The sequence below is a fragment of the Crinia signifera genome, chromosome 1, assembly GCF_055691185.1.
Source record: "Crinia signifera chromosome 1, ASM5569118v1, whole genome shotgun sequence".
Lineage (NCBI taxonomy): Eukaryota > Metazoa > Chordata > Amphibia > Anura > Myobatrachidae > Crinia > Crinia signifera.
Genome location: NC_139217.1, coordinates 243,748,989 through 244,325,704, shown reverse-complemented (window position 1 = coordinate 244,325,704; position 576,716 = coordinate 243,748,989). Strand labels below are relative to the sequence as shown.

The 576,716-nt window shown below is 44.4% G+C and overlaps 3 protein-coding genes and 2 long non-coding RNA genes across 12 annotated transcripts; 4 read left to right on the top strand and 1 right to left on the bottom strand.

Moving 5' to 3' along the window:
- The first annotated feature begins 75,633 nt into the window (after positions 1 to 75,633).
- On the top strand, positions 75,634 to 101,542 carry LOC146027639 (uncharacterized). Its single transcript, XR_014455035.1, has 3 exons — positions 75,634 to 75,805; positions 77,071 to 77,214; positions 101,175 to 101,542. It is a non-coding gene; the product is annotated as an uncharacterized LOC146027639 (long non-coding RNA).
- Positions 101,543 to 149,720: 48,178 nt separating this feature from the next.
- DNAJC25 (DnaJ heat shock protein family (Hsp40) member C25) lies at positions 149,721 to 161,119 on the top strand. The gene is made up of 4 exons (XM_083179567.1): positions 149,721 to 150,109; positions 157,145 to 157,297; positions 159,507 to 159,977; positions 160,828 to 161,119. The coding sequence occupies exons 1-4, from the start codon at positions 149,846 to 149,848 to the stop codon at positions 160,948 to 160,950; spliced, it is 1,011 nt and encodes a 336-aa protein (XP_083035693.1). The 5' UTR covers positions 149,721 to 149,845; the 3' UTR covers positions 160,951 to 161,119.
- Positions 161,120 to 169,998: 8,879 nt separating this feature from the next.
- Positions 169,999 to 197,863, top strand: GNG10 (G protein subunit gamma 10). Its single transcript, XM_083179574.1, has 3 exons — positions 169,999 to 170,286; positions 192,827 to 192,979; positions 197,358 to 197,863. The coding sequence occupies exons 1-2, from the start codon at positions 170,206 to 170,208 to the stop codon at positions 192,950 to 192,952; spliced, it is 207 nt and encodes a 68-aa protein (XP_083035700.1). The 5' UTR covers positions 169,999 to 170,205; the 3' UTR covers positions 192,953 to 192,979; positions 197,358 to 197,863.
- A 4,184-nt stretch (positions 197,864 to 202,047) lies between these two features.
- SHOC1 (shortage in chiasmata 1) lies at positions 202,048 to 512,865 on the bottom strand. Of its 8 annotated transcripts, none has more exons than XM_083179518.1 (29): positions 512,651 to 512,865; positions 510,362 to 510,436; positions 508,245 to 508,374; positions 503,961 to 504,092; positions 498,965 to 499,049; positions 489,400 to 489,551; positions 475,071 to 475,233; positions 412,567 to 412,648; positions 407,699 to 407,834; positions 405,701 to 405,799; positions 389,796 to 389,925; positions 375,278 to 375,357; positions 369,195 to 369,431; positions 340,168 to 340,638; positions 338,828 to 338,965; positions 309,362 to 309,538; positions 301,361 to 301,468; positions 282,180 to 282,358; positions 280,458 to 280,530; positions 270,681 to 270,750; positions 259,698 to 259,876; positions 253,449 to 253,563; positions 238,295 to 238,406; positions 234,180 to 234,301; positions 233,302 to 233,395; positions 230,278 to 230,409; positions 220,533 to 220,682; positions 209,324 to 210,227; positions 202,049 to 202,493 (listed from the first exon to the last, which is right to left on the bottom strand). In XM_083179518.1, the coding sequence occupies exons 2-29, from the start codon at positions 510,416 to 510,418 to the stop codon at positions 202,396 to 202,398; spliced, it is 4,605 nt and encodes a 1,534-aa protein (XP_083035644.1). In that variant the 5' UTR covers positions 510,419 to 510,436; positions 512,651 to 512,865; the 3' UTR covers positions 202,049 to 202,395. The 8 variants fall into 8 exon arrangements, with proteins under 8 accessions (XP_083035676.1, XP_083035644.1, XP_083035634.1 ...); XM_083179508.1 differs by lacking the exon at positions 512,651 to 512,865 and adding an exon at positions 511,662 to 511,897; XM_083179513.1 differs by lacking the exon at positions 512,651 to 512,865 and adding an exon at positions 511,729 to 511,897.
- On the top strand, positions 512,540 to 543,584 carry LOC146072225 (uncharacterized). The gene is made up of 3 exons (XR_014472996.1): positions 512,540 to 512,884; positions 517,203 to 517,321; positions 539,251 to 543,584. It is a non-coding gene; the product is annotated as an uncharacterized LOC146072225 (long non-coding RNA).
- Positions 543,585 to 576,716: the final 33,132 nt, after the last annotated feature.

Sequence of the window (576,716 nt, the reverse complement as noted above, 5' to 3'; positions counted from 1 at the left end):
CCTTGCTTTTACTTACCCAGTATTTAACCCCTCCCTCATGCACCTGGGAAATGCTACTGAACTAATTGAGCATCTACCACTACCTGTATGTATTTTGTTAGAGGTAGAAGGGAGCCCATATTAGGAGGAGATGTGGGTCCTGATATGCCACATGGAGTAATCCGGGGTTGCTCCAAGGTAGGTAGCTCTTAGTTTGGATATATCAAGTAAGGAGCCATTATCATGTGGCTCCTTGCTGGTTAATCGTAGACCCAATTTAGGGTAACGGTGGTGTGGGGTGCGGTGCTCCTGGACTGGATGGGCTGGGTGGCTTTAGTGCGGCATGCCCTTACATTCTATTAACACTTTTCCCTCACTAACACTATCTCTATACTATTTTAATTACATTCATTTATCTCTCTTTTTATATAGCTTCGGCTTCCTATCACTAATTATTAACACTTAGTATATCACTGGCATGCCGCGCTGGGCTTCCCAGCTTATGATGGTTTTTTGGGGTGCCGCACCCTGCACCTAGATATAGCGCTAGGGACCCCCAATATACAGAGAAGCCTTGACGCGGCTTGGGGGCATAGCATACACCTGCGCAGGTATATGTAACCAATATCTCTGAATTCTATTATCATGTAGTGTTCTAGATTGGTTACTAGCATTGCTCAGTGTGTTGAGGGACAAAATGTCTTGTTTTACTTTCCCAGTATTTAACCCCTCCCTCATGCACCTGGGAAATGCTACTGAACTAATTGAGCATCTACCACTACCTGTATGTATGTTGTTAGAGGCAGAAGGGAGCCCATATTAGGAGGAGATGTGGGTCCTGATATGCCACATGGAGTAATCCGGGGTTGCTCCAAGGTAGGTAGCTCTTAGTTTGGATATATCAAGTAAGGAGCCATTATCATGTGGCTCCTTGCTGGTTAATCGTAGACCCAATTTAGGGTAACGGTGGTGTGGGGTGCGGTGCTCCTGGACTGGATGGGCTGGGTGGCTTTAGTGCGGCATGCCCTTACATTCTATTAACACTTTTCCCTCACTAACACTATCTCTATCCTATTTTAATTACATTCATTTATCTCTCTCTTTTTATATAGCTTCGGCTTCCTATCACTAATTATTAACACTTAGTATATTACTGGCATGCCGCGCTGGGCTTCCCAGCTTATGATGGTTTTTTGGGGTGCCGCACCCTGCACCTAGATATAGCGCTAGGGACCCCCAATATACAGAGAAGCCTTGACGCGGCTTGGGGGCATAGCATACACCTGTGCAGGTATATGTAACCAATATCTCTGAATTCTATTATCATGTAGTGTTCTAGATTGGTTACTAGCATTGCTCAGTGTGTTGAGGGAAAAAATGTCTTATTTCTCCTTCATACTTCATGGCAGCCATTACATTGGGTTCATCCCTTTCTCTCTCTCAATTAGACAGGTAGTTTTTTTCCCCTAGGACCAGACTCCTCCTCTTCCTTAACCTATATAGCTGAGCACCTCCCCTCTGACCATAGTCTTTTTTCCTGTCTCCTCTGTCTGTAAACAGGTAGTTAGGTTAGCTAATCAAAGGAGACAAATTCTTAAAGATACCTGGCAGCATGGGGATGGCGGTGCCTTGTCCTGTATGTATCCGGGCCGGCGGCATGGATAGCTCCAGAACGTATGGGTTGGCGGCGCCTATAACCCTGAGAGAGAAGACAAGCGGTATGGCTTGGGGGACTCACCACGCTCATAGGTCCGTGTAGCGGTGGCAGGACGCTCGTGGTGCGGTCCGGAGCGGAGGGAGAGGCGTCAGCAGCATGGCAGCAGGCTTACAGGTCCCAGCGTGTGTTTGGCTATGAGGCAGTGGGCGCCGGCGGAAGTGACGCGCGGCTTCCGGCTCGCGCACGTGTATGCGTTCCACGAGCGGCCGCGTGCGTTCCAGATACCGGAAGTGCCGGTATTTATAGCGCCTGGCCGGTGTAACAGGCGCTGCTGCTGTCTGGCTCTGAGGAGTCAGTGTGTGAGCTGTACGGAGCACTGCACATTATGGAGGATGCCTCTCCCAAACCAAATGTACCGCTGCCCAGGTAAGTCCTCTGTGAGGACTGGTTCTGTTGCTTTTGCTGAGGTTAGGAAAGTTAGTTAGTTCTTTCTTTCTGTCGTTTTAGTGTGCCTGTAATTGCAAAGAAGAAGTCAGCCAAGAAAAGAGTGGATAAGATATGCCCTGAATGTGACAAGTCATTTATTGGGGAGGATGTTCTGTGTAGAAATTGTTTACAGAAGAAGGAAACTGCTTCGGTATCCAATCAAATTGCTGAACTTAGAGAGTGGATGGAAAAGAATTTTGTATCAAAAAAGGAGTATTCTGGCAACAAGAGGTCTAGGTCTCAGACCAGTTTAGACCGGGATGATGATGGTGGCTCAGCTGTTGTAGGTTCTGACGATGATGATGATGATGGTGGTTCTACTGCGGAGTCAGGGGAAATCACTGAGGAAGAGCGTTTATTTGACTTAGGATTGGTGGAAGTAGTGTTTAAAAATCTCTACAAAACCCTTAATTACAAACAGCCCGCAAAATCGGAGCTGGATGCTTTGTTTGAGGACAGATCGAGGAAGGGCCGGTTCTTCCCAGTCCATAAAGTTGTTAAGGACATTTTGGCCAAAGAATGGAGTAATGTGGATAAGCGTGTGGGTTCCTTTAAAAGGGTTGAGAAGATGTTTCCTATTGAGGATGAGGACTTTTTAAAATGGAGTAACATCCACAAAATAGATGCGGCAGTGTCCGAAGTTACTACTCGTACAACCATACCACTAGAGGATGGGGCGTCCTTAAGGGACCCTATGGAAAAGAAAATGGAGAGTGCATTGAAGCGTTTGCACATATCCACTGCAGTAACAATGAAGTCAGGTGTAGCCATAGCCTCGCTCTCTAGAGCTTTGAGAATTTGGTGTGCAGCTTTGCAAGATGACCTACAAGACAGAGCGTCTCGTGATCAGATGAGTAAAAGTCTTGCACAAATCCAGATGGCCATAGACTATATTTGTGAGGCATCATTGGATGCTTTGGATTTCTCGGCCAAATCTCTGACATCAGGAGTAGTGGCCAGGAGAGCTCTTTGGCTGAGATCTTGGGCGGCAGATTCGCACTCCAAGAATAAGTTGGCAACACTTCCATTTGAGGGATCCTTCCTATTCGGAAGTAAACTTGACCTCATGATTCAAAGAATGTCAGGGGGCAAATCTGTGAGATTGCCACAAGATAAAAGGGGTAGGTTTCAATCATACTCCAATAGGCAGTCTTTTAGACAAGCCAGGTCCTACAGGCCAGGTAGGCCATTCCGCGACCGATATGCTTCAGGTACGACGCGAGCATTTTTTCGCCAATACATCAAGAAGAGAGGCGAAATTTCGGCCGCAAGCCAGAAGCAGTGACGCCAGGGGTCCCATGGAACAAATTCCATAAGCAGGAAGGCTGTTGGAGTTTGCTCATATATGGGCGCAAGACGTTACGGACAAATGGGTGCTAGAGATAGTGGCACAAGGTTACCGTTTAGAGTTTCTTTCAAAGCCAAGGTTGGCAAAGTATTTAAGTTCAAGGATGCCTCTACAGGAATCAGAAAAAGAGGTCTTAAAGCTGAGTTTACAAGCTCTGGTTGACACGAATGCGGTCGAAAAAGTCCCAGAAGTAGAAAGGGGACTGGGCTATTACTCCCGTCTGTTTGTGATAAGCAAAGCATCTGGAGGGTTCAGGACGATTCTCGACTTGAGAAGTCTGAACGATCGCCTAAGAAAGAAAAAGTTCCATATGGAAACAACCAAATCGATCTTAATGGGGATCAGAAGAGGCGATTTCCTAGTGGCAATCGATCTAAAAGATGCATATTTTCACATTCCAATCTTCCCAGGCGACAGAAGATATCTAAGATTTGCCATAGGAGACAGTCACTTTCAATTTACATGTCTGCCGTTCGGCCTCACCTCATCACCCAGGGTCTTCACAAAGGTGCTAGTTGTCCTAATAGAAAGGCTAAGAAGACAAAAGGTGTCCGTATGGGCATATCTGGACGACATATTGATAGCAGCGCGCTCCATAGAAGAATGTATGGTCGCACAAGATCACACTATCAAATTTCTTCAAGATCATGGGTGGATGGTCAATTACGAAAAAAGTCGACTTGTTCCTTCCCAGTGCATTCAATTTCTAGGCATCCTGGTGGACACGGTGTCTTACCAAATATCCCTCTCAGAGAAAAGATGCGAAAAGATCCAGCACTTGATTTCACGGGTCAACAGCGAGCCTCGCATATCCCTAAGGTCCGCAATGAGTCTACTGGGGATGATGGCCTCAGCAGTGGATGTAACTCCTTGGGCAAGATGGAGGATGAGGCCACTTCAATGGTTCCTTCTAAGATTCTCCAAGAGTCACGTGTCATTAGATCAGTTAATAAAAATTCCAGAAACAGTAAGAAGATCTCTGGTATGGTGGAGCCACGAGCAGCTGAGAGAAAGGAAAGGGGCGCTAGAAAGCCCAACGTACGTAGTATTGACTACGGATGCCAGCGCCTCCGGTTGGGGAGCACACGGGTTAGGCAAGTCATGCCAAGGAAGGTGGTCACTGCCAGAAAAGAAGTGGTCTTCAAATCACAGAGAATTAAGGGCAGTGTGGCAAGCAATGAGATTCTTCGTGGAAGACATCAAAGGGAGGCACCTTCGGGTGTTTTCAGACAATATCACTACGGTCTCTTATATCAACCGCCAGGGAGGTACAAGAAGTCAGGTGCTGCTGGACGAAGTAAGAAACATAATGTCCTGGGCAGAGGTGAACCTTCAGTCTATCTCGGCACTGCATATTCCAGGAGAAGAAAACAAGGTGGCAGACTACTTGAGTCGCAGTACATTAGTTCCAGGCGAATGGGAACTAAAGCAGTCGGTCTTCCAGCTGATAGTGGAGCACTTCGGCATGCCAGAGATAGACCTCATGGCATCATCAGTCAACAAAAAGGTCCCTCGGTTCTTTTCACGGTTCCAGATGAAGGGGTCGTACGGGATCGATGCCTTGTCACAGAGTTGGGATCATGCCCTAGCCTACATATTTCCACCCTTCTCCCTGGTACACAGGGTACTCTGGAAAATCAGGACAGAGAAATGTCAAGTCATCGTAGTCCTACCTTTTTGGCCCAGAAGGGCTTGGTTTCCGATGCTGGAGAGTATGGCAGTAGCAGAGCCTCTGTTTCTGCCAGTGTCACTAGATCTGCTGTCCCAGGGACCAGTCAAGTGCCAAGACCCTCAAAAATTGTCGCTGACGGCGTGGAAATTGAGAGGCAACAATTGAGGGAGAAGCATTTGTCAACAGAAGTAATTGAGATATTGCTCCAAGCAAGAAAAAAGGTGTCATCAGAAATTTACTATAGGGTCTGGAAGATCTTTGCCAAATGGTCTGAAGGAAAGTTTCAATTTCCTAAAGCTAACATGTCGCATGTCCTACAATTCCTATGTGATGGTTTCAACAAGGGATTGGCAGGGTCCACGCTAAAGGTGCAGACATCAGCATTAAGTGTGCTATTGGATCGGAAGCTTGCTGATCATAGTCTGATAAAGAGATTCTTTCAGGCTATCAAGAGGATTCGCCCGAAGATTCGGTCTATGATTCCACAGTGGGATCTGAATTTGGTCTTGAATGGTCTCATGTTGCCACCATTCGAACCATTGGATAGAGCGAACCTCAAATTCATGACGTGGAAAGTAGCCTTCCTGGTAGCGATCACCTCGGCGAGAAGAGTCGGTGAGCTTCAAGCATTAAGTATACTAGGTCAATATTTAAAAATTTTTCCGGACAAAGTAGTCCTAAAGACTAAACATTCCTTTCTGCCAAAAGTTGTATCATCTTTTCATTTGAACCAGGAGATTGTATTACCATGTTTTTATCCAAATCCGGCAAATAAGAGAGAGGAGAGGTTACGCACGTTAGACGTGGTCAGAGCAATTAAAATTTATTTAGACAGGTCTGCAGCATTCAGACAGTCTGAAAATCTGTTTGTGATTCCGCAAGGGGCGAAGAGAGGATTCGTTCCTGCAAAACAAACGATTTCGAGGTGGCTCAAGGATGTTATTGCTTTTTCCTACAAGAAAGTGGGGCGTCCAGTCCCTGAAGGTATCAAAGCGCATTCCACACGGGCAGTGGCGGTATCTTGGGCAAGAGAGGCGAATGTGTCAGCCAGAGAAATATGTCAGGCAGCCACGTGGTCATCCTTACACACATTCTCTAAACACTACGCCCTGGATGTGGCGGAAGTACGGTTTGGAGGTGAAGTCCTGAGGCAAGCCTTGGCCTGAGGTATTGTATGCCCTCCCTACTGCTTTGGTACATCCCAATGTAATGGCTGCCATGAAGTATGAAGGAGAAAGCAAGGATTATACTCACGATAATACCTTTTCTTCGGAATACTTCATGGCAGCCTATAATTTTTAGCCCTCCCTGTTTCTGTTTTTTTCCTAGGACATGGGCGGAGACATTCAAAAGACTATGGTCAGAGGGGAGGTGCTCAGCTATATAGGTTAAGGAAGAGGAGGAGTCTGGTCCTAGGGGAAAAAAACTACCTGTCTAATTGAGAGAGAGAAAGGGATGAACCCAATGTAATGGCTGCCATGAAGTATTCCGAAGAAAAGGTATTATCGTGAGTATAATCCTTGCTTTTACTTACCCAGTATTTAACCCCTCCCTCATGCACCTGGGAAATGCTACTGAACTAATTGAGCATCTACCACTACCTGTATGTATTTTGTTAGAGGTAGAAGGGAGCCCATATTAGGAGGAGATGTGGGTCCTGATATGCCACATGGAGTAATCCGGGGTTGCTCCAAGGTAGGTAGCTCTTAGTTTGGATATATCAAGTAAGGAGCCATTATCATGTGGCTCCTTGCTGGTTAATCGTAGACCCAATTTAGGGTAACGGTGGTGTGGGGTGCGGTGCTCCTGGACTGGATGGGCTGGGTGGCTTTAGTGCGGCATGCCCTTACATTCTATTAACACTTTTCCCTCACTAACACTATCTCTATACTATTTTAATTACATTCATTTATCTCTCTTTTTATATAGCTTCGGCTTCCTATCACTAATTATTAACACTTAGTATATCACTGGCATGCCGCGCTGGGCTTCCCAGCTTATGATGGTTTTTTGGGGTCCTGCACCTAGATATAGCGCTAGGGACCCCCAACATACAGAGAAGCCTTGACGCGGCTTGGGGGCATAGCATACACCTGCGCAGGTATATGTAACCAATATCTCTGAATTCTATTATCATGTAGTGTTCTAGATTGGTTACTAGCATTGCTCAGTGTGTTGAGGGAAAAAATGTCTTGTTTTACTTACCCAGTATTTAACCCCTCCCTCATGCACCTGGGAAATGCTACTGAACTAATTGAGCATCTACCACTACCTGTATGTATGTTGTTAGAGGCAGAAGGGAGCCCATATTAGGAGGAGATGTGGGTCCTGATATGCCACATGGAGTAGTCCGGGGTTGCTCCAAGGTAGGTAGCTCTTAGTTTGGATATATCAAGTAAGGAGCCATTATCATGTGGCTCCTTGCTGGTTAATCGTAGACCCAATTTAGGGTAACGGTGGTGTGGGGTGCGGTGCTCCTGGACTGGATGGGCTGGGTGGCTTTAGTGCGGCATGCCCTTACATTCTATTAACACTTTTCCCTCACTAACACTATCTCTATCCTATTTTAATTACATTCATTTATCTCTCTCTTTTTATATAGCTTCGGCTTCCTATCACTAATTATTAACACTTAGTATATCACTGGCATGCCGCGCTGGGCTTCCCAGCTTATGATGGTTTTTTGGGGTGCCGCACCCTGCACCTAGATATAGCGCTAGGGACCCCCAATATACAGAGAAGCCTTGACGCGGCTTGGGGGCATAGCATACACCTGCGCAGGTATATGTAACCAATATCTCTGAATTCTATTATCATGTAGTGTTCTAGATTGGTTACTAGCATTGCTCAGTGTGTTGAGGGAAAAAATGTCTTATTTTACTTACCCAGTATTTAACCCCTCCCTCATGCACCTGGGAAATGCTACTGAACTAATTGAGCATCTACCACTACCTGTATGTATTTTGTTAGAGGCAGAAGGGAGCCCATATTAGGAGGAGATGTGGGTCCTGATATGCCACATGGAGTAATCCGGGGTTGCTCCAAGGTAGGTAGCTCTTAGTTTGGATATATCAAGTAAGGAGCCATTATCATGTGGCTCCTTGCTGGTTAATCGTAGACCCAATTTAGGGTAACGGTGGTGTGGGGTGCGGTGCTCCTGGACTGGATGGGCTGGGTGGCTTTAGTGCGGCATGCCCTTACATTCTATTAACACTTTTCCCTCACTAACACTATCTCTATCCTATTTTAATTACATTCATTTATCTCTCTCTTTTTATATAGCTTCGGCTTCCTATCACTAATTATTAACACTTAGTATATCACTGGCATGCCGCGCTGGGCTTCCCAGCTTATGATGTTTTTTTGGGGTGCCGCACCCTGCACCTAGATATAGCGCTAGGGACCCCCAATATACAGAGAAGCCTTGACGCGGCTTGGGGGCATAGCATACACCTGCGCAGGTATATGTAACCAATATCTCTGAATTCTATTATCATGTAGTGTTCTAGATTGGTTACTAGCATTGCTCAGTGTGTTGAGGGAAAAAATGTCTTGTTTTACTTAACCGAAATTCTGGGTTAAACCAGATTTCTCCCTCCCCACAACCATCAGTAGAGCATTATGTTTTGCTGTATGATCCCATTCCTAACGTTCCACCTCATTTTCATATATCTTTTATTTAATTCCATAATATTTAGAAATTCTGGGTTAAACCAGATTTCTGACTACTCACAACCATCAGTAGAGCATTGTTTTGCTGTATGATCCCATTCCTAACGTTCCACCGCCTTTTCATCTATCTTTTAATTAAATCCCTAATCATTTGAAATTCTGGGTTAAACCAGGTTTCCGCCTCCCCACAACCATCAGTAGAGCATTATGTTGTGCCGTATAGTGCTGTGCGACATTGCTTTATGCTGTATGGTTCCATTCCTAATGTTCCACCTCATTTTCATCTATCCTTTATTTAAATCCCTAATATTTTGAAATTCTGGGTTAAACCAGATTTCCGCCTCCCCACGACCATCAGTAGAGCATAATGTTTTGCTGTATGATCCCATTCCTAACGTTCCACCTCATTTTCATTTATCTTTTATATAAAACCCTCATCATGTGAATTTCTGGGTTAAACCATATTTTCGCATCCTCACAACCAGGGCTATTTTTGTGCAGGCTCTAGCAGGAACTGTGGCCCTTATTCTAGTTCACTCTTTCTGACAAAATATTTCTTAGATGGACAAAACCATGTGCACTGCAGGTGAGGCAGGTGTTACTTGTGCAGAGATAATTAGATTTGGGTGGGGTTTTACACCTGCCTCACCTGCAGTGCACCTGGTTTTGTCCATCTAAGAAATATTTTGTCAGAAAGAGTGAACTAGAATAAGGGGCACAGTTCCTGCTAGAGCCTGCACAAAAATAGCCCTGCCCACAACCATCAGTAGAGCATTATGTTTTGCTGTATGATCCCGTTCCTAAGTTCCACCTAATTTTCATCTATCCTTTATTTAATTCCCTAATATTTAGAAATTCTGGGTAAAACCAGATTTCTGACTCCCCACAACCATCAGTAGAGCATTGCTTTGCTGTATGATCCCATTCCTAACGTTCCACCTCCTTTTCATCTATGCTTTAATTAAATCCCTAATCATTTGAAATTCTGGGTTAAACCAGGTTTCCGCCTCCCCACAACCATCAGTAGAGCATTATGTTTTGCTGTATGATCCCATTCCTAACGTTCCACCTCATTTTCATCTATCCTTTATTTAAATCCCTAATATTTTGATATTCTGGGCTATACCAGATTTCTACTTCCCCACAGCCATCAGTAGAGCATTATGTTTTCCTGTATGATCCCATTCCACCTCATTTTCATCTACCCTTTATTTAAAACTCTCATTGTTTGAAATTCTGGGTTAAAACAGGTTTCCGCCTCCCCACAACCATCAGTAGAGCATTATGTTGTGCCGTATGGTACCGTGCGACATTGCATTATGCTGCATGGTTCCATTCCTAATGTTCCACCTCATTTTCATCTATCCTTTATTTAAATCTCTAATATTTTGAAATTCTGGGTTAAACCAGATTTCCGCCTCCCCACGACCATCAGTAGAGCATTATGATTTGCTGTATGATCCCATTCCTAACGTTCCACCTCATTTTCATATATCTTTTATTTAAAACCCTCATCATTTGAAATTCTGGGTTAAACCAGATCTTCGCATCCCCACAACCATCAGTAGAGCATTATGTTTTGCTGTGTTATCCCGTTCCAAACGTTCCACCTCCTTTTTATCTATCTTTTATTAAAACCCTTAATCATTTGAAATTCTGAGTTAAACCAGATTTCTCCCTCCCCACAACCATAAGTAGAGCATTATGTTTTGCTGTATGATCCTATTCCTAACGTTCCACCTCATTTTCATATATGTTTTATTTAAACCCTCATCATTTGAAATTCTGGGTTAAACCAGATCTTCGCATCCCCACAACCATCAGTAGAGCATTATGTTTTGCTGTGTTATCCCGTTCCACACGTTCCACCTCCTTTTTATCTATCTTTTATTAAAACCCCTAATCATTTGAAATTCTGGGTTAAACCAGATTTCCGCCTTCCCACGACCATCAGTAGAGCATTTTGTTTTGCTGTATGATCCTATTCCTAACGTTCCACCTCATTTTCATATATCTTTTATTTTAAACCCTCATCATTTGAAATTCTGGGTTAAACCAGATTTTCGCCTCCCCACAACCATCAGTAGTGCATTATGTTGTGTCGTATGGTGGCGTGCGACATTGCATTATGCTGTATGGTTCCCATTCCTAACGTTCTACCTCATTTTCATCTATTCTTTCTTTAAATCCCTAATATTTTGAAATTCTGGTTTAAACCAGATTTCTCCCTCCCTACAACCATCAGTAGAGCATTTTGTTTTGCTGTATGATCCCATTCCTAACGTTCCACCTCATTTTCATCTATCATTTATTTAAATCCCTAATATTTTGAAATTCTGGGTTAAACCAGATTTCCGCCTCCCCACGACCATCAGTAGAGCATTATGTTTTGCTGTATGATCCCATTCCTAACAATCCACCTCATTTTCATATATCTTTTATATAAAACCCTCATCATTTGAAATTCTGGGTTTAATCAGATTTTCGCATCCCCACAACCATCAGTAGAGCATTATGTTTTGCTGTATTATCCCGTTCCTAAGTTCCACCTAATTTTCATCTATGCATTATTTAATTCCATAATATTTAGAAATTATGGGTTAAACCAGATTTCTGACTCCCCACAACCATCAGTAGAGCATTGTTTTGCTGTATGATCCCATTCCAAACGTTCCACCTCCTTTTCATCTATCTTTTATTAAAATCCCTAAACATTTGAAATTCTGGGTTAAACCAGATTTCCTCCTCCCCACAACCATCAGTAGAGCATTATGTTGTGTCGTATGGTGGCGTGCGGCATTGCATTAAGCTGTATGGTTCCATTCCTAATGTTCCACCTCATTTTCATCTCTTCTTTATTTAAATCCCTCATATTTTGAAATTCTGTATTAAACCAGATCTCTGCCTCCCCACGACCATCAGTAGAGCATTATGTTGTGTTGTTTGGTGGCGTGCGACATTGCATTATGCTGTATGGTTCCCGTTCCTAACGTTCCACCTCCTTTTCATTTATCTTTTATTAAAACCCCTAGTCATTTGGAATTCTGGGTTAAACCAGATTTCTCCCTCCCCACAACCATCAGTAGAGCATTATGTTTTGCTGTATGATCCCATTCCTAACGTTCCATCTCCTTTTCATCTATCTTTAATAAAACCCCTAATCATTTGAAATTCTGGGTTAAAATAGGTTTCCGCCTCCCCACAACCATCAGTAGAGCATTGTTTTGCTGTATGATCCCATTCCTAACGTTCCACCTCCTTTTCATCTATCTTTTATTGAAATCCCTAAACATTTGAAATTCTGGGTTAAACCAGGTTTCCGCCTCCCCACAACCTTCAGTAGAGCATTATGTTGTGTCGTATGGTGGCGTGCGACATTGCATTATGCTGTATGGTTCCCATTCCTAACGTTCTAACTCATTTTCACCTATGCCTTTATTTAAATCCCTAATATTTAGAAATTCTGGGTTAAACCAGATTTCTGACTCCCCACAACCATCAGTAGAGCATTGTTTTGCTGTATGATCCCTTTCCTAACCTTCCACCTCGTTTTCATCTATCTTTTATTAAAACCCCTTATCATTTGAAATTCTGGGTTAAACCAGATTTCTCCCTCCCCACAACCATCAGTAGAGAATTATGTTTTGCTGTATGATCCCATTAATAACGTTCCACCTCCTTTTCATCTATCTTTCATTAAAACCCCTAATCATTTGAGATTCTGGGTTAAACCAGATTTCTGCTTCCCCAAAACCATCAGTAGAGCATTATGTTGTGTCGTATGGTGGCGTGCGACATTGCATTATGCTGTATGGTTCCCATTCCTAACATTCTACCTCATTTTCACCTTTGCCTTTATTTAAATTCCTAATATTTAGAAATTCTGGGTTAAACCAGATTTCTGACTCCCCACAACCATCAGTAGAGAATTATGTTTTGCTGTATGATCCCATTCCTTATGTTCCACCTCCTTATCATTTATCTTTTATTAAAAGCCCTGATCATTTTAAATTCTGGGTTAAACCAGGATTCTGCCTCCCCACAACCATCAGTAGAGCATTGTTTTGCTGTATGATCCCATTCCTAACGTTCCACCTCCTTTTCATCTATCTTTTATTGAAATCCCTAATATTTTGAAATTCTGGACTAAACCAGATTTTCGCCTCCCCACAACCATCAGTAGAGCATTATGTTGTGTCGTATGGTGGCGTGCGACATTGCATTATGCTGTATGGTTCCATTCCTAATGTTACACCTCATTTTCATCTATCCTTTATTTAAATCCCTAATATTTTGAAATTCTGGGTTAAACCAGATTTCCGCCTCCCCACGACCATCAGTAGAGCATTATGTTTTGCTGTATGATCCCATTCCTAATGTTCCACCTCATTTCCATGTATCTTTTATTTAATTCCATAATATTTAGAAATTCTGGGTTAAACCAGATTTCTGACTACTCACAACCATCAGTAGAGAATTGTTTTGCTGTATGATCCCATTCCTAACGTTCCACCTCCGTTTCATCTATATTTTAATTAAATCCCTAATTATTTGAAATTCTGGGTTAAACCAGGTTTCCGCCTCCCCACAACCATCAGTAGAGCATTATGTTTTGCTGTATGATCCCATTCCTAACGTTCCACCTCATTTTCATCTATTCTTTATTTAAATCCCTAATATTTAGAAATTCTGGGCTATACCAGATTTCTACTTCCCCACAGCCATCAGTAGAGCATTATGTTTTTCTGTATGATCCCATTCCTTATGTTCCACCTCCTTTTCATCTATCTTTTAGTAAAAGCCCTAATCATTTTAAATTCTGGGTTAAACCAGATTTCTGCTTCCCCACAACCATCAGTAGAGCATTATGTTGTGTCGTATGGTGGCGTGCGACATTGCATTATGCTGTATGGTTCCCATTCCTAACGTTCTACCTCAATTTTCATCTATTCTTTCTTTAAATCCCTAATATTTTGAAATTCTGGGTTAATCCAGATTTCTCTCTCCCCACAACCATCAGTAGAGCATTATGTTTTGCTGTATGATCCCATTCCTACCGTTCCACCTCCTTTTGATCTATCTTTTAATTAAATCACTAATCATTTAAATTCTGGGTTAAACCAGGTTTTTGCCTCCACACAACCATCAGTAGAGCATTATGTTGTGCCGTATGGTGCCGTGAGACATTGCATTATGCTGTATGGTTCCATTCCTAATGTTTCACCTCATTTTCATCTATCCTTTATTTAAATCCCTAATATTTTGAAATTCTGGGTTAAACCAGATTTCTGCCTCCCCACGACAATCGGTAGAGCATTATGTTTTGCTGTATGATTCCATTCCTAACGTTCCACCTCATTTTCATATATCTTTTATTTAATTCCATAATATTTAGAAATTCTGGGTTAAACCAGATTTCTGACTACTCACAACCATCAGTAGAGCATTGTTTTGCTGTATGATCCCATTCCTAACGTTCCACCTCCTTTTCATCTATCTTTTTTTTCATCATTGGTTTTTATTAAAGAGAAATAAAAGGAAGAGGTAGGACATACAATGATATAAAAAACAACTTGTCAGTTAGGAGCAGGATTGTACAAAACAGATATAAGACAATGACTGGTACATTTTCAGACTCCAGCATGCAGTTAAGCCTATTCTCCGCTTCAGGGACAATAAAGCTGGGAATTGAATCCTGCTCTAATACATAACCGTGTCCTAATATCGTAACAACAAAATACTATCTATTGGTAGGGGAAGAAAGGAGAAAGAAAAAAAAAAAAGATAAAGAAATAAAGAAAAAGTTAAAGAAAAATAAAGATAAGAGGAATAAGACAAGACAGGCACAATAGGGAAGTGTACATACGTGGGGGGACATATAGTAGGGGGGTGAATCCAAATATCGGGGCCCGAGTCTTCACAGGGACTTGGTCCGTTTTCAGATTATATATACTACTTATGGTGAGTTTAGGCTGGACAAATTCACTTGGTCACTGAGACCTAGGGGTTGGCCGCTCTTTTCCCGGAACTCTCCCCATCTGAACCATTTCATGTGCACGGAAGAGGGGGAAGAGGAGTATTTACAGCCTGCGGTTTCAAAAACGTAGTGTTTATGTACTGCATTAGTGATACTTTGTATCGTAGGCACAGAGGGGGACTTCCACATTCGTCCAATAGCCGCTTTAGTTGCTATTAGAATGTGACCCAGTATATATCTGTCACAGCTAGGCAGTGGGAATGGAAGCTGATGTAGTAAAGTCGCCAGGGGGTCCTCAGGGATAGCGACACCCAAGACTTTGTCTATCAGGGAGAAAACCTCTCGCCACAATGATCTTAAATTCGCGCATCCCCAGAAGATATGTACTAACGATCCAACAGATCCACATCCCCTCCAACAAAGATTAGATGTGGAGGGCCAGATGGCATTGAGCCGGCTGGGGGTAAAATACGCTCTGCTACATAGTTTATAGTACATTTCACAGTGATGTGCGCATTTAGAGATTTTAAAACAGGTCCTGAAGATGTCATCCCAGACTGACTCCGGGAGTTCCCGAGCTAGATCTTTCTCCCAACCATTCTGTGACACCAACTTCCCTCCCCTGCCCAGGAGTATTATATATTTGTACCATCTGGAGATACCACCTTTGTGGTTGGAGGATGATAGGAGGAGGGACAGAGCTGGCGGAAATCGAGGTGCTTTTCTCCCTATAACTTCTGACAGCCAGTGTCGTATCTGCAAGTATTTGAAAAAGTCGTGTTTAGGGATGTTGAACTGTGTCTGTAGTTGGGGGAAGGAGAGGAGGGCGTTTGTGTCGTAGATGTCTTTCAAATGCTTGATTCCCCCCTCAGTCCAAGTCTCCAGACGAAGGTTAGGGATCATGTTGCTAAACGAGCTAATGGGGAGACAGGGGGCTGGTAGCAATATATCTGGGTCGATCGTGACAACCTCTTGCCAGGCGCGCAAAGTGGCTCTAATCGACAACCCCGGGCCCGTCCATGAGGGAATCGCCCTGGCTGGTAGAAAGAAGAGCTCGGAGAGTGAGCAGTTCTTCATGAAGGCTCTTTCAATACAAACCCATGGTTTGGGACTATGCTCCACAAACCAGTCGCGGGCCTGGCTTAGAGTGCAGGCCGCTTGGTAACGCTCAAGGTCTGGGTATGCAACACCTCCTGAGTCTTTTGGGAGCACCAATGTGCGCCTGGCAATGCAAGGTCTCGCTCCCTTGAAGCTGGAGAATAATCTATTGATCCTAAGGGTTAGCTTTCTAGGGGTAGGTCTGGGTATGGCTCTAAACAAGTATAGCAGCTTGGGTAGTAACGTCATTTTGACTGCCGCTACCCTCCCTAACCAGGAAATCTCATGTAATAGCCAGTCCTTTGTAAGTTTCTCAAGCGAGTTAAGCAGAGGGGTGTAATTGCATTCGATGATGTCGGGTTCCCTAGCTAGCTGAACCCCGAGGTATTTAATAGCTTGTGTTTGCCAGGCATATCTATACTCGTCTTTAAGTAGCGCTAAAGTCTCAAGAGGGATATGTAGCGGGAGGGCTTCAGTCTTGGTTGTGTTGAGTTTATAGTATGAAATTTTTGTGTAGAGGTCTAGGATGTTGTGCAGGATAGGGAGGGAGGATGTAGGGTTTGTGATGCATAGCAAGATGTCGTCAGCGAATAGGCTTATTTTATGTGAGAGTCCTCCAATTGTCGGACCCTCGACTCCCCGGTTCTTCCTGATTGTCTCAGCCAGGGGTTCTATTGCTAAAGCAAAGATAAGGGGCGACAGGGGGCAGCCTTGTCTAGTCCCGTTGGAGATGCCAAAAGGTACCGAGAGGGTTCCATTGGTGAATACCCTTGCCGATGGGTTAGAGTAAAGGGACATAATAGAGCCCAAAAATCTGCCCTGGAATCCGAATGAGTCTAGCACTGAGTTAAGGTATCCCCAGTGTAGCCTGTCAAAGGCTTTTTTTGCGTCCAGGGACAGCACCAACAGGGGCTGTCCCTGGTAGTCACAGTGTTCCATAACATTAAATACCCTGCGGGTATTGTCTGGCGCCTGCCTCCCTGGGACAAACCCCACCTGATCTGCCGCTATTAGTGAGGGGAGTAAGGGGCATAGGCGATTGGCTATTAATTTGGCATAGATTTTTACATCGACGTTTAGGAGCGCAATCGGGCGATAGTTAGCTACTAGGGCTGGTGACTTACCCGGTTTGGGGATGGTAACAATTTGTGCCTCCAACATCTCCCTAGGAAAGGAATGGGAGGATGAAGCCTCGTTAAAGACCCGTAATAGTACCGGGGCTAGCTCAGGCTTATATTTTTTGTAGAAGTTGGAGGGGTAACCATCCGGGCCTGGGGCTTTATCGAACGGGAGGTCTTCAATCACATTCTCGATCTCCCGGAGGGACCAGGGGGCGTCTAGGAGGAGACATGTTTCAGGGCTCAGTTTAGGTAAGTTCAGTGTGTTCAGGAAGGCCTGAATGTCGGATTCTACAGGTTGAGGGGTTTCAGCATCCGATTTTAAATTATATAGCTGAGTGTAATACTCGGCAAATAGATTGGCTATCTCGCTCGGGTCGGAAACCCTAGCCCCTCCAGGAGCCGAGAGGTACTGAATCCGGGCCTTCGCCCTTTTCCCTCTCAGTTTCCGAGCTAAGAGTCTTCCAGCTTTATTACTGAAAACGTAAAATCTTTGATTTAGGCGAGCTAGATTGCGCTGCACCTCCTGGAGGTAGAGACTGTTCACCTCCTCCCTAGCTGACAATAGCTGCTTGTAGATAGATTTATTAAGAGGGGTCAGCTTATGTTCCTCCTCTAGCCCCGCTAGTTTCCTCTCTGCAGTTTCTAAGTTGATTTTGTGAGCTCTTTTAATCCTAGCAGCTGCCTGGATTATTGAGCCTCGGATTACAGCTTTTAGCGAGCACCAATGGTTGAATGTGTTGGTGTCGTCAGGTGAATTGTTGTCTAGGTATGATGTGATATCTTGCTGAATTGCATGAAAAACCCCTGGCTGAGACAAAATGAACCTACCCATCCTCCAGGGGCCGGGGATCTGGTTACGCGCGTCTATGTCCCAGTCAATAAGGAGTGGGGAATGATCTGACCAGGACATGGGGAGAATCTTGATGTCAGATATAGATGCTAGCGTCAGTCTGTCCGTCAGTAACATGTCAATCCTGGAATATGAGGCATGGGGGTGGGAATAAAAGGTGAAGTCTCTCTCCCTTGGGTGTTTGACCCGCCATGCGTCGTAAAGGTCAAACTCTCCTAGTATCTGTCCGAGGCCCGTGGGGGACCTAACACTGGAAGGTCTCGGTCTGCCGGGTGAGATTCTAGGTATATTAGATATGTCGACTACCGGGTCGACAACTAGGTTAAAGTCGCCCAGCATCAGGATGGCGCCTCTAGCGTTCCGCTGGACCGCTGCGCAAACTTTCCTGCAGAATTGTAATTGTTTGGAGTTGGGGGCGTAGCATGACACCAGGGTGACTTCCTTACCCTCCAAAGACCCCACTAAAATAAGGAACCTTCCCTCCGGGTCGGAGATTTGGGACTTTAAAATGAAGGGGCAGGATTGTGAAAATAAAATAGCTACTCCAGCCTTTTTGGTCTGGGCATTCGCCATATAGCAGGAGGGATAGCGGCTATCAGAGAATCGGGGGGGGGTCAGAGCTTTTGAAGTGGGTTTCTTGAATGGCCACAATGCTCGCCCTTTTTTTATGAAAGAAGGATAGAGCTACTCTACGCTTTTGGGGAGAGTTTAGGCCCTTCACATTTAATGTAATAATTTTAACCATAACTCACAGGGATATGTAGCGTAGCGAGTAGATAACGGATGTCACAAGGGGGCGTCGTTTTGGATACTCAGAATGAGGATCGTAAGGGGGGTGAGCTAGAGACAGGGGGGGAACATACATAAGGATAGTCTAAGAAACAGAAATAAAACATAAACAACTGAAATAGAGAGGCTCTCAAGGGAGCCCAAGTGAGGCGCCAAAGTAGCAACACCTCACGCATGTGGAAAGGGGGGTAGCAACAGGCTGCCCCCGCTCCCCTCGGGGGAATTTATCTATTGGTATAAGTCTAACATTGTGAATTTTCAAGGCTAAGAAAATTTCAGCTCTAGAGAGACCCCACGCGGCCAGACCCGTGACACGAGTAGCATAAAGTACTAGCCAACAGGTGTATAAGACGAATATCCCATATCCTGATTCGCCTAGCCCGCTTAGTCACGGGGTTGACATAGTGCACCCATGGTCAGCCGCCTGGGGTCCCCCCGAGCCCAAACCACAACCAGACCTCAAAACAGTCAGTATTTAAACAAAAGGAAGAGAGAGATTAAGGCAGAAAACAGATAATACTACATTTCTATTTTTGTAAAGAACCTGGAACTATAAAGTAAAGTCCACTGCTGAACCTCCATCTTGAACACTAGCTGTGTTTCTCGGCCACCGACCAGTCCGGCTGAAGTCGGCGGGAGGGAGAAGAGGCATTGGGGTCATCTGATATGTTCCATCTCGCGATCAGTTTCTGGCCCTCTTCCACACTCGAGATGACAATCGTAGAGCCTTCTCTGGTCACAAGAAGTTTAGTCGGGAAACCCCATCTGTATGGAATAGAGGCCTTGCGCAGGGCTGATGTGATCGGGAGGAGGGAACGTCTCTTAGCCAATGTGAACTGGGAGAGGTCTCCAAATAGTTGTAGGGTGCCCAGGGTGGCAGCAGTATCTGAAGAGGGTCTGGCCGCTTTTAAGATAGCCTCCTTAATGTGATAGAAGTGGACCCTCATCAACACGTCTCTTGGGGCACCATCCGGGGCGGATCTAGATCTTGGCAGACGATGAATTCGGTCTAATAGCAGATCTTGGGAGGAGGCGGAGGGGAGTAACTTTTTGAATAGGTCAGTTGCGAAGTCATAGAGGCTGCTGTTGGAGATGGATTCTGGGACGCCCCTCAGTTTTAAGTTGTTTCTACGGGAGCGATCCTCCAAATCGGCGACCTTCTCCCTCAGGACTGACACCTCCCCCTCAATGGTATCATGGGACTCTATTAGGGCGTTGTGGGATTCAACCATCTCTCCCATCTTGGTTTCTAGATGGCCAGTACGTTCGCCCAAGTCATCAATGGATTTTTGGCATGTCTGAAACATGGAGCGAAATTCGGAGGCAACCTCATCCTTAAATTGGTGGAATAGAAGCCTCAGTGTGCCCACCGTCAGGGCCTCCGAGTCATCTAATCGCGTTTGGGTGGAGAGCGGTTGAGTTGGGGGTGGGTCCAGGAGGGCCACTTGTTGGGGGGTCTCGGACGTGGACTGGGTCTGTGAGGCTAGCAAGTCGCCTCCAGAGGGGCGCTTGGGGGAGGGTTTGAAGAAAGGAACCTGGGGGATTGAGCCCACCGCTTTATGTTTTTTAGGAGGCATGGTGCTGAGAGGCGCTTAGATGAGTAATAACAGTTAAGGGGGTTCACCGTAGAGAGGTGTTTAGGTAGTTGTCGGAGCACTCAGAAGAAGTCAGACACGTTGTACATTGAATTCCCAAGGGGAGCAGGGGGGTGCCAGACGCGTTACATTAGGCCTGGCGAATGCATATCGGTCGGGTGGGGTGAGAAGGAGCTCTGGGGACCCAAGACTGGCCCAGCCGGGCCGTTCCCCCACTTAGTCGTTTCTATATATGTATGTCGTCCCCTAATGGTGGGGGAGGAGGGGGGCCAGGTGAGAGGGCCCCTGCTGTGCTGTATTCGGCAGGCGGTAGGGCACTAGGGACCAGGCAACAGGGCACAGGGGGCCGGGGATGCGCTGTTACAGCAGCCTCCGGCGCACCAGCAGTCCCAGCAAGACCTCAGCTGCTTGGGACCTTATCAGGGGGAATCAAAAGTGCGGGGGGATGCAGTGGTACTGCTCTGACCTCCAAGCGCCTGGATCCCCGCTCCGCCGCGACGCCAAGCAGCTAGCTGCCGCCGGCGCACTATGTGTCCCAGCGCTCTCCCAGCCCGCCCCACGTGCAGCTCGGCTTGGGGCACTCACCGGGATGTAACAAGCGGCGCTGCGGAGAGTCAGGGACGGCTCCTCTCTCCCGCCGGCGTCCGCTTCGTGCCGCTTGAAGGGGCTTCCACGCTGTGGAGCTTCTCGCCCGGTCCCTCACCAAACTCCGGGTCCCGGTGCAGGCGGGGATCTTAGGCCGCAATCCGGGGAAGCCGTTAGAACGGCTTCCCGATTCCGCGGCTTCAGGTGCTGGGTATGGGGGGGTTCAGAAGGAGCTGGGGAACCGGGGAAGGTGTTTTGGGTGTTGGGGAGCCGGTGAATATAGTGGGGTTTGCTCAGTAAGGTCCGGAGCTCACGCAGAATGCGATTTGCTCAAATGGCCACCAAGCCACGCCCCCCTTTTCATCTATCTTTTAATTAAATCCCTAATCATTTGAAATTCTGGGTTAAACCAGGTTTCCGCCTCCCCACAACCTTCAGTAGAGCATTATGTTTTGCTGTATGATCCCGTTCCACCTCATTTTCATCTATCCTTTATTTAAAACCCTCATTATTTGAAATTCTGGGTTAAACCAGATTTCTACCTCCCCACAACCTTCAGTAGAGCATTATGTTGTGTCGTATGGTGGCTTGCGACATTGCATTATGCTGTATGGTTCCCATTCCTAACGTTCTACCTCATTTTCACCTATGCCTTTATTTAAATCCCTAATATTTAGAAATTCTGGGTTAAACCAGATTTCTGACTCCCCACAACCATCAGTAGAGCATTGTTTTGCTGTATGATCCCTTTCCTAACCTTCCACCTCCTTTTCATCTATCTTTTATTAAAACCCCTAATCATTTGAAATTCTGGGTTAAACCAGATTTCTCCCTCCCCACAACCATCAGTAGAGAATTATGTTTTGCTGTATGATCCCATTACTAACGTTCCGCCTCCTTTTCATCTATCTTTTATTAAAACCCCTAATCATTTGAGATTCTGGATTAAACCAGATTTCCGCTTCCCCACAACCATCAGTAGAGCATTATGTTGTGTCGTATGGTGGCGTGCGACATTGCATTATGCTGTATGGTTCCCATTCCTAACATTCTACCTCATTTTCATCTATTCTTTCTTTAAATCTCTAATATTTTGAAAATCTGGGTTAAACCAGATTTCTCCCTCCCCACAACCATCAGTAGAGCATTATGTTTTGCTGTATGATCCCATTCCTAACGTTCTACCTCCTTTTCATCTATCTTTTAATTAAATAACTAATCATTTGAAATTCTGGGTTAAACCAGGTTTCCGCCTCCCCACAACCATCAGTAGAGCATTATGTTGTGCCGTATGGTGCCGTGCGACATTGCATTATGCTGTATGGTTCCATTCCTAATGTTCCACCTCATTTTCATCTATCCTTTATTTAAATCCCTAATATTTTGAAATTCTGGGTTAAACCAGATTTCCGCCTCCCCACGACCATCAGTAGAGCATTATGTTTTGCTGTATGATCCCATTCCTAATGTTCCACCTCATTTTCATATATCTTTTATTTAATTCCATAATATTTAGAAATTCTGGGTTAAACCAGATTTCTGACTCCCCACAACCATCAGTAGAGCATTATGTTTTGCTGTATGATCCCATTCCTAACGTTCCACCTCCTATTCATCTATCTTTTAATTAAATCACTAATCATTTGAAATTCTGGGTTAAACCAGGTTTCCGCCTCCCCACAACCATCAGTAGAGCATTATGTTGTGCCGTATGGTGCCGTGCGACAATGCATTATGCTGTATGGTTCCATTCCTAATGTTCCACCTCATTTTCATCTATTCTTTCTTTAAATCCCTAATATTTTGAAATTCTGGGTTAAACCAGATTTCTCCCTCCCCACAACCATCAGTAGAGCATTATGTTTTGCTGTATGATCCCATTCCTAACATTCCACCTCATTTTCATATATCTTTTATTTAATTCCATAATATTTAGAAATTCTGGGTTAAACCAGATTTCTGACTCCCCACAACCATCAGTAGAGCATTGTTTTTCTGTATGATTCCGTTCCTAACGTTACACCTCCTTTTCATCTATCTTTTATTAAAACCCCTAAACATTTGAAATTCTGGGTTAAACCAGGTTTCCGCCTCCCCACAACCATCAGTAAAGCAATGTTTTGCTGTATGATCCTATTCCTAACGTTCCACCTCATTTTCATATATCTTTTATTTAAAACCCTCATCATTTGACAATCTGAGTTAAACCAGATTTTCACATACCCACAACCATCAGTAGAGCATTATGTTTTGCTGTATGATCCCATTCCTAATTTTCCACTTCCTTTTCATCTATCTTTTATTAAAAGCCCTCATTATTTGAAATTCTGGGTTAAACCAGGTTTCCGCCTCCCACAACCATCAGTAGAGCATTGTTTTGCTGTATGTTCCCATTCCTAACGTTCCACCTCCTTTTTATCTATCTTTTATTAAAATCCCTAAACATTTGAAATTCTGGGTTAAACCAGGTTTCCGCCTCCCCACAACCATCAGTAGAGCACTATGTTGTGCCGTATGGTGCCGTGCGACATTGCATTATGCTGTATGGTTCCATTCCTAATGTTCCACCTCATTTTCATCTATCCTTTATTTAAATCTCTAATATTTTGAAATTCTGAGTTAAACCAGATTTCCGTCTCCCCACGACTATCAGAAGAGCATTATGTTTTGCTGTATGATCCCATTCCTAACGTTCCACCTCATTTTCATATATCTTTTATATAAAACCCTCATCATGTGAATTTCTGGGTTAAACCATATTTTCGCATCCCCACAACCATCAGTAGAGCATTATGGGTACTTGTGACTTATCCGGGCTGCCGATTTTGTCCTTAACTTAAGGACACCCGACCGACGCGATGCCCGCGATTTAGCCGAAATCGGGGGCATCGCGTCGGTCGTGGCCGTTATAAGGAGCCGCGACGCGATGCCCGCGATTTCCCATAGACAGTAATGTTAAAAGACACGATGGACACGATTTCCGACACGATTTCCCATAGACAGTAATGTTAAAATAAAATGACAATGTGAAATTGGCCAATATGGGCATTTCACATTGTATATGTTTTAAAAAAAAATGTTTCATGGCCCCCCACCACCGTTAACGCCACCCCGCTATTGACGCCAACCCGAAGCGTGGCGAGCGCAGCGAGCCCGCGAGGGGCGGCGGTACGCGTCCTCCGAATTTTTCATACCCCTACTATCCACTAGGGCGTGGAGTGAGAATAGAATAGTGTGGCGAGCGCAGCGAGCCACCGAGCCCGAAGCGTGGCGAGCGCAGCGGATACCTTCACAGGTATCCGCATGCCCTTGCGGGCTTTACAGGTGTCCGCGTCCCCTCGCGGGGCTCGCTGCGCTCGCCACGCTTCGGGCTCGCTGGCTCGCTGCGCTCGCCACACTATTCTATTCTCACTCCACGCCCTAGTGGATAGTAGGGGTATGAAAAGGTCGGAGGACGCGTACCGCCGCCCCTCGCGGGCTCGCTGCGCTCGCCACGCTTCGGGTTGGCGTCAATAGCGGGGTGGCGTTAACGGTGGTGGGGGGCCATGAAACATTTTTTTTAAAAACATATCCAATGTGAAATGCCCATATTGGCCAATTTTCCATTGTCATTTTATTTTAACATTGTTGTCTATGGGAAATCGGGTCCATCGCGTCTTTTAACATTACTGTCTATGGGAAATCGTGTCGGAAATCGTGTCCATCGTGTCTTTTAACATTACTGTCTATGGGAAATCGCGGGCATCACGTCGCGGCTCCTTATAACGGCCACGACCGACGCGATGCCCACGATTTCGGGCGCGATGAAAAAATCGGCAGCCCGGATAACTCACAAGTACCGCATTATGTTTTGCTGTATGATCCCGTTCCTAACATTCCATCTCCTTTTCATCTATCTTTTATTAAAACTCCTAATCATTTGAAATTCTGGGTTAAACCAGGTTTCCGCCTCCCCACAACCATCAGTAGAGCATTGTTTTGCTGTATGATCCCTTTCCTAACGTTCCACCTCCTTTTCATCTATCTTTTATTAAAACCCCTAATCATTTGAAATTCTGGGTTAAACCAGATTTCTCCCTCCCCACAACCATCAGTAGAGAATTATGTTTTGCTGTATGATCCCATTCCTAATGTTCCACTTCCTTTTCATCTATATTTTATTAAAAGTCCTAATTATTTGAAATTCTGGGTTAAACCAGGTTTCCGCCTCCCACAACCATCAGTAGAGCATTGTTTTGCTGTATGTTCCCATTCCTAACGTTCCACCTCCTTTTTATCTATCTTTTATTAAAATCCCTAAACATTTGAAATTCTGGGTTAAACCAGATTTCTCCCTCCCCACAACCATCAGTAGAGAATTATGTTTTGCTGTATGATCCCATTCCTAATGTTCCACTTCCTTTTCATCTATCTTTTATTAAAAGCCCTAATTATTTGAAATTCTGGGTTAAACCAGGTTTCCGCCTCCCACAACCATCAGTAGAGCATTGTTTTGCTGTATGTTCCCATTCCTAACGTTCCACCTCCTTTTCATCTATCTTTTATTAAAACCCCTAATCATTTGAAATTCTGGGTTAAACCAGATTTCTCCCTCCCCACAACCAGAGGAGTAACTAGAACTTTGTGGGCCCCATAGCAAAATTTATAATGGGGCCCCCCCTAACTCGGGTCTGTACCAGTGCGCATCGCACCGTGTGTGGCCACCATTAGTGCAAACAGTAAAAATGTACCCCTCCAATAGATATTTTAAAAATAAAGAATGGACACATTCTTATAAAAAAGGTGTGTGGCCTCGCTTCAAATGATAATGCCCCTCACACATTATGTGACACACCGCAAAGCCCATTACACATTATGCGACACACCGCAAAGCCCATTACACATTATGCGACACACCGCAAAGCCCCTCACACATTATGTGACACACCGCAAAGCCCATTACACATTATGCGACACACCGCAAAACCCCTCACACATTATGTGACACACCGCAAAGCCCATTACACATTATCTGACACACCGCAAAGCCCATTACACATTATGCGACACACCGCAAAGCCCCTTGCACATTATGTGACACACCGCAAAGCCCATTACACAATATGGGACACACCGCAAAGCCCATTACACAACATGAGACACACCGCAAAGCCCATTACACATTATGGGACACACCGCAAAGCCCATTACACATTATGGGACACACCGCAAAGCCCATTACACAATATGGGACACACCGCAAAGCCCATTACACATTATATGACACACCGCAATGCCCATTACACATTATGTGACACACCGCAAAGCCCATTACACAATATGGGACACACCGCAAAGCCCATTACACAATATGGGACACACCGCAAAGCCCATTACACATTATATGACACACCGCAATGCCCATTACACATTATGTGACACACCACAAAGCCCATTACACAATATGGGACACACCGCAAAGCCCATTACACAATATGGGACACACCGCAAAGCCCATTACACATTATGGGACACACCGCAAAGCCCATTACACAATATAGGACACACCACAAAGCCCATTACACATTATATGACACACCGCAAAGTCCATTACACATTATATGACACACCGCAAAGTCCATTACACATTATGTGACACACCGCAAAGCCCATTAGACATTAAGTGACACACCGCAAAGCCCATTACACATTATCTGGGTCCACGCGGCGCTAGTTTCCTCCCCCTGTCATTAGTGGGGAGCGTTAGGTGAGTGGGATGGCAGCGGCGACCTCAGTGGGTGTAGGCGGTGGGGAGAGTATAGTCGGCAGCTCCTCCCTAGCAGTCTCTCCCCCGAACTTACGGGCCCACCCGGAATGGCGCGATCCCCTACCGGCTCCTTACTCTCCACTTCATACAGGTGGCTCCCTTGTGAGGGTGCAGGGGAGTGCTTGCTCTCCACCGGGCCCCATAGCAGTTGCACCCTCCATAGTTCCACCACTGGAGCAGGGGAAGGAGAAGAGGGGTGGGTAAAAAATGAGAAAGGGGGAAGTAAAGGATGACAATGGGGGAGTAGAGGAAGTGAGGGGGTGGGAAAAGAGGACGAAAGGGGGAGGGAGTAGAGGATGCCATGATGGGGATAGAGGAAGAGAGGTGGGGGAGTGGATTGAAAGCTTGCAACAGCCATCACTTTGTCCCCATCTAATCCATCCCACCTCTCCCAAGTACAGGGGGGACTGTGTAGCTGCGTGTACCTTGCCACGCCTCCTTCTCCCCAGTGCAGTGTTTCACCTTCTTGTCCCCGGCGCGGTGTCTATTGTTCTTCCCGCTCGCAGCTTCTCCCTCACGCAGCATTCCTGGTGTCACTTGTCCGCACCTGGTCTTCCTTTGCCCGGCGCAACCTTCCTGCTTCATCTCTCTCACAGTTTCTCCCACACCACGCCGCAGTCTCCTGCTGTCAATCACCGCACTGGGACTTCCTCTCCCCTGCACGGCCTTCCTGCTTTATTTCCCTCACAGTTTCTCCCACACCACGCCGCAGTCTCCTGCTGTCAATCACCGCGCCGGGTCTTCCACTACCCCGCACGGCCTTCCCTGCTCCATCCCTCTCACGGCGCCTTACTCTCCACGAGAGAAGGCGCTGGGTGTTCCTGTCTTTCGGCGCAGTGTCTCCTCCGCTGCTCACTGGGGCTGCAGGCATGTTCAATGCGCAGCTAAGGGAGAAATAATAAAAAGGGTGCAGGGGATTGCCTTGGGGCCTCCCAAGCTGCCGGGCCCCATAGCAATTGCACCCCCTGCACTCTCCATCGTTACGCCACTGCCCACAACCATCAGTAGAGAATTATGTTTTGCTGTATGATCCCATTCCTAATGTTCCACTTCCTTTTCATCTATCTTTTATTAAAAGCCCTAATTATTTGAAATTCTGGGTTAAACCAGGTTTCCGCCTCCCACAACCATCAGTAGAGCATTGTTTTGCTGTATGTACCCATTCCTAACGTTCCACCTCCTTTTTATCTATCTTTTATTAAAATCCCTAAACATTTGAAATTCTGGGTTAAACCAGGTTTCCGCCTCCCCACAACCATCAGTAGAGCATTATGTTGTGCCGTATGGTGCCGTGCGACATTGCATTATGCTGTATGGTTCCATTCCTAATGTTCCACCTCATTTTCATCTATCCTTTATTTAAATCTCTAATATTTTGAAATTCTGGGTTAAACCAGATTTCCGTCTCCCCACGACCATCAGTAGAGCATTATGTTTTGCTGTATGATCCCATTCCTAACATTCCACCTCATTTTCATATATCTTTTATATAAAACCCTCATCATGTGAATTTCTGGGTTAAACCATATTTTCGCATCCCCACAACCATCAGTAGAGCATTATGTTTTGCTGTATGATCCCGTTCCTAAGTTCCACCTAATTTTCATCTATCCATTATTTAATTCCCTAATATTTAGAAATTCTGGGTTAAACCAGATTTCTGCCTCACCACAACCTTCAGTAGAGCATTATGTTGTGTCGTATGGTGGCGTGTGACATTGCATTATGCTGTATGGTTCCCATTCCTAACGTTCTACCTCATTTTCATCTATGCCTTTATTTAAATCCCTCTATTTAGAAATTCTGGGTTAAACCAGATTTCTGACTCCCCACATTCATCAGTAGAGCATTGTTTTGCTGTATGATCCCTTTCCTAACGTTCCACCTCCTTTTCATCTATCTTTTAATAAAACCCTTAAGCATTTGAAATTCTGGGTTAAACCAGATTTCTCCCTCCCCACAACCATCAGTAGAGCATTATGTTTTGCTGTATGATCCCATTCCTAATGTTCCACCTCCTTTTCATCTATCTTTTATTAAAACCCCTAATCATTTGCAATTCTGGGTTAAACCAGGATTCTGCCTCCCCACAACCATCAGTAGAGCATTATGTTGTGTAGTATTGTGGCGTGCGACATTGCATTATACTGTATGGTTCCCATTCCTAACGTTTTACCTCATTTTCATCTATCCTATATTTAAATCCCTAATATTTAGAAATTCTGGGTTAAACCAGATTTCCGCCTCCCACGACCATCAGTAGAGTATTATGTTTTGCTGTATGATCCCATTCCTAACATTCCACCTCATTTTCATCTATCCTTTATTTAAATCCCTTATACAGTATTTTGATATTCTGGGCTATACCAGATTTTCGCATCCCCACAACCATCAGTAGAGCATTATGTTTTGCTGTATGATCACATTCCTAACATTCCACCTCATTTTCATATATCTTTTATTTAAAACCCTCATCATTTGAAATTCTGAGTTAAACCAGATTTTCGCATCCCCACAACCATCAGTAGAGCATTATGTTGTGTCGTATGGTGGCGTGCGACATTGCATTATGCTGTATGGTTCCCATTCCTAACATTCTACCTCATTTTCATCTATTCTTTCTTTAAATCTCTAATATTTTGAAATTCTGGGTTAAACCAGATTTCCTCTACCTCCCCCATGGCAGCCAACACCTGTGGGTTATCTCCCTTCTGGGTAGTACTTGGAAAGGAAAAAAAGACATCCGGCCCCTATATAAGGCTCCTCCTCCTGGGCCTCCTTGTCTTTTTTTCCTTTCCAGCAGGGTAGTGCATGGAGCAGCAGGTGGAAAAATCCTGCAGGAAAGGTGATGGCTTACCCCAGCGACGAAACTACTATCCCCGACGCCTAGAGCGCACCGGGGAGGAGAGAAGGTGGTGCCGGCCTTCAGAGGTAGGACAGACCTCTGGTGCTGCATGCCGCTTCCTAGTGGAGTGGGCTCAAGCGGCGGCGTCCTCAGGCGGCACATGGGCTTACAGTGGTGCGCGCCTGGTCCGGGTTAATCAGTACGTGAGACCGGACGGACGTCATAGGGGGCGCGGCGCGGCGCATAAGTATGACGCGGCAGCACAGGGAAGACGCTGGAGTCTCTGTGTGCTACTGCAAGCGCGCTGTTGCTGGAAGGACAGACCTATACCCAGTACAGCCAGCCTAAAAGTGAGTACGGCGGGCGCATATGTGCAGGATACACGCAGTGGCAGTATCAATGCGGTGCTAACTTCTATATGTTGTTGGCAGGCAACTTGAGGTTGTTATGGAGGAAGAAAAACGGCCAGTCGTTAAAAAATCGGGGTAAGCCAACTGTAAGCCGGGTGAAAACCTGTATCATTAGGGGGGAGTGTGGCTTTGGGCTAACACTCGGCATGTGTTCTTTTGCTGCAGGTCAGATTCCAGCAAGGATAAAGGGGACCTTAAAGCAAAACACAAAAAAATGCACTTGGCTAAGTGTCTAATGTGCACAAAGGATTTGCCTGACAATAATATTGGAAGTGTGTGTGAGCAATGCAAATCACCTCAGATACCCCTAACCCAGATGACGGGTTTAGTAGACATGCTCAGAGTGGCCCTTACTGACACATTCGTAACCAAGGAAGACCTGGTTAAGGCTACAAGCAAAAGAAGCAGGACAGTGTCAAGTGAAGGCTCTGCAGGCTCAGCAGAGGAATTTGAGGCAGGGACTCTGGCAGATGAAGAGGAGGTGATAGCTGATAAATCAGATTCAGATTTTAACCCAGACATGGTGGAAAATCTGATACTGTTGATACATAAGTCTCTAGAGATAGAGGATAAACAGGAGAGCATTCTGCCTCAAGATCTCCTATTCAAAGATAAAAAGAAGAAAGGGAAATGTTTTCCATTATCTCAAACTCTTAAAGAGGCAGTCGCAGAAGAATGGAAATTCCCAGACAAAAAGGTCTCAGTGCCCTTAAAGATTAATAAAATGTACCCATTCCAGAGTGACCAAGTCGCAACATGGGAAGAACTACCCAAGGTAGATGCAGCAATAGCAAGAATTTCAAAGAAAACAACGCTTCCCTTGGAAGATGCGAACATTTTTAAAGATCCGATGGAACGGAGAATAGAGTTAGGTTTAAGGAAACAGCACTTAACCACAGGAGCAGCCTTAAAGCCAGCAGCATCTATGGCTATAACATCAAGAGTCCTTAGGGGATGGTGTCAGCAGTTGGAAGTCGACTTACTGGATGGGATCAAGAGATCTGAAATACTAAAGGGGGTGCAAAACATACAACTAGCGATAGAATTTCTTTGCGAAGCTTCTATGGACTCGCTGAGATTGGCGGCAAGGGCAAATGCCACAGCAGCAGTGGTGAGACGAGCACTTTGGCTCAAACCCTGGGCTGCGGATGTACAGTCCAAAAATAAGTTGCTAACACTACCTTTTCAGGGCGACTACTTATTCGGGGCTCAGTTGGATGAGATAATAACGAAAATCTCTGGAGGAAAATCGGTATGGTTACCGCAGGATAGAGAGGCAAGAAAAAGTGCTACTAATAAGCAGTTTAAATACCAGCCTCAGGACTATAAGGAAGCTAGGGCCTATCGCCCGGGTAGAGGCTACAGAAGAGGAAATTGGTCATCAAGATCTAATTTTCGTGGCCAAAGGGGAAGAGAAAACAGATTTTTCTCCAAACAGAATACCCAATGACGCCAGCCCACAGACTGTGGGGGCCAGGTTACTTCACTTTGCGAGAATTTGGGAAAACTCTACATCGGACAAATGGGTTCGAGAGGTGGTAACAGAAGGTTACAAAATAGAGTTCAAAACCAAACCAGGAAGATTCTTTACAGAATCACCGGTGCCCAAAGAAAAAGCAGAAAGGGAAGCCTTACTATCCAGCCTCCAAGTCATGATACAGCAGAAAGTGGTAGTGAAAGTACACAAATCACAGGTAGGAGAAGGCTGGTACTCCCGTTTCTTTGTAGTGCGAAAAGCGACGGGAGGATTCAGAACTATACTAGATCTAAGAAGATTAAACCGGTTCATTCATGTAAGGGCATTCAAAATGGAAGCGGTGAAAACAATCCTACCAGATCTAGGTCAAGATATGTTCATGACAGCCATCGATTTAAAAGATGCTTACCTCCATGTACCAATTTACATAGCGCACCAAAAGTTTCTACGCTTCTCAGTCGGCGGAATAAGCTACCAGTTCACGGCACTTCCGTTTGGACTGGCAACCTCCCCAAGAACATTCACAAAAGTCCTGGTAATTGTGATAGCAGTGCTAAGAAGGCAAGGCATAATGTTATGGCCCTATCTGGACGACATATTGATCGTGGCAAGGTCAAGGGAACAGGCAGTCGACCATACACAGAGGGTGTTGGAGTGCCTAAAAGACCACGGTTGGCTGATAAACTTGCAAAAAAGCAAGCTGGTGCCGTCAAACCAAAGAGATTATTTGGGAGTGACAATAGACACAAGGTTAATGAATGTGAAATTAACCAAGGAGAGGCAAAAGAAGCTAATAAGCTTCCTGAAATCGATGATAAAGAAATCGATAGTCTCATCAGAGATGTGTATGAAAGCACTAGGTCTGATGTCGGCAGCACTAGAGACTGTTCCATGGTCCAGGTTCCATATGAGGAAAATGCAGAGATGTTTCCTATCTCAATGGGATGGAAACAGCAAGAACCTAACACAAAGGATTGTGCTGGGAAGCAGAGCAAAAGAGGACTTGAGATGGTGGTCGGACGTAAGCCGATTGGACAGCGGAAAATCTTTTGCCGTGGCACAACAAGTAGTGATAACGACAGATGCCAGCCAGACAGGTTGGGGAGCGACATGCGACCAACATATGGCGCAATGATTATGGTCAATCAAGTTTCAGACAGCACACTCGAACTTGAGGGAAATGCGAGCAGTATATCTGGCTTGCAAGGAATTCGACCACATTCTAAAAAACAAGGATGTGGTGATACGTTCGGACAACAGCACAGTAGTCTCCTACATAAACAAGCAAGGAGGCACAAGGAGTCAACATATGATGAAGGATGAAGAAAATAGAGAAGTTGTTAATCTGGGCCGAAAACAACGTGCAGAGTATGTCAGCAGTATTTCTGGCAGGGAAGGACAACACCCTGGCAGATGGACTCAGCAGAACTACATGTGTCCCAGGAGAATGGAGTTTGAACGAAGAGGTCTTCAAAACCCTAGTAGGGAAATGGGGACTTCCAGAAGTGGATCTCATGGCCACAGGAGAAAACAGGAAAGTCATGAAGTACTTCTCAAGGTTCAAAGAACATCAAGCATCACAAATAGATGCCCTGACTTGCAGATGGCCAAAGGGGTTGGCGTACGTCTTTCCTCCCCTTCCTATGATACCAAGATTGCTAAGGAAGATACAGAAAGAAGAGACAACGGTGATAGCGATATTACCGTATTGGCCAAGGAGACCTTGGTTTCCGAAATTGCTTTAGATGGCGATAGACAAGCCTTGGAAACTACCACAAAGGCTAGACTTGTTAATACAAGGGAAAGTTCAGTCCCCACAACCAGAGTCGTGGAGCTTGACGGCGTGGCTGTTGAGGTCAGAAACTTAAAAAGAAGAGGTTTCTCAGGGACCGTGATTAACACACTGCTAAAGGCAAGAAAAGAATCCACATCAAAATCATACTATAAGGTATGGAAGAAGTACAGTTCTTGGTGTGCGGAAAATCAGCAGCCTCCAGGGGAAATACCAGGAATTCTGGGATTCTTGCAAGGAGGTCTGGAAAAGAGACTATCTCTGAGTAAGGTACAGATTTCGGCATTGGCAGCTATGCTCGATAAGAACATAGCAGAGAACAAGTATGTTAAAAGGTTTATACAAGCAACCGGGTTGGGATCATTTGGTCTATTGCATTATGGTAGAAAGTCATTAGGTCGAATCCATTAGGTCGACATGCTAAAAGGTCGACATGATTCTAGGTCGACATGGGAAAAGGTCGACATGATTCTAGGTCGAAAGGTCATTAGTTCGACAAGTCATTAGTTCGACAAGGTCATTAGTTCGACATTGTCTATGTCGACATTCACAAGGTCGACATGGGGTTTTTCACTGTTTTTTTTACCTGAATGTCAACACAGTCGACATGGACACAGTTTAAAGTGCACTGCATCCCCTCGCATTGCTCGCTGCGCTCGCTATGCGTCGGGCACGGTGCCTCGCTACGCTCGGCACATTATTTTATTCTCCCACCATGCCCTAGTGGATGGTAGGGCATGAAATACCGCCTGGCGGCACATGTTGGCTCAAAAAACAGTGAAAAACTCCATGTCGTCCTTGTGAATGTCGACATAGACAATGTCGAACTAATGACCTTGTCGAACTAATGACCTGTCGAACTAATGACCTTTCGACCTAGAATCATGTCGACCTTTTCCCATGTCGACCTAGAGTCATGTCGACCTTTTAGCATGTCGACCTAATGGATTCGACCTAATGACTGTCTACCATAATGCAGTAGACCAAATGACCGCATCCCAAGCAACCAGAAAGTTAAGACCAAAGTTCAAAAACCCTCTAGCGCCTTGGGACCTGAATATGGTCCTTAAAACATTAATGGACAAACCTTTCGAACCCCTAATGGAGGTCCCTCTAAAGTACGTGAGCTGGAAGGTGGCATTCCTGGTGGCCATAACGTCAGCCAGGAGGGTGTCCGAATTACAGGCCTTATGGGCGGAAGAGCCGTTTCTAAACTTTTTTGAAAGTAAGGTGGTCTTGCGGACAAACCCACAGTTCCTACCAAAAGTAGTCTCAAATTTTCATATAAACCAGGAGATCGTACTCCCATCTCTCTGTGAGAATCCGAGTAATGAGAAGGAGAGGAGATTGAACACACTGGACCTGGTGAGGGCACTTAGGGTGTATATAGAGAGAACAAAGGACTTCAGGAAAACAAAGAATCTATTTGTTTTATCAGAAGGATGTAGAAAAGGATTAGGTGTCTCAAAATTGACACTGGCCAGATGGATCAGGTGCTGTATTCAAGAGGCATACAAGATGAATAACCAAGTTTTACCATCAGGGTTAAAGGCGCACTCTACGAGAGCACTAGCCACATCTTGGGCAGAAAAAGGAGAAGCGTCCATTACAGATTTGTGCAAAGCAGCGGGTTGGGCTTCGGCTCACACCTTTACGTGGCACTACAGAATTGATGTTATGTCCTCGGCAGACGCAAAATTTGGACGGAAAGTGCTAAGTGCAGCAATTTAAACTAACAAGGGTTTGTAAAAAAAAAAAAAACCTTTTTCTTTTTGGCATAATATATGATTATGTGTATTATTATCTTATGTTTATCAGAGGGAACCCACCCTTATAGTACTGCTCGGGTACCTCCCACAGGTGTTGGCTGCCATGGGGGAGGTAGAGGAAATATCAGATTGTTACCTGATAATATGTTTTCCTCTACTCCACCATGGCAGCATATATTCCCGACCCTGTGTTGTTAATTGTTGTTATGCAATAACTATGAGTTTGTATTTAAGCTGGAGAAATGAAGACAAGGAGGCCCAGGAGGAGGAGCCTTATATAGGGGCCGGATGTCTTTTTTTCCTTTCCAAGTACTACCCAGAAGGGAGATAACCCACAGGTGTTGGCTGCCATGGTGGAGTAGAGGAAAACATATTATCAGGTAACAATCTGATATTTCTCCCTCCCCACAACCATCAGTAGAGCATTATGTTTTGCTGTATGATCCCATTCCTAACGTTCTACCTCCTTTTCATCTATCTTTTAATTAAATAACTAATCATTTGAAATTCTGGGTTAAACCAGGTTTCCGCCTCCCCACAACCATCAGTAGAGCATTATGTTGTGCCGTATGGTGCCGTGCGACATTGCATTATGCTGTATGGTTCCATTCCTAATGTTCCACCTCATTTTCATCTATCCTTTATTTAAATCCAGGAATCCACACACAAGGTGTAGAAAGGAGAGCACTCTCCAATCACAAATTAAATTTTGTGAAAATCCAGATAAGTTAAATAATGAAATAAAGAGACATCATAATCCTTAGAGATAAAGGTGATATATTTGTATGACAGCCCCGACGTTTCGGTCCAAATCATGGACCATTATCAAGGAGCCTAAGGCACACAAAAAACATAGGTCATAAACACATTATCAATACAGCAGAATGTGCATAGTTACAGCAAAGTAAAAGGTAATAGTTTACATTGTCATCAGTGTATACAGGTAGTCAACGATGAGGTAATCTCTGCCAAGAAGGTCAGGACAAAATCAGCTACCTGACAGTGTGCAGTCCGGGTCCCGCTATATATACCCTCACGAAGGCGTTAAAGAGCACAAGGATCGCGCCATAATAGCCTGCGTGTCAGGCTGCTGGAGCGCAAGACGATTTCCGGAGATACCGGAAGTCAAGTGGTCTGTGGAACGCACTTGACACGCACAGCTTCCGGGTTGCCGGGCGCTGTGCCTCAGTGATATGCGTACGGAGGTGTAAACAGGCTATATGCGCTAAGCAAAAATGATTACACAGTGTCAGTGATTCATTAACGGTCAATCAAGACCTACTTAGGTACCCATAATGTCTGATTAAGGCTTACAAAGATTGCGCATATTAGGGTAAATAACGGGAGCCGGTGCCAGAAGCAGGGGAGTGTTGGAGGGGGGAGAGAGAAATGGGTAGAAAAAGTCTGATAAATTCTAATGATGTTTAGGGGACAAACATAGTGCCGGAAAGCACTGCAAATAAGTTTGTCGAGAAACATGGCAAATACATGAAAGTAAATAAGTAAATAAATAAATAAATGAATAAAATAAAGAAAAAGTGTCCGGGAGTGCTAAATGGGGAGAGAGATAAAGGGTGTGCATATACAACTACATATAGACCAGAATAGACTAAATGGGGTATAGGGAGGTGTAAAGCTGGGATGACACCTATAGTTACAGGAATGATTACAAATACAGGGGGTTACAGTGTGAATGCAGCGCATATAACCGGATATGCATATATAGAGTTACAGGAAATTGCAATGTGGATACAGAGCATACATCTGGATAAAGCTGTGCATATACATACATTTTAACATACAGTAATGGTATAAGGAAGGGAAGACATAATCAATGGTATATTGTAATGGGAGATAAGTGGTTCATTGCAGCAAACAATACACCAATCAGCAACTAGGAACAGCGGGTATTGTAAACAGACATATAAGCTGGCGATGGGTGTTTTAAGATGGTCTAAGGAAAATGGACAAGGGGTTGTTCTCGTTGAGACCTCTGGGTGCGATTGTATCAAGCCTGTGGATCCAGCGGCTTTCAAGTTTTTTTAGTCTCAGACCCCTGTCACCCCCTCGGGGTGAAGGGGGTACCCAGTCAATGAGTCGGCACCGGAGATTAGTGTTCTGGTGACCTGCTGCAAGGAAATGACGGGGGATAGGCAAGTCTGCTTTCTTGGTCTCAAGAGCATTACGGATGGAGTTCCTGTGGTTTGCCATCCTCTCTCTAAATTTCCTGGAGGTCATGCCTACATAGGCCAGTCCGCACGGGCAGTTTAAGAGGTAAATGATGTAGTCCATTTGGCAATGGAGGCGGTATTTGATTTTTATCGGTTTACCAGAGTGGGGGTGTGGGAAGGTAGGGCCAGGGGTCATGCTGCTGCAGGTTGTGCATCCAGTGCAGCGAAAACAGCCGGGGCGCTTAGTATGCAGCCAAGTAATGTTGCTATCCGGTGAAGGACTCACCATCGGGCGCATAAGTAATTGCTTCAAATTCGGTCCTCTCTTATGGGCAATCATTGGGGGTCCATGTTGCTGTAGTTTGAGGCTTTTGTCAGTGGCGATGATGGGCCAATGTTTTCTAAGACTCTTCTGGATATTAGATGATACGTGGTCGTACTGGTTTACAAAGACCATTCGTGGTGGTGTTTTAGGTGTAGTCGGGGTACCGGACCGTGGTCGCAACAAGTTGGTTCTGGCTTTGGTGAGGCAGCGGTTCAGGGTAGTGGATGAGTAACCTCGTTCGGAGAATCAGTGGGTCATTTCTTTGAGTTGAACTTCCATCGTGGCTTGATCGGAGTTGTTTCTGATAACCCGCATGTATTGGGAGATGGGTAGGTGTTCCTTGAGAGCCGGGGGGTGTTGACTGGTTGTAGAGAGTAATGTGTTGCGGTCTGTAGGTTTCCTGAATAGGCTGGTATGCAGAATGCCATCCTTGATGGAGATATTGATGTCCAGAAAATTTATGGACTGCTGGTCAATGAGATGCGTGAATTTTATGGGACAGTTGAGATCATTCAGGGATTGTACCATCTGATTGAAAGATTCTGTTGTATCCGACCAAATTAGGAACACATCGTCAATGTAACGTTTGTAGAAGAGAATCTGATGGCCATATTGTGGCATGATGTGGGTCTCCTCATAGTCAGCCATGTACAGGCAGGCATACGATGGGGCCAAATTAGAACCCATCGCAGTTCCTGACACCTGTATGTAGTATTTGCGTTGGTAGAGGAAGTGGTTGCATTTAAGGATTGCTTCAGCCAGGTCAACTAAGAAGTTAGTGGGTGGTTCAAGGGTAGGTCGAGCATCCAGCTTAGATTTCAGTACCCGTAGGCCGTCTGTATGCGGGATCACTGTGTACAGAGAACACACGTCCATAGTTGCCAATAGTACCGGGTTCGTTGGGAACTTAATAGTACTTAATTTTCCAATGAAGTCCGTAGTGTCTCGGACATACGTGGTACCGGAGGTGACAAGTGGTTGTAAAAAATGGTCCACAAAGATGGCTAGGGGTTGTAATAGGGAGAGTCGGGCAGAGATAATGGGTCTTCCCGGAGGGTGAGAGTGGGATTTGTGGATCTTGGGTAGGGTGTATATGATGGGGCACACAGGGAAGTCAACTGTTAGGTATTCATGGGTCTCTTTGGTGATCCACTGGTGAGTCAAGCCGTCGATGAGCAGTCTATCGATTCTTTTTTTGAATTCTGGGATTGGGTTCTGTGGTACCAATTGGTAGGTGTTGCTGTCAGCCAGTTGGCGCTGTATTTCAGTATGGTAGTCAGACCAGTTTTGTACCACCACCGCCCCACCCTTGTCAGCTGGGCGAATGACCAAATTGGGGTCATCTCTCAGGGTTTTGAGGGCCATACGTTCAGCGTGAGTTAAATTGTCGAATTTAGGTTTAGGGGATGTTTGTAGAATGTCATTCTCAACCAGTCGTGTAAAAGTTTTGATACTTGGGTTAAGAGAGGTTGGGTCAAACGTGGATGGTTTGTGGAAACTAGATCGGGGAGCGATGTTGGTGGTGCCTGCAAACTGTTCTTGTAGCCGTAATTTTCGGCCGAACTTATAAACATCTACGGCAGTGTCAAAGTTGTCATGTGGACAAGTAGGGACAAAGGACAAGCCCCTGGCTAAAAGTGAATTCATTGCCGGGGTAAGAGGTGAGCTAGACAAATTAAATACTAGGTCAGTACTGGTTTCCTGACCCTTTTTCCTAGTTCGGCCACACCGAGGGTGTGGTCTATGCCCCTTCCTCGCCCTCTTGGCGGTTTTCTGGCTTTGGAGGTATTGCCGGGGTCCGAACCTAAAAAATCAGATTGTGGCCCAGACTGTTCGTTGTCTGAGGCCGATGTGGAAGATCCAGTGTTGAGGCGATAGGGGTTGGGTTGGCGCCTAGATCTATAAGGCCTCAGGGTACGGCCGCTACCAGAGTCACCTGCCAGCCACCTATAAACCAGATTTCTCCCTCCTCACAACCATCAGTAGAGCATTATGTTTTGCTGTATGATCCCATTCCTATTGTTCCACCTCCTTTTCATCTATCTTTTATTTAAATCCCTAATATTTTGAAATTCTGGGTTAAACCAGATTTCCGCCTCCCCACGACCATCAGTAGAGCATTATGTTTTGCTGTATGATCCCATTCCTAATGTTCCACCTCATTTTCATATATCTTTTATTTAATTCCATAATATTTAGAAATTCTGGGTTAAACCAGATTTCTGACTCCCCACAACTATCAGTAGAGCATTATGTTTTGCTGTATGATCCCATTCCTAACGTTCCACCTCCTATTCATCTATCTTTTAATTAAATCACTAATCATTTGAAATTCTGGGTTAAACCAGGTTTCCGCCTCCCCACAACCATCAGTAGAGCATTATGTTGTGCCGTATGGTGCCGTGCGACAATGCATTATGCTGTATGGTTCCATTCCTAATGTTCCACCTCATTTTCATCTATTCTTTCTTTAAATCCCTAATATTTTGAAATTCTGGGTTAAACCAGATTTCTCCCTCCCCACAACCATCAGTAGAGCATTATGTTTTGCTGTATGATCCCATTCCTAACGTTCCACCTCCTTTTCATCTATCTTTTAATTAAAGCACTAATCATTTGAAATTCTGGGTTAAGCCAGGTTTTCGCCTCCCCACAACCATCAGTAGAGCATTATGTTGTGCCGTATGGTGCCATGCGACATTGCATTATGCTGTGGGGTTCCATTCCTAATGTTCCAATTCATTTTCATCTATCCTTTATTTAAATCCCTAATATTTTGAAATTCTGGGTTAAATCATATTTTCACATCCCCACAACCATCAGTAGAGCATTATGTTTTGCTGTATGATCCCGTTCCTAAGTACCACCTAATTTTCATCTAGCCTTTATTTAATTCTATAATATTTAGAAATTCTGGGTTAAACCAGATTTCTGACTCCCCACAACCATCAGTAGAGCATTGTTTTTCTGTATGATTCCGTTCCTAACGTTACACCTCCTTTTCATCTATCTTTTATTAAAACCCCTAAACATTTGAAATTCTGGGTTAAACCAGGTTTCCGCCTCCCCACAACCATCAGTAAAGCAATGTTTTGCTGTATGATCCCATTCCTAACGTTCCACCTCATTTTCATATATCTTTTATTTAAAACCCTCATCATTTGACAATCTGAGTTAAACCAGATTTTCGCATACCCACAACCATCAGTAGAGCATTATGTTTTGCTGTATGATCCCATTCCTAATGTTCCACTTCCTTTTCATCTATCTTTTATTAAAAGCCCTAATTATTTGAAATTCTGGGTTAAACCAGGTTTCCGCCTCCCACAACCATCAGTAGAGCATTGTTTTGCTGTATGTTCCCATTTCTAACGTTCCACCTCCTTTTTATCTATCTTTTATTAAAATCCCTAAACATTTGAAATTCTGGGTTAAACCAGGTTACCGCCTCCCCACAACCATCAGTAGAGCATTATGTTGTGCCGTATGGTGCCGTGCGACATTGCATTATGCTGTATGGTTCCATTCCTAATGTTCCACCTCATTTTCATCTATCCTTTATTTAAATCTCTAATATTTTGAAATTCTGGGTTAAACCAGATTTCCGTCTCCCCACGACCATCAGTAGAGCATTATGTTTTGCTGTATGATCCCATTCCTAACGTTCCACCTCATTTTCATATATCTTTTATATAAAACCCTCATCATGTGAATTTCTGGGTTAAACCATATTTTCGCATCCCCACAACCATCAGTAGAGCATTTTGTTTTGCTGTATGATCCCGTTCCTAAGTTCCACCTAATTTTAATCTATCCTTTATTTAATTCCCTAATATTTAGAAATTCTGGGTTAAACCAGATTTCTGCCTCACCACAACCTTCAGTAGAGCATTATGTTGTGTCGTATGGTGGCGTGTGACATTGCATTATGCTGTATGGTTCCCATTCCTAACGTTCTACCTCATTTTCATCTATGCCTTTATTTAAATCCCTCTATTTAGAAATTCTGGGTTAAACCAGATTTCTGACTCCCCACATTCATCAGTAGAGCATTGTTTTGCTGTATGATCCCATTCCTAACGTTCCACCTCCTTTTTATCTATCTTTTATTAAAAGCCCTAATCATTTGAAATTCTGGGTTAAACCAGGTTTCCGCCTCCCCACGACCATCAGTAGAGCATTATGTTGTGCCCTATGGTGCCGTGCGACATTGCATTATGCTGTATGGTTCCATTCCTAATGTTCCACCTCATTTTCATCTATCCTTTATTTAAATCCCTAATATTTTGAAATTCTGGGCTAAACCAGATTTCCGCCTCCCTACAACCATCAGTAGAGCATTATGTTTTGCTGTATAATCCCGTTCCACCTCATTTTCATCTATCCTTTAGTTAAAACCCTCATTATTTGAAATTCTGGGTTAAACCAGATATCCGCCTCCCCACAACCATCAGTAGTGCATTAGGTTGTGTCGTATGGTGGTGTGCGACATTGCATTATGCTGTATGGTTCCCATTCCTAACATTCTACTACCTCATTTTCATCTATCCTTTATTTAAATCCCTAATATTTTGAAATTCTGGGTTAAACCAGATTTCCGCCTCCCCACAACCATCAGTAGAGCATTATGTTTTGCTGTATGATCCCATTCCTAATATTCCACCTCCTTTTCATTTATCTTTTATTTAACTCCCTAATCATTTGAAATTCTGGGTAAAACCAGGTTTCCACCTCTCCAAAACCATCAGTAGAGCATTATGTTTTGCTGTATGATCCCAATCCTAACGTTCCACCTCCTTTTCATCTATCCTTTATTTCAATCCCTAATATTTTGAAATTCTGGGTTAAACCAGATTTCTGCCTCCCAACAACTATCAGTAGAGCGTTATGTTTTGCTGTATGATCCCGGTCCACCTCATTTTCATCTATCCTTTATTTAAAACCCTCACTATTTGAAATTCTGGGTTAAACCAGATTTCCGCCTCCCCACAGCCATGAGTAGAGCATTATGTTTTGCTGTATGATCCCGTTCCACCTCATTTTCATCTATCCTTTATTTAAAACCCTCATTATTTGAAATTCTGGGTTAAACCAGATTTCCGCCTCCCCACAACCATCAGTAGTGCATTATGTTGTGTCGTATGGTGGCGTGCGAGATTGCATTATGCTGTATGGTTCCCATTCCTAACATTCTACTACCTCATTTTTATCTATTCTTTATTTAAATCCCTAATATTTTGAAATTCTCGGTTAAACCAGATTTCTCCCTCCTCACAACCATCAGTAGAGCATTATGTTTTGCTGTATGATCCCATTCCTAACGTTCCACCTCCTTTTCATATATCTTTTAATTAAATACCTAATATTTTGAATTTCTGGGCTAAACCAGATTTCTCCCTCCCCACAACCATCAGTAGAGCATTATGTTTTGCTGTATGATCACATTCCTAACGTTCCACCTTATTTTCATATATCTTTAATTTAAAACCCTCATCTTTTGAAATTCTTGGTTAAACAAGATTTTTGCATCCCCACAACCATCAGTAGAGCATTTTGTTTTGCTGTATGATCCCGTTCCTTAGTTCCACCTAAATTTCATCTACCCTTTATTTATTTCCCTAATATTTAGAAATTCTGGGTTAAATTAGATTTCTGACTCCCCACAACCATCAGTAGAGCATTGTTTTGCTGTATGATCCCATTCCTAACGTTCCACCTCCTTTTCATCTATCTTTTAATTAAATACCCTAATCATTTGAAATTCTGGGTTAAACCAGGTTTCCGCCTCCCCACAGCCATCAGTATAGCATTATGTTGTGTCGTATGGTGGCATGCGACATTGCATTATGCTGGATGGTTCCCATTCCTAACATTCTACCTCATTTTCATCTATTCTTTATTTAAATACCTTATATTTTGAAATTCTGGGTTAAACCAGATTTCTCCCTCCCAACAACCATCAGTAGAGCATTATGTTGTGCCGTATGGTGCCGTGCGACATTGCATTATGCTGTATGGTTCCATTCCTAATGTTCCACCTCATTTTCATCTATCCTTTATTTAAATCCCTAATATTGTGAAATTCTGGGTTAAACCAGATTTCCGCCTCCCCACCACCATCAGTAGAGCATTATGTTTTGCTGTATGATCCCATTCCTAACGTTCCACCTCCTTTTCATCTATCCTTTATTTAAATCCCTAATATTTTGAAATTCTGGGTTAAACCAGGTTTCCGCCTCCCCACAACCATCAGTAGAGCATTATGTTGTGTCGTATGGTGGCGTGCGACATTGCATTATGCTGTATGGTTCCCATTCCTAACGTTCTACCTCATTTTCATCTCTCCTTTATTTAAAACCCTCATTATTTGAAATTCTGGGTTAAAAAAGATTTCTCCCTTCCCACAACAATCAGTAGAGCATTATGTTTTGCTGTATGATCCCATTCCTAACCTTCCACCTCATTTTCATCTATCCTTTATTTAAATCGCTAATATTTTGAAATTCTGGGCTAAACCAGATTTCCGCCTCCCCACAACCATCAGTAGAGCTTTATGTTGTGTCATATGGGGGCGTACGACATTGCATTATGCTGTATGGTTCCAATTCCTGACGTTCTACCACATTTTCATCTATCCTTTATTTAAAACCCTCATTATTTGAAATTCTGGGTTAATCCAGATTTCTCCCTCCCCACAACCATCAGCAGAGCATTATGTTTTGTTGTATGATCCCATTCCTAACGTTCCACATCCTTTTCATTTATCTTTGAATTAAATCCCTAATCATTTGAAATTCTGGGTTAAACCAGGTTTCCGCCTCCCCACAACCATCAGTAGGGTATTATGTTTTGCTGTGTTATCCCATTCCTAACGTTCCACCTCATTTTCATCTATCCTATATTTAAATCCCTAATATTTAGAATTTCTGGTTAAGCCAGATTTCTACTTCCCCACAGCCATCAGTAGAGCATTATGTTTTGCTGTATGATCCCGTTCCACCTCATTTTCATCTATCCTTTATTTAAAACCCTCACTATTTGAAATTCTGGATTAAACCAGATTTCCGCCTCCCCACAACCATCAGTAGAGCATTATGTTGTGTCGTATGGTGGCGTGCGACATTGCATTATGCTGTATGGTTCCCATTCCTAACACTCTACCTCATTTTCATCTATACTTTATTTAAATCCCTAATATTTTGAAATTCTGGGTTAAACCAGATATCCGCCTCCCCACAACCATCAGTAGAGCATTATGTTTTGCTGTATGATCCCATTCCTAATGTTCCACCTCCTTTTCATCTATCCTTTATTTAAATCCCTAATATTTTGAAATTCTGGGCAAAACCAGATTTCCGCCTCCCCACAACCATCAGTAGAGCATTATGTTGTGTCGTTTGGTGGCGTGCGACATTGCATTATGCTGTATGGTTCCCATTCCTAACATTCTACCTCATTTTCATTTATCCTTCAATTAAAACCCTCATTATTTGAAATTGTGGGTTAAACCAGATTTCTTACTCCCACAACCATCAGTAGAGCATTATGTTTTGCTGTATGATCCCATTCCTAACGTTCCATCTCCTTTTCATCTATCTTTAATAAAACCCCTAATCATTTGAAATTCTGGGTTAAACCAGGTTTCCGCCTCCCCACAACCATCAGTAGAGCATTGTTTTGCTATATGATCCCATTCCTAACGTTCCACCTCCTTTTCATCTATCTTTTAATTAAATCACTAATCATTTGAAATTCTGGGTTAAACCAGATTTCTGCCTCCGCACAACCATCAGTAGAGCATTATGTTGTGTCGTATGGTGGCGTGCGACATTGCATTATGCTGTATGGTTCCCATTCCTAATGTTCTACATCATTTTCATCTATTCTTTCTTTAAATCCCTAATATTTCGAAATTCTGGGTTAAACCAGATTGCTCCATCCCACAACCATCAGTAGAGCATTATGTTTTGCTGTATGATTCCATTCCTAACGTTCCACCTCCTTTTCATCTAACTTTTAATTAAATCACTAATCATTTGAAATTCTGGGTTAAATCAGGTTTCCGCCTCCCCACAACCATCAGTAGAGCATAATGTTTTGCTGTATGATCCCATTCTTAACATTCCACCTCATTTTCATCTATCCTTTATTTAAATCCCTAATATTTTGAAATTCTGGGCTATACCAGATTTCTACTTCCCCACAGCCATCAGTAGAGCATTATGTTTTGCTGTATGATCCCGTTCCACCTCATTTTCATCTATCCTTTATTTAAAACCCTCATTATTTGAAATTTTGGGTTAAACCAGGTTTCCGCCTCCCCACAACCATCAGTAGAGCATTGTTTTGCTGTATGATCCCGTTCCTAACGTTCCACCTCCTTTTCATCTATCTTTTATTAAAACCCCTAATCATTTGAAATTCTGGGTTAAACCAGATTTCTCCCTCCCCACAACCATCAGTAGAGCATTATGTTTTGCTGATTGATCCCATTCCTAACGTTCCACCTCCTTTTCATCTATCTTTTATTAAAACCCCTAATCATTTGAAACTCTAGGTTAAACCAGGTTTCCGCCTCCCCACAACCATCAGTAGAGCATTGTTTTGCTGTATGATCCCATTCCTAACGTTCCACCTCCTTTTTATCTATCTTTTATTAAAAGCCCTAATCATTTGAAATTCTGGGTTAAACCAGGTTTCCGCCTCCCCACGACCATCAGTAGAGCATTATGTTGTGCCCTATGGTGCCGTGCGACATTGCATTATGCTGTATGGTTCCATTCCTAATGTTCCACCTCATTTTCATCTATCCTTTATTTAAATCCCTAATATTTTGAAATTCTGAGTTAAACCAGATTTTCGCCTCCCCACGACCATCAGTAGAGCATTATGTTTTGCTGTATGATCCCATTCCTAACATTCCACCTCCTTTTCATTTATCTTTTATTTAACTCCCTAATCATTTGAAATTCTGGGTAAAACCAGGTTTCCACCTCCCCACAACCATCAGTAGAGCATTATGTTTTGCTGTATGATCCCAATCCTAACGTTCCACCTCCTTTTCATCTATCCTTTATTTCAATCCCTAATATTTTGAAATTCTGGGTTAAACCAGATTTCCGCCTCCCAACAATTATCAGTAGAGCGTTATGTTTTGCTGTATGATCCCGGTCCACCTCATTTTCATCTATCCTTTATTTAAAACCCTCACTATTTGAAATTCTGGGTTAAACCAGATTTCCGCCTCCCCACAGCCATGAGTAGAGCATTATGTTTTGCTGTATGATCCCGTTCCACCTCATTTTCATCTATCCTTTATTTAAAACCCTCATTATTTGAAATTCTGGGTTAAACCAGATTTCCGCCACCCCACAACCATCAGTAGTGCATTATGTTGTGTCGTATGGTGGCGTGCGAGATTGCATTGTGCTGTATGGTTCCCATTCCTAACATTCTACTACCTCATTTTTATCTATTCTTTATTTAAATCCCTAATATTTTGAAATTCTGGGTTAAACCAGATTTCTCCCTCCTCACAACCATCAGTAGAGCATTATGTTTTGCTGTATGATCCCATTCCTAACGTTCCACCTCCTTTTCATCTATCTTTTAATTAAATACCTAATATTTTGAATTTCTGGGTTAAACCAGATTTCTCCCTCCCCACAACCATCAGTAGAGCATTATGTTTTGCTGTATGATACCATTCCTAACGTTCCACCTCATTTTCATCTATCCTTTATTTAAATACCTAATATTTTGAAATTCTGGGTTAAACCAGATTTCTCCCTTACCACAACCATCAGTAGAGCATTATGTTTTGCTGTATGATCACATTCCTAACGTTCCACCTCATTTTTATATATCTTTAATTTAAAACCCTCATCATTTGAAATTCTTGGTAAAACAAGATTTTTGCATCCCCACAACCATCAGTAGAGCATTAGGTTTTGCTGTATGATCCCGTTCCTAAGTTCCACCTAATTTTCATCTATCCTTTATTTAATTCCCTAATATTTAGAAATTCTGGGTTAAACCAGATTTCTGACTTCCCACAAACATCAGTAGAGCATTGTTTTGCTGTATGATCCCATTCCTAACGTTCCACCTCCTTTTCATCTATCTTTTAATTAAATCCCTAATCATTTGAAATTCTGGGTTAAACCAGGTTTCCGCCTCCCCACAACCATCAGTAGAGCATTATGTTTTGCTGTATGATCCCATTCCTAACGTTCCACCTCATTTTCATCTATCCTTTATTTAAATCCCTAATATTTTGAAATTCTGGGCTATACCAGATTTCTACTTCCCCACAGCCATCAGTAGAGCATTATCTTTTGCTGTATGATCCCGTTCCACCTCATTTTCATCTATCCTTTATTTAAAACCCTCATTATTTGAAATTCTGTGTTAAATCAGATTTCTGCCTCCCCACAACCTTCAGTAGAGCATTATGTTGTGTCATATGGTGGCGTGCGACATTGCATTATGCTGTATGGTTCCCATTCCTAACGTTCTACCTTATTTTCATCTATCCTTTATTTAAATTCCTAATATTTAGAAATTCTGGGTTAAACCAGATTTCTGCTACCCCCACAACCATCAGTAGAGCATTATGTTTTGCTGTATGATCCCATTCCTAACGTTCCACCTACTTTTCATCTATCTTTTATTAAAACCCCTAATCATTTGAAATTCTGGGTTAAACCAGATTTCTCCCTCCCCACAACCATCAGTAGAGCATTATGTTTTGCTGTATGATCCCATTCCTAACGTTCCACCTCCTTTTCATCTACCTTTATTAAAACCCCTTATCATTTGAAATTCTGGGTTAAACCAGATTTCCGCCTCCCCACAACCATCAGTAGAGAATTATGTTGTGTAGTATTGTGGCGTGCGACATTGCATTATACTGTATGGTTCCCATTCCTAACGTTTTACCTCATTTTCATCTATCCTATATTTAAATCCCTAATATTTACAAATTCTGGGTTAAACCAGATTTCCGCCTCCCACGACCATCAGTAGAGTATTATGTTTTGCTGTATGATCCCATTTCTAACATTCCACCTCATTTTCATCTATCCTTTATGTAAATCCCTAATATTTTGATATCCTGGGCTATACCAGATTTTCGCATCCCCACAACCATCAGTAGAGCATTATGTTTTGCTGTATGATCACATTCCCAACATTCCACCTCATTTTCATTTATCTTTTATTTAAAACCCTCATCATTTGAAATTTTGAGTTAAACCAGATTTTCGCATCCCCACAACCATCAAAAGAGCATTATGTTTTGCTGTATGATCTTGTTCCTAAGTTCCACCTAACTTTCATCTACCCTTTAGTTAATTCACTAATATTTAGAAATTCTGGGTTAAACCAGATTTCTGATTCCCCACAACCATCAGTAGAGCATTGTTTTACTTTATGATCCCGTTCCTAACGTTCCACCTTTTTTTCATCTATCTTTTATTAAAACCCCTAATCATTTGAAATTCTGGGTTAAACCAGATTTCTCCCTCCCCACAACCATCAGTAGAGCATTATGTTTTGCTGTATGATCCCATTCCTAACGTTCCACCTCATTTTCATCTATCCTTTATTTAAATCCCTAATATTTTGAAATTCTGAGTTAAACCAGATTTTCGCCTCCCCACGACCATCAGTAGAGCATTATGTTTTGCTGTATGATCCCATTCCTAACATTCCACCTCCTTTTCATTTATCTTTTATTTAACTCCCTAATCATTTGAAATTCTGGGTAAAACCAGGTTTCCACCTCCCCACAACCATCAGTAGAGCATTATGTTTTGCTGTATGATCCCAATCCTAACGTTCCACCTCCTTTTCATCTATCCTTTATTTTAATCCCTAATATTTTGAAATTCTTGGTTAAACCAGATTTCCGCCTCCCAACAATTATCAGTAGAGCGTTATGTTTTGCTGTATGATCCCGGTCCACCTCATTTTCATCTATCCTTTATTTAAAACCCTCACTATTTGAAATTCTGGGTTAAACCAGATTTCCGCCTCCCCACAGCCATGAGTAGAGCATTATGTTTTGCTGTATGATCCCGTTCCACCTCATTTTCATCTATCCTTTATTTAAAACCCTCATTATTTGAAATTCTGGGTTAAACCAGATTTCCGCCTCCCCACAACCATCAGTAGTGCATTATGTTGTGTCGTATGGTGGCGTGCGAGATTGCATTATGCTGTATGGTTCCCATTCCTAACATTCTACTACCTCATTTTTATCTATTCTTTATTTAAATCCCTAATATTTTGAAATTCTGGGTTAAACCAGATTTCTCCCTCCTCACAACCATCAGTAGAGCATTATGTTTTGCTGTATGATCCCATTCCTAACGTTCCACCTCCTTTTCATCTATCTTTTAATTAAATACCTAATATTTTGAATTTCTGGGTTAAACCAGATTTCTCCCTCCCCACAACCATCAGTAGAGCATTATGTTTTGCTGTATGATACCATTCCTAACGTTCCACCTCATTTTCATCTATCCTTTATTTAAATACCTAATATTTTGAAATTCTGGGTTAAACCAGATTTCTCCCTTACCACAACCATCAGTAGAGCATTATGTTTTGCTGTATGATCACATTCCTAACGTTCCACCTCATTTTCATATATCTTTAATTTAAAACCCTCATCATTTGAAATTCTTGGTTAAACAAGATTTTTGCATCCCCACAACCATCAGTAGAGCATTTTGTTTTGCTGTATGATCCCGTTCCTCAGTTCCACCTAAATTTCATCTACCCTTTATTTAATTCCCTAATATTTAGAAATTGTGGGTTAAATTAGATTTCTGACTCCCCACAACCATCAGTAGAGCATTGTTTTGCTGTATGATCCCATTCCTATCGTTCCACCTCCTTTACATCTATCTTTTAATTAAATACCCTAATCATTTGAAATTCTGGGTTAAACCAGGTTTCCGCCTCCCCACAGCCATCAGTAGAGCATTATGTTGTGTCGTATGGTGGCGTGCGACATTGCATTATGCTGGATGGTTCCCATTCCTAACATTCTACCTCATTTTCATCTATTCTTTATTTAACCCCTTCCTGACAGAGCCAGTTTTTGCGTTCCTGACAGAGCCCTTTTTTTCAAATCTGACAGGTATCACTTAAGTGGGGATAACTTTTTTTTGCTTTTACTTATCCCAGTGATTTTGAGATTGTTTTTTCGTGACACATTGTACTTCAAGTTAGTGGTAAATTTTCGTCGATACAGTCTGTGTTTTTTTGTGAAAAATACCAAAATGTCGGAAAAAAATGGAAAATTTAGCAATTTGCAAAATGTTAAATTTTCTGCTTGTGAGACAAATAATCATACCACTCAAAATAGTTAATAACTAACATAGACCATATGTCTACTTTATGTTTCCATCATTATTTCAACTTCCTTTTAATTTTTTTGGACACTAGGAGGCTTACAATATGAATAGCAAATTTTCAAATTTTCAAGAAAATTTCAAACACTGATTTTTTTAGGGACCAGTTCAGTTCTGATGTGACTTTGAGGGACTTGTATGTGAGACACCCCCATAAATGATGCCATTTCAAAAACTGCACCCCTCACAGTATTGAAAACAGCATTTTGGAAGTTTGTTAACCCTTTAGGTGTTTCACAGGAATTAAAACAAAGTGTAGGTGAAATTTCAAAATTTCATTTTTTTTGCAGATTTGCAATTTTAATACATTTTTCTAAGGAACACAGTACATTTTACTAGAGAAATGTGACTAAAAATTGATTCCCCCAATTCTTTTGTTTTCATAAATATCCTATATGTGGCCCTAGTGTGCACGTTGACCAAACCACAGGCTTCATAATAGAAGGAGCACCTACTTGATTTTGGAGCCTCCTTTTTATGAGATTATTTTTTAGGCACCATGTAGGTTTCTAGGCATTATAAGATGCTAAAAGTTAGGAACCTCCCCCACAAGTGACCCTATTTTGCAAACTACACCCTTCAGGGAATTCATCTAGGGGTATAGTGTACATTTCAAACCCCCAGGGGTTTCACCAATTTTGATACAACTGGGCTGTGAAAATGAAAAAATTTAATTTTTATTTAAATCCCTAATATTTTGAAATTCTGGGCTAAACCAGATTTCCGCCTCCCCACAACCATCAGTAGAGCATTATGTTGTGTCGTTTGGTGGCGTGCGACATTGCATTATGCTGTATGGTTCCCATTCCTAACATTCTACCTCATTTTCATCTATCCTTCATTTAAAACCCTCATTATTTAAAATTGTGGGTTAAACCAGATTTCTCAATCCCCACAACCATCAGTAGAGCATTATGTTTTGCTGTATGATCCCATTCCTAACGTTCCACCTCCTTTTTATCTATCTTTTAATTAAATCCCTAATCATTTGATATTCTGGGTTAAACCAAGTTTCCGCCTCCCCAAAACCATCAGTAGAGCATTATGTTGTGCCGTATGGTGCCGTGCGACATTGCATTATGCTGTATGGTTCCCATTCCTAACATTCTACCTCATTTTCATCTATCCTTTATTTAAATCCCTAATATTGTGAAATTCTGGGTTAAACCAGGTTTCCGCCTCCCACCAACCATCAGTAGAGCATTATGTTTTGCTGTATGATCCTATTCCTAATATTCCATCTCCTTTTCATCTATCCTTTATTTAAATCCCTAATATTTTGAAATTCTGGGCTAAACCAGAATTCCGCCTCCCCACAACCATCAGTAGAGCATTATGTTGTGTCGTTTGGTGGCGTGCGACATTGCATTATGCTGTATGGTTCCCATTCCTAACATTCTACCTCATTTTCATCTATCCTTTATTTAAAACCCTCATTATTTGAAATTGTGGGTTAAACCAGATTTCTCCCTCCCCACAACCATCAGTAGAGCATTATGTTTTGCTGTATGATCCCATTCCTAACGTTCCACCTCCTTTTCATCTATCTTTTAATTAAATCCCTAATCATTTGGAATTCTGGGTTAAACCAGGGTTCCGACTCCCCACAACCATCAGTAGAGCATTATGTTTTGCTGTATGATCCCGTTCCACCTCATTTTCATATATCCTTTATTCAAATCCCTCATTATTTGAAATTCTGGGTTAAACCAGATTTCCGCCTCCCCACAATCATCAGTAGGGCATTATGTTGTGTCGTATGGTGGCGTGTGACATTGCATTATGCTGTATGGTTCCCATTCCTAAAGTTTTACCTCATTTTCATCTATCCTTTTTATAAAACCCTCATTATTTGAAATTCTGGGTTAAACCAGATTTCTCTCTCCCCACAACCATCAGTAGAGCATTATGTTTTGCTGTATGATCCCATTCCTAACGTTCCACATCCTTTTCATCTATCTTTGAATTAAATCCCTAATCATTTGAAAATCTGGGTTAAAACAGGTTTCTGCCTCCCCACAACCATCAGTAGGGCATTATGTTTTGCTGTTTGATCCCATTCCTAACGTTCCACCTCATTTTCATCTATCCTTTATTTAAATCAGTAATATTTTGAAATTCTGGGCTAAACCAGATTTCTACTTCCCCACAGCCATCAGTAGAGCATTATGTTTTGCTGTATGATCCCGTTCCACCTCATTTTCATCTATTGTTTATTTAAAACCCTCCTTATTTGAAATTCTGGGTTAAACCAGATTTCCTCCTCCCCACAACCATCAGTAGAGCATTATGTTCTGTCGTATGGTGGCGTGCGAAATTGCATTATGCTGTATGGTTCCCATTCCTAACATTCCATATACCTCATTTTCATCTTTTTTTTTTTTAAATCTCTAATATTTTGAAATTCTGGGTTAAACCAGATTTCTGCCTCCCCACGAGAATTGGTAGGGGATGCGGTCATCTATTAGAATGAACTTAGGTCTACAGTCATTAGGTCGACCCCACTAGGTCGACTGGCAGGAAGGTCGACCTGACTTAAGGTCGACATGGGCCACGGTCGACATGACTTAAGGTCGAATTTGCATAAAGGTCGACATGAGGAAGGTCGACTGGTCATAAGGTCGACGTGGGTTTTTCACTGTTTTTTGAGCCGACATGTGCCGACAGGCAGTCTTTCATGCCCTACCATCCACTAGGGCGTGGTGGGAGAATAAAATAGTGTGCCCGAAGCATCGCGAGCGAAGCGAGCAATGCGAGGGTCCGATTCTCATTGCCAACTGTGTCCATGTCGACTGTGTCGACATTCGGATCAAAAAACAGTGAATAACCCATGTCGACCTTATGACCAGTCGACCTTCTTCATGTTGACCTTTATGCAAATTCGACCATAAGTCATGTCGACCTTGGCCCATGTCGACCTTCTTGCCAGTCGACCTAATGACTGTAGACCTAAGTTCATTCTGACAGATGTCCCGATTCCATTGGAAGAGCATTATGTTTTGCTGTATGATCCTGTTACTTATTTCCACCTCATTTTCATCTATCCTTTATTAAAATCCGTAATTATTTGATATTCTGGGTTAAACCAGATTTCTGCCTCCCCACGACAATCGGTAGAGCATTATGTTTTGCTGTATGATCCCATTCCTAACGTTCCACCTCATTTTCATCTATATTTTATTTAAAACCCTAATATTTTGTAATTTTGGGTTAAACCAGGATTCCGCCTCCCCACGACTATCAGTAAAGCATTATGTTTTGCTACGTGATTCCATTCCTAACGTTCCACCTCATTTTCATCTATCCTTTATTTAAATCCTTAATATTTTGAAATTCTGGGTTAAACCAGATTTCTCCCTCCCCACAACAATCAGTAGAGCATTGCTTTGCTGTATGATCCCATTCCTAACATTCCACCTCATTTTCATCTATCCTCAATTAAAATCCCTAATCATTTGAAATTCTGGGTTTAACCAGATTTCTGCCTCCCCACAACCATCAGTAGAGCATTATGTTTTTCTGTATGATCCCATTTCTAATGTTCCACCTCATTTTCATCTATCCTTAATTAAAATCCCTAATCATTTGAAATTCTGAGTTAAACCAGATTTCCGCATCCCCACAACCATCAGTAGAGCATTATGTTTTGCTGTATGATCCTGTTCCTAACATTACACCTCCTTTTCATCTATCTAATAATTAAATCCCTAATCATTTGAAATTATGGGTTAAACCAGGTTTCCGCCTCCCCACAACCATCAGTAGAGCATTATGTTTTGCTGTATGATCCTGTTCCTCATTTCCACCTCCTTTTCATCTATATTTTTTTTAAAACCCTAATATTTTGTAATTTTGGGTTAAACCAGGTTTCCGCCTCCCCACGACTATCAGTAGAGCATTATGTTTTGTTGCGTGATCCCATTCCTAACCTTCCACCTCATTTTCATCTATCCTTTATTTAAAACCCTAATATTTAGAAATTCTGGGTTAAACCAGATTTCTGCCTCCCCACAACCATCAGTAGAGCATTATGTTTTGCTATATGATCCCATTCCTAACGTTCCACCTCATTTTAATTCCCTAATAATTTGAAATTCTGGGTTAAACCAGACTTCTGCCTCCCCACAACCATCAGTAGAGCATTATGTTGTGTCATATGGTGCCGTGCGACATTACATTCTGCTGTATGGTTCCCATTCCTAACGTTCCACCTCAATTTCATCTATCATTTTATCAAAATCCCTAATCATTTGAAATTCTGGGTTAACCCAGATTTCTCCCTCCCCACAACCATCAGTAGACCATTATGTTTTGCTGTATGATCCCATTCCTAACGTTCCACCTTATTTTCATCTATATTTTATTTAAAACCCTAATATTTTGAAATTCTGGGTTAAACCAGGTTACCGCCTCCCCATGACTATTAGTAGAGTATTATGTTTTGCTGCATGATCCCATTCCTAACGTTCCACCTCATTTTCATCTATCCTTTTATTAAAATCCCTAGTCATTTGAAATTCTGGGTTAAACCAGGTTTCTGCCTCCCCACGACCATCAGTAGAGCATTATGTTTTGCTGTATGATCCCTTTCCTAATGTTCTACCTCATTTTCATCTATCCTTAATTGAAATCCCTAATTGTTTGAAATTCTGGGTTAAACCAGATTTCCGCCTCCCCACAACTATCAGTAGAGCATTATGTTGTGTCATACGGTGCCGTGCGACCTTGCATTATGCTGTATGGTTCCCTTTCCTAATGTTCCACCTCAATTTCATCTATCGTTTTATTAAAATCCCTAATCATTTGAAATTCTGGGTTAAACCAGATTTCCGCCTCCCCACAACCATCAGTAGACCATTATGTTTTGCTGTATGATCCCATTCCTAACGTTCCACCTTATTTTCATCTATATTTTATTTAAAACCCTAATATTTTGAAATTCTGTGTTAAACCAGGTTTCTGCCTCCCCACGACCATCAGTAGAGCATTATATTTTGCTGTATGATCCCATTTCTAACGTTCCACCTCCTTTTCATCTATATTTTATTTAAAACCCAACTATTTTGAAATTTTGGGTTAAACCAGGTTTCCGCCTCCCCATGACTATTAGTAGAGTATTATGTTTTGCTGCATGATCCCATTCCTAACGTTCCACCTCATTTTCATCTATCCTTTTATTAAAATCCCTAATCATTTGAAATTCTGGGTTAAACCAGATTTCTCCCTCCCCACAACCATCAGTAGACCATTATGTTTTGCTGTATGATCCCATTCCCAATGTTCCACCTCATTTTCATCTATCCTTAATTGAAATCCCTAATCGTTTGAAATTCTGGGTTAAACCAGATTCTGGATTAAACCACCTGTTGCTATATATCCCATGGGAGTGTAATGTACCTTTTTTAATACCATTTATTTTATTACATGTTACATTTGATGTGATATATTTTATTGTCGTTTATTCAAATAAATGTATTACATTTATATTTATCCAATCGTCTGGCGCTCTCTGGGTGTGTGTGATCAGTCATACACACTCCCCATTTCCCCTATTGTGTCTACCTATTGCAAATCATCCAATTTGCTAATTGGGAGCAGCCATATGTAAAAATTGTTATAGATTCCCTAATTCCAAGGGTGAACTATAGTAGCGCCCAATGTGGTTTTTTGTTTAAACCAGATTTCCGCCTCCCCACAACCATCAGTAGAGCATTATGTTGTGTCGTATGGTGCCATGCGACATTGCATTATGCTGTACGGTTCCCATTCCTAATGTTCCACCTCATTTTCATCTACCCTTTATTAAATTTCCTAATATTTTGAAATTCTGGGTTAAACCAGATTCCTGCCTCACCACAACCATCAGTAGAGCATTATGTTGTGTCGTATGGTGCTGTGCGACATTGCATTATGCTGTATGTTTCCCATTCCTAACGTTCCACCTCAGTTTAATCTATCCTTTTATTAAAATCCCTAATCATTTGAAATTCTGGGTTAAGCCAGATTTCTGCTTCCCCATGACCATCAGTAGAGCATAATGTTTTACTGAAGGAGAGAGGATACTCCATGAGATCGATCAAGAGGGCACGCCAAACTGTCGCAATAACAACTAGAGAACAGATTCTGTACAAAACAAAAGAATTAACCCCCAGTAAAGAACAGAACACCATCAGATTCGTAGGAAATTTTTGTTCAGAGTGGAAAGAAATTAAGCAGTACAAAAACACTGGCAATTTCTGCTGAATGATGAGGATCTTGCCGAAAAACTGGGACAAAAGGTCAATATTAGTTGGAGGCGGGCTCCTAGCCTGAAAGACCAGCTTGTTCACAGCCACTATACAAATACAACAGCTAAAACCAAAACAACAGTGGGCAGCTATCCATGTGGTGGATGTAAGGTGTGTCCATCCATTGTAAAAACAACTGAAATGGTGGACAAATATGATAACACCATACCAATTAGAGACTACTTCAATTGCAAGAGTAAGAACTTAATCTATTGCATCACATGCAGCTGCCAGCTAAGGTATGTCGGGATGACCTCCCGGTTGCTAAAACAAAGAGCCCTGGAACATCTGGGCAATACTAGAAATGCCGCCACAGATCAGGCAAAAATAAAACAAATAACAACAGTGGCAAGGCATTTTTTACACAAACACTCGGGCAAATCAACCAGCTTTAAGATCTGTGGCCTGGAACAGGTCAAATTAGGCCTAAGAGGAGGAGACATCATGCAGGCATTACTAAAGAAGGAAAGCAAGTGGATCTTCCTATTGGGATCCATGACACCAGGAGGCCTGAATGACAACATCAATTATGCAGCCTTCTTATAACAAGGACCCCTTATGAACTCTGCACAACTGCATATACTTCAGAACCTATAGATCTGCTAGGTTCTTCTTCTTTCCCTCTGCCGCCTTCTCCCTTCCCCCATTTTCTCCCTTTTTCTTCCTTTTTTTCTATTTTCCTGCAACGAGGATTTCATGTTTAACCCAACATGACCATGAATATACTAACACCTATATAAAAAAAAGCACTTCGCTACACGTATACAACCTACCTCATAACGTTATTATTTTTTCACTCAGTTCAGTTTTATTTGAAGCACTTTTTCTTCTTTTCCCCGGTTATCACATCTCATCTAACACATGCACATATTATTCCAAGGAACTATTTTGTAAATCAATAATTACATTTGTCTTATAATATACACAGGAATCCACAACAACTTTATTCACTTGATCAATAAACACATTCTGCTGAGTATGCAGAGTACAACCAAGAGATAGTAGTAAATAAGGAATCTATCTCCTCACAAATGGCACTTTAAAGGTTGGCACAATTATACCCTTAAGTGGGCATAATCACTGCAATTATGTCACATCTGTATCACCACATTCCCAGTATTTCACCAATAACCCAGTGGCGGAACTACCGTGGGTGCAGGGGATGCAGCTACTATGGAGCCCGGCGGCTGGGGGGGCCCGGTGGAGAGCAAGCAGTCCCCTGCACCCTCGGTAGTTTCATTACTTTATTATAGAGCTCCCCCAGGCTCTATAATAAGAGCTATGCGCCATGCAGTAGGAGGCTGGACTGGAGCCAGGCAAGCAGTGACCAGCGTGCGGAAGGAGCCAGGCCGGAAAGGGGGTATGACGTCACAGTGTAGGAGAAGGCAGCCGAACAGGGAGAGTGATGCGCAGTGCGCGGGCCAGCGCTACCGGCGCACTCTCCCTGTCCCTGCATTTGCTAACCTGCAGCTGCTGCCAGGTGACGCTGTGCCTGACAAGCTATAAGGCTGTCAGTGGCGCCGGAACGGGGTTAGAGTGACCTGCGGCTCCTCACTCCTCCCCCCGCTCCCATGTATCAGGTACTCTGGCTTCCTCAGTCCTCACACCTCCCCCTCCTCCCCAGCATCCAGGGTCTCTCTCACCCAGCTCCCCTGTATCAGGTCCTCAGTCCTCTCACCTCCCTCTCCTCCTCAGCATCCAGGCTCACCATGATATCTAGGCTGTATGCCCCCATCCAAGTGTCCATCTACTGTACACTTACATATTTATATATATATATATTAGGGCGGAGTGAAAAAACTGAAATTGAGAAATTCAAAATCGGCTAGTGTGGGAAAGTTGTGACTTGACCTGAATAAGAAACGTGCAAAAGCATTTTGATCTGAGTCAACATCTTCTGTTCTGGCAAGAGGCCTGAAGTTTCACTTTTTAGGTGAAAATACCGAAACCTATGAAGATGCTCCAATCTAGTTATAATTATGTCAGGATGTTTTAGAGTGGTTCATTAATATACTTTAGCATAGTAAAAAACAGTACGAGCTTGTCCTAGTGCAAAGTGACTGACTGGCGGGAGAAAAAATCCCTAATAATTGACCCATTTTCATGGTCACAATTGTGAATATTGTGTGTTTTCTCTTGAACGTGTTTATAATAGAAGAAGCACAAATACTCTAAATGGAATTTCATTGACACTGTGTGAAATATAACACTGCATAATAGCCCTTAATCAGACATGATCCCAGTACAAATTTGTTCTCAAAATGGGCAAAACAAATGCTGCATTGCAGGTGGGGCAGATGTAACGTGCTGAGAGAGTTAAATTTGGGTGGGGTGTGTTGAAACTGAAATCTAAATTGCAGTGTAAAAATAATGCAGCAGGTATTTACCCTGCACAGAAACAAAATAACTCAACACAAATCTAAAGGTGGCCATACATCTACAGATCGATTGTCAGATCTGGCTGGTTGGAACAAATACCTGGTAATATCTGAATGACAGTTTTTGGCAGTTTTCCAGCATTTCAAAGCAAAGTATCAGCATTTCAAAGCATCCATTACCAGTATTTTGTTCCAAACAGACAGATCGGACAATAAATCTGTAGATGTATGGCCACATTAACTCCCTCTGCACATGTTACATCTGCCCCACCTGCAGCTGCATTACAGCATATAATTATGCCAAAGATAAGCCAATATATTAACAGTTAAATACATTAAAGTGCATTATGCTGTAATAAGTATTGCTGATCAATCCTGCCTAGCAGGGCCGTCTTTTTGTATGGGCACTTGCCCAGGGGCCCCAGGCGTATAAGGGCTCTATGTTGATAGCTGAGGATCCCCTTTTTCCAGGGATACCAGAATTTTGAAAATCGGCCCTGGGGAACTGCAGATATCCAACTTCAAAGCAGCAGTCCACATCCGACCTGTTAATTACAATTTCCAGTCATATTTCTCAGGTTCTCTCTGACACTAGCGGCTTGTCTCTATCATGCCCAGAACCAGAGATATCAGCCTTCAAGTAGCCGGTCCCTGCTCCAGCTCCAAACGTCTGGTGTAGTTTTATATTTTTGTCAAAGGATTGCTCTGGCTCCTGATCTCTGATACCCAAGTTCCCAGCACCTCCTGAAAGTTGGGACTAGGTTTTTATACTAGGCTAAGAAATCTATTTCCAGATAATGGCGATATCTGCAGTCAAACAAGCTGCCCTTCCACCGGAAAATGACGAATATTAAGCCCACTCCATTATCCAACCGTCCCCTGTGTATAAAACACCCCCTACCTCCCTGGAAGTCATTTACAAGGGACCCTTCATACAGCTCAGTGCCCCCTTCCACACGTTAGTGCTCACCCTCCCACCACCTGTGCAGTAAAGGGGTAATTAGCAGAAGTTACTGCTCTAGGTCCTACATGTTGAATGGAAGATAGAGCACCCCCTGCCACCCGTGGGACATCAAAGCTGCTGCTGATACCACCCCCCACCCCTAGGAGCGGAGAATGGGTTAGGGCCCCAGTGCATTGCTTTGCCCAGGTGCCCACACTGCTGTTAAGACGGCCCTGCTGCCTAGAAATGAACACAGTGATTGGCATATATGTACTGCTGGACACCACTCATAGAATGATTAACCTGTTATTTTTTGAATCAATGTTCTTGTTTTTTCCCCCCTAAACATTAGATGTATTTGTTTATTTATTTGTTTACAGTTTCTTATGTAGCTCAGCAGATTCCGTTGCGCTTTACAATAGTAGACAGTGATAAAACAAACTGGGTAATGACAGACAGACTTGGGGGTTAAAGGGCCCTGCTGCAAGCTTACAATTTATTACATCATAATACACTTTAACGTATTTAACAGTTAATATATTGTCTTATCTTTGGCATAATTATATGCTGTAATGCAGCCCAATCATGTTCCCAGTATAGAGGATGCAACACTGTTTTTCTGTCAATAAACAGAAGTGATATGTAAAATGATACATTAGACAGTTTACACTGTTACTTGTAATACTTATTGTAACAGTTACTGTTTTTCAATAACATACTGCAACAGTTATTTCTTATTTATATACACAGGATTGTCTATCTTTGTATATGCACTGCAAAGAGAGCAGCATAAATCCAATTTCATGTATTTCAGTGACACTGTGTGAAATATAACACTGCATAGTGGCCCTTAATCAGACCTGATCGCAGTACAAATTTGTTCTCAAAATGGGCAAAAAAATGCTGGACTGCAGGTGGGGCAGATGTAACATGTGCAGAGAGATTTAAGGTGGCCATACATCTACAGATTTATTGTCCGATCTGTCTGGTTGGAACAAAATCCTGGTAAAAGATGAGAGCAAATGACAGTTGACCATTTGCTTTGAAATGCTGAAAAACTGTCATTCAGATATTACCAGCTGTTTGTTCCAACCGGCCCAATCTGACAATCGATCTGTAGATGTATGGCCACCTTTAGATTTGTGTGAGTTATTTTGTTTCTGTGCAAGGTAAATACCGGCTGCATTATTTTTACACTGTAATTTAGATTTCAGTTTCAACACACCCCACCCAAATTTAACTCTCTCAGCACGTTACATCTGCCCCACCTGCAATGCAGCATTTGTTTTGCCCATTTTCAAAACAAATTTGTACTGGGATCAGCTCTGATTAAGGGCTATTATGCAGTGTTATATTTCACACAGTGTCACCGAAATTCCATTTAGAGTATTTGTGCTTCTTCTATTATAAACACATTCAGGAGAAAACACACAATATTCACAATTGTGACCATGAAAATGGGTCAATTATTAGGGATTTTTTCTCCCACCAAAGTCATTCTCTTTGCACTAGGACAATCTCGTACTCTCTTTTACTATGCTAAAGTATATTAATGAACCACTCTAAGACATCCTGACATAATTTTAACTAGATCGGAGCATCTTCATAGTTTTCGTCATTTTCACCAAAAAAGTGAAACTTCAGGCCTCTTGCCAGAACAGAAGATGTTGACTCAGATCAAAAAGCTTTTGCACGTTTCTTATTCAGGTCAAGTCACAACTTTTCCACACTAGCCGATTTTGAATTTCTCAATTTCAGTTTTTTCACTCCGCCCTAATATATATATATATATATATATATATATATATATATATATATATATCTCTACAGTATATATATATATATATATATATATATATATCTCTACTGTGTGTGTGTGTATATATATATATATATATATATATATATATATATATATATATACAGTGCTCAAAGTGGGGCGGTATACGCCAGTATGACACTTCGAGCACTGCTTTTTTTTTTAAATTCCAGCAGGCAGCCAGCGTTAGGTGGTTGCTAAGCAACCAACTTACCAAAGAGGAGCACCCGGCAGCCATGGTGGGACACGCAGGAGGCGCATGATTGGCGCCGTGAAGTGCAGCAGCGCCCTTCAGCTGACCCCTTGTTGATGGACAGGCGGAGGAGATCTGACGTGAGGCGGGCAGTGGGCACGGAGAAAGACGGCGGGGAGGAAGTGAGGCTGGCCGCGTGGAGCCGGGAAGGAGAGCGTGGAGAGAGAGGGGCCTGGCAGCGGCGAGGTGTGTGCCGCAAAGGGAGTCTCAAAAAGCACAGGGAGAGACAGCCGGCGGGAGCACAGCAGGCGGCAGGAACCACACCCCCCCCCCCCCCCTTCATCCAGCCAGCAGCAGCAAGGAACAGGGGAGGCCACTGAGTGCGGCAACGCTGAGGTGCCCGCACTAGTGTGCCCCCGGAGAGGACCAGATAGACGACCCACGTGGGAAGGCAGCAGTCGTCACAGCAGGGAACAGCAGCCAGCCGCGGGATCCGCAGTAGAAGCACGCAACGGGCAGGAGCCTGCAACGTGATCCAGCTTACAGGTACACTGCTCACCTGACCCTCTGCTCACCAGGCCTATACCCTCACTGCTCACACTGCTCACAGACCTGTACACTGCTGCTCACCAGGCCTCACTGCTGTACACTGCTCACCAGGCCTATACCCTCATTGCCAGATCCCACCCGGGCGCACACTCCCTATCAAAGGTGCAGATACTTGGCCCCTGCACTGAATGTGAGAGAGCAGCCTCCCCAGTTACCCACTATTTCTCCTCTCCAGTCTCCGACTATTCCTCCTCTCTCCCATCTCCGACTATTCCTCCTCTCTCCCGTCTCCCAATATTCCTACTCTCTCCTGCTCTCCCATCTCCCACTATTCTTCCTCTTTCCTGTTTCCCGCTTTTCCTCCTCTCCCTTCTCCCACTATCCCTCCTATCCTGTCTCCCACTATTCCTCCTCTCCAGTCTCCTGCTATTACTACTCTCTCCTGCTCTCCCATCTCCCATTATTCCTCCACTCCTGTCTCCCATTATTCCTCCTCTCCTGTCTCCCACTATTCCTCCTCTCTCCCATCTCCCACTATTCCTCCTCTCTCCTATCTTCCACTATTCCTCCTCTCTCCCATCTTCCACTATTCCTCCTCCTCTCCCATCTCTCACTATTCTTCCTCCCATCTCCCATTATTCCTCCTTCTCTCCCATCTCCTGCTATTCCTACTCTCTCCTGCTCTCGTGTCTCCCAGTATTCTTCCTCTCTCCTGTCTCCCATTATCCCTCCTCTCCAGTCTCCCACTATTCCTCCTCCCCAGTCTCCTGCTATTCCTCCTCTCCCCTCTCCCGTCTTCCATTATTCCTCCTTTCCTGTCTCCCACTATTTCTCCTCTTCTTCTATCTCCCACTATTCCTGCTCTCCTGTTTCCCTCTATTCCTCCTCTCCCATCTCCCTCTATTCCCCCTCCTCTCCCTTCTCCGCTATTCCTACTCTCTTTCCCTCACATAATTTCCCCACTCCAGCTCACTCCCCACAATCCACAACTCCCTCCTCCACAGAGCTTCTGCAAACTTTCTCTCCCCTCACAGTTCAAAACCCCTCAACCATATCTGTGGCACAACCTTCCTCCCTGTAATTGCCAGTGTGTATGCACCTTTAGGGAAGGGATGGCAAAATATTGTCTACAGTGAACGAATGGCCAACCACCGGTCAAGCATTAGAGCTGCATTGACCACAGGAAAAAGTGACAAACCGGTGGCGAGACACTTCCTACAAAAATCACATTCCCTAGCGTGTATACGGACAATGATTATCGACCACGTACCAGTACTACCAAGGGGAGGAGACAGAGCAAAGATGCTGTTGCAAAAAGAGGCAAGATGGATACACCTCTTAGATACGATTTATCCACGAGGATTAAATGAATACAATCAACTACGATGTTTTCTGTAAATAATTGGCATCATAAAAGAAGGGAAGCAGGAGAGGTATATGGAGTAAATAATTCTATCTGGGGAGAATGGGAGTATATGAGGAATCATCTGCTCCCATTTTTTTCACGATTTTGTTTTTAAAGTTTAGTATGTAACATTTTTTTATATGAATCCTATGAAACTCTCTGAAAGGGGAGAGGAGGAATCTGGAGAGTGTATTTATATGTTATATGTTGTCTGTATGTTTGTCATTGTTTGCTGAGACATGGAGGTGGAAGGTGGTTGTCTGCACTAATTGAGCCAGCTCAATACATCGATTGGTCATAGAATACACCACAGTCCCATTTGTATACAATCCTATGTAGGAGGAGTTACAGTTCTGTGAAACGCAATATGCGGATATGTAGTTCAGATGGAACGCATGGACACTTGGGAGAACATTCTCCGGTCACGTGACCAGAGTTTAAAGCGTCCAGAACCAGCGCTACTTAAAACCTGCGCAGCAGCAGGAACACAACATTGATGGAACGCAAAAGGCGGAAGTATAGTAACATTGGAACGCATGTATGTACGATGTGTCATTTCCGGTTTTTGTAACCGGAACACAGGACGGAGCTGACTGAAGCCATATAGATCCATAGCGATCTTTACAGCTCCATCCAGGTAACTTATTGTTTTTGGCTTCTTATATATGATAGATATTGACCGATATCATGATACATGGGTTATATGTAAGATCCAGGTAAACACTTGGAATACGTATAATCAGCGCTTTAAACCTCATTGTCTATGCTGCGAGTGTGGCTATTTGCACTGTAATTAATGCCACCTATAGGGTTTTGTAGATAAATGTTGAGTTAGTGGGATTTTAACAAATGTGTGTTGTAGTGTTTACAAATTGGAGTGGTCATGTGACCGGTTGATTGTGCTGCTAATGGCAGACAGGTGTAGCTGACACCTGATGATCATGTAGTTAATTAGATACCTTTATATGCTGGCTCACATGGGCAGGCAGCCATCTGCTACTTGGGTCTCTACTGATGGACTGTGCCATGACTAAGGGCCCTGAGGAGGTCCGAAACGTTGGAATTATGCAGTCATTTTTAGTAATAAAAAGCACTTTTGCATTTGAAAAAGTCTGGTGAGTGCCTTGTTCTTGGACTCTCATACAAGCCGTTCTGGCATCTGCACGCAGCACCACAGCAACAATTACAAGGATTTACTGTGAGTGCACTGGAAAGAGACACACATATATATATATATATATATATATATATATATATATATATATATATATATACAATGTGTGTGTGTGTGTGTGTGCACATATATACATCTATATTTGTCAATTTGGAGAGGCACAAAGTAATTCCCCCTGACAATGAGCTTGTAAACCGCCATGGCCACTAGATGGTAATCCCCCTGTGCAATGAGTTTGTAAACCCCCTTCCCCCTTTGGCAGAGATCATGAAGCCCCTGGAAAGAAGCATGTGACTCTTGGCAAGGAGAAATATTCCCTGTCATCGAGCAATTAACCCCTGGCAACGAGCATGTATACTCCTGGCAACAAGCATGTAGATAAGCAGAACTTATGTGGCATAATATGTAATAGGCATTACAGTGTGTGGTATAATATGTAATGGACATAACGGTGTGTGGTGTAATGTGTAATAGGCATTATGGTGTCTGGTATAATGCGTAATAATCATTATGGTATGCAGCATAATATGTTTTTTTAATTCCAGCAGGCAGCCAGCGTTAGGGGGTTGCTAAGCAACCAACTTACCAAAGAGGAGCACCCGGCAGCCATGGTGGGACACGCAGGAGGCGCATGATTGGCGCCGTGAAGTGCAGCAGCGCCCTTCAGCTGACCCCTTGTTGATGGGCAGTGGGCACGGAGAAAGACGGCAGGGAGGAAGTGAGGCTGGCCGCGTGGAGCCGGGAAGGAGAGCGCGGAGAGAGAGGGGCCTGGCAGCGGCGAGGTGTGTGCCGCAAAGGGAGTCCCAAAAAGCACAAGGAGAGACAGCCGGCGGGAGCACAGCGGGCGGCAGGAACCAAACCCCCCCCCCCCTTCATCCAGCCAGCAGCAGCAAGGACCGGGGGAGGCCACTGAGTGCGGCAACGCTGAGGCGCCCGCACTAGAGTGCCCCTGGAGAGGACCAGACAGACGACCCACGTGGGAAGGCAGCAGTCGTCACAGCAGGGAACAGCAGCCAGCCGCGGGATCCGCAGTAGAAGCACGCGACGGGCAGGGGCCTGCAACGTGATCCAGCTTACAGGTACACTGCTCACCTGACCCTCTGCTCACCAGGCCTATACCCTCACTGCTCACACTGCTCACAGGCCTGTACATTGCTGCTCACCAGGTCTGTACACTGCTGCTCACCAGGCCTCACTGCTGTACACTGCTCACCAGGCCTATACCCTCATTGCCACATCCCACCCGGGCGCACACTCCCTATCAAGGGTGCAGACACTTGGCCCCTGCGCTGAATGTGAGAGAGCAGCCTCCCCAGTTACCCACTATTTCTCCTCTCCAGTCTCCGACTATTCCTCCTCTCTCCCATCTCTGACTATTCCTCCTCTCTCCCGTCTCCCAATATTCCAACTCTCTCCTGCTCTCCCATCTTCCACTATTCTTCCTCTTTCCTGTTTCCCGCTTTTCCTCCTCTCCCTTCTCCCACTATCCCTCCTATCCTGTCTCCCACTATTCCTCCTCTCCAGTCTCCTGCTATTCCTACTCTCTCCTGCTCTCCCATCTCCCATTATTCCTCCTCTCCTGTCTCCCATTATTCCTCCTCTCCTGTCTCCCACTATTCCTCCTCTCTCCCATCTCCCACTATTCCTCCTCTCTCCCATCTTCCACTATTCCTCTTCTCTCCCATCTTCCACTATTCCTCCTCCTCTCCCATCTCTCACTATTCCTCCTCCCATCTCCCATTATTCCTCCTCCTCTCCCATCTCCTGCTATTCCTACTCTCTCCTGCTCTCGTGTCTCAGAGTATTCTTCCTCTCTCCTGTCTCCCACTATCCCTCCTCTCCAGTCTCCCACTATTCCTCCTCTCCAGTCTCCTGCTATTCCTCCTCTCCCCTCTCCCGTCTCCCATTATTCCTCCTTTCCTGTCTCCCACTATTCCTCCTCTTCTCCTATCTACCACTATTCCTGCTCTCCTGTTTCCCTCTATTCCTCCTCTCCCATCTCCCTCTATTCCTCCTCCTCTCCCTTCTCCGCTATTCCTACTCTCTTTCCCTCACATAATTTCCCCACTCCAGCTCACTCCCCACAATCCACAACCCCCTCCTCCACAGAGCTTCTGCGAACTTTCTCTCCCCTCACAGTTCAAAACCCCTCAACCATATCTGTGGCACAACCTTCCTCCCTGTAATTGCCAGTGTGTATGCACCTTTAGGGAAGGGATGGCAAAATATTTTCTACAGTGTATATATATATATATATATATATATATATATATATATATCTATCTATATATATAGATATATATAGATATCTATATATATAGATATATATAGATATATATATATCTATATATATATATAGATATATATATATATAAAATGTGTGTGTGTGTGTGTGTGTGTGTGTGTGTGTGTGTGTGTGTGTGTGTGTGTGTGTGCACGCACATATATACATCTATATTTGTCAATTTGGAGAGGCACAAAGTAATTCCCCCTGACAATGAGCTTGTAAACCGCCATGGCCACTAGATGGTAATCCCCCTGTGCAATGAGTTTGTAAACCCCCTTCACCCTTTGGCAGAGATCATGAAGCCCCTGGAAAGAAGCATGTGACTCTTGGCAAGGAGAAATATTCCCTTTCATCGAGCAATTAACCCCTGGCAACGAGCATGTATACTCCTGGCAACAAGGGGATGCAGTCATCTATTAGAATGAACTTAGGTCTACAGTCATTAGGTAGACCCCACTAGTTCGACTGGCAGGAAGGTCGACCTGACTTAAGGTCGACATGGGCCAAGGTCGACATGACTTAAGGTCGAATTTGCATAAAGGTCGACATGAGGAAGGTCGACTGGTCATAAGGTCGACATGGGTTTTTCACTGTTTTTTGAGCCGACATGTGCCGACAGGCGGTATTTCATGCCCTACCATCCACTAGGGCGTGGTGGGAGAACAAAATAGTGTGCCGAGCGCAGCGAGGCACCGTGCCCGAAGCATTGCGAGCGTCCGATTCTCATTGCCAACTGTGTCAATGTCGACTGTGTCGACATTCGGATAAAAAAAACAGTGAAAAACCCATGTCGACCTTATGACCAGTCGACCTTCCTCATTTCGACCTTTATGCAAATTCGACCTTAAGTCATGTCGACCATGGCCCATGTCGACCTTAAGTCAGGTCGACCTTCCTGCCAATCGACCTAGTGGGGTCGACCTAATGACTGTAGACCTAAGTTCATTCTGACAGATGTCCCGATTCCGCAACAAGCATGTAGATAAGCAGAACTTATGTGGCATAATATGTAATAGGCATTACAGTGTGTGGTATAATATGTAATGGACATAACGGTGTGTGGTATAATGTGTAATAGGCATTATGGTGTCTGGTATAATGTGTAATAATCATTATGGTATGCAGCATAATATGTTAAGGGCATCGCGATGGCGGCATAATGTGTGATGGGCATTACAGTGTGACACATAATGTGTAATGGGCATTTCAAGGGGGGCCCCATAATAAATTTTGCTATGGGGCCCACAAAGTTCTAGTTACGCCTCTGCAATAACCTCAATAGGTGTGAGAGAATAATAGGACACCAGTCAGAAATTACAAACCTTGTCAAACAGGAAAACTTCAAGAGTATAAATGTATCCCTGTATTTAGGAGACTAAACTGCAGCAATCCACAGAAATTAAAGTAGTGAGACTTGTAAACTCCATTTTCCAACGACAACATGATCGACATATCATTAGATGATTCTATTTGGGTAATAATTAATAACACTATATACTACAAACAATGAGTGTAGCACATCCGAGTATGTTGACTCACATATCCAGAACAACAATGATTAGATTAATCCTTGCCAATATGTAATCCAGATAATAATTTGAATCTGAGGGCAAATATATGAACAATGGAGAATTTAAAACTATTATTCTTTTTGAAATTTAAAGCTCTCTCATTTGGTTTGACATAAAGACAGCTCATATCATGAAGCCGGTTTGGAAATAAAATTATAAACCTGTACAATCTTCTCCAGTCAGACATGAATGGCTATATTTAACTTATACAGCAATACATTGTCACGAACAGAGCCGGATTCACAATGAACCTGATGGAGCTATAGCTCCAGGCCCACTCTCCAAATAGGCCCATTTTGTAGCTGAGGGTCAGGGCTTTCCAACGAGACCAGCCCCGCGTCGCTAGTCCCCCGGGAACCGGAGATACTGCCAGGTTTTTCCCATAAGATAACATGGGACCCGCTAATTCCGACCTCCACCCGGTTCCAATGGCTGCCAGTTCCCCCTACAGCATCACAGAAACTTTAGGTTGATCTCAGTCGAACCCAAATCGCTGGGCCTTCAATCTGATACCTGGTCCATATGGGTTCATTGGTTCTAGAGATATTGCAGGTAAAACTTTTTTTTTTTTCATTTCTGAAATGTAATTTCATGGCTGTTCATGTTGTTTGAGGGCAGATTTCTCTGGAACCAAACGGCCCAGTTTCACGGGACCAAAATCATTCGAAGGCTACATGTAAATGGGTCAGTTGGTTCCGAAGATATAGCTGGTTGTTTAAAGGGGGTGGGGATGGTTTTCTCTTCCCCTTACACCAGAAAATGCAGGGACTAGGCTGGTGTAAAAGGGGCCAGTCCGAGAATGTCCCTGCATGATCCTGGGACCATATTCGCTGCATTTTCTGGTATGAAAGGGGTATTATTTCAAATAGCCGGGACCTGCATTGCTCTGAATACAGCCGGGGCAGCCCCCTGCTCTTTGCCCGGCTGTTAATGGCTGTCATTTCTGCCCGGCGGCGACTGTCCCCCAGTTACCGCGAGCATGTATTCCCCCTTGACAATGAGCATGTAATCCCACATGGCAATGAGCATGGAACCCCTGGCAATGAACATGTAGGTAAGCAACATTTATGTAGCATCATTTTTTATAGGCATTATGGTGTTTGGCATAATACGTAATGGAGATTATGGTGTGAGGCTTAACATGTAATGAGCATTATGGTGTCAATTTTTAATGTGCACCTTTGGCGCGCAATGCCCCTATTTATGAAGCATATTATGCATTATTGCTCAATCTGTTTGGTATAGTGCAGGCATGTCCAAACTATGGCCCTCCAGCTGTGAAACTACAAGTCCCATCATGCATTGCCACAGTTTTGCAATTAGGGAATGCTAAAACTATGTCAAGGCATGCTGGGACGTGTAGTTTCACAACAGCTGGAGGGCCACTGTTTGGACATGCCTGGTATAGTGTGTATTTTGGCTCAATCTATGTGGCAAAATCTGAATTGTGCCTTCATCTGTGTGGCATAACGTGAATTTTGACTCCATCTGTGTGCCATAGTGTGAATTTTTGCTCAATCGGTGTGAATTTTGTCTCATTCCATGTGGCATAATGTGTAAGAAGCAAGTACAGTATAAGGGGTTACTATTGTGTTGCATGATTTGTATAAGGGGTATATGGTATGGTAAACTTAGGTTACCACATAAAAGGTGCTGACATACTGTCTACCAAGTTTTGGTTTTCAGTATTTTTTTATGACTGGAGTGCCGTCTCATCCCTCAAGTATCTTAGGACATCGGTGTCCTGCGGGTGCACCTTTGGAGTGCACCCGCCAATATATCTCCCTGCATTTTTCTTATGCCAGCCCCCTGCATTTTCCAGGTATATATAATTAGTTGAAAATATTTACACAAATACAGACACACCCATGAGCAGACCACCCAAACAGAACACTGGTCACGTCCCCCACATTATTAGATGCTGGCCGCAACCCCTATTATTGCGCATAATAGGCCCTTGATAATTTTCAGCTCCAGGCCCATTTAGACTTTAATCTGGCTCTGGTCACGAAGATAAAGAAACAAATGTAACAAGTGAAACAGATTGGGATCTAAGTTCAGTATTACAAGCCTTAACAAAATTGCAAGGAGCACATAGGCTCTACAATATGTCAATCAACTACCTCAACCAATGACTAAGTCAAAAGCAAGAGGATAAAAAGTGGGCATCTGCCCGAGAGAAAGATGGCGGATTGAGGAAGCCGACATGCGAAACGCGTCTCCAGCCACAGCCAACACGCGCTGGCGTCAGCTACAGCCAGATAACCGCTACCCCGGGACAGCAGGAGAGACACCCAGAGCCGCTGCACGCAGACCCGCGATTCCGGCGTGGTAACACTAGCGGCTGACTTAAGGTGACTCCCGCCGCAGCTCATTACGAGCATGTGAGTGGTCTCCCCAGTAAATATCATATACAGCAAACTATATGGTTCCAGCTAGGTAAACCCACACCGTGGGAGCGGTGAACACTCTTTTTATCCTTTGTTATTGGTACATGTATAGAGCACCGCCGCAGCCCATACACTGTGCAAATAGTGAAATCTTCACTGTCACCCAAATATGTATAAATCGCTGCCACTGCCCACACATAGTGTGAGCTGTGAACACTATTTTCTGCTACCTACACCTATGTCCAATGTCAGTGAACACACATGATAATGTGGTGTGTTTAATGTCAGACTTTGCAGAATAGGAGATATTAATCTCCCTGAGTGGGGAATATTTCTCTATTAAAACGGCATATGTATTTTGTGTTGTCATAGTCCATACACTGTGTGTGAGGCCAGCCTTTTCTGCTACCTGCATACGTATTTGATGCCATCTGATACCAATGACAATTTGTTGTTTTCAAATGTCAGGTCTTGCAGAACAGGAAATATTAATCTTCTTGATACATGTATATTATAATTAAAATGAACTTGCTGGTATAATATATTTGTGTGTGCCCAAGTATAGTATTAATAAATTGTGCGGTGAACTTTTTTCTGCTATCTGCTCACGTGTCGATTGTCAATTGATACTAACGATAATAATATGTTGTTTACAAATGCCTTGTGCATGCTTAGGAACAGTATTCATATAATTTGTCGATATAATTTATACAACTAGTGCTCGTAGAATTATTACATTTTTTTGTGTGTAAGGAATGAGGGGAGGAATTTGACACATTTTGATTGCAAGCTAAATGTGTACATATTGGATGTGGTTTTAATCATAAGAGATACATATATTTTCTGTGGCACAATAGCCAGATCTTGGGATAAAAAGGCGACCACAAGAGATTGGCCATGATAGCCTACTTCATGACAACAGATGTGGAGCACACACACAGTGCAATCAATAAGAGATTGGATCCACACAGGGTGATATCAGTAGACAATATCAATTTCTCTGATCTCTACAGTAGTTCTTCACCAGTCTTTTTCCTTTCCTCTCCTTTTCTATTTACAAATCACACATTCATTGTCAGTATGAAGCTCTGATGAGATGGGACTCTCTCATCATTGATTCAATGCTTAAAGCAGATCTTTGAAAGCAGAAGTCCCACCATCGGGCGAACTGAAAATCTGCCACTGTGAACCACTCCGTTCAAACACTCTCTCATCCATCCAGCCCACAGTGTCTCCCTGCAATACTGAAAGGCATCAGGGTGACCTCTTAAGCTGTTTTGGAAAGCAGAAGTAAACTTTACTCCAGCTCCAAACATACAACCAACCTGGTACTCTCATTCAACACTATCTGCCGAATGGTTACCTTTATACCCTAATCTGGGCCAGAATCCAACAGGACCATCGGATTCTTTAGGGGCCAGCCTACTAACCAGAGGGGAGACCTCTGGAGAAGAGCTGGTATGGTAACACAGGCATGGTGATTGAACAGCAGATACACAGTAGCCACCGGTTGCAAAAATACTTTTCACGTGGGACTATTCTGATCCTTGATATACAACAGATCGACCGCACAGAAATAGAATATATCCCATCACTATACTTGGGCCATCTGGCTTAGCTGTTTAAAACGCCACTTACCAAGGCAATCAAAATAAGGCATATGAACGAATAAGAATGGCTTAAAATACCTCCTATGAAAGGTTATATTTCTAAGTGAAATAGAAAATTCATGTGTGTATATGTAAGTTTGTCTTTTGTTATGTCGCTGTGTTTGTGTTTTTTGACAGTCAAATTAAATGACTGATTATTAACCTATGAACGCTCCATATATTTTAGATAAAGAAGTCCAATAAAAGTTATGTTTTAAATGATTAATCAAACCACATAATTTAATACAAGAAAGAGTGCGCCCAAAAAGACACATTTGTCTTCCAGTTTGCTTCTTGCAAACAAACCCCCTTTTATTCAGTGACAAATACTGAATGTGTTGGGCGCACCGCCAATCCACGACTACAACAATTTATATAGGTAGTCCTTCATATTGGTTAAACAAATGATTATCTACGAATACCATAATTGATGACTAAGTCTGTGCGGATCCACAACCCCCTTCCTTTGTATCATAATGTTTTGCTGAATGATCCCATTCCTAAAGTTCCACCTCCTTTTCATCTATATTTTATTTAAATCCCTAATATTATAAAATTCTGTGTTAAACCAGATTTCTCCCTCCCCACAACCATCACTAGAGCATTATGTTGTGATGTATGGTGCCGTGCGACATTGCATTATGCTGTATGGTTCCCATTCGTAACGTTCCACCTCATTTCATCTATCCTTTTATTAAAATCCCTAATATTTTAAAATTCTGGATTAAACCAGATTTCTGATTCCCCACAAACATCAGTAGAGCTTTTTGTTTTGCTGTATGATCCCGTTCCTAAAGGTCCACCTCATTTCATCTATCCTTTATTTAAATCCCTAAAATTTTAAAATACTGGGTTAAACCAGATTTCTGATTCCCTACAACCATCAGTAGAGCATTATGTTGTGCCGTATGTTGCCGTGCGACATTGTATTAGGCTGTATGTTTCCCATTCGTAACGTTCCACCTCATTTTTATCTATCCTTTATTTAACACCCTAATATTTTGAAATTCTCAGTTAAACCAGATTTCTGCCACCCCACAACTATCAGTAGAGCATTATGTTTTGCTGTATGATCCCATTCCTAACGTTCCACCTCATTTTCCTCTACCCTTTATTTAATTCCCTAATATTTTGAAATTCTGGGTTAAACCAGATTTCTGCCTCCCCACAACCATCAGTAGAGCATTATGTTGTGTCATATGGTGCCGTGCGACATTGCATTATGCTGTATGGTTCCCATTCCTAACGTTCAACCTCAATTTCATCTATCATTTTATCAAAATCCCTAATCATTTGAAATTCTGGGTTAAACCAGATTTCTCCCTCCCCTCAACCATCAGTAGAGCATTATGTGTTGCTGTATGATCCCATTCCTAACGTTCCACCTCCTTTTCATCTATATTTTATTTAAAACCCTAATCATTTATAATTCTGGGTTAAACCAGGTTTCTGCCTCCCCACAACCATCAGTAGAGCGTTATGTTTTGCTGTATGATCCCATTCCTAACGTTCCACCTCATTTTCATCTATCCTTTATTTAAATCCCTAAAATTTTAAAATACTGGGTTAAACCAGATTTCTGCCACCCCACAACCATCAGTAGAGCATTATGCTGTGCCCCACTTCACGGTACCTATCCTAACATTTTATTCTTAGCAGCAGCTTGCTTTAATTTAAAATCTTAATAGTTGGTACTTATGTAATACCTGGGCTCCCATTTTTCTTATGAGACTGCGTCCCCTCGCCACACTTCGGGCACGGTGGCTCGCTGCGCTTGCCACACTATATAAAATCAACTCCATGCGTAGTTGGATAGTAGGGGTATGAAAAAATGGGGTGCATTTAACATGGGAGCCCAGATAATACATAAGTACCTAATAGTTTTACATTACCTTGTGCATTGTCGTGCCTACCTGAAGTTTCCACTCCCATATCCAGCTTGCTTTTACTTAAAATATCCTAATATCCTATCCTAATAAAGCATTCCCAATCTGCCTAATGGTCCAAGTTTTCAGTGGACCCAGTTTTGAACGTTGCCTTACATAAAGCGTAGACTTCCTGTAGAGTTGTGCCATTTATCTACAATTTGAAGTTTTACATTTGATTTGAGATTGAGTGTTTCTTTTCTACTTCTCACAGCTACGCTATTGCTTATTGTTATATTGGGTTACCTGAAAGAAAATTGAGCGCTTGATCCATTGGAAATGTTGCAAAGGGAAGCCGATGCCTTCAAACACTGGATGTTATGGACAGCTCTTGTGTTGCCTAATGAGTCCCTGAAGCTGCCAGACAATAAGTTATGGGTTACACAGGTAAATATATCCTGTATTAAGTTCACATGACTAGCTTTTCATATTAAATATCCTGCTTGTATGTACTTAATATACAAAGGTTTCTACGACTATTTGGATCATAAAACCAGAAGTATGGCATCCTGCTTTGTGATGCTATGCTCTAAGCTACCTTCCTGACAGTTTCAGTCCTATGTCTAGCTTATTTGTACTTAATATACAAAGTTTTCTATGAATATTACAGTAAAAAAAGTATGGCATCATGATATGTGGTGATGTGCTGTAAGCTACCTTTCTAGAGTTTGCAGTATTGTAATGTACCCGCTCTTCCATAATAAACTATAATAAGAGGTTCCCATTTTTGGTCTTCAAGATTAGAACCACTTTTTACTCAGTTCTGTATATAGACATCCTTTTAAGGGGTTTTCCAATTTTACGTGCAATTTTATGGGTACTTGTGTATTATCACGGTGCCCACTAGGCAATTTGCTTAGTGGGCTATTTTGCGTAGGAAAATCGCATCGCATGGGCCATTTTAAGGGCTGTGCGATGCAATTTTCCTATGTAATTTATTCACTGCTCTCTCAGCCCCGGGGAATCGCACCGCACCTCCCACAAAATCGCATTGCATAGCTATACCATAATATTGTATGACATACAATGATGTTTTAGGCCTCCACTATCCACGCCACCCCAAAAGCGTGGCGAGCGCAGCGGAACACGTCCTCCGACCTTTTCATACCCCCACTATCCACATCGGCGTGGAGTTCATTCTATATAGTGTCGCGAGCCACCAAGCCCGAAGCGTGGCGAGCGCAGCTGAATACATGTAAGTAAACCGTGTGCGCTTGCCATGCTTCGAGCATGGTGGCTCGCTGCGCTCACCACACTATATAAAATCAACTCCACGCCAACGTGGATAGTGGTGGAATGTAAACGCTGGAGGACGCGTTCCGCCACCGTTCGTCACGCTTCGGGGTGGCTTGGATAGTTAGAGGGTACGTAAAACATTGTATGTAATACAATGTTATTATGGTATAGGTAATGTCATGGCATCGCACACCCTATAAAATTGCATGGGATTTTGCGGGAGGTACGATGCGATCCCCCGGGGCATACAGAGCAGTGAATAATTTACATTAAAAAATCGCTTAAAATGGCCGAAGCGATTTTCCTACGGTGCTGTACGTAGGAAACTTGGGTGCCGTGATAATACACAAGTACCATTTTATGTTTAGATTTTATTATTGTTAGCTCTTCTTATTTACTACTCTTGTATATTTTAGGGTTTTGGGTGCCTGAAAGAAAATGGTTTCCTTCATCTATTGGCAATCCTGCAAGAGAGCCAACGTTTTAAATCTCTATGGATGTCATGGTGGTGGACATTACAAGTATGGTTAAGGATTCAAAAAGTTTACTGCAATGCACAGGTAAATATAGAACATTTAACATAACCATCTTCCTTTCATATCGTAATCTGTCCCATGTACAGCTTGGTTTCATTTCAAATCTTGTTTGTATTTCAGAATGTAATCTCTCAAACTATTTTTGGTTGTTCCACATCCAGCTTACTTTTCTGCAATATCCGGCTAGTTTAATGTGCTTGGTTTAGCCAATTGTCACCATCCCTTCAGCAATCAGTAGGCTGTGCTTTTTGGTGCCATGCGCCATGGCATTATGCTGTCTGATTATTTTCTAGACTTCATTTCACTGCTTGCCTCCCTTTAAAATCCTAATTTTTTCTTTATTTTTCTCTAAAAGTAATGTGTTAGTCCTTGAGAGCTACCAACAGTGCATGTTTTGCAGGTCTCCTCACAGAATCACAAGTGAGCTAATTAGCTCCATCTGTGTATCTTTTAACCCCTTCCCGACATTTGACGTATATATACGTCATGGCCGGGATGTACTTCCCGACACATGACGTATATATACGTCATGACTTTAAACTGTCCCCGCGTCTATAGAAGTGGGGACAGAGGGACGATGTCTGCTGTCCCTGACAGCAGACATGTCCCTGCATGCCCAGGGGGGGCTGCGATGCCGCCCCCCCGTCGGCGATCGCTGTGATTGGCTGTTCAGTGTGAACAGCCATTCACAGCGTTTTCCTGTGTTACCAGCGAATCAGACGCTCGGTAACACAGGTGTCAATCACCGCCGGGCGTCAGGGGGCATGAGGGGGTCATCGGTGACGACAACACCTCACCCCACCTGCCCCCAAGGCTGTGATTGGTCCGTGGGACCCACGGACCAATCACAGCCAAGGCGCGTGATTTAAACTAACGGTGACTGCACTGCAGACGCCATTCCGGTCTGGAATTGCGTGCAGAGTGGTCACCGTGCCAATCTGTCGTGATACATACCTGATCCTTGCCTGAAACTTACCTGATCACCGCTGATCACCGCTGGTAGCGTGCTGCCAGCAGCTGGATACTTCCTGGATCTTGTGATCTTGTGACTTCTGTGTGTGTGCTGCTGCTGCAGTGTCATAGAGTCACAGATCGTGAGAGATAGGGACAGATAGTGATAGAGAGTGATAGAGAGTGCTATATTTTGTGTCTGCTGCACCCCCTTTTGTGCTGATCACTATATCTGAGGTGATCAGCAACTTTTTGGGGGTGCAGAGTTTTTTTTTATATATATACCTGTCAGTTGCAGCAAAGGTTGTGCTGCCTGTGCAACTGACTGCTGCCCCCCCCCCCTGCTGCCCCCCCTTTTGTGCTGATTGTGCTGATTAATTAACTGATCAGCAACTTTTTGGGGGTCCAGGTTTTTTTATATATATATATATACCTGTCAGTTGCACCAAAGGTTGTGCTGCGTGTGCAACTGACTGCTGCCCCCCCTGCTGCCCCCCCTTTTGTGCTTTTAATCAGCAACTTTTTGGGGTCCAGGGTTTTTTTTTATATATATACCCTGTCAGGTTGTGTGTCTGCTGCCCCTCACTGCTAATCAGTGGTGCATCACTGCATCACTGATCTGCAGTTTTGTTTTTTTTGGAGAGTGCAGTGGGGTTTTGTTTTTACACCCACGTTGCTTGTGTGGGTGTCCTGTGGCCGCTGATCAGTGACGTACAATCACTGAACAGCATTTTTGGCACAGGTTGATATCATTTTTTTTTCTGCAGTTTTTTTTAAATTGTTTTTTTTTTGTTTTTACACCCACGTTGTTTTTGTGGGTGTCCTGTTGCCTTTGAGCGCTGTTCAGTGACGGACGTTACTGACCAACATCTGTGCTCAATTTTTGGCGCAGGACCTTTTTTTTTTTTTTTTAACCCCTTCAATTTTTTTTTTTTTATTGGGATCAAATTCCTGTATAAAGTATTTTTTTTCTGCACTACATACACACTACACACTACATACCCCCCGTGTTGAAATAAAGTTGGTACCCCCCCTACACTATACACGTGTTGAAACATTACACTTACAGAAACACAAAAATAAAAATGGCATCCCAAATGTCATCCCAAATGTCATCCCAGTCATCCAGAAGAATGTATTCAGCGGAGGAGGCATATGCCATGCTTGCCTCTGACTCTGACTCTGACACAGCCAGTGATGCAAGCGGGGAATTTGAAGGATTCGCCTTAAGCTCCTCTTCCTCCTCTGCTGATGAGGGACCCCCTCAAAGACGCCCCGTAGAGCAGCTGAGACCCCCCCCAAATGATTGATCCCGTATGGACCCCACCACCAGACAATTTTGAGCCCCAGGTTCCTGAGTTTTTGGCCATCCCAGGAATCCAATTTGATTCAGCAGGTCTCAGAGAAATTGATTTTTTCAAATTATTTTTCTCTGATGATTTTATAAATTTAATGGTGGACCAAAGTAATTTATATGCCCAGCAGTTTATTGCTCAAAACCCCACGTCATCATTTGCTAGGTGGACCCCTGTAGATGCAGTAGAGATGATGACGTTTTGGGGTCTGGTGTTACATATGGGCATAGTAAAAAAGCCAGAAATTAGGCAATATTGGAGTACAGATGTTCTGTACAGCACCCCATTTTACCGTATGGCCATGACTCGGGCTCGTTTTGAGATAATCCTTAAATTTTTACATTACACCGATAATACACTGTGCCCACCCAGAGATGATCCCACCTTTGACCGGCTATTCAAATTCATTGCCGTACTCGGGAGAAATTGGGGCACAAACATTGGGGTGCTTTTTCTCCTTCATACCTTCTGAAAATGAAAAATTTTGAGCCAGAACTGCATTTTTGTGTAAAAAAATGTAATTTTTCATTTTCACTGCCCAGTTGTATCAAAATTGGTGAAACCCCTGGGGGTTTGAAATGTACACTATACCCCTAGATGAATTCCCTGAGGGGTGTAGTTTGCAAAATGGGGTCACTTGTTGGGGGGTTCCACTGTATTGGTGCTTGGGGGGTCTTGCTAATGCGACATAGCACCCACCAACATTCCCCCAGAATCTGAGCTGCAAAATCCAAAAATCACTCCTTCCCTTCTGAGTCCTGCCATGCACCCAAATGGTATTTTTTGGTCACATGTGAGGCATTGCCGTACTCGGGAGAAATTGGGGCACAGATTTTGGGGTGCTTTTTCTCCTTCATACCTTCTGAAAATGAAAAATTTTGAGCCAGAACTGCATTTTTGTGTAAAAAAATGAAATTTTTCATTTTCACTGCCCAGTTGTATCAAAATTGGTGAAACCCCTGGGGGTTTGAAATGTACACTATACCCATAGATGAATTCCCTGAGGGGTGTAGTTTGCAAAATGGGGTCACTTGTGGGGGGGTTCCTAAATTTTAGCATCTTATGGTGCCTAGAAACCTACATGGTGCCTAAAAAATAATCTCATAAAAAGGAGGCTCCAAAATCAAGTAGGTGCTCCTTCTATTATGAAGCCTGTGGTTTGGTCAACGTGCACACTAGGGCCACATATAGGATATTTATGAAAACAAAAGAATTGGGGGAATCAATTTTTAGTCACATTTCTCTAGTAAAATCTACTGTGTTCCTTAGAAAAATGTATTAAAATTGCAAATCTGCAAAAAAAATGAAATTTTGAAATTTCACCTACACTTTGTTTTAATTCCTGTGAAACACCTAAAGGGTTAACAAACTTCCAAAATGCTGTTTTGAATACTGTGAGGGGTGCAGTTTTTGAAATGGCATCATTTATGGGGGTGTCTCACATACAAGTCCCTCAAAGTCACATCAGAACTGAACTGGTCCCTAAAAAAATCAGTGTTTGAAATTTTCTTGAAAATTTGAGAATTTGCTATTCATATTGTAAGCCTCCTAGTGTCCAAAAAAATTAAAAGGAAGTTGAAATAATGATGGAAACATAAAGTAGACATATGGTCTATGTTAGTTATTAACTATTTTGAGTGGTATGATTATTTGTCTCACAAGCAGACAATTTAACATTTTGCAAATTGCTAAATTTTCCATTTTTTTACGACATTTTGGTATTTTTCACAAAAAAACACAGACTGTATGGACCCAAATTTACCACTAACTTAAAGTACAATGTGTCACGAGAAAACAATCTCAAAATCACTGGGATAAGTAAAAGCAAAAAAAAGTTATCCCCACTTAAGTGATACATGTCAGATTTGAAAAAAAGGGCTCTGTCAGGAAGGCAAAAACTGGCTGTGTCAGGAAGGGGTTAAAATGTGTCAGTGATTAATGAGTGCAGCAGCTAGGTTGTCTGTAAAATGTGAACTGTTGGTAGCTCTCGAGGGCTAGGGTTGGCTACCACTGCTCTTAACCATAAAAAACTTTCCTGTTCTCACTAGGGCAGCTACTCTCTTAAATATTTTACTTTTTTTGGGTACTTGAAAGAAAATGGCTTACTTTATCAACTGGCAAAGTTGCAAGAGGATGACAATGTCTACACACACTGAAGATATTATAGATGGCTTTGTGGTGGACATTACAAATAGGCATTGGGTACATTGCTGCAGACTATTGAGTCTATGAAGCTGACTTGAAAACACCAGTAAATATGCTTTCTACATTTTACGTATCTAGATTCTGTTTTTCCCCATAATTAATCCTTTTTTTTTTTTGCTTTTATTTAAAACCCTAATAATTGGAAATTCTGGGGTAAACCAGATTTCTGCTTCACCATAACAATCAGAGCATTATGTTGTGCTGTATGATTCCGTATAAAAACAGTGGTGAGAGCTGCTCAATCAAACTAGTAATGCCCCCCAGGAGCTGCAAGGGAGGGGGATTTAACCCCCAGCACACCAAAGGGCATTAGTAATAAGATTTGAAAAATCAACATAATAGACGATGTTGTGAAACTACAAATCCCAGCATGCCTTGTCACAGTTTTAACACTCCCTTATAGCAAAACTGTGGCAATGCATGCTGGGATTTGTAGTTTCACAACATCTGGAGGGCCGCAGTTTGATGACCCATGTAATAGAGGGTCACTCAGAGATCTTAGTTACATATATTTTGCAAAGATATGATTCCATACCTGATTGAAAGAAAATAATTGTCTTGGTGTGGCGCACCATAAGTAAAAGAACATTCACAATAAAATGTAACACTTAATGAGTTTTTTTACTGCGAAATATATTAATACACATGAATGAGTCAAAGTGAATTTCATGTCAATTAAAACCGAACGTTATCCATAATATTCCCCTTATAAGGTGTCTTTTAGATACTGCCTGTGTACTTATTTCCAAGACTGTAATGGTACAACTCTTTTGCTTTGTACTCATGGTGAGATTTCCCAGGATGCACGGCTTCTGATCCCTATAACCCTGCTTCCATTTCTTGGTGCCAGCAGGAAGCTGGAGCACCTTTTATTCAGCAGGCATTGCCTGAGGCAATCCCAAAGAAGCTTTTTTACTATTTTTACACAGAACTTCTTGTTTCATTGCAGCATTACCGCTGCTGGGCTGCCTGCGCTACCAGTCTTACTGACGACAGCGCAGCAGCTCCATCACCCCTGCCGGCACTGAAATTCCCCCACGACTCTAGTCAAGGGGTACTTCAGCAGAGGAGGAGACCGGCGGACACCTAAAACCTCAGACAGCATGGCTGGGGACGCGGGCAGGTAAGGCTCTCTGAGCGCTCAAATTGCGGTCATGCTGGGAGGCGGGCCGCAGCAGCTGTGGTGGACACTGCTGCTTGTGGCAGGGACTCCACTAGACCATCGGGGCGCAGGCTGGATGTCTACATCCATTCTTATTGGGGCTCACTAGCACATGTGGGGGATGTCCAGTACAGGGGAGGCGGTGCCAGCCTGCAGCACCTCTCCCAGCTTTGGGCGCCATCTCCTGAAGTTTTCCGGCCCTGAAAGCTGCTTTCCCTGCTCCCTCAGAGACAGGCAACTATCTTCAGATGCGTAGCTCAGTCTCCTGGACTTGCGAGTAGTGTCTCCCCTGTAAAACCATCCATAGCTGTAATGCTTTTACAGGCACTCACATACCACTAGTTTCCATAGAAGTTGTTGATTGTGGTACATTGGCAAATATTTGCCTCAGCTAAAATACTTTAAGTGGTATTGCGTTTGACTAAGTGCTAGTCCGTTTTTCTTTCTGTACCTGCTTATAGCTGTCCCTTACGTTTCTCATACATTTTGAGGCAGAAGTCAGGTTTTATCCTCACAGGTCACATACTGCTGTGTTACTACTCTAGGTTTTACTATCAAAGCTATACCTATTGTGTATATTACCCTCCTCTTGTGTGTTTTCAACATGACTTCTCAATGGGGGAACACTCAGTCTCCCATACGCTTATCCTGTAAGGGTTGTGCTGCAGGCCTGTCTGAGCAGGATGTTATCCAGGAAGGGTAATATGTCAATTGTTTTATTCCACCTGGCCAGTAATCTGCCCTGGTGACTGTCCAGGAGCCTCCTTGGGGAGCCTTTCAGCAGCTTCTGGGCATCTTAGTGGATCGCCTTCAGCCTCCTGTAATTACACCTGTTGTACACACCCCTCCACCATGGGTAGATTCCTTATCTAACCACTGTTCAGCCCCTCGCACAGACAACGGTGGCTATGCAGAAATTGCTGCCTGCTACAAGTCAACCTGTCAAAAATCAACTCCCTATTGCTTCTGCCCCATTAATCCCATTGTTAGAAGATAACACAATGGAAGATGACTATAATAATTGGGATGACGATGATAACAATGGAGATGGGGATTACGGGGATGCCATTTTACATCCCATGGGTGTCGGGGACACCCATGGTACAGGCTGAAATGGCTGACACTGATGAGCCCGAGCCTGTGGCAAAACGTAGATGTTTTAAAAAACCAAAAGGTTATCAAAGCACAATTCCCACTCTCTTAATGGAGAGCCGCACTGACCAATGGGAAGCCATAGGCAAGAAATCCTTTATCTCTAAAAGAATTCTGTCCAGATACCCTTTACCATCAGAGGATTGCAAATTATGGGAAACTCCTCCCCTGGTAGATTCTCATGTTACCAGACTGGTTAAGCTGTCAGTGCTCAGTTTACCACAGGATCCTCACTAAAGGATCCTATGGATAGGCATATGGAACACTGTCTTAAGGCCATCTTTACTCTCACAGGAACAGTCCAAAGACTCACTGTGGCTTCGACCTATGCCATTCTGCAATGGCTCCAGGTCGTGGAAGATGAGCTACCCTCTAATTCATCAGTAGATGCCAGACTGTGCGTGTCTCATATTAAACAGGCCGCACTATACATCATGGAGGCATTGTCAGACGCAGGGTCCTTGCAGCAAAGGTGTCTGTAAACTCTCTTGGCATGTCGTATCCTTAGGCTACGCCCTTGGAAGGCTGACCTACTGTCCAAAAAGACGCTAGAGATGTTACCTTTTGTAAGGGAGGTTTTGTCTGGGAGAGAACTTGGTAAAATTTTATCCTCGCTAGCAGCGGCTAAAACTGCATGCCTTCCCACAGTTCTACCACAAAGACTGAAAGCTACTGTACACCCTTTCGGTCCTTTCATCCCCAAGGTAAAGTGAGAGGTCAATCTTTCCCTCGCACCTCAACTACATCCAAGACAACAAAGTGTAAGCCCAAACAACCCTGGGCCACTAGACAACCCCAAATAAATCAGATAAAGCTGCAGGAAGACTGGGTGGGCCTCCCATAGGGGGAACCCGAAGTGGGAGGTAGGCTTCTGCACTTCAGGCAGCAGTGGCTCACCACATAGGCAGATGCCTGGGTGAAAGAAGTCCTGTTAAGGGGATACTCTATCTCGTTCAAAAGAGCCTCCCCACAAAAGCTTTTGCACAGGCCTCCCACACAATCTGCAAAAACGGAACAATTATTACTAATACTATGATCCCTGTTGCAGTCTAAGGTAATCATACCAGTCCCACAACACCAGCGGGGTATCTGTTTTTTACACCACCCTGTTCCTAGTTCCAAAGCCAAACGGGACTTACAGGCCCATATTAAATTTAAAGGCGCTCAACAAATTTGTCAAAGTAAAAAAATTCTGCATGGAAACCCTGCGATCAATAGTTCAAGCATTAGAACTGGGAGATTATATGGTCTCCCTAGACATACGGGATGCTTATCTGCATGTACCTATCCTCACTTCACACCAGAGATTTCTCTGGTTTGCTATCCTGTCCCACTGCTTTCAGTTCCAGGCCATTCCATTTGGCTTGGTCACTGCCTCCCCAGTTTTTCATCAAAATCATGGCAGTCATGGCGGCCTATTTGTATCAACAAGGGATCAGTGTTTCCATATCTGGAAGATTTGCTCCTGGTAGCCCAGTCACCAGTAGTGCTATAAGCACATTTCCAGACAACGATTGCTGTTCTCCAACAGCACGGTTGGATCCTCAATTGGGAGAAATTCTCCCTCACTCAGTCATGGCAAATCCTGCACCTTGGAGCCCTCCTATACTCCCAGGCACTGAAACTGTTGCTACAAATGGACAAGTGTCAATCTCTACAAGAGAGATTACGTTTATTCTTACAAAGTCCCAGAGTATCCATCCACCTGGCAATGGAATTCTCGGTTTAATGTGTCAATGTTCCACATGGTCAAGTGGGCACAATTTCACTCCCATCCTCTGCAATGTTTAATTCTTCAGAAATGGGACAGACAACCTCAGCACATATGGACCACGTTCATGATGCTGACTCCAGAAGTTCGAATGACTCCATTGGTGGCTACAGATATCTCACCTGAACCAGGGACGTTCATTTTGGTTAACAGAGTGGATTCTCCTCACTACCGACGCCAGCCTATGAGCCCAGGGAGCGGTAGTAGAATCCCGGTCCTTGCAAGGCATATGGTCCAGTTCAGAAGCACACCTGTCCATCAATGTTCTGGAGCTTCAAGCAGTGTGTAACGCTCTCATTCGATCATGGGATCACCTCCAAGGCAGACCTGTACACGTCAGGTCAGACAATGCCACAGCAGTGGCATACATAAAGCATCAGCGGGACACCCGCAGTGCACCGAGAGGTGTCCAGAATTCTAACTTGGGAGGAACACTTGTAAAGCGCAACGGAATCTGCTGCGCTATATAAGAAACTATAAATAACAGTATCTACTGGCATTGTCGAAAAAACAGCACAAAAAGCAGCGCTACCAATTAAAGATGAGTGAATCAGATATCAAAAAGTAACAACAATTTATTAAAAACAATAATTAAAAATACACATATATAGCAGCATTAATTATCCCATAGTATACGCATCACAAGTGGGCACAAATGGAGTGTGTGCACATAAACATTTGAAATAATGGCAATAAAAGGTGACCAGATCTCACGTGTCGGTATTGTACCCCATCCGGGGTGGAGGATTAGAGTCCCGCACTGTCCACACTAGGTAGTCCCATATGAATTGACGGAGTCCAGAGTAACGGCGATTTGTATTCCTGTGGGCTCACCGAGGGAGTGGCTGTTGTTATATGAGCCTACCTTCAACCTCGCGGCCGGATATCCAGGTAACGTCCAGGTTGGTGATAAATTAAGCCGTGGACTTCCAGGTGTTGTTTGGGAAAAATGGTGGTCAGGTAATTGAGCAGGAACCTCCAAAGTGTAGATTGAGATCTTGGTAGCAGGGGGGGCCAACGCGTTTCGCTGTCCAAACGTCAGCTTTGTCAAGGTATAACACTATAAGGATTTTGGGCCTGTATTAATACCCAGTGCATTATGGGATTCATTTGCATATTCTCTGATTCACTCATTTTTCTTACATAATATTACACGTAAAACATTTCCTACCTATTGGAGACAGACCATAAGTACATTCTATATTGATACCACATTGGAAAACCATTTTATTTATCATAAAAAACATCAAATAATTATAAGTGACCTCTCGGGTTCACTTCCAGGTCAAATCAATGACATCATTTTATGTTAATACTATCTTCACCTCCTATCACATGATCGGAGGAAGGTGATTCAATTCTTTAGCTCCTGTCAGTTTCTAATCCCTGTTTGCTTAATGTGGGCATTTATTCATACTCTCAGAGTTACTTCAGCACAAATCATATTATGTATATAAAAAATCTCTTATTAGAGAGTTAGAAGTGGGAGCGCTTCCATTATTGTTTATTGTGTCACCATGACAACGTCCTCCGTGTACCGGAAGTGACGTTCCGTCTATGCAACTGATTGTCTCACTGTTGCTGAGGATTTTATAACCACAGCTCAGTTATACCCAATATCAGGATCATCATACATGCTGTTCCTATTGTGCACATAGCGTCAAGCAGGTCTATAAGTCAGCATCTTCATTTATAGTTTTATTCAAGCAAGGGGAAACACTTCTATTTTTACCTGATTTGTCTCCCTGGTAACGTCCTCCGCATACCGGAAGTGACGTTCCGTTTATACAGGTAGTTGTTCAGCTATCTCTGGAAGTGTTGTGACTACAATACCCATAGTCACCTTTTCCGGAAGTGATGTCGCGCTCTCTCTTATTGCTATTTGCAGAGACTAGCCATAGTGTTGCTGTATGTCCCTGGGATACTACAATCCCCATAATGCATCTGCGTTTTCAGAGACAATATTTATGCAGTTTCACACATATAATTTTATTCACATTCTAGTTACATTAGTAGACCCTGTTTCAACATCAGCTCAGGATGAGAGAATGTCGTTATTGCTTCTTAATATCATGCATATATCATTGTATTTAGTGGGTATTGGTATTAATCAGATTTCTGGACTACATGTCCCATCATGCTCTCCAACACGGAGGAATAATAATAAAAAATAAAAAATAATAAAAAAATTACACAATATATCTCAAATACAATGGCTAAACCTTAACTCTTTGTATATTTCTATGATAGTATAAACGCCCAAATAGTTTTATTATACATTCATTTATTATAGTATTAGGTAGTGTTACCTTTCTGAGGGTGTGGATGTCACTTATTTCTGACAGAGAGGAGAGGGGAAGATGTTATGAAAAGGGAAATAGATAGGCAAATGTTTAATTAAAGAAAGAATGTTATGAGGGATTTTTAAACAGTAGAACTACATATCCCATGATACTTTCTGATTTTGGTAATGAGAAGATATATATTGTTTCTATTTTGTCACTATATAAGAGGCTCAGATTATTACATCTATTTAGTATTTCTACTCATTCTCCTCTATCTTTCTCAAAAAAGGGGGGGGGGAGGGAATGTAGGAGTGGGGAGAGCAGTGAGAGGAGTGGGTAATCATAATTTCCATATTTTAGCCAACACTTATATTTGTACTATCCCTCAGGACCTTGGATATTCGATTCTACGATGTTACTGATTTTACACGGAATAAGTCCCCTACATACACTTCATTTCACTGTATCTTTTACCAGTTATCACTGTATATCATCACTCTTTATATATATTACTTTATTTTATTTTAATCCATCACGTTATGTGGGGTTTAGGGGGCATCAAGTATGGTCGATTATATTCTAGAGTTATGTGGTTCGATGTTATCAAGAAGATTTTATATTTCATTTATAAGACCACATTCAACTCTAGGGCCTCATTCAGTCCATCTGGGAAAAGGGAACCAAATTTGAATATCCAGAATATCTCTTGGTTACACAGAACCTTATATCTATTTCCTCCTCTTTTTGTTTTCTTTATTTGTTCCAAACCTATAAGTTTTAGACACTCTGGATCACTATTGTGATGCTCGCTATAATGGCGTGATACACTGTGCATCAGGTTATTATTCACAATATTTCTTCTATGCTCTAAGAAACGAGTCCTTAGAGCCCTTGTGGTTCTGCCAACGTATCTGAGGCCGCATCCACAGACCAACAGATAGATTACATATTCTGTGTTGCAGTTGATAAACCCTTTTATCACTGCAGGTTTTGTTTCACCTGGTATTTCTACAGTGGTGGCTTTATTCTTTATATGTTTACAGGTGATGCACCCCGTCCTACCACATCTATAGCATCCTTTCGGAATATTAGGGAGCCATTGGCTCTGTGATGACATAGGTTCTTTTTCTGTTTCTTTTAGTACGCTAGGTGCCAATAGCGTTTTTAAACATTTATTTTTCTTGAAAATAAAAGATGGCCTTGTGGGTAGCAATCCTCTTAATATATTATCATTTTGTAAAATGGAGTAATTTTTGTGTATAATTCTTTGTATATCCTTATATTGATTATTGAATACTGATATAAATGGAAATTTATTCCTGTTCTCTTCTGAGGGTGAGGTTTTAGCCTTTTCTTTTCCTTTTAATAATTTATCCCTTTCAATTTTACTTACTTCCTCTATTGAGTTATTTACCAGGCTAATGGGGTAACCTCTGGCTGTGAAGGATTCACCCAAAACTTTGGCTTGGTCTTTATATGTTTGAAGTTGCGAACAGTTACGCCTCAGCCTCATCATCTGACCTTTAGGAATGTTCCTAACCCATGAGGGATGGTGTGCACTTTTGAAATGGAGGTATGAATTTGTATTTACCTCCTTGCAAAAATTTGATGTAACAATGGAGCCATTCTCTATTTTGAGACTGATATCCAGAAAATCCATTTTTTCCTGATTGTAAACATATGTAAAATTTAAATTATATTGATTAGAATTAAGATGAGTGACAAAAGAAAGTGCTGAAGTGATATCCCCATCCCAAATAATAAATAAATCATCTATGTAACGGCCATAGAAAACCAGATTCGCGTCCCAGCCGCCCCTCCACACGAGGTGGTCTTCGACCTCCCCCATGTAGAGGTTGGCGTAGCTGGGCGCGAATCTGGTCCCCATGGCCGTTCCCATCACCTGTAAATAAAATTTATCTAAAAAAGTGAAATAATTATGTTTTAATATAAATGTGATAGACTCCAAAACAAAATTAATGTGATCCTCGTTGAGATCACCATCTTCTAGTAGTCTGTTTTTCATTGTTCTTATGCCCAAATCGTGGGGAATATTCGAATACAGACTTTCCACGTCCATTGTGAGGAAGGCATAGGACTCCTTCCATTTAATTTCACTGATCAATTTAAGAAAATGTGTGGTATCCTTGATGTGTGATCTCAGCGAGGGCACCCGTGGTTGTAAATAGGTGTCAACATAATGGGATAAATTAGAAGAAAGTGAACCTATACCAGAGATAATTGGACGTCCAGGGGGTGCAGTGAGTGTTTTATGGATTTTGGGGAGGTGATAATAAACTGGGGTGACAGGATGTTCTACAAACAGGAATCTGAATTCATCTTTAGAGATAACTTTGTTCTCTAGTGCATCACATAGTAACTGTTTCAATTTAATAGTGTAATTTGTAGTTGGGTCAGATGATAGGGGCTGATATACGTTCACATTATTCAATTGCCTAGTTGCCTCTTGTACATAATCCTCTCTGTCTTGTAAGACAAGCCCCCCCCCCCCCTTATCTGCCTGTCTACAGACAATGGAATGGTCTTTCATCAGGGTATTTAGGGCGGTTATCTCCTGAGTTGTCAGATTATTTTTGTTATTTTTATTTTTAATAGGTTTATTACATAAGGCTTTAAAGTCCTCCAGTGTAGTCCTGTAAAAACTCTCAATGTGGGTCCCTTTATTTTTAATCGGAAAGAACTCTGATTTCTTTTTAATTGAAGACTTGTTTATACAATAAATTTTCTTCGGGGTATCCTCCGTGGAATTATTTTCAATCAAAAGATCATTTAGTGCCATTAGTGCTGCATCGTCACTGGCATCTAAAAAAATTTGTGTTTACACACTAGTGTCTACTCAAATTCTTTTCTACTGGCATTGTCGGCTGTGTTAATCCCAGGAATTGTAAATTGGGAAGCAGACTTCATAAGTCTGCATGACGTTCATCTGGTAAAGTGGTCACTCCACCCAGAAGTCTTTTTCCCCCCCTAGTGAGCCGTTGGGGCCTCCCAGATATGGATCTCTTGTCGACCCATCACAACAACACAACTTCAGTGTACGTGTCGCGATCCAGGGATCCTCAAGCCAGCTTCACGGATGTTTCATCTTTCATGTCTTTCCTCCCATATCTATGATATGCAGAGTAGTCAGGAAATTCAAACCGGAAGGTGGGGATCGTATACTGATAGCCCCAGCCTGGCCTCAACGTCATTGATACGTAGACCTACAACACCTGTCAGTACAGCTGCCATTACGACAGGACCTGCTCAGCCAGGGTCCTTGTTAGAGCCAGATCTTCAGCGCCTGTCTTTGACGGCGTGGCACTTGAAACTGCCATACTAAAACAAAGGGTTTTCTACTAGCGTCCAAACAATGATCAAAGCTCGTAAACCCGCCTTAGCGTGGATTTATTACCAGGTGTGGCACACTTATTTCTCCTGGTGTGCCTCCCGCAAGTATTATACGAAAGTGTTTACAACAGCTAGAGTCCTTGCTTTCTTACAGATAGGTTTAGATATGGGGCTAAGATTAGCCTTGCTTAAGGTGCATATCTCAGCTCTGTCTGTTTGGTTCCAAAGGAAGATGGCATCTCTTCCAGATATACGTACTTTTAGCCAGGGTGTTCTACATATACAACCACCATATATACCTCCAATGACACCATGGGACCTGTACTTAGTGTTACAGGCTTTGGCCAAACCTACTTTCAAACCACTACATACTGTGAAATAAAGTGGCTCACAGCGAAGACTGTATTCTTTCTGGCAAAAGAGTACGCTAGATGCATATCGGATTTGACTGTTCTTTCATGCCCTCTGCATCCTTTTCTGATTTTCCATCCGGATAGGGCGGTGCTAAGAACCAGAGCTGCTCAATGTAGTCTTCAGGTTCCACATCAAACAGGAAATAGTGGTCCCTGTGTTCAATTTGGAAGATCTTTCCCCAGCTCCTTGGATATAGTTAGGGCCCTAACTATATATCTGGATCACACTGCTTCCATCTGGAAATCAGACATGCTCTGTCCTATTTGGATTTCACACAAAGTGCTGGCCAGCAAACAATCCAAACTGTTGCCCGCCGGATACACATGGTAATTCAGCAAGCCTACCAGCAAGCTGATCTTCCTCTAACATTGTCGATTCATGCACATTCCACCAGATCGTTAGTCCAAGGATGCAAGGTGGTCATCTGTTTATACATTCACAAAGTTCTATGCATTTGATACGTTAACCTCCCAGGATGCTTCCTTTTGGTTGTCTGGTTGTTCTGACACCTCAGACGGGTATCCTCCCTTGAGTACTGCTTTTGGACATCCCCAATGTCACCCTGTGGGGACCATGAAACCCGAAGAAGAAACTAGTTATGATAGACCTGCCTTAGGTTACCTTTCTTTGAGGTTCATGGGAACCAGAGGGTGACATTGGGGTTGTAGGTGGATCCAGAGGACCAAGGCACCAATCAACGAAACCTTTAAGGTTTCCCAGGATGCATGGGTCCTCTCCCCTACAACCCCGCCTCTATGCTCAGCTCCTCAGTTTTGTTAGCCAGCCAATAGAAGGAAGCGGAGAAGGCAGAAGACAGATGAGAGCATCCTACACGTTGAGTATCACTTTACCTGTACTATGATGTAAGTTTGATTAACAATTGCAGCAATGTTTTATTTGCAGTATTAAGCTGGAGAGTGCTTCATAATATTTTCTATGTTTAGGGACTATTTTGGTTCTGGAGGACACCCCAGTGGCTGCATGTTTTTTTTTTTTTTTTTTTTTTGTTATTTGTTTTTATTGACACAATTCAAATAACAATACAACGTTCAATAAATGTTCGGCAAGCGGGGTGGCTTTCCAGTAATAAGCAATACTATATAAGTGCATATTCAGATGAATAAACCCTGCTTACTTCGAACCAACTGGTTTGTGTCCCTGTTTTTTACATTGGGATGGAGAAGAGGGGGGTAGGAGGAAAAAGGGGGGGGGGGGGCAAGGGGGAGGAAAAGAAAAAAGGGGGAGGGTGTGACGGGTTGGGGGTGGTGAGGGGGTAGATGGGAAATCCACATATACTTCATTTAGAGCTTCTCTTGGCCTTCAGCCGTTATTTTCTGCTGTGGGTGGTGCTAGATTGGAGATCTTGTATTTATAGTGGGTGGACTCCTTAAATTCAAGCCAGGGGAGCCAGGTTTCAGAGAATTCCATGGCTCTGCTCCTGGTCGAAAGTAGTATATCCTCCATAGACATGTAGTGATCCAGCCTGGAAAACCACGACTGTATCGTCGGGGGAAGAGGGGATTTCCACAGTTTGGGGATAGTTGCTCGTGCCGCGTTTCCTAAATGCTTAATCAAGGACTTCTTGTATTTAGACAATGGGATGTCGGAGTGGTTGAGTAACCAGAACGCTGGGTCAGTGGGAATTTCGGAGGAGAGGATTATTTTAGAGATTGAGATCACTTCCTCCCAGAAAGGGCGAATGACAGGACAGTCCCACCAGATGTGTGTTAGAGACCCCACGGAGGAGGAGCACCTCCAACACCTATCTGATACAGCAGGGAACATAGCGTGTAAGAGGTGTGGGCTTCTATACCATCGCATCAGGATTTTATGTTGTGTTTCCCGGATTTGGATACAGGACGAGCTACACTTGGCTTTCAGATAAATGTTCTCCCACTCTTTATCTGTCAGTGTCGTCTGTAGCTCCCTCTCCCAAGCCAGTCTAAACGATGTGGGGGTATTCTTAGTGCCGGACTGGAGGAACCTGTACAGAGTAGCCACAACATGCGAAGTATCATTCTCAGAGATACATAGTTTCTCGAACTGTGTTAAGCTTCTAGAAGCTAAGGACAGGACAGGTTTTGAACTCACAAAGTGGCGTACCTGCAGGTATCTCCAGAAATCCGATGCCGGAACACCCCACTTGTCTGTAATCTCCGAGAATTGTTTTACTGTGGAGTGAGGTGAAACCAGTTGCCCTATTCTGAACAGACCCTCATTAGCCCACCTAGAAAAGTGTGGAAGTTGTAGGCCTGGTTGGAAACTTGGGTTAGTTAGAAAGGGGGTCAAGGGACCTACTTCGGAGGCTACATGTGTGAGTCTTCTCAAACGCTTCCAAGCCCTGAGAGTAGGGGAGATAGTTGGATGTTGTGGTGGTGGCTTAGGGAGGTTGGGGAGCCATGGGAATAACTCAGGATATTGCTGGAGACACACCCCCTCCAGTTCTACCCATTGCTTGGAGCGCCTGTTTCTCGTCCAGTCCAGTACTCTTCCCAGGACAATCGCCTGGTGGTATAGTTTAAGGTCTGGAAATTGGAAGCCTCCCTGATGGGGGGGTCTCACTAAAGTGGAATATTTAATTCTCGGGGGCTTTCTTGACCAGACGAATTGTTGCATCAACATCTTTACTGAGCGAAACCATGATTCCGGAATCGCGATGGGGAGGGTCTGGAGTGTGTATAGCAGTTTGGGTAGTGTATTCATTTTAACCACGCTCATTCTGCCAAGCCAGGAAAGTTGTCTATTTTGCCAGCTGTTATAATTTAAGCGCATGGCTTTGAGCAGGGGAGGGTAGTTTAATTCAAACAGTTTGGATGGGGTTTTTGTCAGCTTAATTCCTAGATATGTTATATGTGAGTCTCTCCATGAAAAGGGGAAGGAGCTCTTAAGGCCAGATATGATGTGTGGGGGAGTCGAGACATTGAGGGCGCAAGATTTGGACATGTTGATCTTAAAATTGGAAAGGGTTCCAAAGGTCTCAAGTTCTTTAGTTAGGTGCGGGAGAGAGGTGGTTGGGCTGGTCACAACCGCAAGGAGGTCGTCTGCGAAGAGGGCCAGTTTGTAATTCTCATCGCCTATATTAATGCCTAAGATATCGGGATTTGCGCGGATTGCTCTAGCAAGAGCCTCTATACATAGTACAAAGAGCAGGGGGGACAGTGGGCACCCCTGCCTTGTACCATTTCTAATCTGAAAAGGCTCGGAGAGAGATCCATTTACTTTAACTCTAGCTGAGGGCCTGCTGTATAGCGCCATAATTCTCTGCAGGGCAGTTGGGCCTAAGCCGATATGTTCTAGTACTGTCTTCATAAATCCCCAGTCCACTCTGTCAAACGCCTTTTCGGCGTCCGTCGACAGGAGGATCGTGGGGATCTGCTTGGATGTCGCTAGGTGTAGAAGGCTTAGAATTTTGGTAGTATTGTCTTTTGCTTCCCGTCCTGGAACGAACCCCACTTGGTCGTTGTGTATCAAGGAGGGGAGCAGCTTGTTGATCCTATTGGCCATGAGCTTGGCAAATAGCTTGAGGTCAACGTTCAGTAACGAAATGGGTCTATAGCTTGGGCAGGCTGATGGGTCTTTACCCGGTTTAGGTAGGACTGTGATATGGGCCTCTAGGGTTTGAGGGTTAAATGGGGTGGTGTCTGAGACAGAGTTAAAGGCGTCAAGAAGAATGGGGGAAAGGCTATCTTTGAAAGTTTTATAATAGGTAATGGTGAAGCCGTCTGGGCCTGGGCTTTTACCTGCGGGGCTAGAAGCAATAGCCTGGTCAAGTTCTAGCTGGGAGAAGGGTAGGTCTAGGTGCTCTAAGTCTTCTCTGGGGAGTGTGGGGAACATAGCCTTGGCCAGGTACGACTTTATCTGTTGCTTGTTTAGGAGGGCTTCCTTTTCTGATTGTGGCTGGCGCAGGTTGTATAAGGCTGAGTAGAATTCACGGAAGCACGAGGCTATTTCTGGGGTTTGGAGACAGCTAGTTCCCCGGGGATTTTTAACGCAGCTGATAAATGAGGCTGCCCTCTGGGCCCGCAGGGCGGTAGCAAGGAGGCGGCCGGGTTTATTTCCCCATTGGTAAAACTTACTTTTACACTTGCGCACTGAGGACTTAATTTGGGCAGAGGTCAACGCATTCAGACGGTTACGGGCCTCCAGTAGTTCTGTTGGGGGGGGGCCCTGTGGGGAGGACTTATGTAGGGCTTCTAAGCGGTGTATTTGTTGCAATAGGGCAGTACGGATGGGGTAATGGTTAGCATTACTGCCTCACAGCGCTGAGGTCACGGGTTCTATCCCCACCATGGCCCTAACTGTGCGGAGTTTGTATATTCTCCCCGTACTTGCGTGGGTTTCCTCCGGGTACTCCGGTTTCCTCCCACAATCCAAAAATATACTGGTAGGCTAATTGGATCCAAACAAAATTAACCCTAGAATGAATGCGTGTACATGTGGTAGGGAATATAGATTGTAAGCTCCACTGGGGCAGGGACTGATGTGAATGTTCAAATATTCTCTCTGTAAAGCGCTGCGGAATCTGTGTGCGCTATATAAGAAACTGCTAATAAATAAATAATAAATAAATAAAATAGGGAAGTTATTTGAGCTAGTCGCTGTTTCTTAAGGTATGTGCCTAATTGAATTAACTTCCCCCGAATTACACACTTATGTGCTTCCCAAAGTGTAAGTTTAGTTGTTGACCCGTTATCGTTGTCTTCTATGTATTCCCTGATTGTTTTCTCAATTTCCGCTTTGCAGAGGGGGTCATCTAGTAGAGATTCGTTGAGTCGCCAGGACCATTGCCCTTTTGATCTGTGAGGGACTTCAAGGGTAGATGTGATTGGGGCATGGTCAGACCACGTTATCGGACCTACAGATGCCTGTGAGAGTAACGGGAGGTGGTGATGGCTAACGAAAATGTAGTCTAGTCGTGTGTATGTCTGCCGGGGGTGGGAATAAAAGGAATAGTCCCTCTCTGCTGGGTGGAGGGTTCTCCAAGAGTCAACCAACCTCAGGTCATAGAAAATCTTTCTGACCCGGCGGTGCTTGACTTCTGAGTATCGGGGGGAGGGGTTTGAGGAGTCTATACTCGGGTTCATTATCCAGTTAAAGTCTCCCCCGATAACGACAATCCCATTCAGTAAATGGTCTAGTGTAGTGAGGTGACGTTTAAAAAAGATATGTTGATCCTGGTTGGGAGCATAGACCACCCCGAGTGTGTATCGTTGGCTGAATATCGTGCAGTTCACTATGAGGATTCTCCCTGGGACTATTTTATGCGTTACCACTTCGGTTACAAGTAGCCTAGCCGAGAAGAGGATAGCTACCCCCTTGGTTTTACTATCCGGGTTGTTATTGTAGTATGCATGTGGGAATCTTGCGTTTGTTAGCTTAGGTGCCCGAGGGCCAGCTCTAAAATGTGTCTCCTGGACAAGAACTATATCGGCCCTTTCCGCCCACAGAGTCCTCAGAAGCGTAGATCGCTTCTCGGGGGTGTTAAGACCCCTTGCATTTATGGATAGAAATTTAAGTGACTCCTGCATGGGTCTTGGGGGTTGTGTGAGCAAATGGTGGGGTGTCTGGCTTGGTGAGGGTATGTGGATTGGGGCAGGGGGGGGGAGAGGTTGAGGGGAGGTGAGGGGGGGGGGGGAATGGTAGGTGTAGGTACAAAAAGAAATACAGATAATCTACCCGTTTCTGGAGCCCTGGTGCCCTTAAAGGGGTCCCAGGCTACAGAAAACATAATGTAGTGTGCGGGTTGAGGGGTAGTTGGGGACCAAAGACATCAAGAAAAAACATAACATCAAGTAACAGCATAAACAGTAAACTGAGCACTTGTAGGCAGTGCTTCTCAATCAGAAACAGACAATGGTAAAGTGAGTTATCGTTGGCAATAGGCCTGTTAGTCTCTAGTATCATAATACCGAGTGCCTGGCACATAGGGTTGCTAGGGGCAAACGGAACAAGGGGCAGGAGGGGGGAAGGGTGGATGAGGCTAGCATTATGAGGACCCTAAGGGACATTCTACTTCAACACTGGTCCATGCTTAGTCCTCGATTAAGGCTTGACCATTTCCAGTCAGGTCTCTCCCCTGAAGTCTCCAAGAAGGTTGTCGCCAGTCTCCTATCCCCACAGAAAGGACCAGTTGCCTGGTCCCAGGCTGGAGGTGCAAAGGGCTGCAAGAGAGCCGGTTGTGGGGGGAGGGGGGGGTCTTTAAGCTATACAGAGTGGGAGCTCAGTGTGTGGATTGGGCAATTGCAGGATGCTTAAAAGGTGACTGAAAAGGAAGAATTGGGGATACAAACAGAAGCAGTTTGAACGGCAAAGAGTCTCACGTGAACCTGGAAGCAATGACCTCCGACTCCGGATCCTTACGTCTTCCTGATCTCGGGACTTTCTGCCAGGAGTCAGGAGGTTTCTGAGGGATGGATGAGATAGCAGCCAATGTTGACTTCTGCCAGTCGGGTAGTTCAATGTTAGGCAGGCCCAGGGCGGAACAAAAGGAGGCGAGGTTTTCAGGCGAGTGGAGATTGTGTGGTTTCCCGGCGTGGAGTACTTGGATATGGAATGGGAAGCCCCATCTGTATCTCAGCTGCCTCTTGCGTAGTTCATCCGTTAGAGGGCGAAGGGCTCTGCGCTGTTGTAGAGTGGAAAGTGATAGGTCTTGGTATAGCTGAACCACGGTTCCGTTAAAGTCGATTCCATCTAGCTGCCGGGCTTGTTTCATTATTTCCTCTTTTTGATGGTAGTAATGGAGTCTGCATATAACGTCTCTAGGTTTATCGGAAGGGGAACCTCGGGGTTTTAAGGCTCTGTGTGCCCGGTCAAACAAGATCTCTGCTTGGGGATCATTGCCCAGGATCTCGTTAAAAATTTTTGTTAGGGCATTAATTAGATCGGCATTTGTGACGTCTTCTGGTAGGCCTTTGATGCGTATATTATTCCTTCTTCCTCTGTTATCCAAATCCTCCAGTCTTGTTTGGAGAGATCGGAGTTCTGAGGCTTGAGCTGAGACCACTTCTATTAAGGATGTCACCCTCTTGTCTGTGAACGCTTGACTTTCTTCCAACGATTCCATTTTGTTTGCAACTTCGGACAGATCTTGTTTGACGGAAGCCATCTCCTCCCTGATTGCAGAATGGAGGTCTTGCTTTGTGGGGAGCGTTTTAATGTATGATAGAATTTCCGCTATGTCGCTACCAAGCTTGGCGGGCTCCACCTGATGCGCGCCCTCGACCCTCGTGGGACTGGAAGAAGCGGTGGAGGATTGCGGGGGTTCCATAGTATCTGCTGTATGGTCTGGTTCAGCGGGTGTCGGTAAGAGGAATGGTCTCAAGTTGGTCTGAGTAGCGTCAGTTCTGGGTAGGGAGGTGTCTTTCTTCTGGGCTGATTTGCCAGTTTTGCCCATAGTGGCCTGCCTGGTCGCTTGGAGTGGCTGTTTCGCTGAGAAGGCTTTACATATAGGTCAAGTGGTCATCTGCGTAGGTCTTTCTCTAGTCAGTGGTCCCCATGGGTTGGCGGTCAATCATGCATCTCTATTGAGAGGTGCTGTGGGAAAGCTTGCGTTATGGCATTCTTGGGAGGGAAGATGGGAGAGTGGAATACTCCAGTGAGCGGGCAACCGGCTAGTTGTACAAAGGGGTATGCCCAGCTGCTGCCTGCGTGTCTGATGCTGATTTGACCTGATCTGAAGCAGGGCTGCCAGCAGTAGTCTGCAGAGGTATATGGTGTCGCTTGGTATGGACAGGATAGAAGCAGCCCAGCAGCACAGGGAGACTCAAGGTCGACCGGCCCCCCCGGTGGTCTCTGCAGGTAGCCTACTGTGTCTGAATGGGTCTCAGAGCAGAGAGCAGGAATCCCACCTCTGGAGCTGCGCCTGAGCGGCTTATGTCTGTCAAGGGGAGCTGCCTCCGACAGTATTCTAGTTGCAGGGGTGCAGATGGGAAGGGGACCCTCAGAGTGCAGGGGCAGAGGCCGTAATGAGGCTGCTTTACTCACCCAGCTGTGTTAGGTAAGCTGGGGTCTGTCAGGCTCAGCCCCCCTGGTCGGCTGGGGCTGGTGTTGTTGTTGCCAGGGTGCTCCTTTGGGTGGTCAGGGCTTCACTGGGTGCGGTGGTACGCAGGAGGGTGATCTCTTCTGCAGCTGTGCGGTAACCTCGTCTGCCGCGCTTCTGCCTAGATCTGGGCTCAGGTGACGCGGTGGACTGTGCTCGTCGGCGGGTTTTGGAGGCTGCCCGCGCCCGCTGCCGCTTCGGCGGGTTAATCGCTCCCTCCGGGTCCCCCTTAGACTCCTGTGGGACGGGAGGAATGGTGGGGATTGCTCCCGGCGGTGTGGCGCGCGCCGTCCGGCGACGCGTCCAAATTGAGGCCCCGGCTTCCGGTCGCGGTAGGCCGCAATTCGCGTGAGCCCCAGGGAGGTCCCCCTGTTCCGCTGCCTCCGCGAATTAGTCACCGGGGGCCCCGGGGGTGATGAGGGCACGGGAGGAAAGGCTGGGGGATGCCTTGGGCAGTGGATAAGGGTGTTTTCTCTAGGGTTTGCACCGGAGCTCCTGGATCTGCGACTTCTCCTGATGGCCGCCAAGCCACGCCCCCCGGCTGCATGTTTTTTGATGCAAGTGTGATCCTTTTTTGATATATAGATAGAAAATATCCATATCTATTTAGATAGATATCTTTCTCACAGCAGGCAGATGTACCAACATTTCAAGACCCAACGGTCTCTTTAATCAAACTGTTCCCAAATTGTGCTCCTTGATAAAGACCGATGGCTCTTGAAATGTTGGTACATCTGCCTGCTATGCGAAAAATCCATAACCTTAGTTTGACAGGTCATTAGTTTGACAGGTCATTAGTTTGACAGGTCATTATTTTGACAGGTCATTAGTTTAACAGGTCATTAGTTTGACAGGTCATTAGTTTGACAGGTCATTAGTTTGACAGGTCATTAGTTCGACAGGTTATTAGTTCGACAGTCAAAAGGTCAACATGGGGTCTTTCACTGTTTTTTGAGCCGAGGTGCCGACAGGCGGTATTTCATGCCCCACCATCCACTATGGCGTGGTGGGAGAATAAAATAGTGTGCCAAGCATAACAAGGCACAGTGTCCGAAGCATTGCGAGGTGATGCGGTGCACTTTAAACTGTGTTCATGTCGACTGTGTTGACATTCGGGTCAAAAACCAGTCGACCTAGACACCATCGAACTAATGACCTGTTGACCTTTTCCCATGTCGACCTAATGGTGTCGACCATCATGCTGTAGACTAAATGATCCCAACCCATCTAGCTTCATCACAGATTTAATTGTAAATACCAGATAGTTTGAAATAATACTGTATGTCTATTTTCTTTCCAGCGGAATCTTGAAATTCCTGTACCTAGCAGCCTTATGGCTTGTGACTGGAGTGATTGATTTATGGACCAGCTAACAAGCAATCTCTTTATCTGATCGAAGAGAGATGGTGTGCCATGGGAGAAAAGTTCTTGAAGATGGAAGTCTAAAAATAAAAAAAATGTATTTGCTTTTGTTGTGTCTATTATAACAAAACCAAAAATACACTGCTTAATTTTAAGCACATGTTCCACCCCAGGTTTCTTACATTGCCTTTTACTGGCATTCAGCTAAATATTTTATGCAAGCAGTATCTAAGTGTTTTAACAGTTTACATAAAACGATTGTTTATATTTATTATTTTTTCTTTTTGTGGTAATTTTTTTCATGTTTTGCTCAACCCAGAATAACATGGTTTGAATTAGGGTAGTGATTCAATGTGGAAAATAAATTTTAATTATGAAAAAGTTACACTATATTTGGCCTCTTTATGACTAGTCCTTGAGGCCTGTCCGACAGACGGTCAAAAGTTTTATGCTTATACTATTCTTGTTCCACCTAACCTTCCCAACCACAGCAGCTCAAAAGCTGCTGCAGCAGGTACAGAAGATCCTAAAAACCCTCGATGAATAAGTAAACAAGTGAAAAAATAACTGACTGGGGATTGATATCACATGGATTTCACAATATCTACATTGTTTGATTCACAGACCACTCTGAATGGGGGCACTTCAGGCAGGCATTGGACGAGCACAGAGGTGGCAGCTCCCTCCCAACAATTAAAACAGGGAGAGGCCACTGCAAGCACGCATTTAACCAGCGCTGGATACAGGGAACCAAAATTAAACTAGGGATGAGACACTTCAAGGAGGCATTTAGTCAGCACTGGAGATGGGGTGCCAGTGTTAAGCCAGGGATGGGGCAATTCAGGTGGGCATTGGATGAGCACAGAAGGGGTGGCATCCTCCTGACAATTATAATAGGGAGAGAGCACTGCAGGTGGACATTTAACCAGCAATGGAGATGGGACACCAGTAGTAAGCCAGGAATGAGACCCTGCAAGTGGGCATTTAACCAGCAAAAAATGGGTAAGGGTGTGTTACTTTCGAGCACAGCAGCCTGACCGCATCTATCACTAATGAAGGTCACCATCTTCAAAAATTGCAATATAAAACAGAAGATAGGATACACACTGGTGCTATGATGTATATAGTAAATAATGTAAGGAACTCCCCTGGTATGGTGAATGTAAGGAGTCAACCGAGGGGGTTTCAATCTTGACTCCAAATTTCTCAAGATGGCAGTGTCTTTGCTGCATATGATTCAGTTCCCATAGGGTGTGGTATAGGGGTCCGACAGTCGGGATCCCGACTGGCCGGACTCAGACAGTATGGTGAGTGTAACAATGCCCCTTTTGGGCACGGTGGCTCGCTACGCTCGCCAACTATTCTATTCTCCCTCTATGGGGTTCGTGGACCCCCACGAGGGAAAAAAGCAGGTGGCCGTCGGGAACCCAGCTGTCGGTGTTTTGACAATCAGGATCCCGACGTCGGGTAAATGCCGGTCGGGACCCCGTCCAGCACCTGTTCCCATAAAGGCATGTTTATAATGAATAAATCGTACCATTACTCACAAGATAAAGCATATAATAAAGCCTGTAAAGGTATCTTTGCACAGGTTACGACCAAGAATGATACATACCCCGAAACTCAGTCATTGCGAAGGAGACTTCCATAAAGGTATCTTTCAGATGGACGAATCTGGTTTTCTTAAAAACAGGCTTTTATTGGAGCACACCTCCAAAAAACATACAGATTTTTTGTAAAAGATGGGCATGTCACCCTATTGATGGGTACAAGAAAAAAATGAATTGACACTAACAAAGTTCGAACATGACAACATGAATATGGAGTGCCAGATTTCCCTTAGGTTCCAGGTGTTTGGGGAAATCTTCAAGTTGTTCCTGATGGTGGAATGACAAAGTAGGGGAACTCCTCTGCTTGGACCAATGCATTATGAACCTAAATGGTACTGTTTCAAGGTATGCAAAGGATTGTACATGCTGGTGTATTTTATACCCCACACTGATAGAAACAGGAAGTCCAACCCACTTCCTGTTCCGTTACACAAGTTAAAAACGATATTATATTGCTGAAAATCTACAACATATTTCTTGGTAGAGTCATTTAATATAAGAGACTTTAAAATTAATTATTCATGGATTAAACATTTGAAAAAAAAACAAAAAAAACATGTTTTATCCTTGCCCATACTAAAGATGGTGTCCAGATATCAGTGTGGGCAGAAAAACATGAAGTATATAATATTTATTAATTAAGATAGCATGGTTTAAGTTTTTGGTATATTTACACCAGAGATCCAATGAGTACATTCATAGTGTGGGCATAACATGTAAAATAAGGTGTAGTGGCCCCTACAACCTCCTAATTCACTTGTGAGATTGGATCATTCAATCAAACCAAATTGACTCTTTCCAGTGCGCCTCGGGTCTGACCCAAGAGATGAATCCTGCACATAGAATCTATCTAATCGGGTCCATAATGCACACATCAGGGGACATTTTCCCCAGCGTGCAATTTATTGCCCGCCCTCCTGGGAGTGACTTGCTGATCTGTACCGCCCACACAGCAGGAGAGGAGGCAGCCATTTCAAACCACAATGAGCCGCCAGCGCAGTAAGTTGGTAAGTATATTGTGGCTGGTTTATATGTTTTGGGTTTTTTTTATTTATTTTTTGCTACCCATAGCAAATTCCCCCATCATTTGCATAGCGGGTTCCTGGAGACCTTCGTACATCATCTCTGGTACAGAGCTGATTCCCAGTGACCTCCGTCATCAGGCTGGGCGGCTGTCTCGGCAAATCCGCTCTGTACAGGTGATGAAGTACACAGGTCGCAATGGATCACCCTCTCCTTAGTCTACTTTCATGCAGCCTCTTGCTCCGACAAAGGGCGCTCACTCAGGGGCAGATTTATTAAGCTTGGAGAAGAGATAAAGCGAGAAAAGGTAAAAGGAGATAAAGCACAGCCAATCAGCTGTGTTTGAAAAAGACAGTTGGGAGTTGATTGGCTGTGCTTTATCTCCTTTTACCCTTTCTCCACTTTATCTCCAGTTTATCTCTTCTCCAAGCTTAATAAATCTGCCCCTCAGTCACAGCTGCTCGGTCGAGGCGCTATCCCCCTATCACTACAATGTATTGACTGAATAGCCAAATCCTTATTTATCCTTGTGTCTTTATCCTGGTGGCTATGTTATGTTAAGGTGCCCGTACACTATGCGATTTTGGACCGATTTCGACACCTTGCCCAATCGGGTAAAATTGGGAAAATTGTGCTATGAATTATTACCACATCCACCGTATTCGCCCGAATTGGCTCCCTGCAAATTCTTTCTTACACATGCATGTAAGCCTGCTCAAAGCAAAAGTTTTGAAAGATAGCTGCCTCTGTGAGAGATATGTAAGTTCACTCACTGCCAAGAGATGGCAGTGTTTCAGAAAGAGATTTTTTTTTTTCTACAATTTTCAGGATTTTTTTTTTTACTCGTGTTCCCAAAGTCACCCCTAAATGAAACTATGAAACTTATACCAAAGAGATTGTATTTAACTGTATAACGCCTTTTTATAACAGTGCGCTTTTTAGATTACATTTGAATTATGTGAATGGTCACATGATTAGTTTGACATGTCATTAGTTGGTTTCAAATAAATCTGGGGATCCCCTACATCGTTTGTCCTGTGATTTGAAAACCAGGACCCATTCTTTGAGTCCGGCGTTGGTAAATGCAATGGAGGGGACCCACATGCCATTTTTTTTTATCACACGCACGCATTCTACAAGCAATGCCCACACCACATGCGAACTTTAGTATTTGCTATGCTATTCAAATGGGAGTGACCACAAACTACACATACTCACACACACACACTTGCATGCTCGCAAGCACACATGTTTACAATATCAGGCACTGCGTGCATGCGAACATCCTCTGTGGGAGAATTCATTTGCAACTCCAACCATACTTTTTAGTCTTTACTCTGTGGGTTGTGGTATAAATAGTAGACAGGAGTTTGATCGATAATCATTTGGTCGACCAGGTTATATCGATTGTAACAGCAGATCAATGTACATTTAATTTATAGTATTAAGAGATCGGCATTTTATATGTTGAATGTATAAGTTAGACATGGACTAAAAGCCGACACAATTTACAGACGCTTCTAAAGATCGACAATGCACTGATCGGCATTAGCATTAGGTTGACAGTTGTTAGGTCGACCGGTAATAGTTCGTTATTCATTAGATCGACAACGGTACATACACTATGGTACATTTCATCGACATTACTTGGATCGGCTGGTATTAGATCAACTTCTCCATCGGTCGACAGTGCATAGGGTCGATCGCTAATTGGTCGACAGTTAAAAATGTTGACTGCTAATAGGTTGACGTAATCATTTTGACTGCTAATAGGTCGACATTATTGGGTCGACTGCTTTCTGTGGGGCAGACCTTAGGTTGATAGCTACACCTTGCCCCTTCCCTATACCCACTTTTTCACCTCCTGAAATGTCTTCATCTGCACCCTAAATAACAGGCTATGTGCATAGCTGGGCACATGTGGATGCGCAGACATAGCCGTCTTAGTGACTCTCCTTGTAAACTGTGCCACTATAAATACCAAGATACCCTGGCACTGCTCCCTGCTAAGCTTGCGGTGGAACCCCTATCAGAACCCCACCCATGATGGCCAGCACCCATGGGAACCCTCCTTCACAACAGCTGCACACTGCCCCCTTACGCATTATAATAGCCGTCTAAACACGTATGCTGCAAGCCACCCTCTAGTCACCCCGCTGCCTGTCTACATGTAGACACACACCCCATCTTCATAGCCGTACTGTGTTGTTTTCACCATAGCCGTTTAAACCTGGACACCGCAAGCCTGTCCCAAGTCACGCCGCCGCCTGTCTACATGTAGATGCACACATCATCTTTATAGCAGATTGCCATACACCAGTGGTTCCCAAACTTTTTTGAATCACGGCATCCTAGAGTTTCAGTATTTTTCAGTGAACCCCTAGGGCAAAATTTTGTTACCAAGAATAAAAAATAATAATTAAATTAAATAAGTTGTTCTTAAATGTTATCCTTAGGTCCAGTTATGTGGCGAGGGACATGATTTATTTCTGTTTATCCACATATTTTATAATTGAAAGCCACAAACACTGTTTTTGGCCATTACATTGACCATAAACAATTGGCAGTGGTTCCCCAAACTGAGCACCTAGCTCCCTGGGGTGCCTCAGAGCACTTGCAGTGGGTGCCTCAGGTTGGTGGTCCGGAACCAATTCAGGTTCTGGACCACCAACCTGAGGCACCCCTGCAAGTGCTCTGAGGCACCCCAGGGAGCCTAGGTGCTCAGTTTAAGGAACTAATGCCATACACTGTTGCTTCCACCATTGCCGTCTAAACCTGGATACTGCAAGCCTGCCCCTAGTCACCCTGCAGCCTGTCTGCAAGCCTGCCCCTAGTCTCCCCGCAGCCTGTCTGCAAGCCTGCCCCTAGTCACCCTGCAGCCTGCCCCTAGTCTCTCCGCAGCCTGTCTGCAAACCTGCCCCTAGTCTCTCCGCAGCCTGTCTGCAAGCTTGCCCCTAGTCACCCCACAGCTTGTCTACACGTCGACGGACAGCTACACCCTTCTTTAGAGCAGTTTGCATGACTATTTTTGCGAGGCACTACAAGTACCAGAATGACCTGCCACTGCTCTGTGCTATGCTAGCACTGCAACCCTCATCAGCCACCTAATCCTGATGTTCAGCAACCTTGGGAACCTTCCTAACCCCTGGGGCACACTATAAAATCTGCACCCCCAGTGCTCTCTGTATGCTACACGCACATCTTTAAATCATGCCGCATTATTCACCTTTGACTATTGTTATCTACAGAGTTTTGCCCTGTATGTGCTGTTACTGTGTCATATGTGTACAACGTGACAGTTAAATACAGTTCAACATACTCTATTCCCTTGGTGCCAAGATACTGTACAACTTAATAAATATCCGCCACCACTGCATGACTTAAATTAACTATTCAGTAAGGCCTGATGTATTGTGGTGCCACTAAGCTTTCCAATGAAATAACATACATTTTTGGGTGAAGGAGGAGCTATTTTCCCACTGTTTTACAGAGACCATAAAAACCCTGACCCTCCCTAGCTTAGGTGCCATTACCCTGAGATTGCTACCTGGCTGCATACGTTTTGGTTGGTTTCTTGGTATTTGCTCTTTGCTGGTGGTGATTTCTGATTAGCATATCAGAGCTTTTGGATTCAAGTGACCGGGAGGAGAGTTCTGCCGACGCTGGGAAGTAGACCCATCTGGAAAGGAATCCATTTATTTTCTCTTCTTTAAAAAGTAAGCGCTGAACTCACTGGGCGGGAGTCTCTAATAATCCCGCAGCACATCGCCGGCACTCGCATTTTTATCAATATGTTACTGCATATGCGATTATTAACGCAAAAGCGATGGCCGGCAATGTGCAGCATGTCCGCCCTCCCTCCGGGAACCCTCACACGGCTGTGAGAGGGCTCCGCTTCCTCCTCCTTGCACAAGGAAGCTGTGCAGGGAGGAGGAGATCACTGGTCCGGGCAGCACTGCAGGAGGCTGCCCGGACACAGGTGAGGGAGGGCATCGCGGTTCGGCGGGGGATGCAACGGGAAGCCCATAGGCTTCCATGGGGTTACGCCATATAGAACTGGCATAACCCCCTGCAGCGAAGCCCCAGCGGTGGGGCTTTGCTGCATATGAAAATGCGGTAAAAACCCCGAAAACAGGGTTTTTACAGCATTTTAAGTTTGGTGAATCTTGCCCCTTGTCTTTCTATTCCTCTCCTGCCACATAAAATGTCCTCTTTCTTGTCTTCCACCCTCCACTTCTCATTCTCTAAACAGCTATCCAACACCTCAGGGTAATCTCTGGGACCCACCTCCTTTCCCTCGCACACCTCAAACTACTACCTAACAGCACAGGGTAGACTCCAGAACCCACCTCTGTGCCCTTGTACCCCCCCCCCCCCTCCCCTCCCCTCCATCTCCAAACAGCTCATTAGCACAACAGGGTAGTTTCTGGGTCCCAACTCCGTACTCTCGTACCCTACCCCCCACAGGGTAATCTCTGGGACCCTCCTCTGATTCTTCGCACACACTAACCATAGCATGCTGTACACATGGTTTTTACACACGCTGCGCTACTTGTAGTTCCCACTAGCTGTTTAAATATACAATATTCTATGTATACATCTTCCTTTATATTAATGTTATTTTTTAGTATTGATTTTGAGTTTTCTATGTAGTGCATAATGTATTGTGTGTAAATGTTTTCCTGTGGGCTTTATTTTTCTGCATGGTTTATTGCAAAGGGTTTAAAAATCTGGTTTCTTCTTTGTTTGTTTTTACTAAAAACAGTCATGCCTTGCTTTATGGATTTTCAAGTTTATGCCGTCACTGATTTGTATTTGTATAGGTATATCCAAATCTGCGCAGATGCAGTACCTGTGATGGATTACAAATGGAGTGTTCTTCAGCACTCCTAGAAACAGGTGATTGGAGAAAAAAAGTGTTTGAACCCTTCACCAGCGAGTACCTTTATAAATAGTCACTCCCTGTTGGTATTGGGAGGTCCTAGGGTATTTCACTGTAGTAGTATCAGATAAGTATTCACATTATTGGTCCATATGAAACAAAAATTATTGTTATAGTGTATTACAGTTTTTAATATACAGAATCCCTAATACAATAAATCTATCACATAAGGCAAATAATAAGTATAAAATTGGCACACAAACACAGAAAGTCTCCCCTGTGTGGGTGACGGCTGTAAGGCTCTTTACCAGAGTTGTTGGAACTGTCTGGTGAAAGAACAGTCCAAAAGTGACTAAGTGAAACAGGGCAGCAGCCCGGGCAGCCAGCAATCTGGTTCACAGTCATCAGGCAAAGCAGCATACAACGTCACTCCTAGCAGGGGAACGCCGTCGTGTTTCAACCTATGATAGGTTTTTTTTCAAGACTCCTTTAGTTTTTGTTCCGGTTTATCCTAGTTGAACGACTGTGGGGCGCATGTAAGTGGCGTAATAAGCACCAAACAGGCACTGCACGTCATAAGCTGAAGTCATGTCTGAAAGAATTCAAGTGGCAAAAAACATTGGGAGCTGAGGACCCTTTCCTCCGCATACTTGAGGCACTGAAGCTCCTCCCCAAGGATGATTACTTATGATTTAATTTATTCTTCTTGTTCTTTAATCATTACTGTTTCTTTAAAGTTGTTATATTATTATTATTATTATTATTATTATTATTAATGAATGTTCTTAATAATTTATGCTACATTAATGAAATTATTTAAGTAAATTAGTTAATAGTTAACACATGTCATCATTACTGTGTCCGCTGTATGATTTTGCAGGTGTGAATGTGTTCCTAAAACACCAGCACTATCCACGCCACCCCAAAGCGTGGCAAGCGGCGGCGGCGGAACGCGTCCTGACCTTTTCATGCCCCCACTATCCACGTTGGTGTGGAGTCGATTTTATAAAGTGTGGCGAGCGCAGTGAGCTACCAAGCCGGAAGCGTGGCGAGCGGACGCGGAGTACTTTACATGTATTCCCATCTCATTGCATGGGTGCTTCTACTATGAAATATCGCATCGCATTGCATCTCACCTGGTGCCCCGCGATTAAATGCGATATTTCATTGTATAAGCACTCCTGTGCATTTCATAGGGACATCGCAGCACACAGCACTATACACGCTGCGTGATTCGATGCGATTTCACTACGGAGAATAGCCCAGTACTCTAAATGCGCACTGGGCGCCCTGCTAGAAAACAAGTACGCAAAATTTCACTTTTATACATTACATGGTGTAGTAGTGTCTAAACTAGGCTGTGTGTATGTATCTATCTATCTATCTATGTATATATATATATATATATATATATATATATATACTATTCCAGTCGGCCAAGCACTCCAGATAATAGTCACAAAGTCCCGGTGCCAGCTGTAGACCCAGGCTAGGGTCAGCAATATATGTCCAGTCACCACTCGAATCAGTAGTGTCAGCAGCACTCAAGGTAAATAATCAACGATACTCCAGCAGATAAATGCAGCAACGTTTCGATTTATTGACAAATCGTCGTCAGGCTTAACAAACAAACACACACACTCACCTTATATCCCCTATCCAAAGTGTACGCCCGTATCATGCTTCCCGCGGCCGCCAGATCACGTCACGTATGCGCGTCACGCCCGCACCCGCTACCAAGGATACCAAGAGACGCAGCGTCTCCCGGGGACCCAGGCGACTGGGAGTGACGTCACCATCAGCGGCGAATCAGACGGCTCGGAACACGTAAATACTGGCAACTTAAAAACCAGGGCATAAAGGTAGATGTCAATACCTGGTACAATGTATAAGTGAACAATCATAAAGAATCAGATACATATTACTCAAATGCAGTTTGTAACAGTATAAATCCAACAATACATATAAGCCGTCTTTGAAAGCCCCAGTCCCGCGATAAATCTTGCGGTCCTGATTACAAAAAGTACAGAAAATACAAAAAGATAATGTAAGTACACAATATATCAACAGAACATAAACAAATACAGCAAGTATAACCATTTACAGAAAGGCATGAAGTCCCAGATGCTCATTGAGGCCGTGTGGAGACATCGTCCTAAGACGGTGAATCCATCTTGCCTCACACTGTAGTAGAGCCAATGAACGGTTGCCTCCCCGCAATCTCAAGGGGACATGGTCTATAATCAGATATTGCAAATTGGCCATACTGTGGCCAGCCTGTGCGAAGTGTCTCGCCACAGGCTGGTCACTGGTGCCAGATAGAAGTGCAGCACGTATGGCTGTACGATGACCGGCCATTCTTTCCCGGAGAGTCCGCTCCGTTTTCCCCACATAATGGAATCCACAGGGGCAGGAGATAAGATACACCACGTACCGAGTTGTACAGGTGACTTTGTGGCGTATCATAAATCTCCTGCCACTGAATGGGTGAGAAAAACTATCACCCACTTTCATACTGCGGCAAGTAATACAATTAAGACATCTAAAACATCCATTGCGTCTACCCAAGAACTTAGATGCCGGTGGTTCCCTGGGTAGAGTAGAAATGTCAGTTCGCACCACCCAATCCCTGACATTTTTCCCACGGGTGTAATATGACATCACCTTGACGTCCAATAAGCCCAGATCTTTGTCAGTGCCTACAATAGGCCAATGTCGTTTAGCGATTTTGTTAATGTCACCACTTAGTTCATTAAAGTGGTTCACCCAGGGAATTCTCTTAGGAATGTTATCAGTGGTTTTTTTTGGCTCCAGTAAAGTGGCTCTGGGACTAGCTAATGCCTTTTGTTTAGCTTTGTTTAGTAATTCAAGATCATAACCTCGAACCAAAAAGTTTTGGATCATAGAATCAATCTGAAGAGATGCTTCCTCACTGCTACTACAAATTCTTTCTCATAATTATTTTATTCATGACAGTAATTTTTATCTTCAATGCTCTGGCTGTGCGATGGGGTCCAGTGTGGCCCCATCGTACGCCAATGCGTACATGTTTACAGCAGAACAGGAAATTTTCTTTGATGACCCCACTGTATCTGGTATGATCTTTTTTTATACCAGATACATTGATGATATTTTTTTGATTTGGAGTGGGTCGGAAAAACAATTTGTCGACTTTATTTGTCGCCATAATGAGTCTAACTCCCCTCTGAAATTTACTTTTGTAATTGATGGGTCCAAGGTGAATTTTCTTGATGTAGCTGTCACTATAATAGATGAAAAGATCTCCACCTCACTATTTAAAAAGAGTACGGATAGAAACACCGTTCTTCATGCTGCTAGTTTCCACCCCAAACCACTTAAATTTGGTCTGCCGTTCTCACAATTCATCAGAGCTTGTAGAATTTGTAGTAGCAGTGAGGAAGCATCTCTTCAGATTGATTCTATGATCCAAAACTTTTTGGTTCGAGGTTATGATCTTGAATTACTAAACAAAGCTAAACAAAAGGCATTAGCTAGTCCCAGAGCCACTTTACTGGAGCCAAAAAAAACCACTGATAACATTCCTAAGAGAATTCCCTGGGTGAACCACTTTAATGAACTAAGTGGTGACATTAACAAAATCGCTAAACGACATTGGCCTATTGTAGGCACTGACAAAGATCTGGTCTTATTGGACGTCAAGGTGATGTCATGTTACACCCGTGGGAAAAATGTCAGGGATTGGGTGGTGCGAACTGACATTTCTACTCTACCCAGGGAACCACCGGCATCTAAGTTCTTGGGTAGACGCAATGGATGTTTTAGATGTCTTAATTGTATTACTTGCCGCAGTATGAAAGTGGGTGATAGTTTTTCTCACCCATTCAGTGGCAGGAGATTTATGATACGCCACAAAGTCACCTGTACAACTCGGTACGTGGTGTATCTTATCTCCTGCCCCTGTGGACTCCATTATGTGGGGAAAACGGAGCGGACTCTCCGGGAAAGAATGGCCGGTCATCGTACAGCCATACGTGCTGCACTTCTATCTGGCACCAGTGACCAGCCTGTGGCGAGACACTTCGCACAGGCTGGCCACAGTATGGCCAATTTGCAATATCTGATTATAGACCATGTCCCCTTGAGATTGCGGGGAGGCAACCGTTCATTGGCTCTACTACAGTGTGAGGCAAGATGGATTCACCGTCTTAGGACGATGTCTCCACACGGCCTCAATGAGCATCTGGGACTTCATGCCTTTCTGTAAATGGTTATACTTGCTGTATTTGTTTATGTTCTGTTGATATATTGTGTACTTACATTATCTTTTTGTATTTTCTGTACTTTTTGTAATCAGGACCGCAAGATTTATCGCGGGACTGGGGCTTTCAAAGACAGCTTATATGTATTGTTGGATTTATACTGTTACAAACTGCATTTGAGTAATATGTATCTGATTCTTTATGATTGTTCACTTATACATTGTACCAGGTATTGACATCCACCTTTATGCCCTGGTTTTTAAGTTGCCAGTATTTACGTGTTCCGAGCCGTCTGATTCGCCGCTGATGGTGACGTCACTCCCAGTCGCCTGTTGCCTTGGTCCCCGGGAGACGCTGCGTCTCTTGGTATCCTTGGTAGCGGGTGCGGGCGTGACGCGCATACGTGACGTGATCTGGCGGCCGCGGGAAGCGTGATACGGCCGTACACTTTGCATAGGGGATATAAGGTGAGTGTGTGTGTTTGTTTGTTAAGCCTGACGACGATTTGTCAATAAATCGAAACGTTGCTGCATTTATCTGCTGGAGTATCGTTGATTATTTACCTTGAGTGCTGCTGACACTACTGATTCGAGTGGTGACTGGACATATATATATATATATATATATATATATATACATATACACTGTATATATATATATATATATATATACATATATATATATATATATATATATATGGCATAGCATAGTAGTGAAATATCACTTGTATACAATAGTAGATCTTCATGAATCTTTTTGATTGTATAACATATTTGATTTCTCTATTCAGTTTTCATTTAGAAATGTCCCAGGAAGAAAGAAGGAGACCCTCAGAGGAAGAACAATCAGCGTCGAGACAGATTGAAGCTTTGGGTTCACCAATGTCCCAAGAAGAAAGAAGTAGGTTTTCTCTCTCTTTACAGGAAGAAGAATCAGCGCAGAGACAGACTGAAGATGTCCAACAACCATCATAGACAGACCATGAAGCTGACTCCGGAGAAGACTCCTGCAACTGGGGACCAAACTTCATAGATGAAGAAACCGACACACTCATTAACCAGGTAATTCATCACTCTGCACATTTATTTGGTTCACAGGCAAGAAAATCTCAATCAAGATTCCAGAACACGACGTGGGATGAAATTGCACACACAGTGCAAGGGGATTTTCAAGTGCACCAAAGAGAGCTGCAAGAAAAGGTTGCATTACTGCAGAAGATCCATCAATCGGAAGATACAGAGATCACAGAAGCTGCACAAGTATTGGGAAAAGGAGATGGAAGAGTACTTCTTGCTCGTCCAAGAAGAAAGGAACCAGTGCTCAAGGTATGGCATAGTGTGTGTGTTTGTGTATATATGTATGTATATTAGGGCTAGGTTCTGGTTGTGTCATTAAGCTGCAATCTTGCAGCTTACCGAGTCTTTGAGGGCCTGCCCTGCTGAATCGCCACCACATCCCCTTGCAACCATGCAAGGGATGTGAAACAAAGACACATCCCCTCACAAATGCCCGCAGCTGGAGTAAGAGATACTGAAAGCTTTAGGAATGCGACCTTCCTTTCAAGAGCACGCAGATATCTCAGAGCCTTAGAAATGACTGCAGACGGTCTCTTTCAAACAAGTTTATTCACCGTACCGTACTTAGCTCGTTGGTCACATACTTATACCATGTAACACAAATAATTCCTCCCCCTTATGGGAGGGGATATTACCAAATACATACATGTTCACATGCTACACTCCCCTAGTGTGGTGTTACAAAGTCTATAACTGGTTTGACGTAACTTTACTATGCCATCTCCGATGACATGGAAGAGTGTATTTCCCCATATGGGTATCATTAGTAACTTTGACTTATTTACAGAACCTGAAACTCAGAAGGAATATATTTTAACCCATTCAGCTTCCTGTACACAAGATACTTATATATAATGCTAGTACATATGGGTCTTTATAATACTCTGTACTGACAAGAATTATGCTATGGTATAAGTAATATAATGTTGAGTAAGATAAACTCTATCATTTACTCCCTCCTTTTTATAATAATTAAACATTACAATTGAGATTACATTGTTTACATACAGTAGTAAACAAAGTCAAAAATTATTATAAATATAAGAAAACTCATAGTGGTTGGACATCTTACAATTCAAACTGCCTAACTATGCAAAGTATTAGTCACATCAGATGGTTCTAGTGGGTTATAGCCCTGAGAACAAGGTAGCTTCTCCCTGTCGTCAGAGAGCAACTGGCTGTTCGCTCACATCCATCGGAATAGACTGATTCTCTGCTTTCTGTGTCCTTCCAGATATGAGTTTTTTTAACTTGGTTGTAGTTGCTGCGGACTGACACTGTTTCAGATAAATAGAGAAAACATACATCAATACCTTGAAAGCAAATATAAGCAAGTATGCATAATCCTATAATTTTTAGATCTTCATGATTTATCACTTGTGCTGCAGGTACTATGCATCCTAGGGTGCAATTCCCATAGTCGCCATAGACAAACCACTTGTAGGCGTATTTCCCACATAAATAATATAGATTCTTTGGGAGAATTGGAGGTATGTTGTCCCACATTCTCCTTAAGTTATCCAATCCTCTTTCTGTCGTTAGACTATCAATTACAAACTCGTTGGAATTGCTTCCTGTCTCATTCATCAAATGTGATGGGGACGAATGTCCACTCTCCTCCTCCTGAGGTAGGACCTTGAGAGCAGATCCAACAGTTTGTAGTGTTAAGGGCATTCCCTACCAAATTCTGCAATTGCAACAACATGTTTTGGTTTTCTCCAGTAGGGGCCTTACATCATTCTATGCATGTTTCCTCAGGTGGCTGTCCACAATACTCACAAATACACCTTGTGATGAGTGGTGAATTCCTACATTCATGGTTAGGGTTTACTACTTCCCTTTTTCTCACATAATGTGGTTTGGGATAGACTATAGAGGTAACTTGTACTGTACTGTTGTTTTTAACATAATCTGGTGCCTCTAGTATTGTACATAACCATATTATTGTCACTATTGTGGTTGCCAAACACAGAATACATCCCCATAGACTTTTATCGGGTTTGGGCCCAAATAACATTTCAGCAAACTGCATCTTCAAACTTAACTTTGTAATCGTTTATAATGGGAGGCATGAATCCATGTGTCCCTCCCCTGTAGCTTCACTGATGTTGGTGCAGTCAGTAGGACCTGAAATGGACCATCATATCTGGGCTCAAGCGATTTCCGAACATGTCTCTTAAGATACACCCAATCTCCTGGCTGGAGATGATGCGGATTGTTTTCTGCTGTAGAATCTGTAAAGTGTGTCCCCCATCTGACTCAATGACATCTGGGACACCATATCTACAGACAATTTCTGAGAAGATTAGCTGTGTTCCTTGCTGTGGCCTTTGCTACAGCGAAAGCCTCCACCCATTTTGATAGAATGTCCACTATTACAAGTGCATATTCATACACTCCACACTTAGGCCTCTGAATGTAGTCAATCTGCAGTTTCTGAAAAAGGAGCTGTTGCTTTTGGTATTGCCCCTTGTGGAGTTTTTACTCTTGTCCCTGGATTGCTTGTTCCACAGATCCAGCATGCTTGTGTATGAAGTGTTGCTGCTGATTGGAATCCTGGAGCAATCCATCTCTCTTTAGTAATGGCAGTCATTTGATCTTTCCCAAGGTGGGTCTGTCCATGAGTGACTTGGCACATGGCTGGGTATAGTACTCTGGGTAGACATAACAGTTCATCTTTTTTTCCAGAGCTCTGTTTCTTCATCTTTTGCCGCTCCTTTCCTTTGCCACTCTGCTTTTTCCACTGGACCTACTTGGTCTTGGAACTTCTTTAATTGCTGCATATCTGCCATGTGTTGTGGTTCTTCCGCTTCCGTCACTACCAAGTAGTGTCTTTTTTTTTCTACTGGCTGGGCTTTTGCTGCTTTTTTAGCTTCTGCATCTGCAAGATTGTTTCCTCTTGTTTCTTTTGTTTGATTCTTTGTGTGTGCTTGAATCTTGATGATGGCAACTTTGTGTGGCTTTATTAATGCTTGAAAAAGTTTTTTAATGAGGTCAGCGTGCTGTATCTGTTTACCTGTAACTGTTTTAAAGTCTCTGCTTTTCCAGATCAAACCATAGTCCATTGTCACTCCCCAGCTGTATCTGGAATCTGTATAAATGTTCGCTGTTGTATGCTCTGCGTGCTCCAATGCTTTAGTAAGGGCGACAAGTTCAGCTGCTTGTGCTGATAAGTGTGCTGGTAGGGCTCCAGAAGTTACTACTTCAGTGTCAGTAGTGACGGCATATCCAGTGTAGGGCTTGCCATCTTCATAGTATCTGGACCCATCAACATATAGTTCGTAATGAGCATTGGGTATGGCCATATCTTGGACGTGTGGCAATGTCTGGGTTTCTTGTTCCATCAAAGCAAGACAGTCATGGGAAAAATTTTAAGTATTAGTATTTTCCTTTTTTTGTCCTCACTTTCAGCTTCTGTATCGACTTCCATTCTCTGGGCTGTGTTAGATGATACTGTGCTGACAGAAGGCGATTGTCCCCTTATTCTCCCTCCTTTTGAACATTGATGTTCATACTCCTTTTGTTCCGGCAACAGAGCTGGTAAGATTGAGGGTAGTGCACCTCTTGTAGTGCACCTCTTGGTTGCACACAATAGGGACACTTCGTACTTGGTGAGTCTAGCCGCTGAAAGATGTTTGGTTCTTGCTTGTTGTAGGATTTCTGTAACAGCATGTGGTACTTGTAGAGTTAGTTCATGATTACGAACAATGTCTATGCACTTGTACTTCAATACAGCAGCCGCTGCTACAGCTTTAATACAAGTAGGTGATCCTTGGCTGATATTGTCAAGCCTGCTGGAATAGTAAGCAAGAGGTCTTTGTCTTGTTCTGTGGATCTGTGTTAACACTCCCAAAGCATGTCCTCTTTCCTCATGACAATATAAGGTGAAAAGTTTTAGAATAGTCTGGCAGGCCTAAGGCAGGTGAAGAAGCAATGGCCAACTTTAGTTGCTGAATTGCTTGAGCCATGTCTTCATCTGTTGGATGTGGACCCTCTGTTTTGATGGCCTTGCATAATGTTTGCATGTAAACTGATGCAAGAGGTATCCAGTCTCTGTAATAGCCCACTAGGCTCAGGAATGAACTGACTTGTTTCACAGTCTTTGGTACTTTGGCTTGCAGTATTAGCTGCTTTCTGTCTTTTGTCAGGTGTTTGATGCCTTGAGAGATACAATGTCCAAGATAGATGACTTTTTGCTTACAGAGCTGTAGTTTTTCTTTTGAAGCTCTGCAGTCTTGTTCTTCCAGGAACTTGAGCAGAGACACTGTTTCCTGTTGGCATTTGTCTTGAGTTGTAGTAGTTAACAAGAGGTCATCGACATACTGGATAAGCTGAGTTTCTTCTGAGAAAAAAGGGTCTCCAAGCCTGGAGAACCAGTGACATTGCTTCAGAGTAGTCACTGGGGCTAGTGTCGCCCCCTTGAGGCAATCTTGTCCAGCAGTATTGTTTGCCATCATGTGTAAAAGCTAACAGTTCTTGAGAGTCTTTAGTGATGGGCGCAGCATTTGCCAGTCACCGTAAACCAGGCCCCTGATGGTGGGATCTGATTCAGCAAGGTGTGTAGATTAGGCACAATGGGACAATTAATTAACAGTCTCTTGTTGACCTCTCTAAGGTCATGAATCATTCATGAAACAAAGACGTCGACCATGGAGATCTACTTTGAACAAGGATGCCGGACTGTAGATAAGCTTGTAGTTGCTTGGTGATGGTGACTCTTTGATCAGGATTCAGTGGATATTGCTTTACGGATACTGGCACTGCTCCTGGCTTTGGTTGCAGTTGGACAGGTTGTACGTTCAGCTTGCCAGTGTCCATCTTCCCCTTAGACCACAGCTTGTCCGGTACTTGGGATGTGATCCAATCTGGGAGGATAACTTCAGCAAAATCTGTAATAGATGACTAGGAAAGAAACTGCCTATACCCACAAATGACACAAAACAGACTATAAAGTCTCCTAATGAGCACACAAGCTACACCTGTGCAGCCTAACAGAACACTCAAGCTATAGATCCATAGGAGTAGCTGTGTCCACAAATACAAGAACAAGTGAATAAGGCAAAACCCCAAAAACTAATGCAAAACCTGGAAAGCTAATCCAGAGAGACCATACAAACTAAACACAGAACAGAACATTTCTAACGAAATACCTAAAACAGGAATGAGCCACTCTGTGGCTTGTAACAATGTTTCAGTAAAGTATCATTGTTCATATTAGGCTATGAAAGATAACATAGGCCCTTATTCTGGTTGGTGCGGCCGGAGCCGCATATGCGGCTCCGACCGTGCAGGCGAATCCCCGCCTTCCATACGGATCGCCACGGCCGTCCGTACGCCGATATGTGGCGATCCGCATGAAATTGGACGGGGATACGCCTCCTCCATGGTGGGAGCAGCCCCTGCATTCGATGGTCGCCGAACATCGAATGCAGGGCCGCACGCTCCACCAGGTCCCGCAACACAAGACCACACGGACACTTGTCCGTGTGAAATCTTGTATGGGGGCGGGCAGCTGACATCCGGCGATGTCAGATGCCCGCCCCGTACCAATGCGTCACGGCCTCATTACCATGCATACGCCCCGCGTTTGCATGGGAACGCCCATGAAACGCGGGGCGTATGCATAGGGTAATGAGGATAAGTAGCCCCTCACGCCCCTCTACGCCCCCTGTGCGGCGTATAGAGAATCCTTGCGGCGAAATCGCCTGCACATGCGCAGAGTGACCTCTGCACATGCGCAGAAGATAAACATCGGCGGCCCGTACGCAAGCGGGAATATCCGCACCAACCAGAATAAGGGCCATAGTCACATATGAACAACAATAGTAATCCGTGTTTTGTTTTTACAATCTAAGCAATCTGTATACTAAGTCATTACACTAGTGATGGTTTAAAAATATACCACTGAACTTCCAAGTACTTGTTATAGGAAGAAGTATCAAGTTCCCTTCAAATACTGAGTTTTAATTAAATGCACACATAATGTGTTTGAGTATGTGTGTATATATCCACATATTTTCTTACTTTAAGGAAAAATTCAAGTAGTAATACCCAATGAAAATTAAGAAATAACTGATATGAAAAAACACTTAATTGTACTGGAAAGTTTGCTATGATTCTATAAAAAGAGAACAGAAAATAGCAGTCAGCTCGTATCTTTAACTTTCTACTAAGGAGACAAAAAAAAAACAAATGTTACTGTCACATAATTGTTTTTTTAAAAAAAACAAATTAAACATACAACTTAAATACTGATCAGATTTCTAAAAGAAAAATAAAAAGACAATTTTAAAATCAGCGCTTCAATCTTAAAGAATGATTATTTTAGCTAGCTTACTGCAAATAGCAGCTGTTGTGACGTCACATGCATTGAACATAAAAAGACATTCACTGTTACACATACTGAGTGTTCAAACATAGAGCAGCTACGTGACCTTTCATGACCTTTAGCTGTCATGCAGTCAGTTAAAATCCTTAACATGCTTAAATGTTAAATACTGAATGTTTAAATACACTTTAGTATTAAAATTCACCAAATGCAAAGATCATAATTGCATACATATGAATTAGACATGCACATTAAACATTACAAATGATTACACACATGTAATGACACAAATTTGATGATTTTAGTTCATCACTTTGAACACAAAACTGTACATTTGATTCTGCTCATTGGTAATATAGGGAAAATTAAGATATTTATTTACAGTATTTTCCTGGCCAGGATACATTTTCCAAAATCACCAATTTGCAGACTTTCAAACATAAAGCTTTTTTATTTTCTCAGATCAGTTGTTTGATCTGGGCACATATTTATTTATTCCTATGATTTTTAAATAAAAACAAAACTTTAATTTCTTTTTATAGTTACTTTGGATGTCATTATTTTTATCTGGATTTTTATACTGTCTGTCTTGTTTAAGATACTTATTTTTATTCTTAATTGCTTGCGTGTCCTAGCCTCAGATAACCCATCTTTGGGTGGACTTTCAAATGACAACTCCTGTTTTTGTTTCTTTTCATCTTCTATTTCTTGTGAAACTGTAAGCCATATATTAACTGTATCTATATAACCTTTTTTCCTGTAGCCAATGAGCGTTCGTCACTTGGAATTGCTTCCATGCGACAGGATCTAAACTTCTATCCTTATGAAAATTAGCCCTTCTTAAAATTGAAACGATCGATTTATACCTTCCCTTTCTGCTACAACCTCTAGGGGGGAGCGCTCCATTAACCTTCCACTGTTCACTACCATTGGATTAATTACTTCCTGTGGGTGTGGCCTTTATCCACGTGCGTAAAGCAGTGTGTAACGTTGTGCAGAAAGGTAAAACAACTGTGCTTCTATTGGCTGAAGTTTAATATAGATGCAGCTTTCAGTTCCCTGTTTTCAATCTAAGTCAAAATATCATAACCACCTATCAGGACAATAATATGATACCACTTTTATAACCTAGGCAGGCACCCTGTTCTGAGCACTTTTAAAATGTATTACTGCAAGCAATTCTGTTATATGCACCTTACACTTGTTGCTGTTTAAATGACAATTAGACAGACAATCCGTCACTCACACCCCAACATGTACGTAAACACTTTTAGTTTTATAAGGGCTGTATCCTAATTAGTTCAAAATGGCTTCCAGGGTCAATTTTTGTCATAAGGCAGGTCCAGCCTATCACAGCATATTCCAATGAAAAGTCTTAGAAGCTTCTTGAACTTTATTCACACCTTATAACTTATTTGTGTTTACAAGACAAACAACAAAAACGCTTTTAGAGCACTTTGTCCAGCGTTAACCAGAAGTAATACCGGACTCAGATCGCTCCACTTACAAGCCTCGTTAAGATGGCCAATTCATACAACATGAAACATGTGCATACAAATTCTAACAAAAACAAACAAAAAACTCCAAATAAATAAATAAATAAATAAAAATAAATAAATAAATAAATAAAAAATAAATAAAAAATAAATAAAAAATAAATAAATGAATAAAAAATAATAATAAATAAATAAATAAAAAACAACACAACTTATGCAGTCATATCCAAAGCTGTGCGATATCCAAATGCTCTATATATGGGTTTTTTATATGAAGTTTGCAAGAGAAACGCAAGTGTATATTTATGCTCTGCCTTCTAAAACAGGGATTCTGAGAGAGTAAAATATATACATATATGTTTATATATATATATTTTTAAAAGAGATTCCACTCACCTCAGATCCCTCTGTAAATAGCAGACATAAATGTACGCGTTCCTGTCTTGCTTCTGTCATCCCAGGACGGGCCACCACTGAAAGCTTTAGGAATGCGACCTTCCTTTCAAGAGCACGCAGATATCTCAGAGCCTTAGAAATGACTGCAGACGGTCTCTTTCAAACAAGTTTATTCACCGTACCGTACTTAGCTCGTTGGTCACATACTTATACCATGTAACACAAATAATTCCTCCCCCTTATGGGAGGGGATATTACCAAATACATACATGTTCACATGCTACACTCCCCTAGTGTGGTGTTACAAAGTCTATAACTGGTTTGACGTAACTTTACTATGCCATCTCCGATGACATGGAAGAGTGTATTTCCCCATATGGGTATCATTAGTAACTTTGACTTATTTACAGAACCTGAAACTCAGAAGGAATATAGTTTAACCCATTCAGCTTCCTGTACACAAGATACTTATATATAATGCTAGTACATATGGGTCTTTATAATACTCTGTACTGACAAGAATTATGCTATGGTATAAGTAATATAATGTTGAGTAAGATAAACTCTATCAATACTATACTTGGTAAAGTGCTGGGAAATGGTGCTGATGAATCTGTAGCTATCTCTTATTTCATTTTACCCCCCCCCCCCAAAAAAAACAGTGTTCTGTGGGCTAGGTGACATGAGGCAGATTGGTAGACTAATGAGGCAGGGCGGGAGATTGCTGCTATTTAAGGGCGTCTCCTGCAGAATGCAGGAGGGTAGGCAACTATGCATTACTGACATCTTGAATGTCCTGATGTAGTCGGTGCTGCTGCCCCACCCCTAGTAGTGCCGGGGTGTTTCCCCTATAGTATTTGTTCAGATTGTAATTGATGTGTACCATGCTTTGTGTCAATTGCTCCAGTCTTTCCAGAGTTATGCTGTACTACTATGTGCTGCTACATCAGTGCTAGTGGTGTGTTACAATCTGGGAACAAACACTGTGGGGGCAAGTAATGTGTACTATGATTGGTGTACATTTCTGCAGTAATTGCAGAGTTATGCTGGGACATAAATGAGTGTACAGCGAAAATTGTGTTTTTTATTAAATACAAATTAACAGTAATTCATTTAAATTTCAATTTTTAGAGTTGTTTCGTCCAGTATTCAATATGCTTGTATGTAAAAGATCCCTATCTTCACTTGTAATCTGGATTTTTATAGAAAGACAATAGGACAAAATTTCACTTTTTAAACATTACATGGTGTAAACTCGATTTGTATATAAAAACAGTCACAATGACACATTATCACTTATAGTAAAATACTAGATCTTCATGACTCTTTTTGATTGTATAACATATTTGATTTCTCTATTCAGTTTTCTTTTAGAAATGTCCCAGGAAGAAAGGAGGAGACCCTCAGAGAAGGAACAATCAGCGTCGAGACAGATTGAAGCTTTGGGTTCAACAATGTCCCAAGAAGAAAGAAGTAGGTTTTCTCTCTCTTCACAGGAAGAAGAATCAGCGCAGAGACAGACTGAAAATGTGCAACAACCAATACAGACAGACCACGAAGCTGACACCGGAGAAGACTCCCGCAAAAGGGGACCAAACTCATTTTCAAGTGCACCACGTAATTGATCCTTTTTTTTTATCATTTTGCTGTCATGTACATCCCTAATATTTTGAAATTCTGGGTTAAACCAGATTTCCGTCTCCCCACGGCCATCAGTAGAGCATTATGTTTTGCTGTATGATCCCATTCCTAACGTTTCACCTCATTTTCATATATCCTTTATTTAAAACCCTCATAATTTGAAATTCTGGGTTAAACCAGATTTCTGACTCCCCACAACCATCAGTAGAGCATTGTTTTGCTGTATTATCCCATTCCTAACGTTCCACCTAACTTTCATCTACCCTTTATTTAATTCCCTAATATTTAGAAATTCTGGGTTAAACCAGATTTCTGACTCCCCACAACCATCAGTAGAGCATTGTTTTGCTGTATGATCCCATTCCTAACGTTCCACCTAACTTTCATCTACCCTTTATTTAATTCCCTAATATTTACAAATTCTAGGTTAAACCAGAATTCTGACTCCCCACAACCATCAGTAGAGCATTGTTTTGCTGTATGATACCATTCCTAACGTTCCACTTCCTTTTCATCTATCTTTTATTAAAACCCCTATTCATTTGAAATTCTGGGTTAAACCAGGTTTCCGCCTCCCCACAACCATCAGTAGAGCATTGTTTTGCTGTATGATCCCATTCCTAACGTTCCACCTCCTTTTCATCTATCTTTTATTAAAATCCCTAAACATTTGAAATTCTGGGTTAAACCAGACCTCCGCCTCCCCACGACCATCAGTAGAGCATTATGTTGTGTCGTATGGTGGCGTGCGACATTGCATTATGCTGTATGATTCCCAATACTAACGTTCTACCTCATTTTCATCTATCCTTTATTTAAATCCCTAATATTTTGAAATTCTGGGTTAAACCAGATTTCTCCCTCCCCACAACCATCAGTAGAGCATTATGTTTTGCTGTATGATCCCATTCCTAACGTTCCACCTCCTTTTCATCTATCTTTTAATTAAATCCCTAATCTTTTGAAATTCTGGGCTAATCCAGGTTTCCGCCTCCCCACAACCATCAGTAGAGCATTATGTTGTGCCGTATGGTGCCGTGCGACATTGCATTATGCTGTATGATCCCATTCATAACGTTCCACCTCATTTTCATATATCTTTTAATTAAAACCCTCATCATTTGAAATTCTGGGTTAAACCAGATTTTCGCATCCCCACAACCATCAGTAGAGCATTATGTTTTGCTGTATGATCCCGTTCCTAAGTTCCACCTAATTTTCATCTATCCTTTATTTAGTTCCCTAATATTTAGAAATTCTGGGTTAAACCAGATTTCTGACTCCCCACAACCATCAGTAGAGCATTGTTTTGCTGTATGATCCCATTCCTAACGTTCCACCTCCTTTTCATCTATCTTTTAATTAAATCCCTAATCATTTGAAATTCTGGGTTAAACCAGGTTTCCGCATCCCCACAACCATTAGTAGAGCATTATGTTTTGCTGTATGATCCCATTCCTAACGTTCCACCTCATTTTCATCTATCCTTTATTTAAATCCCTAATATTTTGAAATTCTGGGCTATACCAGATTTCTACTTCCCCACAGCCATCAGTAGGCATTATGTTTTGCTGTATGATCCCGTTCCACTTCATTTTCATCTATCCTTTATTTAAAACCCTCATTATTTGAAATTCTGGGTTAAACTAGGTTTCCGCCTCCCCACAACCATCAGTAGAGCATTATGTTTTGCTGTATGATCCCATTCCTAACGTTCCACCTCCTTTTCATCTATCTTTTATTAAATCCCCTAATCATTTGAAATTCTGGGTTAAACCAGATTTCTCCCTCCCCACAACCATCAGTAGAGCATTATGTTTTGCTGTATGATCCCATTCCTAACGTTCCACTTCCTTTTCATCTATCTTTTATTAAAACCCCTAATCATTTGAAATTCTGGGTTAAACCAGGTTTCCGCCTCCCCACAACCATCAGTAGAGCATTGTTTTGCTGTATGATCCCATTCCTAACGTTCCACCTCCTTTTCATCTATCTTTTATTAAAATCCCTAAACATTCGAAATTCTGGGTTAAACCAGATTTCCGCCTCCCGACAACCATCAGTAGAGCATTATTTTGTGTCGTATGGTGGCGTGCGACATTGCATTATGCTGTATGGTTCCCATTCCTAAGGTTCTACCTCATTTTCATCTATTCTTTCTTTAAATCCCTAATATTTTGAATTTCTGGGTTAAACCAGATTTCTCCCTCTCCACAACCATCAGTAGAGCATTATGTTTTGCTGTATGATCCCATACCTTACGTTCCACCTCCTTTTCATCTATCTTTTAATGAAATCCCTAATCATTTGAAATTCTGGGTTAAACCAGATTTTCGCATCCCCACAACCATCAGTAGAGCATTATGTTTTGCTGTATGATCCCATTCCTAACGTTCCACCTCATTTTCATCTATCCTTTATTTAAATCCCTAATATTTTGAAATTCTGGGCTTTACCAGATTTCTACTTCCCCACAGCCATCAGTAGGCATTATGTTTTGCTGTATGATCCCGTTCCACCTCATTTTCATCTATCCTTTATTTAAAACCCTCATTATTTGAAATTCTGGGTTAAACTAGGTTTCCGCCTCCCCACAACCATCAGTAGAGCATTATGTTTTGCTGTATGATCCCATTCCTAACGTTCCACCTCCTTTTCATCTATCTTTTATTAAAACCCCTAATCATTTGAAATTCTGGGTTAAACCAGATTTCTCCCTCCCCACAACCATCAGTAGAGCATTATGTTTTGCTGTATGATCCCATTCCTAACGTTCCACCTCCTTTTCATCTATCTTTTATTAAAACCCCTAATGATTTGAAATTCTGGGTTAAACCAGGTTTCCGCCTCCCCACAACCATCAGTAGAGCATTGTTTTGCTGTATGATCCCATTCCTAACGTTCCACCTCCTTTTCATCTATCTTTTATTAAAATCCCTAAACATTCGAAATTCTGGGTTAAACCATATTTCCGCCTCCCGACAACCATCAGTAGAGCATTATTTTGTGTCGTATGGTGGCGTGCGACATTGCATTATGCTGTATGGTTCCCATTCCTAAGGTTCTACCTCATTTTCATCTATTCTTTCTTTAAATCCCTAATATTTTGAATTTCTGGGTTAAACCAGATTTCTCCCTCTCCACAACCATCAGTAGAGCATTATGTTTTGCTGTATGATCCCATACCTAACGTTCCACCTCCTTTTCATCTATCTTTTAATGAAATCCCTAATCATTTGAAATTCTGGGTTAAACCATGTTTACGCCTCCCCACAACCATCAGTAGAGCATTATGTTGTGCCGTATGGTGCCGTGCGACATTGCATTATGCTGTATGGTTCCATTCCTAATGCTCCACCTCATTTTCATCTATCCTTTATTTAAATCCCTAATATTTAGAAATTCTGGGTTAAACCAGATTTCCGCCTCCCCACGACCATCAGTAGAGCATTATGTTTTGCTGTATGATCCCATTCCTAACGTTCCACCTCATTTTCATAAATCTTATATTTAAAACCCTCATCATTTGAAATTCTGGGTTAAACCAGATTTTCGCATCCCCACAACCATCAGTAGAACATTATGTTTTGCTGTATGATCCCGTTCCTAAGTTCCACCTAACTTTCATCTACCCTTTATTTAATTCACTAATATTTAGAAATTCTGGGTTAAACCAGATTTCTGACTCCCCACAACCATCAGTAGAGCATTATGTTTTGCTGTATGATCCCTTTCCTAACGTTCCACCTCCTTTTCATCTATCTTTTATTAAAACCCCTAATCATTTGAAATTCTGGGTTAAACCAGATTTCTCTCTCCCCACAACCATCAGTAGAGATTTATGTTTTGCTGTAATCCCATTCCTAACGTTCCACCTCCTTTTCATCTATCTTTTAATTAAATCCCTAATCATTTGAAATTCTGGCTTAAACCAGGTTTCCGCCTCCCCACAACCATCAGTAGAGCAATATGTTTTGCTGTATGATACCATTCCTAACGATCCACCTCATTTTCATCTATCCTTTATTTAAATCCCTAATATTTTGAAATTCTGGGTTAAACCTGATTCCCCCCCCCCCACAACCATCAGTAGAGCATTATGTTTTGCTGTATGATCCCATTCACAACGTTCCACCTCCTTTTCATCTATCTTTTATTAAAACCCCGAATCATTTGAAATTCTGAGTTAAACCAGATTTCTCCCTCCCCACAACCAGTACGTGACCCCCTCTACCCCCTCATTCCCAGTATGTGAATTCCTCTACCATCTAATTCCTAGTATGTGACCCCTTGTACCCCTTTTCCCTGTGTGTTAGACCTATTACCACCCTGCCTCTGTGTATGTGTGATGCCCTTTGTGAGGTTAGCAAACTGACCGTAAGACTGTAATTATGATATTTTATTAGGTGTAGTAATTAATGTACTATTTTAGTCCGTCTGTACCCTCTTATTCTCCATAGATGTTTCTATCCCCCAAATATGTGTGTATTTCCAGATCATATAGTATTAGGCTGTAGAACTCCATAGTAATTAATGTACATTTTAGGTCTCTTGTTCACTGCAGATGTTTCTATCCCCCATATCTGTGTGTACCATAGTATTAGATGCTGTTAAGCAAATATGGTCGGACAGGAAATACCCAGGAAAGAATTCACCAAAAGGTTATGTCCAATTACCATACTTTTGTTCCTGCTATCACCGGAGGGTGGTAGCTGAGGGACAATCTTCACAGGGGGTGATCCAATTCCCCTGCTATCAACAGGAAATGTTCACAGGGGGAAATCAGGACATAATGTAATCAGACTGTGTTTTGTATCTTGTGTTGACACTGCTCTGCATATCTCTGGCCACTTCCAGACTTTCTGGGGCCTGACCCAGCAGGGGGGGAGCAAGAGCAGTACCTGGGAGGGGGGATAAACCTGACTTGAATCCACCAATAGAGATTGAGTGCAAGCCCACTGATGGTATGGAGACGCGTGGGAATTTAGAAGTTTTTAAAATGACTGGCACACAAGCCAGGAGAGAGGTTTTTTGATGGACTGTCCTGGACTAAGAGGTTATGCTCTGTCTAGGTATTGTGTGGACTTATCTGCTATCACTGCTGTGTGGAGGAGTGATAGTTTTGTGCTTTGGAACTGCTGCTACAAGGACTGCCATTGGACTGCTACCCGATAACGTTTATATGCTACATTTGCCTCTTGTTCCTGTCTTTATCTACATGTGTGTGCTGTGATAAAAATAAACCATATTTTGGTTTCATCTGCTCGGTGTCTGAGTGATTGAAGAACCCCGTATCTTCAAAAAAAAAAAAAAAATGTGAAGATACGGGGTTCTTCAATCACTCAGACACCGAGCAGATGAAACCAAAATATGGTTTATTTTTAATTGAGTCTTTATTTATAGGTTATACAACAAACATACAAGTCGAAAAAAGGGAACAGAAAGAAAGAAAAAAAAAATACAACAATGTAAAAATACACAAGACACATTATACACCTATAAAATCATGCCACCAAGAACCTCACATAATTATATCATATTTTAAACCTGTCGTTTGGGTTACCCACTCCTTACAGACCTCGTATGGATGGGGATTCAAGAACCGTGGATAATATAGAGCCAAGACAAGCAGATCATAGTTTTAACCTTGACTTCTTACACAAAATTTTCTTGCCACCTTATTGCGTGACAGCTACCTCTTATATGCATGCCCTTTGACAGGCCTTAACCAATTATCTCTGTCCTCCCTCCTTTTCCTCCATTTAGACCATAATTACCCAACCTTATTTCATATGAAACACCCAGTTGCCTGTACATTATTTATATACTACGCTTAACGGACTTCCTAGTAAGAGGGACATAGAAAATAAAGTGCAATATGCATTAAACCAGTGCATTTTTTCTTTTCTCTCCCTTTTCCCCTTTTTTTTCCCCTTTTCTCTTCCCTCTTCCCTTCCCTTTTCCTTCCCTCTCCTCCCCTTCCTTCCTCCCTCCCTTCCCTTTCCCCCCCCTTCATACGATAACCCAATTCACGTGGAGGTTATATACTACGTTTGTGACTTATAAAATACGGAGTGCAACCATACATTCCAAATATTGTAAAACTTATCCGTTTTCTTAATAGAGACATAATACATTCTCTCGTGCTCATAAGTGAAATTTATTATATTTAGCCACTCTTGCATGGAGGGGCCCTCATGTGCCATCCAGTGACGGGCCACAATTACTTTAGCTAATGAAGTGAGAATCAAAACTAGCAAATTTAATTCTTTAGATATACGTGGTTCTTTCCAAATTCCCAAAATAATATTAGTGTCCGTTAAGGACGCTTGAGGGACCCCGAGTTTTACACAGACTTCAATTACTCCGTCCCAGAATATCTCTACACGATTACATAACCTTAGGAGATGCCAAAAGGAAGCTCCTGTCTCCCCACACTTGGGGCATTTATCCACATTAACACCTCCCATTTTTTTCAGTCTAACCGGAGTTAGGTATGTCCTATGAAAAATATTGAATTGGACTTGTTGAATTTTTATAGATTTAGAGGCCTGACTCGGGGCAGCCAAAGCTACTTGCCAACTGGCGTCATCTAGGCTGGGAAGGTCCATCAGGTCAGGTTTATCCCCCCTCCCAGGTACTGCTGCTGCCCCCCCCCCCCCCCTGCTGGGTCAGGACCTCAGAAAGTCTGGAAGTGGCCAGAGATATGCAGAGCAGTGTCAACACAAGATACAAAACACAGTCTGATTACATTATGTCCTGATTACCCCCTGTGAACATTTCCTGTTGATAGCAGGGGAATTGGATCACCCCCTGTGAAGATTGTCCCTCAGCTACCACCCTCCTGTGATAGCAGGAACAAAAGTATGGTAATTGGACATAACCTTTTGGTGAATTCTTTCCTGGGTATTTCCTGTCCGACCATATTTGCTTAACAGCATCTAATACTATGGTACACACAGATATGGGGGGTAGAAATATCTGCAGTGAACAAGAGACCTAAAATGTACATTAATTACTGTGGAGTTCTACAGCCTAATACTATATGATCTGGAAATACACACAGATTTGGGGGATAGAAACATCTATGGAGAATAAGAGGGTACAGACGGACTAAAATAGTACATTAATTACTACACCTAATAAAATATCATAATTACAGTCTTACGGTCAGTTTGCTAACCTCACACCCTCTACCCCTCATCCACAATGTGTGACCCCCCCTGTCCCCACTATCCATGTGAGACTCTGTGATGCATACACAGTACAGTGTATCAGACTTCCCCTTGTGCATTTCCCATGCTCCCATTGTTATTGTAAAGTTATTGTTACAGTAGCTTTTGTTGGTGAAATAGGATTGGCAGATCATTAAGCTTTCCTACATCAGCCTCTCAGTATGAGGTTTGGCATAATGCATAACGGACATTGTGGTGTGTGGCTTAACATGTAATGGGCATTATGGTGTGTTGCTTAACGTGTAATGGGCATTACTGTGTAAATTTCCTTGTTTATACGGCATTATCTGCATTTTGGCTTAATCTATGTGGCGTTATCTGAATTTTAGCTTAATCCATGTGGCGTTATTTGAATTTTGGCTTAATTTATGTGGCATTGTGACTTTTGTCTCATTCTATTTGGCATCATGTGTAAGCGGCAAGTATAATGGGATCCACTATTTTGTTACATAATGTGTAGAAGTGGTATATGGTGTGGTACACTACACTCAAGTACACGGCCCCTTTTGAATGACTAAGCCCCCTTTAAAAAATAAAAAACTACATCCTTCACTATTCACACCAAAGTGGGCCTGTATACTTTAAATGTCAGGGCCTGACTTCCGGTTCCGGCTCTCTGATGAGAGGAGGCTGAACGCTGCAGCTCCGCTCACGAGGCCGCCCAGACCACGCTTTTCAAGGTATTTTTGCCTCCCAGACGCCGCTATCCACCAGCCCTCCCTCCCCAGACACCTTACGCTGCATGGAGACGCAGCCACAAGCGATGCCAGCTCCCAAAAGCCGAACACAGCGAGACGCTGAAAAAAAATCCAAGATGGCGCCCGGCACATCAGACGCTGCGCCCGGACCCTGCCTGGTCCCTCCAGACACTCCAGCACGCCGATCGCCGACCCCCCATAGCGGGGACGCCAGCGCAGCACCTCTCCAGACGGAGGATAATGCTCCGGATCCCATCCAGGTACTCCCAGCACCCTCACACCCAGTCACATATGGGGACATGGTTCAGGCCATAAGAGCTGCTATTGGACCTTTACTCAAGGAGCAGACTGCTGATATCAAACAGCAGATAGCTCAACTGACACAGAGGACACTGATTAATGAACATAGGGTGGGAGAGAACTTTATGGCGATTGCTGAGCTTAAGCAGGAATCACACAGACATACTAAAGAACTATACCAGGTTCACAACAAACTCCAGGACCTGGAGAACAGGTCCAGGAGAAATAACCTGAGAATCATCGGCCTCCCAGAAACAGTCAAGGGCCAAAGCCTATATGACTTTATAAAGCTTACACTCCCCAATCTGCTTCAGATACAAGACAGATGCACAGATATGGTCTTGGAGAGAGCTCACAGATTAGGCCCCCTGCGGCCTCAAGAGGGAGCCAGACCCAGGGCTGTGATCTTCAAGTTATTAAACTATTTGCACAAGGAATTAATCTGGAGTGCCTCCCGCAGACACAGAAATATTGAATGGGAAGGAAACAAAATCCTTATATTCCAAGATTTCTCAGCAGAGGTTGCAAAAGCTAGGAAAGACTTTTCCCCAATATGTACTAAGTTGATAAAAGCTGAAAGGAAATTTGCACTTATATTCCCGGCCAAACTGCGTATATTTGAAGGAAACTCATTCAAAGAATTTTCCACACCCCCCGACGCAGAGCAGTACCTAAATGAGGACTCTCAGGCCCACGCATCACCCCGCTCTATGTCGGAATGTGACTGAACCTATCACATACCCAACCCCAGAAAAGCTGCACCATCTCCATTTACCTTCAAGCTGCAACATTTTCCCCCTCCCCCCCCCCCCCGACACCAAGCTTACAAAGACCTTCAAGCAACGAAACCCATACACTGATAAACCACAGTGGACAAAGACTCTGTGTACAAATAGAGGACTATACCCCACAAGTTCCCAGAATGTCGACCACACCTACAGAGGAAATGATCGCAGAGACAACATATCCATGTAACTACACTTTCTCCTGATTCTGTGAACCTCTGCCCGGACGCGACCTGAAGAAATGAAGAAAAGCATACCTATCCCCCCCCCCCCCACCTCCCCCCCCTCAACTCCACCTGCTCAGCACTCAGCCCAGAACCACTCCACAACCCCCAGATCCAGAGTACAGATGTCAAGGATAGTCTCCTATATCATGGGCTCCCCTATACCACCCCCCCTCCCCTCCCTCCCCTGTTGGCGTCACAGTTATTACGTTTAGTTCTATTGGGCCGAAGAGCCTTGGGAGTTTTTGGAGCGTTCCCACCTAAGATGCACAGGACTGCATACCTGAACTTCATTCCTCCCGGAAGTTTACATGTTATAATAATACTGGAAATGTTTTCCAGTTTTCTCCCCTTTTTACTCTCTTATTTTCTATTCTGCTCCCTATCTTTCCTTTCCTCCCCACCTCCCTTCCAAGCACAACGACGAAACCTTATATATGACAAGTCACCCTCAGTGAGTATGAAGCTGCTTAAATTTTTATGTGACAATGTTTAATGTCAGTTAAAATAGCCTCATGGAATGTAGGGGGCATCAACTCCCCCTGCAAGCGAAAGAAAATACTGATATACTTGAGGAAATTACATGTGGATATTGTATGTCTCCAAGAGACACACCTGACTGCCACCGAGTCTCTGAAATTATCCACCCTGGGATGGAAGGTGCAAGCCGCCGCCCCATACACCTCCAAGGCAAGAGGCCTGGTGATATTATCCAGGGGCTCGGTCTCAGTAAAGGTTGACCAGGTAACGCCTGATCCAGAGGGCCGCTTTCTGTTGTGCCGTATCAAGATTGCTGACAAAGTTTATATGTGTGTGAATGTGTACGCCCCAAATGTTTATTCAAAACCATTCCTAGATAAGCTGATCTCCCTAATTTCCCCTCACTTACATCTCCCTATACTGCTATGTGGTGACCTAAACATGCTGGCACACCCGGTACTAGACAAACAAATAAAGACAAACACAAAGCGTCTAAACTGCACCTTATTGATGTGTGGCGCACATTGCACCCCACAGACTCAGAATTTACATGCCTATCAGCATCCACGGGGGGGCTCTCCCGCATAGATTATATACTAACGTCATCTAATATGCTGCCAAATATTGAAGAGGCTAACATAGAGTCCATTGCACTCTCGGACCATGCAGTTGTATGGATAAAATTAGCCCTCTCCCCGGAACCCTCCTCCTTTATCTCTTGGAGATGCCCACCTTCCCTAGCCTCCTCGATCTCTCTGAGAGACGAGGTCCTGAAGGCATGGGAGAACTATCACAAATCCAACTCAGAAACCCTTGAAACCAACCCAATGCTCTACTGGCAGGCATCTAAGGCCGTCATCAGAGGCGCAATAATTTCTTTAACCACACATCAGAAACGTAAACTAACAGCAGATTATATTTCAGCCCAAAGCGCCCTAACAGAAACATACCAAACATACAAATCCCATCCATCCCCACAAAATCGCATCACCTATAACCAAAAGAGAGCCCAATTTGACAAACTACTCTCCAAACTTGAAGCGAGATTCACCTTTAAAAGGGAATATAAATTCCATAAATATGGAAATAAATCGAGCAGACTCCTGACGAACCTTCTACAGGGGCAGAGACCACCATCCACAATCCATCCTTTAATCAAACCTGATGGTACACATACAACAAGCAATAGCCAAATAGCAAAAGTTCTAAATGAATTCTATGCCAACTTATACGCCCTCCCAACCTCAGCAGCCCAACACCGAGATCAATTTTGGAATAACATCACACTGCCCCAACTAGATGAAAAAACAAGGGAGACCATCATAGCTGATATTACCTTAGATGAAGTAACCAGAGCCATAGCCCAATTAAAGTCCGGTAAAGCCCCAGGCCCTGATGGCTTCACGGCCGAATACTATAAACTTCTTTTACCCCATATAGCCCCAACCCTTACCTCTATGTTTAATGCCCTCCTGAAGTCAAAAACTACCCGATGCTATTTAACTCTGCTAATATTAGAGTATTACCCAAACCAGGAAGAGACCTGTCGGACCCGGCCTCATACAGACCCATTTCCTTGTTAAATCTGGATTACAAGCTTTTAACAAAAATTCTATCGGACAGACTAAAACCAGTGGTCCCTAACTTGGTCCACCCCGACCAAACCGGTTTCGTCGCCGGGCGTCATCCGGTGACGAATATTAGAAAAGTCCTGGCAACACTCTCCCAATCCCAGGGTTCCGTGTCGGGGCCTTCAAAGGCAATCCTTTCATTGGATGCTGAGAAGGCCTTTGACATGGTTCACTGGGATCATTTATTTCACACTCTGAACAGATTTGGTTTTCCAGAGGAATTTATATCATGGCTGCAAACTCTGTATGAGGCCTCGTCTTCCAGAATCATATGTAACGGCTCTATTTCAGAACCCTTCAAGGTACTCAGAGGTACAAGACAAGGATGCCCCCTATCCCCTCTCCTGTTCGCACTCGCCCTAGAACCCCTAGCAGTCGCTCTTCGCACATCCCCAAGATTCACAGGTATCATGGTAGGACATACAGATATACGGGTGTCACTCTTTGCAGATGACATGCTACTTTTCTTGTCAAATCCCCAATACTCCATCCCTGCTTCCCTAGAAATTATCAATCAATTCGGAACATTCTCAGGCTACAAAATAAATATTGCAAAATCTGAACTACTCAACATTTACGGGCCCCCACCAGAATTCCCAGATAGCCCAGACCTGAAAACTATTAGAATTCAAACCTCCCATATCAAGTATCTTGGCATCCTTATACCAAATAAAATTGAAAATCTATACAAATTGAACTTTACCCCTACTATCTTGAAAATAACAAATTCTCTGGCAGGATGGAAAGATCTTCCTTTATCTCTACTGGGACGCACTGAAGTGGTAAAGACCATACTACTCCCGAAACTTACATACATTATGCAGCTGCTCCCAATTAGTATCTCTAGGAAAGACGCCATACATACCACAAAAATATGTAGTTCATTCATCTGGCACTCAAAAAAGCCCAAAATATCTATGAAAAAGCTACAACAACCAAAACACCTCGGAGGCCTTGGCTTCCCCGACCTACTCCTCTACTCTAAAGCCCTCCTCAACAGATACGCCCTAGACTGGATCCTCGACAGAGACAATTATACTATCCCTGACCTAGACAAAGCCATTCTCTCACCTTACTCACCCTGTGCACTGTTGCACTCCCCTAAAAAGCTAATACCTACCCTGATACACTCTAATATTTTCTTTAGAGATACATACGAAGCATGGCTCTTCTTATGTAAAACACTCAAAAAAGACCCAACAAATTCCCCTTGGCTGACATTTTGGGGCAATCCAATGTTTACTCCGGCTGTAAACTCCGCTGTGTTTAACCGCATCAAATCAAAAGGATTATGCCTCACCTCCCAAGTCTATGACCCAGGAGGAGGCATTTATTCATTCTCACAGCTACGAGAGGACTTTGGACTCCCCCACAATACTTTATTCCCTATCATGCAACTCACACACTACGTCAAATCACTCCCATTAGATCCCTTCCCCCAAACTCCTCTAGATCCGTTCTACAGGATCACCTCCAAATTTATATCCAAAAAATTTAAGACTAAGATGATATATGCAGAATTATTAGCTCCACACACAGAAACTCTTTGGTCCCAAATTACACAATCGTGGAACCGAGACTTACCAGACACCCTCTCCCATGATACGCTATTTAAATACCACTCGAACATAATGAGTATATTGAGAACTTCTTTATTGCAAGAAACACATATTAAGACAATAAATAGAGCCTATATATCGCAATCACAAAGAAGTCACTTTGTAGACGGAGAGACTGGGCAATGCCCAAAATGTAAAGGCAATTCCGCGACGATCCTCCATAATCTGTGGACCTGTGGACACATTAAAAAATTCTGGAATAAAATTATAAACTATATCAAGATAAATTTTGAAATTACCCCCACCCTACATCCCATACCCATGCTCTTTGCCAATTTTGACAGGTGGCAATTAAATACCTACCAGACCAAACACATACCATTCCTTGTCATATTGGTTACAGCAGCAAAGAAGCTGATCCTTAAAAACTGGATAACCCCACACACCCCAACCTTACAAAACCTACTCCTCATGCTAACCAAGATGATGTACTTTGATAAATACGACTCCTCCCTCCCGAGGTCCTCCAACACAGGCTACCTCAGAAGATGGGAACACTATGAGAAGATTTCAAAGTAGCAGGATACAAGCCCAAATATTCTCTTAACCCCTTCCCTAGAATAAGGTTTCAACTCACGAGAAACACAAAACAGGTTGTAAGTTAATCAGAGTGCTTGTTAACCCAAGTTACCCCCCCCCCCTACCCCATTACCCCCTTTACCCTCTTCTATTCCACCTCTATAACTCTTTTTCTTTTCATTCTTTTCTAAATGTTTTAAGTGTATTTTATATTATGTAAATAACATTTGGTAACGTAACATGACCCTACTTGAATATAACAAGGATACTTGGGACAGATATGAGAATACAGGACATCGCAATAATTAAAAGAAAGCCGATGGCTTCTGAGCGGGACTGTGCCATACTCCAACTCAAAAGCGATGCCCTGGATATCTCAATACCCCTGTGAGTCAAGTGTGGTACACAAAACCACACGGACCCCGAAAACCAAATATATACGCCCAAAGTAAACTTGTGTTACCAAATGTGACCACTATGTATCTCACCTGTATGTTACCTATTATGATATAGCGACCGTGTTATTGTACTGTCTAAATAATGCTATTTATATGCACTTTAAAATCAAATAAAATTTGTTTGAAAAAAAAAAAAAAAAATGTCAGGGCCTATTTCTAATCCCATTCCTACCCTCTCTCTGTTCTCCTCCTCTCTGTCTCGCTTCACTCTCTGAGCGTGCACACTGGCACCACTAACACCTCCCACTCCCATGCCCTATCATGGTGCCCCCCCTGTCATTTTCTCCTGGATCTGTCCCTGGGGTAAGGTGAAAGGCATATTGTACAAAAGGGGCATAGTGGTGGAGAGGTTAGAGGTATATATGATATAAATAAGTGTGTGGGCGAGTGATAGGTATACAGTATTTGAGATTTTTTTTGGGGGGGGGATAGGTATATAGGATACAAGGGGTGTGTAGGGGTGATATAAATGTAGTATATACTTATAGGAGGGGTCATATATATGGTGTGTGGGTGAAATATATGAAGTATTTAAGTATATGTAGTATTTAAGCTAAGTGTGTATGTAAGGGGCTGTAGCCCACAGAGGTGGCATTCTGGTTGCCCAGAAACCCTCTGACAGCCCAAGTTTTTTTGTGAGCTGCTGACGTTCTGCCGCTGCTGCTGAGGGGTGGTAGGTTTCTAGTTTATAAGGAATATATAATATGTAAGGGGTACTACTAGTGGTGTAGCTTGCGAGGAAAGCGTATCTGTGAGAATATGGGGCCTAATTATTATAGGTCACATATTAAGTGCAATCTGGTGGCGGCTTGGTGGAGCCAGCGCTGACGGGGTCTGCGGAGAGTGCTGGGTCCAAGTTGCTTCTGCGCTGACAGGCAGGGGCTGTTTTGCCTGTCTCTGCTGCTTATGCAGGTGGCAGCTCCTACACCTGTGTGTCAGCGCAGGAGCAACCAGGACCCAGCGTTCCCCACAGAGTCTGACAGTGCTGGCTCCATCAAGCCAGTGCCTCACTGACCAGTAACCTCACCGCACGTCACTGACACCGGTCTTTGGCAGGAGAATGCCCAGCATTTTATGGACGTCCCTGTGAAAACTCTGGGCATTCCTATACCTACTGGGGTGGACGGCTGATGGCACATGACGTCAGCGCCCGTCTCAAATTCATACATGTGCAGCCATGATAAAAGTAAGTACAATCTTACTTTTATCTATGAAGAGTAAGAATAATCATTCTGTGGTGAACAACCATCAACTGTATTTCTTCTGTTATGCCGCATGCGAGGGGCTGTGTTATCTTACACATCTGCTCGCATCATACCAAGTGGATTTGGCGGTGGGGAGCGGGCGTGCAGCGTTAAGTCACTCTAAGCAGCGGGCGACTGCTTAGTGAGTGGTGATGAATCACCTATCAAAGTACACAAAGTGAAGTGGATCTAGCTAATGTTTCATATTGTGTCTAGAATCACTTCTGTTTATGTAAGTTTTAGCCCCCCTGCTGGTCAGATACAAAATTTGAAGTGGATTTTGCCTACTTTACAGTTTGCGTCTAAAACTAATTCTGTTTTTGTTCCATGTACATGACTTGAAGTGAATGTAGCCTATTTTATATTGTGTCTAGCCCCCCTACTGGTCACATACAAAATTTGAAAGGCATTTGGCTCAATTTATATTAAAAAGCATAGTTCCCTTTCTGCTAATGTACCTGGCAGATCAAGATGGCAGCTGCTGACTTTTACTCCTAAACTGATTGGCTGCGCTTCAGCAGAGTGCAATCCCGGGCCGCAATTGGGAGTAAAATATGTGCTATAGCGCGTATTTGCGATCACTGCACAACACGCCACCAGCTCCCATTGGCCAATACACCAGCTCCCCTGACATGACCCCGGTGCACAGGTCGATGGAAATGGAATCAAATAGAGATATATTGGGGGAAATTTACTACACTAAAATCATAAAAAATAGGTGTATTTATATACAACACACCTATTTTTTTACAAATTCGTATTTTCGGGATTTACTATCCCGAAAATACGTAAATTCGTATTCATGGCACATTCGTATTTAAAAGTACGAATGTATACGCCATTGACAAAATATGAATCACCATTCAAAAGAATGGTGATTCTACATTTCCAATTAGTGGCGGTAAACTGCTGCTAATTGCCACCCAAATTTGCCAGGAAAATACACTTAACTTGCCTGGCATATTTGTCAGAAGCCTGCACGGATCATTCAGATCCATGCAGGCTTCAGTGAAAAAAAAAAAATAGAAAATATAAATTAAACGGTGTAAAAAAATGCACTTCATCACAAAAATAATGTTATATGGTATAGACAGTAATTTCCTAAATAAACGTATAAATATGATCATGGATCATCATCTAATCACCTGGATCCTGGATTACCTTACAAACCGTCCACAGTATGTGAGGACCAAGGAGTGCCAGTCCGATACTATTATCTGTAGTACAGGGGCGCCGCAGGGAACAGTTTTGGCACCATTTCTCTTTACTCTCTATACTGCAGATTTCACATACAATTCATCAACCTGTCATCTACAGAAGTTCCCTGATGACTCTGCTATTGTGGGCCTTATCGTAGATGGGGACGATAGGGAGTACAGAGAACTTGTGCAGAACTTTGCTACCTGGTGTGTGGGAAACTATCTTCAACTTAATACGAGGAAAACTAGGGAGCTGGTAGTTGATTTCAGGAAACGTCAGCATACTGTACCCCCCCAACTCCTGTGAGCATTCAGGGAATGGATATTGAGATCGTAAGAACTTAAAAGTATCTGGGTTTTCACCTTAACAATAAACTCGACTGGTCTGATAATTCTGCTGCTCTGTATAGGAAGGGGCAGAGTAGACTATCTGCTGAGGAGACTGAGATCCTTTGGAGTGCAGGGAGCGCTCCTGAAGTGTAGTGGTGGTCTGCTGGGGCAGCAGTATTTCAACAGCTGACAATAACAGACTAAACAGATTGGTAAGGAAGGCCAGTTCTGTCCTAGGAATGCCTTTGGATTCTGTAGAGATGACATCATTATTGGATAATGCTTCACACCAGCTCAAAAACGTTTTGACAGATCTGTGTAGCACTTTCAGTGATAGGTTGCTTCACCCTAGATGCTCAACGGAGAGATATCGCAGATCTTTCCTTCCGGCTGCAATTAGAATGTACAACTGTCATGGTCTGAAGAATGTATGGTCTGAAGAAGACCTGCATGTTCCTAGATTCTTGAGTTATATTGTTTGGATCTTATCTTATTATGTGTGTTCTTATTATTATGCTATTACTCTTATCTGTACTTGAACCTTGCTGTAACACTGAAATTTCTCCATTTAAATTTCTCCAAATAAATAAAATAAATTTCCTTAATAAATAAACGTTGGTGGCATTGTACCCCCCCCCCCCCCCCCACCACAAACAAATAAACATTGGTGGCATAGTGTGTCCGCCGCTCTCCCAACCAAACAAACATTGGTGGATAGTGGCATAGAAAAAAAACAAAACAAAAAACTATATATATATATATATATATATATATATATATATATATATATATGAGAGAAATACCCTTTCAATGCGCTAATTGATATCTGTCGGGGCAGCAACTCTATTAGTCCCCCCTGTTAGTGGGGGAAGTGGGAGAAATGGAAGAAAGAGAAACAGAGTGCGCCCCTATCTTAAATTCTACCACCAGAAAAATAACCAATCAATGGAAATTCCAGTCAGATATTTACAATTAGCAATTTAATACAACATTTATTAAAAACATGTAGTTTTCATCTGTGTGTAGTATGGTTCATACAAAACAAGGAAATTTCCCCATCAGCGTGCTCCCATGTTGCCCCCGCCCCCCCCCCCCCGCTGCAACCTGCTCCCCTTATGCTCCCCCTTGTGCAGCCTGCTCCCCATATGCTTTCCCCTTCAGCGTGGTCCACCTTGTACCCCCTACTCTCCAGTTGCCCCCCCTGCAGCCTGCTCCCCATATGCTTTTCCCTTCAGTCTGCTCCCCATATGCTCCCCCTTGTGAAGCCTGCTCCCCAGTTGCCCCCCCTGCTGCAGCCTGCTCCCTATATGCTCCCCCTTGTGCAGCCTGCTCCCCATATGCTTTCCCATGCAGCTTGCTCCCCCATATGCTTTCCCCTTCAGCGTGCTCCCCTTGTGCCCCCACTGTGCAGCCTGCTCCCCAGTTGCCAACCCCTGCAGCCCATATGCTTTCTCCTTCATCCAACTCCCCATATGCTCCCCATTGTGCAGCCTGCTCCCCTTCAGCTTGGTCCCCCTTGTGCAGCCTGCTCCCCATATGCTTTCCCCAAATATGCGCCCCCTTGTGCAGCCTGCTCCCCATCAGCGTGCTCCCATGTTGCCCCCACCCCCCCCCGCTGCAACCTGCTCCCCTTATGCTCCCCCTTGTGCAGCCTGCTCCCCATATGCTTTCCCCTTCAGCGTGGTCCACCTTGTACCCCCTGCTCTCCAGTTGCCCCCCCTGCAGCCTGCTCCCCATATGCTTTTCCCTTCAGTCTGCTCCCCCTTGTGAAGCCTGCTCCCCAGTTGGCCCCCCTGCTGCAGCCTGCTCCCTATATGCTCCCCCTTGTGCAGCCTGCTCCCCATATGCTTTCCCATGCAGCTTGCTCCCCCATATGCTTTCCCCTTCAGCGTGCTCTCCCTTGTGCCCCCACTGTGCAGCCTGTTCCCCAGTTGCCCCCCCCCGCAGCCTGCTCCCCATATGCTTTCCCCTTCATTGTGGTCCACCTTGTGCCCCCTGCTCCCCAGTTGCCCCCCCTGCATCGTGTGCCCCACTGTGCAGCATGCTCCCCAGTTGCCCCCCTGCAGCTTGCTCCCCATATGCTTTCCCCTTCAGCGTGCTCCCCCTTATGCCCCCACTGTGCAGCCTGCTCCCTAGTTGCCCCCCCTGCAGCCTGCTCCCCATATGCTTTCCCCTTCAGCGTGCTCCCCCTTGTGCCCCCACTGTGCAGCCTGCTCCCCAGTTGCCCCCCCCTGCAGCTTTCTCCCCATATGCTTTCCCCTTCAGCGTGCTCCCCCTTGTGCCCCCACTGTGCAGCCTGCTCCCCAGTTGCCCCCCCCTGCAGCTTTCTCCACATATGCTTTCCCCTTCAGCGTGCTCCCCCTTATGCCCCCACTGTGCAGCCTGCTCCCTAGTTGCCCCCCCCTGCAGCTTTCTCCACATATGCTTTCCCCTTCAGCGTGCTCCCCCTTGTGCCCCCACTGTGCAGCCTGTTCCCCCATATGCTTTCCCTTGTGCCCCCACTGTGCATCCTGCTCCCTATATGCTCTTCATTGTGCAGCTTGCGCCCCCATATGCTTTCCCCTTCAGCGTGCTCCCCCTTGTGCCCCCACTGTGCAGCTTGCTCCCCAGTTGCCAACCCCTGCAGCCCATATGCTTTCTCCTTCAGCCTGCTCCCCATATGCTGCCCCTTGTGCAGCCTGCTCCCCCAATGCTCCCCATTGTGCAGCCTGCTCTCCTTCAGCTTGGTCCCCCTTGTGCAGGCTGCTCCCCATATGCTCCCCCTTGTGCAGCCTGTTCCCCATATGTTTTCCCCAAATATGCGCCCCCTTGTGCAGCCTGCTCCCCATCAGCGTGCTCCCATGTTGCCCCCCCCCCGCTGCAACCTGCTCCCCTTATGCTCCCCCTTGTGCAGCCTGCTCCCCATATGCTTTCCCCTTCAGCCTGCTCCCCATATGCTCCCCCTTGTGCAGCCTGCTCCCCAGTTGCCCCCCTGCTGCAGCCTGCTCCCTATATGCTCCCCCTTGTGCAGCCTGCTCCCTATATGCTCCCCCTTGTGCAGCCTGCTCCCCATATGCTTTCCCATGCAGCTTGCTCCCCCACATGCTTTCCCCTTCAGCATGCTCCCCCTTGAGCCCCCACTGTGCATCCTGCTCCCCTGTTGCCCCCCCCTGCTGCAACCTGCTCCCTATATGCTCCCCATTGTGCAGCTTGCGCTCCCATATGCTCCCCCTTGTTCCCCCACTGTGCAGCCTGCTCCCCAGTTGCCAACCCCTGCAGCCCATATGCTTTCTCCTTCAGCCTGCTCCCCATATGCTCCCCATTGTGCAGCCTGCTCCCCTTCAGCTTGGTCCCCCTTGTGCAGGCTGATCCCCATATGCTCCTCCTTGTACAGCCTGCTCCCCATATGCTTTCCCCCCATATGCACCCCCTTGTGCAGCCTGCTCCCCATCAGCGTGCTCCCCAGTTGCTCCCCCCCTGCTGCATCCTGCTCCCCATATGCTCCCCCTTGTGCAGCCTGCTCCCCGTATGCTTTCCCCTGCAGCCTATGCACCATATGCCCCCTGCTGCAGCCTCTTGTGCAGCCTGCTCCCCATATGCTTTCCCCTTCAGCGTGCTCCCCCTTGTGCCCCCACTGTGCAGCTTGCTCCCCAGTTGCCACCCCCTGCAGCCCATATGCTTTCTCCTTCAGCCTGCTCCCCATATGCTGCCCCTTGTGCAGCCTGCTCCCCATATGCTCCCCATTGTGCAGCCTGCTCCCCCAATGCTCCCCATTGTGCAGCCTGCTCCCCTTCAGCTTGGCCCCCCTTGTGCAGGCTGCTCCCCATATGCTCCCCCTTGTGCAGCCTGCTCCCCATATGTTTTCCCCAAATATGCGCCCCCTTGTGCAGCCTGCTCCCCATCAGCGTGCTCCCCAGTTGCCCCCCCCCGCTGCAACCTGCTCCCCTTATACTCCCCCTTGTGCAGCCTGCTCCCCATATGCTTTCCCCTTCAGCGTGGTCCACCTTGTGCCCCCTGCTCTCCAGTTGCCCCCCCTGCAGCCTGCTCCCCATATGCTTTCCCCTTCAGCCTGCTCCCCATATGCTCCCCCTTGTGCAGCCTGCTCCCCAGTTGCCCCCCTGCTGCAGCCTGCTCCCCATATGCTCCCCCTTGTGCAGCCTGCTCCCCAGTTGCCCCCCCTGCTGCAGCCTGCTCCCTATATGCTCCCCCTTGTGCAGCCTGCTCCCCATATGCTTTCCCATGCAGCTTGCTCCCCCACATGCTTTCCCCTTCAGCGTGCTCCCCCTTGTGCCCCCACTGTGCATCCTGCTCCCCTGTTGCCCCCCCCCTGCTGCAACCTGCTCCCTATATGCTCCCCATTGTGCAGCTTGCGCTCCCATATGCTCCCCCTTGTTCCCCCACTGTGCAGCCTGCTCCCCAGTTGCCAACCCCTGCAGCCCATATGCTTTCTCCTTCAGCCTGCTCCCCATATGCTCCCCATTGTGCAGCCTGCTCCCCTTCAGCTTGGTCCCCCTTGTGCAGGCTGATCCCCATATGCTCCTCCTTGTGCAGCCTGCTCCCCATATGCTTTCCCCCCATATGCACCCCCTTGTGCAGCCTGCTCCCCATCAGCGTGCTCCCCAGTTGCTCCCCCCCTGCTGCATCCTGCTCCCCATATGCTCCCCCTTGTGCAGCCTGCTCCCTGTATGCTTTCCCCTGCAGCCTATGCACCATATGCCCCCTGCTGCAGCCTCTTGTGCAGCCTGCTCCCCATATGCTTTCCCCTGCAGCCTCCTCCACATGTGTCCCCACTGCACAGCCTAGTCCCCGGTGTATTACCTTAGTGTACGGTGGTATGGCAGCTGGCACGGGAAGTCAGCGGCAGAATAGCAGATCATGTAGCGGCATTCGTCATCGCTGTCGGCAGAGAGTGACTGCCGGCCCGGGTGACAATTCCGCTAAACTATATAGTGGTTGGTCACATGCTGGTGACATAGTGTGGTGGGTCAGCTAGCGTCCGGCAGGCAGGTCAGCTAGCGGGTGTCAGACTGACTGGCACCTAAAAAGCCAGCGCAGTTTGTTGTTAGCATGGGCAAGCGGGTCAGCTAGCATCCGGCGGCGGCAGGCAGACTGACTGGCACCTGAAAAGCCTGCGCAGTATCATGCAGGATGTTGGTAGCATGGGCAGACTGAACGGCGTCTGAAAAGCCCGCTGCACTGCAGAAGCCTTGTTGGCTGCGGGTGCGCGCTGTGTCTGTCCGTTTACACCAAGTGCCATGGTGGCTCCCTGTGCTTCCCCTCTCCCTGAGCATGGAGCACGCAGGCTCAGCCCAGCGGCAGCAGCAGCGCTCAGCTGGCACACACTGATGATCCTGGGCAGCGCAGAGCTGTCACATTGCTATTGGCCTGCTGTTAGAAGTGTGGCTGCAGTTACACGACCTCTGGCCTGCCATACTGTACTGCTCCATAGGGTGGAAGTGAGCCTCCTCCTCCACATGTGTCCCCACTGCGCAGCCTAGTCCCCGGTGTATTACCTTAGTGTACGGTGGTATGGAAGCTGGCACGGGAAGTCAGCGGCAGAATAGCAGATCATGTAGCGGCTGTCGACAGAGAGTGACTGCCGGCCCGGGTGACAAGCCCGCTAAAGTATATAGTGGTGGGTCACATGCTGGTGACATAGTGTGGCAGGTCAGCTAGCGTCCGGCAGGCAGGTCAGCTAGCGGGCGTCAGGCAGACTGACTGGCGCCTGAAAAGCCCGCGCAGTATCACGCAGGATGTTAGTAGCATGGGCAGACTGAACAGCGTCTGAAAAGCCCGCTGCACTGCAGCAGCCTTGCTGTCTTTACTTGCAATAGCAGCACTGAACTCAGGGCCTTATTCTTGTTCACTCTTTCTGACAAAATCCTTCTTAGATGGACAAAACCATGTGCACTGCAGGGGGGAAGATGTAAAATGTGCAGAGAGAGTTAGATTTGGGTGAGTTAGTTTGTTTCTGTGCAGTGTAAATACTGGCTGCTTTATTTTTACACTGCAATATAGATCTCACTTTGAAGTAAAACCCCACCCAAATCTAATTCTCTCTGCACAAGTAACATCTTCCCCCCTGCAGTGCACATGGTTTTGTCCATCTAAGAAGGATTTTGTCAGAAAGAGTGAACTAGAATAAGGCCCTCAGTCTCCAGAGTCCCCAGAGTTAGTACATCTCAGCTGCCACAGGTGGCAGTGCTGAGCTCAGGCAAATGCATTGTAATGAAAAACAAAGTAAAAGAACAACGATTCACCTTTTTGGGATCGGCGGCTCTCTCAAGGCTGCATTTATTAAGCAATATTTGCGGTTAAATCCCCGAAAACGGTTAGCCGCAAATATTAAGTATCCCCCAAATGTATTAAAGGGGGACCGCAGCAGGAATCTCTGATCCCTGCTGCGATCCCCCCCTTCACCACCGCCGGCCGCATCCCCCATAGGTTTCTTGGGGGATGCGAAGCTGCCCTGATGTATCAACATCAGGCAGCCCGGCATCGCACCCCTGGGCTATCGCCATTCTGATATGGCGATAGCCCATTGTAGCCTGTGGCTACACATCGCACTGCCGAGCGGGGCAGTGCGGTAAGAGGGGTCGGCGGGGGTCAGCGCATAACCGCGCATGCGCTGACCCTTCCCCGGCTTCCGGGTCAGGGCTTCGCAGGGATGGGCTCCTTTCGGAGCCTTGTCCCTGCTCCCTCGTATTGATACATACCAGCGGTATTAATGCGATGTCCGGCGATGTCATCACACTGGAATCGCTTTATAATGATAAATGCGCCCCTCAGTCTTTTATGGGATCCGTTCAAAAGACCCGATTCGTTCGCGAACGACCCATCTCTACTCAAATTATCCCTTCTTTCAAAGTGAACAGTTGATTTGCCTAAAAGATACGGATCTTTTCACTGACTGATCCGCTGGATCCCAGCTCTCGTTAGTGACCCGTTTTGCCCATCTCTACGCTGCAGTAGGGATGGGTGATCATATGATGTTTCATCGGTAACATCGGATTTATGGTTCCAATGTTCGATGTTTAACCCTGCAATGTTGAGGATCCAATGTTTCATCAACATCGCTAGATTTCTCCCCCAATGTTTTTCTCAATCTTCCAATATTTTTTCTTTTGTGTGTCAATGTGTGCTGCTTTCAATGCTCTGCAGCCAGCTCACTCTCTCCTTGATTTATATTCATTAAAAACTTAAGAGACTGTTAAAAAAAAAAAACATTAACAAACATGATAGTATCACTGCTGGCTGGGCTTTCATATGTGTGTGTGGCTGTGTGCTGCTGCTGTGGGTGGTAGCTGACAGTGAAAGACAGTCTGGCCAGCCATTCAGCAGCAGCACACAGGACAGCCCCACCCCTGCCTCACTGCAACTGGTGCTGATAGTGAGTCACTGTCGCTGTCTGCTGTGGTGTTTCTAGCACAGGTCTGGTTTGCATATCAGTGCTGATATACAGACCACACTGTGCTAGAAGCACTACAGCAGACAGCGACACTCCAGGCAGGGAAGAGGAACTGCATGGGTTTTCAAAGATAGTGGGTGCTAGAATGAACAGTATAATACGATAGTCACTAGTAGTGATATTGTGGTGAACTCCCTTCATATTTAGTTATTTATTAATAGTTTCTTATATAGCGCAGCATATTCACTTGCGCTTTACTATAGGAGACAGTGATACAACAAACTGGGTATTTACAGTCAGTCAAAGGTATGAGGGCCCTGCTCGCAAGCTTACAATCTATCAATTGATTTATTATTATGCAGCAAGCATATCACAGCACCTTACAAAGGGCCTGATTCAGTTGTGGATGCAGACATTTGCACAGTTTATTTCTTTGAAATGCAATGTCAGTCACACTGCACATGTGCAGTGATTTATTAGTAACAGCGGACGCAGATACTGAGTGACAGGTACAGTAGTTTCTATTTGAGGGAGGGGATGGGGCAGAGGCGTAACTAGACATTCATAGGCCCCATAGCAAAAGTTTGTATGGGCCCCTATTTAGCAACTGTTGGTAATAAATGAATATAGCACATATACCTTAGACCAGTGTTTTTCAACCAGTGTGCCGTGGCACACTAGTGTGCCTTGAGCTGTTCTCAAGTGTGCCCCCACATCTAGAGATGCCGAAACCAGTTTACAGTCACCATCAGTTCAAATGTTATTTACTGGTCTCTTCTTTTCATGTAAAGGGCCAATGTGTTTTATTTTTGTTACCTGTGGGGACCAGTGTGATTGTTTTTAATGTGGGGGCCAATAGGTTTTTTTTTTTTCCTGTGAGGGTCAATGTGTTTTGCCCTGTGGGGATCTCATGGTGTGCCTTGGCAATTTTAAAGTCTTATTTAGTGTGCCGCAAGGTAAAAAGGTTGAAAATCACTGCCTTAGACTGTAAAGATGGGCCCCCTTTAGCTCTGGGCCCCATAGCAGTTGCACCCCTTGCACCTATGGTAGTTACGCCTTTGGGATGGGGGCTGGTTTGTCAAATGCAGATGTGTTTCAAACCTTAATTTGCAGTTGCACTGGCTCCAGCGTCTTTGTTCTGATGGTTATTCTAAGCAACAATGTAGTATGTTCTATGTTGCACTGTGTGTACAGTTTTTTTGCTATTTTCTATGATCAACATAAGTTATTAGCCTGTTGCTACAGTTAAAAATCTACGTAAAAATAGCAGATTGCGAGTAGTTGCAATAAAGTTTTGATCGTTAATGCTTCATGTTTTTTTCCTTCCGTAACAAATTTGATTTACCACAAAACATGAACCATATATCCATTGTGTGTGTATAAACTGTAAGCCTCCAACAAGATAAACTTAATAGAGGGATTATTTATCATTTCAGAAGCTTATTAGTGTATTATATGCTTTGATAACCAGTTTATTTTAAAAAATATCGAAACATCGGTTAACATCGGTTAACATCGGTTAACATCGGGTTCACAGTACCAATGTTTAGGTCTAAACTCTAAATAATGTTTTGCAACCAATGTTGAAAAACATCATTTGACCGATGTTTCTTTCGATGTCCCATCCCTACGCTGCAGTATAGTGGTCACATGGGTTGATCACGTGATGGGCACGTGGTATGTGACGTAATGTTGGTACGCCTGGAGAGAAGGAACTAGACACTACCCTGCTGACCTGGCGGTCCCGGGGAGGTTGGAGGGGGAAGCGGTTGCGTGCGGTGTCCCTCTCCTCCTTCCCGGGCCCTCCATGTCACCCAGGCTAGCCCTCCTGCTCCTGGGCCTAGCATGCCTCGCCCACCGCTCTGCCGCCCTGCCCGAGGGTCTGTACTGCGGGCAGCAGGTGTGCTACGATGTGCTGGGTGTGAGCAGAGACGCCGAGAAGGCGGATATAGCCCGGGCGTACCGGCAGCTGGCCAGGAAGTATCACCCGGACCGGTATCGGAGTAGCGCGGACAAAGAGGTCGCACATGAGCAGTTCCTGCTGGTGGCTACAGCCTACGAGACTCTGAAGGTGATGAGCGGTTTAGGGGGGCTGCGGGTGTACGCGCTGTGTCTGTCCGTTGCACCAAGTGCCGTGGCGGCTCCCTGTGCTGCCCCTCTCCCTGAGCATGGAGCACGCAGGCTCAGCCCAGCGGCGGCGGCAGCGCTCAGCTGGCACACACTGATGATCCTGGGCAGCGCAGAGCTGTCACGTTGCTATTGGCCTGCTGTTAGAAGTGTGGCAGCAGTTACACGACCTCTGGCCTGCCATACTGTACTGCTCCATATGGTGGAATTGAGCCAGTGGAAAGTAGCAGCCACCGTACCCGCACTTACATCTGTGCCCAGCAAGGGGGGGGGGGAATATGGGAAAGTGCAAATGTGACATTGTATGATCATTCCAGCTGTCTGTTCTCACTGCACCACTTTGATTTATGGTTCCATATTCAAGCTCCTTGGATCCATAATTTTCCTACTGATCTATCACTTTCATACATTTAGAACTAGTTAAAAGCCTGTTAAAATGACGGCTTCGGCAATGTGCTTTCACTCGAGCTGTGACAGTTTTTTCTTTACAGTTTGAACTGTGACAGTTATAGCCCACACACGCTCCACCCCACCATCAAGGCCAGATGCACTAAGCTTCAAAGGTGGTAAAATGGAGAGTGATAAACAGCTAATCAGCTCCTACCTGCCATGTCACAGATTGTGTTGGGAAAATGTCAGGCAGGAGCTGATTGGTTGTTTATCACTCTCCTTTTTGTCAGTTTTGAAACTTAGTACATCTGGCCCTCAGTCTCTTTGCCTTCACAGCTCCCTCTCTCCATATCCAGCAAGTGTGAAATAGAAGCCATGCAAAAATATCTTTCAATAATTTGGTCAGTCGAGTGGTCTCTAGTGGTCAATGGTGAGCCTGCTCGAAGTAAAATCTTTGAAAGCTAGTCTGCTACCTTCTGTGCTTGTGCATGAATGTGAAAGAGCTATATATTCACTCTTCCAGCAGATGGCAGTGATTCAGAGGCTCACGGACACTAGACATATAATATCTCTCTCTACAGTTCATTCTAGGACCCACCAACTTTGAAAACCCATGCAGTTCCTCTTCCCTGCTTGGGGTGTTGCTGTCTGCTGTAGAGCTTCTAGCACAGTGTGGTCTGTATATCCGCACCGAAAGGCAAACCAGACGTGCTAAAAACACCACAGCAGACAGCGAGACACCCCCAGGCAGGGAAGAGGAACTGCATGGGTTTTCAAAGTTGGCGGGTGCTAAAATGAACACTATATCAATATAGATAGGAGAAGCAGCACTCAAAGTGTCTTGTGAAAAAAAAAAAAAAACACTTCAACATGACATTGTAGGACAACGTTTCATTGCCTCTGGAATGGCCAATTTCTTCAGGTCATAGCAATCAAACAAGAAAAGACAAAAGTCCCAGGTACGGTACCGCTCTCCCGGTGTGAGTATATGACATCACACGCATGTGCGTCATTACGTGTCACCATCACCGTAGGAACCGATCAACAATAATGGTGCACATCTATCAAAACATGTATATGTATGGTTGCTGCTATGGCATTTGAGTAACATAACAGTCACGGGGCAGTAGCGCTACTTACTTGCCACCCATATATAGCGGCACTGTTAGACGTATGTGTGGTAATGAAAATAGTAAGTGCGAATAGAACATGATAAATAGCGGCATAACATATGCTATTATATAGTGACTAATTGCAGGTACCTGAATGCATACATTATGTAAATGCTGGCTAGAATACAGCTAATACATGAATCTCTCTAAAGGTGCGTACACACGGGGGCGATTTAGTGCAAAATCGTGGGAAATATGGTCGCTGAGCGACCACATTGCCCGCAATGGGAGTGTGCACCGGCGATATATCGCCGGGTGCGCGCTCCCGTTTTTGCCCCTGTGGTGATCGCTGGTCGCAGGAACATGCTCCTGCGACCAGCTGATTTCCACTGCCGGGCTCCCCCCGGCAGTTTCTTTTTCATCAGCGACCATCTCTGGTCGCTGATGTAAAGGAGAAGCTGAGCAATATATCTCCCCCGTGTGTACACAGCATAAGAACCCTGAATATGCCTAAATAGAGTGGCAATGATTAGTGGGAAAATTTAGCAGGGAAGAACAGTATAGAAAGTTTATATATCCAGAAAACAATAGAGAAAATATTTAGCAGATAAGAAAAGATGGAAAAACGTGCATACAAGATATTCATACGAATTAAAGTAGGAATAATTTTAGCAGAGAAGAACAACTGAGAAACAACACATATTTTCTAGTTAAAATCAATCAAGTATTTTATAGCCACACTCATGTAGCAGCAAGTACGGAGATAGCGAAAATCACATATAGCGTACTGGATCGCAATGTCGTTTTTAAACGTACAAATAATGAGGCTGCTGTATCCAAGCAGCCAAAAAGCTAAATATACTATGGGCCCATCATATACCTTACATGTAGGACCCCCTATGTTACTCTCTTAAATGTAGAAGAACAGATAAGAAATGACTCACTCATACCTGGTAAAGGCTGAAAAATCTAGCAGAGAAGAACAGTATGGAATATTAAGACCTACAAGAAGTGCTAAAGAGAGAAAGAGATATAGTAGAGAAGAACAGTATGGAAATATCGAGTACAAAGATGTAGACAAACTGGATGCTAATACAGAACAATCACAAAAAAAGTAGCTTAAACTCAAGTGGTCATTAAGTCCACGTTGGGTCAAAGTACCCAATTTAAATAGTCTGGTAGATGTATCTTGATCATTTCCCCCCTGACATACGGGGGGGGGGGGGGGGGGACAGATAGATCTGCCAGACTCATGCAACGAAACACGATGGATATTTAAATTGGGTACTTTGACCCCACGTGGACTTAATGACCACTTGAGTTTAAGCTACTTTTTTTGTGATTGTTCTGTATTAGCATCCAGTTTGTCTACATCTTTGTACTCGATATTTCCATACTGTTCTTCTCTACTATATCTCTTTCTCTCTTTAGCACTTCTTGTAGGTCTTAATATTCCATACTGTTCTTCTCTGCTAGATTTTTCAGCCTTTACCAGGTATGAGTGAGTCATTTCTTATCTGTTCAAGCATATTCAGGGTTCTTAGAGAGATTCATGTATTAGCTGTATTCTAGCCAGCATTTACATAATGTATGCATTCCGGTATCTGCAATTAGTCGCTATATAATAGCATATGTTATGCCGCTATTTATCATGTTCTATTCACTTACTATTTTCATTACCACACATACGTCTAACAGTGCCGCTATATATGGGTGGCAAGTAAGTAGCGCTACTGCCCCGTGACTGTTACGTTACTCAAATGCCATAGCGGCAACCATACATATACATGTTTTGATAGATGTGCACCATTATTGTTGACTAGGTGATTCATCGCGCCCTACGGGCGCTCTTCACACCGTCGTAAGGGGCTGCGCCCCCTTAATTTGTGAACGTTTGTATATGAGAAATATGGTTAGAATTGTATGAAAGATGCCCTGTATTGCAACTTAGGTGTCCGCGAATCGCGGGAGGGGGGGTCGCGGAGGGTGCCGCGAATTGTAGGAGGGGGGGTCGCGGGGGGTGCCGCGAATTACAGGAGGGGGGGTTGTGGGGGGGTGGATGCTGCGAATCGCGGGAGGGGAGGGATTGCAGAGAATCGCGGGAGGGGGGGTCGCGGGGTGGGTTGCCGCAAATCGCGGGAGGGGGGTTACGGGGGCGACGGCGAATCATGGTAGGGGGGGTCGCGGGGGGTGTGCCGTGAATCACGGGAGGGGGGGTCACGGGGTGGGGTGCCGAGAATCGCGGGGGGGTGTGTGTGTGCCGTGAATCGCGGGAGTGGGGGTTGCGGGGGGGGTGGGGGTGGTGTGACGCGAATCGCCACAAGAAAAAATCAACACAGAAAGGTCAACACATGTAAATGTTGACATAAGTGTGGCACTTCATTGGTGTCCATGTCGACACATGAGAATGAATATGAAAACATTCAAAAAATGAAAAAAAAAACTTCAAAAACTCATGTCAACCTTTTTCATTGTCGACCATAGCCATGTCAGTGTTTTCCATGTGCAATTTAATTCTGGAGCTGCCGCGAATCGCGGGGGGGTGCCGCGAATTGCGGGAGGGGGGGTCGCGTGGGTGCCGCGAATCGCGGGAGGGGGGGTTACGGGGCGGGGGTTGCGGCGAATCATGGGAGGGGGGGTCGCGGGGGTGTGCCGTGAATCACGGGAGGGGGGGTCACGGGGTGGGGTGCCGAGAATCGCGGGGGAGGTGTGTGTGTGTGTGCCGTGAATCGCGGGAGTGGGGGTTGTGGGGGGGGGGTGTGACGCAAATCGCCACAAGAAAAAATCAACACAGAAAGGTCAACACATGTAAATGTTGACATAAGTGTGGCACTTCATTGGTGTCCATGTCGACACATGAGAATGAATATGAAAATATTCAAAAAATGAAAAAAAAAAACTTCAAAAACTCATGTCAACCTTTTTTATTGTCGACCATAGCCGTGCCAGTGTTTTGCATGTGCCATTTAATCCTGGGGCTGCCGCGAATCGCAGGGGGTGCCGCGATTTGCGGGAGGGGGGGGGGTTGCGGGGGGTGGGTGCCGTGAATCGCGGGAGAGCAGGGTTCATGGGGGTTCCGGTGGGGGGTTGCCACGAATTGCGGGAGGGGGGGGGTCGCAGGGGGGTGCCGGGGTGCCGCGAATCGCCGGAGGGGGGGTTGCGGGGGGTGTGACGCGAATCGCCACAAGAAAAAAAGCAACACAGAAAGGTCAACACATGTAAATGTTGACATAAGTGTGGCACTTCATTGGTGTCCATGTCGACACATGAGAATGAATATGAAAATATTCAAAAAATGACAAAAAAACTTCAAAAACTCATGTCAACCTTTTTCATTGTCGACCATAGCCATGTCAGTGTTTTCCATGTGCAATTTAATTCTGGAGCTGCCGCGAATCACGGGGGGGGGTGCCGCGAATTGCGGGAGGGGGGGTCGCGGGGGTGGGTGCCGCGAATCGCGGGAGGGCGGGGTTCACAGGGGTTCCGGTGGGGGGTTGCCGCGAATTGCGGGAGGTGGGGGTGCCGCGAATCGCGGGAGGGGGGGTTGCGGGGGGGTGTGACGCGAATCGCCACAAGAAAAAATCAACACAGAAAGGTCAACACATGTAAATGTTGACATAAGTGTGCCACTTCATTGGTGTCCATGTCGACACATGACAATGAATATGAAAAAATTAAAAAAATTAAAAATAAATCTTCAAAAACTCATGTCAACCTTTTTCATTGTCGACCATAGCCATGTCAGTGTTTTGCATGTGCCATTTAATCCTGGGGCTGCGAATTGCAGGGGGGGGGGTGCCGCGAATCGCGGGAGGGGGGTCGCAGGGGGGGTGCCGCCAATCGTGCAAGGGGGGGTCGCGGGGGGGTTCTTTTTGCAGCGAATCGCGGGAGGGAGGTCGCGGGGGGGGGGGTTTCCGCGAATCGGGGGGGGGGTCACGGGGGAGGGTTTGCCGCGATTCGCGGGGGGGGTCGCGGGGTGGTGGTTATGCCGCGAACTGCGGGAGGGGTCGTGGAGGGGTTCTTTTTGCAGCGAATCGCGGGAGGGGGGGTCGCGGGGGTGTTTTTGCTGCGAATCGTGGTAGGGGGGGTCGCGGGGGAGCGGGTGTTTTTGCCGCGAATCGCGGGAGGGGGGGCGCGCGGGGGGGGGGGAGGTTTTGCCGCAAATCGCGGGAGGGGGGCGCTCACCTGGTGGCTGTGGAGTAGCAGTGCTGGGCAACATGGGAAGGCAGTGGGTGTCTGGCACTGTCTGTGGGCTCACTGGGCTGGTTCTCTGTCACATACCTCCCAACATGACCCTCTCCAGGAGGGACACAATGCTCTGTTTCTAGACTTCCCCTTAATGTATGATTGCCATCACCTGTTTTAAACAGGTTAATTTCTCAGAAGGTGTTCAGCACAGATGAAGGCAATCACACATTAAGAGGAAAGTCCAGGAACAGAGCGTTATAGACACAGACACCCACTTTGAGTGACAGATGTAGCCAAATATATAGGAGATAGGTTCCTATAGTGATGGTGACACGTAATGACGCACATGCGTGTGACATCATTCACTAGCGCCGGGAGAGCGGTCCCGTACCCGGAAGATGCCTGCACATGGGGTGTATAAAATAAGTCCGTCTTTTATTATTTGATTGCTATGACCTGAAGAAATTGGCCATTAGCGAGGCAATGAAACTTCCTACAATGTCATGTTGAAGTTTTATTTTTATTTCACAAGACGCTTGGAGTGCTGCTTCTCCTTCAATTTATCTACTACCCTAATGCGGGCACAGTACAGGTAGAGCTGGACCCCCCCCATATTGTTTGTTTGTTATGTGTGTATGTATGTATATATATATAGTTTTTAGTGCTGATGCAATCTCACTATTATTGCAAGATCTCTCTGCGGCTTTGCCTGGTGATGGGCAACTAGCACACCAGCAGATTCGGTATAGCACACATAACATGTTCTGATGCCACTTGTTCCCCATACCAACAAATAATACATCTACCTCAGTGTACCTGTTCTGTTAATGCATATTGTAAAAATATTTACATTACACATTGAGCAAACATTTGCTCCTTATCATAAAAATCTCTCATTTATACCCCATTCTCACTGCAGGCAAATTCCCGGGTCTAGCATGTCGACCCTGGTTTTTTTGCAGTGCAAATGGATCTCATACAGGGGTAAAACCCTTATTTTTACCCGTGTTTGAGATCCGGGTATGCAGACACAGGTAGACCCGTTCTCACTGCATAAAAACCTGTGTTAAAAGGCAAATTACCGGGTAGAACTTCTTCACCTGGGAATTTGCCTTGCAGTGGGAACGGGGGTTCGTCCCTGCAGGGAAAAGCCTTGTATTTCTCACTGGCAGTGAGAACACGGTATTAGAGGGCACCAGTGTTACACTAGCACCACTTGATGCTATTTGATGAGAACATTTTTTTCTTGCTAGAAAATAGATCTGATTTATTTTTTATTTTTTTTTTAGGATGAAGAAACACGGAAAGATTATGATTACATGTTGGATCACCCCGAGGAGTACTACAGACACTACTATAATTACTACAGTAGGAGACTTGCTCCAAAAGTGGATGTGAGGCTCGTTATCCTGGTTACGGTGTGCGTCATATCACTTTTTCAGGTAAATAATGGTTCCTCCACCTGAGCTAAGAATTTACATCATTCTAATGCAAGTACTTATTGCCATCAAACGTTATGATTATAGTGGTCGATCGCATTTTTTTGGGATTGAAGAACTGTCAATTAATGGATTGTCCCAGAATTGACCTCCTAACACTGCGGTGTTGGAAACTGCTTAGAAGCAGTCCTTAAGAGTGCAGGCTGGTGCTTGGCTGCACAGCGTAACCTGTAACATCATTTATAAACCAATAAATTGCTAGTGTCGTTTGATCATATATATGGCGTTTTCTGCCGCCATAGTATTTGTTTAGACCAGCATGGGTGAGTACAATGTTTCTAATGCCTATCTCTATGCAGCATAGTGTCATTTCAGCCTGATACTATCCCTGTCCCATTTCTTATGAACTGCAGTGGCTTGGTGTAACAAATGAACACTACATAATAAGGAGTGTTTTCTGTCGTGGAAACATTTGTGCATTATTAGGAACTGAAATACATATGAATTTTTGGAATTGTGGTATTAGTATTAAGGACTATTTTTGAACACTGAGGAAGAGTATTCCATAATCTTATAACTACAGGTTGAGTATCCCGTATCCAAAATGCTCGGGACCAGGAGAATTTTGGATAACGGATTATTCCGTATTTCGGAATATTTTAATATTTCAATGATGTATTTTGAAGTATCTTGCATTTATGCTGTATAAACACATAATATACACACAAATATATTTTATTACCACATAAAATACACACAAACATATTTTAATTGTTCAAAAAACAAGGTTTCAAAACGTGAAACAAAATGTGTGTACTATCTCAGCACTGAATTTGAATGCCAAGCAATCATTGTCTTGCACATATATAGTGCCAGTTACATATCATGTCCCCAGTGATGCTGTTACATATGTCCCCAGTGAGTTTTTAGCAAAAAAAAATATTTTTTTCACTTTCTGGAATGTCCGTATTTCGGAATAATTCGGATAACGGATATTCGGATACGGGATACTCGACCTGTACTGCTTAACAGCTAGTCAAAAAGTGGTCATTCTTTACGTGACAATCCTGTTCATTAATGCTCCATTGAGGAGGGACTCCTTTGTATACAAGTAGCCCTTGAGGTAAGGGCAAATGCATTGTGGCATGCTGCAGGGCACTCGGGCTTTAAATACAAAACTAAAGAGGGTGTAGGGGATTTTCTGCTTTGACCCCCAATACCCTATAGCATTTTGCACCCTCTATAGCACAGGTTCTCAAACTCTGTCCTCAGGACCCCACACAGTGCATGTTTTGCAGGTCTCCTCACAGAATCACAAGTGATATAATTAGCTCCTCCTGTGGATCGTTTAAAATGTGTAAATGAGTAATGAATGCACTTTCCAGGTGACCTGGGAAATGTGAACCCTGGGGTCCTGAGGACCGAGTTTGAGAACCCTTGCTGTATACTACTGCCTAGATCATGAGTCTATTGGAGGCAAAGCAGTAGCAGCTATGATGGTTGTCGCTGCTGCTACAGGGGACACCATCCAACCACTGACTATCCGGCTTGCACGCAGTTACTCCTACCATCATAGTTGTACACAACAATACGTTTGTGTACAATTATGAATTCAGTCTATTGACATGTCTGTTAACACAGATTTTAAATGCGCATACTGTAGTCTTATGGCACACTGCTCAGTACTATGAGTCCTGTTGCTTTCATGATTATTTAATCATTGTTTTTGTAGCTTCCGGGGTTTAATAGAAATATAATTATTGACCACTATACTGTACTGGCTCTGTATAGACTTGGCATGCTGGACTTTGTGTTGAGACAGGTTACATATATAAAGTAGTATTACAACTGCTGAAGAGCCTGAGTATGGCTAGGTCTGCTCTAGGGGAATGTAAAGTACATAACATTGTGTAATATAGCCTGACATTTCTAGATTCAAATGACAACTTCTTTTAAAAAGTTGTTGTGAAGTGAATTACACTTTTTAACTTGTAATTGTTATCATGGGGTATTTGTCATTAAAAAAAGTTGTGCAGGGTGGAGAAGATTCAAGGGGCAAGGTTGAGGCTTATGTAGTTTCCTTAAAGTGGTATTCCCATTTTCAGGTAGTGTTAATATATATTGAATTTATGTTTATAAATAATGTTTGGTATTTTTCTATTCTGTATCTACTCCTATATTTGTTTAATTGTAATTGTCCTTAACGTTTCAGTTTTATAGCTGGAGGAGCAGATACGATGAAGCCATTAAATACTTAGCAACAGTGCCAAAATACAGAATACAGGCTACTGAAATAGCAAAAAATCAAGGACTGTTGAACCGTGCAAAAGAAAAGGGGAAGAACAGGAGAGGTAAAGAAGAAATTAAGGAGGAAGAAGAGGAGATCATCAGGGACATTATCAAGAACAAAATAGACATCAAAGGGGGCTATCAAAAGCCACAACTATATGACATCCTCCTCTTCCAAATTATCTTGTTCCCTTATTATTTGTTCAACTATATCTCCTGGTATGTCTGGTGGATATATACTTTCAATATAAAAGGAGAGGCATATGGGGAGAAGGAAAAACTCTACCTCATCCGTAGAAATATGAAAATGTCACAATCTCAGTTTGATAGTTTAGAAGATGATCGGAAGAAATTGTTTCTTGAGGAGGAACTGTGGCTAAAAGAGAATTATGAAGTAAGTGGCATATGGGCTATGTAGCGCTGTACAAAATATCTTGATTTAGTTCTATTGAAAATGATCTGTTTGAACACCCGGTGAGATAGTTACCTATGGGGACTTGGTGAGACGTTGGCATTGGCAATTGTGTACAAACTTGCCAATGCCGGCTGAAATCCTCCATTGTTTTTCATGTACAGACAATGGAGGACATCACTAATGACCCACAGGAAAGTGTATCAATAACAATACAGTATGTAGACACTAGACGATATGCACAGAAATAGTTAATGATATTATTGTGCAAATCATTGTCTAATGCACAGGTTCTGAAACTGTTAGGACCCCTCACAGTGCATGTTTTTCTGGTTCCTCACAGAATCACAAGTGAAATAATTAGCTCCACCTGTTGATCTTTTAAAATGTGTCAGTGAGTAATAAATGCCGGGTGACCTAGAATACGTGAACTGTGTGGGGTCCTGAGGACGGAGGTTGAGAACCCCTGGTCTTGTTTGTACACACCTTTTTAGTTTAAGTAATGGCTTTATACAAGTTAATTCAGATAATATAATCTTACCCAAGTAATGTGACATGGGCAAACAAATACTGAGGAGAATCATACGATTAGTCAGGAACAGATTTGTGTGTACAGGCACCTGAAATTTATATATAATTTATTGTAGTTAAGTGACCTCATTTATTTTGATTCAACTATTTTTGCTCAACCATGGCTATCCTTAAAACCTGAACTGTTAGAGAGCCTTAAGAGCATAACTTGGGAATTGCTGCCTTAGGGGAAAATTAAGTCTATTCAGTCTGAAACCAATACAATGGAAATACAAGTTCTATATATTTTTATTTTTAACAGGTATATAAAAAAGAGCAGGAGGAAGAAATAAAGTTAAAAATGGCTTCTGACCCACGATGGAAGAGATATAGGAGATGGATGAAAAATGAAGGACCAGGAAGACTCACATTTGCTGATGACTGAAAATAGTTTGTTGGCTTGGTGCTCATGAACATTATTTTTATAAAATAAAATATAAGTTTTGTATCTGCTGCATAAGTGCAGTAATCCAGCTCCTATACAGATATTGTCCTCTTTTTAATATTTTGTGTCCTGGGACTAGCACTAGGCAATAAATGTTCAGTTCACTCTTCTATGTGTTAATAATCTCTTTGTTTTTACTTACTCCAGAGGAACAAATACTTTTTCCCTTCCTTTCCCATCCTTTTGGAAATTATAATGACCACATCCGTTGTGTAACATGCTTTTATAGGGAGGTCCTGTAATCACTGTTTGCAGTGAGTACCAACAAGTGACAGACTTCATTGTAAGTACCATCTGCAGACCACAGCCAGTCTAGAGATGAAGAAAGGAGGTTTCTGTAACAAAAATATTAGTCATGTACAGAATAGAAGTTATCATTTAATGCCCAATTTCTTACACTCTTTCCTTATGCTGGCTGAACACTAGACCAGGCCTGGCCAACCTGTGCCCCTCCAGCTGTAAAAATTTTGTGAGGAGGTTCAGTTCTAACTTTTAAATTTTTTTGCCATTACCTTTTTTTTTTTTTTTTTATATATGATCTTAAAATCACAACCACTTAGTTCCATTTTTATAATTTGTCCAAAAAATCAACTAAAATTCTAGCTGTGTAGTGTGGCTAATATAATATTGCACCTACTTAAATACATATTGGACCTGTGTCCTTGACTGTGTTCTTCCTGCTGTATTTACTTTACTACATTTCCCTAAAGTGGTTCTCCGCCTCCTCTTTATCTGGGCTGTCCCGTCACTGAGTGGATGGTTCCCAGCTTCCATAGTCCATGAGGAAGACAGGGCATTATATAATAGATATAGTGGTATTCAATGCCACCGGCGAGGGGGTTTGTACGGTGAGGATGGGTTTTCCTCGCTGAAAATAAGCCATCCTTGCCATATTCAATGTAAGGGCTGAATCCTTTTCATGAGAGGCCAATGAGGTTTGCCACATACAGTGAGTCCGCCGCAAAAATGCCACACTCACCATTTCCACCTCACCTCAGGGAACAGATGAGGAGGCAAATGGCGAATGAACCAGATTTGATGAATACCCGGACAGTGAACTATCGCCACTTCTCTATGCTGATAGCTCACGGTCAGGGTATTGAACACTGGAAAATTCACTTAAAAAAAAAATGTAACTCTCTCTGCACATGTTACATCTGCCGCACCTGCAGTGCACATGATTTTGCCCATTTTGAGAACACATTTTTACTGCGATCAGATCTGAATAAAGGCGAGAGTGCAGTCCTTTCCAGAGTCCACTCTGTGGATAGAATAATGTATAGGTATATCTTGACATAACAAACATTCGACCTCTGAAATACAGAGGTTGATTGGGCTGTAATATACCAAAATCTGTAATATACCAAAAATAAAAATATTTTTTCACAACTATATATTAAAATGTTAATTGTTTTATATATAATATATATTACAGAGCAGCAGTCCTCAAAAAATTGTACTTGTGTCTGTACAAAAAACTGATTAATCCAAGGCCGGGTTTTTTTTTTACCTATTCTAGAGTTCACACAGGAAAGATACTGTTTCCCGAAGGGAGTGGAAGACTGCGCTAATTAATAATAGATCACTTCTTGCACCCTGAGTGAATATACATGCTCAGACAATAGAGACTGTTTGTTTTAATTGTAATATCATGTAATTTATTTTATAAATATGAACAAAGATAGGTGGCCACCTATAGCAATTAATACACAAATCACAATATTGTACACATTAAAAAATGAATATGAAATAAAAAATATATATAGAAAAAACTACACAATGTAAATGTATATTCTTAGTATATGGAACAACAAAACTGTTTCAAATGCTGATGATAGCCACAAGACTTTATAAGAAATTAGTGTAGATTTCCATACAATTTATATATCCGTATTTAGGGAATGTGAGAGCCGACTTTTACCCGCTGTGATGCCAAGTCACGGTACTCACAGACAGGGAGTCTTTCAAACGTTTAATGACTCACCAAAGGGCAATCAGTCATTGGATGTATAAGATAATATTGTGCATTTAGCGCACATTCTCACCCTTGTTGGTGATTTTTGGAGTGTCACGCTGAGATTGGCGTGTCTGACCGTGCTCGATGGACAGGGCTAGCGAGACTCTCTCCCTCGCTGCCGGTGGCTCGTGGTCAAACGCGGACGACTGCGTGTCTTACACACACGTCTGCCATATCTCCTCCTCCCAGCGTTCTCCAGAATGAAAGATTTAAGTTACAGCTGGGGTGGCTCAAGGATGTAAAAAGCCGTGTAGACGGGTACTGCAGTTGGACAATGTGGATGGATGCAATAGATGTCGGCTATCCAGATAACAGTCTCAGGCTTGGTGCAAAGATGTTGTGTGTAGCTGGGTCCAAACTTCTTTCCATATCTTGACATGCTTATCCACCTAATTTCCTCTCTGGGCTGACTAGTTGCTACTGCCAAGCAGTAAAGAGATTTTGGAGACCCAACTCCCTTATTGTATGCACTACAGCGGTAGCCGGCAGGGGCAGTGACAGCCTCCGTTTCCCCACTGTTTTCGGGGTGGTCAAGGCCATGATCTCTGTCAGAAGATGGAGATTTATTGGGCTCTTTGTAGGAGCTGCAGTGGCTGGCTTGCGTGACCCAATAGTGTTGCAGATGATCCTATGATGCAGCACAGATAATTAATGCAAGTGGGAGTGCATCTCTGCTGCTACTAATTAAGCAGCAGTATTGTCACTTTCAACCACATCTGAATTAGGCCCAAGGTGTGCCAGGAGGTCGCTGGTGGCTTTATGAGTTTAAAATGATGTAAAGAGCCAAGTTAAGGGCCCCATACATCAGCAATTAATTGTGACAATTTTCAGATATGGAGATGATTGCCACAATTAATTTTAGATGTGTGGGCTCCCCCTTTTGGCAATCCCAATCAAAATCGCCAATCGATTGCTTAATCAGGTTTTTAAACATGTTTAATAATCTTGTATTATCTGCAGATCTTTTTTATATGTGTGGGCATTCCCAGTTCGTCTTCAGCAATCGATTGGGCAATTTCCAGATATGAAGATGCAATCTTTAGATGGAAAAATCTGCCGATCACTAAAATAAATCTGTAATGTGTGGGCAAAGTCAGATAGATTGTAAAATCCATTTATCTGGCCAAAAAATCCCTGGATCTGGAAATCCATTAATTGTGATTGCTGATGTATGGGGGCCATGACTTTCATTGAAAGCTGTATTCTCACACTTGTTCTTATGGAGCAGAGTGTCCTACAGCTCATTAAGGGCCCCATACATCAGCAATTACAATTTATGGATTTCCAGATACAGAGATTTTTTGACCAGATAAATGGATTTTACAATCTATCTGACTTTGCCCACACATTACAGATTTATTTTAGTGATCGGCAGATTTTTCCATCTAAAGATTGCATCTTCATATCTGGAAATTGCCCAATTGTCATTTCAGCTGTTCATAATGTAAATAGATGAAGAAGACTAATTGGGAATGCCCACACCTATAAAAAAAGATCCACAGATAATACCAGATTATTAAACATGTTTAAAAACCTGATTAAGCAATCGATTGGCGATTTTGATTGGGATTGACAAAAGGGGGAGCCCACACATCTAAAATTAATTGTGGCAATCATCTCCATATCTGAAAATTGTCACAATTAATTGCTGATGTATCGGGCCCTTTAGTATTGCAGAGGCTGCTCATTAGGGATGGCCATCGACCATTGATGATTTTAAATAATCAATGGTTTATGGCTGATGTCTAATATTTTTGCTATCGATGGGAAAGAACCAGATTGTTTCCCTTCATCGATGGCACATCAAAAACTAATGTTTTGATGGGATTTTTTTCTTCCTTTCTGTTGAGCAGTTGGCAGCTTGCAATTTTAATTGTATGGCACACTGAGGAAACCCTGGCAGCTGCTGGCTCCTTCATCAAATTTTAGACATGTAGGTTTCTACAAATAAGACTTCAGCATATTGGAGGGGGCTACAGGAGGGGAAGTGGAAAATGAGAAGTCTGAATAGCATCGATCTGCTGTGCTAGGGTATACAGACATTACATAATTAGTACCTGGTCATTTTATTTTTCCACTCTATTAAGTGGGTGCTCTTTAAATGAGGGATTACACCCAGGTTTGGAGCAAGAGCATGCTGTCATGATTCTCACCAGAAATATGGAGACTCTCAGTACACAAGGGTTGGCATAGACACAGAACAGAGGTGCTGACTCTACTCTATCTGTGTTCTACACCAGGGACCCCTGCCAGCGAGTTTGGATTTTGCTGCACCCGACACAGTTTAGCCCTCTGATTGGGTTCCCTGTGAACTGGATTATGACAGAGGATATAGTCAGACTGAAGTTGAGCTGGTTACCCATGCTGTAAGGCATGACTACTAGAGCATTGTCAACGGGCATGGATCAGTAGTTAGAATTGAAACCCAGTAGAGGAGTAGGTAAAAGGATCATCACCAGGCTGTGACCCTATACAGGTAAGTATCAGGTAGGTCAAATAGGCAGAATACTGGAGTACTTATCTGAGTCTAATGCTCTGGCTGTGGTACACATTACCAGAACAGTTAAAATAGACTGCCATTCAAATTTGGAATCAGTATAACATCTGTTGTGCAGCAAAGCGCGCAACTAAGTGTGGTATGTCCATGCCCTCACATGCAACTCCTACATCTAGATGACCTCCAACCCAGAATTAATATAACATGCTGCCGTATAAAACCAGTAAAGGCAAAAGCGCATACCGCTATCACACTGCTATTGCCGGGTCCAACCAGGGTCCAGGTTTTCACATTAGGTCACCCTTTATACGCAGGGCAACCTGGGTTTAACCCTTCTTATAGGTACTGTACGGTCAAATTGCCGAGTTAGTTGATCCAGGTTATTCAGTGGGGTGCTTTTACACCGCACTTGGACCCAGGTTGCCCAGGCAGAAACCTGACAATTACCCAGGTTTTCAGTGTGATGTGAAAGGGGTTTTTGTAAGCATCCTGTGTGGCTACCCACCACTGTAGTGGCAGTTCCACCTCTTCATGATGTTGAGATCTGGACACAAATAACATTGCAATTTATCCAATGAACACATGCCTCATCCAGCAATGCATTCTCTCGGATTTAGCCTTTGCGGTATATCCTGCCACACATCGCAATAACACTTATTTGATATGTGCAAACTTGGGGGGTTATTCAGAGTTGATCACAAATGTAAGAATTCGCTACATGTGTGAGCCAAAACAGCTCTAATCGCAATCTCCTCGCAATTTCAGTGACATGAAGTGGCTTTTGTGGGTGGTAACCATCTGTTTTCTGAAAGTGTCAGCAAAAACGCAGGCCTGCACAGACATTTTAAGGGAGTGTCTGGGAGTCAGCGCAGGCCTCGATCAGTGTGTCTCAGACGCAGAGTTGTGGAAGGGTCAGACTTACACACATTTGCACAGACTACAAAAATCATTAGATGGTTCGGGAATTGAGTATGGATGTGCGACAGGATAGCAGATTGCAATATTTTTGCAAATTGCCCGCAGTTTGCACAGTGCGGGTTTTCTTTCTGTGTGTATGGTGACTATGTACTCGCGGTCATCTGCAAATTTGCAGATGAGTGATCAAGTCTTAGGGGTTTATTCTAGTTCATTCTTTCTGACAAAATCCTTCTTAGATGGACAAAACCATGTGCACTGCAGGGGGGCAGATGTAACATGTGCAGAGAGAATTCGATTTGGGTGAGTTATTTTGTTTCTGTGCAGGGAAAATACTGACTGCATGATTTTACACTGCAATATAGATCTCACTTTGAAGAAAAACTCCACCCAAATCTAATTCTCTCTGCACAAGTTACATCTGCCCCACCCGCAGTGCACATGGTTTTGTCCATCTAAGAAGGATTTTGTCAGAAAGAATGAACTAGAATAACCCCCTTAATGAGGCCCTTCGTACTTAGATTGGTATCGCAAAGGACTCTTCTGAAAAGCGCTGCCTTTTGTGATGCCGACACTTCCATGGTTTGAACAAGACAGGGTAGCCGCAGATGTGCATGGAGGGGTTTCATGGGATCCTTCTAGAGCACAACGCAGAAAGAAGTTAACTCGGTAACACCAGTAAAATGTGCCGTTAATTCACATTGAAGCAAGGTGTTTCCAGGCTTAATAGTACATATGGAAAAAGTGCCCAAAGCCCCCCAAAATTTGGCTTAATTGCCATTTAGTACACACTGCCCTTAGTACTCATAATGATTTATATTTATTTTTCAGTTATGGGGATACACTTAGACTTACTATACTATACCTTTAAACTAAGATACAAGTGAACTATACAGTTTCTTTTGCTGCTTAAAACGAGGTGAAATGCATGTTTGAATCAGTCAGCCACAGAACCTGTGTAATTCATGTGTCCCAGTTTAAGGGGCTATTATGGTAATTCTAGATATACTACTTGCATTGTAATGTTCAGATATTATTACATAGAAACATACAATTTAACAGCAGATGAGAACCTCTTGACCCATCTAGTCACTTTTTAATTAATCTTTTAGGCAACTTCAATGCTTTATGGGCCTGATTCTGTACCACTCGGAAGGGGCAATATTCGGCCCCGTTCCAATGGTGGGGTGTCTTCGCATGCGCGTATTTGTGCATGTGCAGTCCCCCCTCTGCAAACGCCTTCGGCAAGTATCACATGGGTAGGGAAGGGAGGGGGCGGGCAGGGATGGATGCCAGCCCGGAGCAGGGGAACGCTCAGTGTGGAAACACAGGTGGACAATGCCTGCTTGAGGAAGGCAGCTGATGTCGCAGGACTTCAGTCAGTCTTTGGTGCTTACCGAGCCAACCTGAATTAGGCCCTGTTTCTTAGGTCTTTATAAGGATATGGTTATAAGTATCTCAAGCCTGTATAAGTTGCTCTACTGTCTCAGCTTGTATCACCTCTCCTGAACATTCCCCCTAATAGTTTCAGTCCATATCCTTGTGCTCCAATACTTCTCTTTCTTTGAAGAATGTTTTCCTCCTGCCACTTGTTAGAACCCTTGAGTTTCCATAATGTCCCCCTTTCCCTTCTCTGCTACATACTATATGGCCACCAGAAATGAACACAGTATTCTAGATGAAGCAGTACCAATGCTCTATCCAATGCTATCCAGGTATCCGATACCTTTTCTTACTAGCGATTTCTCTCCCTACACAACCAAATATCTGACTTGTTTTTCATATAACTTCTGACTCCTCCTCAGTGATGGGTGGTACACTGTAACATTACGTGCCGCACTCAGCTTCTGTCACAGTGTAGGAGCTGGCACTACAGACTGCCCCTCGGGTGCAGCCCAGTATTCCTGGACCCCCCACTGTGATGGGCTGTGAGACCATGGCCCTTCCCCATGAGGACACACCCCATGCCAAAATATATTACCACCCCTGGTGCCATTAAGGGAAGGGACCATTGTAGTGCCCTTGATACTGTACTATACAGATTTTAGCTGTTGGTTTCTTATATTTTAAGCTGCAGTGCACTGGGCACTTTAAGTAGCATCACAGCCTTTGATCTGTACATGTACACTGCGGATCTTGTGAATGTACATGTCTAAATCCATTGGAGATGTGTGTAAAGATTGGGTTAACGTATATCTCTGGATTAGGTAGGCCGGGTGAGCAGATGTAGTAAATAAGGAGAGAAAATCACGGGTATTGGAATGACCGTATACTGTAATAACATTTACCATATGCTCATTTTTTTAAATAGCACATACAGTATGTAAACATTTACCTGGCTGAATTACTAACATCTCTTCTTAAGTGGAGACATCCCAGAACACAACAATAGAATTTCAGTTCTGGAACATTAGACAGATTGTGGTTTTTATAAATAGCATACGCCATCTTCAAAGATGTATTATTGAAACAGTCACATGATAAGGTCAGGAATATAAGACATAATGGGCATTTTGTAATATAAGATATATAAAACCATGTTGGGCCAGATGCACTAAGCTTCAAAAAGTGCCTGGAATGCGGGAATTGCTCGGCCTGTGAATTCGCAGCCCAGCGAATGGGGCGGAATTACCCACACTGTGTACAGTTGAACTTGCATAGCACACATTGGGGGTTATTCTGGTTGATTAGCAAGGCTGCGAATTCGCAGTCCACAAACCCCGCCCGGCCCCTCGCAGTATGTGTTCCCACGCACAGGCTGCTAATGGATGTTTAACATAAACATCCATTCGCATGCTGCGGGGGAACACCCACATTATTCGATGGTCGGCGACCATCGAATGATGTGTTCTGAGCAACCTTACATATGCGTGCACCCTCGGGACGAAAGACATCCGTTGATGTCAGCTGACTGCCCAACACCCCCCCCCCCACACACACACACACACACACACCCGCGTCATGGCCTGGGAACGCCCATGAAACGCTGGGAGTTCCCATATGGAGCTGCCCGCCTCTCTCCGCCACCCCCGCCCTCTGTCCTGGGTGCGTGCAACCAGTGATCCCACTATTTGCAGTGGGTGCACCGCACACACCCAGCGCATGCGCACAGCCCGACCATTGGTGTGAGCACCATGAGGGCACAAACATGTGCTATGCTATTGGTTATATATAGTTCTTCCACTTATACATCCCTGTACATAGAATATTTGAATTTCACACATATCTTGTATTCATTCTTCGCTTTAGTAGTTCGCTTTCTGCAAACAGCTATCTGTGGAAACCACTGGAAATAGTAACAAATCAGACTTATTTAAAAAATATATAAAAATAACAGAGATGATGACATATCATCAGACATACTAAATTCTATGCACTTATTTTCAGAACACTGCACGGGTAAATGATATTTAAGTTGAAACGACATATTAAATAACCCAATTTTGTCTATATCATACTTTCCTTGTTATGGCATCACAATTGCCTTTTGTTAACATTTTTTCTCAATTCTTTCCTGTAGGTGGCGCCCTAACCAAAATATATTCCAATTCATAGGAGGATCAGCAATTCTGTGCTGGATGGGTAGGAGGGCTAGGATCTTAGTTTAGCTGCTTGTGAGATCATTTCCTGCTTAGATCCGTCCAGGCAGCAGCATCAGGAGTACACTACTATCTGTTGGACTCGCAGCAGCAGCAGCAGCAGGAGCAGCAGCAGGAGCAGGGAGCACTTTCTCCCCCTAACCAAACTCCTGCTCATCTGGATAAAGATGTCATCAAACTCTAACCTGAGCACCATGCAGCGGCTGGTGGAGCAATTAAAGCTGGAGGCGAGTGTGGAGAGGATCAAGGTAATTCTACTCAGCTGATGTGTAGAAAAAAGATGTTGTTCTCATCGGGAGGGACTATGCAAGGGTTGTAAACCAAGTTGTTAAAGATTCTTTCCTTAACTGTTACGTTTTATTTATTTTTTTAGAACTTTTTCAATTATTGTTTGAAACATTTTAATAAGATTTGAGGTTAATGCTGCTATATTTTTACATTGTCCTAAAATCCAGATCAAATGCATACGAAGAAAGCAATCTGCAGTAAGCTATTCATAAACCGGTCATGAAGTGTACTTATTAATCACTTCTATGCTGTATAATGGTCTGTCTTCATAACATTATGGAAGTCACTTCTTTAATCTCTTGCAGGCTACCAGTTATTGCTGCGTGTCTGAGGTTTTAAAGTGCGGTCCTCAAGGCACCCCAACCGTCCAGGATATCCCTGCTTATGCACAGGTGACATCATTAATAGTTCACCCAGCATGGTTCTACCATCTGTGAACAAGCTGAGATTTCCCTAAAACTTGGACTGATCGGGTGCCTTGAGGACCACATTTGGGAACCACTGCTCTATGTACTTGGTGTTGTTGTTTCCAGTCTGGAATAATGAGCTGAATATCAGCACTCATCCTGTATAGTGATCTTTGCTATGGTAAAGCCAGTTACAGTGCTCATGGCAGACCAATCTACAGTAAATCTGGGTACATGCCTACATTTTTATCTGTCCAATCTGCCCAGTGTAAACAAAAATCTGGTAATATATGGGAGCATATGAGGATCAACCATTCACTCCCAAACTCTGGTAAAAAATGAAAATAATAAATGATTGTTTTGGATACATTTGTTAAAGCAATATGATTTAACCAATTTGTGTGACTGGCCATTGTCTGTTTTCCAGCGTTTAGTAGCAAATATTTGATCATACCTCCCAACATGACCCTCTCTAGGAAGGACACAATGTTCTGTTCCTGTACTTCTCTCTTAATTTATGATTGCTATAACCTGTGTTGAAACACATTTCTTATCAATAAACAGGTGATGGCAATCATAAATTAAAAGGGAAGTCCAGAAACTGAGCATTGTGTCTCCTGGAGAGGGGCATGTTGGGAATATTTGTTTGTGATTTGCTCCGGGTATGGGTGAAAACCGGACCAGGACAAACCTACCGGACATCAAACTCTGCATTTTGTAGCTTGTAGGCTCCAGTCCAGGGGGTGTCCTGTCCGGGGAGTGGGGGGCTGCCTATCACACCTGTCACCAGGTAGAGGAGGAGGGGTTGTATAAAGCCACCCTGTATGGTCCGGGCATGTAGCAAAAACCGGATGGTCCGGACCACCTGTAATCTCCCCTCCCCCATGTCCCTGGTGATAGATATCACAGGGACCGCCCCGGACAAGACACCCCCCGGACCGGACCCTACAAGCTCCGGACTGCAGATTTTGATGTCCTGTCCGGAGTGTAGTCCGGGTCCTGTTTTTACATAGTCCCATTTGCTCCCATACTTTAGCAGATCATTCTCTGACACCAGACAGATTGGACGGATACATCTTTACCCAGCTGCATGCATAGCATCTGTGATCGGAACTGTGTGTTAATGTTCCTACACACTATGCAGTATTGTCTACAATTTCCTCTTTAACTCCTGTGCAAATGATCTATAGTGCAAACACACTGAATGATATTGTATGTCATCCAGCCCCCCTCCCCTGTAGATACAGAAGCACCTGTGTGGCCAGACTCCAACTTCCCCCCCAGTGTCTGGATTGTGCCTCTGTGTTCAAATCAGGCCCATTGATATAAGTTGTACAATACTGGTACTCAGTTTCGGCAGACTTCTCTCAGGGTCTCTGTCCATGGAGGCTGAAGTAGGAGGGCAGCAGGAGGCACTCTTATGATGAAAGCAGACCAGTCACAAGGGAGATATGGGGAATTGTGACTCCCAGATGGGCAGGCTGCACGACTGTTTCCAGGTATCGGTTCAGCAGCTGGAATGGGGACAATCACGTGGTAGTGGGTGGCCATTTCAAATGTGGCACTGGCTCTCAAACCAATTGGAGAATGAGGTCCAATTGCCAATCAGAAGCCAATACTTTTGATTTGGCTTGCCAGTCCACAAGCTCTTGTTGACTTGCGGCTGGAGACACATTTTAAATGAGGCCAGCGCAGTCTCTATGGCTGTTTGGGGCCGAGTAATGGTCAGGCCAGCCCTGGTAAGTACACTGCTCAAAAAAATAGGGAACACTAACATAACATAATTTCTCTTTCAATGGTCCTGGTGACACAGCTCAACATTGGGATGTAGGAGGGTCCGCAGGAGCCAGGCACCTATCCTAAAGCTTTTGGAGGGTAGGCTCCTCCCTTCTGCATCCCAGATTCCTCAGTTCGTGTTACGTGCCCACTGGAGTGGGTGCTATTCTAAAGGGCTGCTGGAGCAGCCGAAGGATTAGAGTTAGTTAGGAGTTTTTTATTTTATTAACTTTTACACTAGCTAGGTAGGCACAGTGTGAGGATTCTCACTAAATCCTCACACTGACAGCGCAACAGGAGCTGACAGAAGCGAGTCCTGTCAGCTCACTGTGCACAGGGGAGACGCTGTCTGGTCTCCTCGTGCAGCGCTTACAGCTTCTATTAAGAAGCTGCCTGGGCTCCGGAGCGCTCTGAAACTGGCTTCACGCTAGGTGGGGATCATGGGGGACAGGCGCTCCGTGATGGCGGCGGCCATTTTCTGCGGAGGTTACACACTGAGCTCCTATATGAGAGGACAGCAGTGTGTTACAGGCATGTTCCAAGTGGTCCCCAGCAGAGGGGGAGACACTGGAACTTGGAGATCCTGCAATGGGAGCGGCTGTCTGGGGGTTGTTGGCGCCAAAAGCCACGGACCCCGCAGCAGCAGGGACTTGGTCTCTTCCCTCACTCTGTTTTGGCACCATTCGGAACGCTTGCAGCGGAGCTGAGCTGGCTGACAGATCCTGGCAGAGTGATTGGATTTCCTGGGCATCGTTTCCCCACTTTTGAAGGCTTCAGACAGATAAGTGACTGAGTACATTGGCTCTGTATAAAACTCCTGTACAGTGTGCGCTGTGACTGTGTTATTTGTAGAACATCATGTCTGAGCAACAGTCTGTGGCTTTGGGGGAGGGAGCCCTTAATGCATTGAGCGCTTGCATTGTTTGTACACTGAAATTTGCCCCTGAGCAGATGGCCAAGGGGGGCTTGTGTATTACTTGCGCTGCTGTGAGACCCATGGGGAGTGAACCCCAGAGGAGGGTAGAGCAATCGGAGCGTGCGTGGGCCAGTGCCCTGGGCAGGTCTGTGAATGCCTTAGCGCAATTGCTGGACAGGCAGAGTGATGTGTTGGTAGCTTCCCCGAGACCTAGTTCATCATCTCAGCAGTCCTCTGGCTCCTTGCCTCTGACCCAGGCAGATCCTAGCTTCTTACAGGTCATGCATGATACTGCAAAAGGGATCAGCAGGTTTAATGATTTGTTAGACAAATTTGATGGTGATACTGTGGGGACCCCTAAAAGGTCTTATTCAGTGCCATTGCTTGTTGCTGATGAGGAGGGAGAGTACACAGACATCCCCTGGGATCAGGGTGATGATTCTGAAGAGTCCTCAGCCTCAGGGGTGGAGGACTTGATTACTGCTGTTAAGCAGGCTTTGAATTTGTCTGTGGAGAATAAAACTCCTGCAAAGGGTGTTTTTAAACGGCAGCTTAAGGAGACTGTTACCTTCCCTGCGGATGAAGGTTTACAGGATCTATTGGAATGGGCTTGGAAAACGCCCGATAAAAGGCTGCAGATGCCTAAGAGATTTTTAAGTCTATACCCCATGCCTGAGGCTCATGCAGACCTCTGGGAAAAAGTTCCGGTGGTGGATGCTTCTGTGGCTCGGCTTTCTAAAGCCACGGAGCTACCTGTCATGGGGGGGGGGGCAGCATTTAAGGACCCCGTAGACAAAAAGCTGGAAGGTAACCTCAAGGCAATATTTGAGGGGGTAGGCTTCACTGTACGCCCGCTTATAGCATCAGCCTGGGTCTCTAAGGCCATGATTGTGTGGGCCAATAATCTGTGTACAATTTTACATGCTGATCCATGTGTGTTGCTGCTTGCTGAGAAGCTTAAAGCAGCTGCGGAGTATGTGCTTGAGGCTGAGAAGGAAGCTCTCAAAATGGCTTCCAGAGTTTCCACAGTGTCCGTCAATGCCAGGAGAGTGCTTTGGCTTAAAGCCTGGGAGGCGGATAATGAATCTAAAAAGGCCTTAGAGGCTTTAGCTTTTAAAGGAAAGCTGTTGTTTGCTTCAGAGCTGGAAGAGATTATTAAGCAGGCCACGGGAGGCAAAAGTACCTTCCTGCCTGCTCCTGCAGCTAAACAGGCCTCAAGGTTTTCTGCTTTTAGGCCGTCCTTTCGGCCCTCCCCGAGAGGGGGTGCGTCCTTTCGTGGACAGTCCTTTAGGGGAAAATTTCAGTCCTCCAGGGGCAAGGCCCCTAAGTCAAAGTTTGGTTCCTTTAATAGGAAACCAAGCACCAAAGTTGAGGACAAGCCCTCAGCATGACTACCCAGGAATTATCCCGACGGTGGTCAGAGTGGGGGGGCGTCTGAGATGGTTCCGGGGCACTTGGGCATTGTTGGGCCGGGATCCTTGGGTGTTGGACATTATATCCCAGGGTTACAGAATTCCCTTCAAAGGTCTTCCTCCGAGAAGATTCATTCCTACACCACTACCAAAGGAGTCTCGGCTCCGGGCTGCTCTTTTGGGGGCTGCTCAATCTCTTAGAGAATGGTGTGGTGATCCCGGTCCCTCGAGCGGAGTGGAAAAAAGGCTTTTATTCCACACTGTTTTTGGTGCCCAAGCCAGACGGGTCTTTCAGACCAATCTTAAATCTAAAGTCTTTGAATCTCCATCTGTGGGTAGACCATTTCAAGATGGAATCTCTACGGTCTGTGCTGCTAAGCTTGGACCAGGGAGAATTTTTGGCGTCCATGGATGTTCAGGACGCATATCTTCACGTCCCTATCCATCCGGAGCATCCGGCTCTCTTGAGGTTTGCGATAGGAGACCTGCATTTGCAATTTCAGGCGTTGCCCTTCGGTCTGGCCACAGCGCCAAGGGTATTCGCCAAAACTATGTCTGTAATGGCGGCTGCTCTCCGCCTGAAAGGGATCACGGTGATTCCGTATTTAGACAACCTGCTGTTCAAAGCAGAGTCGGCGGAGAAGTTGCAGAGTCACTGGGCAGAGGCCATCAGTTTTTTGCAGACTCACGGATGGCTTTTAAACCTACAAAAGTCTCAGCTTGTGCCGTCACAGAGAATCCAATTCCTGGGCGTTGTCCTGGATACCCATCTACATCGGGTATTTCTGCCAGAAACAAAGGCCAGGGACATAGCCACCTTGGTGCGGGAGATCCTGGGGCCTCAGAGTCCATCGGTTTGGAGGTGTCTCAAACTGTTGGGGAAAATGGTGGCGACTTTCGAGATGCTACAGTTTGCCAGGTTCCACTCTCGAGTGTTTCAGTGGGACATTCTGACACCTTGGTCAGGAAATACTCACACCATGAAGTCAGAGCACATAGTGTTGTCTCCAGAGACACGGTCTTCTCTAAAATTGTGGATGCAGGTGGATTCCCTTCAGTGGGGTCGGTCTCCGCAGTCTTGGGACTGGCTGGTAGTGACTACCGACGCCAGTCTCAGGGGCTGGGGGGCGGTGGTTTTGGACCTACGCCTTCAGGGCTTATGGACCTCGGAGGAGTCTGCCTTGCCCATCAACATCCTGGAACTCCGGATGTGGACCTGATGGCATCAAGCTTCAATCATCAGGTGCCCAGGTTCTATGCCAGGACGAGAGATCCACAAGCTGAAGCAGTGGATGCAATGACTATCCCCTGGGAGGGGAATCTGCTTTATGTCTTCCCGCCGTTTCCAATGCTGGCGAGGGTATTGAAAAGAGTTCAGTCCCAAGGAATTTCGGTGATTCTAGTGGCCCCAGATTGGCCAAGGAGGTCCTGGTACTCGAGGCTTCAGAGATTGTCTGTGGACTCGTGGCGTCTACCTCTGAGGTCAGACCTGTTAAGCTAAGGGCCGTTCTTACACCTGGATTCAGCTTGGCTATTGAGACCGCCATCTTGAAGAATAAGGGGTTCTCGGAGGCTGTGGTTAACACCATGGTGAAAGCTAGGAAGCCAGTGTCTTCGGCAAACTATTGTAGGGTCTGGAAGACCTATATTAGGTGGTGTGAAAGGCAGAAGTCGCACACATTGCAATTTCGACTTTCTAAATTGCTGGAGTTTTTGCAGGATGGCTTCTCGTCTGGGTTAAGCCTTTAGTCACTCAAGGTACAGATTTCGGCCTTGTCGATTTATTTCCAGAAAAGGATAGCATTCTTACCGGAGGTGCAAACTTTCCTGCAAGGGGTTTCTCTATTGAAACCTCCCTACAAACAACCAGTGGCTCCATGGGATTTATCGCTGGTTCTGGAGTGTCTTCAAAAGGCGCCTTTTGAGCCGTTGAGGTCGGCTGACCTTAAGTTCCTTACATGGAAGCTTGTATTTTTGTTGGCGGTTGCGTCAGCAAAGAGAGTATCGGAGTTGGGAGCATTGTCATGCAAGTCTCCTTTCCTTATATTTCATGATGACAGGGCTGTTCTTCGAACAGTACCCCAATTTTTACCAAAAGTAGTCTGGTCTCCGATTTCTCCTGATCCAGGTAGTGAGTAGGGCTAAAGGTAATTGGCAGGGGTTCTGGCTATTTAGGTGCATGGAACCCTGCTAAGTGCTACAGTGTACTATTAAAATGAAGGAATTTACCAAATGTAATATTTAAAGTGGCAAATACTGTACCCTGTCTCTCTCTTTGATCAGGTCACTGGATATTAAACCAAGTGCTCAGAGTGTCTGCCCAACATCATTCGTTAAGTGTAGCAATTCATGTGGCATGGAACTACCATTTTGGAGCATAGCTCCTTTTAATAGAACAATGCTTGTAGTGTTGGACATTGTGTGGAATGCAGACAAATTAGACTACTCAATCTACTCCATCTGCAAATCACCTAATTTCTCAAATCTGTCGTTAAAGAATGTATAGATATTAGGGCAGGTACTCAATTATGTTAAATCTCTGCTGACACCAAGTATGAATGGACAAGGCCATATTATTTTTGTGGCAAGTAGTGCATCTTAAGCTGGGTACACCTTACATGAGATTTTTTAAACAATATGCGGTACTTATGTATTATCTGGGCTCCCATGTTAAATGCACCCCATTTTTTCATACCCCTACTATCCAATTATGCATGGAGTTGATTTTATATAGTGTGGCGAGCACAGCGAGCCACCGTGCCGGAAGCGTGGCGAGCGGATGCGGTCTCATAAGAAAAACGGGAGCCCAGATATTACATAAGTACCCAATATGCACTCTAGGGATATCGTTAATAATATTTTGTGCATATCCTTTAATTTGTACTCACTACATTGTTAATGATGTGCACTCTCTCTGGTGTTTCTACATTATTGTTATACTTTGATTTATAATGCGCCACAAGTGGTACGCAGCGCCGTACATATAGAACACATTAGAACAGTACTAGTACAGTCCACAGAACTAGACGTAACACAATTAAAGCACATTTCTTAGTACACAATACAGCTGAGATATAGGGAAGTGAATGAGAATAGATGAAGGTATAGATGGTAGGTGAGTAAAAGAGCTATAATTGAAATGCAAGAAGAGTGCTGTGAGAACAGACAATCCTCGATAGATCGTTAATGACAGCTATACTCCTACAGCACCCCAGCAAGTTACCATAGAATGGCCTCAACACGTGTAGCCAGCAGACCACACAGGCACATCAGCATTGCAGTCAAAAAATAGAAGTGAAGTGACCGCTATGCAATCACTTCATTTCCTACACAATTGCATAAAATGAGCTTAAGTTGGAGTCCCTGCCCTGCATGTTTTTTATAATATATTTATGTGAAGAGTCTGTAAAGTAAAAGACAATTCAACTGATTTATTTATGACTCCTTGAATCACTGACTTTGAGATCAGAGGAGCCTTGAGCCTGATGGTCAACAACGTGGAGTTGTGACCCTATGCTGAGCTTGTCGCAACCCATTTTGGAGTCTCGACCCATAGTTTAACAACTGCTGGTCTAATGTGTATCTGGAGTTAGATGGCACACCACAGAGAGTGTGTTTTTGTACTTTCATGTTCCTCCCTGCATTCACTCAACGACAAACTTGTAGTATACTGTGGACTAAGGATTTTCACTTTCCTTGCAGTTGTGGCAGTGTAAACTCAGATGCATGGTGAGGCTTATTGGTCCCCAGTCTCCTGCCCTTTTTCCCCTCTGATTAATGTATTTGTCGTACAGCTATAGAATGCAAATCCACTATTAGTGTGCAGGGTACACTTGCCTTGTGCTTCTGTAGCACCAGCAGTTCCACAAAGATGCATGGTGTGCCAAACGGGGCATGTTGGCTGGATTTGAGATAAGGTGTATATGGACACATCTGTACTGTTGTGGCTTAGTAACTGGAAATATGTTCACAATGTACAAACCTATGATGTGCCTATATGCAAATGAGACTAGTACATAAAAGTGAAGCCCTCATAGTAGAGCATATTAAACATGGAATGTAGGTATAGTCCTCCAATACCAGGCATTCCCAACCACTGTCCTCAAGGCACACCAACAGTGCAGGTTTTAGTGATATCCAGGTTTCAGCACAGATGGTTTAATCAGAATCCCTCAGATACTAATTGTCACCTGTGCTCAAGCCTGGATATCTACAAAACCTGGAATGCCTGTCCTATACAATAAAGTGGCACAGGTTTTTGTGCATTAAGAGCTGTGATGACATCTTTATGTCTGACAGTAGAGTTTGTAGTATTTATGGATTTGGCCAATTATGCCTATTTATAAACACAGGACTATGGCAGATTGGTCCTCACTGAAACTGGTACACCGTTCAGTAGCCCCAGTGCCTATTGTTATAACTAGAAAATATTAATGATAAACCGTGCTTTAGTATCAAAGGGATATGGATATATACCAGGGGTACCAAAACTATTTTGAATCGTGATACCCTAGAGTATCATGGGTACCGCGACTTTCAGAAAAAAATATTAAATTAAATAAGTTGTGCTTATGTCACCTATTAGGGTGAGGAACATGACTGACTTCTGTTTATACACATATTGTTCTAATTGTAAGCCACAAGCACTCATTTTGCCTATTACATTGACCATAAATAATTTGAATCGGTTCTGGACCACCAACCCAGGGCACCCCTGCAAGTACCCTGAGGCACCCCAGGGTGCCATAGCACACAGTTTGGAAACCACTATATACAAAAAGGATAAATAGAAACAAACAGAGAACCAATCATAATAACATAGATACTTTTTTGCATTCGTCTATTCCAGTGCTTGGTATAAATAGCAAATAGAGACTTGTTGTTATTGGGATGCAGTTAAAATCCCGGCGGTCGGGATCCCGGCATTCAGAATCCCAGTGAATCCCGACACTTTCTCCCTTTGTGGGTGTCCCCTGGAGGGAGAATAAATTAATGTGCCGAGCGTAGCGAGGCACCGGGCCCGCTGCGTGACGAGCGCAGCGGCGGTCAGGATTCCGGCATCGGGATTTTGAACGCCGGGATCCCGACCGCCGGGATTTCATACTGAATCCTTATAATTTAATAGTCAGTAAAGATTGAGATAGGGGTTGGGTTGGCACAGGCTTTGGAGACAATTAATCGGTGCAAATTGAGCGGTAATAATTGGTATGAACCAACATAAGAAAAAGGCCATACGGGAAAAACCCTGACTGGCAATTGACGGTTGGTGGTGCTCCCAAATAAAGTTCAGAGTATTTACTGAAAATGGATGTAGTCTATAAGAAAAGACTACAGAAGAACCAAAAAGGTTTTTGGGGCACGCTTGATATGATATAATGAAATATAATGGATGTACAGATGATGTAAGGATGAAACGTAGCTTTTAATACTAAAATAAGTTCCTACATATATATTTAATTATTTTAGTATTAAAAGCTTCTTATTAAAAGTTACGTTTTATCCTTACATCATCTGTACATCCATTATATTTCATTATATCATATCAAGCGTGCCCCAAAAATCTTTTTGGTTCTTCTTTAGTCTTTTCTTATAGACTACATCCATTTTCAATAGTCAGTAAAGGCCAGCAGAACAAGTACTGTGCCACAGCGCCAGGTTTTTGTGGTTCCAGCAGAGATCTTTGGGTGCCTTCAGAAGTAGCGTTATGGACTTGGTATTCCCGTTGCTTAATATGTTGCTTGTACATTAACTATGAAGAAGATCAATACTAGTGTTAGTGGTTGGAATGGTCCAGAACATGTTGGTGGTTTTCACTAGGAGCGCCCACAAGGAGTTATGGACTTATGTGGTGCCCAACATGCAGGTCATGGCCCCCTACCTGGGTCCTCCTCACTAGCTCTCATTTTCTGGGTAAACTAATTACCTGAGACCTGGCAAATGGTGGGCGCCAAAACAGAATTAGGACATGCTGGACTACTTCCGTCCATGCAAGTTTACCGCAACGTTGGTAGATTGTTGACTTAACTTTAGCATCCACTACAGCATTGATAATCTTTAACATTGAACAAGAGCTACTTTTCCATTTTTGGGGTGTAACACATGGCAGTCAAGTATACTAAGGGGGTGATTCAGGTTGGTTTGCAAAAGCAAACTCCTTCTTTAATGGACAAAACCATGTGCACTGCAGGTGGGGCAGGTGTAACATGTGCAAAGATACATTTGAGTGAGTTATTTTGTTTCTGTGCAGTGTAAATACTGGTTGCTTTGTTCTTACACAGCAATTTAGATTTCAGTTTGAACAAACCCCACCCAAATGTAACTCTGTCTGCACATGTTACATCTGCCCAACCTGCAGTGCACAGGGTTTTGGCCATTAAAGAAGGAGGTTGCTTTTGTAAACCATACAGAATCACCCCCTAAGTTTTACCCTTTCTTTGGTTGGCTTTGGATTTCCTGTCTAGAAATTATGAGCTATCTGCCTTTTTATATGTTTCGTTAAAATATAACTGTAACCTGAAGGCAGCACCCATCCCATACCACCTATCTCCCATTGCCAAGTCTAGTGATTGTTTGTCTACAGATAGAGTAGAATAAATATTTATGTATCCGTCACAATGAACCAGAAATGGTTGTATATAGTTGCTTCCAATTACAATAATACCCCTTTTACATCACCGCAAAAAACAGGGTTTTTGCCTCTTTTACCCGAGTTAGCGGTGGTATAAATGGGGTAGCAGAAAAAAACACCCAGGTCCATTTTCCCAGGAATCCTATCCAGATCCATATGGGGCAGTGTAAATGGGTATGTCTGGTCATCTGACCTGGCTCCTGTTGACACCAATGGGAGAGCCCAACTTCCTGACCTTGGCGTCCTGCGGTCAGTATGGAAGTTGGGCAGGGGACGCATACAGCCTTTGCTGCAGTCTGCTGTACTGTGCAGACAGCAGCGGAGCCAGGGATGAGGTGAAAGGATGCATTCACCTCACTTACAGGGGATTGGGGGTGCACGGAGGCTGAGGTCAGCCTAGCAGCTTATCTTGGTACTGGGCTTGCCTCCAGCATGGCGATCGGCGGTCCCGGGCTTGGAGATGTCATCTCCATGTGCCACCCCCTGCACCCGTGTGCAGTGTAAATGGTGCCAACCCGAGAATATTCCTGGTCAGCACAGTAGTGTAAGTGGGGCAAATCCCGGGTACCACCCGGTTTGGTACAGTGTTCCAAATACCAGGTCAGATCCAGGTTTTTGGTGTAAATGGGGTATAAATAGACCAAAGCTGAGCACACAATGCTCTATAGCAGTGGTACCCAACTCCAGTCCTTGAGATACAACAGTTCACATTCTCTAGATCACCTAGCTGGGGGCACAGGTGCACTCATTACTCACTGACACATTATAAATGATCCACATGTGGAGCTAATTACTTCACTTGTGATTCTATGAGGAGACCTGGAAAACATTAATTGTTGGTAGCTCTCGAGGACTGGAATTGGCTACCCCTGTTCTATAGCGTATATATCAGCTGTTCGGACAAACCCAGGGGCAAATGCAGATTTTGAATAGGGAGGGACCTGTTCTCAGAAATGGGTGGAGTTGACCATGGTGGAGAAGACTGAGGTGACCCAGTATATTAGCTTTTACCGCCCAGAAAGTTTGCATTCCAATATGCGAACCTATGGGCGGCATTTATGACTTTGCAGGTGTAGGGGCAAGGGCTCTGAAATAGCCTGTGATCTGCCCTGCCAGCAAAGAATAGAATAGTTTACCACTACTGTGTCTAAAATTAAGTATTGTAGTGAAATAATGCCATAAATTCCATTGTACTTGCCTTCTATAGGTAAATTTGCTAAAGCTTCTATAAATGTAAAGAGGTGATGTTGCCCATAGCAACCAATCAGATTCTATCTATCATTTTCTAGGATGCAATAGAGAAATAATAGGCAGAATCTGATTGGTTGCTATGGGCAAAATCACCTCTTTTCATTTTTAGAAGCTTTAGTCAATCTACTACCCAGTATTAGTCCAATTACACATCTTTTCTTAGGGGGTACAAGCATACTGAAAGTAGGCCAATCAGGTGTTTGCTTTTATCCATTTAGACATCAGTTTACAGTGCTAGACCTACTGCTATAGATTACAATATGTACAATGTAATTTGATTAGACCTTTAGTGTGCTCTCTTTTCTTTCTGGGAAAATAGCAGCTGCAAAGTTGATGTATGGCGTTTTTCTCCTGCAGGTTTGACATTGGACAAAATACAAATATCCTGTAATAGCAGCATTGTGATCACAAGATAAATATAAAAACAATCAGCACCACTATAATAGCACACTGTGGTGGACTTGTCGCACCGAGTGCTGTCATTTGCATGATTCTGCCATTGTGGTCATTCTCCAGCACTCGTGCAATGAAGAATTATAGTTTAATACATACATTCCTTCATTTAATTTGATTTATTTATTACCAGTTTCTTATATAGTGCAAATATTCCCCAGCACTTTACAGAGAATAATTGAACATTCACATCAGTCCCTGCCCCGGTGGAGCTTACAATCTATATTCCCTACCACATGTACACGCACACAGTCATTTTAGGGTTAATTTGTTGGATGCCAATTAATGAATGTTTCTCTGTATTTGTAATGATTGATTCTGTTTACACTATATAAGAACCAGGATCAACCGCTCACCAATCTAATGACCTTATTGGAAATGATGATCTAAACTTGTCCTTGTGAAAACCTGCTTTAGATACTATCTGTTGATAGACCCGTAGCATCACACTAAACAAGTTACAAAATGTTATGTGGTCTAATAAGGGAAACGAAACTTTACTTCTTAAGATTACAATCCCTATTTAGTATGAATCAAGAGGGATGTTCTAGTATTAACGATGGGATTTGATCTGTGGCATTTCTATTTAGATACATACGGGAGACTTGGAGGTCTGTGTCTTTCCTGCTGCTGTATACAATCACTGTATCTGTGTGCTCATGTAATTATCCAGATTTCTGGGTTAATGCTATAAAAAGGTCTGCCAAATAAAAAATGGGGATTTCCTCTCTTGCAGTGACAGCTTGCCCTACATCTGCTGAATACATGATTGCAATGTAAGTTCAGTAGTATGTGCTGCTTACTGTACACACAGTACAGGAATTAGGTGTGCACAATGTACGAAGGATGTCCAAAATAGTTTTAATCTCTCGCTGAATATATCGGCCAAAATCCACATTTTGGAGAACTTTAAACAGCAATTATGTGGCTCTAAAATGTTTTTCTAGAAACTGAATAATATTATAACAAAGCATCTATTCGCGAAGAACATATGAGGAGTGTGCAATACATTTCTGGATACAGAAAAAATTATATTTCCAAAGTGAACATTACATTTTTTTTTTTTTTATTAAAAAAAAGCAGCTGGACCAGTCAGAAGAATATCTGGTACTTATGTAGTATCTGGGCTGCCGATTTTTTGATTGTATGCCTTAAGTTAAGGCATACAATCAGATGCGATGCGATGCGATGCGATGACCCGATTTTTCCATAGGATTCAATGTTAAAATGGACTGAGTCCATTTTAACATGGAATTCAATGGGAAAAAGGGGTCCTTTTCATACCCCTACTATCCAAGTGGGCATGGAGTTGGATATAAACCTGTGGCGAGCGTAGCGAGCCACCGAGCCCGAAGCGTGGCGAGCGAAGCGAGCCCCGCGAGGGGACGGTATTCTGCGTCCCCTCGCGGGGCTCGCTACGCTCGCCACGCTTCGGGCTCGGTGGCTCGCTACGCTCGCCACAGGTTTATATCCAACTCCATGCCCACTTGGATAGTAGGGGTATGAAAAGGACCCCTTTTTCCCATTGAATTCCATGTTAAAATGGACTCAGTCCATTTTAACATTGAATCCTATGGAAAAATCGGGTCCATCGCATCGCATCGCATCGCATGCGATATGGTCGGGTGCGATGCGATGGACCCGATTTCAAAATCGGCAGCCCAGTTACTACATAAGTACCGAATATCTATATTCTATATCCAGGATGTAGGTCTTCTCAACAGCTTCTGGTGACTCCAAAACGACTCCTACCCACCTTGTGTTTGATTTGTGGGAACATGACGTTGCAAGAGACTATAATGTGGATGACCAAGCTGTTGACTGTGCTCATGGGCTAGACCTGGGTTAGCCAGCCCTAGTCCTCGAAAGCTACCAACAGTGCATGTTTTGCAGGTCTCCTCACAGAATCACAAGTGAGCTAATTAGCTCCTTCTGTGTATCTTTTAAAATGTGTCAGTGATTAATGAGTGCAGCTGTGCAGCAGCTAGGTTGTCTGGAAAATGTGAACTGTTGGTAGCTCTCGAGGGCTAGGGTTGGCTACCACTGGGCTAGACAAACCACCACTTTCCTGCACTTTTGGGCAGGTATATTGTTGTGATCGAGAAGGGCAACGCGGGTGAGAGTTCTTGGCCGGCGCCTGGAATTGTCTTCCACTTGTGGCAGGAATTGTTTAGTATACCAAACCTTGGTGATGATGCACTGCTGCATGAGTAGTAAGGTAGCTTGATGACAGTCTTGAGCACAAAACCATCCACCGTCTTCTTGGCTGTCCTGCATTCATGTCAGAACTTCTTCTGCAAACTAGGGTCCAGTGGGCTGTCTGTTTGGTCCAGGATTCATCTTCACTGACGAGCAACCATCATCAAACCTGGCCAGCATGTCGTGTCTGCCTATGGGGCACCCAGTGTCAGAAACCGTGTTCAGGTTTGCTCTAACTGGGCCCCAGTCACACTCATGTCTGCCTCAACTATGGCCTGTGCAGCAGTAACGTTGTCATCGGTGACGTCGGACACACATTGGCTACAAATCTCCTAGTTTTCAGGGACCAATCGGAGATAAACTTGTTATTGTATTGACAAAGGTACTCATTCTGGTTGACTTGTAAGCTCAGATGCGCACAGAGATGCCACCCCAGTGAATACATGCCCCCCCCCCCCCCCTGCCATCGTATCCCCTCGCAACCATGCTAGGGGATGTGTTATGAAAACTCATCCCCTCGCATGTCCCGCAGCAGGAGAAATGGAGAAATCATTCAATGGTTGCTTACCATCAAATGATTTCTCCGGGTTTCGCAAATCTAAGTCAGTGAAGACTGACTTTTATTTGTGTGTGCCAGGACGAATACTGCTCCGGCACACTCCATCATGGCTGCATTTGCTTGGGGACATCCATGAAATGCTGGGCGCTCCCATGCCCCCCCCCCCCCCCCCCGAGAGCCACACCGACTGTGCAAGTTGGTGAAGGCGTCCGCTCAGAGGCCATGCCCATCAGTCCCCGGGTTGAATCACAAGCAGCCTGTACACTACATATGGTCTTTCATTGGTTGCACCATCATAGGGGTCTGTTCCAGGCTCTTGTGTGGCATGGAGCCAATGGGAAAGGAGACTTCGGAAGACAGCTTACTGCGGTAGAGTGAACATCTGTGACCATCTATGAGGTAGTAGAAAACACTTCGAAATCAGGAGTCTCGTTTTCTGTCCTTCAGTGGAATAAAAAAAAACCTGCGCCACAGGATTTTTCAAATTTCCTGCCGGCAATTGCGTTCAAGTATAAAAAGGTATCATAGTGAGGCTTCATAAAATGTGCACTGTGGTTCTATACTGGCATGGCATGTGTCATTACAACTATAGCAGTTAATGCTGACTACTTTTAGGAGGTTTTGTGTGGGTTATTTATTTAAGATTGAATCTCTCTCTCCACAATAATTTTAATTCATAGGAACACTAACATGTTGGTTTTGTTTCCTGAGCAAAACTTTTTTTTATTTATTTTTTAATATTTTTTTTATGCATTGTGTCCATAAAGGAGGATAGACTTGCTTTTCAGCTTTTAATTTCAACCCTTTGTGTGCTACACCCACACACCTCACTGGGAAGTATTTAGCTTGGGGCTTTTCTATATCAATTAAATGTTTATGTAGAGAATATTCTAAAATTGTTATTGTTCAGTTAAATGAACAGTAATTCCCTGTAGCTAAAAGCCTGGGTGAGAATAAGATTATTGCAAAAAAGCATCTACTGGATAGGAAAATAGAACATAATTGCTTTCCAATTGGAAAACCCCAATCCTGAAGGGGGCTGTATCAAACCTCCTATCATTTAATAGAGTCTACATGACGCTAAGGGGGAAATTTACTAAAGGAAATGTGTAAAAATAGGTGTATTTGTATCCAGAAATACACTTATTTGTGACATTTTCTATCCCGAAAATATGGCAATTCGTATTGATGTGCTATCAATACGAAGTGCCATATTTTCGGGATAGAAAATGTCACAAATAAGTGTATTTCTGGATACAAATACACCTATTTTTTACACATTTCCTTTAGTAAATTTCTCCCTAAATGTAAATTTCCCCCTAAGTGTAATCTAGAAGCTGGTTGTGTGCTGTCTCCACATGATTACTTCTCTGCTCTTTGTGAGGTTTCATACATTTCCACCTGACTAAAAATCCATTGTTCCTTAACAGCTGTTTTGTGACACTGTTTCCTCATCCATTACATAAATTACTAACAGACCCAACACCTATACCTTGTGTCTACTGGTGTTTGCCTGCTGTTGTTACCACTACCCGTCCGGGATTACTCCGGACAGTCCGATACTTAAAACTCTTCAAAAACGTTTTCCCACCAACTGTCACCTACATTTTAGCCATAATACTATCTTATCTTTATATCTTCTCCACCAGTAATTCAATTGAACACCCCATTCTCAACATGTTGTTCTTGCTGTAATTGCTCATCACTACCATTTCCTAATCTTCATCTCTTGTCCCCCTCCAAAATGTTGTCTCTTGTTCATATCCTCCAAGCATATTTGATTAATCTACCAAACTAAGCAATGGTTTCAGTGTGATCCTTCAACAGTGGTGCAAGTATGGTGATACGGCGTACCGGTAAAAGATATATTGCCGGTACCCCGTACCGCCATAACAAAACTGGTCAATGCGCATATGTATGTGGCGGGGGCGTGGCCTCCGCCGCCCCGCCACTGCTAATAGCATTGGTAGGGGAGCGCATAGCGTGTCTCTCCTTCCCCTCCCTGTGTCTTTGTGACGCCTGCTCAACAATCAGAGCTCGCCGGCTGGCAGCCAGTCAGGAGCCAGCCCACGAGATGGATGGCGGGGCAGGAGAGACAGAAGATGTGCTCCGCTCCTCTCCCCTCCCCAGGGAAGAAGCAGGCAGCAGCGGTGGGGGACGAGAGGACCTGACCTAACAGTGAGTTGCTGCTGAATACTGTGGGGGCATTTGTGTGGCACTGTGGGGGCATATGGTATCTGGCACTGGGGATATATGTGGGCACTGGGGGCATATGTGTTGCACTGTGGGGTCATATGATATCTGGCACTGGGGGCATATTAGTAATGGGCATCAGCTGTGTGGTGCAATGAGCATTATGGTGTGGGGCATCATGTGTAATGGGCATTATGGCATGGGTCATATGTATTGGGTGTGTGACGCGTAACAGGCATTACTGTATCAATTTTGGCCGTGTGCCTTCAGCGTGCAGTATTCCAGCCAGTAGTATCATATGACCACGGCCATTTTGCGGCGCGCGGCACTGTTACTCTGTGTGTTGCACATAGCTTGGCTTATAACCCAGTGACCCAGTAACATATATATATAACATATATACAACCAATCGGCTAATTTCTGTAATTTTTCAAACACAGCCTGTGATATGGCAGTTAGGAGCTGATGTTTATCATTCTTCATTTTATCGCTTTTTGAAGCTTAGTGCATCTGGCCTATGATGTGTGATCGGAAAAGGATATACTTGTATGAAAAGAAAAAAAAAAGTGGCCTGTGCGTTTTGGTAAAAAGTTATGTGTGTTGTCCAAAGTTTGTCATCAAATTCAACCATACAAACTATAGTGGGTGTGTCAGTGAGCTGAAACTAATACTACTTTCAGACCGCAAACCCGTGTCCAACCCTGCATTTTGAACACTGGTTTGTCCTTGTGGAGAGCCGTGTCAGACTCTTAAAATACCCCTTTCACACTGCACTTCAACCTGGGTTTTCCTAGGATTGGTGCTTACACACTGAACCCTTGTCCGGCCTGCAAAACCTATGTGTGTCATTAAAAATTGACTTTTTTCATGGCTCACAATAATGATGTCACAAAGGAAATAAAAGTGAGGGGTGGAGATTGTTCACAGCATTGCAGCAGCAGCATCCCTAATGTTGAGCAATTCCCTCACCTCCTCATCTGTCCAGAGAGGACATATTGCTGTAAAGCAGGCTGTAGAAGTGTGAAATACACACTGGACAAGTGTGGATTGCAGGCTGTAGAAGTGTGGAATACACACTGGACAAGTGTGGATTGCAGGCTGTAGAAGTGTGGAATACACACTGGACAAGTGTGGATTGCAGGCTGTAGAAGTGTGGAATACACACTGGACAAGTGTGGATTGCAGGCTGTAGAAGTGTGGAACAATAGGCTTCTAACGTGGGGAACAGCAGGCTGTTAAAGTGTGGAGCGCAGGCTAGGATGGTGCCTGTGTCCCGTGGTCCGCAGCTCCAGGGTGCTTCTTGTTGGTTTCCGGGGTCAGACTGCTGACCTCACAGGAATCCACCAATAGCGGCATTTCATAAACAGCAGTGTTGGATGACACAGGTCGGGGCCTTTCTGACCGCACAGAAACACGTGTTAGAGCCGTGTTCAACCCTGGTAGAGACCAGGGTTGAAAAGCCGTGTTGCTCAACACAGGTTTTCTGAGTGTAGCGCTTTCATACCGCACCTTCACCCGTGTTTAAGCCCCGTGAACACGGCAATAACCCGTGTTCACAGTGTGGTCTGAAAGCGGTATAAGTAGTTACTGAAAATATACACTTCCTGTTATTTCCTGGAATATGTGCAACCTTAAGGCCCATACACACTGGGCGACTTTGAGTTGAATTCAGTTTTTTCTTTTGAGCTGCTTTCCGCTCCAAAGCCACCCAGTGTGTATCGCCTGCGTTGAGCACTTATGCGTGTTTCTGCATCGTCACTAGCTTGGCCACTCATCTGCTGATATTACCAGCAGATGAGCGACTGGTGGATGGCTTTCCATAGCGTCCTGCTATAGAAAGTTGTCCACCCCCACGAAAAATGGCTAAAAACAGGTGAAAAACAGTGTGTTTTTCAGCCAACGATTTTCCCCATCATTGGTCAGCATCCACGTTGGGCAAAATCGCCCAGTGTGTGTGTATGGACCTAGACCTTGCTCCAAGCCAGAATGCTGTTTGGAGACATGATTTGTGTCCATCCTTTTTTTTTTAAGTTGATGGAGCTCAATGTGTTGACCCCCAATCACCATATGACAGTCTACAGCCATGTGGTACACCATAAAACAAATGAGCGGGCATTGCAGTTATATGGACTGGAAATTAGTCCCGGGCCCCAAAATTCCTAGTGGAAGCCCTGGTTGAATGGACTGTTACTTCAGACTTCTTGCATCATTTTGTGCCCCACAATACTGCCATGCATGTGTGGTCTGCTGAACACACATGTGTAACCGTTCTGTGGTAACTTTCTGGGGTCTGTAATACAATTTTATTGTGCCAGAGCAAAATAGTTTGAGAACTGCTGTCCTATCCTATATAATAAAAGGCTATCTCCTCACCTCTATGGGGCGAAGCCACTAGATTGCTCCTGACAGAGCAATTGAAGCGTGAAGCGCTGACATCACTGCAATGAACCTTTTCTCTGACCGGCTAGTTACTAGTTTGGAATAATTGTTCATGAGGGCGTTAGGTGCTGCAGACCGTAACCGATGTAAGCTGTCCGGCTGAAACAGGCGTTTTTCCTTATAGAGACATTATACAGAAATAGTCTTGTGGTATGACTCATCTCTTGGCATTGCATACTGCAATTAGAGTGTCAAAATTTGGATTTTGGCTTACTGTAACTATCCCGAATCTGATGTTTGCTGCTACAATTCTAACAGCTAAACATAACAACCTTACATTTAGCTTTCTTACACTTTTTGAGTTAGCTGGTAACTAAAATTTTATTTAACATTTTCATGTATTTAAAATAGACTTGTATTTGTTTAGTTGGTAATACAGACACAGTGGTGCAACCAATGCTATGACTAATCCTTAGTGCTCTAATAGTCTTGTAAAATAAAACTAGGACACTGCCGTGACACATGAGCTTGCTTACTTCACTCCATCCATTGCTTATTGCTTTGCCAGAAAACATGCTAATTATCCCAGTGTACTATTCCTGTGGATACTGGGAAGAGAATTGTTGCCTGGTTATAGATTTCACAGCTTGCAGATGGCACATTGGGGAGAAGCCTAGGGCCCTCCAGTTCTAGGGGCCTTGGAGCAGAGATAGGTGGTGGGGCAGGTAGATGATGCTGCCCAGCCACACCGGAGCTGCTGCAGCTGTCGGGAGTACAGTATGTGAGATAAGTGACTGCTGGGCCACTGGGGGACGGTATGTCGACATTTCAACACCTATGAATGGCAACATGGTCAGCATACTGTAAAGGTTGTGGATTGCACCCTGCTATGCCTTTCCATATATGGTGGTCCTGCCCCAGCAGTGGCAAATGCAGGATTTTTAGAGGGGGTTTCCAAATGTAATCCAAAATCTCCCACTCTGCAGGGCATTGGCGTAAGTACGAGTCTGGGGGAGTGGAAACAGCCCCCAAAATTTTTGTTTTTATACACTGGTTACTGTATGGAATACAGTATTGATATTTAACAGTACATATGATCTTTAGTATAGGCACTTTTAAACATTGAAATAAGATAAGTGGTCAGAAAAATGTTAAACATATAATAAATACAGAAACATAACAGAAACAGTACTGCACTTCCTAAGCTCACAATCTCCCACTTCATGGTAAGGCTCCTGTCTCTTCCTCCTGGCAGCTACTCTCCCTTAAACTGCAGGATGTGATGGCAGCTCTATTGATCATATTATACCAGCTATTGTCACAATTTAAGGCACCTGCCAAGAGAAGGGGGGGATTCTGGGCAACCAGAACCCCCCCCTGCGTTTTCCTATGCCCAGAATTGTTGAGCTTTTGACAAAGGTTGTCTTTGTTTCTAAAATGGTTTCTGGTTCCTGACATCCCTATTGATTTTCAGTGTTGGCTTTTCAACTACTGCCCGATGTGTATTTTCTAAATACAGAATGTCACAAAAGCAAGAATCCCAGTGCCATGGCATTCCCCTACAGCACTACTCCCTTTGCCCTTCACTGCACTGTGCTGCACAGTTTCCAGATCACCCATCACAGCGCATCTCACACTGCTCCTTGTAAAGACCTGCAGGAATACACTATGTTCCTTGCCACCGCATAGACTCCCTTCCCATTTCTCCGTCTTCGCCCACCCCTTCTTACTATTTTGTAAATGTTGTCTTGTATAATGTTTTCACCATTCTTTCTCTAAACTTTTACCCCATTTAGTTCACATGCAATTGCCTTTGCATTATACTCTTGTAGTTCTTTGGGTACTTAATAAAAATGTTTAATGTCAACATTGTGAGTGTAAAAAAACCATACCACACATGAAAATGACACTTGACTGCCAATATCAAGTGATTTTTTTTTTTTGCTTGCTGTTGGTATTGTGATTTCGTACATTGCATAAAGATGAATATATGGAAACAGGGGGGTTTCTGAGCCCTGTGCTAAGTGTGAGATGGTATATAATTTCTGGGTATATTTGTGCAGTGTGAAACACTATGCGATATGTGTATAGGAAAATGAGGAATTTTCAGTAAACAATATATGTAATTTGTCAACCGAACTCAGGACTCAGGAACCCCCTGTTTCCATTATTGTCATTAGAGGGTGGCCCACCCTCTCCCGGAGACCAGCAGCTTGTGTGTTACGCCAGCACCATTTGGGTTAGCGCCACCTCCATCCCTTTCTCCCAATAAAGATGCATATGGCTGAACTGTGGGTTTGGTTTTTATATTTTGTGTTTAATTGCAGGTGTCTCAGGCAGCTGCAGAGCTCCAGCAGTACTGCATGCAGAATGCTTGTAAGGATGCCCTTCTGGTTGGAATGCCTGCTGGGAGTAATCCATTCCGTGAGCCTAGGTCATGTGCACTCCTCTGAAGCTGCTATATGGCATCACTAACTGGTGTAAGTATTACATAAGGTTGCCTAGGACTAAAGTTGACCTGTCATCAAGGAGGGACATTGCATTGCAAAGGTGATAATTTTGTATTCTTCTTGCATTAGAGGGTGCCCAATATTAAATTGGCATACGTGGGCAGTCACTACGGCTTGTTGGCTCTTCTTGCCAGTCAGGAGAGCTGGAGGCAGGGAGTACGGAAGGAAAGCTGGCACTGGAAATACTTGGCTTTGTCTAATCCACTTACATACAAATAAGTTAAACAGGCAAAGAGGAGTATTTTCAGTGCCAGCCTTCCTACTGTACGTCCAAGTACTGCTAACTGATCAGGGTTTGCAGAAGGGAGATGGTACTGTCCTTATACTCTGCATTATGCTATGAATCCATATGTGAATTCAATGGGTGTTTTTCAACTACTGTATGGTCTCACTAAAAAACCCACACACGCTACCCAAGGTGCAGAAAATGGAGAATTATTCAAACTTTGGTATTTGTTTAGTTTCACGACGGCAGCATGGCCATGCATCTGAGTCCCCTTGCGGGGCTGGCTGCGCTCGCCCAAACTACGCTCGTCACACTATCTAAAATCAACTCCATGCCAACCTGGTTAGTGGGGGTATGATCTATCCACATTGGCATGGAGTTTATTTTAGAAAGTTTGGCGAGCGCCGAACCTGGAAGTAGCGCGCGGCCATGCTGTCTCCGTGAAACTAAACAAGTACCCAAACTTTAATTGCTGTGATGAGGTAGCCACCCTAATGGGGCCTAACATAGAGATTTAGGGCATTTTCTAAGTGATCTCACTACATCTCATCGAAAATGCCCCTACATTGCTCCATGTGTAATTGTGATAGTGATGCACGGACCCGTGTGTTGATATTGTCTGGTGATTTAATATCCAGCATGCTGGATAAATCTATAATCACCATTGTCAGGGCCGGTGTTCTCACCATTGTGTGATGAGCGATCTAGCATCATTCAGAACGCTTCAGCATCTCCCTGTGTGTAGGCCCCTTAACAGGACAAAACAGACAAATCTATCCCAAAGCAGCAGTGTGCAGTTAGATACTATGTATAACGTTACTTGCTTTATTAACACCATTCCACAGGGACAAACATTGTATAAAACTGTTAAAAATTAAGATTTCATTGTGCTTATGATTATAAAGTGATGTTTTTACCTAGTCCTATCGATTCAAGTATCCTCACAAGTCGCTACACTATAAGAGTATTTCATGCCAAGAAAATGTTCAACAGTGTTTTTTTCCAGGACATAAAAAGCTGTAGAATTATTATTGTAATCTTGCAGTATCACCTTTACTGGTGACTCATTAATGGACATTACTGTTCCTTTTTATAATTCATAATTTACGATCTCTACTACTTCGAGGACAGTTAATTGTCTTGGGTGTGATTACAAATCAAGATCTTGTTCGATTTTAGAAAACCATCACAGTCTAGGTAGCCACATAGGAGGAACCATATATTGTTCAATAAAGTTTGTCAAGTTCCATGAAAGAGCAATTGAAGAATAACTGTTAAGGTCCATACACACTGGGCGACTTTGAGCTGAAAGCAGCTCAAAACACCCAGTTTGAGAGGCTTTCAGCTCAAAGCCGCCCAGTGAGTATACCCCAGCGATGAGCGGTGAGTGCTGCTGCGTGCTCCTGCATCATCCCCGGGAAAGCCGCTCATCTGCTGGTTATGCCAGCAGATGAGCGGAGTTGAGGACGGCTTTGCATAGCTCTGCGCTATGCAACGCCGTCCTCCCCCTCTGTCGGCGCCGGGCAGGAGGCAAGCCGCTCAGTGTGTGTACAGCAACACATGTAAAATAGTTAAGATGGTCCCAATCAAAGTGGGCATCCTGTGAGGCATTGCAATAAATATAAAACCGAGCATTCTCAGACTTCTTATATGGTGTTTTTTTGCTATTGGTTTTTATATTATTTTACTATTGCATTGTAGTGACACCCAAACTTGTATGCAACTGTATATATGTCAGACCTGGCCAACCTGTGGCTCTCGAGCTATTGTGAAACTACATTTCCCAGCATGCCTTGCAACAATTTTGCTATTAGGGAATGCTGAAACTGTGGCAAGGCATGCTGGGATGTGTAGTTTCACAACAGCTGGATAGTCACAGGCTGGTCAGGCCTGGTATACAGTAGGTTTACCCAAATATCCTATACCCTAGATTTCTGATCGCAGGTAATAGGCTCTCTTGGGAATATCTAATTAGCCCAGAAAAGCCAGAAGTGCTGTGGCAAAATCCCCAAAAGCCACCCAGTTAAATTACATTTATCGGGCATAGTAGGATACTGTTGTGATTATTATTATTATTATTATTATTTTTGTTCTATTGCAAAATGTTAATTAAAAATGTTATATATATTCGCACCCATTATAATTACACCACTGCACATTAGTAAAGGCAACTGACTGACAAAATAACACAGTTATTTTGACTAAATAAGCAATCAGATATTTACAGTTTCTTATATAGTGCAGCAGATTCTGTTGCGCTTTACAATTGGAAACTGGGTATAAACAAACTGACTGACATAGAGGTAGGACGGCCCTGCTCACAAGCTTTACATTTAGTTGTTCAGAGGTGCAGGTGGCCTTAATGGCGTACCCATTTTCCTATAACTGCTTCATATTCTGAGAGTCCAAAATAGCTGTAACTGACATTAAGATTTCTCATTTGCCCAGCAGATTGCACAATTTAGTGCTTTGTTGCTGCATGGCAACCAAACTATTCTTAGCTGTATAGTAGAAAAAACACTAGCAGGAATTCAGCAAATAGAAGGATATGGAAAAAGTGACTACTATTTTGGAGAACAGCTTGGATTTATTTTTAAATGAAGTTTGATCATTTCAGCAAATTCCCATCTAAAATTATATTCATTTATCATTTTTTTTATTTACTATACTCTTTCATCTACTACTTCCCAAATACTTGATTTTATAAATGATTGGTTTCTAGACTGATTCTCTTGTTATTTATAGGATATTTCTACTTGTGTAATGTTTTAAAGTTTGAATTGTTAAACTGTAGAATTATCATTTTAAATCAATCCATATAAACTTGTGAGAAAAGCAGCACTTAAAAGGGGGGTATTTAACATCGGAAAGCGATAAAGTACAAATGGAGCGCCTGCCAGCCACAAGGGAGAATACCTGCTGCCTGTTTGTCCACCTGAGCTGGTGCAGGCTGGTGGACAGGAGCTGGCGGACGTGTGAGACACGTGAGCGTCTCACACGTTTGTGCATCCCTGACAGCACGGCTGCTGGGAGCGGCTTCCCTGTCCATCTCCGCTTTAGGGAGACGGGCAGGGTGAGTGGGAGCTGCTCCATCTGTATCGGCCTCTGTCATTTTACAGGTTGTGCTAGAAAAACGACAGTTAGAAGAGGATTGGTTGCTATGAGTAACTTTTTTTGTTCTCTATGTATGTTCATGAACAACACACTCCAGCATGCCCTGATAGGGTAACTGTGGCAGAGCCTGCCAGGCTGTATCGATCCAAAGTAGCTGGAGTGCTGTATTTTAAATACCCTTGCTATATACTATAGCTGTTCCTTTCAATGTTGGATATCCGTAAAGGCGCAAACAATAATGTTAGTAGTATGGGAGTAGTATCGGGGCAATCTTAACTTATGGGCTTAGTGGGCAGCTGCCCAAGGGCCCGACAATTCTAGGGGCCTTCAAGCAGGGGCAAATTTGGCTGTGAGCATCTGCCTTCTGAGCTTCTAGGGAGACCGAAGAGAATATTAGAGCGGCCAGTCAGCATTCTTTCCCTGTTTCCCAGCCTGCAGCCAGACAGGGAATGACTCTCAGCATGCTGATTGGTGGATGGCTGGAGCTATCCACTTATCAGAGTGCTGACAGTCATTCTTTGTATGGAAGCAATTAAAGACATTGTGCAGGACTACAGGAGGGGCATGTTATAGTAATAATAATAATCCTGTAAATTGGTGCATTGGTTTGCCCAGTGCCTACAATGCTATTAAGACGGTTCTGAGTAGTATGGGAGACAGAGAAATAAGACAGAATTTGTATTATACACTTTTCCCCTATCTTGTTCTTATTAATAACTGGATTGTATTGGCAGTGGCATAACAATAGCCCCGGGGGGCTATTGTAATGCCGCTGCTGCATCTGTGTTGTGGCCCTGTCCCGCAGATTTACCTGTCAGCGCAGCGTTTCAGGTTTCCCTCCTGGCTTCTGCTGCTATGAAAACGGCCCATAATAAAATGTCCGCCCCCGTACAGCAGACCATTTCAGAGAAACGGCAGTTACGGCATTGTGTATTAGTCGATTGCAAGACTTCCATTATGGGTTTTGTTTTTCAACATTTGAAAGTGTGTTTTTTGTTTTCGATCTAGGTGTCCCTTAAAGCTTGAAGATTTGGAATATATGCATCCTGCCTTTCCTGTGCCATTTCAAGTGTGGCCAAATCCTCCTCAACCTTTTGAAATATTTATTATTTCCACAGTTCACCATTCATTGTTTGTTTATTCCTTTTTTTTTTATATAACTTTAATTTTCTTTTCTATGTAAGGAAAAGTGTGTATTTTTGTCTGTTAATGTCATTTCTTCAGCAATCTGACCAATAATTCAGACTCTCACAGTATTTTACACTTCCATTTCATATGAACTTGTATTTGCTGGGCCATAAGCTCTTGTTTGGTAGAACTAAGCATTTCTAACTTTTTCTATTTAAAGTGAAAAAAAAAATATTTTTCTGGACAGGTATAATAAATGTTTTATTAAAGGTAAACGAGATTATATGTATAGGTATATACAAATCCATAATGCCTAATATATACTCTGTCCTCTGAAGTGTATTATTTTTATGACTTTGAAATAAATATAGGAATTTTTTTCGGAATTCGCACTTTTGTCTCAATTGTGCATAACGATCACTATACATTAATTATTAAATGCTTCTCCATTCAGTGTGCTAGGCATTGTGTAACCTGCTTTAAAATGCCAATTTTAGTAGAGAAAACAGCAGATTCATTTATTCCTGTGAAAAGGGAGGCGGGGGGCGCGACACACTGTGTGTATGCATATTAGGTTGTGCATACCTCACAACATGACGCCTTCCAGGAGAGACAAAATGCTCTGTTCCTGGACTTCAATTAATTATTGATATAAAAGGTATTCATATACAGGTGATTGCAATCATCGGTTAACGGTGAAGTCCGGGCGGAGGGCATTTCGTCCAACCGGGAATGGGTCATTTTGGTAAGTATTGATTGTGTATATTAGATTTAATCTAATCAAATAGTTTAATAATACCTGGGTATTAGACACATATTTTTAGTTTTCTTGCAATATAGATTTAAGTAGTCTGATGTAGGGTTAAACATAAGTGATTTATAGCATGTTTGGTCCCTCAGTTGTTTGAGTTCCCTCACATACATGTCTCTGGACCATATAACTACATTGCTCCCCTTATCTGAGGGTTTGTTTACAACATTTTCCCATTTGGAAATTTGTTGAAGTGCAACTCTCTCACCTTGGGTTAAATTGTCATGTGATTTGAGGGGGGTATCTTGACTACATAACTCATCCAATTCTTTGGATAGTATGTCCAGAAAAACCTTCACAGGTGGACAAATCTTAAAATCAGCAGTGACTATAAAGTGAAAGACTCTGCTTCAGGTAATCCATTTACTTGAACATTTACCCTCCAATAGATCTTCATCACAACATACACTGGTGAATTACTGTACACCGAATAGTTCTCTGACCTGCTGTTTCTATTCATGGCAGATCCATATCCCAATACTGCATTTGCAAGAACTAAGCAAAGCAGAGCATAGTGGATGCTACTTTATAAAGAGAAGTGCCACCCCCAAAGCAAGCACCACAACTAGTATTGACATTTGCACCATCCCCATGCTAGGTGTTAAGGCCCCCATACATTAGTCCGACTTGTCCTAGGGACAAGTCGGACCTGATTTCCCCTGCAGCTCTCCGGGAGGGGGAAGCACGATTAGGCACTTGATGTGCCAAGGTTTGCATATGATAAATCGCATGGATTTATCATATGCAGTCCCCGGGGAGCTGCAGGAGGAGGGAGCCGTGCAAGGGACGGCAGCGGGATGCCGGCTAATTGAGAGCCGAGCAGGGAGAGGCTACATAGGGACCCGGGCAGGAGGAAGCTGTGTTGTGGTGGGGTGACAGCGGGAGGCGAGCAGGGAGAAGTTGAGAACTTGATGACATGACGCTGGCTGCCGACCAGCGGCGGGAGCCAGGAGGAACAGATAACTTGGAAAAAAAAAATGCCCATAGAGATGACTAGCAAGCCATTGATTGGCTGAGAGAGGTCTCAGCCAATCAATGGCTTGCTAGTCATCTCTGTGGGCTTTTTTTTTTTTTTTTTTTTTTAAGTTATCTGTTTCTCCCGGCGTTGCCCGGCAGCCAGCGTCATGACATCAAGTTCTCACTACTCGCCTCCTGCTGTCACTCCACCGCAACACAGCTTCCTCCAGCCCGGCGCCATATGCAGCCTCCCCCTGCTTGGCTCTCTATAGCCGGCATCCCCCGCCCGCTGCTGTCCCCCTGCACGGCTCCCTGGATGGGCTGCACATAAGATTTGGCAAATCTTATGTGCAGCCCGTCCGACCTCCCGACCCTGATCCGATGCGCACGGGACCGCGCATCGGATCGGAGGGGATGTCTACAAGTGCGATTTGGGCCGATTTCACTGCCCGATTCATCCGAATCGGGTGAAATCGTTCCCATATCGCATAGTGTATGGGGGCCTTAAGAGATCCATCAGGAAAAAAAGTCCCTTCCCCATATGAATAACTCCATATCGTACAAAGCTTATAAAGACCCCCATACACTATGCGATTTGGGCACGATTTCACCCGATTCGGATGAATCGGGCCGTGAAATCGGCCCAAATCGCACTTGCAGACACCCCGTGCGCATCGGGTTCGGGAGGTCGGACGGGCTGCACATAAGATTTGCTAAATCTTATGTGCAGCCCAGCCCCGGAGCCGTGCGGGGGATGACAGCGGGCGGGGGAAGCCGGCTATAGAGAGCCGAGCAGGGGGAGGCTGCATAGGGAGCCGGGCAGGAGGAGGGTGACAGCGGGAGCAGCGCGCCGGGCAGGGAGGATGACGATGGCTGCCGGGCAGCGGCGGGAGCCAGGAGGAACACAGTCACTAACTTGAAAAAAAAAAAAGCCCATACAGATGACTAGCAAGCCATTGATTGGCTGAGACCTCTCTCAGCCAATCAATGGCTTGCTAGTCATTCTGTATGGGCTTTTTTTTTTTTCAAGTTATCTGTGTTCCTCCCGGCTCCCGCCGCTGCCCGGCAGCCAGCGTCATCCTCCCTGCCCGGCGCGCTGCTCCCGCTGTCACCCTCCTCCTGCCCGGCTCCCTATGCAGCCCCCCCTGCTCGGCTCTCTATTAGCTGGCAGCCCCCGCCCGCTGATGACCCCCCCCCCCCCCCCCGCACGGCTCCCTCCTCCTGCAGCTCCCCGGGGACCGCATATGATAAATCCATGCGATTTATCATATGCAAACCTTGGCACATCAAGTGCCTAATCGTGTGTCCCCCTCCCGGGGCGCTGCAGGGTGAAATCAGGTCCGACTTGTCCTTAGGACAAGTCGGACTAATGTATGGGGGCCTTAAGTGTCTACGTGTGATTGCTTTGCTATTGTCCAGTTCCTGCCCTACATGATTTTACATGATCAGCCCAAGTTGAGTCCAACTTGTAATACACAAAACTGCATCAATTTTTTCTGGCCATATGCTCTATGCAAAAACTGTATGCGGGAAGAGGGATCTGTATGAGTCCCTGGAGTGCATAAGCTGCACACTTGATCCATGAGAGGCCACCCAAGTGCACAGCTGCTTAAGGCTGCTCCAGGGCAAAATATAGTTTTATCTCAACCTGTATATACTGTACACTTGGAAACCCAGTTGTAGAACTGTTCCTAGTGACACTTGCCACAACTTTTCTCTTGAAGCAAAAACCTGCATGCACAGTGTAACGCCTAGGGGAATTTTGCAAAAATTAATGGTACGGTCTAATTCACTTATACTCCTTTCACACTGCAGCTATAACCCGGTAATTTGCCAATTTTTAACAGTTTCAAAACAGTTATAGCTGCAGTGTGAAAGCACCAGTTTTAAATTACCGTTTCAAGAAAACCGGCAATTCAAAACTGGTAATAAGAAGAATCCTGCACGGTTCAGACCCGTTATGTGTGTAGTTTGAACGGGTCTGAACCGGTATTTAGGATCCCACACCAGCCCCCCTGGAACCTGGCCTAAGACCCCTCCCCTGGTACTTGCCAACGCACGAAGATCCAGGCAGTGGGGTCCTTGCATTGCTGGGGAGGCAGCAGGGACGGATGCAGAAGGAGGCGATCGCCCCCCCAAAAATCCTCCCCTGAGCACACGCTGCTAGCCCAGGTCATTCCGGGAGAACGCCGGTCTCTGCCTCCCATGAGATGGATAGATGTATGGCTGCTGCTGCTGAGCGGTTGCAGGTGCTGGGGCATCTTCTGGGTCGTCCCCACCGCTCACCCTGCTGGTGACCCTGTCACCCCACTGAATCGAGGGATGGGGAGGGGATCGGAGGCGGCCTGGGAACTGACGGCAGATGACCTCCCACACTGGTCTGGTCCCCCCCAAAGGAAAGACTAAATCCACCCCTGGGAGGCAGCGGGGTCCTTTTGGCAAATGGGCAGTGTGCGGCGGGGTCCCTGTGGCAGATGGGAACTGTTAGCGCTACTAGTTTCCATCCGCTGTAGAATGGGAATGGGTGATATATTGCTGGTTAACTACCGTTTTTGTACCTTACACAACGGGTTCAATGTGAAAGGTACAAAAAGGGGATTTAACCAGTAATATACCATTTACAACATGCAGTGTGAAAGGGGTTAAAACTTGCTCTGACCCATTTAAAAAAAAAATATTTCAAAAACCGGGTCAAAGCAGGTTTTGCAGCGTGAAAGCAGCATTAACTCTACACGTAAAAAAAGAAATGCTTGTTTGTTTGCATGATAATAATGTGGAGAATCTCGAAGAATCTTGCATCAAATACTCTCTGTAGCTTTACTTTTAAAATGTTTTAATACTTAATTACAATTTACAAAACCTTCCAACAAGGAAATACATAAACGGACACTGCATATACAGTATTTCTCATCTTGCTCTAAATCACATACAATTCCTTTGCTTGCAGCACGTGTTTATCCTTCTCCAATGTCCTCATGCAACACTATCTTCTCTGCATTTCTACCCATCAGTCTGTGTATTTCAGAAGCATAACACTTTTTTATTTAAAACTATGTCCTACAACCTGATAAACGTACAAATAATGCTTTAAAAATATCAGCGCGCACAGCACTAATGGCTGCCTAAATCCTTTAAGAGGAAACAAACCTATCAGAAGAATTTGAGGCGAGTTTGTCCATCACACCTTCCTGGCACTCTCTCATATGTCAGCTTTCGCCTTTTCCCTTGGTCTGGTTGGGAATACGATTCTGTTTGCAACAACAAAAAGAGGAAGATTTCCAATTTATTGTACTTTGATTTCCATAGTACAAGTACTGAGCGTTAGGTTCTTCGATACATGTTCATAGCATCTCTTTACGGTATATATATATATATATATATATATATATATATATATTGTATGTATATATAGTGGTTTGACACCATTTTTGTGTTTTGTGTCTGTATACTTGTCCCAACACTACCTCTTATAAAGTATACATTAGAACTTTGCGGTTTAACTAACCACAAAGGTTAATGGAAACAACAGATGTGTCTTTGGCGCTAGAGACTGAGGGGGTGTATAACTTGTCACCCTGCTGCCAACCACGTGGGAGGATTGCCAGCCTCCACAAACCAATTTAGCCAAAAAGAGAAATACGTGGGGCGCTCAAAGGTAAACAAGAATATGAATTTTATTAAAAACACATACACACAACAAAATAATCACATTACATATGTATATATAAAAAAACACTAAAATCAATGAGTGGCACTGTACCACAATTATAAGCACTGGATGAATGTGCACAGAACAGCGTGGACTCTCTTCCCTTTCCAATTGGGGAGGGATGGTATATGTTTAAATGATCCACTTATTTTAATGGAGTTGGTGTCCACTTTTGCTTGAACCATATGGATTTAAAATGGCCAGTGTGCACACTTTAGTAGTCCACAGCAATAACACTTGCTTTTGTAAAAATAGACAATATTGAGTAAGTGATGACAAGGACTTCTGTTGTGTATTTGAAAACAGTGTCCGTCCTGTTATCACAATAATAGGGCTCTTACCACTCCGTGGCGCTGGGCAGTAATGGAAAGCTCTGGTGCATATAGCAGCGCTTGCTGCCTCCGTCTCTCTCAGCTGACCTGTTTGTAGGACCGGATCAGCCAGCTGAGTGAACCCGACAGGAGCCGCCTCTTCGTTGTATGCCTTCTGTAAATTCCCACACAGCGCTCTGCCACAGCGTCTGTGTTGCTTGGAGGGAAAACAAACTGCAGCTTTGGCGTGAAGGTGATTCCGGCTCTTTACATGTAGCAAGTGTCGGGGAGACGGGAGAGCGGCACTTCAGGACTTCAGAACGCGTTTCGCCGCACACTGGGCGGCTTTCTCAACAAGGTGTGGAGTTCATTCTCCCTAGCCAGCTATAAATGCTGGTCTGCTTAATTTGCACAGGTGTTTCAGGTTAATTGATTACCTCCTTGATTTTCGTCAGTCAGACGGTTTTGTCTAACCCATTTACAGTGTTCAGGTGCATGTGATTTTTCTTTTATATGCTTACAATTTTCTTGGTACCGATTCATATTATATGCTCAATAAAATAGCCATTCTACATATCTATATTTGTGTGGATCACACTTATTCTTAATATTTCGTAATTATCAAACATACACAATTGGTTGGTTAATCAATCTCTATTTGCTATAGCGGACAGATTCATATTATCTAGACGGACCAGACACATTTTTTAGATGTATAAAATTGTTGTTAATGCTAATAATAAAAACTCAATAGTAAGAAACTAAATAATAATGATGAAATGCGAAGACCCATAAGAAAAAAAAATATATATATATATATAGAGAAAAGCGCAAATAAACAATCAGTATGGATACCATTTCTAAATTGTGTTTATAGGGGATATTTGTTAATCCTATTACCTACTACTTGACCTGCTATCATACAGTTCATCCACTATTCAATAATCGTTTGACCTTACTACAGGAACAAATATTGCCATTACGCATATATCTGCTATTCTATCAGGATCGCTTTATTATACAAAAAAGTATATAAACAGTGACATAATTAAATTCCAGTTTTTGGTGGAGACATCACATTTAGATCTTTATAGTTGACCTTCATATATTATCGAATGCAGGTGGGTGATACTTTTGTACCATCGATCTGCATTCATATTGCAACCAATAAATCATACATAATTAGTGACCCATCAATTGACTATAGTTGGCAAGAAGAAGAATTTTTAATGATTGATGCATCAATAGGTAATGGAAGAGGGGGGGGGGGGGAATGGGGTTGATGTACTATTTTTAGGGGACAAACAAAAGATGGAACAGGTTATGAATAATATTCTGTATATAAATTGAGTGGGAAATAGACACCTTTAAGGGCACCATCCATACAATCCATCTGGAAATCACTAGATGAATTCAAGGTCAATGTTCTCATTCAGACCCTGAGGTTTTAGAGACTGCAACTTCAGAATCCATGCTGCTTCCTGTCTGCAGAGGGTTCTAAAGCGATCCCCTCCCCGGCATGTTGTTTTAATTTGTTCAAGTCCAATCACAAGCATTCCATCAGGATTGCTGTTGTGTGCTTCCAGGTAGTGTCTCGGGACACTGTGATTCATGCGTTTATTCAAAATATTTCGCCTATGTTCAGTTACTCTATTTTTAAGTTGACGTGTGGTTCGTCCCACGTAATACATATGGCACGGACAAATTAACAGGTAGATCACATAACTTGTAGCACAGTTGATGAAGGACTCTATTTCAAAGGATTTTCCTGAGACCACCGCCTCAACTGACTGTCTTTTGATACTAACATGTTCACATGTTATGCATCTTGTATGATTGCATCTAAAAAAGCCCCGTACCTATCAGAGTTCTTTGTGTAGAATTTCTTCTTTTTTGAGCATCTTCCTTGAGCATGCTCGGGGCGAGGATGTTTTTGAGGTTGCATGCCTTTTTGAAAATTATAGGGGGTTTTGCCTCAAGATTAGCTTTCAATATTGGGTCAGTGCTGAGGAGTTTGTAGTTCCTTTTGATAATAGAGGTGATTTTGCCAGCTGCTACATTGTGTGTTGACACAAAGAAGGGAGTTTTGTTGTCATATTTATTTTCCTTAATTCTGACCCAATATTGAAAGCTAATCTTGAGGCAAAACCCCCTATAATTTTCCATTCCCTATTGATGCATCAATCATTAAAAATTCTTCTTCTTGCCAACTATAGTCAATTGATGGGTCACTAATTATGTATGATTTATTGGTTGCAATATGAATGCAGATCGATGGTACAAAAGTATCACCCACCTGCATTCGATAATATATGAAGGTCAACTATAAAGATCTAAATGTGATGTCTCCACCAAAAACTGGAATTTAATTATGTCACTGTTTATATACTTTTTTGTATAACAAAGCGATCCTGATAGAATAGCAGATATATGCGTAATGGCAATATTTGTTCCTGTAGTAAGGTCAAACGATTATTGAATAGTGGATGAACTGTATGATAGCAGGTCAAGTAGTAGGTAATAGGATTAACAAATATCCCCTATAAACACAATTTAGAAATGGTATCCATACTGATTGTTTATTTGCGCTTTTCTCTATATATATATATATATATATTTTTTTTTCTTATGGGTCTTCGCATTTCATCATTATTATTTAGTTTCTTACTATTGAGTTTTTATTATTAGCATTAACAACAATTTTATACATCTAAAAAATGTGTCTGGTCCGTCTAGATAATATGAATCTGTCCGCTATAGCAAATAGAGATTGATTAACCAACCAATTGTGTATGTTTGATAATTACGAAATATTAAGAATAAGTGTGATCCACACAAATATAGATATGTAGAATGGCTATTTTATTGAGCATATAATATGAATCGGTACCAAGAAAATTGTAAGCATATAAAAGAAAAATCACATGCACCTGAACACTGTAAATGGGTTAGACAAAACCGTCTGACTGACGAAAATCAAGGAGGTAATCAATTAACCTGAAACACCTGTGCAAATTAAGCAGACCAGCATTTATAGCTGGCTAGGGAGAATGAACTCCACACCTTGTTGAGAAAGCCGCCCAGTGTGCGGCGAAACGCGTTCTGAAGTCCTGAAGTGCCGCTCTCCCGTCTCCCCGACACTTGCTACATGTAAAGAGCCGGAATCACCTTCACGCCAAAGCTGCAGTTTGTTTTCCCTCCAAGCAACACAGACGCTGTGGCAGAGCGCTGTGTGGGAATTTACAGAAGGCATACAACGAAGAGGCGGCTCCTGTCGGGTTCACTCAGCTGGCTGATCCGGTCCTACAAACAGGTCAGCTGAGAGAGACGGAGGCAGCAAGCGCTGCTATATGCACCAGAGCTTTCCATTACTGCCCAGCGCCACGGAGTGGTAAGAGCCCTATTATTGTGATAACAGGACGGACACTGTTTTCAAATACACAACAGAAGTCCTTGTCATCACTTACTCAATATTGTCTATTTTTACAAAAGCAAGTGTTATTGCTGTGGACTACTAAAGTGTGCACACTGGCCATTTTAAATCCATATGGTTCAAGCAAAAGTGGACACCAACTCCATTAAAATAAGTGGATCATTTAAACATATACCATCCCTCCCCAATTGGAAAGGGAAGAGAGTCCACGCTGTTCTGTGCACATTCATCCAGTGCTTATAATTGTGGTACAGTGCCACTCATTGATTTTAGTGTTTTTTTATATATACATATGTAATGTGATTATTTTGTTGTGTGTATGTGTTTTTAATAAAATTCATATTCTTGTTTACCTTTGAGCGCCCCACGTATTTCTCTTTTTGACAAAGGTTAATGGGTTAAGTGTGTGGTCTGACTTAATTGACCTTGGAGTCAGATAACACACATGACCTAATTAACCTTTTGTTGTTTAATTAAACTGCAAAACCTATACTTTACTACAAAGATATCTTCTCCATAGTAAATTATACATGAGCTCCACTTCACTGACAGGTCAGTGGAGCTCAGCCAATCAGGGAAGTGCTGCTGACGTGGTGATAACTGATTAGCTACTGGGTCTTTCAAGTGACAGAATTCACCTCAGGACATGGGAAGAGTTCCCGTCAGTCCTTTTAGATAATTTTTATTTATTTTATTTTTTTATCTTTTGCATGCCTAAATGGACTGAACAGGGCAGATCTACACTGGTATCAGGTGAGTATTTGTTTTTTCCACAGGTACCATATTGAATTTCTATTGGAAAAGTGGTCTGAAGCCCATGTGTCAACATACAGTAGGTAAGTATTTGTGTGTGTGTGTGTTGGCATGCATTAACGTTATATTCTCATAATGTGTGTTTCTGTGGGTTTTTTTTTTTTGTATTGGTTTAGCTGTAGAACTATTAGTGTCAGCAGGCCCTTTAATGTCCTGCATGCTGGTACTGTACTTGTGATTTTCCAAGTACCAGTATGTGGTAGAGTCTTGCTGGGACTTTTAGGTCCAAACCCAATATTACAAATTTTTAAACAACAAAACTATCAGCCCAGGACACACACCAATTAAGGGTGCTGGGGATAGCACCAGGCTTCAGCCTGGGTGCCATGGAGGAGCCAGGGCTGACCAATTGGGGGGGTTAAGGCCACAGCTGTGGGACCTATCTAAAAGTGTCCCCCGACTGTGGCATTACTTTACTGACTGGTGGAGCCTGATGCTGGTTTTACAAATATGGGGAACCGCTACATCTTTTGTCTTTGAGCCCTGGGCTGGTTATGCTTTGGGGTGGGACCCCACGCCATTTAAAAAAATGTTTTAACCCTTTCTTTCATTTTTACAGGGTGTGGGTTGTTGGGTCTACACCAACTAGGTCGACACAAGCATTAGATCAGGGCTGGGCAACACCGGCCCTCCATATGTTAGTGAACTACACATCCCAGCATGCCTTGCATCAGTTTCAGCATGGCCACATAGCAAAACTAATGCAAAGCATCCTGGGTGTTGCCCAGCCCTGCATTAGATCGACATGGGCAAGGTAGACAGTCAAATGGTCAACATGGGGTTTTTCACTGTTTTTTTACCCGAATGTTGACACAGTCAACATGGACACAGTTTGAAGTGCACGACATCCCCTCACATCGCTCGCTTCACTCGCAATTCTACGGTGCCTTGCTACACTCGGCACACTATTTTATTCTCCCACCATGCCCTAGTGCAGGCTTTCCCAACCACGGTCCTCAAGGCACACCAACAGTGCAGGTTTTGTAGATATCCAGGCTTGAGCACAGGTGACTTAATTAGTACCTGAGGGATTCTGATTAAACCATCTGTGCTGAAGCCTGGCTATCACTAAAACCTGCACTGTTGGTGTGCCTTGAGGACCGTGGTTGGGAAATCCTGCCCTAGTGGATGGTATGGCATGAAATACCAGCTGTCGGCTCAAAAAACAGTGAAAAACCCCATGTCGGCCTTTTGACTGTCGACCTAATGTTTGTGTCGACCTAATGACCTGTCGACCTAGACCCATGTCGAACTAAACACATGTCAACGTTGCTGCATGTCGACCTAATGACCGTATCCCTTTTTACATACAGAAGCACTGCACATATATCACTGTTCAGGGCGATGCTTCTGCAAACTTTAATGGTAACAGCTGGTCTATTTGCATTCATATTTTGAGCTGAACCCACAGCCGACTTTGCTCATAGGAAGAATTGTAAATTTGCTGTTGTGTCCTGGTGCCTATGTAAAGTCCTGCCTAGTTTGACCGATGGTCTATTGATACGTACAGTATTTGTGTTTTCTACAGTGATTTTCATTTGTTAATGAGCAAAAACAAACACATTTTTTGCATTGTAAATTTGCAGATGTCAGATCCCTGGCCGAGTCCAGAATGGGTACGAATTGGGCATTTTAGTAACTTTCTCTATCATACTTGGAAAGTGACCAGTATCACAATGCTGAGCAACCCTTTACCAACATGGCTTACGACGGACACCTGAACCATGACATATAAAGAATTTGCTCATGTACATTCTATTTATAAAAGGTTCTACTTGTTTTTCTTCTTATAAGCTGCAGACAACACTTTACCTGATACTGTTCCTTCCTTTGCCATGAGACTATTTATCATAAATCTTCTCTTTTCAGCAAATCCCACTTGGGAGTAATTAAAATAATCTGATTCATTGCTGGCCCCTAAAAAAAGGTGATTGTGAAATGTCCTTTCTCCTTGTAAAGGGTCACTCTTTGTATCTGTAGGTAATGGTTGGCTGGTACGTATAACGCTCTGTAATTTGGTAGCACAATATTGTGGATTTGTGAGATTTTGTTGCTTCGGTAAATCTGCAAAGAAGTGTTTACTGTTGATGGAAAAGCTGGGCCTGTTCTCCATGCTATTGTCCAGGTGATGAGGATGATTAAAGACTCCTTGCCGGAAACTATCCTTTCCAATAGAACATGAGCTATAGACAATACTCTTTTTTGGATCTATAGAATGATGGATATGTTCTTCAAAAACATTTTCTGTCCATGCTGCAATCTTTTGGTTGTTGGAAAAGCCCAAAAAAGTTGACTCTGAGTTGCAGATCTCACCAAAGCTATTTGATGGTTTAGGTGCTGGTGCAGTGACGCTGATGCGACTCTCTGTGCCAAAGGCTGAGGATAGTTGTAGTTGGAAAATGTTTTTCTGGTTTTCAGTAATATTTTTCTTGCCATGTATCTGAAACATATTTGTATTTTGCCCAAAGTCATCTGTTTGTTGACATAGGAATGAGTTTGGCATGTCATTAGAAAGAAATGTTTTTGCTGTCTCCAACGTTAAGTCATTGCACAGTGATGCTGATTCAGTCTGATGCATTACATTGCCAACAACAGAGCCCTGTACAGTATCAGTTCTGCTGCAAAGTGTCATAATGGCTGGGGTGTGACTGTCAGCAGGTCTTGATGAGGAGGTTGATCTGCTCAGCTGATACAAGGCAGTGATGTCAGTAAAATGCTGAAAATACAACATTCAGCAAATAAGATGGTTTCAAGGGATTTGTATTTGCTATAAGCATATGTAGCATATGTAGCACAATGTAAAATTATTGCAGCTACACAATTAGAGTATGAATCAGGAATATGGGCTATGCACAGAAAAATAAATCTATATAGGAAAAGGAGGTGAGGTGGCGCTAACCCAAGGGTGTGCGTGTATGCAAGCTGCTGGTCTCAAGGAGAGGGGGGCCGCCCTCTGAAGGTAATGATATGAGACAAAAGGGGGGTTCTGAGTACCTGCGCTCAGTATACACAATAGGTGTCTGCAGTGCATGTAACAATTGCTGCTTCACGGGTGATATACTGTACCATATGCAATGTGCTCTAAATAAACAAGGAAGAATATGCTGCCACAAGGGGATTAATAAACATATATTTATTCTATGTAGCATGCTCAAAAATGGTCAAAATGCCAAATCCCACAACTCATTAAACAATGTGCTAAATTGCAGACCTTATAAAATGTGTGCGGAAGACAGTACTCCTGTATGCTGCTGATGCTCTACTGTCCTGATGTGCTGATCAGTGGCGTAACTTCAAATATTGCGCCCCCCACCAAAGGTTTCTGGTGATATAACAAGAAATTGTCTGCGCTTCACCCCTAATGGATTAAAAAAACTGAGGATATGTGTTGGTTTAATAAAACCTTTTTATTGATTCACATATAAAGTTCAAAGTACGGGTAGTTCTGGAGGATAATTCTCCTAAAGTCTGGGTCACGCTAGTGGGTCCCCTTGTGGTCTGCTGCCAATGGGTAAGGGGGGGGAGGGGGGCGGCCGTCTCCAGTCACTCACTGTACTTCTTACACTGTGAAGAGCTCTCTGACTCCGTCAGATACTGGTGGTAGGTGGTCTGGACGGTAGTCAGTCTGCCTTTCTAGGTGCGAGTGCGTCAGTCAGTGGGTGGTCTTAACCGATGGTGGCAGTGGGTTGAAAGTATCTATGGTCCAGCGTCTGGATGTTAGGATCGCTGGACGGAGGGATAAGAGGATGACAAGCCTGGCGGGGGCAGATGTTAAATACGTTGGTGGGTGGTGAGAAATTAGTGCTGGGTGGCACCGGAGGACGGCGTCCCTTACCTCAGGTGGTGCACCCGCACTTCCTGCGTCTCCGTCCCTCGTCGCCGGGGTCTTGCTTCTTCTTGCTGGGGAGCTCTGGATAGCTCCGTCAGCTCCGGTTCCACAGGCTACAACGCCGGCTGACGCTGCTTCCGGGTCGGGCGATTTCGCGAGATCTCGTCCGCCGGGAGCATGCAGCACAGATGGAGCTCCGTGCGCTCGACTCCGTTCTGCTGGAGGAGACTTTTCAAAAGTCAGTGGATGTAGGTGCTTGATGTCTCCGACGCGTTTCGACCCGGGGGCCTTCTTCTAAGGAGTTAATGTTCATTTGTAGTGAAATGGGATTATTTGAAGGTGGGGGGCGGGACTCTGGGCGGAGTAGAGGCTTCCTATTGGTTAAGTCCTGGCGTGCTGATTGGTCTCTGTCAGGGGCTGGTTCTGTGTCATTGTTACTGTTGGTGGAGGCTGTTTCTGTAGGTGTATGTGGAATAGGATAGGTGACAGCTGTGTTTTATTGATTATTCACTCCTATTCAATGTCTGTGTGTGGGTAGGAAGCTAAGCAAAAGGTCATTTAATCTGAAGGATGAATCATTACTTTTTTCCCACTATTGATTTGATTTCGTTATCTATGTTAAGGCCCCGTGGTGTGAATGTTTTCATTGTATAGATCCATCTTAATTCTATTTTATTGATGCGGTGAATATAATCTCCTCCTCTCCAATACTGTGGGACTTCTTGTATTCCTATGAAGGTCAGACCTGATGGGTTACTGTTGTGATGTTCCTTAAAGTGTTTAGATAAATTGTGATCATCCTGTCCTGTTTTGATCTTACGGATATGTTCTCCTATGCGTGTCTTGAGCTGTCTGATTGTGCGGCCTATGTATTGTTTATGGCATGGACATTCTAACAGATAGATTATGCCTTTACTGTTGCATGTGATATGGTTTTTGATTTTGTAGCTGTTTTTTGTACTGGTTGATGTAAACTCAGTGGTTGGTTTAGTACTTCTTTTGTTTGCGTTGGTGCAACCTATGCAAGTGCTGCAGTAGTAGTGCCCTCCTATTTTACTGCTTCTGTCAATTCTGGTCTGTGTAGTCCGCTGTGGGGGGATGTGGTTATTCGTCAGCTTACTCCGTATGTCGGGTGCTTTTCTAAATGTGATCTTTGGTTGTTTTGGGAGAAAGTCTGTTATTTGCTCATCTTCTTTCAGTAGGGGCCAGTGTTTGCGCAGTATGTGTTGAATGGATTTTGAGTGTTGGGAGTATCCAGTTATGAAGCGTATTTCTTGTGGTGCATCTGGTTTCTCTTTGTATTTAAGTAAGTCTTCCCTATTGTATTGGTGTATTTCTTTGTAGGCTGTTTCTACTGAGTCCGGGTTATAGTGTTTTTCTGTGAATTGTGCGGCTAGTTGTGTGCTTTGGGTCTGAAAATCTTCAATTCTAGAGCAATTGCGTCTTAATCTTGTGAATTGTCCTTTGGGTATTGCCCTTAGCCAGTTGGGGTGGTGCCAGCTTGAGGAATGGATGAAGCTGTTTACATCTACTGATTTCCTGTACGTTTTTGTGTGTAGTTGTTGGTTGTCTATGAATATGTGTAGGTCAAGAAATTCTACTTCTGTTTTGCTATACTTATAGGTGAATTTGAGATTGTTATCATTTGTATTCATATTGATGAGGAAGTTGTGCAATGTGGGTTCTGTGCCTCGCCATATGAAGAAGACGTCATCTATATATCGCGACCAGAGCACGAGATTCGCCCCAAGGTGGTCGCCCTGCCACACATGGTGGTCCTCCCACCAGCTCATAAATAAATTAGCATAACTTGGGGCGAATCTCGTGCCCATCGCTGTCCCTGTGTGCTGTATGTAGAATTGATCTTCGAACCAGAGGTAATTGTGTTTTAGAATGAATAGTATACTGTCTGTGATGAATTTGCGTTGTTCTGTCGTCATTTTGGGGTCATTTTTGAGGTGATAATCTATGCTGTCTGTTCCTTGCTGGTGATCTATTATGGTGTATAATGAGGTCACGTCTGCTGTGACTAACCACATGTCATCTTCCCATTTGATGTCTTTTAGTTTATTGAGGATTTGTGTACTGTCTTTTAAGTGTGATTGTTGTGCTTGTACATAGGGTTGTAGAAAAGTGTCTAGGTATTCTGAGAGATTAGTGGTTAGTGAGTTAATGCCCGAGATAATTGGTCTGCCAGGTGGGTGAATGGGGTCCTTGTGGATTTTTGGCAAGTAGTAGAAGACTGGGATAACCGGGTGTTGTTTTTGTATGAACTTGTATTCTTGTTGATTCAATATTCCTGTGTGTAGTCCTATTTGTATGTGTTTTTCTAAATCTCTTTGGAATTGTTCTGTTGGGTCTTTTGTAAGCTTGCTATATGTTTGTTCGTCATTGAGAAGTCTGTGTGCCTCTGTGAGATAGTCTGCTTTGTTTAGGACAACGATGCCTCCGCCCTTGTCAGCAGGTTTGATTATGATTGAGTGTAAATCTTGTAGTTCTTTTAGGGCGGTGCATTCTTTATTGGTCAGGTTGTTTTTAGTGTTTTTGAGGTGTAGTTGTTCTAAATCTTTCTCGACCATTTTGGTGAAAGCGTTAATTTGGGGGCCATTCATGTAACTAGGATAAAAGTTGGATGGTGGTTTCAAGCTAGTGTGTTTGTATTTGTCTGTGTCATTTCTGAGTTGTGTCGGTAATGCAGTAGAGAAGTATTTTTTGAGAGTTAGTTTGCGGGTGAAATTGTGGAGATCTAGGTAAGTTTGAAATTTGTCCAACTTGTTCGTGGGTGCAAATTTAAGTCCTTTGTCCAGTATGCGTAAGTGATTGGTTGTTAGGGCGTGGCTACTGAGGTTAAAGATACCCTTGCCTAGTTGTGTTTCTGGATCCTGGTTCTGTTTCTTTTTGTTTTTTTCTCCTCCCCTACACCCCCTCCTTGTTTTTTTGATGTTGTTGTGCGTTTGCTGGTCTTCCGTTGTGTTTGTGTTGTTCTGGTGGGCGGATTCCCTAAAAAAACGGGATGATATTTTGCACATTTTTGTGGTGTAGTGTCGTTGTCAGATGTATTTGCTGTGGTGTTATCAGTCACTTTCTTATCAGGTGGTGTAGTGGGGGTGTCAATGTTATCAGACTCTGAGTTATTATGGACCGAAAAACTTGTTAAGGACACTTGTCCTTTGTTTGTCGTTGTATCAGGGTTTTGTTCTCCAGTTATGTCTGGTTGTTTTGTCTGAAGTAGTGGTAGTGTGGTCAGGTCTGTCAAAATTCCTGGTTCTAGTGTGTGGGTTGAGATGTTTGAAATGCCACTTGTGTTCCACCCCAGGCCTAGTGAGAGTCTAGCTAGTCTGGGATAGTTGGCAGATTCTTCTGCCTCGTGAGTGGAAAAGGATGTCTCTGACCCTGTTGAGATGTTGTCGTCGTCGGTCTCTGCGGTGTGTGTTTGTCTTGGTGGTTTGGGGCTATTATCTATATGTTTATGGATTTTGGACATGTATTGTTGGTATGTCAAATTGTGTTGTTTGTGAATTGGTGCCAGTGGTTCTGTCTGAGTGGGTAATGGTAGTAAGTGTTTGTGTTTCAGAGTGTTGTGTGATCTCTTCTTACTATTTCTGTCAATGGGTCTTTTTAGACAAAATTTGTCCCTGAGTATCTTGTTCCGCTTTTTCTCAATTAGTGTAGCTTCAGTTTTTATCAGTTTTGAGCTTGTCAGTTCTGATAAATTAATGAAATGTTCTTCCTTTTTGTATGGTTCTAAGGTAGTGTCTAGAGCCTTGATCTCCTGGTCTAGAGTTTTTAACTTACTCTGGTTGTCATCTATGAGTAATTGCATTAAGTTAAATGAACATTCTTTAAGGATCTTATTCCATTGGTTCATAAATGTTTGGTTTTCTTGGTTGTGTGTGGGCGTTTTGCTAATGGTCAGCCCTTTTGGTATTAATTTATTTTGTATGTACCAGTTTAATGTGTACGTGTCCCACCATAATTTCGTTTCTTTGCTAATTAGTTTTTCTAAGTTCAGAAATGTGTCACAGAAGGTAGTCGCTTCTGTGTTTGGGTGTTGTTCTGTTAGGGAGGAGAAGAATGCTTCTGCTCTCCCTTCCCTATTTGTTCTGATGTCGGTGAGGCCCATGTGCGACTTTTGCTGCAGCTCACTTGATCTTTTTACAAATTTGCAGATGGGGTTTTGTGAGACTGCGCACTAAGTGCGTTGGTGCGGGGTTAGCTGCTAGAAAAGACTTTATATGTGAATCAATAAAAAGGTTTTATTAAACCAACACATATCCTCAGTTTTTTGAATCCATTAGGGGTGAAGCGCAGAAAATTTCTTGTTATATTGCCAAAATTCACAGGCCGATCACCTGTTCTTTTCTAGCAGCTAACCCCGCACCAACGCACTTAGTGCGCAGTCTCACAAAACCCCATCTGCAAAGGTTTCTGGTGCCCCGCCCGCCACCCATATACTTACTTACTCAGCAGAGTCCGGCTGTCAGCGATGTGGGTGGGAGCTGGGTGCCTGTCAGCGCTGCGGTGGTCCCGGCTCCCGTCCTGGCTTCATTCGGATATGAAGAATGGACCATCACAAAATGTCCGCCCCCATACAGCAGACAGTTTCAGAGAACTATCTGCTATATGGGGGCGGACATTTTATGACGGTCCGTCTCCATAGGCTCAGAATGAAGTCAGGACGGGAGCCGGGACCACCGCAGCGCTGACAGGTAAAGCTGGGGGGCATTACAATATCACCGCAGCCCCCCGGCGCCCGCCTTTACACTGCACCTCCCCGCGACTGCGGGGGCTGCGGTGCTTCTGTTACGCCACTGGTGCTGATAATGGTGAAGTGTCAAGCAGATGGGGCCAAAGGGGAAAAGAAGGTCCAGTTTTAGGCAAATTTACCAGTACACAGGGTGGTGGTGCGGGGGGCTGGCATCCCGTCCCCTCCGCAGTGCACCTCTAATCTGTGTGTTACAGTATGTCCTGTCCTCCTGGTGTCCCACGCCGCGATCTCCTCAGCCACGGCTGTAACTGGCACAGTGACTGCACAGCTAGCCCGGCTCCACAGAGCTGACAGGTGGCGAGACTTCCGAGTTGCGTTCTCGCGAGGTCCCGGTCCCCAGAGGCTCACCCGCCGGTACTGTGCACTTTAAACTTCCTAATCGTCCTCCCCACATACTGTAGCCCACATGGGCAGCTAGCTAGCTAGATAACCCCCATGTGGTTGCATGTCATGTGCTCAGAAATTTTGAATTCTTCCATAGTTACTTTGGACCTGAAAGTGTCCACTTTTTGTCTTTGTGGTAGAAGCCTCTATTCATTGTGGTCCTGTCTCTTGTGTTTATGTGATAAATCAGAGGCAGGGAATTGAAGCGGTGGGTTATTACTTGAGATAGGATACATCTTTACCCAGCGAACAGTCACAATTTATCTTAGACTGTAGTAAATACATCCTTGAGCATAATTACCTATGGTTTGGTGATCAGTACTACCTACAGACAACTGGGACTGCTATGGACACCAGATTCACCCCCAGATATGCCAATCTCTTTATGAGCCATTGGGAGGACCATAACATCTGGTCAAACACAGAGCTGGGGGATTATCTGGTGCTATGGCACAGCTATATAGACAATATCATTTTCACATGGAAAGGGACCGAAAGCAGTCTAAAAACATTCCTAGAGCACATCAATCTTAATCAGAGTAATCTCATTTTCACCACAGAGTACAGTAACATAGAAACATAGAATTTGACGGCAGATAAGAACCACTTGGCCCATCTAGTCTGCCCCTTTTTTAAACATGTTACCTCAAACCATATTTGATCCTTATTTTTTTGTAAGGATATCAATATGCCTATCCCAAGCATGTTTAAATTGTACTACTGTATTTGCCTCTACCACCTCTGATGGGGGGCTATTCCACTTATCTACTACTCTTTCTGTGAAGTAATTCTTCCTCAAATTTCCCCTGAATCTTCCTCCCTCTAGTTTCAGTGTATGTCCTCGTGTTCTGCTGCTCCTCTTCCTGTGAAGAATGTCTCCCACCTGTACCTTGTTAAAACCCTTGATATATTTGAAAGTTTCTATCATGTCCCCCCTTTCCCTTCTCTGCTCTAAAGTATACATATTAAGATCCTTTAGTCTTTCCTGGTACGTTTTGTGATGTAGGCCATGCACCATTTTAGTTGCCCTTCTTTGTACAGTCTCTAATGTATTTATATCCTTCTGGAGATATGGCCTCCCGAACTGAACACAATACTCTAGATGAGGTCGTACCAATGACCTATACAGTGGCATTATTACTTCTTTCTTTCTACTGATGATACCTCTCCCTATGCAACCAAGCATCTGACTTGCCTTCTTCATTGCTTTGTTACATTGCCTACCTGCCTTTAAGTCCCCTGAAATAGTGACACCTAGATCCCTCTCTTCCTCAGTAGTTTCCATTATAGTGCCATTTATACTATATTTAGTCTTTGGATTTTTGCAACCCAAGTGCATGATTTTGCATTTTTTGGCATTAAACTGTAGTTGCCATGCTCTTGACCATGGGTCCTCAAACTGTGGCCCTCCAGATGTTGTGAAACTACAAATCCCAGCATGCCTTGTCACAGTTTTAACACTCCCTTATAGCAAAACTGTGGCAAGGCATGCTGGGATTTGTAGTTTCACAACATCTGGAGGGCCGCAGTTTGAGGACCCATGCTCTTGACCATTCCTCTAATCTACCTAGATCATCAATCATTTGTTTTACCCCTCCTGGTGTGTCTACCCTGTTGCATACCTTTGTGTCATCTGCAAAAAGGCACATTTTACCCTCAATTCCATTTGCAATATCACCAATAAAGATATTAAAAAGCACTGGTCCAAGTACAGATCCCTGGGGTACTCCACTTGTAACCTTTCCCTCCTTTGACTGTACTCCGTTTACTACAACTCTCTGTTTTCTGTCCTGCAACCATGCTCTTATCCATTCAACTATCTTAGAATCCAATCCCAAGCTTTCAAGTTTATTTAACAGTCTGCGATGTAGGACAGTGTCAAAAGCCTTACTAAAGTCTAGATAAGCTACATCTACAGCCCCACCTTGATCTATTACTTTAGTCACCCAGTCAAAAAAGTCAATAAGATTTGTTTGACATGATCTTCCCCCAGTAAACCCATGCTGTTTTGGATCCTGTAAATTGCTGGTTTTGAGATATTCTACAACTCTTTCTTTTAAGAGTGTTTCCATCAATTTCCCTACTACTGATGTAAGGCTCACTGGTCGATAGTTGCTTACCTCTTCTTTGCTTCCACTTTTGTGCAGTGGGACTACATTCGCTGTTTTCCAGTCCTCTGGGATTACTCCAGTAGCTAGTGACTGGTTGAATAATTCTGTTATTGGTTTTACCAGCTCCCCTTTGAGCTCTTTTAGTATCCTTGGATGTATCCCATCTGGCCCCATTGATTTATCCACTTTCAGTTTTGAGAGTTCTGTGAGGACTTTCTCCTCTGTAAATGTACTTGTTTCTCCCTCAGTTTTCTGACTATACTTGCAACTTAATTGTGGCCCCTTCCCCTCTCTTTCAGTAGTGAATACTGAGCAGAAATAATTATTAATATTATCTGCTATTACATTGTCCCCCTCAAGAAAAATTCCACTCTCTGTCTTTAGTCTTATTATTCCACTTTTTGTTTTTCTCCTTTCACTTATATACCTAAAAATAGTTTTCCCCCCTTTACCCACTGATTGGGCCATTTTCTCTTCAGTTAACTTCTTAGACCTGACAATCTTTACCAACGAAAGCTGAACACTTAAGAAACATAGCTAGAGGAATCTTGAATAATGGGCATGAACAAGATGACGAGATTAGAATACAATTCCATCACTAGGTTCTGACCTCTACAGACCCTGATTCCAAGTATTATTATTATTATTATAGATAAATATGTACTACATTCAAGGACGTCTTGATATTTGCCAGGGCCCCTGGGCAAAATAATTCAGTGGGCCCCCTCTCTTTCTCTCCCTCACCTCGCCTACATGCAGGCAGCGGGGGCTGGGAGCTTGTAGCGCTATTTCCTGGGAGGTGAGTGGGAAGTGCTGCTGAATTTGAAAAGACTGTCTGGACGCTGATGAATTCTCAAATTCAGCAGCGATGCCCGCCGCCCAGTAAATAGCAGCGCTACAAGCTCCCAGCCACCACTGCCCAGATCCCTGCTGGGCGAACCCCGCTGCAGGGTCTGGGCAGACAGTCACTAGATCGACCAATAATGGTCAACAGTGACTAGTTCAATGCCTAAAAATGGCCAACATTTCATAGGTCCACATTGACAGAAAGTCGATAAAAGATTCAGGTCGACACTCAAAAGGTTGACACTCTTTTTTCCTGCTTCTTTTATGTCGACATGGACAACGTATGAGTGTACCGCTGCGCTCGCTGTGCTATTATATTTACACACACTTTGGGCTGCCATCAGAAAGTGCGGGCCCAGGACTGACCTTTCTCAAACAGTCGGCATGCATAATGAGACCTTTGTCTGCACCACTTACTGCACTACTGAATCTCTACATTGCTTTAAGGGAAATGTGAACTTTGCTAAGTATAAAGTGTCATAAGCAGACTCCAATCCTGGACCTCCTTTCTGTCTGGGCTCAGGACTGTATTCCCTGCAGTCCCCCACTGATGGCTGCCCTGCACACACTTGTAATGGATCTTTAAATTGATTAACGTCCACTCTGTGTATCACTGTACTGAGAGGCATGTATAGGATCAGTAGCTGGGGGGTATTTTCATTCTTGAAGTGGCAAAATGGATTTTGGGATACATTTATGTGAGTTGAAGTATGTTTTGCTGGCCTATTGCAGTGTGCTGGGGGATTTACTATGTTATTTCTTGAGTAGATTAAAATAAATCTGATTACAGTTTTATATGGCCAGTGCAGATCAATGCAGTGAGTTGAGATAGTGGAGATGGGTCTCATTAACAAAGTTCAAAATTATCAAATTGCAAAATGAAATCTTCTAGGTTTTTGAACTAGTGGGTGGGTCAGATGAACAGAAAAGCAACATTGTGGCATTTGCAGAGGAGCAGAAGTTTTTATGAATGCAGGCCTGTTGCCAAAGACCTACAGTATGTAGGCTTTGTGTGATTTATACTGGGCCTGGCATAACACATACACATTATCACATCAAACTCTCAGTTTATTCTTTCCATACCTTTAGAAATTTTGCTGGTACTTCTGGCAAGAGCTCTTTCAGTTGGTCGTCGGTTGCTGACAGCAGCCACTGTAATGAGACTCCCCTGCACAGCATTAGCTGAGCCACCATGGGATTAATACATGGAAATGAAAGCAAGACGTTTTCTGCCTGGAAAAGTAATGAAGTTGATAAATATTCTATATTATGTAATCTATGCAATCATTAAGACAGTGGTTCCCAAACTGTGTGCCGTGGCTCCCTGGGGTGCCTCGGGACACTTGCAGGGGTGCCACGGGTTGGTGGACCAGGACCAATTCAAATTAATTATGGTCAATTATTTATGGACAAAACCAGTGCTGGTGGCTGCCAATCATAAAATATGTGTATAATCAGAACCAAATCCTGCCCTTTACCACATAACTGAACCTAAGAAACACATATAAACACAAGCTACTTCATTTTATATATTTTTTGAGGGGCCTAGGGGTGCCGCGGAAAAATTTGGATACTGTAGGGTGCCGCGATCCGAAAAAGATTGGGAACCTCTGCATTAAGACAAAGTAAAACCATTATAAGTTGTGAGCCCCAATCTCTGAAAAAAACACAAGTTATATAAATAATTACTAGTGCAGGTGAATAACTGAGACTATCTGGCTGAGAAGCCTCAACATAGATACAGGGTCTGTGCAGGTCCTGCAATGAGTGGGTCCGGTACTTATATGTTAGTTGGGTGCCCATTATAGTTAGTACGCTCATACCCCCACTATCCATGTAGGCATGGAGTCGATTTTATACAGTGTGGCGAGCGCAGCGAGGGGACGCATAAAACTAAGCAAATAGCTTAGTGGGCGCCCAACTAACATATAAGTACCGTGGGTCCTTAGACCTCAGTTGGCCCTAATAACTTCTCATACAATGAGGTTTGTAAATATATTGTCTGTATTGCACAAACCTTAATCTTTATGAAAAGTTTCTCCTCAAAAGAGCTTCTGGAAACTACCCTCTTGTATCCCCCTGGTCCACACACTTTGAGGAGTATTATTTTAAGGGAGTACTAGAGTATTGTTCATACATGCCCATCAAGACCCATGAGATCCTAGTAGAGAGTTTCTATGCTGAGAAGCCCAAAAGACATTTGATATACGTGCATACATCATAGGCTTGTGTTTTGAGATGTTTGTCTTCATATACTACACTACTTTGTCCTTTTTATTTTTTGACCATTGGATAATTATTTCCTGGTGGACATAAAATATCAATAGGCCTGAAAAATGTAAGAGCCCAATTTAAAATGAAAAGTAGTCCTTTTAGCACTCGCTAAAGGGGTTATGCCCTCCTTTTAGTATTTAACAAACAGTGCTAAACTAAGTTAACCCATGTTTACCTCTGAACGGCTTACCCAGCAAAGCCTTCCATGCATTGCGAGCGCTATTTGGGCAAAACAATCAAGAATATGCGTGGAAGGGCTCAGCAGCCCATTGCTGGCAGTTGTAGGTGTTATGATAATCTGGGGTGAACTCAGAGTTAACCCTCGCTCTGAATGGCAGGTCTGCAAGGTGTTGATTACAGCCTGATGGTCGAGGTGGTGAAGCCACAGCAGCACCTGAGCCTGACCCTGACTCTTACTATACCCTAACTCGGCTGGTACCTACGGAGGTCTTAGACTTCGCCACAAATATCTGCCTTTCCAGGGTAGACTAGATCCACCCTCTACTTGGATGCCACCTGGTCTTTAGCAGTGACACAAAGTCCCAACCAAATCCGGGTACTAGAAAGAGGTTTATCTGACTAGACAACACAAAGATAAACTGGGCTCTGCACATGAACATTGTCTAGAGCAGGGGTCCTCAAACTATTTTGCTCTGGGACTCCATCAGACAATAAAAATAATTACGGGACCCCAGCAAGTTACTGCAGAAGGTCATCACATGACATGTGTAGTCAGCAGACAGCACATACATGGCAGGATTGTGGAGGAACCAAATGATGGGAGGAGTCTAAAATAACAGAAAATTCAACAGATTTTTCAGACTCCTTGAATCACTGACTGAGATTAGAAAAGTCATCTGTCTGATGGTCAGCAATGTGTAGTCACGACCCTATGCTGAGAAGGTCGGGACCCACTTTGGGGTCAGGACCCACAGTTTGAGAACCGCTGGTCTAGAGCATGCAACCTTGCCAACAAGGATTGAACACAGGATTTGCTGCCTTAATGCATAATAATGCTATAATGCAAATCCGTCGCAATAAACAAAGGTCTGCAACCTAACTGCCTATGCGACAAGGTCACAAGGCTAGACCAATGTCTCTGGCATCTGCTGTGAGACAAACAAGAAACACAAACAAGACAAGTTAGCATGTGGTTAGGCCTGCGCCATAACCGCCTCCGTGTCTCTGTTGCGAGACAAGACCTATGGCTCCAGCTGGCACTGTGAGAATGTCAATGGCAGATAGTAATGAAAGGTGAAACTTCCTCCACAATGTGTGGAGAAGCCGCTGGTACTCACAGAAGCTGGACACAGACGAGATCTCACAGACTGGATGCAATGGTTCTCTGACACAGGAAGGATCTCACAGGATATATGGCAGGTATGCTTAATGAATACTCAGACGCAGGCTGGAACAATCTTATGCTGTGTACACACGGGGGCGATTTTGTGTAATATTGCGGGAAATATGGTCGCTGAGCGACCATATTGCCCGTGATGGGAGTGTGCACAGGCGATATATATTGCCAGGTGCGCGCTCCCGTTTTCTCCCCCGTAGTGATCGCTGGTCGCAGGAACATGCTCCTGCGACCAGCTGATTTCCACTGCCGGGCTCCCCCGGCAGTTTCTTTTTCACCAGCGACCATCTCTGGTCGCTGCTGCAAATGGGACACTGAGCGATCTATCGCTCATCGCGAGCGATATATCGCTCAGCAATATATATCCCCCCGTATGTACGGGGCTTAGGACACAGTTGTTGCACTGAGGTACTAGATCCACAGGCTGGAATACACTGGACTCTGGGATAATCTCAGACAGAAGTTTGCTAGGATCACTGAGAATCTCTGGGAACATAGAAATCACCAGGAACAATAAATATAATAGGAGTATCACAGGAGTATAACCGGCAGAGTTCAGTGCCTCAGAGCATGACTAACTACCAAGTAGAAGCACCGCACCCAACACAGACTAAGGCATGCATAGAAACATGGCAAAGTGGGTCAACAAAAACCTGGAGTGCCGATCTGGTAAGTACAAAACATGAATAACAGTGACGGCCACAGCTCATTATCACATTGTATTATAATAATAATAATTATGATAAAAATACAAAAACAGCAACAGCAATCCTAGATCTGCAGTCAAAATATTCTCAAGTGGTACCAAACCACAAAATATAATGTACAAACCAAATTAGAAATGCATTCAAGCAATTACTATTTCTTCCATTATCACAAAGCAAACAGTGGTCAGAAAGGGGTTTCCTTCAAACTCATTAATAGTCTAAGAACATAAATAACATTCTATCTTTCCTAAACGTGGACTGGCAATTCTTTAGTTCCACCCTCTACTTTTCCTCTGCCATTTGTTAGTTGAATAAGCTCATTCTCCAGCAGCTATCCCCAATTTTGTACAGTATGTGCAGACAATCTCTACAAACTCTTCAAGTATTTATATATAAAAGTATTGTTCACATAAAGCCTGTGTAGTGCTGTCCCAACCAGTGGTGTAGCTATAGCTCCGCGGTGGCGGGGAGGCGCAGAGAACATGTGGGCGCCGGGGTTCTGCGGGTTTATAGTTACCACTTACCCGCTGCTGTCTGGTGGCCTGCCGTCACGGTCCTCTCCCGGCACCGGCTCCTGCTGCTATAATGAAAACTGACACTTAATAAATAGCTGCTCCCATACTGCAGACGGGGAGGTGAAAATTAGGTAGTTACGCCACTGGTCCCAACGCTAGATAGGCTTTATGTGAACAATACTTTTATTTATAAATAGGTGTTAGCTGTGCAGGAGAAAGCTGTCTCACCCCGCTGCCAGTGTGGGGTGAGCTGGCTATGCAGGAGGGAGCCCAGTGCTAGATCCTGGATTGGTAAGTATGTTGGTGTAAAAGTGAGGTGTGTGGTTGTGTGTGAAAAAAGTTATACTTTTCTGTGTATGTGTGTTTTATTTTAACATTCTTTTTACAGGTGGACTACAAGTCCCAGCAGGGCCATTAATGCCCCACATGCTGGGACTTGTGGTTCTCAAAGTCCCAGCATTTGGGGGAGGTCTGCTGGCACTTGTAGTTCTCCTGCATAAAGCAATGTTAGGAATGTGAGATTTAACCCTATCAGGCCGACGTCCACTGGCCACGGACACCGGTCACAGCCCCGGGCTTCAGCCCTGGACGGGTGAAGCCTGGGGGGGGACCCCTTTATTGGGGGGGTCCCCACTCCTCCAGGTACCCCGTCCAAGGCTGACCAGCCACGGTGCTCAAGTTTCGGCCGGGGGACCTTATATAAAAAGTGTCCCGCGGCTGTGGCATGACACCGTGGGCTGCTGGAGCCCGGTGCTGGTTTCAAAATACGGGGGACCCTATTCTTTTTGTCCCCTGAATTTTTGGAACAAGGTCCGGCTCAATGAGCCCAGGGATGGTTATGCTCAGGAGGGGGGACCTCACGCCATTTAAAAAAAAAAAAAAAGTTCACACATTTTTTTTACACAGGACCATGCACAGATCTCAATGATCTGTGCAAAGTTCAGGCCAATTCGCATATCAGAACCTGGTCTACATGTTTGGTGATTTTTAGACACATTTTCTCATCTCATTAAATATGCGAATTGTATACTTTTCAATGGGAAAACATCTGGATGTGAGTTCCGTTGCGACTAAAAATCGCACTTTGTGCAATTTCGCGAAAAAATCTGCGGTTTTTGCCATTTTTCGCATCTCATTAAATATGCAATTTCGGCCATTTTTGGCAAAAAAAATTTAGCAAAAATCACAGTTTTACATCTCATTAACCCCTTGAGTGGTAGGTTTTGCTGGGGCAGGACAAACCTACCAGGGCAGGTTTGTCGTGTCCCAGCAAAACCGACCACAGATCATCGGAAGCCGCCACCCCTCCTCACCTTCGCTCCTGCGTTAGTACACCGGAGCTTCCCTACCGCCGTTGCCCCAGCCGCCTGTCAGTGATCACACAGGCGGCAGGCTCAGGGATGTTTTGCGGCGGCTGGGGAGGACTCGGGTGCCTGAACTCTCCCGAGTCCCCCCGAACATCCCCCAGCCTGCCGCCTGTCAATTACTAGTACCAATGATGACCAGGGCAGGGGAGCTCCAGTGTACAATCGCCGGAGCTGAGAGGTGAGGGGGATTAAGGGAAGGGGAGAGGACAGCAGAGCGGCCACTGGGGGGGGGGGGGGGGGGTGCCCGGACAGGTGACCTCCATTTTAGTGGTATGCCCGGAAATTTTCCGGGACAGCCCGCTGCGGCACCGCAGCTGAGCCCAGAACATTTCCGGGCATACCACTCAAGTGGTTAAATGTCATCCTGTATTTATTATCTCTCTTGCTTCTGCATTTGCCAGATATTTATAAATCAATTATTTTACTAGTACAGTATGTTATCTACAGCCCTAAGCCAGACACAGGAAATCAATTCCTAATTATAAGCCAAAATAACATTACATTGCTGTTGCTAAGCAACTTACTGTATATGCAAGCATATATATAATGGCATCATAAAATATTTCCAAATATATCTAATGCTGGCAGCCTAAGCTTCATTTCAGAATATGTGCTGTTATATAAATCTAATTCCTCCCAGGTGTTCGCTGGGGTTGAAATACTGTATACTTTGGTTTATATATGTTCATTTCTATACTTCCCTGTTGACGTGAACCTTTATACATCATTATATGGGAATATAATTACACATCAATGAGACATATTTTATAATGCTCTCTTTTTTTTATTCTGGGTTTGCCACTGAGCTGGCGAAAGCTATAACTCAGACCCTTTTGCCACACATAGATAGGTGGATAGAAAAGCTACTAGATGCATTACTCCATATTGCCGACCATAGAATTGAATCGATATCCATTGGTCCTGGTGAATCGGAGGATTACACCATACCCCACCAGCAGCTTAGCATGCAGCAGAAGTGAACTGGCTCTCAGCTAGGCCAAAATCCTTTACCCATATCCGTAGTAGCTGATATTTGCCATAGTCAGGATCTCAAGACTTATTTTAATACTAAGATCTCTAACTCCTTGATCGAACAACCTTCTCACTGCCCTCAGTCAATCTTAGGGGATACCCTATATATTGAAAAAGTTGGACCATTCGGTCAACTTGATAGGAGTACTCTGTGCTGCCCTAAAGTCCCCAATGCTGTAGACACCTGGCATCCTTTAGCAATGAAGATCTTGGATACCTGGGCAACTGGCCATGCCTACATGGTGGGAGACCTTTTATTGTTTTGTATTTGAGAAATTCTCGAACTCTGGGATGGCTTCCTCCGCCCCCAGGCCTCCTCCATTATATATTGCCCTTATACCAGGGCCTCTTTGGCCCAGTGACTTGAACATTTATGCTATGTTCAATCATAGGACTGCTTATCGGGTTACGATCCCTTTCAAATGCAGTAGCACATTTTCTTGGTATATTGTCTAATATATTTAAACACACTCGTAAGCTTCAAGGTTCTGCTCTTATTTCAGTAAGCTATTTTATTTCTTTATTGCCCAGGCTATAGATTCCTTGGGACATTGTTATGTAACACATTCTTAGATTCTCATTAAGTTGATTTTGTCTTGATTGCTACTTTAGTGATATGCTATTGATGTAACCTTCTATGTACCTTGCGCATATATGGCCTTCCCAACCCCACCTGGGATAACATCCTTTAGTTTGTTTAGATTTCTTTCTAGAATAAATATAGAATTCAACATGAGCCGTAGGAAAAATGGTTCCTGTTACTTTATTAAGGTTTGGAAAATCTAGAAAATGTGGTGTGGAAGCTGTGCATCATTTCACATCCAAATGCTGAAACATTGTATCTTTTATTTATCTGTAATTTATACTTTGTCTCACTAGGAAGGTATCAACCCACTTTTATTGAAAGTAATGCAATTATTGTGACTCATTATATTTTAGATAATGCCATTGTATTGTTTCAACTCTTATACTTGTTTATGCCTTCTCTATGTATACAGTACATGTTAAATTTACTGAAGTGTATGATGTGTTCTGATGCAAAAAGCTTCACTAAAAATGTTAAAAATAAAATCTTATTCCTCCTTGGAAACAATATGAAAAAGCAAATAAACTGGGAGAGGAAAAAATGTGGTACTTATGTATTATCTAGGCTCCCATGTTAAATGCACCCCATTTTTTCATACCCCTACTATCCAACTACGCATGGAGTTGATTTTATATAGTGCAGCGAGCCACCGTGCCCAAAGCGTGGCGAGCAGACGCGGTCTCATAAGAAAAACGGGAGCCCAGATATTACATAAGTACCAAAAATGTATTATGACATTCGACATTCGTGAAAAAGAGAATAATGTTAAAAATTAAACGATGGAATCTTATTTTCAAATTAATCAAATTCTAATACAATTCTGGTAAGTATAGTTTTTTTAATAGAATATTTTCACATCCTATAATTATAACATTACAAAATGCCTCCCAACTGTTCCGATTTCAGCAGGACAATCCAGCTATTTAGACACTGGTCCTGATTCAGAGATGACCAAGATGCTTTCAAGCACTGGATAGTGGAGTATGAACAGGTCGGGAGGACGCGTACCGCACCCCCTCGCCACGCTTCGGGCTGGTGTGGATAATGGGGGTGTTTCAGGAACACATTCACACCTGTCTGACTGACTAGAAGAAAAAGAAGAAGAAGAGTGTCCTTTTTTGTTGGTGCACCTCTAATTAATAAACCTAAAAATTAACCTTTATTATTGTCTTTATTAAAAGGCTGCGAAAAATGAGTTAAAAAACATACATTGACATATACAGTTGGGGTACACACATAAAACAAGGTGGCAGGCAGGGATTGCTCTTTATTACGTTTTTATTCAAAATATGTTGTGGAGTGTTTCAAACAGTGTGTAGATAGGCCGATCCAAGCAGTGAATTGCAATTATAAATAAAGATGCCAATCTCTTCCTTCTGCCTGGATCCTAGTCTCCACTTATCTAGTCTAAGTAATCATATCTCAGTAGTCACACTTAACCACTATACAAATTGTCGGTGTGGTAAGAGAAAGGGTGTACCTATGTGTTACACCCTATATAATGGGGGTGCACACTGGTAAGTAAACCCTATTCTCCCAGTGGGGGGATCGCTCTCTTAACCTCAATAATGTCCTGGCATAGTCTCTATTGATCTCTCAAACTGCCACCATGTATGGTAATCAGCAGAGTGACGAGCTAAATATAGTGCCTCGGTATCCGATGTATTTATGAGACCTACTTAGTTACTCATATATGCTGCCACCATAGATGGTAATCTGCAGGTAAGTAGATTAAACCAAGCACAAGGGTCTCCAAATAGTTACTAGGGGTGTCACTCTGCACAATGTCAGGGTGACCTCAACCTTAGGGGGTTGAGGTCACCCTGACATTGTGCAGAGTGACACCCTTTCTCTTATTACACCGACAATTTGTATAGTGGTTAAGTGTGACTACTGAGATATGATTACTCAGACTAGATAAGTGGAGACTAGGATCCAGGCAGAAGGAAGAGATTGGCATCTTTATTTATAATTCCAATTCACTGCTTGGATCGGCCTATCTACACACTGTTTGAAACACTCCACAACATATTTTGAATAAAAACGTAATAAAGAGCAATCCCTGCCCGCCACCTTGTTTTATGTGTGTACCCCAACTGTATATGTCAATGTATGTTTTTTAACTCATTTTTCGCAGCCTTTTAATAAAGACAATAATAAAGGTTAATTTTTAGGTTTATTAATTAGAGGTGCACCAACAAAAAAGGACACTCTTCTTCTTTTTCTTCTATATCTGCCGTGTCCATAGGTAGCACACCCCTGATACCCAGAAATATAAAGACTTATTAAACTGAGGACATATTGAGGGGTCCGGGCAATGTCCTTGTCTTGTGCGAATGACAAACTCCCCCCCCCCCCCATGTCTGACTGACTACGCTATCTGCATAACTCTGACCGACTACGCTAACTGTGTAAGTTCCACACACAAGGTAATAACCGGTGACATGCTACAAGGCCACTCCCCACCAGAGGCCATACCGCGTTCAGATGAGATCACACCTCATTTTCAGTTGCACAAGTTTCCCAAGTTGTATTAAAAAATTGTTAAGACCTATGCTTAAAATGGGTTGGTATCAATATCCTGGCGCACAGGATCCAGTCAAAAGTCAACAGTCAAAAAGTTGACACTAATTATACAAAAACAAGGGTGGAGCGCTAAAAAACTGGATCAATAGGTTAATTGTCAAAAAAACAATATTTATTAATAAATTATATAGTTAAGGTATAAAAAGTTATAGATATAACAATCAATACTGGAATAGCAAAACGAACAGTTAAAAGAATGTGGGTATAATACTTTGTAGTCTATAATATCTCATACATTTGACCGTCTGTAAATACCCAGTTTGTTGTATCACTATTGTAACGCGCAACGGAATATGCTGCGCTATATAAGAAACTGTTAATAAATAAATAAATAAATTAACTTCTAAATACCAGGTGGAAGATATCTTCCCTACCATAAATTATTAGCATTAAATCACACCAACCTTTGATATGAGGACAGAGAGCCATGACCTGTCCAACCACTTGTAGGGGTCACTAGTGCACGACATAAGCAAGTGGTCCGCAATCTGATGAATCAGCGACCCAGTCTCTTCCACTCCTGGAGAAATTAAAACCTGAACACAAACATAGCATTTTTAAAATCATATTCTGCTACCCTAAAAATGTGAAGACTCTTAGCCCAAAAGTGCTAGACTCAGGAAGGATTGATTCCCTATGCTGTGAGATTAAGGGCCTAATTCAGGTTGGTTTGCAAAAGCATAGGGCAGTACAGATGATGTAATGGTTAGCATTACTGCCTCACAGTACTGAGGTCATAGGTTCGATTCCCACCATGGCCCTTACTGTAGAGAGTTTATATATTCTCCCCGTACTTGCGTGGGTTTTCTACAGGTACTGCGGTTTCCTCCCACATTCCAAAAATATACTAGTAGGTTATTTGGCGCATAACAAAATTAACTCTAGAATGAATTTGTGTGCGTGTACATGTGGTAGGGAATATAGACTGTATGGTCCACTGGGGCAGGGACTGATGTGAATGTTCAAATATTCTCTGTAAAGCGCTGCAGACTATGTGTGCGCTATATACGAAACTGTTAATAAATAAATAATAAAATAAAAGCAAACTCCTTCTCTAATGGGCAAAACCATGTGCACTGCAGGTGGGGCTGATTTAACATGTGCAGAGAGAGTTGCATTTGGGTGGCGTGTGTTCAAATTGAAATCTAAATTGCAGTGTAAAAAAAATAAAGCAGCCAGTATTTACTCAGCACAGAAACAAAATAAATCACCCAAATGTAACTTTCTCTGTGTTTTGATTTTTGGGTGTTACCCCACAGCTGTGACTGCTGTTTAGAACGACCAAAGCAAACCCTACACTGCCTCTGTTGATCTGTCCCAAGGGATGGCCAGTATCTGCAGATGCTAAGGCTTCACCTTTAATCACCACATTTGAAGGAGCAAATTAAGTCTGCCCCAACTCCGGTGCAACCAGGTCTGATGGTTGAACAAGGAACTGGAGAGCCTTCAGAGACAGTCAAAAAGGTGAAACTGACTAACATGGGCCTGTCTGGGAAAAACACTAACGGCTCCTGAGCCTATCCTAGGGAAATGAGTAAACAAAACATGTAAGCGACCTCATCGCAACCCAAGGACAACCTACAGATGGAGCCGGGCTCCCTCTTGCTGGCGAATCGCCAGAACGTCACCGCTGGCGATCCGCCAGCAGCCCGGCGTCCATCTGTTTCCGGGCGGCGGGGCGACGGGAACCCTGTCCGTCCCCGGAAATGGACAGGGTTAGGGAGGGTGCGGGGAGGCGGTGGGGACCCTAGGTGACCGCCGACATGCCGGCGGGGACCCGGGGGAACCGTGCGAAAGGGGACGCGTGCACATCTCGTGCGCACGCATCCCTTTTCGCAGGTACAGATGGCGGGAGGTGGGGGGTGCCATCACCATCCCCTGCAAGGAAGAGACCCGCTCCATCTGTAGCTGTAAACATAACAAAGACGCCATGCAAAATCACAATATAATAGAACACAACAAGACACAGCTATTGGCACAAAGAGACAAGTACTCGCAATACCAGGAAACCACCCTGTGAAACCACTGCACTGTGAAACCAATAGGTAGTCCAGAGGGAATGTACCAATATGGACCAGAGAGATATAAAAATACTGTCCACAAAGTAACTGGCAAAAACAAGTAGGAAAGGAATAAACCAGGGCTCCAGTTGGAGCACTTAAGGTGCCCACACACACACCGATCCCGGCGGTGCGATGCTGTACGATGGGGTGCGCGCTCCCGCGGCACCTCATCGCACAGTACAAAAAGTATGTGCTGCACATACTTTTTGTACTAGCTTTTTCTAGCATCGCATCGCATTGCATGCACATCGTATGCACAAGGCATACGATGCGATGCTATGTGTGCTAGTTAAGCCCACAACGCACGCCGGGCTCGGTGCGTGTGTGGGCACCTTTACAGTGTCCCAGGACTGGGACTGGTAGCAGGCAGGAATGTCCAGGAGAAAATGAGACCAGAAGCTGCTGCAGGAAACTGGAACAAACTGGAGGGCAAATGAATACTACCAATGTGGAACTAGACAGCTGGAAGCAGTGAGCAAGAAGCTGGTACTAGAAGCTGGGAACAAGACACAGGAGCTGGATTTGAAGCTATAACTGATGTCAGGGTCTGCATCTGCAGTGAATATAACAGGAGCAAGCACCAATCAACACTGAGAGAGAGGCACAGGCCTCCTGAAGCACAAATTACTGCAGCTGAGATCTAAAGTTAAAGAGCTGATTAAGTGACAGCTTTGTGCAGAACAATCACATAGAATAGAGCTGCAATAGCACAGACCTGTAAATTCAGGAGACCACCAGCAAGTCCCATACCAGAAACAGAATCTACTGTAGGAAAGCTCACAGAAACTGACATAAAAAGTAACGAGTCACAGCAGTAGCTCATGACAGTCCCCCCCCCCAATATCCAGATTATCCCAAATAAGGATACATATGAACCCGAAATATTGGTTAAAAGGAAACCGTAGCAAAAAACAGGCAAAACAGACAAAAGCTATGACTACAGCTAGTATAGGTGCCCCCTCCCCTTGATGGTGGCCACAGGACACAAGCCCCAAAAAATTGTGACAAGCTGGGTGAAGGAAAAAGATCATTTTTTCCTTGGTGACATCTAGGACTGCTAGGACGGATCAGAATCTCCTGCTTGGAGAAAAAAGGACCTGGAATGAATGATGATTCATTATCTTTAGCATCATCACTGGAACTAGAATCCAATAAAAAAAAATTGGTATCACTCCCCTAGGAGCTGAAATATCAGGAGACTGCCCATATGAGGTAGACAGGAAAGTGCAAGGATTGTGCTAGTGCTAGGATTTGTAGTTTCACAACATCTGGAGGGCCGCAGTTTGAGGACCCATGTTCTAGATGCTCACATAGTAACTGTTTATACCTTGGTTTCAACAATGTAAGCCAATACGAGAGATATACCTTTATTTCCAATTCATCAGATTTCGAAGTCAGCTGAACTATAGCTGCATAAATTAAAGTAATATTATGCAGTATATCACCTGAAAGATTGTACCTAAAATAATAAAAATGTAAAGCATTAGACATGATGCAACAGAGTGACATTAAGATTGACACTGACATACAGTATGCTGGATATTTAAGAAAATCACATAGATGGGTGACAGAATTTTCCAAAATAGTTTCTATCCAAAATATGAAAAATATTATATGCCACCTTATAAAAATCATAAGAGAAAAAGTTTTTGAGATGAAGTATAGACAATGCTATTTGGGTGTGACTAATTCATTTGGACGTTTCCAAATTGTATTATGCGCATGTGCATCTCCCCTTTGAGAGCGGCTTTGGCGTCTTGCATTGTCACCAAGCCTTCTTCTCACAGAGAAGTTCCACGCAATCACCCCTTGAGCCACCCAAGACATTCCTGGGCTGCAGGATTGTCTGCGATATATTGTATGCGAAAAAACATATACAATATATATCGCATGGGTTCCCAGCCAAGCCTGCTTGGCTCATATGAGATACCACAGATCACTTCTGCATCCGGAGCGACTCACAGGCTCCAGTGCGATGCTCACTGCACCGTGCATTGCATCAGACCTACTGTCAATCACATGCAATTTGGATGCAATTGATCACCTCAATTGTATGAAAATAGCCCAAAGCTCATGTGAAATGCCTAGTGTATGGGCACCTTTTGACAGCTGAGTATACAAAATGATTTTAACAATATAATAACAATATAACAAAACATTTTTTATACATTGCTGATTCTAATATGTTATGAACAGTGATGGTAATTGCTTTTAGCCTCTTTCTTCTCAGAGGAAGTACTTACTCAGGATGACTTCTCTGCTTGGCATATAAGAGGACCCAGCAGTAGCTGTATTCCAGAGATAAGGCTACAAGTTTGAGGATGAGGTTCTCTGCTGACTTATCATGCATTAATTCATCCAGTCTCTAGAACAAGAACAGGGTAAAATTAGGATTACAGACAAGATTGCTGAGACAAAACTACAGACCCAGGAGATAGAACGGGACTAGCCAAATATTGGGAGGCACAACTTTAGAAAAAGGCAATGAAAAAAAGCTGCGAAAGACAGACATTTTTATTCCCTATTTTACTTGGACCTCACTAAGGTCATCGGACAAAATTGGGCCCATGTAGTTAGAAACGGCTACCCAACCCTGAAGGTGGTTGGGATAGAGGTGGTGGGAATCAGGTTTTGGCACCATCAATGGCAAATATGCTTCCTTGGTGCTCTGTGTGCAAAATATAGTTAACCAAATATATTTATATAAAACAATGATTAGTTGTCTTACTGCAAGGAAAGACACACTTTGAATCTCTTTTAGATTCACAATCCACGTAATACGTCTCCGATGCCCATGGAAATAAGAATGGACCAACCTGATAAGAGGTACTTAGGGCTGTTTGTCTTTTTGGCGCATTTTCAACTGTTCCCACTGGGAGCTGAATTGTCTACAAACGGATGTGTGGCCTAATTACAAGGGGTGTCATCTAGCATGGAAAAAGGCGTGGTCTAGTAGGAAAAAAATGACCTTACACCCCACTTTTGCAACCTGCATGACCAGAGTGAGGGTGACAGCAGAGTGAGAGTGACAGGCAGTGGGTGACAGCAGCAGCAATGTGAAAAGTAGCCTGAGCCAGGGTAGCTCTGCCCCCTCCCTGAGTCCCATTTAACCCCATCCCCTCCCTGAGTTCTGTGTAGCTCTGCCCCCTCCAAGTTCTACTTTGTATTTACCGTATGCGTGCTGCACTGCCTGGGCTTCTTTGGACAGAATTATCTCTGTGCTCCCCACAGACTCCACCGGCACAGGCTCCCCCAAGCCACCACGGGGGTCTTCGGGTGAATTGTTACAGCTCTGATCCCACTCCAGTGACATTCTCTGTAAGACTTGTGTCAGATGCAGTGCAACAGCGGGACAAGCCATGTGGCAACCCCATGCAGTTGCACAGCTTGTCCCCCTGAAAAAAACGCCCTGGAGGTACTAGACCATCTCCTTTTATTTTGTTGCTGAAGTAAAGGATGTTTTCAATCCTGGAGGCAAAGTATTGAGCTTTCAAGACCTAAGTGCAATATGTTTTATTTCGAATTGAGATTTTTTTTATGTACCTCCATTAGGCATTATGCACAACCTATGGAAACCCAAGCCGCAATCAGAAAAAAAACAGATACACTGTACTCCATTTTTGTCTTTAGTGCTACGAGCCCATACAAACTCCATTGTATCTATTCTGAACTGCTTTCAGAAAGCCCTGAGAGGGTGTAGTCCTCAACAGGGCCAGATTATAGTGGGGGCACAAGGGGTCATTACCCCTGGGCCCCCCTCTAGCTAGGGGCCCCCTGTGGTTGGCATGTATTTTGAAAAATATATATATATTTTTTTTTTTAGCTAAAGATTTTGTGCATGGGAGTGGGGTAGTGCTGCAGCTTCACCTATCTGCCAATGTGACAATGATTAATGGTGCTGGCACACTGACTGCACAAGTGTGCAGTGCATTACTGGGAGTTGACTAAGTCCCATGACACTTTGCACCAGTGGGCAGAGGCTGAGACGTTTGTGCTGAGCTCTGATTGGTGGAGCTCATTACATGCTTCTCAGGCACATGGAGAAAAGCAGCAGCAGCCTAGTCTTGGGAGGGTTTTTAATCAGAGGCAGCACTAGGACTGTGAGGTCTCCTACAGAGTAAGGTGCAGAGGGACAAACACAGGCTTTTCATGTGGTATGTATGTATATATATATATATATATATCCCCTGCAGATACCCATTGACCATGTTTATACTGCCTTTACTTTGTGTTTTGACAGTGTAATATTCTCCCATGCAGTTTGCGGCCAGTAATGATAAGTGCAAGGGGGCCCCCCTGTCTAAAGTGCCCCGGGCCCCCCAAAGGCTTAATCTGGCACTGGTCCTCAATGGTTAATAAGTGGGAGAAAGATATACCATCAATTACCTCTGCAAAGGTATGACTTAAACCCATGGAAAACACTTTTCAGGTGCGATGCAGGAGGTGCATATTAAAACATTACAACAAGCATACATTTTCCGAGGTCAAAGGAAATATTTTTTTTCCTGGAGAATTGGGCATATGCTTAAAATGTAAGGGGTCTAAGTCTTCCTTTTTTTAACCACATGTTGTATTGTGGAAAAATTAGGTTCTGGGGTGTTCCATCTTCGCCTAACTAAAGATCCCCTTGCTATGCTGTGTACTAATTTCTCTAATTGGAACTTACAGGGTCATAAAACAGAATTAATTCCATTTCTGACAATAGCAGTGACAGTTGCAAAGAAAGTGATATTGAGGTGTTGGATAATACCCTCTCTCCTCCATTCTTATTTTTGGTTATATTGGCTATGTTACAATTTTTTAATTTGAAAAGACATGCCACCATGTGTGGTGTAACACTGGGATGCAATGGAGTCATCTGCCGCCAGGCTCCTGTGTCCAAGGGGGCACCCCTCCTCCCCTGCCAGTTTGAATTAGTTAGTTGAAAGCCATCAATATCGCTGTGGCTGACTCCCCGTCTAGCTTAGACATCACTCTCTTTAGTCTAAACAAAATTTTGCCTGCTATATATACATACATTTATATAAGGTTGTGTGTGGGGAGGGGCACACCAAAATGTATCTTGCCTCCGGGCAACTGGGACGAACTTACGCCACTTCATGCCAATGTTCCGCAGATAGAAACCGGAGTAAAGAAGTTTTATAAAAAGTGTGTAGTTTTTATTGATTCATTAGACCTGGGTACCCAATCAGAAATATGCTAAATATTTGAAGGTACTTCCTGGTTTCTATTTAGATCCCTTAGATAAGATGTGTCCCACACTAGGACTCGGACAGGGGTAAGGAATAGGGTGTGTGTGTGTGTGTGTGTGTGTGTGTGTGGGGGGGGGGGTGTTAGGTTCCTTATTTACAGTAGTTTTTTTAATTTTCTTTGTAATGTATATTATTGAGAATGTCTGCTACTGTTATTCATTTATTTGTTTTTCTAATGTATGTAAACAACTTTTGCATCCCATTTCTGTATATAGCTCTGACTTCTTAACACTAACATTTATTAACACTTTAGTTTTATCACTAGTGTGCGGCTCTGGGCTTTATGACTTATGCTGATTTTTGGGTAGCACACCCCACACCTAGATCTAGCATTAGTGACCTCCAAAGCATTAAGAGGAGGTGTTGTTGGGTTGCTTTCAACAGGCAGCTCTGTTTAGATATATTTAAGTAAGAGCCATTATCATATGGCTCTATACTAGTTAATCATAGACCCATATTGGGGTAATATGGGTTTGTGGTGTGGTGACACTGATTTGTTGTGGCTAGATGGCTCTCTGGTTGCACACTATTACATTCTATTTAACACTTTTCTCACTAATCTCTTCATTAACACTATTTCTTTTATTCAGGGGTAGATGTATGAAGCAGTGATAACGGAGGAGAAGTGATACAGTGAGTGCCTGGTACTTTATCACCGGTCATTCAGCTCCTTACTGTTAAAGTGCAGGTTACCAGGCACTTTATCACTTATCCTCCCTTACCACTGCTTCATACCACTGCTTCATACATCGGGAGTGGTTCTAAATCCTGGCGGTCGGAATCCCGGCATTCAAAATCCCGACACCGGAATCCCAACCGCCGAAATCCCGACAAGGGGGGGGACGTGGAACCCCCCTTGAGGGCTCGCTGCGCTAGCAACGCAGCGGGCCCGGTGCCTCGCTACGCTCGGCACACTCATTTATTCTACCTTTATGGGTGTCGTTGACACCCACAGAGGGAGAAAGTGTCGGGATTTCGGCGGTCGGGATTCCGTCGTCTGGATTTTGCATCCCCATACATCTACCTCTCGGTGTGCTGAAGGAAACAATGCAGTGCTGAACAAGCTGAAAAGTTTTCATATTATATGAATGAAATTCTACTAATACCTGCAGGATAATGACTGTGCACACATCTATAGTTATCATAGCACAGGATGTAGAGTTTCCAAAAAGCTGCAGGGAAGCACTGCTGCTCCTCTCAATAAAAGTCATGTTATACCTGTGATAGAGAAAATCAATGTGAACACATGAAATAACAACATAATGGATAATGCACGTTATTTATGTGCAGTAGCACAATAAGGGATCAATAATGATTTTTTATATCTAATTTAATATCTAAATTATAATTTTCTAAGGCATAATCTCCAACTTAAAAGAAAAAAATGTGGTACTCAATTACACACTTTTACACCCAAAAATATATAATATGATAATTTATTAAAAACACAAAGGGTGACATTTATTAGGATGCGATTTTTAGTAACATTTCAAAATCGCATCTTATCGCACTTTTTCCATTTGTATTTTTTCTTTCAAAACCGATTATTTAATGGGTTGCGCTAATGCGCCCAAAAGGTGCGGTGAGGTGCGAAGAGATGCGATGTGGTGCAAAGTGATGCGATTTTATGACACAGTTATGTGTGATTTCCGGTGCTGGTCATGTGCAATTTTCTGACCAACTGGAATGCGAATTACAACACTGTCTCCGCATGACAAATAACCCCCTAACCTATTGACCCACCTAAGTCCCCTACAATATGCATCACACCCCCTATATAAAGGGGCACAGGCACCATTTTGACCTTTGAAAGGCAGTAAGGTGCATGCAGAGGAGAGCAGCAATGTCGAGGAGGAGTGTCAGTGAGTGCAGGAGGCAGAGGCAGCAGTGGGCCAGTTACAGGCAGCAGCCACGCCAATGGGAGAGGCAGTAGAGGCACACTAAGAGCCAGCAGTGTGAGAGGGAGAGGCAGCAGTGTGCCAGGCAGCATGGCCACATCAAGGCCTGGGGCAGGACGGACCCCGGAGGAGCAGGCACAGCAGGAGGAGGTGAAGGACCCTCTTGCCTCCCCATCTCATCCACTCACACAGGACCACCAGTTCAGCACACAGTCGAGGAGGATACTAAAATGAATATTGGGCGCAAGCCCTAGCAGTTGTATATAAAAAAGGTCATGAGTCAATTAAGACTATATATTCAGACCAATTAATAGGTATGACTCTTGGCCATTTTTCTTATACAAAACTTGCTGGGATGAAAGGGTTAAGTAAACCTTAATTGCTAAGAGAGCAGCTCCCAGAGAAGTTTACTGGCACACTCGAGAGAACAATCTCTTGCAATAAAAGGGAGCGCTGATGTTGATAGATTAAACACAATTGTTTTTATTAATATTACACCATCAAGTAAAAGAGGGGGCTAAAATTGAGCCAATAAAAAACATAAGTATTCACACACACAAGCACCTTGATCCAATCAATAAATTGGGCAGATTTCTAGTAACATGTTCGTGATACTTGGGTTCCCAATATAGGTCTCCTTTTAAAGGTTGCGTTTAGATTTATATAGTTAAGGATAGCTCAGAGCTCAGGGACACCACTTGTGATAACGTCCAGATATCCGGATGAATACGCAAATTTGCAATGGCTTATCCCCAATATATTAGACTCCTTGTAATCTGCACATTTATTTATATCACCACAGTTAATGTTTATTTGATATCTCACCCTTCTCCTGGATTTGGAATCTTTAGTTGCAAGGACAGACTGGCCGCGCTGGTATGAAGTAATCACCGCTGCACTTTGTGGGATGTTTGTAGTCCCGACTGGAGTATATCTTATTGCCGCACTTGTGGCGTACGGACACTCCGTCTGTATCTCTGCAGCTGTTAGTCTGGATAGACTTAATTCGGCCAGGCCAAGATATGCTGTCCACCTACCGGGTGCATGTGTGTCCAGGCTGTGGAAGCCAGGCGGGAAACACAGGCAACAATCGTCAGGCAACCGCGTCCTTTAGGGCTTGTGGTTACAGGTTATCTGGTGAGTGGAGCCAATATGGGGCACTCTGCTCTGTCTCCTCTCCTTTGGTGGATCAAGTGTGCTTGAGACCTTAACGCGTTTCTCCGCTATAGTCTCAAGGCGGTTTCATCAGAAGGTATATTACCGTGGAAAATGCGGCCCTTGTCCGCACCATAGTCCCTGTATTTGACAGGCTGCTGGGGAAGCATCACAACAGGACCACTGCATAGCGGAAGAGGGCCATGTGGGAGTCTATGATAGGCGCAGTGAATGCAGTTAGCAGCCACAAAAGAAGCGTAAGAAATGTCAAGAAGCGCTTTAATGATATAAAAAGGCTACTCAAAGCCAAGATGGCCACGAAATCAAAGAGGCCACCTGAACTGGAGGAGGCACCACCCAACCCGTGACGGTACTTGTGTAGTTTCAGCATGGCGCAGTGCTACTTCCGGGTTCTACGCTCACCACAAACTATCTAAAATAAACTAACTTAACTCCAAGCCAACATGGATAGTTCATACCTCCACTATCTATGTTGACATGGAGTTGATTTCAGATAGCGTGGCGAGTGGGAGAGCAAAGCTGGCGCCGTGAAACTACACAAGTACCCCCGTGACATATACTTCCTATGAGAAGAAACTCAAGCGAATAATCCCACCAGAGGTCCTTCCTGGGCTTCATGTGGCTGACACGGATAGGCCAGCAACGCCACCCCAACCTGGTAAGTGTTCACACATTTTCATGTACATCATTTTTTGCAATGTTTTATAACTGTAATGCTATCTTGTAATGTTTGCATAACAATAGTTCTAGTGTGGAACTACATATCCCAGCAAGGTTAACATATGTAAATGTAATGGTCATAAATTGCAATTGTTGGTGATGCTGAGTCATGTAGTTGCACACCTGCCGGTATTGGTCAAATGCCTAACAAATTATGTTACAGGTTTAAATTGCTCAGGCCCCAAACATAGTTGTAATGTTGTAATAGCGTAAACGCCTCCATGCAGCATTATTGCAGGCATTTTATTACAAATAGACTTTTTTACAAATTTTTTAATATTTAAAAAAACAACAAGATATTGCCCACAAATAATTGGTCAACATGACCCATGCTGGTAAGAAATGCTGTCCATGCAAGATTTGTAACGGCTGTCCACCATTTTGTTTGCAGATCATCCATCCTGAAGTGCCCACGCACCACACACAGGCCGACGCATATGTCAGGATGCAGAGGCTGCAGGTAAGCAAAATTAATGCAATAACGTTACACATAAAGTACACACACCCATGTACCATGCACAATAGCCTACACTACAATCTACTCCTGCACCCTACTGTAAACCAAATATAGGTTCAATGTCAACTACATTGTTTAAAGAACTTTATGCTGTATGTTTAAATTTTATTACATGCTCATTGAACCAATGTCATATTGGGTAATGGTGGACATAATAGCACATTAAAGTGCTGCCAGATATGCTGGCCATGCCATGGACTCATTGAGACCCACTACATAGCAGATATACAGATATTAATGTAATGACAAACACCCCTCCCACTTTTTAAAAATCAAACCATTAAATTAATTCCAGGGGTACATGTGTTACTGAACAGTACCCATTGTTATGTGGCATAACCCACAATACACCTTAAAAGCAAAATGACACATACTGCACAATTATGGTGGTATACTTACCAATTTCTCTTTTTGAACTGGATCATCACAAGTAGTGGTGCAACCAGGGCCGGTTAAAGGCATTATTGCACCCTAGGCAAAGCCCTGAGCACCGCGCTTATCCGCGGCCGTTATCTTACTACCTGCAGCCGCTATACAGCTGCACGGGCGGAGAGTGGTGCGGTATGTACAGCTACATGGGGGGCAGGGGGGAGTTCTACCGGTGAGTGACTATACAGCTACACCTGGGCACCCGCAGCAGGCAAACGGACGAGGGTCTGCAATCCGTGACAGTTGTCCTACTACCCGCGCGGCTACTATACCAGCTGCATGGGGGGGCTAACTGCACTGTACAACTACACGGCTACACAGGGGGGGAGGTGTTTGCTATCGCTATACAGGGACAGGGGTGGCTGTTATCCAACTGCCCGCAGATCTGCTGCACAGCTACATGGGAGGGAAGGGGGTGCTGGCAATAGGGATCTTACTTTTCACTGATGGTGCATAGTGGCCCGGCAGGCTGGGATGGATAATGGGCGGGCGGATGTTTCTTTCTTGCTCCTGTTTGCTTCTAAGGTTCTGAACTTGGTGCCGCCCTCCAGTGGCCGGCACCCCAGGCAAATGCCTAAAGCTGCTAATGGTGGCGCCGGCCCTGGGTGCAACCAACAGAAACATCAGAAATGATGGACCAAGATATGGAAATCATTCTCCAACATGTCGAAGCCTTCTCACCTGAGGAAGAAGACACATCGACAACAGTGACTCAAGGCCATCAACTGTGGTGACACCCCACCAACCCACACCCACCCAATCACCCCACACACCATCGACACCAGAAGATGTAGCATGGTCATTATACACATTTAAAAACAAACACATAGAATTCATGGCAATGCAAAGCCATTTGGGCAATATGCAAGGCTACCTGAGAAATATATTTCAACAACTTAAAAAAATGGCCACCAGTGTCTGTGTAAGTGTGGGCACACACATGTAAGAATGGCTACAACCCTGGACACACGTCTGTCCGATATTAGCCAGGCCCTACGGGTACAAAACAATAATATAGCCATCCTAAATAAAAGTGTATATGGTCAAACACAAGCTATATCAGCACAAACCAATGCCTTGGTTGGCCTGCAGGCACAATTAAATAATCAAGAAATAAATTTATTAGGTGCAGCTACTGTACATCCACTATTAGTAGTGTGTCAAGTACACCTCTGAGTGGACTCACCCACTTCACCCCCACATAGAAGTCTGCAAACCAGGGGTGGGCTGGGGTCAGGGGCAAAGGGGGGATGTGCGCGTACAAAGGTTCCAAAAAATGATTGTACAAGTTGCACATGTCTATTTTTGTTATAATACAGTTATGTAAAGCATAATATTTTAGTGAAAATGTATGGGCCAGTAATTGGACCAAAAGATAATTTTTTTCATTAGTAAAGACGTTCCTTTACAGTAAAATGTGTCTTTGGTTTCTTCAATCCTAATGTTTTTGGTAATTAAACTAAAATGCTGTAACCCACTATGGTGCTACTGTGCAGTGAGGGTGTTGAACTAATTTGGTGTGTTATGTAATTTTTTAAATTGCCATACAGCATTGTAAAAATGTACTTACCAGCATGTCATCACCAAGGGATACCTCAGGTTTAGCAGCTTCTTGTATTGGGCTCTGACTACTCCCCTAAATATTGGTGATAATGTATGGCAAATGGTTTATGGCATGTAAACACACTTACACTAAAGTAACATGGTAGTATAGTTTAGAAATGCAATTACCTGAGAAATAGCGCCTTATGATCTCACTACGCATTAGATCCCCCCTCCACGTACCCCTAACTACCGTAGGTTGGGTAGTTTCAGCTTCCTGCACGACTGCTGCATTGCCATTATCCACATAACATGGTTGGGAAAGGGCAATGTTGTGTAACATGCAGCAAGCCTGGACAATCATCACTACTTTTGCTGGGTGGAAAAGAAGTATACCTGATGATCTGTCCAAACTCCTGACTTTTCAGCACTCCGAAGGTGCGTTCCACAACACTGTGGGTGGCAACGTGTGCTTCGTTATAGAGGTGCAGTGCAGGGCCTTGCGGGGAACGCAGAGGTGTCATGAGCCAGGGGAGACACCCATATCCTGAGTCACCTGAAAAGAAAAGTTAAGGTTACTACAGTATATGGTAACATATGTGCATTTGGTTTACATGAGCAAGGGGGACAACACCAATATTCAAAGAGGTAAAGGAGAGGGACTGATTACACCTATATATTGGACATATCAGAAGAGACTACACACTTTATAGTAAAAAAAAAAAAAAACATGCACATTAGTAAAGGGTACACTTACTGTTGGTAATTAGTGGTTTTAAAAACAAGCATACCAATATTTTAGCCAGACTGACATCAGCTTTACAAGTGATTGAGGGTTAGATACATTTGTGAGTATAGTTTAGACACTATTGGCACACTACACAGGAGTGTAATAATTGTTTAGTATGTAAATAAACACATTGTAGCACTGTACATAGTGGCCAAATATTGATCTATAATAAAATGTACTTACCAAGTAGCCAGCCCTCTGGCATTTGGTGGTCCTGGAATCGGTCCCAGATTGCTGAGTGATGCAGTATTTTTAGGTTGGCATTACATACCACCTGCACATTCGGAGAGTGAGGCCCACGCTTCTTGAAAGCAAGAAACACTTAAGTGAACTTCTTAGAGAAAGTAGCTTGTGAGACCCCCAACGACCATGATGTCACAGACTGAGTGGAGCCTGTGGCCAAGAAGTAGAGGGCACACATTAATTTCTGCAGCCCAGACACTGCCTAGGATGCACACAGGGCTGCCATCAGAGATTATGGGGCCCGGGCAGTGTTCCCTCTAAGCTGTGCGCACGTGCGCGCGCACACAACTCGATGAGCGTGCGCACAGACATTACAACAGAGCGCACAAAGCAACAGTGGTCCCTTTTTGCAGTTGTGGACTCAATTAATGTGTGTTTTACCCATTAACTACATTTTGTGCTGTGTTTTAAATGTTTAAATGTTTAATATCATTTTGAAGTAAAGTTAACACAAATGCTGAACGTCATTTTCCAGTTATATATAACTGACGCACAAAAATTTAAATTTCCTTCTAGAGTTGCACAGCCAAAATCTTTTGCCGCACACAGACTTCGTAAAATTAGAGGGAACATTGGGCCCGGGACTGTCAAAAAAAGGCATTGCCCCTCTGTATATGTATGTATGTATGTATGTATGTATGTATGTGGGGTGTGTGTGTGTGAGAGAGAGAGAGAGAGAGAGAGAGAAGGGAATAGGTGGGAATGGAAGAGGGAGGGTGATAGAGAATTAAATGCATTGGGGAAATTGGTGAGTGTGTAACAAAGAGTGAGAAACAGAAGAGAGCGAGTGAAAGGAGAAATTGGGAGAGTTTAGGATTCGCTGCACAGTCGCCATGTTCCGGAGGGCTGGAGCCTTTGCTGCCAGCCCTCGCTGTCACAGTATTCAATGCCGCAATGCTGCAGGGGCTCGCTGCCCCTGACGCCGATTCTTTACCAGGGGACCAGGGGCCAGGGGACGGTGGCAGGCAGGGAGATGGAAGTCTCCCTGCCTGCCCCAGAATGTATGTGGGGGGGAGGAGGGCTCCCCGGGACCCAGGCAGCACAAGCTGCCCCCCAGGAGAGCTAGCGGAGCACGCAGGTAGAGAGCCGCTTGCACTGCTCCCTATCGTGCATATGTAATGATCTGCATGATATGCAGTGAATATATGAATTTCTAATGAGCGGCTCTCGGCCCCCTGCTGGCTGTTATGTGTAAAAAATATATATATATATTTTTTATTAAATATATATTCATGTGCTGTAAGCACATGAATAAAAATAGCATGATACCAAAATGAAAAAACAACAACTCCAGTTCACCATAAAAAGATGTTGATTGCTACACGGTGACACATGGCGAAAATCACCTAGAACGCAATTCGCCATCTGATCATTGAATACACTTATGGCGAATCAAATTGAAAAACCCATTGAAAAACCACAGCGAATTGCGGAGACTATAAGACAGTGAATTGTCCGTCATTCACTGTTCGCCGTCGGCGAATATTGCACATTGAATAGGGTGATTCAATTTTTCAGTAAAAAGATTCACCTTAGAGAATGAAAATAGCACACATTCACCGTAGAACATGGCGAATCAGCCTCATTGAATACTGCCCAAAGACTGACTTGGTTTTATTTCCAAGAAAAAAAGAAGTGGTACACCTGGCATGATGAGATCTACAACAACCTAAAACCTTAGGACCCACCAATGTTCCCTGCTCAGAATTGGTAGAAGAGAACATATACTGCTCCTATAATAACAAGGGGCCAAAAGGTATCTATTTTAAGACAATTGAGAGAGACTCTTCTTTAGGTTGTCCCATGGTACAGGGTATGTGAATAGTAAGCTGCCACATTATAGATAGATGTAAATGATAAACTGATTTTTTTTAAATATTTTTTTTGTCTTGTTATTCCCATTAAGGAATAATCCAAATACTGTTTGTGTATACTCTCCTTCTTTAAAATGATCAAACTTTTCCTCATCCTGAATCTTAAACATGATCATAGAATTACAATTTCTCTGAATTCAATAAAATAAGCTATTGGATACATTTTTCAGCCACTTGTTTATGATTACTTGAATAAAAAAAAAAACTACAAAGATCTACAGGCTTCTTAAAGTGGAAACTGTTGCCTCTTACATCCAAAAACGTTACTCAATGTAGACTTTATAATGTTAGCAAAAATGATGTTGAAAATTATTACAATTTATTATTTGAGATCTCTGGACTCCTATGCAGCTTGTATTTAGGAAAGGACACTACGGAAAAGATCTGACCCTCCTCATTTATCCAAGATTAATGCAGCTATTCAACGCAGTTACAAAATGGAAACTATTGGATTTAAATATTCCATGAATCCAAACTCCCCCCTCTGACTAAATTGTTACCTTGTTCTACCTACTATGAGGCCCATTTAGTGTCATACCCCTCCTGAAAAGTTTGAGACTTTGTTTTTCCTATTATCATGGGGACTTTGACCTATGGTTTAGCCACTATTAATTAAATCTCTGTTAACTTATAAATTGCTCTAATGTGCATGCTCTTCTTTTTTTAATTTTTTTTTATTTATTTTTTGTTCCAATTTATATTCAACTACTCTAGTTTTTGACTATGCGAGACTGTGATGAAGTTTGCCATTTGTTTCAGGCTATACCTGGCATTAACCCCACCCTACATCCCTTTAGACTGTTCTTCTATCCCCTATTTACCCTTATTCTTTTTTTTGTTATTTTCACTCTTCATCCTCTCTCTCCTTTTGTTTACTTCACTTTGAAACTTACCAATAATGTATGTGCTTTATGTTAAATGCAGAACTGATCTCCCATGTATTAATGTATTTATGTATTTACAACTCTGTAAGACAGGAAAGGACACTACAGTGATGTATTTTAATGATCCCTCCTCTATTAATGAGCGTCGATACTCATACAGCCTTTGATACCATACTTTGGTCTTTCACGCAGATCATTTGGCCAAGACTTTATTGGTAAAAGGCCCCCATACACGTACCGATAAATGCAGCCGTGCGATGCAATGTGCGCTCCCGCGGGCATCCCATCGCACAGTACAAAAAGTATGTGCTGCACATACTTTTTGTACTGCGTTTTGATCGCATCGCACGCGCATCTCATGCACAATGCATGCGATACAATTTTAGCACAAAACGTACCGTATAATCGGTACGTGTATGGGCACCTTTAGTTTGTTTCTTCTATAGCTCTCCACACACAACTCTTTTATTGTGTGAGAGTGAGGTGAAGATGTAGAGGTACCGGGCAGGGATGTCCCTTGTTACCCTCCTTTTTAACTTGTCTCTGGACCCACTTATTAATTTAATCCAACAAACCAGAACCATTGGTATACAAATAGTTTTAAAGGAAATTAAGGACACAGCATTTGTGAATGATGTGCTACTCTATTTTTCTCAGCCCACTGCCTCTATATTGTCTTAGGTAACTAAGGTTACTATGGTTAAAGACTAAAGAGCCCCATACACTACAACAGAGGTGGATTGGCTTGCTGGTTCACCGGGCCAGTTCCCGGTGGGCTGGCCCATGAGCCACCAGAACCGGCTGCTCTCCCCCACTTACATGACATGAGCGGCATTTTGCCAGAAAGCAAAATGGCCACTGGAGGGCTGCTGCGTATGTGCGCCCGCTGCAGCTCCTCCCATGGTGCTTAGCAGGGCTACAGCTCAGTCACAGCTCCACCTCAGTTCCCCAGCAGGCAGCGCAAAATGCAAACACTATCCCCTGAAGGGAACGTGCCTGAAATTAGATCCTTCTAAACATCAGTCCCAGCAATCTTACCAGAATGAAGACTGGGGAGATTCGGGTACCCACGTGGCACGACCTGAGGCTGCGGCAGTGGACTGTGGGATGTTGATTGGCAGGAGCTGGTGTTCAGAAAAAGACCTGTGGTGAGAGATGCGGCTGACCGGGAAGCCCAGCGGGGAGTCGAGTGATGCGGGGAGAAGAGGAGGAGAAGTGTCAGTGCCCTGGGAGATCCGCTGCACAGCTTCTGGCGGTGACTGGTGGTGTGGAGGAAAGAACGTGAAGGCTGCGCAGTGTGAATTGAGGCTCCAGCAGTAGGCTGCGGAACACTGCTAAACCAGGTGACCTACAGGTGCCGGAGTTTGGAGACAGGCTTGCAGCAGGAGACGTGGCTAGTCAGGAAGCCCAGAGGGAGGTGAGGTGGTGTGACACGGAGGAGAGAAGGCGGCTGCATCCTGAAAGATCCCCAGCACAACCTCTGGTAATAATTGGTGGTATGTTGGGGGATCCGGAGGCTTGGGGGCTTGCAACTAGGAGGTGGCTGCGGGTGCCTTGCTGAAGCCTGGATCCCAACCTGGGGTGAGACCACTCAGCAGCTGATACCATAGAGGACAGTGTACTCCTTTGAGGTGAAACCCCCCCCCCCCTTCCCTAGTTAGAGGGCTTAAAGACTCATAACAGGAGCTGTCTGCCAGCTTTGTCAGCACTAGAGCTGACAGCATATACTGATCTTCCATTCCTGAGAGGGGGTACATCCTTTAATTTCCAGGGACTGAGAGGCAACATAATATTTGGAAATGGATGGGAGTGGGTTCCATATCCCCTTCTGGCACGAGGCACCAGAATGTCTAGTTATGGCACTGGTGCACATGGCCATTGCAACCAGGGAATTGAAAGAACATGGGCTGCGCCAGACAGAAAGTTAAGGCCCTTCTCCCACCCTGCACCCCTCTCTCACATTGAGTGCTCTCCCAGTACTAGATAGTATAAGGGATCCTACTTTTGTGTTATAAGGGGCATATGGGGTGGAACACTACACTTTATAGGTGCCCATACACGCTGCGATTATTGCATGCGTTTTGTACTTTTAAAGTACAAAACGCATCGCATGTGCGATAATCGCACCGTGTACCTGCGGGGATGCAATGCGTGTCCCCGCAGGTACAATATTGTAAAGCACAAAAAGTATCTGCAGGCAGTACTTTTTGTGCTTCATTGCATCGCATCAGTACAGGAGTCGATGCGATGCGATGTCCATTAGAACCTATTAACTAAAAAAAAAGTCACCACATCGCACCCGCAAAGTACAGTACATTGCATCTCATCCCCCTAGCACACATATCGGTGGGTGTATGGGCACCTTTAGACACACACCCTTTGTGTAGCTACACAACACGTTTTCAGAGTGTGCATAGTTATGGCCTCCACTTTTACATACCCCTACTTCCACTTCCACCACTGCATATATCAGTCTCCGCCCCTCAGCAGACCCCACCCCCATTAGGACTGGTTCCAGAAATTTCCCAGGCTGGTTTTCGGGGATGCAGTTTAAATCCTGGCGGTCGGGATCCCGGCGTTCAAAATCCCGACGCCGGAATCCCGAACGCCGAAATCCCAACACTTTCTCCCCCCCGTGGGTGTCCACGACACCCTCGGAGGGAGAATAAATTAGTGTGCCGAGCGTAGCGAGGCACCGGGCCTGCTGCGTGGCGAGTGCAGCGAGCCCGCAAGGGGGGGCGATCCACGTCCCCCCCTTGTCGGGATTTCGGCGTTCGGGATTCCGCCGTTGGGAATTTGAACGCCGGGATCCCGACCGCCGGCTTTTCATGCCGAATCCTGGTTTTCCACCCCAATCCGCCCCTGCACTCAGGGCCGGCAACAGAAATCTTGGGGCCCAGTACACTGATATCTCTGGGGCCCCCTAACAATGCCCCCTTGAGCAGAACATTTGGTACTTATGTAATATCTGGGCTCCCGTTTTTCTTATGAGATCGCGTCCGCTCGCCACGCTTCGGGCACGGTGGCTCGCTGCGCTCGCCACACTATATAAAATCAACTCCATGCGTAGTTGGATAGTAGGGGTATGAAAAAATGGGGTGCATTTTACATGGGAGCCCAGATAATACATAAGTACCGAACATTTTTAGTATACCGCTTATTGAATGTGTTTTTTTATTATTAAAAAATACACAATTTATATTCACTAGTACTGGAGGGGTGTCTGGGTAAGTACCCTTACAGGAATCCAGGTGGGTGCCTTTATAAACCATTTCTAGGCACTGCACTGCCGCAGCTATGCTTACAGCCCGTCAGAACTTTGGGGCCCCTCACAAGCTTGGGGCCCGGTACAGGTGTCCCCCTTGACCCCCCCTGTCGCCTGCCCTGCCTGCACTACAACCATTTGTCTGACCCTGAAGTGGTATGCAATTTCCCTTGAACTCCCTCTGGACCTTCCTGGGAGGGATTCTATACGATTTTGTACTATTTTTGCATAAGATATATTGCATGTGATTAATCAAGCCATGATTAATCACGTGATATATCTTATGTATACAATTATACCATAGATATATCTTATGGGCTGGATTAGGGGGCTAGGGGGGCTGGAAATGCCATTCAAACGTTCTGCAATATATATTGCATGCACAAAAAAACCCACTCCATTTTCCATCCGATTCCATGCGATTCCGATAATTCAGTAGTGCAGCACTAGCGATCTAGGGGCTCACTGGACCGTGCATCAGATCAGATGGAAAACATAAACAATTTGCCACTTTACAAGTAATAAGTGTCCTGAAAGGTAAAAATCGTTCAAAAGCATTGTAGTGTATGGGGCCCTTTAGATGGGTGGCATTGTCTCCAGCTCTCCTATTTGGGTAGGGCTAGTTTTCCTAAAATTATAACATTCCCAATACTGATCTATTTAATTCAAGCAATGCCATTATTTCAGTTTTTCAGTTTTTGTTACATTTATTTGAAATTCCAAGCGCCACTGTCACACAATAGGACCAATTAGACTTCAGCAGTAATCAATTTTGCTAACATGACAAACTACCAACATGCAGCACTTTTGCATCATCTTCGGGACTGGATAAAAGTCACATATCCTTATAGTGATAGAGATTTTTCTTAAACCGTTTACAGTTTAATCTTTCGTCTGAGAATTTTCTACTATGGAATGCGTGCCGACTATGGAATAACTGCTTCATGGTAAAGATCTGAACCCTTTTTTTACCTTTATTACTTGACCCAGATTTTCAAAGGTGATTAGCTGCAAAGTTAAACCCATTTCTACTGTGGTCCAATTCCAAGATGGCTCTCATGTTCTATCAGTCAGTTGAGAAATAATACTTTTTTGTTCCACTTTCCTTTAGTTTATTATCAGGCTCAACATTATGTGGGCAAAATTATAAAAAAAAAATTTCTGCCCAAGACTGGGATATCACTCGTGACTTATCCTCCACCAGTACATAAGGCAATTTACACTAAACTTTTTACACAACACTTATTAAATTACAGTTTGGCCTCCCTGGTCTGGCACAGTGGCTGCACAACTTCCCTGATCTTACTGTTGATGTTTTACTAAAAAAAATGTTGATTCTCGTCACAATGGGGCAGATGTATTAAGCCTTAACAAGAGATAAATGCAAGGGTGATAAGGAGAGATAAACGCCCAGCCAATCAGCTCCTTACTGACTTTTTTCAATGCTGTAACATGGCAGTTAGCAGGTGATTGGCTGGACGTTTATCTCTCCTTATCACCCTTGCATTTATTTCCTGTTAAAGCTTAATACATCTGCCCCATTATTCCTTCTAGTTCATCCAGAGAATTGTTCATGAATATATATGACATAACCTATTTTAGTCCACATTGGGTTTTTTGATGGGTTCTTCTTTTTCACATATGTGCACTCGATGTGAGAAATAATAGGACATCCCAGTGGATTGTGAAATGCTTTGCGGGTTTTAGGGAGGTGATAGCAAACAGGAATGACATGATGGAGGGAATAGAGGAAGTTATTCTTAGTATGTACATTATTCCAGGGTTGCCTACCCTCCCATCTGTTGATGTCCCCGGCTCCCACGTCACTGGGCGCTTTCCATGGCAATGCCAAACTTTTCATGGGCGAGACTATCCACTGCCACCCCCGCAATATTACGTGCGTGCACCCGGTGAACAAACTGTTTGCCTTGGCCACACGCACCCATCGTATGCACATGCTCAGAAATGTGGCTGTGCATGTGCATACGACCACCATTGCTCCCCGTGCAAACAGACCAGAATAAGGGCCTATATTTCTATGGATGCTGATATGCATCTCAGTCCTTGCATATTTGGACATATTGATGCACTCCAGGAAAGGGCTTTACAGGCATAAAGCTTTACACCAATTTGCATATATTTACCATATAATATGGATATCCTTGTTTTAAAGAAGAATTTTGCAAAGTCCCGGAGGATTCCCAAACGTCACACAATGGTGGAATGATGCAGTTCTTAAGGTATGACAATACCTGACTTTAGTGGCTGCAGAGTGTACCTCAATTGTGGCTGCAGAGTGTACCTCAATATATTCTTTAAAACAAGGATATCCATATTATATGGTAAATATATGCAAATTTGTGTTGATTTAGACACAAAATTATTTCTCCATAATATTGAATGCTAGCTGGAAAATCCATATTCATCAATATTTTGTATTGATTTTTCACAATTTTTTATGGTACTTATGTATTATCTGGGCTCCCATGTTAAATGCACCCCATTTTTTCATACCCCTACTATCCAACTACGCATGGAGTTGATATTATATAGTGTGGCGAGCGCAGCGAGCCACCGTGCCCGAAGCGTGGCGAGCGCAGCGAGCCCCGCGAGGGGATGCGGTCTCATAAGAAAAACGGAAGCCCAGATATTACATAAGTACCTTTTTTATTACTCAAAGAGAATTCTCATATGAAATGTATAATGTGTGTTTTGTCCATCTAAGAAGGATTTTGTCAGAAAGAGTGAACTAGAATAAGGCCCATTATGTCTACTCTACCTATCCACTGCACATCTGGAAACTTAGTGCACACCCCTCATACGTTGACAAATCACAAAGACATCCATCAAGATGGATTAAACATTTTTTTTTTAAATTATGTTATTTAATTTTTAATATAGCCTTTTAGTAGTTAATTTTACCTTGATTCCAGAACTTGCAGTATTTCTGAAGTGTTTATAAGTTCCTCTGATGACAGAAAGACATATGGAACTTGCAAGTCACATAGAAGATATTCCCCACTGTGCTTTGTGGACTCTTACAATAAGACAAAAGCAAAAATGAAACATGTTAAAGAAACATAATTCAGAGTAATGTTACATAAACTGGAATCCTTTTGAATAATGACTCACAAATATTCAATAAAGTTTAAAGCTACATGGCATTATCATGCAGTGGGAATAGTAGTGTTGTATGTTCCTCATTATTGTAACCTCTGTGTCCTAACAATCACAAGAATTGTATTGTCCTGCAATTGAGATCCCCCCCTGTAACAGTGGTGAATAAACACTGTGTGCATGTGCACAGCATCTTTTCACGGAAACAGAGGGACAGCAGGCATGGCCAGTAGCCAGCGACCCTCTCCCCCCATTGCCGCATGCTTACCTGTCCGCGCGTCCCGGCTCCCCTCCTGGCTTCAATAAATTCTATGCAGACAGACCACGATAAAATAGCCACCCCCATACCGCAGACAGTTTCAGAGAACAGTCTGCTTTATGGGGCGGCCATTTTATCGTGGTCCGTCTCCATAGCATTGATTAAAGCCAGGAGGGGAGCCGGGACGCGCGGACAGGTAAGCATGCGGGGGATGGGGGGCGGGGGGATTACTACAGCACCGCAGCCCCCCCCGGTGCCCCCATATGCACAGCGCTCCCCAGCGACCGCGGGGGCTGCGGTGCTATAGTTACGCCACTGCCAGTAGCTCATGCCTTCATGATGATGACAATTGGAAACTGGGCTTCATGGCAATTCTGCAATCATGATCCATGCCTCTTTCAATGAGGCCACACCTCTTTTTCAGGAGAGTACTGCAATGCTATGTGTGGGAATCCTACCTTGGATTTTGCAAATGTTGGGCGGTATGTTAATCTGAGAGAGGCTGACAGGAAAGCAGCAAGAATTGAGCTCTTAGTAGAGAAGAGAGCCCATTTGCTGTGCTGCAAGGGCCCTTTAATCTCTAGGGTGCAGTAGAATCATACTCAGGGCAGCCGAGAGGTATGCCGGGCCCCCGGTAGAATTTTGGTGGCGTGGCCTAAGTGTGGGAGGTGTGGCCACATCCCGCACTTAGGCCACCCCCCCAAAATGTTTAGAGGAGGGTGAAAGAAAACTCCTCAAACTCTAAACTCAGCAGCAGCAGCACACACCTACAGCATGTGCACACAATGTCAGTGAGATGCTCATGCTGAGCCTGCTATCAGCACAGCACATGCTGTAGAAGTATGTGCTGCTGTTGCTACCTGGGAGGGACGGAGGACGAAGGGAGTGGTTGGATCAGGGCACCTGCAGGGCTCCTCCAGCAAGCCTGGGCCCGGGTAATTAGTACCCACTCCCCCCCCCCCCCCCTCTCGGGTGCCCTGCTCATACTGTATATGTGTGTGTATGTATATAGTAACGATTTCCAAAGAATGAAAACAGAAGGCGGCACTCAACAAAAACGTGAAAACTTGTATTAAAGCATAATAGTGCAAAAAGTGTCAGTACATATGGTCAACAGTTTCGGAGCTGACGCCCCTTCCTCAAGACCACTGACATATCAACTTAAATCAAAGCAACATAACGGGTGAGGTGCAGAAAAGCAAACCATGATTGACCTGCTGAATACCCTAAGTGCCGGTCCTCACGACCTCTGTGTGTATGTATATATATATGTGTGTGTATATACAGGTTGAGTATCCCGTATCCGAATATCCGTTATCCGAATTATTCCGAAAACCATACATTCCAGAAAGTGAACCAAAACATTTTTTTTTGCTAAAAACTTACTGGGGACATCTGTAACAGCACTACTGAGGGAATGATATGTAACTGCCATTATATATGTGCAAGACAATGATTGCTTGGCATTTAAATTCAGTGCCTGAGATTGTACACAAACTGTTTCATGTTTTGAAACCTTGTTTTATGCACAAATAAAATATATTTATTTCATTTCATTTATTTGATGTATATGTACAACATAAATGCAAGACACCTCAAGATACATCATTGAAATAGTAAAATATTCCGAAATACGGAATATTTCGTTATCCAAAATTCTTCTGGTCCCGAGCACTTTGGATAAGGGATACTCAACCTGTATATATATATATATATATATATATATATATATATATATATATATATATATATATATATATTTTTTTTTTTTTTTTTTTCTGTTTTAAATTTTTTTTTCTGTTTTAAATTAGAATACACAGTGCCGTGGACTGTTGTTTAAGCCCCGCACCTTCAGGATTAGGATCCGCCCCTTAAAAGTCACGAAAATGATGGGATGTACAATCATGTGCACTGTCTTCCCTGTCCCCTCTGGTGTTTGGCATGTTGTGCTGTAATGTCCCTCCACTCACATGAACTTGTAAGTACAAGTAGTTCCTGCTTTAAACATGTGTGTATAGCAATAATACAATAAATTGCCAGGAGCATCAATGTTTCATGGCTAGTAAAACCATTTAGTCAGGATGGCGGTATAAAGATACTGTGTATATATAGATATACAATATCTCTCCCAGGGTTTAGGCTGCGGCAGGGAAGGTCAGGGCTTAGGCTGCGTGAGGGAAGGTCAGTGTTTAAGCTTCTGGCTGAAAGGTCAGCGTTTAACTTTAGGCTGCAGGAGGGAAGGTCAGGGTTTAGGTTGATGGCTGGAAGGTCAGGGTTTATACTGTGAACGGGTAAGTTGGAGATTAGGCTACAGAAGGGAAGGTATTAGGCTATGGAAGAGAAGGTCAGGAATTAGGCTGCGGGAGGGAAGGGTGGGTTTAGGGTTAGGCTGCATGAGGGGAGGGAGGTTAGATGTATCCTGCAGGAGGGAAGGTCAGGGTTTAGGTTGTGGACATGGAGGTCAGGGTGTAGGCTGTGAGATATAGTACAGTCTATATCCTTTTCTTGTGAGAGTAGAGGGTTAGGCTGTGGGATGGGAGGAAGGTTAGGTTTAGGCTGCAGGGGTAAAAAGGTAAGGTTAGATTTAGCAGCACAGCCTGCCTGTTCTCCCTCTATCCCATGCGGCACAGTTTGCCTTATGTAGAAACCCCCAGATGCCCCGACCCCCCTTGCACTACAGCAAGCTGCTGTGTGCCGTCATGGTCAATCCTTCCCTCCAGCAGCCACACAACCGCCCCCATCCCCGCTCACCTTGCTGGCAGAGGTGGTCAAGAATATGGGAAGTGAAGTGCTGTGCTGCTGGTGCCAGTGTCTGCAGAGAAGCTGTCGCCGGTGGAAGGGAAAGGAAGCACCTCGCAGAGCGGGAGGAGGCTGAGCTCCTCAGCTTCCTGCTATGCTGCTGCAGCTGCTCTGTCTGTATTTGGCAGCAGCAGCCGGGAGCTCCAAGCTACCAGTACCCACACACGGCGGAAGATGCCCCTGTCACACAGGCAGCGCAGCAAATCACCACACTGTGACATATTCATCAAGCCGGGTATTTTAAGAGCGCCCAGCAGACCCTGCTGGCACTGGCTCCCCAAGCCACCAGGCCTGTCTGACCATAGTAACGCCACTGGGTATGGGTTGTCAAGTCAACAGTGTCTAGGTCTACAGTCAATAGGTGGACCACTATTGGTTGACTGATGTCAGCCGCCCACCCCAAGAAGGCATCAACATGCCTGCATTCCCAGGGGAATGAACAGTGTTTTTATGGGGATGCTCATAAAACACTGCGTGATCCCCTGCTGCCGCGCCCTTCTTTCCCCTCACAGTGCGAATGCCTTGGTGAGTGTGTTACTAGTCTAAGGTGTTTGCACAGGGGGTTTGCACATGCGCATATTTATGCATGTGCAGACCCCCACCATCAAAATCGAGACCAAATTTGGACCTGACCGAACGGGTATTAAGGGCCCCTTACACTTGTGAGATTTGACCCAATTCAGGTGGATTGAGTCAATTTATCTGACATGATCTGACGTGCCTGTCTGACAAAATCTTATGTGCTTGATGTGTAGGACACAATGCACAATCCAGTGCCATTGGGTATAACCAAGAGATTGAAAGAGATTGACTCAAGATTTATCCTCCAGATGTATCGGGTCTCATCATTGCCGCCAGGCCGCCATGGCGGAGGCTCTGGCGCATCGATTTTCTCCTGGCGCTGGCGTCCGCCAAGGGGCGTGGGAGCACGCCATGTAATACAATCCACCACCACTGGGTGGCTAATGCTCCATCAAGCTACAGTCAGAGTGATGTGCCAGTGGTATCCCGCTATTCGCCGTAAAGAGCGCGCTTACAGTATGAGACGCTCGTGCACAATGAGCCGCTCGTAGGAAATGAGACGCTCGTGGCCGTAGGAGTGAGCAAAAGGGCTACAATACCTTCACGTTCACGTAGCCGATGCTGAATATTTTGAACTGTTGGAACTGTGCATACAGTAATGTGTATGCAGCTGAAGGCAACCGCCTCCTCCCCTTCCAGACTTGACCTACAGTACACAAAAGTACAATACATTATATTACAGCGCTAATCCATGTAAGGACCGTCTCAGACGCTGCCGGGATTCGGGTTTCACTGCTAGGGCTGCGGATGCCACTGATTGTATCAGCACTTCACAGCCTGTACATATCGATGTGCTGCATAGGTTAGTGGTTAGCTGCGCGGCTCTTCATGCTTGGAGACCCGGGTTCGATTACAGTGACATCCTTTTTCTTTTTTTTCCTTCTATTCCAATATTTTGTAGAGTGATATTTAATAAAACCAGACCATTAAATGTAAAAGTGTTAACAAAACTAGACAAATAAAACAGTTAATGTTTTAGTACTGCAATTACAGTAGCTCCACCTGTGGATCATTTATAATGTGTCAGTCAGTAACGAGTACACCAGTGTCCCAGCTACTGTGGGTGTTCATGAAGTGTTGGTACTGTACAGTAAGAGGACTTGATTTGGCTACAGTACCATTGCACTAGTGTTGTCTCTTGCAAGGAGTGATGTCTATGCAACTGAAGTCAAGTGCCTCCCCCCCTTCACCCCTGGGGTGGAGGGGGTCGGCTAATACAGGACATTACACCACAACATCTCCTGCAGAGCTAATCCACGAAGGGGCGGGCCGTCTCAGACGCTGCCGCGACTCGGGACTCGCAAAGGGGCGGGCCTTCTCAGATGCTGCTGCGTTTCAGGTAACGCCAAGGGGCAGCCCGTCTCAGACAGGAAGTAAGTCAGTGGCTGGGCTCATGACTCGTGGTGTTTCTCCTGCTCAGCCTGACGATTGAGAGAGGAGGAGCTTACTACTGTATGCTTTAATGCTGCTGTACAATGGCGCAGCTTAGCAGAGAGGAGCCATATAGCGACCTGGAGCTCAAGCACCTTGTTTGCTGGAGAGATAGGACTCTCTCCAGCAATAAACAAAAAGTTCGGGCATACAGAAAGTCCCGCAGGGCCATTCTAGAAGAAACTGGCCGTGAGCGGTCGGTCCGCTCCTTAGAGCGCCGATGGAGCGACCTTGTCAGGAGAGATCCTGACATACTGCAACACCATACTGTATTGTGGGTAACTTTAGAACAATATACTGAGACGCACTAGCGTCCGTGCCGCTCAAGTATACACCACAAGCGTCCATGTACAGTATATTTAGGACTAGGGTTGGCTGTACACTATCTACAGAATACTGGAGTATAGCTTGCTGGATGCAGCACTATTGCATAAAAGTCTTATACTGAATATTGTAAAAGAATGACAGTATACTGTTTATTAGTAAACTTAGTGGCTCTGTTTATTAGGAGCGTCAGAGAGCTCCTGCAAGACAAATAAAATGCAGCTCCTCTCCGTCTCCGCCAAAGAGACACGATCACGCTCGTGCCAGCGGCGTAAGAGAGGTGCTTGCAAGGGATAATAAAGTTCCTGTACAGTAGTTCCTGCGCCTCATGCATGCGCTGCAGCACAAATTTTACGCATGTGCAAATGAGGTTTTCAAAAGGTACATCTGGTGGTTAATCTGTGGTATTGCACGCCACGGCGAATCACCAGGCTTGTAAAAGATATTGCGAATGCCGAGCGCCACGGCCGCCATGGCGGAAAAATCGCCATAGGCGGCAAAGATGAGACCCGCTACATCTGTATGTGCAGGAGGATCAATCAGGTCCAATTTGTTGAACAAAAAGTTGAACAAGTGTAAAGGCCCCCTTACTTGGTCCCACAGTTTTTAGTTAATAGAGCCAAGTGGAAGCATTCATTATAAGGTATACCATTACTTACCTGATATAAGTGAATCTGGCAGATGAGGTTTTAGGGTCATATGTGAAATATTTCGGTCATGACACAGTTTTAGCCAGCAATCAGTGCAGTCGTATTCAATAACAAGCATGAACTGAGCCCAAGGAAAGTCATTTCTTATGCATCGGTTATTTGTTATGATGAAAGCATAACTTCTCAAACTGTAAGGGTATAAAAGGATACCAAGTTCACTTGCATTTATTTGGTATTAATGTATGAAAAAATGTCACCAGTTACAGTTCTACTGTCCTTCTACTGTAAGTATACAGCATTACATCATATATTTTTCTAGTTACTGCCATTTTATTTATTTTTACTAGGGGGGTCCCCACTCCCCCAGGTACCCATCCAAGGCTGACCAGCCACGGTGCTCATGTTTTGGCCGGGGGACCTTATCTAAAAAGTGTCCTCCGGCTATGGCATGACACCGAGGGCTGTTGGAGCCAGGTGCTGGTTTCAGAAATATGGGGGACCCCCTACACTTTTTGTCCCCCGTATTTTTGGAACCAGGTCCGGCTCAATGAGCCCGGGGCTGGTTATGTACCAGAGGGGGGACCTCACGCCATTTTTTTTTTTAAATCACAAAATCGCACATTTTACCAAAATCGCACCTTTTCATGACAAAAAAACACACACTTTTTCATGGCTAAAATCGCCCTATATCGCACTTTATCGCACTTTTCATGCCGGAATACGCACCTCATTAAATATGCGAATTTGCGGCAAAAATGCGTTTTTAAAAAACGGCGATATAGGGCGATTTGAGAAAAAATCACATTTTCTCAAAAACGGTAAACCCACTAAATCTCGCCCAAAATGTGCAGAGAAACTTAGATTTGGGTGAGTTATTTTGTTTCTGTGCAGGGTAAATACTGGCTGCTTTATTTTTATACTGCAATATAGATCTCACTTTGAAGTAAAACCCCACCCGGGATGCAGTTACAATCCCGGCGGTCAGGATCCCGGCGTTCAGAATCCCGACCGCCGAAATGCCGACACTTTCTCCCTCCGTGGGTGTCCACGACACCCCTGGAGGGAGAATAAATTAGTGTGCCGAGCGTAGCGAGGCACTGGGCCCGCTGCGTGGCGAGCGCAGCGAGCCCGCAAGGGGGGGGGCGATCCACGTCCCCCCCTTGTCAGCATTTCGGCTGTCGGGATTCCGGCGTCGGGATTCTGAACGCCGGGATCCCGACCGCCGGGATTCAATACTGAATCCCCCCACCCAAATCTAATTCTCTCTGCACAAGTAACATCTGCCCCCCTGCAGTGCACATGGTTTTGTCCATCTAAGAAGGATTTTGTCTGAAAGAGTGATCTAGAATAAGGCCCACAGTGTTTTGTGTGCAGGTCCACTGTGCGAATGGCCGCAGCGCGATTTGCAATGTTGTGTGATTGTGCAATGTATGTGTTGCGGCCAGGACGGGAGCCACCCATGGGAACTCCCATCGTTTCTTGGGCGTCCCGATTAAAACACTGGGCATTCGAATGCAAATGGCGTCATGATGCGGGTGCTGGGGGGTGAACGGCTGACGTCACATGACTTTAGTCACATGTCCTGTTTCCGGCCAGAAGGCCACAAATATAAGTCAGTCAGTAGGCGCGACCATCGAAAGGTTTGTCCCCCAGAGGGACATGCGAGGGGAGAAGACACATCCCCTCGCATGGTTGCGGGGAGATGCAGTGGGGCAGGCCCTCTGGGACTCGGTAAGCTGCAATCTTTACAGCTTACCGAGTCAACCAGAATGAGGTTCACTTTTATTTTTATTACACATGTGTTTGGGACACTAAATCAAATAATTTTACCTACATTGCATATTCATATATGACATGCAATAATGTATTTGCATACTGTACAGTACTTCATGTTTATATAGATCGTTTTCATATATAGCTATAGTCTTCTATTTAACTGTCACTAATGTTTGTCTTTAATTTAATAAGATTACCATTATATCCAACAGACATCTTTTGACACAGATAATGTTTTGTTAACAGACGTTACAGATAAAAAACTTTATCTGTGTCACAAGATGTCTGTCTGCTTAATATAATAGCAATCTCATGAAATTAAAGACAAGCATTAGTAAGAGTTGAGTAGAATATTATATATTTGACTAAGTGATATTTAACCCTTGGATTGCTAAGTGAGTTTGTCAAAGTAGGTGTGAAAATTGCCAAGCAACCATTTTTATTCGTCATAATGACCTGTAATGTTTATCTTATGTAGGAAATATAATCTTTTTTTACACATTTTTAATTTGATTTATATAATAAATGTGAGTGACGCTGCCATTTTTAGCGGATATCTTGAACATCTCTCACAGAGATGTTGACACTCAAAGGGATAAACATGAAAAATGCAATAAATTATTGGGGGGGGGCAGTATATTAATAAGACCGTCAAAATTTACAAGCAAAATATAAGACCCATGATGCCGACCATTTTTTTTTTTTGAGAAACAAAAAAGGACAACAGTTAAAATGTAAACATAGTCAAAATGTGAATATTTTAAATATAGGCAAATCATAAGTTTGACAACCAAAACTGTAGACACATTTAAAATGTCAACAGAAATAATAAAATAACACAGCCACAGCTAAAAGCAGATGTCTCAGGTATTACTAAAAGCATGTTTCTTCAGGACCCCTTACATTTTGGCGTCCTCTCCCCTTGGAAAAGTCGTACGCAATGCCCCTTGAGCCGCCTGGGACCTTCCTTTTCCTTTTGCATGTGATATATCTCATGCTAGACCAGCGGTTCTCAAATTGTTGGTCCTGACCCCAAAGTGGGTCCTGACCTTCTCAGCATGGGGTCACGACTCCATGTTGCTGTCCATCAGGCTGATGACTTTCTAATCTCAGTCAGTGATTCAAGGAGTCTGAATAATCTGTTGAATTGTCTGTTATGTTAGACTCCTCCCATCACTCTGTGCCTCCACAATGCTGCCATGTATGTGCTGTCTGTTGACTACACATGTGATGTGATGACCTTCTGCAGTAACTTGCTGGGGTCCTGTAATATTTTTTTATTGTCTGATGTGGTCCCAAAGCAAAATAGTTTGAGGACCCCTGTGCTAGACCATTCCCAGCTCGGAAGCAATCCTGCAGATTGCTTCTTCAGCTGATATGACTCGGCTGCTCCGGTGCGGTGTGCATGGGAGCGCGCATTGCATTGGACCACATGTCATTCACCTGTAATTCGTGCTCTTTTCCTGTGATTGATCGCTGCAATGGCAGTAAAAGAGCCCACATTTCTGGGAAATTGCATAGTGTATTGGGAGCCTTAAAGCTGCCAATACACTAGGCAATTTCCATGCGATTTGGGCACTTTTTATGCTATTGTGGAGATCAATTGCATAAAAGCGTCCAAATCGCACTTATTGGACAACAAGTCCGAAGTGATGCATGGTCCCATGCCTTTGCATTGGCTGCATAAACTATCCCTTTGATATATGAGCCAGACAGGCTTGGCTGGGATCGCATGAGATCTAGGACCTTATTCTGATCCATACCCAGTGCTGCGGATTTCGCAGTGCTGTGTGTGGTTTTAACGCTGCCTGTAGCTCACACGGCCACTCGTCCCCCTCGCTCGGTGAGGTCTCCGCACGACTGCGAATTAATGTTTTGCATAAACATCCATTCATAGCCTTGGGTGTGGGGACCAAATCATTCGATGGAATGAGCACGCAAAACTAAGACACTCTCAGCTGCCTTAGTTTTGGGTGTTCCCTGTACCGGAACAGGGCGGGTAGCTGACATCCGGTGATGTCAGCTGCTCTCTGGGCAGTAATATATGGCAACGGTAGAGGATAGGCTTCTCCTCCCCATCAACTTCTTGGGAGAAGACCCCTAATTTTTCCCAGTGTCATCTGTCTGCAACACAAACTCTCTCTTAAAGTCAGGAGCTTGCAAGACAGGCGCAGTACACAAAGCTCATCTTAAATCCTGCTAAGCAGTTTCTACTGGCCTGGACCACTTTATCTTGTTTGGGGACTATTTTTTAAGACATTCGAGGGCAGATTTATTAAGCTCGGTGAAGTGATAATTTGGCTGGTACTTTATCACCGGCCAATCAGCTCCTAACTGTGAAGTTACAGGCTTGGTTTGAAAAATGACAGGTAGGAGCTGATTGGCCGGTGATAAAGACCAGACACTTTTTCACTTCACCAAGCTTAATAAATTTACTCCTCAATTAGCGGAGCCAAAAATTTAAAATGAACCTGCGGTATGGGATGCAGACCCCCAGGTAAAATCCACCACTGTCTGAAGCCAGCTGCAGTCTGTGAGACTGCACTGGCTTCACTGTGACTGGTAGTGACTTCCTATTGGAAGTCTGACCTGTCAGTCACTCAAGGCAGACCCATTGGGAGGTGTTCCCTCCTTCCAGGTCGCTTCTCTATGCGCAGTTGCAGGGCAGCCCCTAAAAATGGGTTCTGCGCATGCGTAGTACCGCGGACGATACAGTGCATGCACCGGACACGGGACCGTCAATACGGGTCTGCTCCCAAAGCAGCCCCATAGAGGCTGGTACCAGCGCACGTGCAGTACCTAAGAGGCCACTGTGCATGCACCGGTCCCACAACAGTGATCGGAACAAGAAGATGGAGGCGGTGGTGGGGACCATCAGCATCGGCACCGAAGAGGGCAGCATTTCGGCAGCCCCTCTCCTCCAACGAGGTAAAAGCCGCCACTGGTAATATCCCAGCAGACCAAGAAATGTCCTAGGTTGTGACTTACATTTGGGTTTAGGCGGAGTAATAACTGCTTTTACCTTACTAGGCTGAGGTTTAACCTGTCCTCTGCCTACAATGTACCCCAAATATTTTGCTTCCACCATACCGGGAACTCATTTTACAGGGTTGCCAGTAAACCTGTTTACCCGTAGAGATCTTAACACTACCTCTAGTGGTAGGTGTGACTCCCCAAGTCAGAGCTAAAGATGACAATGTTGTCTAAATATGCAGATGCAGCAACTTGTTCATAGCTCTTTTGAAAGGTTGCTAGTGCACCATGTAAACCAAAATGCAGCTTTTTGTACTGAAATATGCCCTCTGGGGTAGAGAAGGCTGTTTTGGCTTTATCAGCTTTAGATGAAGGAATCTGCCAATACCCTTTTGTTAAATCGAGAGTGGTAAGATACTGTCCTTTTGCTAAATTTTCCACTAGCTCATAAACCTTGGGCATAGGGTAGAAGTCAAAGCGAGAAAATGGATTTTATTTACGATAGTCATTGCGGAATATTAAACACCCGAACGTTTAGACATTGGGGTCAGTGGCGCCAAAGGAGGGGTTACTAATTAGTTGGGCCCAGGTCTGATAGAGGGGCCCAGTGGAGCCCCTGATAGCTGCCAGTAGAAGCTCCAGTAGATCTACTCAACCCAACACATGGTGCTGTGTGCTGGGCTGCAGTGTGGCCAGGGAGGTACTTAGAAACAATATTTGGTACTTGTTTCCTAGCACGGCCACACCGATTTACATCGGGGTGGTCGTGTCGGAAAAATCGCGTCGATCGCATGCGATTTGGTCGCATGCGATGCGATCGACGCGACCGACCCGATTTTTTGATTGAATGAAATGTAAATCGGGTCCCTGGGACCCGATTTTACATTGGATTCAATGTAAAATATTCCCAACCCCCCCAAATTTAACGGCGTAAACCCCACCCCACGATAGACGCCAACCCGAAGCGTGGCGAGCGCAGCGAGCCCGCGAGGGGCGGCGGTGCGCGTCCTCCGACCTTTTCATTCCCCTACTATCCACGTCGGCGTGGAGTTGAGAATAGAATAGTGTGGCGAGCGCAGCGAGCCACCGAGCCCGAAGCGTGGCGAGCGCAGCGAGCCCCACGAGGGGACGCGTATACCTGTGAAGTTATACGCGTCCCCTCGCGGGGCTCGCTGCGCTCGCCACGCTTCCGGCTCGGTGGCTCGCTGCGCTCGCCACACTATTCTATTCTCAACTCCACGCCGACGTGGATAGTAGGGGAATGAAAAGGTCGGAGGACGCGCACCGACGACCCTCGCGGGCTCGCTGCGCTCGCCACGCTTCGGGTTGGCGTCTATCGTGGGGTGACGACGGGGACATCTATAATGTGAAATGGGTCATATTGGCCCATTTCACATTTTTCACATTTTCTCACGATTTCAATGTTAAAAAATATTTTAACATTGAAGCCTATGGAAAAATCGGGGGCATTGCGTCGGTCGCGTCGGGACCAATGTTAATGGTGCCGACCGACGCGATGCCCCCGATATTTTACCTTTCCCGACACGATCCTCACGATTTCAATGTTAAAATATTTTTTAACATTGAAGCCTATGGAAAAATCGGGGGCATCGCGTCGGTCGCGTCGGGACCAATGTTAATGGTCCCGACCGACGCGATGCCCCCGATATTGTGCCTTAGCCGGCAAAATGGACCTGATTTCAAAGGAAATCGGGTCCATCGTGTGGATCGTGTACCTTAACTTAAAGGTACACGATCCACAAGATTGTGGCCGTGCTAGGAAACAAGTACCCAATATTTTTATCTCTGTTTTGCAAGTGTCTCGAGGCACCCCAGGGAGCCATGGCACACAGTTTGGGAATCACTGGTGTATGGCCTTTAAATATAGGATAAAGAGGGCAGTGTCTCATGAAAAGTGTGATTGGGACTTAGTCCTACTGTAATTTATTTGATGTTCGCAGTTAGAGAGTTTACCCAATCCTCTATGGTGTTTAGTCCCTTTGAACTCCTTTATGAGAGACAACCCAGGGGGATTTTGGATCTGTTAAAAGAAGGGAAGGTAAAAACAATCACGTCGGTAACCTAACGTCATTAAGTTTGTGTCCCAATTGTAAGGCAGATTGCACCACTCCTGAACACACATGGAAAGGGCTCAACAGCATCAAAAACATATGACGTTACCGCAGTCAACCAGTCCTTTAACACGGTAGACAAGGTGCTAGTGCTTGTGCCCACTAATTAATGCAATATGTATGCTTATGAGATCATAAAGGCAGTGGGACCGGTCAATTACAAGGTTGGACAGGAGGGTAGAAAAAAAGGGGTACAACTCTACAATGCAAATCTGTTATAACCTTGGAAATATAGTGCCAGTCAGCCCTCTTTGGTGGAAAAAAGGGTCCCACAATCTAGCCATAGTCATAGAGGAATCAAACAGCGAGTGCAATAACCACATTCAGGGCAGTAGAGAGTCTGGCCAGGCCCAGGTACTTTTCAGGGGGCGTGGCATAATCATGTGAGCTGTATGACTATGCCTCACATGATTATGCCACGCCCCCTGAAAAGTACCTGGGCCTGGCCAGACTCTCTACTGCCCTGAATGTGGTTATTGCACTCGCTGTTTGATTCCTCTATGACTATGGCTAGATTGTGGGACCCTTTTTTCCACCAAAGAGGGCTGACTGGCACTATATTTCCAAGGTTATAACAGATTTGCATTGTAGAGTTGTACCCCTTTTTTTCTACCCTCCTGTCCAACCTTGTAATTGACCGTTCCCACTGCCTCTATGATCTCATAAGCATACATATTGCATTAATTAGTGGGCACAAGCACTAGCACCTTGTCTACCGTGTTAAAGGACTGGTTGACTGCGGTAACGTCATATGTTTTTGATGCTGTTGAGCCCTTTCCATGTGTGTTCAGGAGTGGTGCAATCTGCCTTACAATTGGGACACAAACTTAATGACGTTAGGTTACCGACGTGATTGTTTTTACCTTCCCTTCTTTTAACAGATCCAAAATCCCCCTGGGTTGTCTCTCATAAAGGAGTTCAAAGGGACTAAACACCATAGAAGATTGGGTAAACTCTCTAACTGCGAACATCAAATAAATTACAGTAGGACTAAGTCCCAATCACACTTTTCATGAGACACTGCCCTCTTTATCCTATATTTAAAGGCCATACACCAGTGATTCCCAATCTGTGTGCCATGGCTCCCTGGGGTGCCTCGAGACACTTGCAGGGGTGCCCCGGGTTGGTGGTCCAGGACCAACTCATATTATTAATAGTTAATTATTTATGAGCAAAACCAGTGCTGGTGGCTGCCAATCATACAATGTGTACAAACAGAAGTAAATCCTGCCCTTTACCACATAACTGATCCTAAGAATTGCATAGAATTAATATTTTTTTGGCCTAGGGGTGCCGTGAAAATATTCTGATACTCTAGGGGGGATGCAGTTACAATCCCGGCTGTCGGAATCACGGGATTCAAAATCCTGACCGCCGAAATCCCAACACTTTCTCCCTATGTGGGTGTCCACAACACCCATAGAGGGAGAATAAAATAGTGTACCGAGCATAGCGAGGCACCGGGCCTGCTGCGTGGCGAGCACAGCGAGCCCGCAACGGGGGGCGATCCACGCCCCCCCCCCCCCTTGTCGGGATTTTGGTGGTCGGGATTCCGGCGTTGGGATTTTGAACGCCGGGATTCCGACCACTGGGATTAAGAACCACTCCCCTCTAGGGTGCCATGATTCAAAAAAAATTGGGAACCCCTGCCATATGGGTGTGGTATGACACACCGACAGTCGGGATTCCGACAGTCATTTCTCCGAAGTCGGAATCCCTACTGCACAGCGGGGGGAGTGCAATGAAGCCCCTTGCAGGCTCGCTTGCTGGCACGGTGGCTCGCTGCGCTCGCCACCTATTTTATTCCCCAGGAGGGAGAAAGTGTCGGCATTTCGGCCGTCGGGATTCTGAACGCCGGGATCCCGACCGCCGGGATTGTAACTGCATCCCGTTACAACCACATGTATTTGTGTCAACATATATTTGCAGATAACATGGATCCAGTTCAGATTTTAGTTTGAGGAATCAACTAAAGCCAAGTTGATTAGATGCACCTGTTAGCTACCTTTGGGAATGGTTTCTGGAGTCATGTAAGAGACTCCTGACGCTAAACTAGCTGGCCAGGCATTATATTGGGGTCTGGGATTTCCATAGAAGTAATTTGACTATAAACCAGGATTGTTACTATGACTGTGCAATGAAACACTGTAACTGCTGATATCCATGTGAATGATAACTGCTGAAGAAATAAAGGTGCTGTTTGAACTTTTACCCAGTCTATGTGATCCTTGTCACCTTTGGTGCTTGAACAAGGGACAAATTTGCTGGACGTACTATGCAGCCAAGGACCCGGGATTGATGTGAGCAGGTGATTGTGTAAGTGGCAGCCAGGCTTAAATCGCAACTATATCACAGCTTAACAAAATGATTTGCTTCTGTGTGTCGTGAGATATGGGCGATTGTCTTTTTAGATTGGTGAGCCTCCTTGTGGTCCTGTCTCCTCCTGGAGATGCGTGTGTGTGTGCACCATGGCATCCGGCCGATCATGCATTCCAGCGGGACCACAAGAGCCTTATTGCCAACATAACCCTAGAGCAGTGATGGCTAATCTTTTCAGCTTGGTGTTTCGAAAATCGTAAAAAAGTGTAGCCTTCCTCAAGTCGCGTGTCAATTGAAGAAATATCAATAATTTGGTGATATTTGCAGCCATTATACATATGCCACATACCGTGACGCCCATTATACATATGCCACACACCGTAATGCTTCATTATACATATACCACACACCGTGATGCCCATTATACATATGCCACACCGTGATGCCCATTATACATATGCCACACACTGTGATGCCCATTATACATATGCCACATACCATGATGCCCATTATACATATGCCACACACCGCGACGCCCATTATACATATGCCACACACCGTGATGCTCCATTATACATATGCCACACCGTGATGCCCATTATACATATGCCACACACCGTGATGCTCCATTATACATATGCCACACCGTGATGCCCATTATACATATGCCACACACCATGATGCCCATTATACATATGCCACACACCTTGATGCCCATTATACATATGCCACATACCATGATGCTCATTATACATATGCTACACATCGTGATGCCCATTATACATATGCCACACACACTGTGGTGCCCATTATAAATATGAAAGTCAATGTGAAAGAGCAAGATATAATTTAAGAAGGCTGCACTTATACAGTGTCTGTCAAAAAGGCAGCTACCAGTGCCAACAGAAGTACTGAATTGTGTGGAATTCGGAGCCTGCAGAGTTTTCAACAGAGCCCATGTGTGGGAAAGGTGTCCCAGGGAGGGTAATCTGCGGGTCTCCTGGACAGAAAGAGCAGGGTCTCCCTTTTCAAAATGGCTGCCACAACAGCAGGATGCCAGAGCCCAGTCCTCACCTCACTTAAAGCTCCTCTGGTAGCCTCTGTTGATCCTCCGGGTCAGGTGCCAGGACTCAGCGGCAGGCAGGTCTTTAGTCCCCAGCAGGCGCTTCCACAGGCCCAACTACAGCAGTAGGGTTGGACTATAGGAGAGCGGGAGCTAGCTCCATACACGTCTGCTCCCTCCAGTGGACAGGTGACTCCCCCCTCTGTCCCCTTCCTGTTGGCAGCGCAGCATGTGTGCTGGCTTATCCGCTTCCCTTGCGCACTTCCGGGTCTTCACTCTACGCACCAGTTGGTCAGATGGACCTGTGTCTGCATGTCAGTCAAAGTGCCTTGTCTTGTCACTAGTGACACGCGTGTCATAGGTTAGCATTCACTAATAAAGGACACCTACATTCCCCAAAGGTGTAAACAATTAACATTTTATTTTCACAGGTGCCAATCCTTATTTTTATTTATGTTTAGCCTTATTTTTTTTATATTTATTTTTCATTCACGGTTTAATGTTTATTTCTATTATTTTTATTCATCTATAATTGTAAGCATCCTACCTTTCTTATATTCTTTCTCCCTTTTCTTTATCTATTCTCATAAACTTACGTTCTGCAAGCACTCATCATCATTCATATAACCGAGCTGCTTACATACGCGGAGCACAGTACATTTCTATTATTCATCTTCGACCAACTGACAATTACTATAAATAACAAATTAATTTGGGATGCTCACTTACCTGTCTAATACAGATTTTGGCTCCACAAATGTAGTTTCACCATGAGAACATAAACCAATTGCCTTTAGACCTGTCAAAAAAAAATTATATCGTTTATGATTTGAAACAGTGTGTCTGTCTGTCGTTTTATATATATATATATATATATATATATATATATATATATATAAGAAACATAAGAAGGTGCACTTCATGGTGCATTAAAAGAGTTTTAATGAGTTAAAAATATTTTAGACCAGGGAGAGCAAAGTGAATGCTCGTACCAAATTTAAAACAGGGTGGACTGGATATCACATGACATGACATATAAAAGCCAAGGCTAAGCAGCTGGGCAATCCTGGTCCCGTAGAACCGAGTACCTCACAGGCGTCCCCCGCTGGATTGCGGGCAGGCGCCTGAAGGAGAGCGGGATCGGGCGGAGGGTCCAAAGGAGTCACAGGAACAGCCAGCGAGTGCGGATAGCCACGCCCTGACGTGTTTCGTCACTGGGACTTCGTCAGAGGACGTGGCTACCGCACATACTCACATCCCCTAAATAGGCCGGAGATGTCAATCAAGTGCCCAGAGCTCACGGAGTATCAACTCACATGACGCTTTATGTCTAATTAAAAAACATAAGCACAACTGACTCCAACAGAATGACACTGCAGTTAACCACTGCATTACTACCTCAGTGTTCCAAAAAAACACAGATAGGAATACGCTGTTAAAATATAGCAGTAACCATCCGCCACCCTTAAAAAAGGGTCTCCCCAAATCACAAATGATTCGGGTTGCCCGTATTAACAGACCCCACCAAGCTTGAAGCCAGCTTAGATATGATGGTCAACAAATTTATATCAAGGGGATATGATGCTGCTATTTTAAAACAACAAAAAGCACAAGTAATGCGAATTCCACGAAACAACCTATTGCAAAATAAAAAACAATCTACCTTTGACAAAATTCCCTTTGTGACCACTTACACGCCAGCCAGCCAGGTATTACCAAGGGCACTACATGCAGTATGGCCAATAGTCAAAAGTGATCCCACACTACCTTGTTTTAAACAAAAAAATATAATGCCCAGTTATAAACGGGGAAAAAATTTAAAAGATATATTGGTAAAAACCAACATCACTCCCAAACCACCCAATATTTGTTCAACATACAAAGAAAAAAACCAGGGTGCTATAAATACCCCTCATGCACGACCTGCAATACCATGCTAGCAGGGCATGATTTCGCCCACCCCTCAACTGGACAAAAATATAAACTAAATCATGTACCTAACTGTAAATCGCAATACATAATTTATATCATAATCTGCCCTTGCAGCAAATATTATGTGGGACAGACCATTAGAACGTTTAGAGAACGGGTGGCCCTTCACCGTTCGGCCATCAGCGCTTGCCTGGCAGGGGAAAAAAATCGAACAACCCGTAGCGAAACATTTTTAATCTTGTGGACATTCAGTCAGTAGTCTACGGATTAAATAATTGACCATATCCCCCCATTACCAAGAGGAGGTGACAGGCAAAAGATCTTATCACAAAGAGAATCACAATGGATTTTTAGATTGAACTCATCGGCGCCAGAGGGGTTAAACGAGAAAATAGCCTGGAATGCTTTTATTTAAGAAAATTAACTGCTATAAATGTATACTGTATTATGATTATAACAATATGTATACCCATGTATAAAAGCACGTACTGTAAGAGAGGTGCAATGAGATGCTATGCAAGTAATTCCTAAATTGATTATTAATTATACTCGCACCCAGGTATATCTATATAGACATTTTTAACACAATAAGCACGTCGTCCCCGTTTTAAAAAAAAGTATTCAGTACTTATATATTATCTGGGCTCCCATGTTAAATGCACCCCATTTTTTCATACCCCTACTATCCAACTACGCATGGAGTTGATTTTATATAGTGTGGCGAGCGCACGGGGTCTCATAAGAAAAACAGGAGCCCAGATATTACATAAGTACCAAGTATTCTAGCAGCTTGACTAAGTTTTATATGAATATTCACTAATTGTTTTTTTCACTGATTTATCCAGCAGTGTGTAGCTGGTCTTCTCACAAGTGCCTGTTCATACGCCGTGTATCCAGGGCCGGTGCTAGGCACCGGAGCGCCCTAGGCGGGGGGGGGGGCTCCCCGGCGCTCGCCTGCTCCATGGGCAATATCTCCACGGGTGGCGGGGGGGGGGGGGATGTTCGATGTGGCGGCGGCAGCATGGGGGGGAGGAGAGTGTACACTCACCTCCTTTTGCTGCCGGTGGCCGTGCTGCTGCTGCCGCTGAGTATCTTCACGGGGGGCGGGGGGAGGATGTGCGATGCGGCAGCAGCGCGGAGGGGAGGAAGAGTGTAACAGTCTCCGGCTTGTGCTGCTGGATCTGCGGGGAGCTCCGGGGCGCAGGGCTCTGGCCAGACTCCGGCTCCTCGCTGTGCTGGACGGCCAGGGGGTGAGCCTGGCTGCGTGCAGGGCTCTCCGGCTCTCCCTGGACCCCACCTGGGTTGCTCAGACACAGGCTGAGCTTAGAGCGCACAGGTAGAGCTGGGAGCGGAGGCTGGCCAGGCACAGGCTGCGGTTGTCCCCTTGCTGCTACCACTAGTATCCCCACAGGGGGCGGGGGGGGTGTGATGCGGCGGCAGCACGGAGGGAGTAGGAGTGTGTCCTCTCACCTCTGGCTGCCGGTGCTGCTGTTGCTGCTGCCAAGTCTCGACGGGCACAGGCGATGCGGCGGGCGAGGACGACACCTAGTCCAACTCCCGCCCTCCAGGGCCGGCGCCCTAGGCAAATGCCTAAAGCTGCCTAGTGGTGGCACCGGCCCTGCGTGTATCTGACAGTGGCGGAACCTACAGACCCGGATGTCAGACACCCGGACCCCGGTGTCTCAGACAGGACACTTTACTCATAGCTGCTAGATATAAGGTAAGAGAGCGCACAGCTCAGCTTCTTTATTTCCCTTTGCACAGCACATTGCACTTTCTCAGCTCACGTCCTGAAGAAAAGGCTGACACAGCCTTGAAACGTCGACATATGACACTGTTCTAAATATCTGCACTGAATAAAATGGTTTGATTACCTAAAGCCTGTTGAGTGCCGCCCTCTACTTGTAGACTCTGCCACAAGCAACCAACTCAGCAAAAATACTTGGGAAGGCACCAGGCAAGTTGCATCTTTATTCGGAGTACCAAACAACCAAACTGTATGTATGTATATATATATATATATATATATATATATATATATATATATATATATATATAAAAAGGGGGGTTGGGGCCCTGTCTGCGCTCTAAGGTTCGCAGCACCTCTAGATACCTCGCTGTTAATAGAGGTATATTATAAACATGAAGACAAGAAAAGGGTATAGAGGTGCGCTGATAGTTTCACAGATAATGTGTGCACATGGATATATAATAACAGATTTGTTTTAGAAAATGTATTTCATAAAATGACATAAAACATACTTAATCATGGATCTAGTAGGATAAATTACATGTGTAACACACAATTTCCGACAGATTATGATACAATGAAATATCTTAATTTTCAGTTGAAGAACCCTTTATTCTGAAAGACCCTACGCGTTTCGTCCCGGTGGGACTTCTTCAGGGGTGTAAGGGTATCTAAGAAGGTGAAACAATGCCGAATAGAAGTTTTCAAATTAATATAACCAAACTAATGGATAGATATTAAGAATTCCCTAAAATAGGGTTTAGACAAAGAGGGTAAAAAAGGATGAGAGGAATGCGGAGGAGGATACTGAATAATCAGTAATGGTGAGGAGGTGAAAGAGGAAAATTGATAAATAACGGTACCTTTATTCCCAAACACCTGAATGTGAAAACATAGATATGGGTGGTTAACATACCAATCGATAGATGAGTTCATATAAACCGGTTGGATGGAAAAGAAGGGAAATCTGTGCCCTGATCGGAATGAATACTGACAATGGTATCTGAAATATTATTTCAACCAATGAGAATTAAGACATGTCTGAAGACATGGTGTGACATAATACGGCATAAAGTTAAGACGGAAGGACAATTTCAGTATATATACATACCAAAGATCCAGAATAAAAACATAAGCCAACTGCTATAGGTGTTTTATGATCTAAATTCAGTGCTCCTCAATGCCGTAGACAAAGAATACGGTGAGGTTTCTCCTAAAATAGGTTTAAAAGAAATACAAATAAAGTACTTCAGGGGGCTTGCCCAACTTCAAGAGCTTTTCAGATAAAGGTATGAAGTGGTCAGGCATATGGCTAATATACAATACATCTTAACGAGTATACTTAATAGAATTACATAGACCAAAGGTTCCAATACACGCATATTAGCAGGGGACAACCACATGACATGTATAATAAAATAAAGGTAGAATTACATAGACCATGGGTTCCAATACAAGCATATTAACTGGAGACCACTGCATGACATATATAATGAAATAAGCGAATAATGATATCATCTATTACACAAATTATTGTTAGAGTTAGATAAGGGCCCATCAGATGGAAAGAACACCGGGACGAAACGCGTAGGGTCTTTCAGAATAAAGGGTTCTTCAACTGAAAATTAAGATATTTCATTGTATCATAATCTGTCGGAAATTGTGTGTTACACATGTAATTTATCCTACTAGATCCATGATTAAGTATGTTTTATGTCATTTTATGAAATAAATTTTTTAAAACAAATCTGTTATTATATATCCATGTGCACACATTATCTGTGAAACTATCAGCGCACCTCTATACCCTTTTCTTGTCTTCATATATATATATATATATATATATATATATATATATATATACTGTATATATATATATATATATATATATATATATATATATATATATATATATATATATATAGTAGAAACAGAGAGCACTCACCAGTCTTCAAGCAGTATGATGCAAATAAAAAACTTTTAATACATCACCAAAGTCTCAGGCAAACGGTCTAGACCGTTTGCCTGAGACTTTGGTGATGTATTAAAAGTTTTTTATTTGCATCATACTGCTTGAAGACTGGTGAGTGCTCTCTGTTTCTACTATATACATTGGCTGTACCCCCATGGACTGTGGCCTGAGTGTGGCACCCCAGCAGATGTCTCTTGGAAGTTTGTGTGTGCCGGTTCTGCCAAACCTCAATATATATATATCTCTATATATATATATGGAAAAGATAGGGTAATATATATATATATATATATATATATATATATATATATATATATATATATACAGTATATATATATATATATATATATATGGACAAAGTGTAGGGTAACAGCAGACAAATATCAACCAACTGCAGGTCAATATTTGTCTGCTGTTACCCTACACTTTGAGGAACTGGCTTGAAGAGAATTTTTTTTAAGACCCGTTTTCTAAGTGATATATATGGAAATTGTTGCAGCTGGATATCAGCATTAAGATCTCCAAGGGATCCATTTACACACTCTTACACATCTTGTCAGTAAGACCTCTATCCAGAGTTAATACTTATATTCACTGTCCTTTTGCCTACGGAAAGTTACCCCAGAGGAAGTCATTTTTTGACGAAACGCGTTGGGTGTTTTCCTGATTATACCGAGTCGGCTAACTGACTGCATACAGATGAAAATGTTTTTATTTTTTTTAACAAATTGTATTAAATACTGTTGTACAGTGATCTTGTCGGTATAGTACTACAATTCTTCTGGTGGTGGATCGTTCCAAATAGTGGCACGCTCTGTTTTCTATCTTTTCCTTCTATTCCCTTTTTCCCCAGCTAACAGGGGGAACTGACAGAGTGCTGCCTAAATTATCTCATCTAGCGCATTGAAAGGGTACCCCACTTTTGATATATATAAAGGAACCGGTATGGTCCCATACCTACCCATACCTATCCATCAATCCACACCTGATAATCATCAACCTTTCAATCAAATAGATACTGTCTAATCCTAAATGCTTTCAATTCAAGTCAGTAAACCAGCATGAGGCCACATCACACATGAAAATGGAAGTGCACAAAAGTGGACAATGACGGCAACAATTGTTCAGTTTTGTCATATTAAACTAACAATTACAAGCATCATCATGCTGGCAGCCACACCAGCGTGGGTTATGCGTAGGGTTGCAACCTCTCCAGGATGTCTTGGATTCTTATGGATTTGGTAGCAACCCTCCAAGAGGATTTACAGTCACACAGATTCTGGGATTATCCCGTGGCTGCTGCAAGCTCTGTCTGGCTCGCGGAGGTGACTGTCATTGGATGCGAGGGTGGGAGGTTAACGTGCTGGGTATAGCGGCGCGGTGTGACTGACCGTGTGTTCAATCACTCTTCAAGCTACAGATGCTCTCGCGAGATGATGGCATTATCTTTGTCTGCAGCCAGGTGGGGAGTCTGGTGAGGTGACCGATGGGTGTGGAAATGCTTTTGATGGCTGGGTGGGCGAGGTAAGAAGCAGGGGCAGGGGAGGGCCAGCATGGTCTCCTTTAGCTATGGATCTGAATGTCATTAATGTAAGATGACAGTCAATGACTGTGGTGCTGCATATATCATTATATCATATATATATATATATATATATATATATATATATATATATATATATATAGATAGATAGATAGATAGATAGATAGATATAGAATCCCAGGTGTATAATCAGCAGCACCTGGGATTTCCTGATATAAAGGTTTCCAGGGCAAAGTTCTCTTGATCTTGATGGTGGAATAGCTACCCAAATGATTGGCTGGGGGTGTTTTACAGTAGGGACCATTGAAGCCTTGCTATGCTGAGAGTGCCTGTATGCTACTGCCTGTAATACCAATTTCAGATGGATTTAACATGCTATGCTGTCAAAATAAACAACATTGTGTTCATCTGAGTGCCTGTGTTTGTGATCCTTGTCACAGTATATTATATACTAGGTAGGGGATGTAAGGGGCTGTTTGTTGAGGAGCTGTGAGTGTGGGTGGGTGTATGAGTAGCAGGTTTGTTGGAGCAGAAGGTGTGGGTTTTTTGTAGGTAGGGTAGGTTGTGTGGTGGTGGTGATGTTGTTGTGGTCCGGTATTGTGTGGCAGTGATGTGGATGTTGGAATTGTAGGTGCGAGAGTGCTTGGATGTGTGTGGTGTAAGTGTTTGAGGGGCGGATGGATGTGTGCGGCGTGATTTGTAGTGGTGTTGGAGGGATTGTGTGTGGGCTTAGGGTGAATGAATTATGGGGTGTTGAGGTGGTGTGGAGTGTAGTACGGTAAATGTGTAGGGGTGTAGGCAGGGCCGGTGCAAGCCATCTGAGAAGAGAAAAAGTAGAGAGGCCGCAAGGGAGAGAGGGGTGGGGGAGAGAGCCAACAGGAAAGAAAAAAGGGGATGGGGAGAGTGAGAAAGAGGAAAGAGAAAGGGAAGGGAGAGAGGTGAGACAGAGAGGGGGAGTGAGAGAAAGACAGTGGAAGGGAGCTTGAGGGTTAAATGGGAGGGGGTGAGATAAAGTGTAGGCAAGGGGCATATTAGGGGACAGGAGGGTAGAGAATAGGATGGAGAGCAGGGGCGTGAAAAAGTTGTACCAGGCATGAAGCTGCGCGGGCAGGCGACGGTGTCCTGGGCGAGGGGATCCTGCACACAGCGCAGACAGGCAGCGCTGTCATGTGTGCTGGGGCTCCTGCAGACTGTTCCGCCTCCCTCCAGGGTGGCTGGGGGGTGCTGGGGCGGCGGGCTAGTTATTCCAGGGCGGAGGTAAGAGAGTTGCATGCGCCGCTGCTGAGTCGCTGAAGGGGGGATTCGAAAAGAGCTCCCACCGCTCACAGGCTGTATGGCAGGGGGGGAATTGGGCGGCTTAGAAGTGTTTGATGGGTGGGGAGGAAGGGGGTGGTGCGGTCGGCGGGCATGGGTGAATTCGCTACTTAGAGGCAGGGGCGTGTACGGCAGAAGGGCATGCCTCCTGCGCTGACGTCATGAGACCTCCTTTTTTGTTAACCAGGCACTTATCTCTTATATAGTAGCCCAGTATATAGCAGGTGTGTGCGGCGGGGTGGTTCACCTCAATTTGTGGTCATCATGGTTCTATTGTGTGGTGCCCTGCGGCAGCTATAGGGTGTATGCTGACTCTGTGAGTGTGTGTAACTCCGGCCAGCGTAATACACACACTCACAGAGTGATAGTTCTGGGCTATTACATAAGAAATACAAATATACTTGTGCCTGACACACAAGTATACAGTACTATCTTGTGGAGGTATTTCCACTGAAGCCTATTTTAATCCGTTACAAAAAAAATTGCCTTCTGCATTAGGGACCGCTTTTTTTGGTACTTCTAAATAACAAATCTGGTACTCTATTTACTGGACAATCTTAATTGGAGAAATTGTGACCCCTGATGACATCTGTAAAGGATAAAACAAGTTGGGTTGTTAAATGAAAAATATTGAAGGAATGCGGTTTACTGCATTATTAAAACTCATTTAGATGATGCAATGCTTAAATTCTTGGATCATTGAAGGATAACTCCATCTTGTGCTTCAGATTTATTATTATTTATTATTATTAACAGTTTCTTATATAGCGCACACATATTCCGCAACTCTTTATAGAGAATATTCGAACATTCACATCAGTCCCTGCCCCAGTGGGGTTTACAATCTATATTCATTACCACATGTATGCGCAAACACAGACATTCTAGGGTTAATTTTTTTAGGAGTCAATTAACCTACCAGTATATTTTTGTATTTTGGGAGGAAACCTACGCAATTACGGGGAGAATTGACATACTATGCACATTTAAGGCCATGGTGGGAATCGAACCCATGACTGTGAGGCAGTAATGCTAACCATTACACCATCCGTACTGCTCATACATTTTCATCCTAAGGGTTCATAAAGAGCACCAATTCACTATATGTTTTGTATACTTTTGTGTTTTCCCTTCCTTCAGGGAAATATAGTGATTATGCTGCCTGTAAAACTATTCTAAATACACACACATAAAAAATGTACATAAAAAAGTTTTTTGTCGGGGTTGGTGGTATGGATCGCCAGGATTCAATGATGCATGAGGTGGCAACCCTAGTTCCATGTCTCGTCATCAGTACACAAAAAGCAAAGGAATAGCCACATCTTTTCCCAGAAGCCGCACCAGCATGTGTTCCATGCACTGTTGTTAGCACAACAGAGTAGGAGAGTATCCGCATTGGTGACCGGATCCGGATACCGGAACTAGATTGTATTCCACGACTAGTGCATTCACGACCAGAAGTATTGGCAGCAGCTTACTTGTCACCACCCAAATCTTGCGTTTCACATATTGGAACAATGCATGCATACTAAACCCAAAACAGTAAGGATATATATCTGCAAGAGAGGGCTCTCAATAGAAAAGAACAAATTATACTAATATGTCATCATCATCATTAAGACTAGTAGATAAAGCTAAGATAAAGGCTATCTGCCATATAGGAGAGCGAGCAAGGCACAATCATCACATATATACAATAAACCAAAAATAAATGTTTTCATTATATTATTATTTTTTATTTTACTTAATTTCCTATTTTTGGTGTCCCGCAGCAAATGTTCTTAGAACAGATAAAGCTTCCAGTTAATTTATATACAAGAATTGATCATATTACTTTACTAAATATACTTGTAAAGAAAAATAAAATAATCTGATATTTTAATTACAATATTCTATTTTATGAGGTTCTATTAATAAACTCTCAGCATATACACATGCTTGTGAATTAATATTTCAATAATTGTTATAATATATCTAACAATTAATTTATTTTACCTTTAGTTTTGCTAAGGGCATTATTCAGTGTTTCCGTTATGACACCTGAATCCATTCGCGTTAGAATAAGTACCTGTAAAAATTAAACATTTTTAACCAGAATACATATAAATCAAGTTGTAGTTTAGCAGTAAAAATGGTTAAATTTATCAATAAACCCATTAACCCCTTGACCTTATGTATACAGTATGTACAACTAACAGCAGCTGCAGTGCCAACTACATAGTACAGGGGGGAGAGCCAGTAGGAACTGACATTCGGGATTCCGACTCTGATCTCCTGATGGTAATCTGGATGCTGGTGTCGGTATTGTGAGTGCCAGCATCCCGGCTGCTGGGATGCTGAACCCACCACATGTACTGTATGTAAAATATGTGCTGGTTGCAAGTCCTTGGGGCATTGGCTCCCATTGTTGCATCAGCTGAACAATGTGTGAAAATTAGCAGTAAGCACTAGTAGTAGTACCGGATGTTGTTCAATGTGTTCCACAGGTGTGAATTTTCTGATGGTGGTCCTCTAGTCTGAACAGCTTGTTGAAAGCTTGTGATTGGTGAGGTCACTTTCCTATAATTACTTCAGCATATTCCTAGTGTTGTGGCATAGAGAATTACAGTATAAAGGCAAAATTGTCAGAGTGGTTTGCTACTGCCGATAAAGAATGTAACAATGTTCATATACCTTGTAGTATTTAAACCATACTCATGGAAATCAATGTGTTTAACAAACACAGACACTATGCCATTGCACTACCATTGTCAACCTTAAACTCTTGGCTAAATGGTAATGCAGATTATACCACATCTTAGTCTTCTAATAAGCAATAGGCATGGGGATGCATCAAACCAGACATCATTTTTACAGATCCATTGTGTGTAACCCACTACGACTGTAAGTTTTTGCTAACATAAATTTTTCCTGGGTGATTTACTACTGGCCATATATAGGCACTTTCAGAGAGGAAGGGGCCTGTGTGTAGGCTCAAATTGGGTACTCTAATTCCAGTTCTGCAGTAGGCTCTGGCATTGTGCCAAAATGTTCTGCACAGGTCTACCGGAACACCTCTACTGTGCATGAGCGAATCACCGAAAAATGGCTAAGGTGGCCCGTGATTTATACAGCTGTTTAGCCAGCGCCGGGCTGACAGTGAGGTGAGTGTAATTAAATGGGTGCAGGGTGTGTGCTATGTAGGCCCCCTAGACCCAGGGGCTTGTGTACATCGCAAACCTTTCACTCATTATAGATACGCATACCCCCCAACTGTCCTGATTACAGCAAACTGCCCCGCTGTCCCTCCTGTGAGTCGAAGTGTCCCTCGGGCGAGAGGGCAGATTGGGGGACCGGGCGATTACAGAGCAGTGTAGCTGGTGATTGCTGAATAGATGACATATGCATAGCATTCTATAGCTATGCATGCCCAGCTACTCGTGGAGCACTGGGCATGATCCCAAAATGATGGGGGGTTTGAGGCACTGGGCCAAGCTCTCTATACCAGAGGCTTTGCCCCCCTTCTCAGGCCTCCTGCCACTTTTTCTGTGCTCGCAGAACATCCAAAGTTGGGAGGTATGAGATACACCAGTGTGGCCATACCTATTTGGAAGAATTATGCTAATGTATCTGTATCACACACTATTCTTGGTTAAGTAATATTATTTGCAAATGAACACATTAATGCACATTAAAGTAATCTGTGCATTGTGTACAACTATTAGGCATGATGTTTACTTTCAAATGGTTAAGTTCGATATTTTCTTTCTCCATCCATTCTAACAGTGCTGTAATCTTGGGATTCACTTCTTCTGCTTTATCTCTGATAAACTGAACAATCCTCAACTTTCTCCACACATGCTCCAAACAGTTTCCAAGAGCACTCTCGTACATGTGCTGTGCTTTATCCAAATATTCTGCAAAGAACAGAATTGTATTTGCTGTATAAACTATTATTATGAGAGGAATGAATACATTGAAGGCTCAAAGTTATCTCATACAGGTTGAGTATCCCGTATCCAAAATGCTCGGGACCAGGAGAATTTTGGATAACGGATTATTCCGTATTTCAGAATATTTTAATATTTCAATGATGTATTTTGAAGTATCTTGCATGTATGCTGTAAAAACACATAAAATACACACAAATATATTTTATTACCACATAAAATTCACACAAATATATTTTATTTGTTCAAAAAACAAGGTTTCAAAACATAAAACAAAATTTGTGTACTATCTCAGATTTGAATTTGAATGCCAAGCAATCATTTTCTTGCACATATATAGTGCCAGTTACATATCATGTCACCAGTAGTGCTGTTACAAATGTCCCCAGTGAGTTTTTATCAAAAAAAATATTTTTTTTTTTCACTTTCTGGAAAGTATGGTTTTCGGAATAATTCGGATAACGGATACTCGGATACGGGATACTCAACCTGTATATGTTATTGTTATAATCTGCAATATACTATGGCGCCTTCTGAGAATATGCAAACAGCTCAAAAAAAGTCTTGGTTGAGGGACAACTTGTAATAGTCAAACTCTATGTCTGCTTGTTTCTAACACAGTATACTATTACTGTATGTCTATGGGAGTTATTCAGACCTGTTTGCATGATTGTCTATGGGAGTTATTCAGACCTGATTGCATGACTGCTAATTTGCAGAGCCCTGCTATCAGGTAATCACCACCTAACCAGAGTGAAATCACACCCAGTGCAAGCCTGCAAATTGCTGTGCATGGCTTGTGAAAATTATGCCGATCGGCAATTAGCAGCTAACCCATATGCAAGCCTCTCACCATCCAATGATTTTTTTCAATGTGTGCAGTCTGTGCATAGCCCAGGGCTTACTTGGTGGCTGCGATAGAAACAGGCTGATCGGGTCTGGAGCTAATGTCACACAACTCTGCTTCAAATGCCTGGGCACGCCTTAGTTTACCTTAACAGTGTCAGAAAATGGCCAGTGACCACCCCCAAATGTCAGCTTCATGTCAATCAACTCGCTTGCGGCAAGCAATAAAAAAGTAGCAGGATTTGATTGCAGTGTGGCCTTGCGCACGCGTACTATGAGCTGTACCCATGCGCAATCATTCGATAGTCACCTGGCCTGCTACTTCATAGCCACGTGATCAGGTCTCAATAACCCACTATATTTTCAGAGTCAGTAGAACAGATTTTCTGTTGATCATTAATATAAATATTGAAAAGTAAGCTTGTCGGAATAAATATCATGCACATATAAAAATGGGGGTATATTATAAAGTGGGGGTGATGAATGTGTGCAGTAGTATTATGTACACGTTACCTGTTATGTAGGATGTAATATGCTGAATATTGCAGTGCCAAAAGATTATTTGCAAATCTGCTGAAAGGAATTTGTGACAAAGTATTTCTTTGTAGCTCACAAAGATCTCATGATGCCTTCAAATAATTGTATCCACCAGTAAAAATGTGACTTGTGCTGCTGATACTGGTGACATTTCTATATTAATTATGGTTTGTTGCAATATATATTTTTTTGGGGACAAGGGGTGTGTAGTTAAAAAGCACTTCAGCTACATTTATAAAAGATAAATGTATTACAGTATGTCACAAATACTGTAATGGGCCTCACACACAGGGCGACATTTAGGCATTTTCTGAGTGATTTTACTAAATCACTCAGAAAATGACAAAAACCATCAGGCGCCGTGTGTACACATAACAACACTTTAATGACAATAATCAATAATGAATTAATCAAAATACAGGAAATTGATTGCATGTATGCAAAAACCATAAAAGTATATATAAAAAACCAAAACAATTAATTGTTTAAAAAATGGCCATAAGGTGCACCAATATTTCCTGACAAATAGAAACACAGTAGATGTGGTCTATCTAGATTTTGCAAAAGCTTTTGATACAGTACCACACAAGATGTTGATAAATAAAATGGAGGACCTGGGATTAGGGGCAAATATCTGTAGATGGGTAGGGAACTGGCTGTGTAATAGAGAACAAAGAGTGGTTGTGAACAGTGCTGTATCAAATAGATACCAGTACTAAGTGGAGTGCCACAGGGTTCGGTATTAGGGCCCATCTTATTTAACATATATATTAACGATATTGGGATGGGGTTACTCAGCAATGTATCCATCTTTGCTGATGACACAAAATTAAGTAGAGCTATTAAATCAACAGAGGATGTCATAGCACTTCAAAATGATCTTAACAATCTAGATGAGTGGGCTAAAAAGTGGAAGATGAGGTTCAATGTGGATAAATGTAAGGTTATGCACCTTGGGAGACACAACCAGTGTGCTAGTTATAACCTAAGCGAGGAGGCATTGGGTATTTCAGTACTTGAAAAGGATCTTGGAGTCCAAATAGATAACAAACTGGGGTGTAGTGCTCAATGTCACATAGCAAATCACAAAGATCACCACCAGAGGCAAAGACGCATGGACATCCAGCACCACAAATGACACATACCAACTTACACAACACCTCTCTTGTGAAACGAAAGGAGTTATCTATCTATTGAGATGCCCCTGTGGGCTAGAATATGTTGGGAGGACAGTAAGACCTTTAAAAAGCAGAATCTATGAACATATCCGAAACATAAAAATTGGGTACAGAAAACACAGTGGGCTAAATGTAATAGGGTGAGAGTTTCAGAAAGTGAGAGATTTTGGGAGAGTTTTCCCCTTTTTTTTAAAGCAGCAATCAACTACATGGCAAAATCAACCTGGTTTTGCAGTGTAATTGATTGCTGCTTTAAAAAAAAGGGGAAAACTCTCCCAAAATCTCTCACTTTCTGAAACTCTCACCCTATTACATTCGACCCAGTGTTTCCATTCACTTTCTAGAATCACATGGGTCCAACCCCAAGGGACTGACATTCCAAGCCATTGAATCGTCAAGCATCAATTGGAGAGGGGGAGACCATGTAGACGTTCTAAACAGAAGAGTTATATTGGATTTTTACCTTGAAAACCCTGCAACCAAATGGACTAAATATTGAATTCCACAATAGTCATTTGGGATAAAGATTCACATAACATCTTGTTTTCTGCTATGACAATTACAGACTGACCTATTCACATTTACTTCAGCAGGAGTTTTAAACATGATGCAGAGAGCTGAAGGTGATCTGTATGTGTTACGACACACCCACCTATACACCCGCAGAAAGAGACCTGAATGACAGCGGGCATCAACCTATCAGACAATTGGGGGCGGGACCCGTCACCCAATAAAGCCCACACCATGACTGACCAAATACATCCTTGAAAAAGGCCAAAGGCGGCCGAAACACATTGGACACAGCTCCACCACACTTCAAACAACCATTTCCAAGTCTCCTCCACACACAGGAGTAGAGCGCACACAGCTCCGGCAAAACCTGCACTCCGGGCGCACGGCCACCAGCTGAACCCGGAAGTGACGGGAGACGCCGTAGAGCAGTGTGGAACAGCTGCTGGCTGCAAGTGCACGCACCGGTGAAGACAGACAGACCGTGGCGAGGGACACAGAGCCTCAGAAGATCAGGTATCGGGTAAGAGTTGAGTGTATCACCGGGAGGTTAGGGACGCCAGCCCCCGGTGACATTTACACTCTCACCTTGACCTCACTGTACAGACTGTCACTGACTATACCCACCGGATCGTTCACTCTGTGTTAGAATTATCACCCCTATAAGAATATAGTCACCCCTATACTCCCATCCCCCACCACCACCGCAATATTACTGCCCGTACCCACCCCAGTGCACTGATACCACCTTGCAGCACTGGTTGTGTGCAAACGGACTTGCATTGAGGTTTTCGTTTAAGTTTGTGTCAGCACAATAAACCCTTTATAATTAACACTACGGGTGACATTCTATGGGATGAGATAAATGCGCATGTTTTTTTAGCGCACCACATCGCCGCTATTCGCCCTTTTTTAAATCGCACTTTTCAGTCATAATTCGCTTATTTAATGTGATGCGCTTTGGAGGCTGAAAAGTGCGAAGAGGTGCGATTTGCGGCGAAGTGGTGCGATTTTAAGTCACAAAAAAGTGAGAGTTCTTCCGCCGGTAATGTGCGAATTTTGGACCAACCGGAGTGCGATTTACAAAACTGTCTCCGCATGACTAAGAACCCCCCAACCTATTGGCCCATCTCTGTCCCCTCCATTATGCATCACACCCCCTATATAAAGGGGCATTGGTGCCATTTCACTCTTTGATAGGAAGTAAGGAGCATGGAGAGGAGCAGTGGCAGTGTGATTAGAGGAAGAGGAGTTGGTGGCAGAGTGAGGAGTGGCAGAGGGAGCAGTGGCAGAGGGAGCAGTGGCAGAGGGAGCAGTGGCATAGGAAGCAGTGGCAGCAGCCAGCCAAGTGGGAGAGCCAGCAGTGTGGCAGGCAGCATGGCCACAGCAAGGCCAGCCCCAGGCCATGCCCTGGGCGTCCAGCCCCAGCAGGAGGAGGTGGAGGATCCGCTGGCATCCCCATCCTACAGCCAAGACCTTGACCATACCCCACAGCAGCTGCAGGAGGGCCACATGTCAGAGGTGGAGGAAGATGGTGGTGAGGAGGAGGAAGACACTGGCATGGAGGAGGAGGGGTACATGGCTGGAGTAGAAAATGAGGAGGAGGAGGAGGAGGAGGTGGAAGCTGGTCGCACAAAAAGTGGCCGAAAGGTCCGTTTTTCATATGAGGAAAATGCAGCACTTGTCCGGGCTATCCTGCCAGTGTTTGACCGTTTGCTTGGCAAATCTCACCACAAGACCACTGCACAGCGCAAAAGGGCTATGTGGAAGGACATCACCCAGGCGGTGAACGCTATGAGTCAGCACAAGCGCCTGGTCTGCAATGTGAAAAAGAGATTCAACGACATCAAACGGCAGTTGAAAAGTAAAATGGCCATGGAGTTGGAGGAGGCCACCAAGACTGGAGGAGGAAGCCCCACCACTGTGTGCTACAATTCATGAAAAAAAGTATAAAGACTACCTTAATACAAAATATTGAAGAAAAAACTGAGGCCCTTTGGGTGACCATAGAAACAGGGGAGAAGGCGATTTTTCGTATAGGGGTGATCTACAGACCACCAGGTCAGGAAGAGGAACTTGACAAGAGCCTATTGCAGGACATCAATAAAATGGCATTAAAAGGAGAGGTGATAATCATGGGAGACTTTAATCTACCTGATGTAAACTGGGAGCTGCCTGTTGCAAGTTCCACCAGAAGTAGGGACATGCTGAATTCCTTGCAAGGAGCATCCCTCCAGCAATTGGTGAGGGAGCCCACTCGTAAGGACGCAATATTAGACTTAATACTTACAAATTGTGACAGAATATCTGACATAAATGTGGGTGAAAACCTGGGATCCAGTGACCATCAAGCAGTATGGTTCAAAATAAAGACAGAGACTGACTCATCGCACACAAAAACAAAGGTGTTAGATTTTAGGAAGGCTGATTTTGTAGAGATGGGAAACTCTGTAAGGGATTCTTTGGCAGAGTGGAGGAACTTGGAAGGAGTGCAGGATAAGTGGGAAAAATTAAAAAGTGCAATTCTAAAAGCAACAGAACTTTGTGTCAAAAGAGTTAGGAAAAACACACGAAAAAGGAAGCCATTGTGGTTTGCAAAAGAAGTAGCAAGTATTGTGAAAGCAAAAAAGTTGGCCTTTAAGAAATTTAAGAAGACGCAGAAGAATGAGGACAAAGAAGTGTATCTTGTTAGACAGAAGGAGACTAAGAAGGTAATAAGATGTGCAAAAGCACAGGCTGAAGAGAAAATGGCCCAATCAGTGGGTAAAGGGGGGAAAACTTTTTTTAGGTATATAAGTGAAAGGAGAAAAACAAAAAGTGGAATAATAAGACTAAAGACAGAGAGTGGAAGTTTTCTTGAGGGGGACAATGTAATAGCAGATAATATTAATAATTATTTCTGCTCAGTATTCACTGCTGAAAGAGAGGGGAAGGGGCCACAATTAAGTTGCAAGTATAGTCAGAAAACTGAGGGAGAAACAAGTTCATTTACAGAGGAGAAAGTCCTCACAGAACTCTCAAAACTGAAAGTGGATAAATCAATGGGGCCAGATGGAATACATCCAAGGATACTAAAAGAGCTCAAAGGGGAGCTGGTAAAACCAATAACAGAATTATTCAACCAGTCACTAGCTACTGGAGTAATCCCAGAGGACTGGAAAACAGCGAATGTAGTCCCACTGCACAAAAGTGGAAGCAAAGAAGAGGTAAGCAACTATCGACCAGTGAGCCTTACATCAGTAGTAGGGAAATTGATGGAAACACTCTTAAAAGAAAGAGTTGTAGAATATCTCAAAACCAGCAATTTACAGGATCCAAAACAGCATGGGTTTACTGGGGGAAGATCATGTCAAACAAATCTTATTGGCTTTTTTGACTGGGTGACTAAAGTAATAGATCAAGGTGGGGCTGTAGATGTAGCTTATCTAGACTTTAGTAAGGCTTTTGACACTGTCCCACATCGCAGACTGTTAAATAAACTTGAAAGCTTGGGATTGGATTCTAAGATAGTTGAATGGATAAGAGCATGGTTGCAGGACAGAAAACAGAGAGTTGTAGTAAACGGAGTACAGTCAAAGGAGGGAAAGGTTACAAGTGGAGTACCCCAGGGATCTGTACTTGGACCAGTGCTTTTTAATATCTTTATTGGTGATATTGCAAATGGAATTAAGGGTAAAATGTGCCTTTTTGCAGATGACACAAAGGTATGCAACAGGGTAGACACACCAGGAGGGGTAAAACAAATGATTGATGATCTAGGTAGATTAGAGGAATGGTCAAGAGCATGGCAACTACAGTTTAATGCCAAAAAATGCAAAATCATGCACTTGGGTTGCAAAAATCCAAAGACTAAATATAGTATAAATGGCACTATAATGGAAACTACTGAGGAAGAGAGGGATCTAGGTGTCACTATTTCAGGGGACTTAAAGGCAGGTAGGCAATGTAACAAAGCAATGAAGAAGGCAAGTCAGATGCTTGGTTGCATAGGGAGAGGTATCAGCAGTAGAAAGAAAGAAGTAATAATGCCACTGTATAGGTCATTGGTACGACCTCATTGTGTTCAGTTCTGGAGGCCATATCTCCAGAAGGATATAAATACATTAGAGACTGTACAAAGAAGGGCAACTAAAATGGTGCATGGCCTACATCACAAAACGTACCAGGAAAGACTAAAAGATCTTAATATGTATACTTTAGAGCAGAGAAGGGAAAGGGGGGACATGATAGAAACTTTCAAATATATCAAGGGTTTTAACAAGGTACAGGTGGGAGACATTCTTCACAGGAAGAGGAGCAGCAGAACACGAGGACATGCACTGAAACTAGAGGGAGGAAGATTCAGGGGAAATTTGAGGAAGAATTACTTCACAGAAAGAATAGTAGATAAGTGGAATAGCCTCCCATCAGAGGTGGGAGAGGCAAATACAGTAGTACAATTTAAACATGCTTGGGATAGGCATATTGATATCCTTACAAAAATAAGGATCAAATATGGTTTGAGGTAACATGTTTAAAAAAGGGGCAGACTAGATGGGCCAAGTGGTTCTTATCTGCCGTCAAATTCTATGTTTCTATGTATGAGGTGAAGCTGAAGCGCATCATACCCCCTGAGGTCCTGCCTGGCATGCACGTGGCGGATACTGATAGGCCGCAAACGCCATCCAGAGCTGGTAAGTGTGACCCCATGCAAACTTAAACATACATGCCAATGTTTTATAACTATAATGTTGACTTGTATTGTTATGCTAAGTAAAGTGCTGCTGTGGAACTACATAGCCCAGCAAGGTCATGCACAAGAAATTGCATGCTCCTACTTTCAAATTGCTCATAATGCTGGGCCCTGTAGTTCCACAACTGCTCATATTGTTCAACACTGTAACATTCTTTCTAGCAGCCTAACATGTATGTGGCCAAAAACACAGAGGTGTACTGGTGGTTTAGCTGCCATGACTACATACCACCGATTATCCAATAGTTGTCATGTGGCCACTAATTTAATAATAATTTTACCAAATAATAGTGTTAAAAAAAAATATAAAAATGTGGTGAAGCAATAATGCAGTCCAAATCCAAAGGAAGTATTGTCCATTATAGTCATTTCAATGCATGGGTTTTGTAAATGCTTATCCATTGTAAGGTCCATAATGGCTGCCCATCTTTCCTTGCACAGATTGTCGATCCCGAAGTGCTGCAGCATCCAAGACAAGAAGGCCCGTTGCTGCAGAATCTGCGGAAGCAGGTAAATGAACAAAAAACACCCCATTACACATACACATGTCACATCAACAATATCTCACACTACATACCACAGATTATCCAATAGTTGTCATGTGTACAATAGTTTAATAATAATCTTACACAAAAATATTTGGTTTTAAAATAAAAAAAATGGTGGAGAAGAAATAAAGCAGTCCTTATCCAAAGGGTATTGTCCATTATTGTCATCTCAATGCATGTTTGCACAAAATGCTTCGCCATTGCAAGGTCCATAATGCCTGCCCATCTTTCCTTGTACAGATTGTCGATCCCGAAGTGCTGCGGCATCCAAGACTAGAAGGCCCGTTGCTGCAGAATCTGCGGAAGCAGGTAAATGAAAAAAAAAACACGGCATTACACATACAGTACACACACCCATGTCACCTCAACAATATCTCACACCACATTCATCTCCTGCTGCTACATTGCAACGGAAATGAATGTCATCTGAGCTAGGCATGTGACTTATTATTAATGTCAATGTTACATGCTGTATCGGGGTACATGTGTAAGTACATAACACCCCTAGGTATGTGCGTCCAGCATCTCAAGCCCTATGTAAAACAGTATAGATGACAGTGTGGCATATATATACATCAGTACTTACCTCTTCATCTGTATCCACAGGTGCTATACAACTAGGGACCAACCAAACAGATTATTCAATAATGGTGTTAGACGAAATGGACATCATTCTTGAACCGGTCGAGACCTTTGCAGCAGACGAAGAAATACAGACCTCATCACAGAGTGATCTTCCCCCAAGTGGGGTGTCTCCCAACCCACCCCCACCCACCAACACACCCCATACAGCAGCTTCTGCTTCCCAAGTAGCCAACTCCTTGGTCAATTTCAAGGACAAGCAGATAGAATTCATGGCCTCCCAAAGCCTGCAAATAGGTAACATCCAGGGGTACATGCGTGACACCTTTCTTCAATTACGCAAAATTGCACGTAGTGTACGGGTAGGTGTAGGCACTCATGTGCGCATTGCTAACAGCATTGACACCCGTTTTGCAGAACAAACTTCTGCTATAAGGGAACAGAATAGGCATATTGGCAGCGTGGCGCTAAGTATAGCTGCACTAAGCCAATCATGCACAGCGCAGACCAATGCCTTAATAGGTATGCAGGCCCAAATACAGCAGCTGGAAGCCAATGTGGGAGGTGGCGCAGCATCAACCCTCAGCAGTGTATCCAGCACCCCAATAAGTGGCTCCCCCACTTCCCCACCCCGGCGGAGTGTTAGGACCCGTGGTGGCCTTGGTGCAGGTTCTAGAAGTGGTGTAGGGGTGCCTGATGCTGGCAGAAGGTAGCTCATATATATGTTTGTTAATGTTGTCAAATCCAAAACATCTTGTAACATGCCCCCACAGTTCTTATCTTTCACCTGCAAAAATGCAGATTGCGTCTGACAAAGTAGGCAGAAGTAAAAATGTCTAACCGCATACCATTGTGTTTGTGTGTTTTTATAAAAAAACAATTATTGTGTGAATTCTAACATATTGTAATGGTATATGACAATGGGATTGCACTAAAGTAGTGTGGGGTAACTCCATGGCCGGCAAAGGTTGTGGATCTACATATTCCAGCAGGCTCTGACACTCATGGTTTGGAATGTATTGGTTGTAGTGTGTCAGGGCATGCTGGCACATGTAGTTCCACAACACCAGTGAGCCATGTTGGACTGCAAACTTCATTCATACATGTATCAAATGTACTTACAAGCTAGATACCAGCAAGGGATAGGTCAGCACCACCAAATGCATCCGTTGGGCACTGTGTATTAGGCTAAATGTGGGTGGAAACAGATGGTATTGGTCAATAATTTGTTTATGAGTACACTTACACCACAGGTACATTTTTGAGTACAGGGCACATGTGCTTACCAGAAAAGTAACGGCTGATGATGTATGTCCGGCACAACTTCTTTAAAGCAAGTAACACTTGAGTAAAATGCTTAGAGAAAGTGGCCTGTGATACCCCCAAGGCCCATGAGGTCACAGACTGAGTGGAGCCTGTGACCAAATAGTAGAGGGCACACATTAATTTGTGCTGGCCAGACACTGCATAGTTGGCTCCCCCAAAAGGGTCCAAATCATCTCTCACCTGCTCATATAAGTCCAACAGGTTAATGCGGTTCAGCGTAACCATCCCCACAACCTGTTGATCCGAGAGGGAGTCCAGGTACAGGCGAGCACGATACATACGTGGGGTACGCAGTAGTCGGGGGGCTACCAGGATCTGGTGCGCAGCTTCCTCCCTCCTGCGCAGCTCCTCCAAATGGGCCACATCACAGATAAGCAACTCCAAAATAGTCTGCAAAATCTCCATGTCTGAAACCCTCACAGGTGTCCTTAATGATGTTGGGGTTTATGTAGGGGTGTTTGTGAGTGAAAATGAGGGCACCTGTGGTGAAATTAACCATGTGTGCACTTGACCAAAATGAGTTCTGGGCCAAATCGCCAAACAGAACCTGGTCTGAAATAAGTGCGATTATTAGACACCTAAAAAGTGCGATTTGCGAATGCGCATTGCATTAAATAAGCGAGTTGTATACTTTTCTATACGAAAACATCTGGATGCGATAAAAATGCAAATTAATTTCGCACTTTTGGTCCGCATGCCTTAACGCACATAATATGCGATTTCAGTCCCTTAGCGCACCCTATTAAATTGGCGATTTGACGGAAAAATGCGATGTCGCCATTTTGTTGACTAATTAACGCCAAAAAACGCAAATCTCATCCCATAGAATGTCACCCTACGTGTCACTTCTCTCTTTATATCCAACCACATACAATATTGTCACATCTAGAGGGTGAGCGCAAGGCTACCTACCTAATAATATATTACCATTTAGGAGCCTGGACCACTCCAGCCTGGCAGCCCCCTTGCTACATTTGGTATCTAGCGCTAGCACTCCCAATTGTTACACAATGTCACATAGGAACAAAAAAGGCCAACAGAATTCTAGCATGTATTAAAAAGGGCATGGAAACTAGGGGCTCAAAAGTAATTATGTCACTGTACAAGGCATTGGTTAGACCTCACCTTGAATATTGAGTACAGTACTGGGCCCCACACTATAAAAAGGACATCATAGAATTAGAAAAAAAAACAAAGAAGAGCAACGAAGCTAATCAGGGGAATGGAGAATTTAAACTACGAGGAGAGATTGAGCACTTTGGGACTATTTACACTAGAGAAGAGACGTTTAAGGGGAGACATGCTCAACATGTACAAATATATCAAGGGCCAATATAAAGAACTGTCAAGCACATTTTTTACTGCAAGTAAGGAATATAGGATGCGTGGGCACGAGTTTAGATTAGAAGAAAGAAGATTTTGTTCCCTCAAAAGAAAAAAATTCTTTACGGTCAGAGCAGTCAAACTGTGGAACTCTCTCCACGGACACAATAAATACGTTTAAAATAAGGTTGGACAAACATTTATTGGATAAAAACATCCAAGGGTACTAATAAGAATCATATTCTGTCTTTAAAAACGAATCATACTTTTACAAGGGATAAGCTATTAAAACCCAGGTTAAACTCGATGGACGCAAGTCTTTATTCATCCTTATCTACTATGTAACTATGTAACTTGACACACGGTGTCTTATACACCCATAAAAGGGCAGCTGTGGAATCCACAAGCAAAGTTACATCTGTAGATTTTTGTAATTATCTATGTATCCTCCCAGTTGGTCAAATGCACAATATGTGGGGGAGTTTGATGTTACGCACACAAAGTTCTCCAGATTGATGTTTGGGAGAGGAAGGTACATCAGTCCAGAATCTGCACTCCTCAAATTGAGTAGACTTGTGGCAGATCCTTAGGTGGCTGTGGCCGATCACTGGGCCGATCTGTATGGATGAATCTGATGCCAATATTAGCTAGCCACAGGCCGCTCCGTGTAGGTGCCGCTGATCTTGTATGCGGTCGACAGACTATCTCACACTTCCAGACTATGAACCGTCCAGCGGGCCAAGTCGGGAGTGGAGTCTGCTTGCTGGGGCAGTAGTGTGCCAGCTACAATTGGTGATTACCGCACATGTGGATGACAGCCCACAGTCCGGGGCTGCATGTTCATTTGTAAAATCACAGCTACGTGCTGGAGACACCGTGCGTGTCGACTGTGCCGGGACCCACTTGTAGGCACCGTCCAAATTGATAGTGATAGTATTGGGGCAGAAGGGATCCCCCAGGTCACCGGTCAGCTCTAATGAGAAGTCCTCAAAAACACGTTTCGCCGCGCTCAGGGCGGCTTTCTCAACTCAGGATCTGAAAGCGCATGTAAATTTCCTGGGAGGTGGCGGCCATGCAAAAGAGCTGAAAAGGCCGCCAGCCCCAGGTGAAGAACACAGATGAAGAGGCTGAAGCCCTGGAGTGGGTGGGCCCCCTGGGTGAAGACAAGATGCAGTTTAAAAAAAATTTTAAAACCTGTTTCTGTTTTTATTTTAATATTTCCAACCCTGACACAGTACACATCCTCTCACCCCAGCCCTGACACAGTACACATCCCCCTCATCCCTCAGCTCTGACACAGTACACATCCCCTCACCCCTCTTCTCTCCTGTGTTACTTATCTGTGTCCATATGGCTCCTCTTCAAGAATGCAGACTTCAGCATTTACAGAGAGTGGGGAAATAACCAAGTGTCTTTGTACTGCAGTTGTCCGTGAGCGGCACACAGCAGGGGACCCAGGGTGCCATAATTTAGCCCCAAAGCCACCCCGTCATTCAACACTGCTGCCCCGCCCTCCACCACAAAGTACAGGGGTTGGTGAAAGGAGGCTGCTGAGGCGCATAATGAAGGGGAGAACTGCCCAGCAGCAGCCTGTACATCCTGATGGGCGCCGGAAGACTGTCTGTGGTGCACAGACAGTAATGGCTCCCAGAGCTCATGCAGTGTGCACCGCTGGAGCCATCTTCCCAGCTTCTGCCACCTGATGGACACCGGCGGCGCCTGCCACAGACCCCGCTGATGCTTGCCTCCCCCAAGCAGCCATGGGGTCTGCCGCACGGGAGCTAGGCCACTGTCCTTGCTAACAGAATAACCCCTGCACAGTAACTATCTAACTTAATAACCCCCAAAGGGGTCAATTTACCATCTGACGGGATTACAAAGCTATCTGTGATTGGCAGATTTAAGCATGCAATAGTAATTAAATTGAAATCAGCGCAATTTAGCATTAATTCCTATTGGTCAAAATCACAATAATAAAAAAAACCAGATGGTAAATCTACTAAAAATGTTGTAAATGATCCACACTTAAGAAGCTGATAAAATATCCTTGCAAAATACTAAGGGCAATATTCAATGCTGGGGGCGAGCTGTGACTGCGAGCAGTGCTGACTGCTCACTGTCACAGCTTTCAGGGTCAGTATTAAACTGCATACGCCATTTCCCCCTCACTCCGTTTTTGGAGTGAGGGGGAAACAGCATATTCGGCCACTAAAACAGCAAGATTTGCGGCTAAATTACTATGTTACGTTGTTTTTTTAAGTTGTAGAACAATAACATACTTTAAACAGTATTTAAATATGTATTTACAGCCACTAGATGGTGCATTTCTACTTTTTATTCAACAGTTACAACTAGCAGGCTTAGGATTCTGTGTTATCTGCAGGAGAACACATAGTTTTATCAGCTGTGGAAGAATGCCCCCATCTATCTATCTATCACAAAGCAGATCACCAACGGACTTCCATTTTTTAAGCCTGATAAAGGGTTTAGATAATTTATAAAGATTATCATATATCAGAATCTTTCATGTAGTGCATTAGCCATTCAGTCCAATTTGTATATTCTATTCTATTTAGTACATACAATTTGACCACCATGATATTCATAGATCCATACATGCATAGAGCTAAGGGCCTGATTCAGACCCTATTGCTGTTGCTACTACGCGCACAAAGTATCAATGGCCAACATTATGCGCAAATGCATGTCCTGCGTCAACGGGTGCAGACTGCCATCCCAGGCTCCAAAGTTTAGAGGGGCATCAAGACTCAGAGTCCCAGATAACAGACCCAGCGGTGGCAGCTGCAGCAGGCAATGGGGTTCAGCTGGGGCAATGCACTACTGGGTCAGAGGAGCATGTGTTGAGCTCTGATCAGAGGATCCCATCACATGCTCTGCCGACCCATGGAGATCAGCAGTAGCAGCATTAGCCTGGGAGTGACACACTTAAGGCCCCATGCACTATGCGACTTCTACAGAAGTCGCATCCAATTTCCCTTGAGCCATCCTGGCGGCAGGATCGCATGTAATACATCATATGCGGCCCATCCAGTGGCGTATGGGGCCTTGCAGACCCCGCTGTGGCTTGGAGGAACCAGCACCGGCTAGGTCTGCAGCAGGCACACAGCGTGCACTACAAGGGTCCCCCCGCCAGTCACCAGGTAAAATATGCGGCACTCCCTCCCCCCCCACTGTGGAAGCTGCCGGCTGGTGCTGCAGCCAGGGCTGTTTCTACAGGCAGACAAGCCGTGCAGCCATGCCTTAGACCACGTGGCTGCACGGCTTGTCCGCTGCTGACTGCCCACCGCTGACCACGCCCCCACCCATGCCGACCACGCCCCCTATATTTGCATCACCGTCTTCAGCCGTCAACCTCCTGGCGTTTACTGATGCCCTGTCAGGGGCTCCCACCCAATAGGCTCCAGTCACAGGTGAGCCAACTGGGGGGTCATAGGTCAGCCAATGGCAGCCAAGCCAACTCCCTGCTCTCCAGATGATTCTGCCTGCATCCTCCTGGGACCTCCCATGTTTGATGCTGATCCTCAAGGATTAACCCCTGCAGCAGCAATGTCCCTCTGGCATGCTGAGCTGGACTGTGAGGAGCACTAGGACTGGCATATGGTGACATTATGTTTATAATGGCATTGTGTGAGGGGCACTACTGGGTCATTGTGTGAGGGGCACTGCTGGGGCATTGTGTGAGGGGTACTGCTGGGGGCATCATATGTATAAGCAGAAGTACAGGTCTGGGCATTATGGTCTGTGCAATAGACATTATGGTCTTTGGCATATGGGTATCCAGGTGTGGGGCATAATGTGCAATGGGCATCATGGTGGGGGGCATAATGTGCAATGGGCATGACGGTGTGTTGCATAATGTGTAATGGGCATCAGTGTGCAGTATAATATTTATTGGGCATTACGGTGTGTGGCATACTGTGTAATTGGCATTACAGTGTACATAGAAACAACCCTGGCTGCAGTGCCATGTTGGGCATGGGACTTCACCTCCCTCGTCTGCTTTCGCTAACCTGCTACCTGCCGTCCACCGCATATCCCACCTGCTGCCTCCTGTTTGAGGCAGCAGGTGGTATTTTTTAAAATAAACTTTATGTATATTTTTTATAAATAGCATTGGGGGGGGGGGGGGGGGGCACAAATATTCTTTGGAGGGGGGTGCAAAATATATAGTTATGCCACTAGGCCTATCTGCATGCGATACCTGCTGCCTGCTGTTGGGAGGGGGTCCAACCAGTGCAGCTGCTATGGGGCCCAGGCTTGGGGGGCCCATGGACCCAGCAGGTATCCCCTGCACCCTTTTAAATGTGTCTTATTCTAAACAGTTAGTAGTACTGTAGTGTGTGGGTCCGAGGCCACGTTTTACTACCTGAGCTGGAGGGAAGGGAACTGCCGCTGCGGATGTAGTTTCGCCAGAGGTCTATACTAAACACAGAGGGAAGGGACTCGGGAGGAGCTGCTGCTGCCGCCCGGAGCCTCTGGCTACAAGGGAAGAAGAAAGTTCTGATGTTTCCGGCTGGACCCTGCCTTGGAGTCGCTGCGTGGAGGGGAGGGAGAAGGTTCCGCTACTGCTGGCCGCATCATGCCCCTGGGCTTCGTGGATGGAGGAGGTGCGGCTGTCTGGAGCTTCTGTTGCTGCCTGGACCCTGCCCTTTAGTTGCTCCGTGAAGGGGAGGGTGGAGCCTAAGGCGCCCCTGTCGGGATCTGCTTCTGTCTGTTTGGACAATGTCATGGAGCTCCTCTATGGAGGGGAGGGAGGAGGTGACGTTCCTGCTGGCTGAATGCTGCCTGGACTTGAGCTTCTGCTGCTGCCCGGACTCTTCCCTTTATCGGAGTGGAAGTGAAGAGGTGTCGCTGTCCGGAGCCTGCCTGCAGACAACAGACCTAGGTGATGGTGCACCCCCCCTTCCCCCATATATGCACACCCACACACTTCAGTCTGTATGTCTGTCTGTTGCCTCCTGCACACCCATCTGTATATTTTGCACACCCATCCCATCTGTCCCCCCATATTATGGTGCTCTCTCCTGTCTCCATACCTCCCAACTTCTGTGCTGTTGAAATAGGGACACTCGCGTGGCTTCGGAAAGGGGGCGGGCATATGCAAATGAGGGTGCAGCTTATGCTAATTAACCGCAACCTCATTTTCATACGAGAATAGACGCTGTGCGCATGCGCACAGCGTCTATTCTATTAGATTGGGGTTTCTCCCAACTGCCACCCCCCGCAGCGGGACAATGCCTGCCGCAGGTGGGACAGCGGGACAGGACCCGAAAATCGGGACTGTCCCACTGTAATCGTGACAGTTGGGAGGTATGTGTCTCCATGGCCGTCTGTTAGTCTGTCCTTAATACCCCCTGTCCATCTGACCACCCATTTGGTGCTCTGCCCATCCATTTATGTGCCCCCCCATTCTTCTTTTAGTCTGTGCCCCTATATTGGGATACTGTCTGTCCATATGTCCATCTTTGGACATGGGATCCACCTGTCATTCTATGCCCCCATATGGTGTTTTGTCTGTCTGTCCATCTCCCCATATTTGCCCCCATGTGGTGCACTATTTGTCAGTTCGTACTTGTCCCCTCAGTGGCCTAGTCCTCCCCTGTCCATCATCTGTCTGTCTGTGTCACGCTCCCTCCCTGACACTGTCTCTCTCTCTCTCCCTGGCATCTGAGGAACAGCAGGAGTTCCACTTACTCCTAAACATCAAGCTGCCTATCCCTCACCCTGCCTTCCAGGTCGTTTACACTTGAGGCAAAATAGGAACGGATCCAAGTGGGCTCAACAATCCTTGCCCCCCATCCAGCGGGACTCTTTCCAAAATATACGGTACCGTATGGACACAACTCTCAGTCACTTTAAGAATTTTAAATTTCCCCCATTTTTTCATTCCAAATATATTTTTTATCCTATTTTTTTATGTGCACAATGTATGTAAAATTGTTGATTTTAACCTGAGCTGCTATATATCTTTATTGATATTTTTCATTAAATCATGTTCAACCTTCAGGTTACTAGCATTTCTTTAACACCTTTCCTATATTAATTAGCGCAGTCTATTGTATTTTCTTTTTTGTATCTTCTTGCAGGGGAGTGACAACCCCCTTTTTGGTACTGCAGCTTATATTTTTGCAAACCAGGTCTAGCTAATTGCGCCCCTACCTGATATCTTCTTGTTATCAGCTCCTTTTCTCTCTCTCTCTCCCCCTGAAACTGTCTTTTTTGCTCCCCCTGACACAGTCTGTTTCTCCCCCTCTCTCACTGACACACTGTCTTGCTCAGACACTCTCTCTATTTCCTTCTCTCTCCCCCTCTCCCTAACATCCCCGTCTCTCTTTCCTTGTCTCTCTCCCATTTTCCTTGACACTCTATTACTCTCTTGCAACCCCTCTTTCTCCATCCCTCCCTGGCATAGTCTCTCACTCCTGCTCGCACCCCTCCCTTTCTCTCTCTTGTTCCTCTCTTTCTATAATTCCTTATTTTTCCATGAAGCCCTCTCTTTTACCCTGACCCCCTCTCTCTTCCTCTCACTCCTGACTGTATTTTTATCACCCCCCCCCTCCGACACCCTCTCGCTCCCTTTACTCCCTCCCCCCCTCCCCCTCCACCATAAGTGGCATTGTAGTGGTACGGGGGCCCCTTTGAAATTTTTGCTATGGGGCCCTCAAAATTCGAGTTACGCCCCTGGGTCAAACACAGTGATCTTACAGGCAGAGCATGTATATCTCCAGGTCCATTCCAATGTGCACGGGACTGCTCATTGGATCGGACCTCAGACACATGCTATTTGGCCTGATTTCACACAATCTCCCGGAATCGGGTGAAGTCCGCCCCAAATCGCATAGTGTATGGGGGCCTTAAGGCTATGATGGATGTTCTGCCAGCTGCTGCCTGATTACTGCTGTGACTAATGCTCTGCCAGCTGCTGCCTGATTCCTGCTGTGAGCACTTTTGTGGTGGCAAAAAAGTGCAATAAAGAGCGATAATGTGCGATTTTTAGTCATGAAAATGTGCGATTTTTAGTCATGAAAATGTGCAATTTTTAGTCATGAAGATGTGCGAGTTTTAGTCATGAAAATGTGCAAATTTGAGGAAATGTGCGATTTTGTGTTAAAAAAAAAAGAAAAAGAAATGGCGTCGGGTCCCCCCTAATGAGCATAACCAGTCCCCTGGGTTGATTGAGCATGTGATATCCAGGAAGCTCTGCATCAGCCATACTGTTTCCATCTGAAGCACAGATGTTTAACAAATGATTTAACAATCTGGATGGTGTTTGAATATTTTGCAGCCTCGTTACGTTATGTGTTGCCCGGATACAGAGACGTTTTTCAGTTAAAGTGGAAGCTGTAGTAATAAAAGCTGTAAAGACCTGTTGCTGTATCTAAGGAACAAGTAAGGACCAAATCTCGGAGTGTCACCAGGATATGTAGGAGAGAAGCATTCTTGAATATGGTCATGTTTTTGTCGCTTTTATTTCCTGAAAAGAAAGAAAACATAATGTAATAAAAACAAAACAAAACAAAAAACCCAGGATGATTGCAAGGTAGACAAGTAAACAATTCATATGACTAGATGAGTGTGGTAAAGAGAATTATCTGATCATTTCTCCAGCACCACTACGTTCTATGGTAAACATTTTAAAAAGTGGGGAAGGTCTAAAGCAGGGGTGGGGAACCTCAGGCCCTGGGGCCGTATGCGGCCGTATGGCCCTCCCATCCACCAGGCAGCTTTGCCAGAAGTCAAGTAAAGGGGAATTCTCGCGAGAGGTCGGTAGTTCTCGCAAGTTTCCTCTTAATCAACAGCAACTGGAGACTGTCAGTCCTATTCAGCGGCAGCCGCCGAAGCGTGGGGCGGCTGCAGCAGGATAAATTTGAGACATTTTTACATATGGCCCCCGAAGGATTTTTTCCCCATACAAACGGCCCTTGGCACAAAAAAGGTTCCCCACCCCTGGTCTAAAGCAAGGGTAATTTTTTTTTTTTTATATCAATTTTTTATTGAGTCAAAGCATCAAATCAACACAGAATACATTACTGTGCTTTCAAGCATGTATGTCAAATATCAAAGATTCAAATATACAAAATGGGGTTACATAGGTTTCCCTATTTTTGTAACATGTGTTTAAAATAATGATCGTAACAGAAGGGAGCAGATTAGTCCAGGACTAGCAGAGGGTTGTTAAGTAACATCTGTTCTTCGTACCAGCTATTATTTTGGAAACATTGATGGAGAGTTTGTTTAGTCGACATGGGTAAGGTTTCCATATAGCTGTTCCAGGTAGCAAAGAACTGTTTGGTACGTGAGTCCTTTTGGAGGGAGGCCTCCAACCAATCCTTGTGAAAAATAAAAAACAGTTTGTCTCTGAACATTGCCAAGGCTGGAGGGGAGTTTTGGATCCACACCTGGAGAATCGTTTTGTGGGCAGCGGATGAGATTGTCAGCATCAATTTTTTGATGGGTTTAGGGGCCCTAGTCTCTTCCGGGAGGATGCCGAATATGGCCCACTCTGTGGTGAGTGGAGTGAAATTTACCAGGTGTTCGTTGGCGAAGTCACGAACCTCTGCCCAGAATCCCCTAACCAGCAAGGGTAATTTAATGAAAAATGTTGTACACCATAATAAAAGAATTGTAATTCTAATAATAATAATAATAATAAAGTATTTGGGGTTTGATGGCTAGAGGGATAAAAGCTGCTAAACTGTTGCCTTTATTCAAGGGCATAACTACCATAGGTGCAGGGAGTGCAGCTGCTTTGGGGCCCACAGCTGAGAGTAGCCACCTTCCCTGTCACAGTTATATGTATTATATTCAGGGGCATAGCTACCATAGGTGCAGCTGCTATGGGGACCACAGCTGATAGGGAATTCTCCCATTTATTAAACTTGCAACATAATATTTACAATGGTTACAGCAAGCATGTCCAACGTTGGCCCTCCAGATGTTGTGAAACTACACATCCCAGCATGCTTTGCAATAGTTTTAGCATTCTCTAATAGCAAAACTGTGGCAAAGCATGCTGGGATGTGTAGTTTCACAACATCTGGAGGGCCAACGTTGGACATGCCTGGGTTACAGTATAATACAGTAAATAAATAAATAGGATTTTACATCATAGAACACATACTGTACGGTAATTATAATATAAAGTAATGCAATCTGCAATAATACCAAAAGATGCTTCTTCATCAAAACCAATAACACAGCAAAGAACTATACACACATAAGCACTAAGCTTAAACAAAACAACAAACTATTTACATATTTTGCAAAGAAAAACTGAGCAAAGCTTTTTAGGTCTATGCAAATCTATTTGGGTTATAAAAGCAGGACCCTGCTCACTTTCCCTTTACAATCCTTGGTGAGACCCTTCTAGAGGATCCAGCATTCTTACAAGTCCCCCTATTATTAGAGAATTTACCCTTCATCACCACCATTTTCCCCAGAGTCCGCACTAGGAGGGGGTTCTGGGTCTGGCTGTTCACAAGCAGTTTTCATTACCAGGCACTGATCGTTCTGATTGTTACTTGGACCAATTACTGAACCAGATGATTATAGACTATCACAGTACCATTGTTCCCATCGACAATTAACTCCACATCACTCAGGCCACCACCATCCCCCACACTATCTTCTTTCACCAGCTCTGTGCCAACTGGGTCCCACTCCAAACTATCCTGGATTTCTACATCAGAATCCATTTCAGATGCCTTTTTCTTTTCAATATTATTTTTCTTATCCTTGCCCTTCTTCCCCAGTCCCACGGAAACCTTTGGGCTTACAACCAAAATCCCAGGATCCCGACAATCCTGATCCGGGATTGGCCTCCCTACTTGTGCTGTGTGCTGATGCGCTGGCTGTTTTACACCTGTTGAAGAAAGAGATTGCACTTCTTGGGCATTAACTCCTGGTTTGCCAACTGGTGCACCCAATGTCACCCCAGAGGTGCCTGCCTCAGTGCCTTTTTTCACCATTCCTAGCTGGAAGGCAGAACACTGCACTTCCAAACCTTAAAGGTATGTACACAAGGGGCAATATATCGCCAGCAATCATATTGCTCAGTGTCTACTTTTCATCAGCGATGACACTGTAATGAGATGCGAAAACGGGAAAATGTTACTAAAATTCACCACACATGCAGACCAGGTTCTGACAGGCGAATTTGCCAGAACCATGCACAGAACATTGTCTTAAAAAATGTGTAAAAGTTAATAACCAGCCCTGGGCTCATTGAGCCGTACCTGGTTCCAAAAATACCGGGGACAAAAAGCGTAGGGGTCCCCTGTATTTCTGAAACCAGCCCCGGACTCTTGGACCGGTTCTGGTTCCAAAAATACAGGGGGACAAAAAATCTGGGGGTCCCCCTTATTTTAAAACCAGCACCAGGCTCCAACAGCGCGCAGTGTCATGCCACAGCCGGGGGACACTTTTTACATTAGGTCCCCCGGCTGTACCATGAGCACCATGGCATGGTCAGTCTTGGATGGGGTACCTGGGGGAGTGGGGACCCCCCAATAAATGGGTCCCCCCAAGCTTCACCCGTCCAGGCCTGAAGCCTGGGGCAGTCACCGTTGTCCCTGGGCTTTGGACGCCGGCCTGATGGGGTTAAAACAATAATACATAACATTGCTTTAAACATTTGAACTACAAGTGCCAGCAGGCCTCCCCCGCATGCTGGTACTTTGCGAACCACAAGGACCAGCATGCGGGGCATTAATGGGCCCGCTGGGACTTGTAGTCCACCTGTAAAAAGAATGTTAAAATAAAAGACACACACAGAAAAGTAAAACTTTATTAAACACACAAACACACACCTCACTTTTACACCAATATACTTACTGACCCAGGGTCCTGCGCTGCCTCCCTCCTCCAGAGCCAGCTCACCCCGCACTGACAGCAGGGTGAGCCGGCTATCTCCGGCGCTGCAGACGCTTCTAGCGTGGTTTGTCGATGCCAACATAGCTGAGCCCTGATTGATGCCCTGCATGCTGGGACTTGTGGTTCGCCAAGTCCCAGCATGCGGGGGAGGACTGCTGGCACTTGTTGTTCACCTGTTTAAAGCAATGTTATGTATGATTGTCCAAAGCCCATGACAGCCCGGGCTTCAGCAATGGATGGGTGAAGCCCGGGGGGGGTTACCCCTTTATTGAGGGGGGTCCCCACTCCCCCAGGTACCTTGTCCAAGGCTGACCAGCCACAGTGCTCATGGTACGGCCGGGGACCATATGTAAAAAGTGTCCCCTGGCTGGGGCATGACACCGCGGGCTGTTGGAGCCCGGTGCTGGTTTCAAAATACGGGGGACCCCAGATTTTTTTTGTCCCCCGTATTTTTGGAACCAGGACCGGTCCAAGAGTCCGGAGCTGGTTTCAGAAATGCAGGGGAACCCTACGCTTTTTGTCCCCCGTATTTTTGGAACCAGGGCTGGCTCAATGAGCCCGAGGCTGGTTATGCTCAGGAGTGGGGACCTCACGCCATTTTTTTAACACAAATTCGCACATTTTCATGACTAAAAATCGCACATTTTCATGACTAAAAACACGCAGCTCATTAATTATGCAAATTTGCAGCAAAAAAATTTATTTTAAAAAGTGCGATAATGGGCGATTTTGGAAAGTGACTAAAACTCTCATCTTATTAAGGGGGAAATTTACTAATATGAAAAACCTAGTTTTTCGTATTAGTATTTTCCCTACGACTGCATACGACTGTTTCAGTCGTATGCAAAGTCGTGTTCCGGAGGGGAATTTACAAAGCAGTCATATACGACTGCTTTGTAACCCTCCAATGTCGTACTAATTCGTATTAGCTGGCCATATATACGGCCGCTAATACGAATTTTTCAGGCAGTCTGCACGGATCAGTCAGATCCGTGCAGGCTGCAATGTGTAGAAAAAATAAATAAATAAAAAAAACGGCGTGGGGTCCCCCCCACAGCTGTAACCAGCACCAGGCTGAAAGAGCCGGGGCCGGTAATTAAAAATCAGGGAACCCGACAAATAGGGGTTCGTCGATTTTTAACAACCAGCCCCAGGCTCCAGGTCCGGGGCTGGTTCACAAAATACGGGGGACAAAATGACTACTTGATCCCCCGTATTTTAAGAACCAACCCCAGGCCAAACCAGCCAGCAGGGTAATGTCACAGCCGGGGGACACTTATTATATAAGGTCCTGCGGCCAAAACATTAACTCTACCGACCAGTCAGCCTGGCCAGGGGCCCTGGGGGAGTGGGGACCCCCCCCAATAAAGGGTTCCCCCCCTCCCGGACTTACCTGACCAGACTGAAGCCTGGTGCTGTCCCCGATGACCCTGGGCTGTGGTCACCGGGCTGATTTCAGTGTTAAAAAAAATAGATGAAAAACTATTGTTTAAAACTGTGGAACTATGAGTCCCAGCAAGCCTACCCCGCAAGCTGGGACTTGGAGAACCACAAGTCCCCTCTGGCACTTGTAGTTCCACAGTAATAAAAATAGTACAATAAATACACACTGACACAATGAAAATAAAACTTTAATACATCCATTACACACATACTGATACTTACCTATCTTCAGCCCGTAGGTAGCCCTCTGTCCTGGTGTCCGGTGTCGTCCTCCAGGTCCATGTCGGCGGTCCGTGTTGCCCTCCAGGTCCATGGCGGTGTCCGGGTCCGAAGTAATCCATGGTGGAGCTGTGGAAGGAAATCCTACTCACCTGGTCCTGTGGTGAAGATGTCTGCTCTTGGTCCGCCGTAGTCCAGGTATTCTTCAAGCTGCCGGCACTCCCCGCACTCTCCGCATCGCACTGAGGAGAGATGCAGAGATATTTCATATTCTGCGCCTCTTCTCAGGATGATTCTATTGGCCGCCTAGCGGCCAATCAGGAGCCGACTTTCTTGGCTTTCTGAGAAGAGGCGCCGAGTATGAAATATCTCAGCATCTCTCCTCAGTGCGATGCGGAGAGTGCGTGGAGCGCCGGCAGCTTGAAGATTACCTGGACTACGGCGGACCAAGAGAAGACATCTTCACCACAGGACCAGGTGAGTAGGATTTCCTTCCACAGTTCCACCATGGATTACTTCGGACCCGGACACCGCCATGGACCTGGAGGACGACCCGGACACCGCCATGGACCTGGAGGACGACACGGACCGCCGACATGGACCTGGAGGACGACACAGGACACCGGACACCAGGACAGAGGGCTACCTACGGGCTGAAGATAGGTAAGTATCAGTATGTGTGTAATGGATGTATTAAAGTTTTATTTTTATTGTGTCAGTGTGTATTTATTGTACTATTTTTATTACTGTGGAACTACAAGTGCCAGCGGGCCCTTTAATGCCCTGCAGGCTGGGACTTGTGGTTCTCCAAGTCCCAGCTTGCGGGGTAGGCTTGCTGGGACTCATAGTTCCACAGTTTTAAACAATAGTTTTTCAGCTATTTTTTTAACACTGAAATCAGCCCGGTGACCACAGCCCAGGGTCACCGGGGACAGCACCAGGCTTCAGCCTGGTCAGGTAAGTCCTGGAGGGGGGGACCCCTTTATTAGGGGGGTCCCCACTCCCCCAGGGCCCCAGGCCAGGCTGACTGGTCGGTAGGGTTAATGTTTTGGCCGCGGGACCTTATATAATAAGTGTCCCCCGGCTGTGACATTACCCTGCTGGCTGGTTTGGCCTGGGGCTGGTTCTTAAAATACGGGGGACCCCTAGTCATTTTGTCCTCCGTATTTTGTGAACCAGCCCTGGACCTGGAGCCTGGGGCTGGTTGTTAAAAATCGGGGAACCCCTATTTGTCGGGTTCCCTGCTTTTTAATTACCGGCCCCGGCTCTTTCAGTCTGGTGCTGGTTACAGCTGTGGGGGGGACCCCACGCCGTTTTTTTTTTTTATATTTATTTATTTTTCTATTTTTTTACACTAAAGCCTGCACGGATCTGACTGATCCGTGCAGGCTTAAAGCAAATACGACAGGACAATCAAGGTGTATTTTCCTGTCGTATTTTCGTGCCTTTTTTACGTATTATCAATACGGCTGCTTAGTACCTCAGGAACCACCATTCTTTTGAATGGTGATTCCTGTCGTATTCTATCGATGGTGTAGACATTCGTATTTGTAAATACAAATACGAATGTCCCATCTTTAGGAATACGAATTGCTGTATTTTTGGGATAGTAAATCCCGAAAATACAAATGTGTAAAAAATAGGTGTATTTCTGCCTACGAATACACCTATTTTTTACGAATTTATATTAGTAAATTTCCCCCTAAATGTCACCCAAAGGCTTATGAAAATGAAAGGTGCAGTAGGAACTATGTACATTTCTTTATGTCCAGCAGAGGTCAGTAGAAAATAAGAAAAACAATCAGGTTCAATGCAATAAATACATAGGGCCTAATTTGCAGGACAAATTTGTCCTCAAAATGGGCTAAACAATGTGCATTGCAGTGGGGCAAATGTAACATGTGCAGAGAGAGTTACGGTGCCCACACACACGTTTTGTGCTAGATGCCTTTTTTTCTTGATCGCATCTGGTTCAAAACGCATGTGATACGTTACAACAGCGTGTAATTTGAACTAGATGCGATGCCTGCACATACTTTCCTTGGCTTGCGATATAATCTACTCAGGAGCGCGCATTGCAAGCCATAACAAACACCGTGCAGTTTGAACTACAATTGATGCGTTTTAAACTAAGAAGTTCAAAAGACACCATTAGATTTCAGTGGGGGGTGTTCAAACTGAAATCTAAATTGTAGTGTAAAAATAAAGCAACCAGTATTTACCCTGCACAGAAACAAAAAACTCACCCAAATATAACTCTCTCTGCACATGTTACATATGCCCCACCTGCAGTGCATATGGTTTCACACGTTTTGAGAACAACTTTGTCCTGCAATCAGGTCTAAAATAGGCATATACTGTACAGGTACATTTACTAAGATGGGAGTCATATTGAAGACGGGTTGTTGCTATGGGCAACCAATCAGATTATATCTATTATGTTCTAGAAGATGCTAAATAAATAAGTAGATTCTGATTGGTGGCGATGGACAATATCCCATCTTCAATAGAACTCCCATCTTAGTAAATAAACCCCATAGACTTGGCTTAATATACCGTTGAACACAAAGATGCCCTATTTCTGTGCGTGCAAAAATAGAGCAGCCTGTAAAGACAAGGTCGGTAATTTTTCAAGTATTTAGCATTCCATACCTCCCAACTCTGTAGCCAGCCCATTGGGGATACCTGCAGGGGAGTATGGCCAGGGCTATGTGAGCTGCTGACCCTAACGGACGACCCCCCCCCCCTCCCCTGTCTCATAGATGCTGACTGTACTGTGCAAATTGGGACAGTTAGGAGGTATGCATTCACTAGCCACTGTATACAAACATACCTGTTTTGCAGTTATCACTGATAATTTTTTCTTGTTGGCGTAAAAAAAAGCGAGTACAGTCAAAAGTTACTGAGGCGAAATTCCACTCCATGCAGGCAGAGACACCAAGGCCCATGAGTTTCTTTAGTATAGGCACTGCTTCAGCTTGAAGGACTCTGTAAGCCTGACATTGGCTGTCTGTTTGTAGAAAGTACAATATGTTATTTACACAGTTGCCAATATCTGAATTAGATTTCTAGAACTGTTGCTTGTCATATGCTACTATATATGTCACATGTCATCAGTGTGGGACTGGGGCATGAAGGGCCCACAGAGGAATGCAGTGGTAGGGGCCTGTGTTTAGGGTTGTGACCAGCCAACACATTTGCTTAATGTAAATGATGAAGCGGGCCGCATCGCCACGTGCTCCCGAAAGGGGGCTATTGTCTCACCAAAAGGGGGCATGAATTTGTGGCAATGCCACAATTGCGGTCCATACCCCCATTTTTTTGTCACTATTGGGGGCATGGCCAGTGCTCTGTGAGCTGCAGGCATGCCCCTTTTGCACTGTCTCTCCGACGGTGAAATGATTCATAATTGAATGCAGAGTTTGCTAGCAGGCAAACATTGACGAATATAAAACACGCAGGGATCAGTGAGATCCATGCAGTGCGTCTGTTTGTAAATGTAAAAGAAAGTGTTGAGAAAAAAAAGGCAGTGTGCTCACCCTTTCTACACATAACCAGCTCTGGGTTTTCTGTGCTGCACAATAAAACTAGCTATGGCTAGATAGCATGAAAACCCTAGACCAGTGTTCAATTTCCTGTCTGCTGTGTGTTTGAAAGTGGCCACATACCCCAAGAGCGAGCACCCATACCTGCCTGGGGTGCTCATCTAATACTCCACAGAGAATCAGGGCAGCCAACAGAAATCCTGGGCCCCGGTACAACAACTTCCTGGGGTCCCCACGGACGGAGCTCCCGCACACTCTGCGGACCCGTTGTTACCCCACTGCTTCCAAGGTGGATACACGTACAAAAATTTACACTGTAATGCCTATTACACGTCACACACCCATTACATATTATACCACATGACATAATGCTCATTACACGCTATGCCACACACCGTAATGCTCATTGCATATTAAGGGGTTAACATGCTCTGCCAGGGGTTAACCTGTCTGCCCTGATTTACATGCTCTGCCAGGGTTTAACATGCTCTGCCAGGGGTTACATGCTCTTTGCAAAGGATTTACACATACCCTCCAACATGGCCCATTCCATTAGTTACAAAATGCTCTGTTCCTGGACTTCCCTTACAGATGTGAGCCTGCAGCACAGTCCAATATTCAAAAAGGGGGGGTCATACAGTATATACTGACACCCCAAGCATCACTGTCCTGGACTCACTGGCAGTTGATGTGACCCCCTATTTGAATATTGGACTGTGCTGGAGTCCAACCTCTGTAACTACCACTGGCAGGGAAGTCCAGGAACAGAGTATTTTGTACCTAATGGAATAGGTCATGTTGGGGGTACTTGCCACCAAATAAAAAAAAAACTGTGTGTCCAGACCAGGGCCCCCCTGACAGGCCCGGGCCCGGGTAAATTGTACCTGCTCCCCCCCTCTCTCGGCACCCCTGCAGAGAATAGCATCCACTATATTGCAATGAGCCTCCATAAATACTCACATGCTTAATTGGTAGCTCCTCCTCAAACAATCTCTAATAGCGACAGCAAGTGATGTCACAACAGCATAGCCCAAATCAAACATTAGAGCCTCCAATGTAAATCCTATTAATCAGGACATTTCAAGTAAAATAGAAAGCACCTTAATTATCTTATCTTAACACCTCCTTACTTCCGGTTTGTGTTCCACCAGACAAGAAGTCAATGGATGATGCACTCCAAATACCTGAGGTAGCATCAAATAAGGCCTAAACAGAGCTGTTTGTTGTCGCATAGTCAGAAGTTTCTGATGCATTCCAGCGCATAGAAACTGCAAGAATCATTATGAAAACACATTGCACAAAGGCACGGGTTGGGATCATTTGGTCTATTGCATTATGGTCGAAAGTCATTAGGTCGAATCCATTAGGTCGACATGCTAAAAAGTCGACATGACTCTAGGTCGACATGGGAAAAGGTCGACATGATTCTAGGTCGAAAGGTCATTAGTTCGACAAGGTCATTAGTTCGACATTGTCTATGTCGACATTCACAAGGTCGACATGGGGTTTTTCACTGTTATTTTACCTGAATGTCAACACAGTCGACATGGACACAGTTTAAAGTGCACTGCATCCCCTCGCATCGCTCGCTGCGCTCGCGATGCGTCGGGCACGGTGCCTCGCTACGCTCGGCACACTATTTTATTCTCCCACCACGCCCTAGTGGATGGTAGGGCATGAAATACCGCCTGTCGGCACATGTTGGCTCAAAAAACAGTGAAAAACTCCATGTCGACCTTGTGAATGTCGACATAGACAATGTCGAACTAATGACCTTGTCGAACTAATGACCTGTCGAACTAATGACCTTTCGAACTAGAATCATGTCGACCTTTTCCCATGTCGACCTAGAGTCATGTCGACCTTTTAGCATGTCGACCTAATGGATTCGACCTAATGACTGTCGACCATAATGCAGTAGACCAAATGACCGCATCCCAAAGGCACACTATAAAATAGAGCATGGGGAATGTCTTAGAGGCAAATAAAACGCTTGCATAGATTTTAAATACACCACACACAAATATCGATACTTGAGACATCAATAGCCAACAAAAATCCCAAAAGATCAAACCCCCTCACATTTTTTTTCCTCCAAAAACATTTCTTTATGCAGAACAACTGTTAGGAGATAAAAAAATGATCAAAGGGTCATCATTAATGCATAAATAGATCCAAATTATTGTACTAGCCTCCTTCTTCAGAAGCTGCAGTCCTCTCTTTGGCCCTTATTTTAGTTTATTCTTTCTTAGATGGACAAAACCATGTGCACTGCAGGTGGGGCAGATGTAACTTGTGCAGAGAGAATTAGATTTGGGTGGGGTTTTAATTCAAAGTGAGATCTAAATTGCAGTGTAAAAATAAAGCAGCCAGTATTTACCCTGCACAGAAACACAATAACTCACTCAAATCTAATTCTCTCTGCACATTTTACATCTGCCCCCCTGCAGTGCACATGGTTTTGTCCATCTAAGAAGGAATTTGTCAGAAAGAGTGAACTAGAGTAAGGCCCTTTGTGAGTGACACCCAATCTAGAACCATATACTTGTAGGCCACAACGTAGTGCTGTATCTGTATGAAATGAGCCACTATTACTTTGTCAGAGTTACCTCTCTCAAAGGCTAACCAGAAATCCAAAAGATGTTGGGTCATTCACTGAAAAAATATCCTCATAGTTTTGCCGACGGACTGATGTTCCTCACTGATCAACCTGCCTGTTTACCGACCACTTGGACTTAAGACTGCAACTGCTCTTTATTGTACTCCTTGGAGTTAGGACTCATGACAACTTTTTCTTGTCCGTATTGAACTAACGACCCACCCAGACTCTTTAGTATCCAGGAGAAAAGAATCTCATAAATCTCGATGTCAAAGTCAGAGAAAAGGAACACAAAAAAGGAAGGCTACTAATCATGATGTGAAAATGAATCTCATAAGTGACTATTGTCACACTAGGCTGGGATGGTGGAACTGGTGCAGTGGATCTGGGGACGTGGCTGGGAGGTGGAAGCTAGGAGGTTGAATATAGTGTTTACTCGTGTAATAGTGGAAGAAGGCTGAGATTACTGAAGTACTGTATGCTTGAATTTGGTTATACAATTCAGGGAATACTTCAATAACGAGACACTTCTGGTACTATGAGTCTTTGAAGAAATAAGATAAATAAAATCTTTGTGCTTGAGACTTAGGAGACCAGGGGAGAATACTGTAAAGACTTAAGACTATAGTAGATGGTTGAATAGAAGATACGGAGAAGACTTGATATCTGGAATTTTGAAGCAGAAATAATAATACTGCAAAGATTTGGTAATAGGGCTTTAAGATGAAATGACGACACTGTGAAGATTAGGTGACTGCAGCTTTAAGACAAGATGAAATTTCTGTGAAGCTTTGGGAACTGTAGCTTTAAGACAAGATGAAATAGGACCACTGAAGAAAACTGTCAGAACCAGGGTTCCCTCCAGCAGCGGGCTCAGCGACCACGTGGCAAGCTGTAAACAGAGGCAGCACTGCAAGAATCAAGTGACAGCGACTAAGACAGACGTGGCAAGGGTTAATTCGGGAGCTCGGAACTGAAGAACTTAACGCAGGGAAGCAACTAGAAGTACTGGCACAGAGGCTGAAAACCTGATCCCTTTTAAGATAGCACGGGGATTCAGGAAGAATGGTCAGATCTGGTCTCCAACAAGGCGCCCCCTGCGAAGAGGACACCTGCAGGATCCAGAGAACAGCAGCTCCCATCCTCCAGCAACCAGCACCAATACCCACACGACCTCAGCAAAATGGTGACCACCGCACCAGGACCCCCACCTGCCATCTTGTTTGGAGATGCCATCCTGCCAGCCCAAGCCTGCAACGCCGCCTGCCACCACGCACACCCCGCTGGACGCTCCCCGCCGTGGAGGTAAACCTCCAGAGCTTGACAACTATGAAGTTGTTAAGAAATTTCAAGAGATAGTAGGAGACTTGGAGCTGGCACATTTGACCATTTCAACAATCATGAAGGATAATGTGAAGGAGGAAATGAACGCATGAACAGGATTTAAAGCAATAACCACTAGGCAACAAATTTAAAAAATGATTAGTGATCAGGTTTAATGACCAAATGCAATCATTCAAGCCAAGGCACGCAGTATTTTTCAGACTTTGAAAACAGGGGATGTAAGGGATGAATCAATAGAAATATTTACAGCAAGCCATGTATGGTTTTACGGTTTTGTCAGAGATGCATAATCGCAGCATCAGCAATAAGGCAGCAAGCTCAGGTGTAGAAGCAGCGGAAACATTTATCAACCTTTTGATTAAATCATCAATATAGGGGGTTACCATGCAGATCCAATCTGAAAATGTGAATGAAACTGCCCCAAAGGTCCTACATACACAAATAAGCTTACACAATCTCTGAATTCAAGTCTTTTAAGGACATGGTCATATTGTTGTTAGAAGGATATGTCACTCGGTTTTAATTTAAAGCTTTTGTTTGGTAAAGGGTATTCCCTTTAAAATGATTTCCCTGCTTGATAATTGCACAGGCCAACCCCAGCACCTTGTTGATGTTAACCCAGATGTATCTGCCTAAAAACATGACTGCTATAATACATCCAATGGACCAGGGGGCAGTAGCTATGTACAAAACATACTGTTTGTACACAACTTTTTCCAATCTTGTATCAGCAATGGAAAATGATAATGATAATGTAACCTGTCGGGATTTTTGGAAAGCATACAGTACATTTTACACTGCATAAAGAACATTGAATCAGATCGGGAGGGAGTGACAGAAAACTGTATGCAAGGCATGTGGAAAAAATACCTAAAATGCTTTGAGAATAATATTAAAGTGTTTGACGTAGACAAATATGTCTATGTCATAAATCAAACAACTGCACAACTTGCTAATGCACTTAATTTAGACAATGAATTGGAATATATTGAAATAGAGGAATATATTGAGGGAGAGCTAACTAAGGAAGAATTACAGTAATAGAGTTGGAAGCGCAGGAACACTTGTAAGAGGAGGAAAGAATAAGAGGAAAGAATGGAAGAAGTACAAAAGGTGTAATTTGTAAAGGGGCTAGCTGTTGTCTTCTCAAAAGTCAATGTGGCTATCTTAGAACTAGAGGGTATGGACCCAAATGTTGAAAGGGTTACTAAAGTGGAGTGGCAAATGAATTAACTAATACAATGTGATCAAGAAATTTATGAAGGAAAAAAAAGAATATTACAAAGCAGACCACACCTATACCTACAAGTCCTCCCATTTCCATGCCTTCATCTCCCTCAGGGCACTCTGCAGCTCCGGATAACCCTGCTGATAACTTCAATGATAACGCCGGTGACCCCAAACCACTAGCACCCTATGAAGGATACAATGACTAGTATGTCTTATGAAATAACTGTAGTTTGTTTTGGTTCTGATTGTCCTGTATTTTTATGTTGTCTATAGTAAAGGTATTTTGCCAAGTCAAAAAAGTTTTGTAAAGTAAAAAAGTTATACAATCAAGTTATGCACAGTAAATACAAAGTTAGGCAAAATAAAACAAAGTTTCCTTTTCATGTTTCAGAATAAATAAAATGATTGCTGCATACCATATACAGTATACTGTAAATGCATATATGTTGCATTACATCTACATTGTTGTAGTTTACAGTATTAAAGTACATTATAGTACATATGTATGTATATTTATACCACACTGTGGTCAGATTTCCGAAGGTGTGGTATACTGTAGCTCACAGAAAATGTTTAGATCAACAGTCAATATATGTATATAACAGTAAATATATTTACAACAGTCAATATACAGTATGTAGTACAGCAGGTTTGCTGTTCAGAGACACAGCAGACAGTTTCCAGTATTTGTGTATGTACTGTTTTTAATGACATGCAAGCTACAAATTCCCTTTAAACCAAATAAGGCTTCATATAAACAATCAAATAAAGATACTTGTCCATGCAGCGCTCCGTGTGCACAGTGTATCGGTGCCTCCGGGCACTGACAGTCCTAATCCCTGGTGCTACAATGCTTACTCCTACTAACTGGCCTCTACCAGGCATCAGCACCCCAAGTATCAAACTGGACAAGGTTTAAATCTCTTCCACTGCAATCAGTCCACTTCCCACCTGTGGCTGTACAGGTCTGAAAATCTGGACTGAAGCCCTGACTGAGTCTTCTGACGAAAGGCGTAGGGGCGTGGCCTGACTGACGCAAACGTTTGGAGCAGAGGAGAGCGGAGTGTGTCCCCGAAGTTCTGTGCGGCGTGGTGAATCCGTCCCTGCACACAGCCAGTGTGTAGTCGGGAACCGTGAGTGGATAGCAAGGGTTCACATACCCGCCACTGTTACCTGCTTGCCAGTGTGAATTGTATGCTTTGCCAGGTGGTTAATTTAGTCCACCGCTGACAAATTAGTTGGTACGCACAATGTACAATAAAGTGCTTTTAAAATTCATTTAAAATAAAAACAAAAGATACTGCACTATTGGGCGCCCTTTTCTTCCGTTTTTTGTAGACAAGTTTGGTGATCTCTCGTGGGAATCGGGAGCGAGGAAGAGGAGCGACGGTCCACTAATTGAGGTCAAGTGCCGAGAGACGTAGAACTGAGTTCTAGCTCTAATTGAGCAAAGGCGCCACCTATTCCAGCCTTTTCTGTATATATATATATATATGTATCCCCAATATTCCAAATCGCGCTAATAGCCTATTTCACAAACTTATTTTTAGATATTAGGCAGCCTCACCACTGAGTTCCCTGAGGGGTAGGGAACAAACAGAACACAACACTTTTACCCAATAGTGGTATGGCGCCAACAATTAGAATATAAATGTCCAAATAACAAATTTGTATCCAATGAAGCACATAAGAGGAATCTTCCAGCACTTACTTATTAATCTTCAGAGGATTATCTGAGTAAAATTGCAAGTAGACAGTTTCCGAAACTGTCTACTTGCAATTTTACAATTTTACTCAGATAATCCTCTGAAGATTAATAAGTAAGTGCTGGAAGCAGGGGCGGATTGGCCATTATAGCCACCGGGAACTTTCCCGGGAGGCCGACGCTAGTGAGGCCGAAATTTGAGCAGGCTCATTGGGCTCAGCCGCACAGCGGCAGACGGCGTCACTGCCAGCCTCAGCCCAGTCCCTGTGTGGCCTGCCCTGCAGTGGCGTAACTATGCCTCCGCTGGCGTTGCGGGGAGGAGCCAGCGCCACCGGGGGGCAGCACAGAGCCGGAGGTAGAGTAAGCTCTGCTGCAGCCTGCAGCAGCCAATAGGATACAGTACATCTCTCTACCTCTGGCTGTCTATCTGTGTGAGGACGCTCAGTGACCCTGACGGGCGGGTCACTGAGCGATGCGTCCACACAGACAGCCAGAGTCTTCAGTGCTCGCTTCCCCTCCCTCACTGCCAGTGCCTGCTGCCCCCCCTTCCACCCTGCCTGGCGCTGGGCGCCCCGCTACCCTTCCACTGTGGCCGCCGCTCCCCCTTCTGCACTGTGTGCATTAGAGAGCGGCAGCCAGCTGCTGTCTGGCCCGGCAACAGGGGGTTCTCAAAACAGCCCCCCATCCCACTTAATCACACACAGTGCTCAACTGCCCGGCGGGTGGGCGTGGCTTCGCGGGTCCGGGGGGCGGAGCTAAACGGACCCGGTCTGTGGGCGGAGCTACATAGTTTGGTGGCTGCTGGCCTGCTGCTGCTGCCTGAGCAAGAGGGGAAAGAGATGCTGCAGTGCTAACCACAGTCTCAGGCCTGCCCAGAACCAGCCAGACTGCACTCTGTGGATGTTCCAAAGGTAAGAGTAAGGGTTATGGTATGTGTGTATATTTGGGGGGTGGGTTAGGCTGGGGGGGGGGAGAGTTTGGCTCAAGGAAGGGGTAGTAAGTTTTAGGCAGGGGGGGGGGGCGGGTAAGGGTTAGGCCTCAGGGTACGAGGGTTAAGCACCAGGGGGGAGGGTCAGAATTATCCTGTGGTGGGTCAAGACGGAGGGTTAGGGAGCTCATCAGCATAATAGTACACATGCCACAGGGTTCGTCAGCGTTATAGAGTGCAGGCACGGGGCGATTGAGTGTTCCGTGGGATATCGTGCAGGGTAATAAAGCGCAGGCTACAGGGTGAGGGAGTGCGTCAGTGGGATATAGTGCAGGGTGAGGGAGTGCGCCAGTGGGATATAGCGCAGGGTGAGGGAGTGCGCCAGTGGGATATAACGCAGGGTGAGGGAGTCCGCCAGTGTGATATAGAGCAGTGTGAGGGAGTGCGCCAGTGTGATATAGAGCAGTGTGAGGGAGTGTGTCAGTGTGATATAACGCAGGGTGAGGGAGTGCGTCAGTGTGATATAGCGTAGGCTGAGGGAGTGCGTCAATGTGATATAGCGCAGGGTGTGGGAGTGCGTCAGTGTGATAGAATCAGGGTGTGGGAGTGCATCAGTGTGATATAATCAGTGTGTGGGAGTGCATCAGTGTGATAGAACGCAGGGTGAGGGTGTGCATCAGTGTGATAGAGCGCAAGTCCCAGGGTGAGGGAGTGCATCAGTCTGATAGAGAGAATGCAGAGTGAGGGAGCGCTTCGGCGTGATAGAACGCAGGGAGAGGGTCAGTGTGATAGAGCGCAGGCCAAAGGGGGAGGGAGTGTGTCCAGTTTATGTTCCAGCATGGGAAGAAATTGATGATGTTTGATGGGGAGGGGGGCAGGGATAACAGTGTATGGGGTCCCATGGTTTCTGTCACTGGCCGCTGCAGAGAGCCTGCTGTGCACTGGCATGCACACAGGTAAAAATTCTGCTACTGTAACTGCACATTTAATCCAGGATGCGTTCCTCCGCTATTCTGGGTCGAGTGGTGGTAAGCAAGGGGGGAGTCTGGTCCTTTTTTATATATTTTACAAATTTCAATGTGTTCCTAGTCCCTTTTCAATAGTAGATACTGTAGGTAGATAGATAGATAGATAGATAGATATAGGTCCATACACACTGGAAATTTTTGCCCAGCATGTATGGATAACGGTGATGGGGAAAATGGACATTACGTGTGTGGTATATTCTGTAATGGATATTACCAGTGGCGGATTCAGGGGGGGGGGGGACCAAGGCATGTCCCCCCCCCCCCCCTGTCATTTAGGTGATTATTTTTTTTTATCTAGTTTAAGCCAGGAGCTGACACCAGAAACAAGAGCCGGGAGCTGGAGTCTGAACCTCGCGGGAGCCAGAAACAGACAGGTAGAGGCAGGAGCCTGACCCTCGAAGCTGCCTGGAGCTGACACCAGAAGCAAGAGCCAGGAGCTGAGGTATGATCCTTGCGCTAGCCGGAAGCTGACATCTAGAAGCAGGGGGTCTGACCCTCGGAGCTGGCAACCAGAAGCGGGAGCCGTGCAGCAGCCTGGAGCTTACAGCCGGAGGTAAGTTGGAGGTCTAGCACTGCTTAGGATGTGGCCGTATGACCCTCTACCTCACAAGCTGCTTCACACCACACTTGCATCAATGTTACATCACTCCATCTTTCTTTCTCCATCTCTCCTTCTCTCTCTCTCTCTCTATCCACATCTGTATCTTTTCCTTTCTCTCCCTTCCTTTACCCCTAATCTCTCCCTCCTCTCCATTTCTCTCTCCTCCCCTTATCTCACTCTTCTTCTCTCCCTCTTCATCTCTCTCTCTCTCTTCCTCTCTCCCATTCCTCCTCCCCCCTTTTCTCTCTCTCCCTCCTTAGCCTCTATCGATTCCTCCCTCTAATCCTCTCTTCCTTTGTCTCTCCCTCTCCATTTCCCTCTACCCCACTCTCTCTATCCCCCTCCTTTCTCTCCACCTCTCTCCCTCCCCGCCTTCTCCTCTATCCCCCCTCCTCCTTCCCCACTATCTCTTTCTGTCACCTCTCATGCCATCCAATGTCTCTACCTGACATATTCTGTCACACATTGCCTTCTCCTGGCATCACCCACTTACTCCCTCTTTTACGGTCTCCCCGAGGTCACCCAATGCTTCTCACTGTCACCCTTTGTCCCTCCCTGTTAATCACTGCCCCTCTATCTTCCACTATGCCTGCCTTTTATCCACTACCTCTCCCCAGTGTGACTGTCACTACCTCTCTCTCCTGTTGGTCTCTGCCTGTTTCAGACATTACTCTTTGCCTCTTCCTGTTACCTTTTCACTGTGCACTGCCTCTCTACATCATTCCCTTTGAGACAACGCCATTGTGAGGCAATGGCCACTGTTCCAGGAGCTCACACAAATAACCTCTCCCACTGTCATGGTGACCCCCCCTGTTACTTTGTTCAGGATCCGCCCCTGGGTATTTCGGTGTGTGGCATAATGTGTAATTGGCATTACTTTGTTGCATAATGTGTATTTGGCATAACTGTGTGTGGCATAATGGGTTATGGACATTACAGCATGTGGTAAAATGTGTAATATGCATTATGGTAATGGCCATAATGTGTAAGGGTCATTATGGTGTGTGGTATAATATGTACTTTAATAGACATTACAGTGTGTGGCATATTCTGTCATGTGCATTACAGTGTGTGCCATATTGTCTAATAAGCATTGCTACACACCCTTTTTTGGAATGGGCACTCCATAGGGTCTTCATAAATTGCTATGTTTTTAATTTGGGGGGCGGCATATTTTTACTGTTCACACTGGGAGCGCCGAATTGCCAACAAACAGTCCTGTTTATTTATTTAGCCAAAAATGGATGTGTGGGGGGTTAATGGTTCAGAATTGTATGAGAGCGGCAGGGTGTATGTATGTATGTATGTATGTATGAGAGCGGCAGGGACCATGGATGTATGTATGTATGTATGTATGTATGTATGAGAGCAGAAGGGACCGGGTGTATGTATGTATGAGAGCGGCAGGGTGTATGTAAGTATGTATGAGAGCATCAGGGTGTATGTAAGTATGTATGAGAGCAGCAGAGTGTATGTATGTATGTATGTATGTATGTATGAGAGTGGCAGGATGTATGTATATATAAGAGCAGCAGGGTGTATATATGTATGAGAGCGGCAGGGTGTATGTAAGTATGTATGAGAGCGGCAGGGTGTATGTATGTATGTATGTATGTATGAGAGCAGCAGGGTGTATGCATGTACGAGAGCGGCAGGATGTATTTATGTATAAGAGCAGCAGGGTGTATGTATGTATGAGAGCGGCAGTATGTATGTATGTATGAGAGCGGCAGGGACCGGGTGTATGAATGTATGAATGAGAGTGGCAATTATTGATTTGTTGCCGCCCACATGAGGCCACTTCCAGAAATTTTCCAGGGCCACTTTTAGTCCCCAATCCGCCCCTGGCTGGAAGATTCCTTTTATGTGCTTCATTGGATACGAATTTGTTATTTGGACATTTATATTCTAATTGTTGGCGCCATACCACTATTGGGTAAAAAAAAAATATATATATATATTATAGGTAGGGGAATGAAGCGGCACTCTCATTCCCCTACCTATATGGGAATTGCTGCTTCCAAAGAAGGCACCGGAGCTGTCCACTACATATACCCAGTGAGTGCCGGATCGTATCCTGAATATATATATTATATATATATCCCAGCATACCGACAGCATTAACAGACTCTCAATATAATAAAGAGCTTGCACACAGAGGCTGATCAATTTCAGCAATGTTTCAATGTTATTTTGATTTTGGTTGAAATTACATTGAACTGTTGCTGAAATTGATCAGCCTTTGTGTGCAAGCTCTCTATTATATTGAGAGTCCGTCGATGCTGTTGGTATACTGGGTTATATTACCACGTGTAGTGGATGAGTGAGCTCCAGGCGCAAGCACAGTTAACAGTTTTGGAGAGTGCCGGCTGATGGAGAATGTGTGTGTGTGTGTATATATATATATATATATATATATATATATATATATACAGTACACACACACACATATACAGAAACCCCCCATAAAAGCATAACATTCCTGCGTTTGCCCATGAGCCCTGCCCTCAATAAATTTTTTTAAAAAGGCCATACAGATGAATAGGAATCCATTGATTGGCTGAGACCTCTCTCTCTCTCTCTCAGCCAATTAGCGATTGGCTGAGAAAGGTCTCAGCCGATTAGTGCTGGCTGAACCAATGTATAGACCAGACGGTTTCTCAATAAAAAAGAACAATTTATTGTTTACATATAAAAGAAATGACATAAAACACTTCTACCTTAAATCAAATATGGAAATGAGCAGAAAAATTATTTAGATGTTGTAATCATATATTGTGGAGCTCCATATACTGTATAATGGCTTTCTTGTTGAATGAAAGATATTTGAATAAAAATGTATATTACCATCCGTTGTTGTCTGGTATTTTTTGTCCACCAGAAAGGGGTGATGATAGAGTCCCAAATAAAGTTCCCTTGATGGGGTTGAATTTGCTCCCTATTGGGCCTCTTCTCCTTACGCTGGATCTTAGGAATATTGCAGGTATCCCATTCCTAAGATCCAGCGTAAGGAGAAGACGCCCAATAGGGAGCAAATTCAATCCCATCAAGGGAACTTTATTTGGGACTCTATCATCACCCCTTTCTGGTGGACAAAAAATACCAGACAACAACGGATGGTAATATACATTTTTATTCAAATATCTTTCATTCAACAAGAAAGCCATTATATATGGAGCTCCACAATATATGATTATAACATCTAAATCATTGTTCTGCTCATTTGCATATTTGATTTTAGGTAGAAGTGTTTTATGTAATTTCTTTAAAATATGTAAATTGTTCTTTTTTTATTGAGAAACCGTCTGGTCTATATATTGGTTCAGCCAGCGCTGGCACATCTCTCTTTGTTTTTTCCTCTAAATATTTGGGCTTGACAACCCAGTGCCAGCAGCTGTTGATAGCGCACCACCCACCCAATTCTTTTTCTCAGCCGATTAGTGACTGACCATTCATCTGTACAGGCTTTTTTTTTTTTTGGGCCCGGCAGCCAGTGTCTTCTCCTGCCCGGCACCCTACTCCCGCTGGCACTCTGAGTCTGAGGGCAACAGCTTCCTTGCCTGCCTCACTCCCTACGCCGCCTCCCCCTGTTCCCTCCGCCCGGCTCTCTATTAGCCGGCATCCCCCTGCCCACTGCTGTCCCCCCGCAGCTCTCCACAACAGCTCCCCCCGCCCAAGGCTCCCTCCTCCTGCAGCTACCCGGGGACTGCATATGATAAATCCATGTGATTTATCACATGCAAACCTTGGCACATCAAGTGCCTAATCGTGTGTCCCCCTCCCGGTAAGCTGCAGGGGAAATCAGGTCCGACCAGTCCCTAGGAAAAATCGGACTAATGTATGGGGGCCTTAACTCTCTCTCTCTCTTTATATATATATATATATATATATATATATATATATATATATATATATATATATACACACACATGGGAGGGAGGCTGCACTCACCAGTCTTGTGTAAATAAAAACATTTTTTATTCAGGCATCATATTGAGGCAACAGCTGCAGATAAAATAAATCCTGATTGGGTTTATCTGCTGCTGTTGCCTCAATAAGGTGTACATACTGTACTGTACATACTGAGTTCTTTACATTCCTCATCTTATCTGGATGCACTAATGGACATATGATTATACTGGCTTCATACCTGTACATCTTGGAAAAGGTTTGATTCAGACAGAAACATTGATGAGATGAATGAGGGAATCTTTTAAGCATTAAAATTTGATTGTCTCTACACTGCTCTGGTGAGCGCCCCTTTTTCTATTTACTTCTCTGGACTGTCAGTGATGGTACCAGCTGGTAGCAAACCCCCCCCCCCCCCCCCATTACCACCTTGGAAGATGTGAATATGGACTTTTCATCCAAATATTTATATATGGAGCATTCTCCACTGTGTGTGTTTTCTTCCTGTCAACCATCACTCATTTAATCTTATATTGGATAAACATCTGATATATCTGTCTGAACTATTGAACTCTGATTTGTTTTAATGTATGGCCATTTACACTACCTACTCTCTTTTGCGTTAAAATATTTTTTGTATAGTATGTGACTTTTTGCTTTTCTTTTAAATTGTTGTGCCCTTGGTTGTTACTATAATCTTCCATCATGGTTATAACTTTTGACCGATGACATTTATCTATCAGAAGCTGAAAGTACTCAGTATTATTCTTATTGTTTATTTATATGGAGCCACAAGGGTTCCACAGTGCCTAACAATACATACATGAGCAAAAACAAACAATTAAGTAATGAATTACAATACAATGCGATTTAAGACAAGCGCATGGTAAATATAGTTCCATCAGGGGACATGACACTGAAGCAATGATCAGGGTGGTGGGGATATATACTGTATATAACATATTTATAAACCAGTTGGCAGGAGAGGTGGCATGCATTTGTGAAGCGAAGAGAGTGGTAGGGAGTGTAAAGAGAGATAAGGTCAGATATGTATATGGGTGAGGAATGAGTGATGCCTTTGTAAGTGAGTGTGAGGAGCTTGAATTGTATTCTGAAGGTAAAGGGGAGCCAGTGTAGGGCTTGTAAGAGTGGAGAGGTAGACAGGGGCGTAACTAGAACTTTGTGGGCCCCACAGCAAAATCTTGGAAAGGCCCCCTCCCCCCTCTACCGCATAGATAATTATTGCATATGCACTAACATATGCAATAATTATTGCAAAAGACAGCACTGTTCTGCCCTGACTCAGGTGAGGGGGGGCGGCATGCATCGTTGTGGTGCAGCGTTGGTCAGCGCAGGGTGGTGGGGGTCACAGTAAGAAGCCCATAGGCTTCTATGGGGTATCGCCAGGTTTTGCTGGCGATCCCCCCTGTCGCGGTAACCCTGCAGTGGGGCTTTAGTGCATCCCAAATGCGATAAAAACCCATTAACGGGTTTTTACTGCATTTTTGCATTAGGGCATTCACCCCTAAGAGAGGTGAGACAGAAATTGAGGGAAAGTGAGAGAGAGAGAGGGTTGAGAGAAAGAGAGTGGACAGGGGCAAAGAAAGCAGTGGATGGAGAAGGGGGAGAGAGAAAAGGAGGGAGCAATGGCTAGGGGAGAGCAGAGGGAGACAGAAAATGAAAATGAGAGACTGCGAGGTGGCCGTGGCAGAGACAGCAGGATATAGAGGAGAGAGACTGGGGAGGGGAGAGACAGAAAAAGAGACAACGAGCAGGGCTGTTTAGGCATCACTTTGTACCTCCTAATTATCCACCACCACTGTGTACTTCGCTAAGTCCCCCCCTCCCCACTGTGTGCCTCACTAAGTCCCCCCTCCCCCACTATGTACCTCACTAAGCCCCCCTCCCCCATCGTGTACCTGGATAACCCCTCCCCCACTGTGTACCATAGTAAGCCTCAGGCTCAGCAGGCTCTCCTCATTGGTGGCACTGTGCCCTGGCAGGCGCTTGGGCAGCTCCTAGTCTGCGGCGCAGTGTGATCTCCTGTGTCCCGGCAGGCTTTCTCCATCTGCGCACTGTGCTCTCTAATGGACTCTCCACATTGCCGGTCGTTGAACCCGGCAGTCTCTCCTTGTAAGCTGCGCTGTTAGGATGGGCTGTACCCCGACAGTCTCTTCATCAGCGCTGGGTCTCCTGCTCATAGATGCCGGCAACAGGTGATGCGGAAAGCATAGGGGAGGAGTCGGGAACCACATCCACTGGGGGTGTAGTGCGTGTCGCAATTATTCGTGCGGCAGCTAAATGTTTAAAAAAACTCATTGAAAAAAACTTCTGGAGGGTGCAGGGGATAGCCCGCTAAACCTTCGGGCCCCCCGAGCCGCCGGGCCCCATAGCAGCTGCATCCCCTGCACCCTCTATAGTTACGCCACTGGAGGTAGACATAGTATGCATTGAGAATAGATTGTAGTGGAGAGAGGTGTTTGTTAGGAAAGCCAGAGAGGGGGAGAATACAGTAGTCCAATCTGGAGATGAGTAGTGAGTGGATGAGAGTCTTTGTAGCATCCTGGGTGAGAAAGAGTCTGATCCTGGAAATATTTTTAAGGTGCAAAAGACAGGTCTGAGAGAGCTATTGAATGTGTGGTTGAAAGGATAGGGAGAAGTTTATAATAATGCCAAGACAGCATACTTGGGTGCTACTGTAGGGGATATAGTATAGTGAAATTGTGGGAGGTGAAGTTAGGCCGGAGTTAAGTTTAAGAAAATGCTGGGACATCTAAAAAGAGATAGCAGTGAGACAGTTTGAAATACGAGTGAGGAGAGAGGTAATTTGAGTATCATCAGCATAGAGAGATATATAATGGTGGGTAAATGCAGCACTCCATGGGTCTTTGAAAAAAATCAGGCAATGCGACATAGCAGATATTTTTCTCCAGTATTGTTCTATTGGGGTGTCTGTTATATGGTTACTATATGCATTGATTGGATCTAGTTGAAATACAGTCGCTGTTCATTTAAGAAGGGACTAGTCAGCAAGATCACTGTACCAATTAATCTGTGAAATATGTCAGAAAAGAGGATTTTGGTACTTACCGATGAATCCATTTCTCTGAATCAGCAGGGGACACTGGAAATTACATTGCGTTTTAGAGTGGGAATGCTGGGAGCTAGGCACTGATAATTATTTTAGGGAAGGCTGGCTACTTCCCTCTAACACCCATCAGCCCCCAGTTAGGAACTTGTCCTACTAGAGGAGATGGAAACAGAAGAATAAATATTTACAACATGCAAACAAACCGTTCATAACTAGAACCATCACTGGAACGATAACAACACCAGAACCATAACAGGCAGGTGACACTAGCTGGGCAGGTGTCCAGTGTCCCCTGCTTATTCAGAGAAATGGATTTACCGGTAAGTATCAAAATCCTCGGTACTTGTTTCCTAGCACGGCCACACCGATTCTAATCGGGGGCATCGCAGGTAAAAAAATCTAATCGGTCGCATCGCATGCGTGCTAAAAAATCGCATGCGATGGTCCCGACGCGATGCCCCCGATTTCCCATAGGGAACAATGTTAAATGCCTCAATTTACCCAAATGAACAGGGAACAATGTTAAATGGTCCAGAAACCCCCAAAAACACCCCAGAACAGTGAAATGGCCCCCCAAAATTAGTTAACGCCACCCCACGATCAACATGAACCCGAAGCGTGGCGAGCGCAGCGAGCCCGCGAGGGGCGGCGGTACGCGTCCTCCGACCTTTTCATACCCCCACTATCCACGTCGGCGTGGAGTTGAGAATAGAATAGTGTGGCGAGCGCAGCGAGCCACCGAGCCCGAAGCGTGGCGAGCGCAGCGAGCCCCGCGAGGGGACGCGGATACCTTCACAGTTATACGCGTCCCCTCGCGGGCTTCACAGGTGTCCGTGGCGACGCGGACACCTGTGAAGCCCGCGAGGGGACGCGTTTACCTGTGAAGGTATCCGCGTCCGCTCGCCACGCTTCGGGCTCGGTGGCTCGCTGCGCTCGCCACACTATTCTATTCTCAACTCCACGCCGACGTGGATAGTGGGGGTATGAAAAGGTCGGAGGACGCGTACCGCCACCCCTCGCGGGCTCGCTGCGCTCGCCACGCTTCGGGTTCACGTTGATCGTGGGGTGGCGTTAACTAATTTTGGGGGGCCATTTCACTGTTCAGGGGTGTTTTGGGGGGTTTATGGACCATTTAACATTGTTCCCTGTTCATTTGGGTAAATTGAGCCATTTAACATTGTTCCCTATGTGAAATCGGGGGCATCGCGTCGGGACCATTTAATGCTTATTTAGCCGCATGCGACGCGACCGACGCAATTTTTTTACTTTTCAATGCATTTCAATGGGAAATCGGGTCCATCGCGTCGGGGGCCATCGCATACCACTATTAAGGGCACAAGATCAATGCGATTGTGGCCGTGCTAGGAAACAAGTACCAAATCCTCTTTTATCTATCATGCAGCATGGGCCACTGGAGATTACATCGGGGAGGTACCAAAGACCTGACTCCGGGAGGGAGAGCTAGGTGGAACCTGCAGAACCGAACTACCAAAGGTCGTGGAGGAGGAGGCAAAAGTGTAAAAATTATAGAAGCGAAAAAATGTGTTTACCGACGACCAGGTGGCTGCACTGCACAGTTGAGAGGCCGAAACTCCCCTCCGAGCGGCCCAAGACGTACTCCCGGATCTTGTGGAGTGTGCCTTCAATTGAGAAGGAGGGGCTTTGCCTGCGTGTAAATATGCCTGGCAAATGGTCAGACAAAACCATCTGGCCAGCGTCTGTTTGCACGCAGGCCAACCTCGTCTAAAGGCGTTGTATAGAACGAAAAGGCAGTCTGTCTTACGAATATATGCCGTACGGGACACATAGATACGTAGGGCTCGAACAACGTCTAAGGAAGATTGAGGAGAGGAACTGTCCTTGAATGCAGGCACCACTATAGGTTGATTAATGTGGTATGCCAATACCACCTTAGGTAGGAAGGAAGGATGAGTCTTTAGTTCAGCTCTGTCATTGTGAAAATTAACGTAGGGTGTCTTACAGGATAAGGCAATCAATTCAGAGACCCAGCAGGCTGAAGCGAGTGCCAGTAGAAGCAGAGTCTTCCAGCATAAGAATTTTAAAGCCACGGTACTTATGTAATATCTGGGCTGCCGATTTTGTGATTGTATGCCTTACCTTAAGGCATACAATCAGATGCGATGCGATTCGATGCGATTTTGCATAGGATTCAATGTTAAGAAGGTCCTGTTCATTTCCCCACTATCCAAGTGGGCATAGAGTTGATTTTATATAGCGTGGCGAGCGCAGCGAGCCACCGAGCCCGAAGCGTGGCGAGCGAAGCGAGCCCCGCGAGGGGACGCATATTTCTTAAAAAGTGTTCTGTGTCCGCTCGCCACGCTTCAGGCTCGGTGGCTCGCTACGCTCGCCACAGGTTTATATCCAACTCCATGCCCACTTGGATAGTGGGGAAAGGAAAAGGACCCCTTTTTCCCATTGAATTCTATGTTAAAATGGACTCAGACCATTTTAACATTGAATCCTATGGAAAAATCTTGACCATCGCATCGCATACGATTTGGTCGCATGCGATGCGATGCGATCCGATCCGATTTCTAAATCGGACGCCCAGATACTACATAAGTACCAAAGCCACTTCCTCAAGTGGTTCAAAGGTATTGGACTGGAGAAAAGACAGGACCAAATTAAGGTCCCATGGTGGCGTAAGGGGAACAAAGGGAGGCTGGACCCTGAGGACTCCCTGAAAGAACGTCTGGACCTCTGGGATGATAGCTATCTTTCTTTGAAAAAGAATAGATAAAGCAGAGACCTGCACATTTAGGGAGCCAATGTGCAAACCATCTAACCCCATTTGTAAAAACAAAAGAAGACGGGAAAGTTTGAAAACCCGAAATGGCCAATGGTGAGATGCACCAGGATGCGTAGGAATGCCAAATCCAGTGATAATGAGCTGCTGAAGATTGCTTTCGGGCTCTCAACAAGGTGGGGATGACTGATGGAGGAGTTCCCAGTCCACGTAAGACCTCGGTCTCAATAGCCACACGTGAAATGTAGCTGGGTCAGGTTCTGATGCAGAAACTGTCCTTGTTGCAGGAGATCTGGACGGAGAGGTAGCGGGTAGGGATTGTCCGCTAGAGGTAGTTGAATGTTGGAGAACCAGGCTCTGCAAGGCCAAAATACGGCGATATGGATGGCTTGAACCAATTCCAGTTTTAGTTTCTTTAGAAGTTTAGGACCGAGGAGGGGAAGTGGAGGGAAGGTGTACACTAGGTGAAAGTCCCAATTGATCGACAGGGCATCTACTGCCAGAGCTCTGGGATCCCTTGTCTGATATACGTAATTTGGGATTTGGTGGTTTTAGCGTGAGGCCATGATGCCGACTTGGGGATCTCCCCAATGATGAGTGAGATCTAGAAATACCTCTGGGTGAAGCATCCACTCCCCTGGATGTAGGTCTTGACAACTTAGAAAGTTGGCCTCCCAATTGTCTATACCTGGGATGTAGACCGCCGTCAGGATGACCTGTTTTCTTTCGGACCACTGAATGATCTTTGACACTTCAGACATGGCCCTCATGCTCTTTGTGCCTCCCTGCCTGTTCAGATACGCTTCTGCCGTCGCATTGTCCGACTGGATCTTGACTGGACGACCTTGTTTGAACTTTAAATCTTTATTTTGGTATTTGTACAAGTAAAAAACATACATACAGACATACAGTGGTACAGTTCATCATAGTATTTATTTCAGGACTGCTCTGCTCAACTGCCCCTGCTAGATGGAGGGATTAAAATGGTTGGAGGTAGCCCAAAGCCCTCTACTATGTATTCCGGGGCTATGTCTGGGCAGAGTAGAAGACACTCTTGGAGCTTAACAACGTAGAACTGCTACCTCTTGTTGGGATGGCCCGGAGTAATCTATGTTTGCTCTATGGATGCGTGGAAGACAGACCATAAATTGCTTTTAATTCCCTAAATGAGGCCTGGTTCCAGGCCAAGACATGGTCCCAGGTAGATGGCCCACTAGTATCCCTCAGGGGGTACTATTTGGTTGGCATTAACTTATTTCCTATTCTATTCCTGGGTATTAGGGGTAAAGAGGAAGTATACACCTCAGACTTATGTGAATGGTGTGGCTGGTACCGCAACGTGAGTGGTGCAGGTGACTGGACGACCTTGTAGATGGTCCTCAGCTGCCACTAATGAGTTGAAAATCACTTCCAACACATTTATGGATAAGGCACTTTCCTGTGGTGTCCACCTGCCCTGAAGATGTAAGTCGAGTACCACACCCCCCAGTCTCTGAGGCTGGCATCTATCGTTAATAGGATCCAGTCCCAAATGGCAAATTGACAACCCTCCCTGAGATTGGGAGAATGGAGCCACGAGTCTAACAATTGACGTGCTTGGGCGGACAAGTGGATCATCTTGTGGATGTGTAGGTGGGAGCCCGACCATTTCCAGAGAAGTTCCAATTGAAAAGGTCTGGAATAAAAGCGTCCTAGAGTCAAGGCTGGGAAGGATGCTACTATTTTGCCCATCAGTTGCGAGCAGAGATGTATTTGGACCTGCCTTGGTTGAAGAACTCGACGCACCAGATTTTGTATCACCTGAATCTTGTCGTTCGGTTAGAAGAATTTCTGCTTCTTGGTATCCGGCCAGAGGCCAAGAAATAGGATCCTTTGGGTTGGAATCAAGGAAGATTTCTTGAAGTTCACAATCCAACCTAGGTTGGTGAGAGTCTGAGCCATCAGAAGCGCATGGTCCTGCAGAAGCAAGGGGGAGGAGGCTTTGATCAACATATCATCCAGATAGGGTATGATGATAACACCCTGACTGCGTAAGGAGGCAATTATGACAGATAAGAAAGTCTGAATGGAAGGGCCTGAAATTTAAAGTGATAAAACAAACTGGGTAACAACAGACAGACTTACAATTGGATCAATTTATCAACACATTACCCCCTGGTCGTAATAATCTGACTGCAGTGGAATCTCAAGCTTTAAAATCCCTTGCCAATGATGATAGCCTCATTTTTAGGCCAGCTGATAAAGGGGGAGCCCTTGTTAGCTTGAATAAGGGCTACTACAAATGCGAAATTGAATCACAGTTACTTGACATAGATACATACCAGCAATTAGTTACAGGTCTGACTAGAGACTACCAAAAATACCTTGCCATCCTGTTAGATGGAGCTGTTCAAGATCAATATATTAGATCTGCTATCAGGTTCCTGTCCTATACACCACTCCTAAAATCCACAAGTCTTTGGACAAACCACCTGGGTGCCCAATAATTTCTGCATGCTATTCTCTTCTTCAACCTGCAACGCTCTATTTAGACTCATACCTGCAACCATGTATTCAGGCTCATGATAGATTCCTTTTGGATACCACCGCATTGCTTAACAAATAAAATTCATTGCCTCCATTACCAGAAAATCTAATCATGTGTAGTCTCAATGTACAAAGTCTATATACTATCATCCCCCATGATATGGGACTTGCTATGCCTAGTTTTCTAGAGGGACATACCCTATTTCAGGGTCCTGACATTTCCTTTGCCATTTATCTAGTGCACATGATTTTAACTAAAACTACTTCCGATACGAAGGCAAGTTTTTTCTTCAATGTAGAGCAGGGGTGGCCAAACCTGTCCTCAAGATCTACCAACGGTGCATGTTTTCCAGGCAACCTGCGGATCTATAGTAGGAATGAATGCAGCATGTTTTAAAATGAGACAGTTAGTAATGACTACAGCTGTGCACCAGCTAGGTAACCTGGAAAACGTGTGCAATGGGGTCCTCTGGGGGGTCAAATATCTTTATCTTTGAAGTAGAGGAATCTATTTTTCATGGATCCATCGATAAAGAGTAACATTTTCTTTTTCTGTTGATACTGTATAGGGATGATTTATTGCTATTTAGGACCGATGATGAGGTATCGCTCAAGCAAATCATTGATGGACATAATAGCAAATTGACATATGAGCTCAGCAGAATTAATTTGCATTATCTTGATGTATCTATCTCTATGATTGATGGTAAATTGAGTACATCAATATATTCAAAACCTACAGATCAAAATACAATCTTGCTCGAGTTTTCACCCTAGATCCCTTGTTATGGGTCTCCCATACTCCCAATTTTTTAGGAATATTAGAATTACATTGAATCCCACAGTAGCAATCTTCGACTGTGGGTATAAACATGAGTTTCTCATGCAGGACAAGATCAAACCCCTTAGCATGGAACGAAATACATTACTGCAATCTAAGAATAAAAAAGTAGTAACGCCAATTATACCTTGGGCTAATTTGTATAATCCGACAAGCAAGCCCATAATCCAATCAGATCTTGAACTACAATTGCATCATACTAGACTAATGTCTTGTTACAAACATGGGAGGAGTCTCCGAGATATACTAGTTAAAACTGACATTACAGATTATGTAGACCATACCACCCACTTTTTTTCGCAACCTGCTAAAGGGTGCCACAGATGTGGATGCACCACCTGTCAGTTTTTAATTGCAGGAGACACTTTCCAATACCCCAGCACAGGAAAAACCCTCCATATTAGACAATCAATTTACCTGTAAATCACGTTATGTGGTCTATCAATTAATATGCCCATGTGGAAAATCCTATATTGGAAAGACGGAGTGCACATTCCCAGAACGGATGACAGCCCCCCCTCTCCTCTATTAGATTATCCCTTTCTTACAAAAAAAGTGATCAACCGGTACCTCGCCATTTTATCAATGTAGCTCACCCACTTAATACTTTGCGATACTGGATAATTGACTGCATTCCTCTGTCCCTACGTGGAGGAGATAGAGGTGCCAGATTACTAAAACTTGAGACTCTATCAATCTATAAATTGGGTACTTTATTCCCACAGGGGCTTAATGAACAGTTAGGACATTGTATTTAAGTCTGCAGTATCCTTGGATTATACATACATATATATGTATATATGGATATATACATACATATATACTTGTACTCTATCATCTATATGATTTAGGTATGCCTAGGGGTTTAGATCATAGTAGTAGTAGTATGTTAATTTATAAGGAGCGACAGTGTCCGCAGCGCCATACATAGAAAACAAAAAACAAATTACAAGGTAACATACAGGGTGTGTTGATAAAATACAGCATAAATAGGGGTATAGCTGGTAGAACTAAAATTAGCATCAGTTCAGAAGTAGGTGTCGAAATTGTCGAGGAGACTGAAGATGAAGTAGAGGAAGGGAAGAACAGGACAGGAGCACAGGTGAAGTAAAGAGGTAGGGTGAGTACGTAAGCAAGGAGGGCCCTACTTATAAGAGTTAACATACTAAAAGGAGGTGGGTGGACGAACAAAAAACAATAGGATCATACAGAGATTATCCTGGTTTAAAGAGAAAAATCTGTTGTATTACTGTGATTAGATCTCTGTGGTTAAGATAATGACATGGAGTGTCCGAGGTCTTAATGGAAAAGTTAAAAGAGCGTTAGTATTGAAGCAGTGTAAAAACCTGGAAGCAAACCTTATCTGTTTACAGGAGACCCATCTAAGTCAGGATCGAACAGTCTCTCTGAAACGTCCATGGATAGGCCATATATATCATGTCCCCTTTTTATCGTCTTCAAGAGGAGTATCGATGCTGATTAAAAGATCTGTAGTATTTGAGCATGGAGCTGTCAAGGTTGAGGAGGGGGGCAGATTTTTTTTGGAATCTAGTATTGATCATATTCGTTATGTTTAAAGGTTTTTTGAGGATAATAAAGGCTCAACTCAAAATATTTATATGGGATGCTTTCAAAGCTTTTGTACAAGGGTTCTTTACTAAAATAAAATTTGTCTTCCTGAAAAAAACTAACAGGGAGCGGGAGACAGAGTTGGAAGCTAGGATGATTAATATAGAAACTTTATACCTCACAAATAAATTAGATTCAGCCAGGTCCGACTGGTTAGATGCCCAAAAAGAATGGGTAGAATACCTACAAGATGTGACCTGTCGCAGGATGTCAATAGGGGCTAATAGATGGTATTCATGTTCAGACCGGGCAGGGACATTTTTGTCATATTTAATGAAGCAGGATAGACCCTCTAATATAATTCCCATGAGAAAAAACCCACAAAAAAAGTGGAAGAGTTTGTCACGCACTTTGAAGGAGTTTATCAATCCAAATTAAGATGTAGAGATGAGGAAATAGAGGGATATCTGGGCAAGATAGATATGCCAAGTCTTTCTCCTGACTCAAGGGAATTATTGGATGCCCCTATAGTTTTAGAGGAAGTGGTCCTTGCAATAAAGTCACTTTCAGGGGGAAAAGCGCCACTGCTGGATGGGATACCTGGGGAAGTGTATCAGAAATATATAAATGTATTGGGACTGCGGCTGTTGAATTTCTTTCAGGGCATGGTAGAGGAGGGGATTATGCCCCCCTCGATGACTGAGGCATCAATAATCTTGATCCCCAAGATTGGTAAAGATCAAACCCGGTTGGATTCATTTAGTGCCATATCATTAATATCGTCAGATGCAAAAATTTATGCAAAGATCGTAGCAAATAGATTAAATAAAGTAAAAGATCAAAATATACATCCTGACCAAACGGGTTTTATGGCGGGAAAGTCTACAATATTCAATTTGCAAAGGCTTTTTTCCTATATTCAAAATGTAGAAGAGAAGCACGGATGCGGTGATTGCATCCTTTGATGTAAATTAAGCATTTGATTCTGTCGACTGGAAATTCCTGTGGGGTGCACTACAGGCATTTGGAATTGGAGAGGGGTTTATTAACCAAATGTCTTTATTATATCAGAAGCCGAAAGCCAAGATGACCATCAATTGGTTTACATCTCCCTCTCTTTTCAGAGGCACGCAACAGGGTTGACCCCTCTCTCCCCTGCTTTTTGAGGTGGCAGTGAAACCCCTTGCCTGTTTGTTGAGAACATCCCTGGGAAGAGGGCAGCAGGGAATGGGTGCATGGAGTAATTTAGTCACACTGTATGCTGATGACCTTTTGGTAGGATTGGTATCCCCTAGTGATGATTTACCTAAAGGGCCTTATTCTGGTCGATGCGTAATTTTCCAAAATCTTACGGATGGCATTTTTTAGCCGTCTGCGCATTCTAGTGGGAGTCCGTCCGTATGCGGAGGTCCGGTGGGCGTTTCTTCGGATGATGTCCGCTCCGAAAGAATTCAGAAATTTACGCACCAACCAGAATAACCTCCAAAGTTATTGAGATTATAATGGTGTATGGGGAGTTCTCAGGGTTAACAATGAATTGGACAAAGTCATACCGTTTACAAATGGGAAAAGTCATACCGTTTACAAATGGGAAATTATGGCACTAATGTTTTAGATGATAGTATCCAATTGCAGAAAAGGTAGAAAAGTTAAAATATTTGGGTATTTGTATCTCTAGATCACAAACAGACTTTATTCAGGATAACATTATCGTGTTCATCGAGGATTTAAGGACCAAATGCCGATGTTGGACCAGGTTGCCCATGCCCAGATTGGGCAGGTTAACCTGGTCAAGATGGTCATTTTATCAAAATGTATGTACATAATTTAACAATCTCCAGTGTACATAAAAGATGATTACTTTAGGAAAATTAACATGTAATCTTATGTAATCGTAAGCGGCCTAGAGTTAGACTGGATGCTCTGTGTAGAGATAGAGACAAGGGTGGCCTTGCACTCCCGAACTTTAAAGCAGGAGGAAGGCACAGAGGAATTGCGGAAACTCATAGAACTTGAGGATCCGGATTTAACACCCCTCCAAAGATTATTGGTGAAGGGGTTTTGTCGAAATCTCCCACCAATTACTATCCAAGTGGTTAAAGTATTGCGATGGGTCTGCAAATTACTGAAATTTGAGGGAAATGATCCAGAGACCTCCATTTTCTCCTTACGTACAATGAGGGAAATTAAAGAACAGCAGGGGGGAAAGGTATGGAATACATTTGGAATAGGAACTATTGGCCAACTGTCCAGGGGGGATTTTGAAGTCTTTCTCACAGCTACAAGTTGAGTATAATCTACCAAAAGAAATGTTCTATAGATATCTCCAAGTGAGAAGTGCCTTAGTACAGTATAATAAGGGGGAGTGAGAGTGTATTGAAGAGCCCCGTGAAAGAAATTTCTCAAACAATTGGGTATGGGCAAGCGGAAGTCTAAAATATAGTTATCTCCACTCATATTTGCAAGTAGAGGTGTTGGGTCCCCTACGGTTCAAGTGGGTTGATGATATTCCCCAGATAGATGTGATGAGGTGGAGAGTTGCTTTATCTATCCCTAAATATTCCACCACTTCACTGCGGATAAATCAGATACAATTTAATATATTACATAGGATTTACATAACTCCAGCAAGACTAAAAAAGTTTGCCGGATCTGAGACAGATAGATGTCCAAAATGTGGAGAAGGAGATGGCACGTTTTTGCATCTACTGTGGAAATGCCAGAACGTAGGTAGATTCTGGGATGAGATAAGTAGGGTTATAGAGCAAACTGAAATCCCCTGGAGGCATCTAAATTAAATTAATATGGTATTGGGTGTATGGGAAGAGGTGGATATATCACACGATTTGAAACATCTGGCTAGGGATTTATCTGCTCTCGCAAAAGTGATTATTGCCCAACAATGGATGGCTGTTCGAGGCCCAGAGGCAGTAGAATGGGTAAATTTAGTAAACTCAACTTATGAACACGAGAAATACATATATGCATCACAAGGTACTTTACAGAAATTCCATAAAGTTTTGGGTCACTGGAACCAATCAGTATATTATAAAGTTATGAATAGAAATAGAATAAAGTAAGTAGGATTGGGAATTTAGGTCAATTATAAATTGTCATTGTGTATTGAAAGTCACGGCATGAAAAAGTACACTGAACCATCTGTGGTGGAGGGCTAATAAATATAATCACTGGTCATATATATGTTAAATAAGTAAAAAGATTTAAATTTAATGAAATTTAAATAAAATAATAAAATAAATGGGCACCAATGTATAAACAAGTAGGCACAACAATTGACAAATATTCACAAAGGTTTAATAAATAATGTAAGGAATAATAATAATAATTAATAATAATGGTGTCAGTATTAGAATATTGATCGGTTTCCTAGTAGAGGGTTAACATGACTCTTTAACAGAAAGGCTTAAGTAGAAATGGATGATGCTATTGAGCAAGGGGCATGAGCTGTAAACAGGGTTAGTAAGGAAAAGTAAATGGGCTTAGTAAAGGGTAGAAATAAAAAGGCTTACTGTATTGTGTGATTGTGTTTTTAAATATGGGATAAAAAAATTAAGGACTCAAAGATTTAGACTTGTGAATATGTTTTTGTTAGTTTATGGGGTTGTTTTGTATGAAATGCAATGTGATTAAGCTATATATGTTAAAAAAAATTGTATCTTTTTTATATGATGTTTGGTGAGATAACTGTGATAATGTTATAAAATACAAATAAAGACTTAATTAAAAAAAAACAAAAAAAAAGTCACCCCCCCAAATGGAGAGATGCTGGCACACACCTGACCACCCATACAGCAGAGTTCAGGGAAACATCCTCTCCGATTCGGAGCAAGCTCCTCTGTGCAGTCAATAGGGGAGTGTTGCGATAGCTGTGACCTCCCACACTGACGCATCTGCTGACGATCAAAGAATCCAATGGAGGACCCACCTACTCCCGGCGTGGAAAGTGCCATTGTCAGCGGAGGAGCAGGCTGGCTCCGTGTGTGGGTCTTCAACAGTAGCAGTAGCACCTACTTGGTGGGATTCATATGGTTTTTATCCCCACTGAGCATTGGTACTGTGCTCACACCTGTACAGGGCTCACGTGCTGAAGGATGATGGGGAGGGGTTGGGTGGCTAATTGCTGAGCTGGATGATAAATGCTCGGGCAGTGCTACACTCTGGTTATGCTGCTAAAATTTAAGGCCCAATTTCCCTAGAGCTTCCAGGCAGTTCCTCTGGAGGCTCACATATGATCTTGCATTTGATGTGCCATTTTTACACGAGATAAATCGCATGTGATTTATGATGATCATGGGCGGGAGGTCCATGGGATCACACCATCATGGCTATGCCTTAGATTCATAGTGGGGTGCAGCTGCGATAACATAATTTGTTAAGAATATGTCGTTAGGGCCCAGCTCATTGTTACACTTAAGGGATATTTCGATTTACACGGATCCACCAAAAATATCTGTTTTATTGAGTTTTCCGTCAATATATAGTAGCTTTAATAAATATGCTCCTAAGTGACAAAATATCTGTGAAAATACATGTATCCAGTATTTGGGCTGTATACTTACACAATGTGAGTCTAATTTACATAGGTGGTACATTACCTGAAGGTGTAATATGTACAGTTATTAGATGGTGCTTAGACTCTTCGGATTTCTTCATAGGACTACAATTAGATTTGGCAGTGCAAGATACAAAATGGTTTTCCTTGTTCTCTGACCTGCAGTTCTGTGTGCCACTATCTTTGAAAGTAGAAAGAGGCAATACATAAAAGGTGAAGCCTTATATAGAAATAAAACTCATTATTATATGTAAATACATATATTTGTAAATTTAAACATTTCATTGTATATATGTTTAGACTTTCTCTAGACAAAGAAAACAATGATAAAACTAGGGCGATGCAGTGATTTTAAAAACAATAGCCAAGGGAAAGATGATTCATACCTCACATTGGGGCAGATGTATTAAGCCTTAACAAGAGATAAATGCAAGGGTGATAAAGAGAGATAAAGGTCCAGCCAATCACCTGCTAACTGCCATGTTACAGGCTGTGTTTGAAAAAAGTCAGTAAGGAGCTGATTGGCTGGACGTTTATCTCTCTTAATCACCCTTGCCTTTATCTCTTGTTAAGGCTTAATACATCTGCCCCAATGTGCCTAATTCAGTAAGGATCTCAAAGTAAAATCTTACTCAAATGGACAAAACCATACCTCTCAACACAACCCTCTCCAGAAGGGACACGATGCTCTGTTTCTGGACTTCCCTCCTATTTTATGATTGCTATCACCTATGTGGAAATACCTTTCTTACACATGAACCTGTATAAAACAGATGATGGCAATCACACATTAAGAGGGAAGTCCAGAGCATTGTGTGCCCCTGGGGTGTGACCGAATGTGGGTGTCTTGTCCGCCTTTTCGGGGGCCGTAAGGGGATCCCACCGGACATTCCAGGGGGGGGGGGGGTAGGCAACCATGAGTAAAAGCCTAATACTGTGTACACACAGTGAGATTCCCTTGCTGTTCGACTTAAGATTCGAGTGCTATACAATCTTTGCTAACTGTACTATTTACATACAATTCATGCTATCTCCATTATATTTGCACTATATTGTCAATGCTGCCCTATCTATCTGGGTTTCGATTTGTGCTGCCACGGGAGCGCGCATTGGGATTGCAAGGTAAAAACCTGTGCGATCTGCATACGATCTTCTGCATGCAATTTTTTTGACAATATAGTCAAAATCTCATGCTCCATGGTACACAAGTGTCCATTAGATGGTGGCTGACAGCACCCTGTTCAGGCACATACACACAAATCTCAACACTTAAACACACATTTAAACCCCCCCCCCCCCGGTAACTAGTGGAGATATATATTTTATAAAACCAGATATACATTAACCTGTACATAAGCCCTATAATATTTAAAAAATGATTACCGTGCACTTGAAGTTTCTCAGTCTGCCTGTTTTCAGCTTGACCTAATAAGCTTTTGGTTCTAAGAACAATAAAGTTGGACAGCAGATCAGCATTATTATATGCTAGTTTTTCCTGTCCACTAAGGCTACCGTCCATACACTTGTGTGCTTTACAAGTGTCTCTTAGATTGTTATCTGCCTCCATATGGCTGACTGATAATGCTGGTGTTGTGGATTGTGAATTCTGTTTTGGTTCATGCTTTGGTAAAGGCAGCAATACACAAGATTCATCATCTTCATTTTCATGTATAAGTGACTGTGTAATGTCTGCAGTAGAAGCGGGGTCTGCAAAAGTCACATTGACATTTCTTTCTGAAGAGGGCTGTATATGTATTATTTTGGATGGAGAAGAGTCAAGAGAGCTAGCCTGTGCTTCATGATTAGGAATGCTGATCATTTGCCTCAATGAACATACATTCTCATCCAGCATACCTAAAAAATAAAAAATTAGATTTATCAAATGCAGTATATATCAAGGGCACTTGTTAAACTTAATGTGGTACATAAGCAACTCATGCAGTATAGAGGGCAAGGGGCAGGGCCCAGAGGAAAATATGTGTGGAATGATTTATTCAGAAATGAGATATGATACCAACTCAGTGGCAGCTCTATTTGGCACGTAATACAGGGCCAGGTTAACAATGGGGCTAATGGAGCTGCAGCTTCAGGCCCACACTCCAAAACAGGCCCACAGCTTCTAAAGATCTTCTGTAGACAGGAAAACAAATTCCCTTCTACTGCTGCTCCAGGGAACCCCTTCCCCTGATTGAGGTGCTGGTGAATAAAATATTGGCATAGATATGATGGAGGAGCAGTAAAAGGCTTTCCCAGACCTCCATGCAATACATATACATTGCGATTACTCTAGGATGCGTGATGTCCCAGCATGTGACATCGCAAAGGAACCGCTCCACCACCACTGCTCCCAGACTCCAAAACAGCCCAAGTCAGCAAGTGAGTCAAAGCAGCATCATTCTATGGAGTGCCGCACCATGGCAGCAACATGTCTGGAAGAGTTAAAGATGTTCAGGCCCGTGTTCAGGCAAAACATCCAATAGCAATCTATTCCCGAGGCGCTGCACACTTTCTAAATCTTGTTGGTGTACATGCTGCCATGAATCAATTACTTTTTTTAGATGTGTTAATTGCCTTTATGCTCTGTTTAGTTGCAGCCCTGACGGAGGTAGGGTGATCACAGTATGTTCTCTACAGTCAAAGTGACACCCGTTGGAGTGCTAAAAAAGAAGTGATTCGGCCAGTTGCTCGACACCTTCCCAGTGTTATTGAGGCATTAGATGAATTGATCATCTCCAAAAGGAAAGAAATTACCCATGCTGCTTACTCTGAACTAAGTGGATTACATAAATATTTTTCAAGTTTCATGGCTGTACTTATGGTAGCCATATGGGTTAAGATTCTAGAAAGTTTTGATGAAAGAAATGGAATCCCTCAGTCAAGGGTGATCACACTTGAAATTGAAGCCTCAAACATATATGACCTAATGTTAGAAATGAAATTCCTAAGAGAGCAATGGGAACTTATTCTCTCTGAAGCCAAAATGGTTGCTAATAATTTGAATATCCGTACAAAGCTTAAACAGCCCAGATAAACAGTTGCCTATGTCCCTCCTGAGGATACATATAAGAGAGAGGTCTTCATATTAATAATGCATTCCATTATATCAGAACTCACAGATGGATGCAATGCAACTCGCTGCTGGACAAGTATCCAGATGACCTGACTTCCAGTTTGAAGAACAAAATAATATACGTCAAAAGTATCTGCAAAGCAATGTTCAGAGAACATGGGTGAGATTTAAAAAAATGAGAGATTCAGAAAGTGAGAGATTTGGTGAGAAATCTCCAGTTTTTTTAAAGCAATCATTTACACTTCAAATTCAAACTGGTTAAGCAGTGTATATAATTGCCGCTTTAAAAAAACTGGAGATTTCTTACCAAATCTCTCACTTTCTGCATCTCTCATCCTATTAAATCTCACCCCATGTCTCTGGACCTCTTTCACTGCTGAATGCAATTTACAAGCTGCAGTTGGAAGACATTCATAGAAGTGTGTGTTGGATTAAGAGAGCAAGACTTTCTGCTGTCCGAGTTCAGCGGCAGTGCGAGATGTCAGCCGAACGCGGATGTTTTTTTAAAGAGGAATTAATTTACAAGGCATGGTTTTGTCTTGTAAGTTTTTTCCCTTTCAAAAACACATTGGAGTTCGGTGGACATCTCGCACTGCCGCTGAACTTGGGCGGCATTAAATCTCGCCCAGAATCTTCCCCACTCTTTCAATTTTGGTTGCAGAATGGGAGTGAGCATTCAGCAAACTTGCCATTATAAAAATCCATACAGAAAGTGGTAGATGCTCAAATTAGTTCAGTAAAACTTTTCAGGTGCATGCAAGGGAGGGGTTAATACTTAGTAAGTAACAAGACATTGGTTCCCCCGGCACACTGAATAGTTTTAGCAACCAATCTTGAACACTACATGATAATAGAATTCAGAGATATTGGTTACATATACCTGCGAGCAACCATGCTTGAAAACCGCTTTAATGGTTTTACATTGCTGTCAATTGAACATGAAATGGAATGGAATATTGATTTAACTGATATTATAAAAAGTTTTGCTTTCTTGAAAGTAAAAAGGCTTTTAGAACTTTGAATGCATAGGAAGTCATTTATCTTTGCCTTTATAAAAAGACCTGACATGGTCCTGCCATATTAACTCTCTGGCGAAAAAGGCCAGGCAACGTCTTTGTCATCTGAGACGACTGAAGGACTTTAGACTATCCTCAAGGGTACTAAAGAATTTCTATGCCTGCACCATTGAGAGCATCCTGACAGGAAATATCACGGCCTGGTTTGGCAACAGCACCAAAAAGGACAGACAAGCCCTCCAGAGGGTTGTGCGATCGGCAGAGCATACCATCCTTATCGAGCTTCCAGATCTGGACACTATATACAGCAAGCGATGCTGGACCAAAGCCAGGAAGATAATGAAGGACCCCAGCCATCCCAACAATGGACTCTTCTCCCTATTGCAATCAGGGAAACAATACCGATCATTGAAGGCAAACACAGAACGAATGAGAAGGAGCTTCTTCCCACAGGCCATTAGAGCCCTAAACCAGACCTCCTAGTATCGAGACTTTCCTAATAGATTTAGAATTTTTGAATTTTAAATAATGGATACTTGTGTATTATCAGGGCGCCCTATTTGCATATGTACGGCACCGTAGGAAAATCGCATTGCATCGCATGCGGGTTTTTGCATGCGATGCAATGTGATTTTCCTATGTAATTTATTCACCGCTCTCTCGCCGCGGTCTGTGCGATTGCACCACACGCAAAATCGCATGCGATTTTATAGGGTGCAATGTCATTTACTTTACTATACACTTCTATGAGATGCACTGAGATATCCCCCCCCTCACTATCCATGCCACCCTAAAGCATAGCGAAACGCGTCCTCCCGACCTTTTCATACCCCCACTATACACGTCGGTGTGGAGTTGATTTCATATAGTGTGGCGAGCGCAGCGAGCCCAAAGCGTGGCGAGGGGACACGGATTACGTTACAAGTATTCTGCCTCCGCTCACCACACTTTGGGCTTGGAGGCTCGCTGCGCTCACCACACTATATAAAATCAACTCCACGCCGACTTGGATAGTGGAGGTATGAAAAGGTAAAAGGTCGGGAGGACGTGTTCCGCCACGCTCGCCAAGCTTCGGGGTGGCGTGGATAGTGGGGGGGTGCCTAAAACTCATTGCAGCTCATAGAAGTGTATAGTAAAGTAAATGGCATCGCACCCTATAAAATCATGGGCGATTCTGCGTAAGTAAATCGCATCGCATGCAATTTTTTGCGTGGGATGCGATCGCATACGATACGATCGCATCGCACTGCCCGCGGCCAGAGAACAGTGAATAAATTATATAGGAAAATCGCATGCGATCGCATCGCACGCAAAAAACTGCATGCAATGCGATGTGATTTTCTTACGCAGAATCGCCCACTAAGCAATTTGCTTAGTGGGCACCGTGGTAATACACAAGTAATGAATAATGTTGATATTGTAAGGTTATTTATCACATTTTTGTTAATAATTACAGAATCTTCCCTTTTCTGTGTTGCAGTGACTTGTATTATTTTGTATCTATGTAAGTGGATGTTCTATTAAAGTTGTGTTTTCAATATGCTAGTAATTTTTTTTCTTGTCTGCAGTAGGTTCTATGGATCCGGTCATGTTTCTGTACAATACAAATTCTAGATTATTTTACAATTAAAATCATCATTCTTCAGATACAGTATCAAACTGTCATGTAAAATGTTCAGCGGCAACCCTAATCCTTCTTCTACAATGCCACTTACCCCAAAATTTTACATTTACCTCTATCTACACAATTCTGGTATTCCAGTGCCTTATATTTGGCAATATATTTATTGGTACATGCAGAAAAGGGTTGTGTGTGTTTAGGATTAGGTGTGTGTGTGTGTGTGTTTTAGGTACTAAAACAATGGGATTATTCTACTCGCTGGGGGGTGGGTGCCCTTTGGTAGACTCGCAAGGCTGCGAAATTTGCAGCCTTGCGAGTTAACCAGAATAATGTCCTAAGTGTGACTTCAGTGTGCAACTGGCATTCTAGAACCTTTTTTGCTACCAAAGTGGGCTTGCTGGCACATTACTTTCAAGGTTTTAACAGGTTTATATGGTACTTCTACCCTCCTGTCGAACCCTGTAATTGATCGGCCCACTGCCTCTACGATCTCATAAGGGCCCAGCCATTAAGCATACATCTTACTTTCTGTAGTGTGCACAAGCACTAGAACCTTGTCTCCTAGTTTAAAGGACTGACTGAATGCAGTGATTTCATAACTCTCTGGCAATAGTGAGGGGTATAGCCTCCGGATATCTGGTGGCATATTTCACTACCACATGTATGTATTGATGCCCTCAAGCTGATTTTTCCACTGGCCCTATTAGATCCAAACCAATTTTCTCAAAAGGCATGGAAATGATAGGGAGTTGTACCAGTGGAGCCCTAAACACTGGTCAAGGGGCCATCTTCTTGCACACTGAACATTCTTCACAATTATTTTCACTATGGCATAGATGCCTGACCATAAGGGCCTTAATGCATTGGAAAGTTTTTTTCTCCCCTAAAGGCCACTCCACAGATGCGAATGTGCAGCTCCCAATACCAACTGCTCGAGTATCCGGGGAACTAACAACTGATCTACTCTTTCCTCTATAAAGTGGTAACACAATATAGCAAATTGTTTTTTACGCACAAAATATGGCACACCCTCTCGTGGTAAAGCAGTAACCATCCTACCATTAACCACTTTTACAGTCTTGAAGGCATGTACCAGATTGCTATCATTGCATTGGTGTTACATAAAGTCCTGCTATGATATTTTCTCACCAATAGGTTTCCATTGGGCCTCAGTCTCTGTTTCCTGGGGTGGTTCAGCAGCTGCAGTAGATCTCCTGGACGCTAAACTTTGGTATTCTCTGATCTCAGACTCCTGAGATGACCCCGCTGCTGTTTGTTGGTGTCATGCCATGTAACCAGCTCCTACAGCAATGGAAAGTCAAGGCCCAGGATCAGCGGGTAAGGTGTTCGGGAAGTCACTGCTGCTACCACCTTTAATGACCAGCCTTGTATAAGTACACATGTGGGCATTCAACATTGCTGTGGATACACAACACCCTGACAGGAGGTAGGACCTTGTCAACTCCTGGGAGAACCATATTGGCAGACACGATTGTAAGCTCACTGCCAGTGTCCACTAGCACCCAGGTTTCCCAACCTTCCAGCTGTACCAGGACACGGACCTCAAAACTGCCTGCTTCACTGGCCACTTAAAACAAAATAGCAACAATCTTTTATGAGACAGTGGCCCCTTAAGGCTGGCTGCCACACCTAACCTTTTCAACTCCAAGTTGCCCTGCTATTCCATTACAGGCACAGATTTCAAAGGTTTTAACTGGCTTACCAGAAAATGGACACACCACAATCACAACATTTCCTGGCTCCCAAACCAGCTGTACAATGTGTAATCAGAATTTTTTTTTATTTTTTTTTGCCATTTCATCTGTCTTACCAATGACTTTTGTAGTCTTGCAATTTTAAAATTTGTTGTAAGGGCAATTGTGCCACATAAAATTAAGATCTGTTGCACTGGTGTACACTTCATAATTGCATCCAAATTCGGAGTAACATGTAACTTGCACTCCCTTGTACAGTACAGTCCATTGAAATACTTATTTAGAAAATCTTTGGAGTATCTTTTGGTATTCCACTTTAACCGATTTATATATTTAAATCAGTAAATCCCTCTATAGCCTTTATACTTCCGAACTATGTGGAACCTGTGCAGAATTCCACTTAAACCAAGTTTATGTTATGTCCATTGAATTATTTTAGTCTTTATATATACACACACATATATATATATATATATATATATACATACATACATATATATATATATATATACCTCTGGTATATAGCCCAGCTCCTCCCCTTCCAGGATGTCTTTGACTGTCTCCTAAATCACTAAGAAGAAAAAAATCATAACACAGGGAGGGCAAAAACTGGCTACCATGGGATCTCTAGGAAGAAAAGGAATTATCAGTAAGTATAATTCGACTCTTTCTTCTACGATCCCCATGGCAGCCCACTATGAGACATACCAAATCAACAAAAGGGGCACATGAATGCAAAATTCTGTACTTGTTTCCTAGCATGGCGCCCATCGCATACCGTACTTAGTGGTGTGCGATGCGATATTCCCGTTACATTAACAGGAGTGCTTGTACAATGAAATATCGCATAGCATTGCATGCCAGCAAATGGCGTGTGATGCAATGCGATTTTTAATTGTACAAGCACCCGGATGGGTGCCTACAATGTTAAATGCACCCCCATTGTCAACGCCACCCCCACTATCAACGCCAACCCGAAGCGTGGCGAGCATAGCGAGCCCGCAAGGGGCGGCGGTACGTGTCCTCCGACCTTTTCATACCCCCACTATCCACGTCGGCGTGGAGTTGATTTCAGATAGTGTGGAGAGCGCAGCGAGCCACCGAGCCCGAAGCGTGGCGAGGGGACGCGGAATACGAGCCCGAAGCATGGCGAGCACAGCGAGTCCCGTGAGGGGATGCGGAATACATGTAAAGTAATCCGAGTCCGCTCGCTGCGCTTCGGGCTCGGTGGCTTGCTTAGCTCGCCACACTATCTAAAATCAACTCCACGCCAACGTGGATAGTGGGGGTATGAAAAGGTCGTAGGACGCGTACCATCGCACCACACACTTCGGGTTGCCGTTGATAGTGGGGGTGGCATTGACAATGGTGGTGCATTTAACATTGTAAGCACCCATCAGGGTGCTTGTACAATTAAAAATCGAATCACATTGCATCGCATGCTGCTATATTGCATGCAATGCGATTGTATAATATGCCCTTCGATCAAAATCGGGGGGCGCCGTGCTAGGAAGCAATAACCCAAAATTATTTCTTTACGGCACATTTTAACACTTGAGCATTAAACACATTGGAAGAAACCATATATATTGCCAAAAATACAAATGGAGACACACTGGCGCTAAATATGTAATACTACTTCCCTTCTAGTGAAGACAATCTTCATAGGAGTTCCTTCCAGAGCTTTTTCATATATGTGAATTTTCATATGCGGAAAATATTCATGCAAAGCAGAATATGAAAAACATATATGGTGAAGTACGTCTTTAACACAATTCGTCCTTAGCCACCCGTGTTCGAAGGCAGAGTGTTGACTAACCTTTCACCACATACAACTGGAAAGCCACGATGCATACCCAACTCACATCAAATTCAAGATTCATAACACTACCGGCATGAGATATCACATATATCTATGTTTAGCTCTGAGTTATACAGAGCTTTAACATTTTTTTCTTTTACAGATTTTGTGACTAGTGTTATATTATAAATTTCACAACTCTGGAGACTATCTCACTAATAAACTTCAAACAAACAGGCATTATCCTTAAGCCACAACAACAGACACATTGTATCTGCATAGACTCTGTGCCAAACTTTGTTTGAAACATTTGTATACTTCTGGCAAAGATCACTTGTTACATTTACCACAGATTTTCCAGAGGATTCTATCTCAAACAGTGGTTCCTTTCCCTGGCTAAAAATTAGTGAGCAGGGGACAGCAAGTTACCACAACTGTGAGTACTCTCATATATGGGACTCATCCGAATCAAAGTGTGCCACATTCCGAATTGCTTGGTGTGTTAAACTCTATATTTTTGTCTAGTATTTATTTTAAAAAAAATCTTTAATAAAGGTTAGTTTTTAAACATGTAATTTACAATTTCTACACCTCCTCTCCTTCTTACTTGTCTGACTAGCATCAATTGTTATATTAGGGGTGTCTCCTGAGTATCCCTGATTGGCTCCTTATTTACCACCCATATGTCCTATAAATTGTCATAACTGAGATTACTGAAACTAATCTTCAATCAAGAGTGCCCCAACAAAAAAGAGAGTCTTTCTTCTCCCTTTTAAATCCAACAAGTGCCAGTTCTTTCTTTGTCATTCACTGGTTCTGCATGGAAGGCTGGAAGAATGATCTCTTGATTCAGATGAAATTTAGATACTACTTTGAGCAAGAAATCCTGATGAGTTCTTAGTAACAACTTGTCTGGTAACAAAAGCAATTAAGGCTCCTCAGCCCATAGAGCTTGGATCTCACTTATCCTTCTGGCCGATGTGATGGCCACTAAAAAGACAACCTTCCAAGTCAGGAATTTTACTTCAGTCTCTTCTAGTGGTTCAAATAGTGCTGTCATAAGAGCCTTCAGAACCATAGTGAGATCCCATAGAGCAACCATCCATCCTTAGTTTGTGGTCGTAGTCATTTGGCTGCTTTGCAGAATCTAACAATAAGATCATCTTTAGCCAGCTTGCGCTCCAGCAAAATACTTAATGAGGAAATCTGACACTTCAAAGTGGAAATAGTCAATCCTAAATGATATCCTTGACAGAGAAACTGTAAGACTTGTGCAACAGAAACTTCTGCCAATACCACTGGCTCTTCCAACCATGCTAAGAATTTCTTCCAGATCCTGTAATATGCCATTGATGATACCTGTTTTCTTGCATGAATCAAAACTTCGACCACCTGGTTTGATAAACCCTGGCTTTTCAAATATTGCCTCTCAATCTCCAGGTCCTGAGACAAAATACTCCCGGATTGGGATGGAAAATCGGGCCTTGGTGTAAAAGATCTGGCACTACCGGCAGAAACATGGGTTCCTGCACTGCCAACTTCAACATCATAGGGAACCACGGTCTTCTCGGCCATAATGGAAGTATGGCTATCACTGTTACTTGTTCTTCCTGAACCTTCTTCAGTACTCGACCTATTAGTTGGATTGGTGTAAAAACATATCCCAGCTGGAATTTCCATGGAATCGATAGGCGTCGACAGCAATGTTCCCTCTAATTTTACGAAGGCTGTGTGCGGCAAAAGATTTTGGCTGTGCAACTTTTGAAGGAAATTAAAATTTTTGTGCGTCACTTCTATATATAACTGGAAAATGACATTCAGCATTTGTGTTAACTTTACTTCAAAATGATATTAAACATTTAAACATTCAAAACACAGCACACAATGTAGTTAATGGGTGAAACACACATTAATTGAGTCCACAACTGCAAAAAGGGACCACTGCTGCTTTGTGCGCACTGTTGTAATGTCTGTGCGCATGCTCGTCGAGTTGTGTGCGCGCACATGCGCACAGCTTAGAGGGAACACTGGTCGACAGCCATAGCTGCTGGATGATAAAATCTGGAGCAGAATATATTCACCTTGCAGTTGGATCTGGTCGCCATAAGATCTACCTCTGGTACTCCAAGCTGTTGCACCACCAGCTGGAATACCTCTTGGCTTAGTTCCCATTCTCCCTGCAAGATGTCTTTTCTGCTCAGGTAGTCTGCCAGAACATTCTCTTTTCCTGGCACGTAAATTGCTGACAGAGACCGCAAGTTCTTTTACACCCAGGATAATATCTTTCCGACCACGGACATCAGAGATCTGCTTTGTGTGCCCCCTTGATGATTCAAGTGGGCCACCACCGTCACATTGTCCGATTGATTTTGGAAGTGTTGTATTGCTCTCCAAACTGCAATCAGTTCTCTCATATTGGAGGACAGTAGATTTTCCTCCTGAGACCAGCTGCCTTGAGTCGATAGTGCTAATAGATGTGCACCCCATCCTGTCTAGCTTGAAATCCAGAGAATTGTGGGAGATGAAGAGAAGTAGACCTCTCCTGAATTCCTTGTGAACACCAATTCAGAGATTCTCTCACTCTCGAATGTAATCGGATTCTTGTTAACCTGTGTCTCTTGCATCTGACATATGGAAGAAGTTCCCACTGAAGGATCCTCATTCTCCATTGTGCCCAGGGAACAATGTTGACTGCTGATGCCATCATCCCTAGAAGCTGTAACCCCATCTCCAATGTAATGTGTTGATGCTTCAAACAGCTTAATGCAAGATCCTGTATTTTCATAAAGCGAGCCACCGAGCCCGAAGCGAGGGGCCGTGGAATACATGTAAAGTAATACGCGTCCCCTTGCTGGGCACGCTACGCTCGCCGCGCTTCGGGCTCGGTGGCTCGTTGCGCTCACCACACTATATAAAATCAACTCCACGCCGACGTGGATAGTGGGGGTATGAAAAGGTCGGAGGACGCGTACCGCCGCCCCTCCCGGGATCGCTGCGCTCCCCACGCTTCGGGTTCACGTTCATACTGGGGGTGGCGTTGGGGTGCATTTAACATTGTAAGCACCCATTAGGGTGCTTTTACAATTTAAAATCGTATAGGTGGCTTAAATCGGGTGCATCGGGTGTATGGCATGTGATGCGATGAAAAGTCGTGCGACTTAATATCGGGGGCGCCGTGATAATACACAAGTACCCAGCAGTCTTGCTCCTACTGGAGCGACTCCGGCATAGTCATTGTTTAGAATAACCTCTGGCTGGTTGACAAAAGGACTGCCGTCCACATGCGCCTCTCCTGCCAAACTGTCGCCCTGGTCTGTAACTTCTGACTTCCTTAAACTGCTGTTTTGAAGACATGGGTAATGGAAACCTGTTCCTCCAGTCTTGTGGCAGACGCACGGACTTGCCTCCTGATATTTTATGTATCAAAAGTATCGAGCTTCTGACCGAACAGAAAGGATCCTTCGAATGGTAAGGATGCTAGACGATTCTTAGAATGTACGTCCGCATTCCAGCTTTTTAGCCACAAAGATCTTCTTGCGACTACACCTGCCTCCAGGGTCTTAGCTGAAAAGGATACAACATCCAAGGAAGCCTCGCATATATCCTATCGCGCTCTGCATAACCTCCAGGTTTTTTAGCAGATGTTGTCTGGATATTCTATCTTCCAGATCCTTATGCATATCTGAGCCCCATAGTCTCAATGCTCTGGCTGATGACGCAATAGCCATGCCTGCCTTCATTGATACTGCTGCTGACATGTGCAGTTTCTTTAAGAATTTTCAGACCTCTTGTCCATGGCGTCCTTAAATGAGGCACCATCTTCTAAGGGTATAGAGGTCTTTGAGGTTAATTCAGCCACAGCTGCATCGACTCTTGGTACAGAACACCAGGATGTCAATTGATCATCTTTGAACGGGTACATCCTCTTTAGTCTGGGTAATCGACCCAGCCTCTTCTCCACTGTATTCCATTCTTTAAGGATTAGTTATTTCATCACCTGATGAACCGGAAAGCACCTGCCTTTTCTCGTTCAATCTTCAAACAGTTGATCCTGGGCATCCACCGGTTCCACTGTTTCTTTATATTCAATAGCTTTATGTATGTTTTTTAACATACATTCTACCAATTCCAGGTCATATCAACTCTTCTCCTCTCTGACCTCTCCTGACTCTTCACTAGAGGAACCTGGTAGACCTTCTTCCGACAAACCTTCTACATCGCGATCCAAACCTGCCTCTGACCTAGATCTTTTGGACTGTAATAACAACAGTTCCTCCTTGGTGCCGAATGATTTTTTCATCCAATCCATCAATTGTTTTATCATGTCAGGTTGTACCATATCCACGGCAGGTGCATGTTTATTACAGTCTTCGCACTTGCCATTCTTCGTTGCAGTTGACAGTACCTTGTCACTTATCACACAATTGATAGCTACTCTTTTTGTTTGCAAGCCTTCTTCTTGAGAGAGATGAGGACACCCTAAAATAAAAGTGTATCACTAATTGTTATCTAACTAGAAATAAAATAAATTCTAATAGCCCAATAAAACACAGGCTTACCTTGAATGGGCAGACTCAGACTCATGGGGGAAGGCTCCATGGTATATTCAGCAATTCAATTCAGCAATAACCAAAAAGCACAGTAGTACTAACATTACCATACTACTCTCCTGAAGGTCTCACCGCTATCAGGGAATTAATACAGCTGTCGGCAGGAAATTAACCTCCTGACCCGTAAGTAGTATCCTGAGTGACACCTCTCCTTGCTCCGGTTTGCCTGCTGTTAGTCAGCGCAAAGCACTACACAGGCTTACTTAGCGGTTGGCGGCGAACGGACACCCGTGACATCACCCACTCCAGCTTTGGTGTATTGGGGATACACAGCAGCGGGCGGGAGCCGCGTCTGGAGATACATGCAGACACAGCCTGGCGTGCAGGTACAGCAGCTCTTGGCTTAGCTCCCAGTTCGGGCATCATATATATATTGAAATATATATATACATACATAAAGGTTCTTCAGGAATGCCATAAAGGGCCATTTTCACTCCTTCTTCACCCCCAGCCTGGTCAGGTAAGCCTGAAAAATAAACCAACCTACACTGTCTAACCTAGGAGACAGGAAAAAAAGACATCCTGGAAGGGGAGGAGCTGGGCACTCCAGACGACTAAGTGTGGACACCGCTAGGGAGATTACCTCACTTGATACGCCTGGAATCGGTCCCACTAGTCTCCTTCGGTTCACGGTCTGGAGTCTTCTCGTACTATAGGATGGGTACACAAATCAGTCGACACACTCTCTCAATTGATACTTTATTCTGGGCCTGCAACTAGGGGCGCCAGCTGATTTCGAGCCTTGAAATGGGGTGAACACCACGTAACAATGTAAAACAATATCAAAGTGCAAACATCATTTGGAATACAACAGTACGGTAGCTCTAGAACAGTAACGGCAATTATTTACGATTATCACTAACACATATATCATGAAATATTACTTCGCACCACCTAAGCCTATGTACCCGGGTACTATCGTTAACTAAGACCGGTCAGTCCTCTACAAGAACCTATGCATAGGATTTAGTTATGTCTATGGGGCTCTGTACTTTGATCCTTTTGGCCACCGGGTGGCACTGTTGCTCCAATAACCTGAGGTTCAACTCCAGGCAAGTGAATTAGCACACGATGGGTGACTTTACTTCTATGGTGTATGCCACACAGTATGTTGTGAAAATCCGCCCGCCCACCTGGCGTGATAATAAAGGGGTCCTGTCAGCGATGCACCGGGGAACACTCTTAAGGGGGCTAGGCACCGTGACAACCACTGCAGTCCTCAAGTGGCCAACTCTAGATAGGGGCAGGGTACCTGTGGCACAATGTCGGGTCCAGCGGGGTGCGGGCAAGTCTTCACCGGTCACAGTGCACCCCAGGGGGATTGCTAGTGTGGGCGCCAGGCGTTGCCACACTCCGCTACACTGCGTTCCCCGGCTGGCTGCAATTACTGCTGGGGTGCGGGAAATTACTGCTGGGCCCTGCTGTCCCTCCTCTCCATTCTTGTGTCCCTCTCTTGGGCTGCAGGCACATGGGATTGGGGAAGCTGTGTGGGTGGCCTGGTGCTGGCTCTCAAGGGGGGGTTCTGCTGGTGGCTTGACTCGTCTCGCCTCTCCCTTTCCCTCTTACCCGCTCACTCTTTCCTGCTGGTCGGCGGGGGTCAGCGGCACTCTCCTCCCGCTGTCCACGGCTCCCCGCGTCTGTCTGGGGGGTCAGCGGGGGTCACCGGACGGTGCTGCTGCGGCTGGGAGCGGTCGGGCGCTCTGCGGCTGGGGAGGTCAGCGGGAGTCACAGCTCTCCCACGCTGTCACTCTCTGCCTGGTTCCAGCGGTACAGACGCGCCGCGTCTCTTCTCTCTTCCCCAGAGGTCGGCGGGGGTCACAGGCCGCGCAGTGTGCTGCCTGCCGCACTCCGTCCACGCTGTGCTCCCTCTTCCTTCCCCGGGGTCGGCGGGGGTCAACGTGACGTCAGCCGACTCTTCTCCGGCGGGCAGCGGCGCTTCTTCCTCCCTCCTTGATGTACCCGGCTGCTCGCTTCTTCCTCCCGCGCCAGCCTCCGCACTCCACGTGAGTCCAGCACCTCTCTCCTTCCTCCTCCCGTCAGTCCGCCTCTTCCTCCCCTCCTATGCCAATCAGAACCCCTCCTGCCCTGTCAGTCACTGGCCGCCGACAGTGGCCGGGTTAACCCTGCATGTGCTGGTCTCTGGTAGTTCTGGGGCTTACATCCGCCCCTACTTTTTCGTGGTCGTGTCCTCACGCCACGCTATCGGACCCCAAGTCCAAACCTTTTGAAGTCTTGAACAAGTAAAGTCTATTTCACAGTCCAAGTGCTGTCAGTAAGAAGAGCAACCTATCACCAGTTATAACAGTGTAGTGGTAAGCAAACAATCTACATATATACATATTTTGCGTCACATTAGAACGGCATTTAACAGTAGGACACATTTAGGTACAACGCTGATAGTGCCTTAGGGCGTGGGGCTGAAGTATTGGGACTATGCTGGTAGTGTACCCACCACACAGTCGGGTCTCGTCTGGTATTCCGCTTCCGTGGACTGCGACCACTACCCTCGGTTGCTTGGTGACCATGTAGGGCTCGGCCTCCCATGTACGGCGGGCTCTACGCCGCGGACGTCTGTTAAACATAGGGGTGCGATAATTCCACTCTTCTTCTGCGACCAACTTCTGTTCTCTATTGGCGGGGACGAGGTTCACTTCTGAGAATGACTGCCGCGAGACTGGCCTGAAGGAAATCGACGCCGCCATCTGCCCACTTTGACACCGATGAGCACGCCTGCGGAGAGAACGCCTGTCGAGGTTCGGCCGGTTTCTTTTTGTTGGCAGCCCACCTGGACCTGTCACGTCTACCGCTTTGGGACCCTTTTCCTCTTCTACCACGTCGAACTCCACCGTCTCGCCTTCTCTGAGACTGTACACAGGTCGCCACGAGTGGCTCTTCCTTAGGGCTGTTCGGTGGACGGAAACGTCATCTCTCGTGTCGCTCCGGTTGATGAAGCCATACCCCCTTCGGACGTTAAACCACTTGACCGTCCCTTGAGTACGCGGGGCCAGCACTCTCTCGCCCACTTGGCTCCCCTGGACACAGATGAGATGCTGTTGGGTGACCTCTCCAGCCTGTTCTTGGTTAACTGGTTCTTGCTTTAACGCTGCAATCAGCTCCTCAGGGCAATTCCTTAAGATGTTCATGCCCAGGATGATGGGGGCGACTCTCCCTTCCCCACAGGTGATCACTAAATACCCCTGCCTGGGTAAACGTGTCCTTCCAATCTGCAAATCGGCTTCCCAGTATCCGTTGCAGATGACCTCCCGGCCATTGGCAGCGACCACCGTCACTTGCGTGGGGGGCTGTCTAAGCGGGACTTCTTTTCCCCAATACTTTTGGAGAGTGGGTAGCTGGATCATGGAGACCTGTGACCCGGTGTCAATCGTGGCCGCTGCCTCTCTTCCGTTGATCACCACTGGGATCCTCGGGCATTGTCCTACATATTGGGCCCACCATTCATCCGGGTCTGGGTCTACTCCCGGTGTTCTCCCCGAGGTTCGGCCCTCTCCCTCGGGGCATTGGAGTTTAAATGGTCGGACGAGGGGCAGCTTCTCTCGACGTGCCCGGCCTCTTGCCAGTGTCGACAGATGGGCCGGCCTTGATGGTCGAATTGGTCTGAGGCTTGTCTCCCATTTTCCCGGGGCGAGTCCCACCGCTTCCGGTTTGACAGCTGCCTGTCGGCCCCCCATCCGGCTTCTTCGTTGCCTGATGTGGTTTGTCGCGCCAGCTGGCGGATGTCCCGCTGCATAGCTGCCATCCCGAGGGCCAGATCTTCTACCTGACGTTGGAGGGCCTGATCTGAGTCGTCCGCTGGTGGTTGGCCACCCTGATTGGGCCGATCCCTTGGCCGTGCAACTTGTTCGGAGCTCGTAGCTACAGAACCTCGAGCCCCCGTCATCTCCGGGTATTCTATTTCGGGGCTGGTGTGATTCCCAATGGTTCGGATCGCAATATTTTTGAAGTCGGCAAAGGGCTTCCCCGGCATCTGCATCTTGAGGATCCGCAGTTGGGTCTTGATGTTAGGGTTCGATGCTCCCTCCACGAATTGGATAGTGAGCGCCTCGTCGCTGTTACGAATCTCATCTTTATCGGCCGCTTGGATGAGCTTCAGGGTCTTCTGCAGACTCAGGGCGAAATCCCGGAGGCTCTCGCCTGGCCGCTGTTTCCGTCCGTAGAGCTGCATCTTCAACTCCGGGAGGGTGGCGGTCTCGAAGATCGTGGCCAGCCGATCCAAGATCTGGTCGATGCCCGTCTTTTGGTCATCTGCCCATGATTCGACTTCACTGAGGGCGGAGCCCGTAAGCTGGCCGATTAGGATTTGTACCCTCTGTTCTTCACTCGGGGTGTAGAGTTGGGACATGGACTTAAGTTGGTTCTTGAACGCCGTGAACGCGCCCTTGTTGGGGTCCCCACTGTAGGTCAGCATCCATGGGGCCCCGAAGTAGTAGGGTAGTGTGATGGGAGCCCGAGGTGTCGCCGCTGGGGCGGGTGCTACCACTGGGGCTACGACCTGTTGCTCAACGTTGGGGGGCATGGCGGGTGCCTGCCCACCCCCGGCCTGTGGTGCATCCATCCTGAGTTTAGATTATACTCCGAGTTGACCGCGATCCTGTTCGTGACGCCAGAAAAGATGTGGACACCGCTAGGGAGATTACCTCACTTGATACGCCTGGAATCGGTCCCACTAGTCTCCTTCGGTTCACGGTCTGGAGTCTTCTCGTACTATAGGATGGGTACACAAATCAGTCGACACACTCTCTCAATTGATACTTTATTCTGGGCCTGCAACTAGGGGCGCCAGCTGATTTCGAGCCTTGAAATGGGGTGAACACCACGTAACAATGTAAAACAATATCAAAGTGCAAACATCATTTGGAATACAACAGTACGGTAGCTCTAGAACAGTAACGGCAATTATTTACGATTATCACTAACACATATATCATGAAATATTACTTCGCACCACCTAAGCCTATGTACCCGGGTACTATCGTTAACTAAGACCGGTCAGTCCTCTACAAGAACCTATGCATAGGATTTAGTTATGTCTATGGGGCTCTGTACTTTGATCCTTTTGGCCACCGGGTGGCACTGTTGCTCCAATAACCTGAGGTTCAACTCCAGGCAAGTGAATTAGCACACGATGGGTGACTTTACTTCTATGGTGTATGCCACACAGTATGTTGTGAAAATCCGCCCGCCCACCTGGCGTGATAATAAAGGGGTCCTGTCAGCGATGCACCGGGGAACACTCTAAAGGGGGCTAGGCACCGTGACAACCACTGCAGTCCTCAAGTGGCCAACTCTAGATAGGGGCAGGGTACCTGTGGCACAATGTCGGGTCCAGCGGGGTGCGGGCAAGTCTTCACCGGTCACAGTGCATCCCAGGGGGATTGCTAGTGTGGGCGCCAGGCGTTGCCACACTCCGCTACACTGCGTTCCCCGGCTGGCTGCAATTACTGCTGGGGTGCGGGAAATTACTGCTGGGCCCTGCTGTCCCTCCTCTCCATTCTTGTGTCCCTCTCTTGGGCTGCAGGCACATGGGATTGGGGAAGCTGTGTGGGTGGCCTGGTGCTGGCTCTCAAGGGGGGGTTCTGCTGGTGGCTTGACTCGTCTCGCCTCTCCCTTTCCCTCTTACCCGCTCACTCTTTCCTGCTGGTCGGCGGGGGTCAGCGGCACTCTCCTCCCGCTGTCCACGGCTCCCCGCGTCTGTCTGGGGGGTCAGCGGGGGTCACCGGACGGTGCTGCTGCGGCTGGGAGCGGTCGGGCGCTCTGCGGCTGGGGAGGTCAGCGGGAGTCACAGCTCTCCCACGCTGTCACTCTCTGCCTGGTTCCAGCGGTACAGACGCGCCGCGTCTCTTTTCTCTTCCCCAGAGGTCGGCGGGGGTCACAGGCCGCGCAGTGTGCTGCCTGCCGCACTCCGTCCACGCTGTGCTCCCTCTTCCTTCCCCGGGGTCGGCGGGGGTCAACGTGACGTCAGCCGACTCTTCTCCGGCGGGCGACGGCGCTTCTTCCTCCCTCCTTGATGTACCCGGCTGCTCGCTTCTTCCTCCCGCGCCAGCCTCCGCACTCCACGTGAGTCCAGCACCTCTCTCCTTCCTCCTCCCGTCAGTCCGCCTCTTCCTCCCCTCCTATGCCAATCAGAACCCCTCCTGCCCTGTCAGTCACTGGCCGCCGACAGTGGCCGGGTTAACCCTGCATGTGCTGGTCTCTGGTAGTTCTGGGGCTTACATAAGCATCAACAGTACAGCCAAGAAGCAGACAGGCTCACAGTCTTAATCGATATTTCGGTTTTGTTTCAATCTTGACAAAGGTTAAATAAACAATTTTAGATAGATAGATATAGCTGGCTGCTAGGTCGAGTTGTCAAGGCTCAAATGGAAGACAGATAGGGTTAGGTTACAATTGACCAGCGGTCAGACACTAAGGGGGAAATTTACTAAAGGAAATATGTAAAACAATAGGTGTATTTGTATCCAGAAATACACTTATTTTTGACATTTACTATCCCTAAAATACGGCAATTCGTAGTCGTATTGATGTGCTATCAATACAAATACGAATTGCCTTATTTTCGGGATAGTAAATGTCAAAAATAAGTGTATTTCTGGATACAAATACACCTATTTTTTACAAATTTCCTTTAGTAAATTTCCCCCTAAATGTGTGTGTTAACCAATGTAAAATATGGTGGAGTTCCCTCCCAAATGTGACTAAGGAGATAGCCACTAGATGGTGCTATGGTGCAGTGTCTGAATGAAGGTACCAATGCATTTCAGCCCATATAGAGCCTTTGTCAAGGATAGCAAATGTATTCCGTACATAGTATTTAGTGGACATGAGCCACTCCCCCTGGGCAGTATTGTTCATTGGTCTATGATAATGTCATTCAAAAGTTTGTGGCTTTATGTTAGCAATCCCGGCGTTTCCATGGTGATGGTGGTTGAAAGTCGGGAATGTACAATAAAGGGTCTTTACATATTAACTGCATAATGTGAACATATGATTTCAGGTGCAAGGTTCAGCATTATATATATATATATATATATATATATATATATTGAGCAATATAAACACAAGGTGATAAGCTATGTATACCTATAGGAGATAAGTGTACACCACAACATGTCGACCTGTAGTCGACATATATTGTGTCAACTATCGTATATGATTATATATGATATGATTGCCATTACCTGTGTTAAATAGGTTAATGGATAAGAAAGGTGTTTCCATACATGTGAACGCAATATATTGCAAACTAAAACCTGATGAGGGGTAATCTGGTTTAAAGAGGCCTATTAATCATTTGGATTGAATCCCTTGGTTGAAATCTATGTTTAGCCCTTGTGGTGCTAGTGTTTTTAAATGAAAAATCCAAAAGGTTTAATAAAACCAGAACATTCATTAAGACTGATACTGATACATGTATGCCTCCTGCATTTGAGGAGGCACCGAGGTAAATATTTATCTAGAGACGAGAGTGCCTGGTCATACGGATTGCATATATATCAAAGAGGGGTCTAGAATCCAGGTGTACCATTGCGTAAAAAGTAGGGTACATGGGACCCACACTGGCAGCCCCACACTTCATAGGCTGTTTTTCTGGGACAGTCACGCCTTATATGACCTTGCTGTCCACATTCATAACAAATGACCCTGGCATCTTCAGCTATGTTTTATTGAGGGGGGGGGGGGTTCACAGACTACTGGGGTGCCATCTTAATTGGTCGCCCATTCCTTACCTTCCAACATGACTAATTCCAGGAGGGACACAATGCTCTTCTCCTGGATTTCCCTATTAATGTATGATTGCCATTACCTGTGTATGGATAAGAAAGGTGTTTCCATACATGTGAACAGTGGCGTAACTCCCGGAGGCAATGGGGACTTTTGCCGCCGGGCGTTAGCCATCAGGGGGGGCACAGAGAGCACTAACCCCGGCCACCGCAACAAGAAACCCCGCCCCCCCTGTGCCCCGCGACTCCTGCAGCTGCCACTCAGATCAGATCTCTATGCTGTGTCTGATCTGCGCCGCAGTGCTGCCCTCCCTACCCTACTGCAGTAGCGCACACTCTGACAGCTCACGTCAGGTGCCTGCTGCAGAGCTAGTCTGGACAGCTGAGCGACGACTCAGCTGTCCAATGATGTGTGAAACTGCAGCCTGCGGCACCCTGATTGGTTGGTGTGCAGGCTGCCCGGAGGAAGAAGGCAGGAAGGATCCCTCAAGCACGGATTCCGCTTATCACAGCAGCCAAATTAACAGTAAGACTGGCTGACTTTTATTTTAGGTTGTGCATTATCTATATATGTGTATACATACATACACATATATATATATATATATATACACACACACACATATGTGTGTGTGTGTATATATATATGTATATCTATATGTATATAGATATCTATCTATATCTATATATATATATATATATACATAGATATATATATATATATATATATATATATATATATATAGATATTATAAAAAAAATGCTGTGTGTGTGGTTGGTTGGTAGAGGTTGGGGGGCACCACCATCTAAACCGCCTCCGGGCACCCCTTATGAACTTACGCCACTGCATGTGAAGGCAATCATAAATTAAGCGGAAAGCCCAGAAATAGATCATTAGGTCCCTCCTGGAGAGGGTCATGTTGGGAGGTATGCACTTTACCTGGTTTCTTTTCTGCTGTTTTTGACATGGTCTCATAATGTACAGCTCTAACACTGTGATCAATTCCAAGTTCTGAGAATCATAAGCCAGTGCTGCATATTCCGCTTTAGTGTTCCTATACAATGGTTAATTACCACCGACTCCACAATCTGAGTGACAGTGCAGTCTTCTGGCTGGAGCCAACTCTGCACCTGTCTGGCGAGTTCAGCCACCTGCTTCCTAACTGGAACCCCTGGTAACAGAGCCCATTTGTGGAAGTGCTGTGCTTTACCACAAGGAGTTACACCTGACCAGGCCAAAATACTACTATATTTATCCGCATCATCAGAAGATATCTCAGCATAGACTTTCTGAGCCTCACCATTAAAATAGAGAGCAAGCTTATTAGCCCAAGTTTCAACTGGCCACTTTAAGTGCTGTCACCCTTTTAAAAATTAAACAATATACCTCTGGATCATCTAAAGCCGGCATTTTCTTCAGTTACCCTGCCAACTTTGATTTGCACATTGTTTGGGTCACTAATTGTAACATCTGCTCCTCTGTTGCTTTTTACAACAATAAGGAATTATTCCTCCATGTTTATAGTGGATGGAGAAATTTTGGAGTTTTTAAGTTTTTGCATAAACAAATAGGTTTTTAGTACAGCACACAAAAACACATTATTTTTTTTCTTTTCCCAGCAATGCATGGGTTAGACGAAAGACAGGGAAGAAAACAACAACAACATGGTTTTCTCCTTTTCAGCAATGCAGTGCGTAATTCAACCTCAATATACTGTATGTGTAGTAGCCAAACTTGTCTTATAAATAGCAGTCAGAATTATAAAAATATAGGTACAGTAGCAACTGATCATAATGCAACTCAAAGTTAACTTAACTACAGTTATTTGGCCAGATGCTGGAGGCTTGGTGACTCAGTAGCGCAATTTCTTTCTTTCCCCGTACGGGCCAACAAATGTAACACGGGTGCTTTAAATAAGGAATTGCAGGCATATTTTTCTGTTACAACCACAGTGTCTTTACTGGTATAGAACACTCTAGCACAGCATATACAGGTTTGGGCTTGTTGCACTGGTACATACAGATAATTAAACATAAACATAAAAGGTCCTAGCACTTCCTGTGCTAAAGAGTAAGTCGGCTGCCTTGGCTCACAGCTAAACATGCCATGCCCTCCTGGCATGGCGAACGTCCACTGTTCCTTGCGCTATCAATTGAGCCCTGCTCACTGGTCTCTAACAGGCATTAGCACCCTGCATTGCGGATAAACAGGATTTTTAAACCCCTTTGCTGCACCTGACTTCCTGCTGTCTCTAGCTGAGCAAGAAAGCCTGAGGCGATATGTAATAGGGTGTGATTTTTAGTCATGTTTTAAAATCCCACTAAATCACATGCTAAAAAATCAGACATTTTGTGAAAAACTCGCAAATGTAATGGGGTGCATTTTTTTAAAGTCGGAATTTGGATGCGATTTAGTGCGATTTTTAGTAAGGAAAAAGTACGGTTCTTAGTAATGAAAATGTGTGATTTTTAGACATGTGCGATTTTTAGTAATGATAATGTGCGATTTTTTAGACATGTGCGTTTTTTTTTTACATGAAAGTGTGAAGTATTTACTTAAAAAAAAAATGGTGTGGGGTCCCCCCTCCTAAGCAAAACCAGCCCTGGCTCATTCATCCGGACCTGGTTCCAAAAATACGGGGGACAAAAGCATAGGGGTCCCCTATATTTCTGAAACCAGCCCCAGACTCTTGGACTGGTCCTGGTTCCAAAAAATTAATATTTTGAAACCAGCACCGGCTCCAACAGCCCGCGGTGTCATGCCACAGCCAGGGGAAACTTTTACCATAAGGTCCCCCGGCCATACCATGCACACCATGACAGGTGAGCCCTGGATGGGGTAAAGGGGCCCCCCAAGCTTCAGCCATCCAGAGCTGAAGCCCAGGGCTGTCCCCGGCCGGTGGGCGCCGGGCTGATATATGTAAAAACAAACATTACTTTTTACAGGTGAACTCCTGTTATATATGCTTTAATAAAGTGTCTGGTTGGTAAACATGCAATTACAGTTGGCATTGTTACTGTCATAAAACACTGTTATAGTCTTTTAGCAGAAATTAGAATATAACTGGTGGTTATAATTAGTAAACTTAACTTTAGGATCGAAATGAAAGAAATTCATTTTTCTGCACTCCTCAACAGTTTTAAGAAAATGTCGTATGAAAATATACTGAGCTGAGAATGTATTGTGGGAACAATATACAGCCTCCATTGTTTATAGAACACATGCAAATTCCTTCAAACGGTACAAAAAAATCTTTATAACAATGCTTGCCATTATACATTTCCTTGCAGTTTTTGTGCAAAACAAATAAACACTATTTGATTGTGCTTCCCAAGATATACATATATACGAGTATGATGTGAATTACAAACATTTGCTTTGTTTAGGTGACAACACTGGTATAATTCACCTAGCAGAGATGGGACACTTTGGGCCAAATGTAATAGCGTTTGAGAATCAGAAAATGAGAGATTTTGGAAGAGTTTTCCCATTTTTTATAAAGCGACAATCCTTTACATGGCAAAATCAACCTGTTTTTGCTGTTTAAATAATTGGCGCTTTAAAAAAAACATGGGAAAACTCTCCCAAAATCTCTTACTTTCTAATTCTCATACCCTATTACATTTGGCCCTTTGTGTACATAAGGTTTAAATACATAAGAATGCAAAGTGTCATCTTTATCATTTTAAATGTGTTATGTTACTTATAATTGGGTATTTAAACTGGGGCTCGGGAAATGCGTTTATGTATAAAATAAAAAGGGGAAAATAATATTCATTCAAATTACTATTTTATTATGTGAACACACAGGTAAAACTTTTTGTAGTGTATTTTCACAATCCACATGCTTGTATAATGGGCCTTAATCACTACTGATTGCATAAGCGATCAGTAGCGCAGTTTTCTGATAATGGTGAAGAACGGGTCCTGCAACTGCATTGCAGAAATGCGAACATCTCTACCTCTACCTGATTTACTGGCAGAGGGGTTTACTGGGATGGACACGTGCAGAGCGACATGTGTTAAAGAAAACAAGGGTGTGTTGGCTGTGTTCTCGGAGTGTGGTGAGGCCAAGGAATGTTCTGCCTTCCCAGTTTGCATGGCTTCACAATCCCCCTTGTGACTGCAAGTCTGAGCAAGGTCGCAGATGATCTTCTCAACATTATACAAACTCTGCACAGTTAGGGCCATTGTGGGAATTAAAGTCATGATCTCAGTGTTGTGTAGGCAGTAATGCTAACCATTACACCGTACGTGCATGCTGATATCCAGGGTGACACTGAGATGGGTCTAGCAGTTAGGCTAATCCTTGTGGCACAGGGAATAATGTTGAGGCCAAGCTAAGTAGTATTAATAAAGAGGTCTTAACGCTTCCCCTTGCTGCCTAATTTAAGAAAAGACCAATTTTTTGTTACTTATGGGGCATACACACAGGGAGATTTGAGCAAGAGATGAACAAGCTACTTATAGGCTAAATGGAGTTATTATAGGGAATTCTGCTGTAGAGAAGGACTTGGGGGTCATTCTAGATGAAACATTGGGTAATAGTGCACAATGCTCAAGTGCAGCAGCAAAAGCAAACTGGACACTGGCATGCATTTAAAGGGAATTGATTCAAGGGATGCCAATGTGATAGTGTCTCTTTACAAGGCACGGTGCCACAACCGCCTCGATCGGCGAACACACTGTGCATTTTGGACCAAAAACAAGGCAGACGCCTAAGATAGCTCCAGACCACCCCTACAGATACCGTATGAGAGCGGACACCTGGGTCTGCTAATTAACGCTGATTACTAGTCAAACACATACACATGAATGTAATAAGCAATGCTGCAGCCTACTAAGTGAAAACCATTATTTCACTACCTGCAAGCCACACAGCCATCAAACACATGGACATGGCCACTATTTTGCACACAATCTGTATATTTTTGCCCAACAACATACATTATGCACTTTCATATCTGCTATGAATTTTATGTAGCACACTCTGTATGTAAGATGCCACCAAGCACATTATTGCAATCACATATCTCTAACAAAGGATCCCAACATCTGCCTATTACACTCTAAAGTCTTATTTTGAACAATATTAGAACATGTTTGCATGTGGCGTACGCTCAGATATACGGAGGGTGTCGGTGGGAAAACGGACGAGATCCACCCGTGCACTGTGGCGTATGCTCTGATGTACGCCAGGTATCGGTGGCTAAGAGGGAGATCTGTCCGTACACGGTGGCGTACGCTCAAGTGTACGCCACTGCCCATTGTCGGTGTTTGTGACCGTCCGTGTGCGGCTGTTCTGTGGGCGGACTTACGCTCACCGCAAGCGTACGGGAAACGTACGGTGTGACGGACCGTACGTTTCACCGTACCAACCAGAAAAACCCCCTTAATCATTTGTGGTTAATTGCTAAGTGATTTTTTAGCCAAATCGCTTCTCCCCATGTGTATGCCCGAATATAGAGAGATTTTAAATCATCTACACAGGCACAAAGAAATGGGTGGGTTTTATGACAGTTGGTGGTCCCAGACCTTTCAAAAAGCAGATTTTAGTTTTAGCCCAATCAATTACTAGGGGTTGTTATTTGGGATGTGATAAAATGGTGGAAAGAATAAAATCCCAGTCTATTGGCTAGTTGGGTATGGATCATTAGGTCGACTCAAGAAAAGTCGACACTCCTTAGGTCAACAGGCAGAAGGTACACAGGGACTGAAGGTCGACAAGGTCCTTAGGTCGACTGGCGGAAGGTCGACAATGCAGAAGGTCGATACGTTTTTTACTTTTTTTATATTTTGTAGGCATCTAGATCTAGAAGTCTACTTCTGGACACTGTCTAAGGGCGGTATTCAATGAGAATACCTGCGAGGTGCAGCGAATCCTTTTTAGGATTCGCTGCACATTCGCCACGTTCCGGAGCCGGCGGGCTCCGGTATTCAACGTGTCAGGGGCTCGCTGCCCCTGACTGGCGAATATGAGCTCCTGCGGCGAATGCCGCAGGGAGCCTGAGGACGGTGGCAGGCAGAGAGATGGAAGTCTCCCTGCCTGCCCCAGAACGTTTGTGGGGGGGGAGGTGGGCTCCCCGGGTGCCAGGCAGCACAGGCTGCCCCCTGGGGGTGCCAGCAGGGTACCGTATATTCACTATACCCGATCGTAACGATCGGGTGCAGTGAATATATGAATATGTAATGAGCGGCTCGGCTCCGGCGCCCCCTGCTGGCTGCTGTGTAAAAAAAATATATATATATATTTTTTTTTTAATTAAATATATATTCATGTGCTTACAGCACATGAATAAAAATAGCATGCCCCTCCTCAGAATAAAATTCCTGATTTTTTGACACCAAATGTAAAAAACAAAACACTTTATTTTAAAAGTTCACATTCCACTTCTCCATAAAAAGATAGCGATTGCTACTCGGTGAATCATGGCGAAAAAAACCTTCAAATGTATTCGCCATGTGGTCATAGGGTGCTTCACCGTTTTAGTCAAAAATTCGCCAAACAGCACAAATTCGCCATAAAAACATGGCGAATCAGGCTCATTGAATACAGCCCTAAGTGTACGGCAGCCCCTCGCATCACTCGCTGCACTCGCTATGCTTCAGGCATACGCTACACTCGGCACACTATTCTCCCTCCATTCCCTAATGGATGGTAGGGCCTGTTCTGGAACCACAGTGGGGAAAAAAAAAACCTGTGTCGACCTTCTGCATTGTCGACCTTCCACCAATCGACCTAAGGACCCCGTTGACCTTCTGGTGACGTCCTAAGGAGTGTCGACCTTTCTTGGGCCGACCTAATGACCGCACCCTGGCCAGTTGTTTATGCTGAAGTCTCTCTGTTTTGTTTCACTTGTCAAAAAACAAAAGTCCAAGGGCCCCTAAGCTATACTGCAGTAATTAGACTCTAAATCACTCCCACTTTCCATGTCTCACACCTGCACCTCGCTTTTACCTTCCATCTCCTCCTAACCTCGCTACTACCTTCCATGTCTCACCCCTGCCCCTCACTTGCACTTTCCATCTCCCCTGCACCTCGCTTCCATATTCCATCTCCCACACCTGTACCCCGCTCCCACCTACCATCTCCCCTGCACCTAACTCCCATCTTCCATCTCCTACAACTGTACCTCCCACCTTCTATCTTCCCCTCACCTCACTCCCACCTTCCATCTCCCACATCTGTACCTTCTATCTTCCCCTCTTCTCACTCCCACCTTCCATGTCCCCTGCACCTATCTCCCACCTACCATCTCCCACACCTGTACCTCACTCCACCTTCCCCTCACATCACTCCCACTTTCAATCTCCCACACCTGTACCTCGCTTCCACCTTGCTTCTCCTTCTACCCTGTAGTTCGCTACCACCTTCCATCTCTCACATCTGTAACTCACACTCATCTTTCATTTCCTCAACACCTCCCTCCCACCTTCTTCCTGCTCCTCATAGGTCTCCCATAACCTCCCTCCTTAGTAACGTAATTAGCCCCATTCCTCCCACTCCCATCTGTCCCCTACACCGCAGTGTTATTAGTCTCCTTCATCCCACTCCCCATGCCCCTCATCCAGCTCTCACCTTTACCCTGTGTGGCTGGGTCCTGGAGCTTCGCTGGCTTGGCCTGGCTTCCTTTGCTCCTGTCAGTGCTCAGCCCCCTCAGGCACATAGTGAAAGTAACCCCCCTCCTGCCTGTGTAAGGTTGAGCACCGGCTGTTTGCTGTTGCTGCAGCCTCCTGATGTTTCCCCTGGCCAGCTCTGCTCCCCCCCCCCCCCCCTGCTTCCCAAAGAACAGCTCCACGGGCCATGAAGAACAACTCCAGGACCACTCCTGTGCCATGGGTCTAAAGGCTATGAAGTAATTTTAGTTGTGGTTGAGTATGCGACCCATTATTAGGAGGCATTTCTCTTGAGAGTCTCTACAGCCAAACAGGTAGTTACTAAGTCATTGGAGTTATTTTCCAGAGTCGGGTTATCTAAAGAAATATTTACCGACCAAGGGACAAACTTTATGTCCAAATTAATGAAGTGGGTATTAAAGTTGTTAAAAATTAAGTACAGTATGTCAGAACCTCAGTTTATCATCCCCAAACTAATGGCTTATTGGAAATCTTCAATCACACTGTATCATGTTACCAAGTTATGAGCAAAGTGGCAAGGGCCTTTTAAAGTACTTGAAAGGCTGGGGAAGTAAATTATGATGTCTCCCAATTTGACTTTTGATCTACCATGTTTATCTGTTCGAGGCACAGAAGGACAAAGTGGTTTTGTTCCCCGAGATTCCCCTCTTGAACCTTTGGATTCGGGCAAGCTAAAACCTTCTTTGGGGTACCTCCATAAAGAGTTCTCAGATGTTTTTTTCTGATAAAATAGAGTGGACAAATTTAGTCTTTCATGACACTATAACCCCACAAAGACCATATAAGTTTCCAAGGGGGAAACAAGAGCAGGTAATCAAGTACAATATACTGTATGTTGACTTGACTGAAATGTATTTAGAGAGGGAGATTTTTGTTTAGGAAAAATATGATGTAAACATTGCTCTATAAGATTATGTCATGGTGTATAGTATAGTAAAATAATTGAAAATATACACATATACAACATGTCACTTACTGTACCATTTAGATTTTACATGCAGCATTTTGTAGAATAACAAATATATTTGAAAATTCTATTAAAGAAGAGACATAAGTTGTGCTGCCTATAGATTAGGACAAATACTGGTTATTAGAGAAAGTAAATGAATGTTATATGCTTCATTATTTATGCCCAACTCTGTATTAGAGCACAGCTGGAGGTGGATGGCGTGTGCTTGATTTGGCCAGAGAAAACTTACTTTGCAGCTGGGAGCACGTAATTGTATTGATTGACTCCATGTTGGTTGGTGCGAGACTGTGTGTGCCGGAAATATTTGTAGTCAGTGGCTCTATGCATTTATTCTTCTCATTCAGTCCCAATGTATGCCAACAATTATCTTTCTCAGTAATGTCAATAGATATGTCTGGCGTAATAGATATATTCTGTTTTATTTCATCAATAGTAAATCGCTCAGATTTTTTGGGAATATGTGGAACTGCAAGACAAAACAGGCATCTTGATAATGATTGGATTTTTGTTTATAACAGAATATAATGCATACCTTATTACAGTGTATGTAGCTAAAATAGAAAAAAAAATAGTGTACGGTGGATGTATCTAAAATTGAGATAAAAATTGTGAGAGGTATTAACCTATCAACTCCTGTCATTTTTCAAACACAGCCTGTAAAATGTAATAAAGAGTCTGATTGGCAAGAAATGTATTGCTCAGAATTTTAGCCCTCTCCCCATTAGACTGTTCTTTTTTAACCTAAAGAAATGTTTTTCTTTTTATTACCCTTTTTTTTATAGTGCTCATGATGTTTAATGAAAAGTGCTTTTTACTGGAATATTTGATATTGAAGTGTACTAAAAGTTGAACCAAATTGTAGTTTATGGACGTCCATTAAAACTCGTAGTTGACAGTTTGCATTATTATTAAATTATTAAATATTTCTACTTTTAAATTATTTAATAGTATTTGAAAATAATAAAAAATAACATTTGTAAACATGTTTAGTTACAAATAGTAATTACCCTTTCTGTTTGATGATTGGCAAACAAAACAAAACAAGAAACCGTCAAAATATATCAGCTTAAGTAACAACATGTTCAAACTGTCATGGTGAGACATGGATCAGAAGCACTTTCTAATTCTAATTCTGTGTACACACGGAGCGATAGCCTTGCTATTTGATCCCGATTCGATCAGTTGTATTATGTTTACTCTGACACAGTTATTCGTTAGCCTCCTGCACACTAAGTTTTCACCAATTACAGCCGCCTTTCCTCGGTGGATTATGTCCGCCAATAACCGGGATGCCACCTGGATTTACAATAAGACAAGGCTGCTGTTGTAGACTGTGGGGCAGATTTATTAAGCTTGGAGAAGAGATAAACTGGAGATAAAGTGGAGAAAAGGTAAAAGGAGATAAAGCACCAGCCAATCAGCTCCCAACTGTCTTTTTCAAACACAGCCGATTGGCTGGTGCTTTATCTCCTTTTACCTTTTCTCTGCTTTATCTCCATTTTATCTCTTCTCCAAGCTTAATAAATCTGCCCCTGTGTCAGGTAATATCAGGACAGAAGGCTGGAGCACACGCTAGGACAACCAGAACTCTTTCCAACTCCAATACTGTGACAGTAGTAGTAATAAAGTATTATCAGATGGTGTACTAACAAATGCAATACTGCACGGAATGAAATGTAAACTTTCTAATGATATGCACAAGCGCAACAATGTGGATATAGAATAATAACCCTCTAATATTATGCACAAGTGCAACAATGCACAGGATGGAACAATAACACTCTAATAATATACACAAGTGCAACAAGACACAGGACGCAATAACATGACACTCTTGTAATATGCACAGATGCAACAATACAAAGGATGGAATACAAAGATACTTTTGCAATACTACATGCACAGGTTCAATAATGCACAGGATGGAATATACTGACACTCTTGCAATAATGCACAGGAAAACTCCAGAAACTTAGCTCTCTCTGACAGTCAGGAACCGAGGACAGGACACAGACTGAAGTGGCTCAGGAGCACAGAACGCCAGGAAGAGCAACACCAGATTGGGGACTAGGTGAGAACAACCTATAACCAGCATCAGCTGAATTGCTAAGCCTGCTGACGGCAGCGCGGGTGATGTCACAAGCTACCTCCGACCACATCCTAGCCTGTCTGTGATCACTGATTAGCAGTGACCTGAGGTCCCTGCCAGACCACTATCCCTGGGAGCCCGGGAAAAGCTGTGACGGTAAACTTGGTTCCTAACAGGTTGGGTGCAAGTTATACCATTTTGTTTTTAATATTGTTCTTATATATAAACAAATGTATGATTTTTATTTTACTGTGGATTTTCTAATAAATTGATACCAACTCATCATACAGTTAATGGAGGACAGTGGTGTTGGAGCATTTCTTAAAGACCTTACCACATGTCTTTACCAAATTGGAGCAACGTGCGAGAGCTGTGTGGGGGCAACCCCAATAATCCTTTTATGTTAGTCCAAACAGTATTACATGGTAAGGTGTTGTTTCTTTTGTCTCCTCATATACTGTATATGAAACTGAAACACAATCATTCAGGTAACTAACAAAAAGAGAATTACAGGGGAGTATTATTGTTTATATCTGTATATCAAAGCGCCATATACCCAATAATAACCCCATGTCATTTGAATCTGATGTCTACGGCTTATGTACAAATTACATTAATACAATATTTTCTCTATAGAGAATCTAATGTAACGTTTTCATTTCTTTGAGTTGATTATTTTTTTTCTATCTGTTGAAAACAATTTAAGAAATCTTGATTATTATTTTCTTTTAAGATCAAATCAATCTTATTTTGATCCGATGTTGGCACACATAGGCCTGTGCCTACGTTTTCAGATGTATTAATTAGCTACTGCCTGCATAGCATGATGAATTAGCTCTCTCTCTCTCTCTGCACATGCTACATCTGCCCCCCCCCCCCCCCCCCCTGCAGTGCACATGGTTTTGTTCATTAAAGAGAGAATTTGTTTTGCTGGTGAACCAGAATTAGGTCCGTAATGCTGCCACCATTAACATCAATAATATAACCCATATATTTGTTTACCTATAAGCCACACCTATAGTATAACACTGCAGCCTCCCATCAGAGTACTCAGTATATAAGGCCACCAGCTACCCCGACAGCACACCTTGATACAAGGTCCAGATAACCTAAATACGTAATATATTCCATGCTCCACACACCTGACCGCTATGCATAGGAGAGGTGACACAGGATACCTGCCATGCCATTGCAGTATACCACAAACCTGTACAAGGACATCAATGGTGTGAGCAAAGCACACACCTCCTTGCACTGCTCTCACACCAAACAGCTGATAAATTCAGTGCTGACCCAGTAAAACATATCACATCTAGAGACTCTGCTTATTTATAAGCATACCACTAACACAATACAGGCCCCTTCTCAATGGGTTCCCTCACCAGGGCCGGTGCAAGGTTTCTTGGCGCTCTAGGCAAAAACTTTCTGCTAATTTCCCACTTCCTCAGTAGGATGCAAGATCTGAGCATGTGTCCGCCGACACGTCCCTGGTTGCTTAGCAACCACAACAGCAGTCCGGAGCTTACAGCTTGACGGACCCAGAAACGCTGGTGGTCACAGCCCATGGACATGGGGTAGTACTCACACGTGTGCATCAGACCTGTGGTATGTATATATAATTAATGTATTTGATTCAGTAAGATGTTTGTTCACCTAGCACTGCAGGCTGCACTTCAACACTGTCATGTCACAGAACTGAGTCCTGAAGAAGGGACCAGTGAGCCTTGAAATGGCACTTCATAGACAAATGCCCATGATGATGTAATGTATTTTGCACAAATATACTTTGTTTAAACAAGACCGTGGAGTGCCGCCCAGTTCTTGCATCCCACTGGCTGATGAAAGTAAGAGTACCTTGTATGTATTGAGGGAATGCAACCCAGCAGATGAACTGTTTTGTCCTGAGTGCCAGCCCGTACAACCTGTGTATATATATATATATATATGTACGGCTGTGCGGGCGGCACTCTCGGTCCTTGATGTGGCGATGGCCCGCACAGCCGTACATATCCAAACTGACATTGGAGAAGGCACCCGGCAGATTATTGATTTACAACCCCAGTACCCTGAGTGCCGAGCATCCAAAAGATATTTATATATATATATATATATATATATATATATATATCGTGGGTAACAAAATAGACGGCACTCCGAGGATTTTCAAGTAAAATTGTATTAAGGTAATGACACCAACGTTTCGGGGCTAGCGCCCCTTTGTCAAGGTGATAAAACTGTTTTATCACCTTGACAAAGGGGCGCTAGCCCCGAAACGTTGGTGTCATTACCTTAATACAATTTTACTTGAAAATCCTCGGAGTGCAGCCTACTTTGTTACCCACGCTATTCTACTCATCTGGAAGGCACCGGGGTACGTCCCTGGAAGGGAGAGTGCCGGACCGCACACCCACACCTTATATATATATATATATATATATAGATAGATAGATAGATAGATATATACTGGGTGGTGGGCGGTCCGGTACTCTCCCTTCTTGACAATCACCTCGGTGCCTTCCACAACTTGTAAGTAGCGAAGAAAAAACAGGCGGCACTCCAAGGATTTGGTTAAAGAGTATATTCAAGGTAAATGGACACCAACGTTTCGGGGCCCGAACGCCCCTTTGTCAAGGTGAAAAAAACCACTGTTTTTTTCACCTTGACAAATGGACGTTCGGGCCCCGAAACGTTGGTGTCCATTTACCTTGAATATACTCTTTAACCAAATCCTTGGAGTGCCGCCTGTTTTTTCTTCGCTACTATATATATATATGTATATATAAAGCAAGGAGGGAATCCGGCTCTCCTGTAATATATTATGCTGCGTCGGGTGCCCGTACAGGGTGATGTAATGTAGAACGGGATGGGGCACAGCACTCCAAACGACTTGAATAAATATGCAGACACGAATGTAGTGTACACTACATTCGTGTCTGCATATTTATTCAAGTCGTTTGGAGTGCCGTGCCCCGTCCCGTTTTATATATATATATATATATATATATATATATATATATATATATATATATATATATATATACAGACATACATACATACATACACAACCCAATAGTGTTATTCGGCGCCCATAAACAATTTTATAGTGAATTCAGTCTTTCCACAATTTGTACAGTTATAAAATTATCAACCAAGATATCTTCTTAGATATAAAAAATTTATTAAAAAACATATAAAACACAAATGCTTTTGTAATAGAAGTATCCTCTTGGGATTGGGATCATACCAAGTACCCAACGCGTTTCATCTCTGTGAGACTTCATCAGGGGCTTTGATACTTATAGTATGAATCTTTAAAGATGTTATAATTCCCAAAAAATCTAATGAAATTTTCACAGTGGTTTTTCTCAATGGTATTTACTGTATTAATTCTTTAGATAAGATTTTTTGGTCAGATTTTTTAGATAAGATTTTTTAGTAATCATCGATTTTCTCTATTATGATAGTAATACTGTGCCAATTATCCTCTTTTAAAATGGTAACGCTGTACCGTTTAAGAGTGTATCATAATCTCATAATCTCATTCTTTAGTGAATTTTTCATATGCGAATGATACTTGATGTGGGTGAACCGTATTAATATGGGTGAGGGTAGCCACAATTCTGGCCTGATTCCTCACAATCCAGCCTCCAAAAGTGAAAGTGGTCACTTATTGAGTTTTAGGCTTAAACCATGAGTAAAAACAGGTATATGGAACCTTAATTCCCGCCTCAAAACAAGTGACGTGATCACACTCTAATATTCTTTGGGGGATCGGAGTTAAAATCCCCTCAATGTGGCCTGAGCATGTGCACTCTCCAATGTCCAAAAGGCAAGTGAACTATATATATATAATTACCAAGAAATTAGTCACTATAAACAGACATAGGAGGTAATTCAATTAGCTGTGGTAAATTACTACAGCTAATTGTTTCCCTGGGTGGAATTCAATTATGCCTGATAGCCGACACCGTCAGAGAGGCAGGAGAAACAAAATCCATGATAAATGTTGTGCTATTACAGACACGATCACAAACTTCGGTGAGTTTTCGCACAATATTGGGTACATTGTACATTATTTATTTCATTGAATTGCACAAAAAAAAAACATCAAGCAGGTTTTTGTGTAGTCAAATGTACTGCAAACAATTGAATTTACCCAATGATATGAACAAACGATATCTGTGCATGAAGTTTGGCTTTCTCCATATATATAGTGATGTTACCTTTAAGAAAGAGATGTTTAATGTCATCTTTGTAATCCAGACATTCTACAATGTCTTTGGCTGCATCTGGAATGTAAAAGCTTGGAAACAAAACATCAATAGCCAGAAAAAGTTATAAAAAACGTATCAACACAAATGCCATTTTTAAAATTGTATTTTCTCACGCCATGGAATCAAAATATGCCATTTCAATGATTAAGATAAACTGGAATGCCAAGATATTTTGCTTCTAAATGTAGAACAACAAATCATGTACAAATTTGCGCAGGGTTCAAACAAAGCAGCTCGGGGCACAGAGCAAGTTTCACCACCACTTGAACAATGTAAGACAAAAAGGAATTCTCAGTGTCCCAGGCGCTGAGGTAGGAGAAGTGTAAGGATATCACACTTACACTATTTTTAAGTAAACTTTCTCCACAGTCTGGAAAAAGGTCCTGATATGTCCAGGATGCCGTTAATTCACTGTATACCCTTTAGACGCCTTCTGAAGAAGAAAAAGACATCGTGCAATACCTTTGTTTGCAGGGGGGTACAATTTATTTATAAAACGCACTCACAAAGGTAAGGTAAAACCAGGCATGTAATTCACCAGCCGGTGATACAAGATAGGGAGGATCTCACCACACCACCACTGGTTTTCCGATTTTGGATGCTGATCAAGGGAAAATTCTTTATCTCAGCCGGAACTCTGAATAGTGGTGATCAGACAGGAAGGTCCTCCCAGGTATAAACGATTCTGTTCTCCAGCCACGGGTACAGTTGCTCAATGCATTTCAGACCTTCTGGTCCTTCATCAGGAGCATACTGTAGCCCGTGGCTGGAGCTGTTTAAATAGCAGAGAACGGCGCAAAATCCTGGCGTCCGGTACGCTGACCGGAACCGGAAGTGCGTCATACATCCGCTTTCCGGATGTTTTGCGTGTCATTGACACAGGAAGCATGCGTTCCATAGAGCGGATATTAGCGCTAAACAGACAATAACATCTGTTTGCGCTCCAGCATCCAAAATCGGAAAACCAGTGGTGGTGTGGTGAGATCCTCTCTATCTTGTATCACCGGCTGGTGAATTACATGCCTGTTTTTACCTTACCTTTGTGAGTGCGTTTTATAAATAAATTGTACCCCCCCCCTGCAAACAAAGGTGTTGCACGATGTCTTTTTCTTCTTCAGAAGGCGTCTAAAAGGTATACAGTGAATTAACGGCATCCTGGACATATCAGGACTTTTTTCCAGACTGTGGAGAAAGTTTACTTAAAAATAGTGTAAGTGTGATATCCTTACACTTCTCCTACCTCAGCGCCTGGGACACTGAGAATTCCTTTTTGTCTAAATGTACAGTATCTCAATAAACAAAATCCATTACGGTACTTATGTATTAGCAGGGCGCCCATTACGCAGTTTGCGTAGTGGTGTATTGAGAATACCAATACACCACTATGCTTGGTACGTAAACTACGTAAGTTACGCAAATTACGTAAGTTACGTAACTGGAGCTGTGCTAATTCATAAATGATCATATCCCCACTATCCACGTTATACCCCCAGTGTCCACGTGGGCGTGGAGTTAATTTTAGAAAGTGTGGGGAGCCCGAAGCGTGGCGACCGCAGCAAGACCCGCGAGGGGACGCGGATACACACTTCGCCACACTGTCTAAGATTAACTCCACGCCCACGTGGACACTGGGGGTATGGCATGGATAGTGGGGATATGATTGTGTTAGTGGGTGTTGTGTGTGTGTGTAGTGTGCATTATACTTACCATCCACGTTGTCCCCGGTGCCTATTGAGAAGGTGCAACTTGTGCGCGAGTTCTCAACCCAATTGCCCTTTCCCCATCCACAACAGCTTTAGGCATGTGCCTAGGGCGCCGGCCACTGGAGGGCGGTAATGCGCTGCAGGAAAAGGTCATGAGGAGAGCAGAAAGAGGAAAGCCCGCATCTCCCCCCGTGAAGCAGGTGGACAGCGCATCCCCCTTCCCCCCCAGTCAAAGGCAATATTCCTCCAGCAGGTGAACGGTGGCCACATCTCCCCCCCCCCCCCCCCGGACAGGGTCTGGGGAGCTGAAAGGGCTTGCACCGGCCCTGCTTGTGGGTGCCCAAAAAACAAATGAGCAGCAGCAGAACCACCACTGCTGCTGCTACTGCTCATCCGGCACTGTCCTCCCCGCCTCATCTTCTCAATCAGACTTTTTTTTAAAGTCGGATAGAGATTGTTGAAAACGGACCAAAACATGTTGATTTGGCCCCAATTCTGACAAAAGCACTCTGACCAGTTGGAAATGTAAAAAAAAAATTCAATAGGACGAATCATGGATTCGACCAAAAAAAAAGTTGGGAACTGCCATTTTATGACAAACGGCAGTTTCTGACTCTAATTGAATAAACCCCTAAGGCAGTGGTTCCCAAACTGTGTGCCTAGGCTCCCTAGGGACACTTGTAGGGGTGCCTTGGATTAGTGGTCTAGAGACAATTGAAATTATTTATGGTCATTGTAAAAGGCAAAAACATTGCTGGTGGGCTACCAATAATAAAATATGTGGACAAACAGAAGCTAATCCTGTCCCTCACCCATAAATAAACCCATGTATGACATACAAATCAATTTACAGAATAAGAAACTTTTGGACTAGGGGTGCCGTGAAAAAAATTCTGATGCTCCAGGGTGCTGTGATTTTAAAAAGTTTGGAAACCACTGCCCTAAGGGGTTAATGTACTAAGCTCCCATGTTTCTGCCAAGTTACAACTCGGCTTGTTACAAATGTAGATGTGTCTGTTTTATAAAATTTCAGTAATTTACTAAGCTCCCGTTTTTGGTAAATTTGTGTTTTCCGATGGTAAAGTCATTCATGTTTGGTGACCGAGGTTCCCAGGAGCCAAACATTGCTGAACATGAAGCATACACAGTTCAGTCAGATCTGTGCAGTTTTTTTGTGTGTAAAAGAAAGAGTAAAAATGTACAAAAAAACAAAGAGCTGTGGGGTCCATAACGTCCATTCTGAGAAGCATAACCAGTCTTGGGCTCTTAGCACCTTTGCTTATTCTAAAAACACAGGGAAAATATGCGTGAGGTCCCCCTGTATTTAAAGAACCAGTATCAGGCTCTTAAGACACTACAGTTCCCACAAATATGCGAGAAAAAGGACTTAGGGGGCCCCCGTATTTTTATAACCAGTATTGGGCTTCACTAGGTGGTAAGGTAATGTCACAGCCACAAAGACACATTTATACCTTGTTGCGAAGATGCAAAACAGATATTTAACACTAGCAGGGTTGCACAGGACTTGGTGGTTCACTTGTGCCAGGCATTTAATGCTGAATGGCAAATTGAGGCTAGAGGCTAGACCCATCTGTACTAATTAAATCATATGTTCTTAAGCAAGGATATTCTTTAAATCTGGACTGTTAAGAGTGCATTAGGGACCAATTTTGGGAACCAAAAATGTGAAAGCATTCAGATGTACAGTATAGAGCAGTGTTTTCCCAACTCTAGACTTCAAGGAACCATAATAGTACATAGTTTCCAGGGTTTTTCAGGGAGTCACATGTGAATTTCTTTTTAAATCTGCCAGTCACTAATGACTGTGCTCAAATATGGGAAATATGTACTGTAAGGCTGGGTCCACACATGCAGAACAGGATCCAGCCACTGCTGGGCAGATTTCTAGTGTTACACAGTGCAGCACAGCCCAGTGGGTCCCGCTGAATGGGACCCACTGTGCCGCTATGTGTGGTCCCAGTCTCAGGGTTCCCTAAAGACTGTAGTGGTGGAAATACTGATGCAAAGCATTTTTTTTTGTGCTTTCTGCCATTACAAAATATTAGGACTAGGATTATTCCTAGCAATAAGACTGCTTGAGCAAATCTCATGATAAACCCTTTTATAAGCAAGGCTCTTGATTACTGAGGAATGAAGATTTAGAAAAAACCGGAGAAAAAAACCCGGAAAAAACCCCCCAACATAAATGCTATCAATGCAGGAGCCAATATTACTGCTTGATCCAAGAGCAGAACAGAACCATCACTTTCCACTTTAGTTACACATTGGGCCTGACTCCGACTTGTATACAAACAAGTGTCCGATGCTGTAGGAACTGCGCACTGGGCCCCATAAGCCTCATTTATTTATTGACTGGCTAAGAGCATTTGATAGTGGTGACTGGGTCCATTCCGAAAAATGGATGCATGTCACTTCCTTTTTGTGAAAGTGCCAAGTAAAGATGAGCTGGTTCGGTTCCTAGAGAACCAACCCCCCAAACTTACCTGATTTGAGGCTGGCTCGATGAGGGTTCGATCTTCCATGCCTTTTCTGGATCCACAACTAGTCAGATTGTGTCACAGTCTCCCGGACCGCGGGAGTCTCTTACCGGGTCCGGGGATGTGCGTTCTGCGGGCGGCAGGTCAGGCAGGGCGGACGGCAGGCTGGGCATGGCGGGCGGCAGGTTGACTCGTCCAGGCAGGGGGCAGTTCAGCCTGGGTGTCCCCGTGCTGACACAGACGGTAGCCGGCAAGTTAGCAGGCTGCTGGGGTCTCCCTCCGTCGGAGCTCCAGCAGCGTGTGTCCGGCTTCCGGGTACGCGGGCGCGCGCTCACTAGGGGCGCGCGCGCCGCACGTTCTAAGATTTAAAGGCACAGGCAGGAAATAAGCAGCAGCCTGCAGGGAATAAAAGGAAGTCTCTGGCAGGGGAACTCTGCCAGAGTATAGGCTCACACCTACTCCAGCGTTACTGTACTTTAGTGCTTGTCTCCATTACTACTATTTGATCCGGCTTGTTACTGACGATTCTCCCGCTTAACCCCTTGTACTCCGCTTGTGACTTCTCCGTGTATGACCCCAGCTTCCTCTCGACTATCCTCCCATCTCATCCCAGTGTACCGCAACCAGTGTCTCCCGTGTATGACCCGGCTTGTCTTGGACCTCCCTTTGCCTCTCCCCTGGGCTCCTAACTGACCGTATAGATACCGACCCGGCTAGACGACCGCCTCTCCATATTATCTACTCCCAGCCTCCAGCTCATAAAAGGGAAACCTAACCAGAGGACCGTGACCGACGTGTCGAGTGCCGCAGAAGCCCAAATCCCAATTGGAGGGGTCACTGGCAGAAAACCCTCGGCACGGTTAGACTCCACACCTCTGCGTTAGGTCTAGCCAATTCCCGAGCTGAATAGGCAGGGATTCCAGTAAACTTGTGACAGATTGTCTTTGTCCCAATGCTGGATTCTCGCGAGACCCAGACCTTATATAAGTCCTGGTGATTGGTGCTCTTCATTCCAGCTGTGGATTTAAGACAGCACGTGCCATATAATTCCAGGGGTGCCACCATATGTGCCGTATAATTCCAGTGATGCTGCCATGTGTGATGTATCAGTCCAGGGGTACTGCCATGTGTGCCGTATCAGTCCAGGGATGCTGCCATGTGTGTTGTATCAGTGCAGGAGGGGCTGCCATGTGTGATGTATAATTGCAGGGGTCTCACTGTGCGTGCTGTATAATTCCAGCGGTGCTGCCATGTATGCCATATCAGTCAGGGGTGCTGGCATATGTGCTGTATAATTCTAGGGGTGCTACTATGAGTGCTGTATCAGTTCAGGTGTGCTGCCATGTGAGCCTTATAATCCAATGGGTGCCGTCACTTGTGATGTATAATTCCAGGAGTGCTGCCAAGTGTGCCGTATCAGTCCAGGGTTGCTGCATGTGTGTTGTATCAGTGCAAGGGGTGCTGCCATGTGTGATGTATAATTGCAGGGGTCTCACCATGCATGCTGTATAATTCCAGGGGTCCTGCCATGTGTGCCACATAATTCCAGCGGTGCTGCCATGTGTGCATTATCAGTCAGGGTGTTAGGCGCCGTGGGAGCGCTTCTGGAAGGACAGAGCGGCATGTACGCTTAGCCGCCTGTCCTTCCGGCTCTGACGTCCGGTTGCCTAGCAACCAGGGACGCCGGAGGACGCAGCGTCGGAGCGTGACGCCCGTCCTCCCTCCTCACGTCTCTCAGCGCCTGAGACGCGGCAGCGCCGTTGCTTAGCAACGGCAGACGCTGCTAGGCAGAGAGGAAAAGCCGGGAAATTCAACAGGCCGCAGGTGTCGGAAAGGACTCGTTATGACAGGCGGGACTCAGGCCTCCATTCTCATTGGCTCCTAGCCTTCTTATCTAGGAAGCCAGCCCTGCAGTCCTCGCCGGTGATAGCTCCTGTTTGGACCTATCTGTCTGCTGCTCTCCGGTCCGTTTTCCTGCTGTTCCCAGCGGCTCCTTCGTGGTCTCCTCTTCCATTGGTTCCTCCTGTGTCGTGAGTTGCCCCTTTGGGGTAGTTTCATTCACACCTTCTTTATTGTCATTACCTTACTCATTACCTGTGTTCTTTGTCTGCCGCATTGGCAGGTCATTTATGTTGGGAAGGTCCATTGCTTCCCACTCATTCTCTCCTCTTGTCTCCCAGTTTTTCTGGGGTTTTCCAGTCCCTCCTGCTCTTTGTATACTTTGGTATTGTGTCTTATATTTTGTATGGTTCCCTGGGCGACGGTTGTCGCGGGTTGTGGCGACCAGGTCGCGGGCGCTTAGTTGCGTTAGCCAGGGCCCGGCAAGTCGCCGTTTGTTAATTTCAGTTAGGCCCCTCAGTCAGCTTTCCTCTTGACCGTACCCTAGGGGGGTCCCCGGCTCCTTGTCCTCTCATAACACCTGGCTGCACCGGAGCTTGGGTGGGCTTAACCTACCCATTCAAACGTGGCGGCTACAGGCGAAGCCTAGTAACACCTGCAGGAGTCGGTCACCCAGCCTGGGGGGTACAACAGAGGTAGTATAGGGTTTGACCGTGGCTGTCCTAAACAGCAGTCCCGGCGGTGGGGTCACACCCGAAACCTAACATTATCACCGGCCATACAAAAAAAAAAAAAAGATTTTTTTTTTTCCCTCTCTCCCTTCCCCTTTCTTATTCTCCCGTTTTTCTGGACAGATAGCATTTTGGGTGTGTATATCTTTGTCGTCTCTGGTGTGGATCTGTTATTAAGATGAATCCCACTCCTGAGGGTCAGGCTCAGGCATTTGCCAGTCAATTACAAGGTTTAACGCAGATGGTTCAAAATTTATCTCTTAGGATGAAAACCCAGGAGGAGGGTGTACGAGGAAATCCGCCGGTTCTGGTAGAACCCAAAATTAATCTTCCAGACCGGTTTTCGGGTAACCGGAAGGATTTCTTTAATTTTAGAGAAAGTTGTAAGCTTTATTTCAAGCTGCGACCCCGGTCATCCGGCTCTGAATTACAGCAAGTTGGTTTAATTATGTCTTTGCTTCAGGGGGATCCCCAGACTTGGGCTTTTGGGTTAAAATCCGATAATCCCGCCTTAGCGTCGGTGGATGCTTTCTTTAAATCATTAGGACTTCTATATGATGACCCTGATAGAGAGGCGTCTGCCGAGAGTCATCTGCGCTCTCTCAGGCAGGGCCGGAACCCTGCAGAAGCATATTGCACAGAATTCCGACGGTGGTCGAATGACTGTGGCTGGAATGACCCGGCATTACGTAGCCAATTCAGGCTAGGGCTTTCTGAAGCCATTAAAGATAGCCTTATCCAGTATCCCGTCCCGGGATCCCTTGATAAACTCATGGAGTTATCGATTAAAATTGATCGGCGTCTTAGGGAACGCAGGTCTGAGAGAGGACCTAGTTTGAGGCCTACTTCCCTCGGCTTTGTACCCTCAGAGGACGAAGAAGAACCAATGCAAATTGGTGCTTACCGCATCACCTCAGATGAGAGAGCTCGCCGGATGAATGCCGGTTTATGCATTTATTGCGGGAGCAAAGGGCATTTCCTCCGCGCTTGTCCCAATAAGTCGGGAAACGCCAAAACCAAGTGAATGCAGAGGGGATTCACTTTGGTTCTCTTCTTATTTCCCCTCACAATGCATTATTAGTCCCTACTGAGATTCAGGGTATAGAGGTGAAGATGTCAGTTACTGCATTTATTGATAGCGGGGCAGCTGGGAATTTTCTAGATATTCAGCTGGCTGAAAGACTGGCCATCCCCCTGCTCCCTCTGAAAAAACCTGTAATAATGCGAGGCCTGGACGGCAGCCCGTTAGTCAACGGAGTGGTCCGCCATCAGACCCCGCCAGTTTCCCTACGTGTGGGCATTTTTCATACAGAAAAAATTTCTTTCTTTCTTATCTCATGTGCCACTGTGCCGATCGTTCTGGGTCACCCCTGGCTCCGGGTTCATAACCCACAGATTGACTGGCAGGCAGGGGAAATAACTCGTTGGAGTAATCATTGCTCCAGTCATTGCCTAGGGCAGCCTATACTCGGGGCAATGGTTTCCGTGGAGGGGATTCCAGCGGCCTACGCTGACTTCCAGGATGTCTTTTCTAAAGGCGAAGCTGAGGTCTTACCCCCTCATCGCACATACGATTGCGCCATTGAGCTAATTCCCAAGGCACAATTTCCCAAAGCCAGACTTTATTCCTTGTCTGGACCTGAGACGCAGTCCATGAATACCTATATTCAAGAAAATTTGGCTAAAGGCTTTATTCGGCCCTCAAAGTCTCCCTTAAGTGCAGGGTTCTTTTTTGTTTCCAAAAAGGATGGCTCCTTAAGACCCTGTATAGATTACAGAGCACTCAACAAGATAACGGTAAAAAACACATATCCATTACCATTAATATCTGTGTTGTTTGACCAGCTTCGCACCGCTAAGATCTTTTCTAAGATCGACCTGCGCGGTGCCTACAACCTTGTCCGCATAAAAGCGGGAGACGAATGGAAGACTGCCTTTAGTACCCAAACAGGGCACTACGAATATCTCGTAATGCCATTCGGCTTGTCCAACGCACCAGCGGTCTTCCAAGATTTCATCAATGACATCCTTAGAGATTTCTTGGGAGTCTTCGCTGTGGTCTATTTAGACGACATTTTGATCTACTCCAGCTCGTTGGAAGAACATCGCCATCAGGTCAGGTTAATTCTTCAAAGGCTTAGAGAACATCGTCTCTTTGCTAAGCCTGAGAAGTGCGAATTCGAAGTTACTAAGGTATCCTTTTTAGGATACGTGATTTCCTCGGAAGGCTTTTATATGGAACCCAAAAAACTGCAAGCAGTTTTAGATTGGGTCAAGCCCACGACCCTTAAAGCTGTCCAAAGATTTTTAGGGTTTGCAAATTACTATAGGCGGTTTATCCGCTCTTTTTCTGATGTGGTAGCTCCCATCGTGGCGCTCACAAAAAAGGAAGCAGATCCATCCCAGTGGCCTCCCCAGGCAGAAGAGGCATTCCGGGCCTTAAAACAAGCTTTTGTGTCCGCTCCCATTTTAAGACATCCCGATCCCCAACTACCGTTTGTCGTTGAAGTCGACGCTTCTGAGGTAGGGGCAGGGGCAGTCCTGTCTCAACAGGATCCTGAGTCCTTATTTTTTTTTTCTTGCGCCTACATGTCTCGAAAATTCTCTACTGCAGAGATGAACTATGACGTCGGGAACCGGGAATTGTTGGCCATAAAATGGGCATTCGAAGAATGGAGGCATTGGTTGGAAGGGGCCAACCATCAGATTCTGGTTATCACAGACCACAAAAATTTACAATACCTGGAATCAGCAAAGCGTCTGAATGCCCGACAAGCCCGGTGGGCATTATTCTTTACACGTTTTTAATTTATTATCTCTTACCGTCCCGGGTCTAAAAATGTAAGAGCAGACGCATTGTCTCGGAGTTTCTTACCCAAACAAGGGTTGCGGGAATCTCCTCGGCCCATTCTTCCGGCATCAATTATCCATTTTGGCATTACTCAGACCCTCAAGGATCTACTTCTGCAGGTCCAGGGTCAGGCACCTAGACAGATGCCTCTCGGCCATTTATTTGTGCCGCAGTCCTTGAGAAAACGGGTCTTAGAGGAGTTCCATGACAGCCAGATTGCAGGGCATTTCGGCATCAAGAAGACACTTGATCTTCTCTCCCGATGCGTCTGGTGGCCGAGCATGGTTCCAGATACCAAGCGTACATCCAGTCTTGTCCCGATTGTGCTAGACACAAGATTCCCAGAGTGTCGCCCACAGGACAACTTATCCCCTTGGCAATTCCCTCCAGACCATGGTCACATATTGCCATGGATTTTGTGGTCGACCTACCCCTATCATCAGGTTTTCGAGTCGTATGGGTGATTATTGACAGGTTCAGTAAGATGGCCCACTTTGTTCCTTTGCCCCAGTTGCCATCAGCCAATAAGTTGGCCAAATTGTTTTTAGCTCATGTTTTCAAACTTCATGGTCTTCCAACCGATATAGTTTCTGATCGAGGTCCGCAGTTTATTGCCCGGTTTTGGAAACTTTTTTGCAATGCATTAAAGATCAAGTTGAGTTTAACTTCCGCTTATCATCCCCAATCCAATGGGCAGACGGAACGCCTTAATCAATCCTTGAAGCAATATCTGCGCCTTTTTGTGTCCAAAGCTCAGAATGACTGGTCGGAGTTCCTCCCCGTTGCCGAGTTCGCATATAACAACTCCTATCACTCGGCTACCCGGACTTCACCTTTTGTAGCCAATTATGGCTTTCACCCTAAAGCCACTGCTCTGGCTCCAGAGGGATCAGTAGTTCGCTCTTCCACTACTGCCCGTTTAAAGGTCATTTGGAAGGAGGTACACGACGCTCTTAAGAGGGCTGCTCTTCAGGAAAAAGTTTTTTCTGACCGGTCAAGACGACCATGCAACTTTAAAGTAGGCGATAAAGTCTGGTTGTCTACTCGGAACATCAGATTGCGACAAGGAACTTCTAAATTTGGTCCAAAATTTATTGGTCCATTTGCCATTGTTAAGAGAGTTAATCCTGTAGCCTTTCGGTTACAAATTCCTAGGGTTTTAAAGATAGCCAATACTTTTCATGCCTCTCTGCTCAAGCCCGTTTTCACGTCTAGGAAATTTCCTCGAAAGGCAGACCTGGGTAAACCACCTGTTAATGTCCATGGACAGTCAGAATTTCTTGTAGAAAAAATCTTGGATTGCAAGGTCTCTCGAGGTTCTTTATGTTTCCTTGTCCATTGGAAAGGATACGGCCCGGAAGAGAGGTCATGGGTTCCCGATAGGGATCTGCACGCCCCACGCCTCAAAGCAAGTTTCTTTCGGGATTTCCCTCAGAAAACAAGGCTTCGGGGTTCTTTAACCCCTCCTCAAGGGGGGGGTACTGTTAGGCGCCGTGGGAGCGCTTCTGGAAGGACAGAGCGGCATGTACGCTTAGCCGCCTGTCCTTCCGGCTCTGACGTCCGGTTGCCTAGCAACCAGGGACGCCGGAGGACGCAGCGTCGGAGCGTGACGCCCGTCCTCCCTCCTCACGTCTCTCAGCGCCTGAGACGCAGCAGCGCCGTTGCTTAGCAACGGCAGACGCTGCTAGGCAGAGAGGAAAAGCCGCGAAATTCAACAGGCCGCAGGTGTCGGAAAGGACTCGTTATGACAGGCGGGACTCAGGCCTCCATTCTCATTGGCTCCTAGCCTTCTTATCTAGGAAGCCAGCCCTGCAGTCCTCGCCGGTGATAGCTCCTGTTTGGACCTATCTGTCTGCTGCTCTCCGGTCCGTTTCCCTGCTGTTCCCAGCGGCTCCTTCGTGGTCTCCTCTTCCATTGGTTCCTCCTGTGTCGTGAGTTGCCCCTTTGGGGTAGTTTCATTCACACCTTCTTTATTGTCATTACCTTACTCATTACCTGTGTTCTTTGTCTGCCGCATTGGCAGGTCATTTATGTTGGGAAGGTCCATTGCTTCCCACTCATTCTCTCCCCTTGTCTCCCAGTTTTTCTGGGGTTTTCCAGTCCCTCCTGCTCTTTGTATACTTTGGTATTGTGTCTTATATTTTGTATGGTTCCCTGGGCGACGGTTGTCGCGGGTTGTGGCGACCAGGTCGCGGGCGCTTAGTTGCGTTAGCCAGGGCCCTGCAAGTCGCCGTTTGTTAATTTCAGTTAGGCCCCTCAGTCAGCTTTCCTCTTGACCGTACCCTAGGGGGGTCCCCGGCTCCTTGTCCTCTCATAACACCTGGCTGCACCGGAGCTTGGGTGGGCTTAACCTACCCATTCAAACGTGGCGGCTACAGGCGAAGCCTAGTAACACCTGCAGGAGTCGGTCACCCAGCCTGGGGGGTACAACAGAGGTAGTATAGGGTTTGGCCGTGGCTGTCCTAAACAGCAGTCCCGGCGGTGGGGTCACACCCGAAACCTAACACAGGGGTGCTGGCATATGTACCGTATAATTAAAGGGGTGCTGCCATGTGTGCCGTATCATTTCAGGGGTTCTGCCATGTGAGCCATATAATTCCAGGGGTGCCGTCATTTGTGATGTTATAATTCCAGGGGTGCTGGCATGTGTGCTGTATCAGTCCGTGGGGTGCTGCCATATGTGCCCAATCAGTTAAGGGGTGCTCTAAGTGTGTCAAATCAGTCCAGGGGTCTGCCCTTTTTTATGAAAAGATTTACTGCAGGGGTGTTGCTAAGTGTGCTATATCAGTCCAGGGTTGCTGCAAATGAGTGAAATTTTATTGAGGTCAATAATACTGTAGGAACAAAAAAACTTCTGAATTCTGTTATTTTAGCTGTTATAATTTTTTCGAAAAAAATAAATAAATACAGATCCAAAACCAAAATCAAATCCCGGAAGGGTGGTTTTGGCAAAACCAATCCAGATACAAAACACTAAAGGACATACAGATCTAAAAAGAAAATGTCTGGTGCACATCCCTAGTGCCAAGACCAGTGTCTGTCAATGCAGATTTACTGGGTTTGGCTGCAGATCTGAGACAGATATCCCGAGTAACCTGAAGGCAACTCAGATGACCAATGGTTTTGAACAGTGATCCGATCTCAGAAGCAGCAGTGAATCACAGAAGTGAGCAGGAAGTGTCTATTTACAACAAACGCTTCCTATTGCATTGGCATATTAGTTGTATGGTACAGTATAGCTGCTTCCCTGCAATAACGTAGAGCTATGAATTAGGACCAATGCTGGATAAATATCAATGATGGTTATTAGTGTGGATCCTTATTCAAAAATAAGAACGTGTGTGTTACCCATTGAGTGCCAAGTGAATTTGTCAAAATTGATGTGAAAATTGGCAAGCAAACATTTTTATTCATCGTAATGACCTGTAATGTTTACCTTATATAGGAAATATGATCATTTAAAATATATATATATATATATTTAAATTTATATAACAAATGTAATCGACGCTGGCATTTTTTGCCAATATTTTGCATATCTCTCAGAGCTGATGGCAATCAAAAGGTTATTGCCATAGTCCCTTTTAAGCTTATTATTCTTTGTATTACCAATGTGGGGCTTCTCACCTGTATAAATTGACAGTGATATTACTGCATTTGTGGCCAGTGTAATTAAGGAGGTTATTCTGGTTGGTGCGGTCCGTTCCGAATTCTTTCGGAGCTGACCGAACACCACGCTGTGCGGACATTGTAAGAACAAACGCCCACAGGTCCTCCGCATTCGGACGGACTCACTCTCTAAGAAGAGGGTGTGTTTTCGGACAACATCCAAACCATGCGTGTGCGGTGGGAACACAAAGATTCTGCACGGTCTTACAGCGTCAGAACAGACGGGAAGCTGCCCGTACGCACCGATGCGGGGTATGTCCGCAAAACTCACGACTGTTATCTGAACTCATACATGTGCCACATGACAACCTCTGTAATTTTAATCAATTAAATCCTAATTGATACTTAAACACATTACTACCACTTTACATTAACCCTTACATCATGTGAAGTGCTATTCATTCATTGTTACCCCTTTACCTATGTTTTATGTATGCATATTATATAATAATTTCACGTCAAATGCAATATTCTTCTTTAGGCAGCTTTAGGCAGCAATGCTTCCAATTGAAGCAATGAAAAGAGTATAATTAATGACTAATGAGTAGAGGAGTGGATATAATTGTGTTCAGCTGAGAGTGCTTCAGGTGCGGCCGTACTAATTGGGCGAACCGAATGCCTAGCACATGACCAAGTGGTCTCCGCAAAGTGAAACTTGCTTATGAAGACCGCATATTTCATGCGTGTTGGTTCATTTGCAGTCGGTGTGCTGTCCGAATGCACGCCTACCAGAGTTCGTGCACTCCCTCGTGTACGCCCAGTTTTTCCCACTTTGAAACCACGCCCTTGTGTAGGTCCGAATGACTCCCATATTTCCCGAGTCAATGCGGTGCACATTTGTGGACGGTATTAGTGAGAACGAGTACGGAGACCATGCGTGGCACATGCGCATATCGTTGCCTACGCATGCGCAGACGGTAAAAAGCGCCCTCCGAAAGAATTCGGAACGGACCGCACCGACCAGAATAAGGCCCTAAGTAACAGCTGAAATATGTGATTCTTTTTGAGAGGATATAAATATTCACATTTATATTTGCAATTCACTTATTCCAGTTGTGCCAATCAAGATGCCCAAGATTACATTTGACTAGTAACCCGTAATAACAATGATAATAGCTGAAGCATAAAACACACACAGCTTGCAGTATAAAATATACAGCAAAATGTGAAACTTACAAAGGAGATGTAGGTGACAATTCTTCTTCAGTAAGATTTACACATATTTTATTTCTTGTATCTTTAGATACTGAACAAGGTGGGGTTAAGGAAACCTCTAGCAATGCCTCATGATATGACCTGAAACAGACTAAAAAAAAAAATCTAATAAGTGTCTAAGGGATTCATTTTCAGTTAAATAATAAGAGGTTTATTTAATGACATGGTAAAATGTTAAATAATCCGCTTTAATTTGTAATGTTCCTTTGTGTATAAGTAATAAAGTGGTACATAATGTAGTGCACAGATTGCTATCTCTACCTTATCTAATCGATGTAAGTATTGATTCTGAGAAAACTATAAGCAAAGCATTTGCTGTACAGTGGACCTCATTCAGGTCCGTTCGCAGCGGACGTTTGTTCGCACAGTGACCGATGTTTGGTGTTTGCACAGCCGCATTTCTGTGCATGTACATACGCCAGGTGTGTGTGGCCACGGTGAACAAACTGTACGCCGGGTGCACATGCGCAACATTGCAAGCAGTGGGCGGGCAGGGGCCAGGGTATCCGCCCATGGGAATGCCCAGTGTTTCTTGGGTGTTCCCATGAAAACACTGGGCATTCCCATGGTGATCGCCCGATGACCTGGGTGCCGGGGCTGGGCAGCCTGCCTGCCCATTTCCTTCAGAATGTGCACGCATACAGTGCCGGATTAACAATGGGCCTGATATAGCTGTATCACCAGGCCCACTCTCCACAGGCCCATTTTGTAGTTGAGGGCCCTCCGGGAACCGAAGATACCTCAGGGAAAAGCTGGAACGTTTTCCCTATAGGATAACATGGGACCCGCTAATTCCGACCCCCACACGGTTCCAATGGCTGCCAGTTCCTCCTCAGGCTCGAGGTTGATCTCAGTTGAACCCAAAACGCTGGGCCTTCAATCTGATACCAGGCTGGTCCATATTGGTTAATTGGTTCCAGAGATATTGCGGGTAAACTGATTTTTGCATTCTGAAATGTAATTTCTGGCTGTTCATGTTGTTTGAGGGTAGATTTCTCTGGAACCAAACGGTTTTACAGGACCAAAATCATTCGAAGCCCACTCAAAAGTTCTTCAATATGATACTGGTCTCATATAAATGGATCAGTTGGTTCCGAAGATATAGCCGGTTGGTTAAGGGAGGGATGGGTGGTTTTCCCCCTCACACCAGAAAATGCAGGGACTAGGCTGGTGTAAAAAGGGCCAGCCCGGGTAAGTCCCTGCATTTTCTGGTGTGAAAGGGTATTTTTTCAAATAGCTGGGTCCTGCAGTGCTCTGAATACAGCCGGGTAGCCCCCTGCACTCTGTCTGGCTGTCAATTCTGCCCAGCGGTGGTTTATGGGATTACATGCTCATTGCCAAGAGGGAATACATGCTACAAGCATTTATTCCCCCTTGGCAATGAGCATGTAATCCCACATGGCAATGAGCATGGGACCCCCGGCAATGAGATGTTACGATCCGCCTCCAGCGGATCGGTGTAAATGTGCAGGTTATATATTCTGTTTGCAGTTTGTATGTTTTCCCCTGGATCAGTAATCTGGGTTTTGCTGATCCAGCTCCCTGGGTTTCATGCATACCCTGCTTCTTATATAGTTAGGTTCTCAGCATGCAGACGCTGACGGTTAAAGTTCCCAGTGCAGTTCTGTTTGTCTTGGTTCCTGCTCCAGAGTGTTCCCGGTCGCAGTCCTTGTATCCAGCGTCCTGTGCCCAGCCTTGCTTGTGCTACATAGTCTGTGTTCCTGGTCCCAATCAGGGCTCCTGTCTGCCTGTTCTGCAGTCCCCTGAGTTCCTTCTGCTGTGATACCATCATCCCAGGTAAGTTAGGGGTTCTCCCTGCAGCTCTTCTTTTATTTAAATTGTACTGCACCATCTCTGCATTGTTGCAGCAGCTCGCACTGGGGGTCTGGTTTGCCCTCTAGGGGTCATTCCTTCCCTGTGCAAAGTAGTTAGGGGTTTGTTGTGTATTTACCACCTTAAAGTATTGTTGCACCCATGGGGTTACTTTTCCCACGAATTGGTAGGCTGAGTGTGTACGCCATCTCACCCCACCTTGCCATGTGTCCCACTTCCTGCGGGCCACCTTGTCCCACTCAAGACCAGGTGGCACTTGTCTGGGGCTGGACCTAATTTAGCCCCACAAACGTGGCTGTTATTGGTGAGGCCTTAGCCCACAGGAGGCCAGCAGAACTGTGGAATCATGGCAACTGGGTCCAAACACCCAGTCCTACCTTACATGAGCATGTACGTAAGCAGCACTTATGTAGCATAACTTTTAATAGTCCTTATGGTGTTTGGCATAATACGCAATGGACATTATGGTGTGTGGCTTAACATGTAATAGGCATTGTGGTGTAAATTTTTATGAAGCATATTGTGAATTTTTGCTCAATCCGTTTGGTATAGTGTGTATTTTGGCTCAATCTATGTGGCAAAATGTGAATTTTACCTTAATCTGTATGGCATAACGTGAATTTGGACTAAATCCATGTGCCATAGTGTGAATTTTGGCTCATTCCATGTGGCATAATGTGTAAGAGGCAAGTACAGTATAAGGGGGTTACTACTGTGTTGCATGTTTTGTATAAGGGGTATATGGTGTGGTAAACTTAGGTGACCTCATAAAAGGTGCTGAAATGTTGTCTACCATGTTTTGGCTTTCAGTATTTTTTTTTATGACTGGAGTGCTGCCTCAACCCGCAAGAATTTTAGGACATCAGTGTTCTGCTGGTGCACCTTTGAAGGGCACCCGGCAATATATCTCCCTGCATCCTGTGAGTGTTGGAATTTGTAATATATATATATGCCCCATTGCACTCTTTGGCTGGAGGGAGTGTGCATATATATCTTCCGATGCTCTCAGTGCTGGCGATACATGGTCAACACTGCAGCCACCGATGGAATGTAAGTATATCTATTCTATTTTCCCTCTTTTCTGTGCCAGATCCTTGCATATGGCAACCTTTTTGCCATTTTCCACATTTTCCTTTTTCATTTTTCCTATGCCAGCCCCCTGCCTTTTCCTGCCTTGGTTTGGGCAAACTCTGCAAAGTCTCTTAATGCCTAGAGGGATGGGCAGTCCGTCAGCCATGGGTCCCCAGAGGTTTCCCCCACAGGGTTTTTTTCCTCTCCTGAGTGCTGATGGATGATTTTTCATGAGTCATCCGTCATCTTGTTCCTCTTATAGGACAAGTGTTTAAGAGTTCTGGAACAATCTTGATCCAGAATTCCCTATTTTATAATGTAGAGTATAAATAATATATACATTTTTCTTGAAATAAAAGTTTGAATTTATTTTTTAACTATATTTTGTGTGAATTTGTCTTTATTTGTAATAATAAATGCTCCTAAAGATGAGGAGGCCGCAGTGAGGGCTGGTGGGGTAAATGGGAGCAGAGGTGATAATGGAAAGTAACACAGGAGTGATGTGGAGTGATAGGATGAAGGTCCAGCTTAGATAGAGTATAGGTACAGGTGTGATATCTGCAGGCTTACACCCTGATCATTGAGGTGACCATACAAATGGGAGGGGCTTATAGAGAATTGATGAGAATGGATCAATGCCTCTGACTAATATGTAGTCAAGGATTAGTAGGGAAACACTATATTTGTATGTGATTAATGCAATTCAGTTATATGATATACAGGTGATAAACTCCTGCATCATCATAATAATAATAATAATAATAATAATAATAATAATAATAATAATAATAATAATAATAATAATAAAAATAGTAAAAAATAGTAGAAAGAAGATTGAAAAAATGAAGAAGAAGAGGAAGAAGAATTATATTTCTACAGTATTTTTCTCCAATTCAGCACAAGACACGTTACAGATAACATGAACATAATGCAGAAGTTTAGGTTATCAGAGAATACAGAAACAATGAATAAAATACAAAGGTGTGACATTTTGTGTAATCAATTCCAAGGATTATTCCTCCTACACACAATGGGATTATGAGAGATCGCTGCTAAATCATCAGAACCAGTCACAGCTCTTTCTACACAGGAGAGTCCCAGACTACGTAGGTTACAATGTGCAGTCAGCAATACATAACAATAGGACATACAAGGGTAAAATAAGAAGCTAACAGGATTCACAATGCAGAAATTGCCACAGTCAAACCTTAACCCTCCCCCTAAGGGGTAGATGTATGTAGCAGTGATAAGGGAGGAGAAGTGAGCCAGAGGAGAAGTGGCCCATGGCAACCAATCAGCTGCTCTGTTACTTTAAAACAGGAAGTGCACTCTATGCTGTTACTATTATACAGGTGGCGCACTCTATGCTGTTACTATAATACAGGTGGTGCACTCTACGCTGTTACTATAATACAGGTGATGCACTCTATGCTGTTACGATAATACAGGTGGCGCACTCTATGCTGTTACGATAATACAGGTGGCGCACTCTATGCTGTTACTATAATACAGGTGGCACACTCTATGCTGTTACTATAATACATGTGGTGCACTCTATGCTGTTACTATAATACATGTGGTGCACTCTATGCTGTTACTATAATACAGGTGGTGCACTCTATGCTGTTACTATAATACATGTGGTGCACTCTATGCTGTTAATATAATACATGTGGTGACTATGCTGTTACTATAATACAGGTGGTGCACTCTATGCTGTTACGATAATAAAGGTGGCGCACTCTATGCTGTTACGATAATACAGGTGGCGCACTCTATGCTGTTACTGTAATACATGTGGTGCAGACTCTGCTGTTACTATAATACATGTGGTGCAGACTCTGCTGTTACTATAATACATGTGGCACAGACTCTGCTGTTACTATAATACATGTGGCACAGACTCCGCTGTTACTATAATACATGTGGCACAGACTCTGCTGTCACTATAATACATGTGGCACAGACTCTGCTGTTACTATAGTACATGTGGTGCACTATATGCTGTTACTATAATACAGGTGGCAGGACCAGATGTCCTGCCACCTGGTGCAGATCAGAGCTTCATCGGATCTGGATGGCCTCCCATTAAAGTCCCTGGCAGAAAGCAGGTAGCTGCTGCTGAGACTGGTTTACATCTAGGGGGCAAAGGCAAGTGTTTTGCCTATAATGAGGGGTACAGGGGCATTAACTGCCATTTTTGCCACTCCTGCAAAGTCAGTGGTGCCAGCCAGCTGGCCAAGGGTTGCAGGTCAGCTAGAGCTGGAAGAGCTTCCGATCTGGCAGATACTTAGTACTCCCATTAGCAAGCCTGAATCCTCCATTAATGTGGATGGGTTTAGTTGCAGTTTTCGCCTTCGGATTCTGTGCAAGTAGTTTCACGCAGGTATTTAAAATCACCTAGGTTCTAGGGATTCCCGTGGCTCACGAGAAACAAAACAGGAGGCAAAACACCGCACGGACAAAAGCCGTGCCATACATAGTAGTTAATCATAGACATGATTGTGTCCTTTCACATGGGGCAGTCACGGCCCGGCTGCCCGGTTGCAGCCAGATGTCACCACTGGAAAGGACGGCTGCTGGGCTGTGGCCATCCCCACCATTGTAAACTTCTGTGTAAGGCACGTCTTCTTGTCCGTGCGGGTTTCGTCGCCCGCCGTCAGCCGGAGTGTGTGAAACTGCCCTTAGACTTAAGCAGGTTTAGTCTTTATTGGGCTCATTCAATGATGCATGCAGAATCATCCCCATGGGGAGTTTTTTGCTGCAAACTTGAAAGGTCAGGCCTCAGCATACTTTTACTTTTTCATTTACTTTTCCAGGGAGATCAGATCTTTAAGTCTTGTAGCTATCACGGCGTTGTTTGAATAGTTCTATACAGCTGTTTACAAATTCTGATGGTGCTAGTGGTTTTGGTGTTTTTTTCTGCAATGAATGGTGTGCCGAGCCCTGGCCAGCCTCTTGGGTCTCCCATGGTTTCACTAAGAGCCACCTCTTATTGGAACTGTTTCTGATAATTGCTGCTGTGGAGTTATGGGCTTGTAAGTTGTCGGATTCTAAAAGCATGTCCTTGTGTGAGAACATGGGTGTGGTACACGCTATCAATAATCAGCGTTCTTCCTCTCCCCAAGCTCTCCATCTCCTGTGGCATTTGGTCCTCAAATGCCTGTAGTTCAACATTTCACCACAGTATGGGGGTTATTTTGGTTAATTCGGTCTTCCGTGTATTCGCAAGGAGGACCAATGTTGTGCGTCTGCGCATGCGCATTTATGCGCATGTGCAGACGCAGGGTGACGCAGGGTGCAGACACCTTACTCGGCGAGCAGGGGGTGGAGAATGGCAGGGGCGCCGGGAACACCCAGCATTTCATGGGCTGCCGTGGCATGGCTGTCATTTCTGTCCAAGTGTGCACGTATATGTAAGTAACTTGAAAGTCACTTTTATATGCGTGCACCTTTCCAACCATGAATGCCATGGGGACACCATGACTGGCTTGTCATTAAACTTGGGGGCAATGATATGGGTAGAGTGAAAGCTATCAATCTCATAGCGAGCATTAAGTCTGAGGTGTGTGTTGTTTGGTCGGAAATTATACCCCATTTTCACTGGAGAGGTGCAGTCCAATTTTACACTATAGAGAAGGCTAGGAAGGTTAATTCTGCAATTTCTTTTGTCATTGCCATGAGCAGGGTATGCGTCAGGCATTCAGTGCTGGCACTGCGGAAACAGTTTTATATGGATGATGGCATCTACCTTTCCCCATCAGTTGCGGGTGCTTTTCTTGAGACCCTTTTTGGAATGATAGATCAGTGAGTTCAGGGCAGTTTTTTGGGTTGGATGGTGGCTTTGGTTTTTGTAAAACCTTGTTGTGTCGAGAAGTCGTAACCAGCCAGCGGTCAATTTTTTGCATAAATGGTCATTGTGGGGCACCTTTCTCTGAAAGACAGAGAGTGTGTCCTTCCCCTGTGGGTGGACAATGGTTGTTTCCCTGTGGGATCGTCCATGCTTTGCCAGGGTAAGGAGAGGTGGGTCTGGCACAATGTAGGTTATGCAGCATGAGGTAGTTCTTTGACTCCTCAGTATTGGTAGTTGAGATTTATTGACTAGAGCTGGCGTTTGGTAGAGTTTTTATAGTGCCATCCACCATAAACACAATATAAAATCAGGTCAGCAATTCAATAAATTCTAGTTGACCTTTAAATCTAGCAGTTGGTGTGCGTGTCATTATTTGTAGTTTGTTATGCTAGCTCAAATATAAGGAAAAACATGGGACATGCTCGAATTTTCCCAGATGTAATGCCAGATATCACAAACTCCTCAGAAGAGTCTAAGTTGGGTAAGCCATTTGTGCAATGATTTTCCTCAGTTTATCGAAGAGGTTCTCGGCATTTGTGCTTCTTACTGAAACCGGTGATACACAGGATAGCCTGTGGTGCCATATGCTGCTACTAGTGCCACTGCTTTTGTTGCTGTGCAAGGTGATACATCTACCCAGTGGGCTGTCAGTCATATAGTCCTTAGTTTGCCCTGTACCACTTGTCCACATGTTCATGGTTAAGTGAACATTTGGGCATAACCGCATTTGTTAGGACACTGAGAACACTTTTTCTGATGTCTCTGTACATTCTGGGTATTGCCTGCCTAGTGAAGTGGAATGGAGATGGTATTCAGTACTGGGACACACTCCCTCTATCAATTGATACTGGACTCATCTGGTTCGCATCAGGATGACTGCTGTCATACTTCATCTTCCTCACTTGGACGGTCAATTGCTTAGTGAAAGTAGTGGTGTTGCAACTTCTTCTCTGGGATGATAAACGACTCCCAGCAGCAACAGCAGCAGGCATAGCACTATAGGATGCTCCAAAGAAATCCCAGATAGGAGAAGAGTCAGTCATGAGGACTGAATTGACGATGAGGGAGTTGGTGGTGTGGATTGAAGGCACTTGGATACAACAGGACAAAGTGATTTCGGTGTCACTGGACGGCTTACGTCACTTACTTCCAAAGTTTTTGAACATGAAAGTGTCCTATTATGAATGCACTGCAGGTGACATATTCCAAGGTGGTTAACATCCTTACCCATACTTATTACAGCTATACATAGGCTACATGTGGCAAGACATTAGTTTTCCGGATTGGGGTAGAAATAAGAGGTGGATCTTTTGGTCTTCTGTCAAGGCATGACGATGGGCTTTTTCATCCCACAGACACAACTTTTTCTCCAGCTGCCTGACTTAAACAAACCAGAATGAGAATAATCCTCATCAACATAATCCTCAGTGCCAGCTACACCAATATCCTCATTTATTTATTTATTAACAGATTCTGTTATAGTGCAGCATATTCCGTTGCGCTTTACAAAGGAGACAGTGATACAACAAACTGGGTATTTACAGACAGTCAAAGGTATGAGGGCCCTGCACACAAGCTTACAATCTTGGTTTACTTTAACAGTCAATATCAGCAACTGGACTATAGGTGCTCATTCCAGCACTGGTAGGGGTGTGCAAATGGTAGAAGAAACCACCTCTTCCCGTCCAGTGTTGGGAAGGTCAGGTAACCGCTGACACACATGGACTCTCTTCGGTAATTTGTGATTTCTTCTCAGTAGAACACCTAGTTTTTTGCTGTTCTTTTAACAGCTTATTATTTTTAATATGTTTTGAAGAGGAGGGCTTCATCATCATGTGAAGCTGAATCACTTGTCATGAACATAGGCCAGGGCATTACCAATTACTTGCCATTTCCATGTTTGGTATATTGGCAATTTACGTTTCTCCTCCGACAATTTTATTCTTTTTGGTTCATTTTCCTTTTTGGATTTTACATGTCCTCTACTATGACATTGGGCATTGGCCTTGGCAGATGACGTTGATGGCATTTCATAGTCTATGTCATAGTCTATGTCATGACTATTGGTAGCAGCTTCAGCACTAGGAAGTGATTCTTGATATTTTCCTATTTAATCCTCCAAATTTTTGTCCTCCATAATTTATTTGGAGAAAACACAGTGCAGCGCCCAATTAACATTGGTGGAACCGCTTTATTTGGAGTGAGCAAACAGGGCAGTGCCTAATTAATACAGGTGGAACCCCGTTATTTGGGGCTAACACAGGGCAGTGCACCGGTGCAGCACATGGGAGAACACCTTCATTTTTATGGAGCATGCACACAGGGATGCGCACACCTATTGCACATGGGAGAACTCCTTAATTTCTATAGAGCGAGCACACAGGGCAGCACACCCCTACAGCACACAGGAGAAGCCCTTAATATTTATGGAGAGTGTATACAGGGCAATGCACACTTTTTATATATTTTTTCTAGGCTGTAAATATTATTTAGGACATTGTTGCTATTGCAAATTGCACAGATACAGAGTAATGCACACTACGTGATGAGTACCCAGCACAACATTGCATAGTGGAATGCCACACACACACACACTTGTCAGTGACGTTGCAGCATGGCTCTCACTTGGGATGTCTTCCATCGTCTTGCAAGTACAAGTGACAAAGGATGTCAGGGGCTGCGCACGTGTGCATCGTCAGCGACATATGTGCATACACACTGGACAAAATGAAGATTTTGTTTTTCCAACCCAATGGAATTGGCAAAATCTTTAATTTTATTTGTCTACTGTGTACCCAGTTTATGTGTGTGATATAGCAGGCCGACAGTCGGGATTCTGATGGTCAGTATACCTTGCGGGCTTGCTGTGTTTGCCACAGGTTCTATTCTTCCTCTATGGGGCTCGTGAACCCCCACAAGGGAGTATAGCATTTAACAATCAGGCTTCCATTGTCGGTATACTGACAGTTAGAATACCGAGAGTCGGAAGGTCATCCGGCAGCCGCTTAGGTACTACAACAAGTGGTGCAACTTTCCTTAAACACATTTTCTCTGTGCATGACCATAACACTGTACTCAAGCATATGTGCCTATCGCATGTGATCCTGCCACCCGGGAAGCTGCCTGGTTGCTGAAGGAAGCATTGCACGCAACTTCTTGGAGGGGAGAAATTGCAGTGTATGGGGGCCTTTTGTTTTCTTTGCACTGTTAGTTTTCAGCGCATGTGCCCCAGAGTGCTGTTTTCAGGGCATTCAGGGGTGTTATGTCAGCTGTCAATGATAGCCAACATCACGAGCTGGTGGAAATCTACTTGGTACATATGCAGAATGGACTTCCCCATCCACAGCTGGGGGCACATTGGGACAGCACAACTGCTTGAGGTTGACAATTGGAAACAGCAGTGATTAAACAAACTGGGTAGATACAAACCGACATGGAGGTAGGAGGCAACAAAAAATACACAAAAATAGTAGCGCTAGACAATATTAAAATTTTACACATTTAATACATATAGTGCACATACAGATTAAAAATGATAAATTTGCACCAGCACCTCAAATGAATAACTGACTACAGTAGGGTCCATTCCTAGTATGCCGCCTAATTTCCGGAAAAGAAAGTCTCCTTGTGAAGGGGAGTGAAGGTATATTTACCGCAAAGGTAGTCTAAAAGTGGGTTATTCCATATAGGATTGCATATCAGCAGAGTCCAACAATTGGTAGTGAGGAGATTTTCCCCAAAGTTCCGTATAAGCGGGTTTTGAAGATGGAAACACTCCGGTGGCGGCTGGTCTGGATCCTGCATTGGTAGATAGATGGCAGGTAGGTGGGTAGCTGGTGCAATGGTGCCTGACGCGTTTTGTGGCATCAAAGTGCAGCTTTATCAAAGGATATTGCAAGGCATTTGTTGAGGGTTTATATACCTCTCCCAAAATGAGGGACTGAGTGCACCTGAGCTGAATCAATCACAATATCAATTTAAGAATTCATAAAAACGAGGAGAGAAGTGTATATGAACAAGGAGGCAAAGTACATATATAGAAAATTAATAAAAGAACATAAAATGATGCAGTCTAAAGTTTTATAATCAAAGGGTTCAAAGGTACACGTAATATAATTGGTCAGATTCTGCTGTCATCAGTTCCGTATATAAATCGGTTACCATGGCTGCACAAAACATTCGGGATAGGAACCAATAGTAGTAGGGAATCGTAAACACGTGAGGCGGGAGCGGTAACGTGATGCGGGCATGTGACTCACATACATAGTTAATGTTTGGCGCTCGATAGTAGCGTGCATTCCAAGCCTCAGTATCAACAGGGGAACCCGGATGTCGGGACATCACGTGACCAGCTGTATCCGTCTCATGTGTTTCATGAGCTACATCTAGTAGGTCACGTGACTATTCAGGAATTTGGATACGTTCCATATCTCTGCCTAGTAAGCGGACCACGTGACCGGTCTAAAGGAAACGTGGTTTAAGATTGAAGGTTGACATCTTGTGGATATAGGGTAGAATTACACAAAGTTAGGCTTATAGGGATAATTTAATGTCAGATTGGAGACAGTGGAGAATTGATTATTACATATGTCGCATACAAAGTATACAATAATTCTTATACTAAAAATGATAATTATTCTGAATACATAAATTGGTGTATATTTATATACAAAAACAATAGAGTACAAAAGTATACAGGTTTAGTGGATCATTGTACAATGATGATTAGGTTGCAAGATTAGTTGCTGGTCATTTCACTATTGTGGAGAAAATTAGGGTTCTTGATACTTGTAAATAGTCTCATAGACGCAGTAAGAAATATAAATCTATCATAAATAAATAAAAAATAAAATAAAAATTAAAAAAAATTAAATAAAAAATTAGAATAAAAATAAAAAATATTATCATTTTTATTCTAATTTTTTATTTTATTTTATTTATATTTATTTTTATTTATATTTATTTATGATAGATTTATATTTATTATATTTCCATAGCATGGCAGTCCCATCAGATTACTAGACAGTCCTGATGGGATGCAATTATATATGAATGCTACTGAAGGTTGTATGGGGGTCCTTAATATGCTAAACTAGCCTGAATAAATTAGGGTTGGCAGCAGGCACATTTCATAATTCATGTTTTTGGTCTTTATCTCCGGCAGTGGCCGGTCTGGATCTGTTCCAAAACACTGCCCTTCTGTGTTTTGGATCTGTATTTAAAAAAAAAATAAAGATAAAATAAAATCGCAGAATTATATATATATTTTTTTTGCTCTAATGCTATTATTACCCTCAATACCATTAATTTCCACAGCATATTCTGTTACGCATACTGGGTAGCACTAGTAACAGACCGATATAGAGGTAGGAGGGCCCTGCTTGCTAGCTTACAATCATGTAATATATTGGCAGGAAAAAGATGCAATATTTCAGCAGTTGGACCTTCCACAAACTACCTTTGTTTTACTCCAGTATCTACTATTGCAATTTAACATCTAATACAGCACCACTCCTCTCCCACAGTGCCCAGATAACTCTCCAGTGTGTCGTCACTTGTCAGTAATGCAATTTAATATTTACAGCAGCACCACTCTCCCACGGGACTGGAATTATACAACAGTATCACTGGACTGGAATAACAGCTGTATTACTGGACTGGAATTATGCATCAGTAGTATTACCCCAGTAATACCATCCTCTGTTAATACCTGCTGGCTCTATATACCATCTCAACCAGTGTCGAGGTCTCTCCGATATTTTACGGAGTAGACACACTGATTGAATTTTGGTTATTATAGCTACAGCACTGTCTGTGAGCGTCAATACAGCACTTGCAGCAGGTATATATAACATGCCATGCAGCGCATCACAGTATGTAAAAAAGTAGAGTGAGTCACTTACGAGATAGTCACCCATCCAGACCCTGCTGGCGGAATAATACCCTTCTCCGCCCTAACAGGGCCATACCAGTGATATTGTGTTAACCCCACACACCGCTATCTCACAAAGCTTCAATAAACCTACATCGTCAGCAAACACCCGCCTGCCACCCCATTTTTATATGTGTATGTACCCACCTTTGTCTGTTATATGGTTTTAAATTTTCGCAGCCTTTTACTAATAAAATATTAAAAGTTATATTTTAAAGTCTTTTCTTTGAGGTGCACCTAACAAAAGGACATTCTTCTCTTTCCCTACAAGTATGGTAGTATCACTGAACTGGAAATATGCACCAGTAGTATAGTATCACTGGACTGGAATTACGCACTAATAGTATAACTGTTTTGGAATTATGCAACAGTAGTAGTATCACTGGACTGGATTTATGCACTAGTAGTATCATTGCACTGGAATTAAGCACTAGTAGTATAGTATCACTGGACTGGATTTATGAACCAGTAGTATCACTGGACTTTAATTATGCACCAGTAGTATAGTATCACTAGACTGGAATTACGCATCAGTAGTATCACTGGACTGGAATTAAGCACCAGTAGTATCACTGGACTGGAATTATGTACCAGTAGTATAACTGGACTGGAATTCTGCACCAATTGTATCAATGGAATGGAATTACCACCAGTAGTATCACTGGACTGGAATTATGCACCAGTAGTATAGTAACACTGGACTGGAATTACGCAGCAGTAGTATAATTGGACTGGAATTCTACACCAGTATTATCACTGGACTGGAATTATGCAGCTGTATTACTGGACTGGAATTTATGCAACAGTAGTATCATTGGATTGGAATTACGCACCAGTAGTATCACTGGACTGAAATTATGTACCAGTAGTATAACTGGACAGGAATTATGCACCAGTAGTATCACTGGACTGGAATTATGCACCAGTTGTATCACTGGACTGGAATTATGCAGCTGTGTCACAGGAATGGAATTACACCTGTATTACTGGACTGGAATTTATGCACCAGTAGTATCACTGGATTGGAATTACGCACCAGTAGTATAGCTGGACTGAAATTATGCACCAGTAGTATAACTGGACTGGAAATCTGCACCAGTTGTATCACTGGACTGGAATTACCACCAGTAGTAACACTAGACTGGAATTACGCACCAGTTGTAACACTAGACTAGAATTACGCACCAGTAGTATCACTGGACTGAAATTATGCAGCAGTTGTATCACTGGACTGAATTACCACCAGTAGTATAACTGGACTGGAATTACAGCTGTATTATTGGATTGGAATTTATGCACCAGTAGTAGCACTGGACTGGAATTATGCACCAGTAGTATAACTGGACTGGTATTATGCACCAGTAGTATAGTAGCACTGGACTGGAATTACACACCAGTAGTATAACTGGACTGGAATTATGCACCAGTTGTATCACTGGACTGGAATTATGCAGCTGAATTACTGGACTGGAATTTATGCACCAGTAGTATCACTGGATTGGAATTACGCACCAGTAGTATCACTGGACTGAAATTATGCACCAGTGGTATAACTGGACTGGAATTCTGCACCAGTGGTATAACTGGACTGAAATTCTGCACCAGTGGTATAACTGGACTGGTATTACCACCAGTAGTATCACTGGACTGAAATTATGCACTAGTAGTATCACTGGACTGGAATTATGCAACAGTTGTATCACTGGACTGGAATTACAGCTGTATTACTGGACTGGTATGTATGCACCAGTAGTATCACTGGACTGGAATTACGTACCAGTAGTATCACTGGACTGGAATTATGCACCAGTAGTATCACTGGACTGGAGTTACGCACCAGTAGTATCACTGGACTGGAGTTACGCACCAGTAGTATCACTGGACTGGAGTTACGCACCAGTAGTATCACTGGACTGGAGTTACGCACCAGTAGTATCACTGGACTGGAATTATGCACCAGTAGTATCACTGGACTGGAATTATGCACCAGTAGTATCACTGGACTGGAATTATGCAGCTGTATCTCTGGATTGGAATTACAGCTGTATTACTGGAGTAGCATAGTATCACAAGACTGGAATTAGGCACCAGTAGTAACACTAGACTGGAATTACAGACCAGTAGTATAATTGGACTAAAATTATGCACCAGTAGTATCAATGGACTTTAACGGCAGTACCACTGTACTTTAATGGCAGAATCACTGGACTTGGTATCCGGACTCATGATACATTGACTATATGTCGACAGTCATAAGGTCGACAACTATTGGTCGACAGTCAAAAGGTTGGCCAGGTCAAAAGGTCGACATGTTTGTTTTTTATATTGAGCTGACATGTGCCGAGAGGCAGTATATCATGCCCTACCGTCCACTAAGGCATGGGGGGAGAAAATAATAGTGTGCCGAGCACAGTGAGGTACTGTGCCCGAAGAGGCGGTACACTTAGATGTGTCCATACCGACCTATGTTGACATAGACACCCAAAAAACATGTAAAACTCATGTAGACGTTTTGACCCTGTCAACCTTTTGAATGTTGACCTTTTGACCCTGTCGACCTTTTGACTGTTGACCTATAGTGGTTGACCTTATGACTGTAGACCTAGAAATTGTAGATCTAAAATACCACAACCACTGGCCTTCAATGGCAGGACCAATGGACTGAACTAATGCAGCAGTACCACTGGACTAAACTTTAACGGCAGAACCAATGAACTTTAACAGTACCACTGGACTGAACCTATGCAGCACTATCACTGGACTGGACATATGCAGCAGTATCACTGGACAGGACTTTAACTGCAGCAGTATCATTCAGCACCAATGGAGCAACACAGTACACCAGCAGCACAGGACACCATAAGCAGCACTAGCACTAGGCAGCACAGGGCTGTACTTATATAGCAGTTCGACACCCCACAGACCACCACAGATCACCACAGACCATCACAGACCAACACAGCCCCAGAGCACGTCCACCCACTACCCTCTCCAATGCCGGAGTAAAGATGGTAGCGCCAATGTGGGATTTATATAGATTTTGCCGCATTTTGAACTCTGAGTCTGGGCGGAAAACTCCACAGTGTTCGGGTCTGTACTCTGGTTGGGGGTGTCCGGGTGTATTCGGATTCCCAAAATCTGAACCCGCTCATCCCTACTATATCCTGTATGAGATACCTGTGTCCAAAGCATCTTCATATTTACATGGATCATGGCTTCTTTTAATTGCACAGTGTTCAATGACATCATTCTTGGGTTGTATTTTGATGGGGCGACCTGCAAATGATTAACATCTTCCAGTGATTAATTACAAGCAATGTAAAAATGGAGTGTAACATGGAAAGTGAGAAAAGACAGACAATACATTTTGTCTTAATATGATAAATCTTATTTTGGTTTTCTATGTAATTTCTTTTTTTTTTCTCCCTGTAAATTCACTTCTGTTCAACAGCACACTTCCATAGTGACACATTGCTCTTTAGAATGGTAAACAAACCATCCTGCACAACTGAGATAACAGCTGTAATGGTCACAGTCTAATAGGTGCATTAAAAAGTGGAAATACAAAAGGACAAAGTATAGGGAAATAATGTATCAGACACAAAAAGCTCCATTTATAAAGCACAAAGCCGCAATGTTGCAATAAAAAGTCCTGCTTGGAGGTATTGTCTACTTCGATTAAGGCACATGTGCCTTGTGAATTTCGCAATGTATTCTGTAAATGTAGTCTGACAAAGCACATACATTTCTAGGACACAGAGGGTGAGATATAACGAGATGCAATTTTCCGACTTTTGCGATTTTTTATGCAAAAAAAATGCCCAATTTGTACTTTTTCCAAAAATCGCACATTTAATAGGATGCAAACTGCGGTAGAAACCCCATTTTTTTCTGTGAAAATTGCACATTCTGACCTGTCGATTTTTTTGTCACACTTTAATCCGCATCCAGATGTTTTCCCATAATAAAAGTATACAGCTCGCAAATTTAATGGGATGCGAATTTTAGAAAACGTTATCAAAAATATAAAAAAAAAAAAATAGACCAGGGCTAATTTGACAGAACCATTCACAGATCATTGAGACTCTTGGACCGGTCCTGGTTCAAAAAATATGGGGACAAAAAAACTTGGGTCCCCCATATTTTGGAACCAGCACCAGGCTCCAACAGCCAGCAGTGTCATGCCACAGCCGGGGGAAACTTTTAATATAAAGTCCCTGGCCGTACAATGTGCACCATGGCTGGTCAGCCCTGGGGAAGTGGTGCCCTGAATAAAGGGGTCCCCCCCAAGGCTTCACCCGTCCAGGGCATCCCTGGCCAGTAGACTCCGGACTGATACAAGTAAATTTAAAAATAAATAAATAGCTTTTTACAGGTGAACTACAAGTACCAGCAGGCCTCATCCATATGCTGGGACTTGGTGAACCACAAGTCCCAACCTTGGACTTCTAGTTCACCTGTAAAAAGAATGTTAAAAAAAAACCACACAGACATAGAGAAAAGTAAAAGCTTAATATACACACACTAATTTTACACCATTGTACATACCAATCCAGGCTCCAGTGGTGACTTTGTCCCCTGCAGCCTCACCCCGCACTGACTGCGGGGGGAGCTGGCTTCCTCTGTTGTAATGACAGAGGAGAATCACGCTGTCATTGTGCTATAGAACACTCAGCCCTGATTGGCTGTAGGCGTCTCCATAGTCACTAAACCATATGCAGAGATGCTGCTATGATGGTGCACTGTAAGTATTACCAAATGCCTTAATAATAAAGAATAATACACCATAGTAGCCCATTTGGTTCAAGGTGCCACTAACTCTATCTTTGACACCACTGTTTTTTTCTGGGCAACTTGTAAAAGCCAGCACTTCTTGGCATATTTAATTCTGAAATTTAAAAATAAATAAATTTAAAAGGGCCATGTTTTGAATATCAGTGCCCTTTCATACTATTAACAGGCCACCACTAAATAAACCCAGCAGACTAGGGAACTATACTTTTGTCTACATTTGACTGTGTACAAAAACCGTGTGTCATAATCCAAATATTTAAAATTCAGATTTATTGGCCCATAACAGTCTCCAGTAGTCTAATAGCTGAAATGTCAACAATCACTGTTATTTTTTATTTTCTAAAGCCTTTGACCAGTAATGTATATATAGATACTCGTTACCTGCTGTGCTAGTTAGCCCATCCATCTCTGACATTTCTTTAGGCGCAAATTGAAGAACTGAAAATAGATCTGACACAAAGAATCTGCCTTCTTTAGCATGCTCATCCAATTCCAGAATACAGGGCAGGATCAGTTTCTGTTGAAATCATATATAAGTAGAAAAAATAGATAAAAAAGGTTTGTCTCTTTCTTAAAAGATGCATGTTTGGCCATGTGGCCAGTCGAATAGTGCAGCTCTTAAATAGAATTTTTCTACCTTGTTCCTTCTCTTGTATATTCTGGGATATTTGTTTTGCTATATGATGATCTGTACCAGTATATGTTTGTTTGTATGTCTGTATGTTTATATGATTGAATTTGTATGAAATAATGAAATAAAGATTTGAAAAAAAAAAGATGCATGTTTGTTATGTATGCAATTATACTAATTATTATACATACTGTATGCATTTAGTATTCAGAGCAGTGGCCTATGAATATTCAATCTAAAGCTGCAAACTATTAAAGGGTCAGTAAAAATGAAGTAACAAATCTATGAAAAGTAAAACATAAATCTGAATTAACAATGGGTAAGTCCAATAATTTGAAAGAAAAGGTTTTTTTTGCCTCCAGATGCAGTTGGATGTTTCCTGATTTTAATGTGAATAAATATCTAAGAAAAAGTTCACTTTAAGAAAGGAAAGGCGAATAGTATGAACACATTTTCAGTTTAAGAATCCCATAAAACATAGATTATATTTGGGAAATGTAATTTAAATTTGCTTTAAGTTAAAAATGTTAGTACTTTTGGAAAAATAATTATCCTGCGGAATAAAGGGCCTAACTCAGGTTAGCTCGCAAAAGCAAAACCTCTCTCTATTGGGCAAAATCATGCTGCACTGCAGGTGGGGCAGATGTAACATGTGCAGAGAGAGTTACATTTGGGTGTGGTGTGTTCAAACTGATATCTAAATTGCAGTGTAAAAATAAAGCAGTCTGTATTTACACTTCACAGTAACAATATATCCCACCCAAATCCAATGCTCTCTGTGCATGTTACATCAGCCCCACCAGCAGTGCACATGGCTTTGTCCATTACAGAAAGAGTTTGCTTTTACAAACCAACCTGAATCAACCCAAAAGCCTGTTAGTCAACTAAATAGCCATATAATAATTTGAGAATATAAAATAAACATTAGAGTAGGGCCATAACGAGGGATGTTTAATCCAGGCTAAGATGACAGAATGGTAACTACCCTGACAGCATCCTGCCACACTTTTTACCTTGCAAGGTGTCTGGTAATGTATCCCAATGCAAGGAAAGTGGCAGGGCCACCTTCATGGCAGCCACCTTCCTTTGCTGCTTCCCCTGCCTTCTCAGAGTGACATGATATCATGATGTCACTTGCTCTGTAGCCAGAGAGTACTAGAACACCATACACAGTGACCGTATTATGTCACTGCAGTAGAGAAATAAGAAAACTACAGATGTGGCCTCATACATCGTGGCTCACAACGCGCTTTTGAGGGCTCTGAGTCGTGAGTTGTAGATTGCGTTATGTCCTGCGTTATGTACCACGCCATGTAATACATAGTTTAACCACTGGGTGACTAATGTTCCACGTTAAGACTACGGTGCCAAATACAACGATATTGGAGGTGACATTGAGAGTATGAGAAACTGGCCAATCAACATTCTTCCCTTTATAAAAGAAAAAAAATCTACAGTACTGTACAGTATCATCTACAATACGCAGTCACGCAACTTCACACCACAGATTTTGTCCTTACTATAGGGACAGAGTGCTTGTATTTTATTCGCAGAAGCAGATACGTACGGTTATTTATGTAATTGGTACAGATTGCTACTGTATGAACATGGAAGCCATGCTAACCTTTGCTAATGCTGGATGACTAAAGAAAACATTATTTGAGGACCTACAGTATCATATGGGGCATGTCATACAGTATGTACTGTACGGGGCATGTCTCGTATTGGACTTTAATGTGGTGTAATGTGGTGTCGGGTTGCTATGGTGATGGTCATGCGAGCCGAGACACAGAAGTAATGGAAGGTTGTCTCTGGAAGGTCCCTGTGGTCTGGCGTCCGGACACTGAGCCTGCCCCGAGCTGCACACATGTTTCATTAGTATGGTAATTAAGGTAAGCACGCTGTCTGTTATTGTAACTGTATCTTGTATGCTGCCTAAAGAAGGGTAATAAATACCCGAAAGCTTTCTCATTGGGTGTCTGCGGGAAATCATTCTGACAAAGTCATCGGGTGCCGCCTATTGGGATGGTCTATATATATATATATATATATATATATATATATATATATATATATATATATATATATATATATATATGGTACTTATATATATATATATTAATATATGAGCATCCCTGAGCCCTTATACTCCTATTTTCATACACTATCCACCATCAACACTTTCTCCTTCAGTGGGGGAAACTTATTAATATGTGTTTTATACTTCAGATGTGATTTTGCCTTGGGCAACCAATCATAATCTACTTCTCATTTATTTAGCACCCTCTAAAAGATAATAGACAGGATCTGATTGATTGCCCATAGTAACATCACTTGTGAAGTAGAATACATATCTTAGTACATTTCCCCCAGTGTCTCTATCTGCACATGCCCTCTGTGGAAGTGGCCATGCATCTGAGAACACACCACTTCCACTGACAATCCTGCAAGTCTTCCATTTAACACCCATGAGATGTCCTTTACTTGTACTCACTTTCGGCTAACGCTCAGGAATGCCCATCACTTGACTAATCCATTTGAGATGTCAGGGTAATGTATGCATTGGAGTATTTAGAATAATATGTGCAGTAACAAATAATAATGCAATTGCCACAACAACACTACTGCATTCAATAAATGTCCACCACTGAATGGGTATGGGTCATAGGGTCGACAGAACTTAGGTCGACAGTCAATTCATTGACCACTATAGGCTGATTATGGTCACTTATGGGGCCACATGAAATAGGTCGACATGCATTCGGTTGACATTGGTCCTTAGGTTGACACAAACATTAGGTCTACACGAAAAAGGTTGACGTGAGTTTTTGTATGTTTTTTGACTTAAGTCGACATTGACACCGTATAAGTGTACTCGTCACGCTTGGCACACTATTATAAACTCAATCTATGCCCACTTGGATAGTAGAGTATATAAAAAAAACCTAATAACTCATATCAACCTCTTTCATGTCGATCGAATGACCATGTCAACTTATTTCATGTGTCCATTTTGTAACTGTCGACTTAATGCAAGTAGACCTAGTGACCATGGAGGTCATTCTGGTTCTCACTCATCGTTGTGAATTCACAATGTTGAGCAATATTTTGCGACTGTTCATGCATATTTATGCACACGTGCAGCCGCTTGGTGCGAGCATGCACAGTGAATTAATTATTCACCAGCTGCTCGCACACAGCACTGCAGGTGGGGGGCGTGGGACGGCAGGCCGTCGTCACACCCATGGGAACGTCCAGCATTTGATTGGCGTTCCCATGAAAACGCAGGGCATTTTCATGGTGATTTGAGCTGCCCATTCGCTTCCTGCACAGGGCGCTTGCAGATGTAAGATACCAGAGAGAAATCATTCAATGATTGGCGACCATCGAATGATTTCCTCCCCGGACGCAAGCTGCAAATGGATGTTTATGGAAAACATCCATTTGCATGCGTGCTGGGAAACTCGGCTTGGGAGGGGGGGGGGGGGCAGATGGTCAGGCGGGTGGCGTTTGGTTGACTCGCAAAGCTTCAAATTTCCCAGCTTTGTGAATCAACCTGTAAATAATGCCCACATTGTTTAAGAGAATCCTGTATAAGTGTATTCAGAACCTTTGTTTGTAACAATAGGATGTCAACAAAACTTTAGCAAAATTAAAATTTTGAATATGCACTGCTTAATAGTACCCTGTCTCTGCAAATAATTTACACAAGATATTTCTTTCAGTTCATTTCACCTTTACTTTACAATGTGTTTGCAGGTGGAGACCAAATAAGTTGATAGATATTGTAGGACAAATTTCTCTTTTGGATAGGTTGCCATTTCAATCCTTCTTAGATGGACAAAACCATGTGCACTGCCGGTGGGGCAGATGTAAAATGTGCAGAGAGAATTAGATTTGGGTGAGTTATTTTGTTTCTGTGCAGGGTAAATACTGGCTACTTTATTTTTACACTGCAATATATACCTCACTTTGAAGTAAAACCCAACCAAAATCTAATTGCCCCACATGCAGTGCACATGTCTTTGTCCATCTAAGAAGGATTTTGTCAGAAAGAGTGAACTAGAATAAGGCCCATAGTTTTGATTAAGTTCAGTACTACAGTATAGTGGCAAGGAAATGCAAGCCTGTCAAAATAGGTGTGGAAATGGCCAAATAAACATTTGTTATTTATCATAATAACCTTTAATGTCTACCTTATATATAACATGTTTTTTTAAATTTTATATAACAAATGTGAGCGACGCTGTCATTTTAGTGGATATTTTGCACATCTCTCACAGAGAGGTTGGCACTTAAAGGGTTAAATATGTATTGGATTCGACTTGTAAGTCTAGTAGGCCTGATTTACATTTCCAAGTTGATGTTGACGTGTCATTTTGCGCTGTACGCATTTATATGCTATTATTATTATTTTTTTAATTCATATGACACAGCCTAATAAGTGTAACTGTACAAATGCATGTTTTATATTTAGATATACTGTGCACATAGCACTAACAGTAATAATTCACACGCAAAAATCCACAGAGATGTTGCTCTAACCTGAAGCAGCTCATCATTTCACATACAGTACATCTTACAGACAAATCCTGTAATATTTTCTGGCAATGTGTACCTCTTCTGCACTTGGAGACAGCAGATGGAACTCCTCCAACAAGATTTTTGGCTCCAAATGTTTCTCTGTTGATGTGTCCATTCTACAAAATGATGTGAAATGGCATTACATATAATGTGTCTATTTTATTTAATTGTCTTTGACAATGGTTAACAAGAGCATTTGCTGAATAACTTTCCACTCAAGCAACAAAACAAAGATGATTTGTATGTACTTTGGCAACTAAGGTCAGCTATTCTTAGGAAAATTGAGGATTATGCTTCATCAAAGGCGGATTGGGACTGCTATCCAGCCCGGGGCCCAGGGGTGGTGGTTGCTGGTGGGGGCAGATGGGGGGGTGGGGTGCTGGCGGCGGGGGGTATGTAATTGGAAGGGGGTGTAGGCGGGGTGTATGTAGTGTGGGGATGCGGGGGGGCAGGCGCTGATGTAATGCCGGGGGGAGCTGGGCGGCGGCGGTGCTTTTAATGCGGGGCGGGGGGGCTCACCTGCTCTTTTCTGCTGCCTCCAGGGGGACGGGAGTTGGGAGCCCGCTGCCGCCGCACATGGATGTCCATGGGAAGTGCTGTGTGCTATAGCGCATCCGCAGCAGCCCTCCTGTGGCCATTTTGGATGTGGGCAAAGTGCCCAGATAGTCCAGGGGGGAGCGCGACCGGCCCGTTTTTACGGAGTTGTGGGCCGGCCCACCGGGAAATGGCCCATTTTACAGGTGGGCAAATCCGCCCCTGTGCTTCATGACTAAGACTGGATTAACCTGTCTGGCAGATCTAAGCAGAGTACTGATAAAAGCAACATAAACCTACTGCAGTAGTTCCCAAACTTTTTAGCATCAGGGAACACTATAGTATCAGATTATATCCATGGCACCCTTAGGCCAACAGTTTATTATTGGGAAACTAAGAAACAAAATATGAATTCAATAAATTATGTTCAAATTTTTAGGCTTAATTATGTAGTGAGAGACAAGATTAGCTTCTGTGTATGCCATATTTTATGACTAGCAACCACAAGCACTGGTTTTGCCTATTATTTATTTATTTGCAGTTTCTTATATAGCGCAGCAGATTCCGTTGCGCTTTACAATAGTAATATCATATGGGCCATGATTAATTTCAATTGTTCCGGGACTTCCGGTTCCGGCTTGATGGAGTGAGGAGCTCCGTCTTGAAGCTCCGTCACCCGCCCCGACTAAAGATACCGTTAATCGGCTCCTGGAGCCTCTTCACTCCCCTCACCCCTCCTCGACATCCCTCTCACCCGCAGCAAGCGATGGAGAGATCTCCGAACCAGACGGAGACGCCGGCGCACTACGCGTCGCAGCAAGCCCAGCAACCACGTGCAGAACGCCGCAGGACAGCAGAGGACATGCTGCCAGCAGATAACGGGGACAGAGAGCTCCCAGCGTTTAAAAAGGCTGCCGGAGGTGAAAACCTACCAAGGAAAAACGTGAGTCAGGGCCAAGACGCCCCTGTAACTTATAATGATGTAGTGGAAGCCATCAATGCTGCCATGGCGCCATTACTCAACAAGGCAGTCCATGACATAACGCAACAACTGCAGCAGCTCTCTCATAGAGTGTCCATAAATGAACAACAGCTCAGCACTATTACACATGAGGTCTCAGATATTCAAAGGGACATTAAAAGGCTAAATACTGAGAACTATCAGCTGTGGAACCGGGTGGAGGACCTGGAGAACAGGTCACGCAGACATAACATTAGACTGGTGGGCCTGCCCGAATCCATTAAGGGCCCGGCTTTGGCACAATTCGTACGCAATACACTGCCCTCCCTGTTAAAAATTGAGGAAGCATGCCGCGACATGGTCGTGGAGAGAGTACACAGAGTAGGCCCACCGCCCACCCCCTCCAGACCAAGACCTAGGGTCACCTTGTTTAAATGTATGAACTACCTCCATAAGGTTGAAATTTGGACGGCCTCGCGGAAGATCAAAGACCTGATATGGGAAGGACACAAACTGCATGTCTTTCAAGATTACTCAGCAGAGTTATCAAAAATGAGGAAAGCTTTCTCCCCTGTATGCACAAAATTAGCCAATGAAGGACGCAGATTTGGACTCATGTACCCTGCAAAACTGCGCATTTATGATGGATCCACGTACAAAGATTTTTCTACTCCTAAAGACGCCGAAGCATACCTACGAGAAATGGCCCACATGGCTTCTGCCTCATCCGCAGATATCACCGACACAGCTCCTTGAATTTTCTTCAATCCTCTCAGGAAAATGAACATTGAAGTCTCTCAGCATCATTAACACTCCCCCCCCCCCACTCCCCTTTGTTCGAGACTATGGACGGCGTACTGCATATTACAGTGAAACCCTCTCCCCCCCCCCCCCTCCCTGATACTACTTCCTTGCGGCAAACCCTGCTGTCCCAGAACTGTCGAACCCAGCTCGGACACATACGAGACTTACCTCCCCACTGGGAGAAACTAACAGCTACCCCAGATATGTGACACACAGCTATCAAGACAAGATGGATAGCCCTAGTGAAAAGAAATTACTAATGCTTCACTGCTGAAACAACACTTCTCCTTATTGCAATAGAGAAGATGGTGAACCCCCCCCCCTATACCCTTAACCTCACTTACCCCAGTACCCCCCCTCCCCCATTCTTCCCTCCCTTCCCCTCACCCACACCCACCCCCCTCCTCCCCCCCCCCCTCCCCTCCCCTTAACAAGTTTAAGCGGGGCGGAAAGATGGAGCTGACTGCTGGTCACAGGCTCCAGTTGATTGTTAGTTGGTTAAAGATTTACGGAAGAGCTGTTTTGATGCAAAAACATCAAGACATGATAAGTTTGCTTTTAGCAATAATATTTAGTTTATTGATAAGCTATCTTCTACATTTCTCTGTCTCTATCTCTATTTCTATCTCTATACTCTTCTCACTCCCTCCCCCCCTCTTCCCCTCTCCCTCCCAATATGATATGTTTGCGCAAAAGATGACTGGGTATGTATCTGGTATTCAAGATGAATACTATTACTGGGATGGCGGAGGCCAAAAATTCGCACTCTGTGATGAGCCATGCCTGACTTGACCATATGTTCGTGGAACGTCGGGGGCATAAATTCCCCAATGAAGCGTAGGAAACTACTACTCTATTTAAACAAAAATAATGTTGATCTAGCTCTTTTACAGGAAACGCATCTGACAGCTCCTGAGACCATGAAACTACAAATGCTGGGGTGGTCCGTAGTGGCGTCATCCCCTTATAACTCCAAAGCACGGGGAGTAGTGATATTGGCCAGACGTACACTAGCGATGGAAATTCTAGAGACCAAGACAGACGACAAGGGAAGGTACGTGGTGGCATCTGTCTGCATAGCCGGCAAACAATACACTTTAGCAAATGTTTACGCTCCCACACCATATTCAAAACACTTTTTTCGCTCCATAATAGCCATACTGACTCCATACACAGACAAAAACCTTATATTAGGAGGTGATTTTAACATCGTCATGTCCAACACCCTAGACAGGTCCTCTCAAAGGCGCACACCTGTACACACACCGAGAGTGGGCCTTGCCTTACTCCAAGAATCATTACAGGTGGTCGATGTTTGGAGGGCTCACCACCCCCTAGACAGAGACTACACCTGTCTCTCATCAGCCCACGACACACTCTCCCGCATCGATTACATATTCTTATCCTTAACTATTTTCCCTTTCTCAACAAAATCCTTGATAGCACCAATAGTTCTCTCAGATCATGCCATGGTGACAACGTATCTCCACATCCCAGATGAATCTAGTGCTGGCAGAGTGTGGAGATTTCCCTCCAGATTCTGCAAATCACAAAAATTTCAAAATATGCTGGAAACAGAAATTCAAAATTATTGCACAGACAATGCGGAGATGGCAGCATCAAACCCCTCCCTCTTCTGGATGGCCCTAAAACCAGTATTACGGGGATCTATGATATCATATACTGCAGCAGCCAATAAAACATATGCAAAAAAATACATAGACTTACAAACAGCACTAACTACAGCCTTCCAAGCATATACGACCTCCCCCTCCCCAGCACTCAAACAAACGTATCTTTTAGCAAAAACACATCTAGATGAATACCTAGCGGAAATGGGCGATAAATACCTCTTCAACGTCCACTACAAATTCCACCGCTTTGGAAACAAAGTAGGATCCCTATTGTCAAAATTACTTAAGGGAACATACAAGCCCGCAGTGGTACACCCTCTACGTAGATCAGATGGGTCAATGACCAATTCCAACGCTCAGATAGCACAAACAATGCATAAATTTTATGAACAACTTTATTCCACCTCCATCTCAGAGGGAATCCAAACACTCCCTTCGGCTAGACAAAATACCCAATCCCCTCCAAACAGTGGGTGGGACTCCATTCCCTTCCCAACCCTAACAACAGAAATGTCCACCTCCCTCTCAAAAAATATTACTGAGGAAGAAGTCGCACTCGCTATAAAATCTCTCAAAGCAGGAAAGGCCCCGGGCCCTGACGGATATAGCGGAGAATTTTACAAACTTCTCGCCCCCACTCTTACTCCCATACTTACAAAGCCCTCAATGACATGCAAAAAAACCACAATCCACCACTACACTTCAATTCAGCCACGCTGAAAATCCTCCCCAAAACCAGGCAGAGATCTCACACTCCCAGCATCCTATTGCCCCATATCATTACTGAATCTAGATTACAAACTGATGGCCAAAATACTAGCAACCCGACTAAAAGACATCATGCCATATATAATTCACCAAGACCAAACAGGGTTCATAGCAGGAAGACACTCGGCGGTAAATGTAAGAAAAGTCATAGCAGCTCTGGTGGCCTCGAAATCCTCCCCCCCTCATATTCATACCGCAATTCTAACTCTTGATGCCGAAAAGGCTTTTGATCTCATAGAATGGCCACATTTATACAATACCTTAGTCAAATTCGGATTCCCAACACAATTCATCAAAAACATCCAACTACTATACAAAAACCCCCAAACCCCGCATTGCGTGTAATGGATTCTTATCAGACCCCTTCGTTATTGAAAAAGGCACAAGACAGGGATGTCCACTTTCACCCTTGTTGTTCGCTATAGCGCTGGAACCGCTAGCAATGATGCTGAGGTCCTCAGATATATATAGAGGTATAAGGGTGGGTGAGGCAGAACTGAAAGTCGCACTATTCGCCGATGACATGCTCCTGTTTATATCTGACCCCTTAGTCTCTATCCCTGAAATTTTAAGGCTCATAGCCTTGTTTGGAGGCAAAGCGGGATACAAAATTAACATTAGTAAATCAGAGCTGTTACCACTAAACATCCCACAACACGATATTTCAACCCTAATCACGCAAACTCAATTAAAAATCACCCACTCCCACTTTAAATACCTTGGAATACTGGTCCCAAAATCTCCCTCGGATGTATACCGTCTGAATTTCACGACAGTTATAAATAATATCATCACCAAACTAGACGGATGGCACAATCTCCCAGTCTCCTTAATGGGACGCATAGCAATAATAAAAAATATAATCTTCCCTAAAATTCTTTATGTAATGCAGCTTCTACCCTACGCAATAACCAGGGGGGATGACCAAAAGCTAAAGAAAGCCATTACAAGGTTTGTCTGGCAGGGGAAAAAACCCAAAATCGCCTATGCCAAAATGGCTATGACTAAAGAGGAGGGAGGCTCAGGCTTACCAGACTTGCCCGCCTATTCTCTATCCATACTTATGAGATACGCAGCGGATTGGCTACTAGGCCAAAACAACTATACAGATCGTACACTAGATGCACAATTTTTTCATCCATATTCACCAAACGCACTACTCCATACCAAAAAGAATCTGGTCCCACCTGAGATTCTAGGCCACCCACTATTTCATGACACATATATGAGCTGGGTAACACTTAACAAGAAGCTAAAGACACCCCATGAAGCTACTCCTTATGTTCACCTTTGGGGAAATCCCTCTTTCATTCCCTCACTACACAATACTGCATACCTCCAGTGGAGGGAGAGTGGACTGTCTTCCGCAAATCAAATCTTTGACCCAGGGGGTGTAGTCCTTCCGTTTCATGATCTGAGAGAACGCTTCCGCCTACCAAATTCAAATTTTTTTATGTACCTACAATCCAGACATTATATACAAACCTTGCATCTAACTAACAACACACAGTCACCTCTGATAGGGATATTGGGAGTCTTGAAAAGATGGGAGACTCGACCATATAAACTCAAGCAGATATACACACTAATAGTTGATGCCCCATCCACTACACTCATGACACGGCTGGCAGACAGATGGCACCACGATGTAGAAGATATTAAGACAGTAACAGACCTCACCAGTAACTATTTATCTACAATGAAGGTTTTACATTCAGCCTACCTACAGGAAGTTCATTTTAGAACCCTTCACAGGGCATATATGCCACCGAGCGTCAGGGCACACTTTGTACCCAACGAAGAGGGACGATGCCCAAAGTGTGACATGCGATCTGCATCCTTGATTCATTGTCTCTGGGACTGTCATAAGATAAAAAAATACTGGAATAAGGTTTTTGAATTTATAAATCTAAGGCTGCAAATCAAAATCGCACTTAACCCAGCAGCATGCCTATGCGCTAACTTCACGGGGTGGGAAGACATGGCTCAGTACAGAGAAGCGATCCCATTACTCATAATCATGTTCACCATATCCAAGAAACTGATACTAAAACATTGGACAACCAAAGCTAGTCCAAGGTTGGGTGATCTGCACAGAATGGTGGTTCAACAGATGTATTATGACCGGAAGCACCTTACCGAGCCACCCCGCGCTAGTACCTCCCGTTTTCAAAGAAAATGGGGAAGATATATCCACACACTAGACCCAGACACCCAATCAAAGATTTACAAGTATGCTGAGTTTCAGTCATGGTCTATGGACAGACAGACTACGGTAGCAAATATAGATTAGTATGTCCAAACAAATAATCTCATTAATGAGAGCTGACTCAATCATCAAACCTGCACATGAGTCCCCCGACCACTATCGACCACTATCCGCGACTAAGATAGTCTTGGCTTTCCAAAAGCTTTCCCGCAAATCCCGAGGCACTTGAAAGGGCCGCTCCAACCCAGATTCTAGAAAATACAGAAATAGACCCAGCAATCAAAATACCTCCCCTCCCCCCTCTCCCCCCCCCCTCTTTCCCTTTATCTACTTCTACTTATTTCTGCTCTCTTTCTAAATCTTTCAATATAAGGTAGATGCCGATGATTATGTATGTTTAGTTCTGAGTATAAGTAGGACAACACACCTATTTACCAGGTAGAACCGTTTATTGTCTAGGTTCATTGACCCACCCGGGTCAAATTTCGGGACTGAAAGCTTGAGTAGTAAGCTCTTTATTCAGATTAATTGAAAAAGAAGACACCTGTGACCCGTGATGGGAAATGTCCGAATTCTTGGCATACTTGTATCACTCCTGGACTCGGACTATATGATAACACAAGTTGTTCCTCTTGAAGCAAAGGAGGCATCAGATTTGTATATCGCTCATTGTTTATTGTCTATTGATATAATTATCATTAATATACACTTGTGAATATGTATACATTGAAATAACAATAAATTGTTTATCAAAAAAAAAAAAAATTTCAATTGTTCCTGGACTACCAACCCAAGGCACCCCTGCAAGGGTTCCAAGGCACCCCAGGGTGCCACGGCACACAGTTTGGGAACCACTGTCCAGGGGAAGTGGGGACCCCCCCAAAGAAGGGGTCCCCTCTCCAGAATTGACCTGCCCATGCTGAAGCCCGGGGCTGTCCTCGATGCCCCTGGGTGGTGGGCATCGAGCTGATTATAGTAAAAAGTCCCAGCAAGCCAGCACCGCATGCAGGGACTTGGAGAAGCACAAGTCCCAGTATGTGGGGCAATAAAGGGCCTGCTGGGACTAGTAGTGCCCCAGCAGTACAAATAGTTAAAAAAATACACAGACACACGTACAGTAAAAGTTGAATACACACAGAGCCCATTCATTCCAACTCACCTTCCTTGATAGAAGTTTGGTCTCTTTCCCCAGTAGAATACATAGTGGGGTATCAGCCAGGGGGGGGGGGGGGAGTGATGCGACTGCCGCCGCAGCTTCGCTCCACCGGGGGTGGGTGGATGCGGCATAGTGTACAGATGGACCTGGGTCTCGCTCTTGCAGGGGATGGCGGAAGATTCGTGCGGGGCAGCCCTTACAACGGGGCTCCCCCCGGGTCTCCGCCGCCTCGCCGACGGTTGCCCCAGGTCCCTGCCGCCTCGCCGCACCCCCCCCCCCCTAACCCTGTCCGTCTCCCTGAAGCGGAGACGGACAGGGTTCCTGTCCCCCCGCCAACGGGAAACTGAGAGCAGCGTCTCCCTCCACGGGGGTGTGTTTGAGATGCGGCAATGGCCGCAGCGGCTCTCCATGGGGGGGGGGGGGCTCCTCCCATTTGGCCGCCCTCCAGTGGCCGGCACCCTAGGCAAATGCCTAAGGCTGACTTATGGTGGTGCCGACCCTGTCTGTAGAAGCAAACTATACTCACCAAGCTGATATTCAGGGCTTCTCCAGACCACCTTCACAATGCTGTCCGGTATCTGGGGGCGGGTTTGTTTACATCCGGACCTCCGGCCCCCCAGACTAGGACTTAGCCCCGCCCACCAGCCAATCATTGTCCGGCATGTGGGTGTTCTGGCTTGCTAGGACTTGTAGTGCCACAGCAATACACAATAGTTTTTCTAATTTTTTACACTATAATCAGCTCGATGCCCACCCAGAAGCATCGAGGACATACCAGGCTTCAGCATGGGCAGGTAAGTTCTGGAGGGGGGGGGAACCCTTCTTTAGGGGGATCCCCACTTGCTCAGGACCCCTGCCCATGCTGACCAGTCAGGGGTAGAATGCTTTGGCCGGGGGACTTGTATAAAAATAAATGGTATACATAACTTATGACCAGGCGCTGATGTGTTCGAGTGGCTTGTTTTGCCTTTCCACCATTAATTGGTCGATGGTAACATGTGGGAGGGAATATCAAATATAGTGAAGTACGGTTAGGACTGGGGAAGTGACCTGCATGACTCTAGAGAGGAGCGCCGGGAGGTGAAGGATCTGATACCTGTAATTTGCCCCGGGACAATCTCACATGCGCAAAAGAACTGTTAATCAGTTCCAACACCTCTGGTAATTCTCCACATCTTCTTGAGTCTAACCAGTGTGTGTGTCCCCCCCCCCCCCCCCCCCCCCCCCCCCCCATTTGGATTGCAATTATTGTTGTGTGAAAGATTTTATGTACCGGAATTTTAATTCATCTTTACATTGCTGGTTACAATCTGTTTGTGATTTACCAGAAAAAACTTTGTGTCTGTATATTAGTATTGTTGACTTAAACCGTACTTCACTATATTTGATATTCCCTCTCACATGTTACCATCGACCAATTAATGGTGGAAAGGCAAAACAAGACACTCGAACACATCAGCGCCTGGTCATAAGTTATGTATACCATTTTTTTCTGTACCTAAGCTTGTGAGGGATTTAAAGGGGAAAAACCCTCTCTACATCACTAGATAGGCTGCTGTGCGCACGGTTGGGGAGCACCAAATTGTATTGTAGACTTGTATAAAAGTCTCCCCCCAGCTATGGCATTACCCTGCTGGCTGGTTGGGCCCGGTGCTAGTTCTTGAAATACGTTGGATCCCTACTCATTTTGTTCCCTGTATTTTGGGAACCAGGACCGGCTCTTGAGCCAGGTGCTGGTTTTATAAAATCCTGGGGACCCCTATTTGTTTTGTCCCGTAATTTTATGAAACTAGGAGCGGCTCTTTGAGCCCGGGGCTGGTTATGCTCAGGAGGGGGGACCCAACGACGTTTTTTTTTTTTCCGACTTTTTTTTTTTAACGCTTTTTTACACCAGAACCACGCACAGATCACAATGATCTGTGCATGGTTCAGACAAATTCGCCAGTCAGAACCTGGTCTATTTGTTTTGCTATTTTTAGTAAACTTTACTAATGGGAAAACTTTATTAATGGAAAAAAAAATCTGGATGCGATTTTTAGTGTTACTAAAAATACCACCTTTAGAATGTGTGAATTTGCGGCAAAAACTGTGATATTTTTTTGCCGCAAATCGCATCCTATAAAATGTGCGATCTTCGGAAAATGACGAAAAAAGGGGATTTTGGTCCTACCTGTAAAATCCTTTTTTCTGAATCCATGGTGGACACTGGGACAGTGGGGTGTGGGTGGAGCTTCAGCTACAGGCACCAAGAAGATTGACAATCTTTTTCGTGCAGCCCAGGCTCCTCCTCCTCCACGCCCCCTACAGGCTTCAGTTTGTTCAACAGCTTATCCGCAAGGAACAGGAAGAGGAAGAGAAAAGAAAAAAGCAAACCTAGCTACCGTGGAAGTGTAAGGTTCCAGAGGGTGAAGTATATACCCACTCATTGCAGATTAGTGCGTTAGGGTGGGCGCCCAGTGTCCACCATGGATTCAGAAAAAAGGATTTTACAGGTAGGACCAAAATCCCCTTTTTTCTATCATACCAATGGTGGTCACTGGGACAGTGGGACGTCCCAAAGCTGTCCCTTTACGGGAGGGGACGCACCTGAGCTGCACTGAGGACACGGCGCCCAAAAGCAGAGTCTGCTGAGGCGAACGTGTCGAATTGGTAAAATTTGATAAAGGTATGTGGTGAAGACCAAGTGGCTGCGCGACACAACTGTTCTGCAGAGGCTCCCTGGTGAGCTGCCCAACTAACCCCAACCGAACGGGTGGAGTGGGCCCTGATGGAAGAAGGGACTGGCTTATTTGAGGATAAATAAGCCTGCTTGATTGTTAGCCGCAGCCAGCGAGCCAAGGTCTGCTTTGTTGCAGGCCAACCTCGCTTGTTAGCATCATATAAGACAAACAACGTTTCAGTCTTACGAATGCTTTGTGTTCTGGAAACATAAACTTTCAGAGATCTCACAACATCTAGAGAAAAAAGTTCCAAAGAGTCCTTCCAACGGGGAAAACGCAGGTACAACAATGTCCTGATTAATATGGAACTTGGACACAACTTTTGGTAGGAACTCCCTACGGGTCCGCAAAAACTGCCCTGTCCTGATGGAACACTAAATAAGGAGAAGCATGAGACAGGGCCGATAAGTCTGAAACTCGCCTGGCCGAGGCTATTGCTAACAGAAAAACAACCTTCCATGTTAGCCATCTGAGATCTATCGACTCAAGCGGTTCAAACGGGGGATGTTGTAGAGCCGATAAAACCACGGTTAGATCCCATGGTTGGATTGGGGGTGTAAAGGGGGGCTGAATGTGGAGGACCCCCTGCAAGAATGTACGGACTGCCATCCGTGTGGCCAGTTTCCTTTGGAACAGTATAGAAAGGGCCGACACCTGAACCTTTAAAGAAGATAGTTTGAGGCCTAAATCGAGGCCTGTTTGCAAAAAGGCCAGGATTCTGTCTAAGCTAAACTCCCGCGGGGGGAGCCTTCTTTCAGCGCACCAGTCGAAAAAGGCATTCCATACTCTATAATAGACTCTGGAGGAGGCTGGTTTTCTTGCCGCGATCATGGTCTTAATGACCGGTAAGGAGAACCCCTTTGCTCTTAGAACTTCCGTCTCAAGAGCCACGCCGTCAAGGAGAGGCTGTGCAGGTTGGGGTGAAGGCATGGTCCTTGTGACAGCAAGTCTGGACGGGCTGGTAGAATCCAAGGAGGTTGAATGGACATTTCCTGAAGGTCTGTGTACCAGGCCCTTTGAGGCCAATTGGGAGCCAGAAGAATTGCTGTGGCTTGCTCCTGCTTGAGGCGCCTGATGATTCTTGGAAGAAGGGCTACTGGAGGGAATATGTAAATTAGGGAGAATGGCCATGGGGCTGAGAGCGCGTCCACTAGGTAAGCTTGTGGATCTCTGGTGCGAGCCCCGTAACACTGGAGCTTTTTGTTTGATCTCGAGGCCATGAGATCTATTTGTGGGAGTCCCCACCTGGCGACCAGCTCCTGGAAGACTTCTTCGTTGAGAGCCCATTCACCTGACTGGATGTCCTGCCGACTTAAAAAAGTCGGCCTCCCAATTCTGGATCCCGGGAATGTGGACCGCTGATAAGGCCATCAGATGGCGTTCTGCCCAACTGAGGATCGAGGATACCTCCCTCATTGCCGCTGAACTCCTGGTCCCTCCCTGGTGGTTGACGTATGCCACCGCTGTGGCATTGTCTGATTGAATCTTCACTGGTCTGGAGTGAACCAGTGGTCCTGCACTCTGTAGAGCCCTGAGGATCGCCCTTAGTTCTAGTATGTTTATACATAAACACCGTCCCTGGAAGGAGTGTTCTGCCAAGACCGCCCCCCAAACTCTGAGGCTGGCGTCCGTTGTCAGGATCATCCATTGGGGGATGACAAACTGGCGCCCCTTTTGTAGGTTGTGTGGAATAATCCACCAATTTAGGGATAGGCGGGTCTGCCTGGATAGAACAAAGGTCTGAGATTTCAGATTTGTTCTGGAGCGATTCCAGTGGCCTAGCATCTCCCTCTGGAGCTGACGGGAGTGGAACTGGGCAAATTCTGCCATGTCGAAGCATGACACCAGTTTTCCTAGGACTTTCATGCATTGATGCACTGAGACCCTGCGCTGTTTTAGAAAGAGCTTTTAGAAGGTCTCTTAGAGCCACTCTTTTGTCCTCCGGTAGGAAGACCCTTTGGGCCCTGGTGTCTATCAAGGCTCCCAGGTGCACCATCCTTTGAGATGGGTTTGTGGTGGACTTCCTCCAATTTATGAGCCACCCGTGCCTCTGGAGGAGGGACACTGTGAGCTTGAGGTGCCTTTGGAGTGTCTCTTGTGACTGGGCTAAGATCAGGAGGTCATCCAGATATGGCAACAGACGCACCCCCTGGGTCCTGAGTGCTGCTGCCATTACAGCCATGATCTTTGTAAAGATCCTCGGGGCTGTTGATAATCCGAAAGGCAGTGCAACAAACTGGTAGTGGCAGTCCCTGATCGCGAAACGGAGGAAGCGCTGGCTGTCTGCCCTTATTGGTACATGCAGGTAAGCATCCTGGATGTCCAGGGATGCTAGGAAGTCCCCTGGTTCCAGGGCCTGAAGGATGGACCTGAGAGACTCCATCCTGAACCTGGGCACTTTGAGATACTCGTTTAGTCCCTTTAGATTGAGGATGGGTCTGTAAGATCCATCCGGCTTCCCTACCAGGAACAGGCTTGAGTAGAAACCTGTCCCTCGCTGAGAAGGCGGGACCTGTATTATCACCCCTGCTGTTAGTAGGGAGCTTACAGAGCCGGACAATGCCCTTGCTTTCTCCGGGTCTAGGGGGGTGCCTGTTGTGAAGAACCGAGCTGGAGGGCGACCCTGAAAGGAGAGGGAGTATCCCTGAGTAATTATGGTGTTCACCCACCTGTCGGTGGATGTGGCTTGCCAAATCTCGGCAAATGACAACAGGCGACTGCCCACCGGTAAGCCCTGGTGAGCCGCCTCCCCCTCATGCTGCGGGCTTGTCTGACTGCTTAGGGGCCTGACGGCGTCCTGCCCAGGACTGCTTTGGCTTGGAGGCCGAAGAGCGCTTTGCAGAGGGCTGAGCTCTCGATGCGGGCTGACCCCTGGGCCTCCCCTGAGGTCGGAAGGACCGAAAGGACTGGGATCTTGGCTTTGTTGGTGCCGAGGGCAAAAAAGCCGTCTTGGACGTGGCTATTGTGGTTACAATTTTGTCCAACTCGGGGCCAAAAAGGACCTCGCCTATGAAAGGCAAGGCTTCAAGGGCCCTTTTTGACTCGGAATCAGCGTTCCATGTACGCAGCCAGAGAGCGCGCCGAGCTGCTACTGATGAGGCTGAAATTTTAGATGACAACGCAGCTGCATCCACTGCTGCCTCCTCTAAATATGTGGCGCCCTCTCTGATTAGGTCCACTGTGGACAGCAATTCAGAGCGCCGGGTACCTGAGGTAATTTGATCCTGCAGGCTGTCTGCCCATGCGCCTATAGCCTTTGCAACCCATGCCGAGGCCATGGCCGGTCTGGCTGAGACTCCTGCATTAGTGAATACTGCCTTGAGGCAGTGTTCAATCTTCCTATCAGTGGGATCCTTAAGAGAAGCCACTGTAGGTATGGGGAGAGTGGTTGCCTTTACCAGGCGAGCCACATGTGCATCTACCAGTGGGGGAGTCTCCCACTTCTGCCGGTCTGCCTGCGCAAACGGGAAGAAAGAAATAAGGCGCTTGGACACCAGGAACTTTTTGTTCGGGTGCTGCCATGCTTCTGACAAAACCTCCTCTAAATCTGAATTTGAAGGGAAGATGGCTAATTCCTTCTTCTTCTTTTTTGAAGTGAAGGGCGTCAGGTGCTGAGGCTTGTGAGTCCTCTATGTTAAGGGACATCCTAACTGCTTTTACTAAAGAATCCACCCTGGTTTGGGTCATTCTTTCCTCCTTATCAGGATCCTCTGTGTCGACATCATCATCTGTGTCGACCATGTCCTGGTCACCTATGTCGTCACCAGAATCTGAGTTATGGGCTACCACTGGAGCCTGAGCTCTGCGCTTAGGTGGAGCCCTCAAACCTGACTGTAAGGATGCCGACACCTGAACTAAATCCTGAATGGTGGAGGAGAAACCCTGCACCCAGGCAGGTTCAGGAATAACAGTGGGCTGTGGCTGTGGAGGTTGCTGAGCAGACTCCCTGGATGCAGCTAACTGTGAAGCTAACTCTTTTATGGCAGATGAAAGAGTGGAAGCCCAACTGGGCTCCACTGCCTGTGGGATTGAGGGGCCCCCAAGCGGGTCCTGTGCAGAGCAGCGCTCACACATACCAGCCTGGTACTGCACAGAGGAATAATTTTCCTTACATTCTGTACATGTGTACACATGCAGCTTAGGAGCTTCCCTGACAGGCTTAGCTTTGGAAGGCTTCTGTGACATACTCTCACAGAATCCTCAAACACACTAATGCAATGAAACAAATAACACAGTGTATAATATCACCCTCTGACACAGAAAAAAGTATTCAGATGGGGGACAGATAACAAGACACGATACTCTCTGACCAGCGCTAATATAGTGTGGTACAGAGGGCTGCTGAAAACCTGGTCCTGTAGCGTGTAGAGGAGCAGGAAACCTGGTGCGCTTCTCCCACAGTGAAGTCCTGTAATGGCGCTTACTGTACGCTGCGTGGGCGTGGAGAAGCTGAGCTCAGGCGGGAAACAGTGACTGTGCCCGCTCTGAGAGTGGAGGCGGGGAGCTGTGGATCCGACCCGCCTCCCCTGGAACCAACAGCGCCCTGCGCCAAAATGGCGCTCCACAGCGCGGCACCCTGGTGGTCTAGTGGCCGCGCAGAAACAACTGGGTGCCACTGCCAGGATCACCAGGCTGCACCATGCCCTGGTGACATATGCTGCTAGCGGTGTGTGCCGCGAACGGCTGTCCCTCAGAGGGACCCGCTTACCTGTGGGTGGGCGCAGCTTCCTCCGTGTCGTGAGGAAAAAACGGCAGGTCTGGCTGTAAAAGTCAGCGTGCCGTCTCCAGCCACAGGGGAGCAGCGCTGCTGACGCAGGCTGTCTCCCAATTGTAAAAAAAAAATAAGTAAAAAATAATATAAAAGTCTGACAGGGCACGGAGCCCTGTCCCTTGATACCTGTGCCTTGAGGCACCAAGAAAAAACTGAAGCCTGTAGGGGGCGTGGAGGAGGAGGAGCCTGGGCTGCACGAAAAAGATTGTCAATCTTCTTGGTGCCTGTAGCTGAAGCTCCACCCACACCCCACTGTCCCAGTGACCACCATTGGTATGATAGAAAAACTGCAGATTTTGCGAAAAAAATATTGCAAAAAAAAATATCACACCCTATTAGTTGTCACACCATATGTAGATTTTATACTTAAGCTGGCCATACACCTAAAGACTTATTGTCCAATCTCGCTGATTGGAACACAAATATGGTAATGTCTGAATGGCTGTTTTTGTCAGTTTTCCAGCATTTCCAAGCAAATGGTCACCTGTTAGTTGCTCCCATAAATTAGCAGATTTTTACTCTAACCAGACAGAGTACAATAAATCTTCAGGTGTATGGTCAGCTTTACAGTATATAGATCAGGTGCAAACTTTGGTGCTGATCAGGGCCGGCCTTAGGCATAGGCACACTAGGCAATTGCCTAGGGCATTTGGAATTCCTAGGGGCATCAGCAGCTTCTGCTGATTAAAATGATATGCAGCATGCCTATATTCTGTGTGAGTGAGGCTGTATCTGCATATGAAATAGTTTATTCATGGAAATCACTGTAACATAGCATTCCGTATGCAGGTACAGCCACAGTCGCACACAAAATATAGGCATGCCGCATATCATTTTAATCATCGGAAGCTCCTTGTGTGTGCTGGTCATAACAATGCAAATAAGACGAATTTTCAGCAAAAAAGGCACCCAACGTTAGCAGAAGGGCCAGGAGCTGCATGGCCTATTGAGACAAGATGTACAGTATGAGGAAACATCTGAATCCAAGCAGAGGCAGAGGTCATAGTATTAGCGGCTGTGCGAGTGCGGTCTGCGGGTGGGTTGGTTGTGCAATAGTGTTCGGCATATGTGTAAGGGGCATTATGTGTGTCATGTATAAATGCATTAATAATGTGCGACATATGTGTAACAAGCATTATGTGTGTCATGTGTATAAGGGCATTAATAATGTGCGACATGTGTAATGGGCATTTTGTGTGTCATGTGTATAAGGGCATTAATAATGTGAAACATATGTGTAAGGGGCATTATGTGTGTCATGTGTATGAAGGGCATTAATAAAGGTTGGCATAATGTGTAAGGGGCATTACGGTTATAAGGACATAAAAAGGGATTTTTGTAAGAACTTACCGTTCGAATCCCTTTCTCTGATATGGTCCTGGTGACACAGCTTCACATTGGGATGTAGGAGGGTCCGCAGGAGCCAGGCACCTATCCTAAAGCTTTTGGAGGGTAGGCTCCTCCCCTACTGCATCCCAGATTCCTCAGTTCAATCTTTCAAAGCCACTGGAATACATTAACTCAGTACAAACAACTGCACATATTATATGCACAATTTTAAATTTAACTTTTCAACCAATTATAACATGAAACATCATGAACACTGGCATACTTACTGAGCGTAAGGGAGGGATCGCTGTGTCACCAGGACCATATCAGAGAAAGGGATTCGAACGGTAAGTTCTTACAAAAATCCCTTTTTCTCTTTCAATGGTCCTGGTGACACAGCTTCACATTGGGACGTTCCAGAGCCGGTCCTTTTGGGTGGGTACGCTCAGGTCTGCAGTATTCATCACTGCTCGCCCGAATGATGCGTCCACCGACGCGAACTCATGGAACCTATCGAATTTGGCAAAATTATGAACAGATGACCAAGTGGCAGCGCTGCAAACCTGCTCAGCTGTTGCCCCATGTCGAACCGCCCAAGAGGTGGCAACCGACCTGGTGGTATGCGCATTAATCCTGGCCGGTACAGGCCTACCAACTTTAGTATATGCAAACGCAATAACAGAGCGCAACCACCTAGCAATGGTCTGCTTAGAAGCAGGCCAACTAAGTTTGTGTATGTCATACAAAACCAGTAAAGTATCAGTCTTTCTGACACTCTTAACTCTGTCCACATAAACGCGCAAGACGCGCACAACATCCAAATTCCTCAATTTGTCCCTTTTCCTAACAACCCTCTGGGGGTTGAAACACAGGCAGAACAATCTCCTGATTTAGAAGAAAAGCAGAGACTACTTTTGGTAAAAATCTAGGGGTACTGTCCGAAAGGCAGCCCTATCATCATGACATATAAGGGAGGAATACTTGTAGAACAAAGCAATCAACTCCGATATTTTTTTTTTTTTTTTTTCCTTTTTTCTGCTGACGCCACCGCCAACAAAAATACCAGCTTCCCTGAAAGGAAACTAAGGTCAACCGACCTTAACGGCTCAAAAGGCGCCTCTTTAAGGTACTCCAGAGCCAGAGATAATTCCCCCGGTGCTACTGGTTGGTTGTAGGGAGGTTTCAATAGATAAACCCCCTGCAGGAAGGTCTGTACTTCTGGTTCTAACGCAATCCTTCTTTGGAAAGAAAAATTGACACGGTCGAGATATGTACTCTGAGTGACTGAAGGCCTAACCCAGAGGAAAGGCCCTCCTGTAAAAAACTCCAACAATTTAGCCATTTTAAATCTCGATGTGCGTGACCTCTGTCTTACACACCACCAAATATAGGTCTTCCAGGCCCCAAAATAATTTACAGAAGACACTGACTTTCTGGCTTTCCTCATTGTGTTAACCACCGCCTCTGAGAATCCTATATTCCTCAAAATGGCGTTTTCAACAGTCAGACCGTCAAAATTAATCGAGCTGAATCCAGCTGGTTGAACGGTCCTTGTTTTAGAAGGTCTGACCTCAGAGGTAGACGCCACGAGTCCACAGAGAATCTCTGAAGCCTCGAGTACCAGGATCTCCCTGGCCAATCTGGGGCCACTAAAATTACTGGAATTGTCTGGGCCTGTATTGTTTTCAACTCTCTTGCCAGCATTGGAACTGGCGGAAAATCATAAAGAAGATTCCCCTCCCAGGGGATAGTCATGGCATCCACTGCTTCTGCCAGTGGATCCCACATCCTGTCATACAACCTGGGTACCTGATGGATGAACCTGTATGCCTTCAGGTCCCTATCCGGGGTTTCCCCCTTATTGTAATCTAGTGGAATACTTGTGGATTCAGCCTCCATTTTCCTTCCATCAGTTTCTCCCTGCTCAGGAAGTCGGCCTCTATATTCTCCACTCCTGGTATGAAGATTGCTGATAATGCTAGAACATTCTGTTCCGCCCACAAGAAGATTCGGGACACCTCCCACATGGCCAGATTGCTGTGTGTGCCTCCCTGGTGATTCAGATATGCCACAGCTGTGACCTTGTCGGTCTGAATGCCTAAAAGGGAGCTCTTGTAATCTTTTCTCCCGCCAGAGAAAACCTCTTCCACACAGCCCTCAGTTCCAAGATGTTGATCAGTAAGGCAGACTGTAAAGTATCAGTCTTTTTGCTCTAAAGTGCACAAGCCCTGCAGACGCAGGTCCATGACTACTGCCCCTCATCCTCTGAGACTGGCGTCGGTAGGTTTTGACTACCAACCAGCTCCAGGACTGCAGGGACCGACTCCCCCGAAGGGAATCCACCTCCATCCACCATTTTAGGAAGGATCGAGTTTCTGAAAACAACACCATTTGTTCTGACCTCATGGTCTGAGTGTTCCCTGTCCACTGGGACACTCTAGAGTGGAACCTGGCGAACTGTAACGTCTCGAAAGACGCCACCATCTTCCCCAGCAGTTTGAGGCACCTCCATACTGCTGTGCTCTGAGACCCTAGGATCTCTTGTACCAAGGCAGCCAGATCCCTGGCCTATGCCTCTGGTAGAAACACCCAATGCAACTGGGTATCCAGACCAATCCCCAAGAATTGGAGTCTCTGTGACGGCACCAACTGAGACTTTTGTAAGTTTTAAAAACCAGCCGTGAGCCTGCCAAAAACCCAATGGCTTTTGCCAAGTGACTCTTCAACATGTCTGCTGACTCCGCTCTGAACAGCAGGTCGTCCAAATATGGGATCACAGTGTTTCCCCTCAGTCGAAGCACAGCCGCCATTACATACATTATCTTGGCGAATACCCTTGACGCTGTGGCCAGGCCGAAGTGCAACACCTGGAATTGCAAGTGCATGGTCTCCTATCTCAATAGAACCTGATGTCCTGGGTGAACAGGAACATGAAGGTATGCGTCCTGGACATCCATGAACGCCAAAAATTCTCCCTGGTCCAGGCTACACAGCACTGACCGTAGAGACTCCATTTTGAAATGGTCTACCCACAAATGGATAATTAACGACTTTAAATTGAGAATTGGTCTGAAAGACCCTTCTGGTTTGGACACCCGATACAGAGTGGGATAAAAGCCTTTTTTCCATTCCGCTCTGGGGACCGGGATCACCACACCCTTCTCTAAAAGAGAATGAGCCGCTCCCAAGGGAGCTGTACGGAGCCGAGCCCCTTTTGGTATTGGCGTGGGAATGAATCTTCTTGGAAGAAGACCCTTGAAGGGAATTCTGTAACCCTGGGTTATAATTTCTAACACCCAAGAATCCCGGTCTAACAATGCCCATGCGTCTTTGAACAGTGTCAGATGTCCCCCCATCTTGACCACCGCCGGGCAAAACCCTTGGCAGTCATGCAGACGGTTTGTCCTCTCCTTTGTGTTTGGTTTCTTATGAAAGGAACCAAATTTAGACTTTAGGACCTTTCCCCTGAAGGGCTGTCCTCAGAAAGACGCACCTCCTCTAAGGGAGGGCCGCAAGGCTGGCCTGAAAGCAGAAAGCCTTGATGTCTGCTTGGCTGCAGGGACTGGCAGGACAGTATCAGCAGCAAGTAACAGCTTTCCTTTAAAAGCTATTGTCTCTAAGGCTTTCTTAGACACCTTATCTGCCTCCCAAGCCTTAAGCCAGATCACTCTCCTGGCATTTACAGACACTGTGGAAACTCTGGCAGCCATTTTGAGAGCTTCCTCTCAGACTCCAATACATGCTCTGCAGCCGTTTTTAAGCTTCTCTGCAAGCAATAACACACAAGGGTCAGCGTGTAAAATAGTGCACAAATTTCTGTCCCGCACGATCATGGCCTTAGAGACCCAGGCTGAAATCCTCAGAGGGCGTAGGGTGTATCCCACCCCTTAAAATAATGCTTTGAGGCTACCCTCCAGCTTTTAGTCTGCGGGGTCCTTAAACGCTGCTACCCCTTGTACTGGTAGCACAGTGGCTCCACCTGAGGTCTTGATACACGTGCCACAGAAGCATCTACCACTGGGACTTTTTTCCAGAGGTCAGCATGCACCTCAGGCATGGGGTACAGGCTTAGAAATCTTTTAAGTATCTGAAGCCTTTTATCAGGGGTTTTTCAGGCCCCTTAGCAGGGAGATATCAGATTCTTTACGCTGTCTCATAAAAAAAACAACCTTTGCAGGAGTTTATCCTTCACAGACAAATTTAATGCCTGTTTAACAGCAGTAATAAAATCCTCTACCCCTGAGGCTGAGGACTCTTCAGAAATATCACCCTGATTGGTATGTCTGTGTACTCTCCTTCCTCATCAGCAGCTAATAATGGCACTGAATAAGACCTTTTAGGGGTCCCCACAGAATAACCATAAAACTTGTGCAACAAGTAATTTAAACCTGCTGATTCCCATAGCAGTATCCTGCATGACCAGTAATAAATCAGGATCTGTCTGGGTCCGAGGCACAGAGCTAGGGGACTGCTGAGAGAATGGCACTGGTCTAGGGAAGTTACCAGCCATCACTCTGCCTGTCCAGTAATGCTCCAAAGCATTTTTAGACCTGCCTAGGGCTTGGCCCATGCAAGTTCCGATGTACTACCCTCTGGAGTTCACTCCCCATGGGTTTCACAGCAGCGCATATAAATACATAAGCCCCCCTCAGGGACAATTCTCAGTGTACAACCACTGCAAGCGCTCAATGCATTTAAGGCTCCCTCCCCCAAGACCACAGGCTGTTGCTCAGACCTGATGTTCTCAATAACACGGTCACAGCATTAAATGTACATACATTATATACAGTGTACTCAGTCACTTAGCTTTCTGTAGTCTTCAGAATGGGGAAAGCGAAGCCCAGGAAATCCAATCACTCTGTCAGGATCTGTAAGCCAGCTCAGCTCCGCTGCAAGCGTTCTGAATGGCGCCAAAACAGAGTGAGGGAAGGGATCAAGTCCCTGCTGCTGCGGGGTCTGTGACTTTTGGCGCCAACTACCCCCAGACAGCCGCTCCCATTGTAGGATCTCCTTGTTCCAGTATCTCCCCCTCAGCTGGGGACCACTCGGAACATGCCTGTAACAACACTGCTGTCCTCTCATATCAGGAGCTCAGTGTGTAAGCTCCGCATAAAATGGCCGCCGCCATCACGGAGCGCCTGTCCCCCATGATCCCCACCTAGCGTGAAGCCGGTTTCAGAGCGCTCCGGAGCCCAGGCAGCTTCTTAAAAGAAGCTGTAAGCGCTGCACAGGGAGGCCAGACAGCGTCTCCCATGTGCACAGTGAGCTGACAGGACGCGCTTCTGTCAGCTCCTGCTGCGCTAGCAGTGTGAAGATTCACTAATGAGAATCCTCACACTGTGCCTACCTAGCTAGTGTAAAAGTTAATAAAATAATAAAAACCCTAACTAGCTCTACTCCTTCGGCTGCTCCGGCAGCCCTTTAGAATAGCACCCACTCCAGTGGGCACCTAACACGAACTGAGGAATCTGGGATGCAGTAGGGGAGGAGCCTACCCTCCAAAAGCTTTAGGATAGGTGCCTGGCTCCTGCGGACCCTCCTACATCCCAATGTGAAGCTGTGTCACCAGGACCATTGAAAGAGAAATAATGTGTGTCATGTGTAAGGGGCATTACTGTGTGGTATTATCAGGGGTGCCGAGAGAAAGGGGTAGGGGGTACAAATTACCCAGGCCAAAGCCTGATGGGAGGGCCCAGTGGGGGCCCTGGGCCCCCTCCCCTTAAGTGACAGCAGCAGCTGCAGCTCTTCTCCTCTGCCCAGCACACACTGCTTTGTGCTGGGTTGCAGTGTGGCCATGGAGGTGGTTAAAATACAATATTTTCTCAGGATTTTTTTCTAAGGGTATAATTTGATGAGTAATGTATATAAGGTAAAGTGGTACTACAATGTGATGTAACATGAATAAGGGACACTCTCACATGATATAATGTGAATAAAGTTGCACTACTGTGTGGCATAATTTGAATTTGGGGTAAAATTGTGTGGCCATGCCCCTTCCCAGCAAGAACGCACCCCTATTTGGGCTGCGCACCAAATGTGTGCACTGTTTCTATTTAAAATATTGCAGGTAGGAGCACCAAAATGATGACTGCTATAAAGAGGGTTGATGGTGCTGGGAAAGGGGAGCAGTGTCAGAGGCGGAACTAGTGGCGGTGCTAGGGGGCACCAGCCAAAATCTTGCCTAGGGCATCATTTAGGCTAGGGCCGGCTCTGGTGCTGATCGTAACATCTTTGATCTTAATGTGTATGTATATATTTATTTTCAAACTGTTAAAAAAAATATAGATCTATCTATATATAGGTTTCACATTGGGGTGGGAGGTGCATCCATACAAGATGTATTGCATCCAGAATCCAAAGTAACAGCAATGTTTTTACATACAGATTAACATAACAAAACTATTTTAACCGCCATAGGGACCGTCTTCAATACAAGAACAGCAATTCAGTGAATATTTGTCAGCCATATATAACAAGTAACAAAAATAAAAATAACCTAAGACATATATTCTATCTGAATAGCAACCTGCAGGGAAAATTAACATCAACAGATTATAGGAGTAAAAGTGTGAAGAGGGGATTTGATGAGGGTGGAGGTGCTAGACTGATGTTAATTTATAGTGAGAACAGAGCCGAATTATACTCACCGATAATTCCTTTTTCTTCCTAGAGATCCCATGGCAGCCATAACATTGGGATGTATCCCTTTCCCCATAGATCAGACAGGAGTTTTTTCTCTAGGACCGCCCACCTTGGGTATAACAGCCTCCTCCTCCTTAGCCTCAGTGTCTTTTGAGTGTCTCCGTAACCTGGAGAAAAAACACAATAATAACACGGGAGGGCAACAAGTGGCTGCCATGGGATCTCTAGGAAGAAAAAGGAATTATCGGTGAGTATAATTCGGCTCTTTCATCTACGATCCCCATGGCAGCCATAACATTGGGACATACCCAAGTAAACCACACGGGAGGGATAGCTGTATTATATTTACTTATGGCGATGTCAGTCCGGCTGACATAGCTCCTTGCAGCACATGGTTCCCAAAGTGGGCAGTAGATACGTTGAGTGCGTAATGGTTAGAGAATGTATGGACTGACGACCAGGTAGCCGCTCTACAGATCTCTGTAACTGACGCCTTCGCCTTATTTGCCCATGATGTGGAGACTGCCCGAGTCGAGTGTGCCTGGACGATCGGAGGTGCCACCTTGTTCTCCTCTTTGTAGGCAAATAAGATAATTTCTCTTATCCACCTAGAAATCGTTTGCTTCACAGGTGCTCCTCCTTTCTTTATTCCTTCAGGAATTACAAATAAGTGTTTGGAGGTTCTAAATGTCTTGGTTCTTTCCAAGTATATGGATATGGCCCTCACCAGGTCCAAGTTATGCCACATTTCCTCCTCATTACTCTGAGGATTTGGATAAAACTCGGGAAGGGTTATCTCCTGATTAAGGTGAAATCTAGAGATTACCTTAGGTAAGAACTGCGGGTGTGTCCTCAGCACCACCCTGTCCGGGAACACTACAAGATAGGGTTCCTCAATCCACAGCGCCTGTAGTTCACTCACTCTCCTCGCAGAGGTGACTGCTACGAGAAAAAACACTTTCCAGTTAAGCAGTTTGAGCGGAATGTCCGTGAGTGGTTCGAATGGATGCTTGGCTAGTACTGTCAGAAGTAGGTTCAAGTCCCAGGGGGCTACTATCGATTTGATTGGGGGTCTGACTCTCTTCATGGCTCTGCTGAACCTCTTTACCACCTTTTCTTCCGCCAATGGTCTGTCTAGTAGGACACTTAAAGCTGATACCTGTGCTTTAATAGTGGCAGTTGCCAGACCTAGAAGAAATCCATCAAAGAGGAACTGTAATACCTCTCCAGTGGAGATCTTACCGTAGTCCCCTGAGAACTGCCCCCATTCAATGAATTTCATCCATGTTCTGTAGTACGCTAGAGAAGAAACATCTTTTCTGGCTTTCAGCATCATGTCCGTGACCTGTGAAGAGAGATTATGCTTCCTTAGTATTTGCCGCTCAATCTCCACGCCCTTAGACATAATGTCGCGGGTTCTGAGTGTAGTACTGGGCCTTGCCTCAGCAGGTCCGGTCTGTTGGGTAGCTCCCATGGTTTCTGCACTGATAGCCTCATGGCGTTTGAGAACCAGCCCCTCCGTGGCCAGTATGGTAGGATTGCCACTAGGTCTGCCTTGTCCTCTCGTACCTTCTTTATCACCCTGTTTATCAGGGGAAAAGGTGGGAATATGTACCCTAGTTTGAATTGCCATCTGATTGTGAAGGCATCCAATGTTGCTGCTTGGGCATGATAATATTTTGAGCAGAATGTCCTCACCTTCTTGTTGGCATAGGTAGCCATCAGGTCCACTTCCGGGACTCCGAATCTCTGTACGATCTCCCTGAACACCTCTTCGTTCAGTTCCCATTCTCCCGGATCTAGTAGCTTTCGACTCAGGAAATCTGCTACCACGTTCCTCCTTCCTGGTATGTATACTGCTGAGATCGAGAGAAGATATTCCTCCGCCCATACCATAATATCCTGTGATATTCTCATCAGTTTTCTGCTTCTGGTGCCTCCCTGATGATTTATATGTGAGACCACCGTGACGTTGTCTGACATAATTCTGACATGATTCCCCTCTGTGTAATTCTTCAGTAGCCTTACTGCTTCCCAGACCGCTTGAAGTTCTCTTACATTCGAGGAATTCATTGTTTCTTCTAGGGACCATATTCCTTGCACTGATGCATTCTTCATATGCGCTCCCCAGCCAGTTAGACTGGCATCTGTAGTTACTACCACATATCTTGGACTCTCTAGACTGGACCTTCTTCTCTCCAGATCCCTTGTCCACCACAAAATGGATCTTCTTACTGATTCGTTCAGTGTGATAAGCTGATGGTCCCTGTATCCTCTTCGGATCAGAGGTAACAGGTACCCTTGTAGACCTCTCATATTTGCCTGAGCCCAAGGTATAATCTTTATGCAGGACGTCATCATGCCCAGCAATTGTACAGCCATCAGAAATGTCACCTTCTTCGAATACAGGACCTTTTCTATCATCTCCTGGATTCTTATACATCTCTCTGGTGATAGAGCAATGTTGAAATTCACAGTGTCTATCAGGACCCCCAGGAACTGAATATTTTGACTTGGTAGAAGGTGGCTCTTGGTTTCGTTTACAACCCAGCCGTGCCTCCGTAGTGTTGATAGTGTCAACTCTAGACTTTGTAGGACTTCTACTTCCGAATCCCCTACGATTAGCAGATCGTCCAGGTATGGCCAAATCAGGACTCCCTGTTTCCTTAGCTCTGCAATCAAGGTTACCAGAACCTTCGTGAAGACCCTCGGAGATGTTCTTAGCCCAAAGGGCAGGCAAGCAAACTGGAAATGCCTGTTTGACACTGCGAACCTGAGGAACCTTCTGTGGTAGCTGTTTACTGGGATGTGATAGTAGGTGTCCTTTAGGTCTATTGACGCTAGGAACGCTCCCTTCCTTATCCCAGTTAGAATGGATGACAGACTTTCCATCCTGAATTTTATCTTCTTTATATTCAGGTTGAGATCCCTCAGATCCAGGATTGTCCTGTATTCTCCATTGGGTTTCTTCACTAGAAATAAGTTCGAGTAGAAGCCTCTCTTGTGTTGTAGCCTGGGAACTTCCTCTATGGCGTTTATTTGTAAGAGTTGCTCTATCTTTATTTTCAGCTCTCTTCTTTCTTCCTTCAATATTGGTGTTCTGGATTTCAAAAACCGGTCTTGTCTCGGGTGACATGCAAACTCTATTGAATAACCCCTCTGAATTATATTCAGGACCCATCTGTCTCCAATCGTCCTTTTCCAGACCTCTGGGAAATTCAATAGTCTTGCACCTATCTTGATGTTTAGTGGATAGTCATAGCCTTCCACCTCTGTCCGACTGAGATTTTCCTCGGTAAGGCTGGCGAAAGGACTGACGGGAAAGATTAGGGTTCCCTCTTCTATAGTATGGCTTTCCAGGCCTGTAGGTTCTTGCGTCCTTAAAGGACGGTTTAGGTGTTCCCGGATAGGGAAACCTATTCCTTCTATCCTGCGGCAGCCGGACAGATTTTCCGCCAGACAGTTTCTGTATCATGGCGTCGAGTTTAGACCCAAATAAGTAATTTCCCTCGAAGGGTAACGCTGTCAGTTTGTTTTTGGAATTTGCGTCGGCACTCCAAGGCTTTAGCCACAGCGCTCGTCTTGCAGTTACTCCGGCTGCCATGGATTTTGATGCGAACGATACCGAGTCCAGTGACGCTTCACACAGGTAGTCAATAGATTTTTGCATAATCTCTAAACTGCGTAAGATATATGCTTTAGATATTTTATCATCTACATCCGTATGTAGGTTTGCTGCCCAGAGCCTCAGAGCACGGGATACTGAAGCAATAGCGACTGATGACCTGAGCGCCCCTGAAGATGCAGTGTGTACCTTTCTTAAGGCTGTTTCCACCTTCTTATCCATCGAATCCTTGAAGGCCGCTGCATCTTCCACCGGTATTGTAGACCTTGACGTGAGCTCCGCCACCGCTGCGTCTACCTTAGGGATCTTGCACCACGCCATGAATTCTTCATCCTTATATGGATACATTTTATCCACTCTGTTACTAAGGGTGAGTTTCTTGTCAACGTTCACCCACTCTTTAGCGATTATTTCCCTTACTACCTTATTAACTGGGAAGGACCTCCCCTTCTTTGATCTATCCTCAAATAGCGGGTCCTTTTCCGTAGAAGTACCTGTAGGCTCTTGGTAGTTCATTGCCTTGTATATGTTCTTTAGCACGCTCTCCACTATATCAAGGTTGAAGGATCTATCCTCCTCTATTTCCCCTGACTCATCAGTGGAATTCTTAGCTGGTTCATCCATGCCGGATGAACCCTCCTCCTGGCTCAGGCCCGCCTGAGACCTGGACCTCTTGGCTGTCTGTGACTGGACAAATTCATGCTTAGACACAAAGTTCTGTTTCATCCAAGCCATCAATTCTTTTAGTATCTCCGTATGCTCAGATTTCTTTGTCACCTCTCTTATGGGCTCCTTATGTCTTATCTCACATTCCTCACATAGTGACTTGTCGCAGAAAACACCTTATCACATGACATGCAATTAGATTCAATGTATTTCTTCTTAGAGAGCCTTTTCTTTGGCACAGGGGTAACTTCTGTAGGCACACTATAAGAGATAATGGATACACTAAGTAGCTAGAAATAAAAGAAATCTAATGCCCCAAAAACACTAAGGGCTTACCTCATAGGGGCACTGTCCAGCTTAGGGGAAGAAGGCACTTCCATCTCAGCCATCGTTTCTGCAGCCCAGCGTGATGCCCTGCACAGCGCTGTCTGCTGTGTTTAAATATGGCGCCTTAACCCTTCATTGCTGCGCCAGACGCATTCGGGATGGCCGAGCGGAAAAGACGTTTCCTGCACTGTTTCCGGGGACACGTTTTGTGTGCGCACACTAGCGTTGCTTTGGGCGGAAGTAGACGCCGCCACGTACTTCCGCCCTACAGTGCCTAGCCCCGCAGCGTGCAGTCGCGGCTTACAGCTGGGACTGCCGCTTGACTCACCCACGCTGCTTCTCCACAGCGCCTGTACCTCTGCGCCGTCAGCCTGCAGCGTCTCCGCCCTGCGGCCACCATGTATTCCAGGCGGCTGAGAACATACCTTGCTCCCGACTGGTGTCTAACAGGTATTTGGCTGGGCATATAAACGGGTGTTTACGCGTAGGGGTATAGATAAATCTGGTCCCCCTCGCATGCTCTCCTTCCCACATGATAAGAGGTAGTCCTGCTTTAGAAAGTAAAATAAACTAACTCCTACTCTGTCCTCTCTAACGGAGACAGGAAAAAAAGACACTGAGGCTAAGGAGGAGGAGGCTGTTATACCCAAGGTGGGCGGTCCTAGAGAAAAAACTCCTGTCTGATCTATGGGGAAAGGGATACATCCCAATGTTATGGCTGCCATGGGGATCGTAGAAGAAAAATACTTATCTAGAGGATCTTCGTATGGTTTCTTTCCTATTGTGGTCTTCTTTTCTTTAGCTCGAATATTTTCCTGGATGTACCATGAATAGATGAAATATATCTGAGAGGGATGTTCTTGCCCTTATATACAGTAGTTTGATAAAAGGTTTGAAATAAAATGATGTCCCAGTGGAGGTTATTTCATACCACACTTACATAAAAATGTAGTGAGGGTAAGTTTATTTGGGTATCTTTGTTTTACAGATGCTTTAGTGTAGTCAAGTAGGCATACCTTACTCACATGTATAAAACATGGATTAAGTTTATCAGGGTATCTTTAACCCCATTCAGATCCAACATCTAGTCAGACTCAACAGCTCTAGCACTAGTAGCAGATCCAGTGGTGAGCCACATTAACATTGTTCAACATTCAATGTAGACCATTAAAAAAAAAAAAAAAAGACAATTAATGTAAACCAGAATGTTTGAATTGGCGTCCCGGTAGTCACGATTGAAACAGCAAATTCACTCATATAACTGTTTCTACGTGAAGAGTAATTGGTACTTGTTTCCTAGCACGGCCACACCGATCATGATCTTGGGCATCAGAGGTAAAAAAATTGCGTCGGTCGCATCGCATGCGGGCTAAAAAATCGCATGCGATGCGACCGACGCGATGCCCGCGATTTCCCATAGGGAACAATGTTAAATGCCTCAATTTACCCAAATCAACATAGGGAACAATGGTAAATGGGCCAGAAACCCCCCAAAACACCCCTGAACAGTTAAATGGCCCCCCAAAATTAGTTAACGCCACCCCACGATCCACGTGAACCCGAAGCGCGGCGAGCACAGCGAGCCCGCGTGGGGCGGCGGTACGCGTGCTCCGGCCTTTTCATACCCCCACTATCCACGTCGGCGTGGAGTTGAGAATAGAATAGTGTGGCGAGCGCAGCGAGCCACCGAGCCTGAAGCGTGGCGAGCGCAGCGAGCCCCGCGAGGGGACGCGGATACCTTCACAGGTAAACGCATCCCTTCGCGGGCTTCACAGGTATCCGCGTCCCCTCGCCACGCTTCGGGCTCGGTGGCTCGCTGCGCTCGCCACACTATTCTATTCTCAACTCCACGCCGACGTGGATAGTGAGGGTATGAAAAGGTCGGAGGACGCGTACCGCGGCCCCTCGCGGGCTTGCTGCGCTCGCCACGCTTCGGGTTCACGTGGATCGTGGGGTGGCGTTAACTAATTTTGGGGGGCCATTTCACTGTTCAGGGCTGTTTTGGGGGGTTTCTGGCCCATATACCATTGATCCCTATGTTGATATGGGTAAATTGAGGCATTTAACATTGTTCCCTATGGGAAATCGCGGGCATCGTGTCTGGACCATTTAATGCTTTTTTTGCCGCCTGCGATGCGACCGACGCGATTTGGACTTTTTTCAATGCATTTCAATGGGAAATCGCGGGCATCGCGTCGGTCGCATCCCACTAAAAATTACCCGCAATGCCCGCGATTGTGGCCGTGCTAGGAAACAAGTACCGAGTAATTTATTCAGCATACAAAGTGTGATAATAAAATATAATAAAAATGTAAATATTTTTCAAAAAAGGTGAAGTTTGTGGTGGAGTAGACCCATGAGGGAGGTAGGCACAATAACAGTACTATAATCCGGTATATAATACTGGTATTTTAAAATATAGACACCTTACCTTGTCCCCCTGGGCTCCCCACTTCTGTATTTCACCAGCAAAGAAAACCCTGGTTCAGAATAAAAACATGTAGCCACCGCCAATGTGTTTTGAGATAAGTATGAAGGCACGCTAGATAAGTATTTGTTCTCGCTATAAATTAACATCAGTCTAGCCCCCCCCCCCAATCAAAGCCCCTCGTAACACTTTTACTTCTTATTTGGGACTTAGGGTATGAGTCCCATGTAGTTGAGGTTGAGGCTGCCAGTGATTGAGAGAGAAGTTCCAAAAATATTTTTGCCTTAAATCCCTTTTTTTTTTACTTAGAGATTATAGGAGTAAACTAAACACCATACTTCTTTAATAATATAAAAAACACTAAGTCCCCGTTTCGAAGGTCTGATGTATATAGCCCAAGTTAAGATGAAGGCAGAAAAGCATCATGTGTTCCACCAACAGGAAGGTATTGTCACGTCTGAGGGGTGACTCTGTACTGGAGCTGGAGTATAACGGAAGCTGGGTTCTTTAATAAACTTAGACTGCATAGATATAACTAAAATTCTGTGGAGGAACCCCTCACTGGGGAAGGTAGAGTCTCAGGAAGACTGGAAGAGCCTGATAATAACTGGTAAGTATGGATAGGCTCAGATTGAGTAGAATAATGACGAGAGCTGCTGAATGAGGTCACTGCAGGTAAGTATGCACTGGGTATCACTATGGTGATCACAGGAGAGGTTCACCAATAATGATAACGACAACAGCAGGTATCTGTATTTAGTGCAGATATTGATGTTTGTCTCTCTGACTAGTGACTTGACAGCTATAGTGAAGATGTAGCAAGGCAGTTACCAATAGCTGTAGATAGACCATCAGGTGTAGAAGACAAACAGAAAACTAGGCATTCTGATAGTGGATGTCCCGCACTGGAGGGAGTCAGGATGCAGGCAGAGTGGAATGCTGCAGGTGCTGAATTAGCAGAAGTACTAAGAGAGCTAGAAGTGCTGCTACTCATAGGACAACATTGTACTGACTGACTTCTGGCTCCAGTCTCAGGGTATATATAGGCAGAGCCTGTAGCTGATTGGCTGGTGAACTTCTGTGAATCAAACCAATATAGCCGCTCCCATGTTGGAGACACAAACGATGTTTGGTGTGCATGTGCAAAGGCCTTAGGCCTGTAACAGAGAGAAGGCCCAGTGCTGGGAGTTTGCGAGCAACAAGGTCTCATGCTGTGTTCATTGGTGCCTGCTGAGATTATATCGCGGAAGAAACTGACCGTGCGCACCCGATGCCAGCCGGACACCGGGATGCCGCAGTGCAGACCTGGATGATAGTCTCTGAGCAAGCCTGACCAGGCACTTGGAACGGAGGTAAGTAGGTCTCAAACCCTGAGTTGTGGCATCTTCTTGCAAATATAATAGCGGTGGCAGCTGCTCATGCATACCACCAGAAAGCCGGAAATCCACTGAATTACCCACACGTCAAGTATGCATGCTTGGTACATAAATGACAGAAGTGGAACGTATTATGTCTTCCACCTAAGTCAGAACAAATCTAAATAGATTCTTGAATAGAGTGCAGCGCTGGGTTAATATAGTGACAATGGTAATAGGATATTTTATCTACTAAAAAACATCAATGCAAAATAACAGAAAGTCCCTTAAGGTTGCAAATTCTGAATAGTAATGAAAATAAGACAATATGCAAGAGTTAACGTGGTAGAAAGCCAAATCATAAAATTCAAGCTAAAAACAGAATGAAATAAAAATTAATTAAATTAAAATAATATATTATGATAGCAAACTGACCCGGTCGGCTGGACCAAAGCAAACAAACACATATGCAGTAGAAAAAAAAATTACAATAACAAAGATATCCTTATACATAACATAAAGAATAACAAAAAACAATAACCAAAAATAAAAAGGTAAAACAAAGTAAAAAAAATAAATCAAATAAATCAAAAAGCCCAAAGACCTATTCACCATTCATTCACAGATCCCAACGCTTTCAGTGTGACTCCTTTAGTCCAAAATATATACTGTATGCATAACAGGCAATGAGAACTTCGCACTTGTAATAGGTTCTTTCTTTACTTTTTTTTTCGAGAAAAATTGTTTATTTGGTTTTAACCCCTTCCCGCCGCAGCCTGTTTTTGCCTTCCTGACAGAGCCCTTTTTTCAAATCTGACAGGTATCACTTAAGTGGGGATAACTTTTTTTTGCTTTTACTTATCCCAGTGATTTTGAGATTGTTTTCTCGTGACACATTGTACTTCAAGTTAGTGGTAAATTTGGGTCGATACAGTCTGTGTTTTTTTGTGAAAATACCAAAATGTCGTAAAAAAATGGAAAATTTAGCAATTTTCAAAATGTTAAATTTTCTGCTTGTGAGACAAATAATCATACCACTCAAAATAGTTAATAACTAACATAGACCATATGTCTACTTTATGTTTCCATCATTATTTCAACATCCTTTTAATTTTTTTGGACACTAGGAGGCTTAAAATATGAATAGCAAATTCTCAAATTTTCAAGAAAATTTCAAACACTGATTTTTTTAGGGACCAGTTCAGTTCTGATGTGACTTTGAGGGACTTGTATGTGAGACCCCCACATAAATGATGCCATTTCAAAAACTGCACCCCTCACAGTATTCAAAACAGCATTTTGGAAGTTTGTTAACCCTTTAGGTGTTTCACAGGAATTAAAACAAAGTGGAGGTGAAATTTCAAAATTTCATTTTTTTTGCAGATTTTCAATTTTAATAAATTTTTCTAAGGAACACAGTAGATTTTACTAGAGAAATGTGACTAAAAATTGATTCTCCCAATTCTTTTGTTTTCATAAATATCCTACAGTATGTTACATTTTTCATCCTTGCTGGCGGGTCGCCAGAACGTACGCGCTGGCGACCCGCCAGCAGCCTCCACCATCTTGGAGCAGCCCCCTGCATTCGATGGTCGCCGACCATCGAAGGCAGGGCCGCACGCTCCACCAGCTCCCGCAACCATAGACCTCACGGACACTTGTCCGTGTGAAAGCATGTATGGGGGCGGGCAGCTGACATCCGGCGATGTCAGATGCCCGCCCCCAACACATGCGTCACAGCCTCATTACCATGCGTACGCCCCGCGTTTGCATGGGAACGCCCATGAAACGAGGGGCGTATGCATAGGGAAATGAGGCTAAGTAGCCCCTCACGCCCCTATCCACCCCCTTTGCGGCGGTAAAAAAAATTGTGCGGCGATTTCGCCTGCACATGCGCAGAGTGCCCTCTGCACATGCGCAGAGCGAAAACATCGGCGGAACGGCCGCAAGCGGCCGTTACCGCTTAGATCGGAATAAGGGCCATAGTTACATAGTTGGTAAGGCTGAAAAAAGACTTGCGTCCATCTAGTTCAACCTGGTATAGATATCCATTGCTGATTTGGTAGGTTCTGGTATTTTACAGACAAATTATATTTCTTATTTGTACCCATGGATGTTTTTCTCCAGTAAATGTTTGTCCAACTTTGCCTTGAACGCATTTAATGAGCCAGCCGTTACCACCTCTCTGGGAAGAGAGTTCCAGAGTTTGACTGTTCTGACCGTAAAGAAATTCTTTCTACTAGCTGAATGAAATCTTTTTTCTTCTAATCTATACTCATGCCCTCGCGTCCTAGATTCCTTTCTAGTAGAAAAGAGGGTGCGTGACAGTTCCTTATATTGGCCCTTAATATACTTGTACATGTTGAGCATGTCCCCCCTTAAACGTCTCTTTTCTAATGTAAATAGTCCCAAATTGCTTAATCTCTCCCCGTAGCTTAAATTCTCCATTCCCCTAATAAGCTTTGTTGCTCGCCTTTGGACTTTTTCTAATTCTATGATGTCCTTTTTATAAAGTGGGGCCCAGAACTGTACTCCGTACTCTAGGTGAGGTCTCACCAATGCTTTATATAGTGGCATAATTACCCTTGAGTCCCTAGTTTCCATTCCCCTCTTAATACATGCCAGAATTTTGTTGGCCTTTTTTGTAGCTACATTACAATGGGCACTACATCCTAGTTTGCTGTCTATTTGGACTCCTAGATCCTTTTCAAGTATGGAATTACCCAGTTCCTCTCCGCTAAGGTTGTAACTTGCACACTGGTTGTGTCTCCCAAGGTGCATAACCTTACATTTATCTACATTGAACCTCATCTTCCATTTTTTTGCCCACTCATCTAGAATTGCAAGATCATTTTGAAGCATGGTGACATCTTCTGATGATTTGATGACTTTGCTAAGTTTTGTATCGTCCGCAAAGTTGGATACATTGCTGAGTAACCCTATCCCAATATCGTTAATAAAAATGTTAAACAAAATGGGCCCCAAAACCGAACCCTGGGGCACTCCACTTAGTACCGGTATCATATCTGATACAGCACCATTCACAACCACTCTTTGTTCTCTATTACATAGCTATTATGTCGCATTAGCAAGACCCCCGAAGCACCAATACAGTGGAACCCCCCCACAAGTGACCCCATTTTGCAAACTACACCCCTCAGGGAATTCATCTAGGGGTATAGTGTACATTTCAAACCCCCAGGGGTTTCACCAATTTTGGTACAACTGGGCAGTGAAAATGAAAAATTAAATTTTTTACACAAAAATGCAGTTCTGGCTCAAAATTTTTCATTTTCACAAGGAATGAAGGAGACAAAGCACCCCAAAATATGTGCCCCAATTTCTCCCGAGTACGGCAATGCCTCATATGTGACCAAAAAATACCATTTGGGTGCATGGCAGGACTCAGAAGGGAAGGAGTGATATTTGGATTTTGCAGCACAGATTCTGGTGGAATGTTGGTGGGTGCTATGTCGCATTAGCAAGACCCCCGAAGCACCAATACAGTGGAACCCCCCCACAAGTGACCCCATTTTGCAAACTACACCCCTCAGGGAATTCATCTAGGGGTATAGTGTACATTTCAAACCCCCAGGGGTTTCACCAATTGTGGTACAACTGGGCTGTGAAAATGAAAAATTACATTTTTTTACACAAAAATGCAGTTCTGGCTCAAAATTTTTCATTTTCACAAGGAGACAAAGCACCCCAAAATCTGTGCCCCAATTTCTCCCGAGTATGGCAATGCCTCATGTGTGACCAAAAAATGGCAGGACTCAGAAGGGAAGGAGTGATATTTGGATTTTGCAGCACAGATTCTGGTGGAATGTTGGTGGGTGCTATGTCGCATTAGCAAGACCCCCAAAGCACCAATACAGTGGAACCCCCACACAAGTGACCCCATTTTGCAAACTATACCCCTCAGGGAATTCATCTAGGGGTATAGTGTACATTTCAAACCCCCAGGGGTTTCACCAATTTTGGTACAACTGGGCTGTGAAAATGAAAAATTACATTTTTTTACACAAAAATGCAGTTCTGGCTCAAAATTTTTCATTTTCACAAGGAATGAAGGAGACAAAGCACCCCAAAATCTGTGCCCCAAGTTCTCCCGAGTACGGCAATGCCTTATGTGTGACCAAAAAATGGCAGGACTCAGAAGGGAAGGAGTGATATTTGGATTTTGCAGCACAGATTCTGGTGGAATGTTGGTGGGTGCTATGTCGCCTTAGCAAGACCCCCAAAGCACCAATACAGTGGAACCCCCCCACAAGTGACCACATTTTGCAAACTATACCCCTCAGGGAATTCATCTAGGGGTATAGTGTACATTTCAAACCCCCAGGGGTTTCACCAATTTTGGTACAACTGGGCTGTGAAAATGAAAAATTACATTTTTTTACACAAAAATGCAGTTCTGGCTCAAAATTTTTCATTTTCACAAGGAATGAAGGAGACAAAGCACCCCAAAATCTGTGCCCCAATTTCTCCCGAGTACGGCAATGCCTCATGTGTGACCAAAAAATGGCAGGACTCAGAAGGGAAGGAGTGATATTTGGATTTTGCAGCACAGATTCTGGTGGAATGTTGGTGGGTGCTATGTCGCATTAGCAAGACCCCCAAAGCACCAATACAGTGGAACCCCCCACAAGTGACCCCATTTTGCAAACTATACCCCTCAGGGAATTCATCTAGGGGTATAGTGTACATTTCAAACCCCCAGGGGTTTCACCAATTTTGGTACAACTGGGCTGTGAAAATGAAAAATTACATTTTTTTACACAAAAATGCAGTTCTGGCTCAAAATTTTTCATTTTCATAAGATATGAAGGAGAAAAAGCACCCCAAAATCTGTGCCCCAATTTCTCCCGAGTATGGCAATGCCTCATATGTGACCAAAAAATACCAGTTGGGTGCATGGCAGGACTCAGAAGGGAAGGAGTGATTTTTGGATTTTGCAGCTCAGATTGTGGTGGAATGAATGGTGGGTGCTATGTGGCATTAGCAAGACCCCCGAAGCATGGTGAAATGATGAACCTAATAATCCATAGATGTGTGGTATATTTTAAAACACTCCTTTATACATAGGCCGGGTTTGTCGGGGCAAGTTTCACAGTGGAAAATAGTATCCTTTCTTATTCCCTTTTTATAGCAAACTTTGCACCTTTTTTGTGTCCTGCCCTTTTTTGCAGTGGAGGGGATTTCGTTAGGAAAATGCTGCCCTGGTACAATACGGGGGCCAGTACTAGAAGTACTGGGGCCCTCTGCCTGCTGGTTCCCAAATATTAGGCCCTTTATGACTTCCTCTTGAAAGTGCATAAATGTCCCCCTCTGGCTGGTAGAACGGAATAGCACGTAAGCGTTATACAGTGCCATCTGGATGATATACACGGCCAGCTTCTTGTACCAGATTTTTGTTTTCTGCAGGGGACTGTACGGCTTCAGTACCTGATCTGAAAGATCCACTCCGCCCATGTACTTATTGTAATCTAGGATACAATTAGGTTTTGAGGTGTGGGTACTGGTACCTCGTACAGGGACGGAGGTGGTACTGTCTCCATGAATTGTTGTCAGTATAAGGACATCCCTCTTGTCCTTATATTTGACCAACAACATATTTTCGGTGGATTGTGCCCTGCTTTCACCCCTTCTCAGTACTTGGGCAATGTGCGTTTTTGGGAGGCCTCTTTGGTTCTTGCGCACAGTACCGCAAGCTGCTGTACCTCTTGAACCAAGGGCCTTAAACAGGGGGATGCTAGTGTAAAAGTTATCCACATAGAGGTGATAACCTTTATCCAGGAAGGGGTGCACTAAATCCCAGACAATTTTTCCACTAACACCTACGAGGGAGGGGGGGCATTCTGGCGGTTCAATTCTTGAATCCTTCCCTTCATATACCCTAAACCTGTGGGTGTACCCTGAGGTGCTTTCACACAGTTTATACATTTTTATGCCATACCTTGCCCTCTTACTGGGAAGGTACTGGCAGAATTTAACCCTTCCTTTAAAATGTATAAGGGACTCGTCGATACAAATACATTTTTCAGGGATGTACATCTCTGCAAATTTGGCACTGAAATGATCAATGACCGGCCTGACTTTGAATAGCCGGTCAAAGGTGGGATCATCTCTGGGTGGGCACTGTGCATTATGGTTGTAATGCAAAAATTTAAGGATTGTCTCAAAACGAGTCCGAGTCATGGCCATACGGTAAAGTGGGGTGCTGTACAGAACATCTGTACTCCAATATTGCCTAATTTCTGGCTTTTTTTACAATGCCCATATGTAACACCAGACCCCAAAACGTCATCATCTCTACTGCATCTACAGGGGTCCACCTAGCAAATGATGACGTGGGGTTTTGAGCAATAAACTGCTGGGCATATAAATTACTTTGGTCCACCATTAAATTTATAAAATCATCAGAGAAAAATAATTTGAAAAAGTCAATTTCTCTGAGACCTGTTGAATCAAATTGGATTCCTGGGGTGGCCAAAAACTCAGGAACCTGGGGCTCAAAATTGTCTGGTGGTGGGGTCCATACGGGATCAATCATTTGGGGGGGGGGGTCTCAGCTGCTCTACGGGGGCGTCTTTGAGGGGGTCCCTCATCACTAGAGGAGGAAGATGAGGTTAAGACGAATCCTTCAAATTCCCCGCTTGCATCACTGGCTGTGTCAGAGTCAGAGGCAAGCATGGCATATGCCTCCTCCGCTGAATACATTCTTCTGGATGACTGGGATGACATTTGGGATGCCATTTGGGATGCCATTTTTATTTTTGTGTTTCTGTAAGTGTAATGTTTCAACACGTGTATAGTGTAGGGGGGGTACAAACTTTATTTCAACACGGGGGGTATGTAGTGTGTAGTGTGTATGTAGTGCAGAAAAAAAAAATACTTTATACAGGAATTTGATCCCAATAAAAAAAAAAATTGAAGGGGTTAAAAAAAAAAAAAAAGGTCCTGCGCCAAAAATTGAGCACAGATGTTGGTCAGTAACGTCTGTCACTGAACAGCGCTCAAAGGCAACAGGAATTTGATCCAAAAAAAAAAAAAAAAAATTTATATCAACCCTGTGCCGAAAATGCTGATCAGTGATGTACGTCACTGATCAGTGCTCAGCGGCCACAGGACACCCACAAAAGCAACGTGGGTGTAAAAACAATTTAAAAAAAATAAACCACAGCACTCTCCAAAAAAAAAACAATTTAAAAAAACTGCAGAAAAAAAATTATATCAACCCTGTGCCAAAAATGCTGTTCAGTGATGTACGTCACTGATCAGCGCTCAGCGGCCACAGGACACCCACAAAAGCAACGTGGGTGTAAAAACAATTTAAAAAAAATAAACCACAGCACTCTCCAAAAAAAAAACAATTTAAAAAAACTGCAGAAAAAAAATTATATCTACCCTGTGCCAAAAATGCTGTTCAGTGATGTATGTCACTGATCAGCGCTCAGCGGCCACAGGACACCCACAAAAGCAACGTGGGTGTAAAAACAAAACCCCACTGCACTCTCCAAAAAAAAAAAAACTGCAGATCAGTGATGCAACACTGATTAGCAGTGAGGGGCAGCAGGCACACAACTGTGGGTGCAACCTGACAGGGTATATATATAAAAAAAAACCTGGACCCCCAAAAAGTTGCTGATCAGTTAATTTATACTGATCAGCACAAAAGGGGGGCAGCAGGGGGGGCAGCAGTCAGTTGCACAGGCAGCACAAGCTTTGGTGCAACTGACAGGTATATATATATAAAAAAAAACCTGCACCCCCAAAAAGTTGCTGATCAGCACAGATATACTGATCAGCACAAAAGGGGGGGCAGCAGACACAAAATATAGCACTCTCTATCACTCTCTGTCACTATCTCTCACTATCTCTGACTATCTCTGACTATCTCTGACTATCTCTGACTATCTCTGACTATCTCTCACTATCTCACTATCTGTCACTCTATGACACTGCAGCAGCAGCACACAGGAAGTGACAAGATCCAGGAAGCATCCAGCTGCTGGCAGCACGCTACCAGCGGTGATCAGGTAAGTATCAGGCAAGGATCAGGTATGTATATCACGACAGATTGGCACGGTGACCACTCTGCACGCAATTCCAGACCGGAATGGCGTCTGCAGCGCAGTCACCGTTAGTTTAAATCACGCGCCATGGCTGTGATTGGTCCGTCGGTCCGACGGACCAATCACAGCCTTGGGGGCAGGTGGGGTGAGGTGGGGTGTGGTCATCACTGGTGACCCCCTCACGCCCGGCGGTGATTGACACCTGTGTTACCGAGCGTCATATTCGCCGGTAACACAGGAAAACGCTGCGATTGGCTGTTCACATTGAACAGCCAATCACAGCGATCGCCGACGGGGGGAGGCATCGCCGCCCCCCCTGGGCATGCAGGGACATGTCTGCTGTCAGGGACAGCAGACATGTTTAAACTGTCACCGCGTCTATAGACGCGGGGACAGTTTAAAGTCATGACGTATATATACGTCATGTGTCGGGAAGTACATCCCGGCCATGACGTATATATACGTCAAATGTCGGGAAGGGGTTAAACACATATCAACATACATGAAATGGGTGCAGTAATAATTACAGGAAGACATGTATTGTTATGGTATTGACAGTAATATGCTTAAAGAAGACAGGATCATCATTGGATGGGGTAACCATTCGTGAGAGTGCTGTGGTTATTGCAAGATATGAGTCCTGAACATTTTAAGCAATAATTTATAATTGAAAGCATTGGGATTAGTTTGGGGGAGCGGAGGATAAGAATGAGTAAAGAGGAATGAGGGGCTAGGACAGAGGGGAAAGGCTGTGAAAAGGAAAGTGTGGTTAAGGAAGTGGGTAGAGAGTTAGATATCTGGAGAACTAAGGGTCTAGAGGAGCTGTCGACGGTCAATAAAGCAGTGTCATTATAGGGTAGTCAACAGGGCTTCAACTTGGAAGTGGGTTGTCTATGGTGACCATATTTTTGATAAAGTTAAGGGAGGTATCATGCAGGATAGAAGTGATTTTTTTTCAATTTTATAAGTAACCCAGGTAGAGTTAATCGCAGCAGTTATGGAAGGAGGTGAAGAGGATTTCCATTGTGCAGCAATAAGGCATTTTGCCGCTCCTAGAATGTGGTTTATTAATTTTTGAGTCGGTGGTGAGGTTTTAGGTAGTGGTCTTAATAATAGAGAGTAAAACGGAGATGGGGGCATTTGAGTTCCCATGACTCGTTTGATCAGCTTGTGGATCTCCAACCAGAAATTCTGAATGGAAGGACAGGACCACCAAACATGCAGAAAAGCTCCCCTCTGGCCACACATCCTCCAGCATAAGTCAGGGGATGTGGGGTAAATAGTATGCAGTCTGGAGGGGACCATGTACCATCGGAAGTATATTTTATATGCGTTTTCCTTGATCCGGACCGATATGGAGCTTTTTGCAACAGCCATCCTAATTTTAGACCAAGTAGCAGGACTTAGGGTCTCTCCCATTTCCCTTTCCCAGGCTAGTTCATGAGTCTCTTTTAGCGGTTGATTATGAGATAAGAGTATTTGGTAGATGGTGGATATGAGCTTTTTTGTTAGGTGGGCATTTCTGCAGAGAGATTCAATTACTGAGCGAGAGAGGGAAGGGGCTGGTCGAGGGAGAGCGTTATAGAAATGGCGAAGCTGGAGGTACTGATAGAATACATTGTTTGGAAGGGAAAACCTGGATTGCAGTGAGGCAAAATCAGGAAATGTTGACAAGGGAGCAATGTCTAGTGGGAAAAGGACTGTTAGGCGCCGTGGGAGCGCTTCTGGAAGGACAGAGCGGCATGTACGCTTAGCCGCCTGTCCTTCCGGCTCTGACGTCCGGTTGCCTAGCAACCAGGGACGCCGGAGGACGCAGCGTCGGAGCGTGAAGCCCGTCCTCCCTCCTCACGTCTCTCAGCGCCTGAGACGCGGCAGCGCCATTGCTTAGCAACGGCAGACGCTGCTAGGCAGAGAGGAAAAACCGCGAAATTCAACAGGCCGCAGGTGTCGGAAAGGACTCGTTATGACAGGCGGGACTCAGGCCTCCATTCTCATTGGCTCCTAGCCTTCTTATCTAGGAAGCCAGCCCTGCAGTCCTCGCCGGTGATAGCTCCTGTTTGGACCTATCTGTCTGCTGCTCTCCGGTCCGTTTCCCTGCTGTTCCCAGCGGCTCCTTCGTGGTCTCCTCTTCCATTGGTTCCTCCTGTGTCGTGAGTTGCCCCTTTGGGGTAGTTTCATTCACACCTTCTTTATTGTCATTACCTTACTCATTACCTGTGTTCTCTGTCTGCCGCATTGGCAGGTCATTTATGTTGGGAAGGTCCATTGCTTCCCACTCATTCTCTCCCCTTGTCTCCCAGTTTTTCTGGGGTTTTCCAGTCCCTCCTGCTCTTTGTATACTTTGGTATTGTGTCTTATACTTTGTATGGTTTCCTGGGCGACGGTTGTCGCGGGTTGTGGCGACCAGGTCGCGGGCGCTTAGTTGCGTTAGCCAGGGCCCGGCAAGTCGCCGTTTGTTAATTTCAGTTAGGCCCCTCAGTCAGCTTTCCTCTTGACCGAACCCTAGGGGGGTCCCCGGCTCCTTGTCCTCTCATAACACCTGGCTGCACCGGAGCTTGGGTGGGCTTAACCTACCCATTCAAACGTGGCGGCTACAGGCGAAGCCTAGTAACACCTGCAGGAGTCGGTCACCCAGCCTGGGGGGTACAACAGAGGTAGTATAGGGTTTGGCCGTGGCTGTCCTAAACAGCAGTCCCGGCGGTGGGGTCACACCCGAAACCTAACATTATCACCGGCCATACAAAAAAAAAAAAAAAGATTTTTTTTTTTCCCTCTCTCCCTTCCCCTTTCTTATTCTCCCGTTTTTCTGGACAGATAGCATTTTGGGTGTGTATATCTTTGTTGTCTCTGGTGTGGATCTGTTATTAAGATGAATCCCACTCCTGAGGGTCAGGCTCAGGCATTTGCCAGTCAATTACAAGGTTTAACGCAGATGGTTCAAAATTTATCTCTTAGGATGAAAACCCAGGAGGAGGGTGTACGAGGAAATCCGCCGGTTCTGGTAGAACCCAAAATTAATCTTCCAGACCGGTTTTCGGGTAACCGGAAGGATTTCTTTAATTTTAGAGAAAGTTGTAAGCTTTATTTCAAGCTGCGACCCCGGTCATCCGGCTCTGAATTACAGCAAGTTGGTTTAATTATGTCTTTGCTTCAGGGGGATCCCCAGACTTGGGCTTTTGGGTTAAAATCCGATAATCCCGCCTTAGCGTCGGTGGATGCTTTCTTTAAATCATTAGGACTTCTATATGATGACCCTGATAGAGAGGCGTCTGCCGAGAGTCATCTGCGCTCTCTCAGGCAGGGCCGGAACCCTGCAGAAGCATATTGCACAGAATTCCGACGGTGGTCGAATGACTGTGGCTGGAATGACCCGGCATTACGTAGCCAATTCAGGCTAGGGCTTTCTGAAGCCATTAAAGATAGCCTTATCCAGTATCCCGTCCCGGGATCCCTTGATAAACTCATGGAGTTATCGATTAAAATTGATCGGCGTCTTAGGGAACGCAGGTCTGAGAGAGGACCTAGTTTGAGGCCTACTTCCCTCGGCTTTGTACCCTCAGAGGACGAAGAAGAACCAATGCAAATTGGTGCTTACCGCATCACCTCAGATGAGAGAGCTCGCCGGATGAATGCCGGTTTATGCATTTATTGCGGGAGCAAAGGGCATTTCCTCCGCGCTTGTCCCAACAAGTCGGGAAACGCCAAAACCAAGTGAATGCAGAGGGGATTCACTTTGGTTCTCTTCTTATTTCCCCTCACAATGCATTATTAGTCCCTACTGAGATTCAGGGTATAGAGGTGAAGATGTCAGTTACTGCATTTATTGATAGCGGGGCAGCTGGGAATTTTCTAGATATTCAGCTGGCTGAAAGACTGGCCATCCCCCTGCTCCCTCTGAAAAAACCTGTAATAATGCGAGGCCTGGACGGCAGCCCGTTGGTCAACGGAGTGGTCCACCATCAGACCCCGCCAGTTTCCCTACGTGTGGGCATTTTTCATACAGAAAAAATGTCTTTCTTTCTTATCTCATGCGCCACTGTGCCGATCGTTCTGGGTCACCCCTGGCTCCGGGTTCATAACCCACAGATTGACTGGCAGGCAGGGGAAATAACTCGTTGGAGTAATCATTGCTCCAGTCATTGCCTAGGGCAGCCTATACTCGGGGCAATGGTTTCCGTGGAGGGGATTCCAGCGGCCTACGCTGACTTCCAGGATGTCTTTTCTAAAGGCGAAGCTGAGGTCTTACCCCCTCATCGCACATACGATTGCGCCATTGAGCTAATTCCCAAGGCACAATTTCCCAAAGCCAGACTTTATTCCTTGTCTGGACCTGAGACGCAGTCCATGAATACCTATATTCAAGAAAATTTGGCTAAAGGCTTTATTCGGCCCTCAAAGTCTCCCTTAAGTGCAGGGTTCTTTTTTGTTTCCAAAAAGGATGGCTCCTTAAGACCCTGTATAGATTACAGGGCACTCAACAAGATAACGGTAAAAAACACGTATCCATTACCATTAATATCTGTGTTGTTTGACCAGCTTCGCACCGCTAAGATCTTTTCTAAGATCGACCTGCGCGGTGCCTACAACCTTGTCCGCATAAAAGCGGGAGACGAATGGAAGACTGCCTTTAGTACCCAAACAGGGCACTATGAATATCTCGTAATGCCATTCGGCTTGTCCAACGCACCAGCGGTCTTCCAAGATTTCATCAATGACATCCTTAGAGATTTCTTGGGAGTCTTCGCTGTGGTCTATTTAGACGACATTTTGATCTACTCCAGCTCGTTGGAAGAACATCGCCATCAGGTCAGGTTAATTCTTCAAAGGCTTAGAGAACATCGTCTCTTTGCTAAGCCTGAGAAGTGCGAATTCGAAGTTACTAAGGTATCCTTTTTAGGATACGTGATTTCCTCGGAAGGCTTTTATATGGAACCCAAAAAACTGCAAGCAGTTTTAGATTGGGTCAAGCCCACGACCCTTAAAGCTGTCCAAAGATTTTTAGGGTTTGCAAATTACTATAGGCGGTTTATCCGCTCTTTTTCTGATGTGGTAGCTCCCATCGTGGCGCTCACAAAAAAGGAAGCAGATCCATCCCAGTGGCCTCCCCAGGCAGAAGAGGCATTCCGGGCCTTAAAACAAGCTTTTGTGTCCGCTCCCATTTTAAGACATCCCGATCCCCAACTACCGTTTGTCGTTGAAGTCGACGCTTCTGAGGTAGGGGCAGGGGCAGTCCTGTCTCAACAGGATCCTGAGTCCTTATTTTTTTTTCCTTGCGCCTACATGTCTCGAAAATTCTCTACTGCAGAGATGAACTATGACGTCGGGAACCGGGAATTGTTGGCCATAAAATGGGCATTCGAAGAATGGAGGCATTGGTTGGAAGGGGCCAACCATCAGATTCTGGTTATCACAGACCACAAAAATTTACAATACCTGGAATCAGCAAAGCGTCTGAATGCCCGACAAGCCCGGTGGGCATTATTCTTTACACGTTTTTAATTTATTATCTCTTACCGTCCCGGGTCTAAAAATGTAAGAGCAGACGCATTGTCTCGGAGTTTCTTACCCAAACAAGGGTTGCGGGAATCTCCTCGGCCCATTCTTCCGGCATCAATTATCCATTTTGGCATTACTCAGACCCTCAAGGATCTACTTCTGCAGGTCCAGGGTCAGGCACCTAGACAGATGCCTCTCGGCCATTTATTTGTGCCGCAGTCCTTGAGAAAACGGGTCTTAGAGGAGTTCCATGACAGCCAGATTGCAGGGCATTTCGGCATCAAGAAGACACTTGATCTTCTCTCCCGATGCGTCTGGTGGCCGAGCATGGTTCCAGATACCAAGGAGTACATCCAGTCTTGTCCCGATTGTGCTAGACACAAGATTCCCAGAGTGTCACCCACAGGACAACTTATCCCCTTGGCAATTCCCTCCAGACCATGGTCACATATTGCCATGGATTTTGTGGTCGACCTACCCCTATCATCAGGTTTTCGAGTAGTATGGGTAATTATTGACCGGTTCAGTAAGATGGCCCACTTTGTTCCTTTGCCCCAGTTGCCATCAGCCAATAAGTTGGCCAAATTGTTTTTAGCTCATGTTTTCAAACTTCATGGTCTTCCAACCGATATAGTTTCTGATCGAGGTCCGCAGTTTATTGCCCGGTTTTGGAAACTTTTTTGCAATGCATTAAAGATCAAGTTGAGTTTAACTTCCGCTTATCATCCCCAATCCAATGGGCAGACGGAACGCCTTAATCAATCCTTGAAGCAATATCTGCGCCTTTTTGTGTCCAAAGCTCAGAATGACTGGTCGGAGTTCCTCCCCGTTGCCGAGTTCGCATATAACAACTCCTATCACTCGGCTACCCGGACTTCACCTTTTGTAGCCAATTATAGCTTTCACCCTAAAGCCACTGCTCTGGCTCCAGAGGGATCAGTAGTTCGCTCTTCCACTACTGCCCGTTTAAAGGTCATTTGGAAGGAGGTACACGACGCTCTTAAGAGGGCTGCTCTTCAGGAAAAAGTTTTTTCTGACCGGTCAAGACGACCATGCAACTTTAAAGTAGGCGATAAAGTCTGGTTGTCTACTCGGAACATCAGATTGCGACAAGGAACTTCTAAATTTGGTCCAAAATTTATTGGTCCATTTGCCATTGTTAAGAGAGTTAATCCTGTAGCCTTTCGGTTACAAATTCCTAGGGCTTTAAAGATAGCCAATACTTTTCATGCCTCTCTGCTCAAGCCTGTTTTCACGTCTAGGAAATTTCCTCGAAAGGCAGACCTCGGTAAACCACCTGTTAATGTCCATGGACAGTCAGAATTTCTTGTAGAAAAAATCTTGGATTGCAAGGTCTCTCGAGGTTCTTTATGTTTCCTTGTCCATTGGAAAGGATACGGCCCGGAAGAGAGGTCATGGGTTCCCGATAGGGATCTGCACGCCCCACGCCTCAAAGCAAGTTTCTTTTGGGATTTCCCTCAGAAAGCAAGGCTTCGGGGTTCTTTAACCCCTCCTCAAGGGGGGGGTACTGTTAGGCGCCGTGGGAGCGCTTCTGGAAGGACAGAGCGGCATGTACGCTTAGCCGCCTGTCCTTCCGGCTCTGACGTCCGGTTGCCTAGCAACCAGGGATGCCGGAGGACGCAGCGTCGGAGCGTGACGCCCGTCCTCCCTCCTCACGTCTCTCAGCGCCTGAGACGCGGCAGCGCCGTTGCTTAGCAACGGCAGACGCTGCTAGGCAGAGAGGAAAAACCGCGAAATTCAACAGGCCGCAGGTGTCGGAAAGGACTCGTTATGACAGGCGGGACTCAGGCCTCCATTCTCATTGGCTCCTAGCCTTCTTATCTAGGACGCCAGCCCTGCAGTCCTCGCCGGTGATAGCTCCTGTTTGGACCTATCTGTCTGCTGCTCTCCGGTCCGTTTCCCTGCTGTTCCCAGCGGCTCCTTCGTGGTCTCCTCTTCCATTGGTTCCTCCTGTGTCGTGAGTTGCCCCTTTGGGGTAGTTTCATTCACACCTTCTTTATTGTCATTACCTTACTCATTACCTGTGTTCTCTGTCTGCCGCATTGGCAGGTCATTTATGTTGGGAAGGTCCATTGCTTCCCACTCATTCTCTCCCCTTGTCTCCCAGTTTTTCTGGGGTTTTCCAGTCCCTCCTGCTCTTTGTATACTTTGGTATTGTGTCTTATACTTTGTATGGTTCCCTGGGCGACGGATGTCGCGGGTTGTGGCGACCAGGTCGCGGGCACTTAGTTGCGTTAGCCAGGGCCCGGCAAGTCGCCGTTTGTTAATTTCAGTTAGGCCCCTCAGTCAGCTTTCCTCTTGACCGTACCCTAGGGGGGTCCCCGGCTCCTTGTCCTCTCATAACACCTGGCTGCACCAGAGCTTGGGTGGGCTTAACCTACCCATTCAAACGTGGCGGCTACAGGCGAAGCCTAGTAACACCTGCAGGAGTCGGTCACCCAGCCTGGGGGGTACAACAGAGGTAGTATAGGGTTTGGCCGTGGCTGTCCTAAACAGCAGTCCCGGCGGTGGGGTCACACCCGAAACCTAACAAGGACATTGTGTCGGGTCCAGAACTGGAAGGATTTGTGATCCATCCCGGGGGTGAAAGTTGGGTTATTCCAGATGGGAGTCAGTAGGGGGTGGAGTGAACGTAGTTTGTAGGCTTTAACGCTAAGATCCCAAATGCGTAGTGTAGGTCGGGTAGTGGGGAGAAGAGATGCGGAGGGGAGGCGGTCTGTGGGGGGGATCCACAGCAGAGTATACAGGGAGTAGTGCACTATGCTGTTGGATTCGATAGATGTCCAAACCCTCTGTGTTGGAGGTGCATGCCAAAGAATGCACGGGGCAAGATGTACAGCACAATAATATTTGACTAAATCCGGGAGCCCCAGGTGTGATGTTTTTGAAGTAATTTTATCCTAACTCTAGTTTTTTTCCCGGCCCAGATGAATTTATTTATGGCTCCCTGGAGTTGTTTTAGGGATTTGGTGGGTATATATATAGGCAGTGTTTGCCACAGGTAAAGTAGGCGGGGGAGAATACTCATTTTCACCGCCGCCATGCGTCCGAACCAGGATATGAATTGTGTATTCCACGAGGAGAGATCCGATTTGATAGAGGCCAAGAGTCTGGGGAAGTTTGCTGAGTAGAGATCCGTGTAATATTTAGTTAAATATATACCTAGGTATTTAAGTTTGCTACTTTGCCAGCGGAGGGGGAATGCAGTTCGAAGAAGTGTTAAGTCAACTGGATCAATGTTTATATCTAGGGCTTCAGATTTACTGGTGTTTATTTTGTAGTTAGAGAATTTGCTGTATTGTTGGATCTTAGTTAGCAAGGTGTTAAGGGAGTGGAGGGGATTAGTAAGAGTCAGTATATGGTGGAGGGTTTTCTGAATAAAGGGCCAATCTACCCAATCAAAGGCCTTCTCTGCGTCAAGTGCCACTACTAGAGTAGGCAGAGAGTTTTTATTGGCTAGGTGTATTAGGTTTATAATCCGCCTGGTGTTGTCTGAGGCCTGAGGATTCGGTATGAAGCCAACTTGATCTGGGTGGATGAGGGTTGACAGAAGCAGAGCTAGCCGATTAGCTAAAACCTTAGAGAATAATTTAAGGTAATTGTTCAACAGGGATAGGGGTCAGTGCCAGATTAAGCCTTCGGAGGGCCCGGGGCACTTAAGACAGGGGGGCCCCCTTGCACTTGTCATTACTGGCCGCAAACTGCATGGAGGATCATTACACTGTCAAAACACAGATTAAAGGCAATATAAACTTGGTCAATGGGTAACTTCAGGGGATATATATATATATATATATATATGGGTTGGTGTATCGGGTTGGCACTCGTGGCTTAATTAGATAAAAGATCCGCTGCCAGGACCATAATAGAGCAATAAGAGACACTTACCCCCTCATAGAAAGGATGGATCTGGCACACGGTAGTATAGGTGAAGAAAAAGTGATTTATTTAAGAGTGCAACATTGCACTTAGGCCCTTATTCTGATCGGTGCGGCCGGATTCGAATATGCGGCCAGGACCGTGCGTGCAAAACCCCGCCTTCCATACGGATCAGCAACTCCGTCCGTACGCGGTAAGAAGCTGGCCGAACGGACCGCACGTGTATTTTTCATGGAAGACGTCTCCTCCATCTCAGGGTACCTCCCCCATCATTCGATGGTCGCAGACCATCGAATACAGGACCGAGTGGTCCACCAGCTCCCGCAAACTCAGACCACACAGACCGAGCAAAAGCAGGGATCTGGGCGGGCAGCTGACATCCGGTGATGTCATATGTCCGCCCCCTACACGTGCGTCACGACTGCATTACCATATGCACGCCCAGCGTTAGCATGGGAACGCCCATGAAATGCAGGGCGTATGCATATGGTAATGAGCCCAAATAGCCCTTCACGCCCCTCTCCACCCCCTGTTCGGAGTGTTCACATTTCATGCGGGATTTGGCCGTACGCCATGCTCGCACATGCGCAGAGACGCCACTGCACATGCGCAGACACAAAACATCGGCGGCACGAACGCACGCGGATATTACCGCACCAACCAGAATAAGGGCCTAAGTGACAGCTGCTGACCTGACAGCCGTTTCAACACCCAGCAGTTGAAACGGCTGTCAGGTCAGCAGCTGTCACTTAGGCCCTTATTCTGATCTGTGCGGCCAGATCAGAATATGCGGCCAGGACCGTGCAGGCAAATCCCCGCCCTCCATACGGATCGCCACCTCCGTCCGTACGCGGATATGTGGCGGTCCGCATGAAAGTGGACGGGGATACGCCTCCTCCATCTTGGGAGCAGCCCCTGCATTCGATGGTCGCCGAACATCGAATGCAGGGCCGCACGCTCCACCAGCGCCCGCCACCCTAGACCACACGGACACTTGTCCGTATGAAATCATGTATGGGGGCGGGCAGCTGACATCCGGCGATGTCAGATGCCCGCCCCCTACACATGCGTCACGGCTTCATTACCATGCATACGCCCTGCGTTTGCATGGGAACGCCCATGAAACGCGGGGCGTATGCATAGGGTAATGAGGCTAAGTAGCCCTTCACGCCCCTCTCCGCCCCCTGTGCGGCGTCTAAAGAATACGTGCGGCGAAACCGCTTGCACATGCGCAGAGTGACCTCTGCACATGCGCAGTCGAAAACCATCGGTGTTACGACCGCATGCGGAAAAATCCGCACCGATCAGAATAAGGGCCTTAGTGCAATGTTGCACTCTTAAATAAATCACTTTTTCTTCACCTATACTACCGTGTGCCGGATCTATTCTTTCTATGAGGGGTTAAGTGTCTCATATATATATATATATATATATATATATATATATATATATATATATATATATATATATATATATATATATATATATAGACTTCGTGGGGTAGACACAGCACTCCAGACGCGTAGAATCTCAAAAGTACAACGTTTCAATGCAAATGCATTTTCGTCAGGCATTGAAACGTTGCCATCTTCAATAAAACTTTGTACTTTTGAGATTCTACGCATCTGGAGTGCTGTGTCTACCCCACAAAGTCTACATACCCATTTGACACCGGCACCCGACCAGCAACGCTTAAAGGGAAGCAGTGCTTGGCATACCAGAAGCCTATATATATATATATATATATATATATATATATATATATATATATATACACACACACACACACACACATATACAGTACATACATACATACATACCACATGAAAAGCCTGTGTCTGTCCCTCTGCACCTTACTCTGTAGGAGACCTCACAGTCCCAGTGCTGCCTCTGATTAAAAACCCTCCCATGACTAGGCTGCTGCTGCTGCTGTTATCCATGGGCCTGAGAAGCATGTAATGAGCTCCACCAATCAGAGCTCAGCACAAATGTCTCAGTCTCTGACCTCTGGTGCAAAGTGTCATGGGACTTAGTCAACTCCCAGTAATGCACTGCACACTTGGCTCCCAATGCTCAGCACCATTAATCATTGTCACATTGGCAGATAGGTGAAGCTGCAGCACTACCCCACTCCCATGCATAAAACCTTTAGCTAAAAAAAAAAAAAGATTTTTTTTTAAATACATGCCAACCACAGGGGGCCCCTAGCTAGTGGGGGGGCTTAAGGGCACTGACCCCTTGTGCCTCCATTATAATCCGACCCTGATAGGGGTCTATAGATGCCCATTTCATTAGGGTCTCTGTCAGGTTTGGGAATGACAATAATGTTGGCTCTAGAGGTGGCTGGGTTGAGCGAGTGCCCTTGTAGTAGTGAGTTAAATAGAAGTGAAAGCATAGGTAGTAGGGCTGGGGACAGTTTCTATAATAAAGGCTAGTAAATCCATCAGGGCCGGGAGCCGCGGATCGTCGTGATGATTTGATGGCATCTAGTAATTCCTCTGGGGTGATCGGTGAATTAAGAGCAGTGGTTTGAGAAGGGGAGAGTTTAGGAAGGTGGCATGACGATAGGTAGTTATTGATATCTTCAGTGTCTGTGAAGGAAGAAGGGTCTGTTGTTACAAGATTATAAGGATTCGTAGAAAGAGCGAAATTGATTCGCCATTGTTTTAGGATTGTGGGTAGTAGAACCATCTAAGCATTTAAGGGAGTGTATTCGGTTTTTAGTTAGTTTAGCCCGTAGTTGATTAGCTAATAGGGAGTCGGCCTTGTTAGATTTTTCATAGAATTTTTGTTTTGCCCATAAGAGAGCTTGGGTGGCTTTGTTGGTAAGAAGCTGGTCTAGTTGGCCTTTAGTTGAGAGAATTTTAAGATATGTGCGTCTTTTAGGGAAACGTTGATGTAGGTGTGTTAGGGCTGTCATGGATGTTCCAGTTCTAGTATTCGAGATTGGGTGGCTTTTCGTTGAGCTACGGCAATGCTGATTAGTTTGCCTCGGATGGTGGCTTTGTGAGCTTCCCATAATATAGATGGGGAGATGTCAGAAGTATTATTCAGAGCATAGAATTCCGTGATAGTTGAGTCAAGATCAGTAATTATGTCAGGTTTTAGAAGTAGGGAGTCATTGAGGCGCCAGTGGCGTGGGGAAGGGGTTGTTTGAGTACTTTTAATAACCAATTCTAGGGCGAGGTCATCTGACCACGGTACTGCTAATGTCTGAGCTTCCATGAGCTTCCGAGAGGTTGTGCGATCAGTAAAAATATAGTCAATGCGTGTATGTAACTTATGGGGGGGGGGAGTATTGGGTGTAACCTCTTGCTGAGGGATAGAGTTCCCGCCAGGTATCATAGAGGTCATAGAGGGAGAGATGTGAGAGGAGACGTTTGGACAGTCTAGCATGGTTAGGGAGGGTTAAGTTAGCGCATGATCTGTCTAGTGTTGGTTGCAGGGTGGCGTTGAAGTCCCCTTCTATTATAGTTAAACAGCGAGGGAGCTGTGCAAGGCGTGCAAAGAAAGTGGAGTAGAGGGAGCTCTGCTGCATGTTCGGGGCATATATTGAGGCCAAAATAATTGGTGCTTGGTTATAAGAGCCGATCAGAATAACAAATCTGCCCCTATCATCTGAGATTGAGCAATCTATAGTAATGGGAAGGTCTCGGTGAAGCAAAATGGCCGTGCCACGTCTTTTAGATGACGTGGAAGAATAATAACCTTGAGGGTATTTTTTGGAAGAGATGGAGGGGTGAGGGGGTTTAAGATGGGTTTCCTGTAGCATGATTACATCAGGATTACGCCTAGAGAAGTATTGTATGGCCATGGCACATTTTGTGGGGGAATTAAGACCGTTGACATTAAGTGATAAGACTTTTAGAGTCATGGCGGTTTATAATTTAGAAAAGAGCAGTGATTGAGGTAACCAACAGCGAGAGCTCCAAAAGACAGGGAGGCGTTAGAGAGGGGGTAGAGAGGAAGATCAAGGGAAAGAAAGACAGAAAGAGAAAATGAGCGAGCTCTCCAGGGAATTAGGAGGAGCTCAGAGCTAAGAGGGGAGGTATCATAACGACATTCGCAACTTGTGGGGGCGCGGACAGGGATGAGTAGTGTAAATGTATAAAGGATGAACATGTGGTGGGGCAGTGTGGAGGTGAGAGAGACATAACTAGAGACGGAGAATGCTTATCTTAAACTATATTCATTTAGATATAGAAAATGAGATTGACCAACAACTCGCCAATCATGGTATCATGCATAAGAGGAATCAATCTAAAATAAAGACATGAAAAGGTTGTAAAACATAAAATATCGCCAATTATATATGGGCCTAAAATAGCGCAAAACCAATATTTCTTAAAGCAACAATAATAGTCGGCTATATTGGGGTGATGAGTCCAATCCAACAGCTTGAACAAGCGCTATCAGTATTTAGCTATATATAACTAGCACTAAAAGCCAGTAACTTTTTAAATGTAAAGTTAAGGTAATAGATAACTATAGAGAATTTTCAGTGAAAACAGTTAAAGATACCGGGTAGTATCTTTCTTTCCTTTTTAAATAGTACTCTTTCCTCCAAAATACTTGGGTATAGTCTGGACCGTGGGTAAAAAATACATGTAACTGTATTTAAAATATGTCTAATGCTCTTATACAGGAAAATGGGTCTAATAGAGTAATGTATTGTACCCAGTGTGAAAAGTACCCAAAAACGAGCCACACAATGAAAACCAAAAATAATATATTAATTGTACCTCCATACCACTAACACTTGGGTATTTAATATTGGTAGAATCACAGCAGCTCTAATTCGCCACTTATGAGTTGCCCACTCATGATTATTCAAAGCGGTCGAAACTCTACCTTAAAATTAAGTTCTCAAAAAGAGAAAATATTTCCAATAGTGTAATATATACCACAATGTGTACCAGAAAAACTGAAAACATAGGTAATGGACTACATACTGTACTGTAAAAAGGATGAAATGAAAAAAAAGGATGAAATGCGCTGGGCTGTGCTGCACCTTACCGTCCAAGCCCTTCTACTGATCTCAGATAAGATCATTTTATCATTTAAAATGTACAAGTCCATTAATGAGGAAAAAGTTATTCTCTAAAGGTTTAACCTTTGTCTCTACATTGAAAGAAGATAGTTTTCAATTGGAAATTTAAATTTTAAAATAAGTTGCTAAAAGAATATTTTAGCAACAATAGACAAAGTAAAAGTGAAAGATGAGTAAATTTGATCCTTGCTCTAATAATGTAAGTATAGGTTCGAACACAGGACTATGGGTAAGAGAAAAGCCTTAAAACAGGATTACACTATTGTTTACTTGCCTACTTTTGAAAACTACTGTAGTTTCAGGGAGATTTGAGCTGCTAAAAGAACACAACGTGTCACTGAGAGGGTGTGTCATGCTCCGCCCAGAGGGCATGTCTAACTTCACATATGGGCGCACCTATGGCCACTATGGGGTTTTCCTGCAGTGGCAGGAGAAAACTCTGGAACACTTTGGGCCTGATTCAGTTACGGATGTTGCTTCCTGTAACACTGCACTAAACATGTGAAAGAAAACTTCTGCCTCACTTGCTGCCTATACATATACAAGTATGCATCCCTCATATTGCAGTCAGTACACACCACTATATTACATTACACACATTCCCCCATATTACACCCAGTACATATACGTTATTACATTACACCAGTGCTTGGCAAATGTTTAAATATGTAGGAGCCAGGATGAAAGTACAGGAACCAAACAAACAAAAAATAGGGACAGTTGCATCGCAATGCCTATTATACATGCCACCCATTACATATTATACCACTTGCTTGATGCCAGGGGTTGCATGCTTTTCGCCAGGGGTTGCATTCTATTTGCCAGGGGTTGCATGCTATTTGCCAGGGGTAGCATGCTATTTGCCAGGGGTAGCATGGTGTTTGCCAGGGGTAGCATGCTATTTGCCTTGAGGGATTACCCCTCCTCCTCTTCCCTCTCTCTCCCTCCCCACCGTTACAATGTATGGTAATGACAAAAGCTGGGCAGAGTGGGGGACAATCCACCTGGCTCCGGCTGTATCACATTAGGTCCGCGGCGTGGCTATTTCAAAACTCAAGGCGCCTTTAGGGCCAATTGTAGCTTGTGGTCCGACTGCCAGTCAGGAGCCACCACTGTTGCTCTTGCTTGGCTCCCGAAGCGTGAGCTCCGATTGGTCGCAAGCCATCTCCACACTGCAGACTTGATCTGACACAGTCGTAGCCAGGTTGATTGTCCCCCACTCTGCCTGGCTGTTGCATTAACATAAACCACTACTCTGCCCAGCATGATCTGATGCCTGGCAAATCTTGTCACAAGCAGGGTCTGTTCGCCATGGCGACCTGGCCCCCGGGGTTTGTCGAGCCCTGCATTACGCACAGCTCCCCCCATACACACACTGCCACATAACATAACACACATAATATTAAATTATACACAGCACCCCATATTACAACCAGTACACACACACACTGCTATTATATTACACGCACAAACACACACACACCATTATATTAAATTATACACAGCACACCATATTACAGCCGGTACACACACACCATTATACAGTATTACATTATACACTCCCCCCCCCAAAAAAAAATCATAGTAGAGCCATTATTAAACCATTAAAGCCATTAGAACCTCTGTTTTAAATTACACACAGCCAACTCCTAAATAACACACACACACACACATTTTATACAGCCCCCACTGCCCCAGGAGATACAGCTCTCATCTGTGTTCTCCCTCCTGTGGAGGTGCAGGGACCCGGCAGTGTAGTGGAGCAGGCAGCTGAGCTCACTGAGGGTAGACATAGGAGTAGGAAGAGGCAGGAGCAGGGCTTTCCCCTGATACACGGAGCCTGGCTGCTGCTGCTGCTCTGAGTGTGGTGGGCGGGGCCAGCCTCAGCAGTGCAGAGCCCTGGCTGTCAGCTGAGGTCTCACTCTCTCCTACTACCGACTTCCTCTCAACTCAGCCACAGCGACACCGGCTGTGATGTATTCCCCGAGGGTCTGACCCCACCATTTCAATATGCGTGCATGCGCAGTCTGTCTTTCTAGGGAGGGGGTCCCAAAAACCGGGAGGTAAGAGGGGGCTTGTGTGGCAGCGGGAGGCTCCTGTAAAATCCGGGAGCCTCCCGCTAAAAGCGGGAGGGTAGGCAAGTATGCACTATTGTGATTCAGCCTACCGATAAAGGTGGTGCCTTAGAGGTTAGAACATATGTGGATTAAAATAAAGAGTTGAGGTGACAACAGTCTGGTGGTGGGTTAACCAGCAACAGTACTGGAGCAGCAGCAGCAGGTCACAGGTGGTGATAACCTGGATAGCCTGGAGCCTAGGAACTCTGACATTGGAAACAAACACACAGGGAACAGAACAGTTGTTCAACGCAATTTGGAATGCTGGAAGCCATGCTTATAACCCCCTTTCTCAGTGATTGGCTGCAAGCCAAAGCAGCAATCAGAACCAGGAAGTACCTGTGTACACCTTGGTCCACAGATCAGGTATACTGGTCCAGAGTTCAGGTAAGCATCAGTGCAATTGGTTCAGCCTGGCAGCTGAACGCAGGTGCCATGGTGGTGCCCATACAGTGATGAGCCAGCGTGGAATAGGTGTGGTATGCCAAATGGGGCCAGAGGGCCACAGGGGACATTGCACTATGGATCACGGCTGAGGGAAACAAAAAGTGCGGGCATGCACAATGGTAAGGGATGCGGCCACACACCACGATTTCTGACAATACCCGTGAATCAAGAATCTGATTAACTTTGAACTCCACTCCATGATGAGTGTGAAGTTTTGGAAGCACAGGAGGAGTTGTTTGCAAACGATTGAAAACCAAGGGCCGCAACTAGGAGATATGGAATGAGTTGGGTATTTTCAGGTAACAGGCCAATTTTAATTTATACGCTACTGGATTATACGCTACTGGATTAATTTTTTGATCTATGGAATATGGCCCAATGAATTTAGGAACAAACTTCATGGTTGGGACACATAAAAGTAGATTGTGTGTGGTCAGCCACACTTTGTAGGATTAGAACTAGGGACAGCACATCATCTTCAATCCACAAAGAATTTATAACGCACAGATGCTTTCTTTAGAGCAACATGAACATTCCTCCATACTTGGTAGAAGTGCTTCAGGACTGCTGAAACTTCGGTAGCTGGTAATACCTTAAAAGTGGGAGGCCGTGGATGCTGACCATATACTACATAGAAGGGAGAGCATCCTGTGGAAGAATGGTTCCTGAAGTTGTGGGAAAACTCTGCCCTAGGGAGGAGGTTGGCCCAATCGTCCTGGGAGGAGGAGACATATAGTCATAGGAAAGATTCTAGTTCTTGGTTAACCCTTTGTGGGTAATAGGCTAAGGAAAACTTTAGTTTCACTCGAAGGGCAGCAGACAAGGCCTTTCAAAAACATGCCACAAACTGTACTCCCGTATCGGAATTTTTTTATGTTGGCAGTCCATGGAGTCTGAAGGTGTTTTGTACAAAGATTTGGGCTAGCTTAGGAGCAGATGGTAACCCAGGGAGTGGTATGAAATGAGCCATTTTTGAGAAATGATCAACCACTTCTCAAATCTTATTGTACTCTTAGGACTTTGCTAACTCAGAGATGTAATCCATTGAGATGTGCATCCAAGGACGCATAGGGTTGAAGCGTGCCAGCAGAAGCTTGTCATGAAACTTTATGTTGCACACATGTGGGACATGCCACTACAAATTCAAGGACTTATTTTCTTCTTCTTTTGCGGCCACCACTATGATCGCTTTAAAATTTCGGGAGTCTTTTGGGCATGAGGATGCGCAGAGAACCTGGGCGTATGTGCCCAAGACAATCATTTTTGGCGAAGCTTGGGGGACACAAAGGTTTTGTGAGGTAACTAATCCTCCTCCATGGACCGTGATAAAGCATCTGTCAGATCTGTGCGAGTCCGGAAACCTCAATTTCCCTGGCGTCTGGAAACTGCTGGCAGTGGTGGGACCCGGAGGAGCGGGAGCAGCCTGAAGTGGCTGCAGCCGCAATCAGCGTGACAGCACGCCGGGTCCTGGTTGTTGCTAGGCAACCGGCCCGGCACGTCACTTTCACGGCTTTCAGTCCTGGCTGTTACTAAGCAGACAAGACACCGCTGTATGCGCGCCCAATGGCAGGTAGGGTCAAGCGCCGGTTCTCCACCTCCCAGTGGCAGGTGCCTTAATTAAGGTATGGGAGGCTGGTATGCTGGGCTCCTTTCCATTAGCCAGGGGCTACCTTTTAAGAAAGCCAGGCCTGACAGCAGACGCCGGTGATATTGGATGTTCATAGCTACTTGGCTGTTCCTCCTGGAGCTGTTGCCTGCAGTTCATTGCCTTTCCACGTAGTTCTGTGGGTTATCACCGTTGCCACCTTCTGCCACTTTGTTCTGCAGTCAGTGAGTTACCCATGTTCTGCGGGTTGTCACTGTCTCTTTTGTGTAGTGTTACTTGTGTGTATTGTGTGGTGTATTATTATTATTGTATATTGGCGTGGTGTATTGATATTCTGTACTTCTTCACCCTCTGAGATTGAGCGGCGCTCTATCTCGTGTTGGCAACGAGGTTGCAGGTTTATCAATTGACTGCGGCGAGGCCGCTGCACTTTCAGTTGCTTGCAGTGAGGCCACTGTATTTTTAGTTGCTTGCGGTGAGGCCGCTATATCTTAATTTGTTTGCGACTAGGTCGCTGGTTATTTAGTTTCCTCCCCTTTTGTAGCTAGCCTTTAGTTAGTTGTCATCTTGTCTACTCCCAGGGTATTCCAGATATTCCAGATCCTTGTACCACTAAGACCTGACAGCACCAGAGTTGGGGTAGACCTTATTCACCCCGTCAAACATGGCTGTTATAAGTGAAGCCTAGCACCGCAGGATCTGGTTGCCCCTAGGGAGATACAATAGAGGTAGAGTAGGGTCTCGCTGTGCCCATTGTAAACTGCGGTCACAGCTGCGGGGGCTTTCACCCTGGATCACAGCCAGTTGAATCTGTTGAGCCTATCTGGATGCTCCCTTGGCCACTGGAAATTATAGGCATGTGTACTGATGCATTGGAAATAACAGTGCAGCCCTTCAGTGATATAACTCATGGGGTGGCAGAGCATTGTGAAGAACCAGGATCAAATGCCCAAGCAATATTAGAGAGATTAGAGAGCTTCCTAGTAGGCGAGATTGGTAGAGGCATCTCCCCAACAGATAAAACCAGTGGTGCTGGATGGAGAGGAGACCATGGATCTAGTTGAAGGCACGGTGAAAGCCACAGTTGCTAAAGAATCTGTAGGCTAATACACAGCAGGTATTCCCACTGACATACCAGCAACCAAAATTGGGATGACTCCGGAAGTGCTTCCTTCCAGGTGTGCGAACCAATGTGGTCTTTTACAAAGACACAAGTAGCAGGTAAAATAGAATTATACTGAGCGCAATAACCCTGAATATAGTCCCAGCTGCTATCTCCAAGGGATACTCAACCCTTGGTGAATAGAAAAACAAAGAAAGAAAAAAATAGACAGCGCTATGGGACTATATTTAAAACATGAAACAAATTTTATTTATACAACACAATTCACTTCATATAAAAATTCTGGTCATATATGACACAATATCACCGGCCGGTGTTAGATAAAAAGAATTTATATCACTCTCCTTCTGACACCCAATGGTTAATTAATTTCAGGTAGTTCTGCACACATGAGCATATCAGTCAGTTCTCACAGTCCTTTAGTGCAATCGGAACTGGGTTGATATTTATATTAAAACTTGATATAAACAACAATTTTTCTGCTCCTCAGAGCCCGTGCAGTTGCGGTTGTTAGTATAGCAGGTAATCAGCTGTTTTAGGCTGGAGCTTTGGTTAGTGCGTTAGTAGCATAGGAATAAGGGTGCACGCGGTGCAGATCATAAGCAGTAAGGATATACTTGCTCTTTTCAAGCTGGGTGGCACAGTCCCTTCTGGCTACCAGGAGCGGGTCCCCGGCTGCTAGAGCTTCCCAAATAATGCAGCCTTCTCTGGGATTCCTCGGCTCCGGTTTGTGGGTCTCCGGCCGTGATCCGTCGGTGCGTGATGACGTAACCTGATGACGCGTTTCTCCGCCTTGTAAGGTAATCGGCGGCTTCCTCAGATAGTAGCAGGTAGTAATAGTAGTCTTGGAATGTTAACCCTCTAGGCTCAAAACATAGGCTTGTAAACCATATTTTTTCCCCCTATTTGTATTAATGTACAAAACTTGTGCTAAATTCTTACTCCCTTTGAAAAAGTTGGCCGCGTCAAACAGTGTGGGGGGTGCTTAGATGTACGTGGGCTGCATGTTTTGGTTCTAATTCATTGTGTTTTGGTTTTTGGCAAAACCACCCACAAGTGTTTTGTGTCAGTTATTAATGATAATTGTTGATAAAAATTGATAAAAACATCTAAAATCATGTAAATTTCAGAAGTATTGGAATTTCTGGAGAACCGGACCACACATCTCTACACAAGAGCAACTGCAGAATGCAGCTAGCATACCATCTGCTGCATACAGTACATACAGCAGAAAGGTATAGGGTACAGTGTGTTTTCCATGGCAAGTCCCTTACATGCCACAAGTGCTGACATTTCAGGCACCTGAATGGGTGCTGTTCTGTCCAAATTAGCTCTATGTGTAGCCACAGTTGGGTCACCTTCCTTAGCAAGAAGGAACATTTGTAAGAACATACTGTAAGATGCAATTCATGTGGTATACAGTAGTTGGGCATCCTTTCAGCAAATGTCTAATGCTCTTCATAACAAACATAATGATGAAGAATCGAAGTTAGTGAATGATAAAAAAAAGTGGAGGAACCTTTTAAAGTATAGAATGGAGTAATGCGTAAAAGTACAGTATGGGTAAAAGTAAGTTGGAAGCTTTAAAGGATATTATTCTTGTCAATAGGCTTTTCTAGTTAAAAGGAAAAAATGGAAAATAATATACAAAAATGCTGATCTTGTTTTCAAACAAAAGAGAAATAGGAGAATGAGGAGAGGGGCTACACCTTACTTGATTTTTGTTTGACATGGATTAGAGCGACATGGTCAAAGGTTGACATGATAATGGTCGACACAGCATATGGTCAACATGAGTTTTTCAAATTTTTTCAACTTTATCATACACTTAGGGGGTATTCAATACCGGACACTGACCCGTTTTCGGTCCGCTCGCCTGTTTATTGGCAGGTGGGATTCAATGTCTCACCTGTCGATCAGCAAATACAGCAGTGGATTGTCGAGATCCGTTCATGATCTCAACAAACCACGGCCATTTTCGGGTCAGTTCTGTCATGCTGCCTCTTCAATGCTGTTGGGAATGATTGAATACCCCCTTAAGGCCCATACACATTGGGCGACTTTGAGCTGACAGTCGCTCAAAACAGCAGGTTTTAGCGGCTTTCAGCTCAAAGCCGTCCAGTGTGTATGGCCTGGCGATGAGCGGTGAGCGCGCAACATCGCTGGGAAAGCCGCTCATCTGCTGGTTATGCCTTTCAAGACGGCTTTGCATAGCGCTCCATTATGCAATTCCGCCCCCACCCCCTTTGGTCGGCACCGGGCAGGGGAAAAGCCGCTCAGTGTGTATGCACTGAGCGGATTTCCCTGCAGCGGTGATAGTCTTCATCGCTGTCCATACACGCTGGCACCCAGTGTGTATGGACCTTTAGACTACAATAAGGAATCGGAAAATGTGCCAAGCCCTGCGGAAGCAGAGCGAGGCACATTGTACAAAGCATGTCAAGCAAAGCTGCAAACTAATTGGCAGTTATATGCTACAAGATAAAAACGGACACCCCTCCCCCCCAAAAAAAAACAAATTATACCTTTTCACAAGATGACCATTTCATGTCAAACTTTTTTCCATGTTGACCTTTTGGGAGTCAACCTAGAACTGTCCAGCTTCTCACTGTTAACTGAATGACCCAAACCCATACATTATTTAGGGAGGTTGAACAATCACATGTGTTTCCATTTACCATTATATGTAACCGAAGTGGAGCCATATAGTACATATGTATTGGTTTGCTTCTACTATTGGAATAAATAATTACAAAAATGATCCATCTCACAGCATATGGACATACGCATACCTGTAAAGTGTATCCTTGACAGAGGGAACCCTGTTCAAATCATCAATGGGGTCTTGCACAGAAAATGTTTTTAGTCTGCTTAGTAGAGTTGCCAGACAAGGTAAATGTTGCCGAAACTGTGCGAGATAATCTACAAATACAGTTTCTTCAGGCAGGATATAATCTAAAAAGTTAAGAAAAATTTAATTGTAAAATAGATGATTTATCATGTCCTTTCGGAATTTGATGATACAACCAAAATTTCAGAATATGTGCCTGATTTATATGTATTATATCTGCTGATTTAGGGGGTCTTTTGGTTCACTCTTTCTGACAAATTCCTTCTTAGATGGACAAAACAATGTGCACTGCAGGTGGGGCAGATGTAGAATGTGCAGAGAGAATTAGATTTGGGTGGGGTTTTACTTCAAAGTGAGATCTATATTGCAGTGTAAAAATAAAGCAGCCAGTATTTTTCCTGCACAGAAACAAAATAACTCACCTAAATCTAATTCTCTCTGCACATTTTACATCTGCCCCCCTGCAGTGTACATGGTTTTGTCCATCTAAGAAGGATTTTGTCCGAAAGAGCGAACTAGAATAAGGCCCATAGTGCTTCCAACAATGCAAGACCCATAGTGCATGTGCACCACTTGCAGTGAGACCTAGATCAGCAGTTTCAGAGGTCAAACTACTGAATTTATTAAAGAACGATTTGAGTTTTCAAAATAATTCTGCTACTGGTGACTTGCAGCTGAAATAAAGCAAATCCATAAAACTCATGAAGGGATATCTGGCCAAAAACTGTTTTATTTGTAGACCAATATTATTTATTTATTTTATTAAATATACAGTGTTAAATTATTGTATTTTGTATTTTTCAGCAGTTCTATAATATATTTATTAACCCTTTGAGTGTCAATGTTGCTATGAGAGATCCTCAAAATATTGCCATTGTCACTCACAGTGACTGTTCTTTTAGTATAAATAAATACAAATACAACCTAGTCAATTCATTGAAGTTTATTTAAATATTGCACCTAAGAAATGAACCATCGCTGTTGGTGACAGTGGCATTTTTAGCAGATATTTTGAGGATCTCACAGTAACATTGGCACTCAAAAAGTTAAATATAATTTTTCAACATTGAGGTTTTTTTTAATACATTACTCAATAAATAACAATTGCTGACATAAGAAATGTTTTATGCCTCTTGATGATCTGATTGACCAGATAGCTCAAACTGCATATTTTCTGTGCTATATAGTCTACCACAGGGGTTCTCAAACTATTTTGCTCTAGGACACCGTCAGACAATAAAAATTATTACTCGACCCCAGCAAATTACCACAGAATGGTCGCCACATGTGTGGTCAGTGAAGTGAAGTGACCGCTATTGTGACAGGGAGACAGTGGGTAATGAGGGGATGTAAAAGGGGTAAAGGGGATGGAAGAGGGAAGCAGAGGGTGTTTACTTAATGAGTTATCCCCTGACCCCCTCCACAGACACATTAATCTGATGGTCAGCAACATGGAGTCGTGACCCCATGCTGAGGTGGTCAGGACCCACAGTTTGAGAACCGCTGGTCTACCACAACCATTTAATTTTTTTCAGTGCTTATAGCAGAAGTTTGCAAAATCTTTGGAAAACAACCACTTTAGATGACATCAAAAAAAACAATACTGAATAAGACAAATGTTTGCATTCTTCCTCTTCACCCAAATTCACACTGTAACACTGAACACGGATATTTAACGGACACCGCCATTCTTGACAAGCTAAGCCATGCAGAAACCTGTATGAACAGCATCTGTGGTGTTTGGCTGTATTTGGAAGCTTTATAAATGAGCCTTAGGGACTCTAGTAAATGAAATTTAAAATGTCATACATTGCAAATTCAGGACTCCAGAGCCAGGGCATTTAGGGCCTTATTCAGATCTGAGCTCAGTACAAATGTGTTAGGAAAATGGGCAAAACCATGTGCACTGCAGGTGGGGCAGATGTAACCTGTGCAAAGAGAGTTAAATTTGGGTGGGGTGTGCTGAAACTGAAATCTAAATTGCAGTGTAAAAATAATGATGACAGTATTTACCCTGCACAGAAACAAAATAACACACAAATCAAACTCTCTCTATACATGTTACATTTGCCCCACCTGCAGTGCACATGGTTTTGCTCATTTTCCAAACAAATTTGTACTGAGCTCAGATCAGAATAAGGCCATTAGTTATGAATAAAAGAGCAGAAAAAAATTGGGAAGCATTCAAGTGAAAACAGAATTAACCAACTCGCAACATCATTGCTTGAATTTCTAAACATAGCTTTTTCTCCTAAAATAATACTCATTCCATGTCAGACCTGTTCTTTATTACATATGTGTGGAGTTACAAAAAAAATGGCAAATGCAGTATGAGTGTGTGTGTATTTTTACAGATTTTTAAATAACCTTTACTGTACAATATTACAGTAGTACATCACTGCGTCATCGGTACTAACACATAGTAAATTAAAATTACATCTCTATTTCTTTTTACTTGCATAAATCAAACTGTCTTACTGAGACTGCCACAGACTAAAGAATATACAGGTTGAGTATCCCTTATCCAAAATATGCCTTATCAATAGTTTCCAGAATGTAATTATTTAATTATTTTGCTAAAAGCACTGCTGGGGACATCTGTACATGGCACTATGGAAGAAATGATATGTGTAACTGGCACTAAATACTGTGTGTGCAAGAAAATGATTGATTGGCATTTCAATTATTTGCATGAGATAGGAAACAAACTTTGTTTCATGTTTGGAAACCTTGTTCCATGCACAAATATTTGTGTTTATTTCATGTGTTTGATGTGTTTATGCAACATTAATGCAAGATACCTCATTAAAAAATACAAATATTCTGAAATACGGAATAATCCGTTATAAAAAATTAGTTTGGTCCCCAGGATTTTGGATAAGGGCCTGTACTTGGCTACTTACAAAATCAACATTTCATTTCCAAATAATAGAACGTAGAAGGAAGCGATGGTGATGTCATTTAACCTTCTATAGTCAATGCAAACCCCATCTTACTTTCTTGCAAAGAAAAATTGGCATCGGTCGGGGAGGGAAATACTCAAATAAATCCTTTCTGTAAGTTTTCAACAATGTAATCTGCCATGAGCTTGAGTTTCTGAAAGGATAATAAATACGTTCTTCCTCTGGGAGGAGATTTACCAGGTTAAAGATTGATGGGGCTATCCCACGGGCGATGGGGAGGAAGAGTATCAGTGGCCTGTTTGCTGAAGGTGTCAGCGAAATCGGAATATGACTCTGGAAGACCTGATAGAGGCTGCACACTGCAGGATCTCCCTGGTGACAAGTAGGGTTTCACACTGTTATCTTACAGACAATCAATGAAACTTTTGGTTTTGCTTCTGCTCTAATTGTAGTGGACCAATAAAAAGACTGAGTGGAAGTGTCTAATGGGTAGTTGTCACAGTTAGCAACCTATGGTCACTAGACTTGAACTTAAAACGCAGGTAAAGTTAGGTTAAAAATGGATACGTTTTTACAAGGAGACCTAAATGGACGCCTCCCTTACAAGAGAGGCCAAGGCCGAGGCAAAGTAACAACATAAAGTCGCTGCTTGAGTCATCAGGACCTTCCTTCTGGCATTAAATAAGACTTGTTCACTTACATTGGCTCATCAGCCACAGGAAAAGATACAAGAGGATGAGGAGGGGGAATATATTTAGAGAAGCTACTTTTAGATTTCTTAGAAGCTCTATCACTAATGCACAGATCAATCTTAACACACTGAGAAATAAACTCTTCCAGTTTCTCAGGTAGTTCACGCATAGCCAGTTCATTCTTTATATGGTGAGAAATACCTCCCCAAAATGCTGCTGTCAATGCCTCATTATTTCAACTCAATTCAGATGCAAATATTTGTACCACATACTGTCTCAGCCTTGTGTAATACCTGACACATTAATAATGCATCAGTTAGTAGTAACTTGATGTAGGTCTTCAGTCTTAGTTCTGTCTAAAAGTTGACACAAATGTCCCTCATTCTGGTCACCTTCCAAGTCAATCAGACTTGGGCAATCCTTTGTGTTCTTGGAAGGAACTCTGGTGGGTCAGTTGTGGGAGGTTGGTGTAAGAAACTCAAAAGCTTGAGACAGTTCTCGCGCATGGAAGAAGTCAAACCCAGCAGCAGGTTAAAACCTAACCAGAGGCGCGGAGTCTAAACACATCAGTGGTTTTCACAAGGGACCCCTGCAAGGAGGTATAGACTCTGCTGCGATGATACATTACAAGACGTGGCACACCCTATACTTCTATATTTCCCCCATATGCACAGATAGACCATCATGCACAGACAGACTGTTCCAACCTGATAACGGGGCAAACAAAGTGTTCATGGCCATTCCGCATGTTTGCAAAAAGAACATGCTAATATACCAGAAGTAGTTCTAGTGTAAAATTAAATCTATTGAGTCCATGATGACATTTATTCAACTGTTTTCTATGGATGATTGAATAATGGAGGTTTTCTATGGAGGATTGAGTAAGGCTGTGAACATGTACTGTATGTTCACAGCCTTCATGATGAAAGATGCAAGTGTAGAGTGATGTGACGTAGCTGGTTCCTAGGATGTAGTGGTTTTTCCATTTGAGTTCCAAAATCTGTAGAATATGATTTGTATCCTTTAAATAATTCTGTTGTTGGGTTAATAAGGGCTGTAGATAACAGTCTATGTATTTTGATAAATTGGAAGAGATGGATCTGATCCCTGAGACTATTGGACCTCCTGGGGGGTTAATAATGTCTTTGTGGATTTTTGGGAGACTGTAAAACGTTGGAATTTTACGGTGATCTTCTTTAATGAATTTGAATAAATTTTGATTCAGAATGCCTAACTGGAGACCTTCTTCAAGGATGTTCTTAAGTTCATTCATATATTTTCTTGTGGGGTCTTGTTCTAATACTTTGTAATTTTTTTTAATCCTGAACCACAACTCCTCCTCCTTTGTCAGCTGGTTTAAATGTAATGGTTACATCTTTTTTAAGTGCCAGTTGTTCTCCTTTAGTCAAGTTGTTTTTTGTTCTTAGTTTTTCTGGAAGTGCCTTGATTTATTTTTCTGTAAGTTTTTGAAATGTTTCATTGTGTGGTTCTTTACAAAAAGTTGGCTTGAAGGTTGAGGTTGTTTGTAGTGTTGTATAATTAGGATCTTGTGACAAATTTTGCGGTGTGTCTGCTTAGATGTTTTGGAAAAAAATCTATCAACAATTTTCGAAATAAATTTTTGCATGTTGATGTACAGTATAAATCAAACTTATTATTGTAGTAGTGTGGTGCACATTTGAATCCTATCTATAAAAGGCATAATTCATCTTTGGAAAGAAATCTTTCCCTGAGGTTGAAAATTGTGGTACAGATGGAGCCAGCCTCCCTCTTGCTGGCGAATCGCCAGATTGTCTCCGCTGGCGATCCGCTGGCGATCCACTAGCGGCGAGGCGCTCCATTTGACTAAGACGCGCGTTCGTCTCACACGCACGCGCGTCTCAGTTTCCGGGCGGCGGGGTGACGGGAACCCTGTCCGTCTCAGGGAGACGGACAGGATTAGGGGAGGCGGTGGGGGAGAGCGGCAAGCCGGCGGGGACCCGGGGGAAGCGCCGTTGGAAGGGGACGAGCGCGCATCTTGTGTGCGCGCATCCCCTTTCGCAGATCAGTTGGTGGCTGGCGGGGGATGGCGGCTGGCGATTCTTCCGCCATCCCCTGCAAAGACCAGGCCGGCTCCATCTGTATTGTCCACTTTTGATGCGTTGTTTTTAGTTCCTCCCAAGCATCCTCATTTTCTTTTCCAGGGCACTTCTTTGTTTTCTTTTTTGACTATATTCTGGTGGTTTCTTCAGTCCTCGATTTAATTATAAATAAACTGTGTAATCTTCATCGCTGGTGTTTTCCCAGCCTTCTTGATGGTTTCTTCTTTATGATGTTTTTTTTTTTATTACTATTGGTTGTTCCAAGCATTGGTCTAAAGGTGTCTTTGAAATTTTCTGAAGTGTTGAGAACTTGTTTCATTGTTCATTTGTATCCACTTCTCTACCTAGATTCAACAGTGTGATGTTTTGATGAGTAGATAAGGATTTTTTATATATTGAAAATGTATGTGGTTGTAGGGTTGATAATGATGTCTTTTTTTTGTGGAGTGTTCTTAATTAGTCGTTTCTTTCTTTTTGTAATAGTTTTAATTTTTATAATTATTTTGGCAAGTGTATTGTTGTTATACTGGTGGTGCTATTTTTCTACTATATTTGTTCCCTTTCATTATATTTTGGATCGTTTCTAAATGGGAAGATGTTAAAATATGGTCCAATAATCATTTTCTGGATAAGTTGATCTTGTGGTGTCGATTTATAGTTGATATAATCTTTATATGGTCTGGAACAATTTAAGAGCTTGAAGAATTTAAAATACACTGAAATCAGAATTCTCTCAATCTCAAGTTCACTACAACTCGGGAAAAAAAATGTCTTTTGATCTAGAAATAAATATTAAGGAAAACAAAAACACCTTTTAAACAGGTCAAGGGAACAATGGTCTGCAGAAGCCATCAGAAAAAATGGGTGCAGAATATTCCAGGAGGGCAGTTTAGAAGAATCTGAATCCGTACATAATATGAAACCTTCCTACCAAATAGCCACGTTTTGCATAGAAGGCATATAAAAAATACCTTCTCAATCTTCAACTCGATACTGTTAATACTCTAAACAGAAAGGATCTCATCAAAAACAAACCCAAACCGCACATAAATTACATTTCTTTCATAACTCAATTCAATAGCAGTCACCACCTTATTGAAAATATTTGACACAAAAGCTGGCATATACTCAGACTTGATGAAGATATTAAAACCATCATCTTCAAAAAACTGAGTCATATATAAAAGAGAAAAAAACTGAAGACAAGAACTAGTTGTTATGATGCCCACGGGAACCTTGGGTATAGCAGCTGGTGATAAATGCAGGAGGTCAGGCGTGAGCCCGTAGCCGGGACCGCCGGTTAGGACGGCCACAGCGGATACTACTCTAACTCTGTTGAGACCCTGAGGCAGATGGTAAACCCCTGCAGAGCTAGGCTTCACCTGTGGCCGCCGCGTCCGAAGGAGCGAGTTAGGCCCGCTCCAACCCCGATGGAGCTAGGTCTTATGTTATAGACAAAGGGTAGACGATCGCCACAGGGTACTCAAAAGGACTGCTAACTACTGGGCCTAGCTGGGAGATAACCCCTGGCTGCCGGCACCTGGCCAAACCGGGGAGCGACCGAGTCGCAGACACAAGTGGGCCAGAGGAGGAGTCCCCAGCAGAAGCACAACAGGGAGGCCGACTCCTCAAAACACAAAAGACAAAACGGAAGGTTCCCTGCCTGAAGAATCCAAAATAGAGAGTACCGATGTAGCGACCCCGGTGGGGTAAATACCACCGAACCCACGGGGGGGCACGGCCACGGCGGGCCACGGGAATTGGATGAACAATAAACAGCGAGCCCCTGGAGGGACTAGACCACGGCGGGCCACCGACTATTTATTTAAAACTCGCGCCGCCTGACTGACGTCAGGCGCGCGCGCTTGCGTCCGGCAGGCGGACGCTCGGGGACGTTGCCTGGCAACGTCCCGGCGCCTAGTACCAGAGCGAGGCCTGGAACGCTGCCCGGCAGCGTCCATGGCCGCCTCGCTCTGTCTGACATCCGCCATCCGTCCGGGTGTACTGTAGCCCGGACGGCGGCTTGTAACAGTACCCCCCCCCTTGAGGAAGGGTTAACAACCCTTTTCCACCGGGCTTATTGGGAAATTGTCGGAAAAAAGACTTTCTTAAGTTGGGCGAATGTAAGTCTCTATCCGAAACCCAAGACCTCTCCTCGGGACCGAACCCCCTCCAATGTACAAGAAATTGCAAAGAACCCCTCACAAGTCTGGAATCAAGGATTTTCTCAACACGGAAATCTTGTTGACCTTGCACCATTACTGGGGCGGAGCCCTTCCTCAGCCTGCGCGTAAATCTTTGTGAAAAAACCACTGGCTTGAGGAGCGAAGCGTGGAAGGTACTGGAAATTCTGAGGGACTTAGGTAGAGCAAGACGGAACGCTACCGGATTAACCCTCCTGACAATCTGGTAAGGGCCAATAAATCGAGGCCCCAGTCTCGCCGACGGTTGGTGAAGCTTAATGTTACGGGAGGATAACCACACCCAGTCACCAACTTTGAAATGGCAAGGACGTCTGGATTTGTCAGAAAATACCTTTTCTCTCAACGAGGCTTCTTTAAGGGCCAGGTGGACCTTTCTCCATATAACTCTGAGTCGAGAGGCTGCTGAAGAGGATGGCCCGGGGGCATCAGGTCCCAAAGAGTTAGCCTGAGGATGAAATCCATAGACCGTAAAAAAGGGCGAGGCTTTGGATGCTGAATGGTGTGCGTTGTTATACGCAAATTCAGCTAACGGCAGGAAACTGACCCAATCATTTTGCATTTTGGAAACAAAGACTCTAAGATATTGTTTCAGAGACTGATTGAGACATTTCGTTTGCCCATTGGCCTGTGGATGGAATGCAGAGGTGAGACTGGTCTTAACTTTCAGGGCTGCACAAAACAGTCTCCAGAACTGTGCCACGAATTGTGGCCCCCGGTCGGACACAATATCACTGGGCAATCCATGCAACCGAAAAATGTGCTGAAGAAATAAAGTGGACAGTTCCTTGGCCGAAGGTAACTGTTTTAAGGCCACAAAGTGTGCCATTTTGGAGAATCTATCGATCACGACCCAGATGACCTGACACTGGGACGAGATCGGAAGACCAACAATAAAATCCATGGCCAAATGAGACCAAGGCCTGCTGGGAACAGAGAGAGGCAACAATTCTCCTAATGGCCGGGCGCGTGGAACTTTATGACGGGCACAGTCCGGACAAGACAATACAAAGTCTTTATTATCCTTGGCCATCCCTGGCCACCAGACCACACGAGAGAGGAGAGCGAGCGTTTTATATACTCCTGGATGGCCAGCAATTTTGGAGTCATGACATTCTGCCAGAACCCTGCGTCTTAGTAACGGAGGAACGAATAATCTGTTCTCTGGTGTTTGGGCTGGAGCTTGTCCCTGTGCTTGACGGAGGAGACCCTCCAAGGTTTGACTCACTCCAGCATGAATACAGGACGTGGGAACGATGGGCCCCAACTTGACTCTACTCTCCTGTTGAGGTAGAAAACATCTAGAAAGGGCGTCAGCTCTGATGTTTTTTGATCCGGGCCTATACGAAATAATAAAATTAAATCGCATAAAGAAAAGAGCCCACCGAGCCTGGCGAGCGTTCAGTCTTTTGGCTGACTCGATGTACTGTAGATTCTTATGATCCGTTAAGACAAGAATCTGATGAGCTGCACCTTCCAGCCATTTTCGCCACTCGTCAAAGGCCCATTTTATGGCAAGTAAATCGCTGTTGCCTACATCATAGTTGGACTCTGCTTGAGAAAATTTTCGGGACATGTAGGCACAGGGGTGGAATTGTAAAGACTCAGGATCTCTCTGAGAGAGAACTGCCCCGGCCCCTACTTCAGAGGCGTCGACCTCCACGACAAAAGGCAGCTCGGGATTGGGATGTTTGAGAATCGGCGCCGAAATAAAGGCTTGTTTCAGGGTCTTAAAGGCTTGCTCCACCTGTGGACTCCATACTGATGGATCCGCCCCTTTTTTGGTTAGAGCCACCAAGGGTGCCACAATAGATGAAAAAGAATGAATAAAGCGTCTGTAATAATTGGCGAAGCCAAGAAACCGCTGGACTGCCTTTAAATTAGTGGGCCGAACCCAATCAAGAATGGCCTGCAATTTCTTAGGATCCATTTGGAATCCCAGAGAAGAAATAATGTAGCCAAGGAAAGATACTTGGGTCACCTCGAATTCGCATTTTTCTAATTTAGCGAACAACTGGTTCTCCCTCAGCTTCTGTAATACCTGGCGCACTTGTGCTCTATGTGATTCCAAGTCTCTGGAAAAAATTAAAATATCGTCTAAATAAACTACTACAAACTTGCCCAGGAATTCTCGAAGAACGTTGTTTATAAAATCCTGAAAGACGGCTGGGGCATTGGAGAGACCGAATGGCATTACTAGGTACTCGTAGTGCCCCGTCTGAGTACTGAATGCCGTCTTCCATTCGTCTCCCTTCCTGATTCTTATCAGGTTATAGGCCCCTCTCAAATCTATTTTAGAAAAAATAGTAGCGGATCGTAGCTGGTCAAACAGAACCGTAATCAAAGGAAGAGGATAGGTGTTTTTTACTGTAATTTTGTTGAGGGACCGGAAATCTATGCAAGGTCTCAACGACCCATCTTTTTTTGATACAAAAAAGAAACTGGCGCTGAGAGGAGATTTTGAGGGTCGAATAAAGCCCTTTGCCAGACTTTCTTGGATGTATTCATCCATTGCCTTAGTTTCTGGACCAGACAAGGCATACAGCCTGCATTTCGGAAACGTGGCATTGGGGATCAACTGAATGGCACAGTCATATGGCCGATGAGGAGGCAAACTATCGGCCTTGCCTTTAGAAAAGACATCACTAAAATCCTGGTAAGGAACGGGAACCCCTGCTAAGGAAATGGAAGTTACTGAGAGTGAGGAATGGAAGCACTGTTGCTGACAATGGGAACTCCAGTGGGCAATCTCTCCCTGATGCCAATCAATGATGGGATTGTGCTTCTTCAACCAGGGGAAGCCCAATACGATGGGTACGGAAGGACATGATGTTAAAAGAAAGGTAATCTCTTCCTGGTGAAAAAGGCCAATTTTCAATAGAACGGGAGGAGTCTGAAATGAGACCTCCCCATTGGAAAGCACTCCACCATCTAAACCCCGGAGGGAGATAGGAACCGGAAGCGGAAGTTGGGGAATCCCCAAGCTCTGGGCGATGGTTACATCCAGGAAGTTTCCTGCCGCACCACTGTCAATAAAAACAGACCCTGAAAACTTACACCCCTGGAAAGATAAATACCCCGGTACTAATAGTGAATCTAGAGAGGAGAATAACTGAAGGCCAAAGTGAACCCTCTCCCTGTTCACTTGGCCCGGCCTTTTACTGGCCTATTGGGACAATTTCTCAGAATGTGACCTTTACCACCGCAGTATAAGCAAAGGCCTGAGCTCAGTCGGCGAGCCCTTTCCTCGTGGGAAATGCGGGTTGCCCCAAGCTGCATTGGCTCCTCACTTTCCTCAGAGGTCATCGGCACGTAGGGGACAATTTGAGTGAGAGAGCCCCGTTCAGATCTTCGCTCACGGAGGCGACGGTCGATCTTAATGGCTAGCTCCATTAATTTATCCAGTGTTTTAGGAGCTGGGTATTGAATAAGACAATCCTTTATCTCGTCAGCCAGACCCCAGCGAAATTGGCTGCGTAAGGCTGGGTCATTCCAGCCGCAATTGTTTGCCCATCGGCGAAACTCAGTACAATAGGACTCAGCTGGATCCCTTCCTTGCTTAAGGGCTCTGAGATGAGTTTCCGCTGAGGCTTCTCGATCAGGGTCATCATATAACAACCCTAAGGAGCTGAAGAAATTGTCCAGCGAGGTCAAGGCTGGGCTATCTGATGGTAGACCGAAGGCCCAGGTCTGAGGGTCACCCTGAAGCAGAGAGATAACAAGACCAATGCGCTGGGCCTCGGAAGAGAATGAGCGTGGCTTGAGCCGAAAATACAGCTTACAGCTCTCACGGAAATTAAAAAAGGTTTTGCGATCCCCCGAGAATCGATCTGGAAGGTTCATCTTAGGATCTGAACCCCCTGTCTCTGGGGGCCGCATTCTTTGCTCCTGAGCTGTAACTTTCAAGGACAACTCCCGCACCATCTGAGTAAGTCCTTGGAGCTGATCCGAGAAGGTCTGGGGAGTACTCATAATAAGAAAAAACAATCAACACGCCACAAAACACAGTAAGAGACTGGTTATAATGTTATGATGCCCACGGGAACCTTGGGTATAGCAGCTGGTGATAAATGCAGGAGGTCAGGCGTGAGCCCGTAGCCGGGACCGCCGGTTAGGACGGCCACAGCGGATACTACTCTAACTCTGTTGAGACCCTGAGGCAGATGGTAAACCCCTGCAGAGCTAGGCTTCACCTGTGGCCGCCGCGTCCGAAGGAGCGAGTTAGGCCCGCTCCAACCCCGATGCAGCTAGGTCTTATGTTATAGACAAAGGGTAGACGATCGCCACAGGGTACTCAAAAGGACTGCTAACTACTGGGCCTAGCTGGGAGATAACCCCTGGCTGCTGGCACCTGGCCAAACCGGGGAGCGACCGAGTCGCAGACACAAGTGGGCCAGAGGAGGAGTCCCCAGCAGAAGCACAACAGGGAGGCCGACTCCTCAAAACACAAAAGACAAAACGGAAGGTTCCCTGCCTGAAGAATCCAAAATAGGGAGTACCGATGTAGCGACCCCGGTGGGGTAAATACCACCGAACCCACGGGGGGGCACGGCCACGGCGGGCCACGGGAATTGGATGAACAATAAACAGCGAGCCCCTGGAGGGACTAGACCACGGCGGGCCACCGACTTCAAGAGGAATAGACCCAGGCTCCACAGGAGCACTTACTTGACCCACGAGAGATGGAAGATGAGGGCCGACCGTAAGCGCCCACTCCGGCTGGATCAGGAAGGACAAGGACACCGGAGTACAGGACACTGAAGAGCAGGTGCTGGAATGCTGACAAGGAAAATGCTGGACACAGGACAAGGAAAACTGGACAAAGGAATAAGACTGGGAATACTGGGCACAGGATCCAAAGATCCGAAACCTAGGGAGCCTAGGGGACCGGGTGAGCAAATGGGGCACAGAGTATAAGACTCTGGACACCTAAGGCTATAACCGGCGTCTGTGCCCAGCAGACGCCGGCTATTTATTTAAAACTCGCGCCGCCTGACGCGCGCGCTTGCATCCGACAGGCGGACGCTCGGGGACGTCGCCTGGCAACGTCCCGACGACTATTACCAGAGCGAGGCCTGGAACGCTGCCCGGCAGTGTCCACGGCCGCCTCGCTCTGTCTGACATTCGCCGTCCGTCCGGGTGTACTGTAGCCCGGACGGCGGCTTGTAACACTAGTTTTAAGCTATATCAAACTGATCATGTAGAAAACAAATACAGTAAGAAAGAAAGGGTTTCATCCATGCCTACATTTTAAGGCATGTACAAACTCAAAAATACTGTACTTCAACAAAAGCCATAACTGAATACTCATCAGAACAGCCAGAAAATGAACTACAACAGAGACTTTGGGCCTTATTCTAGTTCACTCTTTCTGACAAAATCCTTCTTAGATGGACAAAACCATGTGCACTGCAGGTGGGGCAGATGTTACTTGTGCAGATATAATTAGATTTGAGTGGGGTTTTACTTCAAAGTGAGATCTATATTGCAGTGTAAAAATAAAGCAACCAGTATTTACCCTGCACAGAAACAAAATAACTCACCCAATACTAATTCTCTCTGCACATTTACATCTGCCCCCCTGCAGTGCACATGGTTTTGTCCATCTAAGAAGGATTTTGTCAGAAAGAGTGAACTAGAATAAGGCCCTTTATCTACTGTGAAAGTGAAGACGTAATCTATTTTGTGAAATGCTCCTGTGGAATCCAGTATGTCGGCCAGACAAAAAGAACAATAAAAATAACATCTATACAAAATAAAAAGAGGGCTAACAACACACACACAGCCTCTCCAACCATTTTCTGGCAGTCCATTAAAAAACCCAGATGGCCTAGAATTTGTGGGGATCCAAAAAGTGGAACACTATTGAAGAGGGGGAGATTTGATTAAAAAAGGCATCCATGACAAGCACCAGGACTGTGCCCTTCACGCTGGCAGAGCTACACATGCTGGCCTGTAAGTAACACCACCAGCAGCTCGGAACATCTATTATAAACGTCAACATCGCTCATAAAGTCAGGGCAAGAATAGGTCATATAAGGACTCCCAAAAATATGTAAAAGAGCTGTTTACATTTGTGCCATATTGTTTTGTCTTCTTTTATCATTTTATTTCTATCTTTTTTTTTAATTTATTTTTAATTTTATTTTCATCACTTTTATATTCATTACAAATCTATCATCTTTTCTCCCTATAACCTTACATTTAAAATCCCCATTTAGCGCTCTTTTTTGTCCCATAAATGTTATGCCTCTATATAAAGAGCAGCTATTTTCAACAACATAGAAGCGCAGATGACCAATTACCCCCAATTAAAATATGAATGATGCAATTTCCAGAATACAGTTACAAGGTCTTTAACAACATTTCTCGTATAACAATTATGCACATTACCTTGTATGTTCCTAGATAGGGTGGACTTCCAACATTCTTCATAAGTGTGTAAATTCTTAGTTGCATAGTTTTCAGTGAGCAAAGACACTTCCTCTAGATCTATCTGAGAACAAGGATTTGAGCTTGGAACAATGTCAATTGGTTCTTCTTTTCTATAAAAAATAAAACACAATGAGGGTTGCCTAAACATTTCCCCATTTGTTACAGTTCAAAGGTTGATTTGGAGCTTTCAAACTCAGTGGTAACTTTACTATAGGTACTGTCATTTTTAGAGGTTAGATAACACATTTACTAAAACTCAAAAATCAATAGTCAAAAAAACTGTTGGTTAATAAACGTGTGATTTAGCCCTGGAAACACAACATCAATCTAAAACCCCTTTCACATTGCATGATGTAAAGGTATATTGCAGTTTGAATACCGTTTTGTACCTTTCAGATTCAACCCGTTTCACCCATAGAAAGCCATACAATGTCATTTTAATGTTTTTTTCCTGCTTGTGGGCGGGGATCAAGTGTGGTTATCATTTGTAGCAAATACCGTTTCTGAGCTGTTCAGACTGCAGGGAAAACGGCTCAGAAACGTGTAGGATCCTGCTTTTAACACGTGTCAAAATACCGGTTTTCTGTAACCGGTAAATTGACAATGTAGCTTTCACATTGCAGCTGGAACCGTTTTAAAGCACTAAAAAAACGGCAATATACCGTGTTACAGCTGCAATGTGAAAGGGGTATAATAGATTTAAAATACACCATTAGTAAATTTGCCCCCTAGTGGGTGCCATGAGGAAGTGCAAAATTAAGCTTAGTAGCAGATGAAAATTTGGGGTTATAACAGTAAAAATAGTTTACTACCCCCACCCCCCATATAATATAAAACTCCAAAAAAAATACATAATAAATATGCTTGATATATGTTTGAGAACTGGGTAACACGAACATTGCAGAAATTACATTTCTCTTATGTGATCCTTGGTGCTAGACTAGTGTTGCTTGTGATGCATATATCAGCAGAAATAATCTAGTTTGCTATTATTTGGAGCATACTATTACATTACTAATTAAACTGGAAGTTTAAAAGAGGAATTTCATATATATGGTGGAAGAGACAGTCTTCCCACATGAAAGTAATGTTGAGGATCCGTATCAGGTTTTGGAAACAGTAGCAGAATCCCAGATGTGTAATCAACAGCACCTGGGATTTCCTGATATAATGGTTTCTAGGAATCACCTTGCTCTTGATGGTAGCTGCCTAAATACTAGGCCAGGGATGGAACCATTGTAGGGACCATTGGAGTCTGTTATGCTGAGATTGCCTGTATACTACTGCCTCTAATAAGGACTGCATATGGATTTAACCTGCTATGCTGTGACCTGTTGCTCAAAAACCCCAACAAAGTCTTCATCTGAGTCCCTGTGTTTGTGATCCTTGTCACCATATGTTAATTTGTTTTCTCTGAATTTAGTGGAGCACAATGATGCTCCACTAAAAAAGGGTTAAGATTACTTGAAGGATAAAAAAGAGGCAGACTAGATGGGTCAGATGGTTCTTATCTGCCGTCAAATTCTATGGCTCATTGTCATCCTGACAAACAGTTCCAAAGTTTAACAACAGGAGCCAGTATCCTCTGTAGAGTAGTCCTTAATACTAGATGGTATGGGGATAAGTAGAGCTATGGTTAAGTTTTCTTAATATAAATCAGGAGACATAAATGTAAAAAAAGTAAAAGAAAAAAAAATAAACAAAAAAGTATACAGATGGAACTCAACGTGCAGCCAACTCCACGTGATGGGTTATGGGCCACTTTTCTATATGAAAAAGTGGGCAAAGATTTGCACACATGGCAATCATCTTATAAATCAAACTGTTCTAGCACCAGAAAATCAGCTAAGAGAGTAATTTTGCTTCCCATTTAGATCACAAATAACCGTAGTGAAGACAGAAGCCGCAAAAACTAGCGTGTCAGAATTTTTTTAAGCATTTTTTTTTTCACAAAAAAGCTTCCTAACATCAGGCATCTGCTTCCAAAATAGAATATTAACCGATCGAGCTGAAATAATTTACATGTTTTTAATGTCCCAAATAAGTACCGGTAACTTTTCCAGCCTGTTAGAATTACATTTTCTAAAAAAAAAGGGGGGGGGGGGGTTGGACCCACCCTAATACACAATAAGTACATTTTATAGTGATTCAGGATCATGCATATCCTGCTCACTTCTCATTTATGGCTAAATAGTCATTAAAAGGTGGCAATGATATTTGTACATAGAAAGTGCCTTGAATCTGTAGGCAAATTAAGGGTCATTCAGAGGCGACTGCATGCTGAAAAGTCTCGCACCAATGATATAACTGGTGTAAATTACAGGTAATAATGATGATAGCTGCTATCATTAGTGGAGGACTAGGTACATTAAAGTGGGCAACTCAGAATACAGGCATATGTTTGGATGATGTTCTGACTGCAAGCAGCTAGAACTGCAACCACTTTACATGAGAATCTGAATCCGGCTCTATGTAACAGCACAGTAGTCAATTGAAATAATTATTGTGGTTACTGACAGGTTAAACTATCTCTTCATATAGGATGCAGTTTACTGAGAACCAAAGTATAAATTGATTAAAAAAAGGACAAGATAGGGGGTGTGGTTTAACATCAAAGATGGTAGACATATTTTAAGGGAGCTCAGCATACGCTCTCTGAATATTCCTCTCTATCTCACCTGATTAGGCATTTCTTAACTAAGTTTTTCACCACATTTGAGTTCCACTCAACCTACCTGTTGACTATCACACTCCCTTCCTCCATGAGCGATTACATGACACATCTCTGGGCCCTGCTAACCACATGTGTTCCCTGCAGCTCATAGAACCATTGCCTCTGGCCTCCAGGACTATCCACTTTGGTGGAACTCCACAACTACAGGGGCTGCAGTGTTGACACTCCCAGGGCTCTGGCAGGTCTGTGTCAGCATTGCTCTTGCAGAGTTTACCCTTTTTACAAACAGCTGAATTCCCGATGTCTCACTAGCTGCTCTAGTGGTCTGCGGCAGCCATCAGCCCCCCAGCTGGTGAGAGGTGTGCCTCTGCATTGTCTGTCCTTTCATTATTTGCTGCCGCGTGGGCCTAATTCAGATGAGTAAGCATCGCTGTTGCTTCCTTGAATGCAGTAATGCTCTGATATTTAAATACATGCATTAGTGATCCGTGCTTAATCCTATTACAAAGCATTGGTTCACCAGCGACACCACTGGCCGGCTGCATGATCCATGGGGTTATACAAGCTTATATAAGCTGCACCTCCAACCAAGAGGCCTGAAAATCTCTGTCTTCTGACTGTGATCCTGGCCCAACACTCCCCCATTTGATGTACTGTATGCAGTGGCAAGTGCGTCCATTTGCGTCCTGGGCTGCAAATGCAAATTATGGGTCCAGCAACATGCATAAAGTAACAAACATTTGTACCGAACATCAGTACTTTGTAACATGCTTCCCACTGGAATCAGGCCCACTGCACCACACTGAATATACTAGACTGCCTGTTTTAGGCATTGCCAAATTATACAATGCATCAATACTCTCCCTGGCCATAAGGGAATCTTTGCTAAGTAATCTCATATGTGAACACACACGGGGCCCAAGTACCATTGGTTATTTTGCCTTGATATGATTCCATAGATGCTTTTAACTATATATCCCCAGAATTAGAGCTGTATCCAGGTGGTGATGACAAATCTCATTACAGTTATTTAATCCTACTTCCCTGAAAATTAAAATTTAGACCTGCATTTAGACAGCATGCTGGTCCATGTAGTGCCACAAGGAGATTTTAGGGGGGATTCCTGGTAAGCTGGCTTTCAATTGAGATATAACTGTATGTGCTATTACCATGTAGCCTTATAATAGACAATAACATGGCCCGGAGTGGGTACTGTTACCATGCAGTATATTTTTGTAAATATATGGAACTAAGAATCATCTACTATCATGTGGTTTTTCAAATCATCTTGCTAAAGCCCCTTGTTGTGCAGAGGGAACACATTTTTTTGATCAGCAGCACACTATGCAGTAATTATTTATCTTTTTTGTAGAAAGTGGTAGAGACCTTGTTTTTTGTGGAAGAGACGCACGCAAAGCTTTTCACACAGTGGGGTTTATTTACTAAGATTGGGGTTCTATTTCATATGGGATGTTGCTATTGGCAACCAATCATCATCTGCTTATTATTTATTTAGCACCTTCTGGAAGATACAGGTTGAGTATCCCGTATCCAAAATGCTCGGGACCAGGAGAATTTTGGATAACGGATTATTCCGTATTTCGGAATATTTTAATATTTCAATGATGTATTTTGAAGTATCTTGCATTTATGCTGTATAAACACATAAAATACACACAAATATATTTTATTACCACATAAAAGACACACAAATATATTTTATTTGTTCAAAAAACAAGGTTTCAAAACGTGAAACAAAATGTGTGTACTATCTCAGCACTGAATTTGAATGCCAAGCAATCATTGTCTTGCACATATATAGTGCCAGTTACATATCATGTCCCCAGTGATGCTGTTACAAATGTCCCCAGTGAGTTTTTAGCAAAAAAAAATTTTTTTTTCACTTTCTGGAATGTCCGTATTTCGGAATAATTCGGATAATGGATATTCGGATACGGGATACTCGACCTGTAATAGATATAATCTGATTAGTTGCCCATAGCAACATTCCATTTGAAATGGAACCTCCATCTTAGTAAATAAATGGTACTTGTGTATTATCTGGGCGCCCGATATATCGCATCCCATGCCATTAATTAAGGCATGCGATGCGATCGGACCCGATTTTGAGCCTTTCCCGGGCAGAGAGTACAATTTTAACCCCTTCCCGACATTTGACGTACATGTACGTCATGGTCGGGAAGTACTTCCCGACATTTGACGTACATGTACGTCATGGCTTGTAACTGTCACTGCGTCTATAGACGCGGTGACAGTTAGGAGATGTCTGCTGTCCCTGACAGCAGACATCCCCCCTCGCCGCCCAGGGGGGGCAGGGGTGCCCCCCCCGGTCGGCGATCGCTGTGATTGGCTGTTCAAATCTGAACAGCCATTCACAGCGTTTCCTGTGTTACCGGCGGCTAAGCCGCTCGGTAACACAGAAAACGGTGGTGATCGGTGCAGCACCGATCACCACCGATGAGCAGCACCCCCCTCCCACCCACCCGGCAGCTCCCTCAGGTCCCCCTCGCGGCGATCGCTGCGATTGGCTGTTCAAATGTGAACAGCCAATTGCAGCGTTTTCTGTGTTACCGGCGGCTAAGCCGCTCGGTAACACAGTGATCGGTGGTGATCGGTGCTGTTAAGTACAGCACCGATCACCACCGATCGCCAGCCCCCCCCCCCTCCCACCCGGCAGCCCCCCTCACTCCCACCCACCCGGCTGCCGCAGCGCCAGCACCCCTCCCACCCCCCCGCCAGCCGCAGCGCCAGCCCCCCTCCCAAAGCTGGTGACCAAAATGGGGTCACTTGTGGGGGGGTTCCACTGTATTGGTGCTTCGGGGGTCTTGCTAATGCGACATAGCACCCACCATTCATTCCACCACCAAATATCACTCCTTCCCTTCTGAGTCCTGCCATGCACCCAACTGGTATTTTTTGGTCACATGTGAGGCATTGCCGTACTCGGGAGAAATTGGGGCACAGATTTTGGGGTGCTTTGTATCCTTCATTCCTTGTGAAAATGAAAAATTTTGAGCCAGAACTGCATTTTTCTGTAAAAAATTACATTTTTTTACACAAAAATGCAGATCTGGCTCAAAATTTTTCATTTTCACAAGGAATGAAGGAGACAAAGCACCCCAAAATCTGTGCCCCAATTTCTCCCGAGTACGGCAATGCCTCACATGTGACCAAAAAATACCAGTTGGGTGCATGGCAGGACTCAGAAGGGAAGGAGTGATTTTTGGATTTTGCAGCACAGATTTTGGTGGAATGAATGGTGGGTGCTATGTTGCACCAATACAGTGGAACCCCCCCACAAGTCACCCCATTTTGCAAACTACACCCTTCAGGGAATTCATCAAGGGGTATAGTGTACATTTCAAACCCCCAGGGGTTTCACCAATTTTGATACAACTGAGCTGTGAAAATGAAAAATTTTTTTTTTTTATTTTCACTGCCCAGTTGTACCACAATTGGTGAAACCCCTGGGGGTTTGAAATGTACACTATACCCCTAGATGAATTCCCTGAAGGGTGTAGTTTGCAAAATGGGGTCACTTGTGGGGGGGTTCCTAACTTTTAGCATCTTATGGTGCCTAGAAACCTACATGGTGCCTAAAAAATAATCTCATAAAAAGGAGGCTCCAAAATCAAGTAGGTGCTCCTTCTATTATGAAGCCTGTGGTTTGGTCACCGTGCACACTAGGGCCACATATAGGATATTTATGAAAACCAAAGAATTGGGGGAATCAATTTTTAGTCACATTTCTCTAGTAAAATCTACTGTATTCGTTAGAAAAATGTATTAAAATTGAAACTCTGCAAAAAAAATGAAATTTTGAAATTTCACCTACACTTTGTTTTAATTCCTGTGAAACACCTAAAGGGTTAACAAACTTCCAAAATGCTGTTTTGAATACTGTGAGGGGTGCAGTTTTTGAAATGGCATCATTTATGGGGGTGTCTCACATACAAGTCCCTCAAAGTCACATCAGAACTGAACTGGTCCCTAAAAAAATCAGTGTTTGAAATTTTCTTGAAAATTTGAGAATTTGCTATTCATATTGTAAGCCTCCTAGTGTCCCAAAAAATTAAAAGGAAGTTGAAATAATGATGGAAACATAAAGTAGACATATGGTCTATGTTAGTTATTAACTATTTTGAGTGGTATGATTATTTGTCTCACAAGCAGAAAATTTAACATTTTGCAAATCGCTAAATTTTCCATTTTTTCACGACATTTTGGTATTTTTCACAAAAAAACACAGACTGTATCGACCAAAATTTACCACTAACTTGAAGTACAATGTGTCACGAGAAAACAATCTCAAAATCACTGGGATAAGTAAAAGCAAAAAAAAGTTATACCCACTTAAGTGATACATGTCAGATTTGAAAAAAAGGGCTCTGTCAGGAACGCAAAAACTGGCTCTGTCAGGAAGGGGTTAATATCGCGTTGCATCACATCGCATTATAATGGCATGCGATGCGACGCGATTATACCCGATATTACATTGTACAGGCACCCTGATGCCTGATTACAATGTTAAATGCACCCCCATACCCGATTTTTAATTGTACGCCAACCCGAAGCGCGGCGAGCGCAGTGAGCCCACGAGGGGCGGCGGTACGCATCCTCCGACCTTTTCATACCCCCACTATCCACGTCGGCGTGGAGTTTATTTTATATAGTGTGGCGAGCACAGAGAGCCACCGAGACCGAAGCGCGGCGAGCCCCGCGAGGGGACGCGGAATATATATAAAGTAATCCGCGTGCGCTTGCCATGCTTCAGGCTATGTAAAATCAACTCCACGCCGACGTGGATAGTGGAGGAATGAAAAGGTTGGAGGACGCGGGCTCGCTGCGCTCGTCACGCTTCGGATTGGCGTTAATAATGGGGGGCCATTTAACATAGTAATTACCCATCTGGGTGCCTGTACAATTAAAAATCGGGTCCAATCGCGTCGCATCGCATGCAATATGAGATGCAACGCGGTTTTTTACCCTGCGATGAAAAAATCGGGTGCCCAGATAATACACAAGTACCAAATAAGTCCCACTGAGCTCAGTTCAGGTGCAATCATGCTGAACTCTCTCCATACTGTTAAGAGCTACTGCGCACAAAATGATAATATCCCTGTATTATTTAAGCTTCCTTACTATGGTTGGTGTTAGAAGTGGTAGTTTACCACTGTGGGCTATCTAATTAGCCCTGATGCCTGGGTGATGATTCCTCAATACCAGCATTTATCTGGGATTATGCTTCATGAGCCTAGTTCCTAAGGAGAGCTTGGAATGGACAGAAACCTCCCGTGGCGATATTAACCATCTTTTGCCATGTGGCAATAGGATACTCCCTATACCTTTAAATCGGGACAGTCATGAAACACAGGTTCTTTAGCTGCTTAAAACATGTTGAAATGCAGGTTTGAAGTCACAGAACAGACACAGAAACAGTGTAATTCATGAGTGTCCCGATTTAAAGGGATAGTGTGATAAACATAGTACTATGCATTACGCACTATGATTATCTATGACATTTCCCAACTCCTGTCCTTAAGGGCCTATGACAGGGCAAGTTTTACGCATCTCCTAGTTATTACACAAGTGCATTCCTTGCTACCACATTAATACGGCTTTCACATTGCAGAAACGGGTATTGACCCTGTATTCTTAAATGGGACTTTAAAACGGGTCTGAACCTTAAGACCTTTCACATTGCAGGTGAAAACCGTTTTAAAAAGCATTTAATACCATTCACACATTCAACCCGTTTAACCCCCAAGGGACACGTTTCAAGCCATAGAAATAGAGCCATTCACACTGCCTAAAAAACGGCTTTGAAACGTGTAGGACTCTGCTTTTTAAACGTGTTGAAATACCAGTTAACTTTAACCGGTAAATCAACTCTGGCACTTTCACACTGCAGCCTTAAACATTTTAAAATGGGAAAAAAAACCTGGCAATATACAGTTTTAAAAGTGCAGTGTGAAAGGGGTATAAGAGAGCCCCTGGTGGAGCTACAGTAAATATTTTTAAGTATGCTTGGTTCTGTAAACATAAGCTATTAGAAGGTGTGAATTGGGAACTATTAGTGGCCCTGGATTTTTTTTTTAGACATGGGCTAGTGTAGGCAGCACCGAATCAAATGTAGACAGAACCAAAAATAAAATAGGTGGACTTAATACATCACTGCACCTGTGTGGAAGATGTTGTTAACAATGTGCCTGGCAACCTGGTGGCCCCCAGACCTTTAAGCTGCTGTAAAAAAATTACAAACCTCCACAATTCACATAACACCTGTCTTAATTCAGACCCCAATGCCTCCATCAAGCAGTCAAACAACTTATTAACATAATTCCCAGAATATCACAAATATCCCTACCTCTACCCAGTGGAGACAAGAAACACCACAGAACTTGTTACACCACCAGAAAGCATTATCTCCTGTACGTTTAACAGATGTCACATTGGATATAGATGGGTGCCTGCCTTAGATAAGTATTTGCAGCATCTGGTACCCTGCTATGTGAAACGGCAAAGGTACAGTAGTTTGTGTAGAAGACAGGAGGAAGGCAGTATTACTATGCTGGGCAGAAACACATCTTTAGAAAAAAATATCAATGGCTGACAGGTGGCCCTACATGTGCGTCGGTGTCCCGGGAAACTTCCTTGTAAGGTCTATGGCCAATCCGCCTCTGGCGGATTGGACCTATTAGGGGTTCTGGAGGACTGGAGTTGGAAAACTCGGTTCTATGGTGTGTCAGCTATTTATAAAGCAGTGGAGAAAGTGTTGTTTGACTGCAATTAAATATCTCTATTCCCATGTCTGACATTATCACATACTTTTCCAGATATTCTGCATTGGAGGAATATTTCTTCCAGTCATCTGCAACAGAGTTCTCTTCATGTACCTTGCAGGTTGGAATAGCTGGATGTGAAAAAGCAAACAAATATTACAGCCAGAAATTTTATTCACATTTTGTTAGCAAATGCCATGTTGAACACAAATGAACTTCTCTAATGAGGCGTACACATTAGGGCGGAGTGAAAAAACTGAAATTGAGAAATTCAAAATCGGCTAGTGTGGGAAAGTTGTGACTTGACCTGAATAAGAAACGTGCAAAAGCTTTTTGATCTGAGTCAACATCTTCTGTTCTGGCAAGAGGCCTGAAGTTTCACTTTTTTGGTGAAAATGATGAAACCTATGAAGAAGCTCCGATCTAGTTAAAATTATGTCAGGATGTCTTAGAGTTGTTCATTAATATATTTTACAAGCTTGTCCTAGTGCAAAGTGACTGACTTTGGTGGGAGAAAAAATCCCTGATAAATGACCCATTTTCATGGTCACAATTGTGAATATTGTGAGTTTTCTCCTGAACGTGTTTATAATAGAAGAAGCACAAATACTCTAAATGGAATTTCAGTGACACTGTGTGAAATATAGCACTGCATAATGGCCCTTAATCAGACCTGATCGCAGTACAAATTTGTTCTCAAAATGGGCAAAACAAATGCTGCATTGCAGGTGGGGCAGATGTAACGTGCTGAGAGAGTTAAATTTGGGTGGGGTGTGTTGAAACTGAAATCTAAATTGCAGTGTTAAAATAATGCAGCCGGTATTTAACTTGCACAGAAACAAAATAACTCACACAAATCTAAAGGTGGCCATACATCTACAGATCGATTGTCAGATTGGACCGGTTGGAACAAACACCTGGTAATATCTGAATGACAGTTTTTCAGCATTTCAAAGCAAATGGTCAACTGTCATTTGCTCTCATTTTTTATCAGGATTTTGTTCCAACCAGACAGATCGGACAATAAATCTGTATATGTATGGCCACCTTAATCTTAAATCTCTCTGCACATGTTACATCTGCCCCACCTGCAGTCCAGCATTTTTTTGCCCATTTTGAGAACTAATTTGTACTGCGATCAGGTCTGATTAAGGGCCATTATGCAGTGTTATATTTCACACAGTGTCACTGAAATACATGAAGTTGGATTTATGCTGCTCTCTTTGCAGTGCATATACAAAGACAGACAATCCTGTGTATATAAATAAGAAATAACTGTTGCAGTCTGTTATTGAAAAACAGTAACAGTTACAATAAGTGTTACAAGTAACAAGTGACAGAAAAACAGTGTTGCATCCCCTATACTGGGAACATGATTGGGCTGCATTACAGCATATAATTATGCCAAAGATAAGCCAATATATTAACAGTTAAATACGTTGAAGTCTATTATGATGTAATAAATTGTAAGCTTGCAGCAGGGCCCTCTAACCTCCAAGTCTGTCTGTTGTTACCCAGTTTGTTTTATCACTGTCTACTATTGTAAAGCGCAACAGAATCTGCTGCGCTATTTTAGAAACTGTAAATAAATAAATAAATAAACAAATACATCTAGGGGGAAATTTACTAAAGGAAATTTGTAAAAAATAGGTGTATTTGTATCTAGAAATACACTTATTTTTGACATTTACTATCCCGAAAATACGGCAATTCGTATTCGTATTGATAGCACATCAATACGAATACGAATTGCCGTATTTTCGGCATAGTAAATGTCAAAAATAAGTGTATTTCTAGATACAAATACACCTATTTTTTTTACAAATTTCCTTTAGTAAATTTCCCCCCTAATGTTTAGAAAAAAAACCAAGAACAATGATTCAAAGGTACTCTTTACCTAGAACGGCACCCATCGCGACCATCGTATGCACTAAAAAACGGGTACGATGCGATGCCCGCGATTTCCCATAGGGATCAATGTTAAAAGTCAGATTGGACGCGATTTTAGTGTTAAATGCCTCAATGCCCGCGATTTATACATAGGAAACAATGTTAAATGGGCCACAGAGCCCTAATAGTCCCCCTGAAGTCTTAAATGGCCCCCACAATTTTTAACGCCACCCCACGATCAACGTGAACCCGAAGCGTGGCGAGCGCTGCGAGCCCGCGAGGGGCGGCTGTACGCGTCCTCCGACCTTTTCATACCCCCACTATCCACGTCGGCGTGGAGTTGAGAATAGAATAGTGTGGCGACCGCAGCGAGCCACCGAGCCCGAAGCGTGGCGAGCGCAGCGAGCCCTGCGAGGGGACGCGGATACCTTCACAGGTAAACGCGTCCCTTCGCGGGCTTCACAGGTATCCGCGTCCCCTCGCCACGCTTCGGGCTCGGTGGCTCGCTGCGCTCGCCACACTATTCTATTCTCACCTCCACGCCGACGTGGATAGTGGGGGTATGAAAAGGTCGGAGGACGCGTACCGCCGCCCCTCGCTGGCTCGCTGCGCTCGCCACGCTTCGGGTTCACGTTGATCGTGGGGTGGCGTTAAAAATTGTGGGGGCCATTTAAGACTTCAGGGGGACTATTAGGGCTCTGTGGCCCATTTAACATTGTTTCCTATGTATAAATCGCGGGCATTGAGGCATTTAACACTAAAATCGCATCCAATCTGACTTTTAACATTGATCCCTATGGGAAAATCGCGGGCATCGCGTCACACCCGTTTTTTATGTGCATGCGATGGCCGCGATTTTTTACCCCCGACGCCCGCGATGCCAATCGCGGGCGCCGTTCTAGGTAAAGAGTACCGATTCAAAAAATAACAGGTTAATCATTCTATGAGTAGTGTCCAGCAGTACATATCTGCCAATCACTGTGTTCATTTCTAGGCAGGATTGATCAGCAATACTTATTACTAGAGACAGGATTATATGCAACATAAAAAGCTTGAAATATGCATGCAAATATGCATAAAAAATACTTAAAATATGCATGAAAAGTGTTAAAATATGCTAAATTAAATAATAAAAAAGTACATTTTAACTTATTTATTTAAAAATCTGCATACAATTAGTTGCAAATAAACCTCAAAAATAGGCCCACAGCATCTGCAGATGTCTAGTGCTGTCTGTACACAGGATTTTTTTCCCCTGGCTGCTACAGCAGACTGCAGCATCCTAGGCTCTTCTGGGATCAACTACACGGACCCTCATCTCCAGCGCTGATGGATCAAATGTCAGCATAGCGTGTGAGGGCAGCGCAGTGGAAGGCTTCCTCCCTGCGCCGCATACTCACTGTGACATGGCATTTCCTCCGTGCCGCGTGATGTCACAAACCTTCTGCCTGCCTCCTCTGCTGCAGAAGTCTGTCTCTTGGTGTAAAGTCCCAGGCCAGGGGCAGGCAAAGGTTCAGGAGCTTCGTAATGGCATCCGCCCCGAACTGACTTTTATCCACATGGATTGGCAGCCTAGAGCAGTGTCAGACATAGCGTATATCCAAGGTTCCCCACACTGCGCACTTATTGCCCCAGTCTGCACACTCTACCACTACTTGGCCAGCAGCAGCAGGGAAAGCAGCGCTGGTGGAAAGGTGGCGGGGCCTAAAATATGCACCATCACTAGATTATAGGTAAAATATGCAATAACCAGTGAGAATGGGCAAAATATGCAAATGCATATGCAAATATGCAAATGCATATAATCCTGTCTCTACTTATTACACTTATTACAGCATAATGCACTTTAACGTATTTAACTATTAATATATTGGCTTATCTTTGACATAATTATATGCTGTAATGCAGGGGCATGTGGGGCAGATGTAACATGTGCAGAGGGAGTTAAGGTGGCCATACATCTACAGATTTAGGGGGAAATTTACTAAAGGAAATTTGTAAAAAAAAATAGGTGTATTTGTATCCAGAAATACACTTATTTGTGACATTTACTATCCCGAAAATACGGCAATTCGTATTCGTATTGATGTGCTATCAATACGAATATGAATTGCCGTATTTTCGGGATAGTAAATGTCAAAAATAAGTGTATTTCTGAATACAAATACACCTATTTTTTACAAATTTCCTTTAGTAAATTTCCCCCTTATTGTCTGAACAAAATCCTGGTAATGGATGAGAGCAAATGACAGTTGACCATTTGCTTTGAAATGCTGGAATTCTGCCAAAAACTGTCATTCAGATATTACCAGGTGTTTGTTCCAACCGGCCCAATCTGACAATCGATCTGTAGATGTATGGCCACCTTTAGATTTGTGTGAGTTATTTTGTTTCTATGCAAGGTAAATACCGGCTGCATTATTTTTACACTGCAATTTAGATTTCAGTTCCAACACACCCCACCCAAATTTAACTCTCTCAGCACGTTACATCTGCCCCACCTGCAATGCAGCATTTGTTTTGCCCATTTTGAGAACAAATTTGTACTGCGATCAGGTCTGAATAAGGGACATTATGCAGTGTTATATTTCACACAGTGTCACTGAAATTCCATTTAGAGTATTTGTGCTTCTATTATAAACACGTTCAGGAGAAAACACACAATATTCACAATTGTGACCATGAAAATGGGTCATTTATCAGGATTTTTTTCTCCCACCAAAGTCAGTCACTTTGCACTAGGACAAGCTTGTACTCTCTTTTACTAAGCTAAAGTATATTAATGAACCACTCTAAGACATCATGACATCATTTTAACTAGATCGGAGCATCTTCACAGTTTTCATCATTTTCACCAAAAAAGTGAAACTTCAGGCCTCTTGCCAGAACAGAAGATGTTGACTCAAATCAAAAAGCTTTTGCACGTTTCTTATTCAGGTCAAGTCACAACTTTTCCACACTAGCCGATTTTGAATTTCTCAAATTCAGTTTTTTCACTCCTCCCTAGTACACATGCTTCGATTCAATTTTGCTTCTAGACCCGTCAGCGCCCCAGGCGACCAGCCCGCACACCGCTGCTGCCACTCGCGATCATAATCCACGGGCACGCTCCAGTTAGGCGGGGGGGGGTTGTGGGAGGGGGTTGTACTCACATGCTCCCTGCTTGGTTGAATTGGCTGGGTGTCCCGAACTTGCAGCTGCTGCAGCTTTCTTCCGACTTCCTGGTCTCTTTGGCGGCTCAGTACCTCCCTCCAGTGGCCGGTGCCCTAGACAAATGCCTAAAGCTAGTAGGAAGAAAATTGAAAAGTTCCTTTAGGCGCAAAAGGTGTTTATTAGAATAAAAACAATCACAAAAAACATCAATAGGATAAAAGATACAAAAAATCCCTCTCACCCAGTGTCGGTGGTGGAGCCACAGATGGCAAAGGCAGAGTGTCCAAAAATAGATCCACCCTGCAGGCTCCACAGGCTTAGCACTGGGCTGGGTCCTGGATAGTAGCAGCAGTCCTGGGCCAACGCGTTTCGATTCTCTGGAATCTTTGTCAAGGTTCCAGAGAATCGAAACGCGTTGGCCCAGGACTGCTGCTACTATCCAGGACCCAGCCCAGTGCTAAGCCTGTGGAGCCTGCAGGGTGGATCTATTTTTGGACACTCTGCCTTTGCCATCTGTGGCTCCACCACCGACACTGGGTGAGAGGGATTTTTTGTATCTTTTATCCTATTGATGTTTTTTGTGATTGTTTTTATTCTAATAAACACCTTTTGCGCCTAAAGGAACTTTTCAATTTTCTTCCTACTACCGATCCACACTTGGGGTGCTTTGGAAAACACCCAGATTTGTTCCCAGGGCTGCAATAAGGGGTGCGCAGGGTGACCAAGTTCACCTACCAAACCTAGAAATGCCTAAAGCTGCCTAGTAGTGGTGCCGGCCCTGTTCACATGCCTCCTATAGATTATTTTTAAGTACCCCCAACCAGTCTGCCGTGTACCCAGTGGTGTAACTATAAATTTTTCGGTACTTGTGTAATAACTGGGCGCCCGATTTTAAGATCGGGTCGGAAAATTGCATCGAATCGCATCGCATGCGATTTTCCATAGGATTCAATGTTAACATGGTCCTGTTCATTTCCCCACTATCGAAGTGGGCATAGAGTTGATTCTATATAGCGTGGCGAGCGCAGCGATCCACCGAGCCCAAAGCATGGCGAGCGCAGCGAGCCCCGCGGATTACTTAAAATGTATTCCGCGTCCGCTCGCCCCGCTATATAAAATCAACTCTATGCCCACTTGGATAGTGGGGAAATGAACAGGACCTTGTTAACATTGAATCCTATGCAAAATCGCATCTGATTGTATGCCTTAAGGTAAGGCATACAATCACAAAATCGGGCGCCCAGATATTACACAAGTACCAATTTTTCTCCCTCCAGCCCAAAACATTTCAGTTGGCCATACAGATGGAGCGCCTCTCAGCCAGCGCCGGGCCTCGCCAGATTGCCCCCGCTGGCAAGATGGTGCTCTATCTGACTGGGACGCCCAAGTCGCGAACCCTGCGACTGGCAGGGTTATGGGGGGAGCGGGTAAGTGGGATCCGGCGGTGGGTACCGGCAATGAAGCGGCGGGGAGCTCCGTAGTAAAGGGGCTGGCGGTTGGCGATCTGATCACCAGCCCCTGCAAGAACAACAGACGCTCCATCTGTAGCTCGCTAGTATGGCATTTTGTTAAAGCAAGGGATGTTTCTGTGCAATTTGGCTCCCGGTGTGAACATTTCTAAATAACAAACCACTCAACCCCCCCCCCATGGACATTTTAAAAACAAAAAATGTGCACAAGCTATAGGGCAGTGGTTCCCAGATGGTGGTTGTCTTTGTGGCCAAGATTGTTCATGTAGCCACCATACCACTCAAACAGCAGCACAACGTCACTGGAGATTGGTACAACAATCAATGTCTGCCGCAAGTACTTGAAGCCATTTTCAGCCGCCGTACAAGAACTGTAGCTCCTGGTGCACATCTCTATCACATCAATGCATCTGACCACAGGTCCAGGAAAGTTGTAGATTTTCTGGCTCATGAATGCATCCAGGAGCTTGGTCATGCGCTGCACAGACCGTGCACACTGTGGCTTTGTGTTCCCACAATTTAAATGCAGGATGCATGGGATTCATTTTGAATCTCCAAAATGAAGGAGACCCTCATCCAGCATATAGAATACACATTTTGGACTGTACTGCTTCACTTAGTTGTATTAGCTAATGTAACTTTGCAAAGACTCCTCTGGCAAAGACTTTGAAAAAATGTTATATTTATTTTGTTGCTAAATAAAATACTTTTTGTGCAAATTTATAGCACACCCCTTGTATTCATTAGATTAATGTAAAGATAACAAAAAAAATATGTTTTACAAATGTAAAAAGGACAATATAGCAGAAGTTTTTGACTATCAAGTGCGCAATTAAACCAGAGTGCAGCTACACACAGATTCACGCAGTAGAAACACCAGAAACTACTGAGAAATACAGACAAATGGAAAAATTGTGAATTTGATAGGTAGCGCTCAGAGGTAACTATATTAAAGATTAATTGAACCTCATAAAGTCCATAAAGTTATAGCAAACCAAAACAGCTTGATTTTGATTGGCAGCTGGATGATCATATATTGACCCAATGGTTCCTTTTTCTCCCCTATTAAATAAGCAGGGGAGACAAAATAGAACACAAGATAGTGCAGGTCAATAAAGTGAATACGGTTTTAATACATAAGATGCACTTACAATAAAGTGACTCATATAAAAGCATGAGACAAGTACTCCCTAGGGCAAAGCAGCATGCAGGTGGTGTAACACGAGTCCTCTAGTCTGGGTTCCCCGATCCAGAACAGAGAGCCACAGTCCAGGGTCCAACTTTCTCCTTCGTCAGAAACATTCCGAAACGCATTAAGGGGGGTATTCAATGTCTGTCGAGCTCCTTATTTTTGTCGAGCTTTGTTGTTTTCTCGACGAGAGGTTGGTTATTTATGAGGTCGCCTATTCATTGTCTAGTTTTCTCGACTTGTCGAGCAGAGCTCACCTGATTTGGTTTTCGGTTTGCTCGACTGTCGAGTTGAACATAACTCGACTTGTCGAGTTATTTTGGGTCAAATCTGTCGAGATAATTCCTGCAGCCTATTCAATGTCAAAGAATTCACCTGACCTCGACTGTTTGAAATCACTCTTCCCTCAAATTTAACTCGACAATTATTTCTGTCGTGACAAGGGAGTTTCTCTTGTTGCATGTTCATAAATTGTGTTAAATGTATATGCAGGATTGTACTAATGTTTGTAATGCTTATCTTGACTTCTGTCTTTGTGATATTTTGCTAAATATTCCTCTTTTGATTAACTTTACATTTGCTGCATGTTTATATGGTATGCTTTAACCCATTATTCCATTGTCAGCATCAGTTTTCAGCTTGTATTGATACGCATTTGTTTAAATTATTCCATTTGGCATATAAGAAGTATTATCTTTTTTTCTGCTCACCTTTCATGTTCACTGTGCTGCATTTTGCCCATTGAAAGTCTTCTGTATACATGTCTATTTATGTCTACTTCTGGTTTGATCAAACACCTATGTTTAGTTTGTTTGTTGCCATTCTTTTGTTTATTTCTACAATGCAATGCATTGCAATTTACCTCAGAGCTCTCATTCCTGTACTGAGACTTCAGGGAGATGCCAGCATTGTGCAGTCTGCTGATTTTGAAATGGTTTTTATAGGAGAATTTTCATTTTTAACTAGATATCTACTTTTATATAATTGACTATAAAAATGAAGCCTATCTCTGACAATTGCCACTTTCCTCTAGGGGAGAACTCGACTTGTCGAGCAGGGGAGAACTCGACTTGTCGAGCTAAATTTTCAGTTAGCAAAATGAGAAAAACAAATGCAAATGCTCGACAATTCGGACTGTTACTGGTGGGATTGAAATTACAGTTTGAATAGGCGAGAACTCGACTTGTCGAGCTAAATATTCATGTCGAGCAAAACGAGAAAAACAAATGCTCGACAATTCGGACTGTCACTGGTGGGATTGAATACCCCCCTAAGCGTGCTTTATTTTACTTCTGGACTGGTACATCCTATAAAGGCTCATCTTGGAGAAGTTGGACCCTGGACTGTGGCTCTCTGTTTCGGATCAGGGAACTCAGACTAGAGGACTCTTGTTACACCACCTGCATGCTGCTTTGCCCTATGGAGTACTTGTCTCATGCTTTTATATGAGTCACTTTATTGTAAGTGCATCTTATGTATTAAAACCTTTTTAACTTTATTGAGTTAAGCTGTTTTGGTTTGCTATAACTTTATGAACTTTATGAGGTTCAATTAATCTTTAATATAGTTACCTCTGAGCGCTACCTATCAAATGTAAAAAGGAAAAAATTGTTTAGGTAACTTACATCTCTTCCATGGTCTTCTATATATATCATTCACAAAAATCTTGTTGTGGCAATAGTCTTCATCTTGCAGAATTCCTTTGGGAAATTGGATGAGCATCCAAGAGCTAGCGAGTTTTTGCCTCGTGACATTCTGAATGGTTATTTGTAAAATAAAAAAATGATTGTTTTAAAATGACTCACTCAATTACCTCCAGAGGAAAAGCTAAATTAAATGAAACTGTAAAGCTGGGTACACACTAAACTATATCCGTGGCGAGTAACAGTGGGGGTGAGCAGGGCACATGTGGCAATCCGCAGTGTGGCCTCTCTAGCAATGTCCTCCGTAATCTTGCATGTACAGACAATGGAGGATGAGGCTGATAATGTGCAAAGCGCATATCATCAGCGACATAGTGGGTACACATTTACTATATTTAGATTTTGGTGTTCCGACACGTCAGAATTGTCAAAAACCTTAAATATTGTCCATTGTGTACCAACCTTAACATTAATGTATGTAGAACATTGATAACAAGTTACAGTAACAAAATATATCCAAATCATTCACTACAAAGATCTATACAGGGGTTTGGACTGCACTATATTCTTATATATAATGTCCCTTTTTTTTAATTATATTAGCATGGAATTTATTAATGAAAAAGGTTTCACTTTCTATGTTCACCTGCTCTCATCTTTACTACTCTTCTGGTTTTGCATATAGAGGGCTCCAGTTAAGATGTAGATTTTGTTTTCTATTGTAAAATGTGGGCTTTTGAAATGAGCATGTGCAGCAGGGTTGCCTACTGGGTCAGTTCAGTGAGGCAGGGGGGTGGGGCCGCTGATGGGGTGGGAAAGAGGCGGGATGGGAAAGAGGTTGGCCAGCTGATACAGACATTAAGACATATTGTCATACTTGCTAATTTTATGAAATTCACCAATGCTGCTGCTTCTTATCAAATCATTGTTCAAATGTCAACAAATAATCACTTTAGCTATGCAGTCTTTGGAACATGTAAAATGTTTTGCATATGCATTAGCTTTTGCAGGTGCCACTGTAAATGCCCATACACAATGGGTGACTTTGAGCTGAAAGCCGCTCAAAGCCACCCAGTGTGTATGCCCCAGCGATGAGCGCTCCCGCAACATCGCCGGGAAAGCCGCTCAAAGCAGATGAGTGGCTTTGAGGACGCCTTTGCATAGCTCTGCGCTATGTGAAGCCCTCATTCCCCCCTCCGTCGGCACCGGGCAGGGGGAAAGCCACTCAGTGTGTATGCACTGAGCGGCTTTCCCCACAGCCGTGATTGTCATCATCACTGTCCATACACGCTGAGCATAGTCGCCCAGTGTGTATGGACCTTAACTATTGAAACGGCTCCTTCTATTCAGAGTAACCTGAAGCATTTGTAACCTGTATGTGGAGAAGCGGCGATAGTTACCTTTACTGCTTGGTGGTTACAGTGTATAATTAACATGACCACTTTCACCTAATTAAAAATGCTTTGGACCTGGACAGTATTTATTAATGTTTTACAAGGGTGTTGGGATTCCGACGGTTAGTAGACTGGCATAGGAATCCCGACTTACAGGGTTATTCTCCCTTGTGGGGGTCCACGGCCCCCATAGAGGAAGAACAGAACCTGTGGTGAGCGCACTGAGCCCAGAAGGGGCTTCTTTGCACTCGCCCTGCTGTCTGACTACCGTCAGTCGGGATTCCGACATTGTTGGGAGCTCATACCACACCCACTGCAGCTGCAGAAAAACTAAGCAAAATAAATTAAGAGAGCAGTTTCAGAGCAGTGATTTTTGAATCATATAGCTGGGGCCATCTTGTGGGGTCTCACATTTGGGATAATACTTCACCAGTGTAACAAGAGAAATGGTAAAAATATTAAAGAGTATGATAATATTTAGAACAATATTTTCATCGGGGTATTTATCAAGCTCTGAGAAAGATAAAATTGTGAGAGAAAGTACTAGCTTATCAGCAACAACCTTACGTTTTATAACAGCTAATTAGTTGGTATTTTATGAGTCACAATTGTATCTCTCTCCAAGCACTAATAAATACCCACTTATCATCAGACATTATACTTAAGTAAATAATAACAGTGGAACAACTACCAAATAAAATGTACCTCATAAGCATAGTCCAATGAAAGAAATTTAAATGCTGGAAAAATCGCTTTACTCATCTTTCAATATAAGGCTACCTGTAAGCAGGTAAAAAGATAGAAACACATTCGCACATATCAAAATCATTTTTTTTTTAAACATTATTTTAATTCCAAATAACTATCACGGCTCCCATCGCATGCCATATGTAGTGGCATGCGATGGCATGCGATGCGATTTCTCAGGGTTTTTTATGCATTTGTTGTAAAAATCGCATGCCATGCGATGCGAAGCTATGTGATGGCATGCGATATTGATCACAAATGCATCCAAATTTAAATTATTAGCAAACATGTTAAATGCACCGCAAATGTCTTTTTTCATACTGTACCACCCCCACTATCAACGCCAACCCAAAGCGTGGCGAGCGCAGCGGTACGCGTCCTACGACCTTTTCATACCCCCACTATCCACGTCGGCGTGGAGTTGAGAATAGAAAGTGTGGCGAGCGCAGCGAGGCGAGCCCCGCGAGGGGACGCGGATACCTTCACAGGTATCCGTGTCCCCTCGCCGAATTCACAGCTATCCGTGTCTGCTCGCCACGCTTCGGGCTCGGTGGCTTGCTGCGCTCGCCACACTTTCTATTCTCAACTCCACGCAGACGTGGATAGTGGGGGCATGAAAAGGTCGTAGGACGCGTACCGCCGCCACTCGCCACGCTTCGGGTTGGCGTTCATAGTGGGGGTGGTACAGTAACAAATGCCCTTTGGGGTGCATTTAACATGCTTTTAACACGTCAATGATTTCTGTGAAAAATGGCATCGGATCGCATGCGATGGCATGCGATCCGATGCGTTGCGATTCTTTCCTATACGATGCACATCGTGGGAGCCGTGATACTACACAAGTACCCAAATAACATACTTTTATGACTGGATTTGGACAAACAAGTTTATTGCATTAGAAAAATATACCCCTACATAGGCAAAGATGTAATATATGCATAACCATGACAACTTACACACAACATATATCAAATTTACAAACTATTGTATTTGTTTAGAGACATATTTTTACTATTAATGTGATCTGTTGAACTGCCTTGTGCATCACCCATAATACATCATGCCCAATTTCTAACGTTACATTTTGTAAGCACATCACTCTCTCCCAAAAAAGCATTATTGTGGCCAGAAACAGATATTTTCCAATTTTGTAGTTCACTAATATTGTTTTTACAATCCAAATAGCCGCAGGCAGTGATGGCACCGCTGTCTGAATCACAAAAAGTGTACATTATTAAACTGAGGTGTAAACATATACCAGCACGTGTGTGTGACAGTACCGCTGCCTCTTGTCTGACTGACAAGCAACAGCATTCATAGTTCACCTGTTATCCCTCCCAGTCCCTGGCCGCAGACTGATAGCAAGAAATAAGGAGACGATGCAGATGGGATTCTGGGAGTAATGTTTGCCATGGATTTATGGGACGTGTAGTTTCATTCTAGATCGATTATCAGAGCTAAGCAACCAAATAGAACTATAAGGCCCACAATGCACCGCAAACATCACATGGCAAACGTTGTCCAATCAGGGTGATCGATGTGTCAAGTGCTATGCCCCATCTCTATACAGCACTACTCACACCCGGACCCCGATCCCAGCAGCTTATATTAAGAGCTCAATATATTTAGTGATATGCCATATCAGTATGTTAGTAGTAATGGAAATGCAATATATGCTTTATAATAATAAGGGGACAGATGTACTAAGATTAAAAGTGATAAAGTGGAGAGTGATAAACCTCTAGCCAATAGTCAACTAACTGCCATGTCACAGATTGGGTTTGATAAATGACAGTTAGGGGCTGGTTGGTTGCTGGTTTATCACCTCTCCATTGTATCACTATTCAAAGCTTAGTATATCTTGCCTGAAGAGAGAGGAGACATAAAGTGGGTGGGTGGGGGGGATGCACTTAAATCCGCCACCCCTCATCGCTGGCATTCGCTGGCCACCGCATTGCCAATAATTGCATATGCACTAGCATATGCAATTATTAACGCAAAGTACAGCTTGTGCAATATTAGCTGTCCTTTGCAAATTGGCTACGGCACTGGATTTCCTGGTCTGAGAGCCAGAGTGACAGTGCCACAGGGCATGCTGTGAGGGATCCGTGATGGATCCCTCAAACACCGCAGTGGTTTATATAGAGCAGGGTTCGCCAACCCGTCGCTCGCGAGCGACGGGTAGCTCGCCGGGACCTTTCCAGTAGCTCGGGGCTGTTTAAGTGACCTCCTGCCGCGTAGCGGTACCTTGCTTGACGGCAGGAGGTCAGAAAGTGTTTTAATGCTGCGTCCTCCTGACGTCCCCAGCGCACTTTCTTCATCCTCACTTGGCGGCAAGAGGTCTCTGAATGTGACTTCATGCCGCGTCCTCCTGACGTCCCCAGCGCACGTTCTCATCGACGCCACGGCCACAGCCTCTGCTCAGCGTGATTGATGTCTGCTCCGGTCCTGCGCCACAGCCTCTGCTCAGACTTACATGAGGTAAAAAAAAAAATGAAAACTGTGTGCGCACAGTGTGTGGGGCATATGTATAATGGAGCATCACAGTGGGGCACATGTATAATGGAGCATCACAGTGGGGCATATGTATACTGGAGCATCACAGTGGGGCACATGTATAATGGAGCATCACAGTGGGGCACATGTATAATGGAGCATCACAGTGGGGAATATGTATAATGGAGCATCACAGTGGGGCACATGTATAATGGAGCATCACAGTGGGGCATATGTATAATGGAGCATCACAGTGGGGCACATGTATAATGGAGCATCACAGTGGGGCATATGTATAATGGAGCATCACAGTGGGGCACATGTATAATGGAGCATCACAGTGGGGCACATGTATTATGGAGCATCACAGTGGGGCATATGTATTATGGAGCATCACAGTGGGGCATATGTATTATGGAGCATCACAGTGGGGCATATGTATTATGGAGCATCACAGTGGGGCATATGTATTATGGAGCATCACAGTGGGGCATATGTATTATGGAGCATCACAGTGGGGCATATGTATTATGGAGCATCACAGTGGGGCACATGTATAATGGAGCATCACAGTGGGGCATATGTATTATGGAGCATCACAGTGGGGCATATGTATAATGGAGCATCACAGTGGGGCATATGTATTATGGAGCATCACAGTGGGGCATATGTATTATGGAGCATCACAGTGGGGCATATGTATTATGGAGCATCACAGTGGGGCATATGTATTATGGAGCATCACAGTGGGGCACATGTATAATGGAGCATCACAGTGGGGCATATGTATTATGGAGCATCACAGTGGGGCACATGTATAATGGAGCATCACAGTGGGGCATATGTATTATGGAGCATCACAGTGGGGCATATGTATAACGGAGCATCACAGTGGGAAATATGTATAATGGAGCATCACAGTGGGGAATATGTATAATGGAGCATCACAGTGGAGCATTACAGTGGGGCATATGTATTATGGAGCATCACAGTGGGGCATATGTATAATGGAGCATCACGATGTGGGGCATATGTATAATGGGCATCACGGTGTGCGGCATATGTATAATGGGCATCACGATGCAGGGCATATGTATAATGGACATCATGTGTGTGGCATATGTTAAATTCAGCGTCACGCTGTGGGATGTTTGCATAATGGAGCGTCACGTTGTGGGGCATATGTACTGTATAATGGGCATATGTATAATGGGCATCATGTGTGTGGCATATGTATAATGGAGCATCACAGTGCGGGGCATATGTATAATGGGCATCACAGTATGCGGCATAGGTATAATGGGCATCAAAGACTGCACTATTGGGGTCATATGTGTATCACATCTCCATTTTCCATGGCCGCACCACATGTGGCTACAGCTCTTAGAGAGCTGACCATGCCCTCAAAAAATGGGGGATGTAGCCTCGCAGGAGTTCCACGGTAGTAGGTGAACCCTCTAATTTTGGGCGCGTGCCTTCGGCACGCGCAGATGTCTCCTCTGCCTCGTGTTGGGAGGTATGTTTGTGACATATTGGACATTGCAGTGTGTGGCATAAGGTGTCAGGGGCATTACGGTGTGTGGCATAATGTGTAAAGGGCATTTTTTGGGATATTATGCAGGTTTTAAATTTTTTTTAAATTTAGTAGCTCTTCGGGCGGTTTATTTTGTCGCGAGTAGCTCCCACCCCGAAAAAGGTTGGAGACCACTGATATAGAGTAACACCAGCTTTTTCCTATAACAGGGTTTTTATCTATTTTCCCTTTAGTACAAACCATGAGCTTTTGTGATTTTTCAAACACAGCTTGCCACTACTTTATCCATACCTCCCAACATGACCCATCCAGGAGGGACAGAATGCTCTGCTCCTGGACTTCCATCTTAATTTATGATTGCCATCACCTGTTTTAAACAGATTAATTGATCAGACAGTTGTTGCACCACAGGTGATGGCAATCACACATTAACAGGGAAGCCCAGGAACAGAGCATTGTGTTCCTCCTGGAGGGGGTCATGTTGGGAGGTATGACACTTTATCTCTGACAACTTTATCACTCTCCAAGATTTGATACATCTCAATTTTAGTCACTAACATTTAACTTAAATGTGAATTTTTTCTTTACAACATAAGCTTACACAGAGGACCTGATTCTGGTTCACTCACAAAAGCAAATCATGTAATGGACAAAACCATGTGCACTGCAGATGGGGCAGATGTAACATGCAGAGAGAGTTAGATTTTTGTAAAGGCCTTAATTACTGTTACTATGTTACTATGTAATCAAGGGCCTTATTTTGGTTCATTCTTTCTGACAAAATCCTTCTTAGATGGGCAAAACCATGTGCACTGCAGGTGGGGCAGGTGTTACTCGTGCAGAGAGAATTAGATTTGGGTGGGGTTTTACTTCAAAGTGAGATCTATATTGCAGTGTAAAAATAAAGCAGTCAGTATTTTTCCTGCACAGAAACAAAATTACTCACCCAAATATAATTCTCTCTGCACATGTTACATCTGCCCCCCCCCCCCCCCTGCAGTGCACATGGTTTTGTCCATCTAAGAAGGATTTTGTCAGAAAGAATGAACCAAAATAAGGCCCCAAGTATGCTCACTGACTGTAAATGAAATGGTTGCATATTCAGAACTCTGTAATTCAAGTGCCATATACACTATGCGCTATGGTACACAGCCAATATCAATAACAATATAGTCCATGAACAATTTGCACTAAAAACAAAGAAGAATATCGTTAATGAATACTTGCCTACCTGATCCTCTCCATGCGGGAGACAATGCTCTGTTCCTGGACTTCCCTGGTAATGTATGATTGCCATCACCTGTGGGGAGCTAGGTAATTGATAAGAAAGGTGTTTCCCCACAGGTGATGGTAATCCTACATTACCAGTGAAGCCCAGGAACAGAGCCTTTTCTCCCTCATGGAGAGGATCAACGCTAGTATGTGTTAATGATATAATTCAATGACATCACCAGGACCCCCACTGAACATGCATTCGCTGACAATATTGTCATATTTGACTGCATGTTCAACATGACGACATGGGGGATTGTTAGTGGCCTGCAGGAGTGTGCATCGATAACAATATATTGGATGCACAATAATATCATTAACGAAAATATCTTGCATATCATTAGCGAAAAATAACATAGTGTGTACCAAGCATTAAAGAATACTTATCCTCCAATGAGTGGTAGAGTCCCTAAATTGTAACTTGATTCAATAGAAAGGTAGTGACTAATATGTTAGAAGGAATGCTGGTTCATAATACCACAACATTATGGATATGCTGCAGCCGATGGGCTGTTTATGAGACTCCCACCGGCAGGAGCTCCATTCTGAAGGTGCACCATCGGAACTGAAACTGAACCGGGACTATGTAAAAACCGGACCGGACTAGACTCCGGACCCCCGGACAGGACATCAAAATCTGCAGTCCGGAGCTTATAGGGTCCGGTCCGGGGGGTGTCCTGTTCGGGGGGTGTCTTGTCTGGGGGTCCCTGTGATAGCTATCACCAGGGACATGGGGGAGGGGAGATTACAGCCTCCCCCTGTGGTCCGGACCGTCCAGTTTTTGCTACATGCCCGGACCATACAGGGAGACTTTATTCTACCCCTCCTCCTCTACCTGGTGACAGGTGTCACAGGCAGAACCCCCAGACAGGACCCCCCCGGACAGGACATCCCCCGGACCAGACGCTACAAGCTCCAAAATGCAGAGTTTGATGTCTGGTCCGGGGGTTTTGTCCTGGTCCGGTTTTTACCCATACCCAACTGAACCGGCGTCTTCCAACACAGTACCTGACACAGAACAACCACCGTCTCCAGCCCCCGTCATTTGTAGCAGTGTAAAAATGGAATTGTTAACTTTAGTAAAAGTAGGTGAAAGGGAACTGATAAATCATAATCATTGAGGACTCCTTTATGTGCACAAAAAGCAAAAGCACAATTGCTGAAGGTTACCAAGATAGTTTGGTTTGTATAAACATAATATGTACTGTATGTGGAACTTCATTGTCAGGCTCCTTGTTTAATGAAATAATGAAGGTCAAACTGTAAAACCATTCAATATAAGTGGTTTGCAATGTTATACTTAGTGCTCTATATTATATTTCTTGCTTGTGTGCAAGTGCAATACATACTAAAGGGGAGATGTATCAAAACTTAGAGAAAGATCAAGTGGAGAGAGAGATTAAGAAAGTAACTTATTTTATATAGCGCACTTTCTCCAAAAGGACTCAAGGCGCTTATTAAGTACCAACTAATCAGCCCCTAACTGTCATTTTACAGGCTGTGAAAAATGACCCAGCCTACACCACCTGGAGCCTGCCTCGCTCTCTTTGAAGCCCCAAAGAGTTTCCAGAAATTTTCTAAAAGGATTCTCCTGGACATTATAGAAGAATTGGCAAGTATGAAGAAAGCTGTCTTTCCATAATTGCACTCTTCTTAATGTTAAGCCGGGTATACACTAAGCTTTATATCGTGTTATAAATAATTCCGGCGTGGATTGGAACAATATATAATACATGCATCGTAGTGTGTATGCGCAAATTCTGGCGGTTCTTCATAAAATCTATCCACCTGAGGTGCTTCACATAAGATGGGACGATGTAATGACAGCATGCAGTAACATACACGCTATAAAGACACATCATGCAGTCATGTGCACTGACACTTGGAAATTTGGTCAATCTGCCAAACCTGTCTGTTGATTTAAAAGTTCATACACACTCACCAATTGGCTACACAAAGCGTTGTGCCTACTGCCATGGCTGGGCAGGCATTTAAATGTGTATGTCCAGTTTAAATGTCGGTCACCAGCAGTCCCTGCAGAAAGTGTACTGGCAATTATCTGTAACTGTAGATAAGAGGGATGTGCAATATAATAATGTGCAGTGCATAGGTAGAGTAGATGAGGTGAGTGGACCATAGTGGAGGTATAAACCAGCTTGAACATGGTCCTGTTAGATAATGGGATCCATTCATTTCATGCTGCATGGAAAGCTTAGCCTTAGCTAACTTTCTGAACACTGGGTGCCCCATTAACTTTATAGCAGAGCAGGCTCAAATTACTTGGTACCACATCATGCTGGCAAGGTTCGCTGGTGGTAGTACAAACCCACAGAGGTTCCCACATGAGCGCAGCATGGCCAAGCATATGGTCGCTGTTTTTTTGGCCAAGACTGGACATATAGCCGCTGTACCAGTGAACCGGGGAATACTACGCCAATCAATGCCTGCTGTAAGTGGCTTGTCCCATCTTTGCAGGGCTGGCGTTTCTAACACCAGCCCTGCCATCACGCCAGCCCCGCCAGGGGGCGTGCGCGCACGAGACACTCGCGCGCCCCCTGGGCAAAGTAGCCTGCCTCCAGTCCCTGCCACCTCCCCTGCCGTCGCCACCCGTCGCCGCCCCGAGCACCCCCCTAACCCTGCCCATCTCCTTGAAGTGGAGACGGGCAGGGACACGCAGCGTCCCCGCCGAAAGACTGGGACGCGCGTGCGTGTGAGATGCACGCGTCTCCCAGTTCAGTGGGGAGGGTCTGGCGAGCCCCAGCCAAGGATGGCAGGGGCTACATCTGTATGTAGTAATCGCGTAGTGGTAACTCCACAGTGTTTGAAAAGAGATTGGAGGATTAATGCGCAGCAGCTGATTGGTGATTGGAGTCAAGTGACAAATGCCAAGGCTTCCATTGGTGGGATGGCAATCGGCTGAATAGAATGTTATAGCAGTGCCCAGCATCTAAGATGGCAGACACTTTTTGAGGCACACGCTGGAGAGCACAAGGTGCAGAAGTGGCAATGACAACAGCAACAGGACTGGGCAACAAGTGACTTACACAAACATTGCAGCTACAGTATGTAAGCATGTAGATAAACAACGCAGCGTCACTCAGTGATTCCTAACACATACAATTAGCCACTCTGTCCTAATATGGGACTAAAATGTAGCCAAACTATCTCATTGTTTACTCATTGCAACAGCTGATTTGCATAAACAGAAGAGGTCACTGTTGTGTAGTGTCCCGGCTGGGGATACTCAGATCCTTGGGTTCGGGGAAGAGAGAGGTGTTTCGGATGGAAGACGGACCACAGTGATAGTAGAATGCTTTCTTTATTTTCTGCAGGGTAGACAGAATATGAATTTCAATGGCAGTAAACAGGTAATACCATAATTCACCACGAGACAAGGTGTCTATACAACAATTCAAATACAATGAGATAACAGGCAGGCGTTCTCTATAACCCGGCCCTGTGATTTGTAGTGGTGCTGCTCGCCTCCCGACCCTATCAGTTTTAACAAGCTAACACTAGGGACGCTACAGCGCTGTCATCAAATGCGGGTACAATACCACTATAACCACAATTGACAATTTGCAAATGTATCTTATACTCTATAACACTAATAGCAATACAAGGCAATTATCTAGGCCATACATCTAGAGAAATCCTAATGGTTACCGGTAACCCTAATGAGATTAACTAATCTAGCTATACACCAACTACATATTGTCCTAGAACAGTGGTAGCCAACCCTAGCCCTCGAGAGCTACCAACAGTTCACATTTTCCAGACAACCTAGCTGCTGCACAGCTGCACTCATTAATAACTGACACATTTTAAAAGATACACAGATGGAGCTAATTAGCTCACTTGTGATTCTGTGAGGAGACCTGCAAAACATGCACTGTTGGTAGCTCTCGAGGACTAGGGTTGGCGAACCCCAGTCCTAGAACATACGGGCCGCTAGGGTCCGACCTGTGCACAGGATTTGGTAGAGGTCCGGGGGTAGGATCTCGGATGGGCCATGGTATAAAGATGGGGTAACTGGCAGTCATGTGCACTGACACTTGGAAATTTGGTCGATCTGCCAAACCTGTCTGTTGATTTAAAAGTTCATACACACTCACCAATTGGCTACACAAAGCGTTGTGCCTACTGCCATGGCTGGGCAGGCATTTAAATGTGTATGTCCAGTTTAAATGTCGGTCACCAGCAGTCCCTGCAGAAAGTGTACTGGCAATTATCTGTAACTGTAGATAAGAGGGATGTGCAATATAATAATGTGCAGTGCATAGGTAGAGTAGATGAGGTGAGTGGACCATAGTGGAGGTGTAAACCAGTTTGACCATGGTCCTGTTAGATAATGGGATCCATTCATTTCATGCTGCATGGAAAGCTTAGCCTTAGCAAAATTTCTGAACACTGGGTGCCCCATTAACTTAATAGCAGAGCAGGCTCAAATTACTTGGTACCACATCATGCTGGCAAGGTTCGATGGTGGTAGTACAAACCCACAGAGGTTCCCACATGAGCATAGCATGGCCAAGCATATGGTCGCTGTTTTTTTGGCCAAGACTGGACATATAGCCGCTGTACCAGTGAACCGGGGAATACTACGCCAATCAATGCCTGCTGTAAGTGGCTTGTCCCATCTTTGCAGGGCTGGCATTTCTAACACCAGCCCTGCCATCACGCCAGCCCCGCCAGGGGGCGTGCGCGCACGAGACACTCGCGCGCCCCCTGGGCAAAGTAGCCTGCCTCCGGTCCCTGCCGCCTCCCCTGCCGTCGCCACCCGTCGCCGCCCCGAGCACCCCCCTAACCCTGCCCATCTCCCTGAAGTGGAGACGGGCAGGGACACGCAGCGTCCCCGCCGAAAGACTGGGACGCGCGTGCGTGTGAGATGCACGCGCGTCCCAGTTCAGTGGGGAGGGTCTGGCGAGCCCCAGCCAAGGATGGCAGGGGCTACATCTGTATGTAGTAATCGCGTAGTGGTAACTCCACAGTGTCTGAAAAGAGATTGGAGGATTAAGGCTCAGCAGCTGATTGGTGATTGGAGTCAAGTGACAAATGCCAAGGCTTCCATTGGTGGGATGGCAATCGGCTGAATAGAATGTTATAGCAGTGCCCAGCATCTAAGATGGCAGACACTTTTTGAGGCACACGCTGGAGAGCACAAGGTGCAGAAGTGGCAATGACAGCAGCAACAGGACTGGGCAACAAGAGACTTACACAAACTTTGCAGCTACAGTATGTAAGCATGTAGATAAACAACGCAGCGTCATTCAGTGATTCCTAACACCTACAATTAGCCACTCTGTCCTAATATGGGACTAAAATGTAGCCAAACTACAGTATCTCATTGTTTACTCATTGCAACAGCTGATTTGCATAAACAGAAGAGGTCACTGTTGTGTAGTGTCCCGGCTGGGGATACTCAGATCCTTGGGCTCGGGGAAGAGAGAGGTGTTTCGGATGGAAGACGGACCACAGTGATAGTAGAATGCTTTCTTTATTTTTTGCAGGGTAGACAGAATATGAATTTCAATGGCAGTAAACAGGTAATACCATAATTCACCACGAGACAAGGTGTCTATACAACAATTCAAATACAATGAGATAACAGGCAGGCGTTCTCTATAACCCGGCCCTGTGATTTGTAGTGGTGCTGCTCGCCTCCCGACCCTATCAGTTTTAACAAGCCAACACTAGGGACGCTACAGCGCTGTCATCAAATGCGGGTACAATACCACTATAACCACAATTGACAATTTGCAAATGTATCTTATACTCTATAACACTAATAGCAATACTAGGCAATTATCTAGGCCATACATCTAGAGAAATCCTAATGGTTACCGGTAACCCTAATGAGATTAACTAATCTAGCTATACACCAACTACATATTGTCCTAGAACAGTGGTAGCCAACCCTAGCCCTCGAGAGCTACCAACAGTTCACATTTTCCAGACAACCTAGCTGCTGCACAGCTGCACTCATTAATCACTGACACATTTTAAAAGATATACAGATGGAGCTAATTAGCTCACTTGTTATTCTGTGAGGAGACCTGCAAAACATGCACTGTTGGTAGCTCTCGAGGACTAGGGTTGGCTACCCCAGTCCTAGAACATACGGGCCGCTAGGGTCCTACCTGTGCACAGGATTTGGTAGAGGTCTGGGGGTAGGATCTCGGATGGGCCATGGTATAAAGATGGGGTAACTGGCTTTAGTGAGGCGTCTGACCAGGGGACTTGGTCCTTGCGGGAAGAGCAGGGGCAACTTGAACAATAGTTCCTCTGGAAATTAGGGGCTGATCCTTATATGTCCCTGAGGGAAACGGGGGAACCCTGGAAGAGCCTGGATTTCACTAATGAGTCCACATTCCGAGTGTAACCTCCACTGTGGTCACCAGATGGCGCTGCTACACTGTACTACACCAACTGTACTACACCACAAGAATCACTGTCCTGAATACTGCCAACAGGATGTTCTTTCACTGGCGTGGGGGATACAGGGGCCATTCCCCCTCTACTAACAATGGCACAGGCAGGGGTCTGGGATTAGTCCTGCCTGCTCCTCTGGGAACCCTTGGATATAGGGCCACACTGGCCAACTCATGTGCCCTGGGCCGGTGTTTTGGGTGGTCTGGTTCCAGACCTCCCAATTCTGCGCCGCTCCTCTTGTCACTGGATGCTGGGTGTCATCACCGATCACTGCCTGGGGTGGGGTGCTGCTGTGGCTGGGTAGGTACTGGCTCCCTGTCGCTCCGGCTGTTGCTGGGTGGCATTGAGTGCCACAGCCTGGCAACACTGGGTACTGTGCCCGAGCGCTGGGTACATAGGCTGGGTGCAGGGGTCTTGTCCTTCGCCATGCTCTCTGGCTACCACTGGGTGCCAGGGGGGCCTTGTCCTTGTCTGCCCTGCGGTGCTACTGGGGCCCTGATTCCGGTCACCTGGTCGGAGCTGGATGCTGCTGCAGGTACCACTGGTGCATGGACAGCTGTGATGTGGGGGAGGTCTGGGATGCCCCTGCCGGGCTCACTGTGCCTGGACCATGGCAGTGGTGAGCTCTGGGCACCGGTCACCTGACCTGGTTTGAGGCGCCGCTGCTGTGGTCCCTCTGCGCTGGAGCCACCTGGCAATGCCATTCGCTTGTCGGCCGCCGCTCCTCCAAATCTTCTCCCCGGCTCGCCCGCATGGCCATTCCACGCATGCTGCTGCAGGTGCCAGGTCTCTCAGTCCTCCAGCTTACACACGCTTTCCTCTCCCGACGCTGGACACTGCCTCTGCTGCCGGTCTCCTCTCTGTCGGCTCTCTCACGCTGCTGCCCCGGGTGTCGCTCTCCTCCGTCCTCTCTTCACCTGCTGGACACACTCTTCCTCCTCCAGGTACCGGTCACTTCCTCGCTGCTGATGTGGGCTCCTTGTCCCGTCCACTGTTTGGACCTGTCCATTAATGTCCCCTGCTGTGATGCCCCGGTGCACAGGGGTATTACATTCACTCTGGCTTTTTCGGGTGTGTGTCCTCACGCACCTATAGAGAGCAGGAACAATTGTGGTTATGATAAACAACAATTCCTACTTCCTAATTCCTAACGAGATAACAACACTCCGCTTGTGCACCTGAACGAATGTGTCAACGTTGAAGCCGGAGCTACTTCTTCTGGCACCGGTAGGGGGTGATGCTCCTCTCTGGACCTAGTGACTTGTCCTGCAGGGGCGGATGGCATGGGCCACCCTACACCTAGCAAGAGTGCGAGCGGATCTTCTGACATCTTTATTATGGAGTCCATCTCAATACGTTGTTTGTCAACTCTTCCAGTTTCAAACTCTTCCTGAGCCGGGCCTTGTCGGGTGTAGGGTTTAAGCTGGTTGTGGCAAACCCATCGTGATGAGTTACACCTGTCTCTGCAATCTCCCAACTTCGGTTGTCGCGTCAGGCTCTTCATGACCAGGTCAGGACGGGTCTCCCATTTGGGGTCCAACCTGCTACGGGGCCGATTGTTTTTCATTAACTCATTCTGCACTAGGGCATGAGAGAACTGTTGGCTACATCCATACTGTTGCCCAATAATACTTCCTGGCACATCCTCTACTTCCTTTGGATATATACTACCTCGCTGGTGTTGGTCATTCGGAGGGTAGTAATGTGGAGAGCTTCTGCAACATGGGTAGCACTTGCTTCCTGCCGCATATCTACTGCCTCGAACTGGAGCACCACCAGGGCCAGTAACATTGGCTGCCCTGAGACCCTTTTCTCCTTTGATGACGTCAAATTCCACGGTCTCCCCTGCCCCGAGACTTCGGTAATGTCTTCTTGGGTTTTTCTTCTGGATGGCAGTGTAATGAATGAATGAAGACGTCTTGCTTTGTGTCAGCACAAATGACGAACCCATATCCCCATTGTATGTGAAACCAGGTGAATTTTCCCAGATTCTTTGTTTGGACTGGAGGATTACGACCTACCCTGGCAGACAACTTGCCTGCACCTATATGGCATTGTATGCCATAGCAGGCCTGCCAGTTTTCAGGACCAGGACCTACTCTTCCTATTCTCCCCAAGGCTCGGCCCTGGTCCTCGGGGCATTGCCACTTTAATGTTTGTAGGCGTCGCAGTTTCACTCCACATGTCCTGCGATCTGACAGTGTTGGCAAATGGGCCTTCCCTGCCCATCGAATTGATCGGATGCCCGTCTACCATACTCCCGTGGTGCTTCCCAGTGGTTTCGGGGCGGCCTCGGTCGTTCGGACCGCCAATGGCGTTCTTCAGTTTCTGGGGGCGCCTGATTCGTCCCATACCGCAATCCCCTCTGGATTTCCCCCACCCCCACAGCGAGCTCCTCCATCTGTTTCCTCAAGGCCTGCAGTGGGTCTTCGGGTGGGTTCTGAGCGCTTTGCCGGGGCGTATCCCTCTCCCTCACTTCGAGGCTTCGCACCTCAGAGCTCTAGGGACCTCTCGAAGCCCACCATTTCCAGATACTCCTCTTCCCGGTCTGCCTGTTTGCCCATGATGGTGATCGCGGTTTCTTTGAATTCGGGGAACGTTTTCCCAGGCATCTGGACCCTCAACATTCTGAGTTGTGCTGTGACGCTTTCCTTTGCAGCTCCCTCGATGAATTGGATCGTCAGAGCTTCATCCGGGTTCCTAATCTCCTCTTGGTCCACCGTCTCCTACAGGCTTAATGCATAATCTCGAAGGCTTTCTCCCGGGCGCTGTTTGCGCACGTATAGCTTCATTTTGAGTTCTGGGAGTGTTTTTGTTTCGAATGTAGTGGACAGCTTTTTCAGGACTGCCTGAGCATCCTTCTTGAGTTCAGCGTAAGATTCTATCTTACTTTTGAACTCCACAAAGGTGGTTCCTGGTGTTTTGCTTCCATCTCCACTGTAGGTCGGGAGCCACGGGGACCCAAAGTAATATGGCAGTGTGATGGGGGCATTTGTCATTCTAACGGGTTATTCTGGTTGATAACCATTGGGTGCCACTATCACTTGTTGCTGCTCCATCTTTCAGTCTTGGGCCTCTCTCTCTTTACCCCAGATCCTGGTCGTGACACCAGTTGAGGTTACTCAGATCTTTGGGAGACAAGGTGTGTACACAACAATTTCATCCTATTACATCTCGCCCATAGTATTACCCTATAGTAGCCAGGCAGAGATGGGTGTGGTACGACTGCCTGACAATCGGGATACCGACAGTCAATATACCGACATCGGAATCGGTGCTCCAACGGGGGGTGGGCGCAAAGAAGCCCCTTGGGGACTCAGTGGTTTGCTTCGCTCGCCACAGGATCTATTCTCCTTTATGGGGGTCATGGACCACCACAAGAGAGTATAGCTCCTGTCAGTCAGGATCCCTCCTGTCGGAGTACCGGCAGTAAGGATTCTGATGTTGGTGTACTGACTGTTGGGATCCCGATGGTCGGGCAGTCATCCGGTACCCGCGGAGATAACATTACCCTATACTACTTGCAGATCTTCACCTGGATGGGCTCTTATCAGAACCAGATGCCTGGCAAGAGCATTTTAATACATTCTTTAAAAGAAGGAGTAGAGAAAATAACTCATTTTTTTTTGCTGGGGGCACTCTTATTGTTAGTTAAAATTATTTTATTACATAAATTAAAGGTGACGCAGAGAAAATTAGGCTCCCATAACATGTTATGACAAAAATCACAGACATAACACAACAAATAACACAAAACGTGAGTAAAGATAATGATTTAAAACAGTGAAGCAGTACGGACGGTGTAATGGTTAGCATTACTGCCTCACAGTGCTGAGGTCATGGGCTGAGGTCACTGTGCAGAGTTTGTATTTTCTCCCAGTGCTTGCTTGGGTTTCTTCCGGGTACTCCGGTTTCCTCCCACAATCCAAAAATATACTGGTAGGTCAATTGGCTCCCAACAAAATTAACCCTAGAATGTCTATATCTGTGTGTATTTGTGAATATGTGGTAAGGAATATAGATTGTAAGCTCCACTGGGGCAGGGACTGATATGAATGTTCAAATATTCTCTTTAAAGCGCTGCGGAATATGTATGCACTATATAAGAAACTGTTAATAAATAAATAAATAAAACACCACCCGTCAATGGTGAGTAAAGGCCCCCCTACACTTATTCAACAAATTGGACCCGATTGACTCAAGATTTATCCTATGTGCAGGAGGATCAATCTCTTGCAATCTCTTGGTTATACCTAATGGCACAGGATTGTGGATTGTGTCCTACACATCAGGCACATAAGATTTTGTGAGACAGGCACATCAGATAATGGGGCAGATGTATCATAGCTGCGCGATAAGCGCAGCTATGATACTTCCTGCTTCGCCTCAATAGCGAGGCGAAGCAGGAAGGGACATCGACAAGATGTATTAACATCTTGTCTGCCGAAGCGGGGGAGTGTTAACTCCCTCCTCCGGCGATGTCCCTTTCTGGAGATAGCGCATCAGTTAATACTGATGCGCTATCTCCTGTCCCCGGGCCGGCCGCACTGGGCATGCGCGGGATCTCGCTGTTCACGCGAGATCCCCAGCGCAGCCCACAGCTGACAGCAGGGACAGCGCTGTCCCTGCTGTTTAGATAGGGCTTCGCCAGCCTGATGCTGGCGAAGCCAAACCTGGCTTCGTGCGGAACGGTCAGCGATGCTGACCGTTCATACATTCGGCCTGCTATCATTTTGATAGCAGCGCCGATATGGACAGGGGCGCATAGCGCCCCTGTCCATTACCGCATCCTGGCGCCGTCATACATGGGGGAGAAGCGGTATCAGTGCACATAACGTGCGCTGATACCCCTTCTCCCCCATAACGACCGATCATACATCTGCCCCCTTGTCAGATAAATTGACTCAATCCACCTGAATTGGGTCAAATCTCACAAAATCTGACAAGTGTGAGGGGCCCTTAAAGGTGACACAGCTGAGAAAAGGCAGTGGTCAGGTATAGTGATCCCAATACGATGGTGAGATTGTATGTTTGTCAGTCCCTTGTAATAGTTGGATTGTGACTAAATTCTCAATGTCAAGAGATGATGGGGGAAATTTACTAAGATCGAATGGGTGCGAATGTAGCCATTTAATATGAAGTATAGCCATTAAAAGGTGTAAATTTACCCTACAGCCGAATATGGCTGATTTTTACGAATAGCAACTTCATAAAAATTTGCGTGCAGGAATGGGGACAGACTTGGGCTTCAGCTGGGGTTGCCCTAAAAGTTGCAGCCACAGAGGTAATGCTTTGGCCATGGGACCTTATATAATAAGTGTCCCCTGGCTGTGGTCCCCCCACACCATCTATAGAACTCGGCCGTATGTAGCCATGAGTTCTATGGTGTTCGGCCGATTTACAGTACTAACATTTTTACTGCTGAATCTTCAGAAAATACTAATGGAAATGTATGCAGCTGTGTAAAAATTAGAAAATGATTTTAATAATAAGAAAAAAAACGGGATGAGTCCGTCCCCACCATGAGCGTATCAGCCCCAGACCCTTTGAGCCAGCCCTGGTTGCAGAAATACAGGATAAAAAAATTAAATAAGGTCCCCCATATTTCTATAACCAGCACCAGGCTCTTGGACTAGTCCTGGTTCCCAAAATATGGGAAACAAAAAGAGTAGGGGGTCACCAGTATTTTGGAAACCAGAACAGGGCTCAAACTGCCATCAGGGTAATGCCACAGCCTGGGAAGGGGCACTTATTATATAAGGTCCCGCGGCCAAAGCATTACTTCTCTGGTTGGTCAGTCCGGTACCCCCTCCAGTGGGCCCATTTAATGCCCCATATGCTCGGATTTGTGGTTCTTTAAGTCTCGGCATGAGGGGGAGGCTTACTGGGTCTTGTACACCATCGGTCCAGTGCCCAGGGGTACCGGGGACAGCCTCAGGCTTCAGCCCGGGCCCGGGGTGCCCTGGAGAATGACCAGCCAAAGAGGTAATGCTTTGGCCATGGGACCTTATATAATAAGTGTCCCCTGGCTATGGGGGGAAGACCTCACACTGTTTTTTTTTTCCTACAAAGCCTACACAGATCATGCTTGTTCCTATTTGGCTGCTGGGGAAACTCGGCAGCCAAATAAAAATCACTTCACCATCGGAAAATTTGAACCTTGAGAATACGTCATCTTAGTAAATTAGCCATATTCTCAGTAGTATTTTCAGCCTGATTATAGATGATCCCAGTCATACCCATTCATGCACGGGATCGTCCATAATCAAGAATCTTAGTAAATTTCCCCCAATGTCACAATCAGATGATATTTGGGATAGTAATTACTTCCAGAGTTAGTTAGTCCAACCCATAGGAATCCACATACAGTAGGTAAGGATCTTTATCACATCTAAATAGCATAAGTACTGAGTCTAGTTACATGTATTTCTGACAACTGTGGTGGTAAGATAAAGAGGCTGATCTCAGTATAAATAGATGGCATCAGATACACTTTTAATGTCCGATAATTATATTTTTTTCAATCAATCAGATCTAAAGATATCTGATTTATAAAAACAGCAAATAAGCAAAATACACATATAGGGACTGATTGACACCCATTTATTTGGGACTAAATTTGTCCCGACCTCTGATGTTGCGCATGTGCAAACCCCGGTAGCAATCGGTTTTTCGGGGAGTTTCACACTCGCTGAGACGTTCTCTCCGGGAAGGGAGGGCAGGGGGCAGGCAGTGGGTGGTAGCAGGGGAACACCCAGTGTTTTATGAGCCGGTCCTGGTTACCCAAATACAGGGGAAAAATAGTGGGGATCCATAGTATTTAAGAACCCAGCAGCGAACTCTTGGACCGTCTTGGTTCCAAAATATGAGGGACAAAATCTGGGGATCCCACGTATTTTGGAACCAGCACCCACACATAGAACAGTAAAAGTTGAATATACACACAAACACCCACAGCACACTACTCACCCTACCATGTTCCCATGACGCAGCAGCTCTTCTCCCGTACCCGCGAGAGTGACACCAAAGATAGAGAGACGGTTAAAGTGAGGCACAGCAGGGACAGGCATGGTGAGGGATGACAGGGAGAGGGGGGATGGCAGCAGGGGATAGCCAGTAGATGGGAGCACCCAGGGCCGTCTTAACAGCAGCGCAGGCCCCTGGGCAAAATAATTTACTGGGCCCCCTCCATGTCAGAGCAGATACATCCTCAGGGTAATAAAACAGTGACAGTATGTAGGTTAAAAACACACTGACAGTAACCAGCTATGCCTGGTAGACCACGCTATGCAGCTATGCGGGGCAATAACCCAGTGACATAATCTGGGTACCTCTGGCCACAGACCCCCCCCCCCCCTATGCAGGTAATAGCACAGTCACAACACCCTGCTACCCCTGGACATAGACTTCCCTATGCAGGGTAATAGCACAGTGACAGCACGCTGCTACCCCTGGACACAGACCCTTCTGTGCAGGGTTATAACAGTGGCAGTGCCCGGGTACCCCTTGGCACACAGCCTTGAACAACACATGTTGCATGGTGATCTGCTGGCCGGGATGCAGCATTATATGTGAACAGGATACATCATGATCATGTATTGCTAGGACCTGAGGGAGCAGCAGCCATAACAGAGATAATTACTGTAGGATGACTATGGGCAGGGGTGTAGGTCTGCTAAAATCATCAACTATGTAAAGTGCCCCAGCCTCCGGCTTGTAGACCGGGAAAGTCCTGGCCTATTGTCGCCACAAGCGATGAATGATCCAAGTGACGGCACTGCTCCCCTGGTGTCTCTCACCTTGTCTGACGGTGTTGGATTGAGCTGGGCAAGAGGGAAGGAAGGATATCAGGAGCAGCGCATCCCCACACATGCTATAGACGCTGTCCTATGCCCGGTGTAGCTGGGAGAATCCTTGTTTCATGCAGCCCATGGAGAGACAGCCAACGTACAGTATGAAACACCGGCCCAACGGCCAGGGCCGTCTTAACAGTAGCGCAGGCCCTTGGAAAAAATATTCACTGTGTCTTCTAAACGAATGGCCCTTAAAATCCTGGGGCCCTTGGGCAACTGCCCATTGAGCCCAATGGAAAAGACGGCTCTGGGAGAACTTCCCTGGCTTGCCCCCTCCCCCCACTGTGCTTACCGGCTTCCACAGCGGCTCATGGGGGAGCTTATGGCCCAGAGCCGATAGCTGTGGCAGTCAGCAGTGGACAAACCATGCAGTCACGTGGTGGCAGGTGCAGCACCCCATGCAGTTGCTCGGCTTGTCTGCCTGCAGTGCCACTTACACATATAATGCCACCTGTAGTGCTGATTATACATAATGCCCCATTTAGAAAGACTATAAATACAAAACATAATCCATGCCACCTTCCACAAATTTGTGAAAAGCAGGAATTTCAGCACAGAACAGGAGGGCATACACTACACTACATCCTGCAACACAACACTATATCCGGTAAGTCTACAATATATACCACCAAAGGTGCTAACAATGGATTAAATAAATCTCACTTCCTTTAGGTGACACAGGTGGAGGATTTACCCGGAACCACCACCACCCATGCGAGTCAGACTGCAGGCCCTGCAGCGTGTAGTCAGCCCGGAGAAACAGCCCATACTGCAGGCCCACCTGCCAGGAGGAGGAGTAAAGAGCCTGTCTGCGCACTGTAGCACATCCAGTAGTCCCTCTTCCAGGTCCTGCTTAAGCCGATCACCACAGTCGAGAGGATGGGTGACTGACAGAGGGACAAGTCGGGCAGTGCCCCATGCAGCAGCATGGCTTGTCCCATTGTAAAAATGGTCCTTACTGCAATGCTAGGCGGGAGAGTGAGGAGCGGCAGCCAGGTGTGGAGGTGACAGCTCTGCTGGGTTGTGTACTGTGTAACCTAGCCGCTGAGTGTGTGAGGGCAGACAGCTCGGCCTTGTAGGAGAGCAGGGGAGCCAGGTTCTGTGCCTCTGTAAAAAAATTTTTATAAAAAGCAGTGCTCGAATATAGTTCCGGTATGCCATACCAGGTATGCCATATCTGGCAAATTAATATGCTTCTTCTCCTCATAATTTGTCAGCATTGGTCAGAAAGTGCTGGAGTGACAAAAGCTCTGCTGTGCACAGCAAGAGCCCTGGTGCTGATAGACGGCCATTTTTTCTGTTGGCTTTATCAGTCAGTGTGATACAAAAGGGTCTTGTAGCGGCTATGTTGCAAAGTGAGTGGCACAGGAATCGGAAACATTTGGTGCGATTAAAGCAAATGTGTACGAGGACACATCTGTACACAGCTCATCCATGTGATGTTATCTGATCACCTTATTGAAATGAATGTCTGTTCTCTGATTGGTTAGTGTGCAAGGATATACCTAAAACAGTCCTGGCAAATACAGCAATTTCTAGCAGGGCCAATAATATCATACCCTCAAACATCTCTGGGCTAAAAGCCGGCACTGATGTGAACATGGGTTGGGGGCCTCTTATCCAGCCCAGCTACTTAATCAGTCGGCTCACTGCGGTGTAGACTAACTTGTTCCCAAGCCCACTCCGATTGGTCACTAGCCCAGCAGCTGCACATACACACTTAAATATTGTCTCAGAGATGTAGGAAAACCAGTGCAAACTGATACATTAGTTTTTAGCAGGTACAAGCCATAAAAAAGTACAGTTGGAGGGTATGTAATATCATGGACCATTCCGGCCACACACCAAGATGGGCTGACCGAGCAGAGCATTGTCCTTGTGCTCTACTCGACAAGGAGACAGAGCGAGGCTGGCCAAGAAAATTCAGCATATTGCGCCCTTGGTCACATCTCCAGATTCTGCTTTATATGCCCCAGAGCAGGAATAAGCAGGGAGCCCGAGGGGTGATCTGCTGCAGTCATCCCTCTGCCTTTCTGGTTGCTGCTGGGGTGGTGTCTGTGTGCAGTCTGTGTGTAGCCTTACTCAGTGTGTGCTAAATAAAACAGGCTGAACAGGGTCAGAGCTGACGTCACACAACTTCCCTTTAAACCCTTCCATATAATGTGTTGATACCACCCACAAAGCCAGCTTCCTGTCAACTTGCATATGGTCAGTATTAAAAAAGTAGCAAGATTTTATTGTAGTTTGGCCTCGCGCATGCATACTATGCACAGTTGCTTTATTATTGCCTGGCCTTCGAAATCGCAGCCACGGGATTAAGTTTGAATAACCCCCATTGTTTCTAATAATCTATCCAGAGCCGTTGGATAAAATAAGGGTAGAATTAGGAATTCTGCCTATTTTTTTAAACTGTGTCTGACAAAACAGGACTGCACATTACCTATTTTAAAGAAATGTATGTTGTGTTACTACCAGAAGGTGGCTACTTTGAGCTGTGTTTTCAATTCCATCTTAATCCTAAACTTACTTCACTGTCAGTTGTGACACAGTTAATGTTTCTTGGCATTCATGCTTTACAAACACTATTTTACAATCAAGGCTCCAGTGTTCATTTGCCTTGACAAGGACATAAAACTGGTTTATCCAAGTACAGTGTGCCAAAAACTAAAATGTGCTGTAGAATATTGTATGTTGTTCCTAAATAAGTACATGATTGTTATAACTAAACAGTTTATGTACATCATGTGATGTACCGCATTGGCAGAACAGTGTTAGCATGGCTGTCTCACAGCGCTGAAGCCATGTGATTTTCATACAGTACAGTATATTGCTTCAACTACATACTGTAGATTAATTGGATGCTAACAAAAATGTGTTACCATATGTGTTAGAAAATATACACAAAAATGTGTGTGGTAACTTATGTGTTAGAAAATATACAACTAATTGGAGTAGGATATGTGGCAAATGTATAATGGGTGCAGTGTTTGCAGTTCACACGGGCCCCTGAGTCCCAGCTCCATGAGCGGTGCGGAGCAGGAAAGGCTGCGCGGGGTAGAGGAAGTGATGGCTGTCACAAGCTTTAAATCCTCTGCCCCCCTCCCCCTCTTCTCCTCTATCCCCATCCTGGCATCCTCTACTCCAACCCCCCTCTCTTCCTCTTCTCCGCCCTCTCATCCTCTACGCCTCCTCTTGTCATGTACCCTCCTCTCATTCTTTACCCATCTCTTTCATCCTTCACACCGCTCACCCCTTCTCCTCTCTTTCTTTCTTCCCCCTACGCACCCCCTACTCTCTTTTTCTCATCCCTCTCTCTCACTACTCTTATTATTTCCCTTCCTCTGACATTCTCTCACTCCAGCTCGCATTTCTCTTTATCTCTTGCTCCTCCCTATTCTCTCTGAACCCTCTTTCTCTCATTCCTTTTTTTTTCATGAAGCCCCCTCTCTTTTCCTGACCACCTCATCTCTCTCTCTCTTTACTTTCTACTTGTCAGGACTGTGGTCAGATCTGAACTAGAAATGACCACAGGCATAGGGGCTGACTGTTATAGGAATTGGGGTGCCTTGATAAGACTACTCCGCATCACCAGGAGGCTCCCATGACAGTTAGAAACAGAACCATGAGGTAAAAAGCACAAATCTTTATTAACACCACAGATGTACAGATGGCAACTGGTGAGACTTGACGGGAATGTGAACAGCAATAATACAACAGGTTGCAGTACCATACTACCATACGATGAGCATGAATAACAATAGGAGGTGCAGCGTAGGAACACAACGATGCAGTCTATGAAAGCCCAGTGTGCTTGGTAGCAAATGGAGCAGTGTAGCACATTGATGGAGTCCTGATGAGATGTAACACAGATGAAGACTGGCAATTGGTGCCGTGTGAAGACACTGAGGAAGACACTGAGGGAGTCCAGACAATAATAACAGTAGTGATGGTATTGGTGCAGTGTAAGAACACTGATGGAGTCCAGGCATAATAATGACAACTACTCTAAAGATATTGGTATGTATTCAATGCTGTTTGCGAGTGGTGACAGCGAGCAGGGCTTCCTGCTCGCTGTCACCACTCACCCTGACCGCATTCAACACAGCCTCCGCATCCGCCAATTCCCCCTCGCTCCGGTTTTTGAGCGAGGGGGAATTGGCGGATGCGGCTCCAGAAGCAGCGAGACCCGCAGCTAAAAACTGTGAGTTTTCTGCAGCAGCCGCGGGTCTCGCTGTTTTGGGGAATTCTCGCCGTCTTGTGATGGCGAGGATTTCCCCAGAACGTTGCATAGTGCGAGCGGCCGGCGCGGGGGTTAAACAGCGAGGATCGCTGGTTTTCAGCAATCCTCGCTGTTTAACCCCCTCGCTGGCCGCTCGCACCGGCATTGAATACATGCCATTGTATTATGGTGCAGTGTAGGAACACTGATGAAGTTCAGATAATAACACGATCTCAGGAATGCAATTTGAATAAATCATCAGCGTGGTACTGCCCCTTGAAGACTTGGAGGAATTCCGTAATATTTGGGTCCAGATAATAATACAGAAATACTGAAGAATATGGATGGACCCTACCGATGTTAGAACATCGATAGCGCTGATGATCACTGAAGAAAGTGGAGAGTCACCGATGTTTAAGGAGAATCACTGATGGTATATATCAATGAAGAATAACGAAAGAGCTGAAGAATCACTGATGGTGCTTGGAAGTCACTGATGGTGCCTGACTCGGGTCCGTCCGCGTGGTCAGAACGTCATCTCCCGGCGCCGGATTTCGCGAGGCTTAAAAAGCGGCTGCTGCACCCGCCATCTTCACTCCAGTCTAGTAGTGAGTTGGGAGAGGGTGTGTTGGTGCTGCTGCTGGGGCTTAAACTTGAGCTTGACCTTGAATGCAATATTTTTTATTCGCTGGGGCTGTCTCTCAGTGCTGCTGTGTAGTCTAACTGTATACTTGTAGTACTACTGTCTCCTCTGTGTGGTCTACCTCTTGTGTGCTGTGCTGTAATTATTTTATTCGCTGGGGCTGTCTCCCTCAGTGCTGCTGTGTACTCTGTTCTCCTCTGCTTAGGGTGGGCTCTCCCTAGCAAGGAGGACAGTCTAACTGTGTACCTGTAGTACTACTGTCTCCTCTGTGCTGGGGCCTACCTCTGGTGCTGTGCTGTAATATATATGAATAATTAATTATATTATATATAGTCCACTGGTGCTGCCTGCACTGATTCTGCCAGTATTATTTAGTTACTCAGTCCACTGTTGCCACTGGCAGTGCTACTGCCTACCTAGTGTACCTACCTAGTACATACTAGGCTGCTATATCTAATTTAATTAAAAAATAATACTTGTGCTGTGTGGGACTGTAAAAAATAATTCCATGCTGCTGGTGCACTGACGTGTGCCACTGAGTGCCACTGCCAAGCAGTACCTAATAATAAAATTAATTATTATAAATTCTGCTGGTGCACAATACTAGTATTGCTGATGTATCTACCTGTCTTGTGCCTAGTACTGTCTTATCTACCTGTCTGGTGCCTAGTACTGCCATATCTACCTGTCTGATGCCTAGTACTGCCGTATCTACCGCTGCAGTGCCACTCTTACATGAGCCACGTGTTTGTGCCGCACACTTGTGTGGCTTAGCATAGTTATCCAGCTACCACGGTGCAACCTTTTGCCCTAAATACAATATTGTGAGGTGTGAGGTGTTCAGAATAGACTGGAAATGAATGGAAATGAATGTTATTGAGGCTAAGGAAAAAACCCCAAAGGAGCAAAAAAAAAATTCAGCGATTTTAGCAGTTTTTATGCTTTTTTTAACACAAAATTCAGAACCCAAAACCCAAACACAAAACACTTAGGAGGTGTTTTGCCAAAACCCATTAGAACCCAAAACCTCAAGGTAATCAGAACCCAAAACCCGAAAAGTGGCCAGTGCACATCCCTATAAAGAACTACAGTATTTTGGACAATTGCTATTAAGGTATGTAAGCCATATTAATACCTTGATTTGGACCTCTAGTAGGACTTCAGATTATAACATTTAAAATTTGGAGTCAAGCAACATAATCATTTTTCTTTAAATACATGTAGGTAAATATATGCCCCTTTTACACCAAGTCAAAAACCTGGGTTTTTGCCTCAGCGTCGGTGTAAAACGGGTACTAAAAAAAAGAAAAACTGGGAATCCTACCCAGGTACTGACCAGGATGGAACACAGGGAGGACCCGGGTGGTGGGGCAGTGTAAATGGGTAACCAGGGTCATCCGATCGGGGACCCGTTTCCACCATTGAGGGAGCCCATACCTCCCAACCGCAGTGTCCTGTGGTCAGTCTGGAGGTTGGGCAGGAGGCACGTAAATCATCCACTGCTGTACTATGCAGACAGCAGCAGAGACGGGGAGGAGGTGAATGGATGCCTGTGTGACATTTGACCATTTAAATAAAAATGTCTGTGAGAGATTTTTGAAGGAACTTAATTAGCTGCAGTCATTTTCCGTGACTCCCCCAGGGCTATTCCATTGTCCCCGAAATGCGGCTGCACTTATTGGGGATTGCTTTTCTGGTCTGAACTGACCTTAAAGGAAATCCCTAATAATTAGCTCTGTTTTCGCAATCACGGCCGAGAAGTGCAACATATGGAAAAAATAGCTGTAAAATGCAAATTTTTTTTCTCTGAAAAATTATTGGGGCTAATATAATTTCCCTATATCTCTCTTTGAGCGCTAGGAAGGAATATATAGTAAAAACAGTTGCTGTGGATCAAATACCTTATCCGTCAGTTGAATATATATTGCACATGTAATGGATAACATATGTATCATATACAACAACTTTGGAAAGAGTACAGATCTATCTCCTTCTTAAAAGTAAAAGGTGGAGGTATTTCCAGCATCTCTCATCTTCTGAGAGATGTGAGAAGAGGAGTAAAGTTGGCTGCATATAACTATGGGCCTTATTTTGGTTCATTCTTTCTGACAAAATCCTTCTTAGATGGACAAAACCATATGCACTGCAGGGGGGGCAGATGTAACATGTGCAGAGAGAATTAGATTTGGGTGAGTAATTTTGTTTCTGTGCAGGGAAAATACTGACTGCTTTATTTTTACACTGCAATATAGATCTCACTTTGAAGTAAAACACCACCCAAATCTAATTCTCTCTGCACATGTTACATCTGCCCCACCTGCAGTGCACATGGTTTTGCCCATCTAAGAAGGATTTTGTCAGAAAGAATGAACCAAAATAAGGCCCTAAGAGAGGGCTGATGTTATATGTATTTCTACTTACTTCTACTGACCATTGTTAGTTGTAAGATTTGCTAAGGATGGGTTCTGAGTACAAAAAAATTACAATGTTCCTTATAAGAGGAAGAATCTTGAACTCGTCACCATTGATCTTACACTCTGAGAATGTTCCGAAGGAAGATATAATTTCCATTACGATTGGAATCAAGGAAGGAGAGAAAAAACATAATCTTCAAAAAGTGTGACTTTAAGGTCTTCTCTTTCCATCTTGATCCCACAAAAAGTGAAGATTGTCACAGGGCAATAGGCAGGGTTCTAGTGCTCTCGCAAATAATTTAATTATATTATAATAATTATAATATTATAATTGCACATGCCTAGGGGTGAAGCTAGCTGGGGGGCACCACAGCTTGCTCACTTGCATGAGAGCCCTGCTAGGCAGATGACTAGATGAGGTCTGGTGATTTATTTTGTCATTATGAAGTCATTTTTAATTGTTCAGCAAAAAGTTGGGGAAGAAGGGATGAGGCTGGAGCTACTTTGCATTCAGAAGGCCCAAGCACAAAGGTGGTATTGACATGATGGGAGGTGGTGGACGATGAAGTTGTGCCTAGGGGTTACTAAATGTGCCCCTAAAGGTAGTGCGATCAGACGTCCAAAAGTAGCTGTACTGTACAGTACTGACATTGGTGTTCTTAAACCATGTTAAAATTTAGTTAAGGGACCATTTATTTTATTCACAAATTGGTGAGAATACTGGTTAACCAGATTTGGATTTCAAAAAGGTATCTCTATTGGGCGAGGTCTGGCAAATACTTGATAAGTAGAAGTTAGGTTTCTCAGAGAAGCAACATAAACAGTTAACAATTTAATCTGTTATAAGATATAATTGTTCCCCAAACTACAGCCGTAGTGTATGCACATATAAAGGTGGGTTGTCTTGCTCATGAGAGATTACTAAAATGGCATTCCGGCCAAGCTACCTCAACTTTATTATGACATTTAGGGGGACATTTACCAAAATGGATTCGTAGAAAAAAGGTGTATTCGTAGGGAGAAATACACCTTTTTTTTACGAATTTGTATTTTCGGGATTTACAATCCCGAAAATACAACAATTCGTATTCCTAAAGATGGAACATTCGTATTTGTATTTACAAATACGAATGTCTACACCATCAATAGGATACGACAGAAATCACCATTCAAAAGAATGGTGGTTCCTGATGTACTAAGCAGCCGTACTGATAATACACCTTGCTTTCCCTGTCGTATTTGCTTTAAGCCTGCATGGATCAGTCAGATCCGTGCAGGCTTTAGTGTAAAAAAATAGAAAATAAATAAATAAAAAAACGGCGTGGGGTCCCCCCCACAGCTGTAACCAGCACCAGGCTGACAGAGCCGGGGCCGGTAATTAAAAATCAGGAAACCCGACAAATAGGTGTTCCCCGATTTTTAACAACCAGCCCCAGGCTCCAGGTCCGGGGCTGGTTCCCAAAATACGGGGGACAAAATGACTAGGGGTCCCCCGTATCTTATGAACCAGCCCCAGGCCAAACCAGCCAGCAGGGTAATGTCACAGCCGGGGGACACTTATTATATAAGGTCCCGCGGCCAAAACATTAACCCTACCGACCAGTCAGCCTGGCCAGGGGTCCTGGGGGAGTGGGGACCCCCCCAATGAAGGGGTCCCCCCCCTCCAGGACTTACCTGACCAGGCTGAAGCCTGGTGCTGTCCTCGATGCCCCTGGGCGGTGGGCATCGAGCTGATAGCGGTGTAAAAAAAAGATTAAACTATTGTCTAATACTGGGGCACTATGAGTCCCAGCAAGCCTCCCCCGCAAGCTGGGACTTGGAGAACCACAAGTCCCAGCCTGTGGGGCATTAAAGGGCCCGCTGGGTCTTGTAGTGCCACAGTATTAAAAATAGTACAATAAAACACACTGACACACACTTAAAATAAAACTTTAATACATACAAAGCCCACACATACTAATACTTACCTATCTTCTTCCCGTAGGTAGCCCTGGTCCTGTGTCGTCTTCTGGTCCTGTGTCGGCGGTCTTCTGGATCTAGGTCGACGTCCTTCTTCAAGTCGACGTCACTGTCGGCGATGGCGTCCGGATCCAACGAAATCCATGTGGAAGCTGTGGAAGGAAACCATACCATACTAAAAATTGGGGAACCCCTATTTGTCGGGTTCCCTGATTTTTAATTACCGGCCCGGCTCCTTCAGCCTGGTGCTGGTTCCAGCTGTGGGGGGGACCCCACGCCGTTTTTAAAAAAAATGTATTTAATTTTTCTATTTTTTTACACTCTGCAGCCTGCACGGATCTGACTGATCCGTGCAGACTGCCTGTACGAATTCGTATTAGCGGCCGTATATATGTGCCGCTAATACGAATTGTTACACCATCGGAGGGTTACAAAGCAGTCGTATCTGACTGCTTTGTAATTCCCCCTCCGGAACACGACTTTGCATACGACTAAAATAGTCGTATGCAGCCGTAGGGGAAATACCAATACGAAAAACTAGGTTTTTCATATTGGTAAATTTCCCCCTAAGAGTGAGAAGAAAAGGTGGATATTGCCAATATCTACATGGATCTACATCCATGCAGGGAATCCTTATCAAGGTGTGATCTGATAAGCATATCAGTTCTGTTATCACTATAATGTTATAATTTTAAGTGCGACAAATACCACAGGCAACCAATCAGGTACTATCTATTATCTTCTAGAAGGTGCTATATAAATAAGAAGTAGATTCTGATTGGTTGCCCATAGCAACATCACATGTGAAATAGAACTCCCATCTTAGCAAATTTCCGCCCCTATGTTCAATCAGTGGCCATCGAATGATTTCTCTCCCCTTCAGCCGCATTTGAGAGGATGTGTTCGTGTGTATCCCTTCGGTATCATGCGAGGAGATGCACGGAAACACATCCTCTCAAATGCGGCGGGAGGGTGGGTGGGGCTTTGGGCCGGGCCGCGGATATGGACTCACTAAGCAGCGAATGACCACTATTATTGAGCCTTGCTGAATCAGGCATAGGCAGCAGACAGACATGAAAAATATTTGACAAAATAGTGATTTACCTAATAATTTTGCAATTATAATCTGTGCTCAAAAAGGTACACCAAATTTAGTTGGTTATGTCCCTTGTATGGATTGAGTTCTTCCATTTGCAGGAAAGAAATAAGGCCATAGCGGGGTATTCAATCCCAGGTCCTGACTGTGGGACCCTAAGCAAAGTTACTGCTTGTAAGGACTGAGGGTTGATACTGGTTGGTTTGCAAAACCAAACCATACCTCCCAACATGACCCTCTCCAGGAGGGACACAATGGTCTGCTCCTGGACTTCCTAATTTTAATTGGCATCACCTGTGGAGAAACACCTTTCTTATTAGTTAACCTAAAAACAGGTGATGACAATCATACATTAATGCCCCTTTCAGATCGCACATATTAACTGGTCGATTACTTTTTTTTACCGTTTCAAAACTGTAATATGTACAGTCTGAAAGGTCCAGAGTGAATTTACCATTTTAAAATAACTTGTATTTTAAAACGGTAAAAAAGCAGGGTCCTACCCATTTCAGACCTGTTTTTTTGCTTTCTGAACGGGTCTGAAATGGTACCCAGGCAGCAGTGAGCACTATTGGTACCCAGCTCAGTGCATATTTAATGAGCCGGGCGCTCATTACATATGCACATATGTAATGAGATGCTCATTACATATAGGCATATGTAATGAGCGGCTGGCTCATTAAATATGCACTGCGCTGACTCAAAGGGGACCAGCTAATGCTCAGTGTCAGACCCCTTACCCTTCCAGTGTCCTGCATCTCTCCTCCCTGCCTGCAGTGAGGAGCTCCTGCTGGCAGTCTAGGTGCGGGCTCTGGTGCTCCTGATGCATCTCCCGGACATTTGATGCTGCTTTCACACCGCAAACCTGCTTTAGACTAGGTATTTACATGCAATGTGAAAGGGGTTGAACTTACTCTGACCCGTTTTCAAAAACATTTTAAATACCTGGTCTAAGCAGGTTTTGCGGTGTGAAAGCAGCATAAGAGGAAAGTCCAGCAGCAGAGTAGTTTGTCCCTCCTGGCATGGGTCATGTTGGGAGGTATGCCAAACTCCTTCTTTAATGGACAAAACCATGCTGCACTGCAGGTGGGGCTGATGTAATGTGTGGAGAGAGTTAGAATTGGGTGGGGTGTGTTCAAACTGATATCTATATTGCAGTGTAACTAACTCTGCACATTTCATCTGCCCCACCTGCAGTGCACATGGTTTGTCCATTAAAGAAGGAGTTTGCTTTTGCAAACCAACCAGAATCTTCCTCTATAGGTACTGCCATAATCTATGACATCTTTTTTTTTGTTTAAATTTGCTGTAATGGATAATGAGTGGTCAGGATATATTAGTTAAATTTGAACAATGTAGAACCACAGGTGAGAAAACTTGTGTGAGTCTTGGCAAGTGTTGAGAGTATATAATAGTAGTATCAGCTGAACTGGTTATTTTCCCAGGTCATCAGAAGGTGCCCATACACGTTGCGATTTTAACATGCGTTTTGAACTTTTAAAGTTAAAAACATATTGCATTGGTTAAAATCGCACAGTGTAACTGCGGGCATGCGATGCGCATCCCCACGGGTACAATATTTTATAGCACAAACAGTATCTGCAGACAGTACTTTTTGTGCTGCATCAGATCACATCAGTTTTGTAGTACATGCGATGCGATATCCATTAGGTAACTGTAAACTAAAAATAAAAAAAGACGCTAAAATCGCATCGAATCCGCACAGTACAGTAGATCGCATCGCATACCCCTACAAGTGCCAAAATCGCACAGCACAAATGAAGTACAAAACGCACAGCACACATATCGGTACGTGTATGGGCACCTTTAGATTCATCTCTGTGAGTAGATACCACATGTTTCTCCTGCAAGTATACTAATACCTCTTTCACATCGCAACTATTTACCAGGTACAAGCCGGTTTGACCCGGTAAATAGTGCAATGTGAAAGGGATTACCAAATCCCGAAAGCAGATAGCAACACGGTAATATGAACCGGTAAAAAAGGTGAGTTCTTACCGGTTCGTTGCCGTGTTGCTTGGCGGTGTGAACGGGTTAAATGGGTCCAGTGATTAATTTCCAGTTCACACTATGGAGGAGGCAGCGCTGGAGGTGCCGACTCCCCACCGCATCCCCGGATGACATTAGTGAAAGCAGTATAAAGCATTAGCTGATGTGGTGAAATCCCCAAATGGGAACCAAGTAATGTTTGCCAGCAGCCAAACACTGCTGAATATGAAGCCTGCGCAAACTAGTCTGATCTGTCCAGTGCTCCTCTTTGTAAATGTACTGATTCAAAAAATATTCCTTTATTCCTTTATATATTAGGAATAAGCGCCAGGCTCCTGAACCAATCCCGGTTTTAAAAATAGGGGGGGGGGGGGGACATCGGGGTCCCCTGTATTTTTAAAACCAGCACTGGCTCCAGGAACATACTGCTACAGCTATATTGGTCCCATTGGCTGTAGTATTAAACCCCTCCTGACTAGTCAGCATTTGCCAGGGGTTCAAATAAAGAGGCCCCCGTTCCAGAGCACCCAAATCCCAGGGCTATCCTCGGCATCCCCTGGCTGTGGGTGCCAATTTGATAGTTCATTCAAATTCAATTTTTTTTTTTTAATTCAGTGATTTTTATTGACATTTTTTAAATACAGTAAACATATCCCCCCCCCCGCGTGGACAGTAAATGTAACAAGCACAAACATCAGATCCCACATAGTTGGTAAATCGACATCCATAGGGTATACACACAGTAAACTATAGACAATACAGTATGTTAAAAGCAATGAGAGACCAATACGGAGACAAAATAAGTTTTGCATTACAGGGTATGTGAACTACCATCGCTCAAAGGCGCCATTTGGACCGACGGCAGTAGTGGACATATAACTCACAGAGATATATGGTAAATTGTCTCACTAAAATGCGACATATGCTAATAATGATGTAAAGTCAATCTAAAAAAAAAGATTGTTGCAAGATCAGATGTCTGAGCAAACAGGGAATAGGGAATAAAAAAAAGTTAAGGTACTTGTTTCCTAGCACGGCCACACCGATTTACATCGGGGTGGTCGTGTCGGAAAAATCGCGTCGATCGCATCACATGCGATTTGGTCGCATGCGATGCGATCGATGCGACCGACCCGATTTTTTGATTGAATCCAATGTAAATCGAGTCCCTGGGACCCGATTTTACATTGGATTCAATGTAAAATATTCCCTAGACCCCCAAATTTTACTACGTAAACCCCACCCCACGATAGACGCCAACCCAAAGCGTGGTGAGCGCAGCGAGCCCGCGAGGGGCGGCGGTGCGCGTCCTCCGACCTTTTCATTCCCCTACTATCCACGTCGGCGTGGAGTTGAGAATATATAGTGTGGCGAGCGCAGCAAACCACCGAGCCCGAAGCGTGGCGAGGGACTCGTATAACTTGAGGGGACTCGTATAACTCGCGGGGCTCGCTGCGCTCGCCAGGCTTCGGGCTCGGTGGCTTGCTGCGCTCGCCACACTATATATTCTCAACTCCACGCCGATGTGGATAGTAGGGGAATGAAAAGGTCAGAGGACGCGCACCGCCGCCCCTCGCGGGCTCGCTGCGCTTGCCACGCTTCGGGTTGGCGTCTATCGTGGGGTGACGACGGGGCCATATATAATGTGAAATGGGTCATATTGGCCCATTTCACATTTTTCACATTTTTTTCAATGTGAGATGGACTTAATCAAGTCCATCTCATCTTGTGCCATTATAATGGCACAAGACCGACGCGAAGCTCACGATTTCAATGTTAAAAAATATTTTAACATTGTAGCCTATGGCAAAATCGGGGGCATCGCGTCGGTCACGTCGGGACCAATGTTAATGGTCCCGACCGACGCGATGCCCCCGATTTTGTACCTTTGCCGGCAAAATGGACCTGATTTCAAAGGAAATCGGGTCCATCGTGTGGATCGTGTACCTTAACTTAAAGGTACACGATCCCCACGATTGTGGCCGTGCTAGGAAACAAGTACCAAAGTTAAATTACCACTAACTAGAATACTACCTAAACTACCCAAAGCAACCCCCCCCCCCCAAAAAAAAAAAAAAAAACCTCCCCAAAAACCCCACCCTGTATGACCCTAACCCCAACCTAGGTATACCTGGATCCCTAACAGCCCACCAACCTCCCCAACTAACTATACTACCCATCACTAAAAGGAGATAAATTAGTGGCTATCAGCTATATTAGCTAACCTAGCCTAAAAACCTAATTCACCCCTTTCTCCCACCCCCTACACTACAGTACCTACCTAAACACACACCCCCCCTCCCCCATATAGTGATCGGATAATAAGCGGATGGATTAACTGGGGCCATGGCTTGGTAATTAAAGAGTGTAATCATCTGTGGAGAACCCGTCACTCCCATTGACAACAGGATATCCTATTAACTAGCATAGGAATAACTGCACAATAAGAAACAGCGAAACGATTTCAATTTGATCATGCCCACATGAAAATATATGTTCAGAATGTAAACATAAACAGGAGCTGTAAGGGCCACAGGATCGGTACACGGAGGCAAAACTTAAAACTTATAATTTTAATAAGAAAAACTGACCGGGCTCTAATAAAGAAAAATAAGGGCAAAGGAGATAAAATATTAATCCGGCCATGCCTCTGTCAGCAACGGAGATATATATAGAGCAATAGAGGCAAGTCCAGGTTCTGGAGGATAGTCAGAAGGACAACCAAGAAGGATAAGGCATGATCTCCACTGTTGTACAGATGGAGGTAGAAGAAATGGATAATTTCCAAAGTAAACCACAGCATCCTCCAGCTGCATAGATTCAGGATACGAAACATTCCAGAAACAGGCAGGTCCTTCCAAGAGTTCTTAGTTGACTGGAGAACAATCACAGTTGCTGCAGGAGTCTCAGGTGTATGGCACTGATGCAGAATTTTGTTGTCTCTGGCAATACACTCCCCAGAAGCAGACAAGGTAGGGGAAGCATCTCCCTGCAGTGCAGTCAATTTATTAATAAGCCTGTCAGCAGAGGCATAGATGGCCATCAGGATTTGTTGGACTGATGTGTCCATTGTTAAGGAGATGACAGTCCCCACTAGTTTGTAGATTAAAGGAGAGCAGGTGAGCTGCTGCTGAAAGAGTCTTGATGAAAGATAGAGGCGGCTAGCACACCTCCAATTCTATGCAGGATATTGGCAGCAGCGGCACAATCAGCCACAGGGATGCTGGAAAATAAACCGGCAAGCTGCAGGTATGAGTATTTAATTTAGTAAAACAAACAAAACGGAAAAGTCCCAAGGCGCTATCAGTCCGTGCAGCCTCAATTCCTGAAGGAGGACCACTTTGGAATCCCCACTGTAAATATTCTAGAACAAGATAAGGAATTGTGGGCGCTTGACATTGTATGTTCAGATGGTGTGGATTTATCTCAGAGTGGATGGATAAAGAGAAAACACAATATGTGTATTAATAACACACAATCTCCAGAGCAAGTATTAGGGGAGATAAATGGGATCCCAAATATTAGCAGCGTACCAGGACTCACAATGTGATGCGGTGCTGGACGTGCATAACGGTATCTTTTAAGGGATAACCACAGGTGCAGATAGGAAGGTGGATACCAGATGTGAGTGGGTGGATACTCCAAGGTGCGTACCGTTACTCACTAGGGAACGGGGGTGTATAAGCCTATAAAGGTATCTTTTAAGGCTATGATTCCTCCAGTGAACACACAAACATGCATCAGAATGGTCCCAATGAAAAGCGTACCAGTACTCACTGCTAAGGCAGGTGGATGACACTCATAAAGGTATCTTTTTGGTGAAGCAAGTCTCTCTTCACTCCACAGTTTCAACTCCACTCACAGTGAAATGGCATTTAAGATAATCGCCAAAAACACAATGGAGGAAAAAGTCTCAGTAAAAAGAATTTAATAATACCAAATAGTGCAAAAATGCAAAAAATGGTCTATGACGGCCAGCGATGTATTAGAGCTGCCTTAATGTTATAAATAATGTATATAACGGCAGAAAATGAAGACAGCATTGTATTGAAGCTGCCATTATCTTACTAATGTAGTATAAAAGACAAAGAAGGGGGATACACACGCTAGAATCAATGTATATAAAGAAATAAAAAATTTTTTATATAAAAAATCTATTTTTTTTTTAATATATATATATATATGTATATTGCACTGGCCAGTGGCAATCAATTAGTTAAAATAACAATTAGATATAATAAAAATTATAGGTAAGTACAAAACACATTTAAGGGCTGCATATTTTAAAACATAAGGTAATCATATCTAGGCAGACTTGTTTTGATACTCCAAAGCAGTTCTTATTAGCTGATGTCTGGCCAGACAGAAATAAGCAAAAAATGAAAAAAAGTAAAGCAAAAAATGAAAAAAGTAAAGGATGAAAAAAATAATAATAAATTAAAAATAAAAATATTAGTAGTCAATAATAGGTTGTAGTCTATGGGTCCCAAACTGCTACTGTCCTGCTGCTATATTTGAGGCAGTCATCGACTTGAAAATAAACCAGTACTTGCTTTTTGGATTATTCGACAGGCAGGTGGGGGATCCGGTTCTGGAGCTCCAGAAAGTGTAGAGGGGGTATTTTAGAAAGCTGTATGACGCGTTTCTCCACCTCCTGTGTAGGTATCAGCGGCTTCATCAGATATCTGATGAAGCCGCTGCCTGTCCCCTGCAGTGCCCTCCGTGCCAGTGGATTTTTATTTCAAGAGGTCCTCCCTTACCATGGACCTTGTCTCCTCTAGCGCCCCATCCAGAAGCTCAGTGTTGTAGCCCTTATTGATGAACTTGTATTTCATATTGGATGCACTGGCCTCGAAATTGATGTTATTGGAGCAATTACGCTTTAGCCGTACAAACTGCCCCTTCGGAATGTTGGATATCCATCTCTTAAGATGATTACTGGATGGATTGATATAGGAGTTGGAATCTGACGGCTTTTGATATACCGTAGTTTCAATCCTGAAAATCCTGGCGGAATCCTGGCGGTGGTAGTTTCAAATAAATCAATGTATGTCAACGAAGCGTCCCGCCAGCTCAACGACGGGATCACCTATAAAAAACTAAAATCCGATCCCTCCCAAAGGATCCTATTGGGCTTAAGGACATTGATAGAGGGTTTTATCACATCGGGCACTTTAACCAGTGAAACTGCCAAATTCTTGGTCAGGGATGAGTACTCAGTGCCAGTGCTCTATCTCCTGCCCAAGATTCATAAGAGTAATACCAACCCCCCTGGACGGCCCATTGTGGTGGGCACCAACAGTATTACTGCAAATCTATCTTACTTCATAGATCACCATTTGCAGCCTCTTGTTTTGTTGAATAAGTCCCATCTAAAGGACACAAAAGATGTGCTCAACAAACTTAAGACAGTTGATTGGAGTGATGACTGTTTCCTCATCACGGCTGATGTCACTTCATTATATTCAATTATTAGGCATACTGATTGTATAGAAGCAGTTAATCAAGCCCTTGTAGGGACTGAAATTAGCCTAGATCTCCAGAATTTATTGTTGGATGGAATCAAGTTTATCCTTACCAACAATTATTTCAACTTTAATGGTACCTTTTATAACCAAGAGGTCGGCACGGCCATGGGAACCGGGTTCGCCCCCAGTTATGCCAACATGTTCATGGCCAGATGGGAAAACCTGATGGTATGGCATGGGCATGGCTGGGAGGCAGACCTGGTTCAATGGTGGCATTATATACACGACATGCTTTTTATATGGAGGGGACAGGAGGATGAGCTCACTAAATTTTGTGATCATCTTAATTCGAATTGTTTTAATATCCAGTTGACGTTCAACATTAGCAAAGTTGAAGTCAACTTTTTGGACCTCAAGATATATGTGGAGAACAGCAGGAATGAAACTACGGTATATCAAAAGCCGTCAGATTCCAACTCCTATATCAATCCATCCAGTAATCATCTTAAGAGATGGATATCCAACATACCGAAGGGGCAGTTTGTACGGCTAAAGCGTAATTGCTCCAATAACATCAATTTCGAGGCCAGTGCATCCAATATGAAATACAAGTTCATCAATAAGGGCTACAACACTGAGCTTCTGGATGGGGCGCTAGAGGAGACAAGGTCCATGGTAAGGGAGGACCTCTTGAAAGAAAAATCCACTGGCACGGAGGGCACTGCAGGCTACACTATAGCTTTCAGTACACATTTTAACATTTTACCCCAAAAACCCAAATTTATTTATAGGCGTGCGGCCAGTTTAAAGGACAAATTGGTCAATAGTACATTTGTTGAACAGGGTACTATGTCCACTCGTAATAACGGCTTTCACCACTGTGGCGACTGCGCCATGTGCAAAGCCTACCCTTCAACCACCAGAAAATTCACTGAATTTAAATTAAATAATCGGTGCATTAAACCTAAACAATTTATCACCTGTAATTCGAATTACGTGATTTACGCCATTCGCTGTTCATGCGTCAAATTATATATAGGCAAGACTAAAAGAAACCTAAAGGTGTGCCTTGCAGAACATGCACATAACATCAAGAAAGGCTTCAAGGACCATCCGTTTTCTTTACATTTTTTTGAGGAGCATAATAGCTCTACCAGAGCCATTATAGGTTTCTGGGGTCTGGAAGTGGTTAAAAACCACTGGCGACATACTGTAACAATAGAGATGTTCGTTTGGCCCAAACGGAAATGAGATGGATCTTCAATTTATCCACTCTGAGTCCACATGGCCTGAATCACGAGTTCGAATTAAAATGGTTTCTATAACGGTTTACAATTGCCTATATAAATCTTGTTATCTTTTTTCCTGATTTTTTAAAGATTGTTCTATTATGTCGATGGTATTATTTTATTTTTATGATACTCTCTTTATATTTTCATGCCTATATTGGTATGGACATCATACCTATTGTTTGTAAATGAAGGAACCATTAAATCCGGCTTCTGTGTCATACAGAAACAGAGGATACTATTTCAGAGGGCATTTGGCTTTATTGCTTGTAATCAGTCACACATCTTACATCATAATAGTATTATATATGGCACTATATAATGAGAGTGTTATACTACATTAGTAAGATAATGGCATCTTCAATAGAATGCTGTCTTCATTTTCCGCCGTTATATACATTATTTATAACATTAAGGCAGCTCTAATACATCGCTGGCCGTCATAGACCATTTTTTGCATTTTTGCACTTAAATCGGCATATATTTTATCAGCATACGGATATCGCATATGGCGCCATATAATGGTAGCTTTATTAATACATTATTAAGATAAAATCAACCTCAATACTATGCTGTTTGCCGTAATTATATATTTCATCAATAATACTATGGCAGCTTTAATATAGCTTTGCCTGTTTAAGATCGTATTATTGCGTTCCACCATGCTGTTTTTTTACTTCCTTGTTTCGTCTCAAAGTCTGTAGCCGGAAATGGAGCGTCTGACATAGTCACACTCCAGTCTATCCGGCTTCCTACATGCGTTCCATAGTGCGGTGACGCACTTCTGGGAATGCGTTCTACCGGGCGGAAGCTGCGGTGAGAACGTCCTGCATTCTAACACTCCGGACCACTTTGGATGCCTATTGAGCCCCCTCTTCACTTTATAGTGACCTCATTCAGCTATACGCCAAAGGTACATCTTTATTAGTATAACGGGGAGTCACTTTATTAATCTGGGTCATCTGCACCTATGGTAATGACGGTGAACCGGAAGTGGTTCCTTCATCAGGTATATATATCCTGTAATGCTCTGACTCACTCTATCCTTGAAAAAGGCGGCTGGGACCGCCGAAACATGTCGGGAATTAAGTGAGTTTACTGTTTTTAATTGCTTTTTATCTTGTTACTGTGGCTGTACGGCCTATTGGCCACACTGCAAGCTGTATTATTAAATTCTTTTTACTGAGACTTTTTCCTCCATTGTGTTTTTGGCGATTATCTTAAATGCCATTTCACTGTGAGTGGAGTTGAAACTGTGGAGTGAAGAGAGACTTGCTTCACCAAAAAGATACCTTTATGAGTGTCATCCACCTGCCTTAGCAGTGAGTACTGGTACGCTTTTCATTGGGACCATTCTGATGCATGTTTGTGTGTTCACTGGAGGAATCATAGCCTTAAAAGATACCTTTATAGGCTTATACACCCCCGTTCCCTAGTGAGTAACGGTACGCACCTTGGAGTATCCACCCACTCACATCTGGTATCCACCTTCCTATCTGCACCTGTGGTTATCCCTTAAAAGATACTGTTATGCACGTCCAGCACCGCATCACATTGTGAGTCCTGGTACTCTGCTAATATTTGGGATCCCATTTATCTCCCCTAATACTTGCTCTGGAGATTGTGTGTTATTAATACACATATTGTGTTTTCTCTTTATCCATCCACTCTGAGATAAATCCACACCATCTGAACATACAAAGTCAAGCGCCCACAATTCCTTATCTTGTTCCAGAATGAGTATTTAATTTATATAGCCAGACTGCACGCGGCTGGAGTGCAAAGCCAGGGGGATCGCACAATGGCCCTTATTCAGATCTGATCGCAGTACAAATTTGTTCTCAAAATGGGCAAAACCATGTGCACTGCAGGTGGGGTAGATGTAACATGTAAAGAGAGAGTTAGATTTGGGGGAGTTATTTTGTTTCTGTGCAGGGTAAATACTGGCTGCGTCATTTTTACACTGCAATTTAGATTTCCGTTTCAACACACCCCACCCAAATTTTACTCTCTACACCTGTTACATCTGCCCCACCTGCAGTGCACATGGTTTTGCCCATTTTGAGAACAAATTTGTACTGCGATCAGATCTGAATAAGGGCCAATGCCCGCGCCACACCCCAAATACCAGAGCAGAGCGGCCGCGAGTCCCGTCAGCAGCCAGGGAGGATCTCACCAACAGTGCGAGGGATCACCGCCGGGGCCCAGAAAGACAGACACAGAGCGCACCGCACACCTCTCTATTCTTGCAGGAGGGAGACGTCAGTGGCAGCGGCTCCTCCGAGGGTTGTCTCCGCTGTTGCTGGCAGCCGGCCAGGGCTGAAGACAGAGCCGCCTGATGAGATCAGATGGCGTCTGCATAGGATCCGCCTGCCCGTCGCAGGCCAGGGAGCCAATCCCGGTCACCTCACGGCCGCTGGGGAGCCCAGGAGACACAGGGAACCTTTATGGGTGACGGCGGGAGGGCGAGGAGTCCACCAGGATCATATGATCAGGATATGTAGCGGATGTTTAGCGGAGCTCACTCACCCTCCGTCTATCCTCCTGCCCGGCCAAGCCACGCCCCCTCAAATTCAATTTTAGTTTGAAAAAAGTTTACATGCTACAAAAATGCCCTGAGCATGGCGAAATGCGTCCCAAGGATTGGTTCATCTTTAGAAATCCTGACTATCTGTGCTCCTGTACCCCAGAGCGTATTTGACAGCCGTTAACATCACCACTCCCAGCAGCACAGGCTTAGGGGTGTTCACTGGAGGAGAGAAATATTGTGCATTATTAGCCCCCGACACCCACCCTATATTATTAAATACAGTGACTTTATTCAGCTTCTCATTTAGAGATACTAAAATCGGACATGCGGATCCACACATAAGGAGTACATTTATTTTACTGTGCATCTAAATAATAATATATTATACTTTTCCGCTCCTATTCTAATACCGAGGATACCTATGTGTGGTGATCACCAGATATTTGCCCAATGAGCTAACATTTTATTTTTAAAGTCTTTTATATTGTCTATTATATTTATAAATATATGCTGTTTTGATACCGCCAGTAGGTTTATGTATGTGTAGAATTTATGTTGTCTAATAAATTAATATATATTATTAAAATTGTTGGTTTGTATCTTAAGCATCACTTAATTTGGGTGTTTTTGTTTTAACATTTACAACTTACACTATGCCTGTGTACTTCAGCTTCTTGTTCTCTAATTAGCAAGAAGTGTGCCTTTAAATAGTTTAAACTGGTTTCAATGGCCTTAACATTTAAAACACATCCTGAAGCAATTTCATTGTGTTAATGACGTGCACATTGTACTCTGTGAGGCATAAAAACTGTATTGAAATTGCAGGTATATAGAAATGAGCTTTTAATTTAGTGGTAATCATTTTGCACACATTAGCAATGACTTGTTTTTCTTGTACAGGAAGAGAAACTGCATGATTGACACACACAATTCATTGTCATTACATCACACAGAAATCCATTTAATTGATTACACAATTTGAGTTTTATGAAGGAATCGTAAAGCAAAGGGTGCAAACATGAGCTTGCTGGCCATAAACTAAACCAACTTTCATACAACCATCCAACTAGTTGGTTGGATGGAATAAAAATCTGGTACTGGATGAGAGCAAATATAATTTGTAATTTAGTAATTGTTTACAAAATCAGGAAATGGACAAAAACTGTTGCTCAGGCAAGGTACTGTAGTTTGATCTGTTCAATTGTCAAATAAACAATTTTATTCATCAAAATGACCTGTAAAGTTACCTTATACTGTATAGGAAATATAATATTTATCTACACAAAATGTTTAATTTTAATTTATAAAACAAATGTGAGCGCTGGCATTGTTAGCGGATATTTTGAACATTTCTCCAAGATATGTTGGCACTATTTGACAATGTTTTTGTTCATTTTCCTATTTTGTGGTTGTCGCTCGCTCCAATAAAGTACTAGATATTCAGTCCAACCAACCAACTAGATGGATGGTTAGATAAATGTTGCTCTAGTCTAGTTTATGGACAGCATCAGCCAGAATCTTGATAGTCCCATAGCAACATGTTGAAAGGGTGCCCATCTTAATCCTAGAGAGACAGTTTTTTATGCAGCAGTTGATCTTTTATGGTATTAACCTGTGCAAAGAGAGTCAAATTTGGGTGGGGTGTGCTGAAACTGAAATCTAAATTGCAGTGTAAAAATAATGCAGCCAGTATTTACCATGCACAGAAACAAAATAACTCACACAAATCTAACTCTCTCTGCACAGGTTACATCAGACTCACCTGCAGTGCACATGGTTTTGCCCTTTTTCCGAACAAATTTGTACTGAGCTCAGATCTGAATAAGGCTCAATAAGCAACATTGTAGTACTGATAGTTAACATTATGGCATACTGTGCCCCCAATTCACATTATGCCATACAGTGTGCTTAGTGCATATTATGTCACATTGAATTGTCCTCATTTTATACAAATCCCAGAGTGTAGTGCCTTCAGGCATAGGCACACGCATTTTGGTATGCACTGTCAGAGGGGTGAGGTGTAATAGAGACTGATAAGCAGCAGACTAACCTGAGTTAGTGACTTTAAACTGTTCCAATCCTCCTGTTTTTTATTTAATCAACAATATTCTTCATTACAGAGTGATGTAAAGAGTACGAGTCCTTAGCCTACCAGCCTACCAAATTCTGCCGTTCGCACTACAGTATGTAATTGACTTGGGATAAATATCAAAGGACATTGGGGTTCATTTAACAAAGCCAATATGGAAAAAAAGAGTAGTACATGCCAGTCTGTCAACCAAGGCAAAGGATCAGTTGAGGCGAAGCAAGGAAACATATACAGTACATGGAAATGATAGTAATTACTATCACACTGTCCCTCATCCTTTGCACTGACAGCTGGTCTGTAGAGATAAGCAAAAAGGAGAAAAGGAAATGCCTTTCTGTGTGGTGCACCTCATGAGAAAAATAGCATGAAATTTAGCTTTTATTAACTTATATTAAAAGACAAAGAGGCGAAATATAGACAAAACAGTGAAACATAAAACACGGACAGTGTATTAAAAAGGATAAGCGAATTTATCCTCACTCAGTGTGGCCCAATTCCCCTGTGGTCCCCTTTAAGAGTTTGCAAACGGTATTTCTTTTTTAATTAGAACCGTGCTGACAGGCAGTGAGTACTAGTATTGTGGGAGTACAACATGCTTTACTATATGTGCCCTGTCAGATTGGAGTTGTGTCCAGAAATCTGGAAATGCCTATCACCTTAAGCACTATGGCTTGGAAACTGTGTAACCAATATAACAATTAATCCCAGATAGTGTGGTATTAATTAGGGAGTTACAGAGGCCCCTCCAAAAAGCACACCAGTGTCTGAGCAATCACCATACAATTGGGACTGCAGATCTCCCCAGCCTGCGGTAGCCAATGAGGACTGCCACTCCTCTGGCACCCCGTGTTAGCCGGGGGTATAGAGATGATACACTGGTGGTTAACCCTTCAAGAGCTAAGGCATGCGGTGGTGTGTGGATTACAGCGCCGTCCGAGTTATTGCCCGCTCTAGAAGGTAAGGAGGGAGCTCATACACAGCGAGCAAGGCAGACGGCAGCGTGTCAAGTACAACGCTGTCCGTCTTATAGCCTGCTCCTAATAAATACAAGGTAGCGGCAAAAGTAAACAGAGACTATGGTGAGCAGCGGCGTGCCAAATACAACGCCATCCGACTTAACACCAGCTCTGTAAAACAGCAATCTGCAGCGCAGACGTCTCACGCTGCAGCCTGAGACAATTAGTGAGCCCAGTGGAGACTGGCGTTCACTCGGTCTAAAAATAAAACTGGACACAATCAAAATGCAGTATAAGTGGGGAGGGGAAGAGGGAATAACACACTGAGGGTTAGGTCAGTGTACACTTCGCAAACAGAGCTTCATCAGGACCCTGGAAGAGGGAATAACACACTGAGGGTTAGGTCAGTGTACACTTCGCAAACGGAGCTTCATCAGGACCCTGATGAAGCTCTGTTTGCGAAGTGTACACTGACCTAACCCTCAGTGTGTTATTCCCTCTTCCCCTCCCCACTTATACTGCATTTTGATTGTGTCCAGTTTTATTTTTAGACCGAGTGAACGCCAGTCTCCACTGGGCTCACTAATTGTCTCAGGCTGCAGCCTGAGACGTCTGCGCTCCAGCTTGCTGTTTTACAGAGCTGGTGTTAAGTCGGACGCCATTGTATTTGCCACGCCGCCGCTGCTCACCATAGTCTCTGTTTACTTTTGCCGCTACCTTGTATTTATTAGGAGCAGGCTATAAGACGACAGCGTTGTACTTGACATGCTGCCGCCTGCCTTGCTCGCTGTGTATGAGCTCCCTCCTTACCTTCTAGAGCGGGCAATAACTCGGACGGCGCTGTAATGGACACGCCACCGCATGCCTTAGCTCTTGAAGGGTTAACCACCAGTGTATCATCTCTATACCCCCGGCTAACACGGGGTGCCAGAGGAGTGGCAGTCCTCATTGGCTACCGCAGGCTGGGGAGATCTGCAGTCCCAATTGTATGGTGATTGCTCAGACACTGGTGTGCTTTTTGGAGGGGCCTCTGTAACTCCCTAATTAATACCACACTATCTGGGATTAATTGTTATATTGGTTACACAGTTTCCAAGCCATAGTGCTTAAGGTGATAGACATTTCCAGATTTCTGGACACAACTCCAATCTGACAGGGCACATATAGTAAAGCACGTTTTACTACCACAATACTAGTACTCACTGCCTGTCAGCACGGTTCTAATTAAAAAAGAAACATCATTTGCAAACTCTTAAAGGGGACCACAGGGGAATTGAGCCACCGTGAGGATAAATTCGCTTATCCTTTTTAATACACTGTCCGTGTTTTATGTTTCACTGTTTTGTCTATATTTTGCCTCTTTGTCTTTTAATATAAGTTAATAAAAGCTAAATTTTATGCTATTTTTCTCATGAGGTGCACCACACAGAAAGACATTTCCTTTTCTCCTTTTTGCTTGAACCTCGATCCATGTCCAGTGGTAGCACACCCTCTTCCTAGATATAAAGGAATAATTCTACTTCCATGAGGGTCCTGTCTGAAACACATTTGTAAATAAACCTGTGCGACTGACCGTCCTTTCCCCCTGTCCCCCAAAAAACTATGTAGAGATAAGCTTATCTCTGTTTTTCCACTTTTAAGGTGCATTGTTATTGCACATTAATGCTGCTAAACACATCTTAGATCAACTAAACAGAAACAAGTGCTTACGATTGAGAAGGGTTGAATGTTTAAAATAAATTTATTCCAGGTGTTTCCATTTTCGATCAAAAAGGCAGATAGTGTGGTAACTGATACTGGGGCAGATGTATTAAGCCTTAACAAGAGATAAATGCCAGGGTGATAAAGAGAGATAAACGTCCAGCCAATCACCTGCTAACTGCCATGTTACAGGCTGTGTTTGAAAAAAGTCAGTAAGGAGCTGATTGGCTGGACGTTTATCTCTCTTTATCACCCTTGCATTTATCTCTTGTTAAGGCTTAATACATCTGCCCCACTGTGTCATTTGAAGTTATGAGTGTTGTCAAATAAAATTAAAATTTTATAGATCACATTTTTAACTGCAAATCACTCATTAGAGCATGAAGTCTAAAGTCTATACAATAACAGCAATGCTCTCTCGATCGATTTTTACACCCACCAATTATTCACATTTCTGACATTGCAAAGCAACAAACACTATGGGTCATTTTTATCACAATCTGCATCCCAATTCACAATGTGATAATTTATTACATCACATGGAAGTAACCAGAGGTGAATAAAGGCTCCAAGAAGCTTGGGGTCCCTAAAACAAGGGGTGGGGAGCTAAGAACTAAATAAATGCACAACTTACATACATAGATACATACATACACAATGCACATACTTTTCCTACACAGCACATACATAGGTACATACATAACACACACCGCATACATGCATACATGTATTTATGTATGTATGTATGTATTTATGTATGTATGTATGTATGTATGTGGAACACAGAGCTGAATAGGGACCTTGATCTGGTGCGGTTCCTGCGCCCTCCTCCTGCTCAGCTCCTCCAAATGTGCCAAGTCACAGATACACAGGTGCCATTGATGAGGTTGGGGTATAGGTATATGTAGGGGTCACCTGTGTTATTTTTAACCCTGTAAGTTTGTTTTGGTTGTGGTTAAATTCACCTGTTTTAACCTGGTCTATTTTCTGTGTGAATTTTGGTAACTTTTGTTTGCGAATTTTCATTTCACACCCTAATACATTTGCAATTGATATACTTTATAATGGGAAAACATTTGGATGTGATTTGTATAGTGTGTTTTTTTTTACAGGAAATAGTGCGCAAAGTTTACCGCAAAACATGGCGATTCAAACTGCAATCTGCACCCTATTACATTTTAAACAAGATGTGATAATTTGTCCTGTTTCTAATGAAAATCACACCTACTGATTATTGGCAAGATATACTGAGCATTGAAAAATGATAAAGTGGAGAGTGAAAAACCACCAACCAATCAGCTCCTAACTGTAACTTTTCAAACCCAGTCTGTGGCGTGACAGTTAGGAGGTGATTAGCTGGAACTTTCTTACTCTCCATTTTATAACTTTTCTGAGTCCCAGGGGGCCCAAACTGCGCACGCTAAACCCATCGTTTTAAAACTCACTGATGCCAAAATCACCATAAAATTGGATGATGTGCCATTTTTCCGTAGATCTACACATGCACAGTAGTGTCTGAGCCCTCTAGAGGGATGCATGGGACTGCTGCCGGCAGAGGGGGGACACTTGAACATAGGAGTCTACATATGGGCCTCCTCCACCTTAAAGCGCCTCTACCCCTTCTCATTTCAGGCTGCGTCTGTCCTTTCTCCCTGGCAGCGAGTTAAAGGACAGACTTTAGAGAGTTATTGTCTAGTATACTATGCCGTCACCGCAGTCTGCACCATGTCTTGCTTTCCATTCTGTCTTTCCCTAGCTCATCAGCTGTTCTGTCTGCCTCTCCCCACACACTCTGCCCCACCCTCCCTTCCTTGCTCCCAACTTTTCCTGATGCCTGCTCTCATTTTCTTTGTCTCTCTTGGCTGTCGCTGGGTGCGCATTTATTGGATAAGATGTACCTTCTGCAATTATTATTCAAATCTAGAGACACACCTTCAATATGTCATAATATACAGAGTACAGAGACACCATATGCAATGACATAATTCACCATGTACAATTCTGGCTTCATACAGAATACATTGTATATTCTGACAAACATCCAAATGACAATTGTTTCGATGTTGTAATAACCATAATGTACTTTACTGGGTGGTTTTATATATTACCATCCAGCAATAATACTGATTAAGACATACAGTATGACCATAATGTATAATTAAAATATTGCAGAGGCACCTCAGTGATACTGGATGGTTTGAAGGCATATACTGTATTTGGAAAAGTGACCCTGTTAGATAGTTTACACATGATCAGTAGAATGGAAGACCCGACCTAGGTTTTTAGTTAAACTTTGTGGGAAAAAAATTATACAGTTTTGAAATATAAAAAATATTTTAAAAGTATTTACTTTTGAAAATAATAAAGCATTGTTTTATTAATTTCAATCTGTTATGGTTATCCTGAGATGGTGACAATGAAACCATTATAGTGAAACCTAAACCACCGTAATGGTTGCTTAACCCTTTGAGTGCCAACTTCTCTGTAAGTGATGTGCAAAATATCCATCAAATATGCCAGCGTCGCTCACATTTGTTATATCAATTCAAATAATCTTTTTATGAAGATGTTATCATTGGTGAGAGATCTTTTGCCTGCAATGACCTAGGATGTATAGGGTGATGTCCCATCACTGACAAAAACGGTACAGTGTTTGTACTTCTTTTATTTACCTAAATTCAAAACTGTTTAATGGAAGATAAATATATGTTGGGTCTATACAATAATGCAACTTTTTATAGTTTAATTGGACATATTTCTCAGGTAAACAGATAAATGATATACTTGGGATTAGGACTTTCTATACAGTATGTCTTTTAAAGTAACATGTCAGAGTTCAGTGGTTAGAAATTCAAGCAGAGTCTAGCGAAACTAACAAACAAGTTTTACTAGAAATAAAGCAGTGACATTGTTCTAGCTCAGGAAGGGAAGTATTGCTTAGAAACCTGATCTACACACTGTAGCCCAGAACACTCATTGAATACACATAAACAGTGTTTCATGACATCACCAGTACCTTCAGCTTTTCCTAGTAGCAGCTGTTCTACTATCAGCATGATTCACCCTAATGAAACATTCCACTGGGTTGGTGCATTAATATTCAATTCTGGTTCTCACTGGCAACAATGGTGACATGACTAACATTCTATGAAGAGGCTTTTAAGCAGTGTGGAAAGGGTTTTTTGATGCATTATTCTTCATCTCTTATTTATTGGTATAGCTGTGTGTACATTTTTTAAATGATTCATACAAGTTAGATGTCGATCTACAATATTAAAATCATTGTTCAGTTATTCGCTCCATGCAATGCATTTTATAAAGAATAATGGCAAAAACTGGACAGAAGAAACAAACTGCTTTTCTTGCACTTATCAACCTTTATAATGATAATAATATCTTTATTTATTTATTTAATGTAATGCTATGGACATTGGCATTTGCAGTGCATTTTTATTGCATGTTAAAATGAAAGTGAAGAATAATCTGAAGCAGGCATTCTGGGGGACCTTGGGTGTTCTTCAGCTCAGTGTCATCTTTAAGTTAGTTAGTGTGTCACTAGGTTATACCATTATAGCCTAACATCATACCTGTAGCCCTTTGCAAACATGGAGGAGTAACAGCCATAGCTTTATAGATAAAGCTTTATTTTAGTGGCCGATACAGTTACACAGTGTAGGGACAGGGTTGCCAATATTGCAGCAGGGGTGGCATAATAGGGCGGAGTGGGAGAGTGGTTTTATTTAGAAGGCAGCAAAGGGGCATGATGTTCATGGTCTCATCATCATGGCCATGCCCCCACTAAACAATGCTAATATTACATGCATTGTATAGCAGTGGGCAGAGTTAAGATGGCTGCTGCAGGTTTGGAAGGGTACCAAAGGCTATGGCTGGCTTTCCCAACTTTCTGAGGGTGGCACATGGTCTATAGGAACCTCGCGGCCATTCTGGGAGGGTAGTATGAAAGACTTTTTTCGACTTTTAAGTGGGACTTTGTCAATACACCCTTGGCAAAGGTGCCTTGAAAAAGACTGCTTTGGGGGTCGAAAATGCATCAGCAGGTGAACTTGTGACTAAGAACCTCAAGGGGTGCCCAAGAACAGAGGAGAGAAGCGTGGAGGTCGGTGTGATGGTGTGCAAGAAAGACGGGAGTACAGGACAGATAGCGGTATAGCACTGCAGGAGAAACTGGGTATAACATCATATCCTAGTGCAGATAGTAACCGCAATGAAAGAGTAATCCTGAAGGACTCATAGGTGAGCTCTATGTGATCTTTATGTGAGTTTGATATAATATTAACCAATCTATACTTTAGCCCTGTGGATTGTCTGTATACTGAAATCACACTGGTGGCGATGGAATTTTTTCCAAGAAGGAAATGTTTTAGGCTTGGGCCACACATTACGTTTTAACAGGATGTAACATAACAGGACCTGTTTTGCAGGATACACCTTTTTGGGTTCACCCAGAGGCTGCACATTGCCTTTTAGCCAGATGCAGTGTCAGGTCTGTTGTGTCAGGACAGTGCCACAGTTATTAGGTAACAGGATTTGAGGTGCAGCCACACTGTGTGTGCACACATACCTTCAAATCATGGGCATTTCTATAACACAGCCCAACACATGTTTGGATGCCGAGGATTAGCTGATCTTATGTATATTTGATGTGCTGATTTCAAATATAACATCAATTTTCACCTATCAGCTCTAATTTTTCATATTAGGCCTATGAATCACATAATAAAACACAAAATGTTAAATAACATTCATAAATATTTTGGAGACATGAATAAAACATACTAACATTACAGTAACACTATAGTGACACTCAAATAACACATTTTCTTTAAAATAATAAAATTAAACCATAAATATAAAAAAAAGTCAGCATACTGTACAGTCTGTTCTATGTTACACTGTATGTACAGTTTTTATTTTATGTGTTCAACTTAAGTTATTAGCCTGTTGCTACTGTTATAAATCAAGTTAAACAGATTTAAAAATAGCAGTGTGAGCTGCAGTGAGTATACCTTTCTACTTCTAGAGAAAAGCAGGAGAGACATATGCGCGTGCCGAAGGCGCGACCTGCCAAAAAGGAGGTGTGGCCTATAATTAGCACCATTCAGTGAGGCCACACCCCTGTTTTTTTTTAAATTCAATACTTTCTATTGACATTTTGTTTTCTTTTACATACATATCAAAACAAAAGACAAAAAAAAAAAAAAAACATTGACAGAGGCAACAAAGAGGACAAGGGAATAGAGCGAGAATACGCATGAACAGTGTCGAGTCCCTGCGGTCTCACCTCTGATAAGCAGTCAACATTCCTGCTATAACATATTATCTGTTATAACTGCTATACCAATTGTTATATAAAATGTATTCAATAAACAACATGTAATTTGAACAAGATATGGCTGTAGCTACCCTCGAAATAAAAGTGTTGCATCTAGCTTGTGGTCAGATTTTACAGTCTTTCGTATAGGTTTCTCTTTGCCCCATCACAATTGGAGAAACATGCGGGCGCTTCTTTGGGTGATATCTGTGTCTGCGCAGCAAGTGTATTTAATTGCTTGGTTTCATCTCTTTATGCTGTTGTGTCTATTAGCTCCCATCTACTGCCCGGCTAGGGGGAAAATTAGTAGGCCATGAACCAACTATGATCTGACATACTGAGGGGAGGATAACCACCTATCCCATATTCTCAGATATTTGGGTTCGGAGTGTCTAGACATGTATACAAATCGCTCATGACACACAGTTTCATTGGTGAGTGTCACCCACGCCTCGTATAGTGGCCCACTAGGCGCCAGCCACGCCCGGGCTATGCACACTTTGGCCAGGGTACACAGGATGTTTATGTAGCCCATGGCATCTCTATCAAGTGTGTCCTCACCAACAGCGGCCAGTAGGCATGTCACAGGTGTGAGTGCATCCAGAGGTATTCCAGTGGCTGCTATAGTGTGAATTACCTTCTGCCAAAAGGTCTGTATCACAGGACATGTCCAGATTAAATGCCAATAATTGGCCTCCGGGTGGGCACACTTAGGACATCTGGAATCAGCCCTCCCCCCATCCTGAGTAGACGGGTCGGGGTGAGGTAAACCCTGTGTAGGATATACAGTTGGATTTGTTGGTAACGTGCACAGGAGGTTGCTACGCGTGGGCTAGCCAAGGCCAGCTCCCATGTCTCAGAGGCCAGTGGGCCCAGGTCTTCCTCCCAGTGCGCCCTGAGACCGGGAAGTGCATTGTTGTGATGTAAAGTGAGTATTGAGGAGTATATATTTGATATTAGCCTTGAGTCTCTCAAGGATTGCAGTAGGGACTTAACAGGGGACACTTGTATGTTGGGTTGGCCCTGGGGGAATTGGGCACCGCATGCGTGTCATAGCTGTAAGTACCGGAAGAAGTATGTGTTGGGTATTGCGTTGGCTGCTTGTAGTTGTTAGAAGGAGTTAAACACACCGTCAGTGTACAGTTGTCCTATGGAGATTATTTCGTATCGTCCCCAAACTTTCCTAAGTTGTTTCCCGTTCAACTCTTTAAATCCTAATGTGCCATCTAGTGGAGTGTCCGGGTCCCACCCTGTAGCTCGCATGATGTCATTTGCTCTTTTCCAAACCAGAATGGCCTGTTTAGCCAGTGGCAATTTGACAAGTACGGCATTGCCCGAGAGAAGGAATTGCAGGGGTGTAAGTCCCGGAGCCAGGGTGGAGACCATCTGTGCAGGCAGGGCCTCCTCCGCTGCCTCCCCCACCCAGGAGTGTATGTGGGAAAGCTGCGCTGCCAGGTAGTAAAAGCGGAAGTTCGGCACCGCCATGCCCCCCATGTCTTTTGTGCGGGTTAGTGTGTTGAGGCTAATCCTAACCCTCTTTGAGGACCATATAATGGAGGACAAAATTCCATCTATTTTCTTGAAGACATATTGAGGAATGTAGATTGGGGAGTGCTGTAGGGCATATAGGACTTTAGGCTGTGCGACCATTTTGATGAGACCAATTCTGCCTGTCACCGTTAGGGGCAGTTTCCCCCACACTGCTACCCTGGACTGTAGATATTCTATCTGGGGCTGGATGTTATGTGCTATGTGGTCGGCGGGTTTATTGGATATCCAAATCCCCAAATATTTAAATTTATCTACCCATTTAAGTGGAAGGGGGATGGGCGTATCCAGCGGGCATGGGCCACTATGGGGCATGATGCACGATTTGTCCCAGTTTATCAGTAAACCGGAGTAGTTACCGAATGTGTCGACGATGTCCAGAACTATGGGCAAAGTATTTACATAGTCAGAGACAAACAAGAGTATGTCGTCTGCGTACAGCGCTATTTTGTCCGTCCGGGATCCCGTTGCAAATCCCTTAACTGCCTGACTGTGTCTCAGGAGGCATGCCAAAGGCTCCACCGCCAGGGCGAACAGGGCGGGAGAAAGGGGGCAGCTCTGTCTGGTGCCTCTAAATAACGGGAATGAGGGGGATATATACCCGTTGGCTGAAACCCTGGCGCTTGGTGAGGAGTATAGTAGCCGTACCCATCTGATGAACCCTGGACCGATACCAAATTTGGACATAGTCCCCCACAGGAACGCCCACTCCACCGAGTCAAACGCTTTTGCAGCATCTAAGGATACCACAATGGATGTCGGGGCGTCCCTGCGGGGAAGTTTCAGAAGGGTGAATAATCTGCGAAGGTTTATAAGGGTGGATTTGCCCGGCATGAACCCTGTTTGGTCGCTGTGCACAAGCTGGGCAAAGACCGAGTTGAGTCTCATGGCCAGGACTTTTGCCAGTATCTTAATATCTGTGGTGAGGAGGGATATGGGTCTATATGATTCAACTCTGCGCGGGTCTTTATCAGGCTTCAGCAACACAATAATGAGTGCTTCCGACATAGAGCGTGGAAGAGAGCCAGACTCAAATATCCCGTTAAAGGTTTTGAGCAATCTGGGCGCATAGAAGGTAATGTATTTTTTATATAGCTCCAGGGGAATGCCATCTAAGCCCGGGGCTTTATTACTCGGGAATGACCTGATTGCTGCCTCTATTTCATCCACCCTAAGGGGAGAATCAAGGGTGTTTCTCGCCTCAGTTGACAATGTGGGCATGGGTATGTGGGTTAAGTATTCCTCAATTTCTCTATCCGTGTGTTGTAATTTGGTGCTGTAGAGTTGATCATAGTATATCTGGAATTGTTGTGCTATGTCTGGCGTGTTGTCATATTTAGTTCCGCTATTGTCTATCAGTTCGGATATAGTGTTAGTAAGGCTATCAGCCCTAGCCAACCTTGCCATAAAGCTGCCAGGCCTGTCCCCCGTGAGGTACTGGTTATTTTTATTAAAGAGGAGTCTAGTGCAGGTCTTATCTTTAAGGCAAGTAGTCAACTCTTTTTGGGCCCCAAGCCAAGCCTCTCTGGATGCATCAAGGCCATCCTCCAAATAGGCAAGCTCGAGTGAACGACAGGAGGCCTCTAGAGTCCTTTCCTGTTGTTTGTATGATTTTTTAAGGGTGGAAATGGATTGTATAATGGTGCCCCTTAAAAAGGATTTAAATGCATCCCACACTACAGAAGGCGGTGCCGATCCCCTGTTAGTCTCAAAGAACTCCTGCCAGGAATTTTCTAGGTCCCGCCCTTCACCCAGTCTGGTGAGCCAGAAAGGATTGAGCTTCCAGTGAATCTGTCCCCTCAAGCCTCCCACGTCCAGCGTGAGCGACAAGGGGGAGTGGTCCGAAATGCCCCTGGTCTCATACTGTATAAGTCTGATTCTGGGCAGCAGGTCAGGTGTAAGCAGGGCCATGTCTATCCTGGAGAAGGCGGTGTGGGTTGCTGAAAAGCATGAGAACTGCCTTGTGTCCAGGTGTTTATGACGCCAAGCATCGCACACGCCCATGCCCTCCACCATCGCCCGGAATTGTCCGTTACCCCGTCTATGGGTGTCCCCAGTGGTCGTGCGTCTATCTAGCGTGTAGTCCATGACATTATTAAGATCTCCCTGAATAATAGTGGGTGTGTCGGGGTAGGCTGCCATCATTTCCGCGGCCTTCTTTAGCATGTTGTGAGAGTAGGGGGGTGGGATATATACCGCCATCAGCAGTATCGAGAAGGAGTGTATTCTACATTTCAGGAAAACATATCTACCCAATGGGTCAATCTGCACCTGTTCTACCTGAAACGGGACGGACCTGCGTATAAGTATGGACACTCCCCTTGATGCAGAGGTGTGAGTGGAGTGGTAAGCCCACCCCACCCATGGTTTTTTGAGGGCCAGGACCTTAGCTCCTTCCAGGTGTGTCTCCTGTAGACATATTACATCGGGATCATATGTTTTGAGCTGTCGTAACACTAGTGCTCGTTTAATCCTATCATTGAGGCCCCTAACGTTCCAGGTGATGAGTTTGATGTTGTTTGAGGCCATCATCTATTGTGTGGTGGGGCATGTGCATAGGACCACAAGTGTGCAAGCGAGGCAATATAACAGTATCGATAGAGCAGGTAGCATACATGTACATCATCTTCAACAGAAACAAAACATTTGGCTGTAGTAAGCCATAAAACTAAGACTAAACATTTAGAAAAACCCATACCCCCCTCCCTGTATACTTTCTTAACTAAGTACACCTCTTCCCTATAACTGTAAAAAACCTGAAAGAGAAATTAACCCTAGTGGTTAATGACTATGTGAGGCAAAAGATTGAATGGCTCCTGTGCATGTGCACTAGACCACGCCATCCGTCCCTTGTCTTGCACCCATCAAGGGTCTGTTGTGTAGTATAGTTATTAGGGTAGACCCTTACTATATCCAGTGTGCCGGTCGGGTATTAAGTGCGAGTTTTATTTTTTATTTTTGGCGCCCCGGGTGTTGTGAGTATGTTCTAAGGTCCCATATTGGTGATCCACCAGGGCCAGCTCCTCTCATACAGGAGGGCCGAGCAGAGGGAACAGCCCGTCATCCATGTCGAGTCAGCAGCATGACGTTATGTGTCCACCCCGCAGGCACAGTCATCGTCTCAAGGTCATACCCGCACAATCCCCACACCCAATGTCATATATAATTTTACACGCATGTCCCCAGGCATGTGACCCAGCCCATCCTATATTGCACCAGGATTATATCAGGCGAGTTAAGTATGCTGCAAAGGCAGAAGGCACGCACATACCAAGCCAACAATGCACAGGCATGTCTTGCATGCGTTAATATATATAGTACTTGCACCCTGTATGGGGAAATTAGGAGCATGAGAGTGCATAAGAGAAAGGGGAAAGGGATAAAGGCATATATATGCAATTATTTGTCAGCACATATCACATTACACATTACGGTTCCGCGGCCATTGGTCTACATGCAGGCCTAACAGTGTCCAGCCAGCAGGCCGCCTCCCTAGGAGTCGAGAAGAATTTAGTGTCCCCATCTACGATGACTTTAAGGCGGGAGGGAAACAGCATGGCGTATGTGATGTTTAGTTCGCGTAGTCTTCTTTTCACCGGGAGGAATTCTGCCCGGTGCTTTTGGACTTCCACGGCGAAATCAGGAAACACGGAGAGTCTAGTGCCGTTCCATGACAGTGGGCCCTGGGTGCAATTCAGCCGAAGGATGGTGTCTCTATCCCTGTAGTTGAGGAGTTTGGCAATGAACGTGCGTGGTGGAGCGCCAGGTGGCAGGGGTCTGGTGGGCACGCGGTGGGCTCGTTCAACAGCAAGGAACGGGGAGAAGGAATTGGCTCCATAGGTATCCAGCAGTAGTTTTTCAAGGAATTTTTCAGGGTTTTGCCCCTCCTCTTTTTCAGGCAGCCCCACGATGCGTATGTTGCAGCGTCTCAAATGCCCTTCCATGTCGAGAATTTTATCTTGGACTGCCGACAACTGGGTAGCCATGGTCTGTACTTTGTTGCTGAGGGGGTCAAATTTGTCTTCAAGGGTGGAGGTTCGCGTTTCCACCTCGCCAACCCATTCCCTGACTTTCTGCAGATCCTGGTGTATAATGGATAGGTCAGACTGTACATGCCCAATCCTCTCCGTAAGCCTGGTCTCGCACGCCACAACCGCCTCAAGGACCTTCTGTAAGGCATCATCAGTATGTGTATCAGCAGGGGGGGTCTCCTGTGACGAGGAGGCATTCGAGTCTGAGTCATGTTCTGGTGAACGGCCCCTGGGAGTGGATGATCTAGCATAACGTTCCAGCTTGGCAGCAGCATTTGTGTTCTGTGTTTTTCCCATGTTGATTGCCTGAACACGTATTGTACTCAATGCACAGTCGCAGGTGTTATATGGAGGGATGCAAAAGTGCGTCGCCCCACACCGGCAGGCTGGTGGTAATACGCAGCAGGAGTCGTGTTCCCCCTGTGTGCTATGTGCCCAGGGTTAGCAGGCCAAGGCACTCAACAGGTGCGGCCCCTCCAGCATCCACCGTTCTCAGCTATTAGTAGGCACCAGGGGAAGCAGTGGGTTGACTGCAGGTGTGTCACTTTGGGGTAAGGGAGCAGCACTGGTATATAAGGCTGTCCCTCCTACAATCCGCAGGGCTTTCAGAGTGTAGTGTCTCCTCTGGCAGCCTGTGGGGGTACACGAGCACTGGCAGCTCGGGGTCTGGGTCTGTGTGTACTATGGCATCAGCTACTTTATCAATCTCAGGATGGGCCCTCTCAGGTGACCTGCGGGGCTGCACAGCCCGCCCTGTGTCTTCTAGTAGGGCTAGGACAAGAAGCCAACACGGCAGTTCAGGCAGGGCAGTTAGGAGAGTTTCACCTGGGGTGGTAGTGGGTAGAGTGTGGACTCACCGATTCGGCGCCCGTATCAGGGCTGCTTCTATATGATGGCCCCAGCAGTTGTTGAGTCTCTTAGGGCAGCGGGAGAGGAATTCCTCGGTGCTGTTGGTCAGGCAGGATGGGAGAAGGATGCCCGCAGTGTGCAGGTCTCCTCCCTGCGCGGCGTTCTCTGTCCAGACGGGGGGGGGACTTGGGCGGCCGGCCGCGGGAGCTCCGGTGGTGTCTCTAGCTCACCGCCAGCCTGCACGCCCGTCCCTGCGATGCCCGCTCTCCTCCGCTTGCTGCAGCAGCTCCGGGCGGGTTGAAGCCAAGATGGCGCCCGCGACCCGCGTCACGGGTCTCCTCGCGCCCCGGGGAAGGCTGGGTGCGTCAGATGTTTCACCGGAGCTTTAGGGGGGATCCGGTCCCGGCCTCCACGCTCCCGCTGGGCTCCGGGGGAATACAGCAGCCGTGTCCTGTCCTCCGTGCGCGGTCGGCGCCTCCCCTCCTCAGGATATCCAATATGGCGCCGGCGGCTTTGCAGGCGAGCTCCCCAGCGGCACACGGTGTAGCTATGTAGTGTGTGGCAGGTCACCCACGGCACTTATCTCCCGCGGATCAGTGGGTATTCACACAGAGTTTTTGGTGTGTCAGTCGTGCATCTAGGTGCAGTCAGGATGTAGATTCAGGATAGTGGGGACGGAGAGCCCAGTCAGGTGCTGCTACCCCATGCCCGGTGAAGCCACGCCCCAACCCACACCCCTGTTTTGATGCTGTGGGGGCATGACCCATAGGCTCTATGAGCTTCTAGCCAGGGGCCGCGGGACACCACTTTTGCTAGTTACAGTTTCACCTTTTTTTTTTCTTCAGTAACAATGATTTACCACAAAACATCTATCATATATGTAATGTGTATGTGTGTAAACCAAACTTGATTACCTGACCCTCTCCTTCAGGGAGAAAATGCTCTGTTCCTGGACTTCCCTGGTAATGTATGATTGCCATCACCTGTGGTGAAACACCTTTCTTATCAATTACCTAGAACCCCACAAGTGATGGTAATCATACATTACCAGGGAAGTCCAGGAACCAGAGCTGGATTAAGCCTTCGGGGTTCCCGTGGCACTTTAAAAAGGGGGGCCCCCACCTACTTGTCATTACTGGCTGCAAACTGCACGGGAGAATATTACACTGCCAAAACACACAGTAAGAGCAGTATAAACTTGGGATCAATGGTCAACTGCAGGGGGGTTAAAATTATATATATATATATATATATATATATATATATATATATATATATATATATATATATATATAGGATACAGTCTGATCCGGCACTCCTATTTCCAACACTGTCAGCTGCCCGGGTGCCTTTGCAAAGATTATGTAGGAAATGACTGGCTGGGGGTGAGCACACACAACCAACACGGCACTCCAGGGTCTGTGCAAAATAGTATTAATTTATTCTAGCAACGTTTCGAAGCTCTAAGCTCCGTCGTCAGGCTACAGTGAGAGTCTCCAATTGGGTCTCTCCACCCTGGCTCGGGTGTGCTGCTGTCAAATTGGATGTGCTGTCTGACTTGTCCGATTCTACAACAATGGTATCGTCATCATCATCATCAAATAGAAGTTGCGATGGCGGCAGGCTCTGCGGACTGCACTCCATTGTCGCTGCTGGCGTCTGTGCCGGAGACGAGGCATTACTTGATGACGACAAGGCAACAGGGTTGCATAGTGCTGTATGGCCAAAAACAACATTGCAAAGGTCGTACAAGGGCGTCCAGCTCCACTGCGATTGCGATTCTGGTCATTGACCTTTAGGTACTGCTTTTTCAGGGACTTAAGCTTGTTCAATACCTGCTGCTGTGTCTTCCTCACACCTCTGCTAGCAAGGACCTTTGCAATATTTCCATAAACTATGGCATCCTTCACAGTGCCTGTGATTTGAGATTTGATCTCCTCTTCTCCACGGACATGTAACAGCTCCCTGACCTCCTCGTCCTTCCAATGCTGTGCCATAGCACCTGTCTTCCCACAGGAGTCTGCACCCTGTTGCTGGAAAAGGAGCACAGGAGCAACATGCAGCCACTGCCTCTGCTTGCTCTGCCGCACGTGTGCCTGAGGCGTCTTCCGCGGCTGCAGCTGATGACCTCATCAGAAGACGCCCGGGCAGCAAAAAAAAGCGTTGTCACATGTGTAAAACTGAAAAACCCGGGTAAACCCATTCAGACATAAGCCGGGTATTAAATACCGGGAAAAACCCTGGTCAATTGCAGGTGCTCAGTATCCGGGAGTGAAATCCCGGGTATACCTTTTCAGCCATACGCTAGTCCCGGGTTTGGGCGCGTTGTCTGAAAGGGGTATAAGTATCTTTGACAGAGTCAATTTGGTCCAGTCATGTATGCTTAAGCACAGATCGCTGAGTTCCATACTCCTTTTTAAATATCCATTTTCTCTATAGAGACGGTCCACCACCGTCCCTCTTTTTGGTCTCGTGCAGACACCCATTGTTAGTGGGGAGTGCTTTATTTATTTATTATTTACGGACACCACATCCACCTTTCAGTTTCTTTCTGTGTATCACATCTTGGCGCTGAACCCCCTCTCTTTTGTGTATCTATATATATATATATATATATATATATATATATATATATATACCACATGAAAGGCCTGTGTTTGTCCCTCTGTACCTTACTCTGTAGGAGCCCTGACAGGCTCAGCGCTGCCTCTGATTAAAAACCCTCCCATAACAAGGCAGCTGCTGCTGCTATCCTTCATGGGCCTGAGAAGCATATGATGAGATCCACCAAGCAGAGCTCAGCACAAGCCACTCAGCCTCTGACCTCTTGTGCAAAGTCTTATGGGACTTAGTCAACTGCCAGTAATGCACTGCACACTTGTGCAGTCAGTGTGCCTTGACTCCTTATGTTCAGCACCATTAATAATTGTCACATTGGCCAGATAGTTGAAGCTGCAGCACTACCCCACTCCCATGCACAAAACCATTAGCTAAAAAACAAACAAAAAACATGCCAACCACAGGGGGCCCCTAGATAGAGGGGTACTGACCCTTTGTGCCCCCATTATAATCCGGCCCTGCCAGGAACAGAGCATTTTCTCCCTCATGGAGAGGATCAGGTAGGCAAGTATGGTGTAAACTATAAGAGGAAAATTTACTAAGATCAAATGGGTACAAATGGTAGTATTCATACCCATTCGATGTGAAATACCATAGTATTTCACAAGTATACCAAGTATTTCACACATCGGCAAATTTACGAAACCACTAATGCATACAATTTGTATTTTTGCCACTCATATTTTTAGAATTTCTAAAAAATAAAAAAGAATATGGCTGTTAAAGCACATACATTTCAATGGGACTGACAAATGATTTGCACTGGTGAATATGAATCACTAGTAAATACGAATTTCAAACAGACCATGTTGTTTAGTTTGAGGGTAGCCTGCATGGATCAGTCAGGCTTCTTAGTGTAAAAAATAGAAACAAATAATAATAATAAAAAAATGACTTGGGTTTCCCCCACATCTAAGCTCAAAGAACTGGTCCTGGTTTTAGAAATTGAGGGGCCAAAAATGTTGTCGTTCCCCTGGATTTCTAAAATCAGCAAGAGGCTCAAGTGCCAGTCCTAGGGCGAGATTTAGTGGAATGACCGTTTTTTTCAAAATGCGATTTTCCCCCAATTTGCCCTATATCGCACTTTTTAGGCATGAAAATGTGCGATTTTCAGTCATGAAAATCGGCACATTTTCAGAAATGTGCGATTTTGTGTAAAAAAAAAAAGTGTAAAAAAAACCGGCGTTGGGTCCACCCTCATGAGCATAACCCGCCCCGGGCTCAAAGAGCCGGTCCTGGTTTCATAAAATCACGGGGCTGAACAAATAGCCTTTTCCAGGATTTTATTAAACCAGCACCAGGCTCAAGGGCCGGACCTGGTTCCCAAAATACGGGGGACAAAATGAGTAGGGGTCCCCCGTATTTCAAGAACCAGCACTGGGCCCAACCAGCCAGCAGGGTAATGCCACAGCCGGGGGGAGACTTTTTATACAAGTCCCCCCGGCCAAAGCATTCATCCCCCTGACCAGTCAGCATGGGCAGGGGTCCTGGGGGAGTTGGACCCCCCAAAGAAGGGGTCCCCCCCTCCAGAACTTACCTGCCCATGCTGAAGCCCGGGGCTGTCCTCGATGCCCCTGGGCGGTGGGCATCGAGCTGATTTTGTGTAAAAAAAAATAGATAATAAACTATTATCTTATACCGTGGAACTATGAGTCCCAGCAAGCCTCCCCCGCATGCTGGGACATGGAGAACCACAAGTCCCAGCATGCGGGGCATTAAAGGGCCCGCTGGCACTTGTAGTTCCACAGTAAAAGAAATAGTTAAATAAACACACTGACACCCATTAAAAAGAAAACTTTAATACATACAAAGCCCATACATACTAATACTTACCTATCTTGAGCCCGTAGGTAGGTCTCTGGGTCCGGTCTGGTGCCTTGGTTCCGGGGCCTTGGTTCCGGGGCTGGTCCGGGTCCGGGTCTCCAGGGCTGAAGAGTCCAGGGTCCTGGATCCGAAGAAATCCATGGGGGACATGGGGAAGGAAATCCTACTTACCAGGTCCTCTGGTGAAGATCCCGACATCTTCTCTGTCTCCGCTGTTTTCGCCGCATCAGCCGCCGGTACACGATGGACTTTGAGAGGCGCAGAGAGGTTTAATCTTCCGCGCCTCTCATCCGAATGATTCTATTGGCCTAGCGGCCAATCAGGAGGCGACTTTCTCATTTCTCATTCTTTGGGGGGGGGGGTCCCCACTCCCCCAGGACCCCTGCCCATGCTGACCGGTCAGGGGGATGAATGCTTTGGCTGGGGGGACTTGTATAAAAAGTCTCCCCCTGGCTGTGGCATTAATCTGCTGGCTGGTTGGGCCCGGTGCTGGTTCTTGAAATACGGGGGACCCCTACTCATTTTGTCCCCCGTATTTAGGGAACCAGGACCAGCCCTTGAGCCTGGTGCTGGCTTAATAAAATCCTGGGGAAGGCTATTTGTTCAGCCCCGTGATTTTATGAAACCAGGACCGGCTCTTTGAGCCTGGGGCTGGTTATGTTCAAGAGGGGGGACCCCACGCCGTTTTTTTTTAACATTTTTTATTTAACTCTTTTTTTAACACCAGAACCATGCACAGATCGCAATGATCTGTGCATGTTTCTGACCAATTCGACAGTCAGTACCTGGTCTATTTTTCTTGCGATTTTTGCACATTTTTTTTTGGCGATTTCCAAATTCGAACCCCATTAAATTTGTGAATAGTATGTTTTTCAATGGGAAAACATCTGGATGCGAATTGAGAAATCGCTACTTCAGAATGTGCGAATTTGCGGCAAAAAGTGCGATTTTTGCAGCAATTCGCATCTCATTAAGTTGGCGATTTCGGCCGTTTTTGCACTACAAATCGCTAAAAAAACCAAATCACTCCCTATTCTGCCACAGATGCACGTGAAGGAAGTCTCTGATAGTTGTGAGTGGCAACCCTTATGCAAACAGTGGAAGATAGTGAACTCGCTATGTTAAATTTCCCTAGCAAAACCAGTTGCATGTAAGGATCCAGTGAGGAGGATACAATGGTAATGCTTTAGGTATTTTATTGCTGTACCTTGAGATGATGCACAGATATACCTTGAGGGATGATACATAGAGGTCAAAGCAAAATCCTTTCTGCAGCTCAGGAAAACATGTCTGCTACACATGAGGCTGACACAGGAACTGGAAGTGAGCTTACAGAACAGGAGTGGTCACATGACACATACATATGGTAATTACATTAACTTACAGAGGTAAATATAACATTGGCCAGTAGATGGCAGCAAAGGATAACAAATACATAAGAACTCAATAAATCATATAGCATCCATACAAAATGGTGGATTCAACTTGAGAAACCCTAACTAGGGCAGCACACTCCCCGTCTGAAATCCTAGGATTTCACTTTACCATTTGACATTATGGATTAATGTCCATGATATAATCAACGATGGTTCTGACCTGAAAGACAAAATACAAGAATGCAAAACACAACAATACTGGAATGTGTATATGGAGTAGTCCAATGGACAAGTCTCTCAAGCACGTATCAAGTGATGAAACAAATTAAACAAAGTTCTTGAAGAAGAGTAAGGTATTCCCTTTTCCATCTGCTCCAGAAACAGTAGGCGAGATGTTGAACATGTTTCCATTTCTTCTGATATAGGTTACCAGATGTAAGGTTTTCAGGTGGACTAGGAACAGCTCCAAGTTTTTGAGTGAGAAGAGTTGCTGGAGTAAGAATAACAGGGGTCTCTGGATCCGTGGATACAGGAACAAGAGGTCTTGAATTGACAATAGCAGTCACTTCAGCCAAAAATGTGGTTAGAGTCTCATGGGTGAGCCTTGCGATGGCGTGTACAAGATTTAGCCATCTGGAGAAGCATTCAAATCGATGACAGCCCAAGCCAACCTTCTCTTTGGACATTGTGATAAGAGTACTTATTTCAGGACGAATCTCTGGGTCGATGTCAGGGTCTTGGAGACTGAAGACATCTTGTAGGGAAGTTTCTTCAGGCTGGTTCTGCAAGAACTCTGGGCCCGTCAACCAAGAAGAATTTTTAGAGGCACTATAAGACGCTGGTCTGGTGGCACAATCTGCAGGATTGAGATGTGTTGGAACATAGTGCCATTGTTCAGGTTTAGAGGATTTTCTGATCCTTTCAATGCGGTTACTGACATAAACATAGAAGCGTTTCTTCTGGTTGCTTATATAACCCAGAACGACCTTGCTATCTGTGTAAAACTGAACATCATCTATGTGAATATCCAACTCTCGCTGTATAAAGTCTGCAATCTCTACAGCCAGTACAGTTGCACAAAGTTCGAGCCTAGGAATGGTATGTTCAGGCCTAGGAGCTAACTTAGCCTTCCCAAATAGAAATCCAACATGAGTTTCATTACAAGAGTCTATTACCTTCAAATAGGCGACAGCTGCTATGGCTTCAGTAGATGCATCTGAGAATATGTGGATTTCTTTTCTCAGACTTGTGGCAAGAGACGTTGGAGTGTAACATCGTTGTACATGAATCCCATCTAAGGCTTGTAGAGATTCCTTCCAAGACTCCCAGCTTCGCTGTTTGTCTGTAGGCAGTGGAGCATCCCAGTCCTCAATAGACTCTGAGAGCTGTCTTAACAGAAATTTGCCTTGTACAGTTAAGGGTGCTACAAATCCCAGTGGATCATATAGGCTGTTCACCACTGAGAGGACTCCCCGCTTGGTAAATGGCTTATCTGCACAACTTACTTGAAAGCCGAAGGAATCATGCAACAAGTCCCACTGCAAACCCAGACTTCTCTGTACTGGTGGATTGCCTTGGCCGAGATCCAAGTCTCTAAATTCTGTGGCATAATCGCTGGGTTGAAAAGCTTTCATGACAGCAGCACTATTGGAAGCAATTTTATGTAACCTTAGATGAGCCTTAGAAAGCATACCTTGTGTTCTTTTAAGCAGATCTATAGCTTCTTCTGCTGTAGGTAAAGATTTGAGTGCGTCGTCCACGTAGAAGTCTCTTTCAATAAAGTGTCGGGCATCTTTTCCAAACTCTGATTCGCCATCACAGGCAGTTCTATGTAGACCATATGTAGCGACTGCGGGTGAAGGACTGTTGCCAAACACATGCACCTTCATGCGGAATTCAACCATTTCCTGGCTGGTATCATTGTCTCGGTGCCATAGAAACCTAAGGTAATTCCTGTGATCTTGTCGTACAATAAAACAATAGAACATTTGTTCAATGTCTGCGGTAATGGCAACTGGCTCTTTTCTGAATCTCATAAGCACTCCTACCAGATTGTTGGTTAGGTTCGGACCAGTGAGGAGAACGTCATTTAGAGATACGCCACAATGCTTGGCACTTGAATCGAATACCACCCTGATTTGCTTGGGTTTACGTGGGTGATATACTCCAAAGGAGGGAAGATACCAGCATTCTTCATGCTCTTGCAAGGGTGGAGCTAGCTCTGCATGATCATTTTGAAGTATCTTATTCATAAAGGTCACAAAGTGATCCTTCATTTCAGGCTTGCTTTTTAATGTACGTTGCAATGACATGAATCTGGATAAAGCCTGTTCTCGGTTGTTTGGCAGTCGTGTTCTAACATTCCGAAAAGGTAAAGGTGCAACCCAGTGGTTAGATTCATCCTTGCAGAATCCGCTGTCCATTATCTTAATAAACTCTTTGTCTTCTATGGACAAGGCTATTCTGTTGTCATCTTGCGTTGTGCAAAACACTGATCTTCCTAAGTCATCATAAGGTGTAGGAATTACTTCTGGCACCTGGATGAGGTCAGAGAACTTTTCTCTCACTTCATAGTGATGTGAGCATGGCTTGAAGTGAGTTGTGCGACCGTTTTTGAGCACATAAGTTTTAAAAGAGTTAACTTGAGAAGGTTTATGGCTCTTGCCCAGGCACACATCGCCCACAATTACCCAGCCTAAATCGAGTCTTTGTGCATATGGGGCGTCATCTGGACCATTGCAATATTGGCGTACCTTATGGGCCCTCAGAATGT

Coding starts and splice junctions, on each gene's coding strand:
- DNAJC25 (XM_083179567.1), top strand. CDS start 149,846: ATGTCACCCAGGCTAGCCCTCCTGCTCCTGGGCCTAGCATGCCTCGCC. Junction 150,110..157,144: donor CAGCCTACGAGACTCTGAAG/GTGATGAGCGGT, acceptor TTTTTTTTTTAG/GATGAAGAAACACGGAAAGA. Junction 159,978..160,827: donor GGCTAAAAGAGAATTATGAA/GTAAGTGGCATA, acceptor TATTTTTAACAG/GTATATAAAAAAGAGCAGGA.
- GNG10 (XM_083179574.1), top strand. CDS start 170,206: ATGTCATCAAACTCTAACCTGAGCACCATGCAGCGGCTGGTGGAGCAA. Junction 170,287..192,826: donor CGAGTGTGGAGAGGATCAAG/GTAATTCTACTC, acceptor GTTTAATTGCAG/GTGTCTCAGGCAGCTGCAGA.
- SHOC1 (XM_083179518.1), bottom strand. CDS start 510,418: ATGAGTAAAGCGATTTTTCCAGCATTTAAATTTCTTTCATTGGACTAT. Junction 301,469..309,361: donor CAGTGATAACTGCAAAACAG/GTATGTTTGTAT, acceptor CTTTCTTTTCAG/GAAATAAAAGCGACAAAAAC. Junction 210,228..220,532: donor TACCAGCAAAATTTCTAAAG/GTATGGAAAGAA, acceptor TTGTATTTTCAG/CATTTTACTGACATCACTGC.